Genomic DNA, 511,709 nt, shown 5'->3' with positions numbered 1-511,709 from the left:
GAGTTCACCAGAGGCCCCTGCCCTGGAGAAGGGGGCAGGGCCTGGTGCTGAAGGCTTTGCTTGCTGCCTGCTTCATTAATGGTAGCTAATTAGATCCAAGCCCATTGCCGTGGCAACACAGGGGCTGGTTGGAGTAGGGAAATGAAAGGAAGCTGAGAGAAGGAACAGGAATGCACAGCTGCTGAATCAGGGTGTCCAGGGATCACCCCCACACCACCACAGGTATCAGAGCCCCTCAGGGTGAGGTCAGCTGGGGTGGAGGCTGGAGACACCCCTGGGCAGGTCTGGTTCTGCTGTTGTTCCTCTGAGCTCCCATTTCAGACACTGATTTCTTTTCCTTTTGGGTATCGGCAGTTGTTTCAAGTGAATCTGGCTCAGAATAGTTTTTGTTAAGTGTGTAAGGTAGTTTGGTAAAGGCCCATCTAGCCCTCCTCTTCATACCCCAAACCCCACCCACACCCCATGTACCTCCCTCCTCACCAAACAGCTCCCCTCCTCCTCCTCAGTCAGGGGAAGGCAAGAGGCAGGGATAGGAAAGGGCTCTGCTCCGCAAGGCCACCACCCCACTCCAGGAGCCAGCTGGGCACCCCCTGCCAGCCCTGGGGAACACGAATCCTCCCGACTCCCACCTAGTCTGCTGACAACTTCCCCATCTCTGAGGGAAGCCTAACAACCTGCTTGCCTACCTCTAGACACACTCCCACCCTGAGCCCCACCAAGACCACCTGCAAGACCTCTTGCCCACTTGGGGCCACTTGTGCTGGACCAGCTGGGGGACCAGTGATGAAAAAGGACATATGGATGGACAAATGGATGGATAATGAGTAATGGCTGAATAAATGAAAGGGTGGATTGATGATGGATGAATAAATAAATGGATGGAAGAACAGAATGATGAATCAACAACAAATGAACATAAATGGATACACAGACACATGGTCCAATGGATGAGAAGTTAATTGAGTTCTTATTTCATTCATTTGTTGATTAGTTTAACAAATATTTATTGAGTACCTTCCAGGTACCAAGCACTGTGCTGGGGACTTAAAGGTAAGAAAACAAGTCTGCGCCCTGCTGGGCACCACAGTCTATGTGGGAAGACAAGAGTTGAAAAAGAAATGACAAGTACAATGCAGGTTCAGGGGCAGCAGGTCTCATCAGGCTCCTGCAGGATGGGGAGGGGTCTCCAGCCTTTCACAAGTGCATAGCTCTAACATATTTGCCAGAAGAGTGTCTGGGCCCCACAGCTGCCCAAATCAGAACACTGGGAACGCCATAATCTTAGAATCCTCACCATCACTAATGCAAATTGAACACTTTTCAGGTGTGAAAGCACCCCACCATTGCTTTCCAAGCCCTGGCTCCTTTAATCCCCACAGGAGCCCTATGTCAAGGGCTTTGATATTGTTACTCCCCCATTTTACAAACAAGGAAACTGAGGCTCAGGGAGTCACCTAATTGGTAAGGGGTGGAGCCCAGGTGGCTGCCTCCAGGTCCCATGCTCTTAAAACCACCACCTGCCCTGGAGAGAGCCCCTCTCCACCTCCCCTCAGGCTCCCCTGCCTCCCTGGTGCCGTGGTTGCCTGAATTCCCTTTCTCCAGCCTCATCTGTACTGAGACAGTGAGGCAAACATATTCTCCTGACCCAGGACGGATTTGGTAGAAAACAAAATGCTGTCCACAGGCAATGCTGGGATCACGGAGGATCCTCTTCCCTGGGAACTGCACCCTGGCTAACGGCCCAGATGGACTGTCTGAGCTCCTGACCTCACTGATGTCCACGGGCATTAAGTTAGTACTGAATGTTCCCAACCTAACGTGCTATCCATTTTGCTGATGGCTGCTGCCCTCCTCAGGTCCTCAGGTTCATCAATGAAACGAAAGTTCTAAAAGAGGGACTTCTGGGTATAGCCATTAAAAGGGCAGACTGTGGAGCCAGACAGCTTGGGCTCAAATCCTGGCTCTACCACTTACTGGTGGTGTGACCTTGAGCAAGACACTTCCCCTCTTGGGGCCTCAGTCTCTCCATCTGTTCTTGTCTGAGACCCCTTCCCTCTTCTTCCCATCATCCATCCCTTCCCACTTCATGGCCTGTCCCTTACAGACCCTCCCTTCTAGGAGGCGGAGCCTTCTCAAGGCTCCACAGAGTTCCCAGGCCTCAGGCAGCTGCAAGGACAGCGTCCAAGCCACAGGACTCCCTTGGGACTGGCTGTTCCGGGTGGGCCCCAGAATTCGGGGGAATGTGCTTTGAGAACGGGAAGGAGAGATCAAGGGCCTAAGGAGTCCTTCCTGCCACAGGGCCACTGCCCTACTTAGGTTGGACCGTGTGCACCTGGAGGTGGGACTATGAGGGACACGACGCGTGTCCCAACTGTTCGGATTCATCCACGTGTCTGTGTATGCCCCTGCCAGTGGTCTTCTGTGGCCATGTGACTACACAGCCCCTCTGTGGGTGATGGTCTGTGTGGTTCTGTGGCAGAGGTGGAAAGGGGCCACTTCAGTAAAAACCAAAGCCAGCTATAGCTGAGCATTCACTGTGTGCCAGGCATAGGTGAAGTACTTTACATCACTGTCTCAATTATCCTCATGAGCACCCCAGGAAGGTGTGGTAGACTGCATTTTTAGGTAGCTACCACCATACTTTCCATGCCACATGGTCTTCTTACAATGTGGCGTTGACACTCTTCCTACAGAGTGACGAGGTTTACGTTCCCTCTCCTTGAGACTGGGTGGACCTTTGTGACTACCTTGACCAACAGAGTACAGCAGAAGGGATACTGTGCGACATCCAAAGCTAGGCCATACACATGCCACGTACCTTCACCTTGCTCTCTTGGGTCACTCATTCTTAAAGGCCAGCGCCATGTTGTGAGGAAGCTCAGGCCACATGCAGAGGCCATGTGTAGGGTACTCCAGCCAACAGCCCAGATGAGGTTCTACTCAAATGCCAGCAGAAGCTGCCAGATTTGTGAGCGAGCACGCCTTCAAGATGAGTCCAGCCCAGCTACTGTCTGATTGCAATCGCACGAAAGACTCTGAGTAAGAACCACCTAGCTGAGAAAGCAGGCCCAGAGAGGTGAAGAAGCCACAGTTATGTAGCCAGTAAGTGGCAGAGCTGGGCTAAGAACCCAGGGTCTTTAATGTCCAGATGGGATGAATGAGGCAAGAGGATGCTTTCTGCACAGACCCAGATTTCATCTGTTGGCCCAGTGGGGTCCATCTGGGACCCCAACCTCTGTAGCACTAGAAAATCTCACCATCCTTCCAGAAACTATCTCTGATGGCTGAAAGGAGGACTGAGGGGGCAGCTGTCACTCCCTATGCTGGGGCTCAGGCCCAGCTTCTGGCAGCTCAACGATGCTGGCCTCCTTTCAGCCCAGAAGAGACACCCTACCCACTGTACTCCTGACCCCCTCACCTCAGGGAATGACATACATTCCCTATACCCTTGGTGGGGCCTTAATTTTACTGCCAGCTCCTGTTTAGCAAGGTGCTGTTTCTTATGTATTATCTCATTTAATCCTCACACCAATCCTTGGAGTTATATATCACTATTATCACCACTTTACAGATAAGGAATCAAAGGCTCTGAGAAGTGAAGTAACTTGCCTGAAGTAATGAAGTCGGATGTGGCAAAGCTGGGATTTGACCCCAAGTAATCAGCATATAATGTTCATAAAAGCAGAGACCAGGTCTCTCCATGTTCACAGCTGTGTGCCTGACATACAGGAGGTGCACCATACATATCTGATTGACTGACTGGCCCTGTGACTTTAGCCAAGTTGCTCCCCCCTCTGGGATTCAGTTTCCCCTCTGTAAACAAATGAGGGAGGAGGGAAGGTGCAGGTGGACTCTAAATTCCCCACCAGGCTCCCTGAGGGAGGCGGGTAGGTGAGGTCATGCTCAGAGATGGGGCACGGACAGCCTGACCTTCCTCCCTGATGGCAGGCACCAGGATCCAGCCTTCTGGCCTAAGTGAGGAAGCTGGAGCTCCAGAAACTGCACTTCCTCTAGACACCCACAGGTGGCAACAGAGGCCCGCATGGCAGGGGCTGCGGCGCATGTGGTTTGAATTTAACTCCAGTCTTGTTTCATGTGGGTTTTTTCCCCTTCTTCTCTGCCCTCCAACAACCACGCCTCCCCTTCCTTAATTTCAAGAAGATACAGCTGGATCTTCCAGCCTGGGAAGGAAGAGTTTCTTAACATTACGGATAATGGCCAGAAGCAGGAGGCGGGGGTTAGGGGGTAGGTGGATAGACAGACCCCAACAGATGTGAAAAACATCTCTTGAAGAGCTAGTAAGCTCTGAATTTACTCACCTCCAGGGCCCAAGAGGTTGGGACTGTCATCCCCATTTTACAGGCAGAGAAACCAAGACCCAGATCTTCTGGGTCCCACATCTGAGTGGCGATGTGGGGTGGGGTGGCGGATGGGCAGGAATACCATTGGGAATCTGATGAAGCCTTCAAGTAGGATCTGCTAAATCTGGCAACCCTGGCTCCCAGGAAAAGCACCCACCCAGCGCTGTGCACACTGCTGCTCACAATAGTGGTCTGGCCCCTGGTCCCAGCTCTGGCTCAGAACTTGTGGATGAGGTCTGCTTCCAGAGCCCTCCCATACGAGCTCTAAAAATTACTTCCTCCAAAATGTCTAAACCTTGCTCAGCATAGAACACTGTACAGGGAATCGAGACCATATGGTCTGGGCCCACCACCATCTTCCAGCTGTTTCAAACATCCCTTTCCCTCAGCCTTGGTTTTCTCACTTCAAAAATGAGGATGAACACCTACTGCACAGCAGGTGCTCTGCAAAGGAAGGCTCCCTTCCTTCACCTCCACCCACTCTCCAGCATACAGGGAGGCTGGGGTGAGGGATCGTGGGAACGGAAGTTATCCACTGCCTGTTTCCAGCCCCTCCTGTTCCCTCCCTCCTTCCCTCGAACCCAGGCACAGTAGGGGGGGGTTCCATTTGTGTGTGTTGTTCGGGTGGGATGGGGTGTCCTGCCTCTGGAGCGGAAAATGATTCACTGGGCTGTGGGCCAGGCACCCTGGGAAAGGCCAGGCCAGCCTCAGGCCAGAGCCCTAGGGAGCCAGGAGGCAGGGAGGAGGGGGCAGGGCTTGCCTGAGCTGGGGATATAATCCTGGGGGCTCTCAAAGCTCCGCAGCCAGAAGAGGCCATCTTCCCCACGTACCACAGTGCCAGAAATTCTACTCAGACCAACAAAGGCCCAGAGAAGCTTGAGGTGTTATCAGCTCCTACAAACCTACTAATCTGACCTCTGTTCTAAGCACGGACGCTGCTGGAACAAGGCAGAGGTGCTCCCTTCCCTTTGGAGCTCACAGATGCATGCCTAGAACAGAGCCCACCAATAGTAAGTAAAATACATCTTTGTGTATCAGTGGATGAATGAAGCAAGCATCAGTGTAATGAATGTGCACAGCAAGTTTAGAATGTCCATGTTCAATCCTCCCTTGAAGGAGGGAGCCAGAGAAGGGACTGTTCTTCCCCATTTTACATATGGGCACTGAGGCCTGGAGAGGAAAGTGTCTCCTGACTCCGAGGGTAGCAGGCAGTCAGCTGAGGCTAGAACCAGGCCCTTGGGGCTCTGCTACCACAGCTTGTCCAAAGGGACCCAACCAGCTGGAAGGCATTACGGTCTCCACCTCCCTTGCCCCTACCCTATTCTAGGACCCAGGGGACACTCCCAGGAAGGGAGCAAGCTCTATCCATCAGTCACTGTGGCCCTAGAGTGAGCTCTGGTGACCCCTGCCCAACTCAGAGGCCAGGGAAGCCCCTCCCATCACACCAGACAGGTGTAGGGTGGTTGAGATGCGCAAGGAGACTGACCATGCCCTGCTCAGCGATCCCTCCATCCCAGCTTCGAGGGGGCTGTCACTGGGCTGGGGCCATGCTGGCAGAAGTGACAAGAGGCAGCCTCGGCTTCTAAGCCTTGCTGCACTGTATCAGCAACTAGTGACCAGCCGTGATGCCTGGGCAGTGTGTGTGTGTGTGTGTGTGTGTGTGTGTGTGTGTGTGTGTGTGTGTGTGTGTGTGTGTGTGTGTGTGTGTGTTGGGGTGTGTGTGTGTTGGGGTGTGTGTGTGTGTGTGTTGGGGGGGTGGTACACAACAAGATTCATAGCTAAAGGTCAGTCTGAGCCAGATCTAGGTTCCACTCTCGCAAGGCATTGGGGCTAGGACCACCACTGCCAGGAAGCTGCCCTGACAGCCCAGACCTGCCAACTCCCCTCCTTTTCTGAGCATCTTGGGCTTCTGGAAGGGCAGCCTTGAAACCTCAGACTTTCTCTAGGCTTACTATCGGTCATATTGACAATAAGGGGCACCACTCAGAACTTCACAGTTTACAAAATGCCTGCAGGGCCTAATTTCATCCGATCCTCACAGCAACTCAGTGGGGAACCAAGGCTCAGTGAGGAGCCATAAGTTGCTCAGGTTCTCAAGACTAGGAGGTGGTGGGGCTGGGGCTCAAAGCACGCCCCCTCTTCCACTGACCTGCTGTGGGACTCTGGGTAAATCACTTAACCTAGCTGTGCCTGCAAACAGGAAGACAGCAATGGCATACAAATAGGAGTTGATCTCTCTTGAGGGGTTCCTATGTGCTGCTTACAGGTACTTATTTTAACCTCAAGATAAGCCTCCTGGGTGGGCCCTATCATTACCCTGCTTTACACAACAGGACTATGGGCACAGGGAAGTTAAGGGCCTGGCCCAAGGTCTCACAGCAGACAGGATGTGTGCACCCGGCGGGCCGAGGGGTCAGGATATCCACATCTATTCCACAGAGCAGGAGAGGGGACCCCTTCCAGCCCAAGGGAGTAACCCAGATAGCAGCCCAGGCCCCCAGCACAAGGAGGACACTCCTACTGCCTTCTTCACAACAGTGGGAACTGACCACAGGGTGAAGTGAATCGTGCACTCATGCAGCTGTTTCAAATGCCATGGAGAAACGTTCAGTGTAATATTAAATGAAAGAAGCAAGGAGTATATATACCACGCCACCTCAGCATCATGAAATACATATGTGTATATGCAAAGAGAAAAGCCTGCACTGATGGCTGCCCTGACCTCTGGGAAGCCCACATCTGTGCCTCAGTTTCTTCATCTGAATAATAGAGAATATAAAGGGCTTACTTAGCACAGTGTCTGGAACAAAGATCTCTCAATAAACATTGGCTGTTATGAATAACCAGAGAACCTTAGAAGGCAGGTCCTCTCAGAGGCAATCTGGACCAGCCCCCTCCCAGGGCAGGCCTCCCTTGGCAGCTCTTTCTTGCATACCCCCAGGACCAAGGAGCTCACCCCTTACAATGGTACCCTGGTAGCTCCTGCTATTATGGGCAGGTCTGCTTGGGAGAAAGCCCAAGCTGGGCTGGGCCCCTCAGTCCCAGCGTGGCCTTAGCATTGGATGGTGGTGACCTTGGGAAGGACCATCCATCTCCCATTCTAAATCCTCTGTCTTAGACCTTCCTATGGGGCAGTTCTCCAGGTGCAAGGTTGGGAGGGGCTTTCTGGGTGGCTCTCTTGTCCCCAGCCCAGGAGACCACTTCTGTCCTTCCCACTGTCTCTGGGATAACTGAGAAGCATTTGCTCCAACACTTTGTGCCTTTTCCATTTTCTCCTTTGGAAAACAAAGAGAAGCCGGCTGGGTCTGACCTCCTCCCTGCCCCACCCCCAACCCCTCCATCCCCCAGGGGAGGGAGGCCCTCTCTGCCTCCTCCCTGGACTAGTGGAGAACCCCAAGAGGAGGGGCCCTGTGAGCTGGCTGTTGCCATGGCAACGGCAGCTCTGGAATTTGACCACTGGGGCCCAGGAGTGGGGGGTGGGGAGTTGGTACAGGCCATGCTGGGGGCAGGGAGGAGGGTCCAGAGGCCCAGGAAAGCCAAAAAGAGCAAAGGCAGAGCAGGGGTCCGGCTCCTTTCATGGCCTCAGTTTCCTCATCTGTAAATGGGAAGAGGCTTGGACCTCAAGATCTCTCTTTCCAGCTCTAATCTAAACTGGAATCTGGGTGAGGGCTAGGGGTGGGGGAAGTAACCAGAGCAAGGTCAGTTGCCCCTTTGATGGACAGAGACCCCAGGGGACAGAGACTCGTCCCAGGTCACATAGCAAGTCCAGAGCAGTACCAAGACTAGACCCTGGGGGAGTGGTCTGTCCACTGTGGCTTCCCTATTTCTCCACTGGAGAGGACGAAGGATGCCTGCTTCGTGTCTGGGGGAAGAGGCCCTCCAGGAATGGCTATGGCTGGGCTGGGCCCACAGTCCTGAGACAACAATGTGTCTACCCCAACAATCCCCTGCATTCCTGGACCCCGCAGGCTGGCAGAGGGCCTGCCCCCCACAACCCCTGCTTGCAGTGCCAGGCTGCAGTGGGTATTTTTATTTTTTTAAATTTTTTTGTGGTACGCGGGCCTCTCACTATTGTGGCCTCTCCCGTTGCGGAGCACAGGCTCCGGACGCGCAGGCTCAGTGGCCATGGCTCACAGGCTCAGCCGCTCCGCAGCATGTGGGATCTTTCTGGTCCGGGGCACGAACCCATGTCCCCTGCACATCGGCAGGCGGACTCTCAACCACTGCGCCACCAGGGAAGCCCTGCAGTGGGTATTTTTAAATGGGTGCCCGCCCCTCTCCGCCTTCCCGCCTGACCACTCCGGGAACACAGTGAATTCTGCTGCCAGCCCCACTCCCTTTCAGCCAGGCCTGAGTAGGGGCTAGATCCACGGCCATCCTCTGTGTCCCTGCCTTCAGACAGCCCTCTCTTGCTGCCTCCTTCCTCACAGTCAATCCTGGGATCAGGGTGCTCTCCAGGGCCCCTTCAGCCATGATAGTTTAGGCCCAGAGAGGGATGGGACTTGTCCAACGTCACACAGCACAGATGAGGATTTGGGAATGCTATGCCACCAGCCTGTGCCCCACCTCTAACTGTCCATCAAGTTATACTGGTGCTGCCCCAAGGCTTCCTCACCCTCACCTCTCTGACATTGATCCTCAACAGCCACAGCCTTGCTCCCCCAGGGGGTCCTCACACCTACCTCAGAAAGATGCTCCCATTCTGACCAAGTCACTCCTGAGCTTAAAATGCCAGCCGTCTGGGAGAAAAATAGAGTCGGAACCGTAACTCACACTGCACACCAGGGTAAATTCCAACTGGATCAAAGATTTAAATGTAAAACAAAACAAGAAAACATAAAATACCAGAAGAAAGCATGGGAAAATTGCTTTATAAGCTTGGAGAGGGACAGGCCTTCCTAACCATGACTCCCAATCCAGAAGCCATAAAATAGAAACTTGATAAATTAGACCACATAAAAATAAAAACTTCTGCATGGCAAAAATACACTATAAACAAAGTCAAAAGTCAAGTGACAAGTCAGGAAAAAATATTTGCAATTCATAACCCAGACAAAGAACTAACCTCCTTACTATTTTAAATGTTCTTAGCAATTGGTAAAACAAAAGGCCAACAACCCAACAGAAAAATGGGCAAAGGATGCAAACAGTTCACAGAAAAGAGAATCCAAATGTCTCTTGGATATGCGAAAAGATGCTCAGCCTTACTCATTATAAAATAAATGCAAATTAAATACACTGAGATACATTTCACCCATCAGATTGGGAAAACACCCAAAGGTCTGACTTGGTGAGGCTGTGGGGAAGAGGTCTCTTTCTCAGGTGGTGGACCCCCGTGGAGAGCATCAAAATTAGAATCACACATACCCTCTGTCCCAGCAATTCCATTACCAAGAAACTGCCCTAAATGTACACCAGCCCCCATACAAAATAACCTGTGAAAAAGCTCATTCACTGCAGCACTATTTGTAACAGCAAAAGACTGAAAATGACCGAAATACCTTTTAAAATGTGGTTAAATACAGTTCGGTAATCTGTGCCATGAGACACCACGCAGTACAAGAAGGAATATGGAAGCTCTCAGGACACTGAAAAGGCAGATCTGCAAGCGATACTCAGTGGAGAGCAGTGTGGACCGTGTGCCATCATCTGTGTGGCAAGTGGGGAAAGATGGTGCATTTGCTGGTGTTTGCACATAAAAGGATTCACAAGAACTAATGACCGAGTGTCCCGAGGTACGGCAGGGTGGCTACTGGCGGGAAGGAGACTTTTTACCCGTTCTAATTTTTCCTAACCATGTGAATAAATTATCTATTCAAAATTTTATATATATAGACTGAATTTTTTTAAAAACTTCACCTCACAGTCTGGCCTTTAAGCTTGCTCCAGGCTCACATCTCAGCTTTGAACAGCCTTTGCAGCCCTCATCCTCCTTCTCTCCCATCAAAGGCTTTGCTGCAGCCTCTTCCTCAGGAACCATCCCTTCTGTATGCCCCCTCCTGGGTAGGAACCCTCTGGGCTCCCCCGGCCACCGCGCATCTCTGTCCCAGCCCTGATCACCCCTGGGATACCTATCTGTTTATGTGTCTGCACACTGCCCTGTGTCCCTGCCTATATACAGGACCGAGTTCTGAGGGGCTCTGCGTGAATGAAGACCGAATGGAAGAATGGGGGCTGCTCTGGAACCCTGAGTTTAAAGCCTTTGTTTCTGCTTTCTCTCTCCGTTCTAACTCGTCTCCTCTTGGACAATTCCAGTCCCATCTGTGAGCTCCTCCAAGACGCTCTCCCTGCCCACCCTGCAGTCATAGAAGGGCTCGGCACTCCAACCCTTTCTGCAGAAAATTGCTAAAGTCCTCCTTCACAGGCCAACCCCCCACCCACCCACTCCTTAGGTTGAGCGACCTCAGGGCTGAGCTTTGACTCAACCAGAGTGTGGACATGAGTCCCCAGCCTGGATGAAGGCCCAGAGGCTAGAACTCGCTGGGCAACCCTGGCAATCCTGCTCCTCTCTGGGCCACAGATACCGTCTGTAAAGTGAGGTGGGCAACAGGCAGCTTTACGGCAGGGTGAGGATTTCTGCCAGTGAGAATCCAGCAGAGCCCCAAGCCCACAGAATCCCACCCCGTATCTGTGTATCCCCTTAGCTCTGTTCCTAGGGCAGTTGCCTGGTGGGGCGGGGAGAATTTTGAGCCTCCCCTGGGAAACTCAGCTTATCCCTCCTCCCACAAAGATGACTATCTAGGCTATTCTTGGTAATTCCATCCACTCTCTCCACCCCTGGGACCCCAACTCAGCCAGGCCAGGCCACCACCCTCCCTTCTACTTCCAACTTGCTGTATGATTTCCCACTGATCCCCACTGGTCAGTGGTCCAGCCCAGCTACCAGAGGCATTATCATGTTTGATTCTCACCAAAACCCTATAATAGGTGCCATCACAATTATCCCCATTTTACAGGTGCATAAACTGAGCCACAGAAGGACTAAGTACTTGCTCATGGTCACACAGCTAAGAGGAAGAGCAGGATTTGAACCTCAGCCACCTGGGTCCCATCTGTTCTAATCATTACACCGGCACAGCTGGATACAGGATCAAGTGCAAGCACTCAGGCTGACCCCGACACCCTGGGTGCCCTGGCCCTTGCTGACCCACCAGTATCAAATTTCCCCACCTGTATCCTACTCTGGCTGCATCGTGCTCTGGCCATGGTAGTTCCTCCAACCCATCACACTCTTTTTCTTTTTTTCTTTTTTTTTTTGCGGTATGCGGGCCTCTCGCTGTTGCGGCCTCAGGGAAGCCCCCATCACACTCTCTTACACCCTAGGCTTTGGCACGTTGCTGGTCTCTGCCAGGCGCACCCTCCACTATCTTTATGCTCGGCAACTTCCTACTCATCCCACTTTTTTTAACATCTTTATTGGAGTATCATCGCTTTACAAATGGTGTGTTAGTTTCTGCTTTATAACAAAGTGAATCAGCTATACATACACATATATCCCCACCATCCCATGTTTTTGGTGGCCAAAGAAGTGGGAGCATAGGCTGCGTGGTGGGCCAGGTTAGGCTAGTGCCCAAGGTGGGCAAAGCCTGGTTCCTGAGGCCTTGGACTTACCAGGCTCAGAGCTCAGGCTTTCTCCTGCCAACACCTGTTCACACTTCCTTTTACTCACTCTCAATTCTGGGCAAGTCTTCCTGATTCTAACCTAAATTACCTCACCCCCAAGGAGCCAGTGGGTCTCCTGGACCTCTAGAGAATTTGCCTCCACCTGTCTCCCGGTGACTGAGTGAGCTGTGCTGGACAGCATGCCCTCTGGGAGCATGCCTGGCTACTAGCTCCTACCTTCCACAAAGGGCCTGCACTTGCCCAAGCAGCAGCACTTGGCAATCAGGGTCTTCCCACCATTCTGACAGGTCATCCTCCTCATCACGTGGGGCCCAGCCCAGTGCTAGAGGCCCCTGGTGGGGACACTGCTTGCTCATAGGAGCCCCAAGGTAGGGTGCTCCATCAGCCTGGCTCCCTCTGGAGACCTGGTCCCCAACAGAGTCTGTCCCTGCCCAGGGAGGCTGGCTGGGCTGAACTTCTTTTTTTTTCTTTTTTGGCTGAATTTCTGAGCCTGCAGAGAAACTGAAGGGAAAGGCTTATCCAGCTCTAAACCCTCCACCAGGGTCCCTCTGCCCCAAACAGAAATTCTCTGCCTGAGTCTCAGGTGGCTTCATGGAAGTACATGGTGGGGAGATGTGGTCAAGGGGGCAGACACGCTCCCCCACCTTCACTTAAATCAACGAGGTTCCAAGTTGACCTAGTTTATAGCTCAATGTCAAGATTCCTCTACAAGAAAGGGTTCTACTATTTTTAAAAGCTTGGAAATTACTGCCCTGGGATCAAATCCAGACTTTCAGTGCTGGCCTTCCAGACTCCCCAGGAACCACCCAACTTCTTCAGAACCAGGGAGCTTTCATGGTAACCTAGACGCACCAGAGCTTCTCCATCATAGGCCTCTGCCTTCCTGGTTCTCTCTGCCTGAAGGCCCTTGGCCCCATTTCTGTCTGCCAGGGCCTTGCTCGTTCTCCAAGGCTCTAGCCACTGCCCCACATTAGCCTCCCTCACCCTCCTTCTGATTCTCAGTTCTCAGATGGGGCTTCCTAGGGCAGGAACCCCTTCCTGTTTCTCCCATAGCCCATGTGCTCACCCTGCACGTACAGGCACTAGCGGATGGCAGTGGAATTGAATTTTATAGGTTACCCTGAGCTCTCCAAATGCATTACCAGGCTGATCCCAGAGTTAATTACCCAGGGCTAACTATAAAAGCTAGAGGCAGCTGTGTAGTCAGCTCAGTTATTCCACCAGCGACAATGAGCACCCCGGTCCTCAGACAAATTGCCAGACTTCCCCCTGGCAGTGAGGTCCTGCTCCAGGCAGAAAGCAGGCTGAGGCCCTCTCCCCCGTCACCTGGTTCTGGTGTCCGCTGCCCGGCCCAGTCCCATGTTGGACACGCGGGGGTTTCAGTGCAGCGGGGAACTGCTCTGTTCACATCTCCCCAGATGGATAACGCCACTTATATCACCCGCTGACATCTGGCCGCCCATATCTACTACCACTTCATTGTCATTAAACCTTGCTCCAGGCCAGGTATAAGGGGTTCTCAGGCTAGGTCCTCACTTTTGATTATCTGCCCAGATGTCTTTGTCAGTATAGAAGTCTGCTGGGGAGTGTGTGTGTGCGCGCGTGTGTGTGTGTGTGTGTGTGTGTGCGCGTGCCTACCTGTTGTGGACCTCAGGCATTGCTCTTGTTGGGGTGTATGGGAGTCTACAGTCGACTTGCCCCACAGCATGGGAATTGGTTTTGCTGTGTCCCTCCTCCAGTCTGCAGGCTCTGCCAGGGCTCCTGTGCATCTCCAGCTGGAGCTCAGAGACCAACACTGGCTGTTTCCTCCTCAGCGCCCACGGCCCAGGTCTGGCCACACAGAAGGTGACCTGATGACTGAGGGGAGGGGGCCACAGTGCTGCCTGACGACCAAGAATTAAACTCGTGCAACAGGGCTCAGGGCTAGGGGCCCAGAAGGAGACAGGGCAGGAGGCCGGGGATGGGGGAGGCAGTCTGGGCTGGCTGTGGGTCCGGGCCTCTCTGGGCTCTTTGTCCAAATATGGAAGGATTTTTTGTCTCCATTTGAGTCACGCCGGCCATGGCCCAAGAGATCTGCTTTCCAGATACTGCAGGCGGGACTGCGCCAGCACTGCCTGGCCTGCACCCCCGCCCCCAACCCTCCTTTTCCTGCCTGTGGCTCAGCTCAGCACCCTTCCAACCTCCTGGGCCAGAGCTTTCTCCACCGGCCGAGAGCCCAGCACCTACCTCAGCAGCTCTCCAGCACCAAGAGAAAGGTCCCTGGGTCCACAACAGGAGGAAACATTCCCTCTGTCTGCTCATCACCTACTCTCACTCCCCAAGGGCACCTCCTATTCAACTGAGCCACTCAACTAATATTTACTGAGCAACTACTATGTGCTAGTTCCAGGGACTAGGACTGTGGACTGTGAATCCTGCGGGCTCCCCATGTCCACTCTCTCCTCCTACGTGCCCACCTTGGTGATGGCACCACCCCTCACCCCGGCAGTCCTGAAATCCAGGAGCCTGAGTAACATTCATGGATTCTGGAACCAGACTGTCTGCACTTGGATTCCAACTCTTGGTTAGCTTTCCTAACCTGTGCAAACTACCTCACCATGCTGTGCCTCGGGTTCCTCATCTGTGAAACAGGGAAACAGTCCCTCCCCAAGGCTGGTTGCGAGGATTAAATGAGTGAACATGTGCATAGGGCTCAGACTAGTGCCAGGCACACAGGAAGGGCCTTACAAGCTTTGCTACCGTGACTGGTGACTCTCCACTCCCTGCGCTATATTCACGCAGGTGCTGTGGACTTTCCATCAGCTCCCTCCCTGTTCTCTCTGCATTAGACAAGGTTCTCTCCTGCAACCCTGGAGGGAGGCCGGCCTTGGTTCCAATACCACCTCACTCCTCCTGAGCTCAGCTGTCTGAACTTGGCACCTCACCTTCTCTGGGCCTCAGTGTCTAGGTCCCACCCCCACCCTCAATTGCTACTGGCTTGGAAAGTACCCTTTGCTCATCTGCCTGGTTGCTCGGGCCTGTGATTGCCCAGGGCAGAGCCCACAAAGGGCTGGGCACGGGTGGTGGGAAGAGCTCAGAGTAGCCTGGGAACTCCCCAGGGCCACTGCCCGTGTGCCAGGAACAAGAGGGCTTGGCACAGGTGACGTCACCTGACCAGAACAAAGCACTGGGTCACAGGGTAAACTGCAGGCCACACCCACATCTCCACACCCCAGACTTCTTGAGATCTGTCCACCTCCACAAGCAGAGAGGAGCTGAAATAGCTGTTGAGTCCTGCGTAGCGGAGGGGTCCTGACACTCAGGCGAGGATGCCGAGGAGACACCGCCCTATACAGGGCCCTCTTCCTGAGGCCTGGTTCTGGCCAGGGGCCTCCGTCGGCCTCTGTAGGAGGCCGAAAGATATAGGGGGTCAGAGGAGACAAGAGACAGAAGGAGCAAGACAGGGAGGAGGACAGGGTGAACAACAGAGGAAGGAGGAGAAACAAAAGCAAGGTGCCCCCAGTGATGGAAAGGTCTGCTATGAGTAGAGGAAAGAGGTGGAGAAGGGAGGAGGCCCTCCCAGCCCAGGCCCAGGGTCCAGGTGACGAGGTGGGGCAGGCAGAGGAACGGCTCACCCTGCCCTCCTGCCCTCCTCTTCCAGCCGCTGGGCCAGGCCAGGCCCAGGACTATTTTTAGCCGGGGCTGAATTTAGCTGTTCCCTCGGAAATTCCTCACCCGCCCCAGGCAACGCCCCCGCTGGCCTTGGGGAGAAGCCTGGAAGCTCTGGTCCAGGCAGGAGGGGAGAGGAGGGCCCAGAAGCAGCAAGAAGCTAGAAGGATACTTAGGCCTCTGACGAGAAAACCAAAGCTCAGGAGCAGGCCCCAAATCTGAATCACTCCTCTCCCTACAACCTCTGCCTCACTCTCCTCCAGGAAGGCCTCCAAGATTGCAGGGCCACACAACAGCACTTGTCTTGGGGTCTATGGTACAAATATTATGAGGATACTTTGTCTTCAATTACAAACTACTCTGAGCACTGCTAGCAAGGCTGCCTGCCTGTCCACCTACCACTCTTCCCCCAATTCCTGAGAACCTGCAGAATCCAGAGCTCTCCTGGGCTCTGCCACATCTGGGACTCCCACTGTACAGATGTGGAAACTGAGGCCAAGTGCCATGCCTTGGGTCATAGCCAGCCAGGCAGGATGGGCCTGCTCCTTCTCTCTCCCACATGCTCCCTACCCAGGCTGGTCCCAGAAAGGCTGGATTGGGGGTGCAGCCTGGAGCTCTGCTGTTCTCTGGTGACCCCTGACCCCACTGAGAAGCAGGGCACTTCCGCTGGAGCAGAAGGAAATGGAAATTAGACAAAAAGCATATGGGGCACAGAGACAGGGTCCTGAGCTGGCTCAGAGGTCCCTCATCCTTCCAGAAATGCAGAGGAAAGTTCTGCCCGGAGGCAGGGGGATGACTCAGATGACCCTGCATCTTGTCCACTGCCTCATTCTCTAACTCCAATAAGAGAGGTCAGCCCTACTCCCCCTACCCCCGTTTTGAATAGGGCCTCTGAGCCTAAATTCTACCTACAAATTATCTCCCTAGGAAGTTCTTTTCCCTCCATCCCTCCATCACGTGGCTCCCCTAAGCTCAGGCTGCTTCTCTTCATGTGCCCACCGCGCACTGTTCCTCCTCAGCTCTTTATCTTCCACGGCTCCCCACCGCCCACAGCACAAAGCCTCGGCAGTTTAACTAGGACTTGAGCCAGTTTAACCTGGCTCCTGTACACACAGTCCCTCCCTGTGTTGTCTGGTCCAACAAGAGACCTCCTGGCCTCTTGGCCCCAGACATACATCGAGGCTTCTCTTTCCTGGCTGGCTCAGCCCAATTCTCTAAAATGCCGAGTGACCCCTGTCCCCTCCCCTCTCAAGAACTCCCAGTGGCCCCTTAAACCCAGCTCTGAGGTGCACGGGCAGATTGCTGGGCCTGGTCCACTACTGCGCGGCCTCGGGCGAGACCTCTTCCCTCCCTGGGCCTTCATTTCCCCTCTGAGTAATGAAGGGGTGAGGGGTGGTTAGAAGACACACTGGTTTCTAAGGGTCTTTTCGGGTGGACCATCCCGGCATTCAAGGCCCTGCTCCTCTTCTTCCTTCTCCTGCCTCCTGGCCTGCCAAGAAGTTGGACGTCTCACCACCAGGACCCACCCCAGGGAGACAAGGAGAGACAGAGGTGGGTAGTGAGGAACCAGGAGCAAGACCTCAGTGACACAGGCAGCCAAGAAAGATGGAGCCAGTAGGATTTTGGGGGGGGGAGGGGGGGTCCCTTCCCATCCTTCTGCCCCTTCCCTTCACATCTGCTCCTCGACCTCCAATGCCCTGTCCTGGGAAAGGACTGGATGTTTGTCCAAGGGGGCTTGGGGGAGGGGTCTCAGCAGTCCCAGGAGGCCAGGCTATGGGGCTGGCTAGCAGCCAGGACCCCAGTCCTCCCTCCCTCTGCTCCATGCTGCTAGGGAGCAGGGCCTGCTCACCCCCCTGGGAACCAATAAACAGGAAACAGACACCAACCTGGTGCTTGCTCCCTCCGCCTGGCCCCCACCATCACAGTCCCCCAACTGCCCTCCCATTGGCCCAGGACCTGCCCCGCCTCCCCCCAGCCCCAGAATCTCAGAACCAAGAAGTAATGATCTCAAGTGAACGAACAAAATCAAGTTAAGAGGAAGCCTTCTGGAAAAAAACTCAAACTCCTTCATCTTGAAGCCACGAGATTCTACACTCTGAACCAGTAATCTCAAAAGCGCACACTTTAAAGTGGCCACAATTCTGAGAGCTTCCAGACCTGGGGTCATGGGCTGAGGGTTCCGTAAGTATTCTCTTCGGCCCTCACGGTAACTCCATATCATCCTCACTTTGCAGAGCAGGAAACTGAGGCTCAGGGCCGAGATGCAATGACTTGTCAGATACCACCCAGCTGTGAGTCAGTCAGGTCAGAGAGGTCAACCCTTATCAGTCTGACCCCAAAGCCCAGGGCACACAGACCACAGACTCCCTGCCTTAGAGGGGCTCTCAGCCCAGAATGGTAAGCAGACGGGACTGAGACCCACTTCACAGGCTGCTTCCAGTGGGTCTGGGGCTTTGACTCTGCTCTGCTCGCAGGATGGGGCTGGTGGTAACAAAATGGGAGGGGGAGCTGGAGAGAGGAACAAGGTCAGTGGGCATTTGGCTCCACTTCACTGTCTAGTCCCTCTCCCTCCGCCCACCTCCAAAGGCCCAGGCTGCTGGGCCACTAACCCTACAGATGTAGCCAGGACCCCACCAGCCCTCCTGTCCAGAGCTTTGTCCTGCTTCATGGCTGGAAAGAGAGAACGAGAATCTGAGCAACTTGGAATCAATTTCTCTTAGAATCCTAACATCTTAGCATCTTTTTTTTTTTTTTTTTTTTTTTGGCGGTACGCGGGCCTCTCACTGTTGTGGCCTCTCCCATTGCGGAGCACAGGCTCCGGACGCGCAGGCTCAGCGGCCATGGCTCACGGGCCCAGCCGCTCCGCGGCACGTGGGATCCTCCCGGACCGGGGCACGAACCGGCATCCCCTGCATCGGCAGGCGCACCCCCAACCACTGCGCCACCAGGGAAGCCCACATCTTAGCATCTTAGTCATGGGGGAGGAACTAACATTTCTTGAGGAAACCCTCTTGGCATTATTTCATTTAATCTTGATAGTAATCCTTGGCGGAGTAAAGGGGTAATGCACCCATTTTATGGATTCAGAGGGGTCCATAAATGGTTGCCCTGGGTCTCAAAGCCAGCCTGAGAAGAGAAGGGACGCGGACCATGCTCCTTACCCTCCACGTGCCATCCTTCAGGTGCCACTTCCTGGGCAGCACCTCGGCCCCTCAGGGCGTGAAGGGACCTGACAGGCCCTCTGGTCCAACCCAGCACCAGGGTCACCGATCCCCAACATGGAGCTCCCAGCACATGGGAATAGGGAGCTCCTCACCATCTGCCCCGAGTCAGCCCGGGCCAGCCCAGCAGAGATGTGATTCCCACCCCCATCCTAGATCCCCCTCTTTTCTCTTTGCCCTGGCTCTAAACTCTCCTGCCAACTGCTCTTCTTGGGAGCTGCTTTATCCCAATTTTTAGCCAGCCACCCTAGAAGCCAAGCCCATCCACAGGGGACCCATTGGCTCTTCTGTCCCTCTCCCACCAGAGCAGGGCTCGGCCACCCTCTGGACCCCACCCACATCAGAAGGCTAAGACCCTTGCTGAGAACTCCTGACAAGCAGGGATGATGTCCAAGCTTTCCCTGTGTGTCCCTATTGCCCATCAAGGGGCTCAACAATTGCTGAATGAATGAAAAAATGACAAATGATCAGGGAAAGAAATGAATGCAGGATAAAAGTAGTGGGCCTGCGTCCACCAGCTCTACCCTGTGCCAGCATCTACCCTGGGCTCTGGCTTCCAGGAGCCGACAGCCCGACCCCTCTGCTCACCTGTCACAGGCAGAATAATGGCCCCCAAAGACGTTCACATCCTAATACACCTGTGAATATGTTATCCTACGTGGCAAAAAGGACTTTGCAGATGTGAGTAAAGATTTTGAGATGGGAAGATTATCCTGGATGATTCAAGTGGGCCTAGAGTAATCACAAGGGTCCTTATAAAAGGGAGGCAGGAGGTTTGGTTTAGAGTGAGAGAGCGATCTGAAGATGCTATACTGCCGGCTTTGAGACTGGAGGAAGGGGCCAGGGGCCAAGAAGTGCCGGCAGCCACCGGACCTGGAAAAGGCAAGGAAACGGGTTTTCCCCTAAAACCTCCAGAAGGAACGCAGCCCTGCTAACACCTTAATTTTATCCCAGTGAAACCCATTTTTTCTGACCTCCAGCACTGTAAGATGACATTTGTATTAAGTCACTAAGCATTACAATTTGCTACAGCAGCAATAGGGAACTAATACACCACCTATCTGCCAGCCTAGACCCTGGTATTAGCTCGTGTGCCTCCCACCTCAGGTACCTCTGGAGACTCCCCTCTTCCTCTCTCCCTGCCCAGGGAGTGTCTCAGAGCCCCGTGACTTCCCCAAGCCCCAGAGGAAGTGTTAACGTCCCAGCAGCGGCAGCATCAACACTTCTGTGCACAGGCTCCAGAGTGAGCCCCACAGCTCACAAGTGCGGGGAGAGGCCCCCCGCTATGTGTGTGGAGGGGTGCAGAGCAGCAGCTGGTCGTAGGGAAAAGGGCCCTGGGGGCCAGGCCTGGGTGAGTCCCAGCCCCACTCTGAGCCTCAGTCTCCTCAGTGGCCTAAGGGGGCTGCGAGCCCCACACCAGCACTTCAGTCTACAAGTTGGGATCCTACTAAGGACAGCTGTTGCCTCTCCTAGCAGGAGAGGAGGTTTTTCCTGGTGCCCAAGAACATGGAGGAATCCATGGCTCTGAGAGGGGAAGGGTCTTACTTAAGGCCACACAGCAGGAAAATGGTGAGGCTAAGGCTGGAACCGACGTCTCCTGACCCCTAGTGCAGACCTCCATGTGTCATACCAAGTCATCCCTTGTGAGCCCCATAGCTACTGGAGCAGGGCTCAGATATCCTGGCTGGGGCCCTGCATGTCATGGGCTGGGGCCCACTCACAGCTCAGAGTGTGGCAGCCTGGCAGTCTTCCTCTGCCTCTGTACACCCCTGGAATGCCTCAGAGGCCTGGGGATGGGTAATGGCGGGGGAGTTGCATGAAGTATCAACTCCCATGGGGGGGGCATGTCTCTAATAAGCTCCTGCTTCCCAAGGGACCCAGGGCCCCCATTTCAGGGCCTGCCAGCAAGGCGCCAGGCTGCCTGGGCACATTTCCCAATAAGTACGCCAGAGCTGTGAGCCTTTCTGGGAAACATAGGCTCCCCCTTCCCCCGCCCTACTACCAGCAACCCTGCCAACTCTGCTCAGTGGGAACTCTGCGGGGACAATGTATGGCCTAGGAGTCAGGACACCTTGGGCCAAATTCCATACTTGAGACACAGGGCCTTGGGTAAGCCTCTGTCCGCTCTGGGCCTGCTTCATCCGTATATTGGGATGCCCACCTAGCTAGAGGACCAGATGGGAGGGACAGGGCTGCCTTTGGGTGGTGTGAGCTCCCTGTCTCAGGTAACATGCAAGCTGCAGCTGACAGGTGTCATAGTGGCTGTGGAGAAGACACCAGTGGGATAAGGCACTGTCACTTGCCTCACTGGGGCCCTGGGAACCTCCATCCTCCTAGCCTTTGAGTCACACCAACAGAGGTCTACAGGGGGCAGCTAGTGCAGCGTAAAGCTCCAGTCTACCCTGGGGGTTTTGTCAATCTCCCCTCCTCACTCTCAGTGACCCATCACACACTGCCCAGGCATAGGAGCTGGAGTAGCTCTTTGTTCACCTTGAATGCTGGAGTCCAGGCCCTCACAAAGCCCTCTGGGCTGCAGCAGAAACCCACCACCCTACTGCCTCTGCCCCAGCCCAAGCCACCATCATCTCTTGTCCAGATTATTCCAGTGGCCTCCTGATCAGCCTCCCTGATCCACCTGCCCCCCCCTCCACGGCCTCTGCAATCTACCCCCACAGAGTAGCCCGAGCAGACTTGTGAAAGCCTAAGTCAGATTAGGTCAGCGCTCTACTCAGAACCTTGCAACAGTGCCTGCCCCAACTCACCTCAAGTAAACACGGAAAACCTCCTATTGGTCTGCGAAATCTACCTCATCTGGCCCCAACCCACTTCCATCCTCCCTTAATTCTGACCTCATCGCCTACTTAACTCCATCCACACAGTCCTCTTGACTGCTACCTCAAGGCCTTTGCACTTGCTGTTCCTCTCTTCACCTCACAGACAGCCACCTGTCTTGCTCCCTCCAGGCCTCTGGTCCAATCTCACGTCCTCAGAGAGACTTTCTCAGATCTCTTAATCTAACAGAGTACCCCTCCCTGTCATTCTCTAGTCACTTATCCTGGTTTCTTTTGTTCCCCAGCCCCCATCTCTGCCTGTAGCACAATGTATCCATTTACAGATAGGTCTCCTCACTAGTCTGGAAGCTCCATGAGGTCAGGCCTTTGTTTTGCTTGCTGTTGTATCCCAGGGTCTCGGAGAGTGCCTGAGTGTCTAGGGGTTCAGTAAGTATTTGCTAAATGGATGAATGCATTGCCTTATCAAGGCTCACCCAAGTCTCTGAAACAAACTCCTAGGGCACACAACTTAACATATTCTTTCCCACCTACCAGCCTCTGCCCATGCTATGCCCTCCTCCTAGAACCCCTCCCTCTCTTCTCTGGATGTTCAAATTCTCCCAGTTTTCAAAGCCAAGCTCCAGACAGAGGCTCCTTCAGGAAGCCTCTCCTGCCAGCCCCCAGGCCACTCCCTCAACATCCTACAGCCCCTTCCAGGCTGCTACTAGATCCTGAATTCTCTTGAGTGTTTCGGCGCCCCAGGCAGCCTGGGGATGCCTCCACCCCACTGCGGGGCAGCATGTGTAGCCTGAAAGATCACAGATGGGCGGGGAAGGAAGCAGGAGGGGCAAGTTCCTACACTGGGAGCCCCCTGGGGACAGGATTAGCAGCAGCCTCCCAGCCTCCCAAACCCAGCTGGTCCTGGAAATGTGGGGCTGGAAAATGTCAGACTCAACTCTGGTCCATCCCCCAACTCTTCCCTGTGGTGAGGGGAGGACAACCCATTCCTGGGCCACACTCCCCCAATAGCCCAGGGCGCTTAGGAAGGAGTGGGTGGGGGCAGGGAATAAACAGAGGAAAGGGACAGCCCTGTGCCTGTCCTCCCCCTCCCACCCTCCTCCTGCTGGGTGACAAGACATTTAATTATAGATATTTGGTACCACTCATAATTCCAAATGTCCTAATCGCCTCCTCTCCCAGAACCAGTTTCCATGGAAAAATCATAGCAAAGAGCCAAGGAGGGAAAGGAGAGAATCCCCACCCCTGTGGGTTCCCTGCCAAGGAGACAGAGTGAAGAAAGGTGACAAAGAGCTGCAGCCTGGCGTTCCTCTGCAAGGCAGGGAGCTGGCTGGGCAAGCTGGGGATGGGAGCCATGTCTGCTGGGGGCAGGGGGCGGGGACAAGGTCAGGGTGGTGCACGGACCTCGCTGTGCCCTGCCATACTGTGGGACCTTAAAGTCGGCATTCTCCTTTCTGAGTCTTGAAGTTCTTCCCACCGCAAACATGGGCTCCAGTGAATTAAATAACTACCATGAAAGTGTTCAGACAGGGGTGTGCAGGTGATGCCCCCAATGCCCCCTGACCCTGCCCCATTACTCAGATGCTAGGCCAATTCCACCAAGAAACAGGGACTCTTCGGGCCTCTTCGCCTCTAAGACAATGACATTCTAGGATTCAGTGGGAATCTGAGTCTGCAGTTCTAAGAATTCAGCCTTGTGAGATTCTCACAGCTTTCTTTTTTTTTTGCAGTACACAGGCCTCTCACTGTTGTGGCCTCTCCCGTTGCAGAGCACAGGCTCTGGACGTGCAGGCTCAGCGGCCATGGCTCACAGGCCTAGCCGCTCCGCGGCATGTGGGATCTTCCCAGACCGGGGCACGAACCCGTGTCCCCTGCATCGGCAGGCGGACTCTCAACCACTGCGCCACCAGGGAAGCCCACAGCTTTCATTTTTGAAGAATGAAACATTCAGAGTGTCTGGCATATAGTAAGCACTTAATAAATGTTAGCCACTCTTACTGCTATTTCAATACGCTAAAGTTCTCTGAGTCCATCCATCTGATTCTGAGACTTAAGTCACTTCCTATTTCTGGACTAGAGTTGTCACTTCTGTCAAACGGGTATCAGGTACCTGAGGGCAGAAGGTTAGATCATGAGACTGTACTTTAGGGCAGGATGGGAAGCCTTGGGATGAAGAGTCGCTGATCATCCAGGCCACCGTGGGCCTAAGTGGAAATGACAAGGGCTGTGGGAGGGAGCAGGGCAGGGAGGCTCCACAACTGGGCCTCCTCCCCCTAGCACATCCGTTCATGGAAAGCGACCATGAGTTATCCCTCATTCCCTGGGCTCCTAGGTTCTTACAGCTGATGCATAGAGCTGCCTTTCTCTCCCTTCCAGCCATACCCCGACTCCTCCTGTTTCCCTTGACCACCCTGCAGGCTGAGTCTCTGCTACAGAGCTTCAATGACCAGGCAAAGACCACCCACTGTACAGATGGGAAAACCGAGGCCCAAGATGACTCTGTCCAGATCTCAGGGCAAGTCAGAGGCTAAGCCAGGTCTGGAACCAGGCTTCCTGCTCCCAACAGAGAGGCAGCACCACACAGAGTGCAAATACAGATTTTGGGGTGGGAGAGACCTGACTTTGAGGGACTTCCTGCAGCCCAGGGGTGGGTCAGGGACTCCCTCTGTCCCCGGGGCCTTTCCTGCCAGCCCCCTGGCTGGGCTCACACTGGCTTCTGCCTCATCAGCAAAGCGTGACAGACTCTTCCCTTCTTATTCTGAAGCCCACACCACACCATCTCCACCCACAGGCCAGGGAGCGTGACTGGAGCCCTGAGCCCGAAACAAGGGAACACTGTCTCCTCCGTGAAGGCCAGAAGGAGGGCTGGACAGCTGCTCCCCATCCTCCTGGAGCCAGAAAGAAAGGGACAGACAGCAGGAGGGATTCAGGCTAGCAGAAGGAAGAACTTCCAGGCTTTATGAGTGGGTGGGGAATTAGGGGATGGGGAATCTCTTCTGAGCTGACTGAAGTCCACCAGGTTATACTGAGGCCCAGAATGCCCAGCCCTGTGCTCGGAAATCAGTAGGGGGCAGGGAGGAGGGGCCAAGGCTGCTCCCTGAGAAGCAGCTGAGGCAGTGGACCCTGTTTTTCTCCCTCTCCTGCCCCCAGGGAGGGCATGATCACACCACCCACTCACAGTACACAAGCCTGCCAGGAAGAGACCATCAACCTCATTTTGCAGAAGGGGAAGGTGAGGCATAAAGCAGGGATGTGACTGACCCTAGGCCACACAAGGATCTGGAGCCAGGGCTCAAACCCTGTTCTTCCAATGACAGACTCACCAGTTCTCTCCCCTAAGGGGTAAGAGGGGCTAGCGAGCTGGGCCTGGACAGATAGGAGGACTGGAGTGAACAAAGGCTTGGAGGCTGGAGAGAGCCTCCACTGAGGGCAGGGAGAAACCTGTTATGGGCAGGTATGTCCCACCTCACAACCCCTAGGGGCAGCTGGGGTGGCAGGGCTGAGATCCCTGTTCCACATGATCCCTGAGGATCACGTGGGACGTGGAGACAATATGATGAGTAGACCAGGAGCCAATTCTGCAAAAACTCCCACCTCCTCTCTGGGTCTCAATGCCTCTTCTTAGGAACAGTCCCCCTCCCCCCAGTCTCCCCGAGTCCCTTGGTTCACCCCTGCTCTCTCCCAGAGGAGATAATTATAAGGGAAAAGCACCTGGGGATGGGGCCCCTGGCAGGAGCTGCCCCTGCTGTCACCCTCCCCCACCCTGACATTCCAAAGACAACTGGCACTGGAGTTAGGGGCACCTGAGTCGGCCTACCAGGCTCTCAGAAAGAAGGACAGGTCCAAAATGTCCCCTCTCCCCACTCCCTGCCTACTGACTCTGCAGCCTCTGTGAGAGACACCAGAGCCAGGACCGGGGAACTAGAGACAGCAGAGAGAAACAAAGAGAGAGAGAGTTTAGAGGGGCCGTGAGGGCACTGAGAACCGGCAGTAACCAAAGTAGTCCAGGGTTTAGGGTTTCCAGGCACCTCACTCTGGCAGGGAACACAGTGGGAGCACAGGCCACGGCTGAAATAACCCCAGGCCATCTCCACTCTAAGCCCAAAATCCAGAGCCTCGAATCTAGCTTCCAGCTGGGATGCCACGGCACCACACTGCCGAGAACCCATCTGAACCCACAGCCCAAACTCCAGGGACAGCTGAAGCCAGAAGGAAGAAGTGGAGGCCGAGAGCCTCTCCCCGAGAGCGAGTCCCCCGGGGCCTGGGGTCTGACAGGGGAAGGAGGAAGCATCTCAGAGTCACCAGGAAGGGGGTGGGGTGGGGAGAAGATGCAAACCGGCAGGATGGGGGACCAGCGCCCCCATCCTGACCCAGAGAGGCAGCCTTGCCTGTGGGGGCCAGAACCACTCCCAACCTCTCTCAAGGCCCCTCTTTGCTGAACTTCAGCAGCTCCTCCCTGACCCTGCCCTCTCTCAGAGGTACCCATTCTAACTGGAGGAGGCTTTAGCAGATTTCAGGCCCAAAGAGTGTCCCAATTCCAACCCATGGACTCCCCACAAATCTGTACAGCACAGCTGGAAGGAGATATAGGCACCACCTTGTCCACAACCCCTCTGATTTTACAGATGGGGAGACTGAGTCACAAAGAATAGCCAGGGCTGCCAATGTACTTCATGGAGCCCTCTCCACTACTGCGTAAAGTAATGCCTTGTACCTCTCCAATTCTCCCAGGCCCAGGCTCAGACCCAGATTTTGATCTGACATGGGAAAGCCACATTAGTAATGGCAAACCCATGTCAACTGTGGGCCCCTGAGCCAAACACCCTACAAGGGGTTTGGTCAATAAGGCAGCAAGGTTTTTGAGAAAGTTCCATCACCCTCACATCTCCTTATGTATTGATAACAAAGAACCAGATAGGAATCTTTAAAACCAGCCCCTGAAAAACATCTAAAGGACCTGATTAAAACCCTTTGTAATTATCACCCAGAATACCTTAGAGCAGATAAGAACCTCTGACATTAGTACCAGCAGAAGCCTGAAGCCTCTGGGGCCTGAGAAGACAGGAGCCTTGTGTCAGTAACACTCTTAAAACTGCCTGGGCACTTCCAGAACCAGAGAATCTCCCTCAGACCTGGGCACCTGCCCAGTGAGCACACTCAAGAGACTCCTGCATAAGTCACTGTCCCTGGCCCTCCTTCGTCCCCACCCCAAAGGTCCCCCACAAAGACTCACCACTTGTGGCTTGCTGCAGCACTTGCTGGCTGGAGCAGGCTCATCTGGAGCCCGGACCGTCTCAGGGGGCTTGGCCTCGGCAGAGGGCGGTACAATCGGAGTCAAGCAGGGCATATCCACTGGCACTGGGGCAGGGACCTCACTGGAGTGGAGGGTCAGCACGTACTGCTTAGTGACGTCCTCAAGAGATGGTGCCTGCAACGTGGGGTGGGCTTGGGCAGGGAAGCCCATGGGCTCTGGTACAGCCACAGGGGGGCCAACGGAAGTCGGTGGCTCAGGCACCATGATAGGCGTGAAGGTGGAGGGCACACTGGCATGACGAACGTGTTTGGAGGAGGGTCGGGCCCGAGACAGGCTGCCAGCCTGGTCCTGAATGCCCTCCTCTCTCGGTAGCTCCTGATGACTGCTCCGAGCTGGGCGCTTCTTGGAACCACGGCGGATGAGCCGTGGGGACAGAACATCAGCCAGTTTTGGGTCAAGGTGGAAGTCACGGTGGGCAGTGGAGGAAGCAGGTGGGGCCTCAGGTAGGGCCATCTCAGACTGTGCCCGGCCCCTGGCAGGACTGGGCTCTTCTGGTTCTGCCCGCCGCTCTGTGAGGATGGGCTCACTGCTGGACGGAGGCAGCATGGGCTCGACCTCTCTGATGGGCTCCCCTCCAGGGCCCTCGAATCCAGGCCCAGCCAGCTCCCCACGGCGGCTGGGGTCACTCAGAGATTTCTTCTTGGGGGCTTTGCCAGCAGCCCTGTCATCGACCACACACCCTAAGGCACCAGGGCCCTGAACAATGCTCTGAATAACCTCTTGGTATCCCTTGCTCTCTTCACTGCCCACAGACCAGTCACTGTGGCCGCTGGTCAAGCCCTCGTCCACAGCTGGGGCTGCCGGAAGCCCTGTCTTGGGGCTCAGCGAGCCCAGGAGGTTGCTATCCACGGAGAACCCAGAGGGCTCCTCAGAGGGGGCAGCCCGGTGGCGCTGTGGAATTGGGTCACTCAGAGATCGGTAGGCCTCACCTGCCTCCCCATTGCTCAGTTCAGTCCCACCAGGGCCCGAAGGCGGGGCTTTGCGTCTCCGGCGGAGGGCACCTGGTGTGGGAGGGGTATCAGAGGACACCAGGGCCCACCCTCCCAGACTGTCTTCAGCCCCAGGGCCATGGTGGTTGGTCTGGGCTGAGGATGAGGAAAGGGGTCGCCACACCCCTGCGGTATCCAGGCTGCAAAATGCTGAAACAGGAGGCTCAGGGTCTGCCCCAATGCCCTCATCTGTCAGACTAGACTCAGGGCCGGAGAGCTCTTCCTGGCACCGCTGCCCTCGGATCACGTCTCCTGCCCAGTCAGGACTTCCAGGGAGGACATCACTTCCATCATCCTCCTGGGCACCCATGCGCTGGATCTTCTCAAAAACCTGACGGGCCTCTTGAACATACTGATCCTGGACGACGAGGGGCAGTGGATCCTCCTCGGCACCTGGGCCTGCCAGCAGGAGTTCAGATGAGCTGGGCTTCAGGGCACTGGTGCGGAGTAGGCGGCGGGCCATAGGCTTCTCAGAGCAGGTAAATGACTTTGCCCTTCGAAGGGTGGCCGTCAAGTCCTTCAGTGTGGGGCGGGTGCCAGATGATGCTGGGGCCGGGGAGGGCATGGGCTCAAGTTGCCCTACAGAGCCACCTGCTGATGGCGAATCTCTGCCATCTAAAGGGCCGCTCCCAAGGTCCTCATGTCGCCCACCAGGCTTTCGGACCCTCAGCTCTGAAAGGTCTGAACGCAGGAAACTGAGTAGCGTCAGGGTCTCTGAGGCAATATCTGGATTCGACAAGGACTTCCGTTGCCGGCTCTTGTCCAGCTCCAATCCTCCATCCCTCAACGCTCTCGTGGTGCCCACAGGTCCCTTGGTGCGGGTTCGAGCCTGGGGCCTTAGAAGCCCTTCCCCAGCTCCAAAGCTAGGGGAGCGATACACGCCCCAGCTCCCAGAGCTCCGGCTAGCCCACAGGTCCTCTTCTTTGAGAGTTTCTGTGCTGGAATAACGGCTGCTACCACGGGAGCCTGCTGGGCTGGCCAGGTACGTGGGAAAGCTCACCTTGGCCACGCGGAAAGTTGCCCCCACAGTGTCTGACAAGGACCGAAGTCCTTCTTGGGGACCTGGTCCACAAGGAGGAGAGCCAGTACCCCACTCCTGGGGTCCTTCCTCCCTAGGGGCTCTTGGAGATGTTGGGGGATCGGGGCTCCTGGCTCCCCTTGCCGAGTCCATGCTGCCCAGATTTAACCCATAACTGTCTGGCCTACAGTCCTTATCCAAGACGGAGCTTCTAGGCCTGGGCCCCGGCCTCCCTCCCCAGCAGTGGCCGCCCTCACCGTCTTGGTCCTCGTCACTACCTGAGGAGTGGCCGCCGTGGTAGGCCGGACTCTGCGCCCCGGGCTGCGGCGGCGGCGGGCCCTCCTCTTCCTCCTCGCTGGAGCTGGCAGTCCGACTGCTGCTGACACGATAGGAGGAAACGATGGAGGAGGAGGAGGAGCGGGAGGCCCGGGCCCAGGCCTGCGGTTGGGAGAAGCTATGCCAAGAATGTAAACCATCCGCCGGACGCTGCGCTCTCTCCTGTTGCTGCTGCTGCTGCTGCCGCCGCCTCCTCCCCTCGGTCCCTGGGCCCGGCAGCGGCCGCGCCGAACGCAGGCCCGCCAGGGGGAAGCACGTCCGAGGAGGTGGCGTCGGTGGCTGCCGGGGTTCCCGGGTCGTGGGCTCCCACGCGGCACCGTCGGGGCTGGGCGTCCCCGAAGCCTCAGAGTCGGCACTGGGCCGCCTGGATCCAGGGCCACCAAAGAGCTTGCGCATCTCGGTGACGCTGGGCCAGGCCCCGCGCGCGGCTCCCTCCGCCGCTTCTTCCGCGGCCCCGGGGGAAACGCCCCCGTCTCGGGCCCCAGTGGCGTTGTCGTCCAGATGCTGCGCGTCGAAGCGCCTGGAGAGCTGGCGCACCGACGGCGAGAGGCTACGGAGCGGGCGCGGCTGCGCGGGGGCGGCCGGGGGCCCAGACGCCAGCTTGGACACGCGCCGGGAGGGCTGGCCCGCGACGTCCGAGACCGGCCGGCACGAGGCGCGGCGCCGCAGCCCGGAGGCGTCCGTTGCCTCCTCCCTCGGCCCTGGCCCGCCGCTCCAGCGCTCCAGCAGCTTGAACGAGACGCTGCGATAAAGCTGGGGCCGGGGCGCCCCGTCCGCCATGGTGGCGGCACTCACTCTGGGGGGGCTGGCCTCGGGGAGCCGCGGCCAACCCCCCCTGCGCCCCCGCCCCAAAGGAGCGCAGCGGCCGGCGTCCGAAGGCCTGGGTCCCGCAGCCGCAGTGCGAGGCGGTTAGCGGGGAAAGGGTGCAGGGACCGGAGCACAGGTTTATCTGCTGCGCCTCAAGTTTCTGCGCCAGCGGGCCGCATCGGCTCCATCCCGCGCGACCCCTCCCGCCTCAGAGTCGACTCCCGGGTCCAGCCCCCGCCTCGCCCGGTGCGACCCGGAGCATCGCGGCCCGACCCGGTACTGGCTGGATCCCAGCGCTCCGTTCCTCCGCTCTGCGCCCGCCCGCCAGCCGGCCTGCCTGCCTCCCCTCGCGCTCCCGCTCCGGCTCCCGCTTCCTCCCTCTAGGCTGCCTGCTCCTCGCTCCCTTTTGTTGCAAATAAACTTTCTGGCGGAGGAAAGGGGGTGGGGGCGGGGCCTCGCGCCCAAAAGAGGGGGTGGGCTCCCGGCGCGCTCTAGTCTGGGAATCGGGAGTGAGGGAGAGGGGAGGGAATCGGGGAGGAGCGGAAGGAGAAATAAGACTGCTTGAGCACAGGCTGACTGAAGCGACCCTCCAGATGAGCCCCTCGGGAGCTCAGCGGGCAGAGCGGACCCCCATCCCCCCAGCACTCGCTGCAACACGCAAACTCTGAGTGTGGTCGGCTCCGCAGGCGTATAGTCGGGGTGGCGCACCCTCTGCATTCGGGCGGAAACGCCTCCTGCCCAAGGGACCCCAACATGGCAACCTCGGACCCACAAACTCTCGTACACAACACCGACACTCCGGTAAAAGCAGAAACACTCTCCCAGCCGAGAGACTCGCCTCCAGGGGGAGCGGTGCGCGCCGCAGACCAACCCGGGCGCTTGCTGCTCCCTGTCCCGCCCCTTCACCCCGCCCAGGCCACGCCTCCTACCAGGTCCTTCGCTGCGAATCCCGCTGTAACTGCGACCGGGTCCAGCCCCTGGCGCCCCCAAACGCCCCGCCCCTCCCACCTCTGCGGCCAGTCCAGCTCTGACTGTCCCCCCACCCTCCCCAAGCCGCTCCAGGGGTCCCCACCCTTTGTGACCACGCCCCCACGTTTCCAGCCGCGCGCCTTGTACCCCGCCCCCTCCTTCTCCAGCTCTCTGGGGAACGCGGCTCTAGCGCCGCCTACCGGCCGGATTCGCCCACCCCCGTGGAGCCTTGGACGACTAAAGCTGCACCCGCCACCAAAAAAAAAACAAAAAAAAAACCCGGAGAGTTGGGAAGACTTCACTTCCTTTACTTCCTTCTAGTCGTTAACTAGTCCCTTCAGGAGCCGTTTCAAACCTATTCCCTTCACAAAGTGCACTGCCCTTCCTTCGACTTCACACACAAAAGGCGCTTTGATGGGAACGCCCTCGATTTACCACTGCCGAACCTACACTCCTACCTGACTCCCATCCGCCCTCCTGTCAGGCAAGGTGTGGGTGGCTTCTACTGCTTCACACCACCCTTGGAGGTAGATCTTACTGCCCCTTCTCTGTGGGTCATGAAGAAGAACTTTGACCAGTGTCAAAGTCAGGAAATGGCAGCTCCTGGTATGACTCAAATTCAGATTTCAGGAGCTTCAAACACCATGCTTCTCCAGACAGCCTGTGCTGGTTGCATATCCCTGATGAGCCCCCAGCAGTATCCTCCTCCTCCCTGGGCCTGGGATCAGCCTCCCCAGGAACAGCGGACACTCATGTTACCCTTAGCCCAAGAGGACTGTGGCTGAGCCCCAATAGCTAGGAGGCCCTGGAAGCAGGAGGCCCCGGTCCAGATGAACAGGCAGGGCTGGGCGTAGGGCAGGAAGGCAGACACTCAGGGATTGCCTGACTACCGCATGAGACATGGAGGACTCAGCGAGAACCCCAGGGCCCTGCTTGCTGCTCCCCTTGGGTTGTGGGAAATAACTGTAGGGAGAAAGCTCTTCCTCTTTGAGTTGAGACCAGCCTCCAATAAGTCCCTCAACTCAACCTTACTTCCTCTCTGTCTCAAAGGGGCCAGCGTATCGCTCACTCTTCAACAGGAAATTGATAGCAAGGAAGAAAGCTCTGTCTGGCCTATTGTCTCTCTGCCCTTTCCTTGCTGTGTGACCTTGGGTAAATACCTGCAATTCCCTGGGCCTCAGCTGCCTCATCTGAAAAGTATGGAGTGGATTTAAGTTTCCCCAAGGGTGCTTCTCTCTGACTCTATTTGAAATCAGACTCTTGTCTCTTCTAGGTTGTTCTGGTATGGTGGGGGGGACCCTCATCCTGGAAGTCACTGCCCCCCTCCAATAATAGTGATGGCCCTTGCCATCTGAAATTGGTAATTTTCCAAGCTCTGTCACACCTGGTCATTTTCTGTCTTCACGTCACTTCTGGGATAGAGGATAGAGGTTTTTATTCCCAAATCACAGATGGGGAAGCTGGTGGAGAGGAGCAGAGACTCAGGTCACAGGCTCCCAGCGCCCTGCAGCTTGGCCTTGAGGTGGGCTCCTCGGGGCCTTTGGACCAGGAATCCCCTTGGTGGGGAGGGAGGGTGTTTAAGGAGCTACGCTGGGCCTCCACCCAATGGGAAGCTCACCCAATCAGAGATCGGCCTGGCTGCTTACAGTACGTCATGAGTGCTCCCCGCACCAGCCCCTTCTGATTCAGGATGAGACAAAGTCATCTTCCAGGCACAGAGAGGGCCTGGGTGTTTTTAACCCTCAGAATATTCATCTAGAAGGGGTCTGGAAGCACTGGGTGCCAGGGCGGACAGCAACACTAAGCCGGGCCCAATGCAGGCACCCTCACAGATGTGACAGGTGGCCCTCAGCATGTTGCTCTTTCCCTTTGGGCCTCAGGCTCCTCACCTGTGAAAGGGGAATGAAAACAATAACCCATCTACCCAGTGAGTTGTGGTGACCCAGCAATATCAGGGCTGTAGAATCCCTTGGGGAAATGAAGATAGGAAGATTGTGATGGTCACAGTCAATGCCAATGATGGGCCTCAGGCACTTACGAGGGAGAAAGATGAGGAGTGAGGGGACTCCAAGAAGCAATGAGCTCTGGACAGGAGCTGTCTTAGGGGGAGTCTGGCTCCTAACTCCGTTCCAAAGTCAAATAGAATTGACCCGAGATGGTCCCCTTTCCTGTATAATTAGGCCTCAAGTGCACAGAATTGGATTATTTGTAACCTTTTATTCATGACACATTCTTACCAGTTATTTAATTGATTCCCATCAAAAAACAAAACAACTAGGGCCTTTACAATGTTCTATATCTCATTATATAGTTCTCCCACCACTCATTCTCCTGCTGCTTTCCCGCCACCCACGGTTACCATCACCTCCTGTGTTCAGCATTCCCTTGCTTTCCTTTTCATATAGTTTCAGTGCATCTGTGTATTCCTTCAAAATATATATTTTCATTCTATTTAAAACTTTATAAAAAGGGCATCTTGCTGTGTATAATTTTTTGGGATTTCTTTGTACTTAATATACTGCTAAGATTTATCCACTTTGCATGTCGGTATAGTACATTCTGGCTGTGTGTTAACATTCCGATGTGTGAATATAGCACAGTGTATTCATCCACTCTCTCATGGATGGGCATTTGGGCGGTTCCAGCTGTTCGTGCCTGTGAACAGTGCAGCTCAGTGTTGTGCGTGACTTCACGTGCACATGCGCAGAAGTGCTGGAGCAACAGCTATGCTGTTGTTCAACATTGGAGAGGCATTGTCAAGCTGGGGTCGAATACCTCTTCTATGTTTTTTGATGATGTGTTTCCTTTTCAGTGAAGTGCCTGTTTGTGTCTCCTGCCCATTCTTCTCTTGGGTTATAATACTCTTTTGTACTTTATGAAAATTATGCCCTAACTTTTCCACACTCCATACCTCTGGGGGCATAGGGAGGGCTGGTAGTATTAACGTTATTTTACAGGTAAGGAAACAGAGGCTCAGAGAAGTGAAGGGGGCTTGTTCAAAGTCAGAGTCAGAAACAGCCCTTCTGCACTGAGGCCCAAAGTCCTCAGCTAAGAAACCTTCTCTTCACCTCAAGCTGGGTCAAGGCTCCCCTGGTCCTCAGCCTCTATTGGTCCCTGACCATTCCAGGAGCTTTTTGTCTCCTTAGTGACACCTTCCTTGTCCCCTGGCCCTCTTTATGTTCTTCTGAGCTCTCCTGCCTGGTTGTAATGATCCAGATATGTATGTGTTTATTTCATTATTGCCATCCTCCATCAGACTAGGAGCTCACTGAGGGCAGGGACCCAATGCTCAGCATGATGCTTGGCATACAGTAGGTGCTCAATAAATGTTGTTTGCTGGATGAACTGTTTCCTTGTCTGCACCCCCAGCCCTTGGATTCTGAGGGTTGGGCTGGGTCTGAGCTGGAGGGAGGAGCCAGCAGCATCCTCGCTAGGACAGATCCAGTGCCCCTGGGCTTTTCCTGCTTGGCATGGAAGTCTCCTGAGACAAACCCTGGTTCCTGACTCTCTGGCTCCCCCATCTTGGCCCTGCCCCTCTGACTCCCTGTCATCAACTTCCAGCAGCCAACACTCACAGGTTTCCTGTCTTGGAAGCTCCTTCCCTGGGCCTGGCCTCCTTTGGAATCTTCCTCTCTCTCTTCTTCCCCACCCAGCATCTCCACTTCCTCCCCTCCAGCTGCTCCTTGACTCACCTACCTCCACTGCGCCATCATACCACCATCATTCCGAAACCCCAGGCTTTGACCCTCTACCTCTCCGGCTCCTCCTCCTTCCCAGCGCCCTGATGCCAGAGTTCCCAGGACTCTATCCAGGCCCTCTCTTCTTACTCTCTTCCTCAGGAAGCCCATCCACTCCCTCAGCTTCAAGCCAAAAGTGGGATGAGCACTCCCCAGGCTTTGCCACTCTTCTAAGAAGCCTTCCTGGTGTCTCCAGACCCTGTTGACTCCTAGCTCCTACTTAGGTGGAGGCCTCCGCCCTCCACACCAGGCTGGACCTTGTCCCCCTTCCAGTCCGTGACACTGCCTGGCCTCCACCGAGGTCCACCATCTCAGTAGGCATACTGAGTAAAGGGATTAGTTCTGGCTGTGGGTAACAAAGGCCTGAAAAACTGGTGGCTTAAAAAAGGTAGACATTTATTTCTCTCTCATGCAAAAGTCTGGATTTAGGTGACCCCAAACTGGAATGGTCAGAAACGCAAGCTGCTTTTCATGTTCCAAGATGGTGCTCCAGCTGTGATGTCACAATGTAAGCAACAAGAAGGGAAGGGAGGCCAGACACCACCTGTCTCTTAAAGACATTCCCTCCTCCCATATTAAACTGCCTTAGGGCATTTGGCTTATATCCCATGGACCAGGAGTAATTTATCTGGCCATACCTAGCTGCAAGAGAGGCTAGGAAATGAAGTTTTCATCCTAGGAGACTGTGCCTAACTAAAAGAGAATTGACATTGTGGTTGGCACAACTTCCTAGGGGTCCCCAGTTACTAGGACTGGGTGGGGCAGGTGGGCACTTGGAAGTCAGGTGAAGAAAGGAAAGGGGAGGGAAGGGAGGGTGAAGCAGGGGAGGATCTAGTATTTGGGTTAGAGAAAGGCTGTGTGACCTTGGTAAGTCAGTTCCCACATCCGCGTCTCAGCTTCCCCATTATAAGGTATTATAAGGATTAAATGAGAAAATGAGTATACCACACGTTGCATGGTTCCCAGAATGCACAGAGCCCGGCCTATGGCCACTACTGTCCTTGTGGTTCCCCAGTGCTTCCCTGGCCGGCAGCCTTTTCCTCTCTAGCCCTGCTAACCCTCCAGCTTTATATCAGGCCACAGCCCCACCTATCCTTCCTCCGGCAGCCTCCATGCCTTTGTTTGTGCTGTTCCCTGAACCAGGGAACACCCTTACCCTTTTTCCTTCAGTGTAATTACATCTATCCTTTAAGACCCAGCTGCACCACTCCTTCCCCCAGGAAGTCTTCCGCAACCCCTTTGGTCCCTCCTGCCCCTCACTGCACTCCACCCCTGTCTGTGTCGTCTCTGTCCCCATGCCAGCAAGCAGACCTTCCCAGAGTAAGCCCCCCACCCCTGCCCTGCCCCTCCATCACTGAGAGTGCTCTGGGTTAAAGTGAGAAGGGAGAAGGGCGGTGAGGAAGAGGAAAAGAACAAAAGGAGGGGAAAGGGAAGGAGGAATTCAAGCCCCTCAAATGGTGCTTGGAATCCCTCCCTGGTCCTGGCATGTAATAAATGATTTTTTTCCTTCTTATAGGAACAGATGGGGCTCATGGATTATGGCTCTTATTCTCAAGAAAGTGTGCTGAATTTTTTTTTTCTTAAAAGACTAGCTGCCTCCTAGCTAAAGGAGGAAGAAAAACCCTTGCAATCTCCCCTGCTTAAAGCTCCTTGTTTAGAAACCTCCTATGCCTATTCCTAGAGACAGACCCTAGAGGAACTTGTGTGAGCAAAAGGCGAAACCATTATAACAGTAACATTCATTGCATGCCTACTACGTTCCAGGCGTTGTTCTAAGTGCTTTGCACATATTAGTTAATTTAATCCTCACAACAACTTTACAAAATAGGTACCATTATTACTCCCACTTTACAGTTATGGAAGTTAAGGTATGAAGAGGTTAAATAACTTCCCCAGAGTAACACAGCTAGAAATGATAGACCCAGGATACACACCCAGGTGAACTTGCTCTGGGGTCTGAACCCTTTATGCTATTCTGCCTTGCAAGGGAAGCTGGGAATGGAATTTACCTGCGGCCCACAATTTCCACTCTTGGAAAAGTAACCAAGGGGTCACAGTTCTTGGCATCCTGCTGGGACAGTCATCTGGGACTGGCTGCCGCGCTCAGCCTGGGCTGTTGGCGGAGGCCCTCTGCCTTCTGCTCCCCCATCTCTTACTCCCCCGTGACAGGCAGCTGAAGAGCCTGGTCTCAGATGCAAGATGGGTAACACCTGGACTGCTTGGCACAGCATTGCACTATATGGGAACTAAGAACTAGTCTGTCTTCTGATGTCCCCACACATCTACCTTGCTGTGACCCAAAGAATCAAACTGCCTTCTGTCCAAATTGTCAGCCTCTCCAGCAAGGACACTTTCAATGGATTCCCAAGATGGGCTGGGGCCTGGTTTTCCCCCTTCCTCTTCCAGCTGCAAGCACACCTCAGACATTACTGTGGAGTTTAACTCCTGCAGAGCCCTCCTTGGCTGAAGAGCCTTGGAGATTAGGCAGGGCTAAAAGAAAAATGCTGAAGAAGTTGTACAGTCCTTCCCCTCCCTGCCTTGTCCCTCTGCCCTTTCCTCTCTCCGCTCTAACCTTCTAAGGTGGAAGGCTCCCTTTGCCATGGCTGGCTCTGCCAGTACTGGGTCTGTGTGGCATACTAGCAGCCATGGGCTGGCCACATTGTTCCACAGGAGGAAAACTGAGATCTGGGAGGAGGGAATAAGGAATGGAGGAGTAGTGAGAGGGGGTGGGGCGGGAGTGTGTGGAGATGAGGACAAGGAGCAGAGAGGACCAAATGAATGAATGGAACACAGCACATCCCCCAGAGATCTCATATTCATCCCTCAAAACCCAGCTCAAATGGCCCTTCCCAGAAGCTCTCACTTACCCCTCCCATCTTCTCTCACTCCCTTTATTGGTGACTCCAAAGTATGCAGCATACTCCTCAGTTACAGTACATGCCGTACTATATTTTTGTGAGCAGCTTAACTCTCTCCCCAACTCTCCACGGCTTCTTGAGACCTTCTGGAGAACCAGGCCCAGGCTTGTCTCTCTCTGTACCCACAGGGCCTGGTTCAGAAAAAGGGCTTAATAAATAGTTGCTGGTGAAGTTTTGGGGTCGGGGGGGTTCTCACTCTATGCCCAGCTGAGCTAAGCTCTAATTCTCTGCATGGTTTGGGGCTGGTGGAGCTTTTGATGCCCCAGCCACAGTGGCAAACACAATGGTTGCCCAGACTCCACGTGTCCTGCCCCAGTGGACTCAGCGACCCTGTCGCTGCCACTTGGCTGTGAGTTTCTGTAGCAGCTCATGTGGCCGCCGGCGGAACTTCTTCAGGGTAAAGTAGAAGAGGATGGGGTCCAGCACACTGTTGGCACTGGCGAAGGGCCGTGTGCCCTTGTAGGCGGCCGCGAAGGCCTCCAGCACAGGGCAGGGGAGGCCAGGCGTAGAGCGCACCGCCAGGTAGGCTGTCTTGGTGATGTGGAAAGGCAGGAAGCTGATGGCAAAGGCAGCTGCCACCACCACAGCCATGCGGGCTGCCTTGCTGCGCCGCTCCCGGGCCACAGGCCCTGCTGGGCCGTCCTGGCGGCACAGACGACGGGCCAGGCAGCAGTAGCAGGCCAGCAGGGCAACAAAGGGCAGCACGAAGCCGATGACTGTCAGGGCCATGCCATAGGGCATGTAGTGGGTGGCCAGGGCAGGTGGGCTCAGGTCATAGCAGACCGTGCGGTTACGCTGGATGCCTGTGGCAGCAAAGAGGGCTGTGGGCAGGCACTGGGTCGTCACGGCCAGCCATACAGCCCCACACACTAGCCAGGCAGCCCGGCGGCCCCCACGCTTGTGCCAGGGGGCCAGAGGGTGGCAGATGCCTAGGTAACGCTGGAAGCTGATGCAGGTAAGAAAGAGGATGCTGCCGTGTAGGTTGGCGTAGAAGAGGAAGCGGACCAGGCGGCAGGCGAGGTCTCCGAAGGGCCAGTGGTCACCTTGGGCATAGTTGTAGATGAGCAGGGGCAGGGAGCAGGCATACAGCAGGTCCGCCAGGGCCAAGTTCAGGGTGTACACGGCCGTGCGGGTCAGGGCCCGGCGGGATGTGCAAATCTGGGCAATGACGCAGGCGTTCAGTGGCAGGCCGGCTGCCAGCACCACCGAGTACACGGGCGGCAGCAGTAACCGCTTGAAGTTCTCTTGGTAGACGCAGGTGGTGGGCGGCAAGCCCAGGGCCTGGCCTGTGTCATTGTCCCATTCCATGGCTGTTCAACTGGACTTCCTACATTCAGAGATGCTGGGGAAGCAACACACAATCTGTCAGTAGCCACACTCATTGACCACCCAGTAGGCCCCTGTCCCTCTCTGGGCCTTGATCTCCCCACCTGAACCATCTCTGATACTCACCACCCCACGGAAGCCCTCCACAGCCCTCACTTTAAGGAAACCTGGAATACGATAAAGCTCAAGCTTGGGAGAAATCCAATCCACTTTCTTGCTGTAATATTCACTTCCTACCAACCTTCTTGGTGAATTTCTATTCATCCTTCAAAACCCTAGTCAAATGTCTCCTCTGTAAGTGAAGATTGACAGACTTTGGTTTGAATCCCAACTCTGCTACTTACTAGCTGTGTGAACTTGAGCGAGTGATATGATGTACCTTATCTGAGTCTCAGTTTTCCCATCTGAAAAATGGGGGATTGATGTACCCACCTGTCAGGATGCCATGAGGTTAGAGGCACTAAATCATGCTATGCAGGGCTTCCCTGGGCTCCCTGGAGTTTGGAGATTGTGGTCATGGTGGGCCTGCTTGTCTATCTCTTGCCCACAGACTGCGAAGCTCCTGAGGAGAAGTGCCGGGTCTGGTGCCTCTCTGTGTCTGAGAGCCCAAAATTGGGGCCCAGGGCAGGGAAGGCCCTGGTAATTAATTAATCAGCATGAGTAGAATGTCCACACTTCTGAGCTGAGGACAGCACCCAGCTGTCCTCCTCAGCCTGGATTCCTCCTCAGCCTGGATTCCACCTTCCAAAGCCATGGTCATTCTTTTGGCTGCAGTCTTCCTATCTGTAGAATGGGGGAATGAGGTGATTTAAGAGTTCCCTAAATCCTTCCATGGGACTTTTGGCTACAAAGGCGTGTCTGGCTGAGCCACTAGGGCCACAGCTCCCCCTGGTGGCAAGAGTGAAAACCGCTTCCCCCGAAGGCAAATGGCTGAGGGACCAACCAACTCCACAGCTACTTTACAGAGAGGGAAATCCAGGCACAGTGAGGGGCACTGACCGCTCAATCTTAGTGAGTTAGAAGCAGAGCCAGAACCAGAACCCAACTGACTAAGAGGAGGCAACTTAGTGTGACCCATGGACATGAAGTATAGAGGTTATAAATCTAGCTTCAGAGCTAGGCAGGCCAGGTTCAAATGCTGGCTCCCCTACTTCTATGCTGTTCTACAAAGGGGAGGTTGCTTGCCTTTTCTGGGCCTGTGTCCTTATCAGTAAAACTGTCATAGACCCGATATTCAGTAGGTGCTTAATAAATGCCATGCCATGCCATTGTATCCTACACCTTATCTGTCCACTCATCCCTTCAAGCTAGGTTTTGGGGGAGCCAGCAGCACAAATGCCTCAAGAGTTTCCCTGGTGGGATCAGTCTGACTTATTGATACTCACCTCCCAACTGGCATTTCCATATTTACTGGTGTCCAGAGAGAATTCACAACTTAAATCCAATGGTCCTGGAAGCCTTTGGGATAGTGAGTCAAATCACCCCCTCTCCCTATTTTACAGATGGGAAAAACTGAGGCCCAGAAAAAAACATGAAGTCCTGCAAATGCACTCAGAAGGTGACAGAGGGTTGAAGCTGAGTATAAGGGCTCTGGTCCAGATGCCCATGTTCAAATCCCAGCTCTGCCACATGTAAGCTTAGTGGCCTTAGGCCCGTCACCGAACCCCTATGCTCGGCTTCCACACCTATAAAAGGGGATAATATAGTACCTGCCTCATAGGGTTGTTGTGAGGATCAGTGCCTAGCACAGGGTAAGGTGAGCTATTCGTTTTTTCTTTTTTAAATTGGAGTATAGTTGATTTACAATGTTGTGTTAGTTTCAGGGGTACAGCAAAGCGAATCAGTTGTACATATACATATATCCACTCTTTTTTTTAGATTCTATTCCCATCTAGGCCATTACAGAGTATTGAGTAGAGTTCCCTGTGCTATACAGTAGGTCCTTATTAGTTATCTATTTTACATGTAGTAGTGTGTATATGTCAATCCCAATCTCCCAATTTATTCCTCCCGCACCCCTTACCCCCTGGTGCAAGGTGAGCTATTCTTAATGTGAATATACCTGCTAAATAAAGTTATGAGATTTTTAAAAGTTAATTAGAGCAAAACATAACTCCTCAAACTAATTTCTCCCAACTTAAAATTTGATTTTGATGAAAATAGTTTACCCAGATTCGGGGCAACTGCAAAATGATGATGTTTGGATTCTCTAGTCTGTAACCCACATGCTACAACACCTTTAATTATCAAAGATTCTTCCTGTCCATGTGCAGGAGTGCTGGGCACCCAGCTAAGCAGTTATGCATGAGGTAGAGGCCAGAGGAGGAGGCACAGCAGTCCCCCCATTGTCACCAAGAAGCCAAGATTAGTACAGGCAAGAGAAAGTTCATTCATCTCTTCATTCGTTTGTTCCAGCCATTCTTTCATTCATGCATTCACTCTGTTTTCACACGCCAAACATTTAATGGGTACTCACTACTTGCTCATTGCATGTGGCATAGTGTACAGATGTAGATAGATACATATACAGATATATGCACACACATACACATATTCATATACACATACAGATGCTAGTCTGAGGGGGGAGACCAGTGTGAGCCACGGGATGGAAGAAACTTTTCAGAGGAGGATGAAAGATGGAGCAAGTCCCTGGTGGTTGAGGAAGATTTCCATGGATGGAGAGGGGTGTGAGGCCCCCGGGGGGGGGCGCCCAGGTGAGGAGGAAGAGGGCGCAGGCAGGGCCTGAGAGGAGAGCAGCGTGCTAGGACAGAAGGTTATGGTGAGGATGGACAGCAAGTGGAAGGAATTGTGCTGCACCCCCCCGCCCTTTGGGGAGGTCTGTCGCCCTTGGACACCACCCTGAGAGACAGCCCTCTGCCTCAGGCGACTGCAGTTTCCAGGTGTTTTCTGCCTCGCGCTCACTGGCGAGAGTGGCCCTCCCGGAAGGAGGCAGGGGCTGCTCTAGGGGATCCAGGCAAGCCTTCAGGTCTGCTCCAGGAAAGGTCACACTGGCTTCCTGATCCACTCACCTTCTGAGGACCTAGGAGTGGTGAGCTGTTCTCCCACTTCCCGGCAAGAGCTGGTCCCAGGGAGGGCTCATGTCGTCCCTGCCTCTGGGCAGCAGCTGACACTCCTTCGAGTTCTCACACCTGTCACTCACTCTTGGGCCCTGTGCCCTGGACCAGCTCAGACCCCAGCCTCTTCCTGGGCTCCAGCTGCTCTGCCTGCGGTGGAGGGCTTTCTAGCAGGTGGCTCTGACTACATCCTTCCCTGTATCCCTCTGCCCTTTGAAGAAAAGCTCAAACTCTTGTCCCGACAGTCAAGCTCCCTGCCGAGCCCTCCAGCCTCATCTGAAGTACCCCAGATGAGGTACTTCACTCCGCCCCTTCCTCTCTTGCCACACTGTTCTCAAGACACACGGCCATTCATGGCCAGAGATCCAGACTTCCTCTCGGGTTTCCCCATTTTTGCTGTTCCCGTCACACAAAATGCCATTTAACCCATCTCTGTTTGTCAAAACCCTAAGTGTCCATCAAGCTCCAGATCTAATCTTACTTCTGTCTTTTCTGATCCCCCAGTTGGGTGGAGTCCCTTCCTCTCTGCCCACCTCCCAAATCTGTGGACCTCCTTTAGGTCAGCGCTGGACCCAGCCTGCCTGCCCCCCTCCCCCACCCACCCTGGCCCACGGCCCCCGAGATGTGCCAACACTTACATGCAGCCTCCTGTCCCTGAAGCGCCTTGGCGGCCCCAAGTGTGTTAGGCCAAGGGGAGGCCAGACATGCCCTGAGCCCAGGCTGTAACACCTCCGACAGGGCAGCTTCCTCTGTTTCCTGGCAGGGCTGTCTCCGATTGAAATAGCCCCTGCGGGGGCCTCCCCCCGCCGCATCACCCTCAACACCAATGCCTAGCGGAAACTGAATCTAAGGAGCGAGGAGGCAGAGAAAAGATCTTCTTCCTGGAAACATCCCCACCCCAGCAGACGAAAGCGGGTGATGAAGAGGCAGACAGAGGTGGGGGAGGACCAGAGGCCGCTGCTCTGAGGCCAGCCCCACAGACCCAGCAGCTTCCTTTCTCCTCAGCCCTCTCTCAGTCTATCCATCTATCAGATGGGTAGTTTGGTGATTAAAGAACTGTTGGTCTCTCTCTAGCTATAATACCCAGAGCCGTTTTCCTAGTCACTCCTCCATCCATCCCTCCTTTCTTCATCCACTCAGTAGCTCATTCACCGACCTGTCCATTCTTCTCTGTGGCAATCCACTTATGCACTCACTTATTCAGCCACCTTCTTCCTCCCTCCTTCCCTCTCTCCTTTTTTCCACAAGTGTGATCTTCCCACATTTCCCCACTTAGCAGTCACTGTTTCCTTGGACACTGCAGGCCCAGAGCTCCCTGGGAGTGAGGGGCGTGGGTTGTGGGGATAGAGGTGATGCCTGAGAACTCACCTGGGTGCATTCTCCCTGCCTGTGCCAAGCCCTTCCCAGGCCCCTCCGCACCACCGCACCAGGACTCAGAGCTGTTAGGACAACCAGAGGAGGAGATGTGGCTCCTTGCTGTCCCAAGGGGGGCAGCTCCAGTGGTGGAGAGAGTACTCAGGGGCTGACCTGGAGGAGGTGGGCTTTCATTTGGAGTAGCTGAGGCAAATAGGGACAGAATGGTACAGGAAAAGATCACTGCCCAGGGAGTTCGAGGCCCAGGTTCTTGTTCTACCTTGGTACCTACTTACTCTGTGACTCTGGACAAGCCCCTCCCCCTCTCTGACCCCCCTCAGTACAATGTGGTCATACTGGCCACCAGTATGTTGTGAGGGTGACCTGCCAAAGGGAGGGAGGACTCTTTCTACCTTGTAAGGTATAAGCACCGATCTCACCCCCAAACCCATTTTACAGGCAAGGGGATTGAGGAACCGAGGTGGGGCCAAAAGTTTGGAACAAACTGAGAAAATTCCGGTTTGAACTGCTGGTAAGCACTTGGTCAGTTGTGCATAGATTGGTCACCTACTGCTTATTCAAGTCTGTGCTAGGAGGTCGCTTGTGCCTGCTGAGAGTGTGGACCTCCTGGTCTGATTTGCGCTGTGCTAGGGCTCAGGAGGGCAAGGAGGCCTGGCCTTCATCCCAGCAGCCAGTAGTCTGCTGGGTTCCCAGGACAACCTCCTGTGGTCACCCCCACCGGGGTGTCTGTCCCAAGAATGGGAGCAGGTCTGAGGACTTGCTGAAGAGGTCAGCCCCAGCGTAGGGCTTGGGTCTCAGTTCCTGCCATCTGGATGGGGCCCTGAAGGGAGAGCTCAGGTCTTAGGGGTCATGGGTACACCTGGAAGGGCTCCTGGAGAAGGCATGTCTGCCGCTAGGCTTTAAAGGGCTGGGGTGACTTGGACACATAAAAAGAATGAAGAGGGCATCCCAGGCAGGAGGCACAGAGGTAGGGAACGAGCCTACCCTGTGCGAGAAATGAAGAATAAATATTGCAGCCAGAGCGTGGGATGAGTTGTGCGAAGAGGGGACAAGATGGGAAGCCTGACGGGGGTGGCCTGTCATAAAACCTCAAGCAGAGCCCAGGTGCCACTGCTTTGCTCCCAAGCCTGCCAGGGCTCCCAGCCCAGCCTCAGCCTTCCCCACCAGGCTTTCCAGCCCTTGGACCTATCACATGCTGTTTCCTCTGCCTGGGATGCTCTCACTCACCTTCTCTAAATAATCTCACTTATCCTTCCTTGTAGTTTTCTAATCTGTAAAATGAGAGTGATCATTGGTACCCTACTACATAGGCTGTTGTAAGAATTAACTGAAACCATGTATGTGAGCGGCCCTGGTACACCATAAATACTCAATAAATGGTTTTTTGTTTTTTGTTTTTTGCCGCACCGCGCGGCTTGCAGGATCAGGGATTGAACTTGGGCCCTTAGGCAGTGAAAGTGCAGAGTCCTAACCACTAGACAACCAGGGAATTCCCAGACATTTGTTAACTGAATGAATCAATTCCAGGCCCAGCTTTGGGCTCCCTCAGTCCACCCCAGCCTCCACTGATTTCCGAGTCCTCAGCGCCAGGTGTCCTTCACTTAAGTGCCTTCCCTGTGCCGGATGTTTTATCTGCAGTTCTGGGCTGGTAGTGGTTGAGATTATTCTCTCCATTTTTTCGAGGAAGGAAGGCTAGCGAGTTTCCCAAGGTGTGCGAGACTGGTGGCATTTCAACAAGGTCCTCCTCACTCTACAGCCACCTTCCCCATTGTTGCCCCCAAATCCATGCTTAGATGGTCAAGCCAGAGAATTCCCCGGGGAGTGTCTTCCCTGCACTCAGGGCCTTTGGCCGTGAGATGGCGCCAGGAGACTGCTCAGGATGGCCAGCCTCGTGCCTTCCGACAGCAGCCCTAAGATGAGGGCTGGGGGCAGGTCTCCAGACCGCAGGGTCCTCCCCTCTGCGGCTGGCACTGAGCAGCCTCAGGGATGGGTTCCCCACCTCAGTTCCTCCTGACCCACTCCCCAGCCTTTCTCCCATTTATGCCTGGATAAGCTCAAGCCTTGTTCTCAGATCCCTCACCTGGGCTCTCAGGAGCCACTGGGGACATGGGCAGGGCGTAGCGCCAGTGCTGAGCCCTATCTGGCTGAGGGAGAGGCCTGGGGAGTGTCTCCCTGACACCAAGCTTTCACCGTCCATCTCCACTCCAGGCACACCTTCAGCGGAAACACTGAAATCCCTCACCCCACCTCTGCCATTTCCTTTTTTCAATTCAGGCAACAGCGCATAGGGTTTGTTTCTGCCTATAGCAGAAGCAATTAAGTTTAGACATAAGGAAGAACTGATAGGGGTTGAAGCTCCTTGGGCTGCTTGGATCCTGTGGTCTCAGGATACCCCTTTAGATGACTTGGCAGCCTCACTCCATCCCAAACCCCGCCCCAAGGCCCTCTTATCTGGAAGGGTTGAAGAGGCCTGGCTACCAGAGGCAGCAGCTGCAAGTCTGAGCCATCGCCTGCCAGCTGGCCAGGAACCAACTCAGACCAGGCTGGACGTGGGAAGAGACCTCCTAACCTTGGCCTGACTGCCTTCTGGGTAACAAGACCTGGAAACCCCCTTGTCTGCCCCTTGCTTCTAAGCTTAGCAGCAAGGGTACAGGATGACAGAGATCAAGACCAGGCTTCCTTCCTCTGAGGAGTCAGACAGGCCGGGATGCATCACCGACTTGCTGTGTGACCCAGGGTGAGCCACCTACCCTCTCGGTGCCTGAGGTGCCACCAGAGAAACGGCTAGATTCCTGAGACCAGTGCCTCCCAGGCACCCAGGGAACAGGGTGCCCCAGGGAGGCACCCAGGGAACTCCTGGAGGAGTTTCGGTCTCACCTGTGGTGTCAGGCTGTCCACTAAAGCAGGCAAACTTGGCAGTAGGAGGGCACAGGGAGACTTGATTTCTCTTTTCTTTTTCCACTTCCCCTTCTTGCCTCCTGCTCAACAGGAAGAAGTTCAAGCTGGAACTGAAACAGTCATTTTGAGTACAAGGAAGGGGAAGCTGCAGTCTTGGGGAATTTGGGGGTTGAGGCTGCAGAGCCCCCAGCCTCCAAGCCTGCACGCCATCACTCCCTTTTTTTTAAAACTTTTTGGCCATGCTGCATGGCATATGGGATCTTAGTTCCCCGACCTGACCAGGGGTCGAATCTGCCAGTTTTTCTCTGGCCTCCACAGGTTGAGCAAAGAGGAAACTTGCATCTCCTGCGGCTCTACTATGCACAGGCCCCAGTTGCCCATCCGTGAGCTCATGCAATCCCCATCACAATCTGGACAGATGTTTTTACTGTGCAAAAATACTTCATATGGGGACTTCCCTGGTGGCGCAGTGGTTAAGCATCCACCTGCCAATGCAGGGGACACGGGTTTGAGCCCTGGTCCGGGAAGATCCCACATGCTGCGGAACAACTAAGCCCGTGCGCCACAACAACTGAGCCTGCGCTCTAGAGCCCGCAGGCCACAACTACTAAGTCCACGTGCCACAACTACTGAAGCCCACATGCCTAGAGCCCATGCTCTGCAACAAGAGAAGCAACCACAATGAGAAGCCCACGCACCGCAATGAAGAGCAGCCCCCACTTGCTGCAACTAGAGAAAGCCCGCGCACAGTGACAAAGACCCCGTGCAGCCAAAAATAAAAATAAAAAATAAATAAATTTATTAAAAAAATATACTTCACATGCCATATCTCATTTACTCTTCACAGTTACAATTCCCACTTTGCAGATGAGGAAGCTGAGGCCTGGCAAAGTTAGCAAGAGGTTCTCTCTTAGGCATGTGTATAAGGAGGTCTGAGATCACGGTGACCTGGTGGGCCCAGGGCTGAGAAGTCACAGGTCAGCCTCGGGGTGAGGAACTGTGGGACAGAGCACAGGGTCCCAGAGAACAGCTGTGACAGGGCAGCCCCTGTAAGCAGGAGAGTCCATAATGGCCAGCTTTCCAAGTCCATGCCCATGGGGCTGTAGCAGCTCCCACCCAGGGTCCTGGGAGATCCCAGGACCTTTCAATAAACCCCCTTCCCTGGAGCTAGTGTGAGAGGGTTCCTTGCCTGGAGCCCCAGGCTGTCCCATTTTTTAAATCTCCCCATGGAGGTGTGCCATTTGGATCCCCCTTCAAGAAAGACCCTGCTGTTTAGCTGCAAGGAGTACAGTTGGCTGACAGCCTCCATTGGTGCCTTCAAAACCCGCCCATCCTCCCAGATAACCAGGCTCCAGTCCGCTGGGGAAGAGATGGCCTGGGCCCAGTTCTCTGTCCTGTCCTGCAGGCCATCATTGTTCCTCTGTCATTTTTCCCACCCAATTCCCAGACCCCCTTCATGATGATGGCCTCCCTTCCTTCCTCTCCTGGAGTCTTTTTTTTTTTTTTTAACTTTTTGGCCATGCTGCATGGCATATGGGATCTTAGTTCCCCGACCTGACCAGGGGTCGAAACTTCTCTCCCTGCAGTGGACGCACGGAGTCTTAACCACCTGACCGCCAGGGAAGTTCCTCTCCTGGAGTCTTGAGGATCTGGGAGAGGTAGGCCTGTGGTGACCTAGGTCTGCCAATGAGACAAGAGTGGGCTCCTCAAGCCCTGTAACTAGCTCAGGGGTGGATGGGCAACCTTCACTGGGCGCCTCAAATTCTGGAGCTTTTGTTGGAACACTGGGAAGGAGACAGGTTTCCCACTGAGTTTGCAAAGCTGGTAGGACGTAAGTCTGGAACTGCTGCAGCCAGGCTAACTGTCCTACAAACTGAAGATACTACCACCAGGGAGGAGACTGTCCAAAATAAAGCCAAGGGATGGCAGAGTTGAGAGGTGGGAACACGCAGGTTCCTGAGAACACCATTGAGCACCTACTTCCGGCTGTACCTGAAGCTTTACCTTTCACTGGACTTTTTGAAGGCATGAGCTAACAAATTCCCTTTTTGCCTCAATCTGTTTGGCCTAGGATTGTCACTTGAAATCAGGAGTCCTGCCTATAGTCCTGTGCCCCCATTCCTCCCCTTTCCGCTTTCAACAGCCCATCTTTACAGCTTTGGCCTCAGAACCCTAATATCCATGCAGTGGAGGCTGGAACTGGCAATGAACCTGGAGGTCACCAGCAGAGGGGCAGGTAGGGACTGAGGGACTGTCAGGTCAAGCCTGGCTTCCATGGGGCAGCCAGGGAAGCTCCCCAATTCACTTTCCATGGGGAGAGCCCCTCTTCCATCAGCTTCCAGGGTAACCACTGTGTCATCCCAGTAGCTCCTGAGAAGGAAACCAGAAAGCTAGAAATCCAGGGTCTAGTCCTAGATCCATCACCCACTTGCTGTGTGATCCTGGGGCAGTCATTTCACCTCCACAAGCCTCATTTTTCTGAACAACTTCACTGCTACAGTTCCTTGGCTACCCAGCAAGTGCCATCCACTGAGCTAAGTGCTTTTGCGGCAGGATCTCTTTCACTCCTAGCCCTGTGTGGTGGCCTGTTTATCCCCATTTTACAGACAAGGAACTGGGCTTCGAGAAGGCTGGTGTCTTGCCCAAGGCGACACAGTGAGTCAGTGGTGAGCCAGGACTAAGACACGGCTCTGAATAATGATAAAGTTCATGCTCAGGAAGACAGATGACATTTCCCTACAGGAAAATTGAGGCCAGAGAGATCAGGAGCTTCCCCAAAGTACACAGTAAATCCACCATGCCACCCTGTGTCTCGGGAACACAGTGTCCTAAGACAGGACAAAGGAATGGGGACTGGGCGTCAGGGCAGAAAAGAACAGCCCAAGGGGCGATGTCAGCCAGACTCCCTCCCTTCTCTTTGTCAGGAATTTGGGACAAGGTCTGCTTTCCCTGTGTGGTCCCAGAGACCAGCACAGGCTCCAGCTCCCAAGAGACACTGGGAAATGTTGAATGAGTGGACCCCGTCTGTACAGATGAGCCTCAGGGCTCTGTCCTTGGTGCTGCCTGGCAAAATAAAACAAAATAAAGCAAAGCAAAGTTTTGGCTTGGCAGATGACGTAGAATACGCGTCAGGGGGAATGAAGGTCACGGCTACAGGAATAGCACCTCTGAGACTTCTTGTGTCCCCCAGCCCCTGACCCTCAGGAAGGGCAGGCCACCAACACTGCCTGAGTGTTCACTGTGGATCATGGTCCTACGCATTTCACAGACAGATACTGAAGCCCCCAAGGTAGGCAACCATGTCCACAGCTCTCACAGGCAAGGTTTAGGTGCAGAGAAAATCTCAGAAGACCCCTCACTGCCCACAGAAGGCAGCCCTCTGCCTTCACCCTGCTCTGACCATCTCTGGTAGCTGAGCCCACCTGGCAGACACAAGAGACTCAACTGGACCCCAGAGCCCCGGGACAATGACAAGCCTCTGAGATCTGGATCCTCGGGCCAGAGAGGCCTTAAGAGCATCTGACCCAGAGCTCTCCACAACCCCTCAGAGAAGGGAGGCTCCCTGAAGCCTCTTCGATAGGCTTGTCTGGCCCCTGCTCACATATGTCCCATGACAGGGAGCTCACCCCTTCTCTCCCAGGCCACTGAATTCCACCTTGAGAAAGCTCAGTGAGACATATGCTTTGCCATAGCAAGCCCTGAGAGCTGCCCCATCACTGCTTCTGTTCCGTAGTCCAACCTGCCTCTGGGGCCCCAGAACTTGGCTGCCCTCAACCTCCTAGGACATCCTGCAGAGACTGTCCCACTCATCAGCTGGTCTTCATTCCCATGAGCAAGTCCAGTCACGTCCAGGCCCAGGGAACCTAGTAGCGGAGCCCAGAAACCAGGCATGAGGCCAGGAGGCCATAACCATTTCCAAACCGAGGACAAAGCCCTTTTCCTCCGTCCTGTCTCATTCCCTGCCTGGGGGCTGTGAGGGGGGCATGGCCTCTTCCCTCACCTTCAGATGTCAGCCATGTGGCACTGGGGCCCCCATGTGTGGCCAACCCAGTGTGGGAGGAGCAGCACTCTGTGGGCATCTGAGAGGTGGCCTGGGGGGGAATAGATCAAAGTCAGGGCAGCTGCCAGGCTCAGGGTGTCATGTGGAGGGGTCAGCGGGTGGCACAGGGGGTCCTGCCACGGAGCACGTTTTTGTGTGTGGAGTGTGTATGAAAAACACAGGACAGACCTCATCCCCTTCAGGTGGTCACTCAAACAACATCTTCAGGGTGAGGCCCTCCCCCTCCACTCTAGTGAAAATTGCAACCTCCCACTAGCACACACACGCCTCCGCCTCTGCTGTATTTTTCTCCTTAGCATGTACCATCTTTTTCTTTTCTTTCTTTCTTTTTTTTTTTTTGAGACATCAATGGTTTATTGCACAGGGAAGCATGTACCATATTTAAATGTATTATTTTATTTGTTTGCTTATTGTCTGCCTCCTCCCACCAGAACGTAAACTCCACCAGGGCAGGGGTTTTCATGTTTTCTTCACTACTGCAACCCCAATGCCTAGGATGGTGCCTGACACATAGTAGGTACTCTATAAAGTATTTGTTGGATGGATGGATGGATGGATGGATGGATGGATGGATGGATGGATGGATAGATGAATTTCTAGGGGTAGCTCGAGAACAGAGAAGATATAGGGACAGAAATCTGACTGGGGGCATAGGGGACTTGGCTCAAGGCTGTGTTTTATCGCAAGCTGCAGTTGGTACTTGCAACATGTGTTTATTGGAGATTAGGGGCCGATAGAGACCTGTGGGGCTGCCTCTAACTGGCTGTGTGTGTGAGATTCAGGCTGTGAGCAGTCCCAGCTGAGAAGGGTGAACAGGACATGGCCTGGTGGGCCTGGACTGCCTGCCTCTCCCTCCTGCCCTGTCCAAGGTCTCCATCTCCCCAAACCCCTACACTGGCCCTGCTTGCCCCCAAGAGCCTCCAGCCTCCAAGCCTGCACACCATCACTCCCTTTGCACCAGGGCCTCTGATTTGGAGGCCTCCAGCACCCTGGGCCAGCATCTTCTTGGCCCCTCTCCCTTCCTTTGCCAGCCTGGACCTCCACCCCAGGACCCCCGACTCCTGAGAACACAGCCCATCCATTTGTATCCCTCATTCCTGGTACCAGCAGGAATGCTGGTACCTGCACTACAGAGCTGAGTGTGGATGGAGGAATGTGACTCAGCCCAGGGCCCTGAGGCCCCACAAACTGGTTGCCACCCCACTTGGCTGGGCTCCCAAACTTTCACCTGTCCCAGAGCGGCCCCTCTCCCTTCTCGTCCAAGACTTTGCCCTATCTTTCTTGTCAGGCCTACCCTCAATCCCAATAGCCCTCAATTCATACTTCAGAGCAAAGGAAGGCCTTTCCGAGGGGCCCCCCTTCAACTTCCTGGCCATCTAAATAAATCCAAGCCTGCTTCCCTCTCTCCTCATTCCTCCTATGCCTCAGGCCACCTCCTCCTGTGTGGATGCCCACCCCCTGCCAGCTCCACCCCTCAGCCCACAACACTTTCCATCCTCACCTCTCACCTTAGCAGCACCTCTTCCTTGACCCTGTGCCTCTCCAGCTGTGTCTTCTTCCTCCCTTCACAATCAAGCTTCTGAAAGAGTCCTTGCGGCTCTGCCTCTACTTCCTCCCTCCTTGCCCCCATTTCTCACACCCCTACCCGAGGGCAGGGTAGAGCAGGGAGTCTTTGGGCCCAGCTCAGGGGAAAGCGTTGGGCACCCTGTCCTTCTAGGTGAGGCTGGGAGCCTGTGACTGTCTGAGCTCCATCATAAGCAAATCTCAATCTCAGAAGTGACCCTGATGCAATAGACTTTTGGAAAAGAACAAGCCACTTCTGTTTGACGTCGCCCCTGCTGAGGCTGGTGCAGGACTGGGGGAGGGGAGCCACCTCTGTGGCTTCCAGAAAAAGGCCTGGACTCTGCTGAGAAGTTGGGGTGGAGCTCGGGATAGGCATGGCACCTCCAGAACATCTGTTTAGGTGGGAACTGGGTGATTCTGGAGGGGGTAGGTGAGAGGACTGATACCTCTGCATAGCCCATGATATGGGTTTGAAAAAACATCAATTGTCTGTATCACAGAATAGGATGGGCTGTCGATCATGGGGCAGGTGTGGGTGGGAGGCACAAAGCTCGCCCAGCTATCCCCCGCATCACTCCTGATCATACAAAATACGAGGATCCACTCCCGAATGGGTCTCTCCTCAGAGCTCCCTGGAAAACCCAGAATCCTTCAAGCCCATTAATTCCAATTCTCCAAGTCAGTCCCATACACTCTCCGCAACCTACCCCTACCCCTGGGTGGGGTCCAGGTCAGTGAGAGCCCAATGTCCATTCCTGGCATCCGCACCCCTCTGCCACCCATCACTGCTCCCTCTGCAGATCTCGGTACTTGGCAGACCTGGTTTCCACCCTGGCTCTGCAGCTTATAAACAGTGAGTCTAGCTCTCTGAGCTTTAGTGCCCTTCATTATAAAATAGAGATAACCATACCCATCTCACAGTACTGTTGGGGCTCAAATGCAGGAATGATCTAGAACGCCCAGCCCAGAATCTGGTGCAAGCAGGTATTCACTCAGTGGGGCTTTTATTATCACTCATAATTTTATCACAGACCAGCTTAGAAATGGCCTCACTTTCAGTCTTTGCTTATTTACCCACTCACTCACTCACTCACTTATTCACTCATTCATTCATTTCCCATGCGTTTGCAGGGAGCCTTAAAATGTGCAGGGACTTCACTGGGCTTTGGACCTCGTCCTTGAAAAGCCTCAGCTGGTGGGAAAGACAGATGAGGGGGTCTCTGGGAAGACAAAGGAGGCCCCTATTCTTGCCTGGGTTATCAAGGAAGGCTCCCTGGAGGAAGTGATTCTTTGATGGACTGTGGACAAAGAAGCGGAGGTTGCTGTTCCCCACAGACAGACCTGCTAGAGATATGAGGGCACGGGTATCTGCAAGTGTTCGTGTTTGCAGGAGGTGAGGCAGAGAGGTCAACAGAGCTGGGTCCCAACAGGCCTCACTCAAATGCCAGGCTACACATTTGGCCTCTGCGTGGTGGGCGTCAGCCAAGGAGCCCTCGATGGTTTGTAAAGCAGGGCAGGGGGGTGAGCAGAGTTGAGATTTAGGAGGTTCCTTGTGCTGCTGGATGGAGGATGGATTGGATGTGGTTAGAGTTCAGGTCAGAGACAGTAGCCTGAAGTGGCTGGGACAGGGAGGCTGCAGGGCCAGCTGGTGGTAGGGCCAAATCAGGGGCCTCGAATGCCTGGCTCACGGCAGCCTCTCACCCCTCCTCTGCACACCCCTCCACCAGCCTTGACGGCCATCATGCTAGAAAGACAGATTGGAGGGGTCAGGTTCTCAGAACACAGATGAAAATCCAAGGCCCAGAGCAGCTGGAAGGCTGGTCTACAGCCTTGTAGAGTCTACAGGGGTTTTCTACCCCTGAACCTGTTCCCAAGCCTGCTGCATTAGTCTGACCCTCCTCTCCAGGGGAAGCAAGGGTGTGGCTTTGGTAGATGGAGACTCAGAGGAGTCTGGAAGGATGACTTGTTCCAACTGCCTGGGCTGCGTAGGCCCTCCCGTCTCAGAATGGGGAGGGGGGCCTTAGAGCTTCCCGAGTTCTCTCCTCTCCTCCTTCACACCCATTTAGCAGCTGAGGAAACTGAGGCCCAGAGAAGAGAGGCATCCGGCTCCCGAGATAAACACAGCTCTCTGGGTCTTGGGATGGATGTCAGGTGTGTGAGACAGAATCCTTGGGTCCTAGCCTCAGCCCTGCTGCTGCGCAATTGGATTCATGATTCCTAAGGACACTCAGCTGGTGAGGGTGGAATGCCTGTGGCACCAGCATCCGGCCCTGGGCCTGCCCTTGTGCCCAGCACCGTTCCCAAGGCGCTTCTCTTCCATTCCAGCCGCTGGAAGGCATGGCTGAGGAGGACAAAACAGGGAGGAACCATCTGCTCCCAGGAACTGAGGGTCTGGGCTGGTCCCTCCTTTGCCAGAGGAGCCCAGGCCCCACCCTGCCTGAGGGGACAAATGATCCCATCAGCACAGCTCAGCCGAGCTGTGCCTCAGCCCCACAAGCTCTCCCAGGGTGGGCTTGGTAAGGATGCCCAGCTCTGGTCCCTGGCGCTTGCAGACTTGACCAAGCCCCCTCAGCGTCTGGCCTTGCACTTGACCTGGACCCTACCCAGGGGAGGGGATGGACTGTGGGGAGGGTATGGGATTGCACGACAGAGACGGGGTTACTAACTGGTTAAAGTGGTCAGTGCTCATCGCATTTCCCCGATGGGAAACCTGAGGCCCCACTTCAAATTAATTACCAAGCCCTGTTTGTTCTCCATCTTTACACCTGTCAGACTGTCCCCTCCTCTCATCCTGTGGTCCCTGCCTCAACCCAGTCAGCAGCCACTTCATGCTCTGTGTCTTCTATGCAGGCAATGCATCCCCTTTCTGCAGTTAGAGAGGTCCTTGCTCAGCAAAAATCTAACTTCTTCACTCCCCTGCCTAAGCATTTTATGGCTTAGGGCAAGCCGGGGCCCTGACGACCCCTCTGTTCTCAGCACTAAGGCCTGCCCCTCACACACGACCCACTAGGCCCTGAGCTACTTTCACTTCCTGAGACCAGCTGCGCTCTCCTTTGCAGCCCAGTCAGTGCTGTTTTTGCCCCTGGATTGCCCTCTCCCCACACTGCAGCTGGCAGGCTCCTGCTGGGAACTCAATGGCACAGGAGACCCAGGTCCTGCCCTCGGGAGCTCAGCCTAGACAAGGGACATGTATCTGAAGACCCACAGTCTGAGGCAGACATCCTGCTCCAGAGCCCTGTGGGAGCCTAGACAGGGAGCGATGGTCCTGCAGGCCGGAAAGGCTCGGTAGAGGAGGTAGCAATGAAATGGCCAAGTGCGCACAGAGGCAAAGGTCATTTCAGGCAGAGAAAACAGCAAGGGCAGAGGCTGGATGAGGCACACTGAAGGATGGTGAACACAGCTGGAGCAGCCAGTATACCAGCAAATGTGGTCAGAAAAGAGGCTCAAACTTATAATAATAATAATGATACAAGCACTGAACCCTTACTGGGTGCCAGATACACAATACTCCATTTAATCCTCATAATGACCCTGTGAGATTAGACTGGTATTATCTTCATTTTATACCTCAAGTGGGGAAACCAAGGCACAGAGAGGTTAGCTGACTTGCCTGAGGTAGCACAGGTAGAAGGAATGGCTACTGGGCTATGAACCCAGGCAGTCTATATTCTTAGCTCCTACAGTAAGGGCTGGGGTAGGGAGGTTCTCAGGTGGCAGGGAGATCCAGCCCCTCCATTGCTCTGCTCAACCTGCCTGGGACCCAGCTTGCTTAGGCTCACCTGCTCACTAATCACAGGGTCCCATAAACATTGCCTCCTCCAGGAAGTCTTCAGGAACCAACTAAAAGGATTCTCTCTACTTCCAGTAGCCCCCATGGGAAATCTGAGATGAGGCATGTCCTTTCAAACACAGCCTCCCAACCCCAGCTGTCTATCAGATTCCTAGACCCCTTCTGGGGAGGAGTTTGCCTGTCAAGCATCTCTGCCTATAGGGAGCCCTGTCCTCCATTCCATGGTAATCTTGTTCATTCAAGGTGGACACCTGAGCCAGAGCTGATCAATCAGAGCATCTATCCAGACCCCTTACCAGTGACTGGTTCAGGGGGAACCATTTAGAGTCTACCCCAGGATTTTGGTGGAACCAGCATGAAAGTTTCTCTCCCAGGATTATTAGCCATGAGGGCCATGGAAGCCTGGTGCTTCTGGAAAGAACTTGGATGAGAATGTAGGAAGCCAGTAGAAAATCAGGAGAAATGATACAAAAAGAGAGACTGCTGATGGCATCACTGTAATTGCTGAATCTAACCATGTCTGATCTAGGTCTACTTTTGAATTTTCCTTTACATTCACTAACACCGTTCTTGCCCAAATTAGTTGCATTTGTTGTGTGCAATCAAAACAGACCTGACCAAGATGACACCAAAAGCACAGGCAACAAAAGAAAAAATAAATTGGATTCCATCAAAACTAAAAACTTTTGAGTATCAAAGGATACCATCAACAGAGTAAAAAGGCAACCCAAAGAATGGGAGAAAAATATTTGTAAATCACACATCTGATATGGGATTAATATCCAGAATATATAAAGAACTCTTACAACTCAACAACAACAAAGAAACCAATTCAAAAATTGGCAAAAGACTTGAATAGACACTCTCCAAAGAATATATCCAAATGGCTAATAAGCACAGGAAAAGATGCTCAACATCACTAATCGGTAGGGAAATGCAAACCAAAACTATCATGAGATACCACCTCACACTCATTAGGATGGCTATTATAAGAAAAAACATTAAATAACAAGTGTTGGTAAGGATGGGGAGATATTGGAACCCTTGTGCGTTCCTGCTGGGAATGTAAAATGGTGCAGTTGCTATGAAAAACAGTATGGCAGTTCCTCACAAACAAAACAAACATAGATATACTAAAAGATCCAGCAGCTTCACTTCTAGGTGAAAAGAATTGAAAGCAGAGACTCAAACAGATATTTATATAAATGCCAATGTTCCTAACAGCATTATTTACAATACCTTAAAGGTAGAAACAACCTAAGTGTCCACGGATGGAAGAATGGATAAACAAATGGTGGTATATATACACAATGGAATATTATTCAGCCTCAAAAAAGGAAGGAAATTCTGACACATGCTATAACATGGATGAACCTTGAAAACATTATGCTAAGTGAAATAAGCCAGATACAGAAGGACAAATATTGTATGATGCCACTTATATGAGGTACCTGAAATAGTCAAATTCATAGAGACAGAAAGCAGAATAGTGATCACCTGGGGTTGGGGAGAGAGAAATGGGGAGTTATTGTTTAATGGGTACAGTGTTTCATTTGGAGATAAAATAGTTCTGGATTTGGATAGTGGTGATGGTTATACAAAAATGTGAATGTGCTTAATGCCACTGAATTGTACATTCAAAAAAGGTTAAAATGTTTTATGTATGGCATAAGAAATATATATTTTATCTTTGCCCCTGGTTCCTCACACAGAGCTCCCAAATCCCTTGGAATTTCCTGAGTGATAGGAGCAACTTTTGTTAACAAGTTGACTCTTGGCAGGCACCTAGAGAATAGAGAACTTCAGGATGGGGGCGGGTTGCCAGAAAGAACAAACCTTGATTAGAAGCTTAGAACTTTCAGCTCCACCCCCTAAACTCCAGGGAGGGGGGAGGGACTAGAGATTACATTCAATCACCAATGGCCAATGATGTAATCAATCATGCCTCCAAAATGAAGCCTCCATAAAAAAATACCCTAAACAACAGTGTTCTGAGACCTTCTAGGTTGGTGAACACATCAAGGTACTGGGAGGATGATCCACCCAGAGAGGGATGGATGTTTCTCGCCTCTTACCTTGCCCTATGCATCTCTTCCATTGGCTGTTCCTGAGTTGTATCCTTTATAATAATCTCGTTATAGTTAAAGTGCTTTCCTGGGTCCTGTGGGCCATTCTAGTGAACTATGGAACCTTAGGAGGGGGTCATGGGAACTCCTGATTTATAGCCCGTCAGAAGTACAGGAGGCCGGGGCTTCCCTGGTGGCGCAGTGGTTGAGAGTCCGCCTGCCAATGCAGAGGACACGGGTTCGTGCCCCAGTCTGGGAAGATCCCACATGCCGCGGAGCGGCTGGGCCCGTGAGCCATGGCCGCTGAGCCTGCGCGTCCGGAGCCTGTGCTCCGCAACAGGAGAGGCCACAACAGTGAGAGGCCTGCGTACCGCCAAAAATAAAATAAAATAAAATCTGTCTATGAAATGATTAAGGACCAAAACAATTCCTAAATTAAAAAAAAAAAAAAAAAGAAGTACAGGAGGCCTGGGACGTGTGACTGACATCTGAATTGGGGCAGTGGGTGGGGGAGACAACTGAGCCCTTAACCTAAGGGGTCCAGGCTTACTCTCAGAGTTGGTGTCAGAATTGGTTGGTGTTACTAATACTACATATAAAATAGATAACTAATAAGGACCTACTGTATTACACAGGGAACTCTACTCAATACTCTGTAATGACCTCTATGGGAAAAAAATCTAAAAAAGAGTAGATATATGTATAACTGATTCACTTTGCTGTACAGCAGAAACTAACACAACACTGTAAATCAACTATACTTCAATTAAAAAAAAAGAATTGGTTGGTGTTAGGAGGAGAAAACTGCACACATTTGGTGGCAGAAGTGTTGTGAGTAAAAACAGTTCATTTTATGTTATATATATTTTCCCACTAAAAAATGATTAAAGGGACTTCCCTGGTGGCGCAGTGGTTAAGAATCCGCCTGACAGTGCAGGGGACGTGGGTTCGAGCCCTTGTCCTGCCACGGAGCAACTAAGCCCGTGCGCCACAACTACCGAGCCTGCGCTCTAGAGCCCGCAAACCACAACTACTGAGCCCACGTGCCACAAATACTGAAGCCCGCGTGCCTAGAGCCCGTGCTCTGCAGCAAAGAGAAGCCCGCGCACCCCAAAGAGAAGCCCACGCACCCCAATGAAGAGTAGCTCCAGCTCGTGGCAACTAGAGAAAGCCCGCAAGCAGCGACGGAGACCCGACACAGCCAAAAATAAATAAATGAAAATAAGTAAATAAATAAATAAAATGATTAAAAGGGTAAATTTTATGTTATGTATATTGTACCACAATAAAACACAAACAAAAACAGCCCTGACCATTACACCTATGTGTCGGGAGATAATTCTCCAGGGGTCTCTCAGATTTTGGCAAGTCTATTAAGCAGAGACAGATAGCCTTTGTTCTAGACCATCTTTTCAACGGTGTTTGCATAGCAAACAGACTTGGAAGAGAGTGACAGTGTCTCCCTTTGGAGCACAAGGCAGTTTTGTTGGCTGTCTGGTATGACAAAAATAATGTCTTCCTTTAGGGCAAAGGTCAAGCAGGCTCACTGCCCATTATAAAGGATTTGAGTTGCCTCAGGTCTAGGTTCTTCCCTTGTAATGAAAGGCATTGCATGGGCATGTATTATCTGGCCTTTACATTACCCTGTGGGAATTGGGGCTTGAGGAACCAGTGCTAACACTGGTATTCTCCCTGCTACTACTGATGTGAGGAACAGAGTTCTTTGTCTCTAACCAGGAGTCTTAGGTCTTCTGCCAGCCTCCATGAAACTGTACTAGGCTAATTTAGTAGCCTGTAAGTGTGGTACAGTCTCATGCCCTTCACAGTTCTTGATGCTACCTGCATCAGAATCTCAGGTAGGAGATAAAGGAAATTCCTGTTTTTGACAATTCATTATGATAGCCAACTCAGGCTTGTGGGAATCTTGCCCTAGAGCTACACCCTGGAAGAGCTGGTTTCCCTAAGGTGCTGCACTTTCCTCCTCTTGGAGGCTGCTCCTCCCTGTTCGCTCCAGCTGCCAGGAAGCACACAGTTGAGTTTCCCTGACCTCCTACTGTAGGCCCCATGTTAGTTTCAACTTCTTTTTAACTGTATATTCCTGCTCCTGTTGTTTTTTAAATTAAGATGTAATTCAACTACCATAAAATTCACCCTTTCAAAGTGTACAGTTCAAAGGTTTTTAGTATACTTTTTTTTTTTTTTTTTTGTGATGCGCGGGCCTCTCACTGCTGTGGCCTCTCCTGTCACGGAGCACAGGCTCCAGACGCGCAGGCTCAGCGGCCATGGCTCACGGGCCCAGCCGCTCCGCGGCATGTGGGATCCTCCCAGACCAGGGCACGAACCCGTGTCCCCTGAGTCAGCAGGTGGACTCTCAACCACTGCGCCATCAGGGAAGCCCGGTTTTTAGTATACTTTTAAGATGGTGCAACATTAATCCCAACTATATAATTTCAGAACATTTTCATTACCACGAAAGAAATCCTGTACCCATTAGTAGTTACTCCTCATTCCTCTCTCCTTCCATCTTGTGGAAGTTACTTATCTACTTTCTGTATATATAGATTTGCCCATTCTGGATGTTTCACATAAATGAAATCATATAATAAGCATGATTTTGTTACTGGCTTACTTCACTTAGCATAATGTCTTCAAGGTTCATTCAGGTTGTAGCATGGATCAGCATTTCATTTCTGTGGCTGAATACTATCCCATTGTATGGATATACCATATTCTGTTTAACCATTCATCAACTGATGAACATTTAGGTAGTTTCTAGTTTTTGGCTATTATGAATAACATGGCTATGAACATCTGCATACAAGTTTTCATGTGGATGTATGCTTTCAATTTTCTTGGGTACATACCTAAGAATAGAACTGCTGAGTCATGTGGTCACTCTATGTTCAACTTTCTGAGGAACTGACAAAGTCTTCCAAAGTGGCTGCACTAATTTACATTCCCACCAACAACATATGAGAGTTCCAACTTCTCCAAATCCTCACCAACACTTGTTATTGTCCGTCTTTTTCCTTACTGCCATCCTAACGGGTATAAAGTGGTATCATATTGTGATTTTGATTTACATTTCCCTAATTACTCCTTTTTTATGTTGTCATTTATATTTTACCTTTTTGGTATATGTATTTCTGATCGGAGGCCTGACGTCTTTTGTGGACCAAGTACCCCATGGAGTAGGACAGCCATGGGTTTCAGGGCCAGACTGTCCTGGTTTTGAATCCTCCCTCAGCTTCTATTAGCTGTATGACCTTGAGCAAGTTATGCAAAACTCTGAGTCTCAGTTTCCCCACTTACTAAATGTGGCTTACAGTATTAACCTTTCATGGCTGTTGCTGTTATTATAAAGATAAATCTGTAATAAAGCCATGGTGTGGGCCTGGCATAAAGTAGGTCCTCGGTGAATCTTAATAAGTTTGAGAGTCTGACAGGGAGGTTTCCAGCTTGGTCAGGAGACCTAGGCTGGGGACTGTTCAGATTTTAATCTATTATCTCTTTTATTGAAGCAACTTTCTACAGCAGAGGTGTTTTAGGCTGCCTCAAACATCAGCCTCTCTGTGTCTCTATTTCCCTTTTGTGACATGAGAAATGAGGCTGTGCACCATAATGTGAATGTTGGTCAGCCTGGAGGGTTCACTGTGACCCCTTACAAGTTTTGTCTCTTGCCTCAATCATCATACTAGCTGCTGCCTAAAGGAATATCTCCTCCCTCATGAAGGGCTCTCCAGGGTGAGGAGGGAAGTGAACTAAACCTTCCTAAGAACCTACAAGTAATGCGCACTATCTTATTTTATCCGCTCCATGAGCTGGCCAGGCAGGTTCTAGTACCCCATTTCACAAATGGGGAAATTGAGATTCCAAGAAGTTAAATAACTTTTCTGAAATCACACAGCCAGCAAATGCTGGCGCCTGGATTCAAACCCAGCTCTGATTTTAACATCTGATTCCTTTTCCCTGTGCCCTCCACCCCCACCCTGTCCCCCAACGGAAGGCCCTCCGGGAACTTCTGAATGAATGAGTGGCTGATTCTCCTCCTCCGGGCTCGACAGAGACAATGTCATCCCTTTGAGCTGAGATCTGCCCCTCAGACGCCACAGGTAGGCTCTCTCCTGGGGCCACAGAACAACCCCCAGTCTGTTCCAGGCCACAAAAATCAGCACTGCCCTGGGAGTCAGGATGCCAGGCTCTGCCCCCACTGCTACAGACTTAACCCACCCAGGCTTCAGTACTCTGCCCATGAGTTCTCTAAGCGAAGGACTGGATCTACTCGCCTCTAGGTCCCTGGCATCCAGCACAGGGCTGGGCACAGATGCCACTGACCCAGCCTAGGCCATCTCCACAGACCCACAGCTGCATCTCGCACAGGCCTGCCCTCGCATGGGAGCTGTTAATGACAGGGCTGGCCCTGGGGCAGGGGGAACAGGAAGACACCTCCACATGTCCAGGCCAAGGCACTGGCCCTCACCAGATGTGCCAACAGTCAGAAAGGAACAGTCAGAGCTGGGCCGGCAAATCCCCACCCCAGACTGAAATAGAAACCCATTTCAGAGACAAATGGGGAAATGGCCCCGGGACAAGAGGGGTGGGGTGTGGGTGTCATTGGGGAGGGCCCTGGAGACACAGTTTCCTGAGAGCCTTGACGTGTCTCTGCTGCAATGGGTGGGCACTGTCGCCAGGCTCTGCTAACTCACCCCTCCTCTAGGGAGGACAAGTTAGAATTCCGGGTCCCATCCTGGATCATATGCTTTAAGCTCTCTGAACTTCATCTTCCTCAACTGCAAAATGGGGATAATGATAATCTTGGCTGCATTTGCTTTTATGCAGTAGGTGCTCAATAAGTGACAGCCATTGTTATTATCGCTTAACCTTCTCTTTCAGCTCAATAGTGACTGAGTGATTTATTCATTTGTTTTTTCATTCATTTACACATTCAGCCAACCAGTCAGCACACCCTCGCTAGGCAGGCCGCAAGAGTTAAGGATAAAGATTTTGGAGTTAGGTAGGAGTTGAAACCCCAGCACTGCCACTAGTTGGGCTGGGTAACGTTGGGAAAGCCATTTCCCCTCACTGAGATTTCACTTCCTTGCCTGTAAAATGGGTTTAATAAGAGCACCCGGAGGGTGGGGGTACTGGGATGTTGTGAGGAGCCAGTGGAACAATGATGTGAGAGTGGCTGACACAGAGCCTTGGAGGGAAAAATGGGTGGCAGGTGGGCTGCGCAGGGGAGCCAAGCAAGCTGCCAGCCCTGCAGACTGGGCAGCCGGGCCTCCAGGGGCCGGATGAGGTGAGGGCGGGCTGGAGGGGAGAAGAGTGGGCGGGCTCAGAGACAATTGCTAGGTTTCTGGACCACAGGTTGCTCCCTTCTGATAAACTAAGGAGCAGTGAGGAAACACGGAAAAAAGACTGGAAGAAGTTTAGAGAAGAGTCCCAGCCAAACAGGGAGCTTTGGACAGCGTGGAGTTACTGCCCCAGCCAGGCCAGGGAACGTGAGCACGCACACCACGTGTACACACGCTCACAATCTGTACATTCTCACTCATGTATACACACCCGAGGGCTTGTACACACACACACAGATGCGCCATCAGAGGCACAGCACTTTATAGTTTACAAAGAGCCTTCTCTTTCATCTTCTCATTTGATACTGAGGGATGGAGAGACTGTCCCTGAATTGGTATAGAACCCATTCTAGAGCTGGCAAGAGATGTGCATCCCTGGTATCTTCCAGAGGCCAGGGCCCATACCACGGGCTGTGCTGCTCAGTTTTTCCCTTGTGGTGGTGTCGTGGGAGTTGAATGGCAACAGAAACGCCAGAAAAGTTTTAACACAGCTCCCTCAGATATACTCGTTCACGCTGCCGCACTCCCCTTTAGCAGATCGCACCAGGACTCAGGGACTCACTTTCCCCACCAGCCACGTGGAGGCAAGAGCTTTCCTAAGGGCCTCCTCTGTGGACTCCTATCTGGTCCTGATCCTTCCCAGCCTCTTCCCACCACAGGCTCCTGGAGGCACAGCCTCCTCTCTGAGGGTCACTCACCAGCATAGAACACTTAACAGTTTTTCAAAACTCAGGGGGAGATCGTTGTTACCCCCATGTTACAAATTGAGGCCCAGAGAGGGAAAGTGACTCAAAGCCAGGCCTGTGTGGCTCCCAGGCCCGCCTGCCCTGTTCCCCTCCTCTACCGTGGCCCAGCCTGGTCCCCAGGTCGCTGTCTCCTCTGCCCTACGCGCTGCACAGGCTGCAGCTCTAGGTACAACCAGGCCAAGGAAGGGAGGAGGACCCCAAGTCCACTCCCACTCTCTCTCCAGCTTGCAGCGAGCCAAAGTGGCTGCAAGCGGTCCATCTGTCAAGACCGCTGAGCTCTGAGGGGAGGTGGGGTCTTAGCACTCTCAGGGCACGGACCCAGAACACTCACCCAGGAGGGAGTGAGCGCCACGCAGCTCTGTCAAGCGCTGGGGGAGATTCTGACTCCTGGAGCAGCCCCTATTCTAACCAGTTCTGGCGCCACAAACTGTCACATGCACATCTCAGAGTCGTCCCGGGAGACAGCCAATGAGGAAACCGAGAAATCCGAGGAGGGGAAGTAACTTGCCTCAGCCCAGAGCTGGCAAGCTGGCAAGCAAGGGCTGAGACCCAAATCCAGAACACTCCAGCTCAAGTCCCTAACACCAAGGCTGACCAGCCACTTCCCAGTCACTTTGCCGTCTGAGTGTGCTCACCCCCAGAATGGGTATCGTCAATTCAGCCCCAAGGGCTGTTGGGAGGACTGAGTGAGGTGGCATTGAAAGACCAGGGCTTGGGCTTCCCTGGTGGTGCAGTGGTTAAGAATCCGCCTGCCGATGCAGGGGACACGGGTTCAAGCCCTGGTCCGGGAAGATCCCACATGCCGCGGAGCAACTAAGCTTGTGTGCCACAACTACTGAGCCTGCGCTCTAGAGCCCGCAAGCCACAACTACTGAGCCCGTGTGCCACAACTACCGAAGCCCGCGCGCCTAGAGCCTGTGCTCCGCAACAAGAGAAGACACTGCAACGAGAAGCCTGCGCACCACAACGAAGAGTAGCCCTCGCTCTCCGCAACTAGAGAAAGCCCGCGTGCAGCAACACAGCCAAAAAAAGTCCCAATGCAGCCAAAAAAATAAAATTAATTAAAAAAAAAAAAAGACAGACAGACCAGGGCTTGGCCCGGGGCCTTGGCACCCAGCGGATGACCGCTTTCTTCCTCATCTCCACCCCACCCCTCAGCCCTCTCCTGGCTTTTCTCAAGTCTGAAGAGAGTCCTGGCACTGCTCATTGCTGCTGCAGGGAATGACTAACCTGGTTTTCTCAGCAGTGCCTGGAAGGTCCATTAAAGGATGCTGAGACTCTGAGATTAATGGTTCTGTTGTCTGGCTCTTGCCCCACGGGTCCAGATGCCTTGCCTTCCACCTGTGGACTGAGTATGGCTCCTGAGATTGAGGGTGATTTGGGGGGAAAAGTCTGAGCCCAGGCCACCATCGCCTTCCCCAGCTCCAATCCATCCTTGAGCTTGGGCTTGATGAGAAGGCAGCCAGGGTGGCTCTGCCTCTGGCCAGTGGTGGGTCTGGGCCAGCCACTCCCCATCCGTGAGATTAGTCCTCTTCCTCTTCCTCCTTTTTCTTTTTTTACAAGTACTTATTGGGCACCTGCTCTGTGCAGGTAATGTTCAATGCACTTGAGAGCATAAAACTCCCTGCCCATGTAGCACCTACATTCTAGCAGGGGAGACTAGTTTATTTTAGTTCATGAGTAAATATATAGCAGGTCAGGTAGTGATAAGAACTATAGAGAAACATAAGGGAGGTTAAGGGGCAGAGATCCACAGGGCTTGGGGGCACTGTCTGGATTTTTTGGGTCCTCTTCTCACAACACCACCTCCCGCCTAGCCTGGAGGAGACCCCAGACCCTGAGCCCCAACGCTGTGCCTGGCCCTGCCTTGGTGGGTCTCAGCAGCAGGCCAGGGGCCAAGGCGAGGGCTCCCTGGGCACAGGCCACAGCTCAGGACCACTAAGGCTGCAGCGCGGAGCATCCTGAGCCTGCCTTCCACTCGCAGCCTGCAGAAGCTTTCCCCAGGCTCGGAGAGGGAGTGCGTCCTCCAACCAACCCCGATGTTTCATTGTAGAGACAGGGTGCTGGGCCCAGAGAGGGGCAGGGACTTGCCTGGATCACACAGCAAGGCAAAGGTGTCTTGTCCCCCTCCTGCCCTCTCCTCTGGCATGTCCACAATGGTGCACTAAGGGCAGAGCACTGGCCTGTGAGGGACTGCCTGTGTCCTCAGCCGGCCCCATCCTCCCAGCCCTGACAGGCCAAACTCGTCTTCTCTCAGCCCCAGGAGGTTGAAGCCACTTCCCCTCAGCCCAACCTCAAGAGGTTAGGATTTTGATCGACTGCCTCATCTTGCTCAGATGTGATTTCAGGTGGGTCCTACCCCTCTCTGGGCCTCAGTTCCCTCATCTGCCAAATGGAGGAAATGAAGGCACCTGCATCTCGGGTCTGTCAATGAAGAATGAGCACAACACTGGCAAGAGGGCAGTTTGCAGACTTTTAGGTACCACTCCAACGACACAGGTTGTTATATGTTCAACACTCCTGTTTATCTGAAAACCAGCCTCCTCATGCTTGTGGGGCCCTGAGGCAACCCCCAGAGCAGGGCAATAAGTGAAAATTCCACAGAACCAGTTCTACAGAAAAGACAAAAACACCCTGGCTCCCAACCAGCGGGCCAGCAGCGGACAGGAAAAGCCCTTTCTCTGTCCTTGTGGTGAGAAGGTGAGCAGGGAGACACGGAAAGGGATAGGCCTGGGAGGACTGGGAAAGCTTATTCCGGGAGAAGGTGTAAGCCCGAGGTAACTGTAAGCCTCAAGTCCCAGGCTGGGAGAGGACGTACCTACACGAATGGCAGGTACATGCATGTCTACGTGGCGGGGGTGGTGTCAGCTATAAGTGGGTCTGACCTGGAAGAGGCACACGTATTCATAGGGGTGCATGTGTTTGGAATTGCACCCATGTGTATATGGTACACGTGTGTGTCCGTGAGAGTGGCCCTGGAGTGTGTACATTCACACGTGTGTTTGCCTGTGCTTGTGTCTCTGCATGTAATGCACACACGGGCCCACTCCTGGGGTGCCCACAAACCCCCAGTTTAGAGGCCTTGTTTTCCCAGGCTCAGCAATCCTTGCCACAATCCCAGGCAGGCCCAGATGCCGTGGGAGATTTGTGGGGTTCCTGGTCACAGCAGGCTCTCAATTTCCCTGGGGAACAAAAGCCGTTACACAAGAGGAGGAGGAAGGTTTAGAGGATTAACTTGGCCTGCTCAGCCCTGGATATAGGCTTCTCATAGTGGCGGAGGGGTGTGCCCAAGGCCGAAGCCCTCCTCCTGGGGTCCTCAGCTGCCTGTGGGCACTGACCCCTTCACAGCTATCCTCCTGCCCTCAGTCACTGGCAGGAACCCCTGTCCAGGTACAACAGTCAAGCACTTTACAGTTTACAAGGATTCTATCCACAGTCACGTCCTCACAGAGTAGACTGAAGCATGGACTTCGCACAAAAGCTTTGGCATCCTCTGAGAGCAGGTCAGTAATGTGCCTGGAGGCCTCACCTTGACCAAGTGAATCAGATCCTTAAGGGTTTCAGGCAGACATTGACTTTTGAGAAGCACTGATATAGAAACTCCATACAGAGCCAGCCCCTCATCCCCCAGGTTCTCCCAGGATGGCTAAGACCCATTCAAGCAATCTATACTGGCAAACACAGTGCTTACCACAGTGCTTATACTATCTCATTTAATCCTCATAAACCCACGCAAAGTAGGTACCATTATTATCTTCATACTACAGATGGGAAAGGGAGGCACACTGAGTGGTTAGGTAACTTGCCCAAGGTTCCTGTAGCTAGTAGTAGCAGAGCCAGGATTTGAACACTGCTTCATTCAGCTGCAATGTCTCCATGTCTGGGTGGGAGTCAGTCTGGTGGGAGAGGCAAGAAAAAAAAAGCAAAAAATCCAAGAAGCCAGTGGATGTTCTCATAAGAATCTAGGGAATAGCAGATTTTACTTATGGATTGCTTTAGAATTTCCAAGCCCATAAAAGGCTAGAAGCAGCTCAGACAAAAGCCACATATGCCACATGATCCCATTAGAGGCAGAGCAGTGAAACAGCAGCAGAAACCTAGACTAAGATGGTGATTGAGCTTCCTGGCAGCCAAAGTAAGAGGTGGGAGGTGGGGAGGCTGTGAGGATTCCAGAGCTGGGCCAGAGTCACAGGACTGGACACAAGGGGACCACTAGAGAGATATTCGGGAGGCAGGTTCAATGGGGCTTGATAACTGAATGGTGGAAATGGGGAATAAGGAGAAATGAGGAAGAAGCCCAGGATACACCCAAACCCCTCCTTCCTGCCAGGGTGGCTGGAGGACAGAGAGCACACAGGCAAGAACTGGGCACAGTGCCTCACACAGCAGGTGCCTGGTGAGTGTGTGCTACCGGCCCCCCGTTTTCATTCATGCCAACACCTGCTCAGACCTGGGCCACTCCCTACCTCACCCTGCCTCACATGGCCTGGGGGCTCAGGACCCTTCTGGCTCTACTCTTCCACCAATCTCTTGGGGGCTCCTGCTTACCATCCCAGCCTCCAGAGCCACTGCCCCTGAAGCTACAGTTCCTTCCTTCAATCATCAGCTCGGGGGCTGGGGGGTGATCATGCGGAAATAATCAGGGAGAGCATCGTGAATCAGCAGGCCTGCTGCCCAAGGCTCAGGGCAGGGCTGGCAGTGGAAATGCTGCAGGGCAAATGGTGACACCCAAGGAGTTCCCACCGCCCAATCTCTTAAACTCTCCACCAATCCAGGTCTGTGCCACAGGAAACCGCCCCCACCCCTCCACCGCACCCCCCAGTTCTTTAAGTTCTGAGACCAGTTTCTCAGATGTGGGCTGAGGCTGAGTGGGGAGGAGGGAAGGGGTTCATAATCATGGTGCCTTAGGCTATATTTTCACATCTTTTCATCTGATCATTCATTTGTTCATTCCCTCCTCCCTCATTCGACTAATGGTTATAGACTTGTCCAAGGACCGGGTCTCCATGACAGTGATGATGTCCCCATTGGTCAGAGAGAGAGGTCAGGGAGTTTCAGTCCTGTGTGCTAGATTGCCAGAGGAGGAAAGTGAGGCCTGGAAAGGGAAAGGGACTTGTCCAAAGTCACACAGCTGAAGTGGGGACTGGCCCTCAGTTCTCCAATTGCCAGCCCATGCTGAGTTCAAACACGACTGTGCATTAATGGCGCTGTTCTTACTAACACCACAGGAATCTTTTCTACAACCTAACGTGCTTGGAGAGTCTCTCAAACAGAATGAGGTTTGCCTTTGGGGTCTCCTCAGCCCCATTTCTTGTTCTTTCCCTTCTTCCTCTTCGTGTCCCCTCCAAGAGCCCAGTGATCCCACAATTCCTTCATCCTGTGGGGAATGATGACAACTCGGTATCTGAACCATTTCCTCTCCTGAGACGCCTTCCCCTGAACCCAGAGCTACTCCAAACACCTCCATTGCCTCGATGAGAAGGAACCTCTGGGTTCACTGTCAGCCCTCCCAGGCAGCATATGGCCATGGACCAAGGACATTCCCTCAACACATAGGAGCAGCTCCAGTGCTTGTGGCTGGCTGTGGAGGGCCCTTTCCTGGGGGTTTCTCAAATAGCTGCAGAAGTGACCTCTAGTATACCTTTCCTGGTAGTTTATACACTTGAAAGTGTCAGACTGCCAGACTGGTCAGAATCCTTGAACACGTGAGCTGGAATCAGGGAATGTTATAGCTGGAGAATAGAAAGTTGGAGTTTGGATTATAGACTCTTAGAATGTTTCCGTTGAGATTACAGACTCTTAGGGCTAGGGCTGTAGAATCATAAATAATTATAGCTGGAATTATGGATCAAAGGAAATCAGGGACAGAAATGATGCCAACATTACTCCATCCCCCCCTCTCTGACAGCTGAGAAGAGAGAACCGGCCTCGTCACCCAGCCAGTGGTGGCTGGGCCAGGCCTTCTGCTGCCCAACAGGGCTCTGTCCTCCAGATCTCCTGGAGAAGCATCCAGGGCCGAAGCACTCCTTGCCTGGGGACAGTGGGGACAGTGGTCTGCCACTCCTCTAGCCCAAGCCTCACTGCCAGCCCATCACAGCACCCCGCCACCAAGGCGGATATATTTAGGTGTCCTCCCTGAATATATTTCCACAGCTCTGGACACTGCCTTCTATGTCCCCTCCTTCTCCAAGGCCTCTGGGCACTTTCTCTAAACTGACCCAATGAAGTCACCAGGAACAAGGGCTCTTGCTCTGCCAATGCAAATATTTCTCCCCCAAAACGAAGCCCAGCCTGAGGGGTCTCCTGGTTCGCTTTGGTCTGGAGCTCAGACCCACCTGCTCTAACCCTGATGTTGCAGCATTCCTCTAACTTCCAGGGCCTGCTTTGGCCCAAGGACCACACATCCCTAATCCTACTCTTCTTAACTTTCCTCATTCCAGGCAGAGGGCACTCCTGCCCCTGCCCCTGCCAGTCTCCAAACACACACACACACAAACACACGTGTACACACTCGAGGGCACAGGCCAGCATTTTTCTGTTCCTCCCATGTTTGTCAGGAAAGAGGCCTCCATCCAAGCTCCATGCCTGCACTGGCAGCTCTCCCTTCAGCCTCTCTCCCACGACCCATCCCAGACCTTGCCAGAGACTCAACATCTTCCCCTTTCAGACTGTATCTTCCCAGGAGCCAGAGAGTCTCTGAGAGTTCAACAGCGATAGAGGTTGGGGACAGGAAGGGATCCTTCAGACATACTTAAGTGGGAGACTCTCAGATTCCCACCTGCCCAGCTCATGGGAAATCACTGGCTCTGTGGAAACGGAGAGTTCTTAGAGCAGGAAGGGACCACTTATACGGCAGCTCCATCACTGTCTTTTTGTTTTACAACCTGTTAAGGGTTGTTATATGCCAAGCACTTTACAGCCAGGAACTCAGTCAATCCTCACAATAACCCTACAAGGCAAATACTATTAATGTCTCCATTTTACAAAGGAAGAAACTGAGGCACAGAAAGGTTTTGCCCTAAGTCCTACATGTAGAGAGTGCCACAGGTGGGATTTAAACCAGGCTTGGATGTCCCAGGTGGTGGCTTGCTATAGGAACCCCCTTCACCTTGGCCCCCTGGGGTCCTGCAGCCTCTTCCTGCCCAGTCAGTGCAGAAAAGGTGAGAACCTCATTGATGGTCACAGCTCCTCCTGAGAAGCCCAGCTTCCCTGCCCCTGCATTAGAAATGACAGACAGACCCCACCACAGTTCCCCCATGCAGGACACATCCCCACGCCCCTGTGACCCCTTCCTTCACATACAGTGCACATGGCCATACACAACTCCAGCTTCCCACCACACAACTCGGCTGCACGTCTGCACACACAGCACACAGCACACACCAGACATGCTGCCACACTCCCCCAGGAGGTCTAAGTCCTGCTATCTCAGTTTGGAGGACAGGCAGCGGAGTCCTCCTACTTTACAGGTGCCGAAGGGCCCCCAGCAGGATAAACCCAGCTCATCACCAAGCCTTGAGTCAACTCTCTGGATGGGAACTTACCAGAACAATATTTTTACATTAAAACAAATGCAAAAATATTACAGAGAGGAATGCAAAATCCACATGAATTTTGAAGATTAAACAATGAGACTTCAAAGAATCTTCGTGTGTGTGTGCCTGTGCGCACACCCACACGTGCCTGTGGGAGGGTGAGCATGGGACTAGCTGTACTTCCTCCACCCAGGTCCGGGGTGAGCTTTCACTCTCCCAAGCCCTTAGGGGCGCTGGGTGGAAAAGTCAGAACCACCCTAGGGAACATTCCATGGAAAATGTTCTGTCATAGTAAGAGCTGCACAAATGCTTCTCGTCTTCCGGCACACTGCACAGAGCCATGGATGTGCCACACACACAACACACATCTCACAACAGGCACCACATGCATGCATGCACCATCGTGTGATTGCTCCCACCACACAGTGGGCACACACCCTGGGCACACACGTGGAACCCCCGGGTTACCCTGGCACAGGCAGTCATGGCTATAGGTAGGTAGGTACCACACTTCTTGCACGCAGACAACACCACAATTCATTGGTCACACTCGACACACCTAGCACACACCACACACTAACTGCATACAACCCAGTACACACACATTGCCCACACTAATCTCTTACATACTGCCCATGACATACCCTCCACACTCCTTCCCTCACATACACACTCACTCCCCCTGGGGAACTCCACCTGCGGCCCGCAACGCAAGCCTGGCGTGGGCAGAGCTGCCCTCTACCCACTCACCCTGGCACCGCCTGCCCCTCGGTCCCCACCCCACCCCCACAGTCCTCATCTGGACCGCGAAGCCCCCCGGGCCGGGGACTTCATTTGCTCCGGCGCTGGCACGAGGTGAATCCGCGAACCGAAGCTCCGCACAGGCAGAAGGCAGCGGCTGCAGCTCAAACCCCGGGCGTCCCCGCTCCTCGCGCCGCAAGAGCAAAGAGGTGGGGAGGTGGTGTGGCCGGGCGGCCTCCAAGCCGGAGCTGGACTCCCGCTCCCGCCCAGGCGGGACCCGGCTGGACTGACGGCCACTGGGGAACCCGGGGGAGGTGATAGTTCTGGAAGAGGCCGCAGGTGTCAGGAACCGGTGCTCTGGACTGGGACCCAGGAGCCCTGGACTCCAGCCCAGATTCCCTCACCTCTTCTACCTTCTCTAGGCCTCAGTTTCCCCCATTGTATTGGGGGCTTGGGGTGGGGTGGGGGGCCTAAGTGGTGATTCCGACTTTCCAGCTCTGACATTCTGCAATTCTGGAATGGTGGTGGGGAGGGAGGGATAAAAATAAATGCTATTTCTTGAGCACCTACTATGTGCCAGGCATCACACTAGGTGTTTTAATACATTACCTCATTTAATCCTCATAGCAATTCCAGAAGTATTATTATCCCTATTTTACAGGAGGCAAAACCCAAGCACAGAGAGATGAAGTGACTTGTCCAAGGTCACACAGCTGGTAAGTGGCAGACCTGAGGTTTGAACTCAGTCTGACTTCAGAGCTCAAGTACCCCTAAAGCATGGATTGGTGGCACTTTCTATACTGTACACTGCTCCCTGATTCTCATAACAACCCCAGGATCTTGGTGTCACAAATCCATTTTACAGATTAAGAAACTGAGGTTCAGGGGGAATTATTTTACCCCAGGTCACCCAGCTAGCTGGACATCCTACTAAAGATGGGGGTGGGGGTCAATATCTAGTAGTTGGGAGTGATACTGGCATGGTATAATGAGACAGTGCCTGTCACATAATTGGTGCTCATCAATGTCAGCATTCCTCCTGTCACTCCTCTTCCTTCTCTTCTTTTATCTCCTAAGCTCTCTTATGGACAGGGGCCTCTAATTCCCTCATCTCTGAAACCTCCCCTGACCAGTAGCCCTCAGACAAGCCAGTCCCTCCTCTTGGCTACCGCTGCAGCTTTTAATCAACAGTTGTTGAGTTCCTGTTCTGTGGCAGGTTCTGTGCTAGGACTGCAGATCCAAGTCAATAGGACAGTCCAGATAGCGCTGGCCTCATGGAGTTTATAATCTGGTGGAGGCCCCAGATGTTAAATAAATAGTCACATAAATTAATACAGAATTACACATTGTGGTAAGTGCTAAGAAGGAAAAGTGAAGGGTTAGAGGAGAGATTATAATGGGGGTGGGAGGGGGAAGGAATCTAGTCTAAATTGTAAGATTTGGGAGAATTCCCTGGCGGTCCAGTGGTTAGGACTCCATGCTTCCACTGCAGGGGGCACGGGTTCAGTCCTCAGTCGAGGAACTAGGATCCCGCATGCCGCGGGATATTCAGCCAAATAAATAAATAAATAGTGAAATTTGGGAAGATTTCCCAGAGGAAGTGCCCTTTAAGCTGAGACCAGAGTGAGGAGTTGGCCTCAGTCAGGTGACGGTGAGGGAGAAGAGAGTCCCAGGCAGGGGAAACTTAAAGAGGGTGAGACAGGAAAGGGCTTGGCATGTTCCGGGAAATGAAGCACAGCCAGAGTGGGAGGTGCCCCACGAGCCAGGAGGCACGGTGGGAGATGGGCCTGAAGGAGCGGCAGCAGCCAGCCCAGACAGCCCCAAGTCAGGACCTTGGCTTTTGTCCAAAGAGCCGTGGGAGTCACAAAACATTTAGAGCAGCGGAGTGACATAAGCAAATCTCTTTTTTTTAAATTGGGGTCTATGGGGCTTCCCTGGTGGCACAGTGGTTGAGAGTCCGCCTGCCGATGCAGGGGACGCGGGTTCCTGCCCCGGTCCGGGAAGATCCCACATGCCGCAGAGCGGCTGGGCCCGTGAGCCATGGCCACTGAGCCTGCGCTTCCAGAGCCTGTGCTCCGCAACGGGAGAGGCCGCAACAGTGAGAGGCCCGCGTACCGCAAAAAAAATAATAAATTAATAAAATAAAATAAAATAAAATTGGGGTATAGTTGACATATAATGTTATATCAGTTTTGGGTGTACAGCATAATGATTCGATATTTGTATATCAAATATCATTTTAATCAAACTCTCCAGCTGCTGGATGGAGAATAAGGAATGGGTAGGAGGGGCAAGGTAGCAGCAGGTGCCCAGCTAGGAGGCTGTTCTACAGTCTGGGAAAAGATGATGGCCGCTGGCCCAGGGAGGATGTGGGAGGTGGAGACTGGAGGACAGAGCCAGGGATATGTGGTGTCATGGGCTGTTGTCATACCCACTTCGCCTGAACCAAGGGGCCTTGAGGCCTTGGCTGGCTCAAGGGGAAATGGTTGCTGCCAGTCCTTTGAGGGGAGAAGTGTTTGCCTGTGACTCAACGGACTTGGGCCCCTAGAAACCCTCACCTAGGGAAGCTCTTCTCTCCCTTCATGGTAGCTCTTCCAAATCTTCCCTCTCCACAAGCTCTAACTCACTGACACCCCAGCCCCACCTGCTACCTGACTGACCAAGAAAATTCACTCACCAAAGGCTCACTGGTTCTCACCTGTGCTAGGTAGACATTAGGACTGAGGCCAGGCTCAGCGGAGGGGGCTCACGTAAGTTCCTGCCCCCGACCTCTCTGCTCAGCACCCCCCTCCCCAAGAGGTGGCTCTTCTTTTATCGGAGGTGAAGGCCCCAGCAGTGCCCAGAGCTGCTCTCTGCTTCTGCAGCCAGGTCCCCACGCCCTTGGGAGTCCTCGTCTCCACCCCTGCCAGCCTGTGAACATGCTCCAGTGTCTTCTTAAGCCTTGGAGCCCCCCTCTCCAGGCACTGCCCCCTCTCTTCCCTTCACTGCCAGTGGCCTCAGAAAAGTTGCCTCCTCTGCAGTCCTCAGCCCATTTATCTAGTCTCTGCTCCCAGAGCATCCCCAAAATGGCTCCTCTAAGGACCCAGTGACCTCCGTGCCCCTGAAGGACTGCCCAGGAAGTCACTCGATGGATACTGTAAGAACTCCCTGTGTGGCCTCCATAGCACCCTTCTCCTCCTGCTTCCCAGACTCCTCTCAGGGCTCTGTCCCACCCTCATCTTCTCTGCACATTCTCCCTGGGGGAGGGCAATGGCTCTCCTTAAATTACCCCTGTGTGCTGGACACTCACAGTTCCCACCTCCAGCCCAGCTTTTCTCCTGCACCTCAGACCTATTGCTCCCTGGACTTCTCCCCTCTGAGGACTGAAGTGCCCTCTTCTCTACAGTAATCTCCCCCATGCCCTCATCTTCACGACAACACCGTCAGCCCCTGTCACCTTAGCCCAACACCTGCAACACTCAGACAACCAGCCTCTCCTTTCAGCTCCCATCACAGCCTGTATTCAACAATCATTTATTGAATTCCTACTATGTGCCAGGATTAAGGAGGCTTTCTTAAACAAAAACGTAAACAACAACAAAAAAGAAAACATCATAAAGGAAAAAAAGTGATGAACTCAAGTATAATAAAAATTTAAAAGTTCTATTAATCCAAAATACTAAAAGGGACTTCCCTGGTGGTCCAGTGGCTAAGACGCCATGCTCCCAATGCAGGGGGCCCAGGTTCGATCCCTGGTCAGGGAACTAGATCCCACATGCATGTTGCAACTAAAAGCTCGCATGCCGCAACTGAAAGATCCCACATGCCGCAATGAAGATCCTTCACGTGGCAACGAAGATCCCGCATGCCTCGACTAAGACCCTGTGCAGCCTAAATAGATAGATATTTAAAAACAAAAACCAAAATACTAAAAAAAAAGACCACAAACTGAGAGGAGGTATTACAACATGTTAACAGACAAGGATTATTATTCAGCATATATAAATAACTCCTATATACCAATAAGAAAAAAACCAAACCACCTAATAGAAAAATGAGCAAAAAACGTGAGTAGGCATTTCACAGAAGAGAAAGCAAGCACGGCCAATACACATACGAAAATATGTTCAACCTCACAATCAGGGAAATTTCAAGTAAACCCACAAATTTCAAGTAAATACCATTTCACACACATCGGATTAGCAAAAATTAAAGAGTTTGATGACACCAACTTTGTTGAGGGTGTGGAGAGATGGGAACTTTTATGCACTGTGGGTGGGACTCGAAATTGAACATACCAAGTTGAAGAACAATTTGTCAATATCTAGTAGTTGAAGATGCACATCATCTGAAAGAGTTATTCCACCCCAACATAAAAAACCTGGATAAACTTTAGCAGGTGTAGAAAAATGTACATCACAGCATTTTCTCTAAAGCAAAACATTGGGAACAATCTAAATACCCATCAATAAGAGAATGGAAAAATACATTTTCATTCAGGTGTCCCTTTCTATCTGAACGCTCACTCTCCCGATAATTGTTACAATGACTTCCAAAACTTTTTACTAGTAGAAAACCTGACTTAACAAACCTGCAGGTGCTCCCCAGCACAAGTCTGGGTGAGAGGATGTGGGGTAAGCTGTGGTGATAACTCCTCTGTTCTCCCAATAGGATAGGCTCGCACCTCATGCTTGTGTTCCTTAAACTTATTTGGTACGTAATTGTTACCATCTTCCCCTCATTGTTAAGCAAAAATGTCTTCTAAGAAAGTGGGAAAACCTGAGCCTGAGAGGCTTAAGAAAGCCCACGCATTAGAAGAAAATGTGGAAGTAACAAAGCTCATTGAGAAGGCTGGACACGTGAAAGATGTAAGCTTAGCCAGGCATGTATCCTCCTCCATCACACACAGGAACTGTGCTACATGTGAGAAAACAAACAAACAAACAAAAAGAGTCCATTCAGGGGACTTCCCTGGTGGCACAGTGGATAAGACTCCAAGCTCCCAATGCAGGGGGCCCGGGTTCGATCCCTAGTCAGGGAACTAGATTCCACGTGCATGCCGCAACTAAGGAGCCCACAAGCTGCAACTAAGGAGGCCACAAGCTGCAACTAAGACCTGGTGCAACCAAATAAATTAATATTAAAAAATATTTTTTAAAAAAGAGCTCATTCAGTGTTAGATAATGAAGCAATCAGTGTTTTAAATGCTTTAGAGCTTTATGCAATGATGGAAACATCCTATATCGGCTGTCCAATGTGATACGATAGCCTTCAGCCATATGTGTCTACTGAGCACTTGAAATGCGTCTAGTGCAACTGAGGACCTGAAATTTTTAACTTTAAATTCATTTACGTTTAAACTTAAATAGCCTCATGTGGCTAGTAGATACCATATTGGACAACACAGCTTTATATTGTGCAGAAATCCTTGGTGATCATTAATAGTTTTAAAGAATTTCAATGATATTGGGGTGAAATTAGTGGAAGTTTTTGGATGAGCTGGCAACATATTATTATTTTTCCCAGATAAAATTCTATAATATGAGCTTTTACTATCTACAGATTTACTATCAGGAATGGGTTATGTTAAGGGATGACTGTATAAGCATGTAATGGAATACTATACAACAGACAAAAATGAATGAACTAGAGCAGCACATGGACAAAGCTAAATCTCACAACTATAATGGAACTGAATAAAGAAGTATATGGGAGGATACATACAGTATGATACTATGAACATAACGTTTTAAAACATGCAAAATAATACTATACTTATGTATAAAGACATGAATGGGAATAACCAACCGGGTAAAGGTCAGCTTTGACGGGAAGGAGGAGGTGAGATTATAGGGGACACAGTAATAGACCCTGCTTCTCCCCTGACTCCCCAGCCCCCCACATGCTTTGCAAAGACAAAGGGTGATCAGGGCCAGCACAGAGAGGAGGCATCTCCTCTCAGAAGCCTTCTCTGTCCCCCTCCCCATCAGACAGTGCCCAGGGCCTCCTCGGGGCTCCCAAGGCCCCAGTGTTGGCCTCTGATGCACCGGATCACTCTGGCCTGATGTAGTCTCTCTCCACATCGCTCCCTCACCAGCAGAGGTTGAGACGCTGTTCCAGAACAGTGTCTGGAACACTGCCTACGAACACAGGCACTGTGTCTGTGGTTCACCAGCCCTGTTTTCTCCACACTTGGCACATGGCTCTATAATAACTAAATGAAGGAATGAATATAGGTCTCTTTGGGGATTTAGAGTCATCATTATCATTCATCTCTTCTCTGACCCTCTCTATGTGCCCAAGCATGGTCAGGGCACCGGGGACACAAAGATGAATTGTCCATGGCTAGTGCCCTCAAGAAGTGTCTGGCTTGGAGAGGGGATAAGCCAGGATGTTGTGGGCAGAGGGATGCAGTGATGTGCACTGAGGCATAGGAACCCAGAGGGGCCCCTGGCCCAGCCTGGAGACATGGGTACAGGGGAAGTCAGGGTACAAGTCCTAAGCTGGTGTTTAAGAACAACTAGGGTCATCTGGGTGAAATCAGGGGAGGGGGCAGCATGAAAAGACCTGGAAGTGAGAGAGAACGTGGCAAATTCTGGGAACCTTATGTGTCTCAGTTCAGTTGGAGAGTCCAGTGGAAGGGAGGAGTGGGACAGACAAGGCTGAAGAGGCGGGAGGGACCAGGTCTTGCAGGGCCTTGAATGTCAGGCTGGGAAGCTTAGTTTATCCTCAGGGCAATGGGAGCCATGGAAGGGTATAAGCAGGGGAGGGGCATAATCAGAGTAATGTCTTAGAAAGTTTGCTCGTCCCAGCTGCTGTGCGGACAGGCAGAAGAGGAGGCAGGGGACCAGTAAGGGCCAGTAGTCCAGGCAGGTGGCCAAGCTGGTAGGGATGGAGGAGGGGTGATAAGTGAGGAACTGATTAGAAGGGGGATTGTGGGGACTTTTTAGGAAGTCGAATCAGCAGGATTTAGGCAGATTAGATGTGAATGTGAGGGAGACAGAGGGTTATCTTGGTTTGGGTTCGCCCAGAAGCCAACACCGGGGCAAGGAATCAAGTGCAAGTAGTTAATTTCTGAGAGGATCCTGAAAGCATCACTAAGGGCCTGGGGAAGTAAGACAGGGAAAGGAAGGAAGCCAATTCAGGGTGGTTGTATGTTCAGGCCACTCAAGGTGGCTGTTCTCTTGTTGTCTTTACATCCCCTGCCCGACCACTGCCTGCTTCACCTACACCCTACTCACATAACTGACCTTCCTACCTACTTGCCCCAGGCCCCAGCTGGTAATTGTTCTTATCAAAGGGGCAGTGAGGGGTGTGCCCCTCTGTTAGTTTCCCTGGTAACCAATGAGCCAACCTGATGTCAATCCCCTTCTACCCCCTGGGAGTGAAGACCGCTGCCATGTCCTGCTCCACGGTTGCTCCAGGACCTTGCTTCAGACGTGTAAGCTCCCCCATCCATTAAACCATTGATGTCTTTGTCGCTGACTCCCGGCTCTTTCTTCGGTCTTGAAGCTGGGCAAGCACAGGCCTTTGTAGGCCTGTGAGGTACAGCCCAACAGTGGTCAATCAACAGATTATCCCTGGGGGTCAATCCCATTGGGAACCTCTAGGAGGCAGCACAGAACATGCCTCAGAGATTTCCCACATGAGTGACAAGGAATCTGGAGCATTTATCTATCAACTCTAGTTGTCACTGGTTAAAAGCTGGTCCCCAAATTTTCTGGCCCTTCTGGCCAACTGTGCTCCCGACGGCCAGAGAAAGCTCCCAGGCAGAGTCCCAGGTACCGTCAGTGAGAAGGTGTCGGGGCATAGGGAATAGTGAGCGCTGAGGGTCATGATCAGGAACCTGCTCCAACATCTGCTACAGGGGAAGAGGAGGCCCATTTGCTCCCAACAGGCTGAGCCCTGGTTCTCCAAGGTGGGCAGAGGAGAGGAATCTGTGTTGAAGTTGGGGAGTGGGGGTTGTCTTGATGGCCCTGACTTCTCCCCAGCGTCCTCTCCCCAGTCCTCAGCCTTCTTGCCTGGTCCATCCACTGCCCCCAGATGGTATGCAGAGCCTCATCTGATTTCCGTGGAGACTGTGCTCCAGCCCCTGGAAATGCCTACTCCGATTAGCTTTGCCAAGTGGTTTGATCATTGCACCCACGTCAAGTCAGAGAAAATTGGTGGCTCTTTATTAAAATAATATCCCATCACCAGGGGTTGAGAGCAGGCTGGAGACACAGATTTGGGGAACTTACCAACTTAATGTTCATTTTTCTAGGCCATAGGGCAGTGAGTTTGCTTAATGGAAGAGAGAAGATAGAGAAGAGGGTTTGGGCTGGAGCCATCAGTTAAAGGAGGGAAGAAGAGATGCCCAGGGACAAGACTGAAGAGAAGCAGCCAGAGCAGTAAGATGTGCGGCAGAGCAGTGTGGTGTCACTGAGGGCGAGGGAAGACAGGCTTGGGAGAAGGAAGGAGAGGGCTGCAGGCTCAGAGCTGGGCCCAGGAGCCAGGCGCCATCTACCCGGCTCCAGGAGAGGTCAAAGAGCCCTGCATTAGAGTGTGTCAGGAAGAACACTTGCTTCCTCCTCTTCCTCTCCCTCCTCCTCCCCCCTCTCCCAGCCTCTGCCTGTGGCCTCAGAAGCCTTAGCAGCTGGCAGACGTCCAGTGAGACCCAGAGTTGACGAGCTATGTCTGACATTTCCAAAGACTTCTGAGACTTCCCTTGCTCCTGTCAGCCCCCAGCCTTGATGTACCGGCAGCCTCCTCTCCAGACCAGTGCTTCTCTTTTAGCCCCAACCATGGTCCCAAGACCCCCCCAACCCCTTTCCTGAGGTCCAGGAGCCCCATGCCGCACCTGTTTGCTCTGTCAGTCCAGCATCCGTGGGCAGCTTATGTCCTGAAAAGGGCCACCACTTCCGGAAGTTCCCCCTTTCACATTCCTACCACATTCCAGCTGCCCAACCAAGTATTAACCCACAAATTCATAACCCAGGAATTTTAGCCCTGGCAGCTGCTCCTCAGGGCTTTGAATTCCTCCCCTGCCTCCATGTACATTGATGGGAGATGGGGGTGAGTCATTGCCCCTTTCCGGGTCTTAGTTTCCTCAGCTACAAAATCGGGTCGACAATCCTTGCTCTGCCTCCTCCCATGGCTGGCTCTGAGGGTTCACACTTTGTAAATTCTGCTAGTTGTACGTGCTGTTCCCCCTCTTGGAATGCTGTTCCTTTCCTTTCTTCTTTGTGAGTCCTGATCACCCTTCCAAGCTCTACTAATAAAACATGCTACCATTTTTTTCATGTGTGCTATGAGCCAGCATTGTGCTAAGGGCTTTACATATGTTATCATGATTCATTTGTACATGGAGTCTGAATAGATACCCTGATTATTCCCATTTTACAGATGAGGAAACAGGCTCAGAGAGACTATATGACTTGCTTTAGGTTACACAGCTAGGAAATGTTGGTCAGAACTAGAACTCAGGACTTCTGAGGTAAGACTGAGGCCTTTCTCATTTCAGTCTGGCTCCTTCCTATCATGCCCACCAGATCTGCCCCTGATTCAGAAGTTAGCTTGTGTTAAAAGGAACACAGTGCATGTAGTAAAGAGGCGATAGTCCACAGAGGTCTGCTGGAGCCTCATTGGCCTCTGCAACACTGCCTGCTGCAGGGGGTCGGAGAGGGTAACAAAATCAATACGAGGAGCAAGAAGCCAAACTACATGAGAGTTGAACCCTGAGATCAGGGGGGAAATCTTTCACTGGGTACCAACAGGTCCCTGTCCCTTTACTTTATTTATTTATTTATTTTTTTTTTTTTGCGGTACGCGGGCCTCTCACTGTTGTGGCCTCTCCCGTTGCGGAGCACAGGCTCCGGACGCGCAGGCTCAGCGGCCATGGCTCACGGGCCCAGCCGCTCCACAGCATGTGGGATCTTCCCGGACCGGGGCACGAACCCGTGTCCCCTGCATCGGCAGGCGGACTCTCAACCACTGCGCCACAGGGAAGCCCCCCCCCCGTCCCTTTTAAATCAGACTAGTTGAATCTGAGGTACAGTCAGACATTCTTGTTTTGTTAAATAGTTTAAACCCCATAATGAAGAAAGAATTGATGTTTTCATTCATTTCAGCTCTTTAAAAATCAACAAATCAATATCCAAAGATTGGAAATGACCTAAATGTTATTCATAGGGAACTGGTTAAATAAATTATGGCTGTGAACAGAACTGGTAAGCTTTTTGTGTATTGGTGTGAAAAGACTTTCAGGAAATCTGCAAAAGAAAGCTAGAAATATATGTACAAGTATGTAGCCTTTTGTGTATAGAGAAAGAAAAAAGAGCACACAGCTTTTAGGGCTTGTATATGCATAGTTATTTGGAAAGATGAAGAAACCATGAATGGTGGTTGTTTAATAGAGTTAATGAGAGAGAGACTCTTCACTGTTTACCTTTCAATATTTGTTTTGTTTGAACTGAGTGAATGCATTCTTTAGTTGAAAATTAAATAAAGAAACATATCACTTTCTTAAATCAAGATGTCACATTTAATAAAGTTGCTGCAGGGACTTCCCTGGTGGCGCAGTGGTTAAGCATCTGCCTGCCAATGCAGGGGACACAGGTTCGATCCGTGGTCCGGGAAGATCCCACATGCTGCGGAGCAACTAAGCCGGTGCGCCACAACTACCGAGCCTGCCCTCTAGAGCCCGCGACACAACTACTGATCCCACGCACCGCAATGAAGCCCATGCGTTCTAGGGCCCGTGCTCCGCAACAAGAGAAGCCACTGCAATGAGAAGCCCATGCACTGCAATGGAGACCCAATGCAGCCAAAAAATAAATAAATTTTAGAAAAAGAAAAAAATTAAAAACAAAACAAACAAACCCACAAAGGAGTGTGCTAAGAAAGCATTCTTGAAAAAAAAAGTTGCTGCAAATGAAGGGGTTTGACAGAAAGATAGATCAATGGAACAGGATAGAAAGCCCAGAGATAAACCCACGCACATATGGTCACCTTATCTTTGATAAAGGAGGCAGGAATGTACAGTGGAGAAAGGACAGCCTCTTCAATAAGTGGTGCTGGGAAAACTGGACAGGTACATGTAAAAGTATGAGATTAGATCACTCCCTAACACCATACACAAAAATAAGCTCAAAATGGATTAAAGACCTAAATGTAAGGCCAGAAACTATCAAACTCTTCGAGGAAAACATAGGCAGGACACTCTATGACATAAATCACAGCAAGATCCTTTTTGACCCACCTCCTAGAGAAATGGAAATAAAAACAAAAATAAACAAATGGGACCTAATGAAACTTCAAAGCTTTTGCACAGCAAAGGAAACCATAAACAAGACCAAAAGACAACCCTCAGAATGGGAGAAAATATTTGCAAATGAAGCAACTGACAAAGGATTAATCTCCAAAATTTATAAGCAGCTCATGCAGCTTAATAACAATAAAACAAACAACCCAATCCAAAAATGGGCAGAAGACCTAAATAGACATTTCTCCAAAGAAGATATACAGATTGCCAACAAACACATGAAAGAATGCTCAACATCATTAATCATTAGAGAAATGCAAATCAAAACTACAATGAGATATCATCTCACACCAGTCAGAATGGCCATCATCAAAAAATCTAGAAACAATAAATGCTGGAGAGGGTGTGGAGAAAAGGGAACCCTCTTGCACTGTTGGTGGGAATGTAAATTGATACAGCCACTGTGGAGAACAGTATGGAGGTTCCTTAAAAAACTACAAATAGAACTACCATATGACCCAGCAATCCCACTACTGGGCATATACCCCGAGAAAACCATAATTCAAAAAGAGTCATGTACCAAAATGTTCATTGCAGCTCTATTTACAATAGCCCGGAGATGGAAACAACCTAAGCGTCCATCATCGAATGAATGGATAAAGATGTGGCACATATATACAATGGAATATTACTCAGCCATAGAAAGAAACGAAAGTGAGCTATTTGTAATGAGGTGGATAGACCTAGAGTCTGTCATACAGAGAGAAGTAAGTCAGAAAGAGAGAGACAAATACCGTATGCTAACACATATATATGGAATTTAAGAAAATAAAAATGTCGTGAAGAACCTAGGGGTAAGACAGGAATAAAGACACAGACCTACTAGAGAACGGACTTGAGGATATGGGGAGGGGGAAGGGTAAGCTGTGACAAAGCGAGAGAGAGGCATGGACATATATACACTACCAAACGTAAGGTAGATAGCTAGTGGGAAGCAGCCGCATAGCACAGGGAGATCAGCTCGGTGCTTTGTGATCGCCTGGAGGGGTGGGATAGGGAGGGTGGGAGGGAGGGAGATGCAAGAGGGAAGAGATATGGGAACATATGTGTATATATAACTGATTCATTTTGTTGTAAAGCAGAAACTAACACACCATTGTAAAGCAATTATACTCCAATAAAGATGTTAAAAAAAAATGAAGGGGTTTGATAGTGTCTCATTATTAAGAAAAATTGAAAAATTTTATAAACAAAATTTTATATAGGGATTTACCATTTTTCTAAGTAGTTTTGCATAAATTAACATATTAATCTTCTTAAGACTTACTTAGAACAGATGACTACTCTCATTTCTTAGAGGAGGAAACTGAGGCTCAGAGAAGGCAATGGTCTTGTCCAATGTCACCCAATCTGTAAGGAAAGGAACTGGAACTGGAGCCCCGGGGCCTGATAACAGGAACCACAGAAAATGCAGAACAAAGCCACACCTTTGCTTCTCAGAGTGCTGGTGACTCATAAAAAGGGGAATAAAATAATTCTGTCCTCTTGAGTGGTTTGAAGATTAACTGAGGTAACGTATGTAAAACTCTTAGCACTGTGCCTACCACAGAGCAAATAATCAAAAACTTTCTTTAACTGTTGTTTTATTTAAATTTTATTTAAATAACAGAAGAGGATGTTCCAATTCAGTTGGCATTTCTTGAAATGCCATGAAATGTTCATGAAATATGAACACCCCATATTTCAGCCATACGAACTAAGAAGGGGAGAAGCATCAGAGAACTGAAGGAGGTCTAGGAAGTGATCTTTGCCTTAACGATGCTTATGGACTTATTGGTGAGACAAAGTTTAAGTAGACTCACATAACTTTTCTGTAGTTATTATTGTCAGCGTTCAGGTAATTTTTTCCATACTAAGCCTCATTGTAAAATTAAAAAGGAATTGTCTAATTTTATGTGCAGTGCTTTTAAATGACAAATGACAGTTTGCAGGGAGAACTAAATGTTTTTTTCAGAATATTTTATTCTATTTTAGATAATATTGTGCACAACGTTTATACTCTCAACCACCCTCCACCATAACTGAGGTCCTGGGTACATATCTAGTCCCCTAATCATCCTGCATTAGTGAGGGTTTTGGCATTAATGGCGCCAAAATGGCAGTGTTGTCGTGTGTTCTCTGCTTTATCTAATGTTTATTGTATTGACATACACGATGCTCACCTTGGCTTCTGGCAATTCCCAGATTAGAAAAATACTAACAGAGTAATGCTGTACTTATTGAAAACTGTCATATAAAAAAAACAACGGAATTGTTTTTTCCAGTTAATTTTTTTCCCCAAAGTTTGAGAATAAGGGGATTAATTTGCATCTCAGAGGAGAAAGCCCTTATTTCCTGGAGAGAGAAGTGTGAGGAGGGCCGCAAATGTCCGTACTCACCAGGGAGCTTGGTTCATGTGGAAACACTTCCATCTGCCACCACTTGACGATGTGACTGGCAGAAGCTCTTAGATGTTGCCACTCTCAGAAGTGGCCAAGAAAGGCCAGAAGAACAAAAGGTAGGATAACAAGAGGGCAAGATCAGGAGGGTTTGTGTCCACCTTGAGCTGCTTATGCAGGTTGGAAAGGAGGCATTTCATTGGAATCCTGCTGCCTCTTTCAGTAACCGAACTGACAAGAAAGAGAACCCTTCCAAAGGATTTGGCACTTCTGGGTTTAGGGAAGCAATCCACAGTGTTCAACTTTTCTCCAGGTGGCGTATGGACTGATGGTGTATGTCCAGGATTTAGAAAACAGCAGGAGACAAAGGGTTCCAAGCAGTAATGTCTAGTGTATAAACAACTACACTTGGTCAAACCTGTATACAAGATGTGCAGGAGAGGAGAAAGCAAAGCACAAGCCAAGATTACCTATGAGGGAAGTGATGAAAAGAGTCTCTCAGAAGAAAGATCGGACAATCCTCCATCTATAGAATGGACATAGGGACAACATCCCTCTGTGAAAAAACACCAATAAAATAAAAACCTGGATCTTCTTACGTGATCACTGCTCTTCCTGGACTTTAACCAGCATTTTTCTTGTTCCTCAGGCTTTAAATAGGGAGCTCAGCATGGAGCCCCGCACTGGAATAGAAAACTCACCAGTTTGCTGACCCTGGTTCATAGACCCTGGAGAATGTTTGATACAGGAATACTACTAGCCAAAGAAAAGAGAAATGGCATTGATGTGAGAGAGGCAGGTGCCACATGGTTTTGATTTGCCTTGAGCAAACTGGATGAAAATGAAAAGAAATGAAGACTAGGTACTGTGATAGCAATGCCCACTTCAATGAAAATCGCCACCTCACTGACATAGGTGCTGGTACAAGGTGTTTAGAGGACGAGGAATCTGTCATATAGATAATGGTTGATGACATTGACATTGCAGAAGGTTGGCCTAGGCTTCTGTCCTGTGTGGGCAATGGCTCCAGCAGGTCCCATCTCATACGTGCACACACACACACACACACACACCACACACACACATGCTTGCACAAACCCAAACCTCAACACCGAACACATCTGATGAGATGTGGTGCTTTATACAATCATGGATTATAAATAGCTACAAAGCAGTCACAGGCCATTAATGTCAACACATAGTATTTAGGAGATGATAATGACGAGAAAGAAAGTCAGCTGAGTCACGCACCCAACACAGGAGATGATGTTCTTTGATACAAAAGTCAACATCAATAGCAACAGAAATCCATGAAGCATTTGCTGAAGAGGAACCATAGCATTCGGGTGTAAAGGTAAGAACTTAGGCCAGTTAGAGTGATTAGGGCCAGGTTCCCCACCATGGTGACAACTTGTTAACCCAGAAATGGTGAGTTCAGGCCCTAAGAAGTAGTTTCCGCCAGGCATTCCCATATGGGGAGACATGTGCAAAGAAAATGCACCTCCCTTTCAAACTACAAAAGATGGGATGATTCTCATGAGTACCATACACACTAAGTGGTCTGCTAGGGCTGCTGTAACAGAGTACCACAGACTGGGTGGCTTAAACAACAGAAATTAATTTTCTTACCATTCTGGAGGCTAGAAGTCCAAGATCCAGGTGACAGCAGGACTGGTTCCTTCTGAGGGCCTCTCCCCTTGGCTTGTAGATGGCCATCTTCTCCCTGTGCCTTCATACCACCTTCCCTCTGTTGTGTCTGTATCCAAATAGCCTCTTCTTGTAAGGACACCAGTCCTACTAGATTAGGGCCCACCCCAGTGACCTCATTTTAACTTAATTGCCTCTTTAAAGATCCTTTCTCCAAAAAGGTTACATTCTGAGGTACTGGGTGTTAGGACGTCAGCATCTTTTGGGGGAGGGATTCAGCACAGAAGAGTGGAGAAAAGGAAAATGTAGTCCAGTCTCTCCTCTGTTTCTGATTTCCTCCCCGTTTCCCTTCGAGACAAATGGCTTCTGATCATTTGGGGATTTGGGACTTACACCTTTGTAGCAGTGAGTAGAGATGGGACCCTGGTTTCTACTTCCATTCCTATATTTACTCCTCTGCCATTTTTTCCCCGTATTTTGTTTTGTTTTGTTGTTGGTTGGTTGGTTTTTGTTGTTGTTGTTGTTGTTGTGGCAGGTATCCTGCTGGCTCTTCCTTCAAAATACATCTGGCATCCGTCCGTTTCTCACCACCTCCATTGCCTCCACCTGGTCCTAATCTTCATGATCTCTCGCCTGGATTTCTTCATTGGCTCCTTCCTGCTCTGGCTGCTCCCATCCTCAGCCCACCGTGGTTTATTCACCACACTGAAGCCAGATTCAGCCTTCTAAAATGTAAGGCACGCTGTATCTCTGCAATGGCTTTCCACCTCACTCACTGTCCTACAAGATTCCACCGACCTCTGGCCTCCACTTCTTCCGTCTTCACCCCGGGCACCAGCCTCCTTCCTCTGGAAGCCAGAACTTTGCACTTACTGGTCCCTCCGGCTGGAAGGCTCTCCTTCAAGTCTGTTCAAATGCCCTCTTTTTAGCTTCTCCTGAGGCTTCACCTGACCACCCTACTTAAAAATCAGGGTTTCTGGGCTTTCCGGGTGGCGCAGTGGTTGAGAGTCCGCCTGCTGATGCAGGGGACGCAGATTCGTGCCGCGGAGCGGCTGGGCCCGTGAGCCATGGCCGCTGAGCCTGCGCGTCCGGAGCCTGTGCTCCGCAGCGAGAGAGGCCATGGCAGTGAGAGGCCCGCATACCACACACACACAAAAAAAACAAAAACAAAAATCAGGGTTTCCCTGGTGGCGCAGTGGTTGAGAGTCCGCCTGCCGATGCAGAGGAGACGGGTTCGTGCTCCGGTCCGGGAGGATCCCACGTGCCGCGGAGCGGCTGGGCCCGTGAGCCATGGCTGCTGCGCCTGCGCATCCGGAGACTGTGCTCCGCAGCGGGAGAGGCCACGGCAGTGAGAGGCCCGTGTACCGCAAAAAAACCCCACAAAAATAAATAAAAATAAAAAAATAAAAAATCACATCCTCCTTCTCCTCCTAATCCCTCTTCCCTCTCTGCTGTTTTCCCCACAGCACTTGTCACCTCCTAACACAGCACGGAATTTACACTTTATGATATCTGTTCGTTTTTGTCTCTCTCACCCTACTAGGCTATAAGCTCCGAGGGAAGGATCTTTCTTTTTCATTTACTGATGATTTCCAAATACCTACAACAATGCCTACAACATAGTAGGCTCTTGGTAAATATTTGTTGAATAAATAACGAATGAATCAATAATAATAAGGTTCCTGCCTCAAAGGGCCCTTGTGAAACTTACACGAAATAATTAATTTGACTTGCTTTGCAAAGGAAAGGAATTATATAATGAATACCCACTGGTACTAGATGTTCTGCAAAACAGTTACATGGTTTATCTCGTTTATTCCTCACTATGAATCTCGTTCATTCATTCGGTGAGTAATTGTTGTGCACCTACTATGCACTAGGCACTGTTCTAGGCACTGGGGTAAAGCAGTGACAAAACTGACAAAAACCCCTGTCCTCTGAGAGCTTTCAAGAAGAGACAGACAATACAAATAAAACATAAGGGACTTCCCTGGTGGCGCAGTGGTTGAGTCCGCCTGCCAATGCAGGGGACACGGGTTCGATCCCTGGTCTGGGAGCAACTAAGCCCGTGCGCCACAACTACTGAGCCTGCGTGCCACAACTACTGAAGCTTGTGCTCCTGGAGCCTGTGCTCCGCAATAAGAGAAGCCACCGCAATGAGAAGCCCGCACACCACAACGAAGAGTAGCCCCCGCTCACTGCAACTAGAGAAAGCCCACGCGCAGCAACGAAGACCCAATGCAGCCAAAATATAAATAAATAAATAAATAAACAAACAAACAAGCAAATAGAATGTAAAGTGTATGTGATTATCCCTCTTTTTTATGACGAGGAAACTGAGGTGCCCAAGGTCATCTGATTAATGAGTGGCAGAGCCAAGATTCAAATGTAAGTCTTCAAGGTTTATGTGCTCTGTACCTCGTGGACGAAGGCATCCGGGTTTAGGTGGAGTGAAAGCTTGTGGACAAGGCGTGTGGGTCTGGGGTGAGGATGCGGGGTGGTGTCTGGAGGGCTGGCTGAGACTCCCCCCCTTAATTTTTGCTTCCCACTCTATCCCAAGGGCCTCCCCTTCCTCATGATTGAGAGTCAGATGCATTTTACTTACTGCCATGCTGGTGGGATCCAAATCACAGGCATCTCATGGGTGGTGGGTAAACTCTTACTTCTTCCCAGATGGTGTCACAGGGGACTCTGGGAGGAGCAGCTGAGCTCAGTCACACCTCCCAGCGGATGGAGTCCTGTTGTAGAGGCTGCCATTCGAGGAGGCAAGGACTTCTGGGGGCATACAGAGGGCAGAGCTTCTGGTAGGGGTGGAGGCCCTGGAGTGGGGCAGGGTAGCCCTGGAGGGGGGCAAGGTAGGGAGCTGGGGGTGCCAACCTGGAGAAGAGCCAACTCGGGGTCATGGTGACACCTTCCCGTGGCTGCCCTGGGCTGAGGGCAGGTGTGCCGTGTGCCCCTAAGGCCAAGCTGGGGAGACAGGGCTCCTGTGAGGAGGGCTCTCCCACAGGGACAGGGGTTGCCTAGGAGGGAGTGATCTCTCCATCTCTGGATGTGGGGGGAAGATGCAAGTGATGCCAGGGTGTTAGGGAGGTACAGAGAGGACCCTTGTTGGCGGGATAAACCCTTTCAGAGACCCCAGCTTCAGAGAAGGGAGAAGATTCTGACTTCCCTTCAGAAGAGCTCCCAGACCAGATGGAGAGGCTCGTCCTCAAGGCCTAGAGCCCAGCCCCAGATCTGCAAGTCCTTTGGGAGGGCCTCTCTAGCCCCACTCCCCAGCACTCAGCTGTGTCCTCAGACCCAGGGTTTGGGTGTCTTCCTGGCAGCCAGTGAAGGTGGGGGACACCATCTGGGGCCTCTGGAAGGTAAGCAGGAGGTTAAAGGAATACCCATGGCCAGAGGACATCATAGAGCTGTCCTTGGGGACCACTCCTGGCAGAACAAATGAGGGTCAAGTCAGTGCCTTTGAAACCCCAAGCTGGGACATTGGGCCTCAGAGAGGCAGCACCCTGAGGATGGAGCAGCTGTATCTGCCCCTCAGTCTTGCCCTCACAAAACCAGCAGTCCGACACATGCTCCTCTGAGGGAATAAAATACCCCACAGTGCTGGTGCAGAGTGGATGGATCAGCTAGGGGCTCTAGGGCGCTAGATGGGGAGTCCTTGCAAGCCCACAGGGGCAGGTTGGCTGGAATGGAGATCTGAAACGTCACCTGCTCTCACCCAGGAAGAGGCAGCAACCTCTTTTCAATGCTGATCAGCCCCCACCATCAGGAACACACCTGTAGCCAACAAGGTCGGGCTTATCACTTGCTGCAGCAAAGACTTCCCATCAGGGGATTCCCTGGGGTGTCTCCAAAGGGAGGAGTTAAGGAAGGGGTGCTTATAGGGTTGTGGGGCTGGAGTGAGTCAAAGGATGGTCTCTGGCAGAGATTGGTCAGGATTTGCAAAGCAGGAAGTTGCTGGAAGAGTCAGAGATCTTATGTTGAGAACACAGGAGCCCTCGTGGAGAATTACTATTAAATCAGTTTGCCTGTGGTTTTCTCTTGGAACATGTGGGTCTAAATACATGGGTGTTTTCAAGTGTGAGCTTAGTCTGAGATGGACATCACGGCTTGGTCAGGCACTGTTAACTGTTTTATAAATCAGGTATGTTTTGCAAATTGTGTTCCCAGTTTCAATTCTCAGTCCTACCCCTATCTCACACTCTCCAACAACCTGGCTGCCAGCAGGATCATTTTCTCATCACTCCAATGGAGAGAGCCTGGACCCCAGCCCCCATTCCTGCCTCTGCTGCCAGCTCTGGGCAGCAGGGGGCAGCAGGGCAGCATCCATGAACCCAGGACCCACAGTAGACTAAGCACAGCCCGGCAAGGGAGCTGAGCCAGCACTCAGATTGAAGGGATATGTCTGAAGCTCTGAACTGCCCCTTTTGATTTCCTTTGTTCCCAGGAATTCTGGGGACAGGGGACAAAAGGGTGAGGGAAATGGGAAGTAAGGAGGGAGGGAAACTGAAGGAAAGGGAGGAAGAATGGCGAGGGAGAGAAGGAAAGGGGGTCTACAGAGCTGGCAGCTGGATCCCCTCCCCACTCCAATCTCTTCCTGTCATCCCCAACCCTGTCTACTTCTATCTCCTGGTTTTAGTCTGACTCCATGGCAGCCCCTCCTGGTCCCTCTCTTTCTCCCACAGTCTAGGCACCCACCTGTGGCCCTTCTGTCTCCAGGTATCTATGTGGTACCTGCCGGGACAGCCCCTACCCCTCAGACTTCTCCCTCACACACAGATGTGACCACTGTGTGTGACATAAACACAGACATAAACACACACACACACACACACTACCACAGGCTGGGTGACGACTTTTAATTTCCTCCCCCACATTTTGCAATTGCTTTGGTCACAAAGGCTGGTCTGACAGTTTAATCCCACAGTGAGGTAGGACTTTTCATGTGGCTGCTGATTTGGAATTTGGCTCCAGGACATAAATCTGAGGACACAGAGGGGTAAAATACCCACCTACTAAAGTAACCTGAAAACAATTGGGGTTAGATACCTTCTCTCAGTTTATTAGCCCAGCTCTCTACCACCCTTCACTCTTTTTTAACAATTATTATTTATTTAGGTGCACCAGGTCTTAGTTGTGGCAGGTGGGCTCCTTAGTTGCAGCTCACTGTCTCCTTAGTTGTGGCAGGTGGGCTCCTTAGTTGAGGCATGCATGTGGGATCTAGTTCCCTGACCAGGGATTGAACCTGGGCCCCCTGCATTGGGAGCACAGAGTCTTATCCACTGTGCCACCAGGGAAGTCCCCCACCCATCACTCTTGACTCTACAAGCAGAACACCTGACATCTCTGCAGCTGTGAGTTCACAACCTAGCGGGAGGGGGGAGGGGGCCGGACAAGGGCTTTCCCACTCCCAAGCCAGGTGAGGGAAGCTCTAGGAAAATCACTCAGGGAGGAAAGATGGGTCACACTCAGATTGGTGACTTTGGGATTGTTTAATGAAGAGACTTTTACAAAAGTGTGGTCTGGTGTTTGGGGGATTCCATGCAGAGGGGCACTGATGACAGGTTGTCAGGATCAGAGAAGCAAGGACAGCAAGAGGGGGCTGTGGCAGTTCTGGGGATGATCCACTGGTCCCTTTCCTCCTCACCTTGCCCCACATCCAGAGGAGAGGGGCACGCGAAGGAGAGGGAACAGGGTCCTCCCAGCACAGGGGAAGAGGAGGAGGGAGCAGTAAATTAAGTAGGCGATTGGAATTTTAAACTGGACTGAACTTCAGTTGTTATCCAAAAGTGACTCAAAGTTGTGGAGTTTACCAAATATGCAGTTGTGGATGGAAAAGGGAAATTAGACGTCATCAAGCAGAGAGAGTCGATGGGAGAAAAATAAAACAGTTGCACATTTGTGCCTTACTGCATGCTCACTGTTCAGTAAACTGGAAAAGGAGGTACTATCAGTTCCATTTTACAGATGAAGAAACTGAGTTTGCAATCACAGGGCTAGTGGTGGCTAAACTGGGCCAGAACCCTGATCTTCCTGCCTCAGCTTCCCTGTGTCCCCAGACCTCCTCCTTTCCCTGAAGCTGCTACTTGGTAACTCTGAGTTCAGCACACACTAAAGTCACAGTTGGTACAAACAGAACTGAATCGGGAGCTCCAAGGTCAGAACCCAAGGTACACCCCCTCTCACCCACATCACTCAGGCTTCTCCCCAGGATGTCCACCCCAGGCCTTCCAAGATGAGCTGTCACTCCCAGGAGGTACAGACCAGTGCTGATGGAGGAAACGGAAGAAGCCAGAGAGCCCTGGCCTCACATTTCGTCTCTATGCTGACCGCTGCATGACCCTGGGTGAGGCACAGGCCTCTCTGGTCTCCCGTCTCTCAATGCAGCCAAATAATCCCTGGGGTCCCTGCCAAGAGGGAAAACTGATTCCAGTTGGTCAGGTCTCCCAGGGGGCTCACATGCTGTTTCACAGTGGCTTTTAGGAGTAACAGGCCCAGGAAGTGATGTCAAGTTTGGGAAGTGAGGAGTAGGGCAGGGAGGCCCAGAGGGTAGAAGCAGGGGCGATACTTTGGGGCAGGCGGATGCCTGCTGGACAATGGTGCAGGGCAGCCATTGTGCTGGGAGTGGAAAATCCTTTTCTGACTTCATCTCCAAGGGCTGAAAATAGTCTCAGGTGAGCCCCTGGGGGCTGGCTCGGTCTGGCCCATTGTTCCTGGCTGGGACAGGGCTGAGACTGGACACCTGGCTGAGCTGGAGCCAAGAGAGAGGCGAGCCCTACTGAGGAGGCTGGAGTGGCCGGGCAGAGCCAGGGCCCGCTGCACATGGGGAAATTGGAAACTGAGGCCCAGAAAGAAAAAATTCACCGTGTCACATGGTGCATCAGGACAGAGGAGGATGAGTTTGGCTTCTGGAGCTCATTTCCCCCACCCTTCACCCCACACCTCAAGCACATACCCCTGGGGAAGGTAAATGCATCCTTCATCCTGCAGCCCAGTGACTCCTGGCCAAGTTCCAGCCTCCACCCCACAGGAGGCAGAAGCATCAGACATTCAACTGGCTCCACTCCAAGGCAATGTGTGGTGCCAGTGGAGTCACTTCACCTTTCTGGTCACTTGATACTAGGGGAGACCCACTGCCCCACTCTAGTCCTCAGAACTGAGGGCTCATAGGGTCTTGGGAGTGCCTGGGGGAGTAGCTGTTAGTTGTGTCTTTGACGAAAAATCTGGGCGGCTGCTGCCCTAAGGTAGGGAGAACTGGAATGGGGGAAGCAAGGTCTTCAGGTTCTATAGAGTGACACAGAGAGGGCAAGCAGTTGGCCTCAGGTCACACAGCAAAAACTGCCCATCCATTGCCTGCTCTGGCCCAGCTCCAGGCCAGTCCTCCAGCCCTGGGTCTCTGACTCTTGGATAAACCAAGGAGAGGCTGCAGCACCCTGTGGTGGGCACCACCAGTCTGGGAGAAATGGCTAAGCCTGCTGCCATGGGTGGGTGGGAGCCCTCAAGCCCATAGGGGAGGGCTCTGGAAGATCAGAGGCATCCTCATCTTCCTCCTCCTGCCATCACTTCTCCTTACTGCCCTTCCACAGCCCATCGCCTGGACAAGGTTCTGTAAACACACACAAGCTCATGAGCCTGAGAGCCACCCAGTGCCAAGCAGGGCAGAGGGTGGTCCCACACCTCACCCCAGGATGGACCTGCTCTTTCCCGCCACACCCTGGCGAAGCCTCACCCACAGGGGACACTCTCTTGCTCACTGGCCGGACACACTGTCCTTTCCTTCAACTCACTTATCCCAATGTGGTTACTTATTAAGTTATGTCAACTCCCTGAGGGCAGGGTCCAGCTGGCTCGCCTCTGTATCCCCTTGGCACAGTGCCTGGTGTGTAAACGCTTATCATGTGCCAGGTCCTGTTCTAAGTGCTTCATGTGTGTTCATTCAGGTAAGCCTCCCAATGCCCTACGTGGGAGGTAGTATCTCCTTCTAGAAATGAGAAAATGGAGGTGCTGCAAGATTGATTTGCCCAAGGTGCCACAGCTGGAAGAAGTGGAGACAACCCTCAAACGCAGGTGGTCTGGGCAGAGAACTGGTGCTCTTAACTCCATCCTCACTAGACTGCCTCTCTCATCTTGAATCACACAAAGGGTCGCTTACAAACTCTCCTGCCCCACAGGGGTTGCAAGTGGCATGCGATACTGGAAAGGGAACTAATCTGGGCATCAGATGGACCTGAACTCAATCTTGACTCACCAGTTTACTGCCTGTATAACCTGGAGCAAGTCCTTACCTCTCAGAGCCTGTCCTCTCATCTGCTAAATGGGGGTAATAATGTCTATTTCACACGGTGGTGGTAAAGAATAAATAATAATGGATGTGACAGGGCACTGCCTGGTGCCTGGGACATGGGTCAGTACCTTAGCTCCCTTCCTCAGGGGCCTGGCTCTAAACAGATCAGCCCAAATCTGCCTTGACAAGGGTGGTGGCAGAGGGGTAGCTTTGGTGGCCTGACTTGGACCAAGATAGGAGTAACTGTGTCTGGAGGGCATGTTGGCCAGGGCCTTTCCTAGCCTTTGGAGGGTAAGGGTGTCCTTCCTGGGACAAATGCCACCCGGGGCAGAGACCCCTATGTGCCAGGGCCCCTGCCCCCGTTGCACGGAGCTCACTGAGAAGAGCTGCTGTAGGCCAGTCAGCAGGCATTTACTCCTCCCAGCTGCTCTTCCCGCCCCCCTCCGCCCCAGGTCCCTGGCCTCAGCTCCCCAGCTCCATCAGAGGTGGGAAGAGCTGGGGTGGTGGGGGTGATGGCAGGATTCCCACAAAGGCACTGACCTGCACTAAATGGAGCAGAGCTGCAGGGGCAGCCCGAGCCCCTGGCGCACGACCAGGCACCACGCTGACCTGCTGAGTGACCTTGGACAAGGCCCTGCCCCTCTCTGGCCTTGAGTCTGCAGCTGGGCTGGATAATCCCTGGGGTCCCTGTCAGGGGCTGTGACCTTTCACAGCGTCCTTCAGGAGTCAACAGCCCCAGGAAGTGATGTCAGGGCGAGGAGGTGGGGAAAGGGCAGCAAGGCCCAGAGAGTAAGAGGAGATATTTTGAGAGCAGGCAGGTCCCTCCACGTCACTGCTGGACAATGGTCTGGGGCTGGGAGTGGAAAATCCTGTTCTTACTTGGGCTGAAAATAGTATACGGCAACAGAGTAAAGAACCTCACCCACCAGGCGGGGGGCCTGGGCACTGAGAACAAGGCCAGATGTCCACACCGAAGAGCCAGACGGTTTGACTAGGGTCCGCAGGAGGGGCCCTGGGCCTGTCCCTGGTTCCCTTAGGGTCTTCATTCCCCACCCCCACCAGTGCCTGCCACAGGATTAGATGGTGAGTCAGGCCCTCCTGTCCCCTAGCTCCTGTGTCCTTAGAAATCTGTAGGCAGTTGGTTTAAGGAAGGCATCCTGGCACTAGGCCATAGTGTGGTCTCTATGTGCTGTGGGGCTCTCAGTTCTTGGGGTCTCCAGGACAGCTGCTGGAGGGGTAACTGGGCAGGACATGAAAGGAATGGGGACTATAGGGGAACTTGGGCCTGTGGTGGACACAGCCCCATCCCCAACCACAGATAGACACTCGAGAGCCCCCAAAGTCACAATGTATAACTCCCTGCCTCTGAGTCTGAGCAGGGCTGAGGGGGTCAGAGCTCAGCATTAACACTCCTGGCCAGTAGAGTATCTCACCTGGGTAGAGGCACCTTATAAACTGGGATTGGGTTCAGCCTGAGCAGCAGCTGGTAAGAAAGAGATAGGCTCAGGCCTGCAAGAAATGTTCAAGGACAGACTGTAAGACATCATCACAAAAATGCTCATAAGGACACGGGCTACATTAACAGGAGTATAGAACCTAGAATGTGGGAGGTGAGCATTTCACACTACTTTGGGCAAGTCACCCACATTGCACAGTGCAGAGGAATCATTTGGGTCATGGCTTACGACAGGTCCCTGTCCATGGGGGAGCCCATGTGAGCAACCTCTGGGGGGTGCCGTTTTGAAGAGGCAGAGTGGGAAGGGTGGAGAAGTCATAGGAGGTAGGTGTAGGTGGGGTGGGGAGAGAAGGACCTTCTCTCAGGCAGAGTGGGCCCATCGGGCAAGGGCTTTCCCACAGGGAGAGGGAGAGAGAGAGAGAGAGAGAGAGAGAGAGAGAGAGAGAGAGAGAGAGAGAGTCCTTATCCTTGAGGTTCAAAGTGAGGTCTGTCAGTTTTGCCCTATTCCTGCCCAAAGGCTAGGGCTGGGCCCTGTCCAGATGAACTCCACACATCTCCAGAGTGGTCCTGGCTAGACCCAGAACCTGTCCCAGGTGACACTTATCTCCCCCACACTAAGCTCTGACCCAGCCTGAGCACCAGACATTATGCCAGGTAGCTGGATTTTCCCAAGAGGCAAAGGACTGGACAGGAAGAGTGAATCTCTCCCACGCTTATCCCCAGTGCAAAAGAAACCTCATGGTCAGGGCAAGGAGGGAGCCCTGACTTGGCCTCCTTGTGACCCGCCCACCCTCCCCATTCCTGCCTTGAACCTGGGTACCAACTGCCCAGCCAGCTTCCAGTTCCTGCAGGCCCTGCTCTCCTGCCCCCATGTCTTTGCCTAGAACGCACCTGCACCTGGATGTTCTTCTCTGATGAAGTGCTTTTCTCAGAAGTCCACCCACTCCAGGAAGCCTTCCCTGATGCCCTGGTCCACTGCCTCAACCACTCAGCATTATCCAGTGGTGTGCTAGAGAAACTTGTACCTGCTCTCAAGAGCCCTCTGTTAATTTTTCAGGAATTTTGCAAGGAGGCTGGTATCACATTGGTAGTCTGAAACTGGCTGTGGCAGGAGTATTTGTACCACAGAAACTGGCAATGCTGCAAATAATGGGTTCCCCTCACCCCCGCACCCCCCACCGAGAGTCAGCTAAATGGTTGAACTTTTACCAGCGCATGACTGGTCATCGCCATTAAATCCTAAACTGGGGGATCCTGAGGACTGGGACCCCACCTGACTCCCCTCTGTACCCAGCAAAACCAGGCATAAAAGCCAGTTAACTTTAAAGTGGAGGATGACCTGGGGTCTGGAGAGTACATTTATATTCCTCGTACGAGACCACCACTGAGGCAGCTACTGGGGAGGCGGAAGAGAACAGGTTGGAGAAAGGACCCTAGTGTGGATGGTGAGAGCTCCCCAGGCTGTATCCCCAACCTCCAACTACACAACGGGGTCCGGCTCAGCAGGTAACAACACCTTTAGTACAAGTCCCAGCCTCAAACTGGCTCCCAGCCTCCAGATGGGTTTATGACATCAGTTCCCAGACGTTCATCCCTTGGGCTGGGCGTCCCCCTCAGAGCTGAGCCCACAGTGGCACTCAGACCACTCCGACTCATCGTGGGAACCTCTGGCTCGGCCCTGACTCCTTACCAGCGTCCTCTGGTCAACCTGCGACCCTGTCCCTCCCAGGCAGCTCAGGCACAGGCTTGGCTGTGTGACCTTGGTTAAGTCACTTTCCTCTCTGGGCCTGTTTCTCCACTTGACTTGATTAGTCTGGAGCCCAGCCTAGGTACCTTGGCAGGCACAGCCAGGTATTTATGTGGGATTCAGGCCAGGGGCAGTGCTGGCCCCAAACACTTGCCTTTCTTAAAACCTTACTCCCCACATCTCACATACAAATGGTGACTCAGGATGTGGGGACTGCTGAGCTCTCTGGACCACAGAGAACAAACTGCGCCCCTGTCAAATGACAGAGCACTGGGGTCACGGCCCCCTTGACCATCCGGCCTGATTCACTGATGGCCCATATCTGGGGAGACTGTCCCATTTGGACAAGTCTACAGTCCCACCCGACACAAACTGGCACAGGCCCAAGGGGTTCCGGTCCTACAGCCGGATGTCCTTAGTGTTTTCACTACCAGGCGGTGTGGACTCTATCTGTCTAGAGTCCTCACTGCTGGCCGAGTCTTCTGTCCTCTTAGTGTCAGTTCTGTTGAACCTATGCAGGCCCAGCCTGCGGCGAAGCTGGGTGGTAGAGGTGGGGTCTGTGGGTGGCTTGGCGTCCCGAGCAAAGCGCACGAGCCTCTGCCCAGCCAGGAAGTAGAGCACGGGGTCAAGGCAACTGTTGGCGCTGGCCAGCGGCCGGGTGATCTTGTAAGCCATGTTGATGGCGTTGAGGGTGTGGCAGCTGAGGTCCAGCGAGCGGAAGGAGTAGTAGAGGGTGCGGGTGACGTGGAAAGGCAGGAAGCAGAGGGCGAAGACAGCTAGCACCACGGCAATGGTGCGCACCGACTTGCGCTTGGCCCGCGGCAGGCCTCCCGAGGTCCCGTGGGTCGGCTTTAGCAGCCGCCGAGCCATGAGCACGTAACAGACCAGGATGATGGCGAAGGGCACCGCAAAGAGCAGGCTCAGCATGACGGAGCTGTAGGCCACGAAGTGGCTGAAGAGCTCGGGTGCCGAGGTGTCGTGGCAGGTAATGCGGCCACCACGTGCACTGGTGGTGACGAAGTAAAGCACGGGTGCCTGGCAGGCCAGCACCAGCACCCACACGGCGACGGCCACCCTGCGGGCGTAGCGGGCCCGGCCCCAGCGCAGCGAGCGCAGTGGACGCAGGACACCCAGGCATCGGTGCACGCTGATGCACGTGAGGAAGAGGATGCTGCAGTAAAGGTTGGTGTAGAAGAGGAAGCGCACCAGCTTGCAGAGCACTGTGCTGAAGGGCCAGTGGTCACCGCGGGCGTAGTAATAGACCAGCAGGGGCAGGGAGGCCGCGTACAGCGCGTCCGACATGGCCAAGTGGAACATGTATGTGGTGGAGGCGTTCCAGGTCTTGAGGCGGCACAGGAAGATGTAGAGAGCCACGGCGTTCAGACACAGCGCGAGCACGCACACCACGCCGTAGGACACAGGCAGTAGCACGTACTTGAAGTTCTCATTGAAGCGGCACTTGTAGCCCAGCTCATCCCCATCCCAGGTGCCATTGATGGTGCCATTCCAGAGGCCCGGGCCTGTGGCCATCGCCCTGAAGGGAAGGGGGTGGTGGGGAGAACGGCCATCAGGACCCAGCAGGGAAGCCTGACACCCCCACCTGACCAGGGCCATGAGGGACCCCAAGTGCCCACAGACTCCCTCGGTTAAGATCTGCCCAACTACGTTCGAGGCTTTTATTGCATCTGATCTGCCTCTCTCTCTGGACCCAGGGGGCCCAGAACCTTGGAACCCTGGAACCTTAAGGATGCATGAGATCCATGACTGTCAGGATCATATAATTCTAACACTTTGGAACAGGGAGAGGCAAAATACCCCCTGAGGGCCAAATCCAGCCTACCAGTCTGTTTTTGTAAATAAAGCTTTATTGGAACACAGCCATGCCCATCTCTTTACATAGAGTTGAATAGTTGTGACAAAGACCATATGTTCCTCAAAGCCCAAAATACTTACCAGCTTGCCTTAAAAAAAAAAATCAGTGACCCTGTTTGAGAACCTCAGGAACACAGAGTTCTAGATCTAGGATTCTGAGCTCTAGAACCTGAGGATCTGGTGGTCCCAAAGGGGTACCATCTGAGATTCACGGAAAGGGGCCTTTGAGGCTGACTGGGTCCACCTCACACCCAGTGCCCACTGCCTGTTTGTGGCCAGTGGGAAGCCCACACCTTCCTGGTGGCATCAGGAAGTTCTTTCCTTTAGCTCAGCTTTCTTCTCTCTGAGGAGGCTCTGGCCCTGTGCCTGGTATTTTGGTATTTGAGGGAGTATTTCCAAGGGTCTCCCTCTTCAGTCATTCATTCACCTCTCAGCAAATATTTTTAGGCACTCCTATTCTGGTACTTTCTGCATCTGTAAACAGAAGTCCTGCTCCCTGGCCTATGAGGCTACCAGATGGGGCTGTGACCCTCCTGAAGATTCCAGGGAAGTCTGGGGTGTAGGTGGTAGTGGGGGCATTGGGGGACTTCTGCTGGGGGGCAAATTCAGCTTCCTCCAGGCTTGCCCAGCTTCTCTTCACGCATCATCACTACCTTGACCTTCTCCTACCTTGTCCCCAGTGAGCATATAACACAGCCCTGATGCCTGACGCCCAGACAGTGAGCACCTGGAGATCAGGATGCCACCTTCCTCCTCTCCCCACCCCTCCAACGTGACCAAGAGCTCTCTCAGACTATCCCAGTCTGGAAGGCAAAGGTGTGCCCAAAGGTCTCAGAAGGTAGGCTGGAAATCATAACGGGAGTGCCCGAGGGGCAGGTTTGGGACAAACACAAAGAATAGCTTTCTAATAGTGTGAAGGGGCAGGGGGAGCTGACATTATTCAAGCCCCACTACTACTATGTGTGCTTTATTCATGTGACTTCATTCTATCCTTACAACACGGTTCAGGGAGCCAGGTTATCATGCCCAGGTTTCCGATAAAGAGGCTGAGACACAGATCATTCAAGTAAGTTGGCCCAGGTCACAGGCTGGGGATAGGCTGCAATTCCTGTCTGGGTCCATCCCACAATGGAAGGGGCTGTAGGAGGAGGTAGTGAACTCTCTGCTTACGGGGGTGTGCAAGCATCTCTCTAGCAGAGTCTGCAGAAGGGCTTGTGCCCTATGTGTGGGTGTGTCTGGGATGACAGAGAGGACAGATGTCATGTGTGTCCTCCCCACCCTGAGAATCTGGGGCTGTAAAACCCCTTTCATTTTGGAACCTGGGGTCCTGAGAGGCTGGGGCTTAGAGATTCTGCGGGGCCGGTGACATCCACTCCCTTAGACACTGAGCTTCTTGCCCAGCCTGGTCTCCCAGAAGCAGCCTGAGGCCCATGAAGTTAAGATGAAGGGGTGCTGAAGGACATACTGCTCCCTCAGCCTCCTTCTTTCCCCATAACCCTCCCCTTCCCCCGTCTTCCCTGCCTCCTATTGTCAGCAAAGATGCTACCAGGAGGCAGGGAGCCTGCACTTGTGACCTCCCTCCCACGGACACAGGCTCCTCCCCAAGGAGCCGGGGCAGATCCAGGGTGAGGAGGTAAGTACGGGGTTGGGGTGGGGGGCGCTGGCAGGGCCAAACTGCTGGGACCCCTCTGTCCTGGGGCCAGGACTCAGGACCCAGCATGAAAGCACTTCCTGTATCCCACTCCCCTCCTTGCAGCCAGTGTCACCTCCACCCTTGCTGCTGGAGCCACTGCATCGGCCTCCCTGTCTCCAGCCTCAGTCCCCCCAGTCCAGAGGGGTCTCTGGAAAAGACAAAGTCATTCTCCCGCTTGAAACCTCCTGTGCCTCCTGTCTGCTCTCAGGAGAAAACCCAGCTCTTCGGTCTGGTACCAGAGGTTTTCATAATCCAGCCTCTGTCACCAGCTGCATCCCCTGTGACCTGCAGTTTCCTGAACGCACCCAATGCTTTTTGCCTCCCAGCCTTTTTGCCTCCCAGCTCCTTCAATCTGGGATCCATTCACACCCGTCGCCTCCACCTGTTGAAATTACAACTCTGTCCATCAGCGCAGCAAACTCCGGTGATTAAGAAGAACCCGGCCTCTGGACACAGACTGCCTTTGTTCCCTCATCTGTAAAATGAGGTGATTAACAGAACCTATATCACAGGGCTGCTGTGAGGATTAGGTAATTCGTGTAACACGTTTGGAGCCATGCCTGGCACACAGCAGGTACACTGTGTGTTACGAGCTTCGAGGCTCAGCTCACCTGCAGCTTTTTCCTGAAATCTTTGGGGAGCTCTCTCAGGCCAGGGGTGGAAGAGAGAGATAGAAGGTCCTGGAGGTTGTGAAGCAGGTGAGTGTGGTGGACCAGGGGAATGACTCCAAGGCCCAAGCTGGGGTCAGGCCTGGGGACCTCGTGAGGGAAGAGGTCTGAGAGCTGTTTGAGAGGGTGGCTGGAGAGACTGGTCCAGAGGGAGTTTGCATGGAGGAGGGGCCAGGATGCCTCAGGCTCAGGGGCCGGGAGGAGGGGGAACTCAGTGTCGGGCATGGTAAGTGTGAGATGCCACATCATGGACTGTGGGGAAGGGCGAAGGCTGGGACCAGCAGGTCTGGTGCACTGGGAGATGAGCAGGAGTTGCTGGCTCACAGGAGCTGTAGGAGGAGCCTGGAAGCCCGGGTGTGAGACTAAGAATCTGTGGAGGAGCCATTCCCCCTGGGGACACCGGCTTGGGGTGTGCAGCTCTACCACAGAGCCCCAGAGGACATCAGGTATTTCCTGCCCTCCTGAGGTTCAGACCTCTCATGGGCTGAATCCCCTGGCCTGGTAGAACTGTGGTTCTCAAACTTCCGCCATGAGGTGCTCTGCCCTGCTGGAGACAGGGAGGGTGGCCCCTCTGTACTCCCTGCTCAGGGAGCATCCCCCCAGCCCCACCTCCCCACTGCTGCTCCGCTCCTGCCCAGGTGCTGAGGCCTGCTGGGTCTCTCCTCAGAGTCGGGGTCAGGGCCCTCATCTTCCCTTCATGGTCAACATCTCATTGCTCTACACAGTTTCTTGCTAATTACTCATGATGGAATCTCTGACACTGATGAGAGGGGCAGAAACTTCCCTAAGTCTCTCATGAACCAAGGGAGCTGCCCTTTCCACCTATTTTAAGACATCCTGACCTCCACCCTCACAGGCCAGCTGGGGACTCTATCATTGTGGCCCCTGTCCAGACTGACCCTGCCTGTCCTACCCCTCCACAGGCTGGCCCACCAACCTGTGAGAACATCTTTCCTGCCCCACCCGCTCTGACCAGCCCCTGCTTATGGAGACAGCCAAGTGCCCAGCCCTCTCCATCAACCCTCTCCACTGCCTCTCCTGACCCCTGATGCCCTTGGGGCCTCACTCCCAGCTCCCCAGGACCAGCTCCCGCCTACCTTTGTCCAACACCACTCACCAGCCCCTCTGTGTCCAGTTCTGGCTGGCCCTGCGCTCAAGAGCTCCTAGTGTGGAGGGAGATGTGAGCCATGTAAGTGCCTGCCAGGCTTTCCTGCCTTTGTGTATAGCTGTTCTTTCTGTCTAGAAAGCCTTTCCAGACCCACACACACTGCACTCTATCCTGCCCATCCCTCAAGGCTCTTCTCAAATGTCACCTCATCTCTGAAGCTCTCCCCCTCCATCACTGATCCCCCAGGGCATTCCTCACACCCTGCTGGGAATTTGTCCTTCCACTCTCTACCCCAACACATTCCAGGTGCTCCTGGAGGGCTGGGTCCATCTGATTCCTTTCTCTGGTCCTATCATCCAGCAAGAGGCCTGATCCAAAGCAGGTATGACATGAATGAGAGAATGAACGAATGAGTGAGTGAATGAATGAATGAAGCAAGCACAAGAGCTATGGGAGGCCCGAGGAGGCTAAGCTTTATGATGGTGGCTCTCCTTTCCCTTATTCCTCTGAGGACCTTTCACAGGACAATGACATTGAAGGATTTCTCAGCAGCTGATCCTAGGTGGCCAGGGGTCACAACAGCCCTCCAGGGGCCCAGCTCACCTGAGGCCTGCTCCTGCCCTAGGCAGGCTCCTGGACTGTCTCTCTTTCAAGAGCCCTGCTCTACTCCGGACACATCAGAGAATTGCCAGAGGGAGGGGAACCGGACCCAGGCATTCTGGAGACGGGTCAGCTCTCTGATCCACATTCCTTTACCTCACCCATCTCTGGTTCAGGAGTTCCTGATCCTAGATCACCACCCGCCTTCACTTTGTAGGGGTCAAGTCTGGGCAGAGCGACTTCCCTGCAGCATTCTCATTTCATCCCTCACCTCATTCCTTGCCAGATGCCGCCATAGAGGTTAAGCTATTTGTTCAAGGTCACACTGCCAGGAATTGGAAAGATTGGGTTTGATACCCAGGGCTGTCTGGCTCTGAAGCCTAAATTCATCACAGCCTGGGAACGAGGGAGCAGGGCACAGATCCCCTTGATTTACCCCCAGTTCAGTGTATACACATGCACGAGTGCACCGGCCCCAGCCCCCCAGCCTCCCAGCCTCCCAGCCTCCCAGCCTCCCAGCCAGTAGACCCCGCCCTTGCACACCCATACCTGACCAGCCCCTGCTCTTACTGTCAGGATGCTCAGCGCAGGCTCAGATTCCTCACTCATGAATGCACCCGCCTGGACCCCTGGACCGAGCTGCAGGGAACTCTGTGGGAAACAGGAAAAACAGGTCCCCTGGCCTGGGGCCTCGCCCAGCTTCCAGCATTTCTCAGGGCAGGCAGTGCCTGGGCTCCTGAGACAGGGAGGTGGAGACAGCTTGGGCTCTGGGTCACGGGAAGTCAGCCAGGCTGAGCCTTCCCCGGGCTGCCTCCTCTGCTCCAATCTTGGTCTGAAAGAGGCAAAGAGGTGAGCTGGTGTGCTTGTCCCGGTAGACAGGAGTGTCCTCTGCCCACCCTCAACCCCTAGCCGTCCACCCTTAGCTCACATGTTCTAGGGACAGTTGTTCCCAACCTTCAGGCCCAGGTCCCCTTTCACGGGAGGGTGGCTCTGCCAGGCAGAGTCTCCCCCATACCCTGCAGAGTTGAGCTGAGCCTCCAGTGTCCCCTCCCTTGGTCCTGGTCTGGAAACAGTCAATACCCTCCTTGTCCAGTGTACACTCGACAGTACTCTGGCCAATCTAGTTTAGCTCAAGCTGGGTCTCTATCTGGAATACCCTTCCTCCCTCATCCCACCTCTAACCATTCCTCCACAGGTGTTGTAAACACACAAGGACACACACAGGCATGGATACACCTGGATACACAGATACACAGAGATGTACATAGTCATACTCAGATGTATACACACACACTCTCTCCCAGAGTCTTAAACAGTCAGGGCCTGGAACAGCCTTTAGAAATCACCTCTGCCAACCTCCCATTTGACAGAGGAGGAAACTAAGGCCCAAGGCCTCACAATAAGCCAGGGACAGAGCCAAGAGCAGAACCCAGGTCTGGATTCTGGCCCTAGTTTTATGTCTTGCCTGAAGCCCCTCCCACAGAGCAGGCACAGTGCTTCAGTGAGGGGATGGTGACCTGGTGGAGGAACGCCTCTGTGTGGTCAGGTCCCAGCAGAACCTCAGACCCATCTCGGAGAAGAACATCCCCCTCCTTTTTCTCCCGATTTCATTTCCCTGCAATGGGGGAGTGGGGTCTGAGACAGCTGAGCCAGGTCCCCAAGCTGGAAGTACAATGCAAGCATGGAGGAAAGTGGGGAGAGGAGATGGGTGGCTGCAGGAATAGAGCAGGGGGAGGGGGCACTGGAAAGGCCCTGGACCACCGTTTTCCCAGTGCACCTTGCCCCAGGAGTCTCAGGCTGACATTGGCCAGTGGGCTGGTAGCTGTTTGCCAGTCTGTTCTGGAGTCTAGTGACAAGGTGAAAGAAAGAGCTTCACCTTTTTGCCCACTCCACCAGGGTCACACCCAGTCTTCTCCTCCTAGGGGGATATCTTCACTCAAAAGACTAGGGTAGAACAACACACGTTCTCAAAGCCACTCTCCCATTTCTGAGAAGGGTCTCTACCATCCATCCTTCCAGGCTTCAAAGCTCCAGTATACCCTTGACAACCTCTCTCTTTCCCACCCATGTGAAACCATCACTCACCAAGCCCTGTCAGTTCGACCAATGCAGTGGCTTAGACGTGCCACTCTTCCCGACCCCGTGGTTTTGAGCCTGCATTTCTCCTCCAGACCATTGCACTAGCCTACTTACTCCCTGCCTCCACTCCTGCCCCTCCTGTCCATCTTTCATACTGCAGTTATGGGTCTTCCTAAACCACACATCTGACCACATACTATGGAGCTCAAAATCCTTCCATGGCTCCCCATTGCCCTCAGGTTGACATCTAAGTTCCTGAGCCTGGCACTCAAAGCCCTGCTGATCTGGTGCCTGCCGTCCTCCACACCACTCTCCCTCTCCGCCTCCACCCTCATCTTTCTGTCTCCAACACAGCAAAAGCAGTCCCGTGGTCATATCTTTGCTTAGGGATACCCTCCCTTATCTTCTAACAGCTATGTCATAACAAGAGTTGAATGCTTTCTCTGTGCCAAGTTCCATGTTAGATGGCTCCATCAACCTCTTCTCGTTTAGTCCTGAGAATTTCAGAGAGGTTGAATGACCTCTCCAGGGTCACAGAGCTAGCAAATGGCAGAGCAGCCCCCGTCTGTCTGACTTTAGGAGCTATGCCCCTGACTGTAAGCAGATAAGGTAGGGGTTCCCCAGAGAAAGAAAACCAGGCATGGCTTTCTTGGCATAAGAGAAGCCATATTAGGCCTAGGATTTAAACCTGGCCAAAAATGCTTGCCCTTGAACAGGTCTCAGTAATTAATGATCTTAAGGGCGAGAGAAGTAGCAATAGCAAATACAATAAATCAGTTGTAAAGATTCCCAGCTCTGTTTCAATGGTAAAGATTAGCCTGAAGCACTTTCTTGAGCAGTTCTGCAAAATTTAAACCCCCCCTTGAGGGCTCAACCACCAGATCAACTGGAACCTAAGGAATGATGATGATGACCTTTTCTGACTTGAGTCCTCAGTCAACTAAAGCTTAGACCCTGTCAACCTTTGCCGCAATTATATGTTGAGTTCTCTGCTCATATCCCTTGCAAGTGAGTATTCATGTACCCTTAGCTTAAAACTCCCCCAATTTTGCTGTTCGGTGAGACACTGCTTTGGGAAAGGTCCCCGGTGTTCTCCTTACTTGCTGCAAGTAGTAAGTACTTCCCTCTCCCGCTTTTTGGCTGGGTTATGCCTTTTGGCTTGATGCCCATGAAGAGGCGAACCCAGTTTTGGGGTAACTACCTCATACCCTCCAAAGCCCGGATCCTCTCTTCCAGGAAGCTCCCTGACCAGCCCTCTTTGAGCCCCACAGTTTTGCCTGTCTGATTAATTCTCCACCGGAGGGAACATCTTACTGGCAGGGCCCAAGAGCTACTCTTCCTGGTAGTTCCCCATTGTGAAGCAGCCATGATGGTTACTGTACCCATCTTACAGTTAAAAAAAAAAAAAAACATCAAGGCCAGAAAGGGTAGCCCAAGATCTCACCCAAGGTCACCAATAAGGCAAGGGCAGAGCCAAGCCTAGCATGCAGACGGACTACCCTCTCCCTTAACCTGGCTCTGTCTCTATCCCACACTGGGTCTGTCTCCCTGTGGTCCCAGGCTAGTGACCCCAAAGCCAGGAGGAGTGACTGGGGCAGTTCCCAGGCTGGTTGCAGAATTTCCAAGGTGGTTGGACAACATTCCAGCTTCCACTAGGGTGGCTCTGGAATGTACTGCCTGCTCCATACCCACCTGGCTGGCCCTGTCCAGTCTGACAGGGGAAAGTGACCCATCACCATTCTGGAAACTCCTGCTGCCTGCCTCTGCTGGGGGTGGAGTGCTGTGAAGGGAAAACAGAGGCTCTGGATCCAGAACACCACTGAGGGGCAGGGGAGGGCACTGGGCGGGTGAGAGATCCCAGTTCTGCCATTCCCAGCTATAGGATCTGGACAAGCCTCAGCTCCACAACTTAACTCTCAATTTCCTTGCAATCTAAGAACAGTATCTGCCTCGTAAGTTTGTCGAGATGACTAAAGGAGATGATTTAGACTCATTTTGTGAAATAATTAAAAGAGATATGATTTTAGCACGTGAAGAAGGCAGGGAGGATGGGGGTATCCCAGGAAGATAAGAGGGGCAGGAAACCCACAGGTATTATGGGCAGAGAAGCAAGGTCACAGCCAGACTGACCACAGATCAAGGTTCCCACACTGAAGGCTATCCTCAGAAGGGAGGGCAGCTTAGGGACCCCCAGCAGGACTTACACCCCACCATACCCCATCACTCACTCACCCTTTACAGGGGCTGCCATACCTACACCTGTCCCTGTGCGGGGCACTTAGGGACCCTGAGGTGGGTCAGACCCTTCCGTGATCTTGAGGAGCTCACTGTCAAGGCTGAGGGTGGAGGGAAGAGGACAGGGGAAGAACCAGAAATAGTCAGTGACAACTTAAGGTGATGAGAGCTGAAGGAACCAAGAGGGACGCTAATGGGAATGGGGGGCGGGCAGTGATCAGGGAAGGCTTCCTGGAGGAGAGGACACCTGCCTTTGGAAGATGGGTAGGAGTCAAGAGGGTGGAGAGAGAAGAGGAGCAGAGTGAGCGAAAACTGGGGCCATATGTTTGGGAAACTGTCAGTCATCTCTGTGGCTTGAGGGGAGTAGAGAGGACAAGGCTGGGTTGGAGGATAGGAAGAATCTTGGAAGTCATCCTCTGCCCCCTCCCAAATCTCCTCCATGGGGCTGAAGGCCAATAGGCCCCCAGCCTTTTCTGGTGTGCTTTCTGCACCATGAACACTGGGGCTTGTCTGGGGAAATAGCTGAGGGCTAACCTCAGATGTCATCAGCAGGTGCTGTTGTCGTGTGAAGCCTCTGCAGCCTCCGCTGGAGGCCCTGGGTCTCTGTAGCCCCTTCTGGAATCTCTCTCCCCCTTGGGAGGCCTCAGGATCCTGACCGTAGGAGCCACCCATTGGGGTTGAGCTCAGAGCATCTGAGTGTGTGGGTCTCAGGTCAGCTAGGCTGGTCCTCCCACCTTACAGATCAGGAAACTGAGACTCCTGAAGAGGAAGGGCCTTATCAAGGTCTGGTCTTCTAATTTTCAGTGTGGGGTTGAGCACCCCCAAACCCACTCCAGGGCAGGACTCCAAGCCATCTGATCCACCTCTGACACAGCACAGCCCCGCGCAGTTGCTAAACTGAACAAGTTCAGAACCACAATGCCCTGGACCCCACCCCAACCCATCACACTCGAACGTCTCCAGCCATACTCAAGAGGCAAGAACCCTGGGTTCAGGCTCCAACTTGGAACCATCCATGCTGTGCAATCTTGGTCAAGTCAGTTCCACTCTCTGAGCCTCAGGTTCCTCACTGGTCAGACAGGGAGAATCACTGCTACATAAGACAGCTCATGAGATATGAGCAAGACAAGGGGGGCAGGTGGGTGCTCCGTGGGGCTAGCAGATCATGTGCTGTCCTAATGTGGAGGCTGCATCTGCCCATCTTGGCAAAGAGACCCCGAACACTTCTCAGCAGGGGGACTTACCAGGTGACCTAGCAGAGGAGGAGGGGTCATAGTCAGAGGAGTCAGGGAAGCCTCCTAGAAGGGGCCGTGATCAGGTCTGTGGAGAAGCAGGAAGGGTCCAGTTTCGGCGGAAAGAGGGAGAATGGAGATCCCAAGGTAGAAAAAGGGACAAAAGTGTTGGCCAGGATATACGTGAGCCTGTGATTCTGATTGTCTCACTCAGAGTGCTTCCAGGATTTGGAGTTCATTGGTTCTTACAGTCCAGTTCCAGGAGTCTCTGGTTCCAGGAGTGAATGCTAAATGTTTCTTCGCTTCTGTTATTCATTGCTTCTGACAGCTTTGGTTTTGAGATTTTCAGAACCACGGGAGTCTAGACTCTCAGAGTAACACAATCATAAATCGCTTTCCCAGGAGTCACAGTGTCTTAACAAACACTTGCTAATACCCCCATATGCCCAACCTCAGAAAGACCCTGCAAACCCAGACTCAGATCAGACTCTGTCAGGCCCTTGTGGAGCTCCAGTCCGGATGGGGAGAAAGACACAGACATGGACCAAGTCCGCTTGAGTGATTAAGCCATGACTAAGGGAAGCCCTGGGGATATGGAATCCAGAGTAACCTCTAACTGGCGTGGGGAGGTAGTCAGGGAGAGCTTCCCTGAGGAGGGGTCATTTGAGCTGGGACTTGAAGGATGATACGGAGTTTGTCAGGTAGACAAAAATGTAGGAGAGCACTGAAGGCAGAGGGAGGAGCACGTGCAAAGACGCCGTGGTGTGACAGCGTGGCCTGTCGGGGGAAGACTGGGGGGTCGTGTGAAGTTGGAGTGGAGGGTTAGGTGGCACAGAATGTGGGAGGGCCTGAGGTCTCACACGGAAAGGCTTGAAGGCCGGGCTGAGGCCTCAATCCTGAGGAAAATGAGGAGCCCTGGCAGGGCTTAAGCAGGGAAGGACATGGTAGGAGGTGATCTTTGAAAAGATGGTGCCACATGGAAGTTGGATAGGAAAGGGGGGATCAGAAAGGAGGGATCGGGGGCTTCCCTGGTGGCGCAGTGGTTGAGAGTCCGCCTGCCGATGCAGGGGACACAGGTTCATGCCCCGGTCCGGGAAGATCCCACATGCCGCGGAGCGGCTGGGCCCGTGAGCCATGGCCGCTGAGCCTGCGCGTCCGGAGCCTGTGCTCCGCAACAGGAGAGGCCACAACGGTGAGAGGCCCGCGTATCGCAAAAAAAAAAAAAAAAAAAAAAAAAAAAAAAAAAAAAGAAAGAAAGGAGGGATCAAGAAGGAGACTACACACATAATGGTCCGGTGAGGGGAGCTGATCCCTTGGCCCTGGATTTCCTTGTGAGATGGAAAGCATCCTTGCTGGCCCACAGCCCAGCCACAGCAAGACTCCTCCCACAAGTTGAGGCTGGGGAGATTGCGCGCTCACCAGGAAGCTGTAGCAACACCAGGATCCTCCCCAAGGCAGGGGGAGGGAGGGGAGAGGAGAGGAGAGGGCCCCAGGAAGTCTGAGAGAGGCCCTCCTCCCATGCTCCAGTGCCCAGGCAGTGTCATTGTCACTGTGATGACAGGGCACCAGGGTGGAGCACCAAGGAGGAAGCAGCCGCCCAGAAGGGCCTAGGTTGCCCATCTTCCCAGCAGGGACTCCAGCTACTCACTGGACCAGACACAACTCAGTCCTTGGAGATGGCATGACAGAGGAGTAGAGGAACCCCTCTGCTCAAGAACCAACTGTATCTCTCCATGGAGCAAGATCTTTCTCTTCTATTATACACCTACTTTCACCTGGTCATTCATTTCCCAAACACTCACTGGCACCTTCTCTGTACCCAGCCTGTGCTGGGTGATGTGGACAGAGAGGACAGTGGGCCCGGCCTGACCTAGTCCTGCAACTCACCTCTAGGATGAGTACAGAGGTCAGGGAAGGCCCCCATAGCCAGTCTCCCAATGGCTGGGAGAGGCCAGACCTGAGGACACAAAGGCAGGCCTAAGAGGAAGGTGTGGGTCAAAAGGTACACCAGACAGACCCACAGAAGGAAGCTGGGGAGAGGAAAGATTTCACCGGGGTGACTGCACCCCCTCTCACCCAGATCAGCAAGGCTTCTCCAGCCCTGTGGGCAGCCTGAGCAGATACTATCTTACCAGCAGCTGGGTAATCAGGCCACAAGCAAGAACTGAAGACGTGTTTTCAGGATGGAATTCAAACTTCCCTCAGCCTGAAAACTAGAGGACCTGGCCTCACCCAGATGGGGCTTCTGTCTTGAATGCGGAGGGATAAGCTAGGTAGGGCAGGCAGGCAGGAATCCCAGCTTTCACCAGCTTTGTGACTTTGGTCAAGGTGCTCTCTGAGCCTTTATTTCCTTATCTGCAAAATGCGAGTAATAATTCCTCCCTTACAGGGCTGGTGGAAGATAAAATGAAGTACATTTATAAAATGTTACTAGTAAGCTGTCTCTGCAGAGAGGGCAGGGAGAGGAAGGCTGTCAATAGTTAAAATTCCAATAACCAGCACGATCCCTCACTATTGCATTTGTGTTCTTGTATCGTCTTCAAAACGCATTTAGGTCTGTAAGTATCACGCGCCTCCCCTGTGCGTTGCATTTTACAGCTTACAAGGCCCTTTCCTAGACACTGTCTTAAGAATCCTCATAGCAACCTGCATCCGAAGACACAAGGACCATCATGCCCAATTTACAGATGGCAAAACTGACACCTAAAGGGGCACAGTGGCTCCTCACAGCCAGGAAAGAAGCCAAATCAAAGCCTTCACAGGGTCACCTATGAGGACTTGGTGATGTTCTCACACTCTTTTAGCTGGTCCTTGGAGGATCCAGAAACCTCAAAGCTCTGTGCACCCTGGGCAGGAGGAGGACAAAAAAGGAGGGGCCATAGTCTCACTTGGCAGTCCAAGCTTGGCAACCATGTGTGAGTGTCACCCACCGTGACACTCCAACCCCTCCAACCAGACCCCAGGACAGCCCAAGGTAAGACGAAGTGGAAAGTGATAAGCCTTTCATGCCAGCTGTCCCCTCCCCCCAGCCCCACACACTCTCAATTCAAGACTTCACTGGTTCTGGCCTCCTTTTAGAGGCTGTCAGGGCAAGAACTGTCCCAAGGTCACCCAGCGTGTTGGGGGCAAAGCTGGGATGAGATCAATTTCAAGTCTCCTGGCTCCTACTAGGGGAGGGAGAGTCCTAACTCTCCCCAAATTCCTCAGCAAGAGCATCTGAGGACTCAGAGAAGTGTTTGGCCACGGGGACAAGGGCTCCAACTTTAAATAATGCCTGGATGGTTCTGGTGTCAATCTCACCAATGCCCTAAGCTTCTCGTACTCCACACTACTCAATCCATTCTCCACGCTGCAACCAGAGAGATCTTTCTGAAATGCTGTTCTGACCATGCCCTGCTCACAAAACTTCCAAGGCTCCCTATTGCCTTCTGGATGAAATCCACATTTTCAGCTTGTGCACCCTGAGTCCTGTAGTGCCCCAGGACACACTGTTCTGACAATCTGTGCACCCATTCTGGTGACCTGATTCTGGTTTCCCCTTCTTTGTAATGACGTGGAGCTCCACTGTAGACAGGCTTTCACTGGGGAAGCTGGGGACAGGGGGCAGGGGTTAGGGGCTGCTGCTCTCCCAGTTTAGCTCAGCACTGTGCAGGGTCCTGGCAACACAAAAATGAGTGAGACCCAGTTCCTGCCCTCCAGGGGTCCCCAGACCTTGGGAGAGGGAAGGAGGAGACAGACAGAGACCGTAACAGTCCAAGGTGGGACCAGGACTGCAAGAGCCCAGAAGAGGCTCCAACCCAGCTGGGGGAATCAAGGAAGGCTTCCCAGAGGAGGGGGCATCTGAACTGGCCTCCAAAGCTGGGTAGTTCTCCAACTGAAGAAGATGAGAGTAGGAGGGCAGTTCAGGCAGTGAGTATAGAATATGCAATGGTCCAGAAGCAAGAAACTGACTACTGTGCACAGCAGATTACATGCATTTACTAGAGGGTGAAGAGTCAGGCAGGAGAGGTGGCTGGAGAAGGTGGCAAGGACCAGTTCTCAGGGGCCTTGAGTCCCAGGCCAAGGGGCTCAGGCTTAGTCCAGTGGAAGTCCTGTGAAAGTTTAGCCCAAGGAGGAGAATGATTGGGATTTGGGTTTCAGGAAGTTCCCTCCAGGAACTGATCCCCCCACCCCCAAGCATTGAGCCTGCCCAGGAGGATATTTGTGTTGAACATGACCCACACACCAGCTCAACTGTCCTCATGTTCCACATCATTATTACTCCCCCTTTACAGACGAGGCCACTGAGGCTCAGAGAAGGGACATGCCTTGCCCACGGTCACACAGTGTACAAGGCACGGTGGAGTATAGCTCTCTGGGTCTCCAGAGAGCTTTCAGGGGGCTCTGTCTGCTCAAAGACTCTCTTTCCCAGCCGCTCCCACCAATAGATAGCTGAGACTTTATCTGGGCCCCACCCTGACCCTCAAAAGCTCCCCATTATTCCAGCCTAGATCCCAAACAAAGTGGGCACTTCAGGCTGTGGGCCCAGGGAAGCTGGGGATGCATGATGAAAGGAACAGCTGCCATCAGTCCCACAGACTCCAAACTGGCAGTTCTGGTTCACAGCAGGGCCTGGCCCTTGGGTCTGGCTCCTGGCGACCCCAAGCCTGACACCTGCAGCCCTAGTTGGGGTGGGGAGAGAGGGAACTGTCTTTCTCCAGACTGATCCTTCGTACCGCAGCCTGCCAGATTAAAACTGCCCTGACAGAGGGTTAACTGTCCTTCTAGGCCTCTGCTCTGGCCCCCCCAAGTCTTGCCGATGCCCAGGCGAGGTTGCCCCCCAGAGCGCCCCTGGAGGGAGGGGGCTCAGCGGGCTTCCAAGGCTGGCCTGTCTCTGGCCCTGGTCCCACGCTGCCGGGGCGCCCACATCAGAGCACAAACACAAACAAGTTCCACAGGTTCAGCAACTCGACCCCGCAGGGGCGCACTCACTCACCCAGTGACAAAGACTTTCCCAGATACGCGGACGCACATTTACCCGGGTATCCGTGCACGTTCACCCGGGTATCCGTGCGGGTATCCGTCCACATTCCCCAAGATCGAAGCTCCAGTGGAGACCCAGCTCTACCACGGACCTGCTGGAGCGCTCACACCGGCTGGGAGCCGCGCCTCCTCGGCCAGCCCCGCGCGCTCCGCTCTGCCTGCCCGGTGCCGGCTGAGCCGCCACCGGCCGCGTATCCGGGCCCGCCCGCCGCCGTCTCCTCGTCTCCGGGCCCTGCAGGCGGCCCGCTCTCACCTCGCAGGGCGCTCGTCAGCCCGCAGTGCCCCGGCCGCGACTCCCGGTTGCCAGCGCCAGCGTCCAGTCGCCGCGGCGGGGACCCACGTGCCTGAGAGCCCCGCCCGGCTTCCTACCCTGCCGGGTCAGGCCGGGGGCGGGACGGACTCTGGACAGACCCAGGCACAGCCATCACCACCTCCCGTCCCGACAGACACTCCGCCAACCACTTGGGGACGCTGCCGGGCGATAGGGCCGCGGGGTCAGGGCGTCCGCTTCGGGTGCTGCCCGGGGAGGGGCTGGCGGCGACTGTCCTACCGCCTGGGGACCGAGGCTCCCTGGGCTTCCTCATACGGGATGATGAGTGGTTTTCAGAGACGCTAAAGTTTTGCAAAGTTTGGCATCCTTGTGGCCCCTGTCGCTGCCCACCGCGAGACCTTCCCCGAACCTGTGTCCACTCTTCCCAGGCACCTTGCTCAGAGCACTCGCCTCCTATTTCCAGGAGGAAATCCGGGCATTCAGGGTTCTGACTCTCCACCTCTGGAGAGGAGGGTGGGGGGAGCCTCCCCTGTGCTCTCTGTGCTTAATCTCAGCCAAAAAGAGTCACTAGAAATTTCCTGAACACTCGGCTTTTTTTGGTCCATCATCTTCAGCTGCTTCCCTTGAGCTGCCTTCTCAGACGACTCCAGACACAGACATCACTCCCTTCTCTACCCTCAACCCCACTCCCGTGGCTCCTGTGGCCAGGGACCCTATGTCTGTCCCTTTCCTGGACTGTGAGCTCCAGGAGAGCAGGGACCAGGTCTGTCTGCCTTCTTCTCACTGGTCCCAGAGGTCCCAGGAGTTGTTCAATACTTGTTGGATGTTTGAATGGTTGAATGAATGAATGCCCCCCTCTCTCTCATTCTGGTCTAGGCGTCAGGAGTGCATGTTCTGGCTCAGCTTCAGCACTGACTCTGGGAGACCTTGACCCAGTTCCAGCCCCTTTCAGGGCCTCCTTTTCTGTGAATTAGAGGCAATTACACTCACCCTCGCAACAACCAGTGACCTTCCATGTATGGCTTTAGACAGTCAGTGTCTGGACCAGTGCACAGGAGGTCTGTTTCTGTGGCCAAGGAGCTTGCCCAGGGCCCTGGGACCTTGAGTCCTGCTGGGCTCCACATCAGCTGACTGCGGCCTGGCTGCAGCCTTGCCAGGAGCGGGAGCAGGGTGGACACACAGTCCTGTGTGGCTCAGCCGCCTCGGCAGTGCCCCAGGGACCTTCACCCGGGACACACAAAGGCCTCTTGTCCAGCCTCCTCCACCTATTGTCCAAGCTGGTCCATGCAGCTTCTAGGGGGCTAGGAATCTCTGTGGCCCCTACTTATGGAGTCCGGGCCTCGGGGTCTCAGTGTGCGGAAGGCCCCCGGACACTGGAGGCCTCAGCCACCCCCCTTCTTGCCCCTCCCATCAGCCCTCTACTGTAACTGCTATTTAGGTCCAGAGAAAAAATTCCTTTGTTACCATTATGCGGAGCCAGGGCTCCGCCGCAGCCTCCAGTCGACAGGAAGGTGGGCAGCCCAGGTTCTGCTCCTGCTCTGGTCAAGTCCCGTACTTTACAGCAGAAGAAACTGCATCCCTGAGAAACACAGGGTCTGAGCTACCACAACAGGTGACTTAGGCCTGAGGCACAGAGGCAAGGGATTTGCCCTTGAACACCACAGCCTTGAGTCCCATCTTGCCTCACCTCCTTTGATGCTTCTCTGAGCCTCAGTTTCCTCTTCTGCAAAATGGCAATAATGATCCCTTTTTCAGTGGCCCATCTGGTGTCCTTTTTTCAGGGTTTTGCCCATCATCCCCAGTGACGTTGGTTCAAAGGGTTAGGATTCCCCTCTAATAAGGGGCTGGAAGTCTAGGTCTCCTGACATCTTTCCCTGGGCTTTGGAGATCATCCGGTCCAGCAGGCTCCAAATCCCCCAGCTGAGTCTCCTCTACTTAGGGCAGCCTGAGGAGCCCCCATCCCACTTCAACCTGAGCTCCTTTGCTTTTATCTTTGTATTTACTTACATTTTCTTGTAAGAGTTTGATGAACCATGATCCGGCTGGGAACTGAGGCCCAGCGAGTCCCATAGCAAGCCCCACACGAGGCTCCGTTACAGCTGGGTGGAAGAGCATGCAACCAAGCCAGGTCGCCGCGGCGGGGACCGAGGCGGGCTAGTGGCGAAGGCCCAGACACGTCATAGTCCCCACGAGGAGGGGGGACCACGAGAGGAAGCAGGGAGCAAGGCTCCATTAGCAGCAGCGGGTCAGGATGGGGAGAGCAAGCCCAGGAGTGCTTCTCGCCAGGCATTAGGAGGCTTCCTGCCTCTCCAACCCTGAGGAGGCATTTGGCTCTCTCAAGACTTCTCATCTTCCCTCTCTGACTGCTCTCATCTCCCCTGAGAAAACCCACTCTGAGAATTTGTGCTGGGGGTGGAGCCCCGGCCCCGGCTCAGGTCTTGTCGCTCAGCTGGGATGTGACACCTCCAAGCCCTCCTTCACAGGTGCCATTACCCCCCTTAGCCATTGCCTGCCTTACACCCTCTGGTGGCCACCAACACCCTCAAGATAAATCCTGGCTCTGCAGGCTACCACACCAGGCCTTTCCTCCCCCCCACCTCCCCTCCTGCCTCTGCTCCAGTCAGACTGCAGTGCTGAGCCCTCACTCGCCTCCTGCCTGGCACTTGCAGCTCCCCCTGCCTGTGCCCCTTGATGCTTCTCCACCCTTGGCCCTTTCCCCTAACTCCCCACCATGGCTCCTCTAAGTCCCAGCCCAGGTGCCCCATCAGGTACCTCCCTCTGTCACATCTCTTACCACAGTCTTATCACTGTCGATATCTATCTCCTCCTCTAATGGGGATCTGCTTGAGGGTAGGGCTAGGGTCCCTCCTGTTCACAGTTAAATGTCCAGTACACAGCACTGTCTGTCACCCGGGCAACCTCAATGAATATTTATTGTATGAGTAAATGAGTAAGAACTCTACTGATCACCTTCTTTGTGCTTGTCATTGTCTCTTTTTTTATATAAATTTATTTATTTATTTATTTTTGGCTGTGTTGGGTCTTCACTGCTGTGCGCAGGCTTTCTCTAGTTGTGACGAGTGGGGGTTACCCTCGTTGCGGTGCGTGAGCTTCTCATTGCTGTGGCTTCTCTTGTCGCAGAGCATGGGCTCTAGGCGCGCGGCCTTCAGTAGTTGTGAGTCGCGGGCTCTAGGGCGCGGGCTCTAGGTCGCAGGCTCAGTAGTTGTGGCGCACGGGCTTAGATGCTCCACGGCATGTGGGATCTTCCTGGACCAGGGATCGGACCCATGTCCCCTGCATTGGCAGGCGGATTCTCAACCACTGCGCCACCAGGGAAGCCCTAGTCATTGTCTTAAAGTATCTAATTTAATCTTCACCAGAACCCTAAGAGGTAGGTGTTATCTTTATCATTTTACATATAGGGAAACTGAAGTGCAGAAAGTGGAAGTGAATGTCCAAATCACACAGTGAGTCTGTGGTAGGTCTCCTGGCCCTGAAACTGCAGTGGGCTGGGAAGGAAGGCCCTGCTGAGTTCCCGGAGTGATGACTGAGCCATGGCACTGGGACCCACGCTGCAGCTCTGGTTACACAGGGCTGGGCTGGCTCCAGCAGCCTTGTCTTGCTAGCTCTCTGGACTGCTGCATCGGCCTGGACCATCCCTGCCTCCCTCACCGACCGGGAACTGTGCTCCTCAGATTTCCAGGGCAGGGGCCAGGCCTCTGATGTCAAATGCGGCCTGGAAGCTCTGGCTCTTGGCATGCCAAGATGCTAGCACCCAGGGGAGGCAGCCGCAGAGGCAGGAAGCCTGGTCCAGGCCTAGGCAAGCCTCTGTTCTACCTTTCTACTAGCAGGACCAGCTACATAATTTGAGGGACCCAGGGCAAAATGAAAATGCAGGCCCCTTATTCAAAAATTAGTATGAATCTCAAGATGGGATAGTAGAGCATTAAATCAAGTACAGGGACCTTCAAAGCATGGGTCAACGCCTGTGAAGCCAGTCCTATCCTCAGAACTTGGTTTCTTCATCTGTCAAATGATGGCCACCTGGCCAGGCAGTGATAAGGATGAGGTGGGAGATGTAATCAGGAGTTTCAGTGAACAGCATGAGGTTGGGTAGGGGTCCGTGTGGCCATCATTTGTTGTTTACCTCCCAGCACTAACTAGTAGACCAATTCTTGTCAGGAGTTTGATTCCTCACACAGCTCCTTTTCATGAACTAAAAACTAAGGCTCAGGCAAAATGGCTTGGTCAGGGTCACACAGAGACTCAGTGGGGGAAGCCAAGATCAGAGCGCTGGCCAGTCTCTCTGCAAAATTGGTGCTTTTTGTAACACAGGCAGAGAGAGAAGGGCAAGAGGGAGGGGGTTGCTGCTCAGGACAAAGAAGGCCACTGTGCAGACACAAAGACCTGACCATAGAGGCCCCTGCAGGGGCTGGGCCAGATGGGTGGATAGAAAAGCCCCTTGGTGACTGGGGGAGGTGCCAGGAGCTGCCTCCCAGCCTCTCCCTGGTCGTGATGGGGGTGGGGAGGTGGCAAGCAGAAGCTGGGAAATGGGTCAAGGAGGAGAAACAGACTCAGGGCCAGGCCCCTTATCCCAACCCCAGGCCCAGGCCACCAGAGCCAGAGCTCCCTACTCTGCCTCTCCGCAGCTTCTCCTGGGCAGCCTGCCAGCTGAAGGGATTTCCCCCCCCCCTGCACACCACCCACCACCTTGCTTTCCCCCACCTCAGTGAGAGTGGGGCTCGTCAGGGAGCTGACCATCTGACAGCTCCAACCTCACAATCCTGCTCAGAAACTTCTGGCTACTCTCCATCCCCCACAGCAGGAGGAAGCATAAGCACCTCAGTGTGTCATTCAAGGTCCTTCGTGACCTGCCCTGTTGACCTTTCCACACACCCCCCCCCGTCCCCACTCCCTATCAGCCTTCCACAACCTAGTCACATGAGGCATCCCACAGTTTTCCAAATCACTCAGTCCGTTCACACAAAACCCTGCGTTTGCTCATGCTTTTCCTTCCTCCTGGAGAGATCTTTCCCCCTGCTCATTGCTGACTGGAATCCTTTCTCCTTCACTAACCAGTTCAAGGCCCCCTCTACCAGACAGCTTTCCTCTACCCCCACGGTTGGATGTAACCTCCGCTCTGCCCCCAATGTTGGATTCACCCATTCTTTTGCAGAGCTTACCCCAGTCTGGCTTGAGCTGTAGTTTGGATCCGTAAAGCCTGCCCGGAGGAGGGGGCATTTGAGCTGGGCCTTAAAGAGTAGGTGGACTTGACTGGTGGATGACAGTGGTAAGCAACCAACAAGAGCTCACAGAACCAGCTCTCTCTCAAACATTTTATTTAAATCAATCTATTTGGTTCAGATAGCAAGGGGTCCATAGTTCAGAATAGCAGGAGGTGAGTGTGGGGGGCCGGGTCAAGGGATAGATAAACCGCAAGGGCCAAGTCATGACAGGTTTTATATGACATACCATGGACATTTTTTTGTTTGCTCGTTTAAAACACATTTGAATTTATTTCTCAGCTCTATGTTTTACTAAGTAATTCTGCTTTTATCTTTATTATTTTCTTCCCTTTAATTACCTTGGGGTAGCTTTTCTGTTCTTTTTCTACAGTCTTATTAAAGTGAATGCCTATTTTGTTTCTTGGCATTTTTTTAAATAACATAAGTATTTAAAGCTATGTTTTCCCTCTGAATTTAGCTTTGGCTGCACATTGTACGTTTTGATATGTAAAGTTTTCTTTATCATTATTTTATAAATAGTTGGTCATTGAATTTTTTATTTCTCTTTGACCCAGTAAAAGTCTTTTTAGGGGAATATTTAGGCTTAGGAGTTGTTTGTTTTGTTTAAAAGGAATATTGTGTTATGAATTTCTAGTTTTATTTCAGGTGTATAGAGGGACGTTGGTTCAATTAAAGTCTGTAGTTTATGTATATTTTATTTTTTAGGATTTACTTTTTATGTGTTCTATGGAATTTTTAAAAGGAGATGTGTGTTCACTTTTTATAGGATCCGTCTTTTGATATTTTATTAGTTTAGTTGAACCATACACATACACACACATACATTTTAAAATAATGTATATCCATATTTATTTTTAGCCTATGTAACCTGTCAGACTGATAATGATGTATCTCTTAATACTTTTTTATTTACATTAACTTCTCCTTCTATTTGTACTTCATCTATTTTGATGTTCTATGATTCAATATATAAAAGCCTTCCTCATTATGGATTTTTTTTTTTTTTTTTTTTTTTTTTTGGCTGCGGGCAGGCTTTCTTTAGTTGCAGTGAAGGGGGGCTACTCTTTGTTATGGTGCACGGGCTTCTCATCGCGGTGGCTTCTCTTGCTGTGGAGCACGGGCTGTAGGCTCAGGCTTCAGTAGTTGCAGCGCGCAGGCTCAGTACTTGTGACATACAGGCCCTAGAGGGCACAGGCTTCAGTAGTTGTGGGGCATAGGCTCAGTAGTTGTGGCACAAGGACTTAGTTCCTCCACGGCATGTGAGATCTTCCTGGACCAGGGATCGAACCTGTGTCCCCTGCATTTGCAGGTGGATTCTCGACCACTGCACCACCAGGGAAGTCCATGGATTGTATTTTTTAAATGAATAAAAGTATCCCCCTTTTAGCCCATTTAATGCTTTTAGTCACAATTTTTATTATTTCTTATATCACTCTTACCATCCCCTACTTTGCACTTACCTAACATAGCTTTGTTTGTGTTTTTTAATGTAAATTTTCTTTGTCTTTTAACTTTTTTACTTAAAATTTTGAATGAATAATGTATCTACGTTTCAACAATTAAAAATACAAGAAAAAAAAATATACAGAGAAAAGCCTCCCTCCATTCTCCATTATTCATCTACCCACTTCCCACTTTTCCCTTCACCCATAAGCTGGAAAGTGGTTTCATTATTTTCTTGTGTATCCTTGAGTTTCTCTGTGCAAATACAAATATTTCTACTTATTTTCCTTTTTTTTTAAACGCAATCCATTTTATTTTTTTTATTTTTGTGTTTTTGCGGTACACGGGCCTCTCACTGTTGTGGTCTCTCCCGTTGCGGAGCACAGGCTCTGGACACGCAGGCTCAGCGGCCATGGCTCACAGGTCCAGCCGCTCCGCGGCATGTGGGATCTTCCCAGACCAGGGCACGAACCCGTGTCCCCTGCATCGGCAGGTGGACTCTCAACCACTGCGCCACCAGGGAAGCCCTAATTTATTTTTATTTATTTATTTTTGGCTGCATTGGGTCTTCGTTGCTGTGTGCGGGCCCTCTCTAGTTATGGTGAGCAGGGGTTGCTCAGCAGTTGTGGTGCAGGGGCTTAGCTGCTCCGCAGCATGTGGGATCCTCCTGGACCAGGACTCGAACCGACATCCCCCACATTGGCAGGTAGACCCTCAACCACTGCGCCACCAGGGAAGTCCCTATTTTCCTTTTTTCAAAACACAAACATAACATACACAATACACAGAATCTTGCATTTTATCACTCAATTGTACCTCTGGGATTTTTCTTAATCTTCCTTCTTCAACTTGCACACTGCAAGTTTCCTCATTCTTTCTAGGGGCTGCAGAGTATCCCATCGTATAGAGGTTCCAGAATGTATTTAACCAATTCTGTGTTGGTAGACATTTGGATTGTTTCCAATTTTTGCTCGTACAAACAATGTTGCATTGAATAGCTGTGTGCATACTTTTTGTCCATGTAGGAAAATTTCACAGAAATATTATTACTAAATCAAAAATATTGTGCATTTGTAAATTTGATAACTACTGCTGAATTGCATGTCATTGGGTTGTACCAATTTACCCTCCCATCAGCACTGTGAGAGAACTTATTTCTCCATAGCTTCACCAACACTGTGACAGCAAACTTTAGCAATTTTGCCAATCTGATAGGTGAAAAATCTTGTCTTGGTGTATTTGGATTTGCATTTCTCTTATTTTGAGCACATCTTTTCATAACAAAAGAGGCATTTAAGATCTATGTGCATTTCTTTTTCTATTATATCCTTTAACCATTTTTCTATTAGCTTGTTGGACTTATTGATTCCTATTAGCTTTTTATATTTTAGGAAGATTATCTATCCCTCTGTTATCTGAATTAAAAATGGTTCTTCCCAACTTATCATTTGTCTTTTGAATTTACTTAGGTTTTTCTTTTTTAATTGTAGAAGTTTTTATTTTTCTGCTGTTGAATTGATCAATCTTTTCTCTTATGGTTTCTCGATTTTGAGCCATAATTAGAAAATCCTTTCCTACTCTAAGATCTTTTCCCCATGTTTTCTTTTAACACTCATATCCTATTTTTTACATCTATATCTTTACTACACTTGGACATTATGTGTATTTGAAGTATTTCTTATAAGCAGAATATAGTCTAGTTGAATTTTATTTTTAAACATGAGGCTGAGAATCTTTGCCTAGCATAGCATAATTTATTTATATCTATTTCATAACTGATGTAGTCTCATTTTACTTCTTTATTTTCGTGTTTCCTTATTGCTTTGTTTTTTCTTCTCTGCTATACATTCTAGGTTTTTCTTGTTTTTATCTTCTATAATGGTTTAGAAAGTAGAGCTCCAGTTTGTAATTCTATAAGCCTTCAGATTGTCAAGCACATATATTTAAACTCATATGTACCCAGTTACTAAAGTCAATAAAATGTGTCACTTATTGATTATGTGCTAGACACGGTGCTGGCTGCTTTCCCTGAGTCTCTACTGCTGTCTGCATTTTACAGACAAGGAAACAAAGCTCAGAGTGCCTAAGTAGCCTTCCCAATTTTCGATGATCTCCTCTGGATGATACGAAATTTAGTAGGCTTCAGGCCATCAGGGCCACCCCTGGAGCTGGAATGGAAGAAATCTCACTTAAACAACATGGCTGAAAAGGAAGGAGGAGTGAATTCTTCAAAGTCAAATCTCCAAAGGATTCAAAAATCCCCACAGTGGATTTCACAAGGGCCTCACAACCCTGTGATATCAAACTGTTGGATTCCTGCCAGTCTGACAGGTGAAAAATCACGTTTCCTGTAGTTTGGGTTTGCATTTCTCTTATGAGGGAAACAAGCATCCTTTCATGTTTGCAAGCCATTTGCATTTCCATTTCTATAAACTGCTTGTTCACATCCTTTGCCCACTTGGGAAGCATCCAGCAAATAACCACTATATCAAAGCTTCCTGGGGTATGTGTTTGTTTTGAGAATACCAAGCAGATGACTTTTAGAGGTTTCTTCTGTTTCTCATAGAAAATCATTTCAGACATAATAAACTCTTCATCCGAATTTTCAGAACAGTTTTCTTCCTCCTGTGTGTAGGATCTTTTCACAGGTCCCGTGTCGATTGTTTTTGTTCACTCTTGCTCCACCAGGCAGAGAAAAAGCCAGGCCATGCACCGCCTCCTGCCCCTCTCAGCTTTACGTTGCATTGCTTAATAATGGTGGAAGTCTCAATCCCACCGTGAAACAGATGTTGTAGACACAAAAAAAGAGAAGCTGATGGGGTTTATTAGGGAATTGTCACCAACATCATCAATAATAGCTGGAACTTAAATATCACTATCTATCTATATTTATATCTATATCTAGTGTATATTATATGTAGTATATAGCATATATAGTATAATATATAGTATAGTATATACAGGTACACTTATTTTTATATATGTATGTGTATACATATATATACTAAATATATACACACTAAATTTACACACATGCACGTAAATTTAGTTCTCACAACAATGCTCTAAATTGGTATTACTACTATCCCCATTTTACAGGTGACAAAGGTGAGGCACAGAGAGGTTAGGTTACTTGCCCAAGCTCACACAGTTAATAACTGATGGAGCCAGGACTCTACCATGACTTTCTGGCGCTGGAATCCATGCCCTCAACAACCCTGACGGTTGGGGTATGGCGAAAAGTCCATTTAGTCATTGCTGTCCCTGTGTCCCTGAGAGAAGAGTAAGCAGTGGGAGTTAGTCTGTTTTATTTACTTTGGAACCATTGGTTCTTCATTCATTAATTCATTTAATCCTATGATTCATTCGTTCAACAAATATGTATTGAGTGCCTATTACGTGCCAAGGCATGTGCTAGGTGCCAGAGGCATCAAGATAAATTTTAGACGCGGTTCTTGTCCTTAAGGAGCTTGCAGTAAAGGAGAAGGGAGGCACGTGGTCAGTTAATGACACAGTATGACACATGCTATTCTGTTTCAGAGGGAGAAGCAAGTGGTGTGTCATCCAAGAATGTGTTTCTCAATCTGTCCCTGTCTACCATCTAGTTAGTGAAATTTCTCCCTCACACTTTGCCTTGTGATCCTCTCTTATCTTTAGTTTATATAGTATCATGGCAAGTTTTTGTATTGTTGCTTATCTTCCTGATCATTTCACAGGGAAAATGATAGTGGAATGATCAGTCATGTCTACCCTAATTTTTTTTTTCATCCAAGAAACGTGGCCTTGTTCCTGAGAGTGATGGGGAGCCAGAAAGGGTTCTGAGTAGGACAGATGGGCACTTTAGAATGAGGTCTCTGGATGTAGTGTGGAAAATAAATTGGATGGGGGAGGTGAGGCAGGCAGTGCAATGAGAAGGCTGCTCAATAGCTCAGGTGGAGGATGAGATCTGAGCAAATGCTGTGGCTGGGGGAAAGGGGAAGGGTATGGATCCAAGGAATATTAAGGGAATGGAATTCAAGGGATTTACTAATTCATCCAATAATGTTTAATGAGCATCTACTGAGCGCTGGTACTGTGCCAGGTGCCAGGAATACAGCAGAAAACAAGATAGACACAGTCCCTGCTTTCATTCAGTCTAGAAGGAAAAGATAGACAATTGGAGCTTTTACAATAAAAGATAATAAATGATGTGACAGGACACTACAGAATAACAGAAGGGAGACATGGAGGGTGTGAGGGAGGAGTCCAGACTGATGCCTGGATTTCTGCCTTGACTGTAGAAGTAGATGGTGGTATCATTATCTGAGCCAGGGAACTCAGGAGGGCAGAACCCCATGAATGTTTCTTGGAGTCCCCCAAGCCCAGGACACGCAGGAGAAGGGGAGGTAGTGAGCAAATGACCATTGAATGAATAAATAAATGGATGAGGGCTTGTGGATACTCCCCAGCCCCCAGCCTGACTCTGAAAGAGGAAGATGGGGAGTGGTCCAGAAAGAAACTTGAAGTTTCAGGAATCCCAGTGGTTACTCAATACCTGCAAACCACTAACCTCTTTTCAGTTACCCAACGGGCCACATGCGGCAGCTGTCACTTTCTTCTGATGTCCAGCAACCAGAGCTGGGCTGCCATGACTCAATATATTTGGGGCCTGGGCAGCAGGCAGACTCAGCATAGCCCTTGGTTATTCAGAGGCCATCAGCCTGGGCCCCACAGAGTGTTGGAGGAACTGAGGGAGGAGAGAACCAGCCTTGCAAAGTCCCTGGGTACATGTCCCCCGAGTTAGGGACCCTTCCTCTGGCTCCCGCATCCCCCATGGGCCCTCTGTCTTGGCATTGAGACCCCATCTCTGGGTCTATCTGCCTCCATCCAAGGGCAGGGACTGGGTGATCACTCTTTGTATCCCCAGCACCCAGCCCAAACAACCGTTTCTCCCCAGCACATGATAGAAATTGTTTCTTGAGTTAGTTCGTAGTGCTATGCCTTCACCCCCAGGGCTTAGTCTCCTCGACCCTCAGGAGAAGCCCCGCTAGCAGCCACACAAACACCAGTCCCATTCTTGGCATGTGGCAAGGATGCCCATGGTGGGACTTCCTGATGGTGCCGTGGTTAAGACTCTGCGCTCCCAATGCACGGGGCCTGGGTGCGATCCCTGGTCAGGGAACTAGATCTCACATGCATGCCGCAACTAAGAGTTCACATGCCACAACTAAGGAGCCCACGTGCTGCAACTAAGGTGCCCGCCTGCCACAACTAAGACACAGCACAACCAAATAAATAAGTAAATAAATATTAAAAAATAAACCAGAATATATTTTAAAATTCATTTCAAAACAAAAGGATGCCTATGGTTATGTCCCTGAGTGGGCAGGCTGAGGCTCTGAAAGTATCTGAGCAGGTAGGAAAAGGCACCAACCCACTGCCCCACCACTCCCCCCCGAGCCTGTCAATATCTGAGAGTCTTAGAATTGTAGAATCTTAGAATCTGAAGGACAGAAAGGCCCTCTGTGGTCATGACCTCCAATTGCCCTTTTGTGAAATTCCAACTGTCCTGTCCAGGCCCTGATCACAGTGCCCTTGGCAACAGGAACTCACCGCAACCTGGGATCTGGGACCTGCCTTATGTGATTTCCCTGAGGGTCTCCTTTCTATCTTCAAGCCCACACAAACCCCAGCTGCCCCCAGGGACCAGAACGGGCCACCAGAGCCAGGGCTGGGGATGGGAGTGGGGTCCCTGCAACTGTTACCTCCAGCTCTCTGCCGTCCCCAAGAGATGAGGAAGTAAGCAGGAGATCCTTTCTCCAAGGCCACAGTTAAATTGTCATCACATGCAATAACCAAACGATCAATGGGGCTGCATCAAGGTCAAGTAGGGCAAGAGACAGGCCACTTTACCAAGCAGGAAGCTGAAGTGTTGTAGACTATTTTAAGGTCATGTGCAATCGTGGTTAAAAGCACCTCTGTTACGTATGAGCTGTATGACCTGGTGCTTAATCTTTCTGGCCTTAGTTTTCTTGTAGGTAAAATGGGACACTGACCCGGTGGGCTTGCTGTGTGGATTAAATGAATGTACACAAAGGGTCAGCCCAGTATAGCACTAAGGAGGCACTCAGTGAATCCGGGCTCTCACATGGAGATGTCTGGAGGCCACGTGAGCCGAACACCGCCCCTGGCTCCTCAGGACCCAGAGTCCGTCCAGGCTGATGGCCAACTGCAGTGCCATTGGGAAGAGAGAGGCCTGCTCCATCCTGGCAATTGCCCAGTGCTCTTGGCTGTGCCCGTCTTGTGGTCTCCCCACCCCTTGGGTCTCTTCTACCTGAAAGTGGGCTAGGGCTCTCCTTCCAACTCTTGAGTCACTTATTTGTGTGGCTCTTCAAGCAAAATGTCATGTGTTTACTGAAGTTTCCCAAGTGCCTGCTGGGAACAGAGCCCTGTGTGGGAGGTCCAGGGGACCAGAAGAACCGCTGAGAGTGGGTCCAGGGAGGTGGGGAGTGCCACACAGCCAGCCCCGGGCAAGGCAGGAAGTGGCCAGGCGAAAACTGCAGGCAGCTTCCATGGAACCCCACAGCTATCCCAGTTAAATTCATTCTCAAGTACGTATTAGACAAAGTTTTTTTTTAATGGCTATAGAAATAATGTCTCTTCATTAAAAAACATCTGAAAAATACAGAAAAATATAAAACAAAATAAAAGTTCTGACAGTCCCAATCCACACAGATAACTGATGTTAAGATTGTGGTGTGTTTTGTATCAGAGTTTTCTATGCATTGTAACCTAGTCATAATGCACATACAATTGTATCCTCTGCTTTTTTTCACTCACCATCATGGCACAAATAAACATTTTCCTGGGATTTTACAACCTAGTCATTTTATTTTATTTTATTTTATTTTATTTTATTTTGGGCCGCGTTACACGGCTTGTGGGATCTTAGCTCCCCAACCAGGGACTGAACCCGCGCCCTCAGCAGTGAGAGTGCAGAGTCCTAAACACCGGACTGCCAGGGAATTCCCTATAACCTAGCCAGTAAAATTCTACCCTGTCGATTTCAGCTCATCATTCTTACAAAAATCCTTAACTTGTGTTGAGATTTAGCTGCCTCTTCCCAGGATAGAATGGTGCTGGGTGCCAGCCTGGAGGAGAAGGGAGAAAGAGGAGGAGAGGAAGGAGAGTGGAGGTGAAGAGACAAAACCAACCCCACTGGAGGTTCATTCTCTTTTCCCCTCTCTCCCCGTCAGGCTAAATCTGTTTGTCAGTATTGAAAAATCCAAGGGAGTCATCTGACTCCCAGAGTCACCTGGGCATACCTGATGTCCTTCTGAATCTTTCCCCTGCTCATTCCATACACCCTTCCCTAAAAGGAAGGGAGCTCACTCCCTGGTGGGTCAAAAGCCTTCCTTCCTGGGCACCAGTCCTGCAGACCCTGGACAACAAAGACCCTGCTCCAGCCTCCCTGCCTACACTTGGATCCTGTGCCCACTTGTCACGTGACCTGGTTTCCAGGCCTCTGTAGTCTGGTCACCTTCTCCTGACCCACAGCATACCCCAACATGTCAGAGAGGCCTGAGAGCTCAGGTGGGTCTGGCTGAGTGTGCAGCAGAGCAGGGCAGTCACCTCTCTTCTGAATGCTATGTCTCTGTTAATGCCTCCTTCATTTGCTTGTTTGGTAGCTGTTGCCTTGGCTCACATAGAGTTGTGCTCAGCTCAAACTCTGAGCTCGTTTTTGCATTATTGTTGGTAAACCAGTTCACCCACATCCTGTGCTTGGACAATCATTTGAAGAAATTTACTGCAAGACTTGATTCTTTGCTCTCTTTATGTATTTGAATTGTGATTCAACTCTTTCTCTTGGCTTCTTGTAGGAGAATTTGATACATGTGTGCTGTCTTTATCCAACCTATTGATAAGATGATAACTTGACAGGCCCAAGACAGAAATCCCCTTCCCACAGGCCCTAGTCCATAACCAGAGCTGCTACATAAGTTTGACCAGCTTCCTAAAAACCTGTGAAGATATATCACCTTCTTTAAAAATCTAATCATGCAGAGGTATACACAGAAGAATTGAAAACAGGTACTAAAACAGATATTTATACGTGAATGTCCATAACAGCACTATTCACAATAGCCAAAAGGTGGAAACAACCCAAATGTCCAGGAATGGATGAATGGATGAACAAAATGTGGTCTATTCATACAATGGAATATTACTCAGCCATAAAAGGAATGAAGTTCTGACACATTCTACAGTGCAGATGAACCTTGAAAACATTATTCCACGTGAAAGAAGCCAAACACAAAAGGTCACATATTATGATTCCATTTATATGAAATATCCAGAATAGGTGTGGGGGCTGAGGAGAGAGGGAAATGAGGAGTGACTGCTTAACGGCTATGGGGTTTTCTTTTGGGGTGATGAAAACATTTGGAACTAGATAGAGGGGGCAGTTGTACAACACTATGAATGTATAAATGGCACTGAATCGTGCAGTTTAAAACGGTTAATTTTATGTTAAGTGAATTTCACCTCAACTTAAAAAATGCAACTGCAGGGCTTTCCTGGTGGCACAGTGGTTGAGAATCTGCCTGCTAATGCAGGGGACACGGGTTCGAGCCCTGGTCGGGGAAGATCCCACATGCCGCAGAGCAGCTAGGCCCATGAGCCACAACTACTGAGCCTGCGCGTCTGGAGCCTGTGCTCCGCAACAAGAGAGGCCGCGATAGTCAGAGGCCCGCGCACCGCGATGAAGAGTGGCCTCCATTTGCTACAACTAGAGAAAGCCCTCACACAGAAACAAAGATCCAACACAGCAAAAATAAATTAATTAATTAATAAACTCCTACCCCCAACATCTTCTTTAAAAATAAAAAATGCAACAGCAAAACGAAAACAAATGCATCTGCAAAAGAAAAAAATCCAATGCATTCATCAGACAACCTTGTGCCAAGTACCGGGGACACTGAGATGAAGGAGACCAGCTCCCTGTTTTGGCCTGGTAGAGCCCAAAGCCTTTGACACTAACAGGGCGCTACCCTCTGAGATTCACCATCCTTTTTGTGGGTTCCCTCATTGGTTACTATTAACACCACCATGCAGACTTCCAGGGGTGCTGCCCCTCCCATCTTAGTGACTGGGCTGTTACAACACAGAATGCATCCTCTCAGTAACTTTGCAGTGGAGAAACCTGACAGACATAACCTTGGCCATGTGATCAAGGTTAACATCCACAGTAATGAGTCATGTTGATCGAATGTACCCTTGATCTGATGTGATGAGAATAGCACTTTAGCTGTGAGGTCTTACTCCTAAGGACTCTTAACTCTAGTCTAATCACAAGAAAAACATCAGGAAAACCCAAATTGAGAGACAGTCTACAAAATACCTGAGCAATACACCTCAAAACTGTCAAGGTCATCAAAAACAAGTAAAGTCTAAGCAACTGTCCAGACCAGAAAGAGGGTAGGGAGGCATTATAACTAAATGTGAGGAAGTATCCTGAGATGGAAAAAGGACATTAGGTAAAAGTTAAGGAAATACAAATAAAGTATGGACTCTAGTTAGTTGACAATAGTGTACCAATACTGGTTCGTTAGTTGCGACAAATACAAGATGTTACAATAGAGGAAACTGGGTGGGGGAGTATATGAGAATCCTCTGAACAATCTTTGCAACTTTTCTGTAAATATAAAACTATTCTTGGGACTTCCCTTGTGGTCCAGTGGTTAAGACTCCGCACTTCCACTGCAGAGGGCACAGGTTCGATCCCTGATCAGAGAACTAAGATCCTGCATGCTGTTCAGCATGGCAAAAAAACAAAAACAAACCAAAAAAAGCTATTCTTTTTAAAATTTTATTTATTTTAAAAGATTATCTTAAAAATGTATCCTTCTAGGGGCTTCCCTGGTGGTGCAGTGGTTGAGAGTCTGCCTGTCAATGCAGGGGACACGGGTTCGTGCCCTGGTCCGGGAAGATCCCACATGCCGCGGAGCGGCTGGGCCCGTGAGCCATGGCCGCTGAGCCTGCGCGTCCGGAGCCTGTGCTCCACAACGGGAGAGGCCACAACAGTGAGAGGCCCACGTACCGCAAAAAAAAAAAAAAAGTATCCTTCTAAAATCCTTACAAGGGCTATAACAAGGCTGTTCAGATAGAGGTGACAATGGAGAAATGAACAGAGTGGAGTGTGACCTGCTAAACAGTTTGGTGTAACAGGTGTCATTTGTTCTCGGGTGCTAAGTGACCCCAGGGAGAAAAATAAGGGCTTGCCTGATTGCGACCCTACTTTCCAAGTTCCTCAGCAGCCTCTTCCTGACTTGGGAGCCCCCTTGTAGACACCAATACCTTTAAAAATCCAGACTAAGAGTCAGGGTTTCTCTTCCATAGCCAAGGACCCCATAGCAGTTCTGCTTTCCAGACCCTGGACCACACATCTTCCCCAGAGGACTTACATGGGGAAGAAATTTAGGTGAGATGCCTCATTGCCTTTTCACAGGTGTAGTTTCGAGGCCTGATGGTTGTGTTCTAAATCAAAAGTAGAATGATATTTTAGTCCTACATAATATCCATAGATGCTCCCACCCATTAATCAGGGATTATTTCCTTCTCTACTGAGCAAATATTCCTCCATTTGGTACGTGATATCATGGATGCCTTTGAACGAGGCCTTTCTCAAATACAAATGCAGGGCAGGGCACCGTAGAAGTTAAGAGGAATGGTTTAGAATAAACAACCCTAGATTCAAACCCTGATTCCATCACTTGTTAATTTACTTAAACCCTATGACCCTGTTTCCCCCACTGTAAAATAAGGACGATAATAATAATGTCTATTTTATAGGATTATTGGAGGAAGAGATAATTCATGCAATGTGTTTAGCACAGAACCTGATATAAGGTCTCAGGTTCCTGTCAAGTTTCTTGGATGGAGCTGATGAGAAATCCACAGGCTCCAGGGAAGTGGCACCTGCCACCAAGGCCGCTAGTCCCTGAGTGAAACAGAAGCCAGAATAGAGAGAGAGGACTGGCTGGATCCTGGAACAAATAGGAGGAAAGGAGGGGGTAGCAAAGGATCTATCCACAGCCAAACTTGACTCTGAGGGTTGCTGGTGAGGAGACTGGCACAGAGTGGCTCTCAAGGTCTCAGGCATGTCTGTATCCAACAGTACGCTATATTCTCCGAGGCAATCGTAAGATGAATCATCGTGAAAACTGCCCCACACCCACTCCTGTGAGGACTTGCCCTGTACCGGGTACATACCTGGAGAGGCCAGCGAAGTCCAGGAGGTCCAAGACGTGGGTTTTGATGTGGCCTGAGCTCCTGGAGCCCTCTAGTTGAAGGACCGTGAGGAGGCTTGTGTGGTACACCCAGGGGCAGCCAGGGTGGCAGAACAGTCGGAAGCCTCTGGGCGTTTCACCCCCAATTACACCCTGGTGCCCAGCACTGTACCTGGCACACAGTAGGTGCTTACTGAGCACACAGATGAGAGAATGAAAGGTACCTGTCCTCAAGTCCTTCACAGTCTAGCAGAGGAGACATGGCATACTGCAGACCCATGAAGCATCTTGCCCAGAAGGAAGCCTGGATTGTGGCCATTGAATACCTTGAGGGAGCGAAGCACTTGCAGGGTGATGCGTGGTAGGATGGTGTGAGCCTGGGCCACGGAGGAGGAAGGCTGTGTCTGCACAAGGGGACCAGCTACCCCAAGAGTACTGAAGAGTGCATGACTCAGGGTAGGGCAGGGCTGTGGGCTGGAGGAAGGGTGGAGTACCCTGGGAAAGTGCCAGTGAACCCCAGGAGGAGCCAGCCTCATCTCTGCCTTCCTGATTCCTTCCCTCCTTTATTGTTTCTGTGCAAAGGCTGCTGCAGAGTTCAGAAACAAGCAACAGCTTTGCTGGCATCTGCAGCATGAGTAGCAAAGATCAGAATGGGATAAAGCTGGAGTGAGTTTCTCAGGGCCGAAAATAGGCAACATCTCAGAGATTACTTTAAAAATAAGGGCGGGGACTTCCCTGATGGTCCAGTGGGTAATACTCCACGCTCCCCAATGCAGGGGGCCCAGGCTTGATCCCTCGGTCGGGCAACTACATCCCGCATGCCCTAACAAAGGTCCCACATGCCCCAACAAAGATCCCGCATACTGCAACTAAAACCCGGTGCAGCCAAAATAAATAAATTTTTAAAATAATAATAAAAATAAAGATAAGGGCGGCTCAGGCTGACAAAAGCTTGAGCCTCAACATTGGATAAAGCTGGGTTAAAATCCTGGTTTAGCCTAAACTCCTAGCACCTGAATTCCCTGCTTCTTTAATCTGGGTATTGGAAATGGTGTCGGTAGGGGCCTGGCTCTTTGAGTTGGGGCTCAGTGCCTGGTATGTGGACATCACCTGTCACTGTCACTGCACTGCCCCAGACCATGGCTGTGAGCAGCCTGGGCAAGCAGATGCTGAAAGCAGCAGGGGCCTCCATGTAGGGCAGAAAGCCACTCGCCTTACCTGATATTGCTGAGTGACTGTTTTCGTCTACAAAAATTGCCCCAGCAACACCTGATGCCCTGAGTATGACTGGTCCTCTCAGCCAGCCGGGAGCAGCCGTACCCTCCCTCAGCTCTCTATCATTTCATCTTCCGTTCTGGGTTCTCAGCCCAGTGCTAGAGAGCATGAGAGAAGAGAAAAACCCTGCCCCTGCCCTCTGGAAATGTAGGATCTCGCAGGACAGGTCACCCTCCAAGCAATGGCACGTCATGACGCTAAGCCTCCCCAGGCCACAGGGACACAGCACTGGAGCTCTTGGCTCTCTGCCTCCTCTGCACTGATCCTCTACGCCATCCACACCCCTCCCCCACTTAGTTCATTGCACACACCTGGCCTTTACCTGCCCTCTTCCCTCCGTCTGGAAGGCCCTTCTTCCAACTCCAATGGGGAAGGTCTCCTGGGAGGCCCTTCCTCCACTGTTCGCCCCCAGCACTTTCATTTTTTCCACTGATTGAAGCCTGCTCTGTGGTAGGGCCCGAATAAAACAGAACAGGTAGGGCCCCACTGACACAAAGCCTCTAGTCACGTGGACCGGTCAGTCCTGTGAAAGCACGATCATCCTGCTGTTTTGTGATCGTTTGTGTGCCTGTCTCCCCACTAGACTGTGAGCTCCAGGGAGGCAGGGGCTGTGTCTGTCCTGATCACTGTTGCGTGTCCAGCACCTGCTACCCAGAGGGCACTTGGTTGATTGAATGGCTCTGTGACAGTGAGTCTGACAGCACTCTGGGAACTCAGAGGAAGCGGTCCTGATGCTAAAGAACAGCTGAGGGAGCTTCCTGCAGTGGGTAGAGTTTGTATAGGAGGGAAAGGGACAGGAATAGAGCAAGGGTGTGGAGGTAGGTATGAGTCTGGGCTGTGCCGGAGATGTGGGGAGACCTGCCTGCCTTATTGGGAGGAGGGGTGGTGACGTCAGCTGGATACGGGGCAGGAGGAGTTCAGGGGCTGCCTCTTGGGGCCTCTCTGCCTCTCTACACAGCTCTTGGTTTCCCCCAACTCCTGGTTCTCCCTCCCTCATCCCCCTACCTTCTAACAAGGCATCAAGACATCCATGGATAAGGGACTCAGAGAGCAGCAAGGTAGGTGACCAGAACTCTGGTCATCTGAGCGTCTGGGACCTTCCTCTGTTGAAGTCCTGGCTCTAGTCACCTTTCCCACCTGGAGTTGCCAGGTAAAATACAAGACACCCAGTTAAATTCAGACAAACAATGAGTAATTATTTAGCATAAATAACACTGGGGACATGCTTATACTAAAAAGTTATTCATTGCTGACCTGAAATTCAAATTTTTATTTGCTAAGCCTGGCAACCCTTTCCCCACCCAACTCACCCCTGCCTTGGGCCTCCGGGAAGCCATCAGAGAGATCCTGGGCCTCCTGCGATATACTCAACAGAGGCAGAATTTAGATGGAAGAGATACTGAAGATTATTTAGTCTCATCCCTTGCCCCATGGACTGGGAGACTGAGGCCCAGAGGGGACAGGCACTGGCAAGTCCTTGGGCCCCTCCCAACTCCCTAGCTGTAACTTGGGCCTCCTGGAGAGCAGAAGGACCCTTGAGGGTAGGGGTTTAGGAAAGGCCAGGGCCCTCCTGGGTAAGGCAGGGCAGGGAGCCTCCAGGTTAACCTACCCCCAGGCAGTTTCCTGGATCCTGACACTCCAGGTGAGTCACCACCTGCCAGACTACACCTAGAGCAGTTCCAAGGCCCTGCTGGGCTTGCTGCCCGAGGAGTTGGATGGGGAGGGCATGGGGGGGAAGGGATAGGGGGGCTGGGTGGGAGGGGGTTCTCTTGGGCTGGAGCAAGTGGGTGGGGCTGGACTTCACGGGAGAGGCCTGGCTAGCCCCCTCAGGCACTTCAGAGATGACTCAGTTTCACTCCCAATGAAGAAAATAGGTGGGGGGGCAGGGGAGCGTGGTAGAGGCAGGAACTTGATCAAAATCATCCAGGCGGGCTTCCCTGGTGGCGCAGTGGTTGAGAGGCCGCCTGCCGCTGCAGGGGACACGGGTTCGTGCCCTGGTCCGGGAAGATCCCACATGCTGTGGAGCGGCTGGGCCCATGAGCCATGGCCGCTGAGCCTGCGCGTCCACAACGGGAGAGGCCACAACAGTGAGAGGCCCGCGTACCGCGCAAAAAAATAAATCACCCAGGCAAGTCAGACCCACAGGCCAGGGTTTTTCTATCAAATTGTTATTCCATGCTCCCTGCTGAACCTGCTCACTCCCCTCCCTGCTCTGTGTTTCTTCATCTCACTTTTCCCTCCTTGATATTATATTATGTGTTAGTTTGTTTATTATCAGTCTCCAGTTAAAACATAAATCCTGTTCACTCTCTGGAGATCCCAGAACAGTGCCCGGCACCGAGTAGGTGCTGAATAAGCCTTTGTTGAAGGAAAGCGCCGCTATTACATCTCACCTTGTGTGGAGCACGTGGCATGATGCTGTAGTCCCCCCAGCCCCAGGCGTGCCACACAGCCTCTGCCAGGAGCGCAGCTCTGTATGGGTCTGTGAGCCCCGGGTCTGTGAGCCCCCCGGCCTGGGTCAGTGGCTCCTTCCTCCACTTGCAGCCCAGCCTGGGTCCGGAGGAGGAGAAAGTAACAGCACAGGGCTGGGATGGCTTAGGGGTTGGGCTCTCACCTGTCTGTCCTAGCGTACCCTGTGAACCAGACACCACCCGGACATGGCTGGGAGGCTCAATCCCAGAGTTACACTGAGCTGACCTTCCCAGCCAGTGTGGCCCAGGGGATGGCACTGAGCCAAGAGCTGATGACGTGTCTGCCTTGCCACATTACCCAGCCTTTCCCCTCCCCTTACTAGTCCTCTTTCTCCTTCTTTGTACAATGGCAGCTTTGGGCTGACTGATCGCTAAGGCCCACCAGCTCCGCCTGCCTTTGGTTTCTTCTTATTCCCTGTCCACCCCAGACCTCTGCACCAGCCACTCTAAGCCACTTGGTAGAGGTACCCAGTTCCAGCTAACAGCTATGTTCTCACGGCAGGTTTGCACAACAGACTTCCCTTTTTTTTTTTTTTTTTTTTTTGCGGTACGTGGGCCTCTCAGTGTTGTGGCCTCTCCCGTTGCGGAGCACAGGCTCCGGACGCACAGGCTCGGCGGCCATGGCTCACGGGCCTAGCCGCTCCGCGGCATGTGGGATCTTCCCGGACCGGGGCACAAACCCGTGTCCCCTGCATCGGCAGGTGGACTCTCAACCACTGCGCCACCAGGGAAGCCCCAGACTTCCCTTTTAACATATGGATAAATAGTAACCTCTCAGTAAAATCTTGGAGTCCTCTCATGGCAGTAATTGTGCACGTACTGATAGGAAGGAACTCGGCCACAGTGAGTAACATGCTCTGTTCCCCTCTCTTTGATTATCACTTTGACATCTGTCACAAACATACCTTCTGTTCCTCTAATAATATCTATGGGTCTATTTTGCTGTCAGCAGCAAAGCTTCCCTGAGTAATCTCAAAACCCTAAAGAAACAATACCTTGGTGTCACATTCTTCTCAAGGTTTATTTTGTAGGCAACTTTGCCAACAACAACCTCTGTTTATGTATTATACCCTGGGGGTGTCCACTGCTCCAGCCACTACCCTAAGGGTGTCCCTTATCTTTAGGTCCAAGACCCTCCCCTCTATCCTGGTCAGGCCCTTTGCTGACCCTATTCCCTGTCCTTCCCTGGGGCTCAAATCCAGGCCTTATCTGTCTTAGAGACCATGGATGGTTGGGGCCTCAGGTACTGTCTTAAGGGCACTTGGAACACTTCAATGTCAACCAGAGAATGTTACTCAGAGAGGTCTGTCCAGACTTGTCTGGCCCCAGCCCTCTGGCAAGTCTAGACATCTCCACCTCTAGTCAAACGATCTCCCTGGTATGTCCAAAGGTGAGCTTTGCATCTCTCCTGCACCTGCTGCTATCTCAACCTCAGCGAGGGCACCTCCAGCCAGCTGGTCACCTGTGCCAGGAACCTGAGAATCATGGAGCCTCCTCTCCCTCCCTCCCTGCCCTCCTCCAATCACTCAGTCCTGGCCATCCCTCAGTGATATCCTGGGGATCGTCCACTTCTCACCTTCAGTAGCCTCATCTGTGTTCTTATTTCATCTTCTTTCATCTGAACCTTGAGCAGTGGACTCCTTCAGTCTCTGCCCTCAATCCGTGCTCCATGCAGCGGCAGGGAGGAAGCCTACTGGCAGCACATCCACCCTCATCATTCTCCTGCTCAAAACTTTTCCATGACTCCCCGTTGCCCTCAGGATAAAATTAGCTCCTTGTCCTGATATTTGAGGCTCTTCACGATCTGGACCCTGCCAGCCTCACCAGCTCACCTCCCACTGCTGTTCCACTGACTGCTGAGCATTCTCCTGCTCCCAGCCTTGGTTCAAGGTGATCCCTCCACCTGGAATGCTCCCTCCTTCCTAATCCTTAGATTCCTTCACCTTCAATCATCTGGAGAGTCCACAGCGGCGGGAATCAACTGGTTATCCAGGGAGGATGGATAAACAAGGCTTTTCTCAGGGCACATGTGTATGTTTAGCATCAGTCAACGTTTATCTGTTTATTCATGTATATATAGGCTTGTTTTGAAAAGGATTTGAGGGCTTCCCTGGTGGTGCAGTGGTTGAGAGTCCGCCTGCCGATGCAGGGGACACGGGTTCGTGCCCTGGTCCGGGAGGATCCCACGTGCCGCGGAGTGGCTGGGCCCGTGAGCCATGGCTGCTGAGCCTACGCGTCCGGAGCCTGTGCTCCGCAGCAGGAGAGGCCGCAACAGTGAGAGGCCCGCGTACCGCAAAACAAACAAACAAACAAAAAACGGATGTGAGGTGGACCATTACATATTTACTGAGTTGTAGCCAACCGCCGCAAAATCCATGTGCGCATGTGCATCCACACTCCCTCTGGCAGACATGAGACCCAGGAACCGCAAGGGCCAGGGCACAGGGCTCCAAGGTGAGGGAAGTCGGGGGAGTTGGGAAAGAGGAAGGAGGGTGGCTAGAGAGGTGGGGGGGGCTTGGAAGGAGGGAACAGTGAAAAGGGCATGACAGGAGGTGGGAACAGAGGGAACAGAAGGAGCAAAGGCTGCAGGTGGGGGGAGGGAGGAGAACCGCAGCTTCCTTCTCTGACCCTTGCTTGCATTTCCTTTCCCTTTTGCACATGTTGGCTTCAAGATCTCTTCCCCTTTCCTCTTGCAACATTGCCCAGTGGGGGACAGGGTGGCGATGGAGGTAGTGGGGGCTGAAACTGCGGGAGCCACTCAGGCTCCAGATTCCCCTCAGGAAGGAGCCCTGGTCCCCAGCCAATGAGCAGCCCTGTGGTCACAGCACACTCCGGAGTTCCCAGCACGCTTTCCATCCTCCGTTCATCTCCCAACCAGCCTGTGCCTATGTGTCACTGTATCCATTTCATCAGAGAGGAAACCAAAGACCTGAATGTTGGTGACAGAGCAAGGACTCCATCCCTCCGTCCTCAGAGGCTAAAATCCTTCTTCTGTCAACTATTCCAGGTGCCATCTGCTCCTGAATCCTCTGGGCACAGCACAGGGAGCTTGTGCTTGGGGGCTTCCCTGGTGGCCCAGTGGTTAAGAATCCGCCTGCCAATGCAGGCAACACGGGTTCGAGCCCTGGTCCGGGAAGATCCCCCATGCCGCGGAGCAACTAAGCCCGTGTGCCACAGCTACTGAGCCCGCGTGCCTAGAGCCTGTGCTCGGCAACAAGAGAAGCCACCACAATGAGAAGCCTGTGCACCGCAATGAAGAGTAGCCTCCGTTCGTCGCAACTCGAGAAAGCCCGCGCACAGCAACGAAGACCCAATGCAGCCATAAATAAATAAATAAATAAAAATTAAAAAAAAAAAAAAGAAGTAGGTTGGCATCGGGGAGGGTCCCTGAGAAGGGTCTCCCCTCACTGCACCCTCCAGGCCAGGGGGCACCAATACCTGGGCTTAACCTTCATGGGCTACTTTAGTCACTGGGCCCCTCTGCATTTCTACCTAGCCCTGGTGCACAGGGCATAGAACCCGGCCAGGCACCAGGAAGCCCAGGCTCCAGCCCCAATGCTGCCATCACTAGCTATGTGGCTCTGGCCAAGACCTCAGCTCCTCTGCCCTTTGCCTTCTGCAGGCAAGTTGCTGAGCTAGAGGGTCTTCAAGGTCCTGAGCTCTCTGAGCTCCCTGACTCAGATTTCCCTGGATTTGGTTTCTCTGTCTGCAGAGTGTGTGCCAGGCTGAGAGCAGGACCAGTTCCCACCCCATCCCGCGGGTCATCCCTGAGGGGGCGCTCCAGGCAGTGGGGATGGTGGCCAGGGGGTACAGATTCTAGTTTCATCTGTTGCAACCAAAGATGGCCTGGCCCACTCCCCAACCGTCCCCAACTGACCCCAACACTGAGCGGCTGGTAATTGACCCAGGTTGAGCTGAGGCAGCTGTCAAGGCAGCCCTAAAATTAGCCCCAACAGGGATAGGGAGAGAGCCCTGGCCCGGGCTTCTGGCTCCAACAGCCCCAAGGGACTGAGCCCACACTTCACTGAAGGCGGGAGAGGTCAGCCAGAGTTCTGGCAGTGTCCCTACCATGATGTTGGGTGGGGAGAGTCACAAATGAGTATGGACACATTTCAGGGGAGGGGATGAAGGGCGGGCACCCTCTGCCAGTTGCTTGGGCCCTGATGGAGTTCCCATTCCCCAGCCCATCAGAACCCTGGGAGGGTCCAGGGAAGGATCTTGCTATTTATATTCTTCCAGAACAAGGTTGAGGCAGCCAGCCTCTCTTCCCAAGGCTGAGTTGGACAGCCTCACACCTTAGCATCAATTCCCAAGCACAGAGGAGCCAGGAGGTCTGTCAGCCTGCTGTGAGAGTAGGTTGGAGATACCAGGGACAGGCCCAAAGCCAGCCCCTCCCACTTAGGAATAGCAGCTCCGCCCACTTCCTTCCTCTCTGCCTTGTGCTCTGAGGATCTTGTTAAAATGCAGATTTTAATTCAGAATGTCTAGGGTGGCATGTGAGATTCTTCAGGATTCTAACAAGGTCCCGGGGTTGGTCTGCAGACTACTTTGATCACAGATCTTAGTTCCCAGCCAGCCTGGGTGGACCCCAAGGCCAGGCTCCTTGTCTTCTGTTTCATAGGCATTCCCCAACCAACCCCAGTAGAGCATGTGGGCACATGATATAGTAGGTGGCTGACTGTTTAATTGTGGGTTCCTGTGTGGGTGTGTAGACGTTCATGGCAATCCTTGTGCCCCTGTGCATCCAGCTTGTGACTTGTTACATGTATAGAGAGTGTTCAAAAATGCAAGCAATAAAACAAAAAAACAATAAAAACAGAAGTTGCTAACATTAAAAAAAAAATAGCCAAGGGACTTCCCTGGCAGTCCAACAGTTAAGACGTGGTGCTTCCACTGCAGGGGGCACGGGTTCGATCCCTGGTTGGGGAACGAAGATCCCGCATGCCACATGGTGTGGCCAAAAAATTAAAATTAAAAAATTGAAAAATAGCCAACTTCTATTGAGCACTATGCCCAGGCCAGGTACTAACAAGTTTACATACAATGTCTTATTTAAGTCTCATAACAACTCTGATGAGATGAGAAAATTGAGGCTCACAGAGGTTAGGTGACTTGCTCAAGGTCACACGACTGTTAAGTAGCAGTCAGGGTTGCTGTCAGGGCTGGGCTACACATGTGCACCAGTGTCGACCGGGGCACCCACGTTGGTGCCTGTGAGCTGGGGGGCATGTGTGCAGTTGGGTGGACATGGGCGAGTGCAGGAGCGAAGCCGCAGCAAGGATGAGTAGGGGAGGTAGGAGTCAGTGCATAACGATCAGAGCATGTGCAGAAGGCAGGTGGGGAGGAGGAAGGAGACATAGGCATGAGTCAGACCAGCCTGGGCTTGATCCCTCCCCCTGCCAAGCCGAGTTTCCACTTTCTCCTCTGTGAAATGAATGTATAAGAGTTGCCTCATGAGGCTGCTGCTGTGAGAAAGGAATGTGATAACATGCACAAAGCGGCTCACCCAGGGCCAGCCTGACACACAGTAGGTGCTCAGGATGTGTGAGTTGGCCTTTCCTTCCCCCATCTCCCCATGACTGAACTGCTTGGCAATCTGGGGAGTGGATTCTCGCCTGGCTGGTTGCCGCCAGTTCATTGGATTAAAAGGAGGCATCCTGGGAAGGGCCAAGGACAAGCAGGGACAAGGCCAATAGGGTGGTGTTGGGGTCACAGCTGAGAGAGCCCCCCAGAGAGAGACAGACATCCAGACAGAGCTTAGAGCCTGGCCCACTGCCTCTTGCACTGGCTGAGAAAGGAGAGCTGCAAGGCTGGAGACCACCTCCTCCCACAACTCAGGAGAAGCCCTCTCAGGAAAGTAAACACCCTGTATCTTGACTCAGCCCTCAGCTATGCCAGGCACATCAGTCCTCATGGTACAGACCTTGGTCCCCAGTGGGGGCCAAGTCTCCTCTGGGCTGGGCCGGGCCGGATGTCTATTAGGTCAGGCTTTTGTAAGTCCCTGATGACTCATTTTCTCTTCCTCCACCCACACCCTAACCTTGCTCCCAGAGCTGTGGTGTCCCTGATACTGCCCACACCTGGATAGCTCCCAGCATGGGCAGTTGTGAGGCATCAGTAGGCAGACCCCTTACCCACCGACCATGCATTGCCAGCAAGTTTGCTGCCTGAGTCACTCCAAGAGTAATAAGCTGCCTCCTGTAGGCCTCTGCAAAGAATGGGAAGTCGCCTGGGTGGGCATTAGTCTCTCCTGGGACTCAGGTGAATGGAGAAAGGGAATGGAGTCTAGGACACACTGCTAATGAGAGATGCCTAAAGCTCATCAGGGAGACTGAAACAGCACTGGTGAGTCCAGATGGCTCACAGCCATCACCTCCTAAATTTCCCACGTGAGGATCCTAAGGCCAAGAGAGGGCCATCACCAGGCCAGGGTCGCCAGGAAAAGGTGCGCAGAGCGCACCCCACCCACTTTGCTGATGGGAAAGCGCGGGGATGAGGCTGCGAAAGACGCTGGCTTTGGCGCCCCCATGTGGCAGAAGAGAAGAAAGACAGGGCTGGGCTGAGATTTGGGAAACAGGTTCCCTGGGTGGAGTGACCCCACTGTGTGGGGAGTACCCTTCCTGGATACAGGGCGAGGACTCTCTCCAGTTACACAGCCCCTGCCCCAGCTGGTCACTCCAATCCAATATCTACCTCCCCCACCAGACTGGGAGCCCCCCAGGAGCAGGGTGGGGTCTGATCCATCACATCCCTCTGATATGCTGGGAGGGCATTGTGAAGCTTTGAGGAAGTGGTTTGAACTGAATTGAATTCAGTATACATGGAAGGAAACAGGGTGGAATGTGGACAAAGATTTATGCACAAGAAGGTTCACCAAATCCATGTCTGTAAAAGCAAAAATTGTGTTGATTATTGTTGAAGTGGGTGATGGGTACAGGGGTCCATTATACTATTCAATTCATTTTAGTGTGTGTTTGAAATGTTTTGAAACAAAGGAATTAATATAAAACTAACAATATAAATCTAAATAAATTATGATGCAGCTGTGTAAAGGAATAGTGTCTAGAGGCATTAAAAATGCTGCCATGGAGTTCTTTTGTTTTTAATTATAATAGCTTTATTGATCTATAATTCACATAACATACAATTTACCCACTTAAAATGTACAGTGCAATGGTTTTTAGCATATTCACAACGTTTTGCAGCCATCACCGTAATCAATTTCAGAGCATTTTCGTCACCCCCAACAAAACCCCAAACCCGTTAGCAGTCGCTTTTCATATGCTCCCAAACCTCCCCCTCCCCTCAACCCAGCCCACAAATCTACTTCCTCTCTCTGCAGATTTGCCTATTCTGGACATTTAATGAAAATGGAATCACATAATACGTGGTCCTCTGTGTTTGACTTTTTTTTACAAAGCATAATGTTTTTAAGGTTCGTCCATGTTGTAGCATGTATTGGTACTTCATTCTTTTTGTGGATACACCACATTTTATTTATCCATTCATTAGCTGATGGACATTTAAGTTGTTTCCACTTTGGGCTATTACGAATAATGCTGCTAATAACATTCATGTACAAGTTTTTGTGTGGATATATGTTTTCATTTCTCTTGAATATATACCTAGGAGTGAAACTGCTGAATGATATATTAACTCTATGTTTAATTATCTGAGGAACTGCCAGACTATCTTCCAAAGGGACTGCATCATTTTACATTCCCACCAGCGTTGTATGAGTGTTCAAATCTCTCCACATCCTTGCCACATGTGTTATTATCTGTCCTTTTAATATTCTAGCCATCCTAGTGAGTGTGACCCATGTAATTTTTAATGACATAGAAAATGTCCTTGGTGTAATGTTAGATTTTTTAAAAGTAGACTTTAGAACTGTTATACAGTGTGATCTCACCTCTATATAATATAAATTTCTACAGAAAGCAGACTAAAAGATAATCTACCAAAATGTTAATTTAGTTATCTGCGGACAATTTTGCGTGATTTTTATTCTTTCCTAAATTTTTGACAATTTGAACATGCTTTCATAGGGAAAAAAAGCCAATATTATAAAAGAAGTTTAAAAAATCAGTAGGGGCTTCCCTGGTGGCGCAGTGGTTGGGAGTCTGCCTGCCAGGGCAGGGGACGCGGGTTCATGTCCCAGTCCGGGAGGATCCCGCATGCCGCGGAGTGGCTAGGCCCGTGGGCCATGGCCGCCGGGCCTGCGCGTCCGGAGCCTGCGCGTCCGGAGCCTGTGCTCTGCAACGGGAGAGGCTGCAGCGGTGAGAGGCCCGCGTACCGCGAAAACAAAAACAATTTAAAAAATCAGTAAATATTAGAAAGAGATAATGCAAATAAATTAAAATAAAATATCAAAAATGTATCGAATGAAACTGATTAAATGTCAGTATGCAGGACCTTGGGCACTTGGAGATGGGGTCTGAGTGGGGATGGAAGAGGAAGAAGAGTCAGGCCACAGATTTTAGGGTGTAGGGGTGTCCAGAAAAGGAACATTACTTTCAGTAGGAATCAGGGAAAGCTTCATGGAGGAGGCAGCCTGCAGCTATATGGACTCTGAAGCAAGAGGCAGATTTAGACTCATGGAGATGAAGTGGGGGGATAGATTACAGATCCCAGATATCAGACATAGGCCTGACCTCTGCGTGCACAGACTGCTGGGGTTGCAGACAAGGACTCCAGTGTCTCTATAGGAGAGACGGTGACCTGAGCAAATCTGGCTCTGCCCTAATTCGGGGTGACTGACCTTGCCCAGTATGCTGAGGATGAGTTTCCTACTCTCTGAAATGGCCATGATAACCTTCCTTGAGAATTGTCATGAACACTGAATGAGATAGGAGTGTGAAGCAGTCTCTGGCATAGGCCTGACCCACAGCAAGTGAGTGATTTACTGCAAGGAAATAGGGAGATGCAAGGTTGACTCTAAGGATGGGATGATATAGGGGGAAGTCTGAGGCGAGGGACACTTAACTGGACCTTGAAGGATGGAGGATTGGTTGAGGAGGGGGCTGACATTACAGGCAAAAGCAGCTGGGATCCTGAGTCCCCAGCAAGAGGCAAAGGGTTAAAGGACAGGCCAACTGTGGGTGGGATACTGGAGGGAAGAGCACCTAGCTTTCTGACAGTAGAGAAGTTACCACAGTAAAGCTACAAATACTCCCCTGGGAGGGTTGCCAAGCAGTCAGCTTATCTACTTTTACCAGCCAGCCCAGAGAGGCTCAAGGTCACACAGGGAGATTGGGGTCTCCCAGGCGAGGGCTCTTCTGCAGGAAGTGGCCCCAGGACTGTGGACTGCAGTGGGAATCAGGGATTTGCTCCTGAGCCCTGTGTGTCCTCCCCACCCACCTCTCAGACAAGTGGCCCCCCTGGGATTATGGATGGAACTGGAATAAAGAGAGGAGGCAGTTTCATTTTCTTCCTCTTTTTTTTTTTTTTTTTGTGGTACGCGGGCCTCTCACTGCTGTGGCCTCTCCCATTGTGGAGCACAGGCTCCAGACGCGCAGGCTCAGCGGCCATGGCTCATGGGCCCAGCCGCTCCACGGCATGTGGGATCTTCCCGGACTGGGGCACGAACCCGTGTCCCCTGCATCGGCAGGCCGACTCTCAACCACTGCGCCACCAGGGAAGCCCTCATTTTCTTCTTTATTTCTGTTTTGTTTCGTTTTTTTTTTGCCCTCCACACTGGGCTAGTGCTGCCTTTGTCCCTGTAATAAATGACACAAGAGGCTGTTGCCGCTTTTTTAAAAAAAAAAAATTTATTTATTTATTTATTTATTTTGGCTGAGCTGGGTCTTAGTAGCGGCACACAGGATCTTCATTGTGGTGTGTGGACTCTTAGTTGCGGCATGCATGCAGGATCTAGTTCCCTGACCAGGGATCGAACCCGGTCCACCTGCATTGGGAGCACAGAGTCTTACCTGCTGGACCACCAGGGAAGTCCCTGGTGCTGCTTTTTAAAGAATATTTCCAGAACAACTTGCTTAGACTTCGTAAAAAGTCAATGGTACAAGATTTTGCAACTTATTATCAAATGTTTCTGTGGTGGGGGGGGAACCATATCCAGGGAGATAAAGCAGACATGGCAAAATGTTAACAATGAATGCACTGTAGATGCAGGGTATGTGGGTGGACATGGTACTACTCTTTAAACTTTTCCATAGATTAGAAAAGAATTGTTTTAAGTTTTGGGGAAAAAATGCAACATATAAAACCATACATAAAATGTGAACCAAAAATTAGAAGGAAGGAACACCAAAGAAACAGAATCTTTCTGACCTTGAGTTAAGCAAAGGATTCATAGAAACAATACCAGAAACATGACCTGTAAATGAAAAATATTAATAAATTGCGCTTCATCAAAATGAAGAATTTCTGCTCTTTGAAAGACACAGTTAGGAGAATGAAAAGACAAGCCACTGTCTGGCAGAAGCTATTGCAAGTCACTATCCATAAACGGAGTTGTATCCAGAACAACTATAAAAGACAAAAACAAACAAACAAAAAACTATAAAAAATATAAAGAACTCTGAAAACTCAGTAATAAGAAAACAAACCACCCAATAAAAAATGGGCAAAAGATGTGAACAGTTACTTCACCAAGAAGGTGTATGGATGGCAAATAAGCACATGGAGAGATGCTCAAAAGGCAAAAATTAGTAGAAGTACACAGAGGAATAGAAGAATCTGCTATCATAGTTGGAGACTTCAGCACCCCTATTAGAAATGGGTCTAGCAGACTTCCCTGGTGGTCCAGTGGTTAAGAATCCGCCTTCCAATGCAGAAGACACAGGTTTGATCCCTGATCGGGGAACTAAGATCCCACATGTCGCTGCACAACTAAGCCTGCATGCCACAACTAGAGAAGCCCGTGAGCCACAACAAAGAGCCCCCGCGCCACAACAAAGAGCCAGCGCAGCCAAAAAAGGTGGATCTAGCAGGCATAAAATCAGTAAAGACATAGCTGAACTTAACAACACCATCAATCAACTGTGTATAATTGATATCTATAGACTACTTCATCAAACAACAGCAGAATATACATTATTTTCAAGCTCACATGGAACATTCAGCAAGATAGACCACATTGTGGGCCATAAAACACCTAACCAAATTTAAAAGAATAGAAATCAGACAACTCTGCTCTCAGACCAAAACAAAAATAAATTAGACATCAGTAACAGAAAGATAATTGGAAAATCCCCAGATACATGGAGATTAAATAAGGCACTTCCAAATAACACGTGAGTCAAAGGAGAACTCTCAAGAGAAATTTTTTTAATATTTTGAACTAAATAAAAATTAGGAACTTCCCTGGTGGCACAGTGGTTAAGAATCCACCTGCCAATGTGGGGGACACGGGATCGAGTCCTAGTCAAGGAAGATCCCACATGCCGCAGAGCAACTAAGCCTGTGCACCACAACTACTGAGCCTGCACTCTAGAGCCTGTGAGCGATAACTACTGAGCCCATGTGCCACAACTACTGAAGCCTGCGCACCTAGAGCCCATGCTCCACAACAAGAGAAGCCACTACAATGAGAAGCCCCGCACCACAATGAAGAGTAGCTCCTGCTTGCTGCAACTAGAGAAAGCCTGAGTGCAGCAAGGAAGACCCAGTGCAACCAAAAATAAATAAATAAGTGTAATAAAAAAGAAAAAATTAAAATACAACATCAAAATTTGTGGAATGCAGTGAAAGAATTGCTTAGAGGGAAATTTATAGCATTGAATGCATATAATAGAAAAGAAGAAAGATCTGAAATCAATAATCTGTTTCACTTTAGGAAACTAAAATAAGAAGAGCAAATTAAATCCAAAGGAAGAAGAATAAAAGAAATAGTAAGATTTAGAGATGAAATTGAAAACAGAAAATCAACAGTGAAAAATCAATGAAACCAAAGCTGGTTCTTTGAAAAGACTGATAAAATTGATATACCTCTAACCAGGCTAACTGATAAAAAAAGAGAGGATATAAATTACTGATATCAGAAATGAAAGGGGGGACATCACTACAAATCCTATAGACACTAAAAGAATAATAAATGAATATCATGAGGAACTATGCCCACAAATTTGATAACCTAGATGAAATGGACCAATTCCTTGAAAGACACAGTCTGCAAAAACTCATACAAGAAGAAATAGACAATCTGAATAGGCCTATATCTAGTAAAGAAATTGAATCAATAATTAATAACCTTTCAAAACAGAAAGCACCAGGCCCAGATGGGTTCACTTGTGAATTCTACCAAATATTTAAGGAGAAATTATACCAATTCTCTATAATGTCTTTCAGAGGCTAGAAGCAGAGGGAATACTTCCTATCTCATTCTATGAGGCCAGCATTACCCTAATACCAAATCCAGACAAAGACATTACAAGAAAAGAAAACTACAGACCAATATCTTTCAATAACATAGATGCAAGATGCTCAAACGCGTTATTAGTCATTAGGGAAATGCAAATTAAAACCACGAGATGCCACTACACACCTATTAGAATGGCTAAAATTAAAAAGACTGAACATATCAACTGCTGATGAGGATATGGAGCAACTAGAACTCTCATACACTGTTGGTGGGAATGTAACATGGTACAACCAGTTTGGGAAAAAGTTTAGTCATTTCTTAAAAATTTTAACATAAGCCTCCTATATAACCCAGCCATTCCATTTCTAGGTATCTACTCAAGAGAAATGAAACCATATGTCAAAACCAAGTCCTGTACCCAAATAATCAAAGCACCTTTATTTGTAATAGCCCCAAACTGGAAACAACCCAAATGTTCATCAATGAATAAGTGGATAAACTGATTGTGGTACATACATACAATGGAATCCTACTCAGCAATAAAAAGGAATGAGCTGATGGACACCATCTGGAATGGTGGTATGAGGATCCCTGCAGACCCTCTCCCCAGTGGAAAAACCGTAACTGTGAAAAATTACATATATATATATATATATATATATATAGGTAATTTTATATATATATATGTGTATATACACCATTCTCTGGAAATTGCCGTAACAGCACACAGCAAAGGACAGAATGTTTACTCAAGAAAATCTATTAAATCTTGGTAAAGACAGGAAGAGTCTGGAGCATCTGAGCCATGACCATTTCTCTGCCCCCACCAGCTAGCTCAGTGTGATGGAAACCCCACTGTAGACAGATGAAGCTAAGAACACAGGGCTCCTTCTTCTCCAGCTTTCAGTTGAGGGCTATGGTATCTTCCTAGGAGGAGCAGGCTGCCAGCATTTCTCATTGTCTCAGCTCTGTGTTGCTGGGACAATTGGTGCCACAAGAAAAAGGATTCAGTCAGTTGCTTCCTTCACACCATATACAAAAATTAATTTAAAATGGATCAAATACAGAAACTTAAGAGCTAAAAGCATAAAACGCTTAGAAGAAAACATAAGAGTAAATATTCAGCACCTTGGGTTTGGCAGTGGAATCTTAGATATGACAACAAAAGCACAATCGACAAAAGAAAAAAAATACAAATTGAACTCTGTCAAAATTAAAAATACTTTTGCTTCAAAGGATACCATCAAGAAAGTGAAAAGACAATCCACAGAATGGCGAGAAATATTTGTAAATCACGTATCAGATAAAGGACTTGAATCTAGACTATATAAAACTATTACAATTTAATAGTAAAAAAACAAATAACTCAATTTTTAAATGGGCAAAGATCTAACTAGGCATTTTTCCAAATAAGATGGACAATTAAACAAATAGAAAAATAGGCCATAAACACAAGAAAAGATTCTTAACATCATCAGTGAACAAGGAAATGCAAATCAAAACCACAATGGGGGGCTTCCCTGGTGGCGCAGTGGTTGAGAGTCCGCCTGCCGATGCAGGAGACACGGGTTCGTGCCCCGGTCCGGGAAGATCCCACATGCTGTGGAGCGGCTGGGCCCGTGAGCCATGGCTGCTGAGCCTGCGCGTCCAGAGCCTGTGCTCCGCAACGGGAGAGGCCACAGCAGTGAGAGGCACGCGTACAGCAAAAAAAAAAAAAAAAAAAAAAAAAAAAACCCACAATGGGATATCACATCATACCCACAAGGATGGCCATAATTTAAAAAATCATAGAATAACAAAAGTTGGTGAGGATGTGTAGAAATCAGAATCCTCATAGATTGCTGGTTGGAATGTGAAATGGTGCAATTACTATGTAAAAAAGCTTAGCAGAGCTAAGGCTGGGGGTGGGCAGCCTGGAGGGCCAGGATCTGAAGCCCTCTAGCTTCCCCTTCTGGAAAGGATGTGCCCAGAGGGATGGGCAATGGGGAAAAACCTCTTTTTCTGGCATCAATTCATGCCAGCAAGGTACTAATGAGTGACTTTATATGCATTTTCTTATTTAATCCTCACCACATCGCCATGAAATAGGAACTATGATTATGCCCATTTTACAGTTGAGGAACCCGAGGCCAGAGTTCAGTAACTGCTTGGAGATTCTTCTCCTGATCCAAGGGTTGTGCCCGGGCTCCCTGGAGGCCAGAGAAGTCACATGATTGTATCCCCTAGGATCAGCCTGTGAGAAGCTTGAACTAGCCCCTGGCCTTGGGGAAGAGGGGAGGCTCCAGGAATCAGGGCCTTTGATGCTGGGTAACCTGAACCAGAGGGGATAGGGTTGCAGTTCAAGGTATGGACTGTGTACCTGCCAGCATCAGGGGTCAAAGCAGGAGGTGATCATGGGGGGCAGGGAATTGTGGGGAAGCTCTGATTACTACAGGTACCAAGGGCTGTGACCTTTCTGACCTCATATCCTGACACTTCCTCTTCCCCCTCAGTCCTGTCACCCTCAAGCTTACACACATAAACTCTCTCCTCTGTGCCTTTGCACAGGCTGTTCCCTGAGCCCAGAATGCCCTTTGTTCACAAGGCAAATTACTATCATTCTCTAAGCCCCAGCTCCAAGTGTCTAGCCCTGGGCTCCTACCTCTTTCTCATCCTTCTCTGTGAGATCATAATTGACTCCTTGAGAAGGTCCCCAGGACCTGGCCCAGAGGAGAGTCAATGGGAGTTGGGATGACAGTAATTCCTCTTCTCCAGCCCTGGACTTTCTGCTGTTGTAGCCCCTTATCCCCAGTGGTGGCTCTCAGCAGGTCTCCTCCTCCCATGGCTGGGGCCAGAATTCCTTCAGCACCTACCACAGAGCAGCACAGAGGTCCTTCAGTGAGTGAAGGCTGGAGGTGGCATCCCCAGTTGGACTCAGGTCCCACCGATTGGGCCCCAGGTGGCGCTGTCAGCCCAGGCAAGAGCTGAGAACCCTCAAGCCCCGGAGCCTCTGGCCCTGGTGCAACCTGGCACACGGAGATGGTGCAGGGTTGTCAAACCCTCAAATTCCAGAGCTGCTTCTCCTCATCCTATCCAGTGCATCCATATCTGATTTAAAAGCTCAGGATGGGGCTTCCCTGGTGGCGCAGTGGTTGAGAGTCCGCCTGCCGATGCAGGGGACACGGGTTCGTGCCCCGGTCCGGGAAGATCCCACATGCCGCGGAGCGGCTGGGCCCGTGAGCCATGGCCGCTGAGAGTGCGTGTCCGGGGCCTGTGCTCCGCAACAGGAGAGGCCACAACAGTGAGAGGCCCACGTACCGCAAAAAAAAAAAAAAAAAAAAAAAAATGCTCAGGCTGTCAGGCCTAGATTGACAGCGGTGATCCTTCTAGCGCCCAGATACAGAGGAACATCAGTCTTTGCAAGGCCACACAGCTGAACCAAGAATGCCCAGATCTCCTGAGTGGCCTAGGGTAGGCAAGCAGCTGCCTAGGTACAGTCATTTCACCCAGACTCTACCACAATCAACTATACGATGGGACAGCCCCTTCCCCTCTCTGAGTCCAAGTCCTACTGCCTCCTGTGGGCCAATGAGAGCTAAAAAAATGGCCAGAGTGCTGGGTTCTGGTCGTGGAGTGCTGACTGGCCAGTGCCCAACCCCTGAGCCTCAGGGACACTGGCTGTGAAATGCGGGCTGCACCCAAGAGCTCTGAGCTGCTGGAGTCCAGGATCTCACTGGGTGAGAGAAGCCTGGGTGTGGGGTCAGTGCCTTGGCCAAGGACAGACAGCTCCAGGAGCTGCCAGACGGGAAGCATTTTCCACGAGCCGGAAGGGCTGGCAGAGCCCAGGGCCAGGCTGAGCAACCACAATGGACCCTTGTGTGGAGGTTTAGCTTGGACCCACCTGCATGCCTGGCCCCTGGGCTGGGGTGGGCCCTGCTTTCTGATCTGCAGCTAGACCCAGCTCCCAGACAACTCATCCTAGGCCCAGAGACTGGGATTCCAGTCCAGCTCCAGAGTGATGCCCACAGGCTTGTTGCCTGTGCCTGAATTTCTGCCATCAGCCTTCCTGGAATCTGCTTGCCTAAATGACCTCACACAAAATGAGAAAGCCCATCTCCCCAACTAGATGGGAGCCCCAAGAGGGCAGGGGCAAGTCTTCTCCTCCTCAAGCCAACTAAGGGAGCTCAGGACAGACTGTTGGGCCAGCCTGCTTCAGGTCTGACAAAGATTGCTGGCTAGGGAGCCCATCTGGGAGACCTTGGCTCTAGTCCTGGCTGAGCATTTCCTCCTCTGCCAGTGAGAGGGAAGGAGGGGTGGTAATACTCATTTGAGGGGACCCAAATGCTGGTGGGGAGGACCTTCAATGCATCTGGCTCCCCATCTGCCTTAGGAAGGACTCCACCTAAACCGGACAGTCTCCACTCATTCTCCCCTCCTGCAGGCTCCCAATCACACTTGTCCCCAGAGCCCTGCCTGAGGCTCTGAGCTGCTTCCGAGACAGCCCTCAGGAAGCCCTTCTGGACGCTCATGTGGGCTGCACACACAGCCTCCCCTTCTCTGGGCTCCCATGGTCTTATATCCATCACTGCTTGGAGCACAGGATCCTGCCCACCTAATGCTCATGGTCATCTCAGCAGCTGCTGCTGGGACCCCTGCCATGACCAGGTTCCCCACGGGACACTTCACATCAGCCATCTTTGTGAGGCCCAGTAAACTGCCCTAAGCATGAAAGGAGATGATGCAGGAGAAGAGGCTGTACATAAACTGTATATACCACCATGAGTTGCTAATATTTATAAGATGGAAAATTTAGAAAGACCTAGTACCTGGATCAAATTTATCAAGGCTTGAGGTCTGAGATGAGAGGAACACAGTGGAACGTGAGTAGCACAAAGGTGGATTTGATGTCTGGTTGCATTAGCAGAGGCATAAAGCCTAGAACGTGGGAGGTGACCAACCAGCTCTTCTATGTAGCCTTGTGCCCATTTCTCAGGAAAGGCTTCGGCACTGATGCCCCTGCCCAGGTAGTTTTACACCCAGAGGAGAGAAGATGCAGACTCACTGTCCTCCCAGTTTAATAGGGCCATTCGGGGCCATAGGGCACTGACTTTGGGCCCCAAAGAAGATCTGGGGTGGTCCTGGGAGGCTGGTCTCAGCTCAGAATGAGAAAGGCAGCCCCACAGCAGAAGGAGCTGCTTCTAGAGATAGGCAGTGAGGGTGCGAGACCAGGCTTGGATGAGCCCATATGGGAAGTCTGTGGAGAGGATTCCTCTCTTGGTGGGGTGGACTGAAAACTTAAGTGGCCCCTCCATAGGAGGGCTTTGAGAGAGTCTAAGTTCCTGAATCACTCTAAGAATCTGAGTTTCTGAAGTCAGTGGTTCCTTGGCCTAAAGCCACTTGGTAGTGAATATCTCAGCAACACAAGAAACCATGCCATCACCTCTGTTTGTTTTGCAGGGTGTGGATCAATATACCTATAAAAAAAACCACAAAAAACAAAAACCTGTCAGCAGGAGGCAAGTTCCTGCTGTCCCAAGGTCATTTCTGTTGATTTTGTCACTGGTACAACCGGGCAGCTGGGAGCCAGGACAGTGCCTGCAGTTGGCCCCTGGCTTTCCCCCTCCCGCTACTTCCTTGTATTGTCAGCCCTGGGTATCAAACACAACCTAGCCTGGGTAAGGTCAAGAGCACAGGCTTTGGAAGTAAACAAACCTGGGCTTGAGTTTCTGCACTACCATCTACCAGCTGTGTGGCCTTAGGCAAGTAGCTTTGCCTCTCTGAACCTCTGTTCTGTGATTTGTTAAACATGGTCAAGAATGTCTGCTTCCAAGGTTGTGGGGATTAGAAAGAATATGTGCTAAGGACCTGGTACATAACAAATGCTCAGCAAATGTGGGCTCCTTTCTCTTCACCCTTTCTTCTCCTTGGGAGACATTGGTGCAGTGAGAGACCCTGGACTGGGGGTCAGGACATTCTGGGTCTAGTGAGTGGGTTTTGTTGTTCACTGGCTGCCTGACCTCAGACAAGACCCTGGCCCTCTCTGACACTGGTTCATTACCTGAGGAATAAGGCAGGGGCACCAGACCATCTCTCTAGGGGCCCTTCTTTTTCCCCAGACCCAGAGAGAGCACTGACTTTCCTGAGCATGGATAGGAAATGCTCTGGCTGGGAGGCAGGACTCTGGTTTGAGGCTGGACCCTGCCCTGGCATACCAGGTAATCTAGGACATGCCCTTTTCTCCTCTGAACCTTGGTCTTCCCTGTAGTGTAATGGATTGGATGCCATGAGCTCTGTAGCCCCTTTGGCTCTGTTGATCCAGGATCCAGTGATCCCCGTGGGTCAGGCAGGTCCCCTGTCCATGGGCACTGCCACCCGCCTCCCCACCTATAGCAAAAATCTCAAGTCCCGCATTCTCCGTGGCAGAATCCACCCTGTATCCAACCTCATGGTCTTTCCTTCTACATCTCCTCTAAGACCCTGAGAGCTACTGGGACTCCTGCCCCACTGCTTCCTTCTCAGTGTTCAGTGTCCCATGAGCCACCGGGCCTCTCTGGGCCCTTCTTCCCTGAAATCATGAGATTTCCTCCAATAGGGAATCCTCTTGATGCCTTCCTACTCATCTCACAAGAATAGAAGGAATGCTTGCTTGCAGAAAAGCCCCCAAGTAATGATGGCTGCACTTTGGAGCACGCAAGCACACCGCTTGAATTCCCATCATCACAGAGGCATCCCTTTTCCTGCAGCTCTGCAGAAACGCATGTTTCAGGTTGGCTTACAGGTCCAGAGGACTTTACACTTTGCATCTCCTTGGAGAAGTAGGCAGAGCACTTGAGAGAGCCCTGCGCTTTGGCTTCATGAGCCCTAGCACGTGAGGTGAGAGGCAGTGACTATGTTGGTCTCGTTCCAGACAGCTGGCAAGTGGCAAGTTCACAGCCTCACAACCAATGGCTCTAGAGGGCATCTGGAACAGTGAGAGGCCATCACTCTGCTGGGAGCCAAGCTCCTGCTCAGCATCGCCATGGGGCTGTGCCCAGATACTGCCCCCCTGCAGGAAGACGGCTGCCCAGGTGCGGAGGCCTGGTTCACCCTGCATCTGATTTCCTCCTGGAGAGGCAGCCAGAGGTAGAACTTGGGGTTCTCCTTCCCACTGAGCCTGCTGGCCGTGTTGGCTACTGCTACCAGGTTGGTGAGGTCTGGCCAGGAATTCCACACACACCTGCCCCCCCACCCCGAGGCTGGGGGCCTCCTCTGGGCATCCACAGTCCTGAGCCTTGTTTCTCATGGACTAGCTGACCACACTGTGCATGGCAGTCAGCATACTCCCCAGCTCAAGTGCTCTGGGGAAAGGGGATTGAGTCATTTTCATCCCCATGGCCCATGTTAGGGCTTGGCAAAAAATAGATACTAAATCATTTCTCCCATCTATGCCCTGTTTTGAGTCCTACCAGCACTGACCCATAAAGGTCCTAGCAGGGACCTCCTTCTAAGAGAAACAAAGAGGCCTTGGAGTGGGCAGTCCTTAGCTACAAATGATGGAAAGCCAACATTAGCCTCAGGGCAGATCCTGAAGGGGAAGTAGGGACTGTGGAGTGGGATATAAAGAGCACTATGGGGTCCCAACAGTCTCTCTGCTTTGGTCTCAACCCACTCTCTGCTTGCGTCCTGGGCTCCAGCCCACCCAGACACACTGCCTGTGAACTGCCAGATTTCTAGGTGTACCATCTCAGTGCCAGGCCTCTCACTATTTCCTCCTCTTGAACGCTTTCTTCATCCCCTTTTCTCTGGAACCCCTCCTGGCTCCAAAGTCTACTGACTGGGGGACACAGAGGTGACCTGTCCTCTCCATGTTCTCCCAGTTTTTTCTGCTTATCAGCTCACCTGCTCCCAGAGCTATTAGTGCTCTTTGTCTTATCCGTCTCAGGAGGCTGCTCTGAGAGAAAGCAAATACCAGCCTCTGCAGCCTCAGCTTCCCCATCCGTGAAATGGGGACAGCAATCCCTACCATTCCAGGTTGATATGAGAGTTAAATGAAATTAGTCAGGTCAGAACCCAGCACCGAGTCATTGCACTTGTCCACACACGTGGCAGGAGGTAAGGCATAGCCAACCTGCACCAAAGATGCAGGGGCCTCTGGGATGGGGTTCTCAGCCCTGTGGAAAAGCTCCACTAAGCAACTGAACACCTCACCTCACCTCCCAGGCACAGGGAGGAGTGGCCCAGGGATGTGGGAGGCCAAGGATAGAGGGCAGGCACATTATAACATTTCCAGGTACGGGCGGAATGAAGACTGCTAACCTCCTCTGGGCACAACTTGTGTGCCCAGCCCTCTGCCAAGTGCAACATGGGCTCCATCTGATCCACCCATGCCTGGCTTACGGGATCCTAGAGGACTCAGGGCGCCACTTGGCTCTTTCCACTGTCCCCACGCTGTACCAGTGATGTCATGATACCTAGAGGCAGACTAGTGTTTACTTATAATCATAAATGTAGTATTCCTCCACATAGTGAAAGTGAATTTACACCATGAGGAACTAACTCTTTTAAAAATAAACTTTATTTCGGAATAATTTTAGATTTATGTAAAAGTTGCAGAGATAATGCAGAGAGGTCCCATATACCCCTTACCCAGTTTCTCCCATTAACATCTTACATTCCTATGGGACAGACACAACTAAGAAAATGACATTGGTAGTAACTATTAACTACACTCCAGACTTTAATTGGATCTCACCATTTTTTCCAGCAATGTCCTCTTTTGTTCCAGGATCCAATCCAGGGTACCACATTGCAGTTAGTCATCATGTCCCCTACTCCAGTCTATGGCAGGAGAGACTGACTTTTTAACTGATGATTTCACACGGGAAACAGAGGAGAGGACTTTTTCGTGGCTTCCTTCACTTTCACTGTCACAAGTTCACTTCAGAAAATCCCCGTTAGAGGTGACTTTTCTCACCAGAGCAGCCCACTCCTGTTCTCCCTTCACCATGATGCCTCTCCCAGACTTCAGGCCGCTGGATGCCTCAAGGAGCTCCCGCCCATCTCATGTCTCCCCTTCCCTCCTTTTTCTTACTTCAGGGATATTTAATTCTGCCCTGGCACTCCAACCCACCCTTTTAACACCATCTTTAAGCATGTCAATGACTATTATTCTGGGAATTATAAAACACCTCAAATTTTAGTTTTAGTTCCACTCCCTTCCTGGGGCAAAAAAGTTATGCTCTCAGAGGAGTGAATGTGGAAAACACCCAACACAAAATTCCCCCAAATTCATCCTCCCTTCCTTCTTTCCTGCAGTTGCCACATCCCTTTTGGGAACCCTGTGGTCCCAGGGAAGCCAACTCCAGGGGTGGAAATGTGACCTAAGGGACTTCCCTGGTGGCGCAGTGGTTGGGAGTCCGCCTGCCAATGCAGGGGACACTGGTTTGAGCCCTGGTCTGGGAAGATCCCACATGCCGTGGAGCAACTAAGCCCATGAGCCACAACTATCGAGCCTGAGCTCTAGAGCCCGTGAGCCAAACTACAGAGCCCGCGTGCCACAACTACTGAAGCCCACATGCCTAGAGCCCGTGCTCCACAAGAGAAGCTACCACAATGAGAAGCCCGCGTACCACAACGAAGAGTAGCCCTCACTCACCACAACTAGAGAAAGCCTGCGCACAGCAACGAAGACCCAACACAGCCAAAAATAAATAAATAAATAAATAAATCTATAAAAAGAAATGTGACCTAAGCTTGACCAATCAGCACCTTCCATCTCTTGGCCACAGTGATTGGTTCAAGAGAGGCTTGTTGCCCAAGGTGGTCCAGTCAGAGTGAAGCTCAGGACTTTTGCAGGTGCTCTGGCTCGGGTTCTTTGTTTTGCTCAGGGGGGTGGAAGGCATCCCAATGGAGATTGGAGGCCTGTGGCCATTTTTTTACTGCAACTGGTTGTCGAGGAGTTTCATTCAATCTGTTGAGGTAGACACATAAGCAATTATGGGTCTTTTTTTCTTTCTAATTACTCCCTTTACTTTTTCTTCTTCTTCTTTTTTTCTTTTTTTAACATCATGGGTAGACTTTTATAACTTTCTGGTCTCATTTATTTATTTAAACTTAGACCAGCCCAGTTTAAAACTTCAATCTCCTATCCAATTCATAGAGATTCTTCTACACCACCCAGGCTAGAATTGTGACTAGAGGGGCTTGGCATGGGAATGAACAATGATATGCCAATGACACACTCTGCTCTTTCCTGGTCACTAGCTCCTGGGGTTGGGGAGGAAGCTTGACGAGATCTCCTGCCAGCCCCAATTCACTCTGCAGTGGAGAGGGGTTCCTGGTCTTTCTCTGGTTCTGAGTGCCCTTGGTGGCCTCTGTGATATGGTGGTCTCCACAGAGGGGATATGTGTGGTTTCTTGGGTACTGTTCAGCTCTACATTGGCCCCCTCATTGCCAAGGACTCCTACAGATAGGGGCCACCTGGCCTTCCTTTGTCCCTACCATTGGTCTGTCCCCAGCCCCTCTCCCAGATCAGGAGTCCTACTGCTTGGCCTAGTGGCTGCTGGTTGGCCCTCTGGTTCCTGCACCACCTCTAACCCTCACGCTCTTTCACATGGAGCCATGGGAAGTATGAGGAACTGGGAGGGGTGGCCCTATTTTCCTCCCAGGCCCTCCACATCCTGGTCCTGACAAGCTTGCTGACACAGGCCCTTCCATGAGCTTCTTATCTTCAGAACTCTCTAAGCCACTGTGTTCACAAACAACCCCAGTCTCATGGTAACACGGCCCAGGCACTCCCTGCCCACAGCCCAACTTTCTCACTACACTTTATTCCAGCAGCAGTGCCAGGATGAGCCTGTAGGGTTCTAGCTCAGCGAGTATCCAGGGGGAGAAGCCCCTCTCCCCCTCTGCAGGCACCCCAGTCTCTTCAAGGGAGCCTCTTGGATGCCTCCATTCTCCCTCTTCTGCCCCCCATACACACACGCTTAGCTTTGATGGGGAAGAGAAATTCTGGAGATTTGGAGCCACTGTTGGTTGAAATGTGCAAGCGTTAGTATTAAAAGGGGCCTGGAGGGACAGTGGGATTTCAGCCTTGATCTTCTCTCTCACTGCAGAGAAGAGCCCTGTGCCCACATCTTTGACCCCCCCTCCCAACTCCCCAGCACTAGGTAAGCCCCTGCCTGCCTCAGCTCCAAGCCCCCATCTCCTGTAAAAGGAAAAGAATGGTGCATTTACTGAGCTTCCTCAGAGGTACATCTACCACAAGATGGCTTTCCTGGTCACAGTGAAAATAAGTGCTGAAGTGTTTCAAGTTCATGAGTCCTTGGCATTCATTAGTTTGCCCCTCAATCTAATTAGCAAGTGCAGGGACCAGCTAGATGCCCCCAAGTGCCAATCCTCCTGGGTACCCCCAAGTGCCAATCCTCCTGGGTACCAGACTCTCGTCAGTGGAAGAGAGGATGCCCAGGGCTTTAGCCTGAGCTTCAGACTGGCTCTGCAGAACTTTCTATTGGTTGCTAGCCTTCTGCCTGCATCAGCCCATGTCTCCTGCCAGGAATGCAGACTCAGGAGGCTGGGTATATCTGCATCCCTTCTGCCTCCCCAGTTGGTACTGGCTCCTCCAGCCAGAACTCTGCTGTTCATTCTTATTCTCTGAGGACTGCCCAACTCACCTCTCCCTCTTCTTCTTCCCACTTAGTTAACAGGGAGAATTTCAGGGACAGCATCATTCACGGTCCCAACAAGACACAGATGGCCCACTCAGTGGAAAATGGAAGGAGGTTTATTTATAAAGGGCCTATTTACAAAGTGTAGGGGAACTTCAATTGCAATATCCTGGAACTAGTAACAGCAGAATGGCCTGAATGGCCAAGGCGGGTGGGAAGCAGTTACTGGAACCTGGAATGAGAAAGACTCATGTGGAGTCAGCCTCTTCGAGAGGAGCAGTGACTTTAGTTGAGGGACAGAGCCAACCCAAGGCACTGCCACTAAAAGGGAGCCGAGGGAATAAATACTCTGACCTCACTCTCCTCCCTTCCTGGGATCTCCATTGGCCTAGTCCAGCCTGAAGCCAGAAACACAGGACTCCTGTTAATTGAGTCCCCACAGATCAGCCTCCTGGGGCAGAGAGCAGAGTGGAGAAGGCTAGAGAATGGAAAATATCCAGCATAGGGAATCCAGTGTCTGGGGAGTTTCTGCCTTTTTCTGTAAGGCTTCCCTATCACTTGTACCCATGATTATCTGTTCTAGCAGGGCCAGATTCTCCAAGCTGTGGTCAAGCACATCTTGTCCTATAGCTCATGGCTCACAGCACAAGTTTTCAGTCTTAACGCATGTGGGGAGCACTTGTCTCTTTCCTGTTGTCTTTAAGACATATGAATCCTGGCACCTCCCCTTGGCACTGCATATCCCTTTAAGTGGCACTGGTCAGTCTTGCACGGAGATGGAGGCATTGATTTGCAGCTTTGAATCCATGTTTGGTCCCTACTGCCTGAGCCTAAAACCTCTTAATTTTTGCCAATTCTCTCCCTCTTTCCACCACCATCCTGTAACGTTTCGTTGGGAAGCTCTAACCACAACTCAGCATCCTCCTCTCTTTTCCCTGGGACTGCACTCCCTGCAAATGTCTCTCCTTTCTGGTAGCACATAACCTTGACCAGAGGTTTCAGTGCTTGTCTGGTAGCCAGCTCTATAGCAGCAGCTCCAGCTCCAGGAAATCCTGTCTCTGAACCTTAGGCTAAAAGGGGAGGGAGTGGGGGCCCAAATCAGCCAAGGGTATCTGCCCCAGTCCACCTCGCCCCTTCCTGGAGATACTCTGGTTTCTTAATAAGTCATGTGTCCTTCAAGGTTGGATAAACATCAATTTCCAGCCTGGGGTCACACAAGGATGTCTGGTGGGGAGGGGTGTTGACATCAGTCTGTTGAGCTCATTTTGTAGGGTGCATGTCTCCATTTTTCACTGACTGTTATTTTCCTATTCCCATTTCTGGTATCAGCACCTTGATTTCCTCTGGGAGATTTTCCTGCCTGTGCTCTCAGTTCAAGGAGTTCCTGTGTGGCTCACCCCATTCTCCTAGCTCCAGGGTTGGGGAAGTACCCCAGCCAGTCCCATAGGACTCCACCCTGGTACTTTCCTCAGAACTATTAGGAAATTAAGCTCTTTCCCATAGGGCTGATGATGTCCTGATGGTACTTTTGAGGGCCATCTTGCCACCACATGGGGGACATAAACTGAGAGAGAAGCCAACACAAAAGAAGGCAGAGTGGTGAGATGGAGACAAATTCCTGGTGACTTGACTTGTATGCCTGGATCTAGCCATTCCTGAAGCGAGACCTACTCCTGGCTTTCACATTTATGTGAGCCAATAATTCCACCCTCCCCTTTTATGTTTTTACGTTTTGTTTATTTGATTAATACATTAGAGATGAACTTCCATAATTTGCAACCCAAAGGATCCTGATTAATATACCTCTGGAAAAATCCATTCTTTTTTTTTATTGGAGTATAGTTAATTTACAATGTTGTGTTATTTTCAAGTATGCAAAGTGATTCAGTTATACATATATATATTCTTTTTCAGATTATTTTCCATTATAGATTATTACAAGATGTTGGGTATAATTCCCTGAGCTATACAGTAGGTCCTTTTTGTTTATCTTTTTTATATATAGTAGTGTGTGTATGTTAATCCCAAACTCCTAATTTATCTCCCCCTGCCCCTGCTATCCCCTTTGGTAATCATAAGTTTGTTTTCTATGCCTGTGAGTCTATTTCTGCTTTGTAAATCAGTTCATTTGTATCATTTTTTTTAGATTCCATATATAAGTGATATCACATGGTATTTGTCTTTCTCTGTCAGACTTACTTCACTTAATATGATAATCTCTAGGTCCATTCATGTTGCTGCAGATGGCATTGTTTCATTCTTTTTATGGCTGAGTAATGTTCCATTACATATATATACCACATCTTCTTTATCCATTCATCTGTTGATGGACATTTAGGTTGCTTCCATGTCTTTATTTATTTATTTTTTTTTTTTTTAATTTTTTTTGGTACGCGGGCCTCTCACGGCTGTGGCCTCTCCCGTTGCGGAGCACAGGCTCCATACGTGCAGGCTCAGCGGCCATGGCTCACGAGCCCAGCCGCCCCGCGGCATGTGGGATATTCCCGGACGGGGGCACGAACCCGTGTCCCCTGCATCAGCAGGCGGACTCTCAACCATTGCGCCACCAGGGAAGCCCCATGTCTTTATTTTAAATAGTGTTGCTATGAACATTGAAGTGCATGTATCCTTTTGAATTAGGGTTTTCTCTGGGTATATGCCCAGGAGTGGGATTGCAGGATCATATGGTAGCTCTGTTTTTAGTTTTTTAAGGAACCTGCATACTGTTCTCCATAGTGGTTGCACCGATTCACCTTCCCACCAACAGTGTAGGAGGGTTCCTTCATCTCCACACCCTCTTGAAAAATCCATTCGTGATCAGGCCAGAATGCCGATCTCACAGCCATAACTTCCCTCTGGTGCTGAGGTAATATTCCAGGGTTATCTCTACTTGGGCTGAATCAGCCTGTATTGGCACTTTTGCAGCAATGGGGAGGGAGGAGCATGTTGGCTTTTAATTTTTATATTGGTAAGAACATTCAACATGAGATTTACCCTCTTAACAAAATTTTAAGTCTACAGTAGAGTAATATTAACTATAGGTACAGTGTTGTATGTTTGGCTCTTTGTTTAGGGTAATGATTAAAACCCAGATTCAGCTGAGAATTTAAATTCCCATCAAAAGCCCTGGGCTGGGACTTCCCTGGTAGCACAGTGGTTGAGAATCCACCTGCTAATGCAGGGGACACGGGTCCAATCCCTGGTCTGGGAAGATCCCACATGCTGTGGAGCAACAAAGCCCGTGTACCACAACTACTGAGCCTGCGAGCCACAACTACCGAAGCCCACGTGCCACAACTACTGAAGCCCACGTGCCTAGAGCCCGTACTCCGCAACAAGAGAAGCCACTGCAATGAGAAGCCACGCTCCACAGTGAAGAGTAGAGAAACCCGGCACGCAGCAACGAAGACCCCATGAAGCCAAAAAAAAAAAAAAAAGCCCCAGGCAGGGTCCCAAATGTGGTGTCAGCCCTCCTACCACAGCCTCCTCTCACGCCCCTCACCAAGAAGCAAGACTCAGAACTCCTCTCAATTACCCCAAAGTAAATCTTCACCACAAGGCCTTAGTGAGAAATGGATGTCATATTGAAGATTTCTATTTAGAGATGGAGTAGGGTTTACATCAAACAGGCTTCTCTCCTGTCAAGCGATCCCAAGCCTCTCTCTTCTCCAGCGTCTCCCCTACCCCCACCTTTCTTGCCTCTCTTTTTTGCAGCACAGTTAGCTCTGGGCTACTCTTCCTTACCCATGATGTAAGGCTGTGATCTAGTGTAGGAAAGGCCATCACCCTGACCAAGACTTCGTTCTCAGCAAACCAGAAACCCTCGAGCTACCTGGATATAGCTTCCTGAGAAGGCATGGGGGGGAAGAGAAATTTTAAAATTTCTGAAACACATATATATTTTTCCCTGCCATGGGTTTTAATTCTTTAGAATCAAATATATACCCCACTACTAAATCATCCTCTACTGAAGATCAGGTTCTGCAAGTTACCTGGAGTCTTTTTCAGAAATTATTTTTCTGCTTAAATTGGTCAGTTTGTTTCTGTCACTTGTTCCCACAAGCTGACTGATGTAGTGGATCCCCTCTTTCCCTCAGTCTCTGCTTCCTCCCAGCCTATATTGACTCAAGCCCTTCTCTCTGTCTTCCTGCCTCATCTCCTGCTTCTAATGGCTTAGCTCCTTCCTCAGAATGAAGAGGAGGAATGGCTGGCCCACCTAACTCCTGTTGCCCCCACTTGGGAAGAGCATTGGGCCAGGCCATCTCTGCGGTCTCCAGCAAGTCTATAAACTAGCTGCCCTTGGGATGCTCAGCTGTAGCTAAGGAAGGTGGGTGGGAGGCATGCGGAACAGGAGGAGGGGAGACCCCTTCACAAAATGGCAGGCATGACAAACACTCTGGGGCTTGGTCTGTTCAGAACTGGAGGTGACTGTCCCCTTACAACAGAACTGGTTACATCACACCTGGAAAGTAGCCTCTGAATCCAATCCCCAGATCAGGAGAGAGCCCTGGACTGAGTGAGGCCTGCCTGACCAGAAGAGAGAGACTGGAGCAAGGAGGGAACATCACCCACAAGGGCCAGGTGAGGGAAGTAGGGAGCCCAGAGGACATCATCTCCATCTATACCTGCTGACAGGCTCTCCTAGCATGGGAGCTGAATTGTTCTAGGTGGCCTGGAAGGCAGCACCCAAAGAAGATATGAATATTGCAAGGGGCTGAGAAATGTTTTCCTACAGCCAGAGCTGTCCCACAACAGTCCAGGCAGCCCATGAAGACAGTGCACTCTCCATTGTTAGAGGAACTCAATAAAGCCTGGGTGACTATCTGGCAAGGTTACAATGGAGAGGATTCCTAGAAGATTAAATTGGCTGAACTAGATGCTCTTTGAGGTCTCTTCCAGCCCTGAGCTTTGATATTTGGAATACTGACTTGGAATGAATAAAGACCGAAATGACTACTTAGTACTTTGCTGAATGCAGGCTGATTTGTCAAAGAAAGTGTCTGCTGAATGCATGTTGATTTGTCAAAGAAAGTGAATGAATGAAATTAACTGGTTGCTCCAATAAATACAGGATGCTTGAATAAAGACTGGTTCATTCATTGATTAGCTGAATGAAGATTGATTGCTTCGTTGCAAGCATGAATTAGCAAATGTAGGGCATAGATGAGCAGGCTGGTTAAATGAAGGTTTGATGGCTGATAGGATTCAGTTCCTTGGTTCCTGCTCTCTTCTCTTATCACGACCTATATCCTGCTTGTCTTTCTTTTCCTTCCTCATATAGTCCTAAGGAAATGTTTTCATTTGTGTGCTGGGTGTGGAAAACATTGCAGGCTAAAGATTCCTTACGCATAATCAGGATTTCATTGTAGGCAAATCTGGTTGCCCAGGCACGTGCCTGTGGTGACTGGTCTAACCTGCTTCAGGACTGTTGGGAGATCTGAAATTAGTATCTTGACCAGGGGAACTGAAGGTCACAGCTGGGGCTGGGCCTCATCTGGGCTCACTCATGTGTAGGCAGAAAATGCTATGTTCTCTGTGGGTTAGCAGAGGGTGCCTATTTGGCAAGAAAATATCTTCCCAGACATTTTTTCAAGGTGCCTAAAATTCCACCAACAGAATCATACCTTCTTTGCACAACAGAGCTGAAAGACTGTTGAGGCAGTACATTCCAACAACCTGTTCAGATTTTTGCATTTTGGAATAAGTAAGATCCCTGGTAAAATGTGAATGGAATCAGGGAAGGAATGTATGTGAAGCTCTAGTGCCTAGATTAACCAACCAGTGCCATCAATTCCTTAGGTCAACTTGGTCTGTCACCTGAACTCAGTGTCCCCAGTGAGGTTCAGAGAGATCTGGGCACAGGCTGGTTAAGTTTGATAGAGGGAATGAACAGGAGATAACCTGAACACTTGAGTACTATCCTGGGCTGTAGACCAGGAAGACAGTCCAAAGCCGTAGAGTTGAGCCTGGACACCAGTGCAAGGCCCCTTTCCCACACCACTGAGTTCCCCTTGGGGACCCAGGGGTCCTTCCCCACTGACCAGTGGAGCTTACTGGGGATGGCTATCTTGGGAGAGAGTTGAATAATTTTGAACCTCACAGGGGAAGGGGCTGGGCCTTCTTCCACCAGCACCCTGGAAGCTCCTTTTTTCCCTGCAAATGTATTGCCTTCCTCCCCAGCTCTGCATCCCACTGGATCTTGAGTGAGGCAGCCTTTGTCGGGCCACAAAGTATTTTGTTTTGTTCTGCCAGGGCCTATTTACATCTGATAACCTCAAGTGACTGCCAAAACAGAGAGCCTCCTCCAAGGTGACTGGCTAAGTCCTCCCCCAAGGACAAACAACGAAAAGCTTCCTGCTGCTGTTACACTTGGCCTCTTGCATTTAGTACTCTAGAAGGGAGGTGGCCACGAGTCAGGGACATTTTGAAACTGTGGAACCCACATTGGGACTTGAACCCACGGTCTTTTAACTGAGATCACACACCTGGTCTCAGGACTTAATGAAGCTCAGGTTCTTGATGTCTCATTGTAGAAAGAATTCAGTGAGAGACAAAGTGATAGGTAAGAAGTGGATTTATTTAGAGAGAAACACACTCCACAGACAGAGCTGGGCCATCTCAGAAGATGAGAGCAGCCCCAGGGTATGGGGTTGTCAGTTTTTATAGGGGTGGGTAATTGCATAGGCTAATGAGTGGGAGGGGTATTCCAGCTATTTGGGGGAGGGGTGGGGATTTCCAGTAATTGGGCCACTGCCCACTTTTTGATCTTTATGGTCAGCCTTGGAACTGTCATGGCGCCTGTGGGTGTGTCATTTAGCTTGCTGATGTGTTACAGTGAGCGTGTCCTGAGGCTCAAGGTCTAGTAGAAGTTGACTTGTCCGCCATCTTGGACCTATTTGGTTCTAACCAGTTTCTGTCATGTCCTTGGGCTATGTCATTCTTTTAAAGGTTGTGCCCTGTCCCCTTTCCTCCTGTTTCAATTTTACACTGTGCCATCAAGTTCCTCAGAAAGACTTCAGGGACCTCTGGGTGGGGCAGGACAGGGAAGGGGAGACCCAAAGAAAGTAAACTCACACATGAGCCCCCGACCCCAACACCTCTCCAGCTCTCCTTGTCTCCAGCCACAGCCAGCCACTGCCAGCTCCTCACCCAGACTTCATGGAGCCTTTGGGTAACTTCCACAGCTTAAATATGTTAAAAACAAAACAACAACAACAACAACACAGTCCAACTGCAGTGAGATACCACTTCACACTCATTAGAATGGCTAACGTTATAAAATAACAAAAAGGAAAATAACAAGTGTCTCTAGCCTGTGTCCTCAGGAGAAACTGGAACCCTTGTGCGTTCCTGGTGGGAATGTAAAATGGTGCAGCCACTGCGAAAAATGGCTTGGTGGTTCCTCAAAAAGTTAAACATGGAATTACCAGAGGATCCAGCAGTTTCACTTCTAGGTATATACCTCAAAGAATTGAAGGCAGAGACTCAAACAGATAATTGTACACCCATGTTCAGAGCGGCATTATTCACCACATCTGATAGGTGGAAACAACCCAAAAGTCCATCAACAGATGAATGAATAAACAAAATGTGGGTACCTGTATAATGGAATACTATTCAACTTTAAAAAAGAATGAAGTTCTGACACATGCTACAACATGGATGAAACCTGAAAACACTGTGCTAAGTGAAATAAGCCAGACAAAAAGGGGCAAATGTTGGATGATTCCATGTATGTGAGGTACCTAGAATAGGCAAATTCATAGAGACAGAATGTAGAATTAGAGGGTACCAGGGGCTGGGGGGAGGGAGGATGGGGAATTATTGTTTGATGGGTACAGAGTTTCTGTTTGGGATGATGGAAAAGTTCTGGAAGTAGCGGTGATGTTTACACAACATTGTGAATGTACTTTATGCCATCTGAAAATGGTTAAAAATGGTAAATTTTATGTTGTATATATTTTACTACAAAACAAAACCTATCCAGGCCACGCTTCTTTGCCTAGAGCCAAAATTTGGTAGCTCCATCTTGGCTCAAATGCTCTTCCTGCCCAAAGCTGCAGTTTCCGAAGGGGCCTGCAAACTGTGCCCTCAGTTCCATCAGCTATACTTGAGCAGAGATATTCTTTCTTACTCCATGGCTGTGAGATTAGACGGGATGAGGGATATTGGAACACCCAGTTAGCACACTGCACACAGGAGCAATTTCTTCTGCTTCATCCTGCCTACATACTGTCCCGAGTGGAGGGGCCCTTAGGGTTTAGAGTCCATTTCTTCATTGTACATGTAGGGAAACTTCATAATACAGATGAGGCCCAGAGAGGAGGCATGACCTGCCCAAAGCCACACACTCTTCCTAACTCACTGCCCAGTATCCTCTCCTGGGCTGGGGTGCTGAGAACAGATCACCTTGGGGCTGGCAGTGTTTCTCTGAGAGGTGATGATCTGTGACTTCTAGGCTCTGAAGCCTCTTCAGCTGGGCCAGTGTGGGGACCAAGTCACTAGGATGAAAACTAGGATGGTCCCACAGCCAGGTGGAGAAGCAGCCACTTCCATCTAGGTGTGGTAGGGATGCCCCACCTACCCCCAAGCATTTCCCTACCCCTACTCCCTCCCTCCTCCTGCCTTCTCCTCCCAACTCACAGTGTCCCTAATTACTTCACTAGCGTGTGTCCTCAAGAGACCCCTTCAGACACAGGGTGACAGGCAGGACAAATTGATGGGTCAGGCAGTAGGGTGCCCAGATGAGTTTATCCAGTCAGCAAACTGTCACGTGCAGGCAAAGCCTGCCCGAGGTGCTGGGGAGCACTGATTTGGAGGGTAGGCATGTCTGGGGCCCAAGGTCGGGGGTCTAGAGGACAGACGTTTCTTCCTACTCCAGCTGTTCTTCCAGGTCTAAAATTCCCTGATCTCATTTTCCCAGCAAAGTGAGAAAGGTTTAATGGAAACCCATTCCCAGCCCCAGAGGGCAAACAGCAAGGTCCTGACCTTGTGTGGGGTGGGGGAATCTGGGAGGGCTTTCTTGCATAAGGGATTCCTAATTTGAAATCCGGGCAATCTATGGGAGTTGGGCAGGTCCAAGGAGTAGGAGTTAGAGGGAGGTGGTCTAGTCGTAAGGAGGTAGCTCTGACACTGTCTGGGGGCCCCTGTGTCCTGGTCCCAGTGTGAGCTGGGATGCGGGGAGGGTATAGGAGAGGATGGCTCTAGGTCCCTGGAGGGAGGGAGGGATAAGGGAGGGGGGTGGGAGATGGCCTGCCCAGGAACCTTAGAGAGGGACCTTACACAGGTGAGGGCAAGGTATCCTGACCTTGCAGGAGCCCAGGATGTGGAATCCCACCACCCTGGGAGGAGCCTGCAGACTTTCCAGGGTGGGTCTTAGCAGACAGCCTGGCTGGTTGTAAGAGCTCTCTTTGGCCTGGTGGCTTTCTTCCTGATAACCTCCAAACCCCCTCAGGATGTCTCCTTTATCTCTACCTGACATGCCACCCTACCTGCCCGCCTCGCCCCCCCCCCCCCAACCCCGGCAACCCCAGGCTCTGCTTCTCTGCCGTGGTTTCCACCTACCAGCCTGGTGCAGCACTGACCTCAGAGATGGGGTTGGAATGGTGTGTGGGGGGTGGGGGGTGGGGGATGGGTGGGGATAAGAGTGTAGTTCATCATAATTTGGAATCCCGTCATGTGAGCCAGAAGGGACCATGGGGATTGTCTAACCCAAACTATTTTACAAACGAAGAAACCTAGACCCAGACCTAGACTTGGGTAGGGAGTTGTCCAAGGCTATTCAGTGAGCTAGGAACAGAGACAAAATTAGAACCCCAGGTCTTCTGATCCCAACTGAGGGCCTTCTTGCTCTGCCCAGAATCCTGCAGGAAGGAAATAAGCATTTTAGCTAGAGCAGTGGGTCTCAAATTTATGTCAGCTTGAGACACTGCACTGAAGTTCAATGTGGTCACTATAGGGGTTCTTTGGAATCAGTTTGCTGATAAACCCAGACATGGGCACTGGCACCTGTTTTATAAGATGTTCTGCATTCCAGCCAAGCCAGAATATTCTCCTGTCAATTTGTTTAGATTATTATTAAAGTGAAGGTACAACATTTTGAAATTCAGGTAGAGATTTTGCAGACTCTCATGACTAAGGCTAGAAACCTGGTCTGAGAAATGGGCTGGAAGGACAGACAATCCTGGGGAGGTGAGCAGACAGGACTACACTGCAGAGTCCATTATGATGGGGAACAGGGAGGGGCTGGACTCCTGCCCCCTGCCTGCCCCATGCCCCAGCCCCCCAGCCCTCTCACTGTGACAGGCAGGCCTGGGAGCGTCCTTCCCATGGTTTTGATCACATGGGGAATCTTCAGGTTCCAGACAGAAGTCAAAGTCCTTCCTTGATGAGGCCTTGATGAGGGATCCTGGACTGGACATGCCCCATTATGATGGGGCACAGGGAGGGGCTGGACTCCTGCCCCCTGCCTGCCCCATGCCCCAGCCCCCCAGCCCTCTCACTGTGACAGGCAGGCCTGGGAGCGTCCTTCCCATGGTTTTGATCACATGGGGAATCTTCAGGTTCCAGACAGAAGTCAAAGTCCTTCCTTGATGAGGTCTTGATGAGGGATCCTGGACTGGACATACCCTTTTCTGGGCTTTGGTCTTCATCTGAAATACAATGAAGTAGAGAGATTGGTGGGGATAGGGTAGGGGGAAGGGGGCAGGAGCATCTGTTTGTTAGAGCTGCCACTGCAAACTGGGCAGTTTTTCTGGTAGTTGAGATAGGTGGGAAGCTAAAAAGATCATCTTACCCTTAACTCCAATGCTGAGACATCATCTTTCAGAAATAATGCAAGAGGAAAAGGCATGGCTCTAGAAAGGACTGATAATCGCCCTTTAGTTATAATCCGGAGTTTGTCCCTTGGCTGGCAGCTTACATTTTTGTCCACAGATAATCATTTGGTCCTGTGGCAGCCCTGGGAAACCAGCAGACCGCCCCCACCCCTCCCCAAGCTCCCCCAAAGTGATGTCAGTGTGTTATTGCTGTCTGTGTTCCCATCACCTCCAGCCTCCCGCTCCACCCCAATGGAGCTGAGCCGCTCCAGAGTTGCCTCCTTTCTATTCTATATCCCTAGGGCCCAGCAGCTCACCTGGACCAGAGAAAGCACCCAAAGAGCTAGCTGAAGGAATCAATTGAGACCAAGTAAGCGTTCCACATACATTCTCCCCCTAAGGACCTGCAACAGCTCTGTACCTGGCTATCCAGAAGGAGGCAGATCAGTGACAAGTCAGGGGACCCAGAGCTTGAGCACAATAGGCCTGAGCCCGGGCCTCTGGGAAAACGGATGGCCAGCTGACCTTGGTGACGTAAGAGCCAGGACTGGGGCCACATCTTTTGGTTCACCCTCTGCTGGCCTCCCAGCTTCTTCGGCTCAGGAACGCCCAGGATTCCGGGCATGTCTGCCTGTAGCCTTCTAAAAATATCCCGGCTGCCCAGTGCCTCCCAGATGTCTGAGCACTGACTCTGTGATCTCCCTGCTGGTAATGGGTCAGCCCTGACATGAGCAACCAGTCTGGCTCAAGCCACTTCCTCTGCCTCCCACCACACAGCCTACCGGAAGCTTGGCCCAGCCCCACTTCCCAACCCTTGAAAGGCAAGGAGGGGTAGAGGCCTGACTGAGAGACCTCAGAGATTGTTGACTCCAGTGCCTTCTGGGAACAGACCAGAGAACCGAGGTCCAAGGACTTGCCCAGGGCTCTTGGGACATTAAGGTCCTCCCCAACCCACTCCCCAGCACTCTGTTCATGCCTGCTGCTGCCCCACTTCCCACATGCTGCCTGGAGTCCAGGTCTGTAAGCTGGATCTGACTTCCCCACTCCAGCTGTAAACTCCTGACAGCAGTGATGGGGAAGATCCCTGTGATGCCCATGGTGCCCGGAAGAGTGTCCAATCTGCAGTGCATGTCAGTAAATGTAGATTGGATCAAACGATGTAGTGGCAGCCAGGGCTGTGCACAGAGCCCTGGGCCAGGGACTAGGGCCTCTGGGTTCTAATCCAGGGTCAGCCTCTGTGATACCATATGTCCTCATTAATTGCTCTGGATGAGCCTCAGATGAACGGAGTCTGGATGAGATAGTGTCCAAGGACTAAGCCAGCTCTGCTGTCCCAAAGCCATGAACTGATGACCTGTTGGGTATCCCTGTCCTCCCCTTTGCTCCACTGTGTATGGGCAGACGGCATATCCGGCTGGTTCCACCCAGCTCCAGGCTCTCAGCTCCTACTCCCCCCTGTGTACCTCTGAACGTCCCGCCTCTGGTCCGACCCCTGCGGACCGAGCTCTTCCAGTGGTGCCACCCTCTGACTCTGCAACTGGGGGCCCAGGAGTGAACACACCCGCCCCACCCCTCACTTACTAACCGTGTGATCTTAGGTAAGGCATTGACCTTTTCTGGGCCTGAGTTTTATCACTTGTACAATAGGGATAAGAAGACCCACCTTAGAGGAGTGTTAGGAGAGTCAAAGGAGATTCCACATCTCAGATTTGAGGGCATACATCTCCTGCAGAATGTCTTCCCTGACCTCCCAGAATGGCTCAGGTGCCTTTGCTGGCTCTCCAGTTCTGCCTTCCCTCCCTCACACTACGTCCATGCTGTGTGGCTCTCCATGCATCCATCCCCCACCAGGCTGGTGGCTCCTCAAGGCCATAAGTCCCCAGGGCCCAATACAGAGTCTTCACAGATGAAGGCCATGGGAAGTTTTTTGGCCAACAAAGTGAGTGAATAAAGCCTGGGGGAAACACAAAGTGTTGTGTAGAAGTCTGGGAGTCTGACTTAGGAGGGGTCTGCTTGAGAGTGGGCACTAGTGGTATGAATACAGAAAGCTGCTTGGAGCCCTTCCCTCATATCTCTGATTGGTGAATTCATCTGTGACGATCCCTGAGAAGCATCTTCTTCCCTGAGAAAGCTGTTCACCTGGGCACATGATGCACTCCACTGCAGGATTCTTTACAGGTCTGTCTCTCCCCTCACGATGTGGTGAGTTCCTTGAAGACAAGACTCTGTTGGGTCTCATATACCAAGCACTGTATCCGGTGTGAGTCCAAAAAGGGCTGTGGAGAGAAAAAATGTAGATGAAGACAATGATTTCTGAATGTGACATGGGGTTGAATTGCCTCGTCTTTAATGCCCCTCCCAGCCTTGGGGAGGATGTTAAGTTACCAAGCTGTTGTCTTCCTTCTGGAGTCACATGTGGGTTAAGTGTAAGCTGGTGAAGATTGATAAAGAGCTGTGACTTTCCTCTGCTAAGGGAAGGCTGCAGAAACCAGACTCTAGACATAAAAGGCCCCTGGATATCCCAAAGATGTTTCTCAAGCCCTTGATCTGAGTCTATTTGCTCGTATTTTACACATTAATTTTACACCCTTGGCGATCTGGTTGTCAACAGTTTAAAGGTTAATTGGCAGCTATGGTGGGGTGAGGTTGCTGTTACAGGCAGGTGTCAGGCAGGCTGGCACTCACCAAGGCAGCAGAGAGAAGCGGCAGGGAGATAGAAAAACAAAACAATATTACACAGGCAAAAGCACTTAAGAGCAACACAGGTTGGGACCATTTAGTTAAGGTCAGACCTCCCTAAAATAAATGCCCCTTGGTACATCACTGCTTCTGTTCTGGGAAAATCCCTTTTTGGACCTCAGTCTCCCCCACCTGTAAAATGAACAGGTTTCATGAAGGGCTCTGTGTGTTTATGATCCTGCAGGAGTTCCCTCATGTGAAGCCTTTCACTTCACAACTATACAGGTCAAATGAGGTCAAGACTCCAGTCTCCAGGGGTTTTGGGTAATCAGGTTTTCCTGCCACAAATCTCCAAGGGTGGAGACTGTCCTTAGGGGGAGTCCACCACCAAAGCTGTCTGGGCTGAACTCCCAAGAAGAAATGACACTCCCCAGGTACTGGTACAGAGCCTGTGCCCCATTGTCAGCTTGCTGCCTACGGAAGGGGTGAAAAGGAAGCCTGGCTCTGAGTGAAACGGAAGTGCCTAAGGTCTGACAGTTGCTCTCAGCATTCTGCAGCCAGGAGGGAAGTAAAACTGTCCGGGCATCTGGCAGCTTCCATCCTGAAAGCCCATGGGACAGCAACAGGTGAGGCCTGGTGTAGGCGTGCTCTCTGGTCCAGAGCCCTGGCCCATGCCGGCTAGCAGGGAGGTGGGAGGGGGAGGTCCCTGGAGAACAGAGAGATAGTCACAGCCTAGTGGGAGACAGTTACAAAATCATGGGTTATCAATGTACATATGGGTGCTGAAAAACTGTCAACAGACCTAATCCAGCCTGGGGCTCAGGGAGAGCTCCAGAGCAGGTTAAATAACCTGCCCAAGGTCATATAGCTAAAAAGCTGTCCAGCTGGGCCAGAGACTTGAAAGGAAGGGGAGTTCAGAAAAAGGCATAACTAAATAGTATTCTAGTCAGCTTGTGCTTAGTGCTGTCATCAAGATCTGAACAAGGCTATGGAGACCCAGAGTCATAAGGACTAATTCTGACCTGGGGGAAGAAGGAAGGTTTTCTAGAAGCAGGGGTTTTGAGCTGGGGTTTGAAGGATGAATATGAGCTTATCAGGCAGAGAAGAGGAGGAAAGGCTGAAGGCAAAGGGAAGTGCATATATATGTTGTGTTTGGAACAAAGACACCTAAAATGGTGAGGTTGAGAGATGAGGTCAAGTGGTCCAGCAGGAGTCATGTGGTGAAGGGCCTAGAAGGTCATGTTAAGAAGCCTGGGCTTCATTTGGAGGGCAGGGGGAGCCATAGAAGCGTCTTGAGCAGAGGAGTGCATGGTCAAAGTAGCATATTAGAAGGCTCGCTCTAGCTGCTTAGGAGGGCAGAGGGTAGGAGAGAGCCGGGTTGGGGGAGAGGCAGGAATGTTGGCAGGGAGGCAGCGACAGAGGATTGAGGGTAACTAGATCAGTGTCAGGCCCAACCCCTGGTGAGGAATTGAAACTTTTTAGGAGCCTATAGAGGTGTGGAGGAAATGAGAATTGAAACCTGGGCCCTGCTATGGCTGCGGTCTGCGCAGGTGCAGTTAGCAAGGGAAGTGAAAGAGTTGGGGTGACTGGCCGTCCAATCCTGAGGGAGGTGAGAGAGCTTGGGAGGGAATGTAGGAGGCCTGTCCTCAGGTGCGAACCCTGTTCCAGGCTAGGGCAGCATCAGGCACCATGTCCAGGGAGGCCGAGGGGCACCTGCCACTGACCACTGTGTGGCCCACCAAGTCCCTGCCCCTCAGGGATCTCACTTCCTTCTGCCAAGCCTTTGCTCAAATCTCTCTTGAGATAAGCTTTTCCTCCCTCTCCTCCCTGCCTTTCCAGCACCCTGTGATTCCAGATGAGGCCCTGCCCAGCCCTCCAGGGAGCCTCCTCTGAGCAGAGCAGGTTCCTGACTTCCCACCCTGCCTGAGTGGTGGCATGGCCATGCCCTGCCTTAAGGCATGTCTTGTTCTGTGGTCTTGGTCCACCGTTCTAGTCACTGTTGCCTTGCTGCAGGTGCCCCTGTCCCATCTGACCCTTCCCACAAGAGTACATTTAGGACTGATGGTCAGAATCAGACCCTGGGGCCCTCAAAGAAGCCACATTGCACATGTCTGCCCTAGAGCAGGTGAATGGGAGGGCTGTTCCTGGGTCAGGCTGGTTGGGTCTTTGTTCTGGGGAAAGTCTTGGCCTGACTGAGCCAAGTAGGCAGATCTAGGTGGAGGGTCCCGTATTTTTTTTGGTAGTCTATTTCATTTTTTTTAAACTGAAGTATAGCTGATGTACAATATTATATGTTACAGGTATACAATATAGTGATTCCCAGTTTTTAAAGGTTATACTCCATTTATAGTTATTATAAAATATTGGCTATATTCCACCCTTGTAGCTTATTTTATACATAACAGTTTGTATCTCTTACTCCTTATCTCTATATAGCTCCTCCCCATGCCCTCTCCCCACTGGTAACCACTAGTTTGTTCTCTACGTATGTGAGTCCGTTCCTTTTTTGTTATTTTTACCAGTTTGTTATACTTTTTAGATTCCACGTATAAGTGATATCATACAGTATTTGTCTTTCTCTGTACGACTTATTTCACTTAGCATAATACTGGAGGGTCCTGTATTAGTCAGGAGGCCAGCAGGAAGCAATTCACCTGTAACGGTTCAAACGAAGACACTTAATGAAGGGACTGCTGTACTGAGGTGTGGGCAGGTTAAGGGAACAAATAAAAGATGGTGAGGCACCCACCCAGAGACTAGGGCTGAAAGGAGGGGCAGGAATCACATCACCAGATCCCGATGAGGGGTAGGGCTGCCTGGCAGAAATGGGATCAAGGAGGGAGTGGGGAAGGAGCAGAGGGAGAAATAGCCCAACCACTTTCTCCTGTCATCCTCCAGTCTCCTGTCGTTTCTCATTGTCCAAACCCAAGTGGAAGCCAGTTGGCAAGGGGGTCTTGTGATGCAGCCCACAGGGATCAACCTCCTGCAGGACTGAGGGTCTGGGTTGAGGTGCAAATAGAGAATAACAATCCCCAGATACGCCTGAAAAATTGTCACCCAGATAGAATATCTGGAAGAGAGATATTCATTGGCCTTGACCCAGTCATTTCTCTGTGATCAGTGCTGGGTTGGAGGTTTTTCTTACTGCCCCAGAGAGAAAAGACCAAACTTCACCTTTACATTCATATTGCTACCATCTAGAAAGCACTGTCTGGTGACCTAGTGAATGACAGAGCCACAGGGGTCTCAAGGGTAACCATCCCAGCCTACACAGTGCCTGAGACTCAGAGAAAGTGAGAGCTGCGCCTGGGGTCACAGGGCCAGTGTGAGAAAAGCAGTATCCAGATTATGTAGTTAAGACCACATAGCTAGAAAGCAGCAGAGCCAAAATTCAAACTGGTTAGTCTGACTTAGAGCTTGACCCAGGCTCTTAACAGAGACCCCAAGCTGAGTGCCCAATATACAGGGAGGAAAGGCACTGGAGTTAATGTGACCCAGCCCAAGGTGCCTTGTCCTTCAGACCCACCCAGCCTCTCTTTGTGGTCCATGCACTCATAAGCCTCCTCCTGGGAGGAACAGCAGTGAAGTCACTAGCCCAGTGCAACGTATGAGAACAGAGGGCTCAACATAAACAGACGATAGGCCTGAGTAGGCCCTCAGGCACACCCTCCCTTAGGGTGCTGTACTGGGCCTTCTCTTCTGTTACCTGGCTGCCCATACTTAATGTTGCACTTCTGGTAAACCTCGCGGTCTTCAGGCCTTCAAATCCATCCATCTAGGATGCCTTGTCCTAGGTGCTGGGGATACAGTGACAAATAAGATCTTCTCCCAGAGATCTATGGGAATGGGGAGCACTGATAGGAAGGGTGAGACAGGCAATACACATGCCTATTATAGAGTGTGTCAAGCACCATAAAGGGGTATCAGTTTTCAAAATTTGAAGCAAACATCAAAGTGGGACGCCCACGAAAGGCCACAGTTCACCTTCGCAGGCTCATTTCCCAGAATTCACTATTCAAGCTCTTCCTAAACATGGCTCAGGCCCATCCAGCCTGCAGTTTTTGCTCTCTCTCACTGTTCCTTTCCTGGGAGTGTCCACCTCCCATGCTTCAAGGCCCACTTCCGGTGCAGCCTTCCAGTTCCCCTCTTTTAGACAGAGGCAACTTCTGCACCTGGAACTACCATAGCACTTTGATTCTGTGCTTTGGAATTTCTTACTCAGGCTCAAACAATAGTGGAGCAATGCTAGATCTTTTTTCTCCGTCTATAGCTCCTGGTTTTTTTGGGTTGTTTTTTTTTTTAGCATCTTTATTGGAGTATAATTACTTTACAATGGTGTGTTAGTTTCTGCTTTATAACAAAGTGAATCAGTTATACATATGTTCCCATATCTCTTCCCTCTTGCGTCTCCCTCCCTCCCACCCTCCCTATCGTACCCCTCTAGGTGGTCACAACATAGCTCCTGTATTTTTAAAAAATTATTTATTTATTTTTTGGCTGCACAGGCTTTCTCTAGTTGCAGTGAGCGGGGGCTACTCTTCATTGCAGTGCGCGGGCTTCTCATTGCGGTGGCTTCTCTTTGTGGCAGAGAATGGGCTCTGGGCTCACGGGCTTCAGTAGTTGTGGCATGCAGGCTCAGTAGCTGTGGCTTGCGGGCTCTAGGCTCACGGGCTTCAGTAGTTGTGGCACGTGGGCTCAGTAGGTGTGGCTCGCCAGCTCCAGAGCGCAGGCTCAGTAGTTGTGGTGCATGGGCTTAGTTGCTCTGCGGCACGTGGGATCTTCCCGGACCAGGGCTTGAACCCATGTCCCCTGCATTGGCAGGTGGATTCTTAACCGCTGCACCACTAGGGAACTCCTATAGCTCCTATTCAATTTTTCATTCTCCCCTCCTTGAATACTACAGGTGCAGCAACCATTTGCTCAATGAAAGTTTGGCAGCCCAGTTCTCAAGAGGAGGGGCTGGGTGAGTCCAGAAACTATGGCAGAGTGGTTAACCATCTGGACACTGGAGTTCCAATCCTGTTTCTAATTGTGTGATCATGGGGAAGTTACTTAACCTCTCTGAGCCTCAGTTTCCCCATCCTGAAAGTCAGGATAATTGGTGTTGTGAGAATCAATGCGTTAACATAGTCAAAGCCCTCAGAGCTGTGCCTGGTACTCCATAAGCATGTAAGAAATGTTAGCTATTATTATTACAGCTGTCATTAGGAGCCAGGGGTGTGAGCTTGTAAATAACTCCTCACACCTAAGCAAAGCTTGTGCAGATACACACAGTGACTCAGCACACAGCCACATTTGGAGATCAGACTGAGTGGGTAACTGTGACCCCATTTTAGAGATGAGCAGAGGCTCAGAGAAGGTAGGGGCATTCATTCATTTGACAAATATTTATGGGAAATTTCCACATGTCAGGCACTGCCTCTCTTCCCACATGAAGATTACTGAATCCTCAGAGGAGGGGATGAAGGTACTGTGTTTTAAACAGGTACCCCTAGGTGATTCTCAGCTCAGGCAAGTCTCGGAAAATGCTTGGATTCTAGGATACTAGGACAAGCATCTTGCCACATTCCAAATTTGGAACTGAGTTTTATAGGAAATAACATTTTCTGGTGGCATATTTGCATATCAGATAACAGCACAGACCCTGGAGCCTGATTAATTGGGTACAAATCTTAGTTTGCTTTACCCTTAGCAAGCGTAGGGTAAAATGGGGCTAATAATATTACCTACTCCAAAGTTGTTGTGAGAATTAAATTAATTATTTATGTGAAGCGTTGACACATAGTAGCTATTATAAAGTACAAGCTATTATTATTACTGTACCCAGTGTAGACAAGCATCAGAGAGAAGGTGGGGGTGGTGGATTTAATGCTTCTTACCCCAGGATTGGCTCTGCCTACAGTGTTGGCAGTGTCTGTCTCTTCAAGGAGACTCACCACCTGCTCCCTTCCGCTGGAAGAGCTTTCCTGAGCCAGGGAATTTCCTCCCATAGCAGCTGATAGCAGCTCCCAGCGTTCTGATGCCACGCGCTCTGCCTGCAGCAGCATGGCAAGAATTAGATCCCATGTTGGGGCCAAGGCTACTGTGAAGACAGGTGGGTTTAGGGGTTGGATGTGTCCATTTAGGAGGGCTGAAAACCAGAGGGGGGAGTACAGGTCCTGGGGAAGCTTCTCTCCTTACACTGGGTCAACTTCTGTTGAGAGTGGTGCTGAGCTCGCCCAGGCCACAGGATGTGGTATGTGGATGGATGTGTTGCAGACAGGGGAAGGGTGGGTGCCCAGGGAGGAGGCAGAATGCCAGGGCATCTGCCAGCCCTCCAGGACACTCATTTTGGCCTACTGCCCTCCAGCAGGGAGCAGGCAAGCATGTTTTGTTTTGGCATTAACTGGGCAGGCTGTGGGAAAATAAGCAACAGGCTTTCTAAGCTGAGCAGGGCCTGCTCCCTCCACAGGTCAGCGCACAGTGGTTACAGAGCTGCCACCTTCCCATCCTGCTGTCCCTCCCCGACAACTCCAACTCCCTCCCCTGGTCTCTGCCTGACCCCCATCCTCCAGCTTAGCCTGGAGGGTCTTCTCCATGGAAGAGGCTCACAGATGGGTAGCGTCCCATGCCTTCCAGGCTGGGAAGCCCCAGTGCTACAGACGAGGAAATGAAGGCTGAGGGAGGGCAGGGACTTCCCGGGTCCTCACGGTGAGTCAGGATAAAACCAGGACTGTAGCTGAGCTTAACCTCCTCCCATGGGAATTCCTCTTTTTGTGTTTTATTATTATTTTTTTAATTTGCAAACAAAACCAGAACAAAATGAAGGGAAGCTGAAGGAAAACACGTGTACGCACAGAGGAAACTCACATTTGTAGGCAGTATGATTGCAGGCATTTTATATAAACATTCCCATTTAATTCCCATCACAGCCCTGCAAAGAATCATTATTCCCCTTTTATGGACAAGGAAACTTGGCTTAAAAGAGGTTTCAGGACTTGGTCAAGAACCCAAAGCTTGGCAGGGGAGGAGGTGGACATCTAACCCAGGTGTGCCTGACCCCAAATCCCTGTGATGTTACCCCTGCACCCAAACCTGACTGTTTTACCCATTGGTCCTAGCTTCACAGAACTGTAATCGCAGTGCAGCTCCCAGTGGGAAGCCTCGGTCAGCATCCCACGTGGCAGTCATTCAGCCTTCCTTAATGTATCCCAGGGTGAGTAGTCACTTGCTTACATAGCTCCCCAGCCTTTTGCAGATCATGTACCCGTTATTTCATTTAAACTGCACCCACCCCCCTAGGAGGAACACAGGCCAGAATTTGCAATGTGCCAAAGGTCACACTCGGCAAGTGCCTGGCAAAGATAGCACTAGACCCGTGGTTTCCTGCCCCCTGATGTCAAAATCATGTGACTCTTAGCTCCTACTGTAGCCCTGGAACTGTCCCCTGACCCCCCATCCAAGCTGTAACACTCCCTGACAGGGGCACCAGCTGACCACGTAATTCCCTGCCCCAGTGCCTGCCTCTCGGGAACTCACCTCTGGCCTTAGATCCCTGCTACCCGGCTCTCCTGGGCTGCCTTGCATGACCTGGACTTACTGTTATACCTTTGGTCCATGTGTTGAGATTGGGAGTTGCTGGAGTACAGGGCCTGGGTCTCACCCTAAAGACCTGCTTACAACTGAGCCCAGAATGAGGGGCTTGTTGATGCTGGATGGAATCCAAGGTCTAGTTCTGCCACAAAGTGACTTTGTGGCCTAGGGAGAGCCTCTGCCCTCTTCTTGTGGCCACAGATCTTGAAGCCTCACTCCAGTGGGCTGTGATTCTCTGTCTGCAGAGCTGACCAGTGGAGGAGACAGGCACATTCCTACAACAGGCTGACCAGAGGCCTGTGTTGAGAGATCACCTCAGGCAGAAGCAAAGGCCAGTATGTGTGTGGGGGACGGAGGTGGAGGGTGAAAGATGACTAGGGTAGAAAGGAAGTGAATGGGGGTGGGGTTCACAGGCTGCATGGTCTGCAGCATCATCCCCAGGTCGGGGTGGTGGGGCTCAGGCAGGGGACAGCTGGCATCTGGATGGGCTGACAGGTATTCCCGAGCAGCCCATGACAATGTGAGTGGGGGATAATGACAGAGCACGAAAGGGAGTAGAGGGGGCTTTGAATCCCAGCTGCAGGAAGGGTAAGGGGTGCCTTGGTGCAGAATGGGCAGATGGGATGGTGGCCATCTTCTCTGGAGAAAGCCTTGGATGGAGTGCCAACCTGTTGCGGGTGTCCATTCTGGACCAGGGTAGGGTGGGGTGCTGTTCACATTCTAGCCACGCTCAAGTGCTGCTGCATATTTTGCCTCCCTGAGGTTTCTCCCAGGAGCCCTGTGGAATTTTGGAATAGCTCGTCTTCCAGTGCCCACTCTTGTATCTGCTCCAGGCCAACTTTCAGTCCTGGCTCTGACTTAAACTTAGAATCACATTACTTCCAGGAGACTTCATAGCAGCATGCATGCTGGAGGGAGAGCACAGCTTCAGAGCCAGAGGTAGCCAGGGGCCAGGCCTGGCTCTCCTGGCCCAGCTGTGTGACCTTGGGTAGGTCATTTCACTTCTGGGCCTCAGTTTGTGAAATCTGTGAAATGGGTCATATGTATCATTAGGGGTTGTTGTGAGGGTGTAGAAACAGTGTAAATAACATGCCTAGTTCAACGCTTGAAACGTGGAAGAGGCGAAATAAATGGTAGCTGTTATCAATTCCTTCCCAGGGTGAGAATCCCATCTGTGGCCTCCTTGATGGAAGGGAGCCAGCACCTGCCTGCACAGACCCAGGGATGGAGGAGCTCACCCCCTCCAGGGGCAGCTCTGCCTGGAAAACCTCCTTCCTTAGATGCAGCTGAGACCTGTTTCAGTTTGGTCTCTGGGGCCACAGTGCATGCTGCTCTGTGGTCACAGGAAAGCTTTGTGGCATTTCCCCCAAAGAATCTCAAGAGATCTTACTGGTAACACAGTGCTTGCCTGCATTGAAGGAGCAAGGCTCTGGAAGTCCCCAGCCTGGTTCAAAGGGTACACTTTCATCAGGCTTACATGTCACAGGAATCTCCTTCCCCATCCCTGTGGAGTTTGGAACATACAGATTGTATCCTCCTGAGTCTCCTTTTTTCCTGGGTGAACTCTCCCAATTCCTTTGAACATTCCTCATAGAGGCGAACAGGAGAACTAGGTTCTCGTCCCAAATCCATCACTTCGGGGCAAGTCACTTATTTTCACTGAGCCTCTGGTTCCTCATTTGTAAAATGAAGAAAACAATACTCTCTCATAGGATTACAGTGAAGATTAGCTTGGAAAAGTAATATAAAAGTTTGGGGTTTGGAAAAGGCACTTGGTAAATATTAGACACATTTTAAAAGAAACCACATTTAAAACAAATTTATTTATTTATTTGGTTGCACTGGGTCACCTTCCTTTTTTTTTTTTTTTTTTTTTGTCTGCATGGGGTCTCAGCTGTGGCGCGCAGGATCTTTGTTGAGGCATGCGAGATCTGTCCTTGGAGTGTGGGCTCTTCGTTGTGGCATGCGGGCTTCTCTCTAGCTGCAGCGTGCGGGTTTTCTTTCTCTAGTTGTGGCGCATGGGCTCTGTCATTGGCGGCATGCGGGCTCTCGTTGAGGCACTCGAGCTCAGTAGTTGTGGCGCACGGGCTTTGTTGCCCTGTGGCAATGTGGGATCTCAGTTCCCTGACCAGGGATCGAACCCATGTCCCCTGCATTGGATGGTGGATTCTTTACCACTGGACCACCAGGTAAGTCCCGGCACTGGGTCTTAGTTGCGGCTCCAGGGCTCCTTACTTGCGGCATGTGGGCTTCTCAGTTATGGCACGCAAACTCTTAGTTGTGGCATGCATGTGGGATTTAGTTCCCTACCAGGGTTCAAACCGAGGCCTCTTGAATTGGGAGTATGGAGTCTTATCCACTGCCAGCGAAGTCCCAGAAACCACATTTTTTGAGAAAGCAGTTAACAGGTAAGCCCATTTGGTGTTGCCCATTAGCTTTCTTTTTTAAATAAATTTTATTTAATTTATTATTTTTGGCTGCATTGGGTCTTCGTTGCTGCGCGTGGGCTTTCTCTAGTTGCGGTGAGCGGGGGCTACTCTTCGTTGTGGTGTGTGGGCTTCTCATTGTGGTGGCTTATCTTGTTGTGGAGCACAGGCTCTAGGCATGTGGGCTTCAGTAGTTGTGGCTCGCAGGCTCTAGAGCTCAGGCTCAGTAGTTGTGGCGCATGGGCTTAGGTGCTCTGCAGCATGTGGGATCTTCCTGGACCAGTGATCGAACCCATGTCCCCTGCATTGGCAGGCGGATTCTTAACCACTGCGCCACCAGGGAAGTCCCGCCCATTAGCTTTTTATAACACCTGCATAATCATTCCAGAAATCATTCCAGAAAGTCAATGCCATTCCTGGTTTCAGAATAATGGCAAATCAGGTGGAGGGTACCCTCCTAAATCCATAAAATAAAGCCCCAGGGTTTGACTTCAGCTGTGAAGAGCCTACTAAGTTCCAGGCTCATTCACTTACCTTACCCTGCAATTGGGGACCAAGGCCCAGAGAAGGCCCAGCAGACCAGTGATAGAGGCTGGATCCCAAGTCTCCCAACAACCAGCACCTTTATACCCCCAGTGCTCACTTCCAGTATAGGGAGCTGAAGGGAGGATAATTTCTGGGCCAGACTAGCTGCACCCAGGACTAGGATTCAGCAAATCTTTGTTAAGCACCTTTTGTGTGCAGGACACATCTGGGCAAGCACTGTTACCCCTTCCTGCCACTAGCCCGGTGTCATTCATGGAATGGTTAGTCTGGAACTCAGCTATGGTGAAGGCCCAGGCTGATTCTTTCTTGCTCATCCTTGTGTCCCCAGTGTCTGGCCCAAGTCTTGGCACAAAGCAGGACCTTAGCAAATATTTTTTGAATAAAGGATGAATCAGAAAGCATTTATTGAGCACTATGTGCCAGGCCACATGGTGGGAGAAATTCTATTTAATACAAGACTGTGAGGCTGGTATTAGATTCCATTTTTACAAGTGAGGTAATAAAGGTTGAAAGAGGTGAACTGACTAGGTCAACACTTCACAGTGAATTGGTGGTGGAACTGAGACTGGAGCCCAGCCTGGCTACCTCCAGCTGGCAGCCCCACATCTATCAGGGAGCTGGGCCTCCAGCCACCTGCTCCCTTGCCTCAGGCCTTCCCTGATAGTAATTGAGGACTCTGATAAAGGGTGCACTTTTGAATGGCTTCAAGGAAACCAGGAATAGCAAGCCTGGTCTCCTAATTCCTATACAGATTAATCTGACTCAAGCATAGCTCTGATTCTACCGCCTTCCTATACAAGAATCTAGGCTAACAATGTAAACAACCTAGGTTGTTCCATCTTCCCAGTTTCTGGCCAAGTGGCATTGGACAACTTATTTGGGTCTCTCCAAGCTTCACTCACCTTCCTCTTTTGCCTGACCATACTTCTGAGAATAGGTGTTTGAGACCCCAACTTCTGATAAAACTTGGTTGATCTAATTCACCCTTCACACAGCTCACACAGCCCTATGGCTCTGGAAGAGGTATTTTCATTCTAAGGACCTCAAGGGAGGCTGATATCCCTACCCCAAGATGGTCTGGATAGAGGAGGAAGTTGGGGTGGGGAGAGCCGCCCAGAACATCCTCACAGGGAGATGAGGAAGCCTGAGCTCACCCAGCCAGCCAAGGGCAGGCAGAGTGAACTGGCACCAAGAGGTCCTGACTCCCATTCAAGAGCTTTCCTCTATTGCCCCTGCTGCCTCCTTTATTTTTCCTCATGATTGTCATCGGCACCTGTTTCTCTATAACCCAGAGAACACTTAGTTACCCAGAGATTCTAGTCCTGCTGTGTAACCTTCATAAGGTCTCCACTCCTCTGCCTCCCATTTGTGAAATGGGGATCCTGGCCTTAACAACCTCATGGTCCTGTAGCACGCAGTCCACACTCTTTGACTTGGACGCCCTGTAGCAGGGAACCGATTTTTTCTTTTCAGGGCAACTAGACGCCCTCCCTCAAGCCAGGCACCCTCGGCCGCCGCGAAAGGACTAGTCCACGCTCGCTCCTTGGTGCCTAGATCGGCCAGGCTCATCCGCCCGAAGGGAGAGGGGTGTTGGAGGACAGAGAAGCAAAAAACGGGACTCTCCTACTGTCCCCCCATTATCACACACACACACACACACACACACACACACACACACACACACACACACACACACACACACACACACACACACACACACACACACACACACACACACACACAATCCCGCAGGAGCGCCTTATGCGCGTGCGTCGGCGCAAAGCCCTCTCCCGCCCACGTGCGCGCCCCCAACCGGGGGCGCGCGCCGCGGCTGGCGGGAAAGCGCGCGGGAAGCCCCCAGCTGGCTCCCACTGTGGGGGAGGGACAACAGGAGGCGTTTGGAACGTGCCATTCTCGGAGAGAACTGGGGGATTTTCGTGCTGCGGTAGCATTTTTACCCCTTTCATTCGCCGACCGATCCGTTAGCTCCCCCCGTCCCCCGCCGCGATACGGAGCTCCGCGCCGCGGCCACGCTCCCTCCCTGCAGCCAGGCCCGGCCCCTCGAACCCAGCTCTGGCCTAAGCTATTCCCTCCGCCGCCGGAGCGGGGCGCTGCGCCACGCGCTGGGGCCGGAAATTCCCGCGGCCTGAGTGGAGGAACCCAAGCGGAGAGTGCGGCGCCGCCTTCCACCTCCCCCGGCCGGGCGGGGGTGTTGGGCCCAGCGAGGGCCAGGCTGCCTGAGTGGGGGCGGGGGGGGGCCGCGTCTGAGGAGCCGCGGAATCGGCGGCGGGTGGATAGCCGCGGCGAGCAGGGAACCGGACGACTGGGGTGCTCCTCAAGAGCCGCTCGGCGAGCTGGGAGAGCCTGCGCCCCCGCACCCGGGCCCCCGCCCCCTCGCGGTCTCCGCCTCCTTGCCTCACACACCCCCAGGGCCGCCGGAGCCCAGGCCTTCTCGGCGCTTCTCCTCCTTCTCTTCACACTCACCCTCGGACCCGGTTGTCCTGCTATCCGCCGGCCTTGCTCCCTCCGGGGCGAGTCCTCGTTCTCAGGCTCTCCTTAAACACACAAGCACACCCCGCTCGCTGGGCGGCCTTCTCCTCTTGGCTCTCCTCCTCCCCTCCTCACTTACGCCGCCGTCGGAGGAAGATTGATGTCCCTTCAGCATCATGCAGCCGCCGCCGAGGAAGGTGAGAATGCAGCTGGGGGTCTTTGAGGTTTTGGGGGGGATGCGTACAAGGAACGCGGCTGGGGCGACCACTGCGCCCCCTCCCCCTTTGCGCAAGGGGCCGTGACCACCGTCGTCTCGGGCTTGTCACTGAGTTGCCGCCGGCTCCTGGCGGGGGGCGCGCGTTTGGTGCCTTCGCGTCGGAGGGGCGGCCAGGGCTCGTCCCCTCCACCGCTCGGTAGACCCCCCCATCCCCAGACATTTCACAAGAGTTTCGGGTGTGCGTGTGTGCATGTGTTATGTGTGTGTGAGAGAGAGAGCGAGCGCGCATGGCAGTGCTGCTCTCTGCAAAGTGCTTTCTCGGGGCTGCACCGAGGGGAGGCGGGGGAGCCCCTGCAGCTTGCAGAGCCTTTTGCTTGTGTGATTGTTTAGTCTGCACCAGGTTTGAGCCCTCCGCCCGCTTGTCGCCACCCTCCCCCATTGGCAAATTTACAGGGAATTTGTTTCCAGCCTAGCCTTAATGTTTGGCTCGCTTTTCCCACTGGGCAACCGAAGAGAAGTCGCAATAGTCACCCCCACCCCAAGGGAAAACAAGAAATTAAGCATTGAGCGGTTCTGTCTTTCTCTTCCCCATTCCTGCCCCGCCCCTCCGACTAGGGGGCGAGGAAGGTGGTGGTTCTGTCCCCAGGAGAGAGAGAACCGGGCCGTGCTTGGCGTGTGAGCCGTGATCTAGGCTTCGGGTGGGAGTGACGGAGTGACGGGTGCTCCGGGCTTGTCAGCAGCTTCCCCGCTTCGTCTTTCCAGAACTGTTTCAATGTCCCCCTCCCAGTTTTCCCAGGGACTGAGGCTGTGTCCTTGTCTTTTCAATCCTGCAGATGGTTACTGAGTGTCTCCTCTGGGTGGAGGAGGCTGTTCTATCCTCCCCTTGTGGGCAAACATTTGCTGAATGCCTAACTCATTCGTGTCTGCTCCCTCTTTTTTCTCTTTCTTAACCCGGGTTCTCCGGTTAAGTGAGTCTTTTTCTTTCACACACGTACCCTTACCCCTCCAGTGGCCCTGCTTCGGCCATGGGGGTTCCAGGCCCACTGTAACCTGGATCCCGGCCTGGCGGGCGAGGCACTGGCCGGTTTGCATATACTGTTCTAGCTGTTTGAAGTGGAAACGCCACGGGGACCGGCTTGCTGTGGTGGCTTAAAAGCACTGCATATGCTGGAAGGTCACTTTTGCTTTCTCCTTTGTGAGAAAGAGATTGTGATTTGATGTGCTGTCCAGCAAGTCGAGGGCATCATCCTGAGAGTGTGCTTCTCGTAGCCATTATGGAATAATTTAAGTAGTTGATTCATGCATATAATTTCATGATTGTGTAAGTTTCGGTCATGAGATATCTAGGCATTCTTATGCCCACTTCTCCCATCTACACTCTGCTCACCTCTCCTGATGTTTTAATGTCTTTGTATCCTTTTTGGAAGAAATAGAAGACAGACTCTTTTAAAGACCTGGATATGTATTGAGCTTGTACATGAAATGAAATGACTGGCAGTTTATTTTGCACCTCTTTAATCTGTAATTTTTATACTCGTGTACTTTCATTTAGCCTCTGCTTCAGGTTGTTTTAGCTAGTTTTTTCATTAATTATCTGCAGTAAACAAAATTATGTGGCTAATAATGGGTTTATGGTCCTCAGGGGAAAGGCAAGTAAGAGTTATATATTCTGACAAGTATTTCGTATTTTCAAGTAATTTTTTTAATTGTTAAAGTTGTAATAAGGCCTCATAAATATATGGTATATTTTAGGTGAAAGTTACACAAGAACTGAAAAACATTCAAGTTGAGCAGATGACAAAACTTCAAGCCAAACATCAAGCAGAATGTGATTTGCTTGAAGATATGAGGTAAGGTTATAGTAAATAGTTTGAGAATTTCTGTATCTCTATTTCAAACAACCTTTGCATTACCAAGCCCCAGGAACTGATGATGGAATTTCCTTTTGGATTTCCTGCTTTAAGGCTGTTAGAGCTTTGACTCAGCTAGAAATTATAACTGGAATTAACACAATACAAACTTTTTTCCTTTAGTGGAGAAACCTATAACCTACACATACTATTATGAAAAAACAAGGTTCTTACAAATTTATCAGTCAGATTATAATCACTGAAATAGAAATTCTTATTTAAATAATTTTTCTGCTAAATTTCTTTCTACATTTATTGACCTTAACGATTTCACGTGGAATTTTAAACTGACACATGGTTAATGGTTAATATCTGGGGGTGAGCCAGTCAATCTCAGATGATTATTAGAACATGATAAATATAACTTTGTCTTTGAACATTAAATTTAGTGGGAAATGTGTTTATCATATTTTATCATTAAAGTGACTTGTATCCCTATTCAAGATAACTTCTAATTAAAAAGATAAGACATCTTGCCAGCCTTGTGAAAGTCAATGTCTTTCTTTATAGAAGTAATCATGACTCATTTTATTGAAAGAAACACCACTGTTTTAACAATCCTATAGTACAAACTGACAGTTTAACAAACATTTTTGTAAAGGAAAATGATTTGCATGTTGAAACAGAGTCGCTACAATTATTTCCCTTTATTAATACATTTATTAAATTGGAATTGGGTCTGTAAGCCTCATCAGTTACTTATTTTTTCCTGTGGTGCACAACCTCATGTTGGTTTCATGAAAAATATTAACTATATGTTATTATAATAAAACTATATGTGTTTGGATAGCTGAATTGTTCGTAGCCCAAAGATTTTTACTTAGAGTTCCTTTTTCCCCCCCATATTTAATTTAGATACTAAATTAATATTTCTACTATTTACGTATCTTTTCAGGGTTTCTAAGGCATATTAATTTAGACTCATCCAAACTTGGATATACCAAGATCATTGTTTTCTGACTGAAAACTACTCTATTTTTTTTTAACTTTTAATTTTATATTGGCGTATAGGTGATTAACAATGTTGTGTTAGTTTCAGGTGAAAACTACTCTATTTTAATTCTGCATTTGTTTCTTTGTTTTTCTTGTGGACACAGGGAAATTTTTAGACTTAAATAATTCCTGTGCAAGACACCTGAAACTTTTCATATGGTTACAAATTAAGCTTTTAATATTTATTAAGTGAATGAAGGTATTTTATATTTTAGCAGTTTAGGAAGGCAAAATTCGTTTGTAAGTAAAGATCCTCTGTGGGGTATGGATAGTCAGTAGTCATTAAGTCCTTTTGATTATGTTCAAAAGACCTCTTGTTTGCATATTCTCTATTTCCCCTGTTGCTTGTACCTTGACTTACGGTCAGCCACATGGACACGTCACTGCTAAGTTGATGTAGATTGCTGCTCCTGTTGCTACTGTTTAGTTGTTTGTATTATTTCTGACTTCATCACATTTCACTAGCGTTGTTGCGGTAATATCCTAATTATTACTGTAGTGTTCTCATATCTTCCACCTCCCAATCTCTCCTTTTAAATCTGTTTTCCACGTTGTTACCAGTTAACTTTCTAATAATTGTTTATTTATTTATTTTCTTTTTTTAAAAAATTAATTAATTAATTATTATTATTTTTGGCTGCGTTGAGTCTTCGTTGCTGTGCATGGGCTTTCTTTAGTTGTGGTGAGCAGGGGCTACTCTTTGCAGTGCCCGGGCTTCTCATTGTGGTGGCTTCTCTTGTTGCGGAGCATGGGCTCTAGGCTCGTGGGCTTCAGTAGTTGTGGCATGTGGGCTCCGTAGTTGTGGCTCACGGGCTCTAGAGCGCAGGCTCAGTAGTTGTGGTACACGGGCTTAGTTGCTCTGTGGCATGTGGGATCTTCCTGGACCAGAGCTTAAACGTGTCCTCTGCACTGGCAGGCAGATTCTTTTTTTTTTTAACATCTTTATTAGAGTATAATTGCTTTACAATGGTGTGCCAGTTTCTGCTTTATAACAAAGTGAATCAGTTGTACATGTACATATGTCCCCATATCGCTTCCCTCTTTCATCTCTCTCCCTCCCACCCGGCAGGCAGATTCTTAACCACTGCACCACCAGGGAAGTCCCTCTAATAACCGTTTATTACGTATCAGGTTCTCTGTGATCTTCAGGATAAAGACCAAACACTTTGTCATAGCACATGTGGCCCTTTGCAACCTAGGTACAAGCTACAAGCTTCATTTCCTGGCTTAGTTATTACCATTTCATGCCCATGCATATCCTTTCTCCTTATTCCCCCTGCCCTGGCCACTTAGGACTTCTGGTTATCTAATTGTATTCTCGACATTCATGCTTTTGTGCCCTCCTAATTTTCATCTGACAAATTCTGGTTACCACTAAGTTTGCAAGTTTGATCTTCTCTGTGATCTCAAAGAATTTTGATTTTGTGCATGCTTCTGGCTTCCCCCCTCATGTGAATTCCTTGAAGTCAGAGGCTAAGTCTTATTCATTTTTGTATATTTGTACCCTTTGTAAACAGCTGGCAGAATTGTTAAATGAATGTAACTGGTTATATTTACATGCAGCTTATTTGTGTTTAAGTGAGATATTTTATAAGCTCTGTTTGTAGGTGGCTGTAGTGGTGTCTGTTGAGCTTGTGTTTTAATTTGATTCATGTAGGCACTTTAAAATGTACTGTGGCTATTTGATGTAGAGTATATCTGTATTTATATATAATATGTAAATACAGAGACTGTTGGTGCTCCAAGGATTCATGGATTCTTTATTATTTTAAAGGAGTCAGTGTGTTTTTCTTTGTATTAAATAAATGGGATGAATCCCTTTATTCCTATATAGTTGTGAGCAGAATACTGTATTACCTCCTAAAACATGAGTTTAGGTTTCTGATTTGCTCCCCCCCAATGGTAATACTGAATTGGAAATTGAAAATTTTTACTCTCAATATTCATAACTTTAATTCCTTGAGGAGGAAGTGGTCTGGCTTTGTTGATTTGTCTTAGCACGTGGAATGACCTTCTAAAAAATTCATTAGAAATCTCTGAACTTGGATTTTTATATGTATTATGTTGTAAAGCATCTTGCCTGCTTTTCCTTTTTTGAGGCTCTCACCACCTTCCTTCCCAAAATCCCACAAATAGCTCTCCTTCTCACTGATGCACCCCCCACCAGTGTTATGCTCAATTTCAATTAGTATGAATTCACCCCTCAAAGTGCAAATACCTTTAATTCTTGACATAAAGAAGTAAGTAAGCAGAGAGAAATTTTTTGACTTTAAAAAAAGTTAAAAAAAAAAAAGACCACAACACATTAAGCTGTAAATAGGAAAATTTTATTCTGGGTTATGGCTAGTTCCCACTCCCCTCCCCCCTTCTCATCTTCTGGAATTTTGAAAGGAGATCAATTATGATATAGTTTTTTTCCTTTGCTCTCTTCCCTTTCTTCAGTTCATTTGAGTTCCAGGGGTGCATGTAGAAGCTGGTGTGTTGGAGTAAAGTATGAGAAGGAAAGATAACTTATTTGTTGTTAATCAGGGACATTCCATGCTTTGGGGAGATTTTTATACTGAAGTGTTTCCTGTTGACTTTTGCTATCAGCAGTAGACTAGCATACTTTACTTTCTTTTTCGTTTATTATTTTTTATTCTCTCTTTGCTTTCTAGGGCCACTTATAAATAAGTTTCTAAATACTAGAGCCTATGTGTTGTGTATTAATATAATGTATTTCTTGTTTATTCTTATGATGTGCTAACTCGAGTCAGTAAAGAAAGTTCTTTGCAGGGATGCAGAATATAAAGAATTACCTTCTTAGCAGACATTTTTAGGTCATTATATAATATTGAAAAGTCATAGAATTTTAGAGTCAGGTGGATACTGTGATGTTTGCTGATTTTATAGATGAAAATGGAAACCGAGACAGTTGATAGGAAGTGAATCATATTGAGGTGGACTCTTCAGTTATTTCTCCTAATTTCTAGGCTAGTGTACTTTCCCCTATATCTGTATTTCCCAAGCTTCTAACCAAGGAACTCATCATGGCTCCCATTTTTGGAAACATTTTGCATATCAAAAAGTACATTTTTGTTTTATTTTTCACTTTTCATATACTGAGCTGTCAGTCAGCTTTGAGTCAGTATTTTAAAACTAGTAACATGAGTCTAGCCAAAAGCAAAGATACTTAAACTTTACCTCAGAGCAGGTTGAGGGTATGTGTGGTTTCTCACAGTTGTTCTGAAAAATTTAACCTGGCTCAAGAAGCATTTGTCCTTTCTTTGCAGACATCTGGAGGTCTACTGACCTCAAGTGAGGAATTGCTATACTATATGTTGCCTTCTCTAAACTGTAGGTTCATGGGAGTCACTGGGGATTGGATTCTGAAGTCTGTTGATGGAAGTTCTGAGACTTTTTTTCATTGTCTCAGAGACCTTTATGTCTAAAAGGGAAACTTAGAGGTAATCTGGTCTAGAGGGTTTTTTTAAAAACAGGTTTATTGAGATCTAATTCACTTGCCATCCAATTAACCCATTTAAAGTTTTTTTGTATATTCATAGGGTTTTACAACCATCACGATACTTTAACTTTAGAACATTTTTGTCCCTCCTACAGGAAACTACCTATTAACAGTCACTTCCCATCACCTTATCCAGCCTTAAGCAATTATTACTTTCGCTCTCTGTAGAAGCAGAATCTATATAAATGGAATCATACAATATGTGGTCTTTGGTGACTGGCTTTTACTTAGCATAATGTTTTCAACTTTCATCCATGTTATAGCATCAATACTTCATTCCTTTTTTATTGCAGAATAATATTCCACTGTATGGATATACCACATTTTATTAATCTGTTCCTCAGTTGATGGACTTTTTTGCTATTATGAATAATGTTCCTTTGAGCAAATTTTTCTGTGGACTTATGTTTTCATTTATCTTAGGTATATACCTAGTAGTGGAATTGTTGGGTCATATGGTAACGGTATGTTTGACTTTCTGAGGAACTTTTCAAACTGTTTTCCAAAGTGGCTGTACCATTTTATATTCCCGCTAGCTATAATGTATGAAGGTTCCAGTTTCTAAACATTTTTACCAGTGTTTGTTATTGTCTGTCTTTTGATTATAGCCATTCTAGTAGGTGTGAAGTGGTATCATATTGTGGCTTTGATTTGCATTTCCCTAATAGCTTATGAAGTTGAGCATTTTTTTGTGTGCTTAATGGCTATTTGCATATCTTCTTTGGAGAAATGTCTATTCAAATCCTTTGCCCATTTTTTAATTGGGTTATTTGTCTTTTTCTTATTGAGTTGTAAAAGTTCTTTAAATATTTATCTTATCAGCTATATGATTTGCAAATATATGCAGTATTTGCAATATTTTTCCCACTCTGTGGAAGAATCACCTGAGGTAATTCTTATGTGCCCTAAATTTTGAGAACCAATGAAGTGGTGAAAAGAATAAGGACTTTGAAGATAGACCAGAGATTGAAACTCAGCTCTGTCACTAATGCTGGATAATCTAGGACAAGTTACTAAGGTTCTCTGAGCCTCATATTTCATGTATGTAAAACAAGGTTAATGCTTACCTTTTTGCTTTTCTGTAAAAGTTAAATGAGATAGGTGAAATGCCAAGCATGGTAGATATTCACCATTGGTAGCTATAGGATGTTGTCTTATACAAGGTAACAAAATAAGTTATTGTGTTTTATTAATTCTAAGAAGCACATTTTTTTTTACATTCTTATATTTCTGAAATCCGGTTACATCTTACAGTTGCTTTTGGTTGTGATGTGTTTGTCCTTGTCTCTTCGTGCACAGAACTTGCAGAGTAGTTAGCAGCAGGCTTGGAAGAAAATCCCAGAGATAATGGTTTGAATACAAATGTTGGATCACCCAGGCTTTTGTAAAATAAATAAATTTATTTATTTATGTATTATTTTTGGCTGCGTTGGGTCTTCATTGCTGCGCACAGCTTTCTCTAGTTGCGGCGAGCGGGGCTACTCTTCGTTGCGGTGCATGGGCTTCTCATTGCAGTGGCTTCTCTTATTGCAGAGCTCGGGCTCTAGGCACGAGGGCTTCAGTAGTTGTGGCATGTGGGCTCAGTAGTTGTGGCTCGTGGGCCCTAGAACGCAGGCTCAGTAGCTGTGGCACAAGGTTTAGTTGTTCTGCGGCATGTGGGATCTTCCTGGACCAGGGCTTGGACCTGTGTCCCCTGCATTGGCAGGTGGATTCTTAACCACTGTGCCACCAGGGAAGCCCCCCACCCAGGCTTTTGATGGCACAGAGGATGATACTGTGTGGAAAAACAGTAATGACTGATTCAAAAGTGATTCAGAAGAGTTTGAGCCTGAGTGTGACCAGTTTATGCACCAATTTATTCATTTACCTTTTAAAAATTGTGCACAAGAGTAATACATGCTAAAAATCTAATTAATGGGGACTTCCCTGATGGTCCAGTGGCTCCATGCTCCCAATGCAGGGGGCCCGGGTTTGATCCCTGGTCAGGGAACTGGATCCCACATGCCACAGCTAAAGATCTCGCACACTACAACTAAAAGATCCAGCATGTCGCAACGAAGACCCGGCGCAGCCAAATAAATAAATAAATAAATATTTTTTAAAAATCTAACAAAGTTTAAAAGAGCTCTTTTAATAAGTATAAATAAAAATTGTATCAATAAGTGATAGGGTATTGTATCAATTTAAATGGCAGCATTTTTTCTTAGTGGAACATAATGTGACTTGCAATCAGTGGAGTTTTAGATATGATGAAAATTGGAAGTAGCAGGTCAGGTGCTGTACCCTGGTCTTCTTCATTCATTCAGCAATCATTGTTTCTCAATCCAGTATTCTTTCAAATTAGAACTTGATGTAAATCATGAGAGGGAGAATTGTTTAAACAGAGTCATATGGAATTAAACTAAGGAGTAATAATGAAAGTTACCCACCACTTGGGTTAAGAACAGAAGTATTGAAGAATTTTTATGTGCCCTTTTCTTTGATTTGGTCTTTTTAGCCACACCCAAGCATATACGTATGAGAGATGGTGAAGATGATCTGAGTGGTAGGGTAGCTGGTCACAGCTACTGGAATGAGTACCAGCTTAGAGATATACAACCTGGGTACGAATCCTAGTTGTTAATCTTTATTAATTATGTGAGTTTGGCCACAAGTAACCACAAGTTACTTAAACTTTAGTGAGCCTCATATTTCTTATCTGTAAAATAATGATAATTATAATACCTTATGGGGCTATTTTGATAATTAAAGTAATGCACATAAAAGCTTTCTTGCATAGTGTGTGGAACATAGTAGATGCTCAACAGATGCATGTGGACTGTAATTTTGTTAAGTAATTGAGAATATCTGTTCAGAAATTATGGTCTTTGACTTACTCATCCTGTAAAGAGTTAACCTGTGGGTTAAAAAATGTAATGAACCTCGAAGATAAACTGTTCAAGTAATACCAAAGAATTTTCTTCACTAAGTTCAGCAGCCTTAGGTACCTTCCATCTTTCTGTGTGTTGATAATGATTCTCCTTATGATTGCTGGATGGCATACACAGTTCCAAGCATGCTATTCTCGTACAACATGAGGTGGAAAAAGAGAAAGGAAGTGCAGTTTCTCCTCATGCAAAATTTCCCTCTTTACCTTCCCTCCTTTCCTTCTACTAGGGAAGACAGTTTCTACCAGAAATTATCCCAGAAGACTTTCCCTTGTATCTCATTGGCTGAGTTTGCTTCATATGCCCCTGCAGCCTAGCTGCAAAGGAGGCTGGGAATGTGATTACCTTCTTGGAGAGGTGGTCTTTGCCAGTAAGAAATAGGTATTGGTTGCAGTAATATGGCTTTTCCACGTTACTGTTTGCCCTGTTTGCCACAGGGACCCATTTCTAATTTACTCCTAGTGTTTCCCATAAAAGTGTAAAAAGTGTGTTGACTTTAGATTATGAAAGATATAGCTAGAATTTCACTTGTCCCAAGCAGATTGGGAATAAGAGACTCCTTAGAAACCATTTGTATCCCCTCCTTTCAACTGCTTTTAAGTTCAGTGTCTTAGGTTGGGAGTAGGTTTTTGTATTTACCGTAGGTAATGGGCCAGTAGGCCAATGGCCTCTTAGGATTCTCCTGTTAAGAATACTTAAGAGTGTTTAAATATCTTGCCACTTCTGGTTTTCTGACTGGTTTTCTGATAATTTGGGGAAATCGTGGTCTAAGGGCCCTCCAGGTAGTTTCATTTTTGCTGAACTCCTTTTACTTCTCAGGTGAAAGTGTTAATAAGTAGTAAAGCAGCTAAACTGAAAGCAGGGAAGGACAAATAAGAGCTAGAATTACTCCTAGAAATTGAGGATTGGCAATTCTGTCATGAAAGTGTAGAGAATGAAGCCTTTTACCTGAGGAGGCCTGTGGTGATAAGTTGATGTTTTTCTTTGTAAATTCTTCGAATGTTCATTTGAATCCCACAGATGCTGTCTGTTTTGTTGGTGTCAATCTTCAGGAATGATCTGATGCATAAGCAGGAGTTAGAAAGTCCGGTTTGTGCTGTTGGCTCTTCAGTGACTAATTTGGGAACTAGGCACAGAAACGCAACCCTCTAGTTTGTTCCATTGCTGCAGATTTCCTGTCATGTGTTGGTCAGGACTAACTTAATAGAATCTTAGCTGATATTTTTATTTCATTTTATTGTTTCCTCACAGTATTCCTTGGTCATGCTTTAACATTCCATTTGATCTCCTTTTTGGCATTCATGTATGAGTGTCTTGTCATCCAGATGTTTTCTGTTTTGTGAACTTTGAAATAATCCCAATTCAAAAAGAAAATGTTATTTCTGGTGTTATGTAAAGTGTTACCATGTCTGTGGTCCCACAGGAAACAACTGGGAATATATATCCCTTGATTATATTTTAGTGTTATTTGTTTTCCCCCCATTGGTGGCTGGAGAAGGGGGCGAGAGGCAGAGACTTTATTGTATACCCTTTTTGGTAAGTTTTGAATTTGGAACTATGTGAATATTATCTACTCTTAAAACTAAAATTAAATGATTCAGTATTGGTGAATATTTTATTGCTTGTGTGTTAAAGATAACATACTATAAGAATTTATATTAGTTGATGCTAAAATGTCATTTTTGGCTTTTAGTTAGTTTTTAGTGAAGTTATTTTCATCATTAATAGACTTTACAGTTTATTTCTAATATATACCAAGTATTAAGAATACTTGATTCACAAACTTCATAAAATGATTGGTCTCAAGCTGGTTGTTGTTCAGAGTTGGGGAAACAGGCTCTGTGTATTACTATGTTCTTTTCTTTGTGTGTTGTGGAATTGTTTTGTCTCCAAACAAGCAAACATATTGGGTGGTTAGATTGATGTCCAGCTCAAATTTTATTTTAGTTAACTTTATTCAAAGGTTTTATATCAAAGTCATCATTTAACATATTGTTTCTATGGTAAAATGTATTTTGCATTATTAGCCAACTTTCTCCATGGGGAATTCTTTCATCTGTTTTACTCTAGAGGTATTTTATATACTAGTTTTCTCAGCTATATTGACCTAATTGAATATTTTTGGTATTCCATTTGCTTCCCTTGCATTTTTAGCTATATCTTTCTATTTTTCAAGTGGTGTTTTAGGTGTTACACCATGCATCTTTAATCACTCATTGTACACCTTGAGTTAATATTATACCATGCCACATAAGACACTTACAACAGTCCAGTTCTAATTACTCCATCCCAGACTTTGTGCTGCATACTTTATAAACCTCATAGTACAATGTTAGTTTTGCTTTAAACACAGTTATCTTTTAAACAGATTAAGAGAAGGAAAAAAACTTTTATATTTACCAGTTTTGACTCTCTTCCCTTCTTGAGACCAATACATAGGTTTGAGTTTCCATCTGGTGTCATTTCCGTTTCAGTTGAAGAACTTTCTTCAGCATTTCTAGTGCAATTCTGCTGGTGGCAGTTCTCTTAGCTTTCACTTATCTGAAAGTGTCTTTATTTCACCCTCATTTTTGGAAGATAATTTTTGCTGGATATAGAATTCTGGATTGACAATTGGTCACTCCATTATCCTCTGGCTTCATTGTTTCCGATGAGAAGTTAGTTATTATTTATATACTTGTCTTGTCCTCTTGTATCTAATGTGCTCCTCCCCCCCCCCTTTCTGATGGCTTTTTTCCTCCTTTTTATTGTTTTTCTGCAGTTTGAATGTGATGTGACTAATGTAAGTACCTTTGTAATTATTTTTCTTGGGGGTTCATTTAACTTTTTGGATCCATAGGTGATGTTTTTCAACAAACCTGGGAAATTTGGGGCTATTATTTCTTCAACTATTTTTTTCTGCCCCACTCTCTCTTCTTTCCTTTTTGGACTCTAGTTACACGTGTGTTAAACTGTTTGATAATAATCTGTGTTCTTCAGATTGGATAATTTTTAAAAAATTAATTAATTTATGGCTGCATTGGGTCTTTGTTGCTGTGCACGAGCTTTTCTTTAGTTGCGGCGAGCGGGGGCTACTCTTTGTTGTGGTGCTTTCCCCCCTGATTATGAGTCACGTTTCCTGCTTATTTGCATATCTAATAATTTTTGATTATTTGGACATTGTGGATGACACAGTATAGGATGTTTCGATTGCGTCATCTTTCTTTAATGAGTATTGAGTTTTGGGGTTCCACTGAAAGCCTGTGTGTCCAAGGTGTGCAGCATTATCTCCACTCTGGCTGAATTGGAATTCCAGTGTGTCCCAGCAGTGTGCAGTTTCTGGTATCTGTTCGGCTCTCAGGCCTGCAGTAGTGACTCTCCTAGGCCTCATGGAGTCTCACCCTGGCTTATGTGTGGCCTAATACTCAGGCAAGGATGCTCAGGGAACCCCCATGCAGATTGCTGGGGCCACCCCTACTCATTGTTGTCTCCTCTCTAGTACCCTGTCCTACAAATTCTAGCTTCTTCAGTCGCCCAGAACTGTGATCTCTGCATCTCAATTCAGTGAGACCATCATGCTTGGCTTAGGCTCCACTTCCCTGTGATGGAGTTGGGAAAGTGTCTCGGGCAGAAAGCTGGAGCAGATGTGGTACACACTTCCTTTGCTGCCAGTTGCGTACCTAAAAATAGTAGAGTCATATATTTTGTCTAGTTCTGTAGATGTTACTTGAGGAGGGCTAGTCTGGTATCAGTTACTTCATCATGGCTAGAAATGGAAGTCTACTTCTCAGATGTATTGGAAGAAGATATTTAACTGATTATGAATTTATATATATTTAATATCTACCTAATCTAAATTAATCCTTTGCTTTTGGATATATGAATTTGGATATTACCTATAAAAATGTATGTATTCTGTAGCACAAACATTTTTTAACAGCTTTATTAAGATATAATTTTTATAAAAAGGACACGCTATGTAAAAAAAAAAGATATAATTGATATATTATGTAATGCACTTATATAAACTGTATAATTCATTGGCTTTTGGTATATTCACAGAGTTGTGCATCTATTACCACAGTCAATTTTAGAACATTTTCATTACGCTAAGAAGAACCCTGCACCCCTTAGCCATTACCCTTCCCTTTTCCCCCCATTTGCCCAGCCCTAGGCAGCCACTAATCTACTTTCTGTAGGTTTATTTGTTCTGGACGTTTCATATAAATGGAATCATACAATATGTGGTCTGTTGAGACTGTCTTCTTTCACTTGGCATAAGGTTTTCAAGGTTCATCAGCATTTTAGCATCTATCAGTACTTTATTCCTTTTTATTGTTTGGATATACACTTTTTTTTTTTTTGCTTTTTACTGTAACATTTTAAAATTGAGATATAATTGACATATAACATTCTTTTCAATTTAGGTGTACAACATAAAAATTTGATAGATGCATATATTGCAAGTGATCGCAGTAAGTCTAGTTAACATCTATCACCATACATAGTTACAAATTTTTTCTTGTGATGAGAACTTTTAAGAACTTTTACTCTCTTAGCAACTATCAAATATACAATACAGTCTTGCTAACTATAGTCACCATGCTGTACATTATATTCCCAGGACTGACTTATCTTATAACTGGAAGTATGAACCTTTTGACCCCCTTTACCCATTTCACCCACTCTCTGCCTCTGGCAACCACCAATCTGTTCACTGTATCTATGAGTTCAATTTTTTTTTTTTCTTAAAGATTCTACATGTGAGTAAGATCTTGTCTTTCTCTGTCTGAATTATTTCACTAAGCAAAATGTCCTCAAGGTCCATCCATATTGTTACAAATGGCAGGATTTCCCTCTTTTTTTATGGCTGAATAATTTTCCTTTCTGTGTATTTTTGTGTATACATGTGCATATATCGATATACATATCACATTTTCTTTATCTGTTCATCCATCCATGGTCACTTAAATTATTTCCATGTTTTGGCTATTGTAAACAATGCTGAGATGAACACAGGGATGCATATATCTCTTCAAGAGAGTGATTTTATTCCTTTTAGATACGTACCTAGAAGTGGAATTGCTGGATTATGTGGTAATTCTATCTTTAATTATTTGAGGAAACTTCATACTGTTTTCCATAGTGGGTGTACCAGTTTGCATTCCCACCAACAGTGTACAAGGGTCCCCTTTTCTCCACACTCTCACCAAACACTTGTAATTTTTTTCCTTTTTGATAATAGGTATTCTAACAGATGTGAAGTGGTATCTCATTGTGGTTTTGATTTACATTTCCCTGATGATTGGTGATGTTGAGGACCTTTCACTTATCTGGTCATCTGTATGTCTTCTTTAGAAAATGTCTATTCAGATTCTCTACCCAGTTTTTGGTTTTTTTAAATGTTTATTTATTTATTTGGTTGTGCCAGGTCTTAGTTGTGGCTCACGGGCTCCTTAGTTGTGTCAGGCAGGCTCCTTAGTTGCGGCCCGAGGGCTCCTTAGTTGTGCATGCAAACTCTTAGTTGCGGCACATGTGTGGGATCTAGTTCCCTGACCAGGGATCGAACCCGGATCTCCTGCATTGGGAGCTCAGAGTCTTATCCACTGCGCCACCAGGGAAGTCCCTCTGCCCATTTTTTAATTGAATTGTTTTTCTCTATTGAATTGTATGAGATCTTTATATATTTTGGATAATAGTCCCTTATCAGATATGATTTGCAAATATTTTCTATCATTCTGTAGGTTGCCTTTTCGTTTTGTTGATGACTTCCTTTACTGTGCAGAAGATTGATGTAGTCTCACTTGTTTATTTTTGCTTTTTTTGCCTTTGCTTGTGCCATCTATAATGTAAAATATTAAAGATGATAGAAGGAGGGTGCCATTCTCTGGTCATTCCTTGAGTCAGGCTTTACTCATTATTATCATTAATAATAATAATAATAATAATCTAATTCAAGGAATGACCAGAGGGTGTCACTCAAGAATGACAGTTCTTGGGCTTCCCTGGTGGCGCAGCGGTTGAGAGTCCGCCTGCCGATGCAGGGGACACGGGTTCGTGCCCCGGTCCGGGAAGATCCCACATGCTGCGGAGCGACTGGGCCCGTGAGCCATGGCCGCTGAGCCTGCGCTTCCGGAGCCTGTGCTCCGCAACGGGAGAGGCCACAACAGTGAGAGGCCCGCATACTGCAAAAAAAAAAAAAAAATAAATAAAGAATGACAGTTCTCATGTTTTCCTAACATATGTATCTGGATCTGTTGGCTTTTTAGCTATATTTCTTTGCATTATTATTTTTTGTGGCTGCCCTGGTGATTACAATATACATCCTTAATTATTTACTGTCTATGTGCAGTTAATATTTTACCACTTCAGATAAATTGTATAAGTGTTATATCCATCTAGGTCCATATCTACCCTTCTTTCCTTTATGCTAAAGTGATTATTTGTAGTATATCTACACACATTATAAACCCCACAAGACAATGTTACAATTTTTGCTTTAAACTGATACATGGTTTGTAAGTAAATTAAGAGGGAAAAGGCAAAAGTTCTAGAAGTCTTTTGTATTTACCCGGATATTTACCATTTTCAGTGCTTTCCATTCTTTTCTGGGGATTTGAGTTTCTATCTTGAATCATTTCCTTTCATCCTGGAGAACTTCCTTTAACATATCTTTTTTTTTTTTTCTCCTTATAATTTTTTCAGCTTTACTGAGATATAATTGACATGTAACATTGTGTAAGTTTAAGGTGTAGATGTGTTGATTTGATACACATGTATTGTGAAATGATCACCACAGTAGCTTACTTAATACCTCCATCACCTCACATAATTACCATTTCTTTTTTGTGGTGAGAACATTTAAGATCTGCTCTCTTAGAAACTTTCAAGTATCCAGTGCAGTATTGTTAACTATAATCACCAGGCTGTACATTAGGATCCCAGAACTTTTCCTATAATGAAAGTTTGTATACTTTGACGAACATCTCCCCATTTCCCCCACCCCCCAGCCCCTGGCAACTACCATTCTACACTCTGTTTCTGTGCGTTTGGCTTTTTTAGATTCCACATATAAGTGAGATCATATACAGTATTTGTCCTTCTCTGTCTGACTTATTTCACTTAGCATAATGCTCTCAACGTCCATCCATGTTCTTGCAAATGGCAGGATTTCCTTCTTTCTCATGGCTCAATAATATTCCATTGTATATGTGTCATTCACATATATACATATGTATATATAATTCATATGTCATTCATGTGTATGTGTATATATATACATATACATATATATATATATATATATACACACACCGTGATTCTTTATCCATTAATTTGTTGACAGACACTTAGGTTGTTTCCATATCTTGGCTATTGTCAGTAATTCTGCAGTGAACATGAAGTTGCAGATATCTCTTCGAGATAGTGATTTTGTTTGCTTCAGATATATATCCAGAAGTAGAATTGCTGGATCATTTGGTAGTTCTACTTTTAATTTTTTGAGGAACCTCCACACTGTTTTCCACAGTAACTATACAAATTTATATTCCCACCAACAGTCCACAAGGGTTCCCTTTTCTCCACATCCTTACCAACACTTGTTATCTCTTGTCTTTTTGGTGACAGCCATTCTAACAAGTGTGATGTGGTATCTCATTGTGGTTTTGATTTGAATTTCCATTTAGTGTATCTTGAAGTTCAGGTCTGCTGATGACAGTTTGGTTTTATGTGAAAATTTCATTATTTAGTCTTCATTTTGAGGGTATAATTGCTGGGTAATGATTTCTGGCTTGACAATTTTCTTTTTTTTAATCTAAGTGTAGTTGGTTTTTACAATGTTATGTTAGTTTCTGGTGTACAGCAAAGTGATTCAGTTATATATATATACACACACATGTGTGTGTGTATTCTTTTCAGATTATTTTCCATTATAGGTTATTACAGGGTATTGAATATAGTTCCCTGTGCTATACAATAGGACCTTATTGTTTATCTATTTTATATGTAGTAGTGTGTATCTGTTACACTCCTATTTTATCCCTTCCACTGCCCCCCCCTTCCCCTTTGGTAACTCTGTTTTCTATGTCTGTGAGTCTGTTTCTGTTTTGTAAATAAGTTCATTCATATCATTTTTTAGAATCTACATATAAGTGATATCATATGATATTTGTCTTTCTCTGTCTGACTTACTTCACTTAGTATGATAATCTCTAGGTCCATCCATGTTGCTGCAAATGACATTATTTCATACTTTTTAATGGCTGAGTAATATTCCATTGTATTTATATACCTCATCTTCTACATCCATTCATCTGCTGATGGACATTTAGGTTGTTTTCATGACTTGGCTATTGTAGATAGTGCTGCTGTGAACACTGAGGTGCATGTACCTTTTCGAATTAAGAGTGTTCTCTGTATATATGCCCAGGAGTGGGATTGCTGGATCATATGGTAGCTTTATTTTTTGTTTTTTTTTGGAACCTCCATATAGTTTTCCATAGTGGCTGCACCAATTTACATTCGCACCAATAGTGTAGGAGGGTTCCCTTTTCTCCACACCTTCTCCAGCATTTATTATTTGTAGACTTTTTGGTGATGGCCATTCTGACCAGTGTGAGGTGATACCTTGTAGTTTTGATTTGCATTTCTCTAATAATTAGTGTTGTTGAGCATTTTTCCATGTGCCTGTTGGCCATCTGTATGTCTTCTTTGGAGAAATGTCTATTCAGCTCTTCTGCCCATTTTTTGATTGGGTTGTTTGTTTTTTTGATATTGAGCTATATGAGCTCTTTGTATATTTTGGAAGTTAAGCCCTTGTCGGTCACATCATTTGCAAATATTTTCTCCCATTCTATAGGTGGTCTTTTTATTTTGTTTTTGGTTTCCTTTGCTGTGAGAAGCTTATAAATTTGTTTAGGCCCCACTTTTTTGGGTTTTTTAAAATATAATTCTGAATATACTCTATTTTTTAAATAAATTTATTTATTTATTTTTATTTTTGGCTGTGTTGCATCTTCGTTGTGGTGTGCAGGCTTCTCATTGCAGTGGCTTCTCTTGCTGTGGACTATAGGCTCTAGGCACGCGGGCTTCAGTAGTTGTGGCACGCAGGCTCAGTAGTTGTGGCTCGTGGGCTCTAGAGTGCAGGCTCAGTAGTTGTGGCACACGGGTTTAGTTGCTCCGTGGCATGTGGGATCTTCCCAGACCAGGGCTCAAACCTGTGTCCCCTGCATTGGCAGGCGGATTCTTAACCACTGTGCCACCAGGGAAGTCCCCACTTGTTTATTTTTGCTTTTATTTCTGGGATATACCACGTTTCATTTATCTATTTATCAGTTGATGGACATTTGGGTTGTTTCACTTTTGGCTATTATGAATAATGCTTCTGTGAACATTCATGTACACATTTTTTTCCATGTACGTGTGTTTTCCTTTCTTTTGGGTGATGCCTACATGTGGAATTGCTGGGGAATGTCTTAGCTCTATCTTTATTTTTGTTTGTTTACTATTTATTTACTGATTTGGCCACACAGCATGCGGGATCTTAGTTCCCTGACCAGGGATTGAACCTGTGCCCCCTGCAGTGGAAGTGTGGAGTCTTAACCACTGGACTGCCAGGGAAGTCCCTCTTTACTCTGTCTTTAAATGTTTAAGGAACTGCCAGACTGTTTACCAAAGGGACTGCACCATTTTATATTCCCACAAGCAATGTATTGTTCTGATTTCTCCATATTCTTGCCAACACTTGTTGTTGAACATTAATTATATCTCAGAGCCTCCCAGTACCTATGCATTCTGTCATCATCACCATCATCATCCCTGTTTTGTAGATGAGGAGACCGAGGCTCAGATTGGTTAAGTGACTTGCCCAAGATCAGAGTACTAAGCAATTAAACATCTGGGTTTGAACATAGTTGTATGCCTGACTTTAAAGTTTAAGTTCTTTGTCCATTGAAAACTATTGGTATATGATATATATATCATTTGAAATCAAGGGAAATTTCATCGTATTTCCAAGCAGTGAGAGCACCTATGTAGATAGATATTTTCTCAGCCTTTATTAGCTTTTGGCAGGGATCCATTGAATATAGGAACATCTTTTCCCTGGTTTTGATAGCTGTACTGAGTTTTCTTGAAAATAGAAGACAGATGTCTTTCAGGATTATTTTAAATAACTGGGGCACAGCATTTTCAGTGCCCAGCATGTCTAGATATTTGGGAGGGAGTGTCTTGTTTCAAGAGTTACTACTTAGAATAGATACCAAAGAAGAGGTGTAAGATTCAGTGCCTTGCAGATCTTTCAGTCTGGCTGATTAGTACAGGATGGAAGAAGATCCACTGCCTGGAGTTTCATGTTTTTTCAGATGCAGGATTGTTGAAGGACTGTGTGAAAACTGGACTTTTAGAGATCTTTTGGCTCTTCCAATAATTATATCTGGGGTTTAGGTTGTATTTTGAGATGTTTCCATAGTCAAAAATGCCTTATCTATTTTTTTGTTTGTTTGTTTGTTTGTCGTTATAAGTTAAGACCAGGAAGTTTTGTGGTCTCGGGGCGAAGGATACCATTTCTGAATAGAACTAAAGTCTTGCTATGCAGCAAGGTTTTTTCTGGCCACCTAATTATGTTTATTTTTAACCTTTTGGCAATGTACCTAAAATAAAATATACTCCACAAATAGCTTAGAATCAGCTCATACTGGGTGGTAGAAATGTATATAATCTCATGATACTTTATATTAGTAAACTCACTTTAATAAAAAAATTATTCTTTACATGTTTGAAACTAATAGGTTGCAAAAGTTATTGAAATGCTTTTTATGTAGAAAATAGGTGCCTATTAGCTAATTATGTTGTTTCATTTTGTATAACTGTGTGCATGAGGACAAATATTTTTCTGAGGAGAAAAGAGTAATCATAAATTTACTTACAGGAAAATAATTAGATTTTCAAAGTTTCATTAGTTTATAATAAATACAGAAGAATAATAGTAGCAAATTGTAAAACTTAAAATTTTTTAAATGACTTTGACAGTGGCCTATTTTGTTAATATAGCATCTTTTTACATTGATTTAGGTCTAGTCTTGATATATTAGTACACATGTATTAAAATTAAGTCTTCACACCTCCTATATGTTATACATCAGTATCGTTTTAAGGAAGGAGAAAGCAAGGATAAAGATCTCAGAGATTAATTTTATGTAACTGGCAGGCAGAAAACTGAAAGATTTATGATGTACTATCTTTTAAATGTACAGTGTAATTCAAGTATGAGGAATAAAATGTATCTTGCACTCATGATGTTTAAAGACAATGTAGTAAAAAATTATGTTAGCTTTTATTTGCATCCTATAGAAATAGCAAAAGTTCTCATTTGATTAAAATGTTTGATATTTGTTCCTTGCTATGATCTCAAAAGAATGTGTGTTCCATTTTTTTTTTTTTTTTTTTTTTTCTGGAGAGCGGATCGCGCGCGCGCGAGAATCTAACAACCGACTGTTCCATTTTAATAAAAGATTATCTGACTAATGAATGTCTCCCACTCTTCCTGGCAAAGGAAGCTTGGCATCTTAAATTGAGTCTTAAGCATGATATATCATAGATGAAAACATTTAGAGTCATGGTATTCAAAGGTGAACTTGACTATGGATCTCCCAACAAAATGATTCTGGCAACTTTGTTAATATTGATAAATCCTAATGGAAGGTTATTTTTTTTAACTTAAAAATGCAGCTTTAGGTGGGTTTTTTTTTTTAGCTTTTTAAAAAAAAAGTTTATATTTATTTTTGGCTGCTTTGGGTCTTCGTTGCTGTGCGCAGGCTTTCTCTAGTTGCAGCGAGCAGGGGCTACTCTTTGTTGAGGTGTGTGGCCTTCTCATTGCGGCGGCTTCTCTTGTTGCGGAGCATGGGCTCTAGGCACGTGGGCTTCATTAGTTGCGGTGCGTGGGCTCAGTAGTCGCGGCGCACGGACTTATTTGCTCCGCGACATGTGGGATCTTCCTGGACCAGAGATCGAACCTGTGTCCCCCGCATTGGCAGGCGGATTCTTTTTTTTTTTCCTTTGTGGTATGTGGTCCTCTCACTGCTGTGGCCTCTCCCGCCGCGGAAAACAGGCTCCGGACACACAGGCTCAGCGGCCATGGCCCACGGGCCCAGCCACTCTGCGGCACGTGGGATCCTCCCGGACCGGGGCACGAACCCGTGTCCCCCGCATTGGCAGGTGGACTCTCAACCACTGCGCCGCCAGGGAAGTCCCTAGGTGGGATTTTTTAACCCTTTCTTTCCCAGGTCTTTTGTGTGTGTGTGCCATGAGATCAACACTTTTGAAAAATGAGAGGACATAGTAATCTTCTATCGTCATGCAGTTTTTACTGAATTGACCTAATACTGCTTAAAGGATGTTATGATAAAATGCATTAGAAGGTTTCTTGTGACTGTCTTCATCTTAGGGCCTATCCATGACAAACTTGGACTTCAGTTTCTTTGTGATAAAATTATCTGTTTTCAGGTAACTCATTTTGACAGCATTATTTCTCTTTATTTATAGTACATCAAGAGCTGAAAGGCAAAGGAGTTTAAAGATGCCCAATTAAAATAAGACAGTTGGAGCTTCCCTGGTGGCGCAGTGGTTGAGAGTCCGCCTGCCGATGCAGGGGACATGGGTTCGTGCCCCGGTCTGGGAGGATCCCACAGGCTGCGGAGCGGCTGGGCCCGTGAGCCATGGCTGCTGAGCCTGCGCGTCTGGAGCCTGTGCTCCGCAACGGGAGAGGCCACAACAGTGAGAGGCCCACGTACCGCAAAAAAAAATAAAATAAAATAAGTCAGTTGGTCAACACATGTAACTAGAGAAAAAGCAGCTGTATTTTAGACTGCGTTTAATCAGTCTGAGAGGTGGTGCTCCCCAACTCCTGTGGTGTTGGGAAGTAGGGGGAGGAAAGATAGTTATGTGATGAGGAAGATCATAGAGTTTTTCCAAATTTCTGAATGTTTCCATCACAATGTGATGATATTGCCTTTGAAATATTTTGAATTCCCAGAATTAAACACAGCTTATTCAAATGTAGGTGATAACGCATTGTATAAGGAAGAATCCCCTGTGGACTTTGCAACATTACAGATGCTTGGCCCTACTCTTAAGATTCAGAGTTGGTTGATTTGGGGGAGTGATCTGGGCATGTATATTTTTAAAAGCATTGCAGATATTCACATTTGTAAGTAAAAATGAGAACTGGTGTTCTAGGAGTTATCACAGTTGTTTAATATGCATTTCAGATCTTCTTCCTGACCTTAGGCATTCTAGGAAATGTTGCCTTGGCTAAGAGATACTACAGGAGAGGTGGATTTCTAAGATGTATAAAATTATCAATTGGTTAATCAGCCTGAGTAGAATAACTGAGTAGATTATTTGTAGGTTGAAAATGTCAGCAAGGGACTTCCCGTGGGAAGGTCCAGTGGTTAAGACTCCCTGCCTCCACTGCAGGGGGCGCAGTTTCGATCCCTGGTTGGGGAACTAAGATCCTGCGTGTGGCGCGGTGCAGCCAAAAAAAAAGAAAATGTCAGCAAAATAATGGGTAACTTTTCACGTTTATTTTACTTTTAACACAGTCTTGTTGGATGAGTAAGAAGGTGGTGGTCTGGCTTGTTATTAAGTGTTTTTCTCCCTTCTTTTATTTGTATGTGATTTTTAAAACTACATCTATATATAAAAATGATGTTATTATTATTTTTGTTTTTGGTGGAACAAGGAAGGATGAATAGTTTTATAATTATAATTCTCTGATTCTCCAAGTGTGTTTCCTAGACTAGTAGTATCAGTACCAACTTGGAACTTGTTAGAAGTGCAGTTTCTCTGGCTTTATTCCTGTTGACTGAAAAAAAATGCACAGCATGAGATTTATGAGTTAAGTTTTATTTTGGGCAAAATTAGGATTATAGTCTGGGAGATAGCCTCTCAGATAGCTCTGAGGAACTGCTCTGAAGAGGTAAGTGGAGAGGTATGTGATTTTGGTGAAGGAGGATATATGTGTGCAATCAAGCACACATTTTGGCAGAAGGTTACTGCTAGTCACAAGAAGGTTGCTGTTAGTCACAAGAGGCAGATGTCTCTGTTAATGATTTTAGTACTTTTCTAGATATGAGAAGATGCAAGAAATTGGGCTCATAAAATCTCCTGAAATTATCTATTTTTTTCCAGTTTTTCCCAGAGAACAGAGTGCCTCATTCTTTATCTCCACCCTGAACTCCTTTCAGGGTGTGTGAAGGTCAGCAACTGAAGTGACTAGTGACCTAATCCTTGTAGAGGCAGAAGGCAAGTGATAATTTTTAGTTAGCATCCCAAACCTACTGAATCAGAAACTCTGGGAGTGGGACCCAGCAAGCCCTTTTAGGTGATTCTTATGAATGTTAAAGTTTGAGGACCACTGTTACAAATTATAACTGTTGTTTACAGTGGTGTTTTATTATTTACCTATCTAGTACTTAACTAATTCATTGTTAGAACTTCCAAAATTTTATTTTAGATAATGCTCCAGTATTTTTGTATATATACCTAAGGATGTAGACATTTTTTGGCCCTTAAAAATTACTAATATTTTGTTAAGACTTTAAGCTTTACAGGTTGCTTTTCTGTTTTTAAAATGCTTAAAAGTTTATTTCATTTAAATCTCAGCTACTCAAGAGGTAGGTATTATAATGCACTTCATATAGGTGAGAGAACCTAAGCCCAGAGAGATTCACTAATTTGTCCAAGATCACAATTTTTAATTTTTAAATATTTTATTAAAGTTATATATTTAGAATGCTTTAATCTCGGAAGACTTTTCTGTACCCCTCTACTTGTTACTTTTTAGGTGTCCTTCCTCTGTACAAAGTTGAAGTAATGGACTGTCTAGCTAAGTGGGACATAACAGAATAGTACTTGAAATATGAGGTGAGGGAGAAAATTACATTTACCAGAACTCCTTTCTGGGATAAATATGAGAGAAATAAGCAGAATTGGATAATCTTTTTGTTTGTGTGTGTGTGTGTGTGTGTGTGTGTGTGTGTGTGAGTGAGTGAGAGAGAGAGAGAGAGAGAGAGAGAGATTCCAAAGGGATATGTACTTAATTGCCTTTTAAAAAGATGGAGTAAAATTAAGTCTAGGAATAAGTTTCACTTAGTAGGATATGCAAGTTTGGCGCCAGAGCTAAGTTGCTGGCATAGGGAAGAGGGCTGAACTCTGTAACTAATGGCCTTTATTCACTGCCCTTCTTTTCAGCAGCATTCTGCCTCTTTTCTAAACAGACATTCAAAAACAACAACAAAATTGACTTGAGGAGGTGCCAGATTAGCTTGCTTGGGGAGCTTGTGCTTCTTACTCTGCCTTTGTGCTCCCAGAACGTCCTATGCTTGTCACCGTTAGAGCACTCATCACATTGTGTGTTAATCTTCTGTGTTTTGATTTTTTGTTTTTTGGGTTTTTTGGTACATTTTCCCCTCCAGTCTGTGAGCTTTTTGAGAGCAAGACTGTATCTTTTATCATTGTATATATTACAGCCTGGTATATAGATGCTGAAGAAATATTTCTTACTGAATGAGACATTGTTGGCCAAACAATGTTTAATAAATTTTAAAATATAGTTTTTAAAATTGTTGTTAAACTCAAGTTTTATTTTCCTTTGTTTACATAAAGACCTCGTATGCACTATAGTACCTAATTTTCAGTGTTGCATGGTGGTTGATGTCCTTATTCACATCCTTGTATATTTATGTAACTATCTTTTTAGAATAAATTTGTAGAAGTAGAATTGATGGGTCAAACATTATCTACTGTTTAAATGATTGTTTATACTTGTTGCCATATTACCTGCCCCTACCCCCCACCCCCACTGTCTGTATAGATTTACTTATTTCCAGATGTGGGAACAGCATATATTATCATTATTCTAATGTTCTAATATTGGTCATTCAAATAGGCAGAATAGTCTTATTTTTTATTTTTTTTGCGGTACGCTGGCCTCTCACTGTTTTGGCTTCTCCCGTTGCGGAGCACAGGCTCCGGACGCGCAGGCTCAGCGGTCATGGCTCACGGGCCCAGCCGCTCCGCGGCATGTGGGATCTTCCCAGACCGGGGCACGAACCCATGTCCCCTGCATTGGCAGGCTGACTCTCAACCACTGCGCCACCAGGGAAGCCCAGTCTTATTGTTTGAATCTGGATTTCTTTGGTTGTTAGCAAGGTCAGGTTTTTTCCTTCATATTGGACTGTTTCACATTACTTTACATTTTTTTGTTAATCATCTGTCCTGTCTTCCTCCATTTGGGCTGCTATAACAAAACGCCACAGATTGGGTAGATATAAACAGCAAAAATTTATTGCTTACAAAAAACCACAAATTATTGCTTACAGTCCCGCTTGCTGGGAAGTTCAAGATCAAGACACCAGCATGGTCGCGTTCTCCCATGAGGGCCCTTTTCTTGGTTTATAGCTGGCATCTTCTTGCTGTGTCCTCACAAGGCTGAGGGGCTAAGGATCTCTTTGGAGCCTCTTTTATATGGGCAGTAATTCCGTTTGTGAGAACTCCACCCTCATACTTAAGTTCCTCCCTAAGGCCCACTGACTAATACCATCACATTGGATATTAAGATTCCAGCATAGGAATTTAGGGAGGATATAAATATGCACACTGTACCATGTCCTTAGCCTAATTTTCTGTTTGAATATTAGGAGTTTTAAGTATTTTAGGCTGTTTGCTTTGTTTCTTGCAAATACTTTCCCCCAGTTTGTTGTTTCTTTTTTAACTTTGACTTTTTTTAATCTAAAAATCAAAAGTCTAGGTTGGTACATACTCATGGGACACATGTGAAAAACCTAATGATACCAAAATTGAATATAAAGCTATAAAAATATTCTAGAAAGTACTTTAAAAAAATGATATTCCATTATTAGATAAAGTAGAATTGAAGTCTAATCATTAATAGGAATAAAGATACTTAAAGATAAATGGAACAATCCACCTGGAAGAACTAATAAGCATTAAGATTTATTCACTTAATAACATAAGAAAGCACAAATTATAAAATTGTAAGGAGAAACTGACAAATCTGTAGTCATAGTGGGAGATTTTTAACACCAAGCAAATTTTATAAGGTATGTAGCATATTTAAATTCCATAATTAATAAGCTTAGTTACATACATGTAGATTCTACCTAATATGGAGAATATATTTTCAAACACAAAAATTGATTATATAATTATTAGTTCATAAGGGAAGTATCAACAAATTCCATGAAAATTATATCATTTTTTTTCTTATTTTTTTAAATAATTTAATGCTGTGTTTCCTTTATTTATTTATTTGGCTGCACCAGGTCTTTGTTGCAGCACGCAGGATCTTTTTTTTCAGTTGCGGCTCGCGGGATCTTTGTTGCGGCATGTGGGATCTTTTTAGTTGCGGCATGCAGGACCTTTAGTTGCAGCATGTGGGCTCTTAGTTGTGCTGTGGGATCTAGTTCCCTGACTAGGGATCGAACCTGGGCCCCCTGCATTTGGAGTGTGGAGTCTTAACCACCGGACCACCAGGGAAGTCCCAATATAATTTTATAGATATAAAAATTGAGGCTTAAAGAGGTAAAGATACTTATCCAAAGCCAGGGTTAGAAAAAGGCAGGTCTTCTGACTTCTAACTTGTTCACCTTCTGCTTCCCTAGCGTATCTTTCTTTTGGAGGTCTTCCGCTGGGAAAGCGAGGTCAAAGAATAAAGAGTCTGGTATATTGTGGGGGCAAATGGTGCTGTCTTATGTGGAGGGTATACTGTAGACTGTGGAAGGGAAGGTGATGAAGTAGGGAGAGAATGCAAAATTGATTAATATCCTGTTTCATTGTCCTTGTTCTCTTTATCTTTGGCTTCATTTCTATCACCAATCTTTACAACATATTATTTATTGTGAAAAAAAAAGTCTTAGATAAAAGTGGTTCTAGGTTCTCTTCCCAGTTTTTCCCCCTACCTAACCAGAGCTACATATTAACAATTTTGTGTGTCTTTTAATTGCTCTGATCTGTATTTTCGTCATTTATGGAATGGAAATAACCTTTTCTTCTTACTTCACAGGGTTGTTGTGAAGGGCCGATGGGATAAGATGGGAAAGGACTTTGAAAAACTTGAAGTGCTTTACTAACAGGGTGGATTATTGTTTGCACACAAGAGTCTCTGTGGCTCAGTCCATTGCTAGGCTGCTTCTAAATTAATGTATTCTATTCAAATGCAATGAAACTGTGTTGTATAATTTGGTATTTCACCATTTAGTGTTCTAGCTCTCTTGCTTTATGTTAGTAAGTTTGAACTGTCTTTTCTGATTAGCAGAGGAGAATTAGGTGGTAATACCTTGAGTGTTATTTAATTGTACCAGGTGTAAAGAATACCAGGTGGCAGGCCAAGTGAGCTGGACTGGAATTATACTGTTAGCTACTAGCGCTCATATTATAGCTTGCATTTGAGTTCTCTGCGCAGTGGGGAAGTGTGATTGTCTAGTCCTTGGGAGCTGTTTAAAGGTTTTAATAACAGAAAACATTTCTTTGCATTTTTGTCTTAACAGTAGTATTTACTGGGACCTTAGGCACCTTGTTCCAGGTATTACAAAAGTAAAGGGTATAGGAATGCTTTTCAAAAATTTAAAGACTTACGAACCTCTGGAGGAGGGTTTACTTGATTCTCGGGATTCTTAGAGGAATAGTATGTCAGATAAGTGTGGCTTATTATAATTAGATTTTATGACTATCTAAAATAAATTTACATACATTTAAAATGACATGAAGAATGATGATGTTAACAAGCCCCTTCTCCTTTTTTGGGCATTTCTTAACTTTTTTCTTGAAAAGCGTATTTTTTTTTCATTTAACAGTAATCTATATTTTATGTTCAGATTTTATATAGGTTCATTTCAATTTAATTGAGCATCTATGTTCCAGACATCAAACTTAATGCTTGGGGATGTATAGATGTGTAAGAGACATAAATGTAGGTATTTTCAATGTAACATAGTTAGCAGTAAGAGAGATATTTGGTTTGGGAGTGTGAAAGACAGATACTTGGTCCAGCATAGAGTTTCAGGCAATGATCTCTGAAGAGATGATACTTAACCTAAGTCTAATCAAATCTTATAAAAGTGGAAGCAGGTTAAGTTTTCAGCAGCGATAAAAATTTTTTTGTCAATCTTTTGCAGATTCTGAAGTAGTGGTACTTAAAAGGATGGTAGTTGTTATTTATCATTTTTATTTTTTCCTCAATTTTATTGAGGTATAATTTACAAAGAGTAAAACTCATCCATTTAAAAGTGTATGTCATTTGAAACATTTTAGTTTGTATGTAGTTGAGTTATCAAGGCCACTGCTTAAGATATAGAACATCTCTACCATCCTGAAATGTTTCTTTGTACCCTTCGATGCCCCCAGCCTTAGAGGGCTACTGATCTACTTTCTGTCATTATAGTTTTCTTTCTTAGAATTTCATATAAATGGAATCATACAGTGGGTATTTTGTATTTGACATCTTTTATTTAGTGTAATTTGTTTTTTAGTGCAGTGTTTTTGAGATTCAAGGATTTTTTCAGTGTTCCATTTCCACACACATCTTCTTGGACACTTTTGATTCATTGAGCTGTATGTCTATCCTTAAGCCACTACCCCACTGTTTTGATAAGTATAGCTTTTTAGTAAGTCTTGAAATCAGGTAGTGTAAGTCTTCCAATCGTGTTCTTCTTTTTCAGAGTTGTTTTAGCTATTTTAGATTTAAAATTTTTCAGTATAAGTTTTTATCATTAACTTGTCAGTTTCTTCAAAAAGCCTGTTAGGATTTTAATTGGGATTGCATTGAATCTATAGTACAATTTGGGGAGAATTGTCGTTTTAATAATATTGAGTCTTCCAATCTATTATTATTTAATTTATTTAATTTCTTTTTGTGGTGTTTTGTAGTTTTCACTATACAGGTATTCCATATCTTTTGTTACATTTATTCCTAAATATATATATATTTTTGATTTGTGTGTAAGTGGAATATTGAAAAATTCATTTTCTAGTTGTTTATTGCTGATATGGAGGGGAAATTAATACTGAGTATCAGCTTATATCCTGTGACCTTGCTAAATTTATTTACTATTTTAGTAGCTTTTTTGTAGATTCCTTACTATTTTCCTGTACCTGATCATGACATCTGAAAATAAAAATAGTTTTCCTTTTTCCTTTCCAGTTTTTTTTTTTTTTTTGCGGTACGCGGGCCTCTCACTGTTGTGGCCTTCCCCGTTGCGGAGCACAGGCTCCGGACGCGCAGGCCCAGCGGCCATGGCTCACGGGCCCAGCTGCTCCGTGGCATGTGGGATCTTTCTGGACCGGGGCACGAACCCGTGTCCCCTGTATCGGCAGGCGGACTCTCAACCACTGCGCCACCAGGGAAGCCCCCTTTCCAGTTTTTATGCCTCATTGCTTTTTCTTGCCCTTTTGTACTCTCTAGGACTTCCAATACAATAGTGAATGGAAGTGGTAAGAGTGGATATCCTTGCTTTCTGTCTCCTTGCTTTCTTCCTAATCTTAGGTAAAAAACATTGAGCCTTTCATTGTTGCATATGTTTTAGCTGTAGATTTTCCATAGATGCCCTTAAACCAGGCCTATGGAGTTTTTTATTCCTCGCTTCTTGGTTTTATTTAAGCCATGGTATTGGATTTTGTTTGTTTGGTTTTTTCCCAGCCATATTGAGATACAATTGACATATAACATTGTGTAAGTTTAAGTTATACAACAGTGATGATTTGATACATGTATTGCAAAATGATGACCACGATAAGGTGAGTTTAAGACATCCATTACATCACATAATGACTTTTTGTGTGTGTGTGTTGAGAACATTTAAGGTCTACTTTCTTAGCAACTTTCAATATACAATACAGTATTGTTAATATTAATCACCATGCTGTACATTAGATCTCCACAACTTATAACTTATTTGTACTGTTTGACCAACATCTCCCCATTTTCCCCAGCCCCTGGCAACCTCTGGTCTACTCTCTGTTTCTATGATTTCAGCTTTTTGGGATTCCACATATAAATGAGATGATACAGTATTTGTCTTCTCAGGTTTATTTCACTTAGCACAATGTCTTCAAGGTCTATACGTGATGTTAAAAATGGCAAGATTTCCTTCTTTTTTTATGGATGAGTTTATATATCTGTATACCTATCCAAATCCCTATCTATCTATCTCTCATATTTTCTTTATTCTTTCATCTGTTAATGAACACTTAGTTTGCTTCCATGTTTTGGCTGTTGTGAATAATGCTATGGTGAACGAATATGGGCCTACAGATATCCCTTTGAGATAGTGATTTCTTTTCCTTCAGATATATATTCAGAAGTGGGATCATATGAATCATACAGTAGTGTTGAGTTTTTTGAAAAACCTCTGTACTGTATTCCATAATGGCCATACCAGTTTACATTCCCACTGGCAGTGCACAGGGGTTCCCTTTTCTCCACATTGGCCAACACTTATTTCTTTTCTTTTTGGTAGTAACCATTTTAACAGGCGTGAAGTAATATCTCATTGTGGTTTTGATTTGCATTTCCTTGATGATTGGTGATGTGAGCACCTTTTATTGTATCTGTTGGAAATTTGTATGTTTTCTTTGGAAAACTTTCCTTTCAGGTCTTTGACCCATTTTTAATTGCATTATTATTATTTTTTGCTGTTGTATAATTTTCTTATATATTTTGAATATTAATGCTTTATCAAAATGTGGTTCGCAACATTTTCTCCCAATTCATAGCCTTTTCATTTTGTTGATTGTTTCTTCTGCTGTGTAGAAGCTTTTTAGTTTTGATGTATTCCCACCTTTTTTTGGTTTTTTTTCTTTTTGTGTTTGTTGCTTGTGCTTCTGTCTCGTATCCAAAAAATTGTTGCCAAGACCAGTGTCAAAGAGCTTTTGCCCTGTGTTTTCTTATAGGAGTTTTATGATTTCAGGTCTTACCTTTAAGTTTTTCATCCATTTCAAGTTAAGTTTTGTGAGTCATGTAAGATAGGAGTCTGATTTCACTCTTTTGACATTCCTTTTTTTATATTCTTTTCCATGATGGTTTATCACAGGATATTGAATATAGTTCCCTGTGCTTTACAGTAGGACCTTGTTGTTTATCCATCCTATATATAATAGTTTACATCTGCTAATCCCAAACTCACGGTCCTTCCCTCCCCCACCCCCCTCCCTCTTGGCAACCACAAGTCTGTTCTCTATGTCTGTGAGTCTGTTTCTGTTTTTTTTGTTGTTTGTTTTTAATATTTATTTATTTGGCTGTGCTGGGTCTTAGTTGCAGCACACGGGATCTTTGTCGCCGCATGTGGGATCTTTAGTTGCAGCATGCATGATCTTTCAGTTGTGGCATGTGAGCTCTTAGTTGTGGCATGCGGGATCTAGTTCCCTGACAGGAATCGAACACGGGCCCCCTGCATTGGGAACATGGAGCCTCAACCACTGGACCACCAGGGAAGTCCCTCTGTTTTGTAGATAGGTTCATTTGTGCCGTATTTTAGCTTCCACATATAAGTGATATCATATGGTATTTGTCTTTCTGTTTCTAACTTACTTCACTTAGTATGATAATCTTTAGTTGCATCCATGTTGCTGCAAACAGCATTATTTCATTCTTTTTTATGGCTGAGTAGTATTCCATTGTATATGTGTACCACGTCTTCTTTATCCATTCGTCTGTTGATGGACATTTAGGTTGTTCCCATCCAATTTTATTCTCTTGTATGTGGATATTCAGTTTTTCCAGCACCATTTATTGAGGAGACTATCCTTTCCTCACTGTGTATTCTTGTCTCCCTTGTCAAATATTAGTTGACTGATTATGTATGGGTTTATTTCTCGGCTCTCTGTTCTGTTCCATTGGTTTATATGTCTTTTTTAATGCCAGTACCATCCTGTTTTGATTACTGTGGCTTTGTAATATAGTTTGAAATCAGGACATGTGATACCTCTGAGTTTTGTTCTTTGTCAGAATTGCTTTGGCTATTCAGGGTCTTTTGAGTTTCCATATGAATTTTGGGGTTGTTTTTTCTATTTCTGTGAAAAATGCCATTGGAATTTTGATTTGCATTGAATTTATAGGCTTTGTGTAGTATGGACATTTTAACAATATTAATTCCTCCCATCCATGAACATGAGCTTTCTTTCCATTTATTTGTATCTTCAGTTTCTTGCATGAATATCTTAAGTTTTCAGTGTTCATCTTTCACCTCCTTGGTTAAGTTCATAATGTTGAATTTTGTCAAATATTTTTTCTGCATCTATGGGAATGATCATCTGGCTTTTCTCCTTTATTCTGTGGTGAGTTACATTGATTAATTTTTCAGTGTTGAACCATGCTCTGATAAACCCCATTTGGTCATTATGTATTATCCTTTTTATATAATGCTGGATTTGATTTGCTAATATTTGTTAAGGGCTTTCACATCTATGTTTGTAGGGATATTGGCTGTAGGATTTTTTTGTTGCTGGTTGTTGTTGGTTTTTGGTGATGTCTTTTCAAGTTTTGGTGTAGTGGTGATATTGGTCTCATAAAATGAGTTGGTAAGTGTTCCTTTTTTTCTCTGCTTTCTGGAAGAGTTTATGTATGGTGGTATTCTTTCTTTCTTGAACGTTTGCTAGAATTAACCAGTGAAGCCATCTGGGCCTGGAGTTTTGTTTTTGTTTTTTGAGAGATGAGTCTTTAATTACAAATTCCACTTTTTTTTTTTTTTTTGCAGTACGTGGGCCTCTCACTGTTGTGGCCTCTCCCGTTGCGGAGCACAGGCTCCGGACGCGCAGGCTCAGTGGCCATGGCTCACGGGCCCAGCTGCTCCGCGGCATGTGGGATCTTCCCGGACCGGGGCACGAACCCGTGTCCCCTGCATCGGCAGGCGGACTCTCAACCACTGCGCCACCAGGGAAGCCCTACAAATTCCACTTTTTAAATTGTTGTAGGGCTTCTCATACTTTCTATTTGTCTCCTTCAAGGAATTTGTCCATTTCATCTAGATTGCCAAATTTTTGGAGCATGTCTGTGGGTTCTTTGCACTTCCTGTGGATTTCCCATGGCTGACCTTGTACTTCTTGGATCCGTGTAGTCATTTTTTTTTCTGGCTGCATACTGCTTCTGTAGCTCCTAGGAATTCTGGGGTTCACCTCTTGCATCTATTTTTAAGACCCACTGACACACCAGGTGACCCTATTCTATGATACCTGACAATTTATATGCTGACATTCACTCTCACTTTTGGGCCCACATATATTCACAGAAAACATCAATAATTTTTTTAAAATTAAAATTGAAGTAAAATTAACATAAAGTTTACCGTTTTAACCATTTTAAAATATACAATTCAGTGGCTGCCAGTACATTCACAGTGCTATATAACCATCACCACTATCTAATTCTAAACCACTTTTATCACCCCCAAAAGCAACTAATTAAGCTGTCATTCACCATGTTACCCCTCCCCTGAGTCCCTGACAATGACTAATCTGCTTTCTATTTCTATTGATTTTCCTACTCTGGACATTTCATATAAGTGGAATCATACTGTATGAGGCTGTAAAGGTTAATTTTATATGTTGGCTGGGCTGTGGTGCCCAGATTTGTGTCAAACATTATTCTGAATGTTTCTCTGAGGGTGTTTTTGTATGAGGTTAACATTTAAATCAGTAGATTTTAAGTAAAGCAGATTGCTCACCATAATATGGGTGGGCCTCATCTAGTCAGTTGAAGACCTGACTAGAACAAAAGACTGGTCTCCTGAGTAAGAGGGAATTCTGCAGGAGATGGCCTTTGGACTTGAACTGCATTATCATCTTTTTCCTAGGTCTCCATTCTGGTGCCCTTCAACTTAAATTGCAGCATCAGCTTTTCTCTAGGTCTTCACCCTATTATCCCACCCTGCAAAATTTAGACTTAACACCTCTATAATTCCATGAGCAAATTCCTTAAAATAAACGTCTTTTTATACATCTACACATGGTACTGGTTCTGTTTCTCTGGAGAACCATACTAACACAGTGGCCTTTTGTGACTGACTACTTTCACTTAGCATAGTGTTTTTGAGGTTCATCCGTGTTGCAATATATGTCAGTATTTATTAGTTTTTATGGATGAATAATATTTTATTTTATGGATATACCATATTTTGTTTATCCATTGGTCTCTTGATGGACATTTGGGTCATTTCCATTTTTTGGCTGTTATGAATAATTCTGCCATGAACTTTTGTCTACAAATTTTTGTTTTAACATCTATTTTCAGTTTTTTGAGTGTATACTGAGGAGTGGAATTATTGCAGTATATAGTAATTTTATGTTTAGTTTTTTGAGGAAGTACCGAGCACAACAGTTTTGCACAACAGGTGTACCATTTTACATTCTTACCAGTGGTGTATAGGGGTTCTTGTTTCTCCACATCCTGGTCAATATTTGCTCTTTTCCATTTTGTTTTTGTTTGTTTATGTTATAGTCATCCTAATGGGCGTGAAGTGATATCTCATTGTGGTTTTGATTTGTATTTCCCTAACAAGTAATGTTGTTGGACATCTTGTCATATGGTTATTGGCTAGTTGTATATCTTCTTTGGACAAATGTCTGTTTAATACTTTTCCCATTTTTAAATTGGACTGCTTGTCTCTTTGTTGTAGATTTGTAAGAGTTCTTGATATATTCTGGTTATTATACCCTTATTAGATATATGATTTGCAAATATTATTACATTCTGTTGTCTTTTCATATTATTTATAAGTTCCTTTGATGCACAAACATTTTTAATTTTGATGAAGTTGATTTTACATATTTATTCTTTTGTTGATTGTGTTTTTGGTGTTCCATTTAATAATCTGTTGCCAAATTCAAGGTAAAGAAGTTACATTCCTATGCTTTCTTTTAAGAGTTTTATAGTTTTAGCTATTACATTTAAGTCTTTGATCCATTTTAAATTTTATGTTTGGAATGAGATAGGGGTCCAACTTCTTTCTTTTGTGTGTGCAGATCCAGTTGTCCTGGCACCATTTGTTTTTTTGTTTTTTTTGCGGTACACGGGCCTCTCACTGTTGCGGCCTCTCCCGTTGCGGGGCACAGGCTCCGGACATGCAGGCCCAGTGGCCATGGCTCACAGGCCCAGCCACTCTGCGGCATGCGGGATCCTCCCGGACCGGGGCACGAACCTGCATCCCCTGCATCGGCAGGCGGACTCTCAACCACTGTGCCACCAGAGAAGCCATCCTGGCACCATTTGTTGAAGAGACTATTCCGCCTCTAATGGTCTTGGCATCCTTGTTGATAATCAGTTGGCCGTAGATGTTTGAGTTGGTGTCTGGACTATCAATTCCATTGAAAAATACTGTAAATCAACAGACATATACAGAACACTCCACCCAACAAAGCAGAATATACATTTTTCTCAAGTGCACATATCTCAAGGGTAGACCATAAGTTGGGGAATAAACAACTATCAATACATTAGAAAATACCAAAATCATGCAAAATATCTTTTCTGATCACAATGGAATGACGCTATAGAAATCAACAGAAGGAAAACTGAAAAATTTGCAAATATGTGGAGGCTAAACACTGTAATCTTGAACAATGAGTGGGTTAAAAGAAGTCACTAGGAAAATTAGAAAATAGTTTGAGAGGGATGAAAACAAAAACACAACATAACAAAACTTATGATATGCAGTGAAAGTGCTTGGGAAATTTATAGCTCTAAACACTTACATTAAAAATGAAGAAAGATCTCATATTAACCTAACTTTACACCTAAGGAACTAGAAAAAGAGCAAGCCGAAACCAAAGCTAGCAGAAGGAAGAAAATAATAAAGATTATATTAGAGATAAAACAGAGAATAGCAGGACAATAGAATCAATGAAACCAAAGTGGGTTCTTTGAAGAGATCAACACATTGACAAACCTTTAGCTAGTGTTAGAAAAACAGAAGATGACAATAAATAAAATCAGAAGTGAAAGTGGGGACGTTACATCCTGTTCTACTGAAATAAAAAGGATTATAGGAGAGTACTGTGAGCAGTTGTACACCAACAAATTGGATAACCTAGATGAAATGGATAAATTCCCAGAAACACACAAATTACTAAAACTGAATCAAAAAGAAATAGAAATGCTCAACAGACTTTCGACAAGTAAAGAGATTGAATTAGTAATCAAAAAATCTTCCAACAAAGACAAGTCTAGGACTAAAATTCACGGTTGAATTTTACCTTATGGTTAAAGAAGAACTAACATCAATACTTTTCAGAATCTTCAAAAAAATAGAAAATGAGGGAACACTGCTAACTCATTCTATGATGTCCTTATTACCTTGATAACCAAAGTCAAAGATACCACAAGAAGCTACAGATCAGTATCCCTTATGAATATTGATACAGAAATCCTCAACAAAATACTAGTACACTGAATCCAACAACACATTAAAAGGATTATACACTATGACAAAGTGAAATTCATTCCAGGAATGCAAAAGTTCAATATAAGAAAATCAAGGAATGAAATATACCATATTAATAGAATGAAGGGGAAAAAAACCCATTAATAGCATGAAGGGGACAAAATTCAATACCCTTTCATGATAAAAACACTCAAACTAGGAATTGAAGGAAACTTCTTTAATAATCCTGTTTTTTTAAATATTTCCTTATTTAGTTGGTTGCTCTGGGTCGTAGTTGTGGCAGGTGAGCTCCTTAGTTGTAGGATATGAACTCTTAGTTGTAGCATGCCTGTGGGATCTAGTTCCCTGACCAGGAATCAAACCCGGGCCCCCTGCCTGTGGGGCTTGGAGTCTTAACCACTGCTCCACCAGGGAAGTCCCCTGAAGGAAACTTCCTTAACATGATAAAGGACACATATGAAAAGCCTACAAGTTAACATTATACTCAGTGGTGAAAGACTAAAAGCTTTCCCCCAAAAGGAACAAGGCAGGATGCCCACTTCACTACTGCTATTTTCTTGTGACTTTGACATTCTATAATTCTATCTCGAAGTGGTATTTGCTTCACTAGGGTTTTTGTTTGTTTGTTCATTTTTGTTTTTAAGTTTTAAAAATTCATCTGCTCCATGGCAGCATTTTTCTCATGAGGGTCCTTCAGCTACTCGGTTTTTCCTGTGCTGTTTTTTCTTCTTTTTAAAATTTTGTATTTGCATAGATCTATTCTTACTCCTTTTGGGGTTATTTTTGAATGAAGAGGGTTTTTCCTGTACAACTTCTTAGGATACCAGAAGTAGGTATCTTAGGGTAGCTACAGTCTTCAAATTTACAGTAATTTTCTCTATGACCAGGGTTGAGTTGTATGAATTTATTTTCTTTCTCCTCAGCCAGAGAAGATGGCTGCTGCAGGGCCGTTCATAGTGCAGGCTGTCTCACTATTTTTCTTTTTTGCCATACCAAGCAGCCTAATTTCTGCCAGTGTAGATTGTTTGTGTGATTTCTAATTTAGTACTTTCTCCTCTGTTTCTTCAAACTGAGCAGCAAACAAAGGTCCCTCTACCAGCACATGTCCCCTGTCTTTTTTTTTGTTTGTTTTGTTTTTTGTGGTATGCGGGCCTCTCACTGTTGTGGCCTCTCCCCTTGCGGAGCACAGGCTCCAGATGCACAGGCTCAGCGGCCATGGCTCACGGGCCCAGCCGCTCCGCGGCATGTGGGATCTTCCCAGACTGGGGCACGAACCCGTGTCCCCTGCATCGGCAGGCGGACTCTCAACCACTGCGCCACCAGGGAAGTCCTGTCCACTGTTTTTGTTGTTGTGAATGTGGTTTAAATTTTATACCTCAGAAAGCTGCAGTTGAAGAAATGTACTCCCCCCACCCCTTTGAGTTTTGGAACCTCATGCCTTATATCTACCCTCCTCCAATTTAATTGTCTCTCCTTAGGTCTCTCTTCCACTTACATTTCTTATGTTTACTAGTTTTATTGGAGATCATGTTTGCGTTTATGTTTTTTATTCTGTTTGTTGCTTTTGGGTAATTTCTGAGAGAAGGGAGATTCTGACTTTGCTCTGTTATCTATTACCAGAAGTACTTAAAATGTAATTTTTTGTTAGTGCTTTACATATTCAGCTAGTCAAAATATTTTAACTGGATTAAATTTCATAATTATAAACTGTAGATGTGATATTTTCACTTAGCTAACAAATACTTTTCTAGTATTTACTATGTGCCAAGGCTGTTCTAAGTGCTTTATCAATATGTACTCATAATTCTATGAGGTAGATGTTTTTTTTATTCTTATTTAATTGATCGGAAACTGAAGCATGGTAAGGAAAATTAACTTGCCCAAGGTTACCTAATGAATAAGAAATAAGAATGAACACTTTCTACCTTTCATTCTATGCCTGTAGCATTTGTGGGTCTTGGCATCATTTGATTATACCTTATGCTAGTGAATCCCTTGAGAGCAGAGTCCATGCCTCATTCATTTTTATATTCCCAGTGCATATTTAGTAGAATACCTGAAATTCAGAAGATACTCAATGAATGTTGTTGGTGAATTAATATTTTTTATTAGGAGCCAAGTAATCTTCTCTCTGTCAGACTTATATAGCTTCAGTTGTTTGTTCTACTTGCCTTGTTTAAAAATTTTTATTTTTTGTTATTCTCATGTCATCATTTTAATGCTATTGCCATATTTGTGTTAATAACACCTCTAAAAACAGCTGTTGTATTCCAGGGCAAAATTATAAAGGTTTCCTTATGAAAGAGTTGTCAGTGTCCTGATAATATAAGTACTAGTACCCTTACCCCAGTTTGCTATCCGTGCTAACAGATTATTTTTTATATTCTGATATTAGTTTTTTTTTTTAAATAAATTTATTTATTTTATTTATTTATTTTTGTCTGCGTTGCTGTGCGTGGGCTCTCTCTAGTTGCGGTGAGCGGGGGCTACTCTTCGTTGCGGCGCATGGGCCTCTCATTGAGGTGGCTTCTCCTGTTGCGGAGCACGGGCTCTAGGCGCACGGGCCTCGGTAGCTGCAGCACGCGGGCTCAGTAGCTGTGGCGCACGGGCTCAGCTGCTCCGTGGCACGTGGGATCTTCCCGGACCAGGGCCCGAACCCGTGTCCCTTGCATTGGCAGGCGGATTCCTAACCACTGCACCACCGGGGAAGCCCGATATTAGTTATTTTTAAACAGTGTCATTTGTAAAATAAGAGGTCAGCGAACTCAGAGTAGTAAAAATGTGGTGGTCATCTTGTAGTTCATTTGTTTTTATTGCTGAGTTTTATTCCACTGTAAGAATATGTCACTGTTTGTTGATCTATTATCACACTGGCGGGCACTGGGACGGTTTCCTGTTTTGGGCTATTTATGAATAAAAGTGCTATGAATATTCTCGTCAAGTGTTTTTGTGGAGATTTGTTATCATTTCTCTTGGTAAATGCCTAGTATTAGAACTTATGTCAAGATAGATGTATGTTTAGTTACATAAGAAATACCAGATTTTTTTCCCCAAGTGGTTGTACCATTTTACATTCCCATGGACTACATGTTAGAGTTTCATTGCTCTGTACCCTCACTGATATTTATAATTATCAGTATTTTTAATTTTAGCCATTCTGGTGGGTGTGTTTATTTTTAATATTCATCATTATGGGTTTAATATCCCATCTCCACTACCAGCATTAATAATTTGAATGTTCTTTGGTGTTCTGCTTATCCTGGTGATGAATTACAGAGTTAGGGAGTTCCCAAGACAACTCTCACTCCAGATACCAACTGCAAGTTTGGAGGCCTCCAAGACCACTCTCACTTCTGTCATGACTTGCAAGATCGTGGTCCCCAAGACTAACCTTGGATTTGATAATTTGCTAGAAGAACTCACTGAAAATTTACTTAAAATTATGGTTTATTATAGTGAAAGGATATATTTTAAAATTAGCCAAGGGAAGAGGTGTATTTGGTCAGTTAGATAGATTGACTGCCCATGTGGCTGACCTTGGTCTCCAGCTCCTTCAGAAGTTCAGCTGATACCACATGCGCCCCGGCCCCCCCCCAATAAATCACGTTGTTAGCATTTTCTATCTGGCATGGCCTAAGGGTCCCAGGTAAACAAAAACACTCTTATCAGGCATGACATTCCAAAGGTTTAGAGATTACCTCCCAAAGCCAAGGGCAAAGGCCAGACCTCTCTTTGGGCAAGGCTAAACCTTTATTACACACCTTTATACCTTCCTTGGTTGTTTTTTATTTTTCTTTCATTAATTTTCTAAATATTTTTGTGACTTTTCAATGAAAATTTCAAACATACAACAGGTTGAAAGAATTTTACAGTAAACACCCATCATCCAAACCTAAATTCTACTGTTAATATTGTACTGTGCAGTATACTCGCTTTGTCACTTATCTATGCATTTACCCATCCTCTATCCACCAGCAATCCACCTTATTTTTAAAATTTATTTCAAAGTAATTGTACACATTACCAGGCTTTTCCGTAAATAATTCAGCATGCAGATCATTAGAGTTCAGTATTTCTTATAGTTTCTTATTTTGAGGTAAAATTTATATACAATGAAATATAAATCTTAGGCATACAATTGCTAAGTTTTGACAAATACATACACTCAAGTAACCCAGCCTCTATCAAAATTTAATTTTGTATTTTTCTTTTCTTTTTTCTTAATTTATTTATTTTTTATTTTTATTTTTGGCTGCGTTGGGTCTTTTTTGCTCTATGTGGGCTTTCTCTGGTTGCAGTGAGCGGGGGCTACTCTTCGTTTCGGTGCACGGGCTTCTCACTGCGGTGGCTTCTGTGGTTGCAGAGCACAGGCTCTAGGCGCTCAGGCTTCAGTAGTTGTGGCGTGCGGTTTTAGTTGCTCCGCGGCATGTGGGATCTTCCCGGGCCAGGGCTTGAACCCATGTCCCCTTCATTGGCAGGCAGATTCGTAACTACTGCGCCACCAAGGAAGCCCCCCCCCTTTTTTTTTAATATTTATATATTTATTTGGCTGCACCGGGTCTTAGTTGCAGCATGCGGGCTCTTTTAGTTGTGGCAAGTGGGCTCTTAGTCGAGCCATGCGGGATCTAGTTCCTGACCAGGGATAGAACCCGGGCCCCATGCACTGGGAGCGTGGAGCCTTACCCACCGGATCATCAGGGAAGTCCCCTTCCTTGGTTTTTAAAGCTCACAAAATGTTTGTGTTAACTGATACAATCTGTGACCAAGGTCAAGAAACTTAATTGGTTCGTATGGGATATAGACTGTGATCTTGTTTCCGCCTATCCCAGGAGCTAACCTAACTGAGCTGTTTAACTGAAACTTATGAAGTCTAAAACCTGATTATAGAGTTTCTGTCTGTTCTTTCTTTCATTATGCAAACGTTTATTGAACTACTACCGTTTTCAGGCACTGTGCTACACATGTAAATACAAAGCACACTCATTGCTCCCAGGGAACTCCATAGTCAATTCACGAGACAGTTACAGTACTTGAAGCACGTGCTATGTTATAAGATGCTGGAGGATCACAGAGAGGGTGTCTAAATCACAAGTGGAATTCAGGAAGATTTCTCAGGAGAGGTCATGTTTAAGCTAAGTTTTGAAGGATATGAGATTTAGGTCAAGTAATAGGGGAAAGGAATTCCAAGCAGAAAGGACCACGTTTGCTAGAGTGTGAAAGCAGGAGCCTAGGTCCTTTTACTATACTTATCTGTAGCCTAGGATGTGAATGGAGGAGTTTATAGACATGAAGCCACACTAGCAGTCAAGTCTGGATAGTAAGTAACCTCATCTGTCATGTTAAAGGAATTTAGATTTTTTTCTAGGAGTGATGAAGAGCCATTTCAGAAATGTTAGCAGGAAAGTGGCTTGATCAGATGTATTTTACGAAAATTATTTAGAGCATTAGATTTTTATTAAAGAATTGTTGCATGGATTTATTCTTACTCCTTTCTATATCATATGGAATTTATATGAGTTGATTGAAAATTAGTGCTTTTTTATCTTTAATTTTTTTCTAATTATAGAAATATTAAATAATTATTAGAAGAAAAACATAGAATAGAAAATAAAGAATCTCATGTCCCCTTATTTTAACAATAAAAATTTGGATATATTCTTTGAGTGGCCCCCCCGATACGTATTTTCCAGGTATACAGAATTTATACAGATACCTGTATTACATAGAGGTATATATTAATATTTTTAAGATAAAATGAGATCTTGCTTTACATATTCTTCTGAAGCTTTTAAAAAATATTGGGTAATATAGCTTTCTTCATAGTACTTATAATTATCCCATTTATTATTAAATATTTCTTTGTATAATGATTTGATTACTATCTGTTAGTCCTATTTGATGCCTGTCTTATTCAGTGCTATATCATCAGTACCTATACAGGTACTTTGTTCCTTTTTATGGACTTTTCCATGACAGCCAGTCAGTTAATGTTTATTGCATGAGTTAATTGAGGCTATCTTTCTATACCAGCACATACAGAATTACCACATTCTTTTTAGTGGCCGTATAGGATTCTTCTGAATGTAATAGAATATATTTTGAAAGGTTAGTTTGTTCCATTTAACTATTAAATTTTTAAAAATATGCAGTGGGAATGTAAAATGGCACAGCTGTTATAAAAAATAGTTTGATGGTTCTTCAAAAAGTTAAGCACAGAATTATCATATGACCCAGCATTTCTACTCTTAAGTATATATTCAGAAGAACTTAAAACTTAGTTCTACACAGAAATTCATAAACGAATGTTCACAGCAGCATTATTCATACTATTGAAGATGTAGAAACAACTCAAATGTCCATTGGTGGATGAATGGATGAATTGTAGTATATCCACGCAATGAAGTATTATTCAGCCATAAAAAGGAGCAAAGTATTGACACATTCTACAACTTGGATGAATCTTGAAAACATGCTAAGCGAAAGAAGGCAGACACAAAAGATTACGTATTACATGATTCCTTTTATATGAAATATCCAGAATAGACAAGTCTATGGAGAGAGAAAATTGGCTTAGTTGTTGCCAAGGGTAAGGGGAGTGGGAATGGAGAATGATTACTTACTTAATGGGTATGAAGTATTCTTCTGGAGTGATTAAAAAGTTTTGAAAGTAGGGAGAGGTGGTGATTGTACACACTGTAAATGCACTAAATGCTGTTGAATTGTATACTTTAAAATGCTTAATTTTATGTCATATAAATTTTACCTCAGTGAAAAATATATACATGTACACATGGTATAGATTCAAACAATACAAACAAGAAATCAGTAAAAGATCTTTCTTTTACCACTATGACCAATTCCTTTCTTCATAAGGAACCATTGTTAGACCAGTTTCATGTTAAATATTTCAGGGAATTCTATCACAGTGATTCCTAAGGGGACCACAGTAGCATTTTTGAATGGTACAGTTTTATATCTGATGGACTGTGGTAACTGAGAAGTATCATAATGATCATAATCCAGCATATACATGTAAACATTTTTATATGAAAAGATAGTAATATACTATATATATTATTCTGTAACTTTTTTGTTTACTAACCATTGCATCTTCCTATAAAGTTGCAATTTACTAAATAATCCATCTTTTCCCCTTTGAATCAAAATGCCATCTATTTTAGTTACTAAATTTTTATTTATTGATATTTGGTATTTGGGTATATTTGGGTGTATTTCTGACTTATGTTTCATTATCTCTGTTTGCTCATTTCATTACCGAGCTGTTTTAATTACTGTTGCTTTTAAACTTAATTTTTACTATCTGGTGAGAGTAGGTGATAATTTTTAACATTATTCTTTCTTAGAATGTTTATAACAATTCTTTTTTTAAAATTATTTATCTTTGGCTGCGTTGGGTCTTTGTTGCCGTGCACAGGCTTTCCCTGGTTGCGGCGAGTGGGGGCCACTCCTCACTGCAGTGCACGGGCCTTTCATTTTGGTGGCCTCTCTTGTTGCAGAGCATGGGCTCTAGGCGCGCGGGCTTCAGTAGTTGTGGCACACGAGCACAGTAGTTGTGGCTCGCGGGCTCCAGAGTGCAGGCTCAGCAGTTGTGGCGCACGGGCTCAGTTGCTCCGTGGCATGTGGGATCTTCCCGGACCAGGCTCGAACCTGTGTTCCCTGCATTGGCAGGCAGATCCTTAACGACTGTGCCACCAGAGAAGCCCCTATAACAATTCTTAAGTGTTCATTTTTCCATTTGAACTTTATAATCAACTTACCTACATAAAAGAAAAATTCTCCTGGAATAATGGCAAACTTATCTCTCAGCTCCTCAAACCTTGGCAACTGATAATCTACTTTCTGTCTTTATGGACTTGCCTATTCTGAACATCTTTTATAAATGGAATCATCATATGTGGGATTTTATGTCTGGCTTCTTTCACTTAGCCTGATGTTTTCAAGTTTCATCCATATTGTAGCGTATATCAGTACTTTGTTCCTTTTTATGGTTGAGTGATATACCATCATATGAATGTAGCAACATCTTGCTTATCCTTTCATCAGTTGATGGACATTTGGGTTGTTGTCACTTTTTGGCTATGATGAATAATGCTGCTATGAATATTCATTTATAGGTTTTTGTGTAGACATATGTTTTAAGTTTTCATGGGTATATACCCAGGAATATAATTGCTGGGTCTTATGGTAACTCTATGTTAAACCTTTTGAGGAACTCTCAGACTATTTTCTGAAGCAGCTGTACTGTGTTACATTCCCAAAAGCACTCTACGAGAGTTCTCATTTCTCTACATCCTTGCCAGCACTTGTTTTTGTCCATCTGTTTAATTATAGCACCCATTAATATTTTAAAAGAGAAACTGATGTTGAATTTTAACAAATGCCTTTGTATCTTATATGAAGGTTATATTTTTGCTCTGTTCTCTTGCTGTGGTTTATAATAAATAGATTTCCTAATATTGATGATGTAAATTTTGAGCAGTTGTGATCTTGTATTTGTTTTATTTAGAAGAAGAAATTACTTAGTAGACATGTAATTGTTTAACAACAACTAAAAATTGCACTGACAATTTTGAAATTAGTTGATGTGCATGTTCAGAGTAAAAGAGTTTAGTTCCCCTTTTCTTGCAGACTTCACTTGAACATTCTTATTTCAAGATGAGATACATCTAAGGTTAAAAGGGTTCTAAATAAATAGCTGAAATATTTCCTTTCATCTTTTGTAAAATATTAAAAATATTACCTCCTTCAAAATGAAGGTAAGTTTTCAGATTTTTAATGATTAAAGTTTAAGCGAGTTCATTTTAATTAGTCTTGTTTGCCTGGGGAGATATATTTAGTAACACAAGTCATAATAATTTCTCAGTACAATTTTAGTAAAACAGCATGGGTGTAAAAAAGGTTTGTGCATATGTTTATAAGTGCATTTATTTACTTAAAATAAGGACTTTATTTTTTCAAACATAATGTATATTCTTACTAAAACATCAGAAAATATAGAAAGCAAAATCAAAAGAAGAAAGTGAAAGCCAGTAATCCCACTGTCCAGAGAAAACTTACATTACTATTATATATATGTATATGCAGACACACATAATTTACATATATATACACATACACCAAATATATATATAATACAGTATACAAATGCATGTATACAGTGTGCTTTACATATATGCATATATAATATATAGTTTATGTGTTTTCTCTTAAGGAGAGTAGACGAATTGTATTTTAAAGGACTGTGTTAAACACTTTATAATGCACCAAACCCCATAAGGAAAAGGGTCTTGCTCAACTCTTTTTTTTTTTTTTTTAAATTGTGGTAAAATACATACAAGATTTACTATCTTAATCATCTTTAAGTGTACAATTTAGTGCTATTAAGTACATTCATTTTGTTTTGCTGCCACCACCATCCATCTTCAGAACTCTTTGCATCTTGCAAAACTGAAACTCTCTACCTATTAAATAATAACTCTTCTGATCCCCTCCTCCCACTCCCTGGCAATCACCATTCTCCTTTGTGTCTATATGATTTTGACTGCTCCAAGTACCTTATATAAATGGAATCATACAGTATTTGTCCTCTTGTGGCCGACTTACTTCACTCAGTGTAATGTCCTCAAAGTTTATTCATGTTGTAGCATATGTCAGAAATTCCTTCCTTTTTAAAGCTAAATAATAGTTATCCATCCCAAACAAATGTAGTGAAATTTTAAATACTTTAATTTCTTACAGAAGAAGTGAATAGTCATGTTGGTAAATTTAAATAATTATTAAAATGGGGAGTTTTGGTTTATTGCCTTTTTTTCTATTCCAGCTCTTTCTTTATATTTTTCACTTTTTACTGTGATATCTCTGCCTTAATGAAGTGCTTTTAAGAGCACAGATACCTGACACCTCACAGAAAAGTCTTTAAACTCAGACTACTCAAAGTAAATTGTTAATGTTATCATATTTCATTGACTCTACCTTGTCTGTGGTTTGTAAGGTACACTGTTATTTCATGTACTGTTAAGATAGAAGAAAATACTGCCAATCATTATTCATTTGTTTATTTATTTATTTTTAAAGGAACCTTTATTTATTTATTTTTTGGCTGCATTGGGTCTCTGTTGCTGTGTGTGGGCTTTCCCTAGTTGTGGCGATTGGGGGCTACTCTTCGTTGCGGTGCGTGGGCTTCTCATTGCGGTGGCTTCTCTTGTGGCGGAGCACGGGCTCTAAGTGCGTGGGCTTCAGTAGTTGTGGCACGTGTGCTCAGTAGTTGTCTGCCAGTCATTTAAAAGATGAATACCAATATCATAAATGTTAAAATGTGAAAAGTATTTACTGTAGAATCTGTGAAATATAATAACATGTGTGGAAAGGGTGCTCTTATTATGCCATAACATGTGGTGGCCTTGTACTTTGTTCTGTGACTCCTGTAAAAGAATGGAATGAAGGAAATGATTTGACTATTTCATGTTGAGAAGCTGATCAAATTTTGATTTTCACCTTGTTTTCTATAGTCCCTCTATGTTTATTATTTATATTCAGGAAACATTTTTACTACCTACTATGCACTAGCCATTGTGATAACAGTAGCTAACACACACATGCACGCACACACACACACACACACACCTGTCTTTTACTCTGTGCTGGTCACTATTTTGAGCACTTTATATATTGTCATTAACTAAATTTTACACTATCCCTATGAGGTAGATACTATTTCTATATCCATTTTACCAAGAAGGAAACTGAGGCACAGAGAAGTCAAGTGACTTGACCAAGGTCATACAGCTAGTAAGTGGTGGAGCTAGGATTTGAATGTGGATTGTCTTAACTCCAGGGTCTGTGGTGTCAGCAGTATTCTTAGGTACATAAGGTGAATGACATATTGTGCCTTCCCTCAACACAGCTTACCAAGCAGTATGTGAGGGTGTATTGATAACTTTACATAAAATTATTGTTATATGTTTGGTAACGAATTTTTATTTGTGTTTTTAGGACATTCAGTCAGAAGAAGGCTGCTATTGAAAGAGAGTATGCACAGGTAAGCTTGGAAGTGGAGGTCCCCATCCTAGAGTACCTCTTCTTTGGCTTAAGGGCAGATATGGTTGTTGGAGAGAAGTGTTGGCATCCCTGTATCCTCCTTTTCTTATTTTTGGTTCTCTCACTTTGATCCTCCTTTTACTCCATTTGAATCCTCAAATGAAGAGCTAATTTGCTTCTTACTACAAAGAATGTTGTGAACATTCTGGGAGAAGATAATAGTCACAATATTTGTAAAGTATTTACAAGTATAACTAATAGTGAATACATTTTACAAGTATATATATTCATTCTCCCTTATATATCCCATACTCTGCAGTTTTATGAAAGGTTAATTATTTTTGTTCAATCAGGTATTTATTTCTCATTAGGTCCCTGTTGATAGAGAATGGCGTGCTTTCAGTGGATGATACGGTGCTATTTATAGGGAAATTTAAGCATTTATTTTATTTTTTAAAAATATTTATTTATTTATTCATTCATTCATTCTGCACCGGGTCTTAGTTACGGCATGTGGGATCTTTGTTGCGGCATGTGGGCTCTTAGTTGCAGCATGCGGACTTCTTAGTTGCAGCATGTGGACTCTTAGTTGTGGCATGCAGGCTTCTTGGTTGTGGCATGCGGACTTCTTGGTTGCAGCATGCAGACTTCTTAGTTATGGCATGTGACCTCTCTGTTGTGGCAGGCATGAGGGATCTAGTTCTCCGACCAGGGATCGAACCTGGGCCTCCTGCATTGGGACCGTGGAGTCTTATCCACTGGACCACCGGGGAAGTCCCATAAGCACTTATTTTAATTAGAATCTTATTTGCTCTCAGATAGCTAAATGTGCCAAGGAAAAATTATGTTGATATATCATTTTGTGAGTATGTAAGAATTAATAACTACCCATCCTTATACAAAAACAGTTCAACATAATTCGGAAATTTTGGCCCTTGTAAGCAATTACTTTCCACGTGGAGTAGAATTATAAAATTGATCCCCCCCCCAAAAAAAAATCATAAAAGTAGTATTTGTTACAAAATTTAAAAATACAGGAGAGCACTAGAAGGAAAAATTAACACCCAGGAAATGCTGTACATGATAACCCGTTATCAGCGTAATTTGTGTTGTTGCTGCTGCTATTGTTATTATCAATATAAATAATAAAATTGGGGAATGATTTTATTTGTACTTTGTTAGGTTTTGAGTTTAGTTTTATTCTGGTTTCTTTGTAGTTTACCAGGTAGCTGTCTGCCTTTATTTTATTTTATAGTCTTAGAAAAGGAATTATCTATTTTTGAAAACTTAGATAGACTCAGTAATTCATTAATTCAGCTGTTAGTTATTGAGTACTTATTATATATCAGGTGCTTTACATAATGAATACCATTAGTTCTAACTTTAGTGCTGGACCTTTATTCTTTGCATATATAATAGATACTAGTATTGATAGCTAATATTGATGTAATCCCTACATTGTACTAGGCACTTTGCTGATAATTCTACATATATTATCTGGTTTAATTCTCTCAATAAACCTTTAAAATAGGGAGTTACTATGCTCTTCACAGGTATGTTTTCATATAGTCCCTTTATAGATATGCTTCCATTGGGATCAGAGTATATGATCTGCTTTTAAAATTTAATACAGGGGGGCTTCCCTGGTGGCGCAGTGGTTGAGAGTCCGCCTGCTGATGCAGGGGACACGGGTTCGTGCCCCAGTCCAGGAAGATCCCACGTGCCGCGGAGCGGCTGGACCCGTGAGCCATGGCCGCTGAGCCTGCGCGTCCAGAGCCTGTGCTCCGCAATGGGAGAGGCCACAAAAGTAAGAGGCCCGCGTACCGGAAAAAAAAAAAAAAAATTTAATACAGGGAATTCCCTGGTGGTCCAGTGGTTAGGACTCTGTGCTTTCGCTGCCGAGGGCCCGGGTTCGATCCCTGGTCAGGGAGCTAAGATCCCAAAAGCTGCATGGCCAAAAAAAAAAAAAAAAATTTTTTTTTAATACAAAGTGAAAATTTTTTCATGATATATTCTTCTGTAACATATTGTAAAGTTTTAATAATCAAATAAATAGGACTGGTTCATAATTAAAAATATAAAATAGTACATTAAATTGTATGAAAAGTAGCAGTCCTCTGATGTAATGCCAGTCTTTTTCCTCAGAGAAAAGATTAAAAATGGATCCTGTTTTGGTTCTTTTGGTGATCTTTTCCATATCTTTAAATAATATGCATAATTGATTCTTGATTTATCAACTCTAGACATTATTGCTTGATTACAACTTAATTAAATGAGAAATTAGCTTTTTTAGCCATTCCTTTCCAGCCTACTCTTTCCAATATAATTTGTCACTGTTTTAGTGCCTTTGCTACTTTTCTTTTTTTTTTTAAAGGGAACTTTATTTTTCTTCTTTATTTCTTCCTTCCTTCCTTGGCTGCGTGGGGTCTTCCTTGCTGCGCGGGCCTTCATTAGTTGCGGTGAGTGGGGGCTACTCTTCCTTGCAGTGTGCGGGCTTCTCATTGTGGTGGCTTCTCTTGTTGCAGAGCATGGGCTCTAGGCGCACGGGCTTCAGTAGTTGTGGCACGAGGGCTTCGGTAGTTGTGGCTTGCGGGCTGTAGAGCGCAGGTTCAGTAGTTGTGGCACAGAGGCTTAGTTGCTCCGTGGCAGGTGGGATCTTCCCGGATCAGGGCTTGAACCCGTGTCCGCTGCATTGGCAGACGGATTCTTAACCACTGTGCTACCAGGGAAGCCCAGCTACTTTTCTAATTCTAAATGATCTACTTAGCCTTCTATCTCTTCTGTTAAACACACACACACATATGTTACATGTATAGATATATGTATTTATGTGTATATACATATACACATGATGCAGTTGAATTATATTTTACAAAGCAGTCAGATTTACTCTTGAAAAATTTCTTTAAATGTCTGTCAGGTAAATTATATCTGGTTGTGTTTATATAATTCTATATAATAATGTATGCAAACTGTATAAGGTAGCTAATTAGATATTTCAAAATTTCATATTCATAAAGTAGAATATTTCTTTGTCTCTCTGCTTTGGACAGTTGAGTACATTTATGGAGAGCCAGTTTGCTGACTCTTCTTGTTATTTGTCATATTTGCCTTTTAGATGATATTTTTCAGTGTTTTCCCAGTTAATTTTTCAATTTATTTCTTTTCTTTTTAATTAATTTATTTTATTTATTTATTATTTTTGGCTGCGTTGGGTCTTTGTTGCTGCGCGCGGGCTTTCTCTAGTTGCGGCGAGCGGGGGCTGCTCTTCGTTGCAGTACGTGGGCTTCTCATTGCAGTGGCTTCTCTTGTTGCAGAGCATGAGCTCTAGGCACGCGGGCTTCAGTAGTTGTGGCTTGTGGGCTTCAGTAGTTGTGGCTCATGGACTCTAGAGCGCAAGCTTCGTAGTTGTGGCACATGGGCTTAGTTGTGGTGCATGGGCTTAGTTGCTCTGTGGCATGTGGGATCTTCCCGGACCAGGGATCAAACCCGTGTTCCCTGCATTGGCAGGCGGATTCTTAACCACTGCGCCACCAGGGAAGCCCCTGAATAACTTTTAGATTCAGAGCCATTAATTTCCTTGTTTTTCCACACTGTATTACCTCTCTACCACTTAATGCATTAGAAAGCAGCATTTCTTGACAGAGTCTCCCAGTATTTCCTCCAGGAATTTTTCCTCTTTGCTGATACCACTCTCTAAGTTTTCATGCAGAAAAGTTTCTTGATCTTAGATGGTGTCAATGGAAGGTTTTCTGACAATGATAAGATAGTACTTAAATGTTTGTTGTTGGAAATGTGGAAGAGTTCATTGTTTCCTCAAGCCACCAAATTCTGTTGTATCCTGACAGCAGTTAAGGGATGTTCTCAATGGTTAGATGCATCCTGATTTCAGAGATCTTAAAATGTTTAAAAAAATGTATTTTGTTAATAGAATTGATGAGATATGTTCTTTTTTCCCCCCAGGCTGTGTAGAGATTTCATTGTTTGAAAAAAAGTTGAAACTTGCAGGGGGGCATTAAAGAAAGGATACTCCTAATGGCCTCTTTCTTTCGTAGACTGAGGAATGTGTTGCAAAGTAAAATATTCATAATATTATATATAGATATAGATATAAATATAATGTAATATATCCATATTGAGCTTTTTTTTTGGTATGGGAAAAGATATCTAATTGCCGTTTTTTTATTTATTGCCGTAGCCACTAACTACATACTTTTCAATTTATGGACAAGAAGTGGGATACTAATTCAAGGAAAGGCGTTTTCAGTCTGAAATACAACAAATTAATGATGATTGGGAAGATTACTTGACTTCTCTGACCTTTTTTTCCCTTCATTTTTGAACAGAGAATGATAACCATTCTTTCTTCCCTTCTTCTCAGCTAGTTCTGGAGACCAGATGCACTGGTCTCCAGAAATGAAGACTTCGCAGTCTATGTTTACACGTATAAGAAATATGAAAATAGTTCCCAATCTATGTTTACACATATAAGATGGTCCTTTGTGTTCTTATTGTGATAGTTTTCCTTTTTTTTTGCAAATTGTTGTAACCTAGCTTTGCTAGATAATAGATTTCCATATTAGAAAGGGAATGATGAATTAATTATGGGGACCTTTGCATATAATATTAGATAATCCAAGTCCCATTTTTCTGGGAAAGGGTATAAGGTAAGGTAGTTGGAGGATCTTCTTCCCTTTGGAAAAGCACTGTAAAAACTCTGCCAATACGAGAACGTTTACTGTTTCATTAGGGTAACTACTTAACCTTTTTATTATGCCAGGTTTTTTTTTTAGCTGTCTTTGTTTTTTTGTTTTTGGCTGCGTTGGGTCTTCACTGCTGTGCGCAGGCTTTCTCTAGTTGTGGTGAGCGGGGGATACTCTTCATTGTGGTGCACGGTCTTCTCACTGCGGTGGCTTCTCTTGTTGCGGAGCACAGGCTCTAGACGAGTGGGCTTCAGTAGCTGTGGCACACGGGCTCAGTAGTTGTGGCTTGCGAGCTCTAGAGCTCAGGCTTAGTAGTTGTGGTGCATGGGCTTAGTTGCTCTGTGACATGTGGGATCTTCCCACATCAGGGCTCGAACCCATGTCCCCTGCATTGGCAGGCAGATTTTTAACCACTGCGCCACCAGGGAAGCCCAAGCTGTCTTTAAAAGTCTTTGTAAAAGCTTACAACCACAGCTCAGATTTTGTACTAGAAATTCATGCAATAGGATCAACCTCATGGAAATTTTCTTTATAACCCAAGTTATCTAGAATGTATCTATAATAAGAATCAATAACAGTTATTATCTTAAGCCATAGAGGTTTACAAAGTGAAATTTCCATATGTTAGCCAGCTTTAGATTTTGTAATTTTTACTGAATTGAATTGAAATATGAAGAGAAATTTTGACCTAATGACATTTCCTCTAACTTTTTATTTGAAAAAAGCTTCAAATCTGTGGAAAAGTTGACAGAATAATATACTGAAGAATAGTCAATTTCCTCTATATTAACCAATTATTAACATTTTGCCCCATTTACATTATGTAGCTACACTTTTTTTCTAAGCTGGACAGTTTGAAAGTAAGTTACAGCTATCATGAGACTTTTCATCCACTTACTTTACTTTGCATCTTCTGAGAACAAGATCATTTTCCAAAATAACTAATGTCATTATCATATCCAAGATAATGAATAATAATTCTATAATGTCATTTAATATGTAGTTTGTATTCACATTTCCTCATTTATTCCCAAAATGTCTTTTATAGCTGTTTTTCCAAGATCCAGTTAAGGTTTACACATTGCATTTGGTGTCTCTTGATTTTATTTAGAATATTTCTTTCACCTTTTTTGTTTTTCATGACATTGACTTTTTGAAAAATCTGGTCATTTTTCTTTTTTAAAAAAATTACATTATTATTGACTGTATTCCCCAACTGTACATTTCATGCCCATGACTCATTTATTTTGTAACTGGACGTTTGTACCATTTAATTTCTCTCACCTATTTTACTCATCTGGTCATTTGTCTTGTAGGAAGTTTTTTCGAATTGTCTAGGTTTTTTCTTCATGATTAGATCTAGGTTAAATTTTTAGCAAAAATACTACATAGGTGATGTTGGACCTAATAAGATTTTATGGTTTGTTTTGGCGAGTCTGATAGATTAGGACATATCACCGATATTGCCGTTTTCAAGCCTGATTGAATCTTTAACAGTGATAGTAGATTTTTATCATTTATCAGTTTTCAAAATTATCTCGAGCCATTTCTGTTTTATTGGTTTTTTGCTATATCACATTTTGCTGGTGCTCTAAAAAAAATGAAGATTTGTTACATTAAAAGTATTTGGCGAGGCATAATTAAAGAAAAATTAAACATTTGAGAATTTGGTTTAATTTTTTTTTTGGTTTAATTTTAACTTATACGTTTTAGTTTAAGTTATTAAAGTTTTTAAAATGTCAAAGCCTGTATATTCTTAACTTACATTTATACACATTTAAAAATCAACTGAAAATCAGAACATTTGTCATTATTGTGGGAATTTCCTTCAGAGAGTCTGCTAGTTGTTAAATTGAAAGTATGTGAAACGTTTATGTTACCAACTGTCTAATAAATAATGTTTGATAATGACACTAGTATAAGCTTCCTTTTTGGGACGTTCCATAATTTTGGCTATTATTTGTTGTTGGTACATCATCTAAATAGTCAAAACTATTTAAATAGCTTTAAAAGAAATGGAATCACAATTTATGTGAACAGCTGCTTTGAATTTTTAATTTCCTCTATCAATTTTACCAATTTTAAAAGTCTTTAAAAATATAGTAGTTGTGTTTTGGTTTCTTTTTGGTATCTAATATTAATATTTAATATTCTTTTAAGTATTTTAGTATTTTGGTTCGTCTCTGTCAGGAGCTTAATAGTGTGAATATTGATGTTTCCTTAGTTAGACCATAAGATGAATGGAATCTATACTCTAGCAGGACTTACTCCACTTAATTTTTTTATAAAAGTATTATTTTAAAATTAGTTTATTTTAAGATATACCACATTTCATGTGTTGAGAAAATATTTTGAGCACTCTTCTAGGTACTGTGGATATAGCACTGTCCAAAAAAGAAGAAAAAAAAGTTCTAGCACTTACAGGACTTGTATTCTATGGTTGTATATTGTCTTCCAATTAAATATATTAAATTCTTTCTTGTCAGGGAATTCCCTGGTGGTTCAGTGGTTAGGACTCTGCACTTTCACTGCCGAGTGCCTGGGTTTGATTCCTGGTTGGGGAACTAAAATCCCATAAGACGCACAGCACAGCCAAAAACATAATAATAAAATTAAAGAATAAAAAAAATTTAAAAAGAAGTTAAAAATTCTTTCTATTCAAAGCCACTGATGTGGCATTATAGTCAACTGAAAAGAATGACCTTTATAGAATTATTACTTGTGGTATATGTTGTCATCCTCTACACAAAGAATTCATGGGCCAAAAAGGTTGAGTATTATTTGTGAGATTTAGAGATCATACAGATGAGCTATCCCAATAAAAAAATATCATAAAGGAAAAGAATTTAAGTGGGATTGATCATATGACAGCAACTTGAAAAATAGTACCTCAAGTACATGCACACTAAACTTGTAATACATTTTTAGGGAGATGTTAGAAGAAAGAAAGAAAATAATACTATGTATACCTATTTACACTTGAAGGGATTTGAGCCCTGAACTTTTTCAAGTTTCTTGGTACTTTCAGTTTCCTACAAGAGTATTAATGTTTTATGTATTAATGTTTATTAATGGTTTATGAAATTCCAAAAATAATAGATAATAGATGTATTATTCAAAAATAATAGATGTATTGCATATCTATTTATACAAACAGAGCAAATGAATCTCTGAAAACACAGAAGCCATATGAGTCACTAAACAACATTATGTATTGGTGTAAAATTTAGTCTGGCTTTTGACTGTAGTTAGCTAACCACTGAGGTATTGGTAAAATCATTTGCAGTACTCAAACTGAAATTGCTAAAGGCAAGTTCTGTGTATTAATATACTTACTGTAGTGTTTGGCAGAATGCTGCTAGTGAAGGAAGGATACAAAAGGTTACTGTGGCTGGAGAGAAAGAGCAGGAAAAGATTGTGGACTTTAAGGGTGGCTCCTTGTCTGAGGACAAACACAGAGCAAACACAGGCACCCTGTCAAAAAGCCTGTGGTTATCACCACAGTCCCACCTCAAGTGCAACTTTTTGCTATTTTTATTCTTTTAAGAAATAAATTTATGAAGAGTTGGGAGTACTACCCAAGAAGTTAGTGTTGTGTATATGTGGCAGGGTTCTTTTTTGGTAAATTTCATCAGCATAAAAGTTTAAAATGTAACTTATTTTAGCTGTGTACACCTAGCTTTCTGGACATTGCTATTAAAGAAGCATTGGAAAAAAAAAAAAAAAAAGAAGCATTGGTAAAATTATTTGAAATGGTGGACTGTATACTTGGAGTTTTCTATTTTGCCAGTCTTGCCCTGTAAAACTATAAGGATAACTATCTTGAGAGAAAGTTGAGGGTTGTTTTCTGTGTTCATGTTGATACTTACGTTTTTAAATTATTTTATTTTTGAGCTCTTTAGCTTGCAACAATGGTTAGAAATAAATTTTGGGAGAAAAGCAGTCTGATTTTTTTCCTCAAAATACTTGATATACATAGTTTGATTTTTAAAGTTTTAAAAACTGTTGAAAGAAGCACTGGTGGATTTGAGTAAATGTTAGTATTCTTGGGCATGTAGATTTGCTAGTTATGTCTTCTTTTTTGAAACTTTGTTATATTTAGTTTTATTATCTTGCTTGTTATTTGGCTCTGCTCCCATATATAATTGAGGAATTAATATGCAAAATATACTTTTAAAAAATTTTTTTTGTTGTTGTTGAAGTACAGTTGATTTACAATATTGTATTAGTTTCAGGTATACATACAACATAGTGATTCAGTGTTTTGCACATTATATTCCATTATAGGTTATTACAAGATATTAGGTATAATTCCCTGTGCTGTACAGTAAATCATTGTTGCTTCTCTGTTTTATGTAGTTTGTATCTGTTAATTTCATACCCCTAATTTGTTCCTCCTTCCTTTCCTCTTCCCTTTGGTAACCACAAGTTTTGCTTCGCTTTCTGGTCCAGGGAGATGATTACCTCATTTTGATGCCCATCTTTGTCTTATTGGTTTTCTCCTTTAATTTTTTAATTTCTCATTTATGTATATTTTGAGTGGGGTGGGCAAACATTGCATCAGAGCATGAATTTATTGTATGAGCTTCACTTAAAGTCTTTCTTTTTTAAAAAATAAATTTATTTTATTTATTTACTTTTGGCTGCATTGGGTCTTCGTTGCTGGGCGTGGGCTTTCCTAGTTGCGGAGAGCGGGGGCTACTCTTCATTGCAGTGTGCGGGCTTCTCATTGCGGTTACTTCTCTTGCTGTGGTGCTAGCATGGGCTCTAGGCACGTGGGCTTCAGTAGTTGTGGCACATGGGCTCAGTAGTTGTGGCTCGTGGGCTCTAGAGCACAGGCTCAGTAGTCGTGGCGCACAAACTTAGTTGCTCCGTGGCATGTGGAATCTTCCCTGACCAGGGCTTGAACTCGTGTCCCTTGCATTGGCAGGCGGATTCTTAACCACTGCGACACCAGGGAAGCCCTAAAGTCTTTCTTAGATAGTATTTATGGCTCCCTTTGGCTCTGGCATTGTATGGTATATTGTTGCCCATTTCTCCTGGAAAACTTTCTGACTGGAATGTATTCCCTCATTGCCTTTGAGTAGGAGCACAGGAAAAACAAAACAGTGCTGTCCTGGGTATTTTTCCACACCCTTGGTATTAGAAAGATCAGGATGTCTCAGAATAAATCATGAGTTCTTGGGATTTTATGTTTGAATTTACTAGTGACAGAGAATAGTAAGAAATGTGCACAAATTAAGACATGAATAGTGCCTCAACTTCCTGAACCGCTAGATTTGGTATAATTAGATTTTTGGTTAAAAGTCTCCCTTGTACATGTGTTATTTTCCTTGAAGTTTAACTTTAACTAGTGATTACATTTGCATTCATTTAATGAATTTATCAAAAATTATTAACTCCTTTTTCAGTAATACAGACACAGAGGTTAGAGCTAGGCTTTGAGTGGTGTTATATCATATTTGATCAGGGTGTATTCCACCTAGTTTTTTAAAAAAACTTTTAGTAAGGATAGTGGGTATACCAGGACAATATACAATTTGCTTTGCTTGTTAAAATAGGAGTACTTTTTAAGCTTTTTTTCTTTCTTTCTTTTTGGCTGTGTTGGGTCTTTGTTGCTGCGTTTTATTTATTTATTTTCAGCTTCATTGGGTCTTCGTTGCTGCATGTGGGCTTTCTCTAGTTGTGGCCAGTGGGGGCTGCTCTTCGTTGTGGTGTGTGGGCTTCTCATTTCAGTAGCTTCTCTTGTTGTGGAGCAGGGCTCTAGGCACCTGGGCTCAGTAGTTGTGGCTCATGGGCTCTAGATTGCAGGCTCAGTAGTTGTGGCGCACGGGCTTAGTTGCTCCGTGGCATATGGGATCTTCCCGGACCAGGGCTTGAACCCGTGCCCCCTGCATTGGCAGGCAGATTCCCAACCACTGTGCCACCAGGGAAGTCCCAGGAATATTTTTTGATGCTATCATAAATGAGACTGTTTTCTTGATTTCCTCTTTGTATAGAGTGTTGTTATAAAGAAGCACAACAGTTTTTTTATGTTCATTTTTATATTCTGCGACTTTACTAAATTCATTTATTCTGATGTTTTTTTTTAAATAGAGTCTTTAGGGTTTTCTGCATTTGAAATTATGTGTTTGTAAACAGAGATAATTTTACTTTTTCCTTTCTGATTAGGATGCCTTTTATTTATTCTTGTCTGATTGCTCTTGCTAGTACTTTCAGCACTATGTTGAATAGAAATGGCAAGAGTGGGCACCTCATGTATTGTAAGTTGTGTATATAACCTTTTATCATGTTTTGTACTAGTAGTCTTAAAGTCAAGAATCTAGTCAGTTTGATTTTTAGGTGATTGATGGGCAGATTGTGATGACATCCAGTTATACCAGTGTTACATTGAGATGTTACCTCTGAGATTGTCCATTTTAAACTGAATATTGGTATATGTAGTATACTACGTAATGCCTGATTTTTAGAGCCCTTTATGCAGTAATAACCTCAGGTCTTAATGCCAAGTTGCTATGGCATAAGCCTGACTGGTTTTATGACATTAGAAAAAAATGTTGCAAAACTTTTAAAGAATGCAGAATTGGCAGTCCTGGTGGCTCAGTGCCTCATGCCCCTCTTAGCTCATTGAAAGGCTGAGGGATTCTCATTCCTGGTATAGCTGTGGGGGTGCAGTACATTATTTGGGAAGCTCTGATTTAAAGCTAGTAGAGAGACATGGAATGGATCCTCCTTCAGAGCCTCCAAAAAGGAACCAAGCCTGCTGACACTTTTATTTCAGACTTCTAGTCACCAGAACTGTGGAAGAATACGTTTCTCTTGTTTTAAACCACCTAGTTTGTGGTACTTTGGTACAGCAGCCCTGGGAAAAGGATACAGTAACCAACTATAATTTTCCTATTCAAATATTAATTTGAGCTTCTTCATGTAGCTACATGTATAAATATGATTGAAAAGAGGATCTTCTCCCTCCTAAGTTATGATAACCATAGTTTTTGGAGTACTAAGTCTATGTTAGACATAATTATTTTATTTAAATTCTTATAATAAACACTGTAAGATACTGGCTATTACACCTACTTTTAAAATAAAGACACCGAGGCTCAGAAAGGGCACCCCTCACGCAGTCTGAATGTTGGTGTCTGACCAAAAGCCTGTGTTTTCTTTCCTCTCTCACTGTTTCTCTATGTACTTACAGAGGTCAGTTTCCGTTGGTGTTTATAGATTTTCTTGTGTAACTCACAATTAACTTTTTTATAATCTAGACAAATAAAAAATGATGGTCTCTTAAATGTACCAACCTTTTCCAAAAGTTCTGAGTTCTGTATAATTTAGTATTTGTTTGAATTTCTTATTTTCAGCCAGGGGCCAGAGTATAGAACCAATTTATTTCATTCTATTATATCATTCTGTTCCTTTGGGATCATTGAATAGCTAAAACCAGTAGGTACCAAAAATTTATCATGGGAGGTTCAGGAGACTTAGAGTTATGTCTAGAGAATCAGAATGATTAGATATCCATTCTTGTTTATTAATAGCTTTAAATAGATCATTGAGAACAAATAGTTAGTAGCCGATTTTTATTTAAGAGAACCCCCCAAATGTAGGGACTGCCAGTAAAGACTAATGTAATTGAAAGGGTATCATCTATCCCATTTATGATGACTGGTCATAGAGAAAATCAAACCTATTATCTGTCTTTAGTGGAAGGAGATGACATCTTCCTGAACATGATGGTTTTGTGCTCATGTTTGATTACAGATAATTTTGGGGGAGAGGTTGTGACATTGCCGAGTAAATATTGAAACACTGCAGGGATCAAATGCATACTTGACAGTGCAGGGATCAGATGCATACTTGTGCAGCTTCTCCATTCAATCCCTTTTCTAAACAGTATTTATTAATAGTGTAGTTCGACTAACACTGAGGACCTACCATGTGGCAGGTGCTGTTAGGTGGTGAGGATATCATTAATAAAATTAGAATATTTCCTTTTCAGATACAAGTTTTTTATATTGGTAATGGAAAGCAACATTTTAATTGGGCTGGGGGAAGATAAAATAAAAACTATTTGCGGGCTTCTCTGGTGGTGCAGTGGTTAAGAATCCACCTGCCAGTGCAGGGGACAGGGGTTCAGGCCCTGGTCCGGGAAGATCCCACATGCCGCGGAGCACCTAAGCCCCTGCACCACAACTACTGAGCCTGCGCTCTAGAGCCCATGAGCCACAACTACTGAAGCTGGCGTGCTTAGAGCCTGTGCTCCACAACAAGAGAAGCCACTGCAATGAGAAGCCTGTGCAGTGCAACAAAGAGTAGCCCCGACTCGCTGCAACTAGAGAAAGACTGCACACAGCAATGAAGAGCCAACGCAGCCAAAAATAATAAATAAATTAAAAAAAAAACTATTTGCAAATATGTTATAAAAGTGGAATTTTAAAAAATTGTATATATAGGTAGATAATTTACTTGATATTATACATAGTTTAAGCTTTAGAACTAAAATGGAGGGGGCATGCCTTCTAGGATATTATAAAACCTGAAAAAAGAGAAGCAGTCTCTGCAAAATGAAATATTTTTATTCATTTGTAGTTATTAATAGGAATAATATAGCACTGGTTACTTTTTTTTTAACATCTTTATTGGAGTATAATTGCTTTACAGTGGTGTGTTAGTTTCTGCTGTATAACAAAGTGAATCAGCTATACGTATACATCTATCCTCATATTCCCTCCCTCTGGCATCTCCCTCCCACCTTCCCTATCCCACCCCTCTAGGTGGTCACAAATCATCAAGCTGATCTCCCTGTGCTATGCGGCTACTTCCCACTAGCTATCTATTTTACATTTGGTAGTGTATATATGTCTCTGCCACTCTGTCGCTTCGTCCCAGCTTACCCTTCCCCCTCCCTGTGTCCTCCAGTCCATTCTCTACATCTGCATCTTTATTCCTGACCTGCCCCTATGTTCTTCAGAGCACTGGTTACTTTGTGATGGAATTTAATTGCTTTGTTGTTACATTCCTCTTAAAAGTAAAAAGGACATGGTTGCTGTCTTTGAGTAAGTCTTAGTCTAATGGAGAAATAGACCCATAAACAAATGAAACTAACTCACCTCGTTTTGCGAAGGAGAATCATTGTTCATCGTCAAATAAATGCATATCTAATGCTCCTCAGTAGAGCACTGCTTCATAGTATTGCCCACATGAGAGAAGCTTCAGCACTTTAAATCATCAGGTGAGTTCGAATTTGGGATTCATATCTGAAATAACTTTTTATCTTTCATTTCAATGTGCATGTTATGTTATTTACAATCAACAATTACATAGGTCTGTTGTTTGTTGTATCTGAGCATCAGTTGTTCTGTAGTAGGACTGCCTGTCTCTTTGATGCACTCTATACAACCTGCAGAGTGACTTTTGAATAAGCAGTATAGCCTATGTTTTAAATCATCTGGTCCCAAAGAATTTACAAATTGGGTGAAACGCCATCCAAGCTTTTAATGTGATGTATGGGAAAAAATATGAACAGAAATTTAATTTTATAAACTGACATTACTCTAGCATAAATAGTTGCTCTTTCTGATTCTCTAAGTTGGTTTGCTTTATGGATTTTCTGAGAAAGCAGGAGGTAATCTAATGCTTTTACTTTAAAAGAGGGAACCGTAACACTGTCTAGGAAACATTCCATGATAGCACTCATACCTCACTTCCCCACCTATAGAGTCCTTAAATACAGGATTATATTTCCCTTGTGATTTATTTCTAGCACTTAGTACAATATCTGGCACATTATATGTGCTTAAATAACATCTGATGCATGAAGAATGCTTTTTTCATGTGTGCTGTGTTAGAAATTACAATTCAGAGTGAGAATCAATAAAATGTTATTCTTAAGCTGAGAAAGTGGTATTAGTAGAGGGAAATAGAAGCATGTCTTTTGACTAATAATTGAGAGCTACAAGTGGCTCGTGTGGTATAAATTACTGCTTTATCTTCTCAGAAATTAATCATTTAATGAAGTTTACATTTAAATAGTTTGCAAAAACTTTATTTCTCATAGTAGGATTAAACTTTTACATCCATTTAATGACACTTGCCTTTGACTTTTAGAGTATTATATGTACGTAATTTAGCAGAGTTATATATATATATATAATTTAGCAGTATTATATGTGTATAATTTAGCAGAATTATACTCTTAGTCTTCATGTACTAATAAATGTAAACTAAACATTGATTCAAGGAGTATTCATTTTTATTGAACTGCTGTTAATGTTATTAACTGTTATTTTAATGAACAGTTATTCAAATAATTTTTTTAGTGACTTAAACATTAGAACTTGGTGAATTTTTGCATATGAGCAAGTGGTTTCTTAAATCAGTTTTTCAGGGTAGCTGCAAAGATAAGTAAAACTTGATTTGTATCCTCAAAGGATTTATAATCATGTAGGATAAAACAGATATGTAAATGAGTATAGTATAAGGCAAAATCAGGTGGTTTCCAAATCACAGTTGTATTCAGCAAGATTATAAGCAGAAACAATACATACTAGTAGTGAAAGATGAGAGAAGACTGTGGATAAAGCATTCACTGTCAATTACTGTTGGAATAAGATACTCCAGTTCTTAAAGTGAGGTTCCCTTTGTCCTGTTTGGCTCAGTCCTTAAGAACTAGGGCCTATTTTCAGTGTTTTTAGATTTTGTGAATTAGAAATCTTGACTATTTGCTAAAGATGGGTCTCTGGAGGATGAGAATTTTCTAAATGAAGAGTATAGCCTGATGGTTAAGAGTATGGTTTGAATTCCACCTCTGTCACTTATTAGCTGTATAACCTTGGGCAGTTTACTTAACCCTCAGTGCTTCAGTTTACTGATCTATAAAATAGTATGATGATAATAATAATAATAATACCATGTAGGGTGGTCATTTGTCTTTATTTCTTATTAGAGTATGCTTTCTCAGGGATAGACACTTCATAGCAGAATAAATGGCTGGAGAGTCTGAGATAAACAAGACACTGTCCATGTGCGTGCGTGCTCACTCATAGACTAAGACTCCAGTTGTAGTGCAGTGAGATTAGAACTATACTGAAAATAAGAGCAGGGAAACTGAGCGTTTTAGAGTAGGTTTTTTTAATCTGGAATTTTTAATCTACTGCGGGTTTCATTCAGGGAGAGAGCAACCATTTCTTTCCTTTTTTTTTTTTTTAGACAACATTGACTTTTACGTTTGGAACAGTTCTGGAATTCTGAGGATTCTAAAAGCCTGGATGTTAGTTACCTAAGTACCTTCTCTGATTTTTAAAATATTTTCTCTGACTCCTTAAAAATGATCAGTGCAAAATTAATGAGACCCCCCCCTTTCTTCTATTTAATTTTCCATTATTCTCTGTGTGCTGTTAACTAATTCTCTATTTCTGTGTTTTCAATTCAAATCATTTATTTTTATTTTTTTTGTGTGTGGTATGCGGGCCTCTCACTGTTGTGGCCTCTCCCGTTGCGGAGCACAGGCTCCGGACGCGCAGGCTCAGCGGCCATGGCTCACGGGCCCAGCCGCTCCGCGGCATGTGGGATCTTCCCGGACTGGGGCACGAACCCGTGTCCCCTGCATCGGCAGGCGGACTCTCAACCACTGCGCCACCAGGGAAGCCCAATTCAAATCATTTAATCTGTACTTGTGAATAAAATTGGGCTCATTCCAAATCTTTCTTTGTAGCCAAGTATATTGTAGTCACTAAATTTTTCATCTAATATACTGAAAGGATGTTAAAATGTTAATATGCTTTATATTGTTCCCTTTTATTATTAATATATCTAAACATACAGCAAAGTTGAAAGAGTATAACAGTTAATACCCATATACCCACCACCTACATTCTACCATTAACATTTAGTATACTTGCTTTATCACATATCCATCCATATTTTGATCATTGTATCATTCAGTATTCCATTTTATTTTTGGTGTGTTTCAAAGTAAATTGCAGACATCAGGACACTTCCCCCTAAATACCTCAAGTGTGCTTTGTTTTTGAAAGATCTATTTTTACCCCTTTTTTGTTTTGTTCAGAGTTGATGTTTTAATACTTTTTATTTTCTATTTATATGCTTTATTTTAATTTTGGACTGAACTCACTGCAGTTAATTCTGTTACTAAGACTTCTCATTATTAATGCTCAAAATTAGATTTGCTTTTTTTTGGGTTTGGATTTTTTGTAGTCATGTTATTCAATTTTCTTAAATATTTTTGGCTTACATAATTATAGCATGTTTACCCTATAGTTTCCAATACTTTAGGATATGATTGCTGATACAAGTTTTGAAGATAAGTTCTCCATACCATTAGACATTATAAGTATTTCTTGTTTTTAAACTATGTAGAAGATCTCAACTAGCTTATGAACTGTTTTTAGCCAAGAATTGTATATCATCTTTCCTTATGGCTTGTAACTTCTTGAAAGGAAGAACTCAAATATTCGTTGATATATTGACTCTATGATATCAATGCTCAAGATATTCTGGGCACTGTTGTTCTAAAGTTGAAAGTTTAAAAACAAATCCTAACATATTTTTCAGCAACTTTCAAGAATTATATTCATTATATATGTGGTGTATATTATAATGGAATTCAAAAAATCATAATAGGAAATTATTCAAGAGGTAGGTAATAGTGAGGCATTGTTCTCAGAATAACAGGATATCCTTCTATTTTAGAGACTTTGCATTTCCAGCCTATAGAAGAATATAATGACCTACTCTGGGCATAACTTTTTACAAAAATAATTTTATTATTTTAAAATAATTGAACCTTGGACATTGAATTGGATAACTATTATAGATTAACTTGTTATTTTAGAATTGGATTCCAAGTAACAAAATCCAAAGCACATCAAGCTAAAATGATCTTTTCTACTGTTTTCGTTGTTGCTTCTTGAAATCTATATAGGATACCATTTTTTGAAAGTGTTCAAAGTACAATTAGATAAAAATTATAACAGAAGAAAGTCATTTTTCCCTCTGATCCACACACAGATGCACTCCTGTAGTTGGAACTCTCGTTTGTCTGGCTTGAAGATTCTTTTGGATCTTCCAGATTTAGTGCTTATTCTTCTATCTGGATCAGATAAATCAAAATCAGACATGCAAATTAGAGTTTTAGGATACCCAGAGACAGACACCATGCAGAGGGGTTTTACATGCCCTTCATTCTCTGTCAGAGGTGATGCCTAAGTAGTATCTAAACTTAATTCTTCTGGCCCTGTGTCTGCAGGTAGGAATGTTTAATCATCTTAATGGTCCTGAGCTCCAGTAATGTCTTTGCTTATTGAATGATTGGGGCAGAAAAATAGAGAAGCCTTCTCAAAATTATGTTCAGCCATCTAGAGCAAGGGTTGGCAAACGTTTTTTTTTTTTCTTCAAAGGACCAGAGAGTAAATATTTTAGGCTTTGAGGGCCATATGCTCTCTGCCACAACTGTCCAATTTTGCTGTTGTAGAGTGAGAGTAGCTGTAGATGGTTGGTAAACAAATACATGTGATTGTGTTCCAAGGTTTATTTAGAAAAACAGATAGCAGGTTGTAATTTGCCAGCCTGTGCGATATCGCTGTGCTTCTTGAACTACCTGTTGTGAGGATTTTTTTTTCCTTTAATAATTTGTGCATGGGGGAGGGGGAAGGGTAAGCTGTGACAAAGTGAGAGAGAGGCATGGACATATATACACTACCAAACGTAAGGTAGATAGCTAGTGGGAAGCAGCCGCATAGCACAGGGAGATCAGCTGGGTGCTTTGTGATCGCCTGGAGGGGTGGGATAGGGAGGGTGGGAGGGAGGGAGATGCAAGAGGGAAGAGATATGGGAACATATGTATATATATAACTGATTCATTTTGTTGTAAAGCAGAAACTAACACACCATTGTAAAGCAATTATACTCCAATAAAGATGTTAAAAAAAAATAAAAAATAAAAAAATAATTTGTGCATGGACACTTTTGTAAAGTACAATAAAAGTAAATTACTAGGAAAACAAAATTTATTTTTTAATGATAATTTATTCATTTTAATAGTCCTTTTTTAAAAAAATCTTTTGGCCACACCACATGGCATGAAGGATATTAGTTCCCCGAACAGGAGCTGCACCTGTGCCCCCTTCATGGGCAGCGCAGAGTCTTAACCACTGGACCACCAGGGAAGTCCCTGGAAAATGAAATTTAAAAAGACAAAATATAAGCTTAAAATTTTAGATTAAACAGATAAATTACATTTCAATAAGTATAATTAAAACAGTTGTACGTAAGGAAAAAGAAAAGAATTAGAAATATTATAAATGTTGTTACTGGAAAGTATCTTCTAGCCTATTAATATAGAGTTGCTATAAACAGTCATAATTTTTTTGTCATTCTACAGTTCTACTAACAAAACAAAAAGTTGAGTGGAATTGCAACCCATTTGTTAAATGTCTATATACACTCTAACAAACATTGTATATATCAATAAAATTTTTAATATGTCAAATAAATTTGCTTCTTACTGTTACTTTATCTAGTCTAGATTGGATTGACAACAGTGCTATTCATAAGAGATAATGTATATCTAAACTATTCCTATGTTTCATTTTAACAACATTCAGTGTAGAGAAACCAGACTCACAGAGGTGTGTTGATGAGAATGGGAGAAGAGATTTAAAAGAAATTTCAACTAACTCAGGATATTCATTTCTAACTTTTTTCCTAAGATGAAGCAAATGGTTTTTTATTTACAGAATACATTTTTCATTAGTAGTCAGTTCCAACAATTTGTCCTGTAGAGTTATAATTAAATTTAAATTCTCTCTCAATTAAAGAAATGGATTCTGGAGTCATAAATGTCCTGTATGTGGATCTTCTTTTGATGGGAAAAGAAGATTGAAAATGTTTCATCAAATTTGTAAGGTGTGTTCAAACTTTAAATGACACAATAGACCAAATAGACTTAATTGATATTTATAGGACATACTACCCGAAAGTGGCAGAATACACTTTCTTCTCAAGTGCTCATGGAACAGTCTCCAGGATAGATTACATCTTGGGTCACAAATCAAGCCTTGGTAAATTTAAGAAAATTGAAATCGTAGCAAACATCTTTTCTGACCACAGCGCTATGAGATTAGAAATAAATTACAGGAAAAAAACTGTAAAAGAAATACAAACACATGGAGGCTAAACAATACTCTACTAAAAAACCAAGGGATCCCTGAAGAAATTAAAGAGGAAATCAAAAAATACCTAGAAACAAATGACCATGAAAACACGATAGACCAAAACCTATGGGACGCAGCAAAAGCAGTTCTAAGAGGGAAGTTTATAGCAATACAATCCTACCTCAAGAAACAAGAAAAATCTCAAATAAACAACCTAACCTTACACCTAAAGCAACTAGAGAAAGAAGAACAAACAAAACCAAAGTTAGTAGAAGGAAAGAAATCATAAAGATCGGAGGAGAAATAAATGAAATAGAAATGAAGAAAACAGTAGCAAAAATCAGTAAAACTAAAAGCTGGTTCTTTGAGAAAATGAACAAAATTGATAAAGCTTTAGCCAGACTCATCAAGAAAAAAAGGGAGAGGACTCAAATCAGTAAAATTAGAAATGGAAAAGGAGAAATTACAGCTGACACCATAGAAACACAAAGGATCATAAGAGAGTACTACAAGCAACTATATGCTAATAAAATGGACAACCTGGATGAAATGGACAAATTCTTAGAAAAGTACAGCCTTCCAAAACTGAACCAAGAAGAAATAGAAAATACGAACAGATCAAGCACAAGTAATGAAATTGAAACTGTGATTAAAACTCTTCCAACAAACAAAACTCCAGGACCAGATGGCTTTACAGGTGAAGTCTATCAAACATTTAGAGAAGAGCTAACACCAGTCCTTCTCAAACTCTTCCAGAAAATTACAGAGGATGAAACACTCCCAAACTCATTCCACGCCAGGCTACCATCACCCTGATACCAAAACCAGACAAAGATATCACAAAAAAAGAAAACTACAGGCCAATATCACTGATGAACATAGACGCAAAAATCCTCAACAAAATACCAGCAAACAGAATGCAACAACACATTAAAAGGATCATATACCATGATCAAGTGGGATTTATCTCAGTGATGCAAAGATTCTTCTATATATGCAAATCAATCAATGTGATACACTGTATTAACAAATTGAAGGATAAAAACCATATGATAACCTCAATAGATGCAGAAAAAGCTTTCAACAAAATTCAACACCAATTTATGATAAAAACTCTCCAGAAAGTGGGCACAGAGGGAATCTACCCCAACATAATAAAGGCCATATATGACAAAACCACAGCAAACATTATTCCCAATAGTGAAAAATTGAAAGCATTTCCTCTAAGATCAGGAACAAGACAAGGGTGTCCACTCTCACCACTATTATTCAACATAGTTTTGGAAGTCCTAGCCACAGCAATCAGAGAAGAAAAAGAAATAAAAGGAATACAAACTGGAAAAGAAGAAAAACTGTCACTGTTTTCAGATGACATGATACTATACATAGAAAATCCTAAAGATACCACCAGAAAACTACTCGAGCTAATCAATGAATTTGGTAAAGTTGCAGAATACAAAATTAATTCACAGAAATCTCTTGCATTCCTATACACTAACAGCAAAAGGGCAGAAAGAGAAATTAAGGAAACAATTGCATTTACCATTGCAACAAAAAGAATAAAATAACCTAAGAATAAACCTACCTAAGAAGGCAAAAGACCTGTACTCAGAAAACATACAAAACACTGATGAAAGAAATCAAAGATGACAGAAACAGATGGAGAGATATACCATGTTCTTGGATTGGAAGAATCAATATTGTAAAAATGACTATACTCCCCAAAGCAATCTACAGATTCAGTGCAATTCAGTGCAATCCCTATCAAGTTACCAATGGCATTTTCCACAGAACTAAAACAAAAAATTTTACAATTTGTATGGAAACACAAAAGATGCCAAATAGCCAAAGCAATCTTGAGAAAGAAAAATGGAGCTGGAGGAATGAGGCTCTCTGTACTGTACTTTGTAGTATAAAAAGTTACAGTAATCAAGACAATATGGTACTGGCACAAAAACAGAAATATAGATCGATGGAACAGGATAGAAAGCCCAGAGATAAACCCATGCACCTGTGGTCACCTAATCTATGACAAAACAGGCAAGAATATACAATGGAGAAAAGACAGTCTCTTCAATTAGTGATGCTGGGAAAACTGGACAGCTACATGTAAAAGAATGGAATTATAACACTCCCTAACACTATATACAAAAATAAACTTAAAATGGATTAAAGACTTAACTGTAAGACCAGACACTATAAAACTCTTAGAGGAAAACATAGCCCAAACACTCTTTGACATAAATCACAGCAACATCTTTTTTGACCCACCTCCTAGAGTAATGAAAAAACAAAAATAAACAAATGGGACCTAATGAAACTTAAAAGCTTTTTCACAGCAAAGGAAACCATAAACAAGACAAAAAGACAACCCTCAGAATGAGAGAAAATATTTGCAAATGAAGTAACTGACAAAGGATTAATCTCCACAATATACAAGCAGCTCATACAACTCAGTATCAAAAAAAAAACAACCCAATCAAGAAATGGGCAGAAGACCTAAATAAACATTTCTCCAAAGAAGACATACAGGTGGGCAGCACACACATGAATAGATACTCACCATCACTAATTATTAGAGACATGCAAATCAAAACTACAATGAGGTATAGACCTCACACTGGTCAGAATGACCATCATCAAAAAATCTGCAAACAACAAATGCTGGAGAGGGTGTGGAGAAAAGGGAACCCTCCTGCACTGTTGGTGGGAATGTAAATTGATATAGCCACTGTAGAAAACAGTATGGAGGTTCCTTAAAAAACTAAAAACAGGGCTTCCCTGGTGGTGCAGTGGTTGAGAGTCCGCCTGCCAATGCACAGGACACGGGTTCGTGCCCCAGTCCGGGAGGATCCTGCATGCCGCGGAGCAGCTGGGCCCGTGAGCCATGGCCACTGAGCCTGCGTGTCCGGAGCCTGTGCTCCGCAACAGGAGAGGCCACAACAGTGAGAGGCCTGCGTACCGCAAACCAAAACAAAACTAAACTAAAAACAAGTACCATATGACCCAACAATCTCACTACTGGTCATATGCCCAGAGAAAACCATAATTCAAAAATACACATGCACCCCAATGTTTATAGCAGCACTATGTACAGTAGCCAGGACATGGAAGCAACCTAAATGTCCATCAACAGAGGAATGGATAAAGAAGATGTTGTACATATGTACAATGGAGTATTACTCAGCCATAAAAAGGAATGAAACTGAGTTATTTGTAGAGATGTGGATGGACCTAGAGAGTGTCATACAGAGTGAAGTAAGTCAGAGAAAAGCAAATATCGTATAATAATGGACATATGTGGAACCTAGAAAAATGATACAGATGATCTTATTTGCAAAGCAGAAATAGAGACATAGATGTAGAGAACAAATGTATGGATACCAAGGGGGGAAGGGGTGGGGAGGGAGGAATTGGGAGACAGGGATTGACACATATACTTTATTGATATTTTGTATAAAATAGACAACTGGTGGGGAACATACTGTATAGCACAGGGAACTCGACCTAATGCACTGTGGTAACCTAAATGGGAGGGAAGTCCAAAAGAGAGGGGATATCTGTATGTGTATGGCTGATTCGTTTGTCGTGTAGTTGAGGCTAACACAACATTGTAAAGCAACCATACTCCAATAAAAATTAATTAAAACAAAAAAGCAAACAGAGAAAAAACTGAGCAGGACCTTGCGGGGCCTTCCCAGGTACAAAAAACAAAACAAAACAAAACAAATTTGTAAGGTGTGTAGAGATAATCTTTCAACAAATGTACAATATCTGATATTACCTACTTCAATGAAAATTATTATATTGGAACATGTCATAAGTATCTCATTCAGTCTGCTAACTTCCTTGTTTGCTTTGATCTTACTGGCCATTGAGAAACATTTGTATGCCTGCCTTACATGAAGTATAAAGATCATTAAAAATAACAAATATATAAGACAGATAAGTCTGGCTATCTAATTCACACCTTTAAAATATTGGGACCAAACATTTTTTATCTTGTAGAAACACTAAGAATTCATTTTTCATTTTTGACAGAACATTTCCCCTTGATACCGTGGAACCTGTAGTATATGATCAGTTTCCATATTATCACTCAGTGAGGATACTCTCTACTATGTTGCATTAACCTTTAAGTAATCCACAATTATAGTACATCAGTAAGCATATTGTGTAGACAGGTGACTTTTATTTAAAATCATGGCAAGAATTTCTCAATGAAGGAAGCAGTGCATTGACTTACCCTCTGGAGTAAACTCCTTAATCTGGCAAACTCCTTAATCCTTTAACTGTCCATAATATTCCTGTCATGACAGTTGCACCATCAGAAAATACTGTTACACAAAATTTAAACTCCAAATCACATTTGTTGACTATATAATCGTTCATAAGTTTATGCAGTTCGAAGTTATTTATGTTTGGCAATTAAGCTGAAAAAAAATTCTTCCTTCATAACACCATCCTATTCAAATGTAATTGACATGTTATCTTTGCATTTATAAAGGGTCAATAAAAACACATTGCTAGGTTTGTGTGTTCTATGAATTATTTTCCTTATCATTAGCCAGTTCCTGAATGCATTGAACTATGGTATCACTAGAAATTGATTCTTGCAGTGGGGGTGGTAGCGGTGGGATGAACTGGGAGATTGGTATTGATATATATACACTAATATGTATAAAATAGATAACTAATAAGAACCTGCTGTATAAAAAATAAATAAAATTAATTTAAAAAAATTTTTAAAAAGATTATTGCAGACTCACTGAATATTTCCAAGCACACATATTTGATGGAGTTTTTCCTTAATGTCAACATACATGGTTTTTTTTGGTTTTAGTATCCTGAGGAACTACTGTGCAAGAACCCTAGAAAACACTAATGTTACATGTGAAAGAAGAAATGTGCTTCTCTTGGCTTTGTAATTCAGTACTCTTTATTTTCCAATTAATTTTTTTTTGTGTTGAACTGTATTTCTTTATATTTTCTATATAAATGTTTTATTGTTTCATAGCCAGTCCATCTCTGCAAATAACACATTGTGGTTTTACCACTTCACTGTAAATTATACTTATAAGTAAAATTAGTATGAACTCTTTGGTCTTCCTTGTTTTGAAATCACTTCCATTGTTATTTGATTTACTACTTGTGCCTCATTCAGAGGTGTATCTTTCCTCACCAAAGAAGGCCAGTTAAGCTTTTTGCTGTTTGTAAAACAGAAGTAAAAATATCTATTTATTTTCTTAAGTAATAATATTAAATTATAAATTACAGGATTGATTAAAAATTTAAATGATTATAAAATGACAAGTTACGTAAATAAATGATTTTATTTTCTCAGATTGTTTTCTCTTGCATTATAGTTGACAAACTAACCAATGTCAGATTGCTGTAAAAGTGTCTAAATGCCTACATTTAATTTCTGTACTTTTCTTATTGTGGACCGGTAACGAACAGTTGGAGGACCTTTGTTCTGATCTAAGGATTACTGGAGGGTCACTGGGAGATGTTCTGAGTTTTTTTTTATTATTTTTCCTAGAGTAGAAATTCTGGGCCTTTGGTGAAACCCAATTATAACTTTGTTTTGCTTTGTTTGAAATACAATGGGGAGAATATCTTCCCATATCTTTGTATGGAGATGTAATACCCAACAAATATAAAGTCAATTTGAAGTAACTTTAAGCAGGCAGTTTGCAGATGTTCCTTTTATCTCCCTGTGTAGACATGGAAAAGCTTGTTTAAGGATAATGGTTATAGTTAATATTGTCTTATTTTTTTCACCTGATACTGAAAAATCATTATGGTAGTGCCTGGGTTCCTATGTCCATTTCACAATTACACCAATGTCCTTTCATAATAGGGACCTCTTTAAGAGCTTATATGTTTAGCAGCTATCTCTCAAATATATTTTAACGAGGGTGACCCATTTCATATATGTTTATAGCAGTCTTCTGTATATGATTTATAAATGTACACATACCTGTGTATCTGATATACCTATATCTTATATTTATCTAGACTGATAGAGGTCCTTTTTTCCTCACCTACTTCTATATATCATTGAATTGTTTTAATGACTTTTTTTTTTTTTTTTTTTTTGCGGTACGTGGGCCTCTCACTGTTGTGGCCTCTCCCATTGCGGAGCACAGGCTCCGGACGCGCAGGCTCAGCGGCCATGGCTCACAGGGCCAGCCGCTCCGCGGCATGTGGGATCTTCCCGGAGCGGGGCACGAACCCGTGTCCCCTGCATTGGCAGGCGGACTCTCAACCACTGTGCCACCAGGGAAGCCCTGTTTTAATGACTTTTTAATGGAGCCTTGGAGCCGGAAGTGATGTAAAGTTCGTATGTTCCAATTCTCTTTACATTCATTCTCTCTTTTTAATATAGAGAAGGGGTTGGCAAACTACAACCATCTGGCTTGACACCTGTTTTTATAAGTAAAGTTTTATTGGACCATAGTCATGCTCATTTGTTAATGTTATCTCTGGCTTCTTTCTTGCTGCACTGGCAGAGTTGTCACAGGGATCATATGGCCTGCAAAGCCAAAAATATTTACTCTCTATGCACTTTACAGAAAAAATTTGCCAAACACTGATACAGAGGTCTTGCAACTTCTTTCTGAATTCAGTGATAGTAATTTTATTGTCGTTCAAGGCATTCATCTTCTAGTTAGAAAGTTTCTATTTATACTGAGCAAAAATCTTCTTTTCTGTGTAATCTTCGGGTACACGACAGTCTTTTAGGAATTTGAAGACAACTTTTATGCTTGCTCTTACCTCTTTCTGCAGGTCTATACACCATTCCTAGTCTTCCCAGCCCTAAAATTCTGTAGTTTATTTAGTTCACACTTGAATGACCTATGTGCCTCAGTTGTTTTTTTTTTTTTTAAATTCCAGAAACGTTTATTTATTTATTTATTTTATTTTTGCTGTGTTGGGTCTTCGTTTCTGTGCGAGGGCTTTCGCTAGTTGTGGCAAGCGGGGGCCACTCTTCATCGCGGCGCGCGGGCCTCTCACTATCATGGCCTCTCTTGTTGCGGAGCACAGGCTTCAGACGCGCAGGCTCAGTAGTTGTGGCTCACGGGCCTAGCTGCTCCATGGCATGTGGGATCTTCCCAGACCAGGGCTCGAACCCGTGTCCCCTGCATTAGCAGGCAGACTCTCAACCACTGCGCCACCAGGGAAGCCCCTGTGCCTCAGTTTTAAACCTTTTACCAATGTTGTTTCCTGTCATTATTCCTCAGACATTGATACTCGGATCAGAACCCTAATAATCCTATGGATATGATTGGCTCAGAGTAGAGCAGACTGTTTAAGTTTTACTATGCATTTCTTATGTACTGGTCACTCAGTGATGTTATTTCTGTTAACATAGACTAAGATGCATTATCCTTTTAGATAGCTATGTTACGTTAGTGGCTTGTATTGAGCTTAAATTCAAAACCATGAAGTCTTTTACGTATTTTACCATTAACTCAGATCTTCTCCATTCTATTCTGAACCCACAGCAGAACTTTTACCTCTGTGAGGGTCCATTTTATTGAGATAGCCCACTGTGCCAGTTATATTGAGAAGTTTTTGCATCTTGAGTCTGTCATTCTTCTATTTACTGTTTCTCTGAGCTGTCATGTAAGAATATGATAGTAGTGAGTTGCTTGATCATCACCTTGCTATATTTGCATGTTCATTATTGAAATGAACATGTGAAATTTTTATGGGAGTTTCTCTTAGAATTGATGGTAATTTGAATCATTTCTCAGCAAATAATCCTTTCCCACCCTTTTCCTTGGGATGAAATAGTCATCTCTGACTCACTGACTTTGGACTTGGTCATATGACTTACTTGAGCCAATAGAATGGAGATGGAAGTGACAGCAGACAATTTCTGAAGTGAGGCTTTAAGAGCCCTGGCAAGTTTCTTGTAGTTCTCTTGTACTTCTGCTATTTCCTACAAGAAAAACTTGCCCCAGCTAATTACTGCCCCTTCAGATTGGGTCCCAGAATGAAAGATAAGTGAAGGAGAACTGAACTCAATTCACAAACCTGAAGCGGAGATGTTCCAACCAAACTCGAATTCATGAATAAGAAATTAGCATTTAATGTGGTAAGCCATTGGCATTTTTGGAGTTTCGTTATACAACATCAGTTCAGCAATAGCTGACCCATACATGGCTAAACAAGTCGTTCTGTTTGTAGGGAGTCATCTCTGAAATGCCTGTTACCTGTAAATAACAAAGTGATTCAATACTAGACCATCTACAGAGTGAAGTAAGTCAGAAAGAGAAAAACAAATATCGTATATTAACACATATATGTGGAATCTAGAAAAATGATACAGATGAACCAGTTTGCAGGGCAGAAATAGAGACACAGATGTAGAGAACAAATGTATGGACACCAAGGGGGGAAAGTGGGGTGGTGGTGGGATGAATTGGGAGATTGGATTGACATATATACACTAATATGTATAAAATAGATAACTAAGAACCTGCTGTATAAAAAATAAATAAAATTTTTAAAAAATACTAGGCCATCAAGAACCCTGGGTAAAAGGAGATCAGAGGTAAAATTTGGGTCTACATGTGCTGAGATGCATGTCCATGGCATGAGGTAAGAGATCCTCTGAGGAAAGGAACTACAGTTACTAAACAGGATACACAGATATATGCTGCTGCTCTCTAGCTGTGCCTCAAATGCTTTGGGTCAATTCTTTACTTCTTTGCAGTTTGACTTGCTACCATTGTTAGGTTTTTCTACTTCTTTCTATTCCGTTTTCCTGTACCTCCTCATCTTCTGTGATTTTTTTTCACTTTTGGAAATAGCGCATATTTTCACAGTTTATATGTAGTATGTAAAGAAATAACAGAATAAGACCACTGGAGTTCTAATTCTGGCTCTGCCATTTAACACAATCACTCCAAATAAGTTATTTAAACAATTTCGTCCTCTAAATAGGGGGGTTAATAAATAACTCACAGTTGCTGCTAAGCTGAAATGAGATGACAGAGTCTTTGGCTCATCGTCATTTGTATATACAGTCATTTAGCAAATACTTACTGAGTGAATTCTGACGGATACAGTGCTTTGCACATTATTAAAAAGTCAGTGTGGGACTTCCCTAGTGGTCCAGTGGTTAAGATTCCACACTTCCACTGCAGGGGGCACAGGTTTAATCCCTGGTCCGGGAACTCAGATCGTTCATGCTGTGTGGAGCGACCAAAAAAAAAAAAAAGTCTGTGCATTTTATGGCATTTTGATAATCATAGTCTTACAAAGTACTTGTTGGTATCACATTGATGTCAAGTGAAAAGAAAAGAGAATTCTATTTCTATTTGTGGAACAAAAGAACATAAGTATTTGCCACTAGAAATCATGGAACAGTTTTATGGATGTGTTTATGTTACATCATGGCTTAATGCTTTATTTCAGGACTTTTTACGTTACCCTTGGCAGCGAATAGGCACTGTCAGTAACTGGTAATTTTTGTTCTATCCGAAGATATGAATCCAAGGCAGAGTATAAGAAGATTGCTTATGCTCTGTTTGCTCTTCTAGTTACGTTCATTCAGAATATAAATTCAAGTAGATATCATGCCACTTGGTATTATGAATGATTCTTTTTGTATAACCTTGGATAAGGTACAATAAAAACAATGAAGCTAACAACTTTTCTCTCCTATTATTTGAGCGCATATCAGACATTTTGACTGTTTCATAGAAATTTTTGTTTTAATTTAAAAATTAATCCTGGTTTCAACAACTCAAATAGTACAGAGGTATATACAGTAAAATCAATTGTCTTCTTTTGTTTCTTTTCAAATTTACCCCCTTATGTTTGGCGTGAATCTTTTCCTTTTATGTGTGCTCAGTTAATATGTAGGGTTTTTTTAAATCCTTTATAGAAAGTAGGATCATACTTAAGTTTATTCTATACCTTGTCTTTCATATTTAATAGTATTTTTATCATTGATATTTTCCTCAAGTGAATACTTAAAGATGGCAGTTTTGGGCTTCCCTGGTGGCGCAGTGGTTAAGAATCCACCTGCCAATGCAGGGACACAGGTTTGAGCCCTGGTCTGGGAAGATCCCACGTGCTGCGGAGCAACTAAGCCCATGCACCACAACTACTGAGCCTGTGCTCTAGAGCCCATGCTCCACAACAAGAGAAGCCACTGCAATGAGAAGCCCGCACACCACAATGAAGAGTAGCCTCTGCTCTCTGCAACTAGAGAAAGCCTGCATGTGGCAATGGAGACCCAACGCAACCAAAAATAATAAATAAAATAACTTCTTAAAAAAATTTATAAAAAAAAATCTCAGTTTTATTGGCAGCATCATAGTTCACATTATGGTTGTAGATTATTTAACATCCACATTGATCCGCATCTGATTAATGTAAGCTGTTGAAAAACAATACTGTAATGAACATCCTTTTTTATCTCGTTATACTTGTGCTTTTATTTTAATAATTTTGAAAATGGCGTTCCTGTAATAAAGCATATCTGCATTAAAATTTTACTTATTTATTTATTTAAAAAAATATGTATTTATTTATTTTTGGCTGCATTGGGTCTTTGTTGCCGCACGTGGGCTTTCTCTAGTTGAGGCGAGCAGAGGCTACTCTTCCATGTGGTACACGGGCTTCCTGTTGCGGTGGCTTCTCTTGTTGCGGAGCATGGGCCCTAGGTGCACACAGGCTTCAGTAGTTGTGACACGTGGGCCCAGTAGTTGTGGCTCGCAGGCTCTAGAGTGCAGGCTCAGTAGTTGTGGCACACGGGCTTAGTTGCTCCGCGGCATGTGGGATCTTCCCGGACCAGGGCTTGAACCCGTGTCCCCTGCATTGGCAGGCGGATTCTTAACCACTGTGCCACCAGGGAAGCCCCTAAATTTTTAAATAAATATTAATAGGTAAAACAATTTTTTTTCTAATAGGTAAAAATTTTTTAAATGCTATAGCAATTTATGTTTCTACTAACGATTTGTAGGAGGATCTGGTGCGTCTCACCCTTACCAGGAGTGGATATTGCCAGTCATTAATTTGTTTTTGCCAAGCTGGATCAAAAATAGTATCTAACTTTAAGTTTTATTTCTCTGAATACTGGTGTTTATGCACATTCCCATGTTTGTAGCTATTTGCAGTTGACTATTCACGTAGTTTTTTATTGCTTGTTTTTCCTTTTAAAATCATTTCATAGGGGCTTTTCAAAACTTATTGCAGGCATTCAGGCAAGAGGTCTTTTTTACTTTCCTTTCCATCTTTCCTTTTAGAGTTTTTTATATAACATACTAGAAAAATAATGAATTATTTTTGTATATAATATGTGCATTGTTTTATATACATTAGTTACACACCATTTGCCTAATTTTAATGTATATCTCAAACACATTTGTGCTTTAGTCTCTAAAAGACAGAGTTTGAATTCTTTTATTATAGGTTGGTAGAATTTTGGAAATAAGATTTGGAAGTGACTTTGGAAATATTTTTTGTGAAGTTCATTTCTAAAAAAAAATTTTTTAGTTAATGAATTCAACAGTATTAATAGAGTCAGTAGTCCTAGAATTCTGTGGTTGAGCTTTAGAGTAAAATGATATTTATTCAGCATCTGCTGTGTCCTAGTTACTGTGCTAGGCATTTCATAGGATCATTTTAATTCTCACAACAATTGTATCCCTTTGGTTGAATCTCCAGGGATTGGACTTGCGGAAATTTGTAACAGGGGTGCACATTGGAAATATCCATTGTTAACCCTTTTACTTTTCAGATGAGCAACCTGAGGTCCTAAAAAGTTACTGATTTTCTTGAGCAAGTAGTGCTATGGCTCAAACATCTTGGCCAGGCTGGGATTTCTTCTACCATCCTCCGCAGTAGTTACCCTGGGCTTAATTTTACTAAATGTCAGGAAAACTGGAACTTGGGGTAATTTAAAATTAATAACAGTGAAAAGTATGTCTGTGCTCTACTTGCAATGAATTTTACTTACTAGGGTGAGAAAGTTAATATTTACTTTTAATTTTTTAAAAAAGCAATCTGAGCTTGTTTTCGAACTTTATTGGAATGAAAGAATGATTCACTGCCTAAATTTAAATGAGTTTTATTTTAAATCTTTTAAGAATTATTTTTATGGTTGTCTACCTAAAAAATGACCTTACATGTATGCAGAAAAATTAATATGTGCCCGTTTTACTGAATTATGGTTGATATATAAAATGTCATGGAAACTTAAGGAGCATCGTAGTCCTATTGTAGGAAGAAGAATGGTAGAGAAGTATGTCCAGGGCCTTCTAGAACTCTTGTACAGTTTGTGCCCTTGCTAAGCTAGGGTTCCAACGGAAACTGAAAACCGGTCTTGGCTTTCCTCGTCACGCTGAATGCCTTGGCATAGTCCCTTGAGGAAAGGCCCCCTTTCCTTCACACAGAGATAATGGTTGCCTTGCCAATCTGTTTCCTGTGCAGTTGTGTCCTCCCAGAGAGGGCACCTTTAACTAATTCATCTACTAGAATGGTCCCTTTGAATCATACAGAGGTGATATATAGGATAGTGGCAGGCTCTGAATGTATCAGTAATCACAAACTTGGAAACAGTTACAGATACAGACTCTCACTGGTAATTGTTCTGTGTTCATCAGGATAGGCTATTGGTTTAACCAACAACCCCCAAATCTCTGAGGCTTAACAAGAAGAAACCGATTGTCACTTACTTAACACTTTATTGAAGGAGTTTGGTGAATGGCCTTCATGTGATCCAGGCTTCATTAATGTTGAGGCTCTAAGATTCTTTTTTTTTTTTTTTTTTTTTTTGTGGTACGCGGGCCTCTCACTGTTGTGGCCTCTCCTGTTGCGGAGCACAGGCTCCGGATGCGCAGGCTCAGCGGCCATGGCTCACGGGCCCAGCCGCTCTGCAGCATGTGGGATCTTCCTGGACCGGGGCAGGCGGATTCTCAACCACTGCGCCACCAGGGAAGGCCTCTAAGATTCTTTTTGATTGATTGCCGCTTTGGGTCTTCCTTACTGTGCGGGGGCTTTCTCTAGTTGCAGTGAGCGGGGGCTACTCTTTGCGGTGCTCAGACTTCTCATTATGGTGGCTTTTCTTGTTGTGGAGCATGGGCTGTAGGCTCACGGGCTTCAGTAGTTGTGGCTCGTGGGCTCTAGAGCACAGGCTTCAGTAGTTGTGGCACACAGGCTCAGTAGTTGTGGCTCACAGGCTCTAGAGCACAGACTCAGTAGTTGTGGCTCACAGGCTCTAGAGCACAGGCTCAGTAGTTGTGGCACATGGGCTTAGTTACTCCATGGCATGTGGGATCTTCCCGGACCAAGGCTCAAACCCGTGTCCCCTGCATTGGCAGGTAGATTCTTAACCACTGCGCCACCAGGGAAGTCCAAGGCTCTAAGATTCTTAGGGCCTCAAGTCCTCTGCTGGATACTCTGCATCTAGCTAGCAGGAGAAGGAGGGAAACAGATTGTACAAGGGAGGTCTTGATGGGCCAGACCTGAATGTAGCATGCATTATTTCTTCTTACATCCTGTTTGCCAAAACTCAGTCAAACGGTCACGTGTAATTTAAGAGGAGACTGTATGCCTTGAAGGAGGGGAGAACGAAAGTAAAGCTAGCAATCTCTGACTTGTTTGATTTTAAAATACAGAATTAGTGTTTTTTTAATCTGAAAATATTATTTTATCTATGTATACTGTGTACTGTTGAGTCAGTGTTTTAAGAGAACAATAAAAGTTGTATGTAATTTAACTGATTAATTCCTTTAATTACATAAATGGTCAGTGGATCTGGTAACCAAGATAGGAAGGAACAATTAAAGAAATAGAAATTTTAAATGATATATTACTTGGCAGGTTGCCCAGAAAAGTAGATGGAGAGATAAATACCTGCTTATGAAAACTAATAATATTTGCATTCACTACTTAATAGAGGCTTTTAATGATTTAATCTATGATGCAAAGAGTTTTGTACTGTACCTAATAGAGATCTTGTCGTATATGTTTCGTTAGATTTATATCTAAGAATTTCATTTTTTAAATGATAATGTAAATGGTATTGTGATTTTAAGTTCCACTTTTCATTGCTGGTTTGTAGGAAAGCAGAGGACTTTTGTATATTAACTTTGTATCCTGGGATTTCCCTGGTGGTGCAGAGGTTAAGAATCCGCCTGCCAATGCAGGGGACATAGGTTTGAGCCTTGGTCTGGGAATATCCTACATGCCACAGAGCAGCTAAGCCCATGTGCCACAACTACTGAGCCTGCGCTCTAGAGCCTGCAACCCACAACTACTGAAGCTCATGTTCCCTAGAATCTGCGCGCTGCAACTACTGAGCCCACATGCTGCAACTACTGAAGCCTGCATGCCTAGAGCCCGTGCTCTGCAACAAGAGAAGCCACCGCATTGAGAAGCCCGTGCACTGCAATGAAGAGTAGCCCCCACTCACCACAACTAGAGAAAGCCTGCATGCAGCAATGAAGACCCAACGCAGCCAAAAAAAAAAAACTTGGTATCCTGCAACCTCACTACAATCACTTGTTAGTTCCAGAGGTTTTTTCTGTTGATTCTTTAGGATTTTCTATATAGATGATCGTGTCATCTACAAACAAAAGACAGTTGTATTTCTTCCTTCCCAATCTATATACCTTTTATTGCCTTGTCTTATTACATTAGCTAGAACTTCCAGTATGATGTCAAAAAGGAGTAGTGAGAGGGGACATCCTTGCCTTGTTACGGATCTTAGCAGGAAAGCTTCAAGTTACTCACCATTAGGTATGATATTAGCTGTAGGGATTTTGTAGATAGTCTTTATCAAGTTGAGGGAGTTCCTCCCTATCCATAGTTTACTGAGTTTTATCATAAATGGGTGTTTGGTTTTGTCAGATGCTTTTTCTGCATCTATTGATATGATCATGTGACTTTTTTCTTTTTGGCCTGTTGATGTGATGGATTACATTAATTGATTTTCAAATGTTGAATCAGCCTTGCATACCTGGGGTAAATCCCACTTGGTCATGGTGTATTTTATACATCATTGGGTTCAATTTGCTAAGATTTTGTTGAGGATTTTTGCATCTATGCTCATGAGAGGTATTGATCTGTAGCTTTCTTGTAATGTCTTTGTCTAATTTTGGTATTAGGATAATGCTGGTCTCATAGAATAAGTTAGGAAGTATTCATTCTGCTTCTGTCCTCTGAAAGAGATTGTAGAGAATTGGCATAATTTCTTCCTTAAGTGTTTGGTGGAATTCACCGGTGAACCCATCTGGACCTGGTGCTTTCTGTTTTGGAAGGTTATTAATTATTGATTCAGTATCTTTAATCAGTTGAACATTAATGATTTAAATTATGAATTAAAAGAGATGTCAGATTAGATCAATAAATAAGACCCAACAATATGCAATTGACAACAAACATATTATAGATATATCTATATCCAGGTATAGGCCTCTTCAGATTGTCTCTTTCTTCTTGTTTGAGTTTTTGGGCACATTGTGTCTTTCAAGGAATTAGTCCATTTCTTCTAGGTTATCAAATTTATGGGCATAGTTATTCATGGTATTCCTTTATTATCTTTTTTATGTCCATAGGATCTGTAGTGCTATTCTCCTCTTTCATATCCTATATTAGTAATTTGTATCTTCTCTGTTTCTTCTTAGCCTGGCTAGAGGCTTATCAATTTTATTGATATTTTCAAAGAACCAGCTTTTAGTTTTATTGATATTCTCTGTTGATTTCCTGTTTTTGATTTCATTGATTTCTTTTTTTTTTTTTGGCTGCTCCACGCGGCCTGTGGGATATTAGTTCCCTGACCAGGGATTGAACCCATGCCCCCTACACTGGAAGCACGGAGTCTTAGCTACTGGACCACCAGGGAAGTCCCTCAGTTTCATTGATTTCTTTTCTAAGTCTTAGTATTTCTTTTCTTCTACTTCCTTTAGATTTAATTTGCTTTTTTCTTTTTTTCTAGTTTCCTAAGGTGAAACTTAGATTATTGATTTTAGATAGTTTTTTAATTTTTGTAATTTATTTTGTTGAAGTAAAATATTTGATTTAGTTGATTTACAATGTTGTGTTATTTTCTGCTGTACAGCAAAGTGATTCAGTTATACATATATATATACATTCTTTTTCATATTTTTTTCCATTATGGTTAATCACAGGATATTGAATATAGTTCCCTGTGCTATACAGCAGGACCTTGTTGTTTGTCCATTCTATATATAATAGTTTGCATCTGCTAATCCCAAACTCCCAGTTCATCTCTCCATACCCCCTCTCCCCCTTGGCAACCACAAGTCTGTTCTCTGTGTCTGTGAGTCTGCTTCTGTTTTGTAGATAAGTTCATTTTTGTCATATTTTAGATTCCACATATAAGTGATATCATATGGTATTTTTCTTTTCCTGACTTACCTCACATAGTATGATATCTCTAGATCCATCCTAAAATATATGGAAATTAAATAACACACTTCTAAATAACACATGGGTCAGGACTTCCCTGGTGGTCCAGTGGTGAAAAATCCACCTTCCAATGCAGGGGACACAGGTTCGATCCCTGGTCAGTGAACTAGGATCCCACATGCCACAGGGCAGCTAAGCCCGTGCGCCACAATTACTGAGCTTGCATGCCTTGATGGGAGAACCTGTGTGCCATGAACTACAGAGTCCATGCACTCTGGAGCCCACTTGCCACAACTACAGAGCCCACGTGCCACAACTAGAGAGGGAAGGCCTATACTCCACAACTAGAGAGAAGCCCACATACAACAATGAAGAGCTCATGCCACAGTAAAAGATCCCACATGCCTCAACGAAGACCTGAATGCTGCAACTAAGACCCAACGCAGCCAAAAAAATAAAGAAAATAAACAAAATTTTTTTTAAATTAAAAATAAATAAATAAATAACACATGGGTCAAAAAAGAACCTCAAAAGAACTCTCAAGAGAAATTTTAAAATAGTTAAACTAAATGAAAATGAAAACTACTTATCAAAATTTGTGGGATGCAGTGATAACAATGCTTAAAGGGGAATTTACAATATTAAATGCATATTTTCATTGTGGTCTGAGAGCAGACATTGTATAATTTCTGTTCTTTTAAATATCTTAAGCTGTGTTTTATGGTCCACAATGTGGTCTATGTTGGTGAATGTTCCATATGAACATGAGAAGAATGTGTATTCTGCTGTTCTTGTAGGAAGTAGTCTATAGATGTCAGTTTTCCAGTTGACGGTGTTACTGAGTTCCACTATGTCCTTACTGATATTCTGCCTGCTGGATCTGCCCATTTCTGATAGAGGGGTGTTGGAGTCTCCAAGTATGATAGTGGATGCATCTGTTTCTCCTTGCAGTTCTATTAGTTTTTGTCTCATGTAGTTTGATGTTGTTAGCCATATGCATATTAAGACTTGTTATGTCTTCATGAAGAACTGACCCTTGTATTATTCAGTACCCTTATTTATCCCTGATAACTTTCCTTGCTTTTAAGTTTGCTCTGTCTGAAATTAATGTAGCTACTCCTGCTTTCTTTTGATTAGTGTTAGCATGGTGTATATTCTCCATCCATTTACTGTTTTTTTTTCTGAATTTTATTTCATTTTTTTTATACAGCAGGTTCTTATTAGTCATGCATTTTATACACATCAGTGTATACATGTCAATCCCAATCTCCCAATTCATCACACCCCCAACCACACCCCCCACTGCTTTCCCCTCTTGGTGTCCATACGTTTGTTCTCTACATCTGTGTCTCTATCTCTACCCTGCAAACCAGTTCATCTGTACCATTTTTCTAGGTTCCACATACATGTGTTAATACACGATATTTGTTTTTCTCTCTCTGACTGACTTCTTTCTGTATGACAGTCTCAAGGTCCATCCACATCTCTACAAATGACCCAATTTCGTTCCTTTTTATGGCTGAGTAATATTCCATTGTATACATGTACCACATCTTTTTTTTTTTTTGGTTTTGTTATTCCATGTTTTTATTATTGAGTTCTAATTTAGCTACCCTGTAGTCAAAGAAGCTGTTCTGTTTGAATATCAATTCTTTTTTTTTGTTTATTTTTTGTTTTTGTTTTTTTAACATCTTTATTGGAGTATAATTTGTTTACAATAGTGTGTTAGTTTCTGCTTTATAACAAAGTTAATCAGTTATACATATACATATGTCCCGATATCTCTTCCCTCTTGCGTCTCCCTCCCACCCTACCTATCCCACCCCTCTAGGTGGTCACAAAGCACCGAGCTGATCTCCCTGTGCTATGCGGCTGCTTCCCACTAGCTATCTACCTTACGTTTGGTAGTGTATATATGTCCATGCCTCTCTCTCGCTTTGTCACAGCTCACCCTTCCCCCTCCCCATATCCTCAAGTCCATTTTCCAGTAGGTCTGTGTCTTTATTCCTGTCTTACCCCTAGGTACTTCATGAACTTTTTTTTTTTAATCTTAGATTCCATATATATGTGTTAGTATACAGTATTTGTTTTTCTCTTTCTGACTTACTTCACTCTGTATGACAGACTCTAGGTCCATCCACCTCACTACAAATAACTCAATTTCGTTTCTTTTTATGGTTGAGTAATATTCCATTGTATATATGTGCCACATCTTCTTTATCCATTCATCTTTCGATGGACACTTAGGGTGATTCCATGTCCTGGCTATTGTAAATAGAGCTGCAATGAACATTTTGGTACATGACTCTTTTTGAATTATGCTTTTCTCAGGGTATATGCCCAGTAATGGCATTGCTGGGTCATATGGTAGTTCTCTTTTTAGTTTTTTAAGGAACCTCCATACTGTTCTCCACAGTGGCTATATCAATTTACATTCCCACCCACAGTGCAAGAGGGTTCCCTTTTCTCCACACCCTCTCCAGCATTTGTTGTTTGTAGATTTTCTGATGATGCCCATTCTAACTGGTATGAGGTGATACCTCATTGTAGTTTTGATTTGCATTTCTCTAATAATTAGTGATGTTGAGAAGCTTTTCATGTGCTTCTTGGTCATCTGTATGTCTTCTTTGGAGAAGTCTCTATTTAGGTTTTCTGCCCATTTTTTGATTGGGTTGTTTGTTTTTTTAATATTGAGCTGCATGAGCTGTTTATGTAGTTTGGAGATTAATCCTTTGTCCGTTGATTAGTTTGCAAATATTTTTTCCCATTCTGAGGGTTGTCTTTTCGTCTTGTTTGTAGTTTGCTTTGCAAAAGCTCTGAAGTTTCATTAGGTCCCATTTGTTTATTTTTGTTTTTATTTCCATTACTCTAGGAGGTGGATCAGAAAAGATCTTGCTGTGATTTATGTCAAAGAGTGTTTGGGCAATGTTTTCCTCTAAGAGTTTTATAGTGTCCGGTCTTACATTTAGGTCTCTAATCCATTTTGAGTTTATCTTTGTGTATGGTGTTAGGGAGTGTTCTAATTTCATTGTTTTACATGTAGCTGTCCAGTTTTCCCAGCACCAGTTGTTGAAGAGACTGTCTTTTCTCCATTGTATATCCTTTCCTCCTTTGTCATAGATTAGGTGACCATAGGTGCGTGGGTTTATCTCTGGGCTTTCTATCCTGTTCCATTGATCTGTATTTCTGTTTTTGTGTCAGTACCATATTGTCTTGATTACTGTAGCTTTGTAGTACACTCTGAAGTCATGGAGTCTGATTCCTCGAACTCCATTTTTTCCCTCAAGTCTGCTTTGGCTATTCGGGGTCTTTTATGTCTCCATACAAATTTTAACATTTTTTTGTTCTAGTTCTGTAAAAAATGACATTGGTAATCCGATAGGGATTGCATTGAATCTGTAGATTGCGTGAGTAGTATAGTCATTTTCACAATATTGATTCTTCCAATCCAAGAACATGGAATGTCTCTCCATCTGTTGGTATCATCTTTAATTTCTTTCAGCAGTGTCTTATAGTATTCTGCATATAGGTCTTTTGTCTCCCTAGGTAGGCTTATTCCTAGGTATTTTATTCTTTTTGTTGCAATGATATATGGGAGTGTTTCCTTAATTTCTTTTTCAGATTTTTCATCATTAGTGTATAGGAATGCAAGAGATTTCTGTGCATTAATTTTGTATCCTGCAACTTTACCAAATTCATTGATTAGCTCTAGTAGTTTTCTGATGGCATCTTTCGGATTCTCTATGTATAGTATCATGTCATCTGCAAACAGTGACAGTTTTACTTCTTCTTTTCCAATTTGTATTCCTTTTATTTCTTTTTCTTCTCTGATTGCCGTGGCTAGGACTTCCAAAACTATGTTGAATAATAGTGGCAAGAGTGGACATCCTTGTCTTTTTCCTGATCTTAGAGGAAATGTTTTCAGTTTTTCACCATTTAGAATGATGTCTGCTGTAGGTTTGTCTTATATGGCCTTTATTATGTTGAGATAGGTTCCCTCTATGCCCACTTTCTGGAAAGTTTTTATCATAACTGGGTGTTGAATTTTGTCAAAAGCTTTTTCTGCATCTGTTGAGATGATCATATGGTTTTCTTCTTCAATTTGTAAATATGGTGTCTCACATTGATTGATTTACATATATTGAAGAATCCTTGCATCCCTGGAATAAATCCCACTTGATCATGGTGTATGATCCTTTTAATATGTTGTTGGATTCTGTTTGCTAGTATTTTGTTGAGGATTTTTGCATCTATATTCATCAGTGATACTGGTCTGTAATTTTCTTTTTTTGTAGTACCTTTGGTTTTGTTATCAGGGTGATGGTGGCCTCATAGAATGAGTTTGGGAGTGTTCCTTCCTCTGCAATTTTTTGGAAGAGTTTGAGAAGGATGGGTGTTAGCTCTTCTCTAAATGTTTGATAGAATTCACCTGTGAAGCCATCTGATCCTGGACTTTTGTTTGTTGGAAGATTTTTTTTTTTTTTTTTTTTTTTTTTTTTTTGTGGTACACAGGCCTCTCACAGTTGTGGTCTCTCCCGCTGCGGAGCACAGGCTCCAGATGCGCAGGCTCAGCGGCCATGGCTCACGGGCCCAGCCGCTCCGCGGCATGTGGGATCTTCCCGGACTGGGGCATGAACCCGTGTCCCCTGCATCGGCAGGCGGACTCTCAACCACTGTGCCACCAGGGAAGCCCTGTTGGAAGATTTTTAATCACAGTTTCAATTTCATTACTTGTGATTGGTCTGTTCATATTTTCTATTTCTTCCTGGTTCAGTCTTGGAAGGTTATACCTTTCTAAGAATTTGTCTATTTCATCCAGGTTGTCCATTTTATTAGCATATAGTGGTTTGTGGTAATCTCTTATAATCCTTTGTATTTCTGCAGAGTTCGTTGTGATTTCTCCTTTTTCACTTCTAATGTTATTTATTTGAGTTCTCTCCCTCTTTTTGTTGACGAGCCTGGCTAATGGTTTATCAATTTTGTTTATCTTCTCAAAGTACCAGCTTTTAGTTTTATTGACCTTTGCTGTTGCTTTCTTTGTTTCTATTTCATTTATTTCGGCTCTGATCTTTATGATTTCTTTCCTTTTGCTGACTTTGAGTTTTGTTTGTTCTTCTTTCTCTAGTTCCTTTAGGTGTAAGGTTAGATTGTTTATTTGAGATTTTTCTTGTTTCTTGAGGTAGGCTTGTATAGCTATAAACTTCCCTTTTAGGACTGCTTTGGCCGCATCCAATAGGTTTTGAATTGTCGTCTTTTCATTGTCATTTGTCTCTAGGTATTTTTTGATTTCCTCTTTGATTTCTTCCGTGATCTCTTGGTTATTTAGTAGCATATTGTTTAGCCTCCATGTGTTTGTGCTTTTTACGTTTTTTTCCCTGTAATTGATTTCTAATCTCATAGCGTTGTGGTCAGAAAAGATGCTTGATATGATTTTAATTTTCTTATATTTACTGAGGCTTGATTTGTGACCCAAGGTGTGATCTATCCTGGAGAGTGTTCCATGCGCACTTGAGAACAAAGTGTAATCTGCTGTTTTTGGATGGAATGTCCTATAAATATCAATTAAATCTATCTGGTCTGTTGTGTCATTTAAAGCTTGTGTTTCCCTATTAATTGTCTGTTTGGATGATCTGTCCATTGGTGTAAGTGAGGTGTTAAAGTCCCTCACTATTATTGTGTTACTGTCAATTTCCTCTTTTATTGCTGTTAGCAGTTGCCTTATGTATTGAGGTGCTCCTATGTTGGGTGCATATATATTTATAATTGTTATATCTCCTTCTTGGATTGATCCCTTGATCATTGTGCAGTGTCCTTCCTTGTCTCTTGTAACATTCTTTATTTTAAAGTCTATTTTATCTGATGTGAGTATTGCTACTCCAGCTTTCTTTTGATTTCCATTTGCATGGAATATCTGTCCATCCCCTCGCTTTCAGTCTGAATGATTCCCTAGGTCTGAAATGGGTCTCTTATAGAGAGCATATTGATGGGTCTTGTTTTTGTATCCATTCAGCAAGCCTGTGTCTTTTGGTTGGAGCATTTAATCCATTCATGTTTAAGGTAATTATCGATATGTATGTTCCTATGACCATTTTCTTAATTGTTTTGGATTTGTTTTTGTGGGTCCTTTTCTTCTCTTGTGTTTCCTATTTAGAGAAGTTCCTTTAGCATTTTCTATAGAGCTGGTTTGGTGGTGCTGAATTGTCTTAGCTTTTGATTCTCTGTAAAGCTTTTGATTTCTCCATGGAATCTTAATGAGATCCTTGCTGGGCAGATTAATCTTGGTTGTACGTTCTTCCCTTTCATCACCTTAAGTATATCATGCCACTCCCTTCTGGCTTGTAGATTTTCTGCTGAGAAATCATCTGTTAACCTTATGGGAGTTCCCTTGTATGTTAAGTGTTGTTTTTCCCTTGCTGCTTTCAGTAATTTTTCTTTGTCTTTAATTTTTGCCAATTTGATTACGGTGTGTCTCGGCATGTTTCTCCTTGGGTTTATCCTGTATGGGACTCTCTGCACTTCCTGGACTTGGGTGGCTCTTTCCTTTCCCATGTTTGGGAAGTTTTCAACTATAATCTCTTCAGATATTTTCTCAGGTCCTTTCTCTCTCTCTTCTTCTTTTGGGACCCCTATCATGCGAACGTTGTTGGGTTTAATGTTGTCCCAGAGGTCTCTTAGGCTGTCTTCATTTCTTTTCGTTCTTTTTTCTTTATTCTGTTCCACAGCAGTGAATTCCACCATTCTGTCTTCCAGGTCACTTATCTGTTCTTCTGCCTCAATTATTCTGCTATTGATTCCTTCTAGTGTAGTTTTCATTTCAGTTATTGTGTTGTTCATCTCTGTTTGTTTGTTCTTTAATTCTTCTATGTCTCTGTTAAACATTTCTTGCATCTTCTCGATCTTTGCCTCCATTCTTTTTCTGAGGTCCTGGATCATCTTCACTATCATTATTCTGAATTTTTTTTCTGGAAGGTTTCCTATCTCCACTTCATTTAGTTGTTTTTCTGGGATTTTATCTTGTTCCTTCATCTGGTACATAGCCCTCTGCCTTTTCATCTTGTCCATCTTTCTGTGAATGTGGTTTTTGTTCCACAGGCTGCAGGATTGTAGTTCTTGCTTCTGCTGTCTACCCTCTGGTGGATGAGGCTATAAGAGGCTTGTGCAAGTTTCCTGATGGGAGGGACTAGTGGTGGGTAGAGCTGGCTGATGCTTTGGTGGGCAGAGCTCAATTAAACTTTAATCCGCTTGTCTATTGATGGGTGGGGCTGGGTTCCCTCCCTATTGGTTGTTTGGCCTGAGGCGACCCAACACTGAAGCCTACCCAGGCTCTTTGGTGGGGCTAATGGCAGACTCTAGGAGGGCTCATGCCAAGGAGTACTTCCCAAAACTTCTGCTGCCAGTGTCCTTGTCCTCACGGTGACACACAGCCCCCCCCACCCCGCCTCTGCAGGAGACCCTCCAACACTAGCAGGTAGGTCTGGTTCAGTCTCCTATGGGGTCACTGCTCCTTCTCCTGGGTCCCGATGAGCACACTATTTTGTGTGTGCCCTCCACGAGTGGAGTCTCTGTTTCCCCCAGTTCTTTCGAAGTTCCGCAATCAAATCCTGCTAGCCTTCAAAGTCTGATTCTCTAAGAATTCCTTCTCCCGTTGCCAGACCTCCAGATTGGGAAGCCTGACGACGTGGGCCTCAGAACCTTCACTCCAGTGGGTGGACTTCTGTGGTATAAGTGTTCTCCAGTTTGTGAGTCACCCACCCAGCATTTATGGGATTTGATTTTATTGTGATTGCACCCCTCCTACTGTCTCATTGTGGCTTCTCCTTTGTCTTTGGATGTGGGGTATCTTTTTTGGTGAGTTCCAGTGTCTTCCTGTCAATGATTGTTCAGCAGTTCGTTGTGATTCTGGTGTTCTTCCATCCATTTACTTTTAACCTGTAAGTGTCTTTATATCTCACGTGGGTTTCTTGTACACAACATATTGTTGGATCTTATTTATTGATCTACTTTGACAGTCTCTGTCTTTTATTTGATGCATTTAAACCATTAATGTTCAAGTTGAATATTGATATGGTCAAATTTATGTCTGCCATATTGGTTACTCTTTTCTGTTTGTTGCCCTTGTTCTTTCTTCCCTTTTTAGTCTTCCACTTTTTTCTGCCTTTTGTGGTTTTGATTGACCCTTTTATATTATTCTATTTTCTCTCCTTTCTTAGCATATTAGTTATATTCCTCTTTTTAAAGTTTTTTAGTGTTTGCCCTAGAGTTTTCAGTATACATTTATAACCAAATCTAAGTCTGCTTCCAAAAACCATTATACCACTTAATGGGTAATGTGAGTACCTAATAATAACAAAATAATCCTAATTCTTCCCCGCCATTGCCTTCATTCACTTCACTTATATAAAAGCATACTTAATATATATACATATATATAAGATATATACATAAGTATGCATAATAGAATACATGGTTGCTATTATTATTTTGAACAAATTGTTATATGTTAGGTCAATTAAGAATAAGAAAAATAAAAGATTTTATTTTACCTTTATTTATTCCTGCTTTGATGGTTTCCTTTCTTTATGTAGATATGAGTTTTTGACCTATATCATTTTCCTTCTCTCTAAAGAACTTCTTTTAACATTTCTAGTAAGGCAGGTCTACTGGCAACAAATTCCCTTCACTTTTGTTTGTCAGAGAAAGTCTTTATTTCTCCTTAACTTTTGAAGGATAAGGTTGCAGATTATAGAATTCTAGGTTGGCGTGTTTTTTTTCTCTCAGCACTTTAAATACTTCAGTCTTCTTGCTTGTGTGATTTCTGAGGAGAAATTGGTTTGATTCTTACCTTCGTCCCTCTGTCGGTTAAGTATTTCTTTCCTTTGACTTCTTTCAGGATTTTTTTCTTTATCTTTGATTTCCTGTAGCTTGAAAATGATATGACTAGGTATAGTTTTTCTGTTATTTATCCTGCTTGCTGTTCTCTGGGCTTCCTGGATCTGTGGTTTGGTTCTAACATTGATTTGGGGAAATTCTCAGTCATTATTGTTTCAAATATTTCTTCTGTTTCTTTCTCTCTTTCTTTTCCTTCTGTCATTTCCATTATGCATATGTTACATCTTTTGTAGTTATCCCACAATCCTTGTATGTTCTGTTCTGTTTTTTCTGTCTTTGTTCTCTTTGCTTTTCAGTTTTCCCCCTTTCGTCTGATATATCCTCAAGCTCAGAGATTCTTTACTCAGCCATGTGTGGTCTACAAGTAAGCTGATCAAAGCATTCTTCATTTCTCTACAGTGTTTTTTAATCTCTGGCATTTTTGTTTATTTGTTTCTTAAGATTTCCATCTTTCTACTTATGATACCCACTTGTTTTTGCCTGCTATCTACTTTATCCATTAGAGCCCATGACATATTAATCATAGTTGTTTTAAATAGTTTGTTGTTGTTTTAACTTCTCAGTTTGACCCTCCTATACTGTTGTTGGGAATGTAAATTGGTACAGCCACTATGGAGAACAGTATGGAGGTTACTTAAAAAACTAAAAGTAAAAAAAAAACCAAAAACTAAAAGTAGAGCTACCATATGAACCAGCAAGCCCACTCCTGGACATATACCCAGAGAAAACTATAATTCGAAAAGATATATGCACCCCAATGTTCATTGCAACACTATTTACAATAGCCAGGACATGGAAGCAGCCTAAAGGTCCATCGACAGAGGAATGGCTAAAGAAGATGTGGTACATATATACAATGGATTATTACTCAGCCATAAAAAAGAATGAAGTAATGCCATTTGCAGCAACATGGATGGACCTAGAGATTGTCATACTGAGTGAAGTAAGTCAGACAGAGAAGGACAAATATTGTATGATATCACTTACAAGTAGAATCTTAAAAAATGATACAAATGAACTTATTTACAAAACAGAAAGAGTTACAGATGTAGAAAACAGTCTTACAGTTACCAGGGGGGAAAAGGGGGAGGAATAAATGGGAGATGGGATCGACACATACACAATACTGTATATAAAATAGATGACTAATAAGGACCCAGTGTGTAGCACAGGGAACTCTACTTAATACTCTGTAATGACCTACATGGGAAAAGAATCTAAAGAGCTGTTGACTTTTCAGTCTCTTTAGCTTTTTACTTGATGTTAGGACAGAGTGGGTAACTTACAAACTTCTTGCATGTAAAACCAGAAACTGGGAGCTCCACCCAAGGATCAGTGATTGCCTTTTTTCTTGTCATATGCCTTGGTGAATTGTTACGCTCTTTTCTGTATTTGAATTAGCTTCCAGCATTTGGCCTTTGAAGGTTCAGTGTCATGAAGTCTCTCTGAGAGTTCCTGTAATGTGAAATTTTTTTGTCGGCAGCATTCCTCTGGGATAACTCCATTCTTTTCTTCACACTCGCTTTCTTCATTTTATATCAGTATGTTCCCCTTCTCCCTCTGACTGCATATCTAGAATCTCCTTTAAAATGGCAGCAGTATCAACATTCCCACAGTCAGCCATTTCTTCTGTAATTCATTGACATCTGGTTAGAATTTCACTTCCAGCATTAACACTTTTTATTTCTTTGCTGCACTTTCATCTTTGTTAGCTAATTCCTTCTTTTGATTATACATTTTTATAAAGTGTCATGTGGCTTTATCACTGTAAGACAAAGAGGCAACATAGTTACATCTTTACTGTCTGTGTGTGAACTGGATAACAGATGCACAGTGATCAATCACTGACATACTTTCAAAGAAGTCACTGATCTTGATATGCATCTGTTATTTGCAGTGATTTGTGGTCCAAAGAGCTAGCAGAGAAGCCTGTACTTTATATAGTTACGTTTAATGTACCATGGTAACTAAAATTCAAACTGTGTTGTTGGGGGAGTGGTAAACTAAACTGCAGTAACTGAAATTTATGTGTGTTGGAACCATGCAGAATGAGGACTGCCTGTAATTTTGTTTTCTTTTTCTAGCTTTATCTTACTGTTAGTGGCCCCCAGTGTTGAAGGAAGGTGGGAATTGCAGCATCCTTGTCTTGTTCCTGGTCTCAAAAGAAGACCTTTTAATCTTTCATCATTAAGTATAATGCTTGCTGTAGACTTTTTATATGCCAGTTGAAAGTCTTTTCTGACTTCCATTGTGATTTTTCCTTGGATCAATTGGTTATTTAGAAGTGTGTTTATTTTTTAAACATTATTTTTTATTGAAATCTGTATACATATATATTTGCACAATCATGAGTGTGAAGCTGATGTACCTTAGTCAGCCACTACTCAAATGAAGAACTAGAACATTTTAGCCCTCCAGAAGCCTCCTTTTGCTCATTCCTATCACTAACCCCTCCCAAAAGGTAATTACTAACTTGATTTTAACAGCTAGGTTTGTTTTGCTTGTTTGTGAACTTATTTAAGTGGAATCATACAGTAAGTACTCTTTGGTTTGACTTCTTTACGTCAACATTATATTTGTAAGATTCTTATGTATTGTGTACTACAAGTAAGTTTCATTTATTCTCACTGATGAGAAGTATTCCATTATATAAATTACCACAATTCATTTATCTTTTCTGTTGATAGATCCTTGGTTTGTTTCCAGTTTATGGCAAAATAAAAATTTGTATGCATTTTTGTTGGGTATATACCTAAGAGAGGAATTACTGGGTCATAGGGTATGCACCTCTTTACCGTTAGTAGATATGGCCAAACAGTTTTTCAGAGTTGTTATACAATTTGCACTCCCACCAGCAGCATATGGGTGTTCCAGTTGTTCCATATCTTTGCCAACTCTTGATATTTTGGGTCTTTTTAATTTTAACCATTCTGGTTATTAATTAATCTTTGTGCAAATTATGGAGGGAACCTGTACTAATTGTTCTCTTCTGTGTAGACATCTCCCTGGCCTGGTTGCTGCTTAGCCTCTTGGTTTATTTAATGCTACTCATAACTAGCCTATTAGTTTGAATTTTATGTTCCTGACCTGATCCTAATGTATTGTTTTTGACACCTGGAAGGATATTTTTTCAGTTGAGGCATATTTATTAAGCCCCTACTGTACCCTTTGGTGCCACTGTCAGAAACAGAATGACACTGGGCAATTTATGCCAGGAGTCTGAGAGAATAATAGATTAGGTATAGGTCCTCAGCAGTCAAGGGAAATGGTTTCCGAACTTTTTAAATGTCTACCCTGTACTAATACATTATGCATATTGTAAGCATGCACAAAATTGAAAATAAAAAGATAAGGTAAAATAAATAATTTTTAAAATATCTTATTATTATGGTTTCATATTACCATAATACATAAAAGTTATAATATACACTTTAGGCAAGACTCTGTGGTGGCAAACCAACCTGAAATCTCAGTGGCTTATAATAACAAAGGTTTATATTTTGCTTACTTTATAAATCTGTTGCAGGTTGGCTATAGCTCACTCCCACATTGTCACATCTTCATTCTGGGATTCAGTCTGATGAGATAGCCTCTATCTGGAATATTTGTAAATGGAAAAGAGGGTATGGCAAACCATGTCCTAATTCTTAAAGCTTCAGCTTGGAGGAAGTGTAATGCATCATTTCTACTCACATTTCGTCAGCCAAGGCAGTCACATGGCCAAGCCTGATGTCATTGGGATGAGAAAGTGTAATACTTTCTTAGAGGCAGGGGGAAAACCATCCCCCTGTATATATTTGTTTAATAACAGCCTTACTGAGATATAATTCACATACTATACAATTCACCCTTTTAAAGTGTACAGTTCAGTGGTGTTTGGTATATTCAGAGTTGTGCAACCATCACCACAAGCAATTTTAGAACATTTTTATCACCCCAAAAAGGAGCCCTGTACTCATTAGCAGTCACTCCGTTTCCCCATCAGTTTCTCCAGCCCTTGGCAACCACCAGTTTACTTTCTATCTTTATGGATTTTCCTATTCCAGACATTTTATATAAATAGAATTGTATAATATGTGGTATTTTGTAACAGGCTTCTTTTGCCTAACATACTGTTTTCATGGTTCATTCATGTGGTACATGTATCAGTACTTTATTCCTTTTTATTGATAAGTAATAACCCATTGAATGGATATAGCTATGGATATATCACATTTTATTTATCCATTCATCTGTTGAGGACATTTGGATTATTTTCATTTTTGGGCTGTTATGAAAAAGACTGCTGTGAACATTCATGTACAAGTTTTTAAGTGAAATATGTTTTCAGTTCTCTTGAGTATGCAGTTAGGAATGGAATTGATGGGCCATTTGGTAACTCTGTGTTTAACATTTTTAGGAACTGCCAAATTGTCTTCCAAAGTGGCTGCACCATTTTACATTTTACTAGTAATGTACGAGGGTTCCAATTTCTCCACATTCTCACTGACACTTGGTATTAACTATTTGTTTGTTTGTTTGTTTTTAACTTTAGCCATCCTAGTAGAGTGGTAGGGAATATTTTTGAATAGTAAATAGAGTCTGCCATACTTAACTTGGGTGTCTACTCTATACATCAGAATGTATTGAAAACATTTTTAAAGAATCAGATACTTCCCTCACTAGAGTGTCAGTTCCTTGAAAGTAGAAACTGTGACTTATCTGTTTAAATTTAGGGTCAAGGAATGAATGGATGAAAAAATTAAAGTAAGGATATGATAAGTGCTATAAGAGACATAAGTAAAATACTTTGTGAAGGTTTACTAGAAGAAAACTGGATCATTTCGAAGCTGGAGCTAAATCATTTTTAAAAGAGTTTTGAATGTTAACTTGTTTCATGGACAGAGTTTAATATATTTTTTAAAATTTATTTATTTTACTTATTTATTTGGGGCTGTGTTGGGTCTTCGTTGCTGCACGTGGGCTTTCTCTAGTTGCAGTGAGCGGGGGCTACTCTTCATTGTGGTGCACGGGCTTCTCATTGAGGTGGCTTCTCTTGCTGCAGAGCACGGGCTCTAGGCGCACGGGCTTCAGTAGTTGTGGCTCGCGGGCTCTAGAGCGCAGGCTCAGTAGTTGTGGCGCATGGGCTTAGTTGCTCCACGGCATGTGGGATCTTCCCAGATCAGGGCTCGAACCTGTGTCCCCTGCATTGGCAGGCAGATTCTTAACCACTGCACCACCAGGGAAGCCTGACAGTAGAGTTTATATTAACTAAATCTTATATTTATATTTATTTAGTTAACCTCACTACTGAGGTTAAAGAAGTTATCTACTTATGGTTGGTTTAATCTTAACAGTACATGTATTTTCTTTTTATTGAAGTATAGTTGATTGACAATATTGTGTTAGTTTCAGATGTACAGCATAGTGATTCAGTATTTTTGCATAGTATATTCCATTATATAATGGAATGGAATTCCATTCCATTATATAATGGGTATAATTCCCTGTGCTGTGCAGTGTATCCTTGTTGTTTATCTACTTTACTTATCTATCTATCTATCTATCTATTTATTTATTTATTATTGAAGTATAGTTGGTTTACAATGTTGTGTTAGTTTCTGGTGTATAGCAGAGTGATTCAGTTATATATGTATATTCTTTTTCATATTCTTTTTTGTTATGGTTTATCACAGGATATTGAATAGAGTTCCCTGTGCTATACAATAGGACATTGCAGTTTATTTTATATACAGTAGTTTGTATCTGTTAATCACATACCCTTAATTTGTCCCTACCCCCATATTCTTAATTAAACATTAAAAATTTTGTAATGTCTTATTTTAAAATAATATATTTGACATCTATGAAGAATATCATAATCTGTTTCCAAGCATTTGAGAAAAATCCTCCCTTAAATGAATTTAGGGCAGAAGGACTTGGTCACATTTTCTAGCATAACATGAGTTCTAGAAACTGTTGAATTCCATGTAGATAAAGTAGGACCATCTTACGCCTTTTACTGAATAAAACAGGTAATGTCCCTTTGTCTTACGCAGGAGGGAATTGAGGAATGAGTAGGGCAAGAGAGGTTAAAAAAAAATACTGTTTTTGAATCCTGTAGAATAAAAAATTCAACAGCAGTAATATTTGAAATAACATTAATTCCAGAGATAATTGTAAGATCAGGTGTCAGAGCAGGCAATTTTAAAACACTCATTTAGAAACTAAGGAATCTGATGACTTTATTTAAAATAAAAAACAAACCCCCCCCAAACTTTGATAACATAGTGTTAGTTAATAAATGCTAAGGAACAGTGTTCCCTTGTCAGTGTTGTATTTCAGATCTGATGGTTTTCTGTCTTCAGCCTGTTTCATTATGCCCCTGGATGAAAAAGAAAAATAAGTATATGGAGTAAGAATAGTTCTTATTCAGCTTTGCCAGACAATATTTATCTCATACCTATAAGATGCAGTGGTCAAAAGTTAATACATTTCTGTATATATCTTACTGATAAGGGAAGGTGTAACCAACAGAGGAGATTTGGTATTAATAAGAAGGCAGAGCTGTTCAGCAAGGAGAGGTTGGAGAAGAAGATGGAATAAGCTGTGTATGCCATCTGAGAAATAGACATCAAACACAAACAGACATATACAACCCTCCCAATTGTGCCCCCCGCCCCATACATACAGTATGTAGCCTTTTCAGATTGGCTTCTTTCCCTTAGTAATATGCACTTAAGGCTCTTCCATGTCTTTTCATGACGTGTGTTTGTGTGTTTTTATATCTCATGCGTATTGTGGTGGTACCCTTAGTGAAAGCACTCTGCCTCCAGCAAAAAAAAAAAAACCTGCTTGTTTTTCCACATGACTGCGGAACAATTATAGCTTCTACTAGGAGCCCTTCTCCTGTTCCTGGGAAAATAGCTGGGTTGGCTGGCATTTGCATAATCGTCTTTAGGGCTATTGTGGGCGGGTTTAGGCTGCTGACACAGAGCTGCAGTCTGGCCACCTGTCCAGAACAAATGAACTCGGCCTTTGTGCAACGTGATTATCTATTTCTTCATAGTGTTATTTCTGGGTAATGAATAATTTGATTAAAATATTATGAAACCTTTAGGAAATGTTTGTGTTGAACTTAAATCTTCCATTTGGGAGAGAGAGAAATTTCCTGCCTCTTCCACTGGCACAACTATATATTTCCATGCCACCTCTGGCATAGTTTTGTAACTGTGAAATTATCATCATGAATATTAATTAGGGATGCGGGAATTTTAAAAGATACTTCAAAATGATTTGTATTCATTCTTCTATAAATTATAAATTAAGTGTTGTCTAATGTTTTCTAGGAATAATTAATTAAACATTTAAAGTCAGCAAAAGAAGAAGAAATATCTAAGGTCTTGAAATGCTAACCAGTCTTACTTCCTTCATTTTCCTTGATAATGAACCCCATAACTCATTTAGGAAGCTTCTGTCCTAATAATGCACACATTGCTATGTTGACTAATTTTATTAATCATCTATATTCAGCCTGTGATGGGAAATTTTTGTTTTTCTTTTTTTTAAACTTACATTTGACATAGTGTTGATATTTCTTGTACATAATGACCAACTGAATTAAATTTTCATGTTAGAATTAACTTGTAACTGATTGACCCTATAATCATAATATATAAGAAAAGTCTCAATATCAGAGACGTGATCAGTGAATTAGTAAGCAATTTTAAAAAATTACTTGCCAGAGTTATTTGAGGACAAAATTTATGTGGTTGTGACAACCGTCACTTCTCTTAGTTCTCATTAAATATTTATTGAATGAATGAAAGATTGAATACTGCTAAGAGACATTATTGAGTACCTGTAGTATACACATCAGGTACTTTTTATGTGCTATTTCATTTGATTATTGCAACAATTTATTTTTTGAGGTAGGTGGTATGCTTAATTTTTTAATACACTTTAATTTTTAGCAATTTTAGGTTCACAGTAATTTTCAGCAGTTAAGTTCAGAGTTCCCGTATACCCTCTGCTCCTACACATGCACAGCCTCCTCCTACTATCAACATCCCACACAAGAGTGGTACGTTTGTTACAGTCAATGAACCTCCATTGACACATCATCATCACTCAAAGTCCATAGTTTACATTCTTCATGCTACACAGTCTATGGATTTTGACAAATGTATAGTGACGTGCATCCAGCATCATACTATCACACAGAATAGTTTCAGTGCCCTAAAAATCATCGGTGCTCCACCTATTTTCCCTTCCTTCCCTCCTAACCCCTGGAAACCACTGATCTTTTTACTGTCTCCATAGTTTTCCTTCTTCCAGAATGTCATATAGTTGGAATCACACAGTATGTAGCCTTTCAGATTGGCTTCTTTCCCATGGTGATATCTGTTTAAGGTTCCTCCATGTCTTTTCTTGACTTGATAGCTCATTTCTTTTTAGTGCTCAATAATATTCCGTTGTCTGGATGTGCCACAATTTGTTTAGCCATTCACCTACTGAAGTATGTATTCACCTACCTAATTTTACAGATGATGAGACTGAAGCTGAGATCAAGTAATTTGCTGGAGTTCATATGTATAATACATGTCAAATCTGAGACCAAAGCCCATGATCTAAATCAGTGATCTCTAGAATAGGTTGTTCACACTATTGGGGATGTACAAGATGGTTATATACACATTAAGGGGTTCTTTAAAAACTCTCACTGTTTGCCTTTGTATGTTGCACTGTACAGCAGTTTTCATCTAAGTGGATTTACTGATGATATTCTCTAAATTAAACTATCTCACAAACTGTACAAATAGCTTTAAAATATCACTGGGAATAATATGAAAATTCATTGAAGATAATTGTAATAATGCAAGAACAAGCAAACACCAAGAAAAGAGCAGAGATAACACTTCTTTTAAAAACATTTCATCAGCTTAAGTATAATGTAAAAATGATGATAGCTCAAACAACCTGAAAAAAGCAAGCCAAAAATAACTCGTGATTACCTGGAAGACCATTTAATAATGGATTTATAACCACGTTTATAATGAGGAGCTTTAAACTTGTAACTGTCTTGAGATAGTAGTTATTGGTATATAACATATGAGACTATCAAATTGGAAAATTAATTATTGAATATTTATCTCATGCCTTTAAAGTTGTGTTTTTGTTATGGTTTTTTTTTTAACATCTTTATTGGAGTATAATTGCTTTACAATGGTGTGTTAGTTTCTGCTTTATAACAAAGTGAATCAGTTATATATATACATATGTTCCCATATCTCTTCCCTCTTACGTCTCCCTCCCTCCCACCTTCCCTATCCCACCCCTCCAGGCAGTCACAAAGCACCAAGCTGATCTCCCTGTGCTATGCGGCTGCTTCCCACTAGCTATCTACCTTACGTTTGGTAGTGTATATATGTCCATGCCTCTCTCTCGCTTTGTCACAGCTTACCCTTCCCCCTCCCCATATCCTCAAGTCCATTCTCTAGTAGGTCTGTGTCTTTATTCCTGTCTTACCCCTAGGTTCTTCATGACATTTTTCTTTAAAATTCCATATATATGTGTTAGCATACAGTATTTGTCTTTCTCTTTCTGACTTACTTCACTCTGTATGACAGACTCTAGGTCTATCCATCTCATTACAAATAACTCAATTTCGTTTCTTTTTAAGTCTGAGTAATATTCCATTGTATATATGTGCCACATCTTCATTATCCATTCATCCGATGATGGATACTTAGGTTGTTTCCATCTCTGGGCTATTCTAAATAGAGCTGCAATGAACATTTTGGTACATGACTCTTTTTGAATTATGCTTTTCTCGGGGTATATGCCCAGTAGTGGGATTGCTGGGTCATATGGTAGTTCTATTTGTAGTTTTTTAAGGAACCTCCATACTGTTCTCCACAGTGGCTATATCAATTTACATTCCCACCAACAGTGGGAAGAGGGTTCCCTTTTCTCCACATCCTCTCCAGCATTTATTGTTTCTAGATTTTTTAATGATGGCCATTCTGACTAGTGTGAGATGATATCTCATTGTAGTTTTGATTTGCATTTCTCTAATGATTAATGAAGTTGAGCATTCTTTCATGTGTTTGTTGGCAGTCTGTATATCTTCTTTGGAGAAATGTCTATTTAGGTCTTCTGCCCATTTTTGGATTGGGTTGTTTGTTTTTCTGTTATTGAGCTGCATGAGCTGCTTATAAATTTTGGAGATTAACCTTTGTCAGTTGCTTCATTTGCAAATATTTTCTCCGATTCTGAGGGTTGTCTTTTGGTCTTGTTTATGGTTTCCTTTGCTGTGCAAAAGCTTTGAAGTTTCATTAGGTCCCATTTGTTTATTTTTGTTTTTATTTGCATATCTCTGGGAGGTGGGTCAGAAAGGATCTTGCTGTGATTTATGTCATAGAGTGTCCTGCCTATGTTTTCCTCGAAGAGTTTGATAGCTTCTGGCCTTACATTTAGGTCTTTAATCCATTTTGAGCTTATTTTTGTGTATGGTGTTAGGGAGTGATCTAATCTCATACTTTTACATGTACCTGTCCAGTTTTCCCAGCACCACTTATTGAAGAGGCTGTCCTTTCTCCACTGTACATTCCTGCCTCCTTTATCAAAGATAAGGTGACCATATGTGCGTGGGTTTATCTCTGGGCTTTCTATCCTGTTCCATTGATCTATCTTTCTGTTTTTGTGCCAGTACCATACTTGTTATGTTTTATAATCGATATAATATGTAAATACAAAGCATTGGGGTATTATTTAAAACTAAATATACATATACTTTTTTTTTTTTTTTTTTTTTACTGATAGATTGGTGCAGTCAAAAAAGTTTTGGAATCCCTACTCTAAACTGTACTAGTTCATTTTGAAAGGTCTCATGCTAATTAAAAAAGTAAATTATCTTAATTTTGTTACCTTCCTCTCCTTTTAAGTTTTATCTGGATACTTGTTATCCTCCCTTCCTTGTTTGAAAGAGGGTTCATCTTTCTAATCAACCTTTCATCTTGACCCTAACCCTTTCCAGCTATGTTAACCTTATTTTTTATAACGGTTAGCCGTTTTCTCCTGGTTTTCAATCCCTCTTTTTAACACTGGCTCCTTCTCTCAGCCTATGTTTTTCTTCCATTTTTAAATTAACAAACAGAACTTCCCTTTAACATACCTCTTATCAAACTTCTGCTTTCCCTTTATATATTTGTGTGTGTGTGTGGGGGGGGGGGAGAGAGATGTGTTGCTGTCCTTGATTGGAGGAGGCAACTATGTTGGAAGAGACTTTAGTACCTGCCATACATGAAATTGTATGAAAGACTGAACTCGTGCTTTATGGAAAGAAAAGCTCAGACTCTCTCCTTAGTTTGTGTGTGATGTTTTTCTATTAAAAAAATTTTTTTACAGTTATTTTTCACTGTGTTAAAATACACGTAAAATTTGTCATCTTAACCATTTTTAAATATACAGTTCAGTAGTGTTAAGTGTACATTGTTGTACAGTCTCCAGAATTTTTTTATCTTGTAAAACTAAAGCTCTATATCCATTAAACAAGTGTCCATTCCCTCCTGCCAACAGCTCCTGAAAACCACCATTTTATTTTCTGTCTGTGTGAATCTGCTTCATTTAACTGGAATCATACAGTATTTGTATCATACCTAATGGGTAGAGTAGCTTTTAGATTTTTAAATTTATGATCAGTATTAAGAAATTCTTAATGGTAATCAATCTTGATTTCAATTTCTTCCCCCTTCAACTTGTGGTTAGTTCCCAGGCCGTAGTTTTGCTTTGGAGCATCTCTTGTTCTTTTCTCTTTCTACTGCTTAGAGCATACTATAACTTCCTAATTGGATCACCCTGCTTTCTCTTTCTCTTTATAAGGAATCTTCCATATCAGCACCATGATCATCATTCTAAAATAAAGATCTGATTATTGTTCTCTCCTTTAAATTTCAATGGGTAACTTACCACTTACTGAATGCTTATTAAAAATAGCTTTACTTAAACTTTACATGCCCTGTAAGTCATGAATTTACCTCCACTTTACAAATAAGGAAATTAACTGTTAGAGAGGAGATGTGACTTGTTTAGCATTGTACTACTAGAGAGTAGTGAAACCAGGATTTAAACTCAGTATTATCTGACTCCCCAATTCCGTCCAATTTTATACTTGACACATTTTTTTAATGCATATCTTTTCCCCTCTCCTTGGTCGCTGGGAAGTCCTTTATACTTCCTCCTTCAAGGCCCAGCTCAGACATGACTTTTTCTGTGAAACTTTTCCCTGGCTCTGCTTGTCTTCTTTCTCAAATCTGTCCAGTGGTTTTTGCTCTGTTACTTAATAGCACTTTGTACATAACTGTAATAAACCCTTTGCTTGATAAAGGATCATTTAAAAGACAGAAGAGTGCTCGCTTCGGCAGCACATATACTAAAAAAAAGACAGAAGATAAAATGTTACTTTGTAACAAAGATTTATTAATTGAATTTGTGAAAATTATTCTTTACTGGTGTTGTTAGAAGCATTAGGGATGAAAAATTATTTTTGTAGAAATGATATACCATTATAGATTATCCATATTTTTTGTTTGTTTGTTTGTTTGTTTGCGGTACGCGGGCCTCTCACCGCTGTGGCCTCTCCCACTGCGGAGCACAGGCTCCGGACACGCAGGCCCAGCAGCCATGGCTCACGGGCCCAGCTGCTCTGCGGCACGCGGGATCCTCCCGGACCAGGGCACGAACCCACGTCCCCCGCATCGGCAGGCGGACTCTCAACCACTGCGCCACCAGGGAAGCCCGATTATCCATATTTTAAGAGAGCATGATGGTGACTGAAACTTTCAAAACAGCTAAATTATGAAACAATGATTTACCTAAAACTTTCTCATTTTATGAAGAGTTCAATTCAGGGTTCTATGTTTATTATTCCAAGTTAGATTATGTATAATTCTTCACAATCAGTTACACTGCTTTAGGGTGAAATACCACCTGTGTGTATTTTCATACTTAATCCATTGTCAGAACTAACATTGGAGCCTTAGTTTTTTCCTTTTTCACTAATCTGATTCCTAAAGACTAAAGATTCCTTAACCTTAGTTAATGAAAACACAGTGTTAAAGATATAGATGTTAAATTAAAAACATCTTCTCTGAGAAAGATGCAGTTAAGAGAATGAAAAGGCAGACTGAAAGAAAGTATCTGCAAAACATGTATAAGATAAAGGACTTGAGTCCGAATTATACAAATACATCTTAAAACTCAACAATAAATAAATAAATGACCCAATTAAAAAGGTCAGGGACTTCCCTGGTGGCACAGTGGTTAAGAATCCGCCTGCCAGTGCACGGGACACGGGTTTGAGCCCTGGTCCGGGAAGATCCCACATGCTGTGGAGCAGCTAAGCCCGTGAGCCACAACTATTGAGCCCACGTGCCACAACTACTGAAGTCTGCATGCCTAGAGCCCGTGCTCCACATCAAGAAAAGCCACTGCAATGAGAAGCCTGTGCACCGCAATGAAGAGTAGCCCCTGCTCGCCACAACTAGAGAAAACCTGCACACAGCAACGAAGACTCAACACAACCAAAAGTAAATTAAAAAAAAAAAAAAAAGTAGGCCAAAGACCTGAACAGACACTTCAACAGGAAAGATATACAGATGGCAAATAAGCATATGAAAGATGTTCAACATCATATATCATTAGGGAATTGTCAATGAGATACCACTACACACCTGTTTGGCTAAAATCCAAAATAATGACAACACCAAATGCTGTCTAGGATGTGGAGCAATGGATTCCCATTGCTAGTGGGAATGGAAAATGGTATAGCCACTTTTGGAAGCTAAGCACAGTCTTATCACATAATCAAGTAGTTGCACATCTTGATATTTGCCCAAATGTGTTCATAACTTAAGTTCACACAAAAACCTGTACATCAATGTCTGTAGCAGCTTTGTTCATAATTGCCAAAACTTGGTAGCAAATAAGATGTCCTTTAATAGGTGAATGTATAAACAACTTGTGGTATATCTAAACAATGGAATAAAAGTCAGTGATAAAAGGAACTGAGCTATCAAGCCACCAAAAGACATAGCAGACACTTAAATGCATCTTGTAAACTGGAAGAAGCTGATCTGAAAAGGCTACAATGCTATATGATTCCAAATATATGACATTCTGGAAAAGGCAAAACTATAGAGATGGTAAAAAGATTGGTGTTTGCCAGAGGTTGGGAGGGAGGAGGATGAAGGGAAGATGAATAGGTGGCGCACAGGGTAGTTTTAAAGCAGTGAAATTATTATTATGATAATGCAATTGTGGATACATAACATTGTGCATCTGTCAAAACTCATAGAACTGTACAACACAAACCGTGAATCCTAATGTAAACTGTGACCTTCGGTTAATAATGTGTCAATATGTTGTTTCATCAGTTGTAACACATGTATTACACTAATACAAGATGTTAATATTAGGACAGTCTTATGGAGCAGGGGAGTATATGGGAACTCTACTTTTTGCTCAGGTTTTCTGTAAACCTAAAATTGCTCTTAAAAAAAAACTCTATTAATTTTAAAATGTATGTGTTTATTTGTTCACCAAAATGGTTAATGATTCGGTTCAGCATTTATTTACTGAGCAAAGACTGAACTGTGCTAGATTTTTATAGCCCTGTCCTTTAAAAAACTTAGAGACATCCCTTAGCCAAAATATATAGTGGTTTGAGATAGTCTGTGGTTATATCAGAGTGAGTTGAGTGCTCAGAAAGTGTTTTAAACTTTGAAAGAAGACCTGGTTTTGAACCCAGGCTTAACTAGCTACGTGATGTTATACAAATTACTTAGGCTTTTAAAACTTCCGTTGCATCTACTGCATAAGGTGGTGGCTTTAAATGTTAGTTGAGTGCAAATAGTAAGTACTCAAATATTAACTCTAATGACTAGTTATGTTTTCCATTCAACAAGAGAAATGAGGAAGAATGGCTCTCATTTGCCTTGAATGTTCAGTCACATTTTGTCTGTTTCTTCTGGAATGCCCCCCTCTATTTTAAGATAACTGAGGGTCCAGCTCATGAAATTATTTGCTTGCTGATTTGCTACATTCCAGTTTCTGCTTGAAAGAGGAACTGCTTTTACAGCTATCTTTGAGATCAAGTGGACAGTTCAATCATGCTGACTAATATAACACTTTTCTTATTGTTTAAAACAACAGCAACTAGTTTGTTTTTCCCCTCAATAAAACCCTTCAGTTAGAAGCTTACAAATAGATATCAGCTAATCCAAGCCTTGAAATCTAACTTTAATTTTAAAAATGGAGTAAGAACACAATTTTAATGATGTCTAGTGACTCTTTAATATTCTAAATAAGCCAAAATTTAGTATATTTTGCTCTAAAAATCTGTGTCATCATTTGTTTTCCAGTTGATAATGTTTTAAATATTATAAAATAAATCCCCCAAATTTGTTTTTTGACAACAAATAATATTAATCTTTATTGGAAGATGACTGTAACACACAGTAAAAACTATTGTTTTTCTTACTAAAAGCTTCCAGCAATGTGAAAAGAAAAATTCTCAAAATGTGGGGGAAAGAAAAAACATTCAAAAAAGTATAACCATCATTTTGTGGTTAAACAATCTACTGAAAAATGGAAAATGAAGTAAAAACTATTGAAATAGGAGAGATAAGCCTTTTAGTCAGTAGGGTTTTCTCTTGATTAAAGCTTGCATATAAGTTGCTTTGGAAATAAATGGAAGAACTCTGTAGGCATAAACAAGACTATCTGGAGCGGGGGGAAATGGTTGAAGTGAACTTGAAAATTATTAAATAACTGGCATTTAACATCAGGTAGATTTGGCCTTTTGCCTCCTAAAAGGAAGATACATTTTACTAAACAAACTTCCAAGTTATACAGTCCTATTGGCAACAGCATTATATAAACTGGACATTTAACATGTTCTCTCTGTTTAAGTCCAACAGGATTTTTGCACATACTTTCTCATTAAACTGTTGTAATAGCAGCATTCAGTGGAGAACTAAGAATATTTCAGGGAGATAACTTCTATACGTCTTTTGTATATTAAGGGAAACACTGTGAGTTTTGTGTAAGCACAGTAAATTAACTTATTCCAGTTATTATTAGGACCATAACTCTCCAAGGAAACATCTTTTTAAATGTGTTTTTATGATGCTTTTTTTTTTTTTTTTTTTTTTTTTTGCTGTACGCGTGCCTCTCACTGCTGTGGCCTCTCCCGTTGCGGAGCGCAGGCTCAGCGGCCATGGCTCACGGGCCTAGCCGCTCCGCGGCATGTGGGATCTTCCCAGACCGGGGCACGAACCCATGTCCCCTGCATCGGCAGGCGGACTCTCAACCACTGTGCCACCAGGGAAGCCCTATGATTCTATTTTAAGCTGAATGGTAGTAACGGTGCTTTTACTCTGAATTGAGTAAACGAAAAACATTGGAGGGTCTTTCTTAAAGAACGAGAATAACTTCATGGAAAACTTCTTTGAGAGTAGTTAACCCCTGAGCACTAAAGAAGAATTCACTATATAAGTGTAAGTGTAAGCTTCAAGGAACAAGTTGGATGCTTAGAAGTAAAAAATTTACCCCACCAACCCTTCTCCCACATTTTCCCTACTATTTTTTCATCACGAATTTTTTTCACCTAAGTTATGCCAAACCCTGGAACTCCCTCTTCGTTTCTCAGTTGCTCAAATTCCTATTTGCTCTTTCAGATCCAGTTCCAATGTACTTAAGTTTATATAGGTTTTCCTGACATCTCTCACTTTAGGAGAGAGTGCCTTCTCCTCTTATACTTCTGCTAAACCTAGTATCATTTGTATTATAATCCAACAACCCTTTCTGCAACTAAATAACCTACCAGTGTATTCATCCCTGGGGGACATACCATCATCTGTCCATTTGTATAAAGCCAAAATCCAAAGGGTCATCTTTGTTGTCTCCTTCCTTCTTATCTCTTCCATAGCTAGACCATTAGCAATCATGTAAGTTTTTCCCTGCCAGATACCTTTATAAATCACTTTGGTTCTCTCTATCTCCAGTGTCTCCACCGCAGTTCAAACCCTCATCATCTCTGCCAGAATACTGCTGCAGTAGTCTTCTTTGGATCTAAAGAGTCTCTTGTAGACAGCATATGGTTGGATCATGATTTTTAATCTATTCTGCCAATCTCTGCCTTTCGATTGGAGACTTTAATCTATTTGCATTTAAAGTAAGAATGTACTGACTTATTTGTCATGTTGCATTATTGTCGCTTTTGTGTTGAGTTTTCGTAGTGGAATGTTTTAATTTTCTTCTTCCTTTTGCATATATTCTTTGCGGTTATATTTAACATTCTAAAGTTGTAAGACTCTAATTTGAATTTACACCAGCTTAACTTCAGAAGCATTACAAAAACTCTGCTCCTTTACAGCTTCATCCCTAACCTTTTCATTTATTGATAGGACAGAATTATGTTTTTTTATATTATGTATCCAAAGACATAAACTAAAATTTTTTTATGCATTAGTTTCATATTATATAAAAAACAATATGTGGAGTTACAAAACAAAGTTACAATAACACTAGCTTTTGGACTAACAATTTTTTAAAGAAATGTATAGTCTCTTAAACCAAGTAGAAAACAGAAAGTGGAGTTACAAACCACTGTTACGATAATCCTAGCTTTTATAGTTGCCCATATATTTACCATTAGTGAGATCTTTATTTCTTCATACTGCTTCAAGTTACTGTCTAGTGTCCTTTCATTTCACCTTCGAGATTCCCTTGAGCATTTCTTACAGGGCAGGTCTAGTAGTCAGGAACTCCCTCAGCTTTTGTTTATCTGAGCATATTTTAATATCTCCCTCACTTTTGAAGGACAGTTTTGCTGCATATAGTATTTTCAATTGACAGGTTTTTTTCTTTTAGTACTTTGAATATATGGACCCACTGTTTTCTGCCCTCCTAAATTTCTGTTGAAAACTCTGCTGATAATCTTATTGAAGATACCATGTATGTGGCTATTTGCTTTTCTCTTGCTGCTTTCAAGATTCTCTTTTTGTCTTTAGCTTTTGACAGATTGATTAGAATGTGTCTCAGTGTGGGTCTCTGAGTTCATCCTACTTAGAATTTGTTGCGCTTCTTGGCTGTTTATATTCTTGTCTTTTGTCAAATTGGGGAAGTTTTTGACCATTATTTTTATAATCTCACTGTCCCTTTCTCTGTTCTCCTTCTAGGACTCCCACAGTGCATATATTGGTCCACTTGTTGGTGGCCCAAAGGTTCTTTAGCCTTTGTTCACTTTTCTTCATTGGCGAATAGGGGTTCAACAATGGCCACCTCTGTGTCTGCACCTTTGTGTCTCCACATCCTTGATCAGAAGCAGCAATCAGTGATCAGAGCACAGATCCCTGATACTTGGAGGACGGGCCCTTATTGCCCATGGTGTCTCCTGCAAGCTGCATGCAGGCTGCTACAGGAACAAGTTCATAGCTGCTTGCCACTGGGCTGGGAGGTGGGGGGTAACTGCTGCTGAGCTAAGTACAGAAATTGGTTGAAATTAACTTTGTTTAACATCCAAGCCTTTCTCTGGAAGTTACAGCCTTTAAAAAGACTTCAGAGTTCCAAAATAGTTATGTGAGACTGATTCTGTCATTGAATCTGTTGTCTGTGTTGGGAAACAGAATCCTGGTGCTTGCTACTTTGCCATCTTCCCAGAATCCTCTCCTGCAATAGTCTTCTAAGTGGGACTATAACTCAGAAACAGCCAGATGGAAGAGATGCATAGGACAAGAAGGGGTGTAGGGCTTCCATGCCTTCTCTGGGTGTGCCACTCTCCCACCACCTCTACGTGTTCACCAGCCTGGAAGCTCTGTACCCCGTACTACTGGGGTTTTTATGGAGGCTTCATCATGTGAGTGTGATCAATTATTAACTCCATGTCTAGCCCCTTTCTCCTCTCTGGAGATTAAGAAACAGGGCTAGAAATTCCAAGAATATGGCTTGGTATTTCTGGTGACCAGCCCTCATCCAGGAGCCCACCGAAAGAGTCACCTCATTAGAACAAAAGACACTGCTATCACCCAGGAAAATAATTGGGACTTAGGAACTCTGTCATGAACTGGGGTCAAAGACTAAATGCTAGAACAAAATTCTCCTAGCACAGCTATTTACAAAAGTTTTATGAGCTCTGTGCCAGGAACAGAGACCAACACATAAATATTTTCTTTTATTTCACAAGGTATATAACTCTTGGATTTGGCTCTTTTCCACTTGGCAAAATGAATTTAAGATTTATCCAGGACTTCCCTGGTGGTTCAGTGGTTAAGACTCTGCACTTCCACTGCAGAGGGTGTGGGTTCAATCCCTGGTTGGGGAACTAAGATCCTGCCTGCCGTGTGGCACGGCCAAAAAAAAAAAAAAAAAAAAAAAGTTGTGTAAATTAATAGCTTTTATTACTGAATAGTACTCTGTTCTAATGATGTACCATATTTTGTTTAACTGTTCACCTATTGAGGGACACCTTGGCTGCTTCCACTTTCATGAATAAAGCTGCTAGAAACATTTGTGTGCAGGGTTTTGTGGACATCAGTTGGCTAACTACTTAGGAGTGCTGTTGCTGAGTCATATGGGAAGTCTGTGTTAATTTTATAAGAAATTTCCAAATTGTTTTCCAGAGTGGTTGTACCATTTTACATTTCCACCAGCACAGGCGTGTCCTGTGGCTCTGCATTCTCACTAACATTTGATAGTGTAGTATTTTTTTGGAATAGCTCAAAGAGCTATTCTAATAGATATGTAGTGGTATCTCATTGTTGTTTTAATCTGCATTTCCATAATGACAAGTGATGTTCAGCGTTTTTCATATGCTTATTTGCCATCCTTACATCTTCTTGATGAAGTGTGTGTTCAGATCTTTTGCTCATTTTAAAAGTTGGGTTGGTTTTCTCTTTACTGTTGAGTTTTAAGAGCTCTGTATATATTCTGGATACAAGTCCTTTATCAGTTATGTGATATGTGTGTATTTTTCCTAGTCTGCAGCTTGTTTTTTTTTTTTTCTTCATTCTCTTAACAGTGTCTTTCCTAAAGGAAAGAATTTAATTCTAACAAAGTTCAAATTATCATTTTTTCCTTCATGTATCTTGCTTTTGGTGTTGTACGCAGAAACTCTTTGTCAGAGGTCAAAGAGTTTGTGTTCTCCTGCATGTTTTGTACTTATGTACTTTACATTTAGGTCTATGAACTGTTTTGGGTTAATTTTTGTGTAAGTTATAAGATAAGTGTTAATGTTCATTTTTTGGCATATGGTTATCCAATTGTTCCTGCACCATTTATCGATACCGACTATCCTTTCTCCATCTAATTGCCTTTGTACTTTGTGAAAAATCAATTTACTGTATTTGTATAGATCTATTTTGGGGCTCTCTTCTGTTCCATTGAGCTATGTGTCCATTCTTTTGCCAGTACTACACTGTAACATTATAGTATAGTAATTAGCCTTGAACTCGTAATGTGAGTTCTCTTTGTTCTTGTTTTTCAGAATTATTTTGGCTATTTTAGTACCTTTACCTTTCCATATGCATTTTAAAATCAGTCTTTTGATATCTACAAAAAAGCTTTCTGGAATTTTGATTTGAGTTTCTTAACAATGTGAACTCTTCTAATCCATTAACATGAGGTTTTCTTGGATTTTTTTCATCAGTGTTTTGGAGTTTTCCACATACAGTTCTTACACATATTAATATTTTGTTAGATTTATACCTGAGTATTTCATTTTCCCCCCAGTGCTATCCTAATTTTTTTTTAAAGTTTCAAATTCCAATTGTTCATTGCAGGTGCATAGGAGAACAATTGAGTTTTATATGTTGACCTTGTATCTTGCAACCTTGCTAATAAACTTATTAGTTCCAGGAGGGTTTTTTGGTTTTGTTTTTTTTTTGTAGATTCTTTGGGGTTTTCTACATAGACAATCATGTCATCTGTGAATGGAAGTAGTTTTATTTCTTCCTCTCCAATTTGTATACCTTTTACTTCTTTTTCTTGCCTTTTTGTACTAAGTGGGACTACAAATACAATGTTGTAAAGGACTGGTGAGAGAGGGCATCCTTGCCTTATTCCCAGTCTTAGGGGGAAAGCATTCACCTTCCATTAGAAGTATGTTAACTCTAGACTTTTTTTTTTAATGTAATCATTTATTATTTTTTAATTAATTAATTTATTTATTTGGCTGCATCAGGTCTTAGTTGCAGCACACGGGATCTTTTGTTGTGGCGCGTGGGCCCTTTGTTGCGGCTTGCGGGCTTCTCCTTAGTGGCAGGCAGGCTCCAGAGCACTCGGGCTCAGTGGTTGCGGCACATGGGGTCTCTAGTTGTGGCACATCAGCTCCAGAGCACGTGGGAGCTGCCAGCTCCAGTTGCCCCGCAGTGTGTGGGATCTTAGTTCCCCCTCCAGGGATTGAACCTGCATTCCCAGCACTGGAAGGCAGATACTTAACCACTGGACCACCAGGGAAGTCCCAATAACTGTAGGCTTTTGTATATACCCTTTATTAGCTTAAGGAAGTTTGCTTCTGCTACTAGTTTCTTCAGAATTTTTATCATGGATGAGTGTTAAATTTCATCTCTTTTTTATTCTGTTTGGTCCTCAAATCAAATAGGTCATTTAATATGTCATTAGAACTTGTCTTTTCTTATATAGCTAAATTTAAACAAAATTAATCTTTATTTTTGATAAAAGGAAAAATCTAAAAATATCTAAATACATATTTAATATGTAACATGAGATTAATACCTCATTTTATCATGAAATGAATAGAAAAGTAAGTAAAGACAATTTATTATGTAATTTAAAATAATATATTGATTTTTTTTACCTTAACTTCAATTATATGCTGTACAAGACAATGAAAAATATTTCAAAACTTTGCTTAAGGGGGGATGTGAAGTTCTCTATTACTATTAATTTTAGAATAGTTAAGACATTGTATAATTTATGATCGTTGTATAATTTACGTCAGTTTGAGAAGTATCCAACTTATGCAGTGGACTTTAATTTTTAAAAGTCATTTACATAATGTTGGGAATTTCATGACAAAAAGGTATATAGTATATTACGTAACATGGCTTCCTATAATTTTGAAGTGCCATCTGATGTCATATCCTTATAAAATTTAAATATTAGTTTCTCTGTATGTTAGCGGTGAAAAATGGATACAGAATAACCTGTGTGAGATCCATGGGGCACACTTCTGCTCAGCTTTCTGTGGTAAATGGGCAAAAGGTTAAGCCATCAGTCCATTTCCCAGTGTCTATTGAACAGTGTCTTTCTTTGTGTTGCTTCACTTGTTAGAGCAATATAGCAAGTGTTATTGAGAGGTGAAACAAAGCAAGTCTTACATCAAACACTGATGGCTTTTTTAAAAGTTGGAATGGGATATTATTGGATGTTGCAAAGAGTATATTGATAGTACATTTTTATAGAAACCACTGCTCCAGAGTAAACTGTATTGGAAATCAAATCAACATTATGTATTAGTGATACTCATGTAAATATAAATATTATATCTAATGCATCAGTTTTAAAGAGTAATGTAATGTAAAGTAATGTTGTGGGCCAGGGAAGTGATTCAAAAAAAAAAAAAAACCATTTAAAAAAAAATTACCAGCCATGGGTTTATCTTCCTTAGCCATTTACTTGTGGTAGATTTTACTTTCTATACAAATAAACCTTTTATTCATAAGATGTAGCTTTAAGCATAATGTAAAAGGTAAACCAATTAAGTATAGAATGCTTTCAGAAGCATGAAGTGTTATTTAGGACCTTTCTATAAGGGCCATGGAGTATTTCTTGAGCATCCATGCAGATTAGGTCTTGAACAGCTGCATGGAGCACACAGAAGCCATGATTCCTGTCTCTCTGAACTAACTTGAATAAAGTCTTTCATCTAAAGATCTCACTGTTTGTCTATTTCATGAATCCCTCATCTCATCTCTGAAGCACTCCATTCAGTTTAGTACAGTTCAACATTGTGGTTTAGAGCTCTAGAAATTGCTCTTGTAACTTATAATGCACAAAAATAACAAGTTGAAGTAATTTCAAAAAATTTTAAAGAATTATATAAATCTACAGTGATTTTGTGGGCAAAGATTTAGAATGATAACTAGGGATTCTAATTCAAACTTAACTGTGACTTTAAGTAAATTTTGTATGTCCTAAGCGTCCAATTTCTCTGTAGTTATAACAGGGACTAACAGAATTAAGAGAAATAAGTGTATTGAGATGCTCGTTAGTAAGTTCACTTGTTTTATATAAATTTACAGTGCTGTCATTCTGCCCTCTTAGTCCTTCTCATAATCTGAGGCTCCTATCATATCCCATGTTCTATAAAAATTGTTCTGCAACCACTTTAGCAGTTATTAAACTGAAAAAGTCACTATCATATTATTGAGATGTAAATTTGTTAAGAACATATCAGATGATCCTTTCCTCCTCTGGGTACTTGTATCACATATTGCCACTTATTTGGCAACCCATCCGTTGCCTCCCATTTTATGCTGTATGCTTCCTATTCCTGTCTACATATTATGAGTTCTTTGAATTCAGGGATCTTAACTTACTTGAATCTTCATAAAAATTAATATGTACTGCCTTCTAAATATGGAATAAACTTTTTTCATTGCTTCAGAGTATCTTACACATATGTTCCCTTTCAGTAATGGAGATGGTCAAATTTGACTATAATTTACTAAGGAACTTATTTATTTATTGTATAAAAACCATCTGGTCATAATCTTAGAAATCTGATATATGTTTTTTTTTATTTGAGTCTATGAAAATTAGGGAACCAGAGAAATTTTGATCTAAACATTTCTAACTCAGAATGGCAACAACACAAAAGGAGTTTGAGTATTATACATTAGAAATGGAATAATGTAGGTGGCATTTATTCGTGCAGTCAGGGAACATTGTTGGTATCAACTAAATACTAGGCTCTTTGCTATAGCCTGGAGACATAGTGATTAAAAAAAAAAGAAAGAAAGAAAAAGACAAGATCTGTACCTGATGGAGCTTATAGTCAGCAAATAGGCAAAGCATATTTAAACCAGACAGTAACAATGTATAAGGGTTATGAATACAGTAGGCTGATGAGAGAGAGAGCAACTGACTGAAGGGTGAGCTACTTTGTATACAGTGATTAGGAAAGCCCTCTTAGAGAAAGATACAAAGTAAGACCAAAAGGATAAGGAAGTACCTAGATTGTGGTCTCTAAATATGGTTTCTCTCTGAAAGTAATCAGAATTCCTTGGAAAACTAGCTTACTGCAGATCTGGAATAGGGACTGTAAAAGAAAACAAAGAAATTATTAAAGTCTATTGGGGTCATGATATGGGAGCCAACTTGGAGGAGCTCCCACTGACCACAGATGTAGCATTTGGAGCATCAAGAGAATTGTGACTGCAGTAGATTGAAACACATCCATTATTCAAAATATGTGAGTTCATAATGTTACTTTAAAAATTCATTGTTCACTTTTGGACCAAAACTGGACAGTCAAGTATTTATCTTGCCTTTCCTCTGAGAACTGTACCTCAGCATACCCAAACAGTCCAGGAGGGATAGTTCTTTAAAAAAGAATTCAAGCTAATAAATGCAGAAATAATGATAAACTATTCTTTTTTTTTTTTTTTTTTTTGCGGTACGCAGGCCTCCCACTGCTGCAGCCTCTCCCGCCACGGAGCACAGGCTCCGGACGCTCAGGCTCAGCGGCCATGGCCCACGGGCCCAGCCGCTCCGCGGCATGTGGGATCCTCCCGGACCGGGGCACGAACCCGCGTCCCCTGCATCGGCAGGCGGACTCCCAACCACTGCGCCACCAGGGAAGCCCTACACTATTCTCTTTTAATGAAATGAAACCAAACATTTAGGCATTTAAACTTTCCACATTTTTCTTTATATACTTTTGAATATTTTGTGTTCGGAAATTTAAAAATCAGTTTAAAGAAGGGGCAGCAAGAACTCAGCTGGTAGGAATGGGAGTGGTGGGAAGAGATTTCATACAAATAAAGAACGGTGTGAACAAGGTACAGAAGTGAAAAAAAAATTCTGTACGTATTCAGGGAAGACTAAGTAATTGTATTCCCCAAAGTGCAAGGTATGTAAGTGGAAGTATTGTGGATATGCAGTTATATGCGAGTTTTCAGAATACATAGGACCTGAAAATAGTGAAACCAAACTATTGCCAAATTCAAAAGGAACTCGAGATTCAAAGGAGCTTCTCTGTAGTTCCTGCTACCCTTTGGGCTCATTGAAATAATGGTAAACAGAAACATTCAACAATGGATTTAATTAAGCCAAATTGATTTGGCAGCAGACCTTAGTAGAAAGGTACCATGTATAGAATGCACCACTGATTTTACTTGAGCAGCTTCTGCTTAAAGTAGGCAGGCAGTTACTGTGATTGTTCTTCATCTCAGCATTTTATTTGTTCTTTTTAAAGTTGCATATATAGAGATGAATATCCCAAAGTTAATGATTTCTGATTCATTACATTGGACCCTGTTACAGTGTTAGGGAACCACATATGTTTCCTTCTAAAAGTAGTATGCTCTATATTCAGAGTGAGTAGTTTAACCTTGCCAATAAAATCCTGTACCTATTATGGATACTCTTGTTTTGTCCAGGTTCATGTTTGTATGGATAACAATAAGTGAGTATTTCTTTGTGAAACTAATTTTTTCATTTTAAGTGATTTGTGCCATGGTATTATTTAAAAAGAAAAAAACTCTTAAAGTCTGTCTTGAAAATTACTAGTATGGAATAGCAACAAGGTTTGTCCATTAATTTTACAAGCCAGTGTTTATCTGTCTGCTCCAAATTGAATGTGTTGTAGTCTTTCCTGGTATATGAGTTTGACTGCTGGGATTCAGAAATGCAGTATATGCCACAGCAGAGGAGTGATGGAAAATTGAGATGTCAAGCTGAGTAATCAGAGCTCTGTGGAGGTGGACAGCTGTGCTCCCTGTGATATACCGGGGTAGTTCGTTTTTATGGCTGGTCACATAGTTTGGTGACGTGGAAAGCATTTCAATTAAGTTTCAATTTTCTCATCTTTATACTCACCTTTTTCCTAAAAATGAGGACGAGAGAAGACTTTGAAAATAATGAAACAAGTTATGGTGTTCTACCATTTATCATTGGTTCTTTACTTCTGAATTAAATTTACATATGGAAAGATGGGATTTGCTAAGTAATGTATTTTAAGGAAAAGAGCTTCCTTTATAGCACAATACTTATTTTATAATTTATATTATATGTTATTATATTAAATATGTATTTTTTAACAGGGTATTCAGAAGTTGGCTAGTCAATATCTGAAGAGAGATTGGCCTGGAATAAAAGCTGATGATCGGAATGATTACAGGTAACTTAATAAGTAGCTCTTGCCCATTTTCTTTAAAACTGGTTTCACACAGAGCCATGTCACATGTATACAACATAGACTCCAGTTTTTTAAAAAATTGCTTCTTTCCTCTGCTGTGTTTTTAGATATAATATCAAAATTATCAGACAATGTTAATGTTCTACAACATATATATTGTATATGAAATAGATCATTTTCATATGTCTTAAGCCAAGATTCCATTTTGTTTAACTGATACCCACATAAGGAATTTAAAGCAGATAGATGACAATGGAACACAAATTGTTTCCTCAGTGTCCTATAAATGAAACACATTATCACAAAAATAATGAAACAAGATTGTAATTTCTATCATTATTGATTCTTACTTCTGAAACAAATCCTACATTTGGAAAGATAGGATTCTGTGAGCCTAGGGGAAAAGAGTTTCTAAATTATATATATTTTATATATATGTATATATACATAGTATACAGACACACCCACAAGGTATCTAGAAATTGATTAGTCAATATCCCACATACAAATTTTTTTTTCCACATACAAATTTTAAAGAAGGTAGACAACAATGGAATATAAATTGTGTCTTCATACAGATGTCTTTAAAATATTTATAATTTTGTTTAGAATTTGGTGTCTTTTTTGCAGTTAATTTGGAAGTATTTAATAGCTTTTGTGCTCAAGACTGTCCTTAGTGTTGAGGGAACCAGAAGTCAAAGACAGGATTTCAGAGCTTGCAGTCTGGTTGAAGTTAAGACTAATTATTACTCATGAAACAATAGCAGAGAATCCAGGGTAATTAAGAACTCAGTATTGAAGTGTGTGGTTTGGAATCTGAATATGAAATCAAGTTGCTGGATCATCAGGTAATTTCTTAATGGAGATGTAAAACTGCAGGATACACAAGAAACCTTAATAGTTCTTCACAGTTGCAAGACTGATAACTTGGAAGGTGGCATGATAGCTATAAATAATACATCTGTAGTTGCAATATGGAATAATAAAGCAAAACAGGAAATAAATATAGGAATTTTCTTGTGGACTTTTCAGTATCTACAAAGTTCAGCTAAGGGGGGAAAAGAGAGGAGATGAAACCCTAGGCGAAAGAGACAAGCAGAGCAAAGCCTTGAGGTGAAAGTGAGAATGATATGTTCAGTATTGCTGGCATGAGGAAAGCCTGACCAAGGAAGAGACTGGTTGCTAGAGAGTAAAGAAGGACTCCAACTTACAGATAGGTTCTATTCCAAGTTTGTTTGAAATTCAGGATGCAGGTTACCAAAGAAATAAGGATAAGGTTCTGCTCCCAGGCTAGCTTATGCAACCTAATTTTTAAAAGTATGTTAAGCCAACTTTTACTAAATATTTACTGTATACCAGATACTATGCTAGGAACTTTATCTCCCATGATTATCAAAACGTGATAATCAAACCTGTGAGGTGCATATGATTATCCCCTTTTTATATATGAGGGAACTAAGTCTTGGGTTGTATGCTTTACTCAAGGTCACACAGCTATGTAAACACTCAGTCATTTATTCATTCATTCTTTCTTTTTTCATTCTTTTTTTATTAATTAATTAATTTATTTTTGGCTGCATTGGGTCTTTGTTGCTGCACACAGGCTTTCTCTAATTGCGGTGAGTGGGGGCTACTCTTCGTTGTGGTGTGTGGTCTTCTCACTGCGGTGGCTTCTCTTGTTGTGGAGCATGGGCTCTAGGCGCATGGGCTTCAGTAGTTGTGGCATGCGGGCTCAGTAGTTGTGGCTCATGGTCTCTAGAGCACAGGCTCAGTAGTTGTGGCTCATGGTCTCTAGAGCACAGGCTCAGTAGTTGTGGCACACAGGCTTAGTTGCTCCGCAGCATGTGGGATCTTCCCAGGGTCGAACCCCTGTCCCCTGCATTGGCAGGTGGATTCTTAACTACTGCACCATTAGGGGAGTCCCTCATTCATTCTTTCTTTATGAGATAGATGTGAAATATCTATTTACATGCTAGTTGTTAAAGTAGACTTCAGGATTAAAGAGAGTAGAAGGTATGGTGCCTGTTGTTAAGGAGCTTAAAGGAGATAGCCACTATAAACAGTTGCGATATTGGGTAGTAGTAGAGGTGCATTGGGACTGTAGAGGAAAACCTAGGCTTCTAGAGCTGAGTCTTAAAGGATGTGCAGGAGTTTGTCAGCATTGGGCAGAAGGAATTCTAAGCAGAAGTAACACCTTAAATGCAGGGAGACATGAGAAAATATGAATGTTAGGTAGCAATGAAGTGTGTATGGGTTGGAGGGTAAGAGGAGTGGTGGACCTGGAGGATACCTAGATAGGCATCATGAAGGACTTTGCATATCACAGAGTTTCTTTTTTATTCAGAAGATAACAGAAGCATCAAAGAATTTCCATAAGAGGAATGACAAGTTCAACATACTTTAGTAACTGTATGAAGGTGGACTAAAGGGGTATGAAGGTGGACTAACGGGATATGAGGAAGAATTCAGAAAGAATAGAATTGCAGGAATTTAATCCCTCATCATTTCTTATTTGAACCATGAAAATTATCGTAGAAATTAGGCTGTGGGGCAGATTTCAGAGATATTTAGAAAACTGAAGCTAGAGGACTTGCTATTGATTTGGCAGTTTTGTTTTTGTGTTTGTCAAATTTGTTCTGAGACAGACTACAAACAGTTTTCTGTAACTGTCAAACTATAAAGTAGTTTTCTCAGTATCTAAAATAGTTCTTGGAACATAGAAAGCATTTGATAAATATTTACTAACTGAAGGACGAAGTAGAGGGAGGGAGAGGAAGGGTTGTAGAATGACTCCCAGGTTTTTTAACTTAGGCAACTGAGAGGATGGTGGTGCCATAGTGAAAAAAGACAGTAGATCAGGATTGAGGGTGAGAATGGCAGTTGCCATTTTTTGTTTGTTTGTTTGTTTGTTTATTAGGAGTTTATTTCAGCCCCAGTCAATTAAAATTTCCCTTTAACTTTTTTGTGTTTATATTTGTATTGTTAATTTAAAAATTCTTACCCAAATAATGCATGCTTGTTGAATGTGTAACAGAGTATAAAGTGTACCTCATCCTCTTTGCCAAGCATCTTCCATCCACATTTCTACTAGAGTAATTGCTGTTAGAAGTATGTGGTCTTTTCTTCCATATTTTTCCTGTGCAGTGCATACATGAACATAAACAGTTGTGCTGCTTTTAACAGAACTAGAATTATTATATACATAATGCTTTTGTAATTCCCTCCACACATACACCTTCCATACACACACCTAAGGAGTCTATTTTACTTTATTTTTTATTTTTATTTAAATATGGTTGATTTACAGTGTTAGTTTCAGGTGTACACCAAAGTGATTCTTCAGTTACACATACATATATTTTTTTCTGATTCTTTTCCATTATAGGTTATTACTAGATATTGAATGTAGTTCCCTGTGCTATACAGTAAATCCTTATTGTTTATCTATTTTATATATAGTGGTATGTATCTGTTAATCCCCTACTCTTAATTTATCCCTCCCCCTCCTCTTTCCCCTTCGGTAACCAGAAGTCTGTTTTCTCTGTCTGTGAGTCTGTTTCTGTTTTGTAAATAAGTTCATTTGTATTATTTTTTTGGATTCCACATATAAGTGATATCATGTAGTATTTGTCTTTCTCTGTAGGGCCTACTTCACTCTGTATGATAATCCCTAGGTCCATCCATGTTGCTGCAAATGGCAATATTTCATCCTTTTTAATGGCTGAGTAACATTCCATTGTGTGTGTGTGTGTGTGTGTGTGTGTGTGTGTGTGTGTATCAATCACATCTTCTTTATCCACTTATCTGTTAATAGACACTTAGGTTGCTTCCATGTCTTGGCTATTATAAATAGTACCACTGCAAACATTGGAGTGCATGTATCTTTTTGAATTAGAGTTTTCATCTTTTCCGGGTATATGCCCAGGAGTGGGATTGCTGGATCATATAGTAACTCTATTTTTAGTTTTTTAAGGAACCTCCATACTGTTTTCCATAGTGGCTGCCCAGTTTACATTCCTACCAACAGTGTATGAGGGTTCCGTTTTCTAAGGAGTCTATTTTAGATGTCCCTTCAAGTTGGTTTGTTCAGGTCCCCTCTTCTTTTTAATGGCTATGTTAGTGCCATAGTGTGGGTAAATTATAGTTTGTTATCCATTTCTCTGTTGGTAGTTAGTTTATTACTATTGCAAATAATGCTGCAGTGGATAACTCACATATGCACATAGTTATATCTTTGTGCATTGTGAAAGTATATCTAAGGGTTAATTCTTAGAGGGGGACATGCTGGGTCAAAGGGTTTATACATTTAAAATGTGAAACTATAAATTAACCTTCATAAACTCTGTCTTAGTATATTTTACATGTCTTCAAATTTGATTTGAAACTACCCATTTCTTTTTATTTTTTACCAACAGGGCACATGGTCAATCTTTGAAAATTTTTGCCAGTCTGATGATACATGTACTATTTAATGCCATTAAACCCACCCCCGTTTGCCTGGAAACTAGACTTCCGTAATAATACTTTCTCTAAGACCTTTTTTTTTTTTTTTTAATCTTTGAGGACAGGTTTTTCAGTCCTGTCTTAGTCTGTTCAGGCTGCTATAACAAAATACCACAGACTGGGTGGCTTATAAGTAAGAGAAATTTATTTCTCACAGTTCTTGAGACTGAAGTCCAAGACAAAGATGCCGGCATGGTCAGGTTCTGGTGAAGTCCCTCTTCTGAGTTGCAGACTTTTCAACTTTTAGCTGTGCCCTTACTTGGTAGAAGGGGTTTGGGAGCTCTGTGGGGTCTCTTTTATAACGGCACTATTCTGCCTTCACCTCTGCAAAGCCTCACCTCCTAATACCATCGTCACCTTTGGGGATTAGGATTTCCACATATGAATTTCAGGGGACCACAAGCATTCAGACCATAGCAAGTCCTTTCTATGTAAATATTTCTTGGAGTTCCCTCAGCTCTCTTGTGACTGTTTTAAGTAATCTTATCTATATTTCTATCTTTAAATATTGCCTATAAACTAGTAATGATCTGTGTTTTTATTAACTCTTCAGCTTGGGAACCAACAAGTCAGCTGCCTCCAACTGTGACTTCTTTTCAGACCTCATCTTCTGTTAGGAATGTTAAGTAGCTGCTTCTCTGTCTGTGATCTCTCCCCTTCACAATTTCATTGCCACAGTACCACCAACCTGTACGTCTGTATGTCTTTGTAAAATAGGCCTACTCTCACCCCCTACTTGAAAATCTTCTATTGTTTCTCCTTGCTAATAGTATGAAATTAAAAAAAGTGTTTTTTTAATGATATCAAAAGCCAGGAAGAATCCTGACCCCAAATTACCTTTCTTTGCTCCTTTCTGGCCATTTCTCCTTTTTTCATGCTTGGTTCCCCAATCCTTGGGCACCTTAAGCTACAGTTGTACTGCAGTTCTTATCACTCCTCAACTGGACTGAGTATCGTCATTCTCCCTGCCTTTACTTCTGTTACCTAGGCTGAGGATAGTCTCCCTTCCTACTACCAAAAACAGCAATACATGAACACTTATTTATTAAACACCATACTTTCTCCTGTTATCAGTCACTGTGTAACTTAATCTTAGATTATGAATTTAACTTGTCACATTTTCTAGAGTCTTCTTGATGTGTGGTGCTGTATTCCAGGCCAAGGGTAGATCTGTGATTTTTGTTTGTTAAACTTTTGTTTTTACTTAAAAAAAAATTATAGATTCATGTGCAGTTTTAAGAAATAATACAAAGAGTGTTCTTATACTCTTCACCCACTTCCCCCAGTAGTAATAACTTGCGTAACTATAATACAACATCACAACCAGGAAATTGATATTGATACGATCCACCAATCTAATTTAGAATTCACCAGTTTTACATGTACTTATTTGTGTGTATGTAGGTGTATGCATATTAAGTTCTGTGGTGTTGTATCACATATGTAGATTCATGTGGCCACCACTACAGTCAAAATAAATTTGTTGGTTTATTTCTTAATAAAAATTTTCCCTGATAAGGTTTTCTCTGTTTTCCAGTGTAATAGTCATATGAGAAATAGTTCACAGCGAGATTTTAGGTGGTATATGGATCAATATTTTTGAATTTTACTAATTAAAACTTAATTATTATGGCAAGTTTTATTTTTCAATTAGAGTGGAATATGAAGTAGTAAGATACATATATTTTAGTTTAAAAGGTGAGTCATTTTAACAAAAAATAATAATGGTATAGGAGATATGAGGCACAAATTGTGTAAGACATACACAAAGAACTTAGTATACACCTTTTTTAAAGTGAAGAGACTCTTTAAAAATTCTTTAATAGTAATGCTGGACCTAGAACAATCTTATGTCAGCAGAAGAGCAGAGGTTTGGGAGCCAGACAGATCTGGGTTTGAATCTAATCTCCATCATTCCCTCCTCTCCTTCCTCCTGTAAATATATATTGAATGAGTGCCTGCTGTGCCAGACCCTGTTCTAGGTGCTGAGGATACAAGAGTGAATAAAACAAAGCTGCTGCTGCATGGAGTCTTCATTCTAGTGAAAGAAGACAGGACAATAAGCATATGAGTAATTAAACATTGTCACTTGGTGACAAGGACAGTAAGCATAGTTAAAAGAAAACAGAGTACCAAGAAGTGGTTGGCACTGCAGTGGATATACTGTGTAGAGCCTAGACTTTAGGGAGACAAGAGCAAAATCAGAGAGAGGTCATTTAGGCTATTATAGTAATCCAGGCACGAGATATAATGGTGGCTGAAACCATTAGTAGCGGTGGAAGAGATAGACAGTAATCAGATTCCATTATATTTTTAAAGTCTAGTGAACAGTATTTCTTGGTGAATCTGATGTGGAATATGAGAAAAAAAGGAGGAATCAATGATGATTCTAGGGGTTTGGGCTTGAACAACTAGAGGTTTGAGTAGCTGTCAATGAGATGGAATAGATTAACAACAGATTTTAGGGAAATCAAGAATTTGTTTTTGGACATGTTAGTTTTAAGACACCTACTAAATATCCAAGTTGGATATGTTAAATAGGCAACTGAGGGGTTAGGGAAGATGTCTGAATTAAAAATTCAGGAATAGTCAGCATAGTGACAGTATTTAAAGCCTTGAGACTGCATGAGCTTATCTAAAGAGTGAGTGTGAAGAGAAGAAGCTGACTGTGGGGACACTCTAGCATTTACAGGGCAATGAGATGAAGAGGAACTAGCAAAGGAGCCTAAATTGTGGCTAGTGAGATAAGGCTAGACCAAGAGAGAGAGCTATAAGAAGCTATAAGAGAGCTAGAAGCCAAGTAAAGATAGAATTTCAAGAAGGATAAACTAGGTCAGTACTGCTGATAGACTGAATAATAGGCCCAAAGCTTGAATTGACTATTGGGATTAGCCACAGGGAGATCTTTGATGACCTTGACAAGTAATTTCAGAATGGTGGATGCTAAAACCTTATTTGAATTGAATCAAGAGTGACCAGGAGGAGAAGTGGAAACAGTAATTTCAGACATTTCTTTTGAGGAGTTTTGCTGTTAAAGGGAGCAGACATTGGGGTGGTAGCTGGAGAGAAATGGAGGGTTGATGGAGGGCTTTTTTTTTTTTTTTTAAGATGCAAGACATTATATGAGTATGATCCAGTAGAGAGGGAAAAGTTGATATTGTAGGAGAAAGCACAATTACTGGATTGCTGTTGAGTTAGAGGTTATATATACAGATGTGAAGAGTTGGCCTTCAGAGCACAGGTAATTCATTGGAGTAAAAAGAGGGATGACACAGTGTATGGGTGCAAAAGCAGGGAGATAGGTAGATGTGGAGGGAGCATGTGGACATTATCTTCATACTTCATTATCAGCTGAAAGTGTGGTCATATCTCTCATTTGAGATGAGAGGAAAAGGTGGGAAATAATTATCTAGAAGAGTGAGCAAATAAGTGGATTAGGGGAGTATAGTAGGATTGCTGGGGGGCACTAAGGGATTATTTGACTTCAGTTGAAAGTGAGACTAGGCAGCATGATTATTGTTTACTCCAGCAACGTTCTATTGCACAGACATTGGTATGGTGTAAACAGAATTTTGGATTTAACCAAGTTTGGAATTTGTAGATTATAATGACCGAAAGAGGACTTCCCTGGTGGCGCAGTGGATGGGAATCTGCCTGCGAAGGCAGGGGACACAGGTTTGATCCCTGGTCCGGGAAGATCCCACATGCCATGGAACAACTAAGACTGTGTGCCACAACTACTGAGCCTGCGCTCTAGAGCCCACGTGCCACAACTACTGAGCCCATGTGCCACAACTGCTGAAGCCCGCGTGCCACAACTACTGAAGCCCGCGTGCCACAACTACTGAAGCCCGCGTGCCTAGAGTCCGAGCTCCGCAACAAGAGAAGCCACCGCAAGGGGAAGCCCGCGCACCGCAACCAAGAGTAGCCCCCACTTGCCACAACTAGAGAAAGCCCATGCTCAGCTAGGGTGTACGTTAGAGGGTGATCATAATGGTGGACCATGAAATCTAGGCTGGGTAAGGAGCTGTAAAGGGAGATTATGAGAGGGAGTGAAAGACAGTGGAAAGGAGGTAGGATGAAATGGATTGTGTGGGCTGTGATAGGGTTGAATAATTGTTGAAGTGAGAATCCTAAAGGGAGTGAGTGGAAACAAGAGGTGTTGGTCAGAGATTAGATGATTAAATTGGTATTAGAGCAGAGGGGTAGTTATTGTTAATGGCAAAGTTTAGGTTATGACCATGAGAGTACTATTTCCTGGTGAATAGCTGTAGAAAAATTTCACAACCTCTCCAAGCCTTACTTTTTCTCCTCTGCAAAATGAGGATAATGCCTACTTTACAAAGTTGTCATGAGGATTAAATGATATGACAGATGTAAAATACATGACATAGTGCCTAGCATGAGATAGGTTCTTAAAAGAATTTTCTTCTTTTCTTATATAATTTTGAGCCTCATTTCCTGACCTGAGCAGAATAACAAAGTACCATAAATGCTTGATACATTTCCTTATGTTTCAAAATTATATATATGAAGCCTAGTGAAATAAAATTTTTAGAAAATCACTCTATAACCCATTATTATTTTTTCACAATTGGAATGAAAAACACCACTGCCATTGGAACTACCACTATTGTGTTAACAAGAAGTACTTCTATTGCTTCTACAATTCTGTGACTATTACTATTTATTCATTTAAAAGAATCTGTGTGGCAAGAATTTTCACATCATTTTCATTTAATTGTTAAAATAGCCCTGTGAGCTGCATGGTGCTGGTATTTTTGTTATTTTTCCATTTGCCAGTTGAGGAAATGAAAGTATAGTGAGATGTGCTACGTACGATTATATTGGTTAAACTAGAACTTGAACCCCGGTCTTCTGACTGACTGGTAACCGAATTTTGTGAGTTTCATGGTGTGTCATTGTTGTGAATATGTTTGCCTGCTATTTATTTGTCTGCTAGTCTCTAAAGATCTCTTTTTAAACTCTGTAATGAAAGGATTTTTCTTTTTGTTGTACAGTCCTCATAATTTATACTTTCATCCATTCAATCATTTTTTTTCATTCAACACATACTGATTATAACCTTTCTAATGGTTAGGCCATGTGCTAGGCCCTAGAAATAGCAATACAATTGTGAGAAAGACATGTACCCTTTATGAAACTTTTACTATAGTGAGAGGGACAAACATTAACAATTAACATAAAACTATTTATAATTGAAGGAATAGTGCTAGAACCATGTGAACAAATAACAGGGAGGGACTTGATTGAGTCTGTGCATTGGCTTGGTGGTGATCCTGAGACTTCCCTGAGGAAGTTACGTTTAAGTTGAGGTTTGAAGGATGAGCAACAGTCAACTAGATGAAGAGGTAAAAGGAAAAGGGTGCTACCTAAGGGGTGAGCATAGTTTCCTCCTTATTCCCCTCCTCTGTCCTTCCTTCTTTCCTTTATTCCTTCCTTCCTTCGGATTACAATTCATAATTGTCCTTGCTCATTTTCATTATGATTTAAAAATGTGTATTAAGTATAAATTAATAATTGCAAAACATAGTACTGAATTTTTCTCTCGGTGCATTCTCTGAGAAAATCAATTATCTGGACTGCTTAGGAGGTTCTGTGGTGAGTTTACATTCTAGATTCCATTGGTAGTCATGCATTAAGGTCATGGAGGACATTAATTTTGCTGGGTTTTTATTCCAGTTTTATTGAAAAATAATTGACATATATCACTGTATAAGTTTGAGATGTACAACATGATGGTTTGATTTACATATATTGATAAAATGATTACCACAATAGGTTTAGTTAACATTTATTACTTGTATTCATTTTGCTCTTCTTAAGCCCATCATTGCTTTTATGCTGACAGTTTTTGGTGGCAGAACACACTGACTCTTTTTTCCAAAGGGAAAGTAATATACCTCTGCTTAAATAAGTGAATATTTCCATCGAAACTGATGTATTTGGTGTATTACAAACTACTAATCCATTACACAAACTATTCCCTTGGTTGAGAAGTGCAGTTTCAAGTTTTTTTTAGTTCCAAGTAGGATGGAGACCCAGGCAAATTTTCTTTTTCTTGTTTTCACACTGTCATCCATTGACCCACAGCTAGCATTTTATGTAGCACACGGTCCCATACATTGCTATAGTAGGAAATCCACGTGACACAAGAAGGGAAATCTTAGGAGATGGATATTATAATCTATCAGTGCAAGTATCTCTTTTTAACAAGGTACCATTCACTGTTATGGTAAGTTATAAAATATGTTTATAACTAGTTTAGGAGCATGTTGGGACTGACTAAGGCATTTAGCAAAGCAGAAGAGAAGGTTTGAAAAAGGAAGTTGGCTACAGAAAGCAAAGGATGAATAATTCTTTGACTTTACCAAAAGATTTCTGAGAGCACATTTATCAAGTAAAGGTGATGGGACTTGCTTGGAATGACTCCAGGCCGCAACGTGATGCTGGCGAAGCATTATTACAACAGAGAAACAGATGTAGAGCAATGATACCATAGACTTCTTTTCTCTAACAAATAGACTTCTCAAGAACATAAGCAGTTGTTCATGATTTTTTTTCCAGCACATCAGTTTCTGTAAGAGAGCAATATAATATGGTTGAAAGAAAATGTACTTTAGAGGTATTCGTCTGTATCTCAGTATTGCCACACTCTATTGTGATCTAGAGTGATCCTCTAAATCAGCGGTCCCCCCCCCCATCACCGGGCCGCACAGCAGGAGGTGAGCGGCGGGCGGGCGAGCTAGCAGAGCTTCATCTGCTGCTCCCTGTCGCTCACATTACCACCTGAACCATTGCTCGCATTACCGTCTAAACCATATTCTCCCCTCTCGCCCCCCGTCTGTGGAAAAATTGTCTTCCATGAAACCAGTCCCTGGTGCCAAAAAGGTTGGGGACTGCTGCTCTAAATCTATCTGAGCCTCAGTTACCTCATCTGTAAAATCAGGAAAATAGCATAATGAAATAATGAAACTTGATATTCATAATGATACTCCTGAAACAGTGAAAGGCCTGGAAAGTCTGAAGTATTCACTAATTTTTATAGTGTTAGCTTTGTCTAGAATTGTAATCCTTGTATCACTTTACTCCAGTATCAAGAATAGCTAGTGAATCAAAATAGCCCATTGTCAAGCTATAGAGGAATAGAGTGTATTCCAAGTTTCTACTTGTTATATATGCTAAAAATACTACTACCTATGAACCAATATAAATACACTTTAAACTATAAAGAAAACATTTATTTTGTCAGTGCTAGCCAGTGAGCAAAAGGTTAGACAACTTATTCTTCCTTTCCTCTGCCTAATACTTTTCTGTCCCTCTTTGAATTTAGGAGCATGTATCCTGTTTGGAAATCTTTTCTCGAGGGAACAATGCAGGTAGCCCAGTCTCGGATCAATATATGTGAAAACTATAAAAACTTCATTTCTGAGCCTGCAAGGACAGTGAAAAGCCTAAAAGAACAGCAACTAAAAAGGGTATCGTTTCTATTTGTTCTTTTCTTGTATGCATTTTAATATCTCACTGCTACATTTATAATCTACAAGATTATGTTAAATTGCATTGTACACTTTGAGTTTTTCTATATGGTCCAAATGTTTCTGATTTTAACATGGATTTTCTGATTTCAACATGTTCCTTCTAACTACTGTATTTTATTAACTGACAAAGGTGAGTGTAATTTGAATCTGTGGACATTCTGAAAGCTCAATAAACACTTCTTACAAACATTTTTCAGCTTAACTCAAGTAAATAGATTTACTTAGTTTGGTGTATATTAAAATAGTTACAGTGTTGTTAATCCCACTAAGTCTTGAGAAAATTGGTCTTAGTTTCAACTTGATCCATTTTGAATAATAATTTAAAGGAAGTTGACACATTGTTACTGAGTCTAAGCTCGCTATGCTGGCTACACACAGTACAGGCCAGTAAGGAATGGCGACTTTATTCGGAAAGCTGGCAGACTGAGAAGATGGCAGACTAATGTCTCAAAATAACCATCTTATCAGGGTCTGGATACCACTTTCTTTTATAGAACAGAAAGCGGGAAGAGGTGAGGAAGTAAAGTGAAAAGGGGTGTTAGTTTTGCCTGGCTTGGCCAGCATTGGGGAGGGGATGGGTTAATTTCTTCTTTTCTGAAGCCACTCACAGGTGGGCCGGGTCAGATAGTCTCCTTGTGAGCTGAACAAAGGCACTTTAGTTTAACTTTCTGGCAGAGGGTCAGGGTTCCCTGAGGCAGGCCATTATGTATGATTATAATAACAAAAGCAACGAAAAGCAAAGGTTAAAGTCAAAGAAACAGATCCAACATGGAGTCAAAATTGGCTCTTCCCTGTTACCATATCTTGACCATATATAGCAAACTTATTACCAAAAATGGTTTACTCTAAAGTTTAGCTATATAGGTTACAAAAAGTTTTTAAATAGATCTGTTTCTTTGTACAGAATTTTAAAATTCATAGAAAAAATCGTTACTAAATGTGATTTTTATGAAAAGCTTGCTATTGAAAGTAGGTGATTGAATTATGTCCTTTTAGGAAAGGACACAGTTTTACAAAATTAGAGATTATCATGATGCCTAATAAGCAATTAAATTTTTCTTATAGAAGTATTAATACTTTAGAAAATATTAAAGTGATTATTTAAGGAAATAACATTTCGCAAGCCATCCATTGTTTTGATTCTAATTGTCCTTTGGATTATCACTAATTTTTTACAAACAAAAACAAAAAAAACCTAATCTTCCTTATGACTTTAGTAGCATGAAATCAATATGCTAAATGTATCTCTTTCAAGCACTCATGTAGTATCAGTGGGTTTTAACATATTTGTTTAAGAATGCCTCAGTTTTATCTTTGCTCAAAATTATCTTTCAAAACAAACATAGCGAATAAACTACTGACCGAACATTGCTTTCTAATGGAAGAAAAAGCATTGTGTGTGTGTGTGTGTGTGTGTGTGTGTGTGTGTGTCCATCAGTGCCTGCAGAGAGAGGGTGGGAGACAGAGGTAGAGAGTTGATACTACTTCCTAAATGGGAGGAAATACGATGTTTCAAATAGCCAATGCATTCACCAAATGTAATTGAATTATTGGAAGTTCTACATTTCTCAGTAAAGAAATTTTTTTTTTTTTTTTGGTTGCACCATGTGGCATGTGGGATTTCAGTTCCCCAACCGGGGATCAAACCCACACCCCCTACATTGGAAGGGCGGAGTCTTAACCAGTGGACCACGAGGGAAGTCCCAATATCAGAATATTTTGAAAGAGTTAAAACCATTTGTGCTCTTCTCTGACCTGAATTTAACTAACATTCCTGGGCAAAGATGTTAAGAATGTTTGGTGAGCTTTGACAAGTCCTTATATCTGTGAATTAACTTATAGCTGATAATAATGGCGTTTGTTTAAGCAGTTGTTAAACACTAAGTACATATTGAGCATACCTGTCAGGACTCTGAAATTACAAATGACAGAAACTTACTTCAAACTGGCTTAAGCCGAGAAGAGAATGTATAACTAAACATTTTAGCATGGATGGAATCCAGGCAGGGGTGGATCCAGGTCCTCAAATGATGACATTAGAATTCAGTCTTTCTTCCCATCCATTAGCTCTGCTTTCCCCAGTGGCTTCATTCTTTAGCAACTCTATGTGGTGCCCCCCAAAGTGCTAGATTTACAAATATCAAAGCTAGCAATCCTACATTTTCCACTTTCCCCAAAGTACTAACAAAACTACCAGAATTAAGGCTCATCAACTTATCTTGGGTTACAGAGGTTACAGTCTTCATGCAAACTACATGGACTAAAAATGGGAAAAGATGATTTGCCAAAGGGAAATTGAGATAGGTTCCCAATGGAGCAAGAAAAGCAACACATAGCCACAACTATTGGCTTCTCCAGTTGTACTTCCCAAACTTTACAAACAAATTGACTCCACATAGGATCAGAAATCATCTATTTTTCTTCCTGTACTTCTCCAACCCTTCCTCCCCACGCTTTTTTTTTTTTTGCTTATATTTGGATAATCTTATATTTTATTTTCTTCTTTTTTATTTTAGTGTGATAAGAACACTTAACATGAGATCTACCCTCTTAACAGATTTTTAAAGTGTACAATACAGTATTTTTGTACAGATGATCTCTAGAACTTGCTCATTTTGTATAACTGAAATTTTGTACCTGTTGGTTAACAGCTCCCTCCTTCCTTTTTTTCCAATCCCTGACAACTACAATTCTATTCTTTGCGTCCATGAGTTTGATTATTTTAGATACTTCATGTAAGTGGGATCATGCAATATTTGTGCTTTTGTGACTGACTTATTTCATTTAGCATAATGTCCTCCAGGTTCATCGATGTTGTTGCATGCATAGGATTTCCTTCTTTTTTAAGGCTGAATAATATTCCATTATATATATATATATACCACATTTTTTAATACATTCATGCATTGATGCACATTTTGGTTGTTTCCATATTTTGACTTTTGTGAATAGTGCTGCAGTGAACATGGGAATGCTAATATCTCTTTGAGATCCTGATTTTCCTTCTTTTGGATAAATACCTAGAAGTAGGACTGCTGGATCATATGGTAGTTCTTCTTTAATTTTTTGAGGAACCGCCATACTGTTTTCCATAACAGCTGCACCATTTTGCATTCCCACCAACAGTGCACAACAGTTCCAGTTTCACTACAACCTTGTCAGTGTTTGTTGTCATTTGTTTTTTTCATAATAACCATTCTAACAGGTGTGAGGTAATATCTCATTGTGGTTTTGATTTGCAATTTCCCTGGTGATTAGTAACATTGAGTAATGTTACACTTTTTGTTATCAATTTTCCTGTTAGCTTTTTAATTTTATAATCTTGTTATTCTTTTAGTAATTAAGTTAGAGATTCCAGTATGCCTTTCTGACTTACTATAATTTACCATGAATTGGCACTTTTACTGCTCTCCAAACTTTACTCTAAATTAACTTATTAAAGTCTAATGTGAATTAGTATTTTAGTACCTCATGAACAATATAAAAATGTTTTAATAGTATAATTCCATTTACCTCCCCGTTATGACTTTTGTGCTGTTAGGCCTTTTGACTCTGTCCATGTCTTTTGTACTTTTTCCATGTTTTCTGTATTAATACCCTTTTTTCTCTCTGCACTTCGGTCTGAATGTTTTCCACTGATATCTTGCAGCTAATTAGCACTCTGTTCTATTTCTTTTTTTTCTTTTAATTTGTTTTGATTGATTGAAGTAGAGTTGATTTACAATGTTTTGTTAGTTTCAGGTATACAGCAAAGTGATTCAGTTTTATTTTTTTTTCAGATTATTTTCCATTATGAGTTATTACAAGATATTGAATATAGTTCCCTATGCTGTCCAGTAAATCCTTGTTACTTAACCATTTTATATATAGTAGTTTGTATCTGTTAATCCCATACTCCTAATTTATCCCTTCTCCCCTCCCTTTTCTTTTTGGTAACCATAAGTTTGCTTTCTATATCTGTGAGTCTGTTTCTTTTTGTATATAGATTCATTTGTATTACTTTTTGGATTCCACGTATAAGTGATATCATACAATATTTGTCTTTCTCTGGCTTACTTCACTTAGGATGGTATTCTCTAGGTCCATCCATGTTGCTGCAAATGGCAATATTTCATTATTTTTTATGGCTAAATTATATTTCACCATGTGTGTGTATACCACCCCTTTTTTAAAAAAAAATTTTTATTGGAATATAATTGATTTACAATATTGTCTTAGTTTCTGCTGTACAGCAAAGTGAGTCAGTTATACATACATGTATAACCACTCTTTTTTAGATTCTATTCCCATATAGGTCATTACAGAGTATTGAATAAAGTTCCCTGTACATGCCACATCTTCTTAACCCAATTGTCTGTTGATGGGCACTTGGGTTGTTTTTGTGTCTTGCCTATTGTATATAGTTCTACTATGCTGTTCTGCTATTTTTAATTTGCTTTTAAAACTTATCTTTTGGAATCTCAGTATATTTTTCAGTTCTGAAATTTTTATTTGATTAAAAAAAATGGAGTCCATGTTTCTGGTGCAATTCTCCATGTTTTTTCTTTATCATCTTAAATGTGTCACTCCTAATCTCTGTTTCATAATTCCACTATCTGAATCACTATAGGTCTCTTTTTATCATTTACTGTTTCTTTGTTTGTTTTTGGTTATTTGGGTCTACTGGTTTAGTAGGCCTCACAGTCCTACTGTGGATAAAAATTATAGAGGCTCTGGAAGATGTTTTCTATTTCCAAAGAGAGTTAAGTTTTCTAACAGGCAGATAGAATGCTGTCAGATCGCCTTGATTGTGTTAGGGTCTGGTTTTAGGCTTTTTAGTCTGGTCTATTTCACTTATGTCCTTATTCCTGGGGTCTTACCTGAAAGTTTGGGGTGCTTACCAAAGCATTTCTACTTTGATAAGACTTGAACTCCAACCTTTGTCTTCTCAACATCATGTAGCTTCTCTGATCCCTCTGTTCACTGCTCAGCTCATTAGCCTTTCAGCTACTGTTCTTTCCTGAATTTGTTGGAATTTCACTACACACATGCCATTTAGAAGTCAACTGATGACTCAGGGAAAGTGCATGCAGATTTTTGGATTTGCTTCTCTGTAGTACCCTTCTTTCCAGGTCTAGCCTCTCAAGTTCCTGCTCTTTGGGCATCCACAAACTCCAACCTCTGTTTCCATAGTCTAGTAAAAAACCACTTTGTGTTTATATCTTACATCTCTGTGCCATGATTCAACAATTGCCCTAAGAAGAAAAGTCAAGGTAAATGCAGAGCTTACCTAGCTGTGCTCTGTTCTTCCAGATATCACAGTCCCTTCAGTCCAGCTTGTATTGCTGTTGTTTAATGCTGGCTATTTCTAAAAATCTCTTTTGTCTGACTTTTACAGTTTCTAGACTATAGGAAGATAGTCTAAAACAACTGGTTCTGTCATGATCACAACCAATTTTGACTTAAAATTCTCCCTCAGTAACATTTTCTAATTGAGGTATAATATTTATAATATAAAATTTTATAATATATATAAAATTTATAAGTTTGAGGTGTACAATGTAATGATTCAAAATTTTTCTAGATTATATTTCATTTATAGTTATTATAAAGTACTGGCTATATTCCCTACACTGTACAATATATCCTTATAGCTTATTTATTTTATACATTGTTTTTTGTACCTCTTAATTCCGTACCCCCTCTCTTGCCCCTGCTCCCTTCTCTCTCCCCACTGGTAACCAGTAGTTTGTTCTTTATATCTGTGAGTCTGTTTCTTTTTTGTTGTATTCACTAGTTTGTTTTATTTTTTAGATTGTACATATAAATGTTAACATACAGTTTTTGTCTTTCTCTGTCTGACATTTCACTAAGCGTAATACCCTCTAAGTCCATCCATGTTGTTGCAAATGGCAAATTTTCATTCTTTTTAATGGCTGAGTAGTATTCCATTGTGTGTGTGTGGCATGTGTATGTGTACATATATATGTGTGTACATATATATATATATGTGTATACCACATCTTCTTTACCCATTCATCTGTTGATGGACACTTAGGTTACTTCCATATCTTGGCTATTGTAGATAATGCTACTGTGAACATTGAGGTGCGTGTATCTTTTTGAATTAGTGTTTTCATTTTCTTTGGACATATACCCAAGAGTGGAATTGCTGGGTCATATGGTAGTTGTACTTTTAGTTTTTTGAGGAACCTTTATACTGTTTGCCACAGTGGCTGCACCAGTTTACATTCCCAACAACAGAGTACAGGGTTCCCTTTTCTCCATATCCTTGCCAACATTTGTTATTTGTGGTATTTTTGATGATAGTTGTTCTAACAGTTGTGAAGTCATATCACATTGTGGTTTTGATTTGCATTTTTCTGATGACTAGTGATCTTGAATATCTTTTCATGTGCCTGTTGGCCATCTGTATATCTTCTTTGGAAAATTGTCTATTCACATCTTCTGCCCATTTTTGTAATAGGGTTGTTTTTTTGATATTGAGTTGTATGAATTGTTTATATATTTGAATTTTAACCCCTCTGTAAATTTTTTTTGAAGTCTTTGTTGAATTTGTTACAATATTGCTTCTGTTTTATGTTTTGGTTTTTTGGCTGTGAGGCATGTGGGATCTTAGCTCCCCCTCCAGGGATCGAACCCACACCCCCTGCATTGGAAGGTGAAGTCTTAACCACTGGACCACCAAGGAAGTCCCCCCTCTGTAACATTTTAATGGTCATGTTCTTTTTAAATTTTTCTCTACTTCATCAGTTTTCTTTTATAATATTGGGGATAATTTTAGATACAATTATAAAGCATCTGACCGTTGTGAAGATTATAATGAGAATTATATCATGGCTTTTTCTAAATCACTTTCTGTATGCTGACATTTGCTTATAAACCAAAACAAGAGCCACAATAATCTATGGCTTTTTAAAATTTAATCTATTCTCTTTTTTTAAATTGAGTTAAAATTGACATATTTCAGGTGTACAATGTAGTCATTTGATATTTGTGTATATTGCAAAATGATCACCTCAATAAGTCTAGTTAACATTTGTCGTTCTTATATTAAACTAGCTGTGCTTTTATCCATAACTTTCTCATTTATACTAGAGTTTACCTTCCTTGAAATAATTGGGACTCACATTTGTATGATACTTTAGAGTTTGTAAACAGCTACCATATCCATTATAGTCTCATTTGATTCTCATGACAACCTGTTAGATTTGTAAATATTATTATTTTTCAAATGATGAAACTGAGGCTAAGAATGTTAGAGAGACTTAGGTAGTAAATTATTGAGCAAGAACTTGAATATACTACTTCCTAATTCCAAATCGTATTCAATCCTTTAAAAATACTTGGAGTTTAATGTTTAAATAGGCTTACAGAAAAATATATACAACTTCTTTACCTCAGTAGACTATTTATAGATGTTCCCTACTCCTTTACCTAATTAGTTTTTACAGTAGTTTTAATTAATACATGGATAATTTGTTTTAGGATATCCTGTTTTCTACATCCTCTATTTCCTAATTAATTGTTAATGTTTCTATACAAGCTTTATGTTTATTATTTTTTACTTCTGAATAAATTTTTCATTTACTCTGCTTTATTTAGTCATTCTTCTGTTTTATTACCACTAAGGTAATAAAAGTTAACTTTTTTAAAAGTTATTTTCTTTTCTTTTTTTTTTTTCTTTTTCTTTCTTTTTGGGCGCACAGTGCGGCATTTGGGATCTTAGTTCCCTGACCAGTGATTGAACCTGCACCCCCTGCAGCTAAAGCACGGAGTCTTAACCACTGGATCACCGGGGAAGTCCCAAAAGTTATTTTCTTAGGATGAATTTCCAGGACAGGACTGCTGGGTCAGAGGATGTACTAGTTTGTAGTCCTTCAATGTATTGGTCCAAGTTACTTTTATTTTTATTTGTGTCTTCAAGTTATTAGCAAGTCTATCTGTCCTAGTATCTGTCATACTCAGGAATCATACTTTTAATTTCTTTACTAGGATCCTGAATTTTAATATCCAAGTTTGTCATTTTGTATGATCCCTTAGCCCTAATGTACACTTACACATCCATTTCTCTGTCTGCTCAGTGCTGATAACTCTTGGGAAAGAGCTGGGCATATATCACATCAAGACTTTTCTTAACGTAGTTATCATTAAGCTTGTTTTTAAGTATATGACTTAATCCACCTCAGAAAATTGGATTTATACAGAAGAAACTTATTTTAAAAGTTGGAAAGGAAGTCCTGTTCCTTTGCAAATTAAGTTTGATGACTTTTATTTAATAAATATGTTTGATATTTTGTTATGTGCAGGCATTTTCCTTTGAAGAAGAACCCAGCTTACTCTCACTTGAAACAGTTCACCTGGGTGATGGAAACATTTGGTTGTCGTTTTAATGAATGCTAGGGAAGAAAGGATCACAAGAGATCTCTTCAGTGTGCACAGGGGCTATCTCTAATACTGTTTGATAAACAGTATCTTAGAAACTTATGTAAAGGGAAAAAGCAAGTAGGAATAGAATCAACCAGAGTTTTCTGATGAGATTTTTGAGAAATCCTTTTAAAGATATGAACTGTCACAAAATTCATCTGATATTGTGGCACATATAGAAAGTAATTTAATTTAATAACCTTTTACAAATGAAAATGAATTAAGTAATCTCTATAAGATGTTTGGTTACCCAAGACTAAGGATAAATGTCCTTTAAAGGGTAGGGATATAAGGAGTGAGTGACTGTGTGTTTATGTTTCTGTGTGTGTGTGTGTGCACACGCAGGTGTGCATGCATGTGTGCTCATGTACAGGTACCCATGGTGTTCACTTTGTGTGAATATACTGAGATCCTATCCACATGGTTTGCAGTCCTCAGGAAAACCTTTGTCCTACTGTGTTTCGTTTCCTCTCAAAATATTCAAATTAGCAGACCCTTTCTTAATATTGCTTAATATCACCCTGGGACTCTTGGGCTTCCCTTCATTGATTAGTTTTATGAGGCCAAGTTTCATTGTTTTGGATGAACATTTTGGATGTAGATACCTTACACCTGACTCCTCTTTTAAATAATTCATTCCATTTGCCCATTAAACACAGTTGTGTTTTTTCAGACCATGCCCCAGTTCCTAGTTATTAATATCTAATTGTAGCCATGGAGCATTCTTTCAGCTCTTCACACATGCAAACATGGCATTATTGGGATGTTTAGCACTTCTCTATGGGAGTGTCAGGTTGTCACGGTATTATTTAGTAAATAAGAGATTTGTTTATGATAAGGGCTATTAAAAATTAAAGATTTGTTGCAAGATAAAAGCTTACTATTTTAGTATGTCTATATAATGAAACATTATTCAGCCATAAAAAGGCATGAAGAATTAGTACATGATACAACATAGATGAACCCTGAAAACATTATGCAAAGTGATAAAAGATGTATAAGGCTATGTATTATATGATTCCATTTAAACAGAATGTCTGGAATAGGAAATTTATGAAGACAGAAAGTAGAGTAGTGGTTGCCAGGGGCTAGGGGGTAGGTGGAAATGGGAGTGACTGCTAATGGGTATGGGGTTTCTTTTTAGGGTGATGAAAATATTCTGGAATGAGACAGAGGTAATGGTTGTACAACCTCGTGAATATCCTAAAAACCACTGGGGTTTGTGAGTTATATGTCAATTCTTTTAAAGCTTACTATTTTAAGATAAAGTAACTCTGTGTGAAACCTTAAAAACATGGTTATCACAAAACTAGGGTACATACTATAATGGATTACATGGTAAATTCACTGTATTACTTTGGGTAAGTTGCTTAACCTCTTTAAGTCTGTTTCTTCATCTTAAAATTGGACTAATATGAATACTTTTATCACAGAGTTGTTTTGAGGACTAAATGTGATGTAATACCTATAAAGTGCCGGACTTAGTGTATTGTGCTTGTGCAGTGCACATAGGGAGTCTTCTTAAATGTAACTAAACATTCAGACTCATGAGTATCGTAGGCCACACCTGGCATGAGGTTTACTTAGAAGGACATTAGGACAGGGAACACAGTTAAGCAGCAGGGCGGCATCCTGCATTAGTAGAATTAGTTCTCCCACCAGTATGCTTCAGCCTACATAGCTAATCAGAGTTATTCTGTTTAGTCCCCAGGCGACAGGTCTGGGACAAGGAAATGAGACTCACATGTGCAGGGGTAGCCGCAGACTCTAAAGGAGAGGAAAACCTTTTATTACAGCTCTATAGACAGAGCTTCCAAGGTCCCTGCAAGGGACATGTCCAGATACAGGAATCACCATACTCACAGAAGCCCAAAGCCAAGACTTCTCCATCAAATATTTGTAGTTTCTCCCAAGTTGATGTAATTTACCCATCAGGTAAATTCATATTTATACGTAGTGTTGCTGAATAACCCAGTTGACGTTGTGTCTTAGTCAGGTTTCTGTTGAAACACAGGCCTTGGAAGTTAAGGGTCCAGTTTTCATGCATCGGGGAAAGAGGTGTTTTTTTGTTTTGTCTTGTTTTACCCTTTATTCACAGCCTGGCACTTATTAAGTGCTCAGTAAATGTACCCATAGGGAACCTTCCAGATCTCTCACTTCCTGTAAAGTAGTGAAACTCTAGCCTATATGTCACATGTCTAAGTTTATTTGTGCTTTATCCTTGCTTTTCTGATGTCCTTGTTCTATTCCACACTGCTCACCGTGGCAAAATAGTCCCTTACTTACCAATGTCTCTTCCTGCTTTGCTGTGTTTTTTCAGTCTGCATCATGCACTGAAGATGCTATTCCAGGCTCAGAAGTTTTTCAATGGGGGCTGCCCTGAACTGGCCTCAGACTGGTGAAACTTCTCAGTGGTTTGTTTCAAACTGGGGAAAATAATTCCCCCTTTGGATATCCAGAAGGGTCCCAAAGCAGTGTTACTTTGGCCCCATTGTGTTATAAGAGTTTATTTGTTAAGTATTTCTTTAAGTTATTATGTCTGTCTCTTCTCCTAGAATCTGTATGTGTATCCAAAGAGTTGAGTTGGGGATAGTTTTGAGTAATAATTGTTATGTGGTACCCAGGTTTCTTGCTTCTCTCCTTCATCTTGGGCTTATCCTGTCAGACTCCTCAGATTTCTTATTTATTTATATTTTTGGCTGTATTGGGTCTTCGTTTCTGCGCGCGGGCTTTCTCTAGTTGTGTGGAGTGGGGGCTACTCTTCGTTGCAGTGCGCTGGCTTCTCACTGGGGTCGTTTCACTTGTTGCGGACCACAGGCTCTAGGCACATGGGCTTCAGTAGTTGTGGCTCGCGGGCTCTAGAGCGCAGGCTCAGTAGCTGTGGCGCATGGGCTTAGTTGCTCTGTGGCCAGACTTCTCAGATCTCAATCCTCCTTTCCCAGAAGTGAATCCTTCAGTACCCTTTGTACCATCAGTTCCCCAAACATATAGAGAAACTTTATTAATATTATGAAGATTACAGAATTGCTTTAATCTTTTACCTTTATTGCTATGCTCCAACACTAAGAGCATTTTCACTGTTGCTCTTCTTAGCTTAATGTCAGTTATCAGCAGCACTCAGAGGTTATTTCTCAAAGCAGAGTTGTTAAGCAAACTGTGACACTATTCGATACATTACTTGAGATGGGAGTACCAGCTGTTCACTGTATTTCAGTTTGCAATTTGAAGGGTACTAAAAGTGCTGATTCTTCTCCTGGGTTTCCATCCTGAGGGCATAGTGCATAGTTCTTAGGGCAAACTCATTTTCTCTAAGCCTGAAGACTAAAATCATAATAATTGCACTTTGTATTTTACAGTGTGTGGACCAGTTGACAAAGATCCAAACTGAATTGCAAGAGACAGTGAAAGATTTAGCTAAAGGCAAAAAGAAGTACTTTGAGACTGAACAGATGGCTCATGCAGTACGAGAGAAAGCTGACATCGAGGCAAAGTATGTGTCTTAGCATTTCTGAAAAAGTGATTATACAAATAAATGTTATTTTTGCCAGTACTTTGTTTTCTGTTAATACAAGGCATAGAGTCATTCTTAGGTTATATTGGTTTCATTGGACCTATAAATGTTACATACTTGATATCAAATTTTCTTTTATATTAGTTGATTTTTATTTAAATTAATGTAAGCAAAATGGGAATATTTGATCAGTCAGTTTTCACATTAAATTGAATTTTGAAAAGGAAAGAAGACAGATGATCATGGTATGGGAAGCTTAGCAGAAGTCTGGTTAAAGTTGCTATGGTGTCTAAATATCAGGGTTTTAGAGCCTCAGTTTTCTCATGCCAGAGTAAATCAGTTGTAGTCGAAAATCCTTGATCCTCGGTATGCCTTTGAAGGACTATGGACGCATCAAGTGAGTAAGACCACTGACCTCAGTATAGAAACCTTGCCCCAGAATTTCTCTTATATGAAGTTCTAACGTATATAATTTTTAATGTATGCTTTAGGAACTGTGTGTGAATTTTACTTTCAATATATGTAAATTAAAAGTCCTTTATTTTGAGAATAATTAGGAAAAGAAGGAACTGGCAGTTTATAACAAAGAAATGCAAAGCTAGCAGTAGAGATTTTTGCAATGACAACTTGAGGAAAGATGAAAATTTTTTAAGAAAAAATAAACCTGTGTTATAGAATGGGATTCTGAAGATGTCTCTGAGGAAAGGTGAGACTCCCGTTCGGTGAGCTCACTGATGGAAAATGTAGGAGTTTGAACGCCTAGTCATGAAATCAGAAAGGTTATGAACACTTGTACAGACTAGGAAGGAGTCAGGGTTGTCTTTCTAATATACTTTTTTATCTGCAGGAAATTAAGCAATCTCATAGGCATCTTGTGAAAATTTAGGGGCTCCTGGAAAGTTTATTTTGTCCCAAGGGATGTCCCAAATGAATACTCATAAAGTGTTTAATGTTACTGGAAAACATATTTAATATTTCCCTAACTTAGTTTATCTTTATTATTTTATTTTTATAAGCATACAAATATTTCCTGTACTTTCATAGAGTCAGTGAACCCATCTTCCCAGTTAGACCTGAAGTTTTTAGATTAGGTGCTTTCCGTTAGGAATATCCTTTCATGGTGGTTCTTAAGAACTTGTTTTTTAAAATGCTCAGGGATTCTAGAACAGAGAATTGACAGATTTGTAGAGCATATATAAGTACCTACTTTAGCCAAGGTCCACAGGGTGAAAATGAGGACAATTGTGGGGCTGTTCCTGAGAAGTGTGGATTTGACAGGGTCTAATTCACAGGTGCTGATAACAAGAAACTGCCTTCAAATATAGCCCAGATTCAAAGGGGATACAGCAAATTAGACATTTAATTCAATGTGTAACTTTTCTGGAAAATTAATTCTACAACAGAGAGAGAAATGTCTCTTTATCTTAATTCACTCACTAAGTGTTTATTGAATGATTACTCTATATCGGGTACTATGGATACAGAGATGAGGTAGATAAGTTTTGCCCTCAAGAAGTTTAAAGCCTAGAATTAAAAACAAACGTGTTTTAAAGTAGATTTATGATTTGTTTATTCACGGTAAACTTAAAGAAGTTAAGTACCTAAAGTCACTCACCTAGTAATTAATTTATTTTAGTAGTTGTGTGAAAACACTTTTATGTAAGCATAGAAAATAGATTAATTTTGCCTAATGAAAAAGGAAACCTTTATAGAAAAAAGTGATGTTTGGACACAGTTCTGAAGAATGGTTTTTCTAAGTAGAGATGAGGGCTTCCCTGGTGGCACAATGGTTGAGAGTCCGCCTGCCGATGCAGGGGACACGGGTTCGTGCCCCAGTCCGGAAAGATCCCACATGCTGCGGAGCGGCTGGGCTCCTGAGCCATGCGCGTCCGCAACCACAACCACAAAAAAAAGTTTGTAGCTAAGTCGAGATGAGAAGGAAGATCAGGAAGGGGAATGAAAACTGGGCTGTATATATTGGGTTGACCAAAAAGTTCCTTCGGGTTTTTCCGTAAGATGTTACGGAAAAACCCAACCGAACATTTTGGCCAACCCAATAGTTTTTTTATTTTTATTTTTTTGTGTGGTACGCGGGCCTCTCACTGTTGTGGCCTCTCCGGTTGCGGAGCACAGGCTCCGGACGTGCAGGCCCAGCGGCCATGGCTCACGGGCCCAGCCGCTCCGCAGCACGTGGGATCCTCCTGGACGGGGGCATGAACCCGTGTCCCCTGCATCGGCAGGCAGACTCTCAACCACTGCGCCACCAGGAAAGCCCTAACCCAATAGTTTTGATAGGTGATTTGACAGATAGAGATGTGTACATTAGGAGAGAGCATAGAAGGAAGGATACAGTTTGAAGGGATGGCTGAGTTCCACTTTGAATATGTATGTTCTGATAAATATGTGGGACCGTGGGGATTTGGTAGAGGGTTATATATCTGACTCTCAGATGAGAATTTGGGCCTGAAGATCTTGCTTTGGGGGTCAGTTGCATATCAGATGATAGTTAAAGAGATGAAAAAAATCATATATAAAATGAGATGAGAAGTTGAGTTTGGAAACCTAAGGAACATTAACATATGGAAGGTAGGTGAGGAAGAGGAGTATGTAGTATGGTTCATTGTATGTATTTTGTTTGCTCTAGATAATAATCTTTGAGGGCAGGAACTGTATTATTTTACCTATTACTAGTACCTTCTTTATTACCACAAAAGGATTGTATGAGGATTAGAAAATGAAGCAGAAGCCAGAGATTTGAATCCTTATATTGGAAAATCCAGATGCAACTCAGACTATTTAGATAATGGCTACAAAAAAAGTCGAAATGAGTATACCCCAAACAGAGTCTTTCTTAACCCTGAACAAGCGCTCTCAGATTTTAAAGTCTGTGGCCTTTGCTTTTCTAGATCAAAATGAATAGGACCCCCATCAAATATGAATATGGCAAGGTAGAAAAATAGCAGGAGTCTCTTAGACCCAGCTTTTTTTTTAGTAGTGGAGTAGTTGGAATGCATGTTTGTACGTACGTCCTTGAATGTTTCTCTCTTGCTAGAAAGTTGAGGGCTGCTTTTTCTGTCCTCACATTTGCTCTGCAGAGACTGGCTTGCTCTGTCTTCCAATACCAAACGGTCTGCAACTTTATTTCATATTATGGCATAGCTTCCAGCACATTCATTGACTTTTCCCATGGCAATCACCATGACACTGCAGTCAAGACAAACATTGCAGCTTCAGAAATTACTGGTTGTGGGGAATGTTGGTTGTTCCTTAGCATTTTTCTCCTTATGGTTCTCTCTAGTTGTTTGCATAAAGCCAAGATATTTTAATTACTGATTGTTAGATTATGGTTCCCCTCCCGAGCTGAGAGGGATTGAGGGAAATAAGGACACCAGAAAAGAGAAGCTTAAATAGAACAAAATCATATTAGGGCAGAAAGTCCAAGGGCTTTATCTCTGTGTTCTGAATACTATAGATATGTTAAGAGTGGAGGGAGCCACATAGGCAGGCACCCAAACAAGAAGAACTTTTAATGGGAGATGTGATGAAATTAAGGTCTTTGTAGAGCCTGGTCAGTATCATACAGTAGATTGCATTCCTGGCATTGGCACATTCATGGCACATTCCTGGCACATGGCCCTGAAAGCCTGCTAATCTTTGTCTCCATAGGTTGGTTATCCATGGGCTTCTTTTAAGCTTCCTTGCGGAAATTAAAGTATGTGCAATTGTATGATACTGGGAATAATCTATAGTTTGTTGACTCTTGTTTATTAGGAGATACCAACATATTGGATTCGTCAAATTGTATTTTTGTCATTCAGGATATTTTAATTTTATTAATCCCACTATTTTCTGTTTCACCATGATATTAAATTCTTCCTGTAGTAAAATAAAAGAAAATAATCATTGCTTTTGGTTTTCCATTTATTTAGTTCTCTTTTAGAATAGTGTCACGGGGAAAGGTCACTTTTTTAAAAATTTAGTAATTATAATACTTAATCATTTTATTATGATGTAATTTGATAATTTTATTAACATACTTTTCTATTTTTATTATAGATCTAAACTTAGTCTTTTTCAATCAAGAATCAGTTTACAGAAGGCAAGTGTAAAGGTGAGTTTTTGAAAAGTGTATTTCACAATTGAGAAACCTTAGCTTAAAAAAAAAAGAATTGGGCCTTTTGAGGGTGCAGTTCAATTATTTCCATCTGATTTCCATTTAGAGAAGCATTTTAAAGTCATTAGGGAAGAACTTTTTTTCCCAGTTCATGAGGGTTTTTCAACTAAGTGTCAGCACTTTGGATACTCCCTGCTTCTCAAGATTGCTTTAGAGATAAGTTTCTATACCTAACCTGCTTAGGTAGCCTGTTGTCTTCAACACTTAGTCCAAGAGACTTTAACAAGTCCATGGGCTTTAGAAAGCTCAATAAAATCCATTTCACTCAGATTTATACCTCTGAGCAGATATTTCGGGCCAGATGGAAGTGAATTTTTCCTGTGGGATCCTCAAGCTGTAGAATACCTGATAAATAAGCTTAGTGACCTACCTTTGTCTGCCTGGCTCCCAACTAGCATGCATTTCTTTTGGCACATTAGGGGGTGCTGATTTTTTTTCAAACTGTTTTCTAACTCCAGCAGATTTACCCAAGTCTTTGAAGATAAGGGACTTACTTAATTTGAGAACCTTTATCTTCCCATCATAATAAAATGAGCAAAACATTATGAAGTTCTCTCAAAAGCTTTGGAAATTCTTAAAGTGTAAATAACAAATATTTGAAAGCACTCTTACTGTGTCAAACAGTTCTAGTCACTGTTTATTTAATTCTTCAATAGTGTTGAAGAATTTTTATATGCATATAAATGTTTCTCTACGTGGTCATCTTTACTCTTGTTGGGGAGCCAACTAAGAGTGGTATCCTCATATGTTTTTCAGTACAGTATCAGTTTGCACTGACTTTTTCTTTTCTCTTACTATGTTTTAGTTAAAAGCCCGGCGATCGGAGTGTAATTCCAAAGCTACCCATGCAAGGAATGATTATCTTCTTACATTAGCGGCAGCAAATGCACACCAGGATCGCTACTATCAAACAGATTTAGTTAACATTATGAAGGTAATACAGCCTTAATATCTGTGGTAATATTGTATCATTAAAGACAAAACAACTCATGAGTGACTGTTGGGTGTATGGGATTGAGTCTATACAATAGCAGCCAAGCTACCTCGCATTTTGTTGGAATATACTTGGTATTGTTTAGGTGACCTCTGTTTCATGTAATCTGAATTAATTTTAGTTTAAGAAAATGTTTAAAGCCAAATCATAGTAAAAGATTGTATTATTCCCTAGCAGCAGCAGATATTTACTGTATAGTGGTTATTAATATATGATTATTTTTTAAAAGCTTAGCTTTTTAAAATTTTATCATATTATGCTTAATTGATAGGTAAACTTGTGCATCAATATTTTATGAGGTGCCTGTGGGTAAAACAAGAGAAAATGTAACTCGTAGTTATATGAAAATGTCTCTACCCTGAAATGTAGGGTTACAGTTTCTTGTATGACAAAATTCGATCTTGGTCTTTCTCTGTTTATACACCTATATGTATCTTTAACTTTAACTCAAGTAAAGGACAAAGGGTGGAGGAGCAGAAAACTTTTTTAACATGCTGCCAGGTTTGCCCTCACTGCTGATAGATAAGTTCTGCTTTGAATTGTATCTCATTCTCTCCTGTTGTCTCAAGGACCCAAACTTTTGATTATTCTATCTTTATTTTCAACCCATCCCTCTCAAATGTATTGTTCTTAATGACTGTCCAACCACATTGCTTTCACTGAATTGCTTGCTTTACGAATCAGAGGTGTTGAGAACGGGGTGCAGCAGGAATGGGCGCTCTTTTTTTTCTGCAGTGCCTCTGGAAAAGAGATAAACTCTGTCCAGAAACTACGAGTTCTTTCCTTGAAAGTAGAGACAGGACATTTACTGGAAACTTTAAGGAAAAATGGAGGGATGGAGAGAGTAAAACTGAACTAAAAAGTATCGTATTGCAAAATTTTCTATTTCCTTTTTGTTTATTGTCTGAAATCCCCTTTCCTGGCTTCTATCCTGTTCTGACTTCTGCTGGTTAGGATACAGGTGGTAAGAGAGACAAGGGATTGTTTTGACATCCCAGATGAGAACTCTGCATACATTTTCCCATAAAATGTTGGACCTAAAGGTTTAGACATTTTAGTATCTTATTAGGTGTTACACAGTGCTTCAGACTTACAAGGACCAACTGGAGACTTGGCCTCCCAGTATAACCTGGTTTCTCTAGGGAAATATATATACTCAGTTTCAAACAACTCCTTTATTAAAAAAGATTTTTAATACAGCTCACATTTAAGTTTGTAATTCCCCATATACCATCTGCTTATTACAACAAAGCTGTTAACTATATACTTTCCCCTTTGCATATTTTTAAATGAACACTGTATTAGTTTAAGCATCAGCAAAAATAAAATCTTTATTTTTTATTATTTTTTATTTTTTTATTTTTTCGGTACGCGGCCCTCTCACTGTTGTGGCCTCTCCCGTTGCGGAGCACAGGCTTAGCAGCCATGGCTCACGGGCCTAGCTGCTCCGCGGCATGTGGGATCCTCCCGGACCGGGGCACAAACCCGTGTCCCCTGCATCGGCAGGCAGACTCTCAACCACTGCACCACCAGGGAAGCCCCATCTTTATGTTTTTTAAATTGAATCCACAGCCAAAAAAGATCTCTTTCCTAAAACCCTATGGTCTTTTATACACCAGGAAAGGTACAGAATTATTTGGGGGACCTACCCCCTGCCAGGATCAAAGAGGAGGTTAATGGGCCTAGCCAGCAATCAGATTATGTATCTTTGAACTTACTTTGAAGTCCTTATGCACCTAGGCATTTGATCGTCATTGGGTAGGTTATGCTTCAGATTACTCGTTTCATGAAACATTAGAGGGTACTGAAATGATTAAAAAAAAAAAATAGAGGCAGGAGTCCCTCCTATCACTTAAAAATAGGAAAATATATTCTCAATTTTCATGTTGTATGTGTTCATTCATTTTCTTCCGCATGCTTATTCATAGACTGCAGTATTGGAAAACTCCCATTAATGCTGTTAGCTACTTAGTAAGTTTCTATCATTGAAATGACAGTGGTCCTTTAGCAGCTGTCTTGGTAAGGTCTATTTTCTGGATTTTTGTTAAAGTTATAATGCCTTAAGTAGAATCTTTTTTAAAAATATTTATATGAATAGCTTGGAAACCGGAGATTTGAGTCATTGATTTCATCATACACATTTAATAGTCACTTAGAGTGTAGTAGCTATGCTAGGCTTTGGGAAGAAGCAAAAATGAACAAGACACTCTTCTTATCCTCAAAGAGCTCAGTCTAGTCAAAGAGAGAGATACATAGAAATGATTACAAATTAGAATAATGAAATCACTTACTGCCAGAGGACCATGGTTAGTAGTAATAGCAGCTATATTTTTTTTTTGATTGCTTGGTATTATCCTGGCATTATCCTGATCACTTTGGGCATATTATCCTATCTCATTTTCTTCTTTATCCTGGTTAGAGTATATGGTTCATTATTTAAATAACACACTAGCCTATAAATGAAATGAAATGAAATGAAATGAAATGAAATCCCAGCTCTGGATGAACCACTCTCTCTATATCTGCATCTAAGTAGCCAAGCACTGTTGAAGAAAACTTTTCAACAGAACAGATTCATGATTATAAATTAATGTAGAACCAGTATCAAATGGACCCTCAACACTGCTCAGATATCCTACTGTATTTCCCTGGTTGACTTTCTCTACTATTTTCAACAATTTTTTCACCTTTTTCCCTTCTCCTCAAATCTGACTTACCCGTTTTCTTTCACACTTAGCAAGTGGTCTTTCTTCCTAATTTACAGAGAAAATAGAAACCATTAAAAGGGAACTCCATTATTGTCCCATTACAGGCTTCATCTGTGTTGAAGACTCTTCCAAAGAGTCTCAATAACTATCTAAAGATGACTGTTTCACTTCAGCTTTGGATCATATCTCATTCCCTCCTGCCTTCTCAGGGATTTATTAAACAATTGATTATTTTTTTCCTTATATTTCTTGGACATTCTATTCTTACATTAACAGTTGATAGGATCTTAGTGATGACAGCCCTCAGTATGTCTTGTGTTACTCCTCTAATCTGGATTAATTGCCCTCTGTGTCCCATGTAATGCAGTTATTCTGGGACCTTCCTTTGTCTCTCTCCTATGTTGGATCTCCAGCTGTCTGTATCACATCTTTTTTCTTGATTTACTTTGTTCTTTGGTGGAATATCCTCCAGTATTTTCTTGAGAAACTGGGCATGGGAGGTAAGTTTTTTGAGATACTGTGTTATAAAGATGTCATTTTTCTGTGCTCATACTTGGGTATAGAATTAAAGGTTAAAAACAATTTTTATTCAAATGTTGAAGACAATTCTTCGTGTTTTCTTGTTTCCTGTGTTGGTACTGAGAACTCCAAACCATCTGATTCTTCATTCTTCATATCTGATCTAGTGTTTTTTCTTTTTAAAAGCTTATGAAATATTATCAATATGTCCTTTGATTCTTAAATTAATTCTTCCCTTTTTTCTCTTTCTAGAATTCTAATTATTAAGATGTTGGACTTAATTATTCTGGAATTCTAATTATTAAGGACTCCTGGCCTAGTCCTTCAAATTTCTTTTTTATATTATTGTTCTTTGTCATTATGCTCTACTGTCTGGGAGACCTCTTCAGCTTTATAGTTCAACTCTTTTATTAAGTTTTTAATTTTTTAAACATGGTTTTAATATCCTTTTGTTCCCTGAATGTTCTTTTTTTATAACAGATTTTTGTGCTTTATCTTCTCTTTTTAATTCTGGTGGTCTCAATAACAGAATTTATTTTAAAGTTTTCTTTTCCGTGCATAGTCTCTCTTTTAGCCTGTGGGTAGGACTTGTCAACTTTGAGCTTCACTGTAGGGTGTTCTCGTGGACCATTTGTAGGGGAAACTGTAATGTCAGTATCCTTGTATCTCTCCTCTTGAGTTGGTCAGAACTCCTTCTTTGCTCCCTTCATCATTTCTTCAGATCTCTTTTCTTGTGTTGTTTGTTGAGGAAGACTTCCATGATCTCCTTAACCCAGTTACACTCCCACCCAATATGATGGTCTCATAAAATGGTTTATCTCATCTTTGAAGTACTTAACATGGTTGTAGTTTTACCTGTATCTGTGTGATTATGTGATAAATGCCTTATCTCCCACTTAACTATACATTCCGTGAAGGCAACGATTGTGTCTGTATCACTTGAGACTCCATCATTGCTACCTAGTACAGTGTTTGATTCCTAATATGTGCTAAATGTTTGTAAATTAATACATATTGAAGAATGAATGAATGAATGAATGAGTGAATGAAGAATCAATCTCATTTTAATCCTTGCAGGATGAATCATTCCCATTTTACATATGAGGAAACTACGACAAAGCCTGTATTCAACTCTGGCAGGTCTCTCTGCCTTCAGAGCTGGTGCCATTAGTTCTTTAAATAATACCAGCTTATTGGACTTATTTCCTTTTTCCTTGTTAAATATGGGATAATCCTGCACTATCTTATCTCCTTTGGCTTCTGTGAGGAGCAAATGAGATAATGAAGAGTGTTTTTGTTAATTTTGAAACTTGTTTATACACGTTATATATTGTCCTATTAAGTAACAGAAATTCTATTACTCTGTTTTAAATAAATCTTGTTTTCAAGGAGGGGGAGAGTGTAGAAGAGACCTCAAATACTTGGGAGTGAGAGTGGAACAACTGTTTGGGTGTCTAACATTGTTGGGTTCTCTGTCTAGGTACCCAGAATACATTATTTCATTTAGTTTTCATAACATCTTTCAAGGTAAATATCATTATCCCTGTTTTACAGGTCAGATAGCGGAGGCTCAGTGAGGTTCAGTTAATGTATATAATAGCCAGGACTTAAATCAAGGTCTCTGTAACTTCATACCCTGTATTCTTTCCTAGATTTCATGCTGTGTTCTTTTCTACCTACCATTCCAATCTTCTTGTTGGTAAAATTTAGTATAATAAGTGGTAGCGTACTATAAATATCATAAATTCTGAGAGAACTGTAGAATAAAATTAACAATTGAAAATGGCAGATTGTACCCTGTTCTAATTATTCTAAAGAGTAAGATCATGTCAGTTTCTAAATAAAGTATTTAGACAGGTTCTCCAAGGAATATTTTGTATTCCTTATGCCAGTACTGATTAGCGTGGATACTAAATATATTACTCTGTGTCTGTATATTATCAGGCAAGTTTTTTTCAAACTCGAAACTAAAACAACAATGACAAAAAACAAAAAACTATTGCTAAGCCATAGAAACCAGATAACTGATTTCATCAAATCTATAGAAAGCAGTTCAGCTGACTGTTGGGAGGTAAGGTAGTTTGTTCCTCAAATGTTCCTTTTTTGTAGTGTATTCTTGTGCAATATATAAACTGATATTTTTACTTTTAGAAGCTTGTGGAATATTTTCTTAGTGGTTTGGATGAGGAAGGATGAAGTATAATGCATCATACTAGAAAAGGGAACAAATGTCAATCTAATGAAAGACTTTTTGAAAAGCTTAACACTAGGACCCTATCTCTAGACAAATGTTTAGTGGAAGCTAAACATATCTGGACTACTTGATAATTGGGCAAAGTAATAAAAGGTGAACATCTTTATATGTGACAAATATAGAAAATATGATAATATGGCATATCTTTTACAGACATTTGTCTTGGTTAAATGAAGAGAAAGTCATTATTGGTATCCAAGTCTTTTATTTTTAAAGGCTTTTCTGGCTAAAGCACTAATTATTCCGAAAGTCTTCTTCATTCTCGTGTAGCATTTTTAACTCTCATCTTCTTGATTTTAAGTCATAACTCTTCTGGTTTCCCTGCCATCTCTCTAGCTGTTGTGCTTCTGACCCACCTAGTAATGTTTGTTAACTTAACAAATTAACATGGAAGTCCCCAAATCTCAAGATTGGCTCTCTGCTTCTCTTACTTTACATACTCTTTCTTTCAGAGAGTAATTATTTGGCTCTATTTTTATTAATATTGTATGATTCTCAGATCTGTATGTAACCTTGCCCTTATAATTATCCATATGTTTGCCTTTCCTTCAGTGGCTGAAACTTTCTAAACTAGAGGCAACTCTGTTTCCCATTGTTCCCTTGAATAAGTACCCCCTTCTAGGTTTCAGGTGACAACTGCTGACAACAGGTGCACTGTCAAATACAATAGTCCTTAGGTACATGTGACTATTTAAAATAATTAAGTATAAGTAAAATTTTTAATTCTGTTCTTCAGTCACAATAGCCACATTTCAAGTGCTCAAAAGTGACGTAGGTAGTGGCTACCATATTGAACAGTGCAGATATAGAATATTACCATCATCACAGAAAGTTCTGTTGGACAGCAGTGGACTAAAGCTTATTTAGTTTTTGCTTGTTTTCCTCCCTTCCTCCTTTATCTGGCTATCAATAACACTGATGATCATTTTCCCCAATAACCATAACCATGATTGTATTCGTATTATTTCAGAATTAATTGCTTCTTCATTTGCACTGTATACCTTGAAATCAAACAGAGGTTGGCAAACATTTTCTGTAAAGGGCCTAATAGTAAATATTTTAGGCTTCTCTATCGCAACCACTCAACTCTGATGTTGTAGGATAGTCATTGACAACATGTAAACAAATAAATGGCTGTGTTCCAATAAAACTTTATTTATAAAAATAAGCATCAGGCTGGATTTGGCCCACAGGCCTTAGTTGCAGACCTTTGGTATAGAACTTTAAAAACTATATATGAAAATTTCTAAATATATAAATACATTCAAAGAAAAATTAAATGAATACCCATTAACTCACCACTCAGCTTCAGAAATGAAACTCTGCTAATAAAATGGAAGCTTCCTGTATGACTACTCCCAAAACATCCCTCTCATCCACCACGTTGTAACCACCACTCTGACAATATATTGTATTGTCTTAGATGGTATTGTACCCTGTAATATTCTGCAACTTGCTTTTTTCCCACTGAACATTATATTTCTTGAAATTCATCAATATGGATTTTTAACCTTATTAATTACCATTTTGCTATTTAGTATTTCATTGTCTATGTATCATAAATTACTTATCCATTTTCTTAGCTGAAAGTTTAGTTGTTTTGATTTTATTCTTATAAACAATGCTGCTATCAACATTCTTGTATGTGTCTCTTGGTGTATTTATGCAAGAATTTCTTAAGGAAATATCCATAGGAGTGGTGTGTATTAGCAGCTTTACCAAAGAGGGCCAGATTGTGTTACAGCACTTTTTATTATACCTTTTAATACTGTTAGTGTGTTATGTTAAACTCAGCAAATATTTGAGTGTATATTTGGTGATACGCATGGTGATACAGAGATAAATTGGACATGAGCCATATGAGCAGTGAGCCAGAAACAAGAAGGTTATAATTCTCTAGAGCAGCCCCTAAAGGGTATATGGAATATGAGGTGATGCATCCTTTCCCCTGCTATATTGTTTATATTATGGTTGGCTCCCTGTGACACAAAATATTAGGATACTTCTTGGCCATTTTTACCAAACTTCTAAAGCGGTGATTTTAAAATATTTTTAGCAGTTGAACAACTGCTACAGACTCCTACATGGAATCCATATACATAAAGCAGATAAAAGGGAAGCTTTTTTTAAGTCAACTTTATTAAGGTATAATTAACATACAATAAAATGCATCTATTTTAAGTATACAGTTGGTTGAGGTTTTTAAAAATATTTGTTTATTTATTTATGGCTGCGTCGGGTCTTAGCTGCAGTACGTTGGATCTTTGTTGCGGCATGGGGGATCCTGTGCTGTGGCACACGGGCTCCTTGTTGCGGCGCTTGAGCTTCTCTCTAGTTGTGGCACGCAGGCTCTCTAGTTGTGGCACACATACTCAGTAGTTGTGGCGCATGGGCTTAGTTGCCCCATGGCATGTGGGACCTTAGTTCCCCAACCAGTGATTGAACCAACATCTCCTTAGAAGGTGGATTCTTAACCACTGGACCACCAGGGAAGTCCCCAGTTGGTTGAGTTTTGACAAGTATATATACCCACGTAATCATTTTCATAATCACAATAATATTTAGAATATTTCTACCCCCCAAAACTTCTCTCTTGCTCCTTTGCAGTATATTCAGTTTGTATCACTATATAACAGATTGACACAGACTTAGAGACTTTAAACTAACCCCATTTATTATCTCACAGTTCTGTAGGTCAAAAGTCCAGGTGGGCTCAGCTGGGTTCTCTGCTTAGGATCTCACAAGACCAAAATTCAAGGTGTCACCTGCTCTGGGTTCTCATCTGGAGCCTCTTGAGGAGAATCCAATTCGAGGATCATTCAGGTTGTTGGCACAGTCCTGTTCCTTGTGGTTATAGGACTTAAGTCCTTTTTTTGCTTACTGGCTGTAGGCTGAGGGTCACTTCTCAGCTCTTAGAAGTTATGCTCAGGTCCTTTGCACATGACTCCCTTCATGTCCAAACTGGCACAGAATCCTTTTCAGTTTTTTTCAATCTCTGCTTTCTCTTTTGCTACTAACTAGAGAAAATTCTCTGCTTCTTAAGGGCTTTTGTGAATAGATTAAGTCCACCAGATAATCTCCCTTTTACTATGTAACATAACATAATTGTAGGAATGATGTCTCATAGTCATGTGTTCTGTCCACACTAAGATTTTATAAGGGCAAAAGACATTGGAATCATCCTATAATTCTGCCTACCTCAGCAGTCTTGCATATATTTTGTTAAATGTATTCCTAAATATGTCAGTGTTACTATAATTTATGTTTTAATTTCATCTTTCAATTCTTTTTATTAATATTTAGAAATACAGTTGATTTTTACATATTGACCTGTCCAGTTGCTGTGTTACTCTGCATAACAGATTATTGTAAAGTTTAGTGTCTTAAAATAGCATCAGCATTTATTCTGCTCTTGAATCTGTACTTTGGGTAGGGCTCAGAGGGGTTAATTTGTCTCTATACCATTCCATAGCAGCTAGAGCAGCTCAAAGGCTAGGGGCTGAATTCTTCTGAGAGCTTACTTTCTCATGTTTGGTGATTGATGCTCCCTATTGGCTGGGACCTTGCTGGGGCTATTGGCTGGAGCTGCTGCACTTGGCTTCTCTGTGTTGCCTGGGCTTTCTCACAGTGTTGTGTTTGGGTTCCAGAGACAAATATATGAGTGAGGCAGGGAGGCTGACCAGACACAGGTAAAATTGCCTTTTATGAAATTGTCTCAGAGGACATAGAGTCTTCTGCATTCCATTCATTGAAAAAGTTACAAAGTTCTATCCAGTGTCAAGAGGGATTGATGGGATAGATTATACTTCTTAATGGGGGGGGAAAGCGGGGGAGGAGGCAAAGTTATGGAAGAACATATAGCACCAGAAATATTGCTGTGGCTTTTTTTGCAAATGCAGTCTGCCATATGACATTGTATCCTACTGTTCCTAATTTCACTTATTAGTTCTAGTAGCTTTTTTGTGGATTCTTTACGGATTTCAGTGATCATGATCATGTCAAATCAAATATAGTTTACTTCTGTCTTTCTAATCCACAAATCTTTTTATTTCTTGCCTTATAGCATTGGCTAGGATTCTTAGTATAGTGTTGAATAGAAGTGGTAAGAATGGACATGCTTGCCTTGTTCTGAGATCTTTTGGGGAAAGGAAAGTGAGAAAACTGACTTTCTAATTATTCTGGTAAAGTATACATAACATGAAATTTACTATTTTGACCACTTTTATATGTATAGTTTGGTGATGTTAAGTACATGCACAATGTTATGCAACCATCACCACTATCCACCTCCAGAACTTTTCAATCTTCTCAAACTGAAACTCTGTACCTATTAAACAATAACTCCCCATTCTCCTGTATCCCCCTGGAAACCACAATTCTACTTTCTGTCTCTGCGAATTTGACTACTGTAGGTACCTCATATAAGCGGAATCATACAATGTTTGTCCTTTTGTGTTTGCTTTATTTCACTTACCATAATGTCTTTAGGTTCACCCATGTTATAGTACATGTCAGAATTTCATTCATTTTTAAGGCTGGCCTTTTATTTCCTTTGTTCTGTATAGCATACAATTGTAAGTGCCTCTTTACCAAAGAAGTGAGATGAGTACATTGTGAATCCTTGCTGCTGGGGATCTTAAAATTAGAAGTAGAACTAAGACCTCCACAAAAGTAACTACAATCTAAGAGCATGTAAAAATAATAGCCATTATTTATTAAGCTTTTATTCTATACAGGCTTTACATTCATATTATCTCATTTAATCCTCAAGGCAACCCTATATGTGCATGAATACCTTCCTTCCAATTATGTGGTTCTATGAATGCAAATGGTTCAAATAGGTATAGGCCATCAGATCTCACTGGAATATAAGATTCCTGAGAGCAGGTTCTTTGTTTTGTTCCCTGTTTTATACCTAGCACCCCAAATTGGTGTTGAATGTATAAGGAGGGAGCAGTTGCAGTGGTCTTTCTTTGTGGAGGACCTTTCTTCATAGAAGAATTAGCATCTTAGGCCTTATGGGGAGTAGGATGTATGGTGGCAGAGAATGTGATTTCACAGGAATGGACTCAAATGAGCAGGGGAATGAAAGTGATATACAGCAGAAATCACTGGTTCCATTGCTCTTGGGGAGAGGCATGAGAGTACTTGGTAAGAATGCTAGCAATAGAGGTTTTTTTTGTGGTTGTTGTTTTAATTTAATTTAATTAATTTATTTTTTATACAGCAGGTTCTTATTAGTTATCTATTTTACACATATTAGTGTATACATGTCAATCCCAATCTCCCAATTCATCCCACCACCACCACCATAACCATCACTTTCCCCCCTTGGTGTCTACACGTTTGTTCTCTACATCTGTGTCTCTGTTACTGCCTTTCAAACCAGTTCATCTTTATCATTTTTCTAGATTCCACATATATAAGTTAATATACGATATTTGTTTATCTCTTTCTGACTTATTTCACTCTATATGACAGACTCTAGGTCCATCCACCTCAGTACAAATAACTCAATTTCATTTCTTTTTATGGCTGAGTAATATTCCATTGTATATATGTGCCACATCTTCTTTATCCATTCATCTGTCGATGGACACTTGGGGTGCTTCCGTGTCCTGGCTATTGTAAATAGTGCTGCAATGAACATTGTTGTTCATGTCTCTTTTTGAATTATGGTTTTCTCAGGGTATATGCCCAGTAGTGGGATTGCTGGGTCATGTGGTAGTTCTATTTTTAGTTTTTTAAGGAACCTCCATACTGTTCTCCACAGTGGTTGTATCAATTTACATTCCCACCAACAGTGCTAGAGGGTTCCTTTTTCTCCACACCCTCTCCAGCACTTATTGTTTGTAGATTTTCTGATGATGCCCATTCTAACCGGTGTGAGGTGATACCTCATTGTAGCTTTGATTTTCATTTCTCTAATAATTAGTGATGTTGAGCAGCTTTTCATTTGCCTCTTGGCCATCTGTATGTCTTCTTTGGAGAGATGTCTATCTAGGTCTTCTGTCCATTTTTTGATTGGGTTGTTTGTTGTTTTAATATTGAGCTGCATGAGCTGTTTATATATTTTGGAGATTAATCCTTTGTCCGTTGATTTGTTTGCAAATATTTTCTCCCATTCTGAGGGTTGTCTTTTTGTCTTGTTTATAGTTTCCTTTGCTGTGCAAAAGCTTTTAAGTTTCATTAGGTCCCATTTGTTTATTTTGTTTTTATTTCCATTACTCTAGGAGGTGGGTCAAAAGAGAACTTGCTGTGATTTCTGTCAAAGAGTGTTCTTCCTGTGTTTTCCTCTAAGCGTTTTATAGTGTCTGGTCTTATATTTAGGTCTTTAATCCATTTTGAGTTTATTTTTGTGTATGGTGTTAGGGAGTATTCTAATTTCATTGTTTTACATGTAGCTGTCCAGTTTTCCCAGCACCACTTATTGAAGAGACTATCTTTTCTCTATTGTTATATCATTGCCTCCTTTGTCATAGATTAGTTGACCATAGGTGCGTGAGTTTATCTCTGGGCTTTCTATCCTGTTCCATTGATCCATATTTCTGTTTTTGTGCCGGTACCATATTGTCTTGATTACTGTAGCTTTGTAGTATAGTCTGAAGTCAGCGAGTCTGATTACTCCAGCTCCGTTTTTTTCCCTCAACATTGCTTTGGCTGCAATAGAGTTTTTTTAATGAAGCTGAAAAAACTTTGACCTTGGGAAAAAATTCTAAAATGACTTTAAATTAGCTCTTTTTAAAAATTTTAACCAAACAGATTAGAATGTGAATATTTGACTATTTATTATCTTAGCTTTTTATGCAGTTTTCTATGAAGTATTATATTTTTCCATTAAATTTAATTTTTTTTTTTAGTGTAAGGCCACTTTCATATGTTAGAAATGTTGAATTATTTTTGCTGACTGGAAATGTAGACTTCGGTTTTGATTGGTCTTCCTAGATTCTGTAACATATTTACTGTTGGTTAAAAACTTGAGGGTAGTGGACATTGATGGTATTAGCTTTGGGGCTAAGAAAGGAAGTGATATGTGAACAGACAAAAGCTTCAACTTTCTTAGCCATTTATAGCTTTAGAAAGTTTTCTTTTTTGGTCAGTCATTTATCAAGACCTTTCCCTATTGTTTTTCCTTTTCAAGCTATTTTGAAAAGGCACATAGTATTCCTTTTTCTGATATTCTGGTGGCTTTTGATTCTGATTCTCATGCTGATGTAAGTATGTCACAGAATATAATAGAGATTATATTCTGTCCCTGAGGTACTTAGTCACAGTTTAAACACCTGCCCACAGACAGGTGTTTTTCTGAACGTAGTGCCCTATTCCTGTGTTTGAGGGTCAGGCCTCACTTGTGTGCACTTGGTGATGTTTTACCTAGTGTAGCCAATGTGTAGGTTTTAAGTTTCATTCAGGAAAGCATTTAAACTTAAACGTTGTATTTCTTTATCACAAATAACATGCATACAGTTTGCTGAACTCCATTTTCAGACATGACTTTATAATATCTGCCTTAAATGCATGTCAGGTCATTTTAATAGTTTTCTTATTAAATCAGTCAATTGACACATACCTTATTTTCTTGATTCTAAGGTTCAGGTTTTTAAAGAATCTTTTAATGTTTTCAAATCAGTGATACTTCTTATATTCTGTGGTTTCTTAAAGAAAAAGGAAGATAATTTTTCCTAAATTTCCAATTCGTACAAGGCACAGAGGAAGAAGTTAAAAAAAAAGTGATTAAACAGTCTACCCTCAAAAAATTAAGACAAAGACTGGTCTTTGTCTCTTTCTTTCTGTCTCTCTTTGTGTTTCTCTCAGACACACTTTTGAAAGTTAACTGACCATACAAGGTGGTAAAACCTAGATGCCAGTCACCTTTTCTGCATAATCCATTAATCTGCTTTTTATTCGCAAGATAAACATTTCAAAGCCAAATGAAATGAAATGATTCTAATGTGATCCAAGGAGTAATTCCGTAGATGAAGGTGTAATAAGCACTGGGATGCAGTTTATTCTCTCATAACGTTTTGAAGGGAATAAGTAGACTATTACTGTTGTATTTAATGTTCTGCACCAGAAAGTTCAAGTATTAACTTTAACAAGTGAGAATGAGGCTAAGTGGTATTCCAGGTGTGCTATTTGATATTGATCTTAAAAGCTGATAATAGGTAATTATCAGCTTATTATACACGTATACATATGTATACACACATGTGTGTAATAAAATATATACACGTATACATATGTACACACACGTGTGTAATAAAAATCATGTTTTTCATGTAAGATGAATCCTTGGACGAGGCCTTAAAGTCATTATCCATCGATTTTATTTATTTATTTATTTATTTATTTTATTTCGGTTGCACCGGGTCTTTGTTGCAGCTCGCCAGCTCCTTAGTTGTGGTACACATGCTCCTTAGTTGCAGCATGTGAACTGTTAGTTGCAGCGTGCTTGTGGGACCTAGTTCCCTGACCAGGGATCGAACCTGAGCCCCCTGCATTGGAAGCGTGGAGTCTTATCCACTGTGCCAACAGGGAAGTCCCACCCATCAATTTTTGAAGGGAAAACTAGCTGGTCTTTGTCTTTGCTTTTGTAGCAACATCTTTTAACATTACTATTATAAAACCATTAAAGCGCCAAGGAGAAGTAGTGGTCAGAGGATGAATCTCAGGTACATAGAAGCACAGCTGGATCCCTGGAGTGAAGGTGACTGGTCAGAAGCATTTTGACTTCTCCAAGCAGGCCTTATGTTCATGGAGTAGTTCATGGCCTTTAATACTGTCAGGAGCAGTAGAAAGTTTCAGGACTTTCTGGAATGCCATCGCAGCACTATTATTTAGGAAATCGGAATAAAGCCTCATTTAGGAAATGAAAATTTATCCTCTATCAGTATAGTTGGAGATAAATATTATTTGGCAAGAAGGGCTCCCATTCAGGAGGGAGCCCACTGAGAGACCTGTGCCACAGTTATTCTAATCCTACCTGTTGCATTATGAGCCCTGATTGATCCTCATGTATTATCTTTCAATGACAGACACATCAAGACATAACTACAAATAAGATAGCACATCTGAGAAGGTGACCCTCTGGAGAGGAATAACTCTTTCTGAACAAAAGCTTCAGGTCCACCTGAAGGTGTTTTCTAGGAAGCAGAGTTATAAATAACAGTTTAAATCAAAAGACAGAGAGATTTCTCAGTGTTGCAAAGAGTATTGGGTTATATATCATGAAGTCTTTTTGTTTGTTCAAAAAGTAATTTTGGAACAACTACCCCATACCCTACCTAGAACCTTCAGTGGCTTCTTATTCCTCCAAAGGGAACGGGAGGAAAGTCAAGATAATTTAAAAGGCACTATGTGCTCTTTTCTTTTGCCAACTTTATTTTTTGAAATTCAGGTATAATTTGCATACCATAAAATTTACCATTCTAAAGTGTACAATTCAGTGGGTTTTAGTATATTCACAAGATTTTACAACTACCACCCCACTATCTAAGTCTAGAACATTTTCATCACCCCAAGAAGAAACCCTGTACCCCATTAACAGTCACTCTCTGTTTTCCCTACCCACCAGCTTCTGGCAACCACTAATCTGCTTTCTGTCTCTGTGTTTGCTTTGTTCTGGATATTTCATCGAAATAAAATCATGCAGTATGTGGCCATTTGTGTCTGGCTTCTTTCACTTAGTATAATGTTTTCAGGGTTCTTGCATGTTGTACCATGTATCAACATTTCATTCTTTCTATGCTGAATAATACTCCATTGCATGGCTATACCTTATCTCGTTTATCTTTTCATCAGTTGATGGACGTTTGGGTTATTTCACTTTTTGACTCTTTGTCAAATCTCTTTGTCTATCTCTTTATCCTCATTTCATATTTCTGCCCTTTTCACTCTCTGCACTTCAGTAAGTGACTCTCTTTCAGTTCCTCAGTAGTAACAGGCTCTCTCCTATGTCAAGGTATTTGCACATGTTCTTCTCTCAGCCTAAAACTATCCTTCTCCTCACTCTCCCATTCACTTTCTTAACTCTTAATCATGTTTCACGTCCCAGTTCAAATCTGTTTCTTTAGGGAAGCCTTCTCCAAACTATATCAGATTCCTCACTATATGTTCTCATAGCAGCAGATTTCTTTCCTTCCTAATATTCCTCCTAATTTGTAATTATATACTTGATTATGTTGTCTTTTTGCTTTCCTCTCCTACCCCTAGTATACTGTAAACCTCATGAAAGCAAAGTTGTGTCTGTTCTCTACTCATAATTGTATCCCTGGGGCCTAGCACACTACCTAGCATATGTGTGTGTGTGTTTGTGTGTGTGTGTATTTGTTGAATGTATTAATGCATGAATCTATTTCCAACTATTAAGGACATAAAAATGAGAAACCATCTGCCCATGTGGAGCTTACAGTGCAGAGTTAAGCAGGCAAGTAAACAATTATTTTGCAGTAAGAAATGCTATAATGGCACTGTGTACAAATATAATGAGACCAGAGGAAATAGGAGGAAAGTCAGGAAAGGTTTCATAGAGGTGTTTTTGGTTTTTTTCTTTTTTTAAAAGTATTTATTTATTTGGCTACGCCAGGTCTTAGTTGTGGCATGTGGGATCTTTAGTTTGTGGCACGTGGGATCTTTTTTTTTTTAGTTGCGGCATGCGAGTTCTTAGTTGCAGCATGTGGGATCTAGTTCCCTGGCCAGGGATTGAACCCGGGCTCCCTGCATTGGGGGCATGGAGTCTTACCCACTGGACCACCAGGGAAGTCCCACACAGAGGTGTTTTTGAATGAAACTTACTCTGTCTCATTTGGTAGAATGTAAGGCCTTGAAAGAAGGAAGTGTGTATTGTTTACTGTTGTGTTTTAGTCCATAGAAGAGTACTTAGGAAATATTTATACAGTTGAATCAAATTCAGTTTTCCTGGCAAACAGGCAAATTGAGAACATTCCAGATATAGAGACAAAAATAATTCCGGACTACAGAGATAAGTAGTTCAGTATCTGTACAGTATAGTGTATAGTGAGAGTGTAGCAAGAGATGGGGATGGGCTGTAGGAAGAGCATGTGACTGGATTTATATGCCCTACTGGGAAGATTCTGTAGACCAGGGGTCCCCAACCCCCGGGCCACAGACCAGTACCAGTCCAAACCGGGCCGCACAGCAGGAGGTGGGCGGCAGGCAAGCCGGCAAGTGAAGCTTCCTCTGTATTTACAGCCACTCCCCATCCCTTGCATTACCACCTGAGCTCCGCTTCCTGTCAGATCAGTGGAGGAGTTAGATTCTCATAGGAGCGTGAGCCCTACTGTGAACTGAGCATTCATGGGATCTACGTTGCTCATTCCTTATGAGAATCTAATGCCTGATGATCTGAGGTGGAGCTGAGGCAGTGATGCTAGCACTGGGGAGCGGCTGCAGATATAGATCATCATTAGCAGAGAGGTTTGACTGCACAGAGACCATAATAAATCAATTGCTTACAGACTCATATCAAAACCCTATCAGTGAGTGGCAAGTGAAAACAAGCTCAGGGCTCCCACTGATTCTGCATTATGGTGAGTTGTATAATTATTTCATTATATATTACAATGTAATAATAATAGAAATAAAGTACACAATAAATGTAATGTGCTTGTATCATCCCCAAACCATCACCCCCACCCCCGTCCATGGAAAAATTGTTTTCCATGAAACTGGTCCCTGGTGCCAAAAAAAAAGTTGGGGACCACTGCTGTAGACAGTGGGGAGCTATTGAAGACTTTTGAATCAAGAAGCGAAATGATCAAATTTACATGTTAGGAAGATGACAGCATGTGAAAGATGGATACTAAAAGCAGGAATACAAATCAGGCCATTACTACATGACCTGGGGCCATGAGTTAAAAAGGATGAGAGGATAGATTCAGAAGTTACAAGGAGGATTCTGCTGCTGATGATGATAAAAGTTAACATTTATAGAGTGCTTACTATATGTCAGGAACTGTGCTAGACTCCAGATGAAAAGATAATGAATGACACAGCACTTGTCCTTGAGGAATGAGGACATATGTGTACACATGTGTACACAATGTGATAGAGCACGGAGCGGAAAGAATGACCAACCCAGTCTCAGGGAGTAAGGAAAACTTCTCAGAGATGGCAACATTTGTTTTGGGCCTTGAAGGATATATGGTGGGATTTTCTTCTTCAAAGAAGTATAATGGCATCTTAGAGAGAAGAACCAGTGCAAAGGCAAGAAGAGTGCCTTCTCATCGGTGTGGTTGGAACATAAGATTAGAACCATCAACTAGTCATCCTTTATTCTGCACATATTCCGCTGATATTTTGCATTTGTTCCTTTAAAATTAATCCTCTTGATTTCTGTTCCATCATTGGAGTCTTTGGAGATATAAGTATTTGAATCTTGATTCTGTCATTCATGATATTGACCATACTCTCCATCTTTGTAGCATCCATAAATTTGATAAGCTTTCCTTCTATTTATTCCCCCAGAATTAGATAAAATCATTGAAATGGATAGAACCCTGTGGTTACTTGGTTAGTAAAGATCTACTTCCAGGTTTATCCCTGTCTCTTAATAAGCCACTGTTAATTCAACAACTGTGAAACCTGTTAGCTACACAGTTTTTTTCATCTAAGTTTTTTCAATCTTATTCACAATTAAGTATAATGTAACAATTAAAGGAGAGAAGTTTTGGAGCAAAGCAAATCTGATTTGACTCTTGGCTTTATCACTTCATAGTTTTGTGACCTTGAGCAAATTATTTCCCTTTTATAAGTCTCAGTTAACTCGTCTGTAAAATGAGGCTGCTAAGTGTCCCATATTGCTTTTGGGAATATTATGTGAGGTAAATGTTTATTAAGTACTTGCTGCTTTGCCCAGAATATAGCAAGCACACAATACAGTGGAAAAGTAGAAGTCAGCTGTATCACTATTAATAAAGATAATTTTTTGTTTATTAATTAAAAAAATTATATTGTGTGTCTACTGTGTGCATAGTACTGTTCTGGATATTGGAGGTACATCTGTGAAAAAGACAAAATAATACTTAAAAGCACTTAATATATGCTCAGCATTGATCTAAATTATTTACTCTCATTTACCTACCAACTCTCTATGGTAGGTACTCTTACTCTCCCTGTTTACAGAAAATGTAAGTAAGGCACAAAGAGGTTAAGTAACTTGCCCTGGTCACACAGGTAGGCAGTAGTGACAGAGCTGGAATTTGAACCCAGACCAGCCTGGCTCCAGTGTGCTTTCTCTTAACCACCATGTAATACTGCCTCTCATCTGGAGTCACTTCCCCTGATGCCTACTGAAATCAGGATATTCCATTTTTATGGCAGTTCTACAATCTAGCAGCTCTAATTATTATTAAATAAATTAATTAAATAAGAGGGTCTGTTATGATCTCATGTTGGTATGATTTTTGTTTTAACCTGTGCTGGTTCCTAGTGATTACCTTTGTCTTTTCAAATTATAGAGCTATTTATTTAATAGTCTTTTCCCAGAATTTGATAGGAAGTCACATTAAGCTTACTCCTCTCTAAATTTTTTAATATAATTAAAGCACATTTTTACTGAAAAAAAAATGCAAAGAGAAAAACTCAAAGTTTATGTCCTTAGTTGACAGTTATTGAAGAAAAACATCTCAAAATATGAGTTTCTTACATTTTTCCTGTTTTTCTTTTTTACATTGACTATCAATAGCTTATACCAGTGGTTCTCAAACTTTTTGGTCTCAGAACCCCTTTACACACTTAAAAATTATTGAGGAACCAAAAAGCTTTTGTTTATATGGGTTTTACCTATTGATAGCTACTGTACTAGAAATTTTAAAACTGAGAAATTTTTAGGACACAAGAATAGACAAGTACAAATTTCATTAGCTGTTAGAGCAATTGCATCATCACATTACCTACTCTGGAAGACTCTATCATATATTTGTGAGAGAATGGTGAAAAAGGCAAATAATATTTTAGTATTTTTATGAAAATAATTTTGACCTCACACACCCCTAAAAGGGTCTCAGAGACTCCCCTCAGTGGTCCCTTGATTTCACCCTCAGAATTTATGCCCTATATTGATACTAAATAACATTTTTACTGCTTTTAGTCAGAAGAAACTCTAAGACTAAAATTTGAAGGTCTGTAACAGTATTTCAATGGAATCCTTAGGTTTCAATAATATTACTTGTTAAGGACTATCTATGATTTAGATACTTTAAAGGATGCAGAGTTGAAACAGATACAGCTTCTTTCCTCAAAGAGCTTAGTCTCCTTAGGGAGAAACAGTATTTACAGGTCAAGTTGAAATACAGATTAGAAAGTGATAAGTGACATGCTGTGTATCTCAGAAAGTGAGCTCAGTATTGCAATTTATAAGTTAAGTTGCATAATTCCATAAAATAATGTTTGGCTCCTTATGATTCTCTTGACATAAGTGATTAAGTATAAACAAGAATTATAGCAAATTCAGAGATCTTTGTTTTGCATTTTGCTTAGAGGGTACATTTAATAATTTACTCTGAAAGATTTGGGTACATAGAGAACATGGAATATTGCTGTCATCAAGTCATTTAAGATTCAGTCTCAAAATTGTTCATTTCTGAACTACACATACTTTAAAAAAAAAGTACTTTAAAAAGCAACACTAAATACAGAGGAATACAATTCAAAATGGCTTGCAAACACCTGGATTTGATATACTTGTAGAGCAGCTAACAATTAGGGCAGGCAGAGAACACGTTTTTAACTGAACATTAAAAAAGAAAAGCAGGGCCAAAAGTTGCAATATTGAAGTTGGAAAGCATTCAATGTGATAAGTGCTAAGGCAGCCTCACATGTATTGTACGATACCTGCCCATCCCTAGGTCACCATAGGTTACCCCACTTTGCAACGAACCAATAGTATTTCAGATCAAAAGCATGGTGAATAAGAAGTGTGCCTCTCTCCCCAAGCACGATTTACTCTCTGTACCTTCAGCCCTAAATTTCTGGCTCAGCTTTCTTACATCTGGGAATTCTTTTTATTACAGCCTTTCTTTACTTGCATCCTTTAAACCATAAGATTCTTTATTATTCTCTCTCCCTATCCTATACCTTCCCCCCACACCCACCCCTAACATTATCCAAGCAGAGGCAACTTTTTGGTGGCTTACAGAAGGGATGCTATTTTACTAGAAATCTTTGTAACTGTAAAAGAAATAGGGATGGCAAATAGGTTTCAGTTAATTGCCAATTGTAATAAATTAGTAGTGGCTGCTTGGAATGCTGTGCCAAGAAGTTATCTGAGACTGCTAGGCTCAAGTGCCATGATCCATTAGCAGTTTCTGTTGTGGGCATGAGAGGAGCAAATGCCAGCACATTGGCCTCATATTTGATGTCCCCAACCTAGTAAATCTCTGCTTTGGACCCATTTAAATCTATAGGAACAGCAAATTAAAACATACATATTCCATGTTAATATGTATTTGAACTATGTAGGTTTTTTTCTCTATGCCTGTCCTGTTTAAAATATCTTCCTCAAAGTCAGACTGAGGTCAGTGCATTAAATATCTGATGTAGCTCGATGACAGCAAAGCAAAAAACAAAAAAACACCCCCAGAAATTTAGAATCAGAGGAACTCAAATTGTAGTTCTGCCTCTACCAATCAGCATATGACTTATCTAACCTGTCTGGATCTCAGCTGAACCAGTTTCTGACATACAATATTAAATGCTTTTATTGCTCCCTTCAAAAAACACAGGAAGCTATTGGGAGCAGATGCTGTGAAATGGCTATCTTTGAAGTTTATTGAAATCAGGCTTACCCTGTGTGGAGACTTGTCATTTAGCGTGACACTTGACCAAATATAGGAGCAGATCATAAATTGATAGTCTAGATTGTTAATCTCAGAATGGACCAAGCCTCTCTGTTGAACAAAGACTGTAGAATATATGAAGTAGAAGAGAAAGATGACCGTTAAACCAGGATTAAAATTTCTGAAATGGGTGAAGAGTATTGATAGAACCTTAGAAACATCTAGGCTTGCAATCCCTTTGGTTAGTGCCCTACCCACTCACCCTCCAGATTCTAATATTTAGAGAGATGCATGGCATACATGCACACACAAAGTATTTCTTGTGAGTGTGTGTCATATTCTTTAGGTGTGTCAAAGGAGGAAAGTAATTGAGAGACTGATCTAGTCCAGTGCTCTTATTTCCATAGATGGAAACAGGTCAGGTATTTTGATAGACTAGAATATTCTATTCTGAAACAAGATTTTGGATTTTTGTTTTGTTTTCAGCTTAAAAAATCTGCTTCTTAGGAATATTTGGTTAAAATAGACGATTTTTTTTTTTAATCTGATCAGTTTTAAGTGCGTATAGGTAAAAGTTAGGGAGGAGATGAGACCTTTCTCTGAATGTGGGTTTTTAATAAAAGGAAAATGTAGAATTGATGAACTTCGAACAGAAACTGATCAATGTGGGAATATATTGATATATAAAGAATACCCAGTTATTAGATTTTGTCCCACAGTGTTTATTTACATGAAGTCCAACAACTGTTTTAGAACTTTTCATTCTGCTTTTGTATTCTGCTCCTTAGCTCCAAAGGTTCGCCTATGACAGCTTAAAGCAAGCCATTTTCCCCCTTTGTAAAATAGTACTAAAGTGTGCAGGTGAAATAACGCCAAAATCTTTAAGATTACAGCAGAGTACTTTAAAGTAGTTAAATGGTAAAAATATGGTAAGGTGTGTGTGTGTATATACATATATATATATAGATTTTACATATATATATACATTTATCACTCAGTTTTTAAAAGGTTAATTTTTATGTTGTTATTTTAAATAATTTATATTTGTATCATTCCAAACTTATAGAAAAATCGCAAGTACAGTGAAAACTAAGGAATCCCTTTTACTTGGATTCCTCCACTGATGTTTTCATAATTTTCTCCCTCTCCTTTAACATGTGTATGTGTGTACGTATATGTTTGTGTGTGTATCCATTGTAATTATTCTTTTTCTGATCCATTTGAGAGCAAATTACAGACATAATGCCCTGTCACTTCTAAATGCTCCAGAATTTTTTTACCCCAAATAAAGCTACTCTCCTACCTAACCATCCAAACCTACAACCATCCATATCAGGAAATCAACATTAATACAGCACTACCATCCAATTCACAGACATAATACTAATTTTACCAATGTTCCAACAATATCTTTTTTTGATTTCTGATATGAGATTCAATCCAGGACCATTTGTTCCATTTAGTTATCATGTCTCTTTAGTCTCCTTCATTCTGGAAGAGTTCCTCCATTTATTCCTGTATTTCATGACTGACAGTTTAAAGAGAATAGACCTTTGATTCTGTAGGTTGTCCCTCAAGCTGGGCTTGTCCCATATTGCTACATGTCCAATCTCAGGTCATGCATTCTTGACAAAAATACCTCAGAAATGATGCTGTGCTCTTCTTAGTATGTCATATCAAGAGGCCCATGATATCAACCTGTCCTACCACTGATGATGTTAATCTTAGTCACTTAGTCGATTTGTTGTCTGCTAGGTTTTTTGCATTATAAAGTCATCATTCTTTCCTATGCAGTGGTAAATATTTTGGGAGGAAACTATGCCAACATCCTATTCCTCATCAAACCCCTATCCACCAGTCTTAGCACATGTTGAATCAACCTTCCTGAATCAGCCACTTTTATGATGGTTGCCAAATATTGAAATATCTTCATCATTTCTTCTACATTTGTTAGTTGTCACTTTTTCATACGGAAGAAGTTTCTATTCTTATTTATTTGTTTTGTTTGTTTATATCATAGTGATGGATTTATATTTTATTCAATGGATTGAAATTTGTTGCTCTTATTATTTATTATCATGCTCAAATTGCTCCATACTTGACCAATAGGAGTCTCTTCAAGCTGGCTCCTGCCCTTCACACATGTCCCTATCATTCTCTGAGCATTTCTGGTGAAAGATGCTCCAGGCTTATCATTTGCTTTCCTTGCCCCAATTCTGGAATCAACTGTTTCCTCAAGAACTCCTATTTTATTTTAGTGGAAGGTAATATTTAGAAACTAAATTCTAGATAATTGGTATGCTCATTGCTTCTGGGTATTATTGCTTCTTGTCCCTCTCAATGAACAGAGCTAGGAAGTATAGACAGATACACATACATACAGCTACACCTATTTCTATATCTATCTGTGTGTGTGTGTGTGTGTGTGTGTGTGTAAACATATACTCACATTGAGATGTCCAATTCCAATCCAATACCTCAGGATTCTTTCTAACCTTCCCCTTATCTATATTTGTATGCAAATGCCTTCTTTGACAGAAATTTGGCTCCCATTATCCTCAATATATTTACTTAAGCCCAGTCTCTTTGTATAATATTCATCTCCTGACCACTCTGGTCACCTGCTCAGCTTTGATTTCCCGCCCCACCCCCCCCAAACTTGCCACTCTTGAATTTTCCCAATCTCAGTGATGGTAACTGTGTCCTTGCAGTTGCTCAGGCCAGAGTCATCCTTGTTGCCCCTCTCCAAATCTCACAGCTATCCCATCAGTAAATTCCTTCAGCTCTACCTATAAATAGAACCATTTTCCCCCCTTCCCCGTTGCTATTACTCTGAACCGTCACCGTTATTATCTCTTGTATGTACTTTAGCAAATCTATCTGACTCTGCTTCTACCCCACCCTTCAGTGTCTGTTCTCCACACAACAGCCAAAGCAATCCTTTTAAAACCTAAGTCAGGACTTCCCTGGTGGTCCAGTGGTTAAGACTCTGTGCTTCCGGACTTCCCTGGTGGCTCAGTGGTTAAGAATCCGCCTGCCAAGCAGGGGACACAGGTTCGAGCCCTGGTCCAGGAAGATCCCACATGCCACAGAGCATCTAAGCCCGTGCTTTACAACCAGTGAGCCTGCACTCCAGAGCCCACAAGCCACAACTGCTGAGCCCATATGCCACAGCTACTGAAGCCCACACGCCTAGAGCCCGTGCTCCACAACAAAAGAAGCCACTGCAATGAAAAGCCCGCACAGTGCAACGAAGAGTAGCCCCCGCTCACAACTAGAGAAAGCCAGCAGGCAGCAACGAAGACCCAACGCAGCCAAAAATAAATAAATAAAGACTGTGCTTCCAGTGCAGGGGGCATGGGTTCAATCCCTGGTCAGGGAAGATCCTGCATGTTGCACAGTGCCGCCAAAAAAAAAACCTAAGTCAGATGTCATTTCTTCGCTTAAAACCTTCTGGTAGCTTCTCTTCTCACTCATTTTAAAAGTCAAGATTCTTATCAAGGTCCTATGTCTTCTACCACTTTTCCCTCATTGTAATTCAGCCATATTGGCCTTCTCACTGTTCCACAACAATCATCCTCTCACCTCAGGACCTTTGCCCTTACTATTTCCTCAGCAAGGTATACTTCCTCAGCAAGTATACCCCCAGATATCCACATAACTTACTACTTCTTCACTTCAGGTCTTTGTTCAAATGTTACTTTACCAGTGAGGCTTTCCCTGATTACCCAAAATAAGATAGCATCCTTTTCTTCACTCTCTAATCCTTTACTTTGTTTTTGTTTATTGTATTTACTATAACCAGGCATAATGTTTAAGAGCAGGGATTTGGTCTGGTTTTTCTTTCCACATAATATCCCTACCACCTAGAATAATGTATGACAAATAATAGACTCTTGATAAATATTTGTTGCATGACTTCTTGTGTATTCATGTTTGATGAATTCTTGTGGGTAAAAATGGTTTGGGTGGCATATTAGTGATGTCTCTTTTATATAGTTGTAAATTAGATAGATGTTTTACTTGCTTTACGAGGAGAATTAGTGTCAAATAAGCTAAGAAGCGTCAAATAACCTGGCCTTTAGAGAGACAGTTAACTTTCAAACTGTAAATCATTCAGAAAACAGAATTAGAGATTAGGGATATTTTGAAAAAGTACCTGTTAATGGAATTGGTAAGAGGTATGCTCATCACCAGTTACAAGTTTCTAAGATCTGGAGGTTACCTTGCTCCCGTAATTTCTGATGCTTGGCAAACCATCTCCAGACCATTTCTCAAAGAATGTCCTTCTTCCTGAAGTTTAATCTTTCTGATCCAAGACTGTTAGGCATCTCATTTTTTCCGGCATATTTTATTTTTCTTAATATTTAATACCATATTTATTTTATCTTCTGTTGGAGTACAGTAACTTCATTAGTTCCTTTTATTCTTTCCACTTCCAGTAATAAAATTTTTGAAATGTGAAGTATTTAGAGCCAGTAGAGGAATAGCTATTTTTTGCTTCACGGCAGCTTGAGGTTCTGGAGAGAGTGAACTATTTTTTTCACTTGGCGGGGGGTAGGTTATTAAAGTATAGTTGCTATACAGTATTGAGGGCAAACTATTGACATTAAGAAGAAACAGATAATTGTATCATGAAAGCCTTCCTCCAGGAGTAAGCTTTCATTGCCTTATATCTCTTAACCTGTGCAATCCTGTTTCTTCATCTGTGAGAATAGGACTAATAGTATCCTTTTCATGAGTTGTAAATACGTGTAAGTGGTTGGCACATAGTAGGTGTTCTTTTTTTATATATATATAAATATATTTATTTCATTTTTGGCTGTGTTGGGTCTTTGTTGCTGTGTGTGGGCTTTCTCTCGTTGCGGTGAGCGGGGGCAACTCTTCATTGCGGTGCACAGGCTTCTCATTGTGGCGGCTTCTCTTGTTGCGGAGCACGGGCTCTAGGCGCACGGGCTTCAGTAGTTGTGGCTCATGCGTTCTAGAGCGTAGGCTCAGTAGTTGTGGCACACGGGCTTAGTTGCTCTGTGGCTTGTGGGACCTTCCCAGACCAGGGCTCGAACCCATGTCCCCTGCCCTGGCAGGCGGATTCTTAACCACTGCCCCACCAGGGAAGCCCCGTAGGTGTTCTTTTAAGTATTCAATTTCTCTTTCCACCTTCTGTGATCTTCTACTGATCAACATAACAATGTTTTAGCTATATTAATAAACACTTATGTATATAAGCAAGTTTTCTTACCAAAATAGCTAACGTTGGTGAACAGAAATAAACAGAAAAGTGTTTGGAATTGTTTTTGCTCTGAAAATACTGAAGGCTAATATTAGATTAGTGTTTTCCCTTTCAAACCTTATATATCTTTGTGGCATTAAAATAGAGAAGAGAGAGTTACTTCACCTGAGCGACCAAGCAAACCAATATACATGAAAGTATGTAGGGAGTTTCCAAGCATTAAACTCATTGGTGCTCTTCCTCCTTAACTTTATCTTCATTTGGTAAAACATGTGCAGACATACCGTAAAGATGTAGGGATTTTTTTTGGTTCTTACCAAAAATAAAATGCTCTAAAGTGTGCCTATTGAGAGTGCCAACAGCGTGTGGATTCAGAAAGTTATCTTTTAAGTGAAAGAAAGAAAGAATGTGTTTTTATAGGATTCTTGTCGATTAGAATTTTCCCTAAGCTTTACAGGGTAAGAACTTTATCTCCTTTACTCAAGTCTAGCCTCATTTCCTCAGCAAGCATGATTGATCTCAGTTAGATATTAAGAACTTATAAACAAACTCTGAAATGGCAGATTTCAAATCAGTGGGAAAATTAACCAGATTATAAAGGTAATGATGATGAGGCTCTCTAGAAAAAGAAAAATTCTGATCCCCATATCATACCAAACTACATTTTAGATTTGTTAAAGATAAATGCAACAGAAAAAAATATGGGTGAAGATTTATCTGATCTTAGTGTGAAGAGGAGATTATTAAGTATTCTAGCAAAGGTAGACACTGTATGAGAATGTGGTGATAGATTTGACAATCTTAAAATTTTTAAATGTGTAACACAACAACGATAACAACGATAGCTAACATTTATTGAGCTAAGTGCGAAGCCTTGTAGTAAGTGCTTTACATCTAAATCAAAGTGCCAAGATTGAGAAACTGTGTCCTAGAACTAAATGATCTATAACCCTGGTCTACTGTCTGTGTTATCACAGGCAGCAATATCACCTGATGTTTTGCCATGGTGTGACAAGTATTACCAGCTTCCCAATCTGCAGCATCTGTTTCCTCACTGCTTGCTACTCTGCCACTTAGCAAATGCCACCTATATTAGTTTTTTTGTTGTTGTTGTTACAGGAACGTACCACTACAAGATACTAATTCTGTATTAATTAGGATACAGGCTAACCAACTGAAATAGAGAGACCCAAAATGTAATGGCTCAAACAAGATAGATGTTAATTATTTCTCATCCAATAGTTCAGGGTAGATAAGCAGGTTCTACCCCATGAAATTATTCAAGTACCCAGGTAGCAAGATGACCCTAGCACTTTCTCAAATCACCCATTTGGCCAAACCTGGGTCATGACTTATATGCTTCCTAGCCAAAGGGTAGAGGAAAGAGAACCATTCTCTTAAGAGCAAAGATATACTAGATCTTAAGATCTAGTCCTGAAAGCGGTATATATTACTTCTGTTCACATTGTGTTGGCTCGCATGGCCATACCTAACAGCAGGGGAAGCTGGGAAGTACAATCCCACCATGTGCCCAGGAAGAAAGGGAGAACAGATTTTGGTGGACAACAAATGGTTTCCACCACAACCACTATCTGTGCTGTTTCTAAATATCTGATAAGGTAGATGACAATGTAGGAGTTAAAAAGCTCTTATAAATCAATAAGAAAAGTTAAAACATCGTAAAGGAAATAAGGAAAAGTTACAAATTCAGTTTAAAAAAAGGGAAATACACTCTCATGTATAAGTTAAACTAATATTTGACAAGGGAGCCAAAAATACTCAATGGGAAAAGAAAGGATAGTCGCTTCAATAAATGGTTTTGGGAAAACTGTATAACTATATGCAGAAGAAACTGGACCCCTACCTTATACCATTCACAAAAATTAACTCAAGATGGATTAGAGACTTAAACATAAGACCTGATATCATAAAACTCCTAGAAGAAAACACAGGGGAAAAGCTATTTCATATTGGTCTTGGCAGTGATTTTTTAGATATGTCACCAAAAGCACAAGCAACAAAAACAAAGACAAGTAGGACTACATCAAACTAAAAAGCTTCTGCACAGCAAAAGAAACTGTCAATACAATGAGAAGGTAACCTATGGAATGGGAGAAAATATTTACAAATCATAGATAAGAGGTTAACATCCACAATATGTAAAGAAATCATGCAATTCAATAGCAAAAAACAAAAACAAACCCCCCAAAAACCTCAGTTAAAAAATGAGCAGAGGGGACTTCCCTGGTGGCGCAGTGGTTAAGAATCCACCTGCCAATGCAGGGGACACAGGTTAGAGCCCTGGTCCGGGAAGATCCCACATGCAGCGGAGCAACTAAGCCCGTGCGCCACAACTACTGAGCCTGTGCTCTAGAGCCCACGAGCCACAACTACTGAGCCCATGTGGTACAACTACTGAAGCCCGTGCGCCTAGAGCCCATGCTCTGCAACAAGAGAAGCCACTGCAATGAGAAGCCCACACACCGCAACGAAGAGCAGCCCCCGCTCGCCACAACTACAGAAAGCCTGTGCCCAACAACAAAGACTCAACATAGCCAAAATTAATTAAATAAATAAATAAATAATAAAAAATTTTTAAAAAATGAGCAGAGGAACTGAACAGACATCTTTCCAGAGAAGACATAAAAATGACCAACAAGTACATGAAAATGTGCTCAACATCCCTAATCATAAGGGAAATGCAAATCAAATCAAAACCACAATGAGATATCATCCCATACCCATTAGGATGGCTGTCATCAAAAAGACAAGAGGGCTTCCCTGGTGGCACAGTTGTTGAGAGTCTGCCTGCCGATGCAGGGGACACGGGTTCGTGGCCTGGTCCGGGAAGATCCCACATGCCGCGGAGCTGCTGGGCCCGTGAGCCATGGCCTCTGAGCCTGCGCGTCCGGAGCCTGTACTCCACAACGGGAGAGGCCACGACAGTGAGAGGCTCGCGTACCACAAAAAAAAAAAAAGACGAGAAAACAAGTGATGGTGAGGATGTCAAGAAAATGGAGCACTTGTGAACTATTGGTGGGAATGTAAATTAGTATAGCCACTATGGATAAGTGAGGAAGTTTCTCAAAAAATTAAAACTAGGGACTTCCCTGGCAGTCCAGTGGTTACGACTCCACTTCCAGTGCAGAGGGTGTGGGTTTGATCCCTGGTTGGGAACTAGGATCTCACATGTAGTGCAGTATGGCCAAAAAATTTTTTTAAAAATTTAAACTAGAAATATCATAAGATTCAGCAATCCCACTTCTAGGTATATATCCAAAGAAAACAGGGTCTCAAAGGGGTATCTGTACCCCTGTGTTTACTCTAGCATTATTCACAATGGCTAAGATATGGAAACCACCTAAGTATCTACTGATGGATGAAGGGATAAAGTGTGACATATGTATACAGTGGAATATTACTCAGCCACGAGAATCGAGGAAATCCTACCATTTATGACAACTTGGATGAAGCTTAAGGGCATTACTCTAAGTAAAATCAGAGAGAGAAGGACATACTGTATGATATTGCTTATATGTGGAACCTAAAAAAGCCAAACTCATAGAAATAGAATAGAATGGTAGTTACCATGACCTGGGAGGTGGGGGAAATGGGGAGATATTGGTCAAAGAGCATAAACTTCCAGTTATAAGATGAATAAGTTCTGGTGATCTAAGGTACAAATGGTGATTATAGCTATTAATATTGTATGCTAGAAAGTTGCTGAGAGAGTAGATCTTAAATGTTCTCACCACAAAAAAGAAATGGTAATTATGTAACAGGATGAAAGTGTTAGCTAATGCTCTCTGGTGGTGATCATTTTGTAATATGTATGCATCAAATCAACACATGGTACATCTTAAACTTAACACAATGTCATATGTTAATTATATCTCAGTATAGCTGGAGAAAAAAGGAATAAAAGAATAGTGACAGTACATCTATAGCCATTTGAGTTTTGAAAAGGGTGTCAAGACTGTTCAGTGGGGCTTCCCTGGTGGCGCAGTGGTTGAGAATCCACCTGCCGATGCAGGGGACACGGGTTCATGCCCCAGTCCGGGATGATCCCACATGCTGCGGAGCGGCTGGGCCCGTGAACCATGGCTGCTGAGCCTGCGTGTCCGGAGCCTATGCTCCACAACGGGAGAGGCCACAACAGTGAGGGGCCCGTGTACAGCAAAAAAAAAAAAAAAAAAAAAAAAGACTGTTCAGTGAAGGAAAGAGTAGTCTTTCAGCAAATGGTGCTGGGACAATTGAATAGCCACATGCAAAGGAAAGAAGTTGGACCTCTACCTCACATCATGTATAAAATTTAATTCAAAGTGAATCAAAGACCTAAATGTATGAGCTAAAGCTATAAAACTCTTAGAAGAAAAAAGAAAAAATATTTTTCTTTCTTTGCCTCAGCAGTTATATCCTAGAAATGTATTCTAAGTGTATAAATAAATAACCATGAGAATATTTGTCTGCATACATGAGATTACGAGATGAAAAATTAAAAGCACTAAAATGTTTAAAAATAAAACATTCAGTATTTGAAGCAATATAAATATACTTTAAAATATAATATATTTAATAACAAACAGAATATGTTTATGACATATAATATTAATATGTATGTGGTATAAATTAAATATGTAACAAAATATAAATAATAACAGATATATCTAAATGATGTGATATGCTATAATTCATTTTTTAAATTTTATTTTTTTATACAGCAGGTCCTTATTAGTCATCAATTTTATACACATCAGTGTATACATGTCAATCTCAATCGCCCAATTCATCACACCCCCACCCCCACCACCCCGCCACTTTCCCCCCTTGGTGTCCATACGTTTCTTCTCTACATCTGTGTCTCAATTTCTGCCCTGCAAACCGGTTCATCTGTACCATTTTTCTAGGTTCCACATATATGCGTTAATATACGATATTTGTTTTTCTCTTTCTGACTTACTTCACTCTGTATGACAATCTCTAGAACCATCCACATCTCTACAAATGACCCAATTTCATTCCTTTTTATGGCTGAGTAATATTCCACTGTATATATGTACCACAGCTTCTTTATCCATTCGTCTGTTGATGGGCATTTCGGTTGCTTCCATGACCTGGCTATTGTAAATACTGCTGCAATGAACACTGGGGTGCATGTGTCTTTTTGAATTATGGTTTTCTCTGGGTATATGCCCAGTAGTGGGATTGCTGGATCATATGGTAATTCAATTTTTCATTTTTTAAGGAACCTCCATACTGTTCTCCATAGTGGCTGTATCAATTTACATTCCCACCACAGTGCAAGAGGGTTCTCTTTTCTCCACACAGTCTCCAGCATTTACTGTTTGTAGATTTTCTGATGATGCCCATTCTAACTGGTGTGAGGTGATACCTCATGGTACTTTTGATTTGCATTCCTCTAATAATTAGTGATGTTGAACAGCTTTTCATGTGCTTCCTGGCCATCTGTATGTCTTCTTTGGAGAAATGTCTATTTAGGTCTTCTGCCCATTTTTTGATTGGCTTGTTTGTTTTTTTAATATGGAGCTGCATGAGCTGTTTATATATTTTGGAGATTAATCCTTTGTCCGTTGATTTGTTTGCAAAAGATTTCTCCCATTCCGAGGGTTGTCTTTTCATCTTGTTTATGGTTTCCTATGTGTTGCAAAAGCTTTGAAGTTTCATTAGGTCCCATACGTTTATTTTTGTTTTTATTTCCATTACTCTAGGAGGTGGATCAAAAAAGATCTTGCTGTGATTTATGTCAAAGAGTGTTCTTCCTATGTTTTCCTCTAAGAGTTTTATAGTGTCCGGTCTTATATTTAGGTCTCTAATCCATGTTAAGTTTATTTTTGTGTATGGTGTTAGGGAGTATTCTAATTTCATTGTTTTACATGTAGCTGTCCAGTTTTCCCAGCACCACTTATTGAAGAGACTGTCTTTTCTCCATTGTATATCCTTGCCTTCTTTGTCATAAATTAGTTGACCATAGGCGTGTGGGTTTATCTCTGGGCTTTCTATCTTGTTCCATTGATCTATATTTCTGTTTTTGTGCCAGTACCATATTGTCTTGATTACTGTAGCTTTGTAATATACTCTGACGTCAGGGAGTCTGATTCCTCCAGCTCCGCTTTTTTCCCTCAAGACCGCTTTGGCTATCCGGGGTCTTTTGTGTCTCCATATAAATGTTAAGATTTTTTGTTCAGTTCCGTAAAAAATGCCATTGGTAATTTGATAGGGATTGCATTGAATCTGTAGATTGCTTTGGGTAGTATAGTCATTATCACAATGTTGATTCTTCCAATCCAAGAACATGGTATATCTCTCCATCTGTTTGTATCATCTTTAATTTCTTTCATCAGTGTCTTATAGTTTTCTGCATACAGGTCTTTTGTCTCCCTAGGTAGGTTTATTCCTAGATATTTTATTCTTTTTGTTGCAGTGGTAAATGGGAGTGTTTCCTTAATTTCTCTTTCAGATTTTTCATCATTAGTGTATAGGAATGCAAGAGATTTCTGTGCATTAATTTTGTATCCTGCAACTTTACCAAATGCATTGATTAGCTCTAATAGTTTTCTGGTGGCATCTTTAGGATTCTCTATATATAGGATCATGTCATCTGCAAACAGTGACAGTTTTACTTCTTCTTTTCCAATTTGTATTCCATTTATTTCTTTTTCTTCTCTGATTGCCGTGGCTAGGACTTCCAAAACTATGTTGAATAATAGTGGCAAGAGTGGACATCTTTGTCTTTTCCCTGATCTTAGAGGAATTACTTTCAGTTTCTCACCATTGAGAACGATGTTTGCTGTGGTTCTGTTGTATATGGCCTTTATTATGTTGAGGTAGGTTCCCTCTATGCCCACTTTCTAGAGAGTTTGTATCATAACTGGGTGTTGAATTTTGTCAAGAGCTTTTTCTGCATCTATTGAGATGATCATGTGGTTTTTCTTCTTCAATTTGTTCATATGGTTTATCATATTGATTGATTTACATATATTGAAGAATCCTTGCATCTCTGGGATAAATCCCACTTGATCATGATGTATGATCCTTTTAATATGTTGTTGGATTCTGTTTGCTAGTATTATGTTGAGGATTTTTGCATCTATATTCATCAGTGATATTGGTCTGTAATTTTTTTTTTGTAGTATCTTTGTCTGGTTTTGGTATCAGGGTGATGGTGGCCTCATAGAATGAGTTTGGGAGTGTTCCTTCCCCTGCAGTTTTTTGGAAGAGTTTGAGAAGGATGGGTGTTAGCTCTTCTCTAAATGTTTGATAGAATTCACCCGTGAAGCCATCTGGTCCTGGACTTTTGTTTGTTGGAAGATTTTTTTTTTTTTTTTTTTTTTTTTTGCTGTACGTGGGCCTCTCACTGCTGCGGTCTCTCCCGCCGCAGAGCACAGGCTCCGGACGCGCCAGCTCAGCGGCCATGGCCTACAGGCCCAGCCGCTCCGCGGCACGTGGGATCCTTCCAGACCAGGCCACAAATCCATGTCCCCTGCATTGGCAGGTGGACCTCCAACCACTGCACCACCAGGGAAGCCCTGTTGGAATATTTTTAATCACAGTTTCAATTTCATTACTTGTGATTGGTCTGTTCATATTTTCTGTTTCTTCCAGGTTCAGTTTTGGAAGGTTATACCTTTCTAAGAATTTGTCCATTTCTTCCAGGTTGTCCATTTTATTGGCATAGAGTTGCTTGTAGTAGTCTCTTAGGATGCTTTGTATTTCTGCGGTGTCTGTTGTAACTTCTCCTCTTTCATTTCTAATTTTATTTATTTGAGTTCTCTCCCTCTTTTTGTTGACGAGTCTGGCTAATGGTTTATCAATTTTGTTTATCTTCTCAAAGTACCAGCTTTTAGTTTTATTGACCTTTGCTGTTGTTTTCTTTGTTTCTATTTCATTTATTTCAGCTCTGATCTTTATGATTTCTTTCCTTTTGCTGACTTTGAGTTTTGTTTGTTCTTCTTTCTCTAGTTCCTTTAGGTGTAAGGTTAGATTGTTTATTTGAGATTTTTCTTGTTTCTTGAGGTAGGCTTGTATAGCTATAAACTTCCCTTTTAGAACTGCTTTGGCTGCATCCAGTAGGTTTTGAATTGTCGTCTTTTCATTGTCATTTGTCTCTAGGTATTTTTTGATTTCCTCTTTGATTTCTTCCGTGATCTCTTGGTTATTTAGTAGCATATTGTTTAGCCTCCATGTGTGTGTGCTTTTTACGTTTTTTTCCCTGTAATTGATTTCTAATCTCATAGCGTTGTGGTCAGAAAAGATGCTTGATATGATTTTAATTTTCTTATATTTACTGAGGCTTGATTTGTGACCCAAGGTGTGATCTATCCTGGAGAATGTTCCATGCGCACTTGAGAACAAAGTGTAATCTGCTGTTTTTGGATGGAATGTCCTATAAATATCAATTAAATCTATCTGGTCTATTGTGTCATTTAAAGCTTCTGTTTCCTTATTAATTTTCTGTTTGGATGATCTGTCCATTGGTGTAAGTGAGGTGTTAAAGTCCCTCACTATTATTGTGTTACTGTCGATTTCCCTTTTTTATTGCTGTTAGCAGTTGCCTTATGTATTGAGGTGCTCCTATGTTGGGTGCATATATATTTATAATTGTTATATCTCCTTCTTGGATTGATCCCTTGATCATTATGTAGTGTCCTTCCTTGTCTCTTGTAACATTCTTTATTTTAAAGTCTATTTTATCTGCTATGAGTATTGCTATTCCAGCTTTCTTTTTATTTCCATTTACATGGAATATCTTTTTCCATCCCCTCACTTTCAGTCTGTATGTGTCCCTAGGTCTGAAGTGGTCTCTTGTAGACAGCATATTGATGGGTCTTGTTTTTGTATCCATTCAGCAAGCCTATGTCTTTTGGTTGAAGCATTTAATCCATTCACATTTAAGGTAATTATCGATATGTATGTTCCTGTGGCCATTTTCTTAATTGTTTTGGGTTTGTTTTTGTAGGTCCTTTTCTTCTCTTGTGTTTCCCACTGAGAGAATTTCCTTTAGCATTTGTTGTAGAGCTGGTTTGGTGGTGGTGAATTCTTTTAGCTTTTGCTTGTCTGTAAAGCTTTTGATTTCTCCATCGAATCTGAATGAGATCCTTGCCAGGTAGAGTAATCTTTGTTGAGATTCTTCCCTTTCATCACTTTAAGTGTATCATGCCACTCCCTTCTGGCTTGTAGAGTTTCTGCTGAGAAATTATCTGTTAACCTTATGGGAGTTCCCTTGTATGTTATTTCTCATTTTTCCCTTGCTGCTTTCAATAATTTTTCGTTGTCTTTAATTTTTGCCAGTTTGATTACTATGTTTCTCGGTGTGTTTCCCCTTGGGTTTATCCTGTATGAGACTCTCTGCTCTTCCTGGACTTGGGTGGCTATTTCCTTTTCCATGGTAGGGAAGTTTTCGACTATAATCTCTTCAAATATTTTCTCAGGTCCTTTTTCTCTCTCTTCTCCTTCTGGGACCCCTATAATGCGAATGTTGTTGGGTTTAATGTTGTCCCAGAGGTCTCTTACGCTGTCTTCACTTCTTTTCATTCTTTTTTCTTCATTCTGTTCTGCAGCAGTGAATTCCACCATTCTGTCTTCCATGTTACTTATCCCTTCTTCTTCCTCAGTTATTCTGCTATTGATTTCTTCTAGTATAGTTTTCATTTCAATTATTGTATTGTTCATCTCTGTTTGTTTGTTCTTTAATTCTTCTAGGTCTCTTTTAAACATTTCTTGCATCTTCTTGATCTTTGCCTCCATTTTTTTCCAGAGGTCCTGGATCATCTTCACTATCATTATCCTGAATTCTTTTTCTGGAAGGTTGCCTGTGTCCAGTTCATTTAGTTCTTTTTCTGGGGTTTTATCTTGTTCCTTCGTCTGGTACATAGCCCTCTGCCTTTTCGTCTTCTCTGTCTTTCTGTGAATGTGGTTTTTCTTCCACAGGCTGCAGGATTGTTGTTCTTTGTGCTTTTTCTGCTATCTGCCCTATGGTGGATGAGGCTATCTAAGAGGCTTGTGCAGGTTTCCTGCTGGGGGGGACTGGTGGTGGGTAGACCTGGGTGATGCTTTGGTGGGCAGAGCTCAGTAAAACTTTAATCTGCTAGACTGCTGATGGGTGGGGCTGGGTTCCCTCCCTGTTGGTTGTTTGGCCTGAGGCAACCCAACACTGGAGCCTACCTGTGTTCTTTGGTGGAGCTAATGGCGGACTCTAGGAGGGCTCTCCCCAAGGAGTACTTCCCAGAACTTCTGCTGCCAGTGTCCTTGTCCCTACAGTGAGCCACAGCCACCACCCGCCTCTGCAGGAGACCCTCCAAGGCTAGCAGGTAGTTCTGGTTCAGTCTCCCTGGGGTCACTGCTTCTTCCCTGGGGTCCCGATGCACACACTACTTAGTATGTTCCCTCCAAGATTGGAGTCTCAGTTTCTCCGAGTCCTGTCAAAGTCCTGCAGTCAAATCCCACTAGCCTTCAAAGTCTCATTCTCTAGGAATTCCTCCTCCACTTGCCAGACCCCCAGGTTGGGAACCTGACGTGGGGCTCAGAACCTCACTCCACTGGGTGGACTTCTGTGGTATAAGTGTTCTGCAGTCTGTGAGTCACCCACCCAGCAGTTATGGGATTTGATTTTACTGTGATTGCGCCCCTCCTACCGTCTCATTGTGGCTTCTCCTTTGTCTTTGGATGTGGGGTATCTTTTTTGGTGAGTTCCAGTGTCTTCCTGTCGATGACTGTCTACCAGCTATTTGTGATTCTGGTATTCTCACAAGAGGGAGTGAGAACACGTCCTTCTATCCACCATCTTGGTTCCTAATCTGGGAAGTTACATGTATAATTTATTTTTAAATTATGTTGTAGAAGATTATTTAATGATATGGAAAATAACACTACTAACTGTTAAAATGGATCATAAATAATATATAAGATATAGTCTTAAATTTATTTTTAAAGTCTATTGTATACCTATATGTTCAGATAGAAAGAAAGGATAGGATAGTCATCAAAATATTTAGAAGTGATTATTTCTGGATAGTGAGATTACCTATGATTTTTGTACAAATATGATTTCCCTATATTCCTCCAACCCCATAAAATTCTGTTCCCTCTTTTCCAGCTGCTCTTTATACATAGTGTACAGTTTTCAAATTCCATGTTAGTTTCTGGTGCTCTCTCTTGAATAGCCTGACATTTGTGTTTTATATGACCAATCTACCACGCAGGAGTGACTAAGCTATAATGTTTCCCTTAGAAGCATATTTTAGACTACACTATAGTTACTTCTGCCCATTTGGTTTGAACTTAAGTATGTGTATTACTTATATATTTTTTATTTTACTTGTATTATTTTTATATTATATATTTTAATATAATTTATATTTTTAAGCCATAAAATGCTAAGCAATAAGTGAAATATTATTCTGCAGCAGTTTACCTATTTTCCATTGATGTACACAATAAAGTATCCCCAGCTTTTATAAGTAAGAGTATAATTGGTGTATATGTTAAGTGATGGGAGTAAAGCTGACCAGAAGATAGCTGCCCAGAGTTATAAATCAAAATCAATTATTAGTGTAAATGAAAAGGAGAATTAATTAATATATTTCTGTAGTTCATCTATAAACCTCATCAGTAATTCTCTTCAATTTCCTCCCCTTTCATTATGACTATTAATAACTAACAAAGGTGTGTGAATTTCACCTCTACTGCCTTCCCATAATCAAAGGTAGAAACCTTAATGAGTAGTGAAATTAGGGAAAACAAAGAAACAGAAGAGATTTTTTTTAAAGCCCCTAAATTAGCCATAGAGTAGATATATTTTCTACAGAATTATAGGTCCCCACCCAAGACTTGAGCCTTCCTGAACATCTGTGCTCTCCCATACCATTATATATTGATACCCTGCCAGTCTGTGCTGCCTTTGCCCTGATTCAATCTCTCACTAATGCTTTCCTTCTCAAACCTTTCCATCAGGCATCTTGGACTTGTGTTCAATAGTAAACAAATCTCTTATTTCTTCAACATTAAAAAATTATAAAATATTTCCAACATATAGAAAAATACAAAAAATAATATTATAAATGTTCATGTGTCCATTACTAAAGTTAACAAATAGTAACATTTTATTAGATTCAGAAAAATTTTTTAAGGAAATCATATACAGAGATAGTTTAAACTCCTAATAATTCTCATCTCTTCCATTCCTTCTTTTCTTATTCCCTTCCACCTGAGGGACAGCCACTATTCTGAGGGCACCGTCTTTTCTTTCTAACCATGGTTTCAATACTTTTTAAAAATTCAGGTAATATATATTCATAAACAATTTACAATATTCTTGTGTGCTTTTAAAGAAATTACATACAATGGCATTGTCTTGTGCTTGTTCTGCAAGTTAATTTTTTTTTGGGGGGGGGCTGAATTGGGTCTTCACTGCTGTGCATGGGCTTCCTCTAGTTGTGGCGAGTGGGGGCTACTCTTCATTGCAGTGTATGGGCCTCTCATTGCAGTGTCCTCTTTTTGCAGAGCGCAGGCTCTAGGCACGCAGGCTTCAGTAGTTGTGGCACACGGGCTCAGTAATTGTGGCTTGTGGGCTCTAGAGCGCCGGCTCAGTAGTTGTGGCACGCTGGCTTAGTTGCTCCGTGGCATGTGGGATCTTCCCAGGCCAGGGATCAAACCCGTGTCCGCTGCATTGGCAGGTGGATTCTTAACCACTGCGCCACCAGGGAAGTCCAACTTAATATTTTTATTTAACACATTATGGTTTTGAAATTTATCCACATATATATAACTCTGATTCATTCATTTGAACTTCTGTATTAAATGCCATTTTATAAACTGCTTTTGACTTATGTATTGTGCTATTGAAAGATATTTGAGTGATTTCTAGTATTTTACTATTAAAACAATGCTCCTGTATTTTTGTACATATCTTTGTATACACATAAGTCTACACCTGGAATTGAAATTATTGAATCATAGAGTATATACATAGTCTAGTACTGCCAAAGGATTGTGCCACTGTATGCTCTCTCCAGCAGTATGTAGGTGTACCCATTTTCCTCGGTGCATAATAGTACAGACATTTTAGTTTCTGCCAATTGATGGGTTATAAATGGTATTTTCTATTTGCATTTCCCTAAACAGTAGTAAAGTTGAGCATTTTTCATCATTCTATTTTTTTCTGCTATGAATTGCTTACTCATATCCTTCATCATTTTTCTATTGTTATGTTTTTCTTATTGATTTGTAGGAATTCTTTTTTTATTCTGGATACTAATTGTTTGTTATATTTTAAAAGCACCAAAGTTCAGGAAATTCCCTGGCAGTCCAGTGGTTACAGCACTGGGCTTCCACTGCACAGGGCACAGGTTCGATCCCTGGTTGGGGAACTAAGATCCCGTATGCCGTGTGGTATGGCCAAAAAACCAAAAAAAAGTAACAAAGTCTGATGCTTTTTAATTTATATTTATGAACAGAAGATTTGAATTTTTATGTAATCAAAAATTACCATTCTTTTCTATTATTATTGGTATTTTTTGTACCCCTACCTAGAAATCATATGGTTATCAATCTATATTTTCTTCTAAATGTTCTAAAATTTTGTTTTTGAGAGTTAGTCTTTAATCCTTTTGCAATTTACTTGTATGTATGGTTTAAGGTAAGGATTCTATTTTTCCTCTTTCTAGATAACCGCTTGTCCCAATACTGTCTGATTTCAGTAGCGGACTGACCACTATTACAAATCAGTTCCCTTATACATGCAGATTTATTTCTTGGTTTTGTATTCTGTTTCATTGGTCTTTTTGTCTGTTCCTGCCCAGTATCACACTATCTGTTCTTCAAAATTGCAGTGGTTTGTAATGGTCCTTCTCTGTTATCTTTAAAATCAGCTTGTTGTCCTATGTGTATTTTAATCAGGAGTACATTGCGTTTATAGATTACTTGGTTGATATATTTTAATCTTGAGTCTTCTCATCTCAGTACAGGTTTCCACTGTCATCCAAAAGTAGAGTGTTCCTATGAAACCTTTTGTAAGCCACAGTTGCATAAAGCAAAGGAGCAATTACCTTAGGACACATCTGGCTAACAAATGCACAGAATAAATAAAGATAAAGTGCAGCTGCTAACAGACACAATTCAAAGCTTTGGTGGCTTGGTGCTGAGATGCTGAGTGTAGTTTGTGGGGAAGGAGCCTTGGCAGTGCCTCTCTCGCAGCTTGAGGTGTGCACTGCCTCTATAACAGCTCACTGCAAAACAAATGCTGAATGCTTTTTTTTTAGTAAAAGTGAAAATCCTCTTTGGATTTCTTTTAGTTAGCAAAAAACATATAGTAATGTAAGTCTTCCGTAAAAGTGAAGTGGCAACAAGCGAACTTTCAACAAGTGGTGGATACCTGTATTTTTAGGTTGTTTTTTTTTAATATCATTCAGTTAATGTTTATAATTTTCTTCCTAATGATGTGGAACATTTTTTTTCTATTTTATAGTTTTTGCTCTTTTGGATTTTTTTTTTTTACGTTCCTTACTTGTTCATAATGCATATGAATATTACTGTTCATTATATTAATATATTGACAGTTTTTAAAAACAGCTTTATTAAGATAATTTTTGTGTCATAAAGTTTACCCATTATAGGGCTTCCCTGGTGGCGCAGTGGTTAAGAATCCACCTGCCAATGCAGGGGACACAGGTTCAAGCCCTGTTCCGGGAAGATCCCACATGCCGCAGAGCAACTAAGGCCGTGCTCCACAACTACTGAGCCTGTGCTCTAGAGCCCATGAGCCACAACTACTGAGCCCGCGAGCCACAACTACTGAAGCCCGCGTGCCTAGAGCCTGTGCTCCACAACAAGAGAAGCCACCACAATGAGAAGCCCACGCACCGCAACAAAGAGTAGCCCCCACTTGCTGCAACTAAAGAAAGCCCACGCAGCAATGAAGACCCAACGCAGCCAAAAATAAATATAAATAAATAAATTTATATTTTAAAAAAGTTTACCCATCATAAATACACAATTCACTCATTTTCAGAAAATTTATAAAATTTACAATTTCATTTTAGAAAATTTCTATCACCCCTAAATGTTCCTTCATACCTTTTTGCAGCTAATGCCAGCTCCCACTCTCAGCCCCAGGCAACCACCAGTCTGTTTTCTATGTCTATAGATTGCTTTTTCTGGCCATTTTATATAAATGAAGTCATACAATTTGTGGCTTTTTGTGTCTGGCTTCTTTCACTTAGCATGATATGTTTTGAGATTCATCAACATTGTACCATGTATCAGTAGTTCATTTTTTTTTATTTTTGAATAACACTCCATTGTATGGAAATATCACATTTTTGTTTATCAATTCACCAGTTGATAGACATTTGGATTTTTTTCTGGGTTTTGGCTATTTTTAGTAATTTTGCTATGAATATTCATGTACAAGTCTTTGTGTCATCAAATGCTTTTGTTTCTCCTGCATATGTAGACTTAAAAAAATGCACAGTGTGAGAGTTGCAAGTTAAGTGTTTTTGGGGGCAAAATGAGGACTGCATCCCAGGAGACAGCATTTCAGATAGCTCTGAGAAACTGCTCCAAGGAGGCGAGAGGGGAGCTAGGATATATAGGAGTTTTGCAACAAAGGGCAGGTAGTCGGGAGCATAAAAAGATTACTGGGGTTTTTTTTTAATGTATTCATTTTTATTATTTATTTTATTTTTGGCTGCGTTGGGTCTTCGTTGCTGCGCTCAGGCTTTCTCTAGTTGCGTCGAGCGGGGACTACTCTTCATTGCAGTGCGCGGGCTTCTCACTGCGGTGGCTTCTCTTGTTGTGGAGCTCGGGCTCTAGGCACACAGGCTTCAGTAGTTGTGGCTCGCAGGCTCAGTAGTTGTGGCACATGGGTTTAGTTGCTCCGGGCATGTGGGATCTTCCCGGACCAGGGCTCAAACCCGTGTCGCCTGCATTGGCAGGCGGATTCGTAACCACTGCACCACCATGGAAGCCGATTACCGTTAATTAAAGTAACCAGATCATCAAGTTAAGGAATTTAACACCTTTCTGTGTATGGGAAGATGCAAGAGCCTGGGTCCACTGAAATCATTCCTTTGATACACACTTCAGCTATCTGGGGCCAGTATCCTGTATTTTCATATCCTGAGTTTCCTCAGGGCTCACTGTAGGGAGTGGCTGCAGTCTTATGGCTGCTAGATGGCAGGTGTCCTTTCCTTCCTGAGTTCCCTCAGGGCTTACGTTGGAGGGCTAATTGCTGATGACTGTGACATCCTTTGTTTACTGATATGGTAGGAAATATTCCATTTCTCACATAGATATCTAGCTATGGAGATTCCTTACTTGTTGAGTGGTTGTTATATTTCCTTTAAATTCTTTCAACAAAATTTCCTTTGAACATTTTTATAAAACTTTCTTTAAGGTCTGCATCTACTAAATCAAATATCTTGGTCTACTGAGGCAATATTTATTGCCTCCCTTTTTCTCTGAGTGTGGGTAACGCTTTAATGTTTCTTTGGATGTCTCATAATTTTTTGTTGAAAGTTGGACATTTGAGATTATAATTGTGGAAGATCTGGATTCTTCATATTTTCCCCCTCTGAAGACTGTTTTTATTCTTGTTTTTGTTCAGTTGGGTGGTTGGCTGTGTCATTGATTGCCCAGACTAATTCTGCAGAATCTGTCTATTCTGCAATATGGTGCTACTGACATTTCTGCTCAGTTTCTCTTTTTATTCTTTTCTTTTTTTCTGTATGCGGGCCTCTCACTGTTGTGGCCTCTCCCGTTGTGGAGCACAGGCTCCGGACACGCAGGCTCAGCGGCCATGGCTCACGGGCCCAGCCGCTCCGCGGCATGTGGCATCTTCCCAGACCGGGGCACGAACCCATGTCCCCTGCGTCAGCAGGCGGACTCTCAACCACTGCACCACCAGGGAAGCCCCTTCTTTTCTTTTTTAAGAAATATTTATTTATTTATTTAAGGCTGCGTCGAGTCTTAGTTGTAGCACATGGGATCTTCGTTGCAGTGCACAGGCTTCTGTCTAGTTGTGGCATGTGAGCTTCTCTCTAGTTGTGGCACTCAGGCTCTAGAGCTTGTGGGCTCTGTAGTTGTCGCGAACAGGCTTAGTTGCCCCGCGGCTTGTGGGATCTTAGTTCCCTGACCAGGAATCAAACCTGTGTCCCCTTCATTGGAAGGCACACACTTAACCACTGGACCACCAGAGAAGTCCCTTTTTATTCTTTTTAAATTTTTATTTATTTATTTATTTATTTATATTTTTGGCTGTGTTGGGTCTTCGTTTCTGTGCGTGGGCTTTCTCTAGTTGCGGCGAGCGGGGGCCACTCTTCATCGCGGTGCGCGGGCCTCTCACTGTCGCGGCCTCTCTTGTTGCGGAGCACAAGCTTCAGACGCGCAGGCTCAGTAGTTGTGGCTCACAGGCCTAGTTGCTCTGTGGCATGTGGGGTCTTCCCAGCCCAGCGATCGAACCCGTGTCCCCTGCGTTGGCAGGCAGATTCTCAACCACTGCGCCACCAGGGAAGCCCTATTCTTATTTTTAAGCTTAGATTTCTATGGTTCATCCCTGTGTCTGCATAGCTTGGAAGTCAGTCTGTGATTGGTCAGAAATTGTGCTCAAACACTTCAAAGCAGTAAGGCTTTCACCCTTTGGATGGATCTGTTTGTTAGCTGGGGAGTACATTCAAAGTTCAGGCATTCTTACCTTGATTTTTTTTCTCCTGTGCCCTTTAAGGTCTCATCTGCATGTGCAAATAGCCTTCCTATCAGCTAGGGATACATGGAGAGTTTATGGCTCTTTCATTTCTGTGATCTTTACGTTAAATTTCTGGGTAATCTGCTGGTCAGATGCTCACCCGCACTGGGACCACAATCTCAGTCTAGCAGAGCTGTTAGTTTTCCTGATGCACTTCCCACCAAGATCACTGCTTCTATTAATAATACCCCTCAACATGAGTTTTTTTAAATCTCTGCTCCAAATCAGGTTAGTCTCTCTGGCAATGAACCTGCTGGTTTTCAAAATAGTTCTACCTTATTCTGGTAGAACTATTACCTAACTGAACTGAACAGAGATGGGAACAGCCCCAGGCAAGAATGCCACAATTGCCACTATTTTTACCCAAAGGTCAGCAGTTTTTCAATTTATTGTTTGCTTTTGGTTGATTTCCAGAGCCTGTAATAGTTGTAAACACATACATTAAAAAAGAAGAGAGATCTCAAATCACTAACCTTCACTTCCATCTTAGGAACTAGAAAAATGAGAGGAAACTAAACGCAAAGCAAGAGGAAGGAAGGAAATAATAAACATTAGAGCAGGGACTTCCCTGGTGGTGCAGTGGTTAAGTCCCTGTGCTCCCAATGCAGGGGGCCTGGGTTCGATCCCTGGTTAGGGAACTAGGTCCCACATGCATGCTGCAAATAAGAGTTTGCATGCCACAACTAAGGAGCCCACAAGCCGCAACCAAGGAGCCCATGAGCTGCAACTAAGGAGCCTGCGAGCCACAACTAAGGAGCCCGCGAGCTGCAACTAAGACCCAGCACAACCAAATAAATAAATATATTTTTAAAAATAAATAAAATAAACATTAGAGCAGAGATAAATGAAGTAGGAAATAGAAAAACAATAGAATCAGCAAAAAACAGAAGTTGGTTCTTTGAAAAAGATCAACAAATTTGATAGACCTTTAAGTATACTGACCATATTTGTTTCCTTGGACTGCCATAACAAATTACCACAGGTATGGTGGCTTAAAACCACAAAAATTTATTCTCTCACAACTCTGGAAGCCAGAAGTCTAAAATCAAGGTGTCAACAGGGTTAGTTCCTTCTGGAGGTTCTGAGGGAGAATCCATTTCATACTTCTTCAAGTTTCTGGCTGCTGGAAATCCTTAGCAGTCCCTTGGCTTATAGACTGGCATCACTCCACCTCTGTCTTCACCTCAGTTTTTCTCGTGTCTCTTTCTCTGCTTTCTCTTATAAAAGAACAGATGAGGGACTTCTCTGGTGGTGCAGTGGTTAAGAATCCGCCTGCCAATGCAGGGGACACGGGTTTGATCCCTGGTCCGGGAAGATCCCACATGCCGCAGAGCAACGAAGCCCGTGCACCACAACTACTGAGCCTGTGCTCTAGAGCCCATGAGCCACAACTACTGAAGCCCGCATGCCTAGAGCTCGTGCTCCACAACGAGAAGCCCGCGCATCGCAACGAAGAGTAGCCCCCACTCTCCGCAACTAGAGAAATCCTGCGCGTAGCAACGAAGACCCAGTGCAACCAAAAATTAATTAATTAATTAACAACAAAAAAAGAAAAAGAACAGATGAGAGTCTTAATTATATGTGCAAAACTCCTTTTTCCAAATAAGGTCACTTTCGTAGGTTTGAGGGGTTAAGACATGGATATATTTTTTATTTTTATTTTTTTTGAGAAACTTTTTTTTTCTTTTGGCCTCACGTGGCTTGCGAGTTCTTAGTTCCCGACCAGGGATTGAACCTGCACCCTTGGCAGTGAAAGCACAGAGTCCTAACCACTGAACGACCAGGGAATTCCCAAGACATGGATATATCTTTTATGGGCCACCATTCAATCCACTACCCTGCCCCCCCCAAAAAAAAGATTTAAATTACTAAAATCAGGAATGAAAGTGTGATATTACTACCAGTCTTACAGAAATCAGGATTATAAGAGAATATTATAAGCAGTATACCAGCAAATAACCTAGATAAAATGGACAAATTCCTAAAAACACAAACTCAAAACTGACTGAAGGAGAAATAGAAAAATCTAAACAATTTTATAATAAATAAAGTGACTGAATCATAGTCAAAAAACTTCTATAGAAAAGTGCAGTACCAGATGGCTTCATAGATGAATTCTCCCACATATTTGAAGAATTAACACCAGTCTTTCTCAAATTCTTCCAGAAAATAGAGGGAACACTTTCTAACTCATTCTATGAGGGCAGCATTATTCTAATACCTTCTAATTTTTTCTATGCATATATTGTATATACATGCTTCAAAATCAGTATCATTTTGTTTTCACAAGTACCTTTTTCGCATGAAACACATTTTGAAATATTCCTGCCTTTAAATATTACTTGAAAATGTGATTTTAATGACCACATAGTATTTGATTATATCAATATGCCATAGATTTTCATATCCGCTTTTGTCTGTTTTTATAAATCTGTAGTGAAGATTCTTTTATACTAACCTTTGTATACCTCTTTGATAACTTCCTTGAGACAGCTTTTTAAAAATGTATTCCCTGGTCAAAAACAAAGATTTGTTAATACTTTCCATAAGACTCATTACCTTCCAGAAAGATTATATCAATTTATACTCTGAAAAGCAGTGTACAAAAATACCTATTTCCTGACACCCTTATCAAAGCTGTGTTTTAAAATTAAATAGATACACTTACGAGAGCAACAGTTTGGATGAGCGTAATACTCTTTTTTTTTTTTTTTTTCGCGGTACGCGGGCCTCTCCCTGTTGTGGCCTCTCCCGTTGTGGAGCACAGCCTCCGGACACGCAGGCTCAGTGGCCATGGCTCACAGGCCCAGCCGCTCCACAGCATGTGGGATCTTCCTGGACCGGGGCACAAACCCGTGTCCCCTGCATCGGCAGGCGGACTCTCAACCACTGCGCCACCAGGGAAGCCCGTAATACTCTTAATTTAATATTATTTTAGGTTTTTGCTTACTGATAAGTTGAACATTTTCATTTTGTGCTATTTCAACAACTCTTCAGAACCGTTAAAATTTGAAGAAAAGGATGGATCATTAAAAGGATAAGAGTTAATGCTAAAGATAGTGATATATTAATAGAATTGGAGCCCATATTTCTTACCAAGCGAACTGAAATCTAACATATTTTTATTAAGTACTTACATCCTCTTACATACTGTTTTAGACATGGAAGATAAAGTACTGTTAGCACACATTTTCATTGCAGGCCATTCATTCATTCATAATTTAACAGATATTTACTGGTGTCTTCTATGTGCCTTTTATTGGAGATACAATATTTAACAAGATCCAGATGGCCTCTGGCCCCTTAAAGGAGAACAAAAATATAAAAGTAGTCTTGTTCATTGACTATTTATTACTTTCCACACATTAAACTAACCTCATTACATATATTATTTTCTTTAATATTAAAATGATATTTGGAAACTGCATTTTGGAGACATGCATGTGTCTGCTCAAACCTGTTCACATCAACTAAAATACTAACATCCGTTATAAAAGACCTTTCAGTATTGAAAGTGTGGTGCATTTGTGATAAGCAGAGAATGAGCACACACCCCCACAAATACACACAGTCTCATTCCATTTAAATATTGTTTTAAGACTTTCAGTCTTTAGAATCTTGGTAGTGATGAGTTTGAAAGGCTAAGAATGATGACAAAGCTGATTCCCACTTAGGGCTAAAATTTATTTGTCCTGCTTCTATGAAATTAGAGCTAAGAATAATCATAAATGCCATTTTAGTTTGGCTTTGTTTGCACCTTTTACACAAAGGCTATAGCACTGTTGCATAAAACACTAGGGGCTCTTGCCAGAGGAGACTGAATAAGCAGTCCACAGATGTTGTTAAAGAAGCTCCCTGGAACTTTACTTCTTGATTACAGAAAGATTCACTCACCATCTTCGTAGATTTCCTATAAACCAGGTAGTTTTTGGTAAGAGATCAAAATCTAACACAAACTGGAATGTTTTTACCAAACAGGCAACGTTTAAAATCAGAATAAACCTCCGTTAACTCTTTAAAGATGTTATAATTGTAGGTACCATTAAACTTTGGAATAAGAACCTAGAAACTTAATTTTTGTCTTATAATTTTAAATCCATTATTTAGAAAGGTATTTAAGGAGCAATCTATTACACCTACAGTCTTAGTAACTGGGTGCAAAAATGTTTATAGTTGTTACTTTTTTAGAAGTGGAATTATTGTTTTTACTGCCGAGAAATTGATTTTGTCTTTCTTGACTTCCTTCCTTCTTAAATGTCCTGAGCTAATGCTTTTTCTGTGATTCAAATACTGCTGAGCACAGCAGAGGTTGTTGCTGGAATTGACTTCAGTATGGACATGTGAGTGTTTATAATAAGAAAAGCCAAATTCTTTTTTCATGGACTCTATACTTGAAAGCTTTGATATACTGAATAACTATATGCCCCCCAAAGTACAGTTGACTACTGTATTAAATTATGAAAACATACTGCTTTACATGTTTAGCTCAGAGCCCACTTCTGTTAAATGTAAAGACCAAAATGTTTATAGCTCTTATCCTTACTTTCTAAAATGTATTTTTTAGAAAACATTCATAATCTTAAATCAGCTTTAGAGTGCAACTTAAAGACCATTTTAAAACCTTCTGAATTGATTTATTAGGAAAAAAATAATCAAAATGATGTTAGTCTTAGGTGAGCTTTGATAAATACTGATTTCAGTAGTTAAGTACTGAACCATTCTCTTAATAAAAAATGTGACTAATGTAATTCTTAATACTTTCACATGCACTCCGGCATCATTTCCTCCAGAAAATCTTCCTTAAACCTCCACGTTTGTTCAGGTGCTTCTCTACTAGAACCCTGTATAATTAAAATCATACTATTACATGCTTGTCTCCAATACTTGGCCAAATTCTTCATAGTTATATACTCAAATACACACATACAAACACAGATTCAACCCTTAACATCATTCTTGGCATAGTTTAGGGTCTCAAGAAATATTTTATTGAATTGAACTGTTGAATAATTATTTTTTTAACTTTTTTTATATTGGAGTATAGTTGATTAGCAATGTTGTGTAGTTTCAGGTGTACAGCAAAGTGATTCAGTTATACATGTATCTATTTTTCAAATTCTTTTCCCATTTAGGTTGTTACATGATATTGAGCAGAGCTCCCTGTGCTATGCAGTAGGTCCTTGTGTCATAGTACAAATTACATAGAAAACTCAGGTGCAAAGAAATTTAGCTATCACATGTTAATATACCATATGTCTAAGATTGTTCCTATCACAGGCTGTCTTTGAGCTATAAAAGATCAGACCCCGTTCAGTATAACCACCAGTTGTAGTTCAGAAACCTTTGAAGGGCATTAGACTACCCTTAGATTACCCTTTCTGGTAATCGTTCCATATATATCCAAGAAATGTGTATTAACTCTTCCCTAAAATTTCAATGTAAGGAACTTTCAGACTACCTATATCTGGGATAATGCTTCCTGAATTAAAACTAAGGCTTTATATTCTTCATGCTAAATATTTTCTGGCATTTCAATACTTTAGTCTCAAAAGTGCACTCAGAAGATATTTAAATAATACAACCAAAAGATGAATATGGCGCAATTCTAGATCTAAATTGGAATGCCAAAAATTCTTCTATTTTCAGCAATCCTATTTACTGTCTGATATGTATGTTTTTCTGGTTTACATACCTAACGATCTGAACTTTAGTCATAGTTTCTCCCAGAAGCCTTTCTGTTTTCCTCCTTAAGGCCTTTTGTCCCTACAGATCTTCTTTTTTTTTTTTTTTTTTAATTTTTGGCTGTGTTGGGTCTTCATTGTTGTGCATGGGCTTTCTCTAGTTGCAGCGAGTGGGGGCTACTCTTTGTTGTGCTGCGCAGGCTTCTCATTGCGGTGGCTTCTCTTGTTGCAGAGCATGGGCTCTAGGCACATGGGCTTCAGTAGTTGTGGCATGTGGGCTCAGTAGTTGTGGCTCGCAGGCTCTAGAGCGCAGGCTCAGTAGTTGTGGCGCACAGGCTTAGTTACTCCACAGCGCATGGGATCTTCCCGGACCAGGGATCGAACCCGTGTCCCCTGCATTGGCAGGCGGATTCTTAATCACTGCATCACCAGGGAAATCCCTTCAGATCTTCTTGCTTCCAGCTGTGTGACTGTGCCCATATCATCACTACCTGTTGGTCATCAGGACCACAGCTGAGGAAGAGCCCCTCTTTACTGCAGGGGTGGTATAGTTGGTGAACAAAAATCTGCTATTTAACTAAGCAGGAGGCATGCTCTTCTAAACAGTCCTGAGGTGGAGTAAAAACTGGAACAGTGATGAAACTTTTTACCTTTGAATAATCTAGGACCCTCTTTTTCATGGGCAAAAATTCCTGTAGGCTCTTAAATTATTTTGATTACAGTGTTATTTAAATATGTATAAATAAACCCAGGTTAAAAATATATGCTTATAGCTTTTATACAAGTATGAAACCAAAACAGATTTATCATTTAATTATAAACGAATGTATAAAATCAGTAAAATTCAGATTGACAAAATGAATTAAATATCATAGCTGATAATGATCAGTTGACCCTAAATTGCTACTTGAAATGTAAGTTATGGTATTCTCTTCAGATTCTTTTGATTTGTCAGTGCCTATACTACCATACGCCTATAATGACTCTTTTCTCTCACCACCCTTTTCGCTTTGTTAGTATAGCACCCACTGATGTCATTTGATCTCCTCTGTGTTTCAACTATGTCATTTACATTTTAAGTTTAAGGTCATTTTAAGTTCAAGACCTATTCTCATTAACCTAAGACCACTGGAGTAAAACTACTTGGCCCATTGATTGTGAACACAAGCATTGGCACAGAAATCACACGGCAGTACTCCAGTAAAAGGTGATCATCTGTATAATCCTGGGTTAAATTATATCTTTTTAAATGATTTATTAAAATAAAAACAAAATGTAAATTCCCACAAATAATTTATGGACCGCAAAAATTATGTGATTATATCCTCAGCTTCCACTATAAGGAAAGCTACTCTAATTATTTTTGCCTGTAAGTATATATGTGAGGAACAAAATAGATTTGAGATTGGGATGGGGGCAAAAGGGATTTCCTAAAGCAGTATACTCAGACCAGTATAGTCTTCGCTTGACTCTCTTGAAGTACGCTGCTTTAAGTTTGCCTGCCCAATTCACTCACCTTTATCACATGATTTTACTTGATTGCTAATTCTGGAGTGTTTGTTGGAAATGAAGATTGTTTAGCAGGAGGGTGAGATGGAAAATAATAAATGGCTGAGGGACTAAAATTCATGTATATTTAAAAGATAGTCAAAGTGATATATATTAATATTAAAGCTTTTAAATCAAGTATTTTTGGAGTCTGTGAAGCTCCTTGCAAAGTTCTGGGATTCCCTGGAGCACAGAGATAAAACATGGTCAGTAAATAAGCAAACAGCAGGAGTAACAAGATACCTGGGGAGAGAGGGGAATCTGATTTCCAGAATTGCCACATTATATTTTAAATGTCCCATGCTTAACCAAAAACTAGACATACAAAGAAACAAGGAAGTATAACCCATACACAAGGAATAAAAGGAGTCAGTAGAAACTGACCCCAAGGAAGCCCATATGTTGAACTTACTAAAGAAAGATTCTAAATCACCTGTTTTTAATATGATCAAAGAGCTAGATGAAACCATGTCCAAAGAACTAAAGGAAAGTATGAGAACAATGTTTCACCAAAGAGAGAATATGGACAAAGAGATAGAAACTATAAAAAGGAACCAAATAGAAATTCTGGAATTGAAAAGTACAGTAACTGAGATTAAAATACACTGGAAAGGGCTTCCCTGGTGGCGCAGTGGTTGAGAGTCCGCCTGCGGATGCAGGGGACACGGGTTTGTGCCCTGGCCTGGGAAGGTCCCACATGCCACGGAGTGGCTGGGCCCGTGAGCCATGGCCGCTGAGCCTGTGCGTCCGGAGCCTGTGCTCCACAACGGGACAGGCCACAACAGTGAGAGGCCCACGTACCGCCAAAAAAATAAAAATAAATAAAATAAAATAATAAAATAAAATACACTGGAAGGATTTGGCAACAAAGCTGAACTGGCAAAAGAAGGAATCCATGAACTTAAAGATCAGACAACTGAGATTATCCAGTTTGAGAAAGGAGTAGATAATTTAAGGCTGATTTAAAATACAATGCATAAAAAAAATACAGTGCATAAAAAAAATACAATGCATAAAGCAATAGGGACTTCCCTGGCGGTGCAGTGGTTAAGACTATGTTTCCAGTGCCTCCACTGCAGGGGGCATGGGTTTGATCCTTGGTAGGAGAACTAAGATCCCACATGGCGCATAGACAAAAGATTAAAAATAAATAAATAAATAAATAAAATACCTCTCCCTTTAAAATAAAAGACAATGCATAAAGCAATAATTATAAAACATTGATGGGCTTATAATGTATAAAGATATAGCTCTATGACAAGAAGAGGGAGAGAATAGAGGTATGTAGGAGCATAGTTTTTTGTTTGTTTTTAAAAAAATATTTGTTTATTTGGTTGCGCTGGGTCTTAATTGTAGCAGGTGGGCTCCTGAGTTGTAGCTCAAAGGCTCCTTAGTTGCACCTTCCTGGCTCCTTAGTTGCGGCATGCATATGGGATCTAGTTCCCTGACCAGGGAACAAACCCCGGGCTCCCTGCATTGGGAGCGCAGAGCCTTAACCAATGTGCCACCAGGGAAGTCTCTGTAGGAGCATAGTTTTTGTATACTGTTGAATTAAGTTTGCATTAATCCAAACATGTTTGCTTTAAATTAAGATGTTAATTGTAATCCTCAGGTGACCACTACGAAAAGAACTCAAAAAGAGCTAGTAAAAGAAACAAGGGAATTAATAAAACGGTACACTGTTTTACAGACCTCACAAAAAGATACTATTATTATCTCTTTCTAGATGAGGAAACTGAGGCTTAGAGAGGTTATACAGCTTAAGTACACAGCAGAATCAAGACTCAAAACCAGGTCTGTCACCAAAATCCTTTAATATAGGTCCTATAAAGGAAATAGGTGAAATTCTTGGGTAGAACATAGAAATGTTTAGGGTTTATTATTTTAATAACCATCTTTGGTAAGTACCATACTCTCTAGACTCTATCAGATCAGGAATTTGATGCTCAAGAAGGTTCAGTGTTTCCCCAAAGTGACATTTCTAGTAAGTGGTTGAACTGGGATTTGAATGCAGGTGTACGTGGTTCAAAGCTTTCTATTGAACCATGCTGCTTTGGGGTTGCAACCTAAATTTTGAGATGGTTTTAGCACACACAACTAGATAATTCATGCTAGTAAGTAACTCAAGAGGACGACACAGACTTTTTTTTTTTTAATAAATTAACTTATTTATTTTTGACTGCATTGGGTCTTTGTTGCTGCGCACAGGCTTTTCTCTAGTTGCGGTGAGCAGGGGCCACTCTTTGTTGCAGGGCGTGGGCTTCTCGTGGCAGTGGCTTCTCTTGCTGCGGAGCACAGGCTCTAGGTGTGCGGGCTTCAGTACTTGTGGCTCACAGGCTCCAGAGTGCAGGCTCAGCAGCCGTGGCGCATGGGCCTAGCTGCTCCACGACATGTGGGATCTTCCCGGACCAGGGCCCGAACCCGTGTCCCTTGCATTGGCAGGCGGGCTCTCAATCACTGCGCCACCAGGGAAGCCTGACGACACAGACTTTGTAGAAAAGCAGTATTAAATTTTCCTTTCCTGGCTTTGTAATTCACAGACAGAAAGTTTCTTACTTGTTTCCTCTTTCATAGAACTGAAGTAATTTAGTGCTTTTAAATAAAATAACCAAGTATAAAATTAGGTGATGTGTTTCTAATTTTACTTTATATCAGTTGACAAATTAAACCATCTATTAAGATATTTACAGTGATGCAAATACAGCCCAGTACTTGCTTTGATCTCTTTAAATTTGTAAAAATCTACTTTTTCTTTGCATCCTGCCTAAGTACACCTTGGAGTCTTTTCAGAAAGAAAAACAAATGTAGGCAGGCAATTATTGTTTTCTTCCATCAGCAAAGGAGGACTATAGAATTTCATGATTTAATTTTAAGACAGCTTATATTTATCATCATCTTGATATTTATATCCTTGACTTTTACCAAAGACTCTTGTAGAATACCCATTGCTGTCAGAAAAAGAAGGGTTTGCTTTTTCTAGGCTGCATTAAGGAAACTCAAGAGATTTCAGCATAACTCTATGACTACAGAATCTCTGCCCTTCCTGGATCTAAATAAGGAAGCCACTGTTTAAAGTTCTTACTTTAGGGAAAATTGCATCAGATGCTTAGAAAAATGACAAATTTTCTTTCTCCTAACTCCTAGTTCATCATAATGTTCCTCTTCAAATAAGTTCCAGGAATTTATACTTTCCTGTAAAGTAAATGTTTAGTAGGACACCCTAGAATTCTAAGCTTCTGAATTTGTCTTTAGGATATCCCAATTTTTCTTTACTACTTTGAGTATTCACTACTATGAGTTGAGTTCCAAACTCAGCTGATTTTAGAGATCAAGTTGATCAAATGAGTAAAGAGGGCAGAAGTAATATATAAGAGAATATATGGCCTACAGGTAACTGAAAAGAACATGGATGCTTAAAGGCATTCAAATTCTGATTTTTCAAAAACAGTGCTAGATTATTAAAACATATTGCTAATGAAAGTCCCTGTGGTTTCTCAGTTTAGGTATTACAGACTTCTTCCCCTAGCAATTTGTACCAAATAATCAAGAACAAAGTTTGGCTGTGTTTAAAATGTACACTTGGATGAGTTACTTCCCAAATTTTTGCATAATGGAAACCACCAAGAAGCTCATACTGCCAGATAAACTCATATTTGTGTAAACCTTGAAAGAATGCTTCTCCTGCCATTTCTGAGCATATATGTGAATTCTAATGTGTCATAGATTGTGAAATTTATGGCTCTGCACACATATCTATATAGGAAGTGAAGTTTGTGCACATCTGCTCATTTGAAATTGAACATACAACTATACTTAGAGAACATTCTTGTGTCTTGCTCATATAAATGCTAGACAGGGCTCAGATGCATCTTCACCATGCATGTCCTTGTCAAACTATTATAGTCGTGACACTTTTATCATTTACTGTAAGCCTTAAAAAGTTTTTACCTCACTTTAAATTTATAAGAAATACATGGGGCTTCCCTGGTGGCGAGTGGTTGAGGGTCCGCCTGCCGATGCAGGGGACACGGGTTTGTGCCCCGATCTGGGAAGATCCCACATGCTGCGGAGTGGCTAGGCCCGTGAGCCATGGCCGCTGAGCCTGCGCGTCCGGAGCCTGTGCTCCGCAACGGGAGAGACCACAACAGTGAGAGGCCCGCATACCACACAAAAAAAAAAGAAATACATGAAGCTTTTGGATTGTATTTGTGATTCAGCTTTGAAATAAAAATTGCCTGCTTCAAACTTTTAGATCTGTTTAATTGAACAGAACCAGGAATAGTAAGGCAAGCTATTGAATTATTACTTGCAGTTAGTGATCTTTATGAATCAAGATTTTTTCTTATAATGCAACCAAGAGAAATAATTTAGATAGTAGGGCTGATATAGGCTACAAGTATCATCCATAATGCTTTAGTAAGGAGTCTCTTAACTGCAAATCACAATGACTCAACTCAAAGTAGCTGGAGCAAAATAGGAATTTGTTGGTTCAGGTAAACAAATCACAAGTACAAGGTGATGTTTGCTCAGGAGCTACCCAATCCAAGGATAGTCTCTTGCCCTCTCCTCTGCCCCCCATTCCCAGCTTTACTCTGCCAAGTTTCTCATCACTGCTTTTCCTTGTAAGTTGGTTTAAGTGTCCTGGGGGGAAGAATAGCCATTTGGTGGGAAGAATAGGCCATTTTGAACTCATCTTTCAGCTTCCATCCCAGGGATGACCTAATTTAGGTCAAGTGCCAGGCTCTGCCCAATAAGTTTGAGCAAAGGGCAGGGGTGTGCTGTTCTGTCTTGCATACCAGCTTGGCCTGCAAGTTTACCCCAGTGGTCAAGAGAGTAGGATCTGAGGGAGAGAGAAGGTATGCAATGTCATATATGTTTTATGTCTGGGATTCCACATAAAAAGATGCCACTACTAAAAAGGTTTTAAAACTACTGCATTAGACAGAGTTTTGTGAAATTAGTTTCTTCTCTAGCTTATACAAAATTTTACCAGTGTTACCTAACATCACTAGACTTACTTTTCCACCATGGGACTCAAGTGTGGGCTCATTCTTTTTTTTTTAACATGTGAATTCTGATTGGTGTATTATTTGTTGAACAGATATATATTGAATACTACCAGTACATCAAACCCTGCACTCAGTACAGAAGACACAGTGGTAAACAGCCAGACAAGATCCCTCCCTTCATGGAACTTAACAAACCAAAAGCAAAGACAGAAAAATAGGCATTACCAATGCCTATTTTATGCTAAAATTTTACACTATGATTAGGAGTTATAAAGCAAAAAGACTTAATCGTTCTGGATGTCCAGAATAGCTAATGATTAAGTGAAGATCTTGATAAGTAAGAGTTAGCCAAGCCAAGGAGGAGAGAGTAGAGAGAAGTCAAGAAGAAGAAGAGCCTTTGTGAAAACCCAGAGATAAAAGAGGAATATTGGAGGAATCAAAAGATGTACATTGTAGGGATAATAGGGAAGGAAATGGGGAGCAGTAAGTAAAGAAGCAAAGAGGTAAGCCATGTCCAGATCATGCAGTCACAAAGTCATAAAGGTTTTTGTTTTGTTTTGTTTGTTCTTTAGTTTAAACGTAATGAGTAGTCAGTGAACATTGTTGAGTAGTCAAGTAAAATATGCAGCTTGGAAACATCCGCCTAGCCTCAATGTAGAAATAGGTTGGCAAGATGCAGGGCAACAGGAGATTGCTGCAGTAATCCAGGTGAAACAGGATGTCTGGAGGGTAGTAGCTGTGAAGGATAGGAGGAGGGGATGGATTTGATAAATATTTAAGAAATGGAATCAACAAGATTTAGTAATTAACTAGATGTTGAGAGAAAGGCAGAGGGGAAAGTAAACCTTTACTTCCAAGTGTCCGACCTAGGCAGGTGAGTGGATAGTGGCATTACATACTAAGCTAGGAACACAAGAAGAAGAGCAGTTGGAGAAGAGAATGGTTTAGTCTGAGAGGCAGTTGGATATATAGGTGTGAAAGTCAGAGAAGGGGAATAGCGTCTGGTCAAAATTTAAGTCAGTCTGAATAATTACATGATATATTTTCATCAGAGTAAAACTGACCCAATTAAGATAAAGTAAATGCTTGATTCTCTCTAATTTACTCTCAAAATATTTCTTCAGTGCCTTCCCTCTCATATAATTGGGGCCTGCTTTTGTACCTTCCACCCCTCTCAGTTCAGTTCAGTAAGTATTTATTGCAGGCTTTCTCTGCTAAGATTAAAGTAGGGATATAGGCAGAAACAAGTGTTGCTGCCCTCAAGGAATTAATGGTGTATTGGGGAAATCAGATACATATATAAATGTTTTCAATATGCAATTTAGAATTGCATATTGGTGGGAGGGACAACTGTATGCAGAGCAATAGGAGATTGCAGCAATAATCCACATGAGACAGTTACTAAGTACTATGGTAGACAACGGTAAGTACTCTGTGTGATAAGTACTGTGATGGAAGCATTTGTAAAAAGCATTTTCAAGCTCTTTCCTTTGGTTCCCAGTATTTAATTCTGTTTCAGGGAACTGCTTCTTTTTAATTATTGGCTTTTTATCAAAGTCCATATATGCACTCTACCTTCTAATCACAAACCAGGTTGAGACAGTGTTAGCCAGAATTGCTTTGAACTTCATCTCTCGGCATCATCACTGGTTCAAACAATTGCAGTTAACTTGAGGCAGGGGGCTGGAGCCAATCATAGGGTAATCTTCCACTTCCTGTGTTTTGAATTTAAGCCATTTCTTAATTTTTGTACCTCCTGCATTAACTTTATGAACACTAGCAATAATACACCTAGGCCAGAAGACCTCCAGCTCTCTTATTCTTATCAACCAGAAAAATTGGTACATGGGCAGGTTAATGAACACTGCAACCCTATAAAGGTAATAATTAAAATCTGGGGTATTCTGGGTATGAATATGATGATATGATGAAAGAAATATTTTAAGATTAATCTCTTTGTGCTATAAGAGGCTCCCAGTCACTTGGCCCACCTCCCACCTAATGTAAATTCATTAAGCCTCATTTGTGTCCCTGAAGCCAAGAAAAGCCTTTACTGTATTTGGTACATGATGACTAATGGTACATTTTTCTCTTAACTGGAATATGGTGGGAATAGCTTGCCTGTGAGCTAACTAATTCAGTGCATTTTTGTTGCTGTATTGAACTCTAGAGTAAAACGTTCATTTATTTTATAAATATTTTTGAGAATCTGCTATTTGCCAGGCACTGTGCCTGAATAAGACTTAATCCATGACTTGCAATAATACCCACGCAACATACAAAAGATTGTGGAAGCACTAAGGACTGGTTGAGTCATCTTCGTAAAGCATTTGGAACATAGTGAGCCATTAGTAAATATTAGTTGCCTGTGTTCGCCATCATTATTACTATTTGAGTGTGTAATAAGAAGGGAAGGACATTCCAGGCCAAGAGAATAACTTAATTGGAAACATGATAGTAAATGTCATTTTCCAGAATGACTTGGTGTGGTTGGGATGTGAGTACAGTGCAGACAACAGTGGTAAGAGATGGTGCTAATGAGAGGTAGTTTGGGACTAGATTATAAAGGCCTTTAGATACCAGCTGAAGAATTTTGACTTTTCAAAATATACAGTGGGAGCTTAAAAAAAATTTTTTTTTGTAGCATCACTTTTTCTTTCTAATATGATATCCAGATTTTCTTTTTACATTTTTTATGGAAAATTTCCCGTATACAACAAAGTAAAAATAGTAGTATAATGACCCCCATGTATTCATTACCCAGCTTTAATAATTATCAACATGTGGCCAATCCATTAAAGATTTTTAAGCAAGGCAAAAAAGGAGACTAACATTGGGCCATTTCCATTACGTTAGTTGATCTTCATAGTGTCCCGTGGAGTATGTGGTATTCCCACTTTCCCTAATTATAGAAGAGAAAACCATCAAAATGATGAAGTAAAAGTTCTGAGATTCTAACCCATATCCAACTTATTTCAGAACTCAAGTTCTCTCCCATGCTGCCTTTATAATTCTGAAGTAGAGCATGATTCTCAATTGAAAATAGATGCTGATCTGCCTACTTCACATATTGGTGCTCTTGACCCTATTCAGGATGGTGGACTTCTCTGCCTCCAGCCACTGTGCTTCTACAGGGTCACCAGGGTCTAAGTCTACATAAATATTCAATCTAATCAGCTAAAATGACCGTTTAGTCCAGTGGTTGTCAAAGTATGGTCCCCAGACCAGCAGCAAGTTGTTAGAAAATACAGATTCTCAGGCCCCACCCCTAACCTACTCAATTAGAAACTCTGCGGGCTGGAGCTCATGATGGCTATATTGCTGTTTGCTATGTTTAAATAAAATGTTCCAAGGTTTCGTGCAAACAGAAGGTCATATGACCATCGACCAAGAGCATTCTAAGGCACAACCTCATATCAGAAGTAGCTATATGTTCATTTTCTAACGAGTTAATGAAAAGCATGTCCTAAGGTAGGAATTGTTATTCAGACTTAACACCAGCAGTCTCTCTGGGGATGTTGCATAACCTCATGGAAAGGAATCTTAAGGAATTTGCGCTGCTTGTATTTACAGTGCTTGATGGTGCCATCTAGTGGTTTAAGCACTATAGAACGTGCAGATTTATTAATGCTTTGGGGACAGAATTTGTATATTTTTTAAAAGTCAATTTTATAGTGACTGTTTAATGAAAGTAGGATATATAATTTCCTTACTATAAAACCTCCATTGAGGATTCTTAGACATGACACCAAAACACAAACAACAAAAGAAAAAAATAGCTAAATTAGACCTCAACAAAATTAAAACTTTTGTGCATGAAAGGACACTATTGAGGGACTTCCCTGGTGGTCCAGTGGCTAAGACTCTGTGCTCCCAATGCAGGGGGCCTGGGATTGATCCCTGGTCAGGGAACTAGATCTCACATACCACAACTAAAGATCCTGCATACTGCAACTAAAGATACCACATGCTGCAGTGAAGAGCCCGTGTGCTGCAGCTAAGATCCGGTGCAGCCAAATAAATAAATAAGTAAATTTTTTTTTTAAAAAAGGACACTATTAATAAAGTAAAAATGTAGCCCACAAAATGGGAGGCTATCTTTGAAAATCATATATCTTATAAGATATATGTATCCAAATATATAAATAGTATTCAAATATATAAAGAACTCTTACAACTCAACAACAAAAAGAAAAACAACCCAATTTACAAATGAGTGTAGGACTTGAGTAGACATCTCTTCAAAGAAAATATACAAATGGCCAATAAGCACATGAAAAATCCCTCAACATCATTAGTCATTAGAGAAATGCAAATCAAAACCACAATGAGATACCACTAGGACAGCTTGAATAATTAAAAAAAGAAAAACGGAAAATAAGTATTGATGAGGTTGTGGAGAAATTGGAACCTTTATATGTTGCTGGTGGAGATGTAAAATGGTGCAGCCACTGTGGAAAACAGATTGTTAGTTCCTCAAATAGTTAGACACAGAATTACCAGAGGACCCAACAGTTCCACTACTAGGTATATACCCAAGAGAACTGGAAAATCCATAATAGCCAAAAAGTGGAAACAATCCAAATGTCCACCAACTAATGAATGAATAAACAAAATGTGGCATATCCATACCATGCAGTATTGTTTAGCCATAAAATGTACTAATACATTGATGAACCTTGAAAACATGCTAAATGACAGAGGCAGGCACAAAAGACCACATATCATATGATTCCATTTATATGAAATGTCCAGAATAAGCAAATTCATAGAATTAGAAAGTAGAGGGGCTTCCCTGGTGGCACAGAGGTTAAGAATCCTCCTGCCAATGCAGGGGACACGGGTTTAAGCCCTGGTCTGGGAAGATCCCACATGCCGCGGAGCAACTAAGCCCGTGCACCACAACTCCTGAGCCTGTGCTCTAGAGCCCGTGAACCACAACTACTGAAGCCCACATGCCTAGAGCCCGTGCTCTGCAACAAGAGAAGCCACCTCAATGAGAAGCCAATGCACCACAACGAAGAGTAGCCCCCGCTTGCTGCAACTAGAGAAAACCTGCGCACAGCAATGAAGACCCAACGCAGCCCCCAAAATTAATTAATTAATTAATTTAAAAAAAAGAAAGTGGTTTAGTGGTTGCCAGAGGCGGGGAGAAAGGTAGGAATGGGTGCAGCCACTTAATGGGTATGGGATTTCTTTTGGAGGTGATGCAAATGCCCTGTAATTAGATAGTAGTGATGGTTGCACAACATTGTGAGTGTACTAAAAGCCACTGAATTGTACACTTTGAAATAGTTAAAATGGTGACTTTTATGGTATGCGAATTTTACCTCAATTTTTAAGAAGATCTTTGTTAATTTGTAAGACTGCAGAACCTTTATTATTATTACTATTGATATATTTTCCTATAGCTGTTGCTAGTATGTATGTATGTATGTATCCTATTCTACTTTGTTAGCCTAAAATTATTCAATATATTCTTTTCCATCTACACAGTTTCCACAGTTTTTATTTTGGTGGCTATGCATATTTTAGTCTGTGTATATCATAACTTAATGTATCTCAAATGTTTAGTGGTTTTCTCTTCTTTTTTTTCAATTTCAAAGAGTTCTGCTCTAAATGCTTAAATAAGTAAGAATGTTTAAAACTCTTTGTAGACTTTGCATTGTTGTTGCTTCCTCAAAACAGGATTTCTGAGTCATTTTTTTATTTTTACTATTTCTATTGTGTTTTTTTTCTGACTGCTCTATAGTAAGAATATATTAATTTAGAATCTTACCAATAATGGATGAGGAAAAATGGAGGAGATTAATGTTTATTGAATGTCTGTTCTGTTCCAGGCACTGTGTCTGGATCCTTTACATCCATTATTTCATTTAACTCCCACGCCTACTCTTATAAAGTGACTACAGAAGTTGACATAACTAATAAGCAGATGAACAAATATCAGAAATGAAGCATTTTGCCTCCCAAGTGTTATCCTGTCCCCACAACTTTACCAATATTGGGGTTTACCTTTTTTAGTTCCTATTTATTAGAGAAATTCATGTTTTCCCAAGTGATTGTTTAAGGTTTATATTTATTCTTACATAACGATCTATATCTTTTATTTTTTATTAATAGATTTTAAACTGAACTTACCTTTTAAACAATAGGCATTGTGTGTCAAAGCTTTATCATAATTTTTTTGCTTTTGTTTACTCCTCTTTTACAGGCTCTTGATGGAAATGTATATGACCACCTCAAGGATTATTTAATAGCCTTCAGCCGGACGGAGCTAGAGACATGCCAAGCTGTGCAGAACACATTCCAGTTTTTATTAGAAACCTCCAGCAAGGCGAGTTACCTTTAGTGCAATATGTGATGTTATCCATTTTAGAATCTAAAATGTTTTTTGCATACAAACAAAATGAAGGTACCAATGACATTAGAAGAATGCTTTAAAGGACAAATTTCCTGGAAACGCTATTTCTTCTAACAAAATTGGAGCGTGTATTGTTCTCCTTGATGAAGGTCAAAAAAGTCTATTGCCATATATGTTGCTCTTGAGAAGAATGGTTTAAAGAGCTTTTATCTTTCACTCAAATGAATTTTAAATACACTCAGTTTGTAAAACAACAAGGTCATGTGTCAGTGCGAAGAATAATAAAGGGGCACAAAAAGGAAAATTAGCATTTTATAATTGATAAAGAAATTAATGTTATAATATCTTGTTTTTAAAAATTAACCTTGCCTTCTATATGCTGTCATTCTTTGATAATAATCTTTTCATTCAAAAGTGTTGACATCCATCAACTTTGCTGGCCTGTCACACTGTTTACATAGAAAATAAATGAAATCGTTTTTCTTTAGGATCTGACAGATTAAAATTTTTTGCAGTAGAGAAACTGCCCTTTGGAAGATAAATTGTTCCTGCGATTAATAAATCTTATTTTCTTTCTGATAAATTAAGTGCATAATAAATGTTTCCTGACTGAATGAATACATTTATTAAAATCATTTTATAACTGCTATTTTAAAAGATCCAGTTCAATTCTCCTTTTTGGCAGGAGGAGCAGGAACTAGCTAATACCTTAGAAAGTTGTTTGGAAAGGAATCAGGGTCTCCATCTCACAAGACAGTGTCCAAAGACAGGAAAGAAAAGGGACACAGACTTTTCTTCCTGAACGTCTCCATGTGTATTTATTCTTATTTTCAGTGTACCATAGCTCCAATTCTATTTTTAGAAAAACATTTAAAATGTTAAGTTGATATGGGAATACAAATATCACTAGTCTGGTGCTTTGAAATCCTGTCATATTTTTGTATTCTTATATTTTCACCCCCCAGGATTCAATAAAAGATATAAAAGGATGGATGTATAGAAAGGATAAATGGATGAATAGATGGATAGTTAAGTGAAAGAAAATGTAGAAAAATAATAATTGAAGAATCTAGGTAGTGGGTATATAGGTGTTTCTGTACAATTCTTTTTATTTTAACGTGTGTACATTTGGCATCTTCCATGAGAGAATGTTGCAGGGAAAAGTCTATAAAAACATCTTGGTTTTGTTCCTTTTATGGAGAGGTTGATTTTTGACTAGTAATCAGATTGTTTATATTTATTGGTCCATTCAGATTTTCTGTTTCTTTTTAGTACATTTTGGTAACTTACACTTTCCTAGATGAATTGTCCATTTCATTTATCAAATTTGATGTCATAAATTTGCATATAAAGTTGTTTGCCTCTGTAGTTGTCTCCCTTTTCATTTCTAATATTGTTTGTGCTTTCTCTCTTACTTCGATTAGACTTACCAGTCTATTTTATTAATGTTTTCCAAGAGCCAGCTCTTGTTCTACTTCTCAATGTTATTGTTTCCTATCTCCTTAATTTCTGCCTTTATATTCATTATTTCTTTCTACTTTATTACAGCTTATATTTTTATTCTTTTTCAGGCTTTTTTTCTATTAGGTTCTATATTTTCAGTCTTTCTTGTTTCCAAGTAAATCCACTTGAACCTAAAAAATTTCTCTTTCTGCTTTAATTGCAGTCTATGATATGTTTGTAGGGCTTTTTTATTGTTTCTGCATTCCACCCCCCCACCCCCGCCCCTGTCATTAACCCATGAATTATTTAAAAGTGAGTTTTTCCAGTTTCCATTCAATGGGGGGAGTATGTAATAGGGTGGCATTTTTCATTTCTAATTTTATCAGAGAGACTGTCCCCAGACAGAATTCCTTGAAATCTCTTTTTCCAAGAATAAGTTAAGTTTGAATACACTACCTTTAGTTTATAAAACAGGTAAACATATAGTCTTTAAAATGTGCTAATATTTTATACAGCAGTTAACAATTTTCTAGGAGTTTTTAGCACATCCTCTGAGGTTGGTATTATCATGCTCATTTCATAGAGAGGAAAACAGACCCAGGAAGTTTATGTGGCTCGCCTGAGGTCACACACTCACACATAGTGTTTTCCATGCTCTACTACTATCTATGTTATCTCTTTAGCATATATTATTTTCATAGAAAGTGAATTAAAAATGAATCAACTGATTTGGACACATAAAGAGATAAGCTTTTATTTTCCACTACATTCACTCATATGAGTTTCTTACTCCCCGGGATGAGGAATAAATGAGATGCTCTTCTGTTTAGATTGAAAGTGGTAGTAATAAAACTTTTGTAAGAATGATGTAACTAGGAGTTGTGCCCTTTTGTTCCTAGTACCAGAAGAGCTCATACCTATAAGTTTTATGCCACGTGTTTTTCTGTTACAAAGAGCTTGTTATGTTGCTCTTGTTATACTGCTAAAAGCAACCTAGTGATCTAACAACCCAAAAAGAAGTTTGAAACTCTTCTGGTTTTTATTCTACACCATTGCTAGCTTGTCTTTTTTTGGGGGGGGGGGCGGAATTCATTTTTTTCCACATATCTAAATTGTAACTGTACATGTTCTCAAAGATATTTTGGAGGTAATCCATAGTGACACATTGTAAATTTTACGATGCCCTCTATATCTTTTATCCCCTAAAGGGAAACAGCTGGCCCTAGGAACTTTTGTTTAATTTTAATTATTTATGAAGCTTGCTTTTCTTCTTAATATTTTATGAAATGCTTTCTACATGTAACTGAAGCAGATGTTGTCAGAGATATTTTCTCTGGCATAGTTAATTCTAAAAGTAGTTCTTCTGGCCTTACAGTTTGTTTATGTGTGCTTGCTTTCTGTCTGCATAAGGGAATTCCTACCAATTAATAATGTAGATCTTTTAACAATTCAAAAATAACAATGTTATTCTATATTTCTTTGGAAATTAAATTGTCTAGTATTGTCATTCTTAATACCTTGAAGACTTACCAAAAAAGTAAAGTTAATAATATGAAGGGGAAAAATCACATGACCATCTCAAAGGACACAGGAAAAGCATTTGACAGAATTCAACACTCTTTTATTATAAAAATGCTCAGCAGATTAAGAATAGAAGGGAACTTCCTGAACATGGTAAAGGGCATTTTTTTAAAACCTACATCACATATCACACTCAATGGTGAAAGACTGAAAGCTTTCCCCACCTAAGATCAGGAACAAGACAAGGATGCCCACTTTTCACCACTAATATTCACCATTGTACTGGAAGTCCTGGTCAGAGCAATTAGGCAAGAAATAGAAATAGGAGGCACCAAATCAGAAAGAAGTAAAATTATCTATATTTGCACATGACATGATTATAGAAACTCCTATAGATTCCACAAAAGTCCTAGAGCTAGTAAATGAATTCAGCAGAAGTTGCAAATACAAAATCAAAACACAAAAATCTGTTGTGTTTCCATAATACTCCATCAATGAATGAACTGAAAGAAAATTAAGAAAATAATTCTAACTACAATACCATTTGAAGAATAACTACTTAGAAGTAAATTTATCCAAAACGTGAAAAACTTGTACATTGAAAACTACAAAACATTGCTGAAATTAAAGAAGACCTAAATAAATGGAAATAATAAATGTTTATGGATTGGAAGAGTTCATATCACTAATATTTCAGTATTCCCCAGGGACTTCCCTGGTGGTCCAGTGGGTAAGATTCCATGCTCCCAATGCAGGGGGGTCCGGGTTCCATCCTTGATTGGGGAGCTGGATCCCTCATGCATGCTGCAACGAAGATGCTGCGTGCCGCAACTAAGACCTGGCTCAGCCTAAAAAAATAAATAAATATTTAAAAATATATATATTTCAATATTCCCCAAAGCAATCTAATCAAGATAGTATGGTAGTAGTATAAGGATAGACGTGTAGACCAATAAGAATTGAGAGTCCAGAAATAAACTCAAACATCTGTGGCTAATTGATTTCGACAAGGTTGTCAAGGCCATTTGATAGAGAAGGAATAGTCTCTCCAATAAGAGGTGCTAAAACAACATGATAACCACATGCAAAAGAATAAAGTTAAACCCCTTCCTCACTCCATATATAAAAATTAACTCAAAATGAGTCAACAACCTAAAACTATAAAATTGTAGAAGAGAACAGAGGTAAATCTTTATTGGTTTTGCCAGTGTATTCTTAGATTTAACATGAAAGCTCAAGCAATAAAAGAAAAGATAGATAACTGAACTTCATCAAATTAAAAGTTTTTGTGCATCAAAGAACATTATCAAGAATGTGAAAAAGACAGTCCATAGAACGGGAGAAAATATTTATAAATCATGTGTCTGATAGGAATTTAATAATCAGAATATATAAATAACTTTTACAACTCAACACATAAAAGACAAATGACCCAATTTAAAAATGGACAAAGGACTTCAATAGACATTTTTCCAATGAAAATATACACATGAAAAGATCCTCAGCACTGTTAGTCATTAGAGAAATGCAAATCAAAACCACAGTGAAATACCACTTCCCACCTGGTAGGGTAACTTTAGTATTTAAAAACAAACACACACACAATAGCAAGTGTTGGCAAGGATGTGGAGAAATTAGAACCCTCGTACAGCGTTTGTAGGAATGTAAAATGGTGCAGCCACTGTGGAAGACAGTTCGATAGTTCCTCAAAAAGTAAGACACATGCAGGGGACACGGGTTTGTGCCCCGGTCCGGGAGGATCCCACATGCCGCGGAGCAGCTAGGCCCGTGGGCCATGGCTGCTGAGCCTGCGCGTCCAGAGTCTGTGCTCCGCAACAGGAGAGGCCACAACAGTGAGAGGCCCGCGTACCACAAAAAAAATAATAAGACACAGAGTTACCATATGACTCGGCACTTCCACTTTAAGAGAATTGAAAAAAAGTGTTTAGGGCTTCCCTGGTGGCGTAGTGGTTAAGAATCTGCCTGCCAATGCAAGGGACATGGGTTCGAGCCCTGGCCTGGGAAGATCCCACATGCCATGGAGCAACTAAGCCCATGTGCTACCACTACTGAGCCTGAGCTCTAGAGCCTGCAGGCCACAACTACTGAGCCCACGTGCCACAACTACTGAAGCCTGTGCGCCTAGAGCCCGTGCTCCACAATGAGAAGCTACGACAATGAGAAGCCTGCACACTGCAATGAAGAGTAGCCCCCACTCACCACAGCTAAAGAAAGCTTGTACACAGCAACGAAGACCCAGCACAGCCAAAAATAAATAATTAAATTTATTTTTTTAAAAAAGTGTTTAAACAAAAATTTGTACAGAAATGTTCACGGCAGTGTTATTCATAATAGCCAATAATTGTAAACACCCTAAGTGTCAATCAACTGATGATTAGATAAATAAAATACAGTATATCCATACAATGGAATATTATTTGTTCATAGAAAGGAATGAAGTACTGATACATCATACAACATGTGTCCCACAGAATAAAAAACATAAATAGATATTACCATATTAAAAGACGTTTGTATCGGCTTCCCTGGTGGTGCAGTGCTTGAGAATCTGCCTGCCAGTGCAGGGGGCACGGGAACGAGCCCTGGTCTGGGAAGATCCCACATGCTGTGGAGCAACTAGGCACATGAGCCACAACTACTGAGCCTGCGCGTCTGGAGCTTGTGCTTCGCAACAAGAGAGGCCACGACAGTGAGAGGCCCGTGCACCACGATGAAGAGTGGCCCCTGCTAGCCGCAACTAGAGAAAGCCCACGCACAGAAACGAAGACCCAACACAGCCACAAATAAATAAATAAATAAATAAAAGATGTTTTTATGGCCTAGGTTGTGTCCCCCTAAAATTCATATGTTGAAGTCCTAACCTCTGGTTCCTCAGACTGTGACTGTTTTTGGGTATAGGGCCTTAAAAGAGGTTATTAAGGTAAAATGAGGTCATATGGACAAGCTCTAATCTAGCATGACTGGTGTCCTTATAAGAGGAGGTTAGAACACAAACAGGCACAGAGGGAAGACCATATGAAGACACCAGGGAAAGATGACCATCTACAAGCCAAGGAAGGAGGCCCTCAGAAGAAACCAACCCTGCCAACACCTTGATCTTGGACTTCTAGCCTCCAGAACTCTGAGGAAACAAGTTTATGTTGTTTAAGCCACCTCATCTGTGATACTTTGTTATGGCAGCCCTAGGAAACTAATACAGACGCTTATACTCACTATTAATCAAAGAAATGGAAATTCAAATCACCGTGAGATTCTATTCTATACTTATGAGATTGACAAAAACAGACAGGAATGACTGTTGGTGAGAATATGGATTAACAGAAACTCTTACACTGCCCCGAAGGGTACAGATTGATACATCCAATATAAAAACATTTGACATTATCTAGTCAATTTAAAGATGCACTTAGCTTATGACCCAGCAGTTCTACTGCTTGGAATATAACCTAGAGAAACTCTGGCACATGGGTACCAGGAGACTTTTGAAAGAATGTTCATAGCAACTTCCTTTATAAGACTAGAAAAAGCTAGAAATAACCCAGCTGTCCACTGACAGTAAGGTGAATAATGGAATACAAGATAGCAATAAAAATGGAAGTTCTGGAGCTTCCCTGGTGGCGCAGTGGTTGAGAGTCCGCCTGCCGATGCAGGGAACACGGGTTCGTGCCCCGGTCCGGGAAGATCCCACATGCCGCGGAGCGGCTGGGCCAGTGAGCCATGGCCGCTGAGCCTGCGTGTCCGGAACCTGTGCTCCACAACGGGAGAGGCCACAACAGTGAGAGGCCCACGTACTGCAAAAAAAAAAAAAGGAAGCTCTGTAGGCACATGCATTAATATGGATGAGATTCACAAAGGTAATATTGAGCAAAAAGCAAATTGCACAACAAGGACCTACAGTATAGCACAGGGAACTATACTCAGTATTTGTAGTAACCTATAATGGAAAAGAATCTGAAAAAGAATATGTGTGTGTTTGTGCATGTGTGTGTATGGCTAAATCACTTTGCTTTACACTTGAAATTAACACAACATTGTAAATTAGCTGTACTTCAATTTTAAAAAAAAAGCAACTTGCAAAAGAATACACACACTAAAATGCCATTTATGCAGTGTTCAAAAATATCCAAGAAAACAGTATCATTTTGAGATACATCATATGTAGTAACACTATTAAAAGGAAAAAAGAAAAGAGGAGCTTGGTAAAATTCAGTAGAGTGGTTACATCTAAAGCAGCATGCATTTGCAGAGGGGCAGATATTCCCCAGGGGAGTAAAAATTGCTTCTGGATTTTGAGGGGTGGTTTGCAAAAAAATCTTAGATATTACAGCATTCCATAATACATAAACATATATACAGTATATTTGTGGTATTAAAATTTAATCAAAGAGGGAGATTAGGGAAAAAATGTCTTAAAAGGGTCCCTGGATTGGGGAGTGGGAGTGATAACACTTAAAAAACATTTAAAAAAAAAAAAACAGGTAGAGGAACATTCCTTTCGAAGGAACGTGGGAATGCAATAAGGAGAGGTTATATAGATTTTGACGGTAATAGTAATGTTTTATTTAATCTCAGTGATGGATACAGAGGTGTTCTTTAACAACTGTTTATTGAATGCTACTTTAGACAGAGTCACTGTGCTAGTTGCTGAAGGATGCATCAGTAATGAGATTTAAGGCCTGACCTCAGTTGTCACAAGGAATGACAGAGGGGAGCAGGAAGGGACTGGAGGGAAAGATTACAAAGGGGATGAGGAAACTTTTGACAGTGAGGGATAAGTTCATTATCTTGATTGTGGTGATATTTTTACAGGTGTATAGGTAAGTTAAGACTTATCAAAGTATACACTTTAAATATGTACAGTTTATTGTATGTCACTTATACTTCAGTAACAGATTTACAGAGAGAGAGATTGGACATATATCCCAGAGAAAATGAAAATTTATTTTCACACAGAAACTTGGACACAAATGCTTTATTCATAATAGCCAGAAACTGGAAACTGCTTAAATGACCTTCAGTGAGTGAGGGATCAAACACATGGTGGTACTTCCATACTATGGAATACTACTCAGCAATAAAAAGGAGTGAACTGTTGATACATGCAACAAATTGGATGAACTTATAGGAAATTATGCTGAGTGAAAGTGGAAATCTCAAAAAGATATATGGTGGGACTTCCCTGGTGTTCCAGTGGTTAAGACTCGGTGCTTCCACTGCAGGGGGCATGGGTTCAATCCCTGGTCAGGGAACTAAGATCACTCATGCCGTGCCACATGGCCAAAAAAGAAAAGATACATGCTGCATGATTCCATTATGTAACATTTGTGAAATAACATATTTATAGAAATAGAGAACAGATTAGCAATTGCCAGGAATTAGGGATGAAGAAAGTAGAGGGAGCTATTATGGAGTAGCACAAGGGAGTCATGTGGTGATGGTTCAGTTAAGTATCTTGATTGTGATAGTGGTTACATGAAGTTATACATATGATAAAATTGTATAGACCTCTACACATACACCACCCCAAAATGAGTGCATATATAACTGGTGAAATCTAAATAAGCTTTATGCTTTGTACCAGTGTCGATTTCCTGGTTTTGATATATACTATATTTATGCAAGACAGCGACATTGGGAGGTGCACAGGATCTCTTTGCAACTTCCTTTCAAAATGAATTGTTCAAGACAGAAGACCAGTAACTAACCCAGTACCTCTAGTGTACAGATCTTGTTTTCTATGTACTTTCTCCTACTCACTTAAAAAAAATAATAATAAAAGTAAATAAATAAAAACAGTGCTTCTTGGGAAAACAGCACTGATTCTAGATCTGGGACATGAAATATTTAAGGTAAATGTTAAATAATTTGTTGTAATGGAAAGCAAGGAAACTGTCAAAACTATCAAAAACTACTAGTCCCATCTCAAAGGGACTCAGGATGTGATCTTGCTAGCCAAAGATGGGATAATTTTAGCATCAATAATGATAATAACAACAGTAGATTAAAACACATCAAATATTTTAAAATCCATGACTTCATAATAATAATTTACTAAAGCTATAATTGGTCATTCTTTGGAGGTTGCTAGGGGAACAGCTCAATTTGAAAACTAGCTAATAAAGGGAAGAGGAAATGTTTATCCTGCCTTATACAAAATGTACCTCAAGGTAACTAAATAATTGACTTGGAAAGTTTTTCTTATGGAAGTATTCCCGCTAATAAATGAAAAAGGAATGATAGAATTCCTTGAAAAAGTGATAATAGAAAAATCTCTAGTTTTTGTAACCCCTAATATGTTTAGGCATTTATCATCATAGGTCTGTTCGATTAGTTTCCTAGGCTGCTGTACAAATTACCATAAACTGGATGGCGTAAAATGACCGAAATTTATTCCCTCTGAGTTCTGGAGGCCAAAAGTCAGAAATGAAAGTGTCAGCAAGGCTGCACTCCCTCCAAAGGCTTCAGAGGATAATCAGTTTCTTACCTCTTCCAGCTTCTCATAGCTTGAGACATTTTTTGGTTTGTGGTCACATTACTCCAATCTCTGCCTCTGGTCTCATTGGCTCCTCTTCTGTCTGTGTTTTCTTCTGTTTGCCTTTTATAATGACATCACTTATCATTAGATTAAGGGCCCAACCACAGAATCCAGAATGACTTCCTAATCTCAAAATCCTTAACAATTACATCTGCAAAGGGCCTTTTTCCAAATGAGGTAACATTCACAAGTTCCAGGGATTAGGACGTGGACATCTCTTTTGGGGGGCCACCATTCATTCAGCCCACTACAACTGTTAATATCAAAAAGAGACGAGTCAGAGGCAAGCCTCTTCATAGAAGTAAACACCACCTTGTCAAAAAATAAAAATAAAACAAAAACCTAAACACAAAGAAGCATCAACTTACAGGACGCACAAGAAACAGAATACTGCGAGGATGGAGTCAACAAAACTCAGACTGTGGGAAACTCTACAAAACAAAAACTCAGTTTCTTCAACAAATTGCAGGGGGGTGGGGGTAAGGGAGATGAAGGAAGAAACCTATATATGAAAACAAACCTAAGCAACATCATCCATTTGCACTGTGGGAACCTTACTGTGATCCCAATTTGTAAAACTTTTTAAAATATGGAACAGAAATTTGAACATTTACTGGTTGTTTTATAATATTTTTTGTAAATTTTAATATGAATATATTTTTTAAAGTCTTTGTCTTTTAGACATTACACTGAAATATTTATAGATGAAATGATATGTCTAGGATGTGCTTCAATATAATTGGGGTGGAGGAGGAGCAGGTAAGTTTATAGATGAAACCAGAATTTGTGTTTTTGGAAGTTGGGTGGTAGGTACATGGGGATACATTATTCTGTTCTCTCTACTTTGAAATGTTCCGTAACAAAAAATTAAAAATTTAAAAAGGTTGATACTTCCCCCTTGAAAGAAAGAAAAAGAGGAAAGAAAGAAAGAAAAGGAAGTTTGGTTTGTGGTGCTTGAGAGGATAGGTTTAGCAACTAGAAGGATGATCCTCTTAGCTTTTTTCTGCATGGTGACTAGTGAGGCTGTGTCTCAGGGCTGTGTCAAGAGCTTTCACAGGGGACTTCCCTGGTGGTGCAGTCCTGTGTTCGATCCCTGGTCCTGGAAGATCCCACATGCTGTGGAGCAACTAAGCTACAACTACTGAAGCCCACGCACCCTAGAGCCCGCGTGCTGCAACTACCGAAGCCTGCGGGCCTAGAGCCCATGCTCCGCAGCAAGAGAAACTACCTCAATGAGAAGCCCACACACCGCAACGAAGAGTAGACTCTCTCCACAACTAGAGAAAGTCCGCGCGCAGCAACGAAGAAACAACACAACCAACCAACCAACCAACCAATAAGTAAATAAATAAATAAATAAATTTAAAAAGAATAAAAAAGAGCTTTCACAGCTACTCTAGCTTAAAACTGGAATCCAGGAAAAGAAAAAAACACATTTCCCTTTGAGAATATGCTTATTCAGCCAGCCTTTCATGACCATATTTTTTCAACCACTCCTTCCTCCATCCCACCCCTTCAGTCTGGATTAAATAGCACCATCTTTTGTGCTCTCCTAGTACCTTCTACATACTTTGATAAGGCATTTTAATTGTGTAATCTGTTTAGTTCTCCCAGTTTCTAGATTATAAATTCCTCGAAGATATTAACTTTGTTTATTCATATTTATTCCTCTGTGTATTCCCCCTCTCTGCTGCATTTAACATTAGGCCTGGTAAGCTCTCTCAGTAAATGGTTGTTGAATGGGGGTGGGAGGTGCAGAGGAGCAATAGAGAATTGGGTTGTGCTGGTAAATAAAATGCAGAATATACCTCCTACTTTCTCCATCTCCTGAATGAATTCTTTTCCCAGGACTACTAAAGTATAGCCACAGAGCTGCTTTAAACTTTTCTTTCTTCTGCCCATCCTCTGGCAGCGGTGCTAATGAGCTGTAATATACTACAAATGAAAGAAGAGTTAAGGGTAAGCAGTGTAGCAAAATAGAAAATGGGTTTCTGCACAATCACATGTTGCTGATTTCCACTCTTTCCCAGAGTATATAATACAATGAATTCTTTTTAGATGACTGTCTTTCTGTGCTATTTGTTTTGTTACTTTATGTGTATTAGAATTCCCCTTCTTTATAAATTACTTTCTAGTCTGTCTTCTTGGTATGCTTTAAGATGGTAATTAGAATATAGCCTCCTTAAAAGGTGGCAAGAAGTACTGGAAAAATACTATTTTGTGTTACGTATAAGGTTATTTGGCAGTTTCCTAGTAGATGGCAATCTCCATAAAGCAAACTTTAAGAGGCCTACAAAACTTTAGAACTGAGAGAGACCTGACAAACTAATGTGCTTCCCTATTTGCACCCCCCACCCCCGACACGCCCCCACACCCCCACACCCCCACCCAATGTTCAAAAGAATAACATTTTGTGTAATAGCCATCTTTTTGTAGTCTTAAAGTAGTGCATATTGTCTAGTCCCCAAATCTGGGCTAGTTTCTAAACTAGTACTTTCCATGCTTAGATTCTTGAGAAAATGGGGCACAAGGATGACAACTATTATCTAAAATGAAAAAAAAAATTGTAATTATAATTTCTTTTTGACCACGTAGTACTGGATGATTGCTCATTTTTGGAAAACAGCAGAATAAAGCTTAAACTTTAAAACACAATTATTGAACATTTTAACCTTATTAAAGACTTAAAGATATTTTATTTTCTCTTTAGGTGGTACGAGACTATAATCTTCAGCTGTTTTTACAAGAGAATGCTGTATTTCACAAACCCCAGCCCTTCCAGTTCCAGCCTTGTGACAGTGATACTGTAAGGGAATTCCAGATTTTCATTTCATTTGTCTTTAAGCTATGTTTGTTCTTAAATAACTACTATCCTTGGAATAGACAGACAAAAACTGAGTGTATCTCAATATTATAACAAAACTGTGAGGATGCAGAGAAACTGTGACATTTCTTCTTTCTAAAATGTGACTAACACGCCCAGTATCTTTATGCTAACAACTTTCTGCTTAATAGGGTTAAATCATAAAACAAGTTACTGGAAATCTGAAAACTGAACTGAGGGAAAAAGAAAAAAATACTCCATAAATTTTTTTCAATTCAAATGTAAATTACATACTTTCTATTCATGAAATTCTTCACATGCATACCCTTCCAAAGAAACCAGTGGTTAAGTTTTAACCAGAATAGAATTAATAAATAGAATAATGAATATATGCATACAAATATTTTTACTGGTTTTATTAAAAATCATAGACCCTTTATAATTCCTTTCAGATTTCTTAGAATGTTAAAGTATTAACACAAATGCCAAATTGGCAGTGTTTAAAAAACAATCATTAATCATACATTTTTATCCTTGAGTTTAATCTATGAAAAATGATAGCCATTTTTTAATTAAAGAAAAAGAACCAGAATACTAATTTAATGACATTTTTTAAAAGGTATTTAACTTCTACAAGTTGAGAAAGCACATGTTGGCATATCTAGCACATTCTCTCAATGCAGACAAACCAAGAGGGAAGTCAAGTTGTATTGGTAAAGTCTGTTGGTAAACCTAGAATCAAAACCAGGGGAGTTCATGATATCAGAGTTTAATGGTATCAGTTTAATAGAAACCTTTGCTGGAGATATCTTCATTACTTTTCCTACTAAATTTTAAGTAGCCCTGTTAGTGGCTATATAAAGAAATGTAGGAAATCAGCATTTCCCTCTAGATTTATTAACCCTTGCCCTTTATAGTAGCGCCTCTTTTTATCGACCAGCTTTTGCTGAATGACTCGGAGACATTGTCCTGAGGATACAGGGTATGGACAAGTTTGCCAAGCTTGACTTAAAATTGTGACTAATTTGAGATTATTTTATCTTTGCCCATTTTCCTCAGGAAAATCAGAATAATAGTGACTCTCATCTCACTCATCCAAAGCCCAATGACAACCTGAAATCCTTCATTGTTTCTGAACACTGTGCTAAATGTTCTTAGCTGTGTGTCCCTGTTTGCCTTAAAATTCTAACTCTATGCTGTTTTCTGTCCTTGTGCAATCTGTACTGGGCAGAGTTTAAAAGCTGCCCAGCTGGTGGATATTGAGCTCTCCCCTGTCACTGCTCTGAGAATGACCATAGCTGAGGTATATGGGGGTGTGGGTCAAGGGTGGGAGGGATGGGGTGTGTGGGTTTGCATGCTGATGAAGGGTGGGACCTGATATTGGAATGAAAGTTATAAATATATGTGTAAGGGGCTACTGAATGCATAAGCTGGGGCTTTCCGTTTTTCCCTTATAAATTAGGGATTTCTTTTCCTCTTTATAGTGAAAAGATTGAGCTTTTCATTTGTCATCTTGTCTGAAGCACCTTAGTTTTCCTCAGCAGGAGTGCTGGAAAGAACCTTAGAGCTAACTTGCCTTTGTTAAAGAGGAAACTGAAGCCTAGAAAGGAAGAGAGACTTGTCCAGAGTCATACAGTGAATTAATGACACATTAATGTCTTGATTGCAGTTTAATGTTCTTTCCACATGCTACTCTGTTTTCTAAGAAGAAATGTTCAGCACTTGGGGAGCAGTTAATTTTTTCATAATGGAAAAAGATAAATGCTCACACATTTGTAAAAATCATCCCAGATTGTCAACCACTGAAAAAGTCTTTAGAATAATCATTTTGAAAATGTTTTTACCTGTAAAATTTGTTGTATGTACTTTTTGTTTTGTTGTAGATTAAGTATTCTTACTGCTCACAAAGAGTAAAATCCCAAATAATTGTTTTTACTCAGTATGGACTAGTACTGTTCTTTCATATGAGAATGGCACCATTGTTTACTTGCTTTTCTGGTTTCCTCTTGGAAAAGCCTGTCACGGAGAGTGCCAGTCAGCGCCCCATTAACTTACTCCTCCTGCCGGGGAAATGCAGGGCATGTAGGAAGCACTAATTGCCACTATCTTCTGTCGTATTTCTGAAATTGCTATTGTTACTATCCTATTTTGGAGCATATTTTAATTCAACAGACACTGAGTCCCTACTGCATCTGAGTGCCAGTCGTTCAGATAGAGGCTGAGGATAGCTATTACATGTTAAGAGCCTGGACTAGATGAGCTCACTGACATGTACACAAATAAGTAAAATATAATGAGGCAAGTGCTGTATATGTTAGAGTGCTCCTGCTGTCCATTGATGGATACAGTTAATGCATCCTGATGTAGTATAATTTTTTTTTTGCGGTACGCAGGCCTCTCACTGTTGTGGCCTCTCCCGTTGCGGAGCACAGGCTCCGGACGCGCAGGCTCAGCGGCCATGGCTCACGGGCCCAGCCGCTCTGCGGCATGTGGGATCTTCCCGGACTGGGGCACGAACCCATGTCCCCTGCATCGGCAGGCGGACTCTCAACCACTGCGCCACCAGGGAAGCCCTGATGTAGTATAATCTTTTTACAAATTTTTTGAGGCATATTTACATATCATATAATTCACCCATTTCAAGTATATTATTCACTGATTTTTAGTAAATTGACCAAATTGTACAACCATCATCACAAGTAAGTTTTAGAACATTTTCATGACCCCAGTAAGATCCCTCACTTCCGTTTCCTGTTAATCCCTATTCCCATCCCCTGCCCAGGCAACCTCTAGTCTATTTTCTTTCTCTGTAGATTTCCGTTTTCTAGAAATTTCGTGTAAATCGAATCATACAATATGTGGTCTCTTATGTCTTGCTTCTTTCACCTAGCATGTTTTTGAGGTTCATCTATGTCTTAGAATGTATCAGTAGTTTGTACCTTTTTAATTACTGAATAGTGTTATGAATATACCACATTTTGTTTATCTGTTCATCAGTGATAGACATTTAGGTTGTTACCCACTTTTGGCTATTATAAATAATGCCGATATTAACATTTGTGTACAAGTCTTTGTATGAATATGTTCTCAATACTCTTGAGTTGCTGAGTCTTATGGTAAATTTGTTTCACTTTTTAAGAAATTGACAAACTATTACAAAGTGGCTACCATTTTGTGTTTCTACTACCATTGTATATGGGTTCTTGTTTCTCCACATCTTCACTTCCATTTGTTATTGTCTCTCTACCTCTTTGCTTATAGCCATCCTAGAGGATGTGAAATAGTATCTCATTGTGGTTTTGATTTGCATTAACCTAATGACTGATGATGTTGAGTATCTTCTAATGAGCTTATTAGTGATTCATATATTTACTTTGGTAAAATGTCTATTCATATCTTTTGTCTTTTTTTATCAGATTGTTTGTCTTCTTAGTATGGATTAGATCTTGAAGATGAATTGAAATTTACTTTGCAGTGATTGAAAAACAACATGCCAGGAAGTGAAAATAACAATTGAAAATAATGAAAATAATAGGTGAAATTCACTGAAGATTTGTTTCATGCTAGATATTTTTCTAATTGCATTGCCTGTATTAACTCATTTAGTCCTCTCAACAATCCTATATTTTAGGTTCTCTTTTTAATCCTCATTTTATAGTCGAGGAAACTATAGTTAAGAAATTTGCTCAAGATCACTCAGCTAATAAGTGTTGGAGCCAGAAAAGCTTGAAAGTGCATCACCTGTTGAAATAGCAAGGAGGTTTGGTATGGTGAAGGTGTTGAACAACACCATAAATGTAGGTTGCAACCAGATTTTGTGTATGAGTTTTACATATGGTAGTATATGGAGAACTATGGAATGTTTTCAAGTAGGACAGTGATATGATAATTGCAGATGGATTCCCCCTGCGGGACAGTAGTGTTCCTTAATTTTATTTTGGATTTTATAATTTATATTAGGAACTTTGAACTCCTTATGGATTTAACACCTTCATTTTTCACTCAATAGATATTTATTGTGTATAATTTGTATATACCCTTGCCTTATATAGAGATGAGTAGTCAATAAATATTTGATCTAGATTTAGGTAAGATGCATTCAGGAAAGCCATAGGACTTTTAAAGTCACCACCATGATTAAATTTAACTTAATTTTCTTCTGAAGGTTTTCATATATTATCTTAACATTTTTTTAAAAAACTTTTTAATATAACCCATCTCAAATTCCAATATTTTCCCTACAAAAGTCAAAAATGTCCAGTTGAAAACATACAGTCACAGTATTACCACTGGAATTTAATTAAGGGTTGAAATTATTGCACTTCTTCTTTTTGTGGCTTATCTTTTTTTATCTGTTGGTAAATCAAAATTCCTTTTCATTTTATTTTAATATATGATTATTTTGAGTCATGTTTTAGAATGATATACCAAAAGGAACTGGCCAAAATGGTTTTATAAGGTCACAGTTATCTATTCTGTGCAGCCATAGAATTAAATTAGGAATCTTAGTTTAACCATAAGATGGTTACAAGTGACAGTGATCAGTGGCAAGTTTCATCTAATGTAGTAATTTAGTAGCTGGCTCATGGTTAATACTGAAATATTTCCATGTCTGTATTTCCATTTAGAGTTACTGATTTCTAAAGTATCCTTTCTTTATTCTTCTTTATATCTTCTGGTATCAGATGATACCAGAAAGTCAAAAATCTTTCTAGAAATAGTAAAGTTCACCTTTCTTCACTGAAATGAAAGTTTTTAATACAAGATTGTTCTGAGAAGGATATGGAATGTAGCCTAAAGTTTTTTTTAAATAATTTTTTAAATTTTATTATTATTTTTTTGGGGCTGCTTTGGGTCTTTGTTGCCACACGTGGGATCTTTGTTGTGGCATGTGGGATCTTTTTTAGTTGTGGCATGAGGGCTCTTAGTTGCTGCATGCGGGATCTAGTTCCCTGACCAGGGATGGAACCCAGGCCCCCTGCATTGGGAGCGTAGGGTCTTAACCACTGGACCACCAGGGAAGTCCCAATGAGAGAATTTACATTTATCAGGCTCTCTATGTTGAAGAGTCATTCAGCTGTCACATGGGTCATACTTGTATTAGAGATTCATACAGGTGTTGTACAATGAGAAATCATGGGCTTTGGATTCAAATCCTGGCTGTGCTGTGTGCTAGCTGTGTTTATTTATTTATTTACATCTTTATTGGAGTATAATTGCTTTACAGTGGTGTGTTAGTTTCTGCTTTATAACAAAGTGAATCAGCTATACATATACATATATCCCCATATCTCTCCCCTCTTGCGTCTCCCTCCCTCCCACCCTCCCTATCCCACCCCTCTAGGTGCTCACAAAGCACCGAGCTGATCTCCCTGTGGTACGTGGCTGCTTCCCACTAGCTATCTATTTTACATTTGGTAGTATATATAAGTCCATGCCACTCTCTCACTTCATCCCAGCTGACCCTTCCCCCTCCCCGAGTCCTCAAGTCCATTCTCTAGTAGGTCTGCGTCTTTATTCCTGTCCTGCCCCTAGGTTCTTCATAAACACATGAAAGAATGCTCAACATCATTAATCATTAGAGAAATGCAAATCAAAACTACAATGAGGTATCACCTCACACCAGATAGAATGGCCATCATCAAAAAATCTACAAACAATAAATGCTGGAGCGGGTGTGGAGAAGAGGGAACCCTCTTGCACTGTTGGTGGGAATGTAAATTGATATAGCCTCTATGGAGAACAGTATGGAGGTTCCTTAAAAAACTAAAAATAGAACTACCATATGACCCAGCAATCCCACTACTGGGCATATACCCTGAGAAAACCATAATTCAAACAGAGACATGTACCACAATGTTCATTGCAGCACTATCTACAATAGCCAGGACATGGAAGCAACCTAACTGTCCATCGACAGATGAATGGATAAAGAAGATGTGGCACATATGTACAATGGAATATTACTCAGCCATAAAAAGAAACGAAATTGAGTTATTTATAGTGAGGTGGATGGACCTAGAGTCTGTCACACAGAGTGAAGTAAGTCAGAAAGAGAAAAACAAATACCGTATGCTAACACATATATATGGAATTAAAAAAAGTTGTGTTTATTTTTATTTACATATTTATATATATTTAACCTCTCTGATTCAGCTTCCTTGTATGAAATGACTCTATTGCGTTTGAAAATTAAACTTGACTCAGTGCCTTGCACATAGTAGGTAGAAAATAAATGTTGACAGCCTTTTTTTTTTTTCTATCCACAGGACAGGCATATTTCATTTTTTTAGGTTGTGCCACTAATTACTATAAGAAATACTAAAATATCAAATATAGAAGACATTACCAAGATTATAAAATATTGCAGTCATGGCCCCCAGTTCTCAACTCCCTTACTGAGTCTATCACTGAAAGTCCCTTGGGACTTCTGCTCTCCTATTTTATTCTACAAGGCATAACTCACCAACCTCTCAGCAGTTTTTAAGGCTAAAAGGCAATCTGTGTGGAATAAAGAGTAGCCAATAGCTAACAATTACTGTCCATTCTTATTCTTCTTATAAGAACATGACTTGCCTTGCTCAGCATCTCTCTGCCCTGTATACATCTCAGTGTGTCTCCCTTCCATTACCAGAACTAGTGATGTGTACCCTTAGGGAGCATTTCCTCACATCCTGTGAAAAAGGACAAGGTCAACCTGGGATGGGAAATAATACGAGAAACATGCACGTCCACAAAACTTAGATAAGTATGACCTATACAAGCAGGAAAAACTTAAGGAAACGTTTCCCTCAAACTTCCTGGTGGGGATGAGAAGACCTTTTCCTCTTTACCTTCTCTGAACTGCAAATAATAAGAACTTCACGTATAATGATAAAAGAAAAGAGCTGACGTTAAATTTCCAACATATGATCTTTTCCTGTTATTTGAACTGCTAGTTCTGATATTTAATTCTGCCTTCTATAGATTAACAGTTATATTAAGAAGACCACTTGCTGCAATTAGGATTTTGCACATTAACGTTTCACTTACGTGGGGCATTTTATGCATCTATTTAAAAATAAGTATTTAGCAAAAATGCCCTTGTCTATAAAAGACTATATGGAGTCAATATATCATGCAGAGAATTTTCCTGAAAATTCTCATTGTTACAAGTGGCTCTTTCTGTTGATGGGAATCTTATATTGCATATAGCATTGGCTCATCATCATGAAAGCATTGTGATAGAGAATTTATGAAAAATCCTCCTGTTGGGTAAATAGGTACCATCATCTTGTACATATACTGGCAACAGTATCCAAAAATGGAAGACCCTGATTATAGACATGTGTCACTTTCTAGAATCAGCAGTACCTACAGTCAAGTGTTCACAGGGGTCTGTCCTAAGTTCTAGAGCCTTTCAAAAAGGACTTAGTTTTCACAGAAAACTTACCATCTATATAATCTTTCTCCCAGTCTGGTGCCTTTTCTAGCCATTGAGAGGAATCCAGAGCTTTCCATAGATGCCTTGGTAACGTACTGACATGCAAGGAGCCTGGAAGTTCGCTTTTTTTTTTTAATATACCTTGTGATTATAGCTCTTAAAGCAAAGTCTCTGTTAGAGCTACCAAACTAAAGGTATACTCCTGAGGTTGTTCCATCCAGTCATGCCTCTACATACATCTAGAGAGTACCAGACACAAGGTTTTTTGGTAGTCTTTTGTTTTCATGTCAAGGACATATTCTCCTTTCAGATTTACCTTTGATATTCTAAGCCAAGACAAGAGAAGGGTATTCCTTTTTCAGAGTTCTCATTAGTTCCTCAGCCCAGCCTTACTGTAATTGTATATCCTTTTCCTCAGTTGTCCAAGGTTTTCCAGAAATGTTCAAAAGCTCAAGCAGCATTAATTGTCTTCTAGTTTACTCCCCTGAGAGACAAGGCACACTCAACCCAGTTATCCGGATGAGTTGCCACTTCTCTTCTAAGTGAAAGTGCTGCTATCCAAGCATAGTTAAATCAGAATAAGTTAAATTATGTCTCATGAGGAACACTGCTGCACTTCTCTCCACAAAATATGTGACTTAAAGATCCACGGTCTCGGACTTCCCTGGTGGTCCAGTGGTAGAGACTCCGCACTTTCACTGCAAGGGGCACAGGGTTCGATCCCTGGTTGGGAAAGTTCCACATACTGTGCAGTGTGGCAAAAAAAATAAAAATAAAAGATCCACAATCTCCTATCAAAAGCTTTCAGTCAGTGTGTCTCAAAATTTGGAATCTTTCAGGTTTTAGAAAGGTAATCCATCTGTCATATACTGTGTAACACCCTGAGCAGGGTGTATGGAAGTACTCAGTGATCAAACACAGCATCTTTGCAATAAAACATTTGAATATTCACATCAAATGAAATAAATAAAAACTATAAATAACCTCTCTTTAGTTCACTTCAAATTTTAGCTCCAAACTTACCAAAAAGAAAAGGAAAAAAAACTTAATGATTTTCAGAGCGTTTTGGATTTCAAAATTACAGGACTGTGAACTTGTATAAACATGAGTGCTAAAAATATAATAGTCTACAAAGATCCAGATGCTTTTTACTTGAAGAGGTCCTTCTGAGAACAAATAATAATTAACTTTCTTAAAATAATTAACAGTGTAGTATTAAATTTCATAAAGAATAAGCTGGATCAAATATTTAACACAATACATCTCTTATCTACCAGTAAACAAGTAGTGCAGATCCCTTGAATGAGGGTTAATAAGATTGTTCCTGGCATACGATATTAGCATGACAACCCTAACATTATCTTTCTTGAAAATGGATTGGAATGCTAGTATTTTACTCTGTTAGTGGTTTTCATTCATCATACATGACCATCTCTTTTCCTCTCTTTCAAATGGTTATATTTTGGTTACAGAATTGAAAAATAATGACTGTGTTTCTTGTGTGAAAATCAGCTTTTCTATCCCTACTCACTTTGTCCTTCTGCATGCAGGCTCAGATATATGTCTGAACCTTCTATACCCTTATGCTAACCTTAAAATGAACTGAAATCATATCTTTCTCTAAGGACAAAACAGTTAAGATGACTTAAAGACTAATATACCAAGAATATATTGGAATGAGCGGGAATTCCCTGATGGTCTAGTGGTTAGGACTCCTCACTTTCTCTGCCAAGGGCCTGGGTTCAGTCTCTGGTCAGGGAATTAAGATCTCGCAAGCTGCACAGCCAAAAAAAATAAAAACACTCTGTAGTGTAGTTCTTTAAAGTTATTTAATAACTGTAAATTTTGAAGACTGTATTTTAATATTACTTTCTAAAAAGATTTGTAATTTTTAAAAACAACATTGCTAGGCTCTGAAAGCCTTCCTAAACTCTTGAAAGAGTTTGGCTTTTGTTTTTCTAAAAACAAAATTAAATCAAAAGATGTCTCTTCTTTTCTTTTGTTTTTGGCTGCATCATACGGCTTTCGGCATCTTAGCTCTCTGCCCTCCTGACTAGGGATGGAACACATGCCCCCTGCAGTGGAAGTGCGGAGTCCTAACCACTGGACCACCAGGGAAGTCCCTAAATCAAAAGATGTCTTAACATTTAAGTAAAAGCCTAGACAAAATTTCATTGAAAAGAAATTTGTATTTTAGCAATGTCTTTTTCAATATTACTATCTCTATGTTATCAATATTGGTGTTAGATAAATTGAATAATTAATGAGACAGTATGGTCATATAAAAATAGCAAGGACTCTCGAGAGGTCTCAATACAAGCTCTAGATCCAGCACTTACTGGCTTAGTGGCTTCAGAAAGGCACATACCTTTTTTAAGCCTAGATTTCCATACCTATAAATTGAGAATAGTACCTATTAGTATTGTTTTGAGAACTAAATGTATGTAAAGCAGTTAGCACAGAGCTTAAATAGTCAATAAATGATACCCCTTTTTAAAATTAACATAGCTTTATAGTTTTCTAATTATAAAAAAGCATATGGCTTCGCTGGTGGCGCAGTGGTTGAGAGTCCGCCTGCCGATGCAGGGGACACGGGTTCATGCCCTGGTCCGGGAAGATCCCACATGCCACGGAGCGGCTGGGCCCGTGAGCCATGGCCACTGAGCCTGCGTGTCCGGAGCCTGTGCTCCGCAACGGGAGAGACCACAACAGTGAGAGGCCCGCGTACCACAAAAAAAAAAAAAAAAAACCATAAAAAAAAGTTTTCACCTGAACCCTCACTGTTCAGAGGTAACCACTGGTAATATTTTGGTCAATATCCTGAACATCTCTCTGCAGGTACCTACTTATATAGATGCGGATACACAACTTTGTATAAGTAGATTTAAAATAGACTTGAATTTAAACTTTTTTTTCTCATTCAATAGTATATCATAGATACCTAATATTTACATTATCTATACTCCCTAACCATCTCAGAAATTTGACATCCTGACCTCCCGTCAAGTGGTTTGTCTTTATGTTTTTCATTTCCAGTACCTCCTAAAATTATATCATGAATTTAAAATTCCAAGTAAATTAAAAATATGTTTTAAGAATATTTTTATTATTTTTACAGAGGCTCTTCTGTTCTTGAGTTAGGCGAGGCTCTCAGATAATGCTAAAAAGAATTTGGAGCTCAGAGCAGTAGCAGTAGAATAGCAAAATTTCTGGGTCTCTTATCCAGAGAAACACACTGTTCCCTCTGCTTACAGCCAATGCATGAGCCTGTTTGTTCTCCTAAAATTAATTTCAGCACTGGTAAAGATCTGAGATTTCATCTCATCTTCAGTTGTCTTGATTTTCAATTGAGAAAGCTGAGGCCCAGAGAGAAAGTTAAGTACATTACCCAGGATGACACAGCTAGATTTCTTTGGGAAGTAAATATTATATATGTACAATGTAAATGTATTTGAGGAGTAAATGTACTTCATTTTTAACGGCTACTTTTTTTTTTAACATCTTTATTGGAGTATAATTGCTTTACAATGGTGTGTTAGTTTCTGCTTTATAACAAAGTGAACCAGTTATACGTATACAAATGTCCCGATATCGCTTCCCTCTTGCGTCTCCCTCCCTCCCACCCTCCCTATTCCACCCCTCTAGGTGGTCACAAAGCACCGAGCTGATCTCCCTGTGCTATGTGGCTGCTTCCCACTAGCTATCTGTTTTACGTTTGGTAGTGTATATATGTCCATGCCACTCTCTCACTTTGTCCCAACTTACCCTTCCCCCTCCCCGTATCCTCAAGTCCATTCTCTAGTAGGTCTGTGTCTTTATTCCCGTCTTGCCCCTAGGTTCTTCATGACCATTTTTTTTTCTTTAGATTCCATATATATGTGTTAGCATACGGTATTTGTTTTTCTCTTTCTGACTTACTTCACTCTGTATGACAGACTCCAGGTCCATCCACCTCACTACAAATAACTCAATTTCGTTTCTTTTTATGGCTGAGTAATATTCCATTGTATATATGTGCCACATCTTCTTTATCCATTCGTCTGTCGATGGACACTTAGGTTGCTTCCATGTCCTGGCTATTGTACATAGAGTTGCAATGAACATTGTGGTACATGACTCTTTTTGAAGTATGGTTTTCTCAGGGTATATGCCCAGTAATGGGATTGCTGGGTCATATGGTAGTTCTGTTTTTAGTTTTTAAGGAACCTCCATACTGTTCTCCATAGTGGCTGTATCAATTTACATTCCCACCAACAGTGCAAGAGGGTTCCCTCTTCTCCACACCCTCTCCAGCATTTATTGTTTGTAGTTGTTTTTTTTTGTGTGTGGTACGCGGGCCTCTCACTGCTGTGGCCTCTCCCACCGCAGAGCACAGGCTCCGGATGCGCAGGCTCAGTGGCCATGGCTCACAGGCCCAGCCGCTCCGCGGCATGTGGGACCTTCCCGGACTGGGGCATGAACCTGCGTCCCCTGCATCGGCAGGCGGACTCTCAACCACTGCACCACCGGGGAAGCCCTGTTTGTAGTTTTTTTGATGATGGCCATTCTGACCAGTGTGAGATGATATCTCATTGTAGTTTTGATTTGCATTTCTCTAATGATTAATGATGTTAAGCATTCTTTCATGTGTTTGTTGGCAATCTGTATATCTTCTTTGAAGAGATGTGTATTTAGGTCTTCTGCCCATTTTTGGATTGGGTTGTTTTTTTTTTTTGATATTGAGCTGCATGAGCTGCTTGTAAATTTTGGAGATTAATCCTTTGTCAATTGCTTCATTTGCAAATATTTTCTCCCATTCTGAGGGTTGTCTTTTCATATTGTTTATGGTTTACTTTGCTCTGCAAAAGCTTTGAAGTTTCATTAGGTCCCATTTGTTTATTTTTGTTTTTATTTCCATTTCTCTAGGAGGTGGGTCAAAAAGGATCTTGCTGTGATTTCTTTCATAGAGTGTTCTGCCTGTGTTTTCCTCTAAGAGTTTTATAGTGTCTGGCCTTACATTTAGGTCTTTAATCCATTTTTTTTTCTTTAATCCATTTTGAGTTTATTTTTGTGTATGGTGTTAGGGGGTGTTCTAATTTCATTCTTTTACATGTAGCTGTCCAGGTTTCCCAGCACCACTTATTGAAGAGGCTGTCTTTTTCCACTGTATATTCTTGCCACCTTTATCAAAGATAAGGTGACCATATGTATGTAGGTTTATCTCTGGGCTTTCTATCCTGTTCCATTGATCTATCTTTCTGTTTTTGTGCCAGTACCATACTGTCTTGATTACTATAGCTTTGTAGTATAGTCCAAAGTCCAGGAGCCTGACTCCTCCATCTCCATTTTTCTTTCTCAAGATTGCTTTGGCTATTCGGGGTCTTTTGTGTTTCCATACGAATTATGGAATTTTTTGTTCTAGTTCTGTGAAAAATGCCAGTGGTAGTTTGATAGGGATTGCACTGAATCTGTAGATTGCTTTGGGTAATATAGTCATTTTCACAATGTTGATTCTTCCAATCCAAGAACATGGTATATCTCTCCATCTATTTGTATCATCTTTAATTTCATTCATCAGTGTCCTATAAGTTTCTGCATACAGGTCTTTTGTCTCCTTAAGTAGGTGTATTCCTAGATATTTTATTCTTTTTGTTGCAGTGGTAAATGGGAGTGTTTTCTTAATTTCACTTTCAGATTTTTCATCATTAGTGTATAGGAATGCAAGAGATTTCTGTGCGTTAATTTTGTATCCTGCTACTTTACCAAATTCATTGATTAGCTCTAGTAGTTTTCTGGTAGCATCTTTAGGATTGTCTATGTATAGTATCATGTCATCTGCAAACAGTGACAGCTTTACTTCTTCTTTTCTGATTTGTATTCCTTTTATTTCTTTTTCTTCTGTGATTGCTGTGGCTAAAACTTTCAAAACTATGTTGAATAATAGTGGTGAGAGTGGCAACCTTGTCTTCTTCCTGATCTTAGAGGAAATGGTTTCAGTTTTTCACCATTGAGGACAATGTTGGCTGTGGGTTTGTCATATATGGCCTTTATTGTGTTGAGGAAAGTTCCCTCTATGCCTAGTTTCTGGAGGGTTTTTATCATAAATGGGTGTTGAATTTTGTCGAAAGCTTTCTGTGCATCTTTTGAGATGATCATATGGTTTTTCTCCTTTAATTTGTTAATATGGTGTATCACATTGATTTGCATATATTGAAGAATCCTTGCATTCCTGGGATAAACTCCACTTGATCATGGTGTATGATCCTTTTAATGTGCTGTTGCATTCTGTTTGCTAGTAGTTTGATGAGGATTTTTGCATCTATGTTCATCAGTGATATTGGCCTGTAGTTTTCTTTCTTTGTGACATCTTTGTCTGGTTTTGGTATTAGGGTGATGGTGGCCTCATAGAATGAGTTTGGGAGTGTTCCTCCCTCTGCTATATTTTGGAAGAGTTTGAGAAGGATAGCTGTTAGCTCTTCTGTAAATGTTTGATAGAATTCGCCTGTGAAGCCATCTGGCCCTGGGCTTTTGTTTGTTGGAAGTTTTTTTCGTTTTGTTTTGTTTTGCGGTACGTGAGCTTCTCACTGTTGTGGCCTCTCCCGTTGCTGAGCACAGGCTCCGGACACGCAGGCTCAGCAGCCATGGCTCACAAGTCCAGCCGCTCCGCGACCTGTGGGATCTTCCCGGACCAGGGCACGAACCCGTGTCCCCTGCATCAGCAGGCGGACTCTCAACCACTGCGCCACCAGGGAAGCCCTGTTTGTTGGAAGATTTTTAATCACAGTTTCAATTTCAGTGCTTGTGATTGGTCTGCTCATATTTTCTATTCCCGGTTCAGTCTTGGAAGGTTGTGCATTTCTAAGAATTTGTTCATTTCTTCCAGGTTGTCCATTTTATTGGCATATACTTGCTTGTAGTAATCTCTCATGATCCTTTGTATTTCTGCAGTGTCAGTTGGTACTTCTCCTTTTTCATTTCTAATTGTATTGATTTCAGTCTTCTCCCTTTATTTCTTGATAACTGTGGCTAATGGTTTATCAATTTTGTTTATCTTCTCAAAGAACCAGCTTTTAGTTTTATTGATCTTTGCTGTCGTTTCCTTCATTTATTTTTCATTTATTTCTGATCTGATCTTTATGATTTCTTTCCTTCTGCTAACCTTGAGGTTTTTTTGTTCTTCTTTCTCTAATTGTTTTAGGTGTAAGGTGAGGTTGTTTATTTGAGGTGTTTCTTGTTTCTTAAGGTAGGATTGTATTGCTATAAACTTCCCTCTTAGAACTGCTTTGCTGCATCCCATAGGTTTTGGGTTGTCGTGTTTTCATTGTCATTTGTTTCTAGGTATTTTTTGATTTCCTCTTTGATTTCTTCAGTGATCTCTTGGTTATTAAGTAGTGTATTGTTTAGCCTCCATGTGTTTGTATTTTTTACAGATTCTTTTCCTATAATTGTTATCTAGTCTCATAGCGTTGCAGTCAGAAAAGATACTTGATACGATTTCAGTTTTCTTAAATTTACCAAGACTTGATTTGTGACCCAAGATATGATCTATCCTGGAGAATGTTCCATGAGCACTTGAGAAAAATGTGTATTCTGTTGTTTTTGGATGGAATGTCCTATAAATATCAATTAAGTCCATCTTGTTTAATGTATCATTTAAAGCTTGTGTTTCGTTATTTATTTTCATTTTGAATGATCTGTCCATTGGTGAAAGTGGGGTGTTAAAGTCCCCTACTATGATTGTGTTACTGTCAATTTCCCCTTTTATGGCTGTTAGTATTTGCCTTATGTATTGAGGTGCTCCTATGTTGGGTGCATAAATATTTACAATTGTTATATCTTCTTCTTGGATTGATCCCTTGATCATTATGTAATGTCCTTGTCTCTTGTAATAGTCTTTGTTTTAAAGTCTATTTTGTCTGATATGAGAATTGCTACTCCAGCTTTCTTTTGATTTCCATTTGCATGGAATATCTTTTTCCATCTTCTCACTTTCAGTGTGTATGTGTCCCTAGGTCTGAAGTGGGACTCTTGTAGACAGCATATATACAGGTTTTGTTTTTGTATCCATTCAGCCAGTCTGTTTCTTTTGGTTGGAGCATTTAATCCATTTACATTTAAGGTAGTTATCGATATGTATGTTCCTATTACTATTTTCTTAATTGTTTTGTTTGTTATTGTAGGTCTTTTCCTTCTTTTGTGTTTCCTGCCTAGAGAAATTCCTTTAGCATTTGTTGTAAAGCTGGTTTGGTGGTGCTGAATTCTCTTAGCTTTTGCTTGTCTCTAAAGGTTTTAATTTTTCTGTCAAATTTGAATGAGATCCTTGCTGGGTAGAGTAATCTTGGTTGTAGGTTTTTCTCCTTCATCACTTTCAATATGTCCTGCCACTCCCTTCTGGCTTGCAGAGTTTCTGCTGAAAGATCAGCTGTTAACCTTATGGGCATTCCCTTGTGTGTTATTTGTTGTTTTTCCCTTGCTGCTTTTAATATTTTTTTCTTTGTATGTAATTTTTGATAGTTTGATTAATATGTGTCTTGGAGTGTTTCTCCTTGGATTTATCCTGTATGGGACTCTCTGTGCTTCCTGGACTTGATTAACTATTTCCTTTCCCATATTAGGGAAGTTTTCAACTATAATCTCTTCAAATATTTTCTCAGTCCCTTTCTTTTTCTCTTCTTCTTCTGGGACCCCTATAATTCGAATGTTGGTGTGTTTAATGTTGTCCCAGAGGTCTCTGAGACTGTCCTCAATTCTTTTCATTATTTTTTCTTTATTCTGCTCTGCAGTAGTTATTTCCACTATTTTATCTTCCAGGTCACTTATCCGTTCTTCTGCCTCAGTTATTCTGCTATTGATCCGTTCTAGAGAATTTTAATTTCATTTATTGTGTTCTTCATCATTGCTTGTTTGCTCTTTAGTTCTTCTATGTCCTTGTTAAATGTTTCTTGTATATTTTCTATTCTATTTCCAAGATTTTGGATCATCTTTACTATCATTATTCTGAATTCTTTTTCAGGTAGACCACCTATTTCCTCTTCATTTGTTAGGTCTGGTGGGTGTTTACCTTGCTCCTTCATCTGCTGTGTGTCTCTCTGTCTTCTTATTTTGCTTATCTTACTGTTTCTGGGGTCTGCTTTTCGCAGGATGCAAGTTCATAGTTTCCGTTGTTTTTGGTGTCTGTCCCCAGTGGCTAAGGTTGGTTCAGTGGGTTGTGTAGGCTTCCTGGTGGAGGGGACTAGTGCCTGTGTTCTGGTGGATGAGGCTGGATCTTGTCTTTCTGGTGGGCAGGTCCACATCTGGTAGTGTGTTTTGGGGTGTCTGTGGCCTTATTATAATTTTAGGTAGCCTCTCTGATGGGGCTGTGTTCCTGTCTTGCTAGTTGTTTGGCGTAGGGTGTCCAGCACTGTAGCTTGCTGGTCGTTGAGTGGAGCTGGGCCTTGGCGTTGAGATGGAGATCTCTGGGAGATTTTCGCCGTTTGATATTACGTGGAGCTAGGAGGTCTCTTGTGGACCAGTGTCCTGAACTTGGCTCTCCCACCTCAGAGGCAGAGCCCTGACGCGTGGCTGGAGCACCAAGAGCCTTTCATCCACATGGCTGTACGAGGAGGAGCTCCTTGATGAGATGCAAAAACCACAGGCCAGCTGTGAACTCAAGAGTCTGCTTCCCAGTTCACCTGACGGAAGCTGTGGGCTTTCCCTCCGCAGAGTGTGCAGGCCCAGTGACTCCCTAATGGCTGCTTTTTTTAAAATTAATTAATTAATTTATTTATGGCTGTGTTGGGTCTTCATTTCTGTGCGTGGGCTTTCTCTAGTTGTGGCAAGCGGGGGCCACTCTTCATCACGGTGCGCAGGCCTCTCACTATCGGGGCCTCTGTTGTGGAGCACAGGCTCCAGACGCACAGGCTCAGGAATTGTGGCTCATGGGCCCAGTTGCTCCTCAGCATGTGGAATCTTCCCAGACCAGGGCTCGAACCCATGTCCCCTGCATTGGCAGGCAGATTCTGAACCACTGCGCCACCAGGGAAGCCCTAATGGCTGCTTTTTAAAGAACAAATAAATTTCATAAAATAAAATGTATAAAAATTCCTTAATTGGGAAATTCAAAAAAAATTCCTTCCTTAGTCATCCATTTTGAGTGGATTTTGTAGTGAGAATTTAAACATGAAGAAAGAGACCTTTTATGGGAGAGGGATCTCAATCCTCAAGTGGGCTTTGAGAACCTGTATTAAAATGCATGGTACTCAATAAATTAGTCCCCTTTCTCCTCAGTTCATTCTGTTCTTCCCTACATAAAATACTTTCCTTCATCCATTAGAAGCTGATTCTAATTCAGTATGTTTATTCTCTTGTCCCTCTGAAGGCACCATTCTAATAATCTGGTGGCCTGCCCCTCACTTTAGGTTATATGTTTACCAGCCTTTACTGAGGGCATTCTGTGTACTATTAGGCATGGTGCTAGAGGCCAGGAAATGTATCCTTTCGAGGCCTCAGATTGCCTAAAGACAAATGGGAAACATACATGCAGCAGGCACAGTATAATTTGATGTTGGCCTGACAGTAGCCACTCAGTAGATGTCTAACAAATTAATAAATTAATATAATGGAGATATGTCTAAAGCGAAGGAGCCACTGAGTCTATCTGGGAAAGTCAGGGAAGATTTCACAGAGAACAAGGACTTGAACTGAGATTTGAAGAATAACTAGGAATTTGTCTGTGGACAAAAAATATAGGGGAGTTATTCCAGCCCGAGGGAACAGTACTCAAAATCATAGGCTTGTGTTTGGATTGACATTTATTTTCTAGGAAAAGACCTATCTGCTTCTGAAATTTTTTATTAAAGTTTGTATGATTTTTGAAATCTGATGTTTCCAAATTTTCAAGAATCACATTTAGTTGACCTAACTTATCAAATAACCCAAATTGACAGACTAATAAAAAACTACCTAATCTACATTTAAAAGTCGATAGGAAATTCCTTTTATAGCATTTCTCTTCAGTTTGTAATTTATTTGAATTATTTTTGTTCTACTATTACTCTGGGAATTGTTATGTTATAATATATGCCTCTTTTAAAATAATCAAGTTAAATAAGTGCACTTTTCCAGAGCTAGGCTACAATGCTGTTTGATATTTAATTGTAAAAGTCTCATGTTCTAAAAAAAAAAAAAAAAAAAAAAAAGTCTCATGTTCTGCTTCAGGAAAATAACAATGTTCTTTAAATTATTGTGCTTAATAGCCTATATGTTACTATTCCTTTATGTATTTTAACTGTACTTTTAAGAGGTAAAGGAAAAGTGTTAGAAGTATGAACCAATGATTAAATTAGCCAGCATTTTAAAAAGAAGCAGTCACTAGCATTCCTTTGCTGGAATCAACCACTACTGATACCACCATTTTAAAAGGTAATGATCTTTACTAGATTCAGATTTATATTCATCTTTGATCTCCGGAGTGGCATTAGAACATTTCTCTATGTATTGTTTAGTACCCTGGGCTGTGTTTGCCTTGTATGGAATTCTCATTTGTCTAGAACTGTATTATAGGTAGCCATGTTTTTCCATGGCTTGATTTCAGAATTCATGAAAAAGATCAGTTTACTTGAATTTTAGTTATGTGTTATTATTCCCTACCCAGAGGGTCCCAAAGTCACGTCTCCCAATCAGTGGTAATTGTGATCTGTTCTGATCATTGGGCACTCCTGAGTAATAGTAAACCCATAGGGAATGAGAAAAAAGCCCTATCTTTTTTTCTCCAGCTTTTAAGTACAGATAATACTCAGTAAAAAGGTACAGATTCTGTATGGGCATGTTGGCCATGCAGCCAACACACATTTTTAGACCCATTTACCAGTTCCTAAAATGTACCTCAGTAATAAAAATTAAATATCTCTCAGTTGCCTCCTTTCTCATCTACTCTGTGCTTTATAAGTTCATTCTCTTTGAGATCCTTTCATTATATCTTCCGTCTTGTTTTTGCTTCATTATTTGGGCTATCAAGAACCTGGGAATTATTTGGACTTTTTTATTAACAGTAATGACAAAATTTTTTGTTTCAAGTAATTTTCTGTTGGGTCTTTAACATTAGCAGTTACCATCTATTGGATGCTTATGTATATACCATAAGAGAATGTTTAAAATATGACCTCGTTTTGCCCTAAATAACCCCTATGAGATAGGTGGCATTTTCACCAATTTTTGGCTGTAACTAAGACACAGATTAACTAACAGCCCAAGATCATGAAGCTAATAAATGGCATAGAGAGGATTAAAACTGGGTTTATCTGGCTTAAAAACCTGTACCTGGGCTCTTCAGAGTATACCTTTCTACCATACATCCTATAGATTACATTTGCGTCTTCATCTAGGGTTTAACTTTTTAAACCCTGGCTTCTGAGGACAGATAATGTAAATGCCTAGATCCTTTTTCAAAATAAATATAATAAGAGAGCTGGTTCCCTAATAGCCCAAAGAATGAATCGGTATAAAATGTAAATGTAAAGTTGGTTAGATTTGAATATGTTTCAATTCATTTATCATTATATAATCTAGCTTTAGCTGAAATGTCTGCATAGAGTAAAAGTTTTTCAACCTTGCCTACAGTCCCCCCAACAAAAATATTAAATTTTTAATCCAATTTATCAAATCCTGTTTACCAATTTTGAGCTATATGTGACCTTGCAAAAGTCAGCTTGGGTTTTTTTACTTTCTTTTTTAATATTTATTTACTTTTGGCTGCGTTGCGCATGCAGGGCATGCGGGATCTTTCCTTGCAGCGCACAGGCTTTGTTGCTCTGCAGCATGTGGGATCCTAGTTTCCCGACCAGGGATTGAACCCGCATCCCCTGCATTGGAAGACGGATTCTTAACCACTGGACCACCAGGGAAGTCCCACAAAAGTCAGTTTTTAAAGATTTTCCACTCTAAAATTTTGCTTTTTGTATTAAAATCATCTTTGGATAATTCATATTTTAAAAAATTATTTTCTTTCCTAGTTATTTTACTAAAGATTTTTTTCATGGGTTCTTAAGAGTTTAGAGAAAGTTAAAATAGTTTAGTGCTTAAGAGCTCTAATTCTGGAATCGGAAGTTGTAACAATTGAATATCTGGCGCACACTGGAAATTTTATTTAACATCTCTGAGCCTTGATTTCCTTTTCTATAAAATGGCTGTGTGACCTATCTCATAAGATTGTTATAAAAGTTATGTGAAGCACTTTCCACAGTACCTTGCATAATAGTGGTTAACTATTACTCTCGTTTAGTTTGATTTTTCAGTTTGTTCTTTGTGAAATATGGTTATAGCGTTTTAGGGCAAGAAGAAACCCTTAGTAATCATTTGATCTAGCACCCCTATCTTTGAGATGACATTAAGGCCCAGAAGAACGACAAAAGCTAGCTTGAGGTTTGGTGGTAAGTATAACTAAATTAAACCCAATATTTTTGAGGATGGATAGGTTGTGTCGCTGTTATTGTATTGTTTTATTTTTCTCTTTTCACTTCTATGCAATGATTCTTTAATCCCATTGAAACTGTTGAGTTGTTTCCATTTTGTCTGTGCCACTATTTTAGTGTCATAGTAGGTTGGCATAAATACTTTTTCTTCTTTGCTTAGCTTAGCTAGCTTGCTTTATACCCAAAATGGATCGTGCTACAGTTAGAGATGAAGCTTTAATGTTCAGCAATGTAAGACAAAAATCTGTGATCATTTACGGTTTTCATACCGTCCTCTTTGTCTTCTGCTAATCTCCTGTGACATGAGACATTGCTTCCCACAGTAGTGGAGCATGCCTCCTGTTTTGAGTGCTGGTAAAGTGAAGGCCCTCTGGTCTACCTACAAAATGGTAGTGATTTCAATAAGGATAACAGTACTTTTCTCTCTGTTTTCTCTTGCGTTGTAGAGCCGACAGTTAGAATCAGAAACTGGGACCACAGAGGAGCACAGTTTAAACAAAGAGGCTCGGAAATGGGCCACACGTGTGGCACGGGAGCACAAAAATATTGTTCACCAACAACGGGTAAGTGTGATAGAGAATCTTAGGTTATGTCTGGCATTAAGCCAAATGTCAAACCAGTTTAAGGAGTTGAATTTTATTGATGTGGAAAATACCCAATAGATGTTTTTTCTATAATTTCTCAGCACTCAGAAGTATGTTCTCAGCTATCTTCTAAACTTGAAAATTCCTTATGCCCTCTAGCAGCAACACAGTAATTTATCTGTTTGCCATAGAATTGCTTAAGGAAGACTAGTGATAGTGTATTATAATCTTTTGGGCAGTGGAAGAGATGTGCATATGTTGAATTAGGCTTTTCATCTCTAAGACAGACTTTCTGAAAATGCAGTTGTAGATTCCATGAAAATGTATCTTCAAGACTACACTTTAGGGACTTCCCTGGTGGTCCAGTGGTAAAGAATCCTCCTTAACAATGCAGGGGACGCGGGTTCAATCCCTGGTCAGGGAACTAAGATCCCACATTCCGCGGGGCAACTAAGTCCACGCACCACAACTACTGAGCTTGCACGCCTCAACTAGAGAGCCTGCATGCTGCAAGCTACAGAGCCCATGCGCTCTGGTACCTGCATGCCACAACTACAGAGCCCTTGTGCCCTGGAGCCTATGCACCACAACTAGAGAAGAGAAAACCCACACGCCACAACTAGAGAGAAGCCTGCACGCCGCAATGAAAGATCCTGCATGCCTCAACGAAGATCCCACGTGCCGCAACTAAGACCCAACACAGCCAAAAATAAATAAAATAAATAAATAATAAATAAATCTTTAAAAAAGACGAAACTTTAAGTACAAAGAAATTATTTTAGATATAGTAATTTTTTTTCTATTTTCCATTTATTTATAACCTTATTTTTCTTTACCTTCATATCCAGCTTCTTAAGAGAATTGTCTGTGTTTAGTATCTCTATTTCCTAACCTCCCGCGTATTTTTTAGCCCATTACATTTGAGCTTTCCCTTCTTCCCCTTTCCCTGCACCAATTCATAGAGACTGCACATGCCAAAATTACCAGTGATGTCTGTTACTAAATCCAAAAAGGCCACTTTAATTTCTTATCTTACTCAACCCGTTGGCAGTTGTATCACAATTGACAGTTCCCTTTGTCTTGAAATATTCTCTTCTCTAGTCATCCATGACTTAAACACTGTCATGGTTTTCCTTTTTCTCTCTAACATTCCTAGATTCTTTTAAAGGTTCTTCTTTCTTCATCTTACATTTACATTTTAAATTCCTTACGCTTCCATACTAGGCTATCTTCTTTTCTTATTCTTTATTCTCATTATAGGCAGTCTTTACTACTGCTGTGGTTTCATTTACCAACAAATAATAAATTACCATCTCCAACAATGGGCCTTTCTTCTGTGTATACATATATCCTCTAGCCTGCTTTGACATCTTCTTTTCACTGTCACATCTTTTCTCAGGCATCTCGAATTCAGTGTTCCACTTATCTAATGCTGCATAACAAGCCACATCAAATTTAATGCCACAAAAAGAGAATCTTTTAAATTGTTTCTTACTACTCTGGGGGTTGGATGGGCTCAGCTTGGCAGTTCTCATTTAGTGGGTGGGGGTGGGGGTCTGTCATGTAATTACAATCAGATAGTGGCTGGTGCTAGAGTTATCTCACAGGCTTCCCCACTGAAATATCTGGTGTTTGGACCAGGAAGACTTGAACAGCTGGGAACTGGAATAATTAGAGCGCCTCCTGCATGTCTGTCTCTTTGTGGTCTCTCCATACAGTTTCTCCAACATAGTGGCTTCAGATTAGCTGTACTTCTTACATGGTAGCTGGTAGCACAGGGCTGCAAAGGTGTGAGCCCCAAGAGTGAGCCAAGTAGGAGCTATACCATCTTTTCTGATCTAGCCTCAGAAGTAACAAAATTTTAATTTATGTCATGTTTTTATTAATTGAGGCAGTCACAAAGCCCTGTCCAGATTCAAGGAGAGAAGTCATAAAATATCAATATTTCTTGGTGGGGAAATTGCAAGGTTCTAGAAGAACATGTGGAATGGGAAATATTGTAGTAGCTATCTTTTGAAAAACACAATCTGCCACAGCCTAACTTCTGGCTGTAACAGTTCACATGCCTCTTGCATGCAAAATATAACTCTCCTCTTCACCCAAAATACCCCAAAGCTCAGCATCAGACTCCAGCTTGAAATCTAGAATCTCGTCACCTAAATCAGATTCAAGGACAGATAAGCTTTTGGGTACAGTTCCTCTAATACAGTTTATCTCAATCAAAAAATTTGTGAACTAGAAAGACAAGTTATCTGTCTACCACACATCTAATAAACAGTGATGAGATTAATTACTGCAGCTTTATACTTCAAAATATGAAGCACACAAAGAGGTTTTTTCCACTAGAATGTCTGACTCTATTTGAAAGTAAATGTTCAGATGTTAAAAATAAATCTGTTTCCCCCCTCTGTTATCAAGGCATGTTGAGTCTTTCTTCTAGGAGGTAGACACAGACAGATTTCAATGACTTTTCTAGTTCTTTATAGTGTGACCTCTGATGGGCTTTAATCTAGTAAGGTATAGTTTAAGCAATAAAATGAAAGAGAAAAATATTTGAAAAAAATTGTAGCTGAAAATTGTCCAAACTTAATAAAAACTGTAAATCTACAAATCCAAGGAGTTCAACAAACCCGAGGTAGGTAAAACACAAAGAAGCCTATATTCAGTTTGTTAAAAAACAGTAATACTCAATGGTGAGAGACTGAAAGCTTTTCCTCTAAGATCAGGAATAAGACAAGGATGCCCCCTTTCACTACTTCTATTCAATATAGCACTAGAAGTTATAGCCACAGCAATTAGGCAAGAAAAAGAAATAAAAGGCATCCAAATTGGAAAGGAAGAAGTAAAATTATCTCTGTTCACCAATGACAGGATCATTTATTTATTTATTTAGGCTGCTCTGGGTCTTCATTGCAGCATGCACTCTTCTCTAGTTGTGGTGCATGGGGTTTTCTAGTTGCGGCATGCGGGCTTAGTTGCAGTATGTGGGATCTTAGTTCCCCAACCAGAGATCAAACCTGGGCCCCCTGCATTGGGAGTATGGAGTCTTAACCACTGGACCACCAGGGAAGTCCTAACATGATCTTATATGTAGAAAATCCTAAAGATTTCACACACATACACACACACTCACACACATACACACACACACACACACACACACACACACCCCTGTTAGAACTAATAAACTCAGCAAAGTTGCAGGAAACAAAATTAACTCACAGAAATCAGTTGCATTTCTACACCATATAATATACATTATACAATGAATAATTAGAAAAGGAGATTAACACAACATTGTAAATCAACTATATTTCAGTAAGATAAATTTAAAAACAAAAACATAAAAAAGAAAGAAAAGGAAATTAAGAAAACAGTTCCATTTACACTTCCATCAAAAAGAATAAAATACTTAGGAATAAACTTAACCAAAGAAGCAAAATACTTCTACACTAAAAAGTATAAAACACTGATGAAAGGAATTTAAAAAGACATAAATAAGTGGAAAGACATCCTCCTTTCACAAAATGGAAGATAGTGTTAAGATGACATACCACCCCAAATGATCTACAGATTCAATGCAATCCCTATGAAAATATTAACAGTATTTATTGCAGAAATAGAAAAACCTACCGTAAAATTCATATGGAACCTCAAGGGACTCCAAGTACCCAAAACAGTCTTGAAAAAATAATGAAGTTGGAGGACTCATACTTCCAAACTTCAAAACTTATTACAAAACTGCAGTATTCAAGACATTGTAGTACTCGCATAAGAACATATAGACCAGTGGAATAGAAGTCTCAATATTTTTAAAATACCATTTATCTCCAAGTTAGTCCATATATAGAATGAAATCCAAGTGAAACACCCAGCAGGGTTTTTTTGTAGAAATTGACAAAATGCTTCTAAAACATACATGGAAATGCAAATGATCTGGTATAGCCAAAGCAATTTTGAAAAATAGGGATAAAGTTAGAGGGCTTACTCTAATTGATTTCAAGACACAAAACTGCAGTAATCAAGATGTTACTGTATTGGTGTAAGAATAGACTTATAGATAAATGGAACAAAGTGAAGAGTCTAGAAATAGGCACACACATATATGGTCAACTGATTTTTAACAAAGATGTAACAAACTTGTAAAAATGCTAAATAAAATTTAATAAAAATAAATCCAACTGTGTTTTAAGCACATGACTAGGGTACAAGGACGATTCAACATTAGAAAATATATCAGTATAATAAAATGCGTTTACAGAATAAAGATGAAAAATTATATAATTATTGTCATAGTTGCCAATAAAGCACATAATAAAATGCTGTATGCCTTAGTGATTAAAAAGTAAAACGAGGGCTTCCCTGGTGGCGCAGTGGTTGAGAGTCCGCCTGCAGATGCAGGGGGCGCGGGTTCGTGCCCCGGTCCGGGAGGATCCCGCGTGCCGCGGGGCGGCTGGGCCCGTGAGCCATGGCCGCTGAGCCATGGCCGCTGAGCCTGCGCGTCCGTAGCCTGCGCGTCCGTAGCCTGCGCGTCCATAGCCTGCGCGTCCATAGCCTGTGCTCCGCAACGGGAGAGGCCGCAGCGGTGAGAGGCCCGTGTACCGCAAAAAAAAAAAAAAAAAGTAAAACGAAATTCCCAGCCAACTGGATTAAGACTATTTCACTCTGACAGGGATAGCTTCCTGAAACTTAGAGCAAACATTATACCTGATGGTTGTATTAGTTTTCTATAGCTGCCGTAACAAATTACCACAAACTTAGTGGCTTAAAACAATAGAAGTTTATTGTCTCACACTTCTATACATTAGAAGTCTGGGTGGGCTTCGCTGGTTTTTCTTTTTTTCTTTTTTTTTTTTTTTTTTCTTTTTTTTTCGCTGGTTTTTCTGCTCTAGCTCTAACAAGACCGAAATCAAGGTGTCCACTGGGCTGGCGTCTGGGGGAGAATCCACTTCCAAGCTCATTCAGGTTGTTGTCAGAATCTAGTTCCTTATAACTGTAGGGCTGATAACAGTTCTTTAAACTGTAACAGCTAGGGGCTACTCTTAGCTCCTAGAGGGTACTCTCTCTGGTCCTTGCACATGGGCTCCTACATCAGAGTCAGCAGCAGTGCATTGCATCCTTCTCATGCTTGGAATCTCTTCTGACTTCTCTTTTGGCCTGTCTCTCATCTCACTCCAGCCAGAGAAAGTTCTCTGCCTGTGAGGAGTCATGTGATGAGATTGGACTTGCTCAGATAATCCAGACGTTAATCTGTGTTAAGGTCTATAACTCTAATATATCAGTAAATTATGTCTTACATATACACATTTCCAGGGATTAGAGTGTGGACATCTTTGGAGACCATTCTACCTACCACAATGATAAAACAAGAAAACAGTGCCTGTGATCACCACTTAATCAATGCTCTTAATGAAAGAAGGATAAGGTGTTTAAATATTTGGAAGAGGTACATCTGTCATTACTTATAGATGAGGTGATTGTGTACCCCCCCACAAATATAAGAGACCCAGCTGTCAAACTATCAGACGTAGTTAAGAGTTCAGTAAAGTCAATAGAAACAAGACTACATACAAAAATCATTAGTTTTCATATTAGCTAGAAATAATAATCAATTGCAAAATGCAGTTGGAAAAAAATTATTCACCACAGCAATAAAATACTGATAAATCAACCAGTGTCATGACCTGTAAGAAGAAAGACTTTTTTTTTTTATCAAAGAAGACATGGGTAATTGGAGAGATTCAAATATTGTAGATTTTTTTTTAACTTTTAAATTCTTTTTTTTATTGATGTATAGTTGATTTATAATATTATGTGTTTCAGATGTACAACATAGTGATCCACAATTTTTAAAGATTATACTCCATTTGTTATATTATAAAATATTGGATGTATTCCCTGTGCTGTACAGTACACCCCTGTAGCTTTTTGACTTTATGCATGTCTGTACCTCTTAATCCCGTACCCCTGTTTTGCCCCTGCCCCCTTCTCTCTCCCCACTGGTAACCACTAGTTTGTTCTTTATATCTGTGAGTCTGTTTCTTTTTTGTTATTTTCATTAGTTTGTTTTATATTTTAGATTCCACATATAAGTGATAACATACAGTATTTGTATTTCTCTGTCTGACTTTTTTTATGTGGTTTTTAAATTAAATTTATTTGTAATTTCAGTGAAATCCCAATGAAACTTAAAAAATATTTTTAGAGAAACTTCACAGTCTGATCCTAAAATGTGTCTGAATTTTTCTTCATGTACAAGAATAGCCAGTAACAACAATAATGAGACATTTGTGCCTTAACACATACTGAAAGATGCAGTAATGATTATAGTAATTAAAACTGTAGTATCATACAAGAGTTAACAAATATATCAAAAAAAATGATCTGTGTATGTATGGACCTTTAGCTGTTGATTCAAACAAACCACCCTAAAAAGTCAGTTTCAGGCAGACAGGGAATTTTAATGGTGAACAGCATATTTTTTACATATATATATATATATATATATATATAAATTTATTTATTTATTTATGGCTGCGTTGGGTGTTCATTGCTGCCTGTGGGCTTTATCTGGTTGCGGCGAGCAGGGGCTACTCTTCATTGTGGTACGCGGGCTTCTCATTGCAGTGACTTCTCTTGTTGTGGAGCACGGGCTTCACTAGTTGCGGCACGTAGGTTCAGTAGTTTTGGCTCACAGGCTGTAGAGCCCAGGCTCAGTAGTTGTGGGCGCATGGGCTTAGTTGCTCCTTGGCATGTGGGATCATCCTGGACCAGGGCTCGAACCTGTGTCCCCTGCATTGGCAGGCGGGTTCTTAACCACTGCACCACCAGGGAAGCCCTGAACAGCATATTAAGGCTACCAAGGAATTATTGTTAGGTTTGATAACAGTATTGTGGTTGTATTTTTTTTAAGTTCATGTTTTTAGAGACTTTCACTAAAACATATAGGAATGAAATGACAGGATGTCTGGAATTTGCTTTAAAATGCTTTAGCACAAGAAAAATAAAGGATAGTAGGTAAAGCAAATGTGGAAAAGTCTCGTTAACTGTTGAATCTTAGTGATCAATATATAGGAGTTCATCATACTAGTCTCTTTACTTTTGAGTATATTTGAAATATTTCATAATAAAAAGCATGTTGGACTTCCCTGGTGGTGCAGTGGTTAAGAATCCGCCTGCCAGTGCAGAGAACACGGTCCCGGTCCCTGAACATGAACATGAGCCCTGGTCCCGGAATATCCCACATGCCGTGTAGCAACTAAGCCCATTCTCCACAACTACTGAGCCTGTGCTCTAGAGCCCGCGAGCCACAACTACTGAGCCCATGTGCTGAAACTACTGAAGCCTGCGCGCCTAGAGTCCGTGCTTCACAGCAAAAGAAACCACAGCAATGAGAAGCCCGTGCACCACAAGGAAGAGTAGCCCCCACTTGCCACAACTAGAGGAAGCCTGCGCACAGCAGCAAAGACCCAATGCAGCCAAAAATAAATAAATAAAAAAATATTAAATTACTTTAAAAAAAACTTATAAAAAATAAGTAAATCAAAAATCAAAAACATGTTAATGGTATTTCAACTCTTTGGGGAAAGGATTTATTCAGTAAATCGCATTAAAGCAATTGTCTGTGTATTGGGGAAAAAATATGCAGTTAGATTTCTCCCTTCTGCCATGTACAAGGTAAATTTCAAAAGAATTAAAGAGCTAAATGCTAGACACAAGACTACTAAAAACTAAAAAACATATAGAATATTTTTGGCATATTACCAGTGGCTTCTTAAGTAAGACACAAAACCCAGAACCCATAAAGTAAGATGCTTGATAAATATGACTACATAAAAAATTTCTATAAAACAAAAGAACTTTTAAAAGTTAAGAGAAAGGGGGCTTCCCTGGTGGCGCAGTGGTTGGGATTCCGCCTGCCGGTGCAGGGGACGCGGGTTCATGCCACGGTCCGGGAAGATCCCACATGCCGCAGAGCAGCTGGGTCCGTGGGCCATGGCCGCTGGGCCTGCGCATCCGGAGCCTGTGCTCTGCAGTGGGAGAGGCCACAACGGTGAGAGGCCCACGTACCACAAAAAAAAAAAAAAGAGAAAGGGAATAGAATGGGAGGAAATATTTGTGACATAAATAACAGAAAAAGGACTAATATCTGGAAGAAAATATATTTCAGTAATAAGAAAAAGACAAAAAAGTAGAAAAATGGTTAGAGGATATGAACTGCCTATTTATAAAAGTAGAAATAGAGATGACCAGCAACATATGAAATGATATTCTATTACAGAGAAATGAAAATTGAAACAATAAGATAATTTTTATAAAATTTCAAAGATTGACAATATCCAGTGTTGGTGAAATGTAGAGAAACATGCTCTTACACACTACTAGAAGAGTAGGTACAGCCTTTTGTGAGCAATTTGGCAATGTCTATAAAAATGTACAGTTTCCACTTCTGTGTTTTTACCTTAGATAAATATTCTCGTATGTATTCAAAGAATCATTGACTAGGTTGTTTGTACAGTACTGTTTATAGTATTGAGAAATTTGAAAACTCAGCAATATAGTAAGAGTAAACAAAATATGGTATGGTTGAACTATTGAATCTGTGGATTAATTAGAGAATGAAGTCAATCAGTTTGTACAAACACAAAAAGGTTTCTTAGACACATTGAAGGGAAGGTAGATCTCATTTTATTATTTTTCAAACAAAACTGTACAAAGCATGTAAGGAAATACATAAGAGATGGCTTGATAAAATACAAATAAATTGATGGGACAGTCTTTATCTTGGGGTGGGGAGCACATGGTGGGGTATGAAGATACAACAGACTTTTTACCATTTTGTATTAGTTGTTATTTAGAAACAATGCTTTATATTCATGTAATTTTTAAAAATTAAAGGTATACATATCAAAACATGTAATTCAAATGAGGTTTATAGATAGTGCCAGTGTCAATTTTCTGGGTGTTATATTGTACTATAGTTAGATAAGTTGTTACCCTTGGGGGAAGCTGGGTGAAGGGACTCTACTACTTTTGCAACTTCCTGTAAGTCTATAATTATTTCAGAAGTTTTTTTTTTTTTTAACATCTGTATTGGAGTGTAATTGCTTTACAATGGTGTGTTAGTTTCTGCTGTATAACAAAATGAATCAGCTATACATATACATATATCCCCATATCTCCTCCCTGTTGCATCTCTATCCCACCCCTCTAGGTGGTCACAAAGCACCGAGCTGATTTCCCTGTGCTATACAGCTGCTTCCCACTAGCTATCTATTTTACATTTGGTAGTGTATATATGTCCATGCCACTCTCTCACTTCTTCCCAGCCTACCCTTCCCCCTCCCCGTGTTCTCAAGTCCATTCTCTGCGGCTGCGTCTTTGTTCCTGTCCTGCCCCTAGGTTCTTCAGACCCTTTTTTTTTTTAGATTCCATATATATGTGTTAGCATATGGTATTAGTTTTTCCTTTCTGACTTAACTTCACTCTGTATGACAGTCTCTAGGTCCATCCACCTCACTACAAATAACTCAGTTTTCAGAGGTTTTTAAATTATCAAATAAATAAATGAAAACAAAGGTTAAAAAGGGAATCATGGTCACTTGTCACTAAAGTCTTTAAAATTATCTAGATACTCTAGTCACTTTAAGGAAAAAAAAGAGAAAAATAGAAAGCAATCATCATTTTCCTATTTTCTTTAATAGGTTCTAGATGATCTGGAATGTCATGGAGTTGCAGTTTCAGAACAAGGCCGAACAGAGTTGGAACAGAAAATAGATGAAGCTAGAGAAAATATTCGTAAAGCAGAGGTGAGGTGGCAGCTAATTGTGACATTTTGCCCAGCTCCAGCAATGTCACAGCCGTGATGTGGACCTTTAGAATTCAGTTTCTATACACTGATTAATTTGAAGATTGATTCACCATCTGTGTCCAGAGTATTCTTTTTGAGTGCCTGTTTCATACAAGGTAGTACACATAACAAAAAGACACTGAACCCAGTATGAAGAGTTTACAATCATGAAACATCAAATAACGAAAGAATTAAGTTACAATAAAGATATTAATTTTAAAGTTTTCACAAGTTACATAATAAATCAGTCAGCATAGTATAGAAATTGATACATATAAGTTCAGTGCCTAGAAAAGTCTCCCCCCGTATGAAAGGTTCACTGGATCCAATGGCATAAGCTGACTTTTTAAGAATAGAGAAGAGTTGGTTAAGCAGACAAGGCAAAAGTTACAGCAGTGGATTTTAATCTTTTGTGGAGTCATGGGACCCTTTGAGGATCATATGAGAGTGTGAAACCCTCTCTACCACAAAAAAATGTACGTTTTATTTATAGTATTCAGAAGTTCATGTACCCTAGGCTAATATTCCATGACCTAGAGGGGGAGAAGTTGAGATGGAAAGAAAAGTTATTTGCAAAGGAGGAAGATATAAGATGTAGTTTGGCAGTTGGATTTGATTAGCATGGAGGATTTTTGTAAAGAAATGTGGTAGAAAGTAAGGAAAGTCATTGTGGTTAAGACCAGTTCATGAAGGACCTGTGCACACTTGTATTTAGTTATCTATCCAGTGCAACATAGTGAAGGGACGTGGAAGTAGACATTAAAAAAACACTGCGGGGCTTCCCTGGTGGCGCAGTGGTTGAGAGTCCGCCTGCTGACGCAGGAGACATGGGTTCCCGGTCCGGGAAGATCCCACATGCCGCAGAGCGGCTGGGCCCGTGAGCCATGGCCGCTGAGCCTGCGCGTCCGGAGCCTGTGCTCAGCAACGGGAGAGGCCACAACAGTGAGAGGCCCACATACCACAAAAAAAACCACAAAAAAACAAAAAAAACACTGCGACTGTCCAGCCTTCAACGAGAATATGTTCTTGTTAGGAAGGCTTAAAGAATGCCCAAGATAACTAAGACTGTAAAGCATAAGTGCCAAGGAGTGGTCCACACGAGTGTACTTAACACTTAAGGAACCCAAAGGACACAGAGGTCACTGTGGGAGTTGTTAGGACAGGTAACACAAAGAGATAGGACTTAAGATGGATATTGACAGATGAAAAAGGGGTAGCACAGACTTATGCCATGCAACCTCAAGAGGCAGAACTTGAACTGAAAGAAGGTAGGAAGGAGGCAGATTTGAGCTTGCTACTGGGAAATACTTTCTAACAGATCTGCCCAATGGCAAAATAAGCTGCCCTAAGATATAGTGCAGCACTATAAGTGTATAAGAAGACTCTATACAAGAAATTCTTGTATTGGGTTGAGCATTAATCTAAGCTAGTGATTTTCAAATACACTCTCAGATCTCTAGAGGTTTTGAGGCAGTATTTCAGTGATGGGGGCGGGGGCAAGGAGTGGGGGTTGGTAGTAAGTGGAGAGGCAGCATCAGCAAAGACAGGGAATATGAGCATGTTTCTGGCACAGCCCCATGGAAGTGATCTGAACCAGAAGAGGCTTGCTATCTTGCTATCTGCCTGGTCTAGAGAAGCCCCAGTAACCCCAGCTCGCCTTCATTCCTGGCACATGATCCACAGCCTCCATAGTGAAGAGAGCAGAGTGAACGATAAATAGCCATTTTCCTCACTGAACTCAGGGTCATGGCTAAACCGCTGCCCTAGGGTTCTGGCCAAGCACGTTGGCAGGCTCTTGCCTAGTTTGAGAAACGTTGGCTTGTGTAGAAGAACTTTTCTTGTTCGTTTCTCCAGACTCTGCGTGAAGCCAGTTTCAGAGCCTTGACAGAACAGGACAAGTCTCAGAAGTTTTCTGAAGGGTGTGTTCTCTCATGTATTTTCCATTTCCAGACTTCATCCATGGTGTCACTGTCTGGTACCCTACCTCCACCATGCCCTTCAGTAGTAGCAGTAGTAGGTATCAATCACACAAAGTCTGCATTTAGGCTGAATGACCTGTTATTTCCATGAATGTGCTAAACTGCCCTCTGTTTGTTAGCTTAAAGCTAAAAATATGAAGTGAGAGTCCCACAACAGAACGTCTCATCTCTCCTAATACTAGTATTTAAGTCTGCAGTCTCAAAGGTAATTTTCTTACCAAAAATATGCAATATGCTAAAAACCGTGATGTCAGATCCATTATCTCAGTTTTGAATATCTGTGAAATATAGTTTATCCTACTGCTATCTTAAAGCAATCTCTTACTTGATTTCCACTTATCAGTTACAAAAAACAACCCAGCTAAAATTAGATGGAAAATATGAGGGTAGTATTAGAGTATTATTTACAAGAATGTCATAATGAAATTTTTGCATAGACTAGACCACAAGAGCCTTCAGAGGAATTGACAGTAATGGTTTCAATAGATTCTCTTTTTCTTTTTTCTGCCTCTGTATCATTTGTATTGGATTTTCTCTTTCCATTCAATAGTTATTATAAATACACAAAAGAGAGTAAACTAGTTAAAATTCCATTATGTCCTTTATGTTTGGTTTTTAACTCCTGCAACATGAATGCTACCCTCCCTTGTTGATTAATCTGCTTTATCCAATATTTTCTATAATGTGTTTCCATTCAGTGTTGCTAATTAGAATAGAAATATTTGTGGCACTCAGTAATAGATTAAAGAAATTTGTCCAGTCATAAGAAATGGAAACTGTAAATGGCCTGTGCTTTTCCAAAGAATAGGAATAGTATACTATTTCCAAAGAATAGTATAATAGAGGTTATATAGTGATTAATTAATTATTGGCTGGTTAATTTGGGGACAGACTCACTAATTCATTAGGTTAACAAACACTTAATGAGTATCTGCTGCGTGCCAGATACTGATGAATATACTAGATATACATTGATGAACAACCTATTGTTATATTGTTATGATCTCTACGACTATCACAAGAATATTTGTACTAGCTGTGCTACTCTTTGCAGCCCCTGACTAATTTAAGAATTGGATTGAGGCAATAACTGCTTAAATTAAACTTTAATAACAATTTTCTTAACCTGGTATTTAGGTATTTGAATTTTTTGAAATGCCTTTTGTCATACGGATACACACACATTCTTGATCTGACATATCATACCTATTTTTAAGGTAGCTTGCCAAGAAACCAGGAGTTTTAAATGCCCTTTTTGGAAGCTGTATATGACTTATGTTTCAGGATACAATTATTTTTTTGTGTGTTTAAATTGTACCTTTATCTGGGTTGAGGGCAGTTTTTTCTCTTTTTCAACAGTGAAATGTTTAACACAAAGAGGAGGAAGTTAATGTAAGAAGTCAAAGATACCCAGAAATTTTTAATGATATTTTATACATGTTAGGTATTAATGTCTGCAGGAGGAACTATAAACTATATGACTCTTTCTCCAAGATATTAACTAAATTTTATGATCTGAATTGAATGTTCATTTGAAAGCCAAAATACATGGTATCAAATGAATTAACAAAACCAAAACTAAAATCACTTCTTGTCTATATAAACACATTTTAATAGATACCATTTTTTTTAATTATCATCTCATAAGTTTCTCTTGTACATGAGGAATTCAAAATTACAATGTCACTGTTGTACTCAATGACTCAAAAATGGTAAGACCCTTGCCATAATGCTATAAGAGAAGTCGAAAAACCTCAGCTGCATAAAATGTGAGGCCTCATTACTACAAGGTTAATGAAATGCTAAGGGTGACCCTGCTATAAAAACAAAATTTCCAATCATATTATATCCAAATTTATATTACCTCCAGACTTGTTATTGTGGGGTTTCACTGTACTCTTATAATGTAGTATGTTAGTAGACCTCTTAACTAACCACTTTCTTCAATTTTTATTGTGAAAATTTTCAAACATACAAAAAAGATGAAGAATAAATATATATTTTCCAATATGCTAAATTCAACTATTAATATTTTGCAATATTAAATTTATGTGTTTATTTCTATACTATAAAATGGAAGCTAAGTTTAAAGATCTGACTATAGTCTATATTTTAGGCAAGAATACTTTATAAATGATGCTGTGTTTTCCATCACAGTATGCTTTTACCAAGTTTTCTCACTAATGATGCTAAGAATAGTCACTTTCAATTCAGGTGGCACTACCAAATCTTTCTACTGTTAAAGTTCTTTTTTCTTTTTCCATTGCAATTAACAAGTACTAGTCACCTCCAGGGACAGCAAATGAGTATTTTTCTCCCTTTCTTAAGTATTATTACTATGTCATGGAATTTTAAAAATCAACTTTATTAAGGCATAATATACATAAAATAAAATGTAGCCATTTCAAGTAAACACTTTAATGTGCTGTGATAAATGTGCACCCCTAAATATCCACTGCCACAATCAAGATATAAAATATTTCTGTCACCCCAGAAGGTTCTTTTGTGGCCAGGCAACAGCTGATCTGCTTTCTGTCGTATAGGTTAGTTCAACTCCAACAACATGAATAATAGATCACTTGATATTGTCCTATACATCGCATATAAAGATCACCCCACACACTTTTTTTTTTTTTTTTACCCCACACACTTTTATCCAGGCTTATTTTTTATCATAATCTCAGTTTGATGCGTTATTATGTATTCAAGTTCACTAATCCTTTCTTCTGTAGTGTATAACCTGCTATTAAGGCTATCCTGTGAATTGTGATTTCAGATATTACATTTTTAGCTCTATGAATTATATTTGGTTCTTTATATCTTCCAGTTCACTCCCATTTATCTTCATGTTGTCCTTTAAATCCTTAAGTATGTTTATGATAGTGACTTTAAAGTCCTCATCTGCTCATTCCGTCATATCTGTGATTTCTGGCTCTCTTTCTATTGACTGATGTTTCCTTTGGTTATGGCTCATATTTTTCTGCTATTCAAATACTTAGTACTATTTTTTACTGAATACTAGGAATTGTGACTGTTTAGCTGTTGAGTTTCTGGATTCTCTTTTCTTATTTTAAAGCCTGTTGAGTTTTGTTTGGGCAGCCAGCTCAGTTTGATCTGTTCAAGGCCTGTTTTTAAGCTTTGGGTTGGTTTAGAGTAGCCTTTCCAGTAGGGCTAATTTAGCCTTATTACTAATGAATTTCCTTTCTGCAGTTTCTTCTTTTGCCATGAGTATCCAACAAGGTCTCTGGTCTCTCAACTCGGGCTGGATGGAACTGCAACATCTTTCAGCCCTATACGATCTCTGGGAGTTTTTCAGTTCACAGCTCCACGGTAGATGTTCTTTCCCCAGTACTTAATTCTTTACAAAGTCTCCTCATGGAGTCCCACCTTATGTATTACAATTTATTATAGATTTTTATTCATTTAATCTGTTTTCAGTATTACAGTTGTCCTTCTTTAAGCCCAATATTGTCTAAATTTGGCCATTGAGAGTCCATTTAAGCTGACTTCTGTGTCCTTTTGACATTACTCCCACTAGTCTTTGAACATTTTTTGCTTTCTAGCACAACAAGCTATCTTAGGCTCACCTTGTATTTTCCCTGCCCAGACTTAGAATTAGCCTTTTCTCCAAGAAGCTCTGCTTTCTTTTAATATAAAATAGTATTTAGACACCAAAGTCTAGGCTGTGAAGGTGCTTATTGTTATGGGTGTCATTTATTTCTTGGCCCTTCCTTTATTGTTAGAGCTAGGAATTTTTTTTAAATCATGAGTTCATATTGATATTTTCAATTCAAATTTAAAATTGGAAAGATTTTATTAAACTTCTTTGTTTTATATTTATATCTTTTTATCTCATATTGAAATTTTAAGTTCCTAATAATATTACACGATATTTTATTTGCCTTATCTTACATCTATATTAAACGGTTTCAAAATTACAATGCAAATATTATTAATAGTAAATTGCTGAGTGAAATTCAAGATTTCTTTGAATGTAGAATATATCTCTACAAGGGTTTCTGCTTCTGATAATAAGGGGCTAGCTTATATCCTCTTTTAGATAACAATTATTAATAAGGGTAAAAATATTTAAAATACCTATTTGATAGAACTGGAAAATGACCCAAAGCATATAAAATCTAGAGGGGAAAAGACTCTTCAGAGAATGGGACTATTCGTGGTGACATTTACATTTTACAGCTCTTTGTGAGGGGCTGTACAACTAAAATTCAAGCAGAGAAGGGCTTCCCTGGTTGCGCAGTGGTTAAGAATCTTCCTGCCAATGCAGGGGACACGGGTTCGAACCCTGTCCCAGGAAGATCCCACATGCTGTGGAGCAACTAAGCCCGTGTGCCACAACTACTGAGGCTGTGCTGTAGCGCCTGTGAGCTACAACTCCTGAACCCCGTGCACCTAGAGCCCCTGCTCCACAAGAAGACAAGCCACTGCAGTGAGAAGCCTGCGCACCGCAACAAAGAATAGCCCCCACGCCCAGCACCGAATACCCAATGCAGCCAAAAATAAATAAATAAATTTATTTATTTATTTTAAAAAATTCAAGCAGAGAGCCTAAGTCTTACTGGCTTGAGCTTGGATGTCAGGGAGTTCTCAAATTTGCATATAAATAACCATCCAAATCCTTGGCTAAACCTAAATAGACATGTGCAGCAGAAACTCCAAGGAACTTGGCAAGAAACAACAGCTAGGGCTTCCCTGGTGGCGCAGTGGTTGAGAGTCCGCCTGCCGATGCAGGGGACACGGGTTCGTGCCCTGGTCCGGGAAGATCCCACATGCCGCGGAGCGGCTGGGCCCATGAGCCATGGCTGCTGAGCCTGCGTGTCTGGAGCCTGTGTTCCGCAATGGGAGAGGTCACAACAGTGAGAGGCCCATGTACTGGAAAAAAAAAAAAATCTAAGTTTGCAAATACCATGTTCCTCGATTGTTTGGTAAAGTACTGATAAGAATAAATCTTATGAAAACTAGATTACTTGGATTTGAGAAAACAGAATATACTTCTCTCTCTCTGTCTCTCTCTGTTTTCTTTGTTTCTTTGCTTCAGCAATTAAATGACTTACATTTATAATTTCCAAGAAGAGGTTTGTTGGTTCACTTATTTTTCAAAAACATTTCATTGCTTATATTAGTTTAAAATGCATACTAGAATGGTGCTGAGACAACTGGATATCCACATGCAGAAGAATGAAGTTGGACCCCTACTTCACACCATATAAAAAAATAAACTCAACTCAAAATGATCAAACACCCAAATATAACAGCTAAAGCTATAAAACTATTTTAAGAAACATAGGGATAAATCTTTGTGACCTTGGATTAATTTCTTAGATAAGACACCAAAAGCCCAAGCAACAAAAGAAAAAAATAGATAAATTGGACTTAATCAAACTTTTAAAACTTTTATGCTTCACTAGACACTATCAAGAAGTGAAAGACCCACATAATGGGAAAAAAAATTTGCAAATCATGTATCTGATAAGGGACTTTGATCTAGAATACATCAAAAACTTACAATAAAAAGACAAAGGCAAAATAAAAGCAGTAAAAACACAGCCCAATTTAAACATGGACAAAGGTTCTGAGTAGACATTTCTCCAAAGAAGATATATAATGATCAGTAAGCACGTGAAAAGATGACATCGTTAGTCATCAAGGAAATACAAATCAAAACCACAGTGAGATACCACTTCACATCCACTAGGATGGCTAGAATCAAAAAGGGCAGACATTAACAAGGTTTGCCAGGATGTAAAGAAATGGTAACCCTCACCCTGCTGGTGTGATTGTTAAATGAGGTTGCTGCTTTGAAAAACAATCTGACATTTCCCCAAATGGTTAAACATACCATTACTTTATGACTAAGCAATTCCAGTCCTAGGTATATAGCCACGTGAAATGAAAACATATGTCCACACTAGAACTTGTATACTAATGTTTGTAGCAACATTATTCATATTAGCTGAAAAGTTGAAACAACCCATCACCTGACAAATGGATAAACAAAATGTGTTCTACCCACAGTACCCATAAAAAGCAATGAAATACTGATACATGTTACAGCATGGATGAACTTCAACAACATTATGCTAAGTAAAAGAAGCCAGACACAAAACACCATATATTGTATGGTTCTATTTATATTAAATGTTCAGAATAGACAAATCTATAGAGAGAGAGGGTAGATTAGTGGTCCTATAGGCTACAGGGAATAAGTGATAAGGGAGCAATAACTAAAGGATATGGGGCTTTTTTTGGAGATGATTAAAATATTCTAAAATTGTACTACTATATTTAAAATGGATAACCAACAAGGACCTACTGTACAGCACAGGGAATTCTGCTCAATATTATGTAACAACCTAAATGGAAAAGAATTTGAAAAAGAATAGATACATGTACATGAATAACTGAATCACTTTGCTGTACACCTGAAACTATCACAAACATTGTTAATCAACTATACTCCAATAGAAAATAAAAAGTTTAAAAAAAATAAAATTGTGATAATTGCACATATCTGTGAATATACTGTAAGCCAATTGTATTATACACTTTAAATGGGTGAATTGTATGATATGTGCACTTCATCTCAGTAAAGTTGTTACCAAAAAAAATTATTAGAAGAATAAGATTTTTACAAGACCGTTTACCAAATAGTGTGCCTGCAAGCCAAAAACTTTATATAAAGGTCTATATGATATCCAAAACCATTGAATTGTGTACTTGAAAATGACTAAGATGGTGAATTTTATGTAATATGAATTTGTCTCTTTTTGTGTGTGTGTGGCCACACCGTGCCGCATGTGGGATCTTAGTTCCCCAACCAGGAATCAAACCCGTGCCCCCTGCAGTGGAAGGGCAAAATCTTAACCACTGGACCACCAGGGAAGTCCCTTTATCTCATTTTAAAATCTTAGGAATACAATATAAATTCAGCAATGAGAGCTCAGTGAAACAAGTCAGATGTCAGATCCTTTTTGATACCAACTCCCTCAGCAGAGAATCCAGAGAGTGATCAAAATCGCATACCAGAAGGGCTCAGTGAGCATACTTGTTTGTCCAGGATGTCCACAGAAGGCCATCAAGTGAAGGTCCTCAAAATTATCTCAGTGGAGCCTTCAAATGTTGAAGGAAGAGACAACCACTCTAATATGAGGAAGAATGAAGCTGAGTTTACTACTTGCTAAAACAAAAGAGAATGATACTTACAAAATACAATCTTTTTGACAAAGTAGAACCAATGCAAAGGGTTTTGAGAAGTGTGGATTTCAGGGATTGGCAGATTTTCAAAACTGGGCATGTGTTACAGACTAGCTTTTAACTGGTGTGTAGGGATTGATGGACTGTTGGAAGCAGGAGTGGAAGCTTAACTGCTGATGATTACTGGAGTGAGGCTGTGGTTGATTGGCTGCCCTGCAGAAGCTTGGGGCTGTCACAGATTGGCTGACTCAGAGGCATGGCTATTGGAGTAAAGCAGTTACTGTTTGATTGGGACAGGTTTAAACTAATTCTATGATTACTTGCTTATGGCTTGGAACAGCCAAAAAACAGACAGTGTTTCCTTTTCTTGAATTTGGAGCACAGGAACTTTTTATTCTCAATATCTTCTGTTTCTGACAGCTGCATCATAATTTAATATAAAATCTGTACTCAGTAGGCAGTCAGGAATTGTGGAAGTTTTTAAGCAGGGAAGTGACTGATGAGATCATTCGTAGACTTGTAAAAGATGGATTATAGAGGAGAAGAGAAAGTCCAGGAAATGGGTTAGAAGGCTGTTGAAAATGCTAAATTTTGGTATGTTCTGAGGCGTAGCCTTATTAAAAGGAAAGGAAAACAGACTTTATGGTGCATTAACATCTTCCTTTTGATAAGTTATATTTGATGTAACTTGTCAAAATGCAAGTGTGCCTTTTTCCATTGTCAGCAAGCTCTGATTCCTGTTCTTGTGTTCCCTTCCCTCTTCCCTTCTTCCCCTGTTCCTCTCTCCCTTCTGCCAAGTGAAAAATTAACATCTATGCCAAGGAAGAATTGCTAATGAACATCAAGATTGTTCTAATTAATAAATCAGGAGTAACTTAAAAACAATCAGTTTGAGGAAAAAATGCTCTGATTTCTGACCATTTTCTTGGTTTTCTTAGATAATTAAGTTGAAAGCTGAAGCCCGGCTGGACCTACTAAAGCAGATTGGTGTTTCCGTGGACACATGGCTAAAGAGTGCAATGAACCAAGTGATGGAAGAACTGGAAAATGAGCGATGGGCCCGCCTTCCTGCAGTGACCAATAATGGAACGTTACACTCGGTACGGTTTCTCTTCTTGGATACGATGAGCTGACTTCACTGCAGGATGCTATTCTTTGACTATGTAGCCAAACTTGATAATAGCCAAAATTTTAAAGAAAAAATAATGGTTTTGCTAATGGTTTGGGGTTTTTTCCTTTAGTCTGTCACTAATTGAGTTAAATTTAGTGCAGGAAAGCGAGAAGAAAAAAATAGTGCTTTTCTTAAAATGTGCAGTGAAAAGTATGTTATCACTAGTAGCTTTATCATTATCCCACTCATGAAGTAGGTATGTTTCTTGTCTGGAGGTAGCAGGATAAAACTTTTAGTCTGATGTTTCCAGAGTTTTCAGAGGTCTTCCCAGGGTAATGAAAATAAACATCCAGGGAGTTGTAAACAATTGTAAAGAAGGGAAAGGAACACAGTCTGTGGCTTAGTCTGTTTAGTTCACAAGGGCTGTCACACTCTGCTCACAGTATCTTTCATCAGGGAGACAGTGCTGCAGGTATAGTTTTACAAACAAAGCCAGAACTCAAGCTTAAGTTTTCTTCCTCCAAATCCAGGGCTTTTTCCACTCTGGTGTCATCCAGTTCAACCTTAGTTTTTCATCCTGGAGATCTGAGTATCAGAAAAGTTCAGTGATTTGCCTGATACTACATAGGTAGATATATAATACCTCCCTGGTCAAACTAAAGTATTTTCTGCTGCTTTCTCCCTACCCATTATCCTCTCTCATCCAGTTTATTTCCATATGGCATTTATTACAATCTATACTTGTCATCTTCTTTTCTTTTGTTTATTGTCTATCTTCTCTCGAATGTAACTTCCATGCCTACCTGGTTCACTGCTCTGCACAGCAAAGTACCTGGCACATAGTAGGTGCTCAATAAATGTCTGTTGAAGGACAGAGAATGAATTGATAGTTAGATGGAATGTAGCAAACTAAAAGCTAAAACTCTAATCTTCCGAATTTCCACTGTATCCATAGTGCCTCTTCATTGTTTGTGCCTTTCAGATAAAAGGAATCCTTGCTAGAGAAATTGGCCAAAGTTTAAGAACATTCCTGGAAGTTTTATCAGTTTTTTCACATAGCATTCTGATTTTCTAATGAGAATACACTTGCATATTTAAAAAAGGATTGTGTGTGGGTGTGCATATGAAGGAAAAACAATCTATTGAAGGTTTATTTTTATTTCACTATTAATGGTAATCTAACTGGGGGTAATAAGCACATATCACCCACATAACTTTGGGGTTAGAAGAACTTGCCCTGTTTTTAGTACAGCAGAGTTGCTCTGTCTCATGGAATGTCTCTTACTGTTGCATCTTTTAAAAGTCACAATTTCCATCTAATTCAGGTTATTCTATTGAACAGAACTTATGACGATGGCAAATTCCAGGCACATTCGTGCTTTTGGCTTCTTCAGCAGTACTGTTGGCAACCAATCAAACACATGATTTTCCTCAGACTAGCACCTTTTCTAACTAAATCAACTGGGTAGGCACTTATCACTTATGTGCCTACTTCCTGGGCAAATTGGAGATGACTTGGTCTTTCTCCTCAAAGAGCTTACAAGCTGGCAGAGCAGACAGATTTTTATGGATCTTAACAATACATGGCAGTGTATGACTGAGCTATTGTGTAGCAAACTCGAATTGCTAACTCCTAACTCATCAACACACCTTGGAAAAAGTCTCTGGGTTTCAGAGATTCTAAGATCCCTTCCAGCTCCAAAATCTCATGATTTTGTGAAATGCTATCAGAAAAGCTTAATATACCTCATTTTATTGCACTTCACAAATAATTGCATTTTTTAATGAAGTGAAGGTTTCCTTTTTCATTATTATTATATTTGTTATGGTGATCTGTGATGTTACTACTGTAGTGTTTTGGGGCACCATGAATCTTACCCATTGGGATACTTAATTGATAAATGTTGTGTGTGTTCTGACTGCTCCCCCAACCAGCCATTCCTCTGTCTCTCTCCCTCTTCTCTGGCCTCCCTACACCCTGAGATGCAACAATATTGAAATTAGGCCACTTAATAACCTACAAAGTGTTCAAGTGAAAGGGAGAGTTGCACATCTCTCAATTTAAATCAAAAGCTAGAAATGATTAAGCTTAGTGAGGAAGGCATGTTGAAAACCAAGATAGGCCAAAAGCTAGGCCTCTTGAGCCACAGTTAGCCATGTTGTGAATGCAAAGGAAAAGTTCTTGAGGGAAATTAAAAGTGCTACTCCAGTGAATACATGAATGATAAGAAAGCAAAAAAGCCTTATTGCTGATAGAGAAGAAGTTTTAGAGGTCTGGACAGATGATCAAACCAGCCACAACATCCCCTTAAGCCAAAGTCTTAATCCAGAGCAAGGCCCTAACTCTGTTCAATTCTATGGAGGCTGAAAGAGGTGAGGAAGCTGCAGAAGAAAAGTTGGAAGCAAGCAGAGGTTTGTTCATGAGGTTTAAAGAGAGAAACAGTCCCATAATATAAAAGTGCAAGGTGAAGCAGCAAGTGCTGATGTGGAAGCTACAACAAGTTATCCAGAAGATCTAGCTAAGACCATTAATGAAGGTGGCTGCACTAAACAATAGATTTTCGGTGTAGACACAATAGCCTTATTGTGGGAAAAGATGCCATCTAGGACTTTCATAGTTAGAGAGAAGTCAATGCCTGGCTTCAGAACTTCAAAGGACAGGGTGACTCTCTCGTTAGGGGCTAACGAAGCTGATGATTTTAAGTTGAAGCCAGTGCTCATTTACCATTCTGAAAATCCTAGGGCCCTTAAGAATTACGCTGAATCTACTCTGCTTATTCTCTGTAAATGTAACAATAAAGCCTGGATGACAGTGTATCTGTTTACAACATGGTTTTCTGAATATTTTAAGCCCACTGTTAAGATCTGCTACTCAGAAAAAAAGATTGCTTTCAAAATATGACTGCTCATTGACAATGCACCTGGTCACCCAAGAGCTCTGATGGAGATGTACAGTGAGACTTACGTTGTTTTCATGCCTGCTAACACAATATCCCTTCTGTAGCCCATGGATCAAGGAGTAATTTTGATGTTCAAATCTTATGATTTAAGATATACATTTCATAAGTCTATAGTTGCCATAGATAGTGATTCCTTTGATGGATCTAGGCAAAGTAAACTGAAAACCTTTTGGAAAGGATTCACCGTTCTAGATGCTATTTAGAACATTCATGATTCATGGGAAGAGGTCAAAATTTCAGTATGAACAGGACTTTGGAAGAGGTTGATTCCAACCCTCATGGATGACTTTGAGGGATTCAGGAATTCAGTGGAGGAAGTAACTGCAGATGTGGTGGGAATAGCAAGAGAACTAAAATTAGAAGTGGAGCCTGAAGATGTGACTGAATTGCTGCAATCTCATGATAAAACTTCAATGGATAAAGAGTTGCTTCTTACGGATGAGCAAAAAAAGTGGTTTCTTGGGACTTCCCTGGTGGCACAGTGGTTAAGAATCCACCTGCCAGTGCAGGGGACACAGGTTTCAACCCTGGTCCAGGAAGGTCCCACATACCGTGGAGCATATAAGCCTGTGCACCACAACTACTGAGCCCGTGCACCCTAGAGCCCACATGCCGCAACCACTGAGCCTGCGTGCTGCAGCTACTGGAGCCCGTGTGTCTAGAGCCCCTGCTCCGCAACAAGAGAAGCCACTGCAATGAGAAGCCCATACACCGCAACGAAGAGTAGCCCCTGCTCGCCACAACTAGAGAAAGCCCATGCGCAGCAATAAAGACCCAACGCAGCCAAAAAAATAAAATTAATTAAATTAAATTTTTTTTAAAAAGTGGTTTCTTGAGATGGAATCTATTCCTGGTGAAGATGTTGTAGATTGTTGATATGACAACAAAAGATTTAGACTATTGCATGAACTTAGTTGATAAATCAGGGTTTGAGAGGTTTGCCTCCAGTTTTGAAAGAAGTTCTACTGTGGGTGAAATGCTACGAAATAGCACTGCATGCTACAGAGAAATCATTCATGAGAGGAAGAGTCAATGAATGCAGCAAACTTCAGTGCTGTCTTATTTTAAGAAACTGCCACGGCCATCCCAGCGCTCAGCAACCACCACCCTGATCGGTCAGCATCCATCAACATCGAGGCAAGACCCTCCACCAGCAAAAAGATTACGACTTGCTGAAGACTCAGATGATGGTTAGCATTTTTTGGCAATAAAGTATTTCTTAAGGTATGTAAATTTTTTTAGACATAATGGTATTGCATGCTTAATAACTACAGTATAGTGTAAACATAACTTTTATGTGCACTGGGAAACCAAAAAATTAGTTTGACTCACTTGTGATAATCTCTTTACTGCGGTGGTCTGGAACCAAACCCATAATACTCCAAGGTTTGCCTATACCAGCTAGAAAAAGAGGAGAGAAGTTTGCCTCATGAAGGAGATGTCATTAAAGATAGTCCTTGAAGAATTTTAACAGGAGATAAAGAAAAGCTTCTGAATATGAAGGAAGGAAGTGAAGGAGATGTCCCTAGTATAGTGTCTGGCAGTGAGTAGTACAGTCTGGTTGTAAGTGTTGAATAAATTGGGTATTTTTGACAACTCTCCCAAAACAGCAGCTCATCTAGAGACATGTCATCCTCCGTGAAAGGAGCATTTTGCAATCCCATTCCACTCTTTCTTCCCTCTAGTCACTCTTACGGAGCCTGTGTCTTCCCACTTTCGGCTGAGGGATATAACAATATAAATAAAGGAAAAGTGTAGGCATAAAATAGTTTAATGAAATCCCAATATTTATTTAACCTGATTTTAAAGGACAGCCCTGAAATAATTTAGAGGGATTTGTATCTCTTCATACTGACAGCTGGCTGGCGAGGGGCAGGGAGCATAAATACACATTCTGAGGGCCAAATTATTTCTTATATTATAGATGCCAACAAAAGCATTAGTCATCAGGTTTAGAATTCCCTTCCATCTGGAAAACATGGTTAATAGTACTGTTAGACACTACTAGTGTAAAGTACCCTATAGAAGATAAGTGTTTTTAAAATATAGAGTCTGTTTACCTTATAGAATAAGGATAGAACTATATTTACTCGAGTATTAACTCTTTGCCTTCTGTATTATGCTGTGGTACAGAATATAGGATTGGGAAGAAAAAAACACAGAATATAGCAATTTTTTTTAAACGGAGAGCATTCTACTGATATAATTATTCAGTTGATGGTTAACCAGAGTCTACATACAGCTTCCTATGATTGGTTTGCTGCTAGTGACCCAGTCACCCCTTCTGTCACTCATCCCTCCCTTCTCTTATTTTCTTTTTTTTTTTGCCAGTCTTAGAAGTGTATTTTGGGGGGGCACAGGGTGAGGAACTTGAGAGAATCAACCCTTGCATTTAGAGCACCAGGACTTGAAAAGCCAAGTGCAGTTTTGTAAGTCAGTATTTTAAATAATGCAACCTCTACCAGAATTTCTTGTTTTTTCTTCATCTCCATATTCTCGGAATAGGAATACTGATAGGGCTGTTTTAATTGTACAGCAAATGTGGGTGAGTGCAAGTTCAAAACAAGTTTGGGAGCTGGTTTACGTGAACCTGAGTTAGTTGCTTTGCGATCAACATGGTTTTTCATTCAACAGAATCTCGTGGGGCTTCTGGCTGAAGAACTTGCCCTCGTTCCTTCACCTCCGGCTGTTCCTATCCGTCTTCTAACGTTTTTTGGTTGTTTTTTTTTTAAGTTTTGGTTTTGAAATCATTTCTTCTTGCCGGGCCTCTAACCGGTTCTGTCAGTGGAGGACCCCTTCTTTCTCCCACTGATGAAAACAGGCCCTGCACTGACCCTGAACCTGAGATTTGGGGGTGACCCTTCATGCTGTGCAACTCTGACCTGCCCCTACTGAGATTTGGGGTGTGGGGGTGACCCCTCCACTGCATAACGGACGTTGCCCCCACACCCAGGTTGGTCTCTGGGCCTTTCCTTCTCTTATTTTCTTGCCTTCTCTTACTCAAAAACCCATACCCAGTTTACAACCTAATTTTGAAATTATGTTAATTGTAGAGTAGAAAGAGTTATATAACTAGATAATAAAAAATTAGGAAGTACAGTAGAGAAAAAATGACAAAAGCTCCATCCTTATAACACCACTGTTAGCAACTTGATTGAATTCCTTCCTCTTTCTACTATTCCTTTTTGAACATATTTATCATAATAAAGTTAATTTTGTATATTTTTATTTAACATTCCATACTGATGGTTGATCTTCATAATCATCCTTTTCATGCCTATAGTATTCCATCAGGAATGTGTTCACTTAACTGTTCTCTTTAGGTTTAATATTTAGATTGCCTCCACATATTCTAAATAATACTCTTTAAAACATTTGTATGGGGGCTTCCCTGGTGGCGCAGTGGTTGAGAGTCTGCCTGCCGATGCAGGGGACACGGGTCCATGCCCCGGTCTGGGAAGATCCCACATGCCGCGGAGCGGCTAGGCCCGTGAGCCATGGCCGCTGAGCCTGCGCATCCGGAGCCTGTGCTCCGCAACGGGAGAGGCCACAAGTCAGAGGCCCACGTACTGCAAAAAAAACACAAAAAAACCAACAAAAAAAACATTTGTATGCATTTTTTTTCACGTTAGGGATTTTTTCTGTAAGATATGTTCTTAGAAGTAGAACTACTGAGTCAGAGATTTTTAGTTTGAGGTTGGTTTATTTTTGTTCTTTCTGCTCTTTTTTTCCTCCTTAGATTCTCAAACTATAGCTGACAGTGTTTACATAACTTCCTTGTCTTCAGCCACTTCCCCCAACTACCATGCCAAGGCATCCGGACAATTACTCTGTTGTGTAGCCTCCCTAAGTATATGAGCATTTTGCAGAGTTGCATAGAAGTAAATTCTAGGGGACTTCCTTGGTGGTCCAGTGGCTAAGGCTCTGTGCTCCCAGTGCAGGGGGCCCATGTTTGATCCCTGGTCAGGGAACTAGATCCCACATACATGCCACAGGTAAGAGTTCGCAGACCGCGACTAAGAGTTTGCATGCCGCAACTAAAGAACCTGCATGCCGCAACAAAGGTCGAAGATCCCGTGTGCCTCAACTAAGACCCAGTGCAGCCAAATAATTAAATAAATAAATATTTTTTAAAAAATCATTTGAAAAAAAATAAAAGAAAGAAGTTCTAACTCTACTCATTATGAAGACCATGTTGAATATGTGTTTGAAAGACAAGAATAAAGATTTTAAACCTTTAGGATGCTAGTTTGGTTCCCATCTGCCTCAATAATGCCTTATAGTCCTTGCATCCAGCAGGCTTTGTTTTTGTAATACAAAAATCTGTTCGTTGGCTTGAGCTAAATCCCAAAGAAAGAAACAATGGATTTTTGTAATGAAATAAATGTAAACTAGAAAATAATGGAACACACCTGCAACAATCTTCAATTGCTTTTATATTTACTGTATTTCCAAATGGGCAGTCGTCTTTTTATTGGACTAAACTCCATACTCAAAATGTCCACACTTTTAATGAAACTAACATTTCAAATTCCCAGTAACATCAGTTTAATTCCATTCAGTAAGCATGTATTGAGCCTGCACTGCTCATGAGACCCTTTGCTAGGTGCTGGAAATTACCTATAATGTCTGTTGAAATGGTGTCCACAGATTGAGGGAACCACTCTCACTTACTGACAGCCAAGACCAAAGTAGGACATTGAAAAAATGTAGAGCATTTCACTTCTAAGAGAAGTGTCTCTAGCTGTGTTATGTTCTTTGACTTTCTCCATAGCCATAATAACAAGTAAACTACCTGACACAGATCCTTACATATATTACATGTTCAAAAATATTAGTCTGAACCTCAAGATAAGTTGTCTACTCCAGTTCTACCAACTAAGCTTAAAATACTACCAAAAGGAGGGAATTCACATTGGTAAAGCATCTGTTCTGTACTAGGTTCCATGTCAGGCACATTCATACATTATTTCAGTTAATGATCACAACCATCCTGAATGTATTTATAGATGAGAAGGTAGATTTAGAAGAATTAACTGTCTCACCCAACAGTATACAGCTAGTAAGTGGAGAGAGCTGGGATTAGACCCCAGATATCCCTGCCTCTAAAGCACTGCTCTTTACTATACTTTCTTACTCTGTGGATGACCCTTTATTCCTCTAACCTTTATCATGATTCATTTCAATTGCTATGCATTTTTTTCCTTTTTTTCTTTTAAGCATCTGGTGAATCACTGACTGCCCTATTTTTATATAATTAATGGTCTTATAGCATCTTCAAATACTGTGTGGCCAGTTGTCATTAAAATTCCCAAGCTTTACTGATATTTTTAACAGTTTCACTGAGGTATAATTGACATAAAATAGATTACACATATTTAAAAGTGTACAATTTGTTTTGTCTGACTTCTTTCACTCAGCATGATTACTTTGAGTATCATCCATGTTGTTGCATGTATCAATAGTTCATTTCTTTTAATTGCTGAGTAGTATTCTGTTGTATGAATATACCACAATTTGTTTATCCATTCACCCTGATGATGGGCATTTGAGTTGTCTGGGGCTATTACAAATAAAACTGCTATGAATGTATGTTTGTTTGGGTCATACAGTGGCTATATGTTTAACATTTTAAGAACTGTCAGGCTGTTTTCCAAAGTGGTTGTACCATTTTACATTCCCTCCAATAGAGTACTAGTGTTCCAATTGTTCCACTACCTTGCCAATACTTAGTATGGTCAATCTATTTAATTTTAGATATTCTAATAGGTGTGCAGTAGTGTATCATTGTAGTTTTAGTTTGCATTTCACTAATAATGTTGAGCATCTTCTTTTATGCTTATTTGCCATCTGTATATCTTCTTCAGTGAAGTGTCTGTTCAGATCTTTCAACCATATTTTATTAGGTTGTTTGTTTTCTTTTTATTGCATTTTGAGAGTTCTTTTTATATTCTGGATACAAATCCTTTATCAGATAGATGATTTACATAATTTTCTCCCAGTCTGTGGCTTGTCTTCTCATTTTCTTAACAATGCCTTTCAAAGAGCAGAAATTTTATTTATTTATTTATTTTTTTTGCGGTACGCAGGCCTCTCACTGTTGTGGCCTCTCCTGTTGCGGAGCACAGGCTCCGGACGCGTAGGCTCAGCGGCCATGGCTCACGGGCCCAGCCGCTCCACGGCATGTGGGATCCTCCCGGACCGGGGCACGAACCTGTGTCCCCTGCATCAGCAGGCGGACTCTCAACCACTGCGCCAGCAGGGAAGCCCCCTGTGGGAGTTTTTTAAACAACAAATGCAATTTCTTTAATAGAGATAGGGTTATTCAACTTATTCTTCTTGAATGGACTTTGATCATAGGTATCTTTCAAAGAATTTGTCAGTTCCATTTAAGCTGCCAAATTTATTGGCATAAAGTTGCTCATAATATTTTTTATTATTCTTTGATTGTCTGGAGAATCTGTAGTGACATCACTTCTCTTATTCCTGATATTGTTTATTTGTGTCTCCTCTTTTTTATCCCTGATCATCCTACTAGAGGTTTATCAATTTGATGTATCTTCACAAAAAGAAAAACAGCTTTTGATTTCATTGACTTTTTTACCTGTTGTTTTTCCGTTTTTTATTTTATTGATTTCTGCTCTGGTTTTTATTATTTCCTTTCTTCTGATTAATTTGGATTTAACCTGCTCTTTCCTAATTCTTTAAGATGGAAGCTAAGGTCACTGATGTGAGACTTTCCTTCTTTTCCAATATAGGTATTTGGTACAAACATTTCACTCTACATGTTGCTTAAGCGCCACCACACAAATTCAGATACCACACAAATTCAGATACACTGTGTTATTATTTTCATTCAGTTTTAAATATTTTCTAATTGGCCTTTTAATTTCTTCTTTGTTTCATGGGTTGTTTAGAAGTATTATTGAATTTCCAAATATTCGGGAATTTTACAGATACCTTTCTATTAATGACATAATTTATTTCCATTGTGGTCAGATAACATACTTGAATCATGTTAAATTTATTGAGACTTGTTTTGTGGCCCATTATATGGTATATCTTGGTAAATGTTCCATGTGTACTTGAAAAGAATATATAATCTGCTGGTGTTAGCTGTTATGTTCTATAAATGTCAATTAAGTCAAGTGGGTTTATAGTGTTGTTCAAGTCTTCTGTATCCTTACTGATATTCTCAGTTCCCTACATGATGCCCTGTGCCTTATGAGGTTTTCTGCTCTGTTAAGAGGGAATAGGAAATATTCCCAGACCTATGTGAATGCTGAGGATTGTTCCCTCTAATCCTTTGGGTGGTTCTATTGCTGGCTTCAGGTAGTTCTTGACATATATGTGCTGATCAGTACTTAGCTGAAGACTTGAGGGAGACCTCTGCAGATTTCCAGAGTTCTCTCTATGTATTTCTTCATTACTCTACCCAGCAAACTCTAGCCACTTTGACCTTCCTGAATTCCCAGTTCCATATCCTCAATTCAGGGAGACCACCATCCTTTTCTTGGGTTCCCTCCTGCTATATCTCAGCTTGGAAACTTTTTTCATACAGTAAGTTGGGGAAATTGTTTCCCATCCACCAAGGATCACTAACTTTCATCACATGATGTCCAGTGTCTTGAAAACTGTTCTTTCATATATTTTGAACAGTTTTTTAGTTGTTTCTGGAAGGAGTTTAAATCTGGTCTCTAATATTATTCCATCTTGCCTGGAAACAGAAATCCATTTTGCTGATATTTTCAACATCATTTTTTATAATATACTTGTGTTGTGTCTGGAATGATGTTCACTGTGCTGACTTTTCTGTCTAGATGGAATTCAGAGGCTCTCCTGGCCAGTTATAGGGAGCTACCTTCCTCTGTGCTGGATGTCACCAGATTTTTTTAATCTATATTCTCCTTTTCTCATAAAAACAATAATGATGTATTAAGTACCTCCTATGTACCAAGCATGTGTTAAGGGTTTAAGTATTGCCTCACTTAATCCTTATGATAACCTTGTTAAGAAGTAATTATTTTCATTATAGAGATGAGGTCATTGAAGTTGAGAAGTCAAATAATTTGCCCAAGGTCATATAGCAAGTAAATGGCATAGTCAGCATTCAAACCCAAGTCTGTCAGATCCACGGACCATAAAGCTGATGAAGCCCTTCAGAGATAATTTTGCTGAATACAGGAGGTCAGCTACTAAAACCAACTTGGAAAAGTTCTTTTCTGCCCTTGCAATAAGAGTAAGCATTTTATAACATCTAAGAAAGGGAAAATATTAATACAGCTAGAAAGAATAGTTTTGATTAAAATTCTGTCAGATGACAGGAAGGAAAAGGGATGTGAGCAGTTGTTAAGAAACAGGAAGAATGTGATTTTAGAAATGCTGGGTCAAGAAGGCATTGCAACAGCTAAGTTACAGAGGGTGGAAGAGGAAAAAGGAAGAAATTGTCCTGAGATGACATACTTTGGAAAGCTGCTAGAGCAATGCAAAAGCATGTGGCAGTGACCCCTATTGCTGTCACTGCAACCTTTCAGTCCCTTCCATGAGAATCAAAAAATGAACTCAAAATGAAGGAGAAAGAAAGGAACGTTTAGTATCAAACAACGTTGCCAAAATGAAGTGTATTGGATTGATTCCCAGTGCCAAAGCACAGTACATATTAACATTCCTTATGCTATATTTTTGGAAACATGTTCTACCCACATTGGCTTTAATTTTAGTTTTTATAGATGTATGAGTATTTTGTTTTGTTTTGTTTTTTTGTAATGTCTATAACCTTTACTAGAATATAAAGGCAATGTCTTCCAAGTATATATAAATATGTTTAAGTTAGTTTTACGGCAGTTTCCTGCATGTGAACCTCATCTTTTATATGACACCCTATTGGAAAATAATAGAATCATAAGCCTGAGATAATTTGAAAGGTCAAGATTTGAGTCTATTTTGTCATTGATCTGACTGACCATACATGAATATTTGTAAGATAAGGCATGTGAGGCACTCAGCTGTGGAGAATTTTCAGTAATAGTTATAAATGAGACTACTACAGGGGCTTTGAAATGGAGGCAATAAATGTGACAAGAAGTATGTACTATTTATTCTTCAGGAACCCTCTCCTTCCCCCAGTTCTTTAGAATTTTATTAGGTAAATAGCAGGTGAAGAGAGTCTTTTAAAATGTCAGTGATAATTACACAAGAGAAATCACATTAACTCAATAAAGAGTAGAACTTGACATTATAGGCAACTTATACTTTTTGACTCATTGAATCTCAGGAAATCTCTGACCTTCTTCTCAATTCACCCTTTCCATATTCACAGGGCCCTCTGTGCATTTAGCATTTGGTTGTGCTCATTTCCCACTCTAGGTTGTGAACTCCTGCAATGCAGACAGCATCCTTCATTTCATATCTAAGAGCCTAGTTTAGTGTTCAGCATATAGTAGGTATTTGGTATTCTAATTAATTGTTCTACTGTAAGGCCCAGTTCTGACTCTCCATTCCTTATATCCTTAATGTGTAAGCATTAGTGCCTTTGCATGTTTAAACATAGGGAAAAGTAGCCAAATAAGTGTTTATGTGTAGCTAGAAACCAAGAAACCTTTGAGCCTATTCTGTTTCTTCTTTATTGGATTTTTAATCTAAAAAGTAAAACAGGGGCTTCCCTGGTGGTGCAGTGGTTAAGAATTCCCCTGCCAGTGCAGAGGACACAGGTTCGATCCCTGGTCCAGGAAGATTCCACATGCCTCAGAGCAACTAAGCCCGTGCGCCACAAATACCGAGCCTGCGCTCTAGAGCCCGTGAGCCACAACTACTGAGCCCATGTACTACAACTACTGAAGCCCACGCACCTAGAGCCCATGCTCCGCCACAAGAGAAGCCACCTTAATGAGAGGCCTGCGCACCGCAATGAAGAGTAGCCCCCGCTCGCTTCAACTAAAAGAAAGCCAGCACACAGCATTGAAGACCCAACACAGTCAAAAATAAATAAATAAATACATTTATTTTAAAAAAATAAAAAGTAAAACATGCCTATTCTAATAGTTTATAGTTCAGAGGTATATAAAAAAACAAGCCAATCTCCTCTATTCTCCAGTCTTTATTCTTCTTACTTTGCCTACCTCTGTTAGACATTTATGCTCATATAAATATTATTTGTATTTTAATATAATGGACAATACTCAAATACATTTTTTACACTCAATTCGATTTTAATTAATATATGCCTTTTAGCTATGATGGGTAATATACATTGAAACTGGGTTAAATTATTTTCCTTGTGCTACATTTCAAAAGGAACTGTGCCCTTTTCTGTGGCAAAATATACATAACATAAACTTTACCATTTAAACCATTTTTAAATATAAAGTTCAGTGGCATTAAGTACATTCACATTTTTGTGCAACCATAACTATCATCCATCTCCAGAACTCTTTTCATCTTGCAAAAGTGAAGCTCTATACCAATTAAACAATAACTCGCCTGGGGCTTCCCTGGTGGCACGGTGGTTGAGAATCCGCCTGCCAATGCAGGGGTCATGGGTTCAAGCCCTGGTCCAGGAAGATCCCACATGCCGCGGAGCAACTAAGCCTGTGCACCACAACCACTGAGCCTGCGCTCTAAAGCCCATGAGCCACAACTACTGAGCCCACGTGCCACAACTACTGAAGCCTGTGCGCCTAGAGCCCGTGCTCCATAACAAGAGAAGCCACAGCACTGAGAAGCCCGCACACTGCAACGAAGAGTAGCCCCCATTTGCCGCGACTAGAGAAAGCCCCTGTGCAACAAAGACCCAACACAGCCATAAATAAATATAAATAAAAAATTAAAAAATAACTCCCCTGTCCTCCAACCCCTAAATCCATGACAACCAACATTCTACTTTATGTCTCTATAAATTTGACTACTTCAGGTACTTCATATAAGTAGAGTCATACAGTATTTATCTTTTTTGTGACTGGCTTATTTCACTTAATATTAATGTCCTTAGGGTTCATCTGTTGTAGCATGTGTCAGAATGTCCTTCCTTATTAAGGCTGAATAATATTCTGTTGTCATATACCACATTTTGTTCATCCCCTCATCTCAGTGGATGCTTGGGTTGCTTCTACCTTTTGGCTATTCTGAATAATGCTGCTATGAAGATTGGTAATCAAATATCTGTTCATGTTCCTGCTTTCAGACTCTTTGGGGAGGAAGGATTGAAAGAATAGAATAGAAATTAAAATTGAAAAGAATTGAAAGAATAGAAGTGAAATTGCTGGATTATATGGTAATTCTGTGTTAAACTTTTTGAGGAACCATCATACCATTTTCCAAAGCAGCTACACATTTTACGTTCCTACCAGCCATGCACGAGTGTTACAGTTTCTCCACATCCTTACCAACACTTAATTCCTCGTTTTTTTATAATAGCCATCCTAATGGGTGTGAAGTGGTATCTCATTGTGGTTTTGATTTGCATTTCCCTAATGATTAGTGATGTTGAGCATCTTTTCATATGCTTGTTGGCCACTTGTATATCTTCTTTGAAGAAATGTCTTTTCAAGTCCTTTGTCCATTTTTGTTTATTTTTTGGCTGTGTTGGGTCTTCGTTTCTGTGCGAGGGCTTTCTCTAGTTGCAGCAAGCGGGGGCCACTCTTCATAGCAATGCGCGGGCCTCTCACTATCGCAGCCTCTTGTTGCGGATCACAGGCTCCAGACCCGCAGGCTCAGCGGCCATGGCTCACGGGCCTAGCCGCTCCGCGGCATGTGGGATCTTCCCTGTCCGGGGCACAAACCCGTGTCCCCTGCCTTAGCAGGCGGACTCTCAACCGCTGCGCCACCAGGGAAGCCCGACTCTTGGTTTTAAAAAGAAAAAAAAAAACTCTGTCCTTTCATAACATGAAAAATGCAAGTGAGAACAGAACAGATACTTTTCTTTGTGCAGTTGAATAAGTAAATTAACATTTTGAAACAATCAGGTTTTAAGTGTTTTTCCTGCTTTCATCCATTTTCTTGAAGTAAGCAAGCTAGCCAATGGCTTCTGATTTTTCCTAGCTTAATGCAGATACCGAAAGAGAAGAAGGAGAAGAGTTTGAAGACAACATGGATGTTTTTGATGACAGCAGTTCCAGCCCTTCTGGCACCTTAAGAAATTATCCACTCACCTGCAAAGTTGTTTATTCCTATAAGGTTTGTATTTCTCTAACATACTTCTCACATTAAATTGTGACAACTCTGAAGATACAAGTAACTGTATCTACCCAGCCTCTTATACTGTACTTATCATAAAATTGGTGTTCAGTTCATATTAGAGGCAACATAACATAATGGGAAAGAGTCCAGGCTCTGAAGTCAGACTGCCTCGGTTAAAATCCTGTCTCTGACACTTACGATCTACATAACCACGCTAGTCCCTTGGTCTCTGTGAGCCTCGGTTTTCTTATCTATGTTATGGGGATAATATTATAGGGCTAGTTTGAAGACTAAATGAGATACCACTTTTATAGCAAAGCATTTAGCACAGTGCCTGACATCTAGTAAATTTTCTGTAAATAGAACTCTTACCCTTATCAATTGCCTGACACAAGACCCTCCGTTACAATAGTTCTCAAAATTGATATTAAAATAAAATTGCTTGACAGAGCAGTTTTGTTAAACTTTACCTTTCCTAACCTTAATATAACCACCTCTTGTTTCCAGGTTAAGCAAGGATCTGGATAAATAGATTCCTGAACTTCCAAACCTGATTTGGTATAATAGTTCTTAATCTCTCTCACCCCTGCCCTGCTTTCCCATTACCTTTTTACTCAAAGTAAATTGAGTTTCAGTTCCCCGGTTCCTCTCTTTTCCTTACTCCCTTCATCAATCACTAGCCAGTTCTGTTGAGTCCACCTCCAAAACATATCCTGAATCCATTCACATTTCGCATCTTGGTCTAGGCCATTGCTTTGATTACTGTAAAAGAAAAAAACCCTAATAATTGGTATCCCTTCTTCATACTTGTCTACCGACATACTTGTCTACCACTTTCCACTCTGCAGCCAGAATTATCTTTAGTACGTATAGGAGGTTATTTTATTCCCCTGCCTAAAACCCTTTATAAGCTTTCCATCACACAAAGAAAAATAAACTCTTCACAAGGGTTTATAATGTCCAGATTGATCTGGCCCCTGCAAATCTCCTTAGCTTCATGTCAGACCAACCCACCCAGCCCATGCACTACACGTTAGCAACTCTGGCTGCCTTTCAGTCTTCAAAAGCACTACGCACCTCTCTGACTTGACAGCTTTGCACTTGCTGCTCCCCTACCTGGAACTGTCTTTTCCCAAATCTTGGTTGGCTGCCCACTGCTCTTCATATAGGTTCAGCTCAAATAGTGCCTCCTCAGGTTTCCCCTGACCACCTAAATGCATAGCCAACTCCCCAGTCACAACTCTATCCCATTGCCCTTTTGTCCTCATTTATTTACTATATAGCACCTATCACCAACCAAACTGAATGTTGTTTGTTTTCATACTTCTTTATCTGACTGTCCACTAAAGGTCCATGAAGGCAGAAACCTTGTCTATGTCTGTGTACCTTGTTTATGTGTCTTCAGCACCTGGGACAGTGCCTGGCACATAGTGGGTCCTCAGGAAATAATTGTGGAATGAATAAATGAATGATGTAAGGAAGGCATGAACAAATGAATCCCTTTCATTTTAATGAATGGCACTAATTTAAATGAATTCCTTTCATGTTAATGCCATGCTTAAGGGACAACAGCAGAGGAAGGGTCTGAGGAGAATCTAAATCATACATGGGACAGTCTCACTCCTACCACCACCATCCCTGGAGAGCCAAAAGCTGATATTATTTACTCCTCAATATCAGTGATTACCAGACTTTTTTTCATTTAACATCCTTTTATTATATATTTAAGTTAACAATACTTCCTCTTTTCTAAAAGGGTTGGGATTTTTTTTTTTCCCAATGTAAACTGTTTTGATAACCTTTTGAAAATTTGAAGTCATCTTCCGAGATACTTGTAAGGTGTTTTAAAATTTTATAAAACTTGGTTGGGATTGTTTCCCTATCTTCCGTCTCAGTATTATATTTACTTTGAAGTTCCAGAATTAAAATTTAAGGTCCTTAAACAGAGAGGGTCCTAGGTATCTGAGTGATTATTACATCTGAGGAATTTTACAGATGAGGTAGCATTTCAGTGGGGTCATGAATAAGATCTTTCTAGTTACAGTGATAAGGTAGGGAAGGGAAAGAGCCTTATAAGCAAACAGCAGATACAGAGACACAGTTTGATGAGATAATAGGGTGTTCAGGAAATGTTAAACTCAGTGTTGTGTGAGCATCAAGTGTGGGAAATAGAGCAGCTGGAAGTAAAGATGTCAGATAGACCTGTAGATCAGACTGAGTTTGGCTTTTATCCTGGCTGAAGGAAGCCATTGGGTGTCCTAAAATCAGACTAGGCTTTTAAATAAGGTAACCCTGGTCGTGGTATAGATATTCCAGAGAGGGTAGATTAGAGTGGAGTTAGTCTCTATAAGCCTAGTTGTGATTCCTATGGTCCAGACCAGCAAAGAAGGCCTAAGTTAATCTGGTGAGAACAAAGAAAAGCTAAATTTAAGGAGTAGTTTCAAAAGCCTTAAAAATGCTCATAACTTTGTCCCTACTACTATATATCCTAAGAAAGTGACCCACAATACAGAAAAACATTCTGGATACAAAATGCTCTTTCATCATAGTACTACTTTATAATAGCAAAGTTGGCAGTCCAATAAGGAAATAGTTAAGTAAATTAACCATTCATATAATGTAACCATAACAAAATTTTATGAAGATAATTGAAAATTATATTAGAGTTTTTTATGTAAGAAGAAATATGTCCAAAAAGTAAGATACCAAATTGTATTACCTTAAGGTCTTAATTATACATATTTCTAGCTTTTCTACAGTGAACATGTATTACTTTTGTAATCAGGAAAAATCATATTGTTTTAAAAGAAAACAGGAAATTTAGAGAGATGGTGGTGGGAATGGAGGGCATGGCTGCTTCTGGGGTCCTGGCTGCCACTGCGTATTAGGACTTCATGAGGTAGTGTGAGACCACGTGTTTATTTAATAACTATTTACTGACTACTTGCTGTCTTTACTTGGGATAAGTGAGAAGAATTACATTCCCTGCCTTAAGTAAGTCATTCTAATAGGAAGCGCAAAAGTGCAAACAACTAACTTGAGAGCCACAGTAGTCAGTGTTAGAGGGATGCTCAAAGCCTTCTAAGAATAAAAGGAGGAAAAAGCAGCCAGCTCATTGTGGGTGGTCTTGGAAAACATATAAGCTTGGCATCAAATCATGAGTAATAATAATAGCTACCATTTATGAAGTCCTGTGTACCCGGTATCATACATATATATATATTTTTTTCTAATCCCTTCAATAACCCTATAAGGAAGATATTATCAACCAACCCATTAATTCAACAAATATCAGTACGTGAGCACCTTCTATGTACCATGCTGTGCTCTTTTCTAGGCTTGGGGATATAGCATTGATGAACACAGACAAAAATCTCTGCCCTCGTGGAGCTTACATTGTAATAGGAATAAAAAAGAAAACTGAGGCTCTAAAAGGTCTTATGGTCACTTGCCTGTAGAAACAGACTGAAGCTGGACTTGAACTCACAGTAATCTAAATCTAGTCACCAGATGGGAAAGAGGGAGCAGGGCCTGCTGGAAAGAAGGAACAGCCTGATAAAAGCATAGAGGCAATAAAGAACGTGGTATGTTCAGAGAATAGGGAATGGTTTGCTGGGGCCAAAGCATCAAGAGACCACAGGGTTTTGAGTGTCATGCAAAGGACCTGACCTTGTCAAGTGGAAGAATTGGTCACTGCTTGGGTATGGTATGATCAAGCTAGTGTCTGCTTATATAACAATGTTGGACAACTCGCATGGACCTTCATGACTTTTTTTTACAAGGGCAGCATTGTATTTAAAGGTGTTCTTAACCCTCCTGCTTTGCCATCACACACACTGAAATCTGGTTGTGTTGGATAACTTTTTAAGTTTTGCCACAGAATTTGTTATGTAGGTGCCTTTTGCTGGTATATTCAAGGCATAGTGTGGTTTCAGATTAGTGAAAAAATTCCATTGGAGGGGGTTGGTGGTGGTGGTGGAATGAATTGGGAGATTGGGATTGACAGATATACACTAATATGTATAAAATAGATAACTAATAAGAACCTGCTGTATAAAAATTAAATTAAATTTTTTAAAAATTCTATTGGAAAAGCTATCAAAAATCAGTGAGCTTTTTTTCCCTCATATTTTGAGATCAGAGGTAATCTACTTAAAATTCTGTCCTGGAGTATTTCTGTGATTGGTCAGCCATTTTCAATACTATTTTTCTGTCTCAAGTAGCTATTATAGCAATATCCAGAATCTGGGTTTGATGAAACGTACATGAAATAGGAAATGAGTCTTTGGAAATGAGTCTTGCCTTACTTTTGCTTGTGTAATTTGGAGATATTTTACACTTTGAGACTGTGAGATCTGAAAAACTATATGGTCTAAAGCAGTAGTTTTAACTAATCTTGGGACTTGGGGAAAGCTTTTAAGGCTGTTCACTAAGAGCCAGAAGATGTCCGCAGACCCCTCCTGTTACATGTGACAGGCAAGTCTCTTTATGAAACAAAGTCACAAAGTCTCTCTCTACAACCCCCCTGCAGAGTCCCTGAGAGCTTGCTCTCAGATTCTACTGCCTCAGGGGTAGTATTTAGGTGTCTGGTGCTAGTGGACTCCTGCTGTTAGGGATTAAAAAAAAAAAAAAAAATCACAGCAACTTCTGCAGAAGCACACAAGTGGATCAGCCTAGTCTCTACAGTTAAGTTGGAGCATCAGTCATTTCTCTCCTACAATTTTCTTCTCTTGGCCACTGTTTTACGGTGATTCCAGACAAATTCCAGGCACTGCTCAAGCTATCAGTCAATCCATGTACATAGCTCTTTGCATTTTCACAGCCTGCACCTCCATGGTAGCCCTCTGGTGTAGTTCTAATTCACGGCTTTCTCCTTTGCTTGTGCTTCCCAAATCATCATGGTTCTGTGCTTATTCATCCCACACTAACTCCCCCATCTTCCCGAGAATGGCAGGATTGTCATTTTGAAGAAATGGAGGCATCAAGAAGTTGAATAACTTACCAATAGATACATAAGCTGGAGCTAGAACCCAGGTCCTCTACTTCCAGCAGAGTGCTGTGTTCACTGAACCTGATTGCCTCTTGAGGATTCCGTTTCTCCAGTTTTTGTTGTGGCTTTATTTTGTTTAGTTTTTTAAAGTAAAACTTCACCTCATTATGATAGTTTTACAACACTCAAATTTTTATGTTCAATACGTTTTTCAAAATCATTTCAATATTTTGATCCCCAGTTTTTGTTATGATCAGTTCACATCTGCTCTTTATCTAACCTTTTTAATTTTGTCCATGACCATCCTACATTGCAGGCTTCTCAACCAGATGAGTTGACCATTGAGGAACATGAGGTGTTAGAAGTGATTGAAGATGGAGATATGGAAGACTGGGTAAAGGTATATTCCTTTGCTCATATCGCCCCTTCTTGTGACATTTTCAGGAGTTTGTTTTGGTTCTTGTTGTACCCTGTCCAAATTGTGTGTGCAAACCTGTTTTGTCACATGTCTTTTACTCAGGCTCGAAATAAAGTCGGCCAAGTGGGTTATGTACCAGAAAAGTACCTACAGTTTCCCACCTCGAACAGTCTGCTGAGCATGCTGCAGTCCTTGGCTGCTTTGGACAGTCGGTCACACACATCCAGCAATTCCACGGAGGCCGAACTCGTTTCAGGCAGCCTCAACGGAGATGCCAGTGGTAAAGACTGAAACAAGGCACTCTTTATTTGGTCACATTTGGCCTAAACTGTATTACCCTGGAGTCAGCCTTCAGTAGGTTAAAAAGCACAACTTTATTCCTTTTCTGTAATATGTTTATTTGGTCCCGTTTATCCTGTACAGTAGAACCCTAAAGTTGATCTTCAGTGAGTACAGAATTATAGCTGTACGATGGCCTTTTAGTTGTCACTTGTGCATGGGGTGGCTGCAAAAGTAACCTGGTTGTCGGTGTTCTTACTGCATTTTTCTCTCTCTTGCTACCTAGTCTGTTTTGTGAAAGCACTTTATGACTACGAGGGCCAGACAGATGATGAATTATCTTTTCCTGAGGGAGCAATCATCCGAATCTTGAACAAAGAAAACCAGGATGATGATGGCTTCTGGGAAGGGGAATTCAATGGGCGGATTGGAGTTTTCCCATCAGTGCTAGTGGAAGAACTTTCAGCCTCAGAAAATGGTGACACTCCATGGATGCGAGAGATTCAGGTGCACAACAGGGGGAGAAAGCTGAATTAAAAGATGTTTAAAGAAAATGACTCCCAAGGAGTCTGTTGACCCACGCAAAAGTGGGCTGTGGTCTTGGCCTCACCCTCACCACTCCAGTCCTTGGTTACCGGGTTTCTGCAAAACTGAATTTGGGAAGCAGAGACTTGTCAGTCAGGCTCTTGTGCAATGGCTGTATGACAGCTCACTTCTCCCACATTCTGTTCTCTGAATTGGGGAACGAAAATACTAAATTGTGTGTAACATACAAAAGAATGGTTTGGTGGAGAGAAAGAAAGAAACCAGAGAGGGAATGTATTGTCTCTGTGGTTAGTTTATGCAGTAAAAATATTAGCTTGCTCTTTTTCTCCCTCACACTGTCAGAGCCTCCCTGCCCAGCCCAGGTCCTACTAGTCCTGTTCAGAGAACTGATGAGCCTGCCAGAGCTCCATAGGCTTAGCTCATCATAGCAAACCTTGTCTTTACGGGAAACTTCTAATTCGGATCAGTCACAGCAGGCCTGGCAGGTCCAGGACCATAAGGAACATGTCTGTCCATCTTGCTTGTGTGGTATTGTGACCACTTAGCGTGACATTTACAGAACGTGGGGAAGTCAGAAACTCAGCCAATTATTTTATCTTCACTGAAAAATACAACTTGTCCCTTTTTTTGTTCTTCACTGAACTGACTAATTTGGTATGTTTTCAATAGAACTCTCGAGAATGGTTTGACTTGGTAACTGTTTAAGATAAACTAAAATCAGTAGTATAATGAGATCTGTGGAAGGAAAAAGTTAAATGCAACACAAAACTGGGGGTTGGGGTGGTTATTCTAGGCTCATTTGCTTCTAATGAGGCTGACCAAGAAAGTTAATAATCATAACTTAGCTCCAAAGAAAAGTAATTTGCCAGGAGTAGTCCGAGAAGCCTGCTGGTCTCTCCTTCCTCAAGTGAGCACTTCGTAACCTCTCTTCCCTTTGCTGCAGATCTCTCCCTCCCCCAAGCTGCCCGGCTCCCTGCCTCCACTGCCACTGTATGACCAGCCTCCTAGTAGCCCTTACCCCAGCCCAGATAAGAGGAGCTCCCAGTACTTCCCCCGCTCTCCTTCAGCAAATGGTAAGGGTTCTCCAGGGCATGGGTCTACATACGCTTTCATTCAGAAATCCACACGTTCACCTGAAGAGCAAACAGATCTCCATTAGCATTTTTATTGCTCAACAACGCAATAAATTGAGCTTCTTTGATTCCCTCCCTTAGAAAACAGCTTCCATGCCGAATCGCCAGGATTCTCACAGGCATCCAGACATACTCCTGAGACCTCATATGGGAAACTACGACCTGTAAGTCTCTTATCTGGCAGGGTTATAGAATGCGTAGTTTCTCCAAATTGAAAGTTAGAAATTAATGTATCTCCATGACCCCTGTGTTGTTACTAATTCCCTCCATGCCAGGGTAAGATGGAGTTGGGAAGTTAAAAAGAGCTCTGGAAAAGGAAGGCTATAAAAATGAACACATCTTGGAAGGTCTAGCTTACACTGGTGCTTTCCTCACTGAGCCAGGGAGAGATTGCAAGGTGACAGCTATGAAAGTGTATTTAAATTATAACAAGCTCTGAGAGCATTAAAGTGGTCTAATTGTGAAACAGAAGCATTTTTTTTTTCCAGCAGGCATTTTATGAGAACCTATTTTCCAGGCCTCTAATTGCCTCTTTGACGGACACTGAAATGAAATAAGATACATGCATTTTGAGGTTTGAGAGCTTCTATTCTCAAAGGAATCTGTTCTTACAAATAATCACCTCTACTCACCCCTCACTGACTCCACCCCACCACCTCACTGTGAAACAGCTCTTCCAAGGTCATAACTTTCGCATGCTAATCTAGTGCATATTTGCAATTTTATTTTCCTAGACCCCCTTATCAGCATTTGACACAGTTCTCTGAACCACTCACTACCTTTGGCTTTGTTCATTCAGCAGATATTGAGTGCCTCGTTAAGGACTTGGTTCTTGATCCTAAAAGTTTAAGAAGCTATTGTAAGATTGTAAGCAGGACAGTGATATGACCAGTTGTGCATTTTTAAAACACTACTATGGCAGCTAAGTGGAGGATGAATGGAAGGTGATAGAATGGACACAGGGAGCCGTTAGGAGGCTGGAGCAGTGGTCCAAGCAAGAGGGGACAGTAGTGTGGACTAGCGGGTAAGAGCGTGAATGGAGAGAAGTGGACCTGTTTGTTCTACCACACTTTCCTGGTCTGCTTTCTACTTCCTGGCCCTTCCTTTTTGTTACTGAGTCCAAGCTCACTCTTCTCGCCGCAGGACAGGCCAATAAATCGGGAGATGAGGTATTGAGGCGAAGAATAGCGACTTTACTTGGAAAGCCGGCAGACCAAGGAGATGGCAGACTAGGGTCCCCAAAAAACCATCTTGGATGCCTGTTTCTTTAGAGGTGGGGGAGGAGGTGAGGAAGTAAAGTTAGGCCATTAGTTTTGCCTGCTTGGCCAGCATGGGGAGGGCATGTGTTAATTTCTTCTTTTCTGCAGCCATTCACAGGTGGGCAGGGTCAGATTGTCTCCCTGTGAGCTGAACAAAGGCACTTTAGTTTAACATTCAGGCAGAGGGGCAGGGTTCCCTGAGGCAGGCCACTATGTATGATTATAATAACAAAAGCAACAAAAAGCAAAGGTTAAAGTCAAAGAAACAGATCCAACACAGAGTCAGAATTGGCTCTTCCCTGTTATATTTTCATTGACCTTTGCGGGCTTCTCTGCCTCTATCCATCTCTGTTGATGCTTCTCAGGGTTCTTTCCACGGGCTGCTTCTCTTAAAGTCATTAGAGTCACTCTCTGAGTAATCTCATCTACTCCCAAGGCTTTGATAACCATTTATTTACTGACAACTCCCAGATTTATAACTGCCAATCCAGTCTCTTCCCTGAGCTTCAGACTTGTGGAAATCTCAGTGTGTATGTACCAAAACCCCCAAAACTCAGCAAAACACGAGTTAATTATCTTCCCTCCCAGACATACTCCTTCTCCCATATTTCCTGTCCTGGTGAGTGGTACCCCCATCCTGCCAGTGCTCTGCCATCACTCGTGACACCTCCCTGATCCTGCCTTCCACAAAGAGTCATTCCAAGTCCTGCCAGGTTTACCTTGGAGACAGCTGTCAAGTTTTTCCACTCTCTGCTGCCCCACTGCCCGAACCCTAGTGCAGGCCAACATCAGCTTTCTTTCAGACCACCACAGGAGTCTCCAAAACTGTCACCTGTATTCTCGCCCACCACCACTGTTTTCTTCAAACTTTTACCTGAGTCATCTTTTCACACATCTGATACTGCTGTTTAAAATCCACCAAAGATTCCTCTTTGCCTACAGAATAAAGCTCCGATTTTTAAATATGGATTAATGAGGCCCTTCATGACTTACCCCCAGCCTACCTCTCTAGTCTTCTCTCTTGCAACTCTCCTTCCAAGACATGTTGAAAGGTTTTCAGTTCTCCAAGCATTGCTCTCTCGCTTTCAACTCTAGGCCTTTGCTTTGGACGAGGCTTTTAGGGCTACAAAGACTCTTGTGCCCGTGAGGACTTCAGCCTAGGCAAGAACCTGAATCATGAGTTTCACATTTCATCCAGAACAATAGGTCCTTCTCAGTGTAAGAAGTTGTGAAAATTAAGTTGAAAGCACATGCTTAGAGCATTTCTGAGAGCCCTGGGGTGCCCATGTCCTTGGGTAAGTGACTAGTTGGGGTTTGGATGCTTCAGGCACTGGATCGGGAAGCTGACTGACAATCCATGTGATGGTTTCCTGCTCAGGTCCGGGCAGCTCCCCCTCCACCTACGCAGAACCACCGAAGGCCAGCAGAGAAGATCGAGGATGTGGAAATCACACTGGTGTGATGATGGCTTTGCCCGTCCGTTACTGCTACAATCAAGGCCAGGCTTAGAGTTTGGCCAGTCTTGTTTTTTAGGCACCTTTGCATGATGATGACTCGAACAGAGCAAAAACAAGGAGGATTATATGTGACTGGGTGGCCTGGTAGACTCCTCCCATGTTTTGAATATTTTGTGCCTTTTTTTGTTGTCATTTTCTATGTCATCTCTCCTACCACAGCACAAATCCTAGAGGGCCCTAGAAGCACAGAGGGGGACAGCCCTCTTGCCTAACAGTGGCCCGTTTTTGTATGAGACTCAAGACCAGGCCTCGATCAGGGCACAGTCACAGAGATACTGATCATGTGCACTCGTACAGTATATTACTGTGGCCACAAGGATGTGGCAAAGATTCTCATCTTTCTTCAAGTGGCTTCTGCTCATCTGATTGAGTTTAATCAGATCACATTGGCTACATAAGGAAGCAGGAGGAGGGATTTCAGGAGAGGCTGGCTCCTCCCCGCAGTTAGTCCCCAAATTGAGAAACTGAAACCGTATTGGAAAAAAATGGACTGCCCTGAGTTTAGCACCAATTGCATTAATGCACATCTCTTCCACAACTAACAGATTTAAAACAATAACAGTGTCCTTTGTATTAATATTTATGCCATTCATTTAGTATTAGTGGAGCTAACATGGAGGGGCTGAACTAGTAGCCGAATCTCATCCCATCACATAGACTAATAGAAAGGAGGCTGTGGCAAAAGCAGAAATGGAGCTTCCAGATCTGAAATGAGCCAATTTAATGTTCTTTTTATATTTGGGTATTTTTCATTTTAATTTTTGCAGCGTATACTATTCTGACCAGTATCCTTAGAATCTGAACGTCTAGATAAACTGGGGACACATACTTGCCTTGTTGAGCTTCTCTACTGGGGAGGCCTCTAGCATTATTTTATTCCCAAGCCAGTCCACTGGCCCAGGCAGCCACCCACCACATAAAATGCAGCTTCCCAGGTCCAACTGACCTGACATTTCCTTGGGAGGAAGAACCTGTGGCTCATGGAAACCAGCTTCCTGTGAAGGACTAAAGGATTCCACAGGTGCAAATTGACAGGTTCTCCACGTCACAGGGAGAGCCAGGAGTAGCCTTCTCTGCAGGCTAACAAACCCATAGCCGCAGGCGTCCCAGAGTAGGCCTCCGGCGGCCCTCCACCTCCTATGGAAGATAGGGAGTGCATTGCTTAGGGACTAAGGGATGTTTGCCAGTTGCTTTTTTTTTTTTTTTTAAATCAAATTTGTAGAATTTAAATCGAAAGTTGTCTTACGCTTTGAAAATGCCATCCCTCCTAAGAATCTAAAAACGTGAAATGCTCGCCAAATGTCCCCATGGGATTTTTGACCAAAAGTAAGGTCAGAGCTGAAGAAATTTTCAGTTAGTCATTTGATCACTTCAGTGACAGTACCCATTGATGAATCTTCTCCGTGATTTGAGGATTTTTGTTTTTGTTTTTTGCTTCTTAACCTGTTGATCTATTTGAGGTCTTTTTGTGTTTATCAAACTTATTCTTAAGTTTAAAAAAAATTTAAAGGGTGGGTTTTTTTTTAAGATTTTAAAGTTTGTTGACAAGTTTAAAATCTTCAAAGCACTTTAGAAATCTTCAAAGTGCTGAAATCAGGCAATTCTTGCCACCCAGTCTTGTATTCTCTCTTTAGCTAGCAAAATTGTCCTTGAATCTGGGTTTTCCACATTCTCAGAGGGTTATTTGAAATCTTTTGTTATATTTTAAAATATTTTTTGGAAGAGCTGCTAATTTTATTTTAAAAATACAAAGTTGTAAAAATATGCCTCCTTTTTAAAAAGAACCCCTCCCTCCAGGACATGTAATCCAGTGTCACAGTGCACACGGCTGGGCTCAGAGGAAGCGCCTCTGTGCAGATGTGCTTTCTTTACAGTGGCTGTAAAAACTTTGTATTTATTATGTATAAAATGTTGAATAATAAAAAAATGGAATTAAGTTTTCTAAGTTTTACTTATAAAGAGATTTGGGTAAGCAGGCTTTTCCAAATACCCAGTGCTTCTTATAAAGACACTTCTAGGCCCTCCTTTAAACCCTACAACAGATACAGAGAGGGGGAAGTAAATTAATCCATCCATGGGACAAACAGTCCTGCATGCCACCCACCTGCCATGTGTAATACCCTGAATGCTAGAGATAGAAATAAATAAGTTGTGGTCTTGGCTCTCAAGGTTCTTTCCCAGTGGAGAAAAAAGGTATACACATGAGGACAGTACTGTGTGAGGTACTGGAAGGGCGAGGCAGAGAGTGTGCTGAGGGAGCTGAGGAGGGAGCTCTGATTCTGCAGCTGGAAGGGCGAGAGGAGGGCCACTGAGTCCCCTCAGAGGATGTGACTGCTGGCTTCTAGGAAGTGGGCACTCTGGACTACTCTGTCCTTTCCTAAACCTCCACCCTGAGTAATGAGTCAAGGGAAGGAGATTTTACTGGTCTCGGGGGTGGCTAGAGGATTCCAGGTGAAAAGGCGAGTCCCTCTGGCTGCCAGCCGGCCCAGTGAGGACGAGAGGTCAGCCTGTTTGGGGAGGGGCCCCACAGCCCTCCTCTTCCAGAGCTGTGCATGTGCTATATGTATTCTTCCAGACGTTTTCTGTGCATAGAACTCATATGCACACACTGCCTTTTTATATGTGAGATTATATAATACATTTAGGTTTACCTCATTCTTTTTGAAGGCTGCATTATATTCCACTGTTCAGATATATCATAATTTAAACATTCCTACAGTGATGGATGATGAGGTTGTATCCATCCATTTGCTATTCGAAAGTTGAAATGAACACCTTTGTACATAATTCTTTAAAAATTTGTTCCAGTGAAAATATTGGGTAAATTCCTAAATACGTAACTTGAGAGTCAAAAAGGTATGTGTGTATTTAATTTTGTTAGATGTTGCCAAATTGGCCTCCAAAATGACCGTATCCATTGACACTCCCACCAACAGCGTAGAAGACAACATGGACTTTGGAGTTGGAAGGTCTGAGTTAAATCCTGCCTCCCACTTGACAGCTGTGGAACCCAGCTTCAGTGTCCCCATCGGAAACATGAGAATAATGCTGTGGATCCAAGGACATGTAAAGTGTGCAGCACAGGGTGGTCCCCACAAGCATCCCTCACCATCACTTCGCCCACCTTCAGCAGCCTCCCCTACAGAACTGCTCCTTGCTATCCTTCCAGCCTCCTAGTAACACAGGGCTGTCATGAGGCGCAATGGAAAGAGTGGGTGTGAAAATGCTTCACCATAAATATGGTAAGGACTATCAGTGCACATTTAATATCTCTTCCATCTCTTGCCTTCCCCTGCTAATAAAAGCTGCTCGCATTCAAGACTACTGTTGGCCCCAGAGGCCTGGTCTGTGACCAGCGGACGGAATTAAGCTAATCATCCCACCCCTGTATCATAGCTACATTCGGGCCTCCTTCATCACAGGAACTAAAGGTAAGGCAGCTGAACCAGGTTCGCAGCACATCACCTAGATCCCTTTCCTCTGACCCACCACCCCAGCCCACATCCACAGGCAGACAGAAGCAACTGGGAGGATATCCTCTGGCCGCAGCCCTGCCACCGCTTGATGGACGCCCTTTCCACTGGGCTGCCACAACCCTGGCTTTAAAAGAAGTAGAATGAGATGATTTCCAAGAGCTTATCCAACTCTTATGTTCTAGATAAGTTCAGTTTCTAGATGCAGAGTGAGAACATCACACAAAAAGGTCACAATATTTGAGAACAGACTTTACGAACACAGAGACTTCTCAGGATGGCCAAAAGTTGAAAATTCAAGCCACTGAACTCTCCACTGGGACAGAGCAAACTGTCCTCTGGGTTGTGGTCACACCCGGGCTGCACTATTCACTCACTGCCCAACAAGCCTAGCCAAAGCTTTCAGTTGTGAATCATTTCCTAACCTTCTGAGGGGCCTTGTAACAAAATCTGGCTGAATCTTTGCATTTAATGCTCGTTATGAAGCTGTTTTTCATGACTAAAATACGTTACAGAAATTTTAGTTTAGAAGGGAGAGAATTGTAATTTGTCCTGAAATCCTACAACTTAACCAGTATAAGTTTCCTCCTAGATGTTCCCTGTGTTTGCTGTTACTGCTTGATCTGCCAAGAACCCCGTGAATGCCAAAGAGCATCTTGTTTCTGGACCATTTTCCCCTGGTCCCACTGGCCAAAAAAACAAATGCAGCATTTCTGCTGTGTCTGTGTCAGAGAGCCCTGGTCTGGGAATATTTTCCTGGAATGTTATCCTGAAACAGCAGAAATGAACACACCTCTTAGGGTTCACACCTCTTCCAGACTGTGTGCTCAACACCTAAGCATGTGTTTTGTCACCCACTTGCTCCTATGAGGGGCAGGGGAAGAGCCTGGTCAAGAGGCCTGTATTCAAGTCCCCGGGCTGCCTCGATTACCTGTGCCCTTAGGGTCATCCCTTCACCCCTCTGGGCTTTCCTCTTCTTGTCTCTAAAGTGGGAACGAGAAGACAATACAAACTTCATAAGACCCAGGGGGATCAAATAAGATAATGTACAGATAAGCTGAAAATATTTTTGATTAGTGGATGTGCATCTGTAAGAAGAAAACTACCTGTACCAGACACGTCACATCGCATCTCACAGATGGGTCCATACCTAGTGCCACCAGGATTCCTCCAGAGAACGATGGGCCAGGACCACCTCTATTTGTTCAGTCAGCAAACTTACTGCCCCAGGCCACGTTCTGGGCATTGAGACATAAGTGACTCAGTTCCCATCCCTGTCACCAACGGGCTCACATCTGGTGGGGGTGATGTGGGAACAGCAGTTTCAAGCCAAGGTGCCTCTCCCAGGACAGGGAGATGACCAAGGGGCAGTAGGACCCCAGAGCAAGAGCCTCTTGTCATTTCTCCCTCTCAAGCTTCAGGCAGGTAGAGGAGGTGGTACCCATGCCTGTACCACAGCCCCAGGGAAGAGCCTGGATCACCACTGGTGAGGTGCAGAGCCATGGAGCAGGGAGTGTCTCACGGACGTGGAAACTCTCCCCACTGTGATTCGCCCAAGTTCTCTCAGGAAGGTAACTGGGAGTAGAACCTAGAACCTGGCCTCCAGAAGACCAGGCCAGCAGCTCTCTGCAGAGCCTAAGTCCAGTTTTTAGAAAAGAGGGAATCGGGGGCCTGGATTCTTATCCCTGCTCTGCTGTGTGACCCTGGTCCCTCTCTGGCCCTCAGTCCATATGCACAGCAAGGGTGACACTTTTGACATTAGGGAAAAAACTCAGGCAGGCAGCCCCTGTGTACTGAACACCTGAGTAGCAACTATTGAAAACCTGGAGAGAACCGGAAGCTCAGAGCGTTTTTTTTTTAAATACATCTTTGTTGGAGTATAATTGCTCCACAATACCTGTTAGTTTCTGTTGCACAACAAAGCGAATCAGCCATATGCATACACATGTCCCCATATCAGAGTGGTTTTAAGCACAGGGTTCTATCCCTGCCCCCTCTGCTGCCCGGGACTGCAAAGACTAGAGGTGCAGCCTTCCCAGCTGGCACCCCTCTGAGCTCTTCCCCTGCTTGGCCTTTGCCAACCCTTTTCCCCACACTTGCCTCATTCCCTGTAATGCCCAGCCTGTCTCTGGCCTTCCAGACTTGCTCCTCCAGGAAGCATTCCCTCCATGTAAGTTAAGGTGTGCATGTGCTCCCTGAAGTGAGGCAGGCATGTGCTAGCAGAGCTGCCCCATGAAGAAAGGAAGGCTTAAGGGGAGTAAAGGGGTCAGTCCCAGGAGTTGAGTCATATAATTTCCTGAGCTCCTTTTCTGCATTCTCTAAGCAGTCTGAATTCACTGCAGTCCTGTGAGGTACTTGCCCCAGATGATGTAGCTGGTTTAACAGCCTCCCAGGATTCAAGTTCACCTCCCTCCTGCGGCCCTGCATGTCCCTCAGTTCAAAGGACACTAACCGCCCCCCAGGCTCAGGCCTAGGCACCCAGGGCCAGAATGGAAAAAGAGAAGCAGGGAGGGATTTAGTTTAGACAGAAAGCTAGAATCACCTACCCGATGGAGGCAGTGGGCACACTGCTGGAGCACAGCGGGTAGTGCCCTGCAGCTCTGCCTAACTGGGAGCGCAGATTTGCTGACATTTTGTTTAAAAAAAAAAAAAAAGTATGACAAGAGTCACAATCCTGCTGTGCCAGCTGTGATGATCTCATATCACTCACCCTCTCTGAGCCTCAATTTTCTCATCTGTGAAAGAGACACCTACATCACAAGGTGGTTGGGAGGAACAAGATACTGGATAGAAGGCACAGGGCCTGACGCAGCTCAGTAACGGTGGCTACTGGAAGCTTTGGTCTTTCTGGCCGTGAATCCCAGGAGGCGGGAGAATGGCCTTGGCAGACCTAGGCAGCTGGTGACTCCTGGTGGCCGCTGGGAGCCAGGGCATGAGGGCCAGACCTTCAGCAGTCTTAGATTCAAAAGATCCTGGACTCCTAGAGTCTTTGACTGTTAGACTTGCTGAGTCCTCAAATAAGAGAATTTAGTCACTTATGAACATTCCCTGAGGCTTTCTCTGGCTGAGGCCTGATCCCAGGGAATACTTTGCTCCCATCCTGGCCTCTTCCAAGAGCTTCCTGACTGAGATGGAGGGAGGCAGACACAAACGGGGGTGGGGGTGGGGCACAGAGATGGAGGAGGCTCCTAGCCAGCCTGGCAGGTCAGGAGAGGCTCAGGGATCCTGAAGGACAAATTTGAATTAGGAGTTGGGAGGGAAGAACATTCTGGGCAGAGAGAAAATCACATGCAAGACACATTCAGAGTAGCAACAAAGTGAAGATGCAGCTGAGGCCAGCAGGCCACATCCTGAGGGTAAGGAGTTTCTCTGCAGGCAGTGCAGAACTTCAAAGGGTTGGACGTATGACCACAACACCTTAGAAAGTCACTCTGGCCATGGCAAGGAGGGAACTAGGTGGAGACAGCAGGTCGAGGACAAGGTGGCCTGCAGTGGCAGCAGGAATGGAAAGGAGAGTTAGACGCAACAGCCCCACGCCTTGGTGCCCAAGAAGTGGGGTGTGAGGGGAAGAGACGCTTATGACAGGGATAGATGATGCCTAGGAGGCAGCTGGGTATGTCACCCATAGCTCAGGGGACAGCTGGGCCGAGGGCAGTGAGTGAGCTGGGATCAGCAGAGTGTAGATTTGGGTATTCAGCCAACACCTAAACAGCCTTTGTCACGTGCCAGGAACTTTACAAATACTGATGCATCGAGTCCTTCCAACAGTCTTTGAGGTAGATACTGCTATTTTCCCATTTTACACAGGAGGAAACTATGGCACAAAGACATTAAGTAACTTGCTCAGAATCATTCTGCTACTAAATAGCAGAGCAGAGATTCAAACCCAGACAGTCTAGCTGCAGAGTCCTGGCTCTTAGCTCTCTCCTGCCCATCCTGGAAATAGTCTGCAAAACGCTGGGACTCAGGAGAGACACTGTAAGGTAATAAAGGAGGCTGAGAGTTCTAGAGTAAAGCCTTGAATCTCAACTGCGCGGACCCCCAGAGGTCAGCCCCTATCACTCAGGGACAGAAGTCCCCTTCAACACCTGGTGACTGGCAATGGCCGTCCCACTGACCCTCCTCCACGCCCCAGGTTGGGGAAGGGAATGGGAGTGGCCAGGTTCCACCCTATTGGGTCTGCCATGTACTCCAGATGCTTGTTGTGTGGCTTAAATCTGATGCTGATGTAAGCGAGGCCCAGGCCCAGCCCACGGATGTCCTCCCCGCCACACAAGGGGTCTGCCTCTGGGGCAAGAATGCGGCCCCGGTCTAAAGGCAGGCCTGTTGTACCGAGTACTTGACATCACTCTGGTTTTTCAGGATCCTTTCCACAGGGCCCCTCTCGGCTGTCTCCCCTGCTCCCTCCTCAGAATTCACATGGCCCCTCCTCAGCCTCGGTCTACTCTGGGTGTCTGAAACAGAAGGGCCCAAGGACCAGGACCAGCTTAGACCGAGGATGAAATTTCCACTGCTCCAAAAGCCACTGTCCTTTGCTGCCTCTGGGCCTTTCTTCATGCTGTCAGCACAGAAGGCGGGCCAGCTCTGCCCAGCTCTGTGCGGGGGGGAGGAAAGGGAGCCCAGCCTGGGTCTCCCTGAGCCTCCACCCAAAGGCTTCCCTGTTCCCTGAATGCTGCAAAGAGGCAAGCAGACGCCAGTTTAAATGTAATTTTTTTCCACTTTTGCCAGAGATAAACAATACAGTAATCCCCCCCAACCCACACTTTGTTTTTAAACAAACAGGCCAGGTCCTGCCAGGCCTTCTTACCCACTAAATGCCACCCCCATCCCTGCACCCCTACTGGCCCTGGAGCCTCTGGGGCAGTGGGAAGCTGTCCTCCAGCTTCAGGCTTTGGACTAGAGCTCCAGCTCAGGCAGGGGAGTCGTGGCACTAGTGCCAGAGCACAACCTTCCTGGCTTGGTCCACGCTCACCACGTGGCTCCCAGAGTAGCACCAGGCCACGGCATTGACGGCAGCGCTGAGGAGAGGGAGAGGCAGGCTTCAGGGGGCGTCCACTGCTGGGCTCTGCCCCTCATTACTGGACCTGGGCATTTTGAAGCCCTCTCCGAGCCCATCTCCTCACCTGTAAAATGGGCTCAGAGGGCTGTGGTGAGAGCAGACCCAAGTGCACATGGGAAGACACCTTGTGAACTATGAAGGGCTCAGGTGGGGGGGCAGGGAATGGAAGGTACGGGACAAGGGCTGGGGGTTCCAGGATGCCCAGCATGTCAGGACCTGGAATCAGCTTAGCAGGACTGGGGCAGGGCCGGGGGTGGGGTACTGGGGCTGGGGTGGGCAGGTGGGTGGGCAGTGGCCGTGCTCACCAATGGGGTCCCCGAAGGCTACTCTCCAGTTTCCCAGTGTCTACATCCCAGATGTAAAGAGCTCCATCCCAGGAACCTGCCAGTGCGTAGCTTCTGTCTGGGCTGCAGGGGCCACAGCACAGCCAGAGAGAGGAGATTAGAGGTAAGGACACAGACACAGACAGATGGGACACACTCAGGCATGGGTGCTGTGCTCTCATGGACACACCTGAACACAGCTTTGGTCCAGTCAGAACCGCACCTGAAGCCATCAGCCCTGAGAACAGACAGGGTCGGGTCAGAATGGAGGTGACTCAGCCAGGAACTTACGGAGCTTCCTCTCTCCGGCAAGGGCTTGGCCACCTCACCAGGCCCTGATCCAGAGGGGCCTCCAGGGAGGGCCCCCCGCTGACGGGCCTTTTACAGGGGACAAGGCCCAGCTGCCACAGCCAAAGCCACAGGATCAGTGGGCACAAAGCAGGTACCTGAACACCTGGCGGACGTTGCTGACACGCAGGTCGATGACCTTGAGCGTGTCGTCTCGGGAACAGCTGAGCAGATGCAGCTGGTCGTGGCTGAGGCTCAGGGAGGTGACCCGGCCCTGCACAGGGATGACCTGGGTGCAGCGGGGTCCCCTGAGGAGCAGGGACAAAGGCGAGGATGAGCAGCAGCCACCCTGACGAGGTGCTCCTGACAGACTAACGAAGTCCAGAGGCCCCCCTGGTCTCAGGCCACTAAGGCCAAGGCTGACGACTAACCTCCCCCTGCAGCCAGCCCCTTCCATCAGGAACTTACTAAACCCTTGGGTCACTAAAATAAGTCTTGGGGGTGGGGGCGGGGAAGCAATGCAAGTCTGTCTTTAAATATGTGCAAGAGAGTGCAAAGGGTTTCAAAAGGCAATCTCTGCAGATGAGTAAGAAGCAGCCTGAGGCAGGCCTGGCACTGGCTCTGGCACTGGTTCCAGCACTGGCTTTTATAAACCATTCAAGCCTAATGCTGGGCTCTTAGGCTCAGAAAACAATATAACTTTTGTTCCTTTTGACTAAAAAGTGGTGATTATATGGAAAAATAGAGATTCTCCATCTTGGTTGGCAAGACCCAGGCAGGGTCCCTTGGTTGGACCGAGGGCCAATAAGAAGGAGACAGGTCTCCAAGGGCAGCTGAGCCTTCAAGGGGCCGAGCCCAGCAGAGGCCACCAGAGCCTCGCTTCCCCAAGGTACCCTCAGCAGCTCCATGGCTAGAAAAAGGAAGAGAATACAGGAGCCCCGCCCCCACCTCCACCACCCACAGCCCGCGCCTATCACCTGCTGTCCCAGAACCGGATCTTCTGGTCATTGTGACCACTAATGATGACATGGTCCCCACACACCACATCGTTACAGTAGGAAAGGACATTGATAGTCCTGGAACCTAGGGACCAAGGAGTAGAGCCCCAGCCTCAGAGAAGGGTTATCAGGAGCCAACCCACTGGATGTATGGAGAAGCTGAGGCCCAGAAGCCCCAGAGGTAAGATGTCCTCCCAAAACTATAACCCAGGTCCCCTGTTTCCCAGCCCAAAGCCTGAGGTCACCTAGAAACCAGGGAAAGCATCATCGATGGGGGGACAGAAGAGGGGCCTTGGGAGGTTTCATCCCAAATGCCTGTAAATCTTGAAGCCACTCCCAGAGAGCAGGCTGAGGTCCCCCATAGCCTGGCAGGGTCCTGGCCCTTGGGAAAGGGGAGGGTTGGGCCTCACAGTAGGCTCGGCCGAGGTCCCACTCCTTCACTGTCCGGTCCCGGCTCCCGGTCACCGCCTGATGCATCGTTAGCTTGAATTTGGCAGCCGTCACCTTGTCTGTGTGTCCAGATAGTGTCTCCTGCCACCATCCCAGATATGCATCAAGGGTATGGCCAAGACCCCATAACAAACCCCTCCAGGCCCAAGGCATGACCCCTGACCCCCAGGCTGCCTCCCCAGTCAGGCCTTACCTTGGACTGTGCCTCCCCAACCTTCCAAAGCTGGGCGGCCTTATTGTAAGTAGCTGCCAGTACCTGGGAGCCCTGGGGAGACAAGAGGGGAAAGGATAGGTCCTGAACCTGGGCCTGGCCAGAGGCAACTGCAGGCCAGAGAGCTAGGGTCAGGGCTGCCTCAGAGCTTCCCCCAGCCCAGGTCACCCAGGTAGGCAGGGGAGAATCGAGGCCCAGGGAGGAGGATTGTGTAGGAGCTCTAGGATACCCGTGATGTTCCCTCAGGCCCCAAAGCCCCCACCTGCCCAGTGTGGAAACTGGGGGAGGGACATCCTATGCCCCCCAGGTCCTCTCACCGAGGGGTCAAAGTCCACACTGGTGATGCTGCCGCCAGCTCCTTCAAGGGTCTGGTTGGCCTCCAGGCGCCCTGGGGGGACCAGGAGAAGGGACAAGTGAAGTCACTAATCTCACGAAACAGAGGAGCCTGGACTGTGAGTGGGAAGATGAATCTCTCCTAAATTAGAGGACAGAAGTGCTGGGCCTGTTCTTGGGGGAGCGGCCAGGGTTGGGGGGTGGGGGGTGGGGTCTAGCTGGAGGCTGCACCTTCCTGAACTGCCAGCAGAGGGCCCCGGGGGGCTGCAGGTCATCTCGCGGATGTCTGGAAAAGACCAGAGAGAAGGGACTGTCCCTAGGTCACACGGCAAGCCAGAGCCAGGCCAGCTGGAGACTCACCTCCTCCAGGAAGCCTCTGGGAGCCAGCTCTCGCTCCCCAGTACACCCCCCGCTACAGAACACAGAGTAGATAGCTAACATCTGCCCCACGACTGAGTTCTGAGGGCTCAGTGGCACTAGAAGAGGTGGCCTGGTGGGGGGGCCCAAGGGACCTGCTCCTCAAGGGCCTGTCCCTGTAGAACCTCGTGACATGGTGCCTCCACCACCCCAACAGGGACCATCTGAGCTCAGCCCTCCCCACCCCGCAGGCCTCGACTTCAGGAAGTGGGAGGCTCTGCCCTTCTTAGGAGCAGTGAGCCCAGAACTCTTGCTGCTGCCCACAAGAATGTCCCAGGTGAGGAAACGCAAAGACTCAAGACCCTTCCCACCAAGGAGCAAGCTGAAGGTGAGGCTGGCCTGTGGGCAGGGACCCTCACCTCCCACGACATTCCAGAGGAGGATGAGGCGGTCAGCCCCTCCAGTGGCCAGGAGGCTGCTACTGGGGCCAAAACGAACAGCATTGACCTCGGAGAGGTGGGCATCCTGTGGAGAAAAGGGGAGGTCAGTGCCCCTGGTCCTCGCCACACACACCTCTTTGCTCACGCTCACAGCTCTCTGTCACGCATTCTTGCACACATCAGGTCTCTGTTCGAACACTGAGTTTCAAACTCAGCCCCACCAGGGCTCATCACCTCTGACTGGACCCCTGCAGCAGCCTCCCGCCATGTTCCCAATACTCCACTACCTGGCCTCCTGGTCTCCCGGCCTCCTGTCTCTCCCTCATTATAAAATGCCGAAGGGCTCCCACCACAAGCTGTGGGAGGAAAACTCCTGCTCCCAGTGAGGGGCCCATCCTTGCTTCCCCAGCCTCCTTGGACCACTCCTGGGACCTGCACTCCCATATCGTACCCCATGCACTTGGCCCAGCTCCTCCTTACCAGCACATCCTGAGCTCGGGTAGGAAGTCGGGCGGCCACGCACACAGGGATGCTCTGGTATCGCTGCTCAGGGGCTCCCCCAACTGAGTGGCCTCTCCTCTTCTTGAAACTGCAGGAGGGGGTCAGGAGGGCATTCAGCAAGGCCTCTGACACGGGAGCCTCGAGCTCTCCTGAAGCAGCAACAACAGGAAGCAGACACGGAAGGCAGCAGAACATGGCCAGGAGGTGCAGCAGGCACGGTCCCCACCAGCCTCTGACCCGGGAGTCAATGTGGAGACAGTAGGGGCACCAAGACAGGCGCAGAGGCAGGGCAGGGTTGTTGGTGGATGCAGAGAAACCTCGGAGCAGGGTTTCAGTCCTGGCCTGGCCACTGCTTGGCACTGTGACCCTGAACAAATCCCTGACATTTCTGAACCTCCATTTCCCAAATGAGTAGTAGCTCCTTTCTGGCCTCAGGCTGGAGCTTTTGGTCCCCTGTGACGACCCAGGATGAGGGCCAGAGCCTGGAAGATAGCCAGGCAGGGGCTGGGAATGAGGCCATGCACCCAGCTCCTGCCTCTGGGACTCAGCAGAGACTCACACACAGAGTGCTGGGCAACGTACGGAAGGACACACTGAGACACATACACAGCCCAAGCCTGGGCTCCAGGAGCCTGACACACGCATCCAAGGGGCCCAGCACCTTCACACACATGTCGGTGCACACACACACTTACTCCAGAAGCCCCTTCACCACATCCACACAGCGGGACAACGTCAGGGAGGTGGCGGAGGCAGACCTGGGGCAGAATCGAGAGAGATGTGCTAAGGGACTGGCCGGTGGCTGTGCAGACAGCAGTCATTCATCCCTACACTCTTGAGCCTGGACAAGAACTTTGCTCCTCCAAGGCCAGGAGAGCACGATGACCCAGAGTCGTCCCAGGAAGATGGAGGAAGGGAGGGATTTGGAATGAAGTCTCCCAGTTTCACCATGATGGTTAAGACCTGCCTCATCACCCAAGTGCCCCCCAACAAAATTTCATGGGAGGCTGAGCTGGGGCCTATGGAAGGGGGTGAAGGTGCCCCCAGGCTGAGAAAGCACAAGGCTGGGAGCAGGGGGCTGGGAAACCTAGATCCCAAAAATACCCAGGAGATCATGTGTCCTGAGATGACCTGGCCCACCAGGGCTAAGGCTTTGGGGACTGCATCTCATGCCCCTCCCCAGGGTTCCTTCACTACCCTGAGGCCTGGACACCAGCGACCTGCAAGAGAGGGCTCCAGGGGCTTCCCTGGTGGTGCAGTGGTTAAGAATCCGCCTGCCAATGCAGGGGACACGGGTTCAAGCCCTGGTCTGGGAAGATCCCACATGCCGCAGAGCAACTAAGCCCATGTGCCACAACTACCGAGCCTGCGCTCTAGAGCTCGTGAGCCACAACTACTGAGCCTGCGTGCCACAACTACTGAAGCCCGCGCGCCTGGAGCCTGTGCTCCGCAACAAGAGAAGCCACCGCAATGAGAAGCCCACGCACCACAACGAAGAGTAGCCCCCACTCGCCGCAACTAGAGAAAACCCGCGCACAGCAACGAAGACCCAATGCAGCCAAAAATAAATATTTTAAAATTTTTTAAAAATTAAAAAAAATGAAAGGACTGGAGGAGAACTTACAGGCTGGGGAATGCGGGGAGGGCAGTCTCAATGCCAGGCAAATCAAGACAGACGGGGCAGACTGGGGGTGCGGGGCATCCAAGGACTGAAGCCTCAATCAGGTCCCACCCATATGAGCTCCCATCTACACATACTTCACAGGCATTCAGGTATGCTTACCTAAGCTTGTACACACATATGCTCTGATGTCCCTGTGTATGCACACACATGCCTGTGACAGCTGAACCCTGGACCTTGCCAACAGGTTCCCTCCTGGTCACACCCTTTCACCAGCCTGACATCCCACCCCCAGAGCTCTGGTCCTGGGAAGGAGAAAAAGGGGGTGAGGACAGAGGTTGGGGTCCCAGAGGTGGCACTGACCCTAAGTGGCTCCAGGCACTGGAGGTCAGATCTGTCCTGGGGTCCAAGTGTACCCCAGTCTCTTCTCAAGACCCCTCTCAACCCAAGAGCTGGCCCAAGGTCCTAGAGGAAGACTCTGGGATGGGACCCAGCTCAGAGCTGTGGGACAGTGCTCACCTGAAGGGCCTCTTCCATTTCTCACCAGCCTCACTCTCCAGGAACGCTGGCTCAGCTGCCAGAGCCAGAGTGTCTGCTTCCTCTCTGATCCCATCGCCTAATGTGTCTGGGCTCCTGGGGGAGAGAATTAAGCTCAGAATGGCTAAGGGACCAGGCCAGCCCCTCCGCGCCACAGTGAGGATGTGCAGACCCAGAGATGAGGGTGTCCCTGTGGACGCATGTGTGGCGGGCACAGGTGCTGGCTCCTACGACCACACGTGTCTGCACGTGTCCTGGGCTCGTTCTGCCTGGGGGCCTCGGCACCGCGGCTGTGCACACTTGCAGTAAGGTGCACCGGCGGCCGTAGGCAGGTGGGGGCGGGGTAGAACTGTAGCGGCCCCGGGGCAGGGCACTGCAGAGGCCACGGGGCAGAGCCCGCGGCAGAGCCTCGGCAGGCAGGTCTCAGGCGCATCCTCATTCTTACTCGCTTATGCTCACTGTCCGCTTGGCTGCCTTCTTCAGCTCCTGGGACACCCGCGCCTGCTTGGCCCTGGGATAGAAAAACCTCCTGAGAGTCGGGTCGCTCCCGTGCCCAGAAGGCGGGGTCGGCCCCGCCCCGGCAGGCCACGCCGCCGCTCACGTCCCCGAAGGGCGGGCCCAGCGCTCTCACCTCTCGCGGCGCTCGTTGCGCAGGTTGCGCTCGGCTGCGGCGCGCGCCTTGCGCCGCACCAGCCGATCCAGCAGGTCGCGTGCCTCCTCCTCGAGCCTGCGCAGAGCCGCCTCCTGGTGCCCGACGTGCACGCGCAGCGCCTCATAGGCCGCCCGCTGTGCCGCGTTCAGCGCGCGCCGCGCATCCACCTGTCCCTCCTCCTTCTCCCGCGCCTCCTGCAGCTGCGCCACGCGGGCCTCCAGAGCTGCCAACCTGGAGAACGCGGAGAACCTCCATCACCGCCCTGGGGAACCAGTCTTGGAGCTGGGACAAACTTGCCCCTGGCCACGCGGCCAGCCGGCCGGCTAAGCCACGTCTCCGACCAAGCCTTCGCAGTCCTGCAGTTCCTGGCCTCTGCGACCAGCCACAGGCCTGGGGGGCGTTTGAGGATGTGGGGAAAGCTGTCAGGCCCTTCCGGAGACCCGCGGGGTGACCCTGTCCCCTCCCCCTGGCAGTGATGACCCCAAGCCTCCCCAAGGTGCGCGGGGGGGGGACCCCTCTCGCACCGCCCGCGCCTCACCTGCTTTGCCGCTCACCCAGCTGTGACTCCAGGGTGCCCAGGGCTGCGCTCTTCTCCACCACCTGGTAGGCCATCTGCAGCGGCGGAGGGGCCGGACAGGTAGGCATGGGTGCCTCTGGGCAGGGCCTGCAGCCCCTCTCTGGCCGAGAGGCTAGTAGGACGGGGTCTGCCTCTCCTCTCACCCGCCCCCTAGCTCAAGAGAAAGCTGAGGCGCAGACAGGCGTTGCACCAAGCACAGGAATGCGCTGCTGTTTCAGGGATCAACGGAAGGGCCTTAGGCTCTGAAGCCTAACACCCGAGTTTCAATTCTGGCAGTGCCACTTATATTCTCTGTGACCCGGGGTAGTCATTTAACCGCTCTAAACCAGCTCTGTTTCTTTACCTGTCCAGTGGGAATGGTTGTGCTTACCTCACTGGGTAACACGGAATTACTATAAGGAACAGTATCTCAAATAATGATGATTGGTTCTATAGCACTTAAGTGTGCTAGGTCTTATTCCGAGCACTCTACAGTATTAACTCTTTTAATCCAGTAGGAACTGCCATTCTCCCCCATTTTACACATGAGGACATTGACACAGAGAGGTTCAGTGTCTTGCCCAAAGTCACACAGCAGAACTGAGATCTGAACCCAGGCCACCTAACATGCTCCAAGTAAAGCGCTGGGGTATAGGAAGGGTTCAAGGGATGTGTGTTCTTTTCCCCACCTCTCCAAGCCCTGGCCTACCCAAGCATAGATCCCAGAGAGCAAGAAGGAGCTCTGAGCAGAGGCACACAGGCTAACAGGAATGGACTGTGGGAGCGCCAGGCCCAGACTGAATACCAGAGCTGCCCCCAGCCCCAGAGTGGGGGTGAGCGTCATCTCATCTGTCCCCCGCCCCACTGAACAGTCCTTCATCCGAGAGCCAAGAGCTGGGGAAACCACAGAACTGAGGGGTCAGTGGGAGAGGCAGATGCTAAGCAAAGCAGTTCCCACCACTGTGGCAAGAGGAATATGAAATAACCAAGGCTGGGGGCTCTTGCTGCTGACCTGTCCCTGTGTTCTTTCTCACATGGGCCTGGCAAGAGATGGGCTGAGGAGCAAGGTTGGTGTCCACCTGCACTGACTCCTGGTGTGAGTGGGCCGGGGTTGGCCCAGTTTATAACATTTATAATTCCTTCCACCATTAAACAATCTGATCATCACTTCTACTTCCTCACCTGTCATATACTTTCACTGATGTTTTGGCATTCAGTAGTTTTTTGATGCTTTTCAAAATCCAAATAATAGAGATGGAAAACAGATTAGTGGTTAGGAGTTAGGGATGATTGGAGGAGAGGGGCGAGTTGTGACTAAAACAGGGTAGCAAGAGGGAGATCTTTGTGGTGATGAAATAGTGCTGTATCCTGATGGGCATGCAAATCTGCACAGGTGACAAAATGACAAAGAACTATATACACTTCATACCAATATCAATTTCCTGGTTGTGTGTACTATAGTTACATAAGATATAACCAATGGGGGATATTGGGTAAAGGGTGCACAGGACCTCTCTGTACGGTCTTTGCAACTTCCTGTGGATCTATAATTATTTAAATAAAAAGTTAAAACAACAATAATACATGCTTGTTGTGATATGTGAAACAGTACTAAGAATTAAAGAAAAAGCCCCTCCCCATCCCTTGGCATATCCAATGGGAACTGAGTGGTTTGTCTCTAAGGACATGATGAGGAGGGAATGCTGAGGGCGAGGGGTGCGTGGAAGCACCCCAGACAAAGGGAACCATGAGCTCAGGGACAAGAGAGTGGCAGGAAATGCAACACTGAGGCCGGAGGACTCAACTTGGGAGCCAGGCTAAGGAGCTTTGGAAAATATGTACCAAACTGATCATGGGGAGAGGTGGTGAAAGGGGCTTCCACTTTTTTACTCTATGGGCTTCTGTTCTCTTGAAATGTTCACAACAAGCATGTATTTGTATATTACTTGTCTTTCTTTTAATGGAGATCATTTTTATTTTATTTATTTATTTATTTATTTATTTATTGCGGTACGCGGGCCTCTCACTGTTGTGGCCTCTCCCGTTGCGGAGCACAGGCTCCGGACGCGCAGGCTCAGCGGCCATGGCTCACGGGCCCAGCCGCTCCGCGGCATGTGGGATCTTCCCGGACCGGGGCACGAACCCATATCCCCTGCATCGGCAGGCGGACTCTCAACCACTGCGCCACCAGGGAAGCCCTGGAGATCATTTTTATTATTAAAATATATCACTCTGGGCTTCTGGGCTTCCCTGGTGGCGCAGTGGACGCAGGGGATACGGGTTCGTGCCCCGGTCCGGGAAGATCCCACATGCCGCGGAGCGGCTGGGCCCGTGAGCCATGGCCGCTGAGCCTGCGCGTCCGGAGCCTGTGCTCTGCAACGGGAGAGGCCACAACAGTGAGAGGCCCGCGTACAGCAAAAAAAAAAAAAAAAAAAAAAAATCACTCTGAGTACAGAATGGAGAATGGATGGGGGTGCCAAAAGAGGAGTGGTCCACCAAGGAATGAGAGTAACTTGGACCAGGCAGACAGGGCACAAAAAATGGAAGTTGATGGATTTGGAGGCAGGATCCTTGAGCTGGTGACTAGCTCAGGATGGAGGACTGCTAGGGGTTAGAGGTGTCCCTGGGTTTCCAGCCTGGTGACTACCAGTGGAGGGGGGGATGATCTATCTCATTTATCACCTAGTCTACAAATATTCATTAGCATGGACTGTGGAGACAGGCCCCAGGGATACAATGGAGGCAAACCAAAGGCATCCCAGTTCTCGGGGTTCTCACAGCCCAGAAGGGGGCTCAGATTTTGAGAATCACCTCTCAAATGTAGAGTTGCAACTACAACAGGGGCTCTCAGGGAGAGGCTACCACTAGGTTCATAGCCCCAAATACACATTAGTTGAGCAAGGGACTTGGCATGTGGTAACTAGGTAGGTGCTTACTGGCCCCTCAGCCTCCTCCAGTGGACTGGAAGCTCCATGGGGTCAGGTCCTGTTTACTGCTGCATTGCCTATGCCTTGGATATAGTGACTGTCAATAAATATTTGTTGAAAGAATGAATGGAGATCACAGAAAGGGGATTTGTGCGGGAGAGAGTTCAAATCCTGGCTCCAGCTCTCTAAGCTTTCGTTTCCTCTGAAATATAAAGTTGCGAAGGATTAGCTGAAGTTAACGCTTAGCCCAGCGTTCTCAACGTGGTGTTGGCCATATAATCACAGGGGCGATGGTTAGTCTGATTTTAGGCGTGAAGTCCAAAAAGCAGCTGAGCAAGAGAGTCTGGAGCTCATAAGAGAAGGCTGAGCTAGAGATGGGTCTGGGAGTTAGCAAACAGAAAGTCCTTGGGAGTCAGTTAACCCACCCAAGCTCCAAAGAACACCCACATCTGAAGGGAGGGGGTTAAAAAGGAGGGAAAGTAGCCAGAGAAGGAAGTTCAGAAGCAACAGCTACATAAGTGAGAGGAAAACCAGGAGAGTGTGGTGAACCAGAAGCCAAGAGACACCATGGGGCAGGGGCGGGGGGAAGCAGTGGCAGGTGGAGCTAGCACACCCTGCCATGGAGATGGACCACCTTACTTTTGGTCTGCAAATGTGTATTGAGTGTCAGCTGGTACTGGGCCCTGAGGTTTGCAGGGCAAGTGGTGAGCAGAGCAGGCTGGACCATCCAGAAGGGGGAACAGAGGCTGCCTGTTTCCTGCATCCCTCACACACCCCTCCCTGAGCTCTCACTGCACTTCCTCCCGCTGCTGTTGGAGCCCACTTCATCCTGGGCTGCCAGGGCCAAGCTAGAGAGCACTCTGACCCCTGTCTGGCTTAAGGCACTGGACTTTGGAATCTCCCTCACTTGCTGACTCCCTTGGATGACATGTCCCAGCCCCAGAGTCCTGGATCCTGAGCCCACCCCATTCTCTCTCAGCCCCCTGCCCAGCCTACCTCTCCACACAGCAGCCGGAGCCCCTCCTCTTCCTCTTGCCACTTCACCCTCAGAGCTGCTGGTGATGGGACTCCGTCTGAGTCAGGCCCTGACTCCTCCTCCCTGTCAACCAATCAGAGAGCGGTGTTCATTGTCCCTCCATTCAGCCAGAGGATACACACGAACAGTCTGAAACCAGAGCCGTGAACTTTTTCCTGAGGAAGGTGGGAGCCAGAAAGTCAGTAGAGGAAAGAGCAAGTCTCCAGAAACTAGAGCTGCCCGGGAACGTCTGCTCTTGGATTCCCCCAGGCCTGGAGTTCCCAGGCCAGGACCCCCCCTCAAGAAGCACCTCCCAACTCTGAGCCCCAACCCATTCCTGGTTCTCATCTTCGCTCCCTCTTTGGAATAGGTGGCATTGTGCCCTTTCTGTAGGCATCAGGTGGCAAACAGAAAAAGACAGAGGTGTGTGGGTGTGGGAGGACAAATGCAGAGACACGGACATTCTGAGCAGCTGGCCGGGGGGAAGGCTGGAGAGCCTGCCTCCCCCTCCCCTGGGCAGCAGCCAAGGGCCAATGAGGTGCCTGGGAGAGAATGAACCCCACATAGCCACTGGGGGCAGGGCCCAGGCACAGGAAGGCCATTGTGACCACAAATACAAACACTCACCAGCCGCCCTGGTGGAGAGCCCGAGTGACATCGGTGGGCTCTGGCTGCAGCTTCTCTGAGAACTGGGCCAGCAGCTCTGCTTTCTCTAGGAGACGGTTATCTGTGGGTGCAAAAAGGTGAGCCTGGAGCACAGACAGACTTTCCAGGAGACTCTAGGCATACAAGTTACCTCTCTGGCTGGGAGGGCTGCAGGAGCCGAGGGATGCAGAATGGGGAGCTACTGGCAGGCTGGGCTCTGCCCTTGCCTGAGGGGTGTCTGTGCAGCTCCATCAGGACCTCCAGCCCTTGCACACCCTCTAAGAGCATAGCCCCCAGGCCCTCCCAGGAGAAGACTTGCTCTCCCAGGGACACAGAAGGACGACCACTGCAGGGGAAGGAGATGGCTGGGTACTGCCTGCTGAGGTTCTCAAGGGAAGGAAGGGGCCAGGGGTTGATACCCAGGGCGGGGCCTGTCCCCAAAGAGCAATGAAACAAACTGAGCTCCACTAGCCTGTGGTCTTTGGCAAGATACTTCCCTTCCAGGGGCTCTTTCTGGGCTAAAAAACAACCCTGACTTCCCCAGTGTTGGTGTAAGGCTTCCCCAAGGCCAGAACAGAAAGTCCTTGAGTTTGGTAGTTTCTGCTACAGACCCTGGAATACAGCCTCTCCACCCCCACCATGGTCACTTCCTCTTTTCTCACCAGGTCCAGGTAGGGTAGACATGGTAAGCCTAGGCCTAACTCCTCAGCTCCTTTCCCTATTCCTGTCCGCTACCAGTCACCTAGGTCACCTAGGTCGGTCACCTAGGTTGCTGGCCTTGTTCTCACACAAAACCCCACCCCAACCCTCAGGGAATTGCTCTGCCCCACCCTCACCCCCAGCAAATCTAAAGAAGATGCCATTTTGTCCAGTTTATGAGTGAGAAATAGGAGGCTTAGGGGTATGACCTGCCGAAGACCACAGAGAAGACTGGACTTCCAGTGTCTCTGAGTTCAGCCCTCCAGGATCACTCCAGTCCCACAGATTTGCAGCTCCCAGGGGATGGGGGTGACTCCCTCAAATTGGACTGTTCCATTGTCCATCAGAGCAGTGGAGAAGTGAGGCTGCCTAGAGGCAGGGGGCTGGCCTCATATACCTGAACGGAGAGGACCTGCAGCCCAGAAGGCTGCAAAGAAATCTCCCAGGACAAGAGCAACAAATTCAGTTGTGGGGCTGGGGGGAGATGGTTAAGCAGCAGCCAAGATTAGGACCAGTGACGGAGCTGGAGGGACTGTGATTAGACTTTTAACCCCCAAACATACAATCTCAGATGACCAGAGGTGCTACACACAGGTGCACACCTGTTCATCCTGGCTTGAACTGCCATACCCCTTCCTGACCAGCTCCGCAGAAACACTATGAGAATCTGACTTCCCCAGGCTCAGCCACCTCCCTCCGCAGCCTGAATCCCCCTGCTTCTCCCTCAGGCTGGGGTTGGTTGGGCACAGAGATGTTCCAAAAACCTGAGCCAGGATCACCTATCAGTGGCAGAGCCTCAGATTCTGAACTGCCTCCCTAGAGATTCAGAGTTTAAAAGTAGCTGCTCTGGACAGCCCCGAGATCTTTCACTGTGCTTATGAGGACCAAATGGACTGACCAGGCTCTACCCCGGGTACGGCCCAAGAAGGGTAAGTCTAAAAGACCCTAAAAATCCAACATTCGCTTATGAAGCCGTGCACAGGAAGCCCAGCCGGTGGAAGGCAGAGCCAGGCCCAGAGGGGCGAGCAATAGCGGGGGCACTAGGAGGGAGCTCCGTCCCGGAGGGGGCTCTGAGCAGAGCCTGGACGGGAAAGGGCAGGAACGCTGGCTAGTCGGAGATAGCGCGTAAGAGACAGCGAGTCCAGCAAGCCCCAGGCTTCGGAGGCGAAAAGGCGTCGGGGCACTTCGGTCACAGACGGAGGGGCCAGACAAATGCTTCCCCGCGCCGGAGCCCTATCCCCTCGACGGCCCCGGGACGCACTGCACTCACAGGCCGGCACCAGCTCCAGGAAGAGGGCCTTTTGCGTTCGGTCTCGCTGTCGAAGCTGCCGCATGATGTGGCGTTTCCAGCGGGCGGCGGGGACTCCGGGGTCGCTGGGCCCCGCCATGGCCGCCCTCTCCCCCTTGCACCGCGCGCTCCCCCCGCCCAAGGAGGCGCGGCCGGGCAGGGGCGGGGCTCCAAGGGGACTCCGTGACGTCAGGGGGCGGGCAGCGGCGGGGAATCCCCGGATTGTACTAAGAGTGGTCTTGGGGGGGAGAACGGAACGAAAATGTGGGGGGGAACCGCCCCAGGCTCTAGACCACCCGGATCCCACAAAAACTCTCACATGAGTGGGGTCTCCTATCGCTGTCGGGGCAGAGAGCGAGGAGCGAGGTCGGAGCCTCCGGGGCGGCTTCCCCCTCGCCTGTTGGCGCGCTCCGCAGGCGGGGCCTCCGGAGCCTGTGTTCCTTAACCCCACCGCGCCCCGACTGAAGTCAACAGTAACAGACACTCTGGACCAGGCGGCTCTCTAAACCGGGCACCTGGAGACCCCCCCCACACACACCCGGACCCTGCCCTCGAGGCCTTCAAGATCGGTGAGGGGAGGCGACACAGACACAAGGCAGACAATGTATGACAGCGAGATAAGAAAGCACGGAAGAGGAAGGGACTGAAGGGAGGAGGCCCTGCTTTGCGGAGGTGATGGCACTGAGTTGGGTCGTAAGGGAGGCAATAGGCGTTGGCCAGGAGGAGAGAGAAACGGATTCCAGGCAGCTGGAAAAACAAATGCAGAGGTTTGAGGGCATAAAAACTTCCAGCAGATTCGAGCCTGGAAGGACGGGAGGCAGAACTGCCCTTGTGGGGAGCAAGGTTTTAGGGTCCAGTTCGTCGCAGAAAATTTAGGACCTTGAGAGTGAAGGAGTGCAGCTGATTTCATCCAGCAAACCCCTGGCCTAGAGGGGAGAAAAGGCTTGCCTGAGATTGCACAGGAGTGGATGGCTGAGCTGGCCTGCAACCCAGTATCAGCAACCCTGACTCAGGGCTCAACCGATCACTCTATTTGGGCGGCCTCTGGAAGAGCAGCAGCATCTCTTACAGGTACACTTGACAGTGAATCGTGGGTTTGCAGGGAACTGTGACAAAACTGCCTCCAGCAAGACCCCTGTGCAGAGCTCTGCAGACAGGATGGTGTGAAGAATGAAAGGAGAGATTCGCTGGAGCCATACAAGCCATGGAGGTGACAGGTTTGTTGAAATGCAGATGGGGATGGGTCACAGGTCTTGGAAAGCTGTAAATGCCAGTGACACCGCAGGAGAGTGTACCCTGCTCTGCTCTGAAACCACAATGAGTTGAGCTCAGTACCCCCTGTGCCACTGTCTTTGACCCTCATTTCCTTTGCACATGCTATGTCTGCTGTTTGGAACATCTTTCCCTCTAGTGGGCCTGGCTCCTATTCATAGGTCACCTCCTCCAGAAAAACTTTGTTGCACCTGCACTGAGTTAAGCCTTCTCTGACCTCAGCCCCAGCCCAAGCCTAGCCTGTCTATTGAAGGAGTGGGTGGTGGGTGTTAACATTAACTAGAAGGTGTGCCCAGGAGAAGGGCATGGTACCCACTGGAGGCTCAGGGCCAGTTGACAACAGTGATAAATTCCCTTTAGGACTGACTGACTTGCAGGTGCCTGGGGACACCATCATAGGAGCTTAGGTTGTGCACATTGAAGGGTATGTTATTGCTGTGAGGCACAGAGGCGTTATTTCTCTCAGTTGGAGAGTCATATTGGGGTGAGGGTTTCCTAACCCTTTTCTGACTCACAAAACACTCCTAGGAAATTTAAAATAATTTTGTCATTTTTCGATAGTATATGATAAAGAAGTATTTGATTTTGGCTAAAAATATTTATTTTTTTTTCTTTAGAATATGAAAAGTTGGGACTTCCCTGGTAGCGCAGTGGTTAGGAATCCGCCTGCCAATGCAGGGGACACAGGTTTGAGCCCTGGTCCGGGAAGATCCCATGTGCCGTGGAGCAACTAAACCCATGCGCCGCGGAGCAACTAAGCCCATGTGCCATGGAGCAACTAAGCCCATGCGCCACAACAACTGAGCCTGCGCTCTGGAGCCCGCGAGCCACAACTACTGAAGCCCGCGTGCCTAGAGCCCATGCTCTGCAGCAAGACAAGCCACCTCAATGAGAAGCCCGCACACTGCAATGAAGACCCAATGCAACCAAAAATAAAATTAAAATATATATATATATACACACACACACACACACACATAAACAGCTCTCATTACTCAGTACTTAGAAGTTTTGAATTCAAAATTGTAACCATTTTTAACTGAAAAATAAATCACATGCCCGTAGCCAAAAATTCAAATAGTATAAGAGTGAGCCTCTTCACACCTTCATATTGGTTAGCATAGGACAGGCTATTCAGTGGTCTTTTGGTTATCTATTACTTAATACAACTATTTCTTAATAGCTCTCATGATTCTGAGTGTTGCCTGAGCTCAGATGATTCTTGCTTTGAGTCTCTTACATGGTCGTAGTCACAACTAGGACTGGAATCATATGAAGACTCAGCCGGGTTGGTCGCTAATAATGGCTCACTTATTTAGCCAGCAGGAGATGCTGGCTGTTGGCTGGAAGGTGGATTCGAGCTGAAAACCTGAAAACGAAAGCCCTACATGTGGCCCCACCACATAACTTAGGTTTCTTAGAGCACAGTGGCTAGATTCTGAGAGGATGCATCCCAAAACAAGCATTCCAACAGACAGCAAGAAAGCTACTGGTCTTTTAAGCCTTGACCCCAGAAGCTTACACAGCATCACTTTCTCTGCATTCTACTGGCCGAAGCAGTCCCAGTCCAGGCCAGATTCAAGGACAGAGACCCCAGCTTTCAGTGAAAGGAGCGTCAAAGAATTTCTGGCCATCTTTAATCCACTATATGTGGTACCAAATAAACCTTCAAATCTCAGTGGCTTAAAACACAAAAATGTATGTCTCCCTCACATTCCAGTGTGGGGTAGACCATGTGGTGTACTATTCTCCTTCAACAGTGACTCAGATCCAAGCTGCTTCCTCCCAGCATCTCCATCATCTCAGAGTTCTTTGATCCCAACTGTTCGGATGGGAGAGAGGTTAGGGGTGGGGGGTGGGGGAGAACATTCACACTGATACTTAATTGCCTTGGACCTGAAGTGACACATTCTTCTGCCCACCTCCTCGTTGGTGAGATCACATCTACTAGGAAGGCTGGAAAATGTAGTCTCCCCTGTTCCCTGGAAGAGAAAAATCGGTGTGAACGCATCATTATTGCTGATACACACCAATGTCCCAGTCTCCTTCTCTAGAAGTATCACCATGAACAATTTAGTGTGTATCCTTTCAGAAATATTTATATATATACGAGACTATAAACACACATGTAGCATTTACACGCTGTTCCACATTTGCTTCTTTATGTAACTATATTTTCAATGTCTTGCAGAACTTTCCATATCAGACTACATAGATCTACATCATTCCTTTTTTTTTTTTTTTAGTTTCACATCATCTTTATTATTGCTTAAAAAAAATTAAACAATGACTATCAAAATCTTTTTTTACTTTCAGGAAATTTGAGGATTTTTTTTTAATTTTAGAATTTTATTTTTTTATACAGCAGGTTCTTATTATATATTTTATACATATTAGTATATATATGTCAATCCCAATCTCCCAATTCATCACACCACCACCACCCCGCCATGGCTTTCCCCCCTTGGTGTCCATACATTTGTTCTCTACATCTGTGCCTCTGTTTCTGCCCTGCAAACCGGTTCATCTGTACCATTTTTCTAGGTTCCACATATATGCGTTAATATACAATATTTGTTTTTCTCTTTCTGACTTACTTCACTCTGTATGACAGTCTCTAGATCCAACCACGTCTCTACAAATGACCCAATTTCATTCCTTTTTATGGCTGAGTAATATTCCATTGTATATGTGTACCACATCTTCTTTATCCATTCATCTGTCGATAGGCATTTAGATTGCTTCCATGTCCTGGCTATGTAAATAGTACTGCAATGAACATTGGGGTGCATGTGTCTTTTTGAATTATGGTTTTCTCTGGGTATATGCCCAGTAGTGGGATTGCTAGGTCATATGGTAATTCTAGTTTTAGTTTTTTGTTTGTTTTGTTTTGTTTTGTTTTTGCGATACGCAGGCCTCTCACTGTTGTGGCCTCTCCCGTTGCAGAGCACAGGCTCCAGACGCACAGGCTCAGTGGCCATGGCTCATGGGCATAGCCACTCCATGGCACGTGGGATCTTCCCAGACTGGGGCACGAACCCGTGTCCCCTGCATCAGCAGGTGGACTCTCAACCACTGCGCCACCAGGGAAGCCCTGAATGGCTATAATTTTAAAAAAATTGTTTTAATAGAAAATAATATGCATTGGCAAGGATGTTAAGAAATTGGATGGATTGGGAGATATGGATGGACATATATACACTATTGATACTATGTATAAAACAGATAACTAATGAGAACCTACTGTATAGCACAGGAAACGCTACTCAGTGCTCTGTGGTGACCTAAACGAGAAGGAAATCCAAAAAAAGGGATATATGTATACATATAGCTGATTCACTTTGCTGTACAGTAGAAATTAACACAGCATTGTAAAGCAACTGTACCCAATAAAGTTAATTTAAAAAAAAAAAGAAAGAAAAAAATTGGAACAACCTTTGGGCATTGCTAGTGGGAATGTAAAATGGTACAGCTGCTGTGGAAAAGTTTGATGGTTTCTCAAAAGGTTAAACATGTAAACTACTGTATGACCCAGCAATTCCACTGCTAGATTTACTGAAGGCAAGGACTCAAAGAGATAGTTGTATGCCCATTTCATAGTAACATTATTCATAATAGACAAAAGGTGGAGACAATTGGTGTCCATCAACAGATGAATGGATAAACAAAATGTGGTTTATACCTACAATGGAATGTTATTCAGCCATAAAAAGGAATGAAGTTCTGATACACGCTACAACTTGTATGAACCTTGAAAACTTATACTACGTGAAATAAGTCAGATACCAAAGGACAAATATTTTATGATTCCACTTATATAAAATATATAGAATACTCAAATTCATGGAGACAATGTAGATTAGAGGTTACTGGGGCTGTGTAGAGGAAATAGGTAGTTATTACATAATGTTTACAAAATTTGTTTGAGATGATGAAACAGTTTTGGAAATAGTGGTGATGGCTGTGCAACATTGTGAATGTAATTAATGCCACTGAATTACTGTACACTTAAAAATGGTTAAAGTGGTAATTTTTATGTTATATACACAAAGTAAAAAGAGAAAACAGATAGAGAGAATAGTATACACAAAGTGAAAGGACACTATATACAAAGTAAAAAGACACTATACACAAAGTAAAAAGAGAGGCAGATAGAGAGATGGATGAGGAGAAAATACTTGCGACATGTATAACAAATTAGTAAAATCCAAAAGATATAAAGAACTTCCACAAGTCAACTAAAGAACAGAAAACCCAGTATAAAAACGGGCAATGACTTTTATCAGAAGAAGAAAAACAAATGGTCCACAAAAAATAAAACTATGCAAAACTAGTGAAATGTAAGTTAAAGTATGACTGAGAGGTCAAGTTTCACTCATCAGACTGGTAAAAATTAAGAAATTTATTAATATTTAGAGGTGAGGGGAAATGGAACCATCATTCCTGCTGGTGGGAACGTAAACAGGGCTAACCTCTTGGGAAGGCACTTTGGTCATACTACACACACACACATTCAAACACACCCTTGGCCCCAGCAGTTGCACTCCAGTATATGACAGGATGAATGGTTACATATATGGTATATCCACAAGGTGGAATTCAATGAAATCCAAAGAAGAAGCTGGATCTGTGTGTCCTAACATGGAAATATATGTCTGAAATACTTCATAATACTTTTTAGACTTCCCTAGAGGTCCAATGGTTAGGACTCTGCGCTTCCACCACAGGCGGCCCGGGTTTGATCCCTGGTCAGGGAACTAAGATCCTGCAAGTCTCGAGGCTTGCCCAAAAATAAATAAAATAACAGTAATCATAATACTTTTTAAAATCCAACAGGTTTATTTTTTGTTTCTAATGTTTATGTTTTGTTTCTAAATGATGAGATTAAATGTTCAGACTGCTGTTTGCAAGCAGTTTTCACAAATGATACCGGGGAGAGTGGGCTGGCTTTATTCTCGGAACATGAAAAGCCAAATGAAGTATGATCATCACGTCCACTTTTTTTTTCTTTTTTCTAGCTGTAGCTTTGCAGTCTTAGTGACATCTGGATGTGCCGTGTATACATTTTGATTGGATAAATGCAAGAATCTGGCAACAGTCATCTTTAGACAAATTTATAGGTTTATTTTTATGCTTCTCTTTAAATAGTTGTTTATGTCTATAACCAATGGACCACCAAAGATTATAAATTAAATAATATAGAACTAAAAATTAAACAGTCTAAAAGCATGAAATGGTCAAAATGCTTGGGGTTTGAGGGAAGTGAGTTCATCTGTAGCTAAAGGGGTCCTGGGACCCCCAACCTTCCCTACACACCACGTGCACGCACTGTTGACTATTGCATTAAAGTGAAAACAGTGTTTGGAATGGGATGAACTGAAACTACACCCACCAAGGAGAGAAACTTGTGATTTGGGCATCATTCAATATGGGCGAATGTGAACAATGCTTTGAAATGGGCAGGAAAGATGACCTCTTCTCATTTTCCAAAAAGGCAGGTCAAAGTTATATGAATAAGAGGAATAGAAAATTCTTTGGTAGATGAGATGTGGCAGAGGTGGGGTGGAATAAAGTGGCAAGAGGGTCCTTCACAAGGAACTTAAATCCTCAAGATGTTGAAGTATATTTGGTTTTAGCCGTGTTCAAGAGAAAACCAAGCACAGCCCAAGAGGAAGCTTCTTCCCACAGTACTCACCCTCCCTCTGGGCAGCAGGCAGGCCACAGCTCGACCCTATGCAAAGCCACCAGGCTCAGCGAAAATAGGTGGCTATGAAATTCCCAAGGCACTAGCAGGGACTAGGGACTGGATGAGCTGGTGACACAACTGGAAGAGCTTCTAGGGAGGAGACCATGAGAGATGAGGGGGAGACAGGTGGGATCGCCTCTGCAGCCTCCTTTGTGAGGCCCCAGCCATTATCAAGGGCTCGGGGGCGGTGGGGGCGGAAAGGGGCAGAGTAATTGAGACCCGCTTTTCACTTACAGCCCATCATTCCTTCCAACTTTCTACAGTTTTAGGCTGCTGACCTATGTGAAAAGCAGCTGATCCAGTGTGATGCCGTTTGAGGACAGTGAGTGAAGAGGTACCTGACCCAGGTGAGGAGTGTCCCACCATCTCATGGTCAGAGGTGGTCAGTGCCTAGTTCTTACTTGGAACACAGCAGTGAAGAGTGGTTGCCAAAAGAAAAAAAAAAAAAGATTCAGTATTAAATACACTGAGTTTGGGCTTCCCTGGTGGCGCGGTGGTTAAGAATCCACCTGCCAATGCAGGAGACACGGTTTCGAGCCCTGGTCCAGGAAGATCCCACATGCCGCGGAGCAACTAAGCCCGTGCGCTACAACTACTGAGCCTACGCTCTGGAGCCCGCGAGCCACAGCTACTGAAGCCCGTGCGCCTAGAGCCTGTGCTCTGCAACAAGAGAAGCCACCGCAATGAGAAGCCCGCGCACCGCAATGAAGAGCCAACGCAGCCAAAAATAAATACATAAATGAATTTCAAAAAATAAATAAATACGCTGCGTTTAAGGAACCAGAAGCAGACATCCCAGAGGCCAGAGAAAGGCCTAAACCATAAATTGGGGAATCAGCTTATGGATGGAAGTGAATGAGGTCATCCAAAGAGAGTACGCAGAGTGAAGAGAGGGCCTGTGATAGAACCAGAACGACACCAGTATTTCAGCGTGTCAACCCAATCAAAGATCACCAGGGACAAATCCATAGTCCAATGAAGTTAGGTTTATTGACCCATTGCTAGGAGGAAGACAACACATCAGAGGAAAAATGAGATGTCCTACCAAACAAAAAGGAATAGAGTTCTTATAGGATTTGAGAGAGAGGTGGAATTAGGTGAAATTTAAATGAGGCAATATTTTGATGGCTCAAAGCAAAGCAGAACTGCGTCTGGACTGCTCAGTGGACTCAAGGTCCTGTTTCCTTGGAAACAATAAAGTTAAGGCAGATGTGGAATATATGTTTAGAAATCCCTTATCTGAGTCTCTGCACCTGGATTGTAAATCCTGTCCTTTTAGTGATTTAACTCCTCCAGGCAAGAGTTTCATTCCTACTTATATAATTTCAAACAGCAAAATTTCTGACAGTCTATGATTTTAGAAAACAAAGTTGCTCGGTAAGAAAGAAGTAGTCACTCAAAGGAGGGGGTTGTTATGACATTTTATAGTTGCAGTATATCCTTGGGGAAAATATTGTTTCTTATTAATTTTGCAGCTGGCTTTATCTGTGCCCGTTATTCCAGCCTGATGAACATCACAGCAGATTTTTACAGTCTGAACTAATTTTTGGGTTTTCAAGGGACACACAATGGAGGTGGAATCTGCAAAGCCTAAGTGTAGTGAGTAGGCAGTGTGGACAAAACAGTGTCGCCTGACGTCAGTAAACAAAGAATGCTTCCTGCCATCCAGCCATCAGGCACTGCAGGCACCCCTGAACGGTGCACCCTGAGGGGAATTCTGGATGGAGAAAAACAGGATACTAGCCCTAGATAGTTAAGTTGCATACCAAAGGAATAATTTCAATGAGCCCAGACTCTTGCATCTTCCCATGCATAGGCACTAAAACAATTAACTGGAGATGTCTGGTTTCTTGTGTGTGATTAGCAGTAATCTTTGGATGTTCACTACATGTTTTTTTCAGGAAAAACTCCTTGCTCCTCCCTTACGTCTTTGGAACAGTCCTTCAGAGCTATCTGAGAGGCTGCCATCCCCGGCTATAGTCCTCAGTAAGGCCGCGAATAAAACAAAGTTCTCAACTTTTAGGTGGTGTACTTACTTTTAGTCAACAGTAGGAAGAAAACTAAATTGTCAGGTCTCACAAAGCAGGAAGGTGATTGTTGGTATTGAACACTAAGAGGTCTAGTCTAGTATAGTGTGCCGCTGTCAAATATGGTAGCCATTAGCCATAGGTGGCTATTTAAATGTAATTAAAAGTAATTAATTGAATTTAAAAAATAAACTCAGTAAAAGTTTTTCTTCCTCCATGGCACTTAGCCTCATGTCAAATGTCCAGTAGCCACAGATTAGACGCTACCCTATTGGACAACGCAGCTATAGAATATTTCCATTATTATAAACAGTTCTTTTGAACAGCAGTAAGAGAACTCAGAGTCCCAGGCGACGGTGACGCCTGGGAGTGCAGTCTCCTAAGAGTGATGGGGATGGAAGCCCTGTGGGAGGTGCAGACACGTAGTGTGTAGTATTCTTTCTAAAACTCAGTCCAACAGCGCTACTCTCTCCCTATGACAGCTATCGTGTAACTCGTGCGTACCTCGAACCCACAGCCCAGGCTCAGAGAGCGAGGCTCCACCACTTCATCGCGTTTCCCTGCCTGCACAAACTCACTACCGTCCCCACACTCCATCTCCCCACGTGCCCCAGGCCCTTTTCCCGCGACTCTGGCTCTTGGACTTCTGGGAAATGTAGTTTTAACAGCGTTCCAACTCGGAAAAGTTCTAGCAGCGAATTGAGGCTCCCAAGAGGCAGTGCACGGGCCGCCATATCTGCCGTGAGGGGCGCCAAAGTCGGCACCCCTACTAAAGTACAGCGGTAACTGAGATGCTGGAGTCCTGGGAGACCGCGCTGTGCCTCTCCCTGCCATTCCTTAGGTCTCCGCCGCTCCGGAGTTGTAGAAACGCCTCAACCCAAGCAGAGCAGACAGGGCCCCAGGGAACCATAGTAACTGGGCGGCCACAACCACTAGGGGACTTGAAGGCAGCGTCCGACGGCGAACAGCCAGAAGGCCATTGGGCGGCCCCTTACGCGGAGCGCACGCGCAAATGCTGGGCCTCAAGGCTTCCGTAAACACCAAAGAGCGCCTGCGCAAACGGAGCGCCTCGGGATGGACACGAGGGGGCGCCTTAGCAAAGGTAAGAGTAATAAATAGTAACGTAACCGTCCCGTTGTTCTTCTGTTGTCCTTTTTCTTATGGTTTGCAAAGCACAGCCCCCTTCATTGCCTCTCTTAATTTGATCCTTAGAGCAGTCATTTTACCAGTGGGGCAACGGGTCAGAGAAAGTCATACAGCCAGAGTCCTATCTTAAGAGTGTGGAAGACCACAGATGGTTCAGGATTCAAGGACTGTAGCCCAGGCTCTATCTCTGAGTTGCTGTGTGACCTTGATAGTTCTGTTCCCCTGAGGACCTAAGCTTTCTCATTTGTAAATGGAAATAGGTT

At 43.4% G+C, this 511,709-nt stretch overlaps 5 protein-coding genes, 3 long non-coding RNA genes and 1 other non-coding gene across 20 annotated transcripts in view; 4 read left to right on the top strand and 5 right to left on the bottom strand.

The window, feature by feature from the left end:
* ARHGEF17 (Rho guanine nucleotide exchange factor 17) overlaps positions 1-30,502 on the bottom strand; it is a 51,089-nt gene extending 20,587 nt beyond the window's left edge. The window contains exon 1 of the mRNA XM_060159957.1: positions 26,876-30,502. Coding sequence (XP_060015940.1) covers positions 26,876-30,079 — 3,204 coding nt within the window. The 5' untranslated portion in view covers positions 30,080-30,502. The remainder of the gene's footprint in view (positions 1-26,875) is intronic.
* Positions 30,288-34,416, top strand: LOC132526118 (uncharacterized). Its single transcript, XR_009542457.1, has 2 exons — positions 30,288-30,382; positions 30,793-34,416. It is a non-coding gene; the product is annotated as an uncharacterized LOC132526118 (long non-coding RNA).
* A 2,527-nt stretch (positions 34,417-36,943) lies between these two features.
* On the bottom strand, positions 36,944-39,134 carry P2RY6 (pyrimidinergic receptor P2Y6). Its single transcript, XM_060159963.1, has one exon. The coding sequence runs from the start codon at positions 39,036-39,038 to the stop codon at positions 38,052-38,054; it is 987 nt and encodes a 328-aa protein (XP_060015946.1). The 5' UTR covers positions 39,039-39,134; the 3' UTR covers positions 36,944-38,051.
* Positions 39,135-75,930: 36,796 nt separating this feature from the next.
* Positions 75,931-76,003, top strand: TRNAW-CCA (transfer RNA tryptophan (anticodon CCA)). The gene has a single exon. It is a non-coding gene; the product is annotated as a tRNA-Trp (tRNA).
* A 16,405-nt stretch (positions 76,004-92,408) lies between these two features.
* Positions 92,409-134,571, bottom strand: P2RY2 (purinergic receptor P2Y2). 9 transcript variants are annotated; one of them, XM_060159951.1, is made up of 4 exons: positions 133,773-134,571; positions 132,965-133,037; positions 105,544-105,826; positions 92,409-100,587 (listed from the first exon to the last, which is right to left on the bottom strand). In XM_060159951.1, the coding sequence occupies exon 4, from the start codon at positions 100,581-100,583 to the stop codon at positions 99,453-99,455; it is 1,131 nt and encodes a 376-aa protein (XP_060015934.1). In that variant the 5' UTR covers positions 100,584-100,587; positions 105,544-105,826; positions 132,965-133,037; positions 133,773-134,571; the 3' UTR covers positions 92,409-99,452. The 9 variants fall into 9 exon arrangements, with proteins under 9 accessions (XP_060015934.1, XP_060015938.1, XP_060015937.1 ...); XM_060159955.1 differs by lacking the exons at positions 132,965-133,037; positions 133,773-134,571 and adding exons at positions 103,001-103,093; positions 115,558-116,223; XM_060159954.1 differs by lacking the exons at positions 132,965-133,037; positions 133,773-134,571 and adding an exon at positions 117,841-117,956.
* A 37,424-nt stretch (positions 134,572-171,995) lies between these two features.
* LOC132526109 (uncharacterized) lies at positions 171,996-188,090 on the bottom strand. The gene is made up of 3 exons (XR_009542456.1): positions 188,006-188,090; positions 174,438-174,574; positions 171,996-172,133 (listed from the first exon to the last, which is right to left on the bottom strand). It is a non-coding gene; the product is annotated as an uncharacterized LOC132526109 (long non-coding RNA).
* Positions 187,808-480,818, top strand: FCHSD2 (FCH and double SH3 domains 2). 2 transcript variants are annotated; one of them, XM_060159944.1, is made up of 20 exons: positions 187,808-188,208; positions 189,981-190,078; positions 236,005-236,050; positions 307,540-307,616; positions 319,492-319,636; positions 331,483-331,616; positions 335,694-335,748; positions 336,617-336,745; positions 399,524-399,646; positions 411,904-411,999; positions 433,314-433,430; positions 443,156-443,260; positions 453,434-453,595; positions 468,603-468,737; positions 474,047-474,130; positions 474,251-474,428; positions 474,714-474,934; positions 475,917-476,046; positions 476,188-476,270; positions 478,744-480,818. In XM_060159944.1, the coding sequence occupies exons 1-20, from the start codon at positions 188,188-188,190 to the stop codon at positions 478,825-478,827; spliced, it is 2,223 nt and encodes a 740-aa protein (XP_060015927.1). In that variant the 5' UTR covers positions 187,808-188,187; the 3' UTR covers positions 478,828-480,818. The 2 variants fall into 2 exon arrangements, with proteins under 2 accessions (XP_060015927.1, XP_060015928.1); XM_060159945.1 differs by lacking the exon at positions 443,156-443,260.
* A 3,398-nt stretch (positions 480,819-484,216) lies between these two features.
* Positions 484,217-501,380, bottom strand: ATG16L2 (autophagy related 16 like 2). Of its 3 annotated transcripts, XM_060159938.1 has the most exons (18): positions 501,238-501,380; positions 499,251-499,350; positions 498,605-498,707; positions 494,664-494,737; positions 494,105-494,356; positions 493,919-493,984; positions 493,456-493,569; positions 492,011-492,073; positions 491,295-491,403; positions 490,794-490,899; positions 490,002-490,072; positions 489,667-489,738; positions 489,434-489,554; positions 489,003-489,108; positions 488,184-488,333; positions 487,928-487,975; positions 487,720-487,821; positions 484,217-487,373 (listed from the first exon to the last, which is right to left on the bottom strand). In XM_060159938.1, the coding sequence occupies exons 1-18, from the start codon at positions 501,353-501,355 to the stop codon at positions 487,286-487,288; spliced, it is 1,863 nt and encodes a 620-aa protein (XP_060015921.1). In that variant the 5' UTR covers positions 501,356-501,380; the 3' UTR covers positions 484,217-487,285. The 3 variants fall into 3 exon arrangements, with proteins under 3 accessions (XP_060015921.1, XP_060015923.1, XP_060015924.1); XM_060159940.1 differs by lacking the exon at positions 492,011-492,073 and having other exon boundaries at positions 486,811-487,373; XM_060159941.1 differs by lacking the exon at positions 493,919-493,984 and having other exon boundaries at positions 486,811-487,373.
* Positions 501,381-501,715: 335 nt separating this feature from the next.
* LOC132526105 (uncharacterized) lies at positions 501,716-503,567 on the top strand. Its single transcript, XR_009542455.1, has 3 exons — positions 501,716-501,824; positions 502,327-502,472; positions 503,145-503,567. It is a non-coding gene; the product is annotated as an uncharacterized LOC132526105 (long non-coding RNA).
* The last annotated feature ends 8,142 nt before the right edge of the window (positions 503,568-511,709 follow it).

The sequence above is a fragment of the Lagenorhynchus albirostris genome, chromosome 9 (genome assembly GCF_949774975.1).
Source record: "Lagenorhynchus albirostris chromosome 9, mLagAlb1.1, whole genome shotgun sequence".
In the NCBI taxonomy this organism is placed as follows: domain Eukaryota; kingdom Metazoa; phylum Chordata; class Mammalia; order Artiodactyla; family Delphinidae; genus Lagenorhynchus; species Lagenorhynchus albirostris.
Note: the sequence above shows the minus strand (reverse complement) of the source record. Positions and strands in the feature narration are given on the sequence as shown.

Excerpts from the sequence above, each read along its gene's own strand:
- ATG16L2 (XM_060159938.1), bottom strand. The coding sequence starts at position 501,355 with ATGGCGGGGCCCAGCGACCCCGGAGTCCCCGCCGCCCGCTGGAAACGC. Across the intron at positions 490,900-491,294 it reads CCCGAGCTCAGGATGTGCTG|GATGCCCACCTCTCCGAGGT; the intron begins GTAAGGAGGAGC and ends TTTTCTCCACAG. Across the intron at positions 487,822-487,927 it reads TGGACCAAAGCTGTGTTCAG|CCCAGACAGAAGCTACGCAC; the intron begins GTGTGTCCATGA and ends TGGCCCCTGCAG.
- FCHSD2 (XM_060159944.1), top strand. The coding sequence starts at position 188,188 with ATGCAGCCGCCGCCGAGGAAG. Across the intron at positions 188,209-189,980 it reads TGCAGCCGCCGCCGAGGAAG|GTGAAAGTTACACAAGAACT; the intron begins GTGAGAATGCAG and ends GGTATATTTTAG. Across the intron at positions 443,261-453,433 it reads AAAATATTCGTAAAGCAGAG|ATAATTAAGTTGAAAGCTGA; the intron begins GTGAGGTGGCAG and ends TGGTTTTCTTAG.
- P2RY2 (XM_060159951.1), bottom strand. The coding sequence starts at position 100,583 with ATGGCCACAGGCCCGGGCCTCTGGAATGGCACCATCAATGGCACCTGG.
- P2RY6 (XM_060159963.1), bottom strand. The coding sequence starts at position 39,038 with ATGGAATGGGACAATGACACAGGCCAGGCCCTGGGCTTGCCGCCCACC.